This window comes from Alligator mississippiensis, chromosome 1 (assembly GCF_030867095.1).
Source record: "Alligator mississippiensis isolate rAllMis1 chromosome 1, rAllMis1, whole genome shotgun sequence".
In the NCBI taxonomy this organism is placed as follows: Eukaryota; Metazoa; Chordata; order Crocodylia; family Alligatoridae; genus Alligator; species Alligator mississippiensis.
Window position 1 is genome coordinate 427,533,112 of NC_081824.1, and position 490,217 is coordinate 428,023,328.

Sequence of the window (490,217 nt, forward strand, 5' to 3'; positions counted from 1 at the left end):
CCTGCCGGGCAGCGCGGGGGTCTGCGGCCGCGACCAGCGCACTGGCTCGGGCATGTCCTCCCCCGGCGCGGCCGGGGCCGGGACCGGGGCCGGAGCCTCAGCAGGGAGCTGGCGGGCGCAGTCCCGGGAGCCCCGCGGGGCAGCACCGCGTCCCCAGCCCGGCGGGGGCGGCGGCGCGGGGGCAGCCGGCGGCCGGAGGCTGCGGGGAGGGGCGGGGGCGGCGCTGGCCGGGGGCGGGGACCGGCTCGGGGAGGCGTGCTCGGCGCCGAGGATGTGGGCTGGGGAGGTTATAAGCGAGCCGGGCCGGGCGGCAGCAGTCCGCCGACACCCCCACCCTGCCCGAGCCGCCCCGCGGGACCGGGGCGCTCCTGGATGCTGCTCCCCGCCCGGCACGAGCCGCGCCCGCATCTCCGCCGCCGCCGCCGCGGGCAGGGGGGAGGCGAGGAGAGGCCAGGGCCGCCCGGCACCGCCCGGCTCCGCTGCGCTCCGGCCACCCCCGCGGCACCATGCGCAGGCGACTGGCGGCGGCGCCCGCCCTGCTCTGCGCGCTGCTGGGCTCCGCGCTGCTCCTGGCAGGTGAGCGCCCTGCCCCTCCTGCCTTCCCCGGGCCCCTCCTGCCCCGCCCGGGCTCCGACCCTCGCGCGCCGCCGACTCCCGGGCAACCCGGCCCCGGCACACCTTCACCCACCACATGTGGCCGGCTCCCAACAGCCCGCCTCCCACTGCGCCGCCAACATCTGGATCTGGCTCCGGCCCGGCCCCGGAGCACGGCTCAGGCGCTCGGTACCTGCAGCCGGTCCTACTTGCCCGCCCCAAACCTCCTACCCCCCAAAACTGCCGAGAGAGAGAGGATGAGAGCAAGTGAGCGGCGGGATCCAGAGGCTGCTTGAAACTGATGCAGCGGCACCGGCACAATATATATGTATCTCTCTGTGTGCGTGTATAGATACACAGACACATATACAGATAGCCTGATAGATTAGATAGATACACATATCTCTATCTGTCTTGACAGGGGAGATATCTATATACATCTTCCCTGTCTGGGAGAATCTATCTGTCTGTCTGTCTGTCTGTCTGTCTGTCTGTCTGCCCTGTCTAGGTCCTTTGCTGGGATTTAAAAAGATCAGCCCCCGGCCCCCTACTCCCCGCCCTGCCCCCCCCGAAGTCCTGGTCCCGGAGCCCGTTGTGAGCACCCGGCGGGCCCCGGACGGACAGTCGCCGGCTGGCTGGAGATGGGCGGGCGGTGCCGGGGGATGTAGGTGGGAAACCCGCCGCGCGCCCGCCGGATCCTGCTGTAGATGCGGTGGCTTCCCGCGCGCCCGTGTCGGATCAGGGAGCGGGGCCCGCGAGGATTAGGAAGAGCTCCCATCGGCTCCCGTTATGCGGCAGGATTTAGAAGGCTGTGGCCAAAATCTGCCGGATCCCTCCAGATCCAGGCGCTGGATAAACTTCTGCTTCCGAAGATGTGGAAGCCTGGTGTTTTTCTGGGCACCGGTAGAGACTGCCAGGTCGGATGGCACAGCTGGGGAGTGCGGGGCTAACAGGCGCAGCGCGCAGGGAGGCGCCGGGCAGGGCTGCTGCTTGGTGCCTGAGCGGCGCTTGCAAGGGGCGCGATCGGCGTGTCCGCGGGAGCCGGACCTGCCCCGGCGGGATCCTGTGTTGGTAGCAGAGAAAATGAAGTGGGAAGGAGACAGGGCTAAATCCTCCCCTGCTGTGCCTCTCCTGAAGCCGAGCGCGGATGGGGAGCAGTTGGGACCTCTGTAGCATGTTCCCTTTGGTGTTAACGGGGCTGAGCCTGGACGGCACCAGTTTTATTCCAGTTGATCCGTGTGGTTGTGCCGGGAGATCCCCGGGGATCACACGAGCGCAGGCATTAGCCACCTTGAGGCGGTTCTGGACCATCTGAATGTCAGATTTTTTCCCCGACAAGGTTTCATCCTGTGCTTTGAATCGGCGGGTCCGCAATAGCGCGTGGGGGTTCATAAAGGCTGAGCCCGGCTCCTCGAGCCCTGCCAGGCCGGGAGGGTTTGTGCGCGAGGAAAACGATCCAAGCGGTCGTGGCCGGTGCCTGGCTCTGCGTGTGCCGGCGCGGTCGGATGTGGCCGGCTCGCGTCTCCCAGTTGAAATTTCTCTCTGAACTTTTCCGATGAAATATTCTGGTTTCCCCTCCGCTCTGCCCTCACTTCACTGGAGAATGCTGATCAGGCAAAATGGAAACATGATCCTTAGTCAAGTCCAGAAAGACTGTCCCAACAGAGCCAATAGAACAGGGGCTGGAGGACTTATCTGGAGATAAGGACAACTCAGGATGAGATCCCTGCTTTGCCTGGTTCAGACCCGGCACTTAGTTCTGGGTCTCCCTCCTCCCAGAGTGCCTTAACCAGCGGTCCATTCTGGGGCACCACTGCCTAGCAGGTTGGGGAGCTGATCCACTCTGTGACTGTGCACACACGTGCTCAGATCTCTGTTTCATGGACTTGTACCATCTCCATCCCTAACATGACTGAGAGTATTTGCGCTGTTCCCACTCAGAGCTAGACTGGACTTTAACAAGCAGTGATTGGTTCTGCAATTACTCCTGACAGGGAAGAGAGAGATGACATTTGAATTAGTTAATTGGTATTTTACTACTTTAAAGTTTCCCTTTCTCCCTTGTAAACTACATGCCATTGAACTTCTCATTTGAACATTAGAGTAAAGAGATAATATTTATTTTCATATCAATTTACATAAAAGCTTTAGGAATGCACTCTTATTCAAAAACAAATGCAGTTTTGGCTTATCTGCTGTGATGTGGGAGAACACAATTTTGCTTTTATGTGCGTATACACTTTGCTTTATAATTTGTGCATCTTTATTCCATAGCATTTGCTAAAACATGTTTACTAAATGGTAGAAATTAAATCTTTTGAAGCCATATTAGGGCATAAGCATGCAGCCCTTACCCTCAGATGACTTTCATTTATGTCAGTGGGGTTTCGGTTGTGTAAGAATGGTAGATCAGGCCCTTTAGGGTTCAGATTCTGCAGTTTCTATCAATGACATCACTGGAGGTTTGAACTACAACTCCCAACGGTGAGACATACATATGAGGCTAATGACAGAAACACGAAGGACCCTGGACCCTGTTCACTCTCAGAGCTATTAACGTGCATCTTTATTCTTTAAGTCAGCACCTGGCTAAAGCCCCAGAGTTAACAGTTGCAGAAACCTTCTAAAAGCTGAGAGAATAGCAGAACCCATTATTATGTCAGTTATGGACAATGCTGTGTAAATCTAAACGACTGCCATTGGAGTCTGGTCTTCCCAATTTCTGAGTAGAGCTGGGCAAATCATTTATATTTTTGATTCTGTGGCTAAACCAAAACGAAGTTTAACTTCATTTCTGATTGACCTCAAACATTTTTTTTCTGAAATGAAAGATTGAAAATTTTGTTTCAGTTCACACAAAGCAACTTGTTTGATTTAGCATTTTTGGTGCAGGGGGGTGTGTTATTTTAATTATATTGAGCTAAATTTAGTCTTGGAACAACCTTTCAAAATGAAAACTTAAAATATTTTATTTAAAATGTTGAAATGAAATATTCTTCATTTTTTTCAGCTGAAACTATTCACCAGATTTGTTAGGCATTTGCAAGTGATATAAGTTGACTTGAAACTGCATTTATTTTATTAAATAACCTATTTGATTGAAAAAAATTACCAAGTTGTAGTCCAGACTGCTGCCTAACTAGTGCTGAAACTGCTCAACTTCTGCAGGAGTTGGCAAGAATAGCCGGAGACCATTACTGTTTATTGAGAGCGTGAAGGGCAACAGTCACAGTCTTTTGCTACAAACCTATGAGTTGGACAATTATTCTGGACTTGTACTGAAAGCCTCCCCCCATCAGACCAGATGTAAATGTGTACACTGTACATCATCATTTGGACTGGGGACTGGCTACATGGGTTGCTAGTTATGTCATTCCTTTGTGTGACCAGTAACTGGTATGTCTTAACTATGCTAACCCGATGGGGTATTTAGGCTTAAGTAGATAATTGACCATCATTTTTCTAACCAAGGCATATAGTGCTTAATGTTTCAATGATGAACTTTCTACACATCTCTTACATAGGCAGACATAGGAGTTCTCTGTACAAGTAGTGATAGTATGGTGATTTTTCTTTTAATAGTAGGAATTACCTTTATGGTTGATACTGCGTGGCTGAGTTAACTCCATACTTCCACTGGTCTCTGAGTACAGGAAAAAACTTAACTTGTTTGCATTTTACTAAAATACCTACCTTGTTTCTGAAGGAAAAGGAAAAAGTTTTCAGGATATATGGACATCTATGTATAAAATCATGGTGGATCTCTCTGATTTAAAATGTGATGTGCAACTGATGTTACAGGGAAACTGGGAAAACTTTTTACTTGATGCAACAAGGAAGCCAACAAATCATGTTACATCTTGTGCTGTATAACATCTGAATTGCAACAAGCATTATAATAATTATTATGATAAACTTTAATGTAGGTGAATAATTGCATTAGCCATTGTAACATATGAAAAATATTTCAATATCTGGATATTCAAATACAATGGTTCATTCCCAGTGGCTGATCTTTATATTGCCTCTGATGCAGGTTTGAATATGTAATTCTTCAGCCTTCAATGGCCTGGATTCTTGTCCCTTTTAAGTTAATGAATTTGCAAGAGAACCAGGACTGGACATTCAGTTATAATGAGAAATAATGCAATAGTTTCCTTTGATGATCACTGTTACCTATTTGTTAATGTTTGTACTGTGTCAGGACTCCATGATAATAGCTGCCATACAGTCATGGGTCTAACCTCAAAGTACCTGTAATATCACTTAAAATAAGATATAATAAATATGTGGACCAGACTATAGAAGGGTATGATGATGGAGGCTAAGTATGATGATAAGATCATGTCGTTATGTAGGATAGTCATGGATTCAGCTTGGTGTTACCAAGTTCTCTTCCTCTCCCCCAACCCAATTATTATTAGGTGCCTGATCTCTTGTGGGGTTTGTAATGGAATTCTATTTTGAGAAGGAATTTTAGAAGGGAGTGGCTTTGAAGATTATTTCCTATGAGCATTTCCTGTGAACGGGCAGTACCTAAGAAAGAGGGGGAATATTTATTAGAGATGTGAACAAAGGGTTGCACAAACCTGGTATAGTTGGTAGCACTGAAGGCAGTGTGGCAAGGATAGTTTTCTAGCCCTATCATTTAGGAAATATGTAGAATCAGACTCATCACCACCCAGATTTTGCCAGAGGAGTGAGAGAGGTCTCCTGGCAGCAGAAAGTTTGGCTAGCCTGGAAACATGGGGTAGAGAATTGCAAATTATTCTTTGCTTTCTACTCCTGGAGTAGCAAATCCAAGAGTGTTACTGTGGAAGGGACATTGCTAGAACAAGCAAGAAATATGATACTTCATTGCCTCTTTTCAGCAGCTTTTACTGATTGGACAGCTATGAAAGTCTGGTTGGAGTTTAAATTGGTTTGTCCATGAAGATCTTCATACCAGCACCTGCCTCAGCTGAGAACTGAACCCGCAGTGAGGTGCAGAAGTCTTATGGACACAGACACCTTAATTTAAATGAGAGTTAGGATTTGGGGTGATAAAGGAGCCCAAGATAATGGGCCTCCAACTCCCCTTGAATGGGAGTTCATCACCTCACTCTCTTAGGATCCATTAACATTTCCAACCTGCATTTACACAAGGCTGAAATATTAGAATCTGGTAAAGAACAGAAATGTCTTATTTACAATTTGAATGTTGGATTTAATAATGTTAAGTTTTTGATTGCTGTAACAGGAACAGATACCACAAATTACTTTGTGGTATTTTGATGACCCAGTCAGCATGGAGTCAAATTCTGCTTTTAGTTTTGCTGTTGCAAATGAGCGTATTTTCATTGAACTCAGTGAAGATTTATGTGAATGTAGTTGAAAATTAGCATTTGGTTCATGTTATAAGTTGATTTTCATAGTCAAGAAAGATTCAGCGCATCACAACTTCTTAATTCACAATGAAAGATGAAATGTTTGTTTTTGAAGATCTGAACGACCCCAAACAATTTTTTTTTGGTCCAGATACCAGAGTCAGGGTTTCTGTAGGGATGAAACATTATTTGGGGGTAGGGAGGACAGAGGGAAGCGCCTGTGAATTTTCAGAACAATTGTTGACTCCTTATGCTTGTATGTGGTTTTGAAACTTCAAGCTCTATCACTATCAAATTGTAGGTTTTTGTGTCAGATTGAGATAGTGAAAGGAAGTAAAGGAGAGGAAGGTAATTGAGGAAGGACTTGAAAGACCAGCGTAAGGGTCAGCATTGCAGAACTGTGTGTCCAATGGTACTGAGTCTAAGATGGGTTTTTACTAAGGAAATTATTCCTATGAGTTGGCTAGAGATAGGGGTTAAGACTTCCTGATGCAACCCAGAAGGGAGTGGGAAGTGAGGATGCTGCAAGAGTTGGGGAGGCTTTTCTGTCAACGTAGGATGTCTGGTAACCACAATCTTTGCTGCCTTTGGAGGTATTTCTCCGCTACTAGCTTTGGACCTTGATGCAGGACTTTACAAATAAACTTTATTTGCCTTTTAAATAGCCAGTTTAATATTTTTATACTAAGAAAGAAACATACTAAAAAAACCACAGGTCTGCATCAGTGTTTGAAGAGAGGGAATTACTGCATATTTAAATGTGAGCTTTGCATACGAACACTATGACAATCCTTTCACTTTACCCTTGAAAAATAGGTTAACTTGTTTCATTAACCAAAAAATGACCTGTCTCAGCATCTAACAGCCAGGTATGGGCTGGCTTTTCAGTTTACTGTGTGAGACTTCCCCAGGCTGATGTTGCACTAAAAATCCAGTACTTTCACATCTTTTAGTCATCCAGGTACTCTCCTATGTCTTCTCACACCAAGATGTAGAAAGTTATTTTTTTCCCCCAGGTGAACACTAAAGGCATTATGCTAAAGCCAGAACATACTATAAAAGGAATGTGAAATTATGTCCACTTGAATCATTGTGATAGAGATACAAAGGGAGGATGGGTGTTTTGTTTCTTGTTCTTGTCAATTGCCACATATATAATGTGTGTGTGTGGTTTGTTCATGACATGGTGGAAAGAAGTATTCCTGCCTAACGTTAAAGGGAGGTATGATTATGCCAATTACATCATCCAAGTTATTTAAGACCATTATAGATTTTTGTGAAGGCAATGCCTAATTTGTGCATCCTGTTTCTAGAATATTGTCTGCTTTGTGTTAATGAAGAAACAAATAATGACTTGTGCATACTGATCTCCTCTGCAGTCATTACCCAAGAATCCAAACAAACTTTTGATATCCCAGTTAAATTAAACTGTCGGGAGTAGCCTGCCACAAAGCCACAGTTTTAATTCCTGATGACTCAGGGGGTTGTCTATTTATTTAATTGGGTTTTTTTTTAATAATATGCCCTCATAAGATGAGTGATCTAATATAATAGGAGTGATAATTATTTACCTTTGTATTTGCTTTTCCTCCAGGAGGATCCCAATATATTTTTGGGTCCAGCCTTGCAGACAGTTCTTCACAAGCATGTGTAGTCATTCCTTAGCAGAGCCCCTTCAATTTCATTTATTCAATTATATCATCATCTGTCTTCTTGATCTCTGTACCACACCAGTACTTTCATGAATATAGCACTGCAGCCTGAGACACCAGTATTTTCCTAGTCTGGAGAACTTAATTGTGTTTCTGAGGGTGGTAACTGGTTATGCTTGTCCTGACACCACAGTCACACTGGCTTTAAATTGTCAGGAAATGAGGGAGAAGAACAGGGCAATGCCCTGAAGATGCACAAGCTCTTTGAACACATGTCCCTGGTCCTCAGAAAGATCCCCTGAAAACCTTGTGTTCTGGGAACAAAATCCCTGCTCACTGAAAAAGGGACAAGCATGGGGAAATTCCAGGAGAAGAATTTCACATAAGTCATCCCAACTCCCTTCCTGTGGAATTATTTTTCCATAGAATGAGGGAATTCAGCCTTTTTATTTCCACTCATTAAGAGATTTAGTGAGTCCCTTTGGGGAAAACATAATAATAAAAACATTTCATAAAAATGATTCAGATACAATTCATAATCTGAGGAAAACATTTAACACAAGAATATTGGAGTTGCCATACTGAATCAGATCAGCCCATCTAGTCCACTAATCTATAATCACCAGTGCCAAATATTGGATCTTTCAGCAAAGGTGAAACAGCAGGCAGTTATTGGATTACCTTTTCCTAAGGAATGTTTCTTTGAGAAGGATAGCTTGTGATGGGCTCCAAAACAATTCTTTTACTTTCATAGTTTCATAGTTTCATAGCTGGTAGGATCAGAAGGGACCTGAGCAGATCATCAAGTCCAACCCCCTGCCATGCACAGGAAAGAATGCTGGGGTCAAACAACCCCGGCTAGGTGATTATCTAGCCTCCTTTTGAAGACCCCAAGGGTAGGAGTGAGCACCACTTCCCTTGGAAGTTGGTTCCAGATCCTAGCTGCCTTGACTGTGAAGTAGTGCTTCCTGATGTCTAGCCTGAACCTACTCTCAGTCAACTTGTGGCCATTATTCCTAGTTACTCCTGGTAGTGCTCGGGGGAACAGGGACTCTCCCATTCCCCGCTGGTCCCTCCTGGTAAGTTTATAGATGGCCACCAGATCCCCCCTCAGCCTTCTCTTGTGGAAGCTGAACAGGTTCAGCTTCCGTAGCTTCTCCTCATAGGGCCTGCCCCGCTGCTCATTGACCATGCGAGTGGCCCTCCTCTGGACCCTCTCCATGCTGTTCACATCCCTTTTGAAGTGCGGCGCCCAGAACTAGACACAGTACTCCAACTGCGGCCTGACCAATGTCACATAGAGGGGAAGGATCACCTCCTTGGACCTGCTCGAGATGCATCTGTGGATGCATGACAAGGTGCGGTTAGCCTTACTGACTGTGTCCTCACATTGGTGGCCCATGTTCATCCTGGAATCAATAATGACTCCAAGATCCTTTTTTGCCTCTGTGCTGACAAGAAAGGAGTTCCCCAGCCTATAGGTATGCTGCTGGTTCTTTCTCCCTTGTCAGTATTGAATCCCATCCTGTTCTCATCCGCCCACCCCTGTAACCTGTCCAGATCTAGTTGTAGTCTGTCCCTGTCTTCTAGCATGCCCACCTCTCCCCACATCTTAGTGTCATCCACGAATTTGAACAAGGCGCTTTTCTCCCCCTTGTCCAAGTCGCTGATGAAGATGTTGAACAGTGCGGGTCTGAGGACCAAGCCCTGGGAGACCCCACTGCCCACGTTCCTCCAGGTCAAAAATGACCCATCCACCACCACTCTCTGGGTGCGGACCTCCAGCCAATTTGCAGCCCATCTGACTGCGTAGGCATCGACACCACAGTCGCTTAATTTTTTAATGAGAATGGGGTGAGAGACAGTGTTGAAGGCCTTCCTAAAGTCCAGAAAGACTACGTCCACTGTGACACCTACATCTAAGGATTTTGTGACCTGGTCATAGAAGGCCACCAGGTTGGTCTGACAGGACCTGCCCCTAATGAACCCATGTTGGTTGCCCCTAAGCATAGTCTCCCCTGCTGATTCCTTGAAGATGTGTTCCTGGATAATTTTCTCAAAGAGCTTCCCCAGGACTGTGGTAAGACTAATGGGCCTATAGTTACCCAGGTCCTCCTTCCTCCCCTTTTTGAAAATGGGGACCACGTTGACCCTTTTCCAGTCCTCTGGCACCTGGCCAGACCACCACGAGCACTTTGAGCCAGTAGTAGTTATGGAACTGAGTGTCCAAAGAAACTAATTACTGTAGGTACCTTTATAGTACAGGTAAATAATGGAACTTTTTAAAATAAATTTTATTATATGTTTCTTCTAGGGGTGTGTGAAGCGGGCCCTATTCGATTCAAATTTGGCCTGAGTCAGGGACAGTGATTCTATTTGTTGTTTCAGAACACTGTCCCTGATTCAATTTGGCTGAATCTGAATTTGAAGATTCGATGCCGATTTGGAGAATCAACAATTCAGCCATAGACACAGCTTTAAATGTTTTTCTATGTACCTCAAGGTACCAGGTGGCTTGTGAACACTGCGATGCTGGGGTGGATGGAGCCTCCCACAGGGGTGTGGGGGGGTCCCACCATGTGCTTGGCGGTGAACCCAGAAGTGGATCAGAAGTACTTCCAGTTCACTTCCAGGTCTGCTGGGGAGTGTGCGGGGGGGCCCCCCTGTGCCCCTCTGGCTCGGTGATCGGCTGTGGGGGTACCCTGGGTGCCTCCCCAGACCCAGGAGGCACCAGTCACCAAGCCAGGGGTGCCTCCACACACTCCCCAACAAGCCCAGAAGTGGACCAGAAGTGCTTCTGGTCCACTTCCAGATCTGCTGCCAAGCATGCTGGGGAGGACCCCATGTTCTGTGGGATGCCCCATGCGCCCCAGCATCTCAGCATTCATGAGCCACGTCCTACCTCGAGGTATATAGAGAAAACATTTAAAGCTGTGTCTATGTCTGAATCACCAAATCTTTCCAAATCTCTCCAAATTGATTTGGAGGCTTCCGATTTGATTTGGGGAGATTAAAGGGTCCTCTGATTCAATTTGGATTTGGAGATTTGGCCACCGAATCAGGCCAAATCTCTGCCGAATTGAATCAAGGACCAAAGCTTCACACAGCTCTAGTTTCTTCCTATTAGTGTTCTAATATTCAAATCTTGAGTTAAAGAAATCTATCTTTCCCTTCCTCATGCAATGATACATGTTTTCCCAATGAAAATTGTAACATACTCATACTACTTCTGGTATTCTTTCTTCATAGGCCATATGCTTAATGTTGACGGAATGGGAATAGCCACATTCATGGACCTGTTGCCATGGGCCTTGTCTTTCATGAAGTTTTTCTGGCAAGAAGAGTGCATGAACTGGGCTATTAACCAGGCATCTAATATCCAAACATGATCCAATATGCTGAGATGCAGTTAATTTAGCACTAGTGTCTTCTTAGCTGATTAATAAATTGATGTCCTAAATTAGGAGTTAACAACCTTTCACTAACAGTGAGCCAAATTAACACAGCTTGGTCCTAAGATGGGCCAGAGGAGGCAGCTGTTAGATATTCTGACACTAGATGGGCTATTTTTGTGCAAAGGGGCAGAGAGGATCTAGGTGGTGGGCTGAGCAATCCTATGCTACAAACCCTGGGGACAGCTAACCCTTATGAAGAGACCTGAACTCGCTTTGTTTTCTTATTCATTTACTAGTATTAATTCAATTCCACTCCAGAAAAAGGATGTTTGAACTTATGTGAAATATGTGGGCTGCATCTATGACAAAATAGGAGAGTCCTCTGCTCAGACTCTTCTGTTCCTACTTGTTTAGAATGTGATTGTGTGCAGTAAATTCTTGTTGTATATCTATCCAGAGTCTTTGATCATGTATGTCTTTATAACCAAAAAAAAGAAGATGAAAGTAATATTTCAAATTTGCTGGGTTTTTGGTTGTAGCCATGTTGGTCTAAGGACATAAGGAGGCAAGATTCTTTTGGTAGATGTGATATCTTTTATTAGAACAACTGAGTAGTTGGAAAAAAAGGTCTTAGCAAGCTTTTGGGCTCAATCACCCTTCTTCAGACATATGGAGTCTCTGCTGTTCTGAGACTCCAAGGAATGAGAGAAGCTAAATGTGTGACAGGATGTCAGTGAGAATATAAATAGGTAGAAATCAGGAAAACAAAAGGTAGAGCAGGGAAGGAAAGGGAAAAAAGGGAGGGTGGGCGGGGAGCCAAAGTGAGTCTCCCTTACCTTTGGCTTTCTGCCCCCCCGCAGTTTTTTCTCCCCTCCCTTCCCTGCTCTACCTTTTGTTGTCCTAATTTCTATCTATTTACATTCTCACTGACATCCTGTCACACTTTTAGCTTCTCTCATTCCTTGGAGTCTCAGAACAGCAGAGACTCCCTATGCCTGAAGAAGGGTGATTGCACCTGAAAGCTTGCAAAAATACTTTTTTTCAACTCCTCGGCTGGTCTAATGAAAGATATCACATTCACCCAAAGAACCTTGCCTGCCTATTCCAAATTTTTATTTTTCAAATATCGCAGCATATTTTAATGTTCTTCTTATCTTTGGAGCATTGAAAATAATAGTTAAATCTGTTGAGTAAAATGCAAATGCTGCAACTTTCTGTTGGTATTCCTTCTGTTTAGTTATTAGGTTTTCTTCTTTGTGCTGATTAGTGAATAACAAAATCCCAGATAAATAGGTTTTGGTAGGCTGTGCTCTCAGATGGAGCTAGAATGCTGTCAACATTCTGAGTTTTTCAGTGCATACAATCACATCTACATGGGATATTTCCTCAATTCTGTCCTTATAACTTGTTTTCATTCTAAGGAAAGAGGAACCATCATTAGTATTAGAAAACCTGCTGAGGAAAGACATTGTGCACTTGTTCCATTTTGTCAAGAGTGGAGAAATGCTTTTTTTTGCCTACATAGGCATTTTTAAAGATTTCTATGAAAAATTTTGGTTTTCATGTGTTTATGCTATCTTTATGCTACATATCTTATCTTATGATAAGCAGCAAATACTGAGGGTACACGTACAAGCTTGTTTCAGCTGCAGGCATGGTAATATATACCATCCAACTATGTGGGTAAGAGGGTGTCAGAATTGTAGCTCCTTTATTTTTAGCTATCAGGTGTTACAAGTGGCCTTTATACCATCTAGTAATTTAGGGTTACTATATGTCCAGGTTTTCCTAGATGTCCTCTTTCTGTGTTATAGAATCATAGAAAATTAGGGTTGGAAGGGACCTCAGGAGGTCATCTTGTCTAGCTCCTTGCTCAAAGCAGGACTACCCCAAACAAGTCTGTTCCAGCGAAAGCTTTGTCTAGCTGGATCTTAAAAACTTCCAAGGATGGAAAGTCCACAATCTCTATGGGAAACCCATTCCAGTATTTTACTACCATCCTAGTGAGAAAATTCTTCCTAATATGTAACCTAAACTTCCTTTGCTGCAACTTCAGATCATTGCTCCTTGTTCTGTCATCTGTCACCACTGAGAATAGTCTAGCTCTGTCCTCTTTTGAATCCCTCTTCAGGTAGTTGAAGGCTGCTATTAAATCCCCTTGCAGTTGTTTCTTCTCTAAAGAAGCCCAGTTCCATCAGCCTCTCCCTGTAAGTCACGTGCCCCAACCCCCAGACCATTTTTGTTGCCCTCCACTGGACTCTCCCCAATTTGTCCACATCCTTTCTGTAATGGGGGGCCCAAAACTGGAAACAGTACTCCAGCTGTGGCCTCACCAGTGCTGAATCGAGGGGAGTAATCACTTCTCTTGACCTACTGGCAACACACCTACCAATGCAGCCCAGTATGTTATTAGCCTTCTTTGCAACAAGGGCACACTGTTGGCTTGTATTCAGCTTATTGTCCACTATAACTTCCAGGTCCTTTTCTGCAGTCCTGCTGCTGTGCCAGTCAACCCCCAACCTGTACTGATGCATGGGATTATTCCGTCCTAAGTGCAGAACTTTGGACTTGTCCTTGTTGAACCTCATGAGATTTCTTTTTGCCCAATCCTCCAATTTGTCTTGGTGACTCTGAATCCTAGCCCTGCCCTTCAGTGTATCTACTACTCTCCCCTGAAAACTTGCTGAGAGTGCACTGTATGCCATCTTCCAGGCCATTGATGAAGATATTGAACAAAACCGGCCCCATGACCAACCCCCGGGGCTCTCTACTTGATATCAGATGCCAGCTACACATTGAACCATTGATTACTACCCTCTGAGCCCGATACTCCAGCCAGTTTTCTATCCACCTTATAGTCCATTCATCCAGCTCATACTTCCTTAGCTTGACTGAGAGAATGTTGTGGGAGACTGTATCAAAAGCCTTGCTAAAATCAGGGTACACCACATCCACCGGTCATCCTGCATCCACAGAACCAGTCACCTCATCAAAGGCAATCAGGTTGCTCGGGCATGACTTGGCCTTGATGAATCCATGCTGACTGTTCCTAATCACCTTCTTCTCCTCCAAGTGCTTAGAAATGTATTCCTTGAGGATCTGCTCCATGATTTTTCCAGGGACTGAGGTGAGGCTGACTGGTCTGTAGTTCCCTGGAACCTCCTTTTCCCCTTGAATATGGGCACTATGTTTGCCCTTTTCCAATCATCCGGGACCTTTCCTGATCATTATGAGTTTTCAAAGGTGATAGCCAATGGCTCTGCAATCTCATTAGCCAACTCCCTCAGCACTCTCAGTTGCATCCCATCCAGCCTCATGGATTTGTACACATCCAGCTTTTCTAAATAGTCCCTAACCTGTTCTTTCACCACAGTTGGCTGCTCGCCTCCTCGCCAAACTGTGCTGCCCAGTGCAGTAGTCTGGGAGCTGACCTTGCCTGTGAAGACTGAGGCAACAAAGATCTTGAGCACTTCAGCCTCTGGAGGGGCGACATGTAGGGGGTACATATGCACCCCCTGAGAGCGCCGGTGCACCCCTTGTTCGGCCGTGGTCCCTGTTTAGCTGGCAGGCAGGGAGGCAGGTGGGAGCACCAGTGCCCCCCCCTGCAAGTGCTGGCCAGGGAGTGGGGCCACCAGCAAAAGTGGCCATGCCACTTCCAGAAGTGGCTGCTGGAATTCTGGAATTGGCGCAGCCACTTTTACTGTCAGTAAGATAGGCTGCGAGGGATCCCCACCCCCCGGCCCACAGGATTGGCCCCTGGGGAACAGTTCCTGCCCCTGCCAATGGGATTGGCTGCCAGGGGACCCTGCCTGGTCGCTGACTCAAGAGGCACCAGACACCCATGATCCTCTGTCACTAGGTTGCCTCTTCCATTCAGTCAGGGATCCACACGTTCCCTGATTCTCCTCTTGCTACCAACATACTTGTAGAAATCTTTCTTGTTACCCTTCACATCCCTCGCTAGCTGCAATTCCAATTGCGCATTGGCCATCATGACTACATCCCTGCATGCCCGAGCAATGCTCTTATTACTCCTCCCTAGTTATTTGTTCAAGTTTCCACTTCTTATAAGCTTCCTTTTTGTGATTTAGTTTACTGCAGAGTTCCCCGCTAAGCCAAGCTGGTCTTCTGCCATACTTGCTAGTCTTCCTGTGCATCCGGATGGTTTCTTCCTGCACTCTCCGTAAGGTTTCTTTAAAGTACAGCCAACTCTCCTGGACTCCTCTCCTGGGTCCTCCTATCTCCATCTGGGTGGTTTTTAAAAATATCAACAGATGTCCAGGATTTTGTTCTGTTCAGCATTGAAGTTTTCCCAGCACTTTTGGGCTTGCCCTAGCAAGGAGTTTCTTTGGGCTGGGGGAAGTGTGGGGGAGGGTGATTGGAGGCAGGGGGCATAACGTGTGTCTTTGCGTGCACACACATGTGGCCGGCATACAGCCAGGCAGGGTGGTGGGAGCAGCTCCAGTAGCTGGATGCAAGTAAGGCTATGGGGTAGAGAGGTTGGAGGGCTACGGTTTGGGAACTGTCTGGGGGCTCTGTGTATGTGTGTGTGTGTGTGTGTGTGTGTGTGGAGAGGGTGGGTGTGAGGCGGATTGCTGCTGGCACTGAGGGAAGCTGTCCAGGCTCTGGATCTGCAGTAAGGCCCCCCAGTGGGGGAAGGGGCAGGGGGGCTTTTTGGGGGCAGCAGAGAGCTGCATGGCTGGGCTAGTGGCAACAGGGCTTGTGCCTGTGCTCACAGAGGCAGGGCAGCTGGGAGATGCTGCAGGGCTGGGGAGAGCAGGGGGTTCTGGGTCAGGAGTGAGGGGAGCCAGCAGGGCTGGGAGTGTCTAGGGGGCTGTGGGTCAGAAGGGAGGGGTCCTGGCAGGGCTGGGGGAGGGGAGGGGAGGGGAGGGGAGGGCTGTGGCTTGGCAGTGAGGGGCAGGAGCAGGGCAAGGGGATTTTACCCCCCCCCCCCCCCCGGCGGGGACAGGTGTCTTCTTTTTTGAAAATGTAAATATGGTAACCCTACAGTAATTTATAATCTAAAAAATGCAAAAGACAAAATATTAAACAACAAAGTAAAAATATTAAATAACAGACCTAGAACTGGTAGTTCACATCCAGAAAGGAGGTTTGTGGGGTGGTGATGGTTGGTGGAAAGATCCTTCTTGAGAAGGTACGTGCATTTTCTTCAGACTGTGAAGACCTCACACAGGCAGCGAGATACTGATTTGCAGGCCTCAAATCAGGATTAGCGCATCTCTGTACAGAGCAAATAAGAGGTATGGGCCTAGTGACTTACAGTCCAAGTGCCTAATAGTATAAGCATTTTTACATTATATTAATGTTGTTCTTCTGTTTGTTTAAGTGGGAGGACAGTCTAGTAGTTAGGGCATTCTCTGTGGACAGAAATGTGGGTTCAAGTCCCAGCTCTGCTACAGACTTCATGGCTTGTGTCTCAATTTTACATCTATGACATTAGGCCAATTACACTGTTACCTCCCAGTGGTGTAAGGGAAGATGCATTAAGGATTGTGAGCTGTTCTTTATTATAAAGTATGGAGGCCATACAGCTACCTAAGATGTGTACAAATAGAGGTAATGTCATGGGCATCTTATAAATTCAAAATAGCTTGTGTTTTTCCTCTCTAAGTTTTCTGTAAAGGGCATCTACTCTGCTAAGTGCAAGTATTGTAAGTAACTGTGAAAACATACTGGATGAGTCTACATGAGACGCTAACTGCACAGTAGCCTAATAATACTGCACAGTAGCGCATCATAGCACAAACAATAATATGCTAATAATATGCTACTGTGCAATATTATTAGGCTACCGCACACTAGCATCGCTAAAAAGGTGTGTGCCAGTGCTACTGTGCAGTAATGCTGGTTACTGCACATTAATTTAGTAGTTTATTATACAAGTACCAAATTGAATGTGAAATAACTACAGCACATTAATGAATGTGTAGACACCCCCACTGAGAGTCAAACTGACTAGGTTAATAGCTGTCTTTGTAACTTGACGTAAGTCAGAGTTTTACATGACTCGTCCAAGTGTCCCTTGCTTTGTACTTTAGGTAAAGGTGTAATTTGCCACAGTAATGGAACTGAAAGCATGGACAGACATAAATGCTCTGATGAAAAATAAATGGACGTTAGAAGGGAGGAATAGGCTACAATTGTACCTGGACAGGTTACAGGGGTGGGTGGATGAGAACAAGATGTGTTTCAACACTGACAAGTGCAAGGTGCTGGAACCAACTTCCAGGAGAAGTTGTGCTGGCTTCTACCCTTAGGGTCTTTAAAAGGAGGCTGGATGAACACCTAGCCAGGGTCATTTGACCCCAGTACTTTTTTCTGCCCATGGCAGAGCATTGGACTAGATGATCTGCTCAGGCTCCTTCTGACCCTACAGACTATGAAACTATGAATTTGTGCACTGAGCAGTATAGAATTTCTTTAGAAGAAATTGTAATATCATAGTATTCCAGATAGTTAAGTCCCAAGTTGATGGAGAAGAGATGCAGAAAGATCTTACCAATCTAAGTAAGTGGGCAAAAAAGTGGCAGATGAACTTCAATATTGACAAGTGCAAGGTAATGCACATAGAAGAAAATAACCTCAACTCTATATACAGAATGCTGGGTTCTGAAATAGCTGTTATGACTCAGGAATGACTTTAGAGTTTTTGTAGCTCAAGGGCAGGCAAAATGTGGCCCACAGGCCAGATGCAGCCCACCAGGCCCTTCTACCTGGCCTGCGGGGCCCCTAAAAAATTTAGAAAATTATATTTATCTGCCCCTGACTGCCTGTCATGTGGCCCTCGATGGCTTGCCAAAACTCAGTAAGTGGCCCTCCGCCCAAAATAATTACCTTCCCCTGTTGTAGGTAGTTCTCTAGAACATCAGGTCAATGTACAGCAGTGACCAAAAAAAGCCAATAAAATTTTGGGCATGATTAAAAAGGGAATTGAGAACAAAATGAAGAATGCCATCATGCCATTATACATATCCATGGTGCACCCATATCTTGAATACTATGTGCAGTTCTGGTCTCCAGATCTCAAAAAGTATGTAGTAGAATTAGAAAACGTACAAAGAAGGGAAACCAAAATGATCACAGGCATGGAGCTGTTGTCATACCAGGAGAGACTAAAAAGGCTAAGACTCTTAAGTTTCAAAAGGAGAAGGCTAGTGGGGTTATGACAGGTCTATAAAATCAGGAAGGGTGTGAACCAAGTGAACAGGGAGCTGTTAATCAGTCCCAAAGAACTAGGGGGCACCACCCATTGAAATTAGTTGGAGACAGGTTTAAAACTAACAAGAAAAAGTACTTTTTAATGCAATGCATAGTTAACTTGTGGAATTAATTGTCATAGGAGGTGGTAGAGGCAGATAGCATAGCCAGGTTCAAAAGGACACTAGAGTTGCTGGGTTTTTGGTTGTAGCTGTGTTGGTTTAAGGACACAGGCAGGCAAGGTTCTTTGAGTAGATGCGATATTTTTTATTAGATAATCCTTGGAGTCTCAGAAAAACAGAGACTCCCTATGCCTGAAGAAGGGTGATTGTGCCCAAAAGCTTGCTAAGAACATTTTTCCAACTGCTCATTTGGTCTAGTAAAAGATATCACATCTACTCAAAGAACCTTCCCTGCCAAAGGACACTAGATAAATTCATGGCTGATGGAACTATAAATGGCTATTGAACAGAATGATTGACGATATTTCTTCTGGCATCTTTCAACCAATACTAATGGATGCCAGGGAGGGTATTGAATAGGGGATATGTCACTCTAGATATATTTGGTCCACCCATGACACTGTCAGAGATAGGCTACTGGGCTAGATGGACCATTGGTCTGACTCCGACTCAGTAGGCATATCAACACGAGATGCTTAATGTGCAGAAGACTAATTCTACTTCACATTACTGTGGCGGGCAAAACTCATGCTAATTCGATAACGCGCAGTAGATTGTCTAATGAGTATTAACGTCCCTAAAAAGCATTCATCTGTGCTAATGCACAGTAGTGCTGATTACAGCACATTATTTTAGTACCTGTCATTACAGGTACTAAACTAGCGTAATTACAGTGCAATAATGAACATGTAGATGCACTTCTTATGTTCTATAGTATGCCAATAGGAATTCTATAATAAAAAAGCCAAATAGCAGCAACATTGTCTTTAAAAAAACAGAATAAAAATACATTGTTCAGTGGTTGGTCACATAATGTGCCATGTGGTATACTTAAATGCAACAAAGCTGTTTTTAGTGGTGACCCACTAAATGTCACTAGCTGACTGGTTCCATTTTTTTTCCAGTCTTGTCTAGATTCTGTAATCGCTGATTACTGTAGTAAGCGCACATGTGGGCATTCCCAGTCCACTCAAATGGGATGACTCAGATGTGGAAGTTCTCATGAGCATGAGTAAGGCTTATACAATCCAAGCCACAATGTAAATGAATGATCTAGAAATTATTTAGGCTAAGAAGAAATTAGAGAGGTGACAAACCTGTTCAGAAATCATATCCATTTTCTTACCAATGCAGAATTGTGCTATATAGAATACATTTTATGTCTAGTGGTTGAATATCAATCTGTTCAATCTGGGAGGAAATTATATTTGACAATAGAAAGCATAAAGGGTAAAACTAGTTTAATGAGCTTTAAAATGCATACAAATCTAGCAATCAGTAAACAAATTAGTCTATGATGGATAACTTTATTGTACACTGATGACATTTTAAACTCAGAAGGTCAGAGGCTTTGTATACATTACAGCTGCAAAGATAAACTTATCATTCTCATTAGCTTATTCATTGTGTGTGTATATGTGTATTATATAATGTTGATATATATAATTAGCCAATATAATTAGCCTAGTGAGTGTAGTTGAGGGATGGCAGTACTAACTTGTGAAAGTAAAAGAAACACTACATTTTAAAAAGACACATGGTGTTGGTTTTGGAGCAGCTTGTAAAAATATTCCTGATCTGATTTTTTTTTTTTAATGTGCAGAGCTATACTGTAATTATTCTTTCTTTCTTTCTTTTAAACAATAGTGTGTTACAGATTTTTAAAGTGTAACTTTTTATGGAAAGTAGATGCTGGATAGCAAATCACAAAAACTGTTTGTCTAGAATATGGTCCCAAACTTGAGTACAGAAGGATTGTAGACAGTTTGGGTGAGTCCTGTTCCCAAGTCAGTAGAAGATTTGCTGTTAACTTTATCTGCGACAGGGTTTAACCATATATTGATAGTTACTCATAGGTTTGTAAAACTAGGAAACGTGTGCGTGTTTTGTAAATCACATGCATAGTCGTCATCAAATTTACATAGACATGTTTATTTTGTGTCTGATGTACATTAAATTGAAATAAGTCTGCCTAAGCCTATGCATAAATTTCATCAGTTGGATGTGCAGCATCGATTGCAAGTTTCTGTTTCTGCATGTGAAAAGAACATTATAGTCTCACCAAAAGATAGACCACATTTCAATCACTTTTATTCTTTAGCTCCTATGCATAATAAACTAAAAGCACTACTTATGACATTAAATACTACAGGCTGTGACTTGTGCCTAGTTAAATCATTCTTTGAACCTGTCCTTAGTTTGGATAACTTTTTTGTGATCTAAATTAAAATTTAGACATTGGTTAAATAGTCTTTTGGCTGATTTTTAATTTGTCCAATAAACTTTTTCAAAATACAATATGGGAAAAATGCTACTATGTACTTCGGGAGAAGATTCTCCACTTTTCAGATTTTAATTTATTCTGTTGTCACATGAAAAGAAGTTGGACCCCAATGCAGGTCAGTGCAAGGGTAGGTTGTTGATGGTCGCTTAGTGACAACACAGTGATAAATGAACATGTCTTGTTAAGCCACAACCCTCCAAAAAAGCCAGTGTCAAGTAAAATGCCTGAAGAAGGTACACAGAATGCGTGGTCCCCTTGTAAATATTGACATTAGGAATTTTTATGCTATTCTCCTTTTCTTTTTCTTTTCTGCTGAGCATGTCAAACCCTATTACATTTATTCTTTGGAGCAGTTCTATATTATTAAAAAATGTAGGCAAGTTAGTCACCCGTGCATAGAGGGAATGTAAAGGAAGTTATTACTCTTTAGTTTCCTGAGGCCCACATGTGGAGATGTTGGGACTTTACTGCAGAGCTAACTAGGCAGCTCCTCAGTGAACATCTTGTGTAGTTGTGCCCTCTGAGTACTTCTTTATAGTCCACCTAAAAGAAATCTGTACCTGGTTTTTTTTAAATAGGTAACAGAACAAAACCCTGGATTCATATCATACTCCTCACAGGGATTCTTTTCTGACCCCTGGCTGGGGGTGCAGCGAGAATTTTCTGATTTGAGTTTAATAGCTTTGTGGCAAATGTTCTATAGCATTGTGGAGTGCAAGCTTCCAAGGTTTTGTATTTTAAGTATAATGAAAGGTGAGGCTTGAGATTCTGTAGGTGGACATTTTTGCTTATGATACCACGGATGAACTCAGGAAAAGTGCAAAATTTGTAACATATTTTATCACATTCCAAGGAAAACTTATCTGATTGACTCTGTGATCAGTATTCTGAAATATAGCAGAGGGATCCTGAGTGTAGGAGCAGCATTAGTCTATGCTAACTCTATGAAGCAGAATCCAAAGAAAACCTCTTGTTAGCATGTGGACACATAACATGTCCAGAATGGAGAAATTTTCCCTGAATTTTACTCTGTCACTCATAAAATAATACACAACCTACACTCTGGAGTTATCTGTACCAAATGCTATTATGGCACCTTGCCACAAGGTGGCAGGGGAACTGTTAATAGCCTATCATTGAGCAAAGGGCTACCCTGGGATAAAACCCGGGGGGAATGGACATGTGACATTTATTCTGTCATAAATTAGCCCAGGGTAATATTGTTATAGCCTTTTCCTCAATACCTTGACCCAAAGGAGACTTATTCTGTAGAGGCTGTGCATCTGATACCTGTTCCACTTTTACTATGGAGTAAGATCATTTTATTCCATGGTAATCTTGATGTGGTTCCACATCCTTAGACTACACCCTTTGGGGCACAGGCTGTCTCTATTTAATTTTGTGCAGTATCATGTGCAACCAGATTTTTCAGTATTTGAAATCTTTGGGATTTCTAAGAAACCAGTTTCAAAAGGAAACAATAAACTTTTTTTTCTTTTTGTTGCAAGAATATTAGAACCATCATTACTCATATATTGAGCTAAATGTAAATCAAATACATCTGCTGGGTAGTTTATTGGAATATTCAAATCCTTTCACTGGAGAACATAGACAAAAGGTATAAGCTAAAATGCCTGAATTTAATTTCTTAACAGCTGCCTAAATGCTTCAGATTAACTGTAGCCTTGCTTGAAATGTTATAGTGATCAAGTACGTTTGATCTCAGATTTTCAGTACAAGAAATTATCCAGTTAATAAAGTTGTCATTATAATGCACATAAGCCATAGCAAAAATTCTCATGCAGCAACCTGTTAGACTCCAACAAATTCTGCAAATTCTGCTAAATACCTTGTCACAAGGATATGAAAAAGGAAAGGAACTTCAGAGGTGTAACTGGACAATACCCAGCACTGGGCAGGAGCAGTGGATGTAGGATGGATGTTACCTCCTTTTTTGCAGCCAACATGCATCACTTGGCCAATTCAACACCAGTTTCCAGAGGCAAAAAAAGGAAATGACACCTTCCTCAGGAGCAGTGAACCACCTCTGCTGTCCCTGTTGCTGGAGCCAGAGCAGAGCTGTGCTGATGCAGGAAGGTGCAGTGTGTAGGGCAGGGGTGGGCAATTATTTTGAGCAGAGGGCTGCTTACTGAGTTTTGGCAAGCCATCGAGGGCCACATGACAGACAGCCCAGGGCAGATTAATATTAATTTTCTAAACTTTTTAGGGGCCCCGTGGGCTGGATAGAATGGCATGGCAGGCCGCATCCAGCCCCCAGGCCGCATTTTGCCCACCCCTGGTGTAGGGTGAGCGGGTAAGACATTCCTCTCCCTGATTAGGCATCACCTGGGGCTCATGCCCCTCTTGTCCAACCATCTTTTTGCTGCTAGTGCATTTGTTAGCAAAGCCAAGACACTGGCATTTGGATTTTTTGAAAATGATCAAAAAATGTAAATATTTCATCAGAGGCACAAAATGATAAATCCATTCTGTAAAGGCTTGCGGACCTTCCTTCTTTGAACACATCATTTAGAAACTGATTTAATATTATTTATAGTTAACAGCGGAGATTGGGAACATTTGGCCTGTGGGCTGGATGTGGCCCAAGGAGGCACTGGACCTGGTCAATATAGCCCGAAGGCTTTGCCTCTGACCATGTTCATGGTTCACTACTTCTTCCTCCCCTCACTTCCTTGCTGCTGTGTTGCCAAAGCCAATGCCATCCAGCTTGCACCAGACTGAAGCTGGGCTGTTCTAGTCCCACAGCCTAAAAAGATTACCAGACCCTAGTTAACGGTGTGGTGTGTTTATGAACTGCATAAATAGTTCATTGGAAGAGCAAACTGAAAGGACTAACTGCAATTTTCTAATCTTTCAGAAAACATACATGGTTAAAGAGTAGACTTGTGCTTTTTAAGTCATGGCTCCATAGATACCATGAAAAAAAGAATGTCAGCACAATGCTTACCTGCCAGTGTTGGATTAAGATTTATTGGGGCCCTGGGCAAACAAATTTTGAGGCCCCTACACCCCATTATAAACAGGAATGTATGGACTCCAGCAAGGGGAGGAGCACCTTCCTTTCCTGGTGCTGCCACTGCTAAGGGCAAGGCAGGCCTCCATGTCCTGCAGGGGAGACTGGGTGGACCCAGCTGGGCTGGGGGTGGGGTGACACATGCCTGCCTCTCCTCCCTGCTTCCTGCCCCGCTTCCCCTGTGCAATGACCAAAGCAGAGCAGAGCCGAGCGGGGGAAAGGCATATGCAGGCTGTGGGCTTGGGGCTCTCTGCTCTGCTGTCTTTGTCTTGGAGGCCCCTTGACAGCTGCGTGCCCCCTGCCTGCCCAGCAGCAGAGGGCACAACTCACCACCCCCACTGCTGCTGGGTGGGCAGGGGGTGCATGGCAGGCACAGGGCTCCCGAGGGAAAGGCAGAAGAGCAGAGAGCCAGCAGCAGGCAGCCCACATTAGCCCCACACCCAAATCTGGGGGGGGGCACATGCCCCCCTCATGCCTCCCCTGGGGGATTCGCATAGTGGTGGGGAGCTGCCCCCTTCCCACCCCCCTGTACCCCCTGGACAAGCTGCCTCTGGCTCTGTCCTGCTTCCCAACCTGGCCCTGGCTCCCATTCATCACCCTGACTGGGCAGTGCCCCCAGCCCCTGCCCCACTCCCTCCCTCACCATAGGGGCCTCCAAGCCCCTGTCCTTCCAAACCTCTTTCTTCCTCCATGCCCCTTCCCCATTATAGAATTACCTTCAGGGGGCTGCTCTCCATGCTACCTAGCTGTACTCCTGGCGTGTGGCTGCGCACATGCACATGGTGCCCCCTGCATCTCACTCCTGGCAGAATGGGTGACTGGTGCTGCCTTAGGTGGGCATGTGCCCCTGCTGTGACCAGTCCTGCCGACCAAAGGGGGGGGGCCACAGGTGATCCCGCTGACTGGGGGACATCCCCTGCAGGTGATCCTGCGGTCCAGGGGGAGTTCCAAGTGGGTGATCCTGTGGACCGGGGGGGTTCCCTGGGCGATCCCGCAGCAGTCAATCGCTGCAGCCACTTCCAAGAGTGGCTGCAGCTGCTTCTAGGAGCAAGTGCCAGCTGATGGCTGCAGCTGCTCCCAGAAGTGGCTGCAGCCACTCCTGAAAGCGGCTCCAGCGAGTGCAGCAATCAGCCAGCACTTACGGGGGGACAACAGTATTCCCACCTGCCCCCCCTGCCCATTGCCTAAGCAGCAAGCATGGCTGTCAGGGGGGGCACCAGCGTCCTCAGAGGGTGCACCCCCTATGCATCACCACTGCCTGACAGCCCCAAACAGGAGCCCTAGAGTGCTGCCTGCCTGCAAGGGGAAACCCTCTGTTTCCCAAGGAAACCCAGGCCCCCAGGAGGCCCCTAATTGGCAGGGGCACCTGGGTCCCATGGGCCCATGCATTAATCCACCTATGTTACCTGCACTGTATAAAGGGGAAATAGAGAATTGCTTTTGGCCGGACTTTTAAGGAAAAAAAAAAACCAAACACAAATTGGAAAGTACTATGCACTCATTTTAAAATGAGCTAAGGCAGATCAAGCCACCTTTTTCGCAAATATTTTAGAAGTTGCAGTGTACCTTGCAATGGATTCAGTTGTTATGAATATGAACATGAGTGATTGGTGCCTCCTGAATCTGGGGCGCATCTGCAGAAGCCACTAATGGTGGCAACCCTGTCAAGGGGGGCACCAGCCCTACCAACAACATCAATGTTGGCTGTTGGGGGGCACTGGCCCCATCGGGGGGGCATATGCCCCCCGCCCTGTGCCCACCTACCAGTTGCCTCTGAATATGAAGGACATTCTATTTTGAGGCTGCTGGAGTTCTCTTTGGCTGTCTAGCTCTCAAAATGACTAATCACTCCCTTGTGTTGCCCTAGTGCCCACTAAAGGGTCTCTGTCTTGGATTAAGCAACCGGGGAAGGGATTGCTGACTCCAGCACAGTAATTAGTATTTAGAATAGGAGATCAAACACAAATTGAGTCAAATCTTTGGTATATAAGTCTTGTTAGGACTTTTGTAAATAATAGGTTTTCTGTTTTCCAAAAGGAGCTATCACATATTTCCATCTGAGGTGTTTAACATTTCACACATACCAATGTTATCATGGTCAAAAATTTATTTTTATACTCATTTTGCCCATGGGCAGGGAGAAAAAAACAAGCTAACAATCATCCTGTTAGTAGACTGTTGCTTTGCTTTGATTTGTCAAAACTGTTTAATTAAAATTACAGTCTTCAAGCAAACTATTTTTTTCCAGAGCAAAAGGGGCAAAAATAAAAGTAAGGTTTCTCATGAGAAGGTAATGGCCACATTTTTATTTCACTGTTGTTCAACAAACAAATTGCAGAGCTCTTGTACAGATATTTAAATGTGTATTTATAAAAATACTGCCACTGAATTGCTCTGCATACTGATAATCAACCAAATATTGTGATTTATTTTACTTCACTCTAATTTTGTGCACTGGGCTAGGTCACGTGATACGTACTGAAAGGTTACTGTGGTTGATTAGAACTTTATCAGGAAAAGCTGCTCAGAACTTCTCATACCTGCACTTGGTGTTTTCAGCTGGCTTCCAGGTCATTTCCACTGCCAGTTAAAATACTCTGTCTTAATTGCTGAAACTCTCAGTGGCTCAGGTCACAGCTACCTTACAGCTATATATGCCATCTACCAAGTCATCTGCCTTCCTCTGGGACAATGTATCCCCATGATCACAGTGGGACAGCTTTTAAAGGAGATCTGGAGAGGAATTTCAGACCTATCTAGACATAGTCTGGTGATTTAGGACACTTTGAGAAGTGGAAGATGTAGATTCAAACTCCCTCTGACTGAGGACGGCATAGAAACTAGATTCTCCCACCTTCTGTGCAAGTACCCTAAACACTGGCCTAAAAAAATAAGAGCTCCTTTCTCCTCTGACATCAAGGTCACTAATCGTGGTTTTTCTGTGAATGACCTTTGAGGAACATGCATGCAAGTTACATGCCTGTGCAGCACTCCAGAGCCATAGAGGAACTTTTGTGAGCATGCTTAGAAGACAAGTCTAGCTGGACAGATGGAAATACAATGAAAAAGCCACATTATAGCAAAAAATGCCTCTTATAGATTCATAGATTCATAGAAGTAGGGTCAGAAGGGACCTTGTGGATCATCAAGTCCGACCCCCTGCCCTGGGCAGGAGAGAAAACCGGGCTCGAATGACCCCAGCCAGGTAGACATCGAGCCTCCTCTTAAAGACCCCCAGGGTAGGAGCCATCACCACTTCCCTTGGAAGTTGGTTCCAGATCCTAGCCACCCTAACTGTGAAGTAGTGCCTTCGGATGTCTAGTCTAAACCTACTTACTAACAATTTGTGGCCGTTATTCTTTGTTACCCTGGGGGGCGCTAGGGGTCTCTCCCAAACCCTGCTGGTCCCCCCTGGTGAATTTATAGATGGCCACCAGGTCCCCCCTCAGCCTTCTCTTGTGAAGGCTGAAAAGGTTAAGGTCCTGTAGCCTTTCCTCGTGGGGTCTGCCCTGCTGTCCCCAGATCATGCGAGTGGCCCTCCACTGAACCCTCTCAATGCTGTCCACATCCCTCCTGAAGTGCGGCGCCCAGAACTGAACACAGTACTTCAGCTGACTCCGGCCTGACCAGTGCCACATAGAGGGGGAGGATAACCTCCTTGGCCCTGCTTGAGATGCATCTGTGGATTCACAACAAGGTACGGTTAGCCCTACTGACCGTGACCTCGCATTGTCGGCCCATGTTCGTCTTGGAGTCAATAAAGACTCCAAGATCTCTTTCTGCCACTGTGCTCTCGAGATGGGAGTTTCCCATCTTATAAGTGTGCTGCTGGTTTCTACTGCCCAAGTGCAGCACCCTGCACGTGTCAGTATCGAAACCCATCCTATTTTCATTAGCCCACCCCTGTAACCTGTCCAGGTCCTGCTGTAATCTGTCCTTCCCTACTAGCATGCTCACGTCACTCCAAATCTTGGTATCATCAGCAAATTTAAACAGGCTGCTTTTTACCCTGTTGTCCAAGTCACTAAAAAGAAATTGAACAGTGTGGGCCCAAGGACCGAGCCCTGGGGGACTCCACTGCCCACTTCCCTCCAGGTCGAAAGAGACCCGCTCACCACCACCCTCTGAGTACGACCTTTCAGCCAATTTGCAATCCATCTGACTGTGAAGGCATCAATGCTACAGTCACCTAGTTTTTTGATGAGAATGGGATGGGAGACAGTGACAAAGGCCTTCCTGAAGTCCAGAAAGACTACATCCACCGCGACACCTGCGTCCATTGCTTTTGTGACCTGATCGTAGAAGGGAATCAGGCTGGTCTGACAGGACCTGCACCTAATGAAATCATGCTGGTTGCTCTTGAGCGTCATCCCTGCTGCTGGCCCATCACAGATGTGCTCCTTGATGATCTTCTTTAAGAGTTTCCCCAGGATTGAAGTAAGACTAATGGGCCTATAGTTGCCCGGGTCCTCCCTCTTCCCTTTTTTGAAGATGGGGACCATGTTGGCTTTCTTCCAATCATCTGGCACCTGGCCAGAGCACCACGAGTGCTCGTAAAGCCGTGCCAGTGGCCCCGCAATAACCCCTGCCAATTTCCTCAACACCCTGGGGTGGAGAGCATCTAGACCTGCTGATTTGAACATGTCCAGCCCCTCCAGAAGGCTACATTTGGAAGTGTAAGTAGCAGCTGGATGCCTTTAGGTGAAATAGGATTGGGCCTGCAAGTCCATCATGGAAATGGATCTATACTCTATTTGGTGCTTAAATCTGTGTGGATACAGTAGTTATAGGAGCCCCAGGATTAAGTAAAATGGATGGATTAAAACCTCACTCCACCCTACTTCATTACATAGTACACAAGACAGTTGTGTTTTTAATATTGTTTCTTTCATATATTGTTTAATAAATACTTTCTCTTCCTCTTCATATTCAGCTGCCTTTGGGTTGTTCTTTTTATTTTGATACAAGATCTTTATGGCTTTGATTCAAGACTTTTGGTACTGTCCAGGTTTTGACCTAAGCTAGTAGCCTTTTGCTTGTCTGGAATGCTTTGCAGTCAGTGTGTAGGCAATGGGATCAATGTGTTGAAAGTATTTTGTTTCACAAGAATTTTGGGCAGGGACAAAGTGGTCTCTTATGGCAGTTTTAATGTGTGGGATAGTAGACTGTGATGCTAAGGCCTTCCAAGGCTCCCTTTGCTTTTTTCAGGTTTATGTGAATGAGATTTATTTGTGACTGAAGACATGATAACCTTTCACGGAGGTCATAGGTCTTGTTGTGAAGTGGGGCTTCTAGATGGGAGGGCATTGTTTTCCTTTTCTTTCCCTGGACTCCACTGGAGGAATGGGCAGCAGCTCGCACTGGTGTCCTACTATTCCTCAGGAAGCTCCAGAGAGAGAAGACAGCTGAAGTTCCTTGGGACAGTGGATGGCTGAGGGAACCCTGTTAGTGCCATTCCATTGGAGATACGTAATCACAGCACTAGCTTACTACCAAGCCACATGGCCTAGGGCCTTTTCCATGGGGGGAAAAATATGTTTCCGCCCTCTCCTAGAAAGGAACCATTCTGGAACAGACTCCGAGGGTGGAACATTGCAGAGATTTCCTTTCCTTTTCCCGCCTTCACAAACTATTCTCATAGGAGAGGTTGTAAGGCTGTAAGTAAAGACTACAGGATTTGGCCCAAAGGAAGGAGCTGGAGCGGGGTTGGGAGGGAGTAGGAGAAGGAGGAGGGGAAAGTTGTGCTAAACCTGTCCAATGCTAACACTAACAAATGGTTGAGCAGATTATATACGGGAAGGTGATTTGCCATTGTTAATGACTTTCTTATTGTTTTTCTAGGACCTACTTCAGGGTCAAAATTAAAAGTTCCTGAACTGAGTATAAATGGCACACAGCACGTCATCCAAGCGGGCCAGACTTTAAATCTCACATGCAGGTAACCAGCTGAGTTGGCTTCACATAATTTGGCTGGGTATTCATGCACCTGACACTTCTTTTTTTGGAACTAAAATTGGAAAAAAAACCAGTGTGATGGGGAAAGGTGGGGGGCTAACTTCAATGGCAATTGTTCAGTAGTTCTTTGTTGCTGTTGTTCTTTGTTGTTTCTGTTGTTTTTGGAGAATAAGATAAAAGAGAACCCCAGAAATAGCCTGTTATAATGAAAAAGAAAGCTTGGGAACTGGAGCTTTATCATTGTAGCCCAACATAATTGTTTTTGCTTCCTTATCTGCGTTTGCAGGGGGGAAATGGTTCATTCATGGTCCCTGCCTGAAACACTAAGTAAAGACAGCAAAAGGCTGAAAGTAATTAAATATGCCTGTGGAAGGAATGGGAAACAGTTCTGTAGTAGTCTGACCTTGAGCAGAACTCAAGCAAAAGACACTGGATACTATGGCTGCAAATACCCATCCTCAAGTGCTGTAAAAAAGAAGACAGAACCTACAGTCTATATATTTATTAACGGTAAGATTCCAATTTTTTTAAATACTTTGGTGCTTTAATTACAACACAACCCTAAGAGGCCACATGTGCACATCAACTAGGATGCAATGTATAAATGATATATGTGAATGACATTTTCAGCCTCATAAGATTTAGGAAATTGTATGGACTCATATTCAAAATCTACTTGCCCATCATTTGAGAAAACTAATGCTCCTATTTTATTTGCAAGAGGAAAGGGGAGAAAAGCCTAATCCAAACTTAGCTCACCTAGGGTGAGTAGAATTTTTTAAGGTGGATTATCTTAACAAAATGGATCTGAAACATATATGTGAAATGATTAGGATATCACAAGACTCAGATCAAATATGGCAGGCTTTCAGATAGCTGAAGGATACCAAATGCTGCCTGGTAGCAAATGAAAAAAATACATTTTCCAGCTCCCAGGGGCAATCTTCTCATCCTGTAGGAAATTAATATTCAAATTGTTGTCAATTTAAAAAATGCAATAGTCTGAAGTTAATTCTTATATCAAACATGGAAAAAATCCAGAATCAGTGAAATCAAAAGGAAATCAATCTGTATGGAGGAACTTTTGTGTTCAGTGACCAACTACTGCACATTATGTGGGAAATGAAGAAAGTAGGTCAGTTGAGCTATAATAATAGGCATTGCTTGCTGGCCCTCACACAACTTTCAGGATGATTACATTCACTAAAAATAAAATTAAAGCAATGATAAACCCTGCAGATTTTGCAGTGTTAATTTGTCTTGAGTTTTCAGCCAAAAGTGACAAGATTAATGGAAGGTCTCCAATTCATAGATTTTGAAAACCTGTGCAAGAGAGAATGCGCAATTGGAACTTTTCCAAATGATGTGCCTGCCTGTCCTAATACAGCAGCTGTCAGACTAAATCAAGCTTGGTTTGGATTTTCCAACATGAAGAATGTGATTAAAGTTGTGTAGAAATTGAACCATTTGGACTACTTACTTACCTCTATAGAAAGCAAGATCTGGACTCCCTTATGGTCCATATCCTGCTTTACTTGGGATGTTTGGGAATGTTCAAGAAGCTACATTCAAGAGGCACTCAGTTCTGCTTTTACTATAGCTAATGACACTGCAAGGTATATTCTCCTTGCCAGAGCCAGTCTTAGGGGTGGACAATGTGGGTGACTTCCCAGGGCATCATGGTTGGGGGGTGGAGGGGGCGGGTGCTAAACACAGACTCACATGTACACACACACATGTGAGCAGCCTGCGCTCACAGCAGCACTCTTCCCTGCCCTGTCCCAGCCCAAATGATACTTGTCCCAGGCAGGAGGAGCGGTGCCCTGCCCCAGTGCCATGACAAGGAAGTTTGGCGCTTGTGGCAAATCCTACAGTGGCAGCCCGCCCTCGCCCTGTGCACAGATCCAGGGGGCACATTTCCCCCCATACTTGCTTGGGAGTACACGCAGCAACAGGAGACACCTTCCCCCCGTCCTCATGCCCCTCCAAACAAGCCACTCGCAGCTCTGTCCCCTGTCCTGCCCTGGCTGGGCAGTACTTGTTGGTGGCCCTTCGCTTTGGCACCCAGGGCAGTCACCCCACTCGCTCCTCCCTTGCTATACCCCCGCCCTACCCTGCCTCCATCTGCTGCTCAGGAGGAGCCAGGCTTGGCACATGTGGGGCAGGATGACATGTGTTCCAGTCTACCTGCAGCAGTGCTGCTGACTTGGGGGCGGGGGTTGAGGAGCACCAAAATACAAGTTTGTCCAGGGTGCCATTTTCCCTAAGGCCAGCTCTGCCCCTTCCCCAACCATTTACCTATGTGACTTTCATTAACATAATTCAGCAGGCTTCAGGCTATGAAAACATCTATGTAAGAGTAAGGAAAGTAGAAGATTGCTCTTTTATTGACTGATATTTACTGCTGGCCAGCAAAATCTGTAATATAGTAGGATGGGAGTATTAACCCATTCTGTTCTGGCATCAAATGTGAATATCTCTTCCCATCTAACAGAGATGTATCCAAAGCTTCTCTTTCATTTACCTATGTAAGAAGAGCAAGGGTGGTTGCTCCATTGGCTAAACTAACCTTACATAGAAAACCCATGTGCTAGGGTGACATGTAGGAGATGACTCTCCTCTGTCTCTAATGCCTCCTGCAGGAAAGGGTATGAGAGACAATATTCTTTATTGCTGAAAAATACAAACTGGAGACCAGTCAATTTTTCTATTGAACAGGAACAGCAGGTCAGAGAAACAGGGGTCTCTTCAGTTAAAAAAAATCTTCAGTAGCTCAAATAAAATTTTCAAAGGTGCCTAAATGGCTCAGGAGCCTAACTTCTATGGACTTTCAATAACATTTAGGCTTCTTGGGGCTTATGTCATGTTGAAAATGGGTTTTAGGTGAAAATTTTACTCATGACCTTACTTTCTTAGGAAACTCAAAAATGGCATTCATTGGGTAATTCTATTTTATGCTGTAATAGTTCTGGCATCACAGTTTTCAAAATCTGATAATTTCAGAATATGTCTTTCCTATGATATGTCAGTTTCTTATCAACAATATGCAAGTGAAGTCTGTAAAAATAAAGGTGAATAATTTTGGCAGACCAATGATTATGGAATAAGCATAACTGTTTGTCCAATGTCTAATGAATGTATTAATTGAAACTGTTATGAACTGGGGAGAAAAATGTACTGAATTCAAGTAAGCTGAGTAAGAAAACTTTAAATGGAATATATATTGCCGTCTCTTTCTACTCATAATCTGTGGTATTATCACATATAAGGGAAAGCATGCTCTTATAGTCTCTTAAACTTAACTCAGTGTGTTTGGAAACCAAGACAAAGTTATTGATATATTTATAAATCAATTGAACTCAATTTAGAAAAAATAAGTAACCTCCAATGAAGTAGCTTTTTACATTTTTAAAAAACGTGTTACCTAATTTCTGTGTGCTTGGGAAACAAATGCTTTTTAAAATGAAGATCACTACATGTTTTGTAGCGTTTCCTGTGGCAGGACATCGTGTCAGTCAATTTCCCATATTAGCTGCATGTGGATCACTAAGGTGTCTCTTTCCCATGTTTTATTGTGCTATATAGGAGAACAAATAATTGCTATTTACAAACATAGAATCTGAATCAGGAAAGTTGATATTGTTTGTACAGGAAGCTATCACTTATTGCTTTAAACATGCTTCTGTGATTAGAAGCAAGGGTGGGCCTACACGCTCATTAATGAGCCTTTGCTATTGCACATTAAGTTTAGTACCTCTGAGATACTAGATAAAGGTGCAGTAGCTGCCATATGCATAGTAGGAAAGGAGAATGGGTTTTCTGTGACCCTTAATGTTCAGTAGACTAATTCTACTGTGCATTAGCACATTAGGATGGTTTTTGCCATGACACACTAATGCGCAGTAACGCACCCACTGAATATCAATTGGATAGGAAACAAACTCATTAAGAAAATATTATATAGAAATAAATGAAGATACAAGTCTTTTTTCCTGTGAGGTAATGAAAATTCTTGTAGGGGCTCTGAAAATCCCATATGCATACCTTACACTTAGCCCTTTCAGTCCCCATCCTTTAGAAAAGGCAGCTTCATTAAGTTTTTCTCCGAAGCCAGTCAATACATCCACTTCTTTTTCAGCTGGAGAGGTCACTACTGTGTTGTACTGGGGAGTTTAGTGTACAATCTGTGGAATATTAATGCTGGGTGCAGACAACCCAGGAATTGAGACTTGAGACATGGGGAACGAATGCTCTTAAGAGCCTTGGACTTAGTTGTAATTCACTACAATGCTGGGTCATGTGGTACTAAGACTCACACAACACAAGCCTTGGAAAAGGAAGAACATTTTAAACGTTCCTTTCCAGGATGTTGTGCGGGCCGACCAGGGGTGAGCCGGGGCCCGTCTTTGCGCACGCGGGCTGTGGCCAGCAGCCCGGGCACACGGGGCCGGAGAAGACCGCGGCAAGCTAGAATTGATTACGGACGCGTAGTGGTTGATTAAAAGATTGTTTACTTACACCAAAAGATGGTAGTGGTGTAGGCTGGACAGCTTTCCAGGCACAGCTCCGCTTGAATCCCCGTTGGAGGATTACGACAAGTCAGCTCTTTTCCCTGGAGTTGTTGAGGCTCCGTGTATTCAGTTCCCCCGGAGTTGTTAAGGCTCCGTGGGTTCAGTTCCCTCCGGAGTGGCTGAATCTCCGTGGGTTCGTACGGCACTAATCTTCCCCGGAGTTATTAAAGCTTTGTGGGCTTGGTTCGGTTCCCTCTACCACAGAGTCGTTAAGGCTCCGAGGATCCGGCTTGGGTTTATAGGATAGGAATACGTCTAGGATTGCGCTCGGCTACGGGGAGAGGCCAAAGGCTATTTAGACCTCTGTTGCCTGTTTAAGAGAGGCGCGTTGGGTCCGTAAGGGTCCACATTGCTTAGAGATCTTCACGCAGCGCGAAGTCTCCTCCTCCTCCTGGCGAGTTTTCTCTCTCTCCAGGTTTCCTCTCTCTCCGACTTGGGTGGAAACCACCCAAGCCTTTTGTACGGCTAGCAAGCCAATAGCTAGCTGCCACGTGTGCCTTTATTCAGAATTGGCCAATAATGTGGCGCGAACTCCCATACAAATGGCGGGAACTCCTTTACACCGTGCATCTCTGAGATGCAAAAGAAATGCACCATGCAAAGAAGCTGCAAATTTGGCAGGAAATTCCCCGTTGCACCGGAGTTCTCTCCCGCAGCAGAGAACTCCACCGTGCAAGGAAGCTGTAATTTTAGCGGGAACATAATTTAGCGTTGCCGAAGCACACACAAACAACAAATCACAACTTTGGGTTGTGACAGATGTGAAACTCAGCAGTGCTTTTACTTATTTGATCACAAGGCCAAGCCCAGCTTTTCATTTTTGCCCTGCTTCCCCATCTTACCCACAGGGTTTAACTGACCACACAGTCTTTAATGGGATACTGGTATTACTTGCAGGATAAGGCATATGGGGTTTTCTGCATGTAAAGGTATCATGCTAATGGGATGAAGCATGTAAAAAAACATGTCAAATGAGCCGCATTCCAGGCAGCTCTTTTGCCTGGTTGGTTTTGCCTTGAAGGGTTCTCCCCATGCCTGTAGCTTGCAGGTATCTTTTTCCTGGGTACAAGCTCTGCCTGTTGCTCCAGGTTGATCTTTCTCTGTGGTGCAGCTCATTTGTTTTCTTTCAAACCAAATAACTAGGTTACTCTGGTGCTTTAACCTCACCTCTTTTTCCAGGAATTCAAACAAATGCTGATCCAAGTTGAAAGGTTGTCATTTTCCCTGATGAATGTAGAGTTAACCAGTTAATAAAACATGATCATGTTTTGATTATGGCAAAATAGAGAGTTTTCTTCTACAAATGGATACAATTTCACTTGGGGAAATGTAGCCAGTTTCACAGCCAGATGATCATTTCTTCTTTACAGCAGCTACAGGGTAATGTTTGAATGTTTGACCATTGGCAACTGCTATTTCATTCTTATAAATGTGATAATTTATTTGAGAGGACCTGCTAAACCTTGAGGGCTGGGTCAGCAATGAGAATTATTCTGTGCAGCTCTTTATCAATGCCCAACTCTCACTCTTTGCAAATATTCCCAATGTGCACATGTTTTGCTCTTCTTGGTACTGTTCCCTGGAAAATGAGATATTTCTTAGCCATCCCAGCAAGCATCCCACTTAAAATAATCTGGGTCTCAGAACTTGAAGATGAAACAGCTAAACCAAGGTTTTAGAACAGTACAACTTAAAAAGATCCTTAACACCTACAATGTCAAAAAATTCTGCCAATTTTGATTGCTTAGTTTATGATGCCTGGATATCTCAAGCTGAAAAATAAAAAATAACAAAGCTTTCAGTAGCAATGAACATTTAAAAATTCAAGCCTTTGAACTTTCAAAATGTTTGTCCTTTGGGGCTGCATCCAGATGTGCATGAATGTTTGGTTCCCTGGGGACAACTAGCAGTTGTACACCTTGTGCTACTGCTACTTGTCCCCAGGGAATGCCTGTGCCACGTGTGCTCTGGCATGTGGCAAGTTGCCCTGGTTGGGATAAGGGACGCTGGGGCCAACACTGGGCTGGCTCCAGCAACCTTATGTGGGGTTCTGGGTGCCTCCTGGGGCTGCAGCCACGTAGATTCTGCTGCATGGAGCCTGGCCAGCGGTGAACTATGGCTCTGGCTGGCCAGACTCTGGCTTTGGGTGGCAAATGCTGCTGCCGCACGTGCCACTCTGCTTTATTTCAGCGGGTTTTTTTTTACCCCTGGATATCTGCACTGCTCCCTTGCAGCGTGGAGAACAATGGAACATGCGGAATGTGGTGCTGCAGAAGTGTCTGCTGTGCCACATGCCGCACGGCCGTGCTCATCTGGACACGGCCTGGGAGTGCATTTTGAATTGCTTGAAGTAGACTGTGCAGGTCCTTGGGATGTGGAAGTCCCATTGACATCACTGGGAGTTCCAGTTGACAGCTCTCTGCATCCGGCCTTGCAGTTAAAATGAATTAAAGCTCTAACTTGAATAGATTTAGTTGCATAACTACACATAATATTATGCCTCAGAACAGGAAGAGGATCTAAAAACAATTCCCTGAAAACTGGTTTTAAAGATCAGAAGCATCAATGTCAGAAAAATTCAGCTGATGAAGGTTTGGCTTAAAATAAAAAAATACTCTGCAAGTCAACAAAAGATTTGACTGGGGTTTTTTTTTAAATTCAGTAATAACCTGGCAGTGGAATAGTCTGTCCTAATATCCGCAGTCTGGGTGGTTTTCTATCTTCCTTATCCCTGTCATGACCTGTCTTTGCTATTTGGCACAGTGTTATCATAGGAGCAGCATTTTTGGCTAGCAGATCATCCCACTAAGTCATATTATGCTGATGTTATTAAATGAAAACTAGCTGAAACCAAACCAGGCTATAGCTATATGCAGTAGGTGAACACATTTTTCATGCATAAAAAAGTTCCTGCTACAAAACAGAGACCTTGGGAAAATACTGAAATAAATAACATATAATTTCTATTTCTGCAGATGGAGGTACTTAACATTTCTCATAGTGAATAATTCCACTAGATTTGCCACCACGTGTACAGTTAAGCATGTGCAGTATCAGGGATTTAGATTTCCAGGTCTTTGAAATCAGTGACTGTGTTTTCATCATTGTCTATACAGTGGTTCACACAACGGGGCCTTGATCTTTGACTGCAGCCTCTATACATCACCACGCTGATGATGATAATGTGCAGAGTAATAACACTTCAGAATAATAAATAGCAAATTCCAGAAATCAGTTATGGGATGGCATTTGTGAGAATGAGTACCTAAAGCTACCTGAAACTGTTCTAGCAATAACTATCCAAACTGTCACTAGTTGCCTTGACTATCGTGAGTGAAAATGTTTTCCCTTAAGAATTAAAGGAGGAGTAGTCTAGCATGCTATACCATCATCCCCTTGGAAAATTTATTTATCAAAATGGAACTGTCCTAGAGTTCTGCTAGCAGGATTTTCTATCTTCATTATGCATATTTATTCACCCCCTGCCCACTTTTTTGCTTGTCAAAATTATTTTTGCCCCAAATTTGAGATTGTTTATTTGCATATCAATACCATTCATTCTTCATTGTTTAGAAGTTGTTATCCCTGGTAGAGCATTTCTTCATAGACTAAGAAGTGAGACAAGGATTGTGGAGTTTTCTTGATAGAATTAGTGTAACAACTTAAGGCCAAATTCTGCCCATAGATGTTCACAGTCCACTTTTATTGTACCAGATTCACCTTTTAGTTGTACCAGAGAAAGTCAAGTGACTCCATTGTATAGGTGAGAGTGGATTAATGGGGTTGCATTATATAACAGAAATATGAAATTAGTCCACTTACCTTAATCAAGTTACCTTAATCAAGTTACATATCTCTAAGAACACGATTTAAATGTCCTTGTAAATGGGAGAAGACGAATGCCCTGAATATAGGAAAACCTTTTCTGTGGAGGCTGAGCTGCCTTGGTGATGAGCCCAATATAAAAATAAATATCCTGACCGTACTGGTCAGTGGCCAAACTTCCATAGACTTCAATGAGTCTTTCATCCATGGACTTCGCTCCTGACATTTTTTATTTGTTTGTTCTGATTTGCAGTTAAAGAATTTGTGTATAAAAATGAGGCTACTTGCTCATTTTTGGGAAGATGTGTGAGAGATAATCAAATTGCTTGTGCAAGATATATAAATAGCACAGACTAGTTACTGATATCAGACACGATATTTTCCTGAATTAAGTTTTTTACATATTTAAATGTGGCTGCTAACCAACTGAATAAAATAGTTGCTATATATGTTCACCGACAATGTAGGAAATGACCTTCATGGGTTTTGTGAAACTGAATATTTTTTGTGGTTTCATGTTGATTGTGAGTGAAAAATATTGAGAGTAACATAGCTAAAACCTAGTACAGGGTAACTGGCTGCAGACACAATTATTGTTCTAAAATACAGTGTTCAGAATGTAAGAACCTTTATCGTATGTAAATATTCAGGTTTTATTTTTTTCTTTAGTTGCAGAGTGTTGTTCAGGAAAGAATAAATACAATCAATTCACTGCAGAATTTAAATGTTTAAAACCAAAGCAACTTAGCATATCTGTCTTCAGCAGAGCTGAAAATCTTCTTCTATAAAGATAAAATATCGTGTTCAAAGTCAAAAACAGACCCTGCCATATTCTGTTAAGGGCCTGATTCACTGCTGGTTTCCTCAGATTTTACATACAACCAGAGATTCTGGTTTTCTCTGATGAAAAAAATCTCCATTTTCCAGTTAAAAAAAAGTAACCCCAAATCCACATTTTCTGTGATTTAAAATGAAACACCACTTATATATAGATATATCTATATATAAGTGGTGTTTCATTTTAATCATGGAAAAATGTGGACTGGGCTTACTATTTTTAAATGAAAATTGGGGATTTTTTCATCAGAAAAAACCAAGATCCCTGCATATGTAACATAAAACTACACTAGCATAACATTGGAATGGTGAATCAACCTCAAAAGGTAGAGTTGGCTCAGAAAACCAGTGGCAGGAAGTCAGGTAATTTTAGCTGCACTCCTAGTCCTAGCCAACTGATTAAGGAAGACTGGCATTTACATCATCTCAGGAAGGAATTATTTTTCTCCAGCGATCAGAAGGGAAACATAGCAGTAACTGCTAGCCATAGGTAGCTGTCAGCAGTGGAGGAAGAGGAGAAAGAAGGGAACAAAAAGTATTGTGTGGAACAGAAAAGTTTTGTGTCACGAATGTAATTGTGCAGGTGATGGCTATGGCCTATCTTTGCCAAGAAAGAACCAGCACCAGCTCCTAGTTCTGGAGTAATGACTGTATCCCCTTATGAGTAGTAAGAAGGAAGGAGAATAAAATCAAAAAGAGTCAGGAAAAGCCTCCAAAGTAATTATGAAAACAAAACTGCACTAGGAAGCATGATGCATATTCCTTTTAATCAAAAGCAGGAAGACATTTGGAGCACTCGGGGACATATATTGCCCTCGCTCCGTGGCGGAACTCCCTAATGATGTCAATGGGAATTCTGCATGAGAATTGAGACGTAGGCATAAATGACTTTTTATGTCTAAATGCCATACTGTGCAACTGTAATTCAGATATACAGAGGAAGAGCTGCTTCCAATATAATAACTGGACTCAGAGTCAAGAAACCTTATGAAAGAGATATTAATGCTTGACTGTTTCCTCCAAGTGTGAATGCCAGCATGCACATCATTTAGAATAAAAGAAAAAAATGTTGCTTGCATTTTAGACTGGTTTCCTGTCACCTCATTTAGATGGGCAGGGGTCCCCTGAGGCTAAGTCAGCTCAGCCCCACTCCTGCAATGTTGGCATCAGTTAGTGGTGACACTGTGTCTGCAGACAGTACCGGTAGTCTTCAGAGCAGCTCTTCCTCACACTTGTCATGATATAATGATCACTAGGTTATGATACAGGAAACCACTCTGCAAAGTTTGCTGGCTTTGGAAAGCAGCTCTTAATTTTGTGTCAAGGATGAATGAGCCTTAGGGGAGTAGTAAGTCTGTTAACTTTGCTGATGTTAAAGGGCTAATGACCTCTTCCATAACTGCAGCTCTTGCAAAACAAAAATGTTTCTTTAAAGTACTGCAAGCAGGTTCATTCTTAGTCTTCTCTTGAATCCTATTGTAAAGGAAACATTACACTAAGAAGTCCATAGGGTATTTTTATTACACATGCATCCTCTATTACTCATAAGTTCCTTTTACAAGCTCAATAGTTTTTAAACACCTATTATTTAATAAAGTACTGTGATGTATTTACCTATAAATGCTTTTGTGACAATTTCATTTTATCTATCAAACCTCTACAAACTTTGTGTTTTCCCCTTTACGTTGGGGTAAATTTTAAGGTAACTCTTAACTTCTAATTTTCTCCAGTAGAAATAAGAGTAGAATTTGCCTCCCTTCCTACTAAACACCTAAGATATACTTTTATTGCATAGCTTAATGAGAAATGAGGACTGCAAAGGCTCCACTTTTATTACAACATGAGCACATGCTGTTAACTGAAAGGGAAGCAAAAGGCATGTATTTAAAGAGGAGCTGTTTCACTGAACATACATGAATGCAAATAACCTCTCTCTTTATAATGAGTCAAACCAACTTTTCAGATCAGAACCAAGAGAGGATTTGTATCCACAATTTGTAGTTTAAGTCTATTTCTATTAATGAAAGCAAACAATAAAACATTTGCAAAAATAGCAATAATGTTCCTTTTCCCCCCAAATATGAGCTTTTTATGTCAGTGTCCTTTGACAAAAAGATGATTGTTTAAGGGTACAATAAATTGTACTCTCAAGACTTCACTATTGAGTTAAATGAAATAAAAGTTTCTTTAGCATTTGGACTTGTTGCTTACACAGGAGACATGTAAGTACTGTAGAAGTGGAAGGAAAGAAATGGTTATTGCTGACTAATCCATATTCCAAGAGTACTTCCATGTCTGTCTGAATGGTCGTATTAAGATCCCAGTGCTAGGGCTTCTGAAATTTGGTATGGGTTTGTCACTTACTCCCAGAGGAGCAGAAAAAGATTTTAGAAAGTGGTGTCCCTTGATAAGTGGCTTCTAGATCCAACTAAGCTAATTACCTCTCCCAGTGATAGCAAAGAATAAATGAATGGAAACACACTTTTTAATTTATGTTCTAGCCCGATATGAAAAACAATAACCAGAAAAATATCTGTTGGAGCCTATCTATGTATGAAAGATGATGCCAACTCTTTATATAAAGAAATGCTCTGTAGTGATTATAAAGGGATGATAAATGTATCTTTCAACAATACCCAAATAATGTTTTACCAGACCTGTTTAAATGAGATATGGCACCCTGGTAAGCATTTTCCATAGATATTTTAGATAAATGAGTGGAGTCTTCTAGTTGTTGTAGTAATCTGTATGTAGATCCTGTTTAAATTTTCTTTACATTTTTCTGTAGCATTTTAATTTTTAATGTTTAACTGCTTCTTTTTATCCTTCTTATGTAGATACAGGAAGTCCATTTGTAGAGCTGCACAGTGACATACCTAAAATTATACACATGACTGATGGAAGAGAGATGATCATACCATGCAGAGTCACAGCTCCAGACACTGCTGTTACTTTAAAGAAGGTACTCTAATTCATGTATATGTCTGAAAGTGCTATGGCTTATATGTACTATATTTACCTGAATACAAGACAAGATTTTTTTGCCCAATCAGAGCTCCTTATCTTACGATTGTATATAACAAAACCTAATTAAATACATTATGTATCATTATGCTTTTGCCAAAAGCAGCATGGGCTCAGTAATGGAAACTAACTAAAGTTGTTTAAGTAAAGCCAACACTGAGCGTGACTATAAAGCATGGGAGAGCCAGAACCAGGACTGACACCCTCCTCTTGGTGCCAAAAATGCTACATTTAATCCTAGCCAAAAAGGCCAAGATGTTGATTAGAACTTGTTGTTGTTGTTGTTGCTCTTAAAATGGGATTGGGGTTGCTCTTAAGGAGGGAACAAGCACCGGGTCTGGAAGTACAGCAGTATCAAGCCAGCACTCAGAGAGCCTGGAGCAAGTTCTAGCACTCTCTCCTGGCACCAAAACAGTGATGAGAACCTGCCACACGAATAGACGATCTATTTATTTATTTATTTCCCTTGCTTTAGGCTGCTCATGTGTTCTTGGAAAATGGCACATAACTAGAATTTGCATAAAGGAAACTCACTTCACAATGTAACAAATAGGGATATGTTCCAAGACCTCGACTTTACTGACCGCCAGACCCATTTCTGCCACTTATACTAGACAATTTTGGTACTCATGAACAGCAGACAGTACACACAAGCACAGGGCACTATATTGGGGATGGCAACTACAGAAACACGTGTCACAGACAATGAGCGAGGAGCGCAGATCAACATGGGAGACTGTATTTTGGAGCATGTCACTCCCACAATGCACCGCACAAAGCAGCTGACGTGCGGGCTTCCACCACACTGATCGCGTAAGAGTGAATTTACTTCGCATATAATGAATTTTTGGTATAAGAAGGGTCATCGCATAAGAGCAAATTCACGTTTTTAAAGAAAAATCTATTTCTTTAAAAAAAAATATATATACATCATCTAGCATAAAACTTTACATCACACATCTTAAAACCACATTAAGAAACCATGCACCTGTTACAATAAACACACCCACTCCCCTGCTCACCTACCTGCTGCCCTTTCACACACACAGAACCCGCATAAAGGGAGAGAAACCTGTATATGGTAGTGTCCATTGAGTGCAATCCCACTCAGTGTTGACTCTTTTAAAAGTCATTGTGAGCCACAACAAGATACATACTGTGATTGCCTCTTCACTCCCACTGAGCTGCACTTTTCTTTCCCATTTCCAGTGAAAAGCTGAGCTACACTTCTCTTTCCCATTTCCAGTGATTCCTATTTCTTCATCAACCTTAAATGTCTGGCAAACATTACCAAACAGTTCACCCAGAATCCCCTTGTTGACCCCTCTCTCACCCTGTCACATATGATTAGTGTGGCCCTGCCCTCCATGAGGTTTAGCCGGACCAAGTTGCTCTGTACCTTGTATACATTTTTGGAGCATTCTAGGACTCATGACAAGAACACCCAGTTCCATTGTTTTCATTTGCTTTGAAACATCATAGATCAACTGGCTTCAGTGATCCATTGCCTAGGCTCATTTACACTGGGATTTAATCCTGGTATTTTAAGTCAGGGGTTAGGAAACCATGATGGGTTTATGGAATATTGGCTGGCAGTAAGGTATTGACTTTTCTTCTTGTTTCCAGCTACTGAACGATATGAAAGGAAGTCAAAAGTAGACAGAATGTAACTGCTTTATTCTAAAATTATGGGAAAAATGTAATCTATACATAATGTCGTGAACCCACTATATTTTGAAGAGCTTGTGGAATGTCCTGTACGTTTCCCTGAGTTAGGTTTACTGATACAGTGCCTGGTGTTTATAAACAACTAAAGATTAACTAATATCTAATGTTGTTATTTGTAAATTTGCATGAGTTATGATGTTTGATATGGATGTAGTTTTATACTCTTGTATGATAACCAATCAAAGAGGGTGATGAGACTTCCAGAGGGATGTTCACACCTAGTAGATCAAAGCTCAAATGGTTTGAAGAAGTAAACACTGAAAATTTATATTTGCATAGCTGTGCATATTGTGTGCCAATGTGACTCAGGCAGGGGAAATACTTTTTTTAAGGGAAATCTTTTAACCAAATAGTATTTGATTAGAACTGTAAGAATGGACTAGTAATCTTTGTCTGCAAAGTTATAAATATTCTTCCAGTCATAAGTGGGTCAGTAAAGAAGTCTGACTGGTCAAGTGGATATGCATTAGAAGGCAGGAGTTCATATGTATAACATTTGAGCTCCAAGAACTCTACAGAAGGATGGAATTGACTGAATGAAGACAAGTACTTAAGCCTGGCCATAGGAGCCAGAGCTGGTCTTTAGTTTGTTCTTGGGCATAGGGAATGGCTTGGGGCCCTCAGCCAGCAGGCTGAATAAAGTACACAGGAGAACTTCCAGGATGCCCTGGCCAGAAGCTCAGAGGCAGAAGCTGCTTTCTAACCTGTTGAGCTGGGTAGGAGCTGTAAGATTAGGTTTAAGATGCAGGGTAAGGTTAAACTGTTGTTTTGATATTTCCCCTTGTTTATTTTTTTCTTATATATCTGTCTATATCTATGGATACTGATTTCTTATGTTTACTTCTGTTTTTATAAGAACTCTTCTTGCTATCTTTTATAACTTATGTATTGTTAGGGTAAGAGTGATTTCAGAGTATTTGATCATATAGTTAGGCCTCTTCTCCAGAAGTGGGGATTTATCTATTCTGAGTGCATAATTGGACAAGGGTGTGATTCTTCTAGCTGGCAGAATCTCCTCTGCTGCGAGGTGGCCAGACCTGGGTGAGACAGGTGATGCAGAGGTACCACAGGCCCTAGAACATCTCCGCTGGTTCTCAGCGGGCAAGCAACAAACAGCAGAGGGGAGCTTGAGGCAGAAGGGCGCCCCTGGAGGTGTGATAACACCCTGGGACAGTGTGTAAAATGTGCCCCAGCCACAGCTGAGTCCAGGGTGTCAGGCACAATGAAAAGAATTTTGATTCCAAATCACAATCTGTAGTAAAATGTGAATCGGAGATGGACTACACAGAAAATTCTGTGGCTGTTGAATGATGTGGCTGCAGTGTGTATGTTGTAAAGTGGGACTCTAGGATTTATATTTTGGAAGTTGAGGTATCAAAAACACGTTGGATTTTAAATCTCAGTGTATTTAATGTACCAGTGCTTTCTTACTATCTTTGAATACCCACTGCACTTGTAGCTGGAATTTGTGGTGCAGGAATCATATAGCCATGTACCACTAGAAGCAGATCTACCACTATTTTTAAGGGAACAAAGTTCTAACCAAAGGATTTGGTTACATGTACGTTTTGCATTCCAGGAAAAAGAAATGTCTCCCTAATTCATGCCAGAATTTCCTGGATTATGTAAACTACAATTCCTTAGATCACTGTAGTGGTTTATTTGTCATTCTGTGAAACCCCATGTGCAAGGACCAAAGCAATCTTTTGCTCCCATAGCAATTAAGAGATATTTTAAATGCATTTCACAACTGCAAGTACTACTTCTGGATAGCTGGCAAAACCAACATTTTGTGTTTTTATTTAGCAATAAGGTAAGAAGTCTGTGTTCCCATACTGTGAACCTTTGTAATTAGAAAAGCATTATAGAGCCATTAGTTCTGTATCCTATATTGCCAGGAAGTCAAAGGATAGCTTCTTAGTCATAGTGGAATCATCTATGAGAGTCCCCCCTGTGTGAATGGGTTCAGTCCTGAAGTCATGTGAATACCATCCACAGCACTTTGTTCCTCTTAATATTGTTACAGTTTAGTTTCAAGGATGACAAAGATTCAACTGCAGCTTTACTTTAATTCTTTTGAAATGGTGTGTTGCTCTAACCTTGAGTTAGTCTAGCTCAGTGGATACATATTGGACAAGATGGTATCCATACCCAAAAAAGAAGGAGCCTTCAAAATCAGTAATAGGAAGAACATTTTACTTCTAAGGTCCTTGATTTACATACAGACCAGATCTATAGCTTCTAAAGGCGGTTATCTAAAGCTACCATTCCTTGCATGCTCCAAGGGCCTTATGGCTAAGGGCAATCAAAACTTGGGGGCATCCGAACCCCAAGTGTCTGGCCTTGGGCCTGCAAGTAGGATGCCTGCCAAAGGCTTTGGAAACATCTGAAACCGCAGGGTGAAGGATGTTTGCCAGTAGCAGGGCCACTTATGGTTCTGGACATTTGGATTTGGAATTAGTTTTGGCTAATTTGGCCGTGGATACAAATTATATATATTTGGTGATTTTGATGGGGAGTGCAAAGTTCAAACATGTACCACAGCAGCTGTAATATACATTTTCCTTCCTTCTTCCTCTTGGCTTGATTTACTATAACCATTTATATGTCAGTGTTTTGGTTTCCATTTCTGTTCTTTTTTTTCCCTCTTCTTGCAGAGAAAGCCAGCAATGGTGTTAGAACACAGGGATAACCACACTTGATAATAAAAAGAAAAAGTCTTAGCTGTTTGTAGAATTACCTACTAAAAAGACTTGATTGTTTTAACTAATGAATGCCTACCTCACTCTTCACAGAATCAAGTTCCCCTTTTTTCTCAGAAAGGAAACATATTACAGTTGTTATGTAATTGACTTAAAATTGACTCTTTTATAATCTATTTTTATAAAACATATGGAAAACATATCTTCTAATACATCCATAGATTTGAAATCTTGTTATATTGTCAGGGAAGTGAAGTCAAAGTCCACCTGAACCTAGTGGCCCATTGGGCTAACACTCTTTTGTTTCCTGGCCAACAGAGTACAAGTGAATGACCTATCTTATCTGCTTGCCTTTGACACCCCAGCCTGAAAGATTAGGTACCCATTCATAGCTGGGTAGATTAAGAGTGACTTTTGTAAATCCAGAGCAAGGACTGGAAGCATGCCTGTGGAGTTGTAGTAAGATGCCTTGACAGCTTTGCCACTGTGCCTTGATTATTGTACTGTGTTAGTTTCAAAAGATTCCGGAGAAGAACCCCATTATGATAGAGGCTGAAGAAATAGTAAGATGTGATCCATGATTTAAAGAATTTAGGACTTAACTTGAAGTAAGATGCAAAGAAAGAAAGAAGGTAAAAGGACAAGAATAAATCAGCTGCTATTGTGATGGTGACTATATAAGTAACAATGATAATATGTCCCGTGTTTACTTAGGCAATGCTAACCAGTATTGTTTCATGGTGTCCTTGTACTCTCCCTGTCTATCTGTCTGTATCCATTTGTGGTTACTTGTTTTTATGCTTAGACGCTAAGTTTTTGTGGGTACTGTCTTTTTTTGTTCTATGTTTGTACAATGCCTGGCATATTGGGGTCTTGGTCTACGATGAGGACCAAGGTACTACAACAAAAACAACAACAACAGCTCAATGATCTGGATCTTTTCATCTCTTTTTCAAAAACTCAGTCATGGGTTGTTTCTTGCAGGCAGTGTGGTGGACGTGGGGTGATTTGCAAGAGTAGAGTGTAATGTCTAGTTCAGAATAGTATCTTTAGGCAGCGCAGAGAAAACTGTAGAGAAGGTGGACATGCAGGTCACAGACGAACAGAAAGTTGAAATTATTTGCAGGTCATGGAGTAGGGACACTGGCAGAACAAGAGTGAGTACAGAAGGTGATCTGATAAGGTAAAATAGCAAGTACAGAGGGGCATAGGGCCCTAAAACAGAAGTGTTCTTTGGAAGGACTTAAAGGGTAAAATTTGTCTACAGCCATATATTTAATAAAGCCCCCAAGCCTCATATATAGCCCTTATAATTTTTTAGAGGTATCCGATTGACAAGTGATGTGTTCGTGGATTTCATTTTGGTTTAACAAAAACCTGCAGAGTCAAAACATGATAGAAGTATGATGCTCCATGCAAAAATCAGACCTTTTTTGCTTTCTAATTATCCTGGTCCTGTCACCATGAAGTATTATGAGTGCTTTTTGGTTACTATAACCAAAATCTTGCTCTTTGGAAAACAAGGAAGGACAGTGATTGTGGAACTTAGTTGAAATGCTGTTCTCCTAAGGCCACTTTTTAAGGCAGAATTACACATTTTTGATATACATGCCTGCAAATAGGTACATTAGTGTTGTAGAAAAAGAATGTATGTCTGCATGTACCTTCTGCAACCAAGCCAAGGATGTATCTTTAACCCTAACAGTTGACTGCCAGCAGCCTCACCGCATTTCTTTCCTTTCCCTCTCTTTGAACAGAGAACTTGTCTCCTGGCTAGTTCTGTCCATCCTGCAGCCAATCCTTTAGGGAGGAATACCCAAAGGGTGGGGGTTTGTGATTGCATGGCTTCCTCCTGCCTGGAATGCCTTTCCTCTGAAATGTGGCACCCTCAGTGCTGCCTATTCAGCAAATGCCTAGAGCTGCCCTTGAGATCACCTCTGCTCATCTCCTGCCATTTCCTCAGACAGAAATGGAGAATGAATAAAGTGAACAATAATTACTGTTAACACAAGTGCTGCTGTAAAATAGAATTCTTTATCTTTACAACATCAGATAAGAAGCTATAATAAGCATGCAGATCATAAAGGAAGTGTGTGCTCTACACCCGAATGCAGTCCATTACATTACAGCCTGCTGGCTGATGTTCAATAATGCCTTATATTCTAAGAACTCTATTGTTGTTACTGTTACTAAATACAAATATACCTGTGATTTAGTTCAACCAATTCACTACCACATGGTCAAGACATTTATATTCACTTCCACATTAGCTGAATCAGAAGGAGATATAAATTAACCAATGTTTTTCATTGCTGTATTCCCATAGGGGTTCTGCTAGAACACCATTGGAGAGAGATTCAGTCTGTAGCAAATGCTTCCCCAAGCCATGGTAGCCCAGAATTCATATTTGTATGAATGAAATCATATTAATTAATTAAATCAATCATTATGTATTAGCGTCACAGTGGAGATGGGAAAGGTATTCTTCTGTTCTTATTGCACATATTCCTTTAGCTAAGCAAGCTCTTAAAATTTAACCTCCCTAGGAATCAGGGATTTATTTCATAACTGTCAAGCTGAACCAGTGGTTGTAATAGACTGTTGGAGCAAAAGTTTCAAAAACAGTCAATAAATTGGGGGTTCTTAAATTTTGAGTGCCCAGATTTAAGATTCCTTAAATGTGCCTGCTTTTCAGAAATCACTGTCTGAGCACTGACTCTCTAAAAATTAGGTTCATCTAGAGTGTCTCAAGTGGGTACTAAAATTCATATTCCCTTTTGAAAATGTAATACTAGTAGAAACTACAGTTCCCAATAACTATTCATGAGAAACCTTTGTGACCTCAAGATTCATGCACTGTGCTATGTGGAAATCAAGTAATTTGTATACTAGGACATTTCAGCTTTTGAAAAGGAACACATGTTTTTTCAAACTTTTTCCCCTGGAACAACCAAGATCCTTAGAAGCCAGTATAAAACACGAACCATTAAAATTAATTAGAGCTGGAATTAATAAAGGAACAAAATGACAGCAAATGAAATTAGCCTGTCACCTCGAGTGAAAAAACATGTATTTGTTTTTCAATAGCAACCCCAGGATAGTTAATTGCAAAGGTTTCCGACATGAGCATTTTAGCTGCCAACTGAAAACCAACAGCACCACGGATTAATCTCCTATGCTAATGATAGTGTCAATCTATTGTGTAATAGATTACAGCCTTTTATGAATAATGTAATCTTAGAAAGAAATAAAACATTCTGATTCTTTACCCAGATTTTCCTTTCATTTGAGATGATAATAAATTACTGGAAAATGTGTGTAATTAAATATTGCCATTTCTCCTTTGACTGCCAATTTTTAGACTTATTTTAATTCCTTTTTATTGGGCAATCCCAGGCTTTTGGGCAAGGAGCTCTATGAAAATAAAAAAGGATAATTTATATAAACTATGTTCTTAATTTTCAGATCCCACTAGAGACTCTGAATCCTGATGGGAAGACAGTAGTCTGGGACAGTACGAAAGGCTTTATTATCCCCAAGGCAACATACAAATTCATTGGGCTTCTTAGCTGTGAGACAATCATTGATGGGCATAAGTACAGTACAAAATATCTAACACACCGACAAAGTGAGTAGCATGCTACTATCGCTGCCATTCAAACACAGCATTGTATTTTTGTAAGGTTGTTAATTTTTTCTTTCTCTGTGTGTTATGTAGCCAACACAATTTTTGATGTCCAGTTAAGCACCCCAAGTCTGGTCAAACTGCTGAAAGGGGACAGCCTTGCAATTAACTGTACTGTTGCTGCAGCCTGGAACACAAGAGTTCAGATGACCTGGAGTTATCCTGGAGAGGTTAGTGCTTTGATCTACATGAAGAAATCATAGCTGTTTTCCAAAAGAGAATGCCATTAGCAAGCATTCCCAATAGGAATTTTGGCTTGAAATGCTTGTGATGCTTTGCATTCCATTGTTGTGACCCTCACTGACATGTCTTTTAATGCTTTTCTTATTTTTGTTTCTTTTTTGCTTAATCAAATCAGTAAACATGTTTCTACAATGTACTCTGGTATACTGCATAATTGTGAGTGAACGTAAGAATTGTTTTAGCCTTGGGAACTTCTCTTTGGATTTGGTGAAATGATAGAAATTTATCACCCAATGCCAAGCAGGAGTCTCTTTTGTGTCAAAAAAAAGTTTTCAGTTAGGCTGTCTTTCTCAGCACATTCATTTAAAGGCCTGGCAGACAGTCAGGCACCCAGCTCAAGCATGTTTAGAAAAGATATTACAATTCAGCTAGCCAAGATCTCATTTGTTAAATGTCACATGAACAATCCTCTTGTTTTGACAACTACAAGAATGATCTTGAATGTACTTCCCCTCCCCCAAATTGGGAGCATCCTCATAAATATTTGTCATTTATGAAACAACTGCCAGGGAGTCCGTGTTAAGCTGATAAGAAATTTGACATTAGTTTAAGGTTTACAACTCCCAGTCCTTTCATGTCAGTTTGATTTATGCTGCTGATTAAAGTCGCGATCATTTATTATGTCATTCATTGTGCCTAATCACAAGCCAAAATTATGATTACATTTTAAAAAAAAGATTAATGTAGCAGCTTCTAACACACTATAGCTGTTTTCACAGGCATTTTCCAACTTGGAAATAAATAACTTAACAACAAAAAATTCTCTAAGTGTGCTGTATTGGTGTTATATTGGCACCTTCTTGCCTTACTGAGCCTAATTTAACATCACACTTCACCCTATGAAATACTGCTTTGTTTTTATTTAGATGGTAACTTAAGGGTTCTCACTGTTTACAAGACAATAACAATGTCCCTGGCTTAAATAAACTTTGAGGCCAAAGGCTGAGGGGGATTCACAGGAAATAACTCCTTAGCTTCAGATTATCTTCAGTTCCACCCTATTCTCTTGCCAAACCTAGTCACTTCTCCCCTATTGTTTTCAGAATTCTTTCCTTCTTATGTTAATACCTTTGTCTCCTGTAAATTTGCCCATGGACCATGGGTTCCATCAGCAATCCCTATAATGCCTTCCACATAGCCATTAGCAGCCTAAGGTTCATTAAATGGCTCCATCATAGCAGTCAGGGATGCAACAGGGTTTGCTGCTGGCCCCCATGAGACTTACACAGCTCCTGTGAGGCCTCTCTTCTTCTGTATTTAGAAATTGCTTAGACTATATTGAATGTTGCTACAATTTAAATAATAATACATTTCCCCCTGTGACTTAATATTTCTTTTTATTTTCTTCCTAGGCAAACAAGAGAGGTTCTATAACCCAACGAATTGACCAAAAAAATACAGAAGCTAATATTTTTTACAGTATTCTAGTTGTTGACAAAGTACGTGATATTGATGAAGGCCAGTATACCTGCTATGTGAAGAGTGGACCATCAATCAAATCTGTTAACACAACAGTTCGTGTTTATGGTAAGATATAGTGTGGACGTGTAGAAGGCTTAATAGTCATTGTCCATGTGCAAAGTTAAACAATTGTTAGAAACCTTTAGTACTGAAGCCCAAAATGGATATGAATTTTGGCACACCAGCCATGGATAGAAAAGGGTGTGTGTGAACAGAATATGTAGCATTTGTTCCAAGATACTGCTTTATTTACTGGCAGTTTCTAGCTTAGCCTCAATTTTATCACTTTTGTCTTCAAAGTAGCCCCAAAACCCTGTACCAATAGGTTCTGGCAAATGTAGTCACTAGCAGTTCTCACAGAGATGAATTATAGGCTTAATTTAAAAAGAGGACTCACAATGTTTCTTTTCAAAGAAACCTATATCTACATATATCCATGCAAACTATACACATTTTATTTCATGAAAGTTCTTTAAGGGGAAAACTCATGAGAACCACATCTCTGACTTCACATAATTCCCTCCTTATTAAGCACAACTGATGTGTGCATTGATAGGATGAGCTCTACATGGAGCTCTACACCTTGGGACCATTCACATACTGAAGTAAACAATGGATACTACAGTTCATCTATGAAGAGAAGGTTGACATTAGAAACATTAAACTATTGTTCAGTGGGCACATCTACATAAGACATTTACTGTGGAGCTACTTAATTAGCTCTGCAGTAAAGTCTCAGCCTCTATACATGAGGACCTATTAGACTGCAGTAAAGTAATTAACTCCACTGTAGGTTAGTACTTGTAAACACAAGTACTATCCTCTAGTGGCATTCTTTACTGCACAGCAACGCATGTGTAGATACTATTGGCCTGGGGCATGAGGGTATTTCAATGCAGGGACTCTCCCCACCAGGCCCCCTGCCAGCTGGTGTTGCTCCAACCTGGCTCAGTGTGCTGCAGTCCCAGGGACATGTATAAATGTAGTGTCCAGGAACAATAAACTCTGGTGTAAACTGTGCTGGAGTTTATTGCTTCACATTAATTGCACATGTGGATGCACCCAGTGATTTGCTGTGGCTTTCAGTAACATTCCAGGGAAAGTCAAGGTGTTGGTTCTAACCTAAAATTGTTTTGAACTGGCTGCCTTAGAGACGGTGTCTTCATGATGTATCTTTGCTGTTGAGATTATCAGGAATCACTTGTGTGGGAACCCTCTTGGTATTAATGAGTGGGTTACTAGTGGGTTTACTCTCTTCCTAAGGAAAGTTTTCCTCGAAATATACATAAATTCAGTTGAGACTAAGGTCAGAATAGACAACCAGCTCATCTAATCTAACCTGCTATCACAACTCACAAAGGAACAGATCCTACTCCATCTAGTAGGCCCTTAAATTCACTGTCCAAATGCAATCCCAATCTACCCAGTTTGAGTCCATGAAAATCCATTAATACATCCACTTTTCTAACATGCTGTTATTTTAGCCTTAAGAATAAGTCACAAAAAAGTAGCAAGGAAGAGGACAACCCACCCAGCTTTTGTACTGGCAGTTTTTCAGCAGGTTAGCATAGGATCATACTTAAGTGCCTAAATTTCCTTACTTACTCTGAACCAAGAGTTCTAGATTTTGGCATTAAAATTACTTATGCACCTAATAGATGGAATATGATTTGGCCTTATATTTCTTTCACTTACCTCTTTATATAGCGCAATAACTTTGTTTTTTATTCCAGCATAATTTATATTTGGCTGATATATATTTTCTCAAATCGAGTTTGTGGCCCATGGACCAAGCCCTAAATTCCTGAATATTTTTAGGATGTTTTAGGTTTTGTAAAAAGCCAGATTTTATAACTGAAGATCTCTGGTAACCCAGGGTTTAGTCTTGGTCTGGGAAACCATGGATCTCCCAAATGATTAGACAGCCTTGTTAGATTCCCGAATCTTTTAAAATTTACCTCTCTGATGCTTTTTAATTTCTGTGATAAGCATGCTGTCTTGTGTAAAAATCAGTGATGTAAACTTTCCTTTTTTTCTTTTTTTAAAGATAAAACATTTATTAATTTGAAACATCGAAGAAAAAGTGTGCTTGAAGCTGTAGCTGGCAGAAAGTCCTATCGGCTATCAATGAAAGTGAAGGCATTTCCTACACCAGAAGTTGTATGGTAGGATTACAGTTACTTCCACATAGATACAGGAGCTACTTCTTAGGTGGTATAACATTTTTGCTCAGGTTTATTTATTTCTATTTCAGGATATTTTGTTTCAGTATTTTGTCCAAATGTCAAATCATTAATGCTGTGCAGTTTTATCACACGTTCCAACTGAATATTTCAGAATAGTTAGTGTTAATTAATTAACTAAAGCACTTAAGTATACACTTACTTTCAAGCATCCTAGTAGACCTATTGACTTCAATTTGCCTACTCACTGAATTAAAAGGAAATCACATGCTTAATTGTTTTGCTAGAGCAAGACCCTACTCCTCACAATGTGCTAGTAAGTTATGAAAATGTTATCTCCATTTTATAGACAGAGAAATGGTGGCATAGCAAGGCCACCCGATCTCCAAAGGTATGTAGGTGTCTAACTCCCATTTGAAATCAATGGAAATTAAAGGCCTAACTACCTTTAAAAAAATCAGGGCCTAAGTGCCATGCCAGGGTCACACAGGAAAACTAGCAGACTCAGCTCTGATATTCTGAACCTGTCATTTAACCATAAGACTATATTTGCTCATTTCAATACCTGAAACCACTAGAAAGAAATAAAGCTTTCTTAGAATAAATGAAAAAAAGAATAAATACATAAATTGAATAACAGTGGAGGCTGGCTTCATTTTTTTTATATAGTTTCAATATCTACTTTCATGAGTTAAGATTTTTCCTTGGCCCAAATATGCTATATTAAAAAATCTTTTAAGCAGATTTTGTATTGGTCCAAGCACCTTTATATAAAACAATGTTATCTATTCATGATCTCAAGGTTTTTTTTAATGGTTTTAAATGGCAATAGCTTTGGCTCAATTCATTACATTTTAACAAAGGGTGTGTGACAAGGCTGATTAGGAAAACAATCCATACATACATGAACTGTGCAAGTTCACATTACTCTCAGCCAGAATTTATTTTTGCTTCTAACATTTGTGTTTTGTTTTAATCTCCCACATTGGAGTTTACAGATCCAAATGGAAAATGAAGGGGGCAAATGAAACTGTCATTAGCCATTATTAAATCTTTTAAATTTTTAAATGGTTTGTTCTCTTGACCAGTCCTATAGAAGCAGGACTTATAAAATACATGAAATCAAACTTCTAAATCTACATACAGTCTTTTAAAAGAATATTTTTCCATTGCTTGTATAAGGCCTGCAGGACCTAACCCTAAAGGTTTACTAATGTAAGAATCCAGTGGCAAACTCCTTAATTTAATTGACTGAATCACCAAAGTAGAAAATCTTCTGTTTATAACATAACAAAGTTATTGCATCAAACCATTGAAGAACTGTAAATCTTTGAAAATATTTCTCTATATATGTAATGGCTTGTGTTTTCTCCATTGATTTTTCCACTTTTTAAAGTTGTCTGCATGAAGATAGGACATCTCATTCTTAAATGTTCATTTAATCCACTTGTTCTTTTCCCCCACCTGAAATAAGTAATGTTTTTAATATCAGAGTTCTTTAACCTGGAAAATATTGTGAGGTGATGAAGGAATGGTGTGGGGCTGAATTTAACAGCCTTTGCTTGTATAAGTAAACTTTACTCACTAGATTAATCCCACTGATTACAGATAACCCTAGTATGTGTAAGGATCCCAGAATGGGTCTCTTAAATTAGGATTAAGCAACAGAAGATAACCTTAAGTTTTCTTTTAAGAGATGGAAGTGTTATCTTAAGAGATAAAAATACCATTGCACATATGTATGTATGCACATATGTATTATTAAGAATTATTAAGAATAAGTCTCAACAATCAACGGTTGGACATCTTATCACATGACCCTGTTAGATCATATTCATACACAGAATATTTTTCTTCAATATACTTCATAGGTATTAACTAATTGAGTCCTTCCCTCTGGGAGTGGAAGCTATACCACTGACATAGAATGTATCAAAGATTATAGAGGCTACTTTTGATCCTAGTATAAAGCTTAAGAAGAAGCATGAAATAAAGGAATACAGGCTTTTTAAGCAAAATTAATTTTCAAAATCTTGTTTTCTTCTGGCTACTGAAGACCATATTTGGACTGGCATGGAAGCCCATAGCTTAAGATCATGTCAGTACAAAGATGTTCAATTCCTAGGATGTAGTTACTATGAAAAATACCCATGTAATAACACCGCATTATAATGTTCTTTTAAAGGTTAAAAGATGGATTACCTGCTGCTGAAAAGTGTGCACGGTATGTGGTTAAAGATTATTCATTAATCATTAAGGATGTAGCTGAAGAGGATGCAGGAGATTACACTATAGTTCTGAATATACGACAGTGGAACTTATCTAAGAACCTAACAGTCACTCTCATAGTAAATGGTAAGTTTGCAGTACATTTCTACTTTGCTATTAAACTTGTAAGTGCCATTTCCCCAGCTGAGGCTTGATTTTACACAGTTTATGTCACTGGGAATGTTCACGGAAGTAAAGTCTTGTTCCTGTGCAGATGGACTGAATGATGCTGAAGTCAATGGAACTGCACACCTCTGCTTTCTGGCACTTGGCTCCCCTCCCCTTCACTGCTCCCTAGCACTTGGCAGAATCTCTGCCCAAGATGCGAAAATGGCTCATTATACCTCTGTATACTGATTACACCAGTGTCTCCAGTGACTTCGTTTTTCATTACACAAACAGTTTTAGCACGTATTCACCCCGCTGTACTTTGTCCCATTGATGTTATTTAGTTCTCAGCAGGTGCACCTACACATGTGCTTTACTGTGCAGTAGACCAATTTGCTATGCAGTGAAGTGTCACCATCTACATGTGCGCAGCAATTAGGCCAGTGTAGACAAATTTACTGCACCATCAGAGAGTCCTATCTGACACAAATACTATCTAATGGTGGAGTAACTTACTGAGCTTAAACACATGTATAGACAATGACCTCTAGATTAGTTTACTCTGCTTCAAATCATGCTGGACTGAATCTGAATCAGATTCAGATTCAGTCTCATTAATCACACATGTAGATATGGATAGCTGGATTTCCTAACTTTAAACTGTAGAGGGTTGTTTTGTTTTCAGGGTGATACAGTTACTAAAGATTGACTATTCTGATTTCTATTCCATTTTTGCCCTTTACAGTGAAACCTCAGATTTATGAAAATGCTGTCTCATCATTTCCTGATCCTAATCTCTATCCAGTGGGCAGCAATCAAGTGCTGACTTGCACTGTTTATGGTATTCCTCAGCCTAAAATTACATGGATTTGGCATCCTTGTAGACAAAATCGTTCCAAAGCAAGGTAAGAAAGCTTAATTTCTCTTAAATGTTCTTTCCCACTATTGTGATAAAAGAACATTTTGACAGAAGTACCCAACAGTTATAATACAGTAAAATCCCTATTATCTGGCATTCTACTATCTGGAACACTCTATTAACCAGAATTTCCAGTCAGCCGGCTGGACGCAGGGGGGAAAGTTCGCATGCGGTAGCCGCCACTGCCACCTACTACCCTGCATGGTTGTTGCTCTGTATGCAGCTGCCGCCAGCCCTCACATCCTGCTCCATGTTCAGCCGCCACCACTCTCCTCTCCTCCACCCTCCCCGCTCCACATGCATCCAGAAACCCACGCTCCTCAGGTTACCGGCATTTTTAGATATCCAGCACCCCTCATTCCCCACTCATTCCAGTTAACAGGGATTTTACTGTAGTTTGTTTAGGCAACATACAAATTCTGCTAATCTATTTCTTTTTATTAAGTAGAACATAAAGACAAAATACAGTTCTTCATGGGAAATATACCATAAGTGATATCTTCTGCATCATTAGCAGATAGATAGAATTTGCGTGTTGTACTATTACTGCTGTTCACTTTTATATCCATCCATCCATCACAGGGCATATTTAGTATTTCAAAAGCAAGTATGCCCTGTAAGATGTTTTCTGCAAAGATTCTTTCTTGTTGTCACAGCCTATGAGGTTTCCTAATGGGCGGTTTCTGAAACTGAAAAGGAATACTATTCTGCAGAAACATGTTCAAGGATAGTCTAATGCACCTTCACATAATCAAATCAGAGAACTATGTACCTGGATTTCTTCTCATATTTTAGTAGTGTCGAACTTAAGGTTATCATAAAGACTAACTTGATGATTTTGAGACTCTGAAACAAATAATAGAATGAGTAGTTACTACTAATGAAGGGTTTTGTCTTGCAAAATGAAAATCACCTAGGGCCAATTCAACACTTAAGTGCATGCTTAATATTAAGTATATGAGTATAGTAGTTAATGGGACAATCACTATAACTTTCATTTAGGTTGTGCTTAAATGCTTACATGGCTCTGACAGAGTGATTAGTTCTTTGAAGGATCATACCTTCACTTTCCTATTATACCTTTTGGGGGATTATGCAAATGAGAATACTTTGCTGTACTATTCTCACCAATAGATGGCATCAGCAATCTCCAGATTTGCTGCATAAAAACTCGCAGTTCTCCATCTTGCCAACAGGTGACATCAACCTTTCCTATATTTAAGCAACATGAGAAGTATTCACTGCAAAACTCTTAGTAAATTTGAACTTTTTACTTCTAGGTAAAGTACATACTAACAGAAATCATAATAAGCCTTCTATTGGAAACTCTTCCGAGAACATCAAATACTAAAATTCTGGATCTTTATTATTTGGTCTGAATACTTATAAATGTACTCACTCTTTACCAAGATTATAGTATGGAATAAGACATGAATTTTAACCAGTGACCAAAAGGAGTATTCAACAGTTTAAACATGAGCCATTAAGGCTGTTGGAATTTTGTTTCCAGGTATATTTCAAATAAGCCCTTATTATTGTTTTTGGAATTCTTTTTAAATAACCCATTCCCTCCCCATTAAACTTTTTTTATAATAGAAATAAAAACTTAAGTGTTCCACTTTTACTATTTCATATAGTATGAATGGAATTAATCCGGGGTGAGCAATTATTTTGGGCAGAGGGCCACTTACTGAGTTTTGGCAAGCTGTCAAGGGCTGCATGGGTAGCCCTGCCTCTTGATAGGTGCCCTGTCCCCTGATCACCATCTTGGGGCTGGAACTCCCACCCCCTAACCTCTGACCTTTGCCACTGTAAGTCCCTCCTCTTGCCCCTGGAAGTACTTCTTTGGGGAAGAGGGTTTGCCATCTTAGGGAAAAAAAACAAATCACATACTAAAAATCCATAATAATATATTTTAATTTAATTTTAAAAATATTTTTGTCCTGATTTGTGTGGGTTTGTGCTGTATTATGCAGAAGTGATTGCATATGGGGGTTTGTGGGGATGTGTGGATGTGTTTGTATGAGTATGGATGTGGGTATGGGAGCCATGTAGTGCAGAGTGGCTGGCAGGTGGGTGGGCAGGAAAGTGGGGAAAGTGGGGAGGGGGGAGGAGGGGAGTGGAAGCAAGCGGTGTGCAGAAGCATGGGGCCTGCACCAATGTCCTGGGGCCAGCACCAGTGGGGCCCAGAGCGGGGCAGTAGGAGCACGGGGTGTGGGCTGGCAGGGGTCTGTCTGGGCTGCACCAGCAGTGAGAGGGGGGAGCTGACCTGGTTTCATAGAGCCCCTGCTGGCCGGGACCCTGTGCATCAGCACCCTGCTGGTGCTGGCCCCAGGGCACCAGCGTGGACCTCACACTCCTGCTTGACTGCTGCTGGCTCCCATGCACTTGCTCACTTCCAGTGCCCCCATCCCAGCTCTGTGGTACAGCCCCATGGTACAGGCAGGGACAGGTGTGCAGACCCGACCCCATACGCCCTGTGCTTGTCTGTCTGGACTGAGCAGTGGCAGTGGGGATGGTGCTCAGCGTGGGAGGAAAAGCAGCCCCCTTCCCCTCCGCCACTGGTGCTCCCTGCTGCAGCCAGCCAAAGTCCATGTGGGGCTGTCCTGCCTCTCTGCTGCATCACAGCTGTCCCAGCCATGTCAACAGAGAGCAAGCACAGGCAGCCCCTCATGGGCTCCGAGTGGCTGCAGCACGGGGCATTGGCCATGGGGAGGAGGAGTGGTTGCTTTTCCCCTGTGCTGAGCACCAGTTCGTTCCCCAGAAACTGCTGCTCAGTGCGGAGGAAAGTGGCCCCCCTGCTCACTACCACTGCACAGTGTTTGCTGCAGCTGTGCGCCTGGAGCTCATGCCGCGCTAGGTTGCTGTGCGGCTGCCTTACTGCCACCTCTGTGCTGCCCAGCACAGCAGCAGTGGCCATGTGGAGCAGCCACAGAGCATCTTTGATTGGAGCCAGGGGCAGATAAATATTAATTTTCTAAATCTTTGAGGGGCCCTGTGGGCTGCATAAAATGGCCTGGCAGGTTGGATCTGGCCTGCAGGCTATATTTTACCCACCCCGGAATTAATCCCTTAGTTAAAATTAGCCATCAAATAAAGGTATTGGTCCCTGCTTATACAGTTTGCCTAATTTTGAAATCTAGTGAACTATTCACAACAGATGAAGTTAAGCACACATGTCGATGTGAAATACCTTGAGTTTAGCAAGGCTTTTGACATTGTCTCAAAACCATTCTCTTACACTAGCTAAGGAAATACAGACCAGGTGAAAGAACTGCAACATGAGTAAAAAAACTTCTTGGATCTTTGTGCTCAACAGTAGTCATCAGTGGCTCAACTTCTAGTTGCTAGGCGGTAACAAGTGGGGTTCCCCTGGGTCTGTCCTGGGTTTGGTATTAATATTTTCATTAATAATTTGGACGATACGATTGAGTGCACACTTAGCAAATCCATGGACAACACCAAGTTGGGTGGAGTTGCAGATACTCTGGAGATAAGGGTAGGGTCCAGAATGACCTAAATAAGCTGTCAATCAGATGAGATTCAACAAGGACAAGTGCAAAGTCCTGTATTTGGGACAGAATAATTGCATGCACAAATAGAGGCTGGGGAGTAACTGGTTAGGCTGCAGTACTGCAGAAAGCACCTGGGGGTTACAGTAGACCAAACCCCCACACTGATGCTGTCATAACAGCATGAGCTTGCGCTGCTGCTGCTGAGGCTTAGGCAGTGGTGCAAGCTCTCTGAGGGTGCTTTTGGTGCTATGTTCACACTCTACCTCTGGGGTCAGGCCTGTGCCTCCCATGGAAAACCCTCCCCAGGGGTGGTGAAATTCCACCCCCTTTCCTGCTCCCCAGATACATTATGGGGCATGGAGCTGTGTAGGATTTCTAGGCATGTAGGGCTGCCCCTGCTGTGGCAAAGACTCCTGAGGGGAGGGGGCCATACTGGCACCCCCTCATAGTTGATATTTGGAGATGGTGCCCAAATTGCCCCAACCTTTTTACTTTACTGCAAGATTTATCTCATTCACTGCTCTTCACCACCCCCATCCCCCATCCACAGAGCCTGTCATCTTATCATAGAAAGAAATCAGGTTGGTCAGGCATGACTTAATCTTGGTGAATTCATGCTGGCTGTTCCTGATCACCTTGTTCTCCTCTAGGTGCTTCACAATACATTCCTTGAGGACCTGCTCCATGATCTTTCCAGGTATGGAGGTCAGACTGACTGGTCTAATTCTCTGGATCTTCCTCCTTCCTGTTCAAAGATGGGCACTATATTTGTCCTTTCCAATCATCCAAAACCTCATGTGATCTCCACAGGTCCTCTAAAAGGATACCCAGTAGCTCTGAAATCACATCAGCCAATTCCTTTACTGCCCTAGGGCTCATCTAATTTGGCGCTGCCAACTTGAAAGCATCTAGCTTCTCTAAGTAATCGCTAACCTGTTCTTCTGCTACTCTAGACTGTTTGTTTCTTTTCCTAGTTTTGCTGCCAACTGCACTTGTTATCTAAAGCTGCTTCTATTTGTGAAGACTGAAAGTAAAAAGACAGTAAATACTTAGTAGCTTTGCTCAAATTAACTCATTACTAAACTAAAAACAATGTTATATATTTGTTTAAATTTTTATAGCAGTTTGTCCTGCCCTCCTCCCAATCAGCAGACACCTGGGGAACAGGAAAGACCTTGAGGCTAAAACAGAATGGAAGTCAAGGCAGAGAATAAAGATGAGACCAAGAGTAGGATGAGGGTGATAGATTATATTATATTACATTATATATATTATATATATACTCATTCTTTACCAATATTCATCGCTCAAAGAAGACAGGAAACCCAGTGAAACAGACCATCATCTCCAACCTGTTTAGTACCATACTCAAGCTGTTATCTCTAATTTCACTTTCTCTAAAATTCTAAGTCATTGTCAAATCTGCAGTTAATATACATTGAAATCCACAGAAGGACTGTATCAGTGGAGTCATGCTAATATACCTGGTCCTTAACCTCTTTCCTTCTGTGTAAAAGTTATTTTGAGTAAAGTTGGGGGAGTCCACACAAGACGCTTACTGTACAGTAGCCTAATAACACTGAGCAGTAGTGTGCCAGTCAAAAACTGCTAGTAAGTTACTGTACAGTGTTGTTAGTCTACTGTACAGTAACCTTCACAAAAAACTGCGCCAGCACTACTGCTCAGAAAAAGTAGTTACTGAGCATTCAGTTAGTACTTCATTAAGGAAGTACTAAACTAAATGTGCAGTAACTACGGTGCATTAATGAATGTGTAGACGCAAGAAGCGGTAGTATGAAGTGGGTCCCTTATTTAAGTCACTGGGAAAAAGTCTCAAAACCAGAATCCATGTGATTTGAAGTTTTAGAAAGGTAATTCTAAAGCAGGAAGCTGTGGGATTCTTTCAAGGGTGTTGTGGGGTGCCATGCAATATTAGCCCTGCTAGGTGTGCAAACATTATTTTCAGGATCAACATAGATTTCAAGCAGAAACCCAGTGTTAAAAATTGCTGTTGTCTTTCTGAGTTCTTTGCAACAGAAGAATTACCGTATTATTTTTCCATAGTCAAAAAAAGAGTGAAAACTAAGATCTGGCATTTTCTGGAATGGGCTTTGAGTCTAATAAGGGATACCTTGAACATATTAAAGGGTGCCTTGAGTCTAAAAAGGTTGAGAACTACTGCTTTAGAAGCTATGCTCTTCAGGCACAGAGCTTGCTTGACAAAACTGTTCCTGTGAGCCTGTGTTTATCATAAATTAGTGTGACAGAGATTGACAAGGAAGGCATAGTGGAATATTGATACTGTTTAATATAATCATTGGTTTCCTCAGCTCTGGTACAATGTTATTCTTTGGGAGTTTTGACTCTAGACATTTCCAAGTGTACTAGGGACAGTTGAAAAAACCTCCTCATCACATGCTGACTGAACTGTAAGTGACTGACTCTGTAGAATTGGTGTGCCTCTGCTGCCTTGCATGCTGACCCTCTCTGGGATCAACAGTAGCTCAAGCCTTGAGCCTGCCCCTGGCAGGGCTCAAGGCAGTTGTGTGCCCTTTGGGCATGAATGGGACCTCCATAAACTACCCCTTACAGTCCTAACCCAAACCACCAATATAAGCTGTAACATAAGCCATAAACCCCTGGGCTATAACAGAAACACAAACAACAGCAGAAGCAGCCCTTTGCCCCTTGAGGTCAAACTTTTCTCATCTCCCAGCAGGCACACCTTCCAGCCCAGAGCTTTATCTTAGCCTACACACTTGGCCCTCTTGGGCTGTTGGACCCTTTGGTACTGCACACAGCCCCTCTCCTGGGCTCTTAGGCCCTTTGGTAGGCACCTCAAACCCTCTAAGGGGTAACATAAAACAAAGGCCACTTGCCTATAAACCCAGTTTTTCTCTGCCTAGGGAACTTGCCTCTGTTCCTAGGCCTACAGAGTTGCTTAGCTAAATCCAAGTCCTATCAAGAGCCCTGATGCCCTGCAGCCAGGAGCTCCTCACTTCAAGGTTGCAGGGGACAGACTCCCTGACCACTGCAGGCTTTGGGCTTATAAAGCTCCAGCCTGAGGCCTCATCTCCTCTGCCACCTGCACGTCCCAGTGCGCTGCTACATAGCTGACTCCATCCACTCATTGGGAACACTGAAGAGTTAAACCAGTAGTTCTCAACCTTTTAAACTGGAGGCACTCTTTGATAGACTTGGGGCACCACTTGAAATTCTAGCTCTAGTTTTCACTCTTTTTTTTTTAACTACAGAAACAATACAGTAGTTCTTCCATTGCAAAGAACTCAGAAAATCACAACAGGTCAGAAAACTCTGTATTTATCTTGTGAATCATGTTTGCACACTTAATAGTGCTAACATTGCATGACAACCCAGGTCATCCTTGAAAGGATCTCAAGGCACCCTAGAGTGCCATGGCACCGTGGTTGTGAATCACTAAGCTAAACACAAAACCCATCTAAATGGTGCAAATGCCCCCCCTTTTATGACTTAACCAAACACCCTATAGCTAAAACATCTCCTAGATTTTGTACTTTGAACTCACTTCCACAAAGAGCTCCAACAAAAGAACAATGAGCATTTTATGCACAGGTAAAGAAGAGTGGATCGTACCAAGTTGTCATTTGCATTTAGAATTTGCTGTTATTGCTTTCTACCTAGAGGAGGCTGGAGCTTGCCATCATGGAAATAAATGGCAAAACTCCCTCCAGCGTCAGTGAAAGTGGGAGCAGGCCTTGTCTGCAAAGCCAGTCTAATTGCATTTCTACATTGTTTATGTCGATGTGTGAATAAAGAGATGAGATGCAGAGTCATTAGGATGTGCTTGGATAGGTTATTGGAGGAAACTGGGTTTAGAACACCAATGAGTTATGTAAAATTAACAAGTGGAGAACAAATGTTAATTGTACTTAATTAGAAATGTACTGAACCACCCAAATTTAATTGTGGATGCCTGCAAACAGTGATGCCCATTAGTTTGTCCACAGTGACTGTTTTTGTTCCCCATGCCACCTTCTATTTTCAAGAAGGGGAAGTCTGAGCCTTTAGTGATGGGAAAAGTAGGTCAGACACCATTAACAAACAGGTAGTTCAAAATTCCTTTGTTAAATATGACATGTGGCCAGATCTTAAGCTGGACTAAATTCATACACACTGAGGATCTGGCCTATGGACTCCGTACACTTGATTCTCATTTACACAAAGGCCCAGTGTAGAACGCACTGGAAGTAGATGTCTGTTTAAGTTTATTTCCACTTAAATGCCCCCCACACTGTGAAAGATGTGTAAATGAGAATTAGGTCCTATATTCTTGAACCATCTAACATGCATGCACACATCCTGTGGTGGAGTTGTACATGGGACATACAGAGAACTTATAGTTTCAATAAAGATCACTAAGCCAAGTAAAAAGAATGAGGGAAAAACAGTTCATGCAAAATATCTTCAGAGTTGCTTCATGTTGGAAAAAAATATTAACTAAGTGGGTCATCCTATATGATAAGCTTCCACGGTGAGGCAAAATTTGATATTCATTAATGGGCAGCCACCTATGCCCATGGAAACAGCTAGGAAAGTGCCCTTGTCCTTTGGGAGCATGTTACAAAAGATCACTTTCAATATGTTACTTATAAAATGCCCAAAGATTAAGACCTGACATACTTACTCAAAAATATTTTTGCTGGTGTTCACATGACAAAAGTCAGGATACTTGCCACAGGCTGTTCTTATAGTGACATGGTGACTCAAGTGAATAATTATTTCTGATGAATCTACTGTACATATTGCAAATGCTCTCAAAGGCTTCATTATATGCCTTAAATAAACCAAAAGCTTGATCAGTCAAATTTGATCAGTAGAGGGAAGAAGCTGCTGCTATATGGAGCAGGAAAATTGGAGTACTGAAATCAGCATTGCCTTGGGTGGCAGTTCAGTTCAGTGACAATAACAATAATCCATAGGTTGGTTGGCCATAGATGAGGCAACTGTGATGTTGCAAATAACCCCAGAGGCAGAGATCCTTTGGTAAAATAAATCCAGAGATGGGTAGCAGAGGAAAAGAGTCTTTCTTCTCCCTGGACAGCAATAACTTGTTTCTGAGCTTTTGGTGAGGGTGAGGGTGAGGATCTTATGATGCCAGGTCTTGGAAAGCTGTAGATACAGTCTTCTGCATCGAGAGCTAAGGTGACCCTTTGGGTCAGCCCCTGTGATTTGTGCAGAGAAAATAAACTATCACAGGAGTGACTGAACAACACCTGCCTGTGTTCTGCAGAACACCTTGAGTTTTGGACTGGCTATCCAAGTGAAGGGGAGCCAGTGGCCATCGTATCTACTAAATTTATGGCTTGTCCCCTTATGAATAAATAATCAAGTTCTCTTTGGAGAAAGGTAGGAGGATTGGCAGTGTTTGGGCATCTGAGAGGGAAAGTGAGAGGCTGAGTCACTTGACTGTACAAGAGATTAGAGTGATTATGATCTAGCAGAAAGGGGAAAGGCAGCAAAGGACAAGGAAGGAAGGAAGGATTGGCTGAAGTGAGATCTTATTTTGAGTCTGCAAGGACTGTTAAGAAGTGTGTGGCAGAAACAGTGTCAAGAAGAAAAATACAATTCCCCAGTAACAAAACCAAGGTAAAATAATCTCAGGTCTTTCAAAATGTGCAGAAAAGCTGAAAAGTGCCTTTCAAGAACTGCAACTTGTCCATGTCAGAGAATTATCTAGGTCTGTTTTTTTCCCCAATAGGCCATTGGTATTATGATCTGCAAAGGCATTTGGAGCACAGTAATATTTTTAAGAGTTTCAGTAGGCATAAGTCAATTCACCTGCATGATATGCTGCTAGTAATAGCTGTTTCAGAGAGATGATACTTAAGAAAAAAGAAACAGAATGACTGAAAATTTCCTGGCATTCATGACATGAATGTATAGGCATAGTTCAAGTAGGAGTGCCATCCCTGCCTTATCTTTTCATGTCTGAGGCCATTCTCTGCACTTATTAAGAATCCTGTTTTGTTTGAGAAAATTAAAAGCAGTCAGCTTTTGAGAACAGCACTAAGGAATAATTCAGGATGAAGTGCAGTGCTTGGAAATGTAACCATAATAGGAACATTCAATTTGAATTGTCCAGCTGCATATGATTAATAACAGGATTCGTACTGTGCAGCTGATGTGCTGGCCCCTGTAAGTGTCAGTAAACTTTTCATTAACTCCATGGCTGCATGTCAGTGAAGCCAAGAATGTTATGCTTCTTAATGCTATGTGAAATAACAAGGATCTACCTCATGAAGAAGAGAAGAAATACAGTGTAGGACACCAACATGGCTGCTGAGAAGCTATACTATCCACCTAAGCAGAGAAACTAAGCATCTTATAGAAAAAGAAACCTTGTCTTCATACTTGCCACTACCATGCTAAGCACTATAGGCATCTATACATGTGCTCTGGAGTGGAGAAGGAGGGGTGCTTTAATTAGAGTGGCTTTCAGAGCCTGCAGCATCACGTGTATTCAGTGTCCTGCACTTCAAAATGGTGGCAAGGGCACTTTAACTGAAGCTCATTTGATGAGTGTGAAAGCACCCCTGCCTCCACCACCATTTTAAAATGTGGGGACACTGACTACACACAACGCACAGGCTGCTGGAGCGTGCTAATTAGCACTCTTCAGCAGACTCACAGCAGACTGGCTTAATCATGTCTGCTCCAATGCATGCTAATAGCACACATTGGAGCAGAGCTCCATCAGTGTACAGGTGCCCTGTGGGTGCACACAAATGTAGTAATTTTTTGATAGTTAAGCCTGCTTAACTTTTTAAAGTTGACTTAACTGTCAGAGTGTACACATGTATGTAGAGCAGAGTCGACTTAAATGTGGTGCAAGATAACACACCTCTGAGGTATATTATCTTGAGTTGCATTAGTTAAGTCAACTTAGCTCACAAAATGGCTGCCATTATGTGAGGGAGCTATACATGTGTATGCTTCAATGTGGTTTAATTTAATTCGACTTAGTTAAGTCAACTGAGTTAAGTTGCCTTATTTTAAGTTGATTTGGCATGTGTGTATGTACCCTATGGGCACATCCCCATGAGCAGGAACATACATTTCCCTGGGGGGAACTAGTAGCAGCACAAATTTGTGCTGGCTAGTTGTCCCCAGGCATGCCCCTGTATGCATGCTCTGGGGTGTGGCAAATTGCCCTGAGTGGGGTAGGGTTGGCAGCCTTACCTGGGGTCATGGGGGCCCCCTAGGGCTGCAACAGTGGCAATCCAGGTGCATAGAGCCTGGCCGGCAGCTGGAGTGTGGCTCTGGCTGGTCAGGCTCCAGTTTCAGGTGGTGCACGTTGCAGCCACATGTGCCACCCTACTTGTTCTTAGAGTGTTTTTTTTTTACACTGGGATCTCCTGGTGTTAGAAATGCCCACTGTACTGCTAATTAGCAGTGTGGCAAATGCATGCATGTGCAGTGTGTGCATTTTGCAACATTGCAAATGGATTTGCAGTACTGCAAGCTGTACTTGAATGCTCGTGGGAATGCACCCTATGAGTTCAGTTTGTGAAGCAGTCAAACAATACCAGCTGTTCTTTAATGCATAAGTTTTAAAAAATGGCTTACAGCAGCAGGCAGCTATCTTTTTGGAGTGTGGGTCAGAGTGACCCAGTTCAGGTTAGAGTTGGGCAGGTAGGCAGTAGAAGCCAATTCCCATCAGTGCTTTTTCTTGTGGTGACATGGGCAGAATGCTTGCCTCTGAGGCTTCTTGCAACAGCAAAGGGAAAGTGACTGCTATTGAAGTACCCCACCACCAAATGCCACTGAAGCCTCATGTTCATGGGCCAGATATGGCACTCAGGCTACAAGTTGCCATTCTCTGGTTTATAGAGTCTTTGGTAGATCCCTCAATTCTGTTTATGGGCAAAACTGTAATGTCTTAGGAGCTTAGTGGTAGACAGCAAGGAGAGGTGGTAACTGGCACTTGAAAGCTGTTGGATGTCCAGTCTGAGAAGAGTTTGTCAGCTGCTGGTGGGCAGGTGTTGACACTACAGATAATACCTTTGTGATGCTACAAATTGGTATCCAAGACAGCCATCGCAGACAGATGGAGCACTGAAGACAGTGACAACTCTGCAATGCATCAAGGGGAAAAGAGCATCCTTCCTGTTCACACTGTGTGTCATCACAAATAAATAGGTGATTTCATTCACCAGGGCTTTCAGGAGGGTAACCTTTGATTAAACTCTCAAATAAAATGGCATTCTCTTTTTTAAGAGAGAACCAAGTTGTACATACCCTCTAACATTTACTGAATGTTTACTCCAAGTTTTTAGACATACATGGAGAAAACCTGGCCCCATTAAAGCCAACTGCAATTTTGGAATTGAATCCAACTGAGCCAGGATATTGAGCCCTATTTCTTGATTTTTTTTTTTAACCAACAACTGCAGTAGACATAGGAATGTTTATACCATGGCTTTTTAGCAGATGTACACATTCTAATACTGACAGGCAATCATTCAAGCTTCCTAAGCAGGATTTCAGCATATGTTCTTCCAACCCTTATCCAAAAGACATTTCATAAAGGATCCTGACATTTTTTCAATGCCAGTCTTTGGTAGCTTAAATGGAAAATAGTTCCTATATGATCTTCACAATACCCGGCTTAGGTGTTCTTCAGCCTCTGTTTTTTACATTAATTGTGGTCACATCCTTCTTTACAGTAATTTTAACCAAACTCTGATGAAAACAATCCTGCATTATAAAACTCAATAAGCAGTAAGAAGGAAGTCATGCTTTGTTCATGTATTTCTCAACCAATGTTGAAAGGTAGTTTTCATTTGTTCTTAGCATTTGTACCATTTCTCAGGTCTCATGGTATAAGGTTCACAGAACTTCAGTTATCTATTGGCAGTACCTAAAAACCATTAAAAATAATAAATAAAAAGAGAAACATTTTGAATCTGATGAAAGCATGAATAAGATGATTAATTGGCTTCAAGTTCTTGATTTATATTTACTGTGCGTATGAATTTGCCAAGACAGGAATATCCTTTCTTTTGACGACTGTACCGTATTTGAGGTCAGGACAGGGTTTTTTTGTGTGTTTTTTTTTTTTTTTTTAATGCCCTCAGGCTCTCATTTGTAGGTTTTGGAATGAATAATTCAAATGATGTAGAAAGAGAAGTTGCTGTCCTCTTTTCTAATTCAGTATAGTTTCCTATATCGGTACCTGTCTCTGAGTTATTTGAGTTGTAAATTTCAGCACTTGTTCCAAGTTGGGAGTGTAGGGGCACTTGTCAGGATCCAGAACTTTGGTTCAGACCCAATCACAGTACAGAAAGTCCAATATGACCTCTGAATAAATGAACAAATCCTTTGCCTAAGCCCTTGCATGTCAGTATAAACTCTCAGTAGTGGAAACATGACTTTCTTGATTTTAACACTGCTATTTACACCTTCTAGCCTCTATCATGAAATTGGTTTGTATTTTGATTTCAGCAAAATATGCTGCAATGACATGTAGTACACTCTTACCCTGGAAATCTTCCCCATCAATTGTTATAAATATACCAAGCTATTGTGCTTGGCATGCTGTATGCAAATAGAGGTAAGAGTTCTGAAACTCATTAGGAAAGGGAGCAGGCTGCAGAGTAGACTGAGGACAGTGTGAAGCTAAGGTTGACAACCCTGGCCTTGTCCAGAATAGGCCATGGGAGTTTTCTTATCTCACTTTGGCAGGAGGTGCTGTGGGCTTCCTGTGCGAAATCAGGAGCATATGCTGCTTTCCTCTTGTTGTTTGGTTTCCTCCTCTACACAAGACGGTTCCCAGCACTGTGATTATCTTTGCATCTTCAAACATGGCACAATCTACTTCCTTAAGAGCTTGATGTATTCTTAAGAATCAGGTTCACCCCCCCTCCCCCAAGCTACTTCTCAAGCACCGGTATGTGTCCCAGTCCAACAAAATCACATTCCATTTTTAAAGTTGAACTTCTGGTAAAAAAAAAACATCCTCAAAGACATGTACATTCATAATATTGCAAAGCAGCATATAAGTTTGTCCATGGTCTCAACCCCTTCCTGTAGAAGGCAGGGAGTTTCTTATGTTCTGAGTGTAACTACACAACCTGTGCTCTGCGCTTCCTGAGACAACACAGTGTCAGATTAACAGCTTTGACCCCCTCCATCCCCCTTTACCAGGTTTCTTTTGAAATCCACAGGAGAATTAATGGCTTCTGGGTTTACAAATGAATAGCCTATTTCTCAAACTCCTGACAAAGACTAAAGTGCATATGTGTGTGTGTGTGTGTGTGTGTGTGTGTGTATGCACACACACACACAGACTCACATACATGCACAAATGCATACATATATGTAAAATTAATTAGAAGGAAACTGAGTTTAAGACAACAATTTACAAGAAGGTTGAGACCTTGTGGTTGTGGCTGAGACATTGGCCTGGAGCTCAGGAGATGTGGATTCAGTTCCTAGCTTTACTACAGACTTTCTCCATGACAATGGACAAATCACTGAGGATGAAATACTCACCCCATTGAAATCAGTTACATTTTTGCCATTCACTTAAATCAGTGGGGTCAAGCATTCACTCTTAGTGTCTCTGTGCTTCAGTTCTCCATCTGTAAAATAATACTTCTCTTGTACTGCATCTTGTCTGTCCTGCTTATTCAAGCTGCAGGCTCCTTATGCACAAACTTGTCCTATGCCTTCGTGGTTGCACAGTGTTGTCCTTATGCCTACATCAACATAGGAAAGGTTCCTTGACATTCTGTGAACCACCTTAGCATTTATGCTGTACACTAGTCTGATTTTTGTTGTGTATATACATGAAAGGGCCTGAAAGGATCCGCATGGAGGCAAAAATAAGTAGTGCTTAAGCAGAGTCCTAATTTGTTCGCAAATTACTGTGTGTGTAGGGTGCTTGCTACTTTTTTATTCCAACTGTGATACAAAATCCTTCTGAAAGTGCAAGGAAACCAAGTTAAGCCCAACAGCAAATATTTTAGATATTTGCGTAACTCCAGAGATATCTGTATAAAAATAAAATTATATAAATATCAGATTTCTAAAGTTTTATGGGATTTCCCCACAGCAATCGACATGCCTGGTTACATATTGGATCACACAAGATATTCTACATAGTGAATCATTAGAAGCAATAGACTAACTATATAAATGCCACGTAAAAAAAATGTAGCTGATGTTATTCGAGGTCACACACAGTGAAATATTGGAAATAATTGGAAGGTGATTATGAATTTTAGTCCCAGCCAGACTGAATTTTTATGCTGCCATTCTTGTCTATTCCTTTCCAAGCATCTGTGGATAGCACAAACGCTTGGCTCTATGACTATTTCTAAATTCAGCTGAGCCTTTATGCTTCCTGTTACAAAATGCATCCTATTAAGGATCATAATTTTAATTAATCCCCTTTGCCTGCTGTGCAGCAACCAATTCTGCTGGGTTAAACAATAGTCTTATAGGGCACTGTTGAAAATAACAACGAAAAAAGCTGAAGTATTCATTTAACTAGTACACTCATGACAATGACATTTGCTCTGGTTCTGCTTGTGAGTTATGTTGATACATTTTCCTATGTGAGATTAGCATTAGAAATAACCATTCTAAATACAGGCAATCCATGTTAAAATATTTGCTTTGCTTTTATGGTTATTTTAACATTATAAAGAGCACATGAATGTAATGTGAAGTCTGTGGTACAAAGGTGCATACAACTGCATGCAATATTTTATGTATGTTGTACTACAGTAACACCTAGAGGGCAGTACCCCAATGTGATTGACATTACACAAACATTTAACAGAGCATTTGCGATCTAACCTGTATCTTTTCCCTGTTCTTACAGGGAATAATTTATACTTAAGTTTTGAGGATGGAGCGGGGGCAGAGGGAATATGAGAGTCTCTGCCATGAAGATGGCCAGTCAAATTCTAACTGTACAGCACTTTCCAGACAGACATTTCCACATCCCTCACCAAAATGTTTTTCAACAAGTATTTTATTGCTCGCAAATAGGTCAGATTTGCAACATTTAAGAGAAAGTGTCATGAATGCACTTGGTGAAGCAGGACTGCAATTTTACCTGTTTGGCAGGACAGAAATAAGTACCTGGCAAAGATGAGAAATCTAAGAGCGACAAGAAGAACAACATTTATTACTGTTATGGTTGAACTGAGATTAGGGAATTCTCGCTGACAGTAAAAAAAAAAAAAAAAAAAAAGTCCACCCACCATGCAAAATTGCAAGGCACAGCAGTCATTGGAGCACATGTACTACTGAAGTCAATTAATTTATCCTGCTACCCACTACAATGTGGAAGACTTATTGGCACATCTGTATTTCAGCTTCCTCTGTGTTAGTTTCCTGTTTCTAAAACTGATTATAAAGGATACTGTTTGTTTTGGCAAATTGGTTACAAGGGGAAGGGGATGTTACCTTTATTAGAATAATTTTAAATCACTTTTTTTTTGCTCTGGCTCTATCTGAATGACAGTTTGTAAAATTGTCTTAGCAAAGGTATATCCATCCCCAGTGGCCACCACAACACTGCTCACAGAGACCAGGTTTGAAACAGTGTGGAAACAGGAGAGAAAATGTTGCCTTGGTAGACCCTCCCTGCCCCCTCAGTCTTCTTCAGCTCTCTCCCTAAATGTGAATGACCATGGCTGAGCCTTCCTATGCATCATGAGGAATTCTTGGAGCAGAAGGCTACACTTCAGTGCTGATTACGGCCCAAATTATTTCATAACCCTTCATGTCTAAAGATTGTCAAATTAGTTAAGACTAGTATTATTGGATATTATTGGCAATAATTGGACTATTATTGCTTTTAATAAATGGACTATGATTACCTTTCTTCCCCTTTATTCAGCACTGGTGAGGTCACATCTGGAGTACTGTGTCCAGTTTGGGGCCCCCCACTACAGAAAGGATGTGGACAAATTGGAGAGAGTCCAGCGGAGGGCAACAAAAATGGTTAGGGGCCTGGGGGACATGACTTGTGAGGAGAAGCTGAAAGATCTAGGCTTATTTAGTCTGGAGAAGGGAAGTCTGAGGCGGGATTTGATAGCAGCCTTTAAAGCATCCTCTATCCTTTAAGAGGTTGGAGCTAGACTGTTTTTAGTGGTGACAGATGACAAAACAAGGAGCAATGGTCTCATGTTGCAGCAAGGGAAGTTTAGGCTGGATCTCAGGAAAAGCTCTCTCAGTAGAAGGGTGGTGAAGCACTGGAATTGGGTTACCTAGGGAGGTGGTGAAATCTCCATCCTTGGAGGTTTTTAAGGCCGGGCTCAACAAAGCCCTGGCTAGAGTTATCTAGTTGGGGATGGTCCTCCTTTAAGCAGGGGGTTGGACTAGAAGATGACCTCCTGAGGAACCCTGATTTTCTATGATTCTATGATATTTATTAAGGTAAAATGATTACATGGTGTAAGCCATCAATAGGGATATAAAGAAGACAGTAGGAATGAGAAAAATGCAGAATGGCTAAAGGGAATTGATGGTTATCGTTTGATCAGTGTAACTCTTGGCCCACTGTCATTTAGCTTTCAAGGTCACATCTCCAAACAGAATAATGGGCACATATCCCTGTCAAAACAAACTGCTAATGACTATTAAGTTATCTTTAAAAGCCTTACCTGTCAAACTTAAAAGAGCTCCTCCCAAGTGGGTGGCCAAACTTTACATTTCAAATAGGGACTGAACAAGCTAGTTAAAGAAGAGAATCAGATGGTCTGAAAGAACAAGAAAGATGGAAATTTTAAATTTCCAGTGTTTATTTGTATATGTACTAAATTAAGCTTTAAAAAAACCCAAATTAGTTCTACCATGTCCACCCCTGAATGTTCTGATTATAAGCCAGTTTGTTGTGTAAGTCTGACAAAAGTTTTCTTCAGGTTTCCATTCATTAATATAACTTTGGGGTTTTTTTTCAGATTATAAAAATGTCTGAACCCTTTGGTAGTTAGCTCTAACTTGTTTAGTTTGTTCATTTGGAATGTTTTGGAGTTTTTTTATTGCATGCCTAGTTACAAATGAGTCTCAGCATCAATATTTTGCCATTTTGCAGCTTAAATGCAATACTTGAAAGATAAAAAATAAAATATTGATCTTGCAGTATTAGTTTTTGGGATTATGAAAAGGACCTTCATGTAATGAAACTGCAACGGAATGGTTAAGAAATAGACACTAGTAGAATGGCAAATTCTTTTGCATTTCTTAAAATGTTTAAATAATGTAACCAATGATCAAAGTTAAGTCTCAATCACAACTTTGGGACAATAAAATCAGAATGCTGGGCCCACATAATTAAGTTCAAATTCTGGTCTAAATCTGAATTTCATGTCTGAAATCCGACTGAATCAAACAGCAACACAGAGTAAAAATAACCTGTAAACTACTGGGAAAGTTTGGATCTGTTAAGGATATTACCAGTATGAAGTGGTTCCCCCTCACTTCCATTGGAGTAGTGGATCCTCAAGCAAGCTACTCTGAATCCTTCATGTTTCTTTCTGTACTCATCTTTCTAAAAGCAGCACTTTATTTCTCCTGTCTGCAGGTATGGCTTTTGCTCTAACACTGAGGGATCTTTCACCTTGAAACCTGGCAGCGTCACAGGAAACAGAATACAGAGCATCACTGAGCGCATGGCAGTAATAGAAGGGAAGAATAAGGTATGGTTTTGTGAAGGGGGAAATGTCTCCTGTGTGCCAGAGCACTACCTGGGAATGTATTTGAAGACACCTGAGAACAGAAACTGAAGTCAGGGTATTTTGAGTGGCTTAAACTAGAAGGGCTGCACACAGGGGTGGATCCAGGGGGTGTGCATTGGTGCACTTGCACCCCTCTTGGATTCCTGGTCCAGCCAAAGTTTAAAACCAACTGCCTGGCAGCAGTGGTAGCAGCATTTCTAGTCAGGCAGTGCTGAGGGAGTCATCTGACTTCATGGCTCATTGTAATCTACCTGATCCCTTCTAAACTGGAGAAAAATATGTGTTGTTTTATATGTGACGATGCACCTCATTACCTGTACCTCTCTTTTCAAAATTTTAGATCCATTAGTGGCTGGATGTATACTGTACATGACTACAACAGACTCCCCTGCAGTTTGTTTTGTCTCCCCAAATATAGCCCTTGTTCTGCAAAAAAATATTTATTTCTATGCATAGCCCTATTGAAGTCAGTGGGACTATGTGTGTGTGTAGCTGTTAGTAAAACAGGTCCTTAGAGCTTTGCTAGAATTGAACATTAGCATCAGGAGTCAATTTAGGAGCGTACAAAATGTTGTGCCATATTTATTTCAGTTCATGCCATTGTGCAATTTCTCTTTGTTTTCGCTAAGACATTTGTTCTCCTTAGAGAGTTTGTTCACAGATGGATGCTGATCTACTGGAATTACTAGTATAGACATTTTAAAAACGAATGTTGAAAAGTTGGAAATTAATCAGAAAAACAGCCACAAGATTTAAATGTGTATAATATGTTAAGTGTGAGACTTACTGGACCAAATTTATTCAGCATATAAAAGATATGTTAAGAGGGCTGTAAATGACAATATGAATAAATAACAATATCTGACTACATGAAAGACTATTTGAAGCTCTTCAAATTGGTACCCAAGGGCATCATATTACCCAGGAGTTTTAAGCTGAAACAAGGAAAACTCAAGCTGCAAATAAGGCTCCTTTTTTAATGGGGAGGGAATCAATCACTAGAACACCCTACTGAAAGATCTGGAGGATTCTCCTTCATTTGAGGTCAAGACTAGATGTCTTTCAGAAAGAAGCTGTGGTTGAGAGCAAGAATTATTGAAGAACCAAGAGGTACTTGGTAGAGTTCTGTGGCTTCTGTTATTCCCAAGGACTAACAACCACAATGATACCTTATGGCCTTAGACTTTATTAATATGGTTTGCTCCTAGAGAAGTCAAGTGCTCTGGCTTGAGTCACAATCTGGTTTGAGTTGTAAAAATAATGGCAGACATTACTAGAGATGTAATAGTATCTTATCCTATGGCCTTTAATTTCCAAAGCCCTCAAAGTAAATCACACTGGGGATCATTTTCTGAGTTACACTAAGCCCTTTTAGACCTCTACAGCTGCCCAAAAGGGCACCAACATGTCTGTGAATTACAATTCTACCTAGTTATACTATCAAAACAATATAAAAGAGGCGTAACATACATCTAAGAACAGTTATAAGGATGGCGTATCTTCCACCACTCTTGTATTATTTATACACTGCCACAGATCTATATGGCACAGCACCAACATATAAGAATAATCATTGGTCTTGGGGGGCTTTTGCTTTTATTTAGCCAGTCACTCAGCAGGTAGTTAAAGAACAAGATACAAATGGGAACAGACAGCCTCATAGAAAATGGGAGCACTGGAAGGCCTATGAAAAATGAGGCTTATAGGTAGATTTGGAGGAGGAAAGAGTACTGGGGTACAGAAGGAAGGTGGCTATTCCTAGGAGGGACTGTAATGAACAAAAGAGAGTGAATGCCCAGGAGGCATTATTTTACAAGAGGCATCTAGGTATGTTGAGAACAATTTCAATGCACTGAAGAAGTTGTGTAAAAGCCACGCTTAATAATTTTTGTGCACCATGCATTTTGAAGACAGCAGAAGAGGAGTGGTTGAAATGTCAGGCCAACTTCCAAGTGACAGTGAATAAGTTCCTCCCTGAAGGAAGATGCTAATAATGGATCCTTGCTACAGAATTGAAGGATTTGTTTGAAGTCTTCCGCAATCTGCTTTTTTTTTTTAAAGGATGATGAGAAATGCATCTGAAACGATGGTCACTGGAAAGTTTTACAGTGAAACAGATGTTCTTCTTTTTCTGTCTTTAGCCCTCCTACATGCTGTTAGTCTGTGAAGGGGTTTAGTAATGTTGCTTTTTGTCCTCACCAGGAGAGCCACAGTTACAAGTCCAAGTTACCAGTTACTGCCAAACTTTTTCATACATTTCAAGAATAACAGTCATAGGGGAAAACAGCAATAGAGTTGATAAGGAGGCTCCTGAAGCACAAATTATCCCTGCCAAAAATGAGCTAGTTACTGAGTTACATCATCAAGTGCATGGGTCAGTGCAAACTCTTTTTACCTCAGAAGAATTGCTTTTTTAATATTTTTTTCTGGGATGCATGTTCTTCCATAACAATCTGAGCAGTGATGTAGAAAGCACAACTTTTCTAAACATGAAAGGCTCCCCGACCTTTGGTTTCTGTCCTGATCTCTATAATAATGGTAGATGTGTAATAGATGGTCACTTAGGGTAGGATTTCACCTAGTGGACAACAAAAGTGCAGTTGAGTTACCCAACTGAAGTGTATGAGAGATTCTACTATCCTCTCTGGGCATGTAAGTGTCATCATTATAGGAATAGGGCGATTCCTATATCTCCATAGGGTATATATCTCCAGAGAGTAATCCTGTGTAAAACTTAGCTGGAGCAAGCACGACATGACATCTCAACATCATCTGACTGTTCTGTGTTCATTACTTTAAAAACAAAAACTTATCTGAACACGTCTGAATACCTTCAAGTATCAATGGACATCTGTTCTCAGAACTCAGCACCTTTCCCATTTCAACTTCCAAGCACAGAAAACAAAGTAAAAAGAAGCCATAGCATTCAATATAGAGAAGGGTCAAAAGAAGCACTTAAAAGACTATGAAGAAAATTGGATACCATGGGGTTGAAATAGTTGAAGTGCAGGGAGGGGTGCAATTGGGTGCCTGGGAACAAGGATCTTAAACCTGACATGAAATGAGAGAGGAAACTGATATGAGGAATGAGGTAAATGACTGAAAAGAAAATGTTTTTAAGCTGCAACATTGTGGATAGAGTGGAGAAAGAGACCGAAGAGCGGCGAAAGAGAAGGTGGTGATCAAAGCAAAAGGTGATGAAGGCATGTTCACAAGTTAATTTTTGATAATCTGGGTAACCATACTGGTCTGACACAAAGACAGTTTGCCAATACCTTCCCTATTTCAGGAACACAAAATGCTATCAGGCGACAGTTTGCTTTTGAAGGGTTGGTAAGGTGTCTGTGGATGTAATGTAAGCTATGCATTTTTCTTTCTACCTTGAGTTTTTATGGTTAAAAGAACACAGGAAGTGTGTGATACATTATTCATCTAGTGACACAGAAAAACCGTGACAGCAACAGTGTTCTAGTATCATTTCCTTTGAAACCTCTCTAAACAGACGCTGAGAAACTTGAGTGGTATAATGGAATAAGTCTATGACATAAGCAATAATACTTAATCATAAAATAAATCTTCAAGTGATTCAATTCCCACACCCAAAGTTTTTATTCTCACGTTGGACTTTTTCCGTTAATTTTCTGCAACACGATTTTTCACACTGTTTTTGGATCCCTCATATAAACTGTTGTAAAGAAGCTCCTTACATTCCATTACCAAGAAACATCGGTTCTGCAAGCTCCCAGCTAAAAATCAACTGCTGTAATGAATGCAATGTTACTACATATTTAATTAGAACAGCAACAAATTATTGTGAAGGAAGTGTGTGTATTACCTGCAATAATTATACAGTAAAATCAGATGCATGAATCTATATAATTGACTTGTGTATGTGTGTGTGTGTATAGTATAGATGGGGTGGTAACACTACCTTTTATTAAGGTTGCTTGGCACATTTCATTAACAGAACTTTTTATTCAGTTGCTCATAACTTTGCCAAACTGCAGCCATTTGGACTGAAAATCTGCTATGCCACACAACTGCCCCAGGCTCTTTTGCCCAGGTTAAAGGCATTTTAATGAAATTTCCTTTTAATAGGTCTAGTGCCCTCCTGTTTCAGAGCAAGGCCTTGAAAATTTGATAGTGGAGAGGGGAGAATACATTGTATATATGATAAAATCCAAATTCAGCCAAGTTATAAGTCTTTGAAAAAAATTAGATTCTAAGTTTTCAGTAAAAACTTCTTAGCTATTAGTAGCTGAGTTCCTCATCAATTCTATCTTTATTTGGCAGGACTCCCCATGCAGTTACAACTCTGGGTTGTTTGGGGCTATAATAGGTCCCAATCTGGGTATCTGGTCAGAGGGGAGAAGTGTCAGACAGGCAGGGACAGGCTGGAGAGGAAAAGGTACAAGGACACATTCAGGAACATGAGCAGAAGAGGGTATTTCAAGCAGAGCACACTCATTACCTGTGCATGGAATGGAACCTAATACCCCCAAATTTCACCTCTTAGCAATCATCTGAGAAACCCACTAGCAAACTGTCTCATCCCCTTCTAGTAGTGCTCCACAGAGAAGATGACAACCTACTGTCAGTACCCGTCACTTCCTTAGCTCAAGTGGCAGAGGCGTGTGTTGGACTAAAAGGCACCAAACCTGCAGATGACCCATGCAGGTGTCAGTTTACTTTTTTTAAAATAAAAGGCTAGGATATTACATGCAAACAAACACCATTATGCATGAGGAGGCTGCATTCAGGTTGTACTGATAATGTTAACCCCAGCTTTCCTTCTCTCTGAGGTGCTTGATTTTGCAACATTGATAAAAAATTATTTTAAGATAGATTTCTTGAGTGCTTATATATAGATTTTATATATAAGTACATGTTGCATAATGATATGGGTGTAAAGAATTAATATATGATGGTATAGTACTATATAAAGGTTGTATTCATTTGCCTATCCATCAGCCTCCTTCTATATCACCCTCCTTGTTAAAATACTTGAGTACTTATTGGCACAAGTGTTGGATTATCATAATAATTACCTTCAGGATTTCAGATAAAAAAGAAAACTAATAACTCAACTGTCAAGGTTTTGCAAAACCAAACCCACTCTTGTTTTAGTCAGTCTCTGGTTTGACTGGTGATGCCATCTTTGGTCATAGCGTGGTGTGTGTCATTACCATTTGTGACATGGCAGTGTAAACCACAATCCTATGCATCATAGCAGTTTAACAAGATTGTCTCAATCATTGCCAGATGATAAGAGCCTCATCACATTCTCCATGATGATGTAATACATTTAACAAGATAGGGAAGGACCCAACAAGGCATGAACTGTGGAGTCCAAAGTCCACTGTGTAAAGTCAGTGTTAACAGGTGAAACTATCTCTGATTATTCTGTTTCTCCTGTTCAGAAAAAGAATCAAATATGGGAACAGTATTAAACCTTCAGTAACTCTGTTCTTCAGTAGAAATACTTACACACATAAAATTATTGGGTTTTGTGGGATTGGGCCTTAATTTATACAGCTTGTTTTAAGAACATAATTACAGCTTGCCTTCCTTCCAATGCACTTCCCATAACTTCTCCCTTGGTTATCTATCCTCCTAAGTGCAAATACAATTTCTGCCATCACTTTTAGAACAACCATTTGTGACGTGCAAGTGGAATTTACTGTTTGACAAGATTAAAAATAAACTGTGATTTGGCACCTGTACTTGCCCCCTTCTTTTAGAAATCCCCACTCTTTGTGATGGAGGCATGAGTCAGGTGCTAGTGTATGTAGTGCATTGAAACAGAGGCGGATATAAGAATACATAGCTGCCTGTACTGTAGTTTCCCCATGAATCAGCTATATGTGTTTGGTCCCACTGGAACAGAGCTTTCTGTTTGTTATGCCACTTCAGGTACAACTGTATTTTATAAGTAACAAAATCACTTGCCTGAACCAACTGAACTTAGAGAATAAGGTTACCCTGACTTCAGGCTTGTCTATATCCTGCTATTTGATCCCTAAATATTATAGCAAGTATTTCTTAGAGTGAAAAAGCTTAAGGCAGAGCATATTGGCTAGATGTTTCACACTGATGCTCTTTGCCAACACATGATGTGTACTGAACATCATCAGTATAATCAAAAACAACTCAATGAAGTGCTGCCAATATTTTAACACAGGTGGTCCATAATAACATTTTCACCAAAGTCTTGGATAAAACAAGTGTGCCTTGGTGCTTGCAAAAGGGCAGGGTAATGGTTAAGAGAACATACTCTTATTAGAAGGAGGAAATGGCAATAACGTTTCTAGGTGAAAATGCCTGATTTGGAGGTAACAGTGGCCACACATGACAGGTAGCCTTTGTTTTGCCATATCTAGTTATTACATTGTATTGCTGCCTGTTCTGTGCTTGCAGTTGTGCTGCTGCGTATCTAGAGCCTGAACTTTTTCACATTATAGAGAACGTCCAGGGCTGGACTAGTTAGATGATATGAGGTCAATGGCAAATACTAAATCAGTACTGTTGTATCTTTTATTCTCTACAAGGCAATAACAATATGAAAAGAAATACGCAGCACAGATGGATCCAAAGTAACTGTATTTATTCCCTATGGAAAAACATGCCAGGCTTAGCTGCATGAACACTGCTTTGCTGGCTTCAGGGGCTCCTGAAACAGTATTCACCAGTAGAGTGGTCACAGACCATTTTAGGGGGATGTTATCTTATGCCTACACACTTCAAACGCCCAGGTCAATAACTGAGGAAATATTATGTATGTTTGAGGAAATGTACAGGCCTACAGACCTCTATCCAGGAGTAATAATGATTACATCTAAATCTGATAGAGCATGGAAACTCATGTATTTGGCTAAACTTCCATTTTAGAACTGCAGCCTTGTTTTGTTAGTCAGTCAAAGTGTTGGATGGTAACATTTCCTTTCTCACTACCTGGAGGAATTGTAGAAGCATTTTCTTCTTAAGCCTCAGGCTCAAAAACACTATGGTCCTCAGAAATCAAATCAAATCAAATCAAATAAAAAAACCCCAACAACTAGATATCAGCAGAGTCAGAGAGCTAGAGCCTGAATCTCTGCCACCAAGTATTTTGTGTAGGTGTTCGCACAAACTTGATAAAGTAATGTCAATTGATACGTTGTTGGTGACATCAGTATTGGAATCCTTTGTCCCAGCTTGGATGTCCACATTTTAAAAACTGGACAGGGTTCAGGGAAGAGATACAAAAAATAGTCAAGGCCTGGAAAAAAACTGCCCTACAATGAGACTTAAAGACTTTAGATAATTTAACTTATCCAAAGGAAGTGTAAGATGCTAGTTGGTCACAGTCCATAAGTACATTAGCTCTTTCATCTTGCAGAAGAATGGCTAAGGCAAATTTAGAGAAATTCACATTGGAAATAAATGATAACTTTTTAACAGATGGTAGTTGACAAGGACAGAGCTTAACAAGCCTAAGAGAGCAGAGGTGCCCTTTATCATTGCTTCTAGTCTTGAAATCTTTTCTAAAATAGATGATTTAGTTACAACTGAGGTAGATAATGTATTCTTGCATGATAGGGAAGATGTTGTCCCCCCCCTCCGCTGCATCCTCCCCCTGGATTAAATTGGGAAACCTGTGTTATGCAGGATGTCAGACTTGAGGGTCATAATTGATTCCTCCTAGTCCGGCTCAAAATCTGTACGTAGAAAGTGCAGAGTGTGAATGAATACTCGCCACCACTGGTTTTTGTCATGTTTGATCAGTTCTTATTGAGGATGGGCAGAAGGTCACCATTCCTCAGGAGTGCTCCACTGTTGAGCCTAGCCCAGGACTCTAATTATTGGACAGACTGAGCAGAAGAAAATGTAATTGCCTGGAAATTATTGGAGTTTTATGGAAAGTATCTAAGAAGCACAAACTCCATTCCTTAGATACAGGCACCTCCCTTTTCATTACTCTATCCCATAGCCTGTCTGCTTCAAAATTCCTCCTCAGCACCAACCTCTACCCTAAAGCCTATGAAAAATTAACTGAGGTTAATGATACAGCTGTGGGGGGTCCAGGATTACTACAGGGCATGTGGCTCACTGCTCCTCAGATTATAGAGGAAGGAGGCAAGATGTGACTGGAATCCCTGGGCTAGAGGGGGACACCAGGAGCCAGGCAGAGCACAAGCGCATGAAGACAGGGAACCAGCCCCCCCCCGCCACTGCGGCTACCACTGTGCCTAGCTGCCCAGGGGTGGGGTAAGCCCCAGAGGTGCTTCTGCCCCATGTTGCAGGGAGCAGCTGTATGGCAGCTGGGTTCAGCCAGGGTCAGCAGCAGCCACAGCAGGTTCTTCCTTCCAACCCCTGCTCCTTGCCACCCTTCCCATGTGTCCTCTGCTGGCCAAGAGGAGGTGCTGGAGGGAGATACCTGAGTGCTGCCACTTCTACTAGCCCCAGCAGACACCAGTTCCCCACACATCTACACTCTGCAGTGTAGGCTGGGCAAGGACATGAGCAGTTCTGGGGCTCCCCCTGTGCCTGGATCAGACAAGGACAGCAGCAGTGGTGGCAGAAAGGGATGTGTCCATCCTGTTGCCCTCCCCCTTGATCCAGCCTGGGAACAGCTGAGGAACTGTTTGAGGACTGTTTGAGGACTAATGAATTCTCAGGCTGTGATCAGCCAGCCATGATCCCTTCTCTTGAACTTTCTACCTACTTCTCATTGCCCTGCTGTTTCTTGTTTTGAATTTTGAGACAACTTATAAAAGTTTTTACAGCACCAATCACGTTCTGGATGCCACTGTATTTTGTGCTCATAAATAATGCAAAAAATAAAGGCAAAGTAAGAGTATAAGTCTCCCCTCATGCCTGCTAATGTGTAGTTCCTCACAGTCCTTAACATCTGTATCCTCCCAGAATACTTGGGAGGTGAAGAAGCACTTTTATCCCCATTTTACAGAACTGGAACCAAGACAGAGAGGGGCAGAGAGACTTGCCTGACATCACACAACAAATGAGGCAGGGATTTTTCAAGTCCTGAATGAGTGTTTAAGTAGTGAACCATCCTTCCATCACCCGCTAGCATGGTACCATAACATTTTTGTCTAGAAGCATGTCTAGGAGCCATCTGCTCATATACATAATATCTATCTGTCAAATGATTCAGAATGCCAACATGGTAGGATAGAGGCATATGTCATTAAAACAGATATTTCATGCTCCTATGAAATATATTAAAGCTGAAATCTAAAAGGGAGGAAAAAATCTGAGAGAGATGAACAAGCCTCTTTCCTACCCCTGCCCCACTGTCATGAAAGAGTGAAAAAGGATACTAAATGGGTTTCAAGGTGGAGCTCCATTTTTCCAGTGCTACCCAAACGAGTAAGGCGGTCCATACTTACTCCCATTGTTGACTGATCCACAAGCAGCCTTCTGGGATAGAACATGCTGTGCTACACCCTGTGTTTTATAACCTGTCATTATTACATCAGCAGCAAGAGATAAATCAACCTAGAAGGCACATTCAAAGATTTGGGTCGTAGTGGTTGATAATATAAAGGTCTCCCGAGGAGCTAGTTTCCTGTTATTTTTCCATCATTTCCAGCACTTTACATGGTAATGTCTCCTCTTAACTGCCACAGTACTGCCTCACTGAATGTATGGAGCAACTGAATCATATTGTCAAGAGAAACTTTTTTTCCCCAAAAATGTTTGAATTGACTTTAATGACAGCTAAAACCATTCTTTCTTTCACAGACTGCTAGCATTCTGGTTGTAGCTGAAGCCAAATCATCCGGAATTTACAGCTGTGTGGCTTCCAACAAAATAGGGACAGTTGAAAGAAATGTTAGCTTTTATGTAACAGGTAAGGTATAATCTATATTGTAACCAAAAAAACCCAACCCCCAAAAACATTCCCTGGCCTTGAAGTGATATTCATGATGTCATTTTGTTTCCCTATGCCTGATAAATATTACAATGGATGTAAATGTTATCTCTGGCCATATTTTTTACTGCTGTTCTGGTGGTATTTTATGCAATATGGAGACTGATTTCTCAGAAGGGGATTAACATTACAGTGTAGTGTATCACTATTATTCATTATCAAATATTCCAATGAGGCTTCAAATTGGTCATAAAAACCAAGGTTGCCTGATAAGATTTCCTCTACTGCTTGATGCTTACAGTTACTTCATGTATGGTGTTACTTTATAATTTGCAAACACCTACAGGGCAGCATCATGCGTGATGGCCTGACACCGTTATGTACAAACGGGGAGAACACAGATCCTAATCCTTCAAAGATTTACACATATGCTAAATGGCGAGTGGTTTGATTGACTTCTATTAAGTATATGCATAAATCTTCGCAGGATCATTGCGATACCGACCAAATGCTGTGATTTCAAGGACTAATGAAACAAGTATGAATATATTACTAAAATCCATTGGACAGTTTCTTGACCATCGTGTTGGAGGGTAATATTGCGAAGGAGCCATCTTCTGGTTGACTGTTACTTTCACTGTGGCAGAACATATTTACAAAATAGTACCTCATGGGAAGGTAGACTTACCTTCCCATGAGTTAATGATCCAAAATGGTCTTTAAAAAGTTCATTACTAAAGAAAATGGTGATTAATTATTTAATAACCAGATAGTAGAAACCAGAAAGTCCTTTTTACACTTTAATTCTAAAATCATAAACCTTCCATGAAATATCAGCTGAAAAGGTAAAACCTATTTTCAGCTTATCACATTGTGCTCTGTTACTATTTTTGTAGTCCATTTTAGTTGTTGATCTGTTTCAATTTGATGACTGGAGTCTAGTGGAGAAAATACTAGACTGACAGATGTCTTCCTAAAATAGAAAGAGTTTACAGCACTGGTCAAGAAATAGAAAAAAAATTAACTTATATGAAACAAATGTATAATTTATTCCTGTTTTGAGACTAAAATCTTGCTTTTTGAAATGTCCCGCCCAGCTATAATAAACACACTTTCCACACTGAAGAAGAGTAAACTTTCTTCAGCCTTCCAGTGCTATAGGTAAGGCCCTAAAACCACATAAAGCACTAGCCTGTTTACAGCTGTCAACTGCCACCTTCTCTGTGTCAGCTTCCCTTCTCACATTTCAGGTTAGGAGCTGATTCATACCTGGGGGTAGAAATTCTTTGCACGATAGAGTGTATGATGGCAGAGACGATATACAGACTTTCCTCTGAAGACTAGCCCATATTCAGAAAGAGGCATAGTTGTTTTATTTTGGGCTGGAAATTTGTAATTGTTCTAGCTGGTAGCAATCTTTCTATCTGAGTTTATGTTGCTGACATGAACTCAGCTCATAATTCTGATCTGATGCTTTATTTGTTGATGATTTCCCATCACTTTAGTTATGTGACATGAAAAATCTAGGTTGTCTACTGACATCTTCCATCCAGGAAGAGCACACACCAACTGCTGAAGCTTCCTTAGCCTAATGAAGGGTTTTTGAACCCAAAATCTTGCTTAATAACTATTCTCCAACCATTTGGGTTGGTCTAATAAAAGATATCAAATTCACCCAAGGAACCTTGTCTGCCTATGTCCTTAGACCAACACAGCTACAACCCAAACCCCTACTGACATTTAGTTGCTTTTATTAAACTCATTATGTTGCTAATTGCTCTTGGCACCACATTGAATCGCATATTTTTCTAGCAAGTCTGCTCCTATATTGAACCTAAATTCCTCTAGTCTGCTAGTATTTTACAATACAAGTGAGCTGAGCAACACATTTGCCATTTATTTACTGTTTGTTGAAAAACACATGATGGAGGGGAAAAAAGACAGTCCAAATGCTGATGGCTGTGAACAAAGTGGCAGGACACCAGAAAGGATTTCCTTCTAATGTATTCAAAATAGATACTTCAGGGCTAGGGTGAGTTGCTGGAGTTTTGTTTGTTTAAAATTGTTATTGCTGGTACGGCCACTTGTGAACAGTCTGCATTACATGAAGACTGATACTGGGACATGAAAGCATCTAACACAAGAGAAAATGACCTCTTTTAGGATCAGATGCTGCTTGTCAATGCAAGGAGAGGCTAGCAGGAAGGGCTCAAAACACCTGGAAGAAATTTAGAGTAAGCTAAGCAGATAATTCCTCCAACTCCCAGAAGCCCCTTCCGTTGCAGCACTCTATATTTCAGTCCTTGTCTTTCGAATTGGGATAAAACATATAATAGAATCATGGATGGCATAGGCAACCTCTTTCTGTAACATGCTCCACTGACACTAGCTGAAATAACATGTGGACAGCCAGTGGAAGTTAATGTTTCTACCAGTTCTGTCTTGACCTTGACCTGTTCCACTTTCTGTGGAGAGGGACAGATATAGGGAAGTGAAGGCAAAGGAGTCCAGGTAGGTTGCTGGAGTGGCCATGTTGGGCAAGACCTCATATTTATAATTGTAGATCCCTTGGTATTGCTGGGATGAGAGTCTAATTCCAATGTGTATCTTTGGACTTGAAAGGTTTAAAAGCAGAGCAGCTGTATATACTCCATCCTTAGTGTAAGCGTGACTGTATCTCCAAGGAGTGAGGTTCTTGCATAGCTTTTCTCACTTGTTGGCTACTCTAGGGAAGAACCTTTAGACTTTGTTTAGGCTAATGCATTTCTGGATGCTTATCTTGCTGGGATCCTGTGACCCCAGCTGAATTCCTGCCCTTTGGGCAGGGGGCTGGACTCAGTGATTTTCCAAGGTCCCTTCCAGCCCTAATGTCTATGAAATCTATGAAATGACCATCTTATGTCTGAGTCCATTAAGTAAATGTAGGTCTATATACTACACAAAGACAATGGGGACCAGTCATTTCTGAGAGACTTCCTGGTCACTGGTGCCATCACAAACTCTAGAACCATGCCTTTGTATCAAATTGAACTACACTAGCCCCCTCCCCCACAGCTTGTCCCTTTCCCTACTTTTTGGGCTGTTTTGCTGGCACACAGCAGGCCCATGGGCGTATTTGCAATTACAGAGGGTGAAACAGGAACAGCTCTGCCTTATCTCCCTGGTTTCCCAATGTCACTAAGCGCATTTTATTTTGAGATTCCTGATGGTACTTGGCAAAGATAAACAAAATCTTCCATCAGGAAACCTGGGAGCTATTTCCACAGGAAGCTTCAAATCACTAAAGTAAATAAAAGCCTTTTACATTATTCCCAGCCATGTTACATAGCTAGGCTCAGTTTGTCACAATTAGTGCTGGGTGTCATATATTAGAGGGTTGTCATCTTTAAATAAACCATTTGATTGAAATCTACTAGATTTTGCTTTTGGCCTTAGCTTTTCTTCCCTGGTGATACGTAGGGAAAGTCCCAGGTATGACAACATGAAAGTAATACTGAAGTTATACTGAGGTCTTTTTACATTGGATATAGGCCATCTGCCTCTGATTCTCAGAGAGAACTTTAATTACATCTTCAGATTTTTGTTTGGCCTTTCCCAGCTTTTATAGAGTATTTGCATTTTCATTAGTAAAAATGTAGCAATATTTCAGATGGATGGGTTGACATTTCTTGATACAAACTAGGCTAAATTTAGGTCTGCTGCAAAGGTGGTGCAGAAACTGAGGCAGATCATAGATTTGAGACAAGAGTCTGATCCATTGATATCATTGCATCTCCTTACAATAGGTCTGAATTTGACCTGATATTGTATCACAAAACCAACATAATCCCAAAGGAAAATTTTGATTTCAGTAGCTCCTGACTTGCATTGATTTGAATGAGATCAGAATCTTGCCTCATGTAAGCCTAGGTAAATCAAAGAAGTTGCTACAATTGCTTGTCCACACTGAATACAGCCCCATACTTCTTAGTTTTTCACTCTCTTGTGGTATCTCCTCCTCTAAGTGTTACCAAGAGGCTGCATAGTCATCTGATTGAAATGGTTTAGAAACCATGTTGCATTAGTGCGAAAGCTGGACTAGATGTCCCTTCCAAATCCTACCAGCTCTGTGATTCTACTCTATGATTTTATGATTCTCATCCCTTAAATTAAAGTTTTCCTTATGACCAGGGATCCTGGTTTTCTCTGATTTAAAAAAACATCCAATGTTTGGATTAAAAAAGTAACTCCAAATCCATATTTTTCCATGATTACAATGAAACACCACCATATTCACAGAAAAATGTGGATTTGGGGTTACTTTTCTGAATATAACTTTGAGAATGAGCAAGAGAGAGAAGGCCAGATTACCAAGTAGGACTGTAAGAGAAGTAAGTGTTTGCACAGGTTTTAACATCCATTCCAGTATCCTTGGCAGTCACCTAATCTTTAACATTTGTATGCAACACCTGAATGGATAATATACATTTTCTTTCCATTGCAACAATGAAGAAGGTCTTAAACCACAAAATTATTCAAGTTCCCTCTTTGGTTTTTAACACTTCAAGGTTGAAGAGAATTTAAATCCAGGGTTTTGATCCTGAGGTGCTTTACCCAAAAGTTAGCATAACAAATCCAAACTCAATATAGAGAACAGTGGATGTGTCTACACAAGACATTTACTGCAGCGTTGCCTAATTAGCTCTGCAGTAAAGTCTCAGCATCTACATGTGTGGCCGTATTATGCCACAGTAAACTATTAAACGCTGCCATGGGTTCGTATTTGTAAATATAATTACTATCCTGTGGCGGTGGCATTTAGTATGCTGCAGCACACATGTAGATGCTGACAGGGCTGGCTGGGGCACAAAGGTGCTTCAGTGTGGGGGCTGCCTGAAAATGTGCCCCACAGTGGAGCACTCTGGTGCACCAGCCAACCCTTCCAGAGCATTTTGCGCTGGGTTGAAGGAGCCCCAGGCTGGAAGGGTGACACCCTGGGCCCTCTGCCAGCTGGGGCTGCTTTGACCTGGCTCAGTGTGCTGTGGTCTCGGGCACATGTGCAAATGCAGTGCCTGGGAGCAACAAATTCTAGTGCAAACTGCACTGGCATTTATTCAATCACATTAATAACAAGTGTAGATGTGCCCAGTGTTGAGTGCAGGTTTTTGTCAAGAAGATTTTATGCATCAAGTCAAGAACAAGCAGGCATTAAGAAAAATAATTCCACACCATAAAGGAAGAAACCAGAATGCTAAAAATGAGTACTAGGCACTGTCCCCATCTCTAAGATTTCAAGTAAAGTTCAGTCAAGGGCAGTGGAAATTAACAACTGAAACAATTGGAAGAACCCTTCTATGTCATCAAGTTCTGTAAGTCAATTGTACTAAAAAGAGTAAGAAACAATTTAAACAGCATAGTATAGTATACAGAATAGTAGCTACAATTAAATTAAAGACACTAACATTCAGAACAGAAGCTTTAAGTTGACTTTATTCCAGAACACTACTCTTACTGTCGCTGGAGTCAGTGGTGTAACACCTTGACTTCAGTGGGGCAGCATCAAATCTCATAACATGTTCAGGATCTGGACGTATTCAATGAATACCAGCCAGTTGTCTCAATAGTCATGAATCACAAGAAGATTCAGAACTGCTCTGTTTGCTTGTGTTCACCAAAATGCTTCTGCTTCTTTGTACAGTTTCACCAGCTATAGTTGAAAGAAGATAGCTCTCACTTTGTAACGACTGCAAATGTTCCCTCTTTAAAGTCTTTGGTACTTTCTCTTAGAATGTCCTTACCCGATGAGCCAAACCCCGAGCTAGAACAAATCAGTTGGCTTAAGTGAAATCACAGGAGCAACATCAATTTATGTCACTTGTAGATCAGGCCAGTGTGTCCAGTACAAGTGAAGTGTATTGTATTTGTGGGACAAATGACAAGCATAGACATGGTCCATTGCGGAAGAAGTAAGGTTAGAGACTCCAGAAGGAAGACATTAAATATTTCCAGCTGACAAACTTTCTGCTTACAGGGAAAAGAGTAAATGATTTCTTTTGACTCAATACTTTCCTATAAACTAAAAGTGTTCTTGATTTTTGACAGATGTACCAAATGGATTTCACATTAAGTTGGAAAAAATGCCCATTGAAGGAGAGAACCTGATATTGTCCTGTTCGGTCAGCAAATTCCTGTACAAAGACATTGCCTGGATTTTACCAAGGACAGTTAATCAAACAAAAGCAAAAAAACCTCTCCCTAAGGAGTACTCCATTACCCTCCCTCTCACCATCAAGAATGTTTCCCTGGAACACTCAGGCACCTACACCTGCAAAGCGCGGAACATATACACAGGAAAAGAAGTGCTTCAAAAGAAAGACCTTACAATTAGAGGTGAGCACTGCAACAAAAAGGCTGTTTACTCTCGGATCCCCAGATATAAAAACACAAGGAATGATTGTACAACACAAAACAATGTAAAACATTAAAGGACTCATTAAAAAAGTAACAGTTGTCTCATATCATCTTGATTTTTATTACTGTTGCTACCTTTCAGGCTCTGAGGTGGTGCACCTCCAAAAATGGGTTTGGACATAGGAGTAGCAGCATAACTCATGGGCATCCAGTTCAGTTCAGACGGGTCTGTTCTGCTTTGACAAAATTGGTGGAAGCTGGGGTTTGGAAGATCCCCTATCCTGCATTTTGTATGATGTGGGGTTTTGTCCCTTGCTGTCTCCTACTGAGTGATAATGAAAACTTTGGACCAGTCTTTTCTTCCACTCTGATACCGGCCTCTTCGAAAGTGGCAAAGCTGCATAAACTGATTAACTTTAAAAACTGCTGTTTTCAGTCAACAATGGACATTTAATAACTTAACTTTAAAGTGCAGAATGAGCACAACTCAGTTTGAGACTGACTGGACTACAGATTTCTATTTTAATCTGATCTTGATGGATTTATAAATATTACCTGCTGAGCAAGTTCTAATGCTTATTTATTTGAAATAATTTTCTATACTAAGTGCATTAATCTTAAAAGTATCTTCTCAAGGAAGGCCCTGGGGGTGCAGAAAAGAAATAAATATGTTGATATGATGCACATACCTATTATATCATTTATAATAATGAAAAATTAAAAACTGATGTGATTCATGTTCCTCCAAATAAATCCAGGTAGTCTTCCAGTGACTGTGTTGGTCAGTGTTTAAAATGAATTACTGTACTACTGTAAAGGCCTGTTGATATCAGTGGGAATTTTGTGCCTGGCACAAACTTGTTTGAAGATACAGGAATCTGCAATGTTATAATTATTTCATTATGAGAAGTGCTACAGTTACCCCATTGACAAGTTTACAGGCATTACATCAAAATGTTGAATACATTTTTCCTAATTTAAATTTAAAATTAAGGCCATTAAAAGACACCCCTTCCTTTTGGTATGCAAATGAAAATAGGATTTATTATGGGGATTAAGAAATGGTCAAACTACTGAAAGAGAACTAAGGATAATCTAAATTTCCTCTTAAGAATTTCCTTTTCTTCATGATTTTGCTATGAGGAGTGTCTGTGTATTATAAATTCTGTGTAAGGAAGAAGTTACTATTTTTAATAGATCTGATAACTTTATTTTTTTACAATCCATAGCCTTTATTATTTTTGGTTTCATTTATGATTGATCATTTATATAGGATTTACATAAACCATAACAAAACCAACCTAAGTGACCAAAATAGTTTCAGCAAAGGAACAAAGTGGCTGTGCTTTTAAAATAGAGGGTGACAACATGACAACTTTTGTGCTTGGGAACTCACCAGACTATTTCCTCCTTTAGGTATTGGGACTGTGTCCCACGGCTAAACTCGTCTTTCACGTGGGAATTGCTTTTGTCAAGTGTGAAAGGGTAAACAATAGCATTTCCCCATAATGCCAGTTGCATGGAGCCTAAAATGTTTAGAAAACAATTGATAACCTGGAAGTTGTCAGAGTAAAGAAAAGAATAATCATTTGTATCTTGAAATGTCACCTATAGCCTTCTTGCATACGGTAGCTGTTTTGTTCATTATTAGTATGATGGCTTCCAGAAACAATGTGTTCTTGCAAAGGAACTTGGGTTTCTCTTACATGCTTAAAAAGCTAGTGGAATAATTGGTAATCACTGTCAAAACGGGGAAAGCTTGTCCTGTTGTATTTGAAAGTGTTCAGAAAAATCATAGTGCAGTTGCTTGTAGCAGTCAGTTGCTGGCAACAACCATGTGATAAGAGTTTGGGTCACAAAATGATATGATGGAGATTAGAAATGTCTCTCTGTGGAATTGTTGAGTGATGATGTATACCACATTGGCCTGGGAGACATCTTGGTAGCCACTTCATAGTCTATGGCCAGTGCTCCAACAGCCATACTGTACAATGCTGAGTGAGTGCCCCTACCTAAGTCCAGTCTTGGCAGGCATAGAAGAACTTCAGTTAAATTGTGTGAGGAAAGGGTTCCACAACTGAAGGCCAGAGTGGGAGGAAAAAAAAGCGACATGGTCACTGCTGATCTTGCCAGCTAACTGGGAGAATCTTGTCATTCTGGAAGTTTGTGTAAGTTCCGTTAAATAGCACATTACTTGGGGAGAAAAACTTGTAATTTAAGATGATATTCCTTTAAAAAAGTATTTAAATGAAACTGTGTATTTATATTGTCCTACTTCTTAATAAAACCAAACAAGCTAAACACCCAGAAGCTGAAGAGGGTAAAAGGTTGTGAAACTACAAGCTGTATAACATTTCAGTGCTTTTCCAAATGCCAACACTCATTTTGAAATAGGGATTTTTCTTTCACAGTCACTGTGCTCTTCTGCTTTTTGTAGCATCCCATAAATCTCCTGGACCACCTTCTGCATACAATGCCGTTCTTTAGAAAAAAATGTGAGCGCAGAATTGGTCCATTATTCTATGTTTATGGCCTCACAGTCAGATATGGAGACTTTGAGTATGATACTCAATATTCAGTATAGGGGAAGAATGCTCAAAAGCACTGACCATTGACTTAGCTCTGTGTGTATCTAATTGACATTTTTCCATTGACTTTGACTGGAAGAGAGTTACACCAATATTGGGTGCTTTAAAACATCCTATTGTATGGCTTACCTACAGTAGCAAACAGAAGACACAGGTGGTCTGAAACAGCAAAGCCATGTCCTTGAAAACCATCCAGTTGTGCCAAGGAAATTATTAAAATGTGTGAATGATGACTGGATCTAAGTTTTAACCAAGGTATTTTTTCTCATTACGAAAACCCAGCTTTAGTGTATGGCTTTAAACAAATTAAAATTAATCAAAAATAACTTACAAAATGTGTGATTTGCCTTTATTCTGTCATCTTGTTACACTTTATTTTGAATGCCATGGCATTCCTGCTTTACTATAATCATTTATAAATATAACACTTGAACCAGAAAATTTTCTAGTCAGCTTGTTTGGGAAAAATGGGAAACTGAATGTAAATATCATGGATCCATAGCTGAAAAGCGGGTAATCTTGTTGGCTGGGAGAAAACATTGTTTCTAATATAATTTGATAGAGATTTGGTTAAGATCAACTTCTAAGCTTCATCTGCTGGCATTGTTTATAGAATGAAAACAGACTAATTGCACACTGTAAGCTGTAAGAGTTATTGCCCCAAGGAATTTACAGATAAAATGCATCATTCAGAGATGCTGGATGGGTGTGTTGAACTTGACTTCAAGGGGTAATGGTGGAAAACTTTCAGTGCCCTTGCTTTTATATATATTACACATTATACATAGGAGACTAGCTTTATTAAAAGTTTTTCATCAAAATCAGATCATAGAATTATAATAAGAATAGAAACACCTGTTAGATAACGAAGGCCAATCTCTAGGAAGCATATAACACACTCAATAAAGAATGTGTCTTATTGCTGTTAAAATATTTGACAAAGTTTTTTTGCTGTCTCTCATCCCATCAAAGAGTTTCTTATTTTATTAGTACATTAGTAAAATCTAATCCTGGAAGTTTCCTTGAAAGAAAAATTTCAGAGTGAAGCAATTCCTGGAGGAACTGGGAATTCAAGAAAATCTATAATGCACCGGCTCTTGCTCAACCTTTACAAAACCAAAATACAAAAAGGATATAAGAAGTTGCAATTGTGGCAGAAAGTTGTGCTGTATGATTGACAGTGCTGTAGAGATCCTGATCTTTGTCATTACAGCCTCAGTTCTGTGGAAAAAGGAGGGAAGAAATGTATGGTTTGGGAGTTGATGAGGAAAAGAACATTAGTGTCAAGTGTTTCTCTTATTACAGAGATGACTCTAATGCTGTGTTTTAAAACTTATTTGGGGTTCCTTTATCCTTGATTGGAATGTTCATTTTGTACAGAATCAGAGCACATTGTGAGTGTACGTCCAGTATACAATATACTTTCAAGACAGTTGTTGCAATAAATATTGTCATCACATTTGATTTTTATCACATTTGTATGAATGTTAACAGATAATAGTGACTATTGTAAAGGGGGAGTTGTATATTGTGATACAGTGTAAAATTCAAGAACCCAGCTTCTACCTCTCAAGTTGCTGTTTTAGGAACTTGCATTTTATGATGGGGGCACTACCTGGGGAAAACAGATACATTTCTTACAAATTCAATTTTGTCTGGTTAGTTCTTAAGTGTTTTTGCCAAATTAAGTTTTGTCTGGTTAGTTCTTAAGTGTTTGTGTAATATAAAAACTAAAGAACTTATGCAGACTGATGCCTAGGGCTCTGTAATTCAGTGCTGACAACTCTGGTTTTGTAGTATGATAGTTTACTGCCAAAGGCTCATAATAATGTTGATCTTCACAGTTTTATAAATAATGAAGCTTTCTTTCATGTACACATCCAGTAGAAAATTGCATAAAACTATCGCTGATGCAAAAATATTCTTGTTTAAAGACTAACTCCACTAACCCACTAAAAAACTTGTCCTTATAATTTGATTCTCCTGAAGATAATGTCTTCCCATGTAGATTATTTATCTTTTGTTTGTAAGAAAATGCAGAGATACTTTAACACAATATCTGAAAAAAGCATCTCTTGTTAAATCACTTGGAGTATGACTGCTATAATGCCCAATTACAATTGATTAAGGGGAATAATTTTTAATTTAGAAGGAATCACCAGGTCACATTAAAAGCTTTTTTGTAAATAAGAATATTAATTAGAATGGGGAAATAATTATGTTAGTAGAATGTCTCCAGAAAGCTTTCACATTGTGATACTTTAAAGCAGCCCTACAAGAGATTGTACTTTAAACAGATGTTTTCAGGCATGTAATAACTGAAGTATCATTTTATTTTATAGCTCAAGAAGCCCCATCTCTCCTGCGCAACCTCAGTGATCAGACAGTGAACTCCAGCAACTCTGCTGCATTAGAATGTCAAGTGCAAGGCATCCCAGAGCCCCAGATATTCTGGTTTAAAAACCATGAAGAAATACATGAAGAACCAGGTGAGAGCAACGTCCTTTTTTACCTTCTCTTATAGCTGCTCTACATGTATGGTAGATAGATATCTCTATGGAAGATGGATATCTCTATTCCTTTGGTACCCAAATCCTTCACAATGGGTGTGTCTACATGAGATGCTACTACACGGTTGTTACTGAGCGTTTATTTCGTACTTGTATTAGCAAGTACGAAATAAAAGTGCATCAACCAGAGTTATTGCACAGTAGTGCTGGCAAACAACTTTCAGGAGATGCTACTGTGCAGTAGTCTAATAATACTGTGCAGTAGCATATTAGCACTGTCCATGCTGTGATGCGCTACTGCACATATTTTGTAGCTACGGCGCAGTCAGCATTTTGTGTAGACGTACCCACTGTTTAGTTTATCTATTCCTCCTCAAATCCTTGTGCAGCAAGGAAACATTATTTTATAGATGGAGAGCTGAGGAACAGAGGCTAAGTAACTTGCAAACAGACACACACAAGCTTCTGGCAGCACAGGTTTTGAACTTCCATTTCCCAAATGTTGAGACAGCATTCTGTTTAGAGAAGGACTTTGTGAAGGATTAGAGAATTAGAAAAAGATTCTGCAGTGTGATACAGCCGCAGAAAAAGCAAATGCAGTTTTGGACTGCATCAACAGGAGCAATAGATGAGAGGTGATAATGCCCCTTTATTTGATACTGGCTAGGTCTCATTTAGAGTACTGTGTGCAGTTTTGGGCAGTTTTAAAAAGGATGTGGAGAAGTTAGAGAGAGTCCAGAGGCAGGTGAAAAAACGATAAAGGGCTTGGAAGACAAGTTATATGAGGAGAGGTTGAAAAGAATATGTATATTCAGCTTGGAAAAAAGGCACTTAAAAGGGGGACATGATAGTTTCATAGATGCTAGGGGCTGGAAGAGACTACAGATCATCGGGTCCAGCCCTCCTGCACTTAGGCTGGAAAGACCGCTGGGACCAGATGAACCCAGCAAGATGGGCATCAAGAAATTTTTTGAAGATTGCCAGGGTGGGTGACTGTACCACCTCTGGGGGGACCTGTTCCAAACCCTCGGCACCCAACTTGTAAAGAAGTTTTTCCTTATGTCTAGCCTAAAGTGATCCTCAATCAGCTTGTGCCCTTTATTTCTTATCCTCCCCTGGGTGGCCTTGGTGAACAGATGCTCCCCTAGGCCCTGATTTACATCTCGATATACTTATAGGCTGCCACCAAGTCCCCTCCGAGTCTTCCCTTCTCCAGGCTGAACAGTCCCAAGTCTTTCAGCCTCTCCTCGTATGACCTGGTCTCTAGGCCTCTAATCATGCATGTGGACCTCCTTTAGACTCTCACACTTCTCCACATCCTTCCTAAAGTGCAGCACCCAGAACTGGATGCAGAACTCGACCTGCAATCTCACCAAGGCCAAGTAGAGCAGGAGGATCTTAGCTTTGCTTGAGATGCCTCAGTAGATGCATGCCAGTGTTTGATTAGCTCTGCCAACTACAGCATTGCATTGGTGGCTCATGTTCATTTTGTCATCTATCACATCACACAGGTCTTGTTCAGATGTGATGCTAGTAAGTGTAATGCTGCTGAGCCTGTAAGTGTGTTGTGGATTATTTCTCCCCAGATGGAGCACTTTACAATTCTTTGTATTAAATGACATCTGGTTGAAGTCTGCCCACCTCACAAGCCTGTTTAGGTTAGCCTGTATTGCCAGCCTGTCTTCAAGAGTAACCATACTCCCCCATAGTTTGGCGTCATCAGTAAACTTTGCTAGCTCGCTTTTAATACCTGAATCCAAATCATTGATGAACATGTTAAAAAGTTTTGCTGCAATATGAAGCAAGATCCTCTTCACCCTTCCAAAAGCATAATTGACATCAAATTTTGAATTTGACAGTAGCTCTGAAACTGACCTGTGCTGATCAGCCTTAACCATTGGCATTGAGGTGTAGACAACAGTTCTGTAATCATTGGGCAGCTCCACAGTGCAGACACAGTGCAGGGACCTGGTGAACCATTTGAACTGCTTCATGGCTCTCTCCATCCTTGGAGTGCTTGGCCCACCCCTCATCCCTGTATCACACCGCGGCCCCCCAGCCCATGGCAGCAGTGGCAGAGAGCAACCTCATGCCTGGCCTCAGCCTGTTGGCCTTCCCCAACCCATCCTAGAGGGAAGGGCCTATGGCATTCATGCCTTAAGGACTGCCATAGAAAAGAGGGAGAACTCTTTTTTTCCCTCTCACAACAGAGAGTAGGACACATGATATTGCAGCAAAGATTGGATATTTAGAAAAAATGTTTTCACTTAGTCTGTTCCACTGCTTCAACATTCAATGTAGGGAAGCTATGGAATCTTCTTCATTGGAGATTTTCAAGAAGAGATTGAAGAAGTACTGGTCAAGGGTGAGTCAGGAATAGTTATGCCTGCAGGGTGCTGCGAAGAGCAGTGGTTAGAAGTACAGGAGGTGGTGGAATTGGGTGTGTCATACAGATCATGTATTGTTTGAAGATCATGAGAAGACCTCTGAAGCCCAGAGATGGTGGAATTGGAAAGACCTGTACTCAACAACAGGAGAATGAAACAAAACTCTACAAGTGGCTTGGTTACAAAAGGAAATTAAAGGAACTGGGATACATTCCAGGAAGGGGAGCTCTGGCTCCCCAGTAAGTACGTGTGATGTGTAGAGTTGAGTTTGGAGTCTCCTAGGTTTCTGTCTCTCAGGCATAGGCAACTGGTAAAGGTGCCATGGGGGCACATGTGCCCCCCCTGACAGGGCCGTTCCCACTGCTGATGCCGCCGGCAGCTTCTGCAGGTGCTCGCGAGCCCTGTCCCTGCCACTGATGCCACCACTGGCTTCTGCGGGTGCCTCCCCCAGACTCAGGAGGGACCAGTCACCCATGCTGTCAAGGTGTCTCCATATCTCACACTTCTGGGCTTTGCTTACAGCAATCTGAATATAAAACCCAGTCTCTCATCACAAACCTGGGTAGGTTTGTGTTCAAGTTTCTTGTTTGGAGTATCTTCAATTATTATATAATGAAAGTAAACTGGAAAGAAATCTCACAGCATTTACCAGTTCCCATCATTAACTCACAACATCCTCATCAGAGGTGTAACTAGGAAGTTCTGCACCCTGAGTAATAGTGGCTGGGCAGTGCCAGTGGCCAGGTCATCGATGGTGGCTAGGCTGGCCATCATTCTTGTACCCCCTCTAAGTCAGTGCCTGTGACTAGTGCCTTGCTCACTCACCTTTAGTTACAGTACTGGTACACATACACCAATAGCAAGTACCAAGATACATTCAGGACCTTATCCTGCAAAATCATAGCACTGTCTGCATGTGCATGGCAGGGTGCTGGACTAAAGCTAATCAAGGGTGTTGTACTAATAACGCCCTGATTTAGCCAACTACATAGATGTCTAATGTGCATATCAGTAAATATTACTGACTTCATAAGAGTCTTCTGGTGTTTAAAGTTAATATCATGTTAAAATTACTTGGCTAGATGAAGGTCTAATCTTAGTACTAAGCACTGCATACAGTAATGAGTGCTTTCAGGATCATTTTCGGAGACTGAGCCTATGTACTAATACAAATACTGAACACACATCAGTTTCTAACAAACTCCCAGAATATTCAAACTTCTTTGACTTTTATGCAGATAACATTGCACTGTCTGGTCCATAATTCAGATTTCCTTTTCTGAACACATAATAATCAGGAAAAGATTGCGTTACAGAAGCAGCTGTTTTTGTTTAGATTCTGTCTCCTGCTTATTTGAAAACCTTTCATTTCACAGGAATAATTTTAGGACCAGGAGGCAGAATGCTGTTTATTGAAAGAGTCAAAGAGGAGGATGAGGGACTTTACCAGTGTGTAGCCACCAACTTGAAAGGCTCCGTGGAGAGTGCAGCTTATGTCACAGTACAAGGTAAATCATTGCATGATAAATAAAACATTGCTCTAAGTCAGGGGTCCTTCACCTTTTCAGACTCAAGGCACCCCTCCAAAACTTTTCAGAATGTAATGGCACCTCATTAGAAAGACTAATATACATAGATCATGAATTATAATATAAATTTAAGTCTAGTATTCATGAATATGTTATTACTGTTGATACCTTGGGTTGTAAGGGACAGTCTGGGATCTCTGGCCAGAGGGACAAGGTGCTGGATTGTACATGCAGCATGTGGGGAGTGCTGAGGGAGTGAGAGGATGAGGGCATGGACAAAAGGGCTCAGGAGGTACAGGAGGCTGGCAAAGAGGGTGTCATAACATGGTCATTGTGCTGCACATCTCCTACAGTGGCTATGCTCTTGCTGCAGTTTTTCCCAGTCCAACCTTGCAGTGTCTTCTAGAAACAGAAGTGTGTGTGTCATGTGTTCCTGTCCCACACACCTCTATGTTCAGGAAGTTTGTCGGAGTCAAACTGAGAAGCAGCTGCAGGAGAAAGCTGCACCTGTCTGCATTATATGATGCTGCCTACATATAGACACACTGCTTCTGCTGCAGCTGCTTCTCAGTTTGGTTCCAATGTGTCTCCTGAAAACAGAAGCATGAAGGGTAGGTTCACCCCACAGTGGTGGCAGGAGTGGTACTGGTGTTGTGATACCCCTGGTAACTGTGGTACCCCAGTTAAGAATGACTGCTCTAAATTATTGTTCTCTATTGATATACTTCTGCCTTTTCCATCTGCTTTTCTCTCTGTCTCCATTACAAACTGCAAAGGCAGGTAAGAAGCATTCTAAGCATCTGAGATTTCTGAATGCAGCAATTTGAAGAAAGTCTTAACAAGGGAAATGCACCAGGTTGCAAAGGAAGCCCAGCAGGAAATGCTAACTCCGAATGTGTTTATATTGACTTGAAAAGAGGAATTGCTTCAACCCAACAAAGAGAGGGTCAGGGTAGAAGGTAGATGTAAATTTAGCATAAGAAACAAAACAATTCCTGCTCATTCATTTTCCCCAACTCAGGTTACTTTTAGAGGAATGAGACATTAGTATTTTCAGTTTCTTGGTTTTAATACAAAATGGGCTGCTAAATCCAGCCAGAGGATTTATAGTCACATGATTTTCAAAGGCAGTTTGTAAGAGCTAGGTATTATTATTATTATTCCCCCTCCTCAGGAGACTCATGCTGTTCATTTAAATTGCCCAGTCCTTTTCCCAGACTTGCTCAGCTCTTAGTCTCAGTGAGATCTTGTGGTGGTGAGTTCCATGACTATTTGTGCCCTGTATAGAAAGTATTGTCTTTGGTCACATTTAAAGTTGTTACTTTTCAGCTTTGTTGAATATCCTGTTAGATGTCTCTCCTGAGACAGGGAGAACAGATTTAACTTCTTTCAGACCAGGCATTAACCTGTAAATTCGTATTTGTTTATTCATCTCCCTTCCAAGGAAAATAGTCCAAACATCTTCATTACACAGAATATTAGCACTTCCAGGCAGGGATCATGTCTTCCTGTCTGTGTTTTTACAGCTCCTAAAATATAATGGGATCACATTCCTGGTTGTTTGGGTACTAACACACCACAGATATCTAAGCAAATCAGTACTGACTTTGAGCTGCAAGTCCTTCAGCTGTCTTGTGGTATCATTTTTGGTATGTGTATTTATCACTTTAAGAAGTCAGAGGCATGTACATGAGCTCATGATCTGGGCTATATACAAATAAACAAAGGACATACTGCCCCTCTGAATAATGTTATATGTAAAGGGGATATTCTGAAAAACAACTGGTCTTTGAGTGCCAGCTCTCATGTATTAAAGAATATATCCTAGTGAAAAACTACTTTTTCTGGTCAATGTGATATTGTCTTGTATTGAATATTAAATGTAATTGTATTTTGCTATTTACTGTTTCCACAAAAAATGTGTGGGAACACTTCTGGGCAATCATTCTCTCCTTATTATCTGATTTATTGAAGAAAGGAAATAGTGGATTCCTGTTGGATCAAGCCTCCTGCATGAACCATAGATGGAACTACTGAATGGTGGGAGTGGCCAAGTAGAAAATGGATCCCACTGTGTTAAAGATTTTCCATCTCTGAAATCTGGATTAGGAAAGATGTGAATCATTTTATTTGCCACTTCAAAAATATGGTCAAGGAAAATGCACTGGCAACCTCTCTCCCACCTATCTGCATGAAGTGTTTGTGGCCTTAGCAAGTGGACCAATGGTCAAAGAAGAGTGCTTCCTTGTCACCTCCTCAGGCAGTGATCAGCAGAACATGAACAACTGTCTCTCCTTTGTGGCGCTAACTAAAGAGGAATTATGGTGACTTAGCCTGGCTTTGAGCCTGGAGCTCTGGGAGCAGCATTCTGATCTAGATCCATCTCTAGCCTCGCTGCATTCTCATCTTCCTTGAAAATTCATGATTTCTGCTGATGATAGAAAAAATAACAAAACTTTCTGTTTGCATGCAGTCACTCTACAAGCACAGTAGAGCATATCAAAGACAGCCAGGCCAATGTCTCATGTCCATGGCTATGTTTAACAGATTGGAAAAGTGGTTTGTGAATTAGTCAGGAAGGAAACTGTCTGCTCTTTTTATTTCCTTTGAAAAGTTCTTATACTTATAGATAAAACAATGTGTTATTTTTGTATCAGAAAGAGATGAATGGACTGTGGAATACAAGTGGCTTCTTTAAATAATCACAGTCCTTGTTTGGTTTGGAAGTCACACATGTAGGACAGTCTGTGGAAGAGCTGTACTCATAAATATGTCAGTACAAGCCATCAATTTGCCTTCTGTTTAAGAACTGAAAAGGGAACCGAGTAGAAATCGAATGAATAAATAACAATGTACTTCCTAAGTGAGGCAACATTTGCACCTTCAAATGGAAAAAAGTGTTCTCTTAAATGAAGCGGGGGGGGGGGGGGGGTGCACAGGTGTTATACAAGAGCTAACTATATCTCATATTATTGAGTCTGTTCAGCCATGTCAGACTGCTCAGATCTCAACTAAAACTTTTCAAGAAAGCCCTCTTGCTGGAGTTCTGCACTGTAGGTGCCATTTAAACTTCTGAGTGGCAACACTCAGTAGATCTAGTTGAAACAGTAGAACCATTTATCAGGGATAAGTGTAAAAGAATGAGTCAGTTTTATGGTGCACGCCTGCTTAAACAGAGGCTCATGGCCCATGTAAGTAAACAACCTTTCTTAAAATTTAAAAGTTGCCTCTGGAGGGTTGTGTGTAAAATCTTCATTGATATGGCAGAGGAAATCTATTCATTGCACTAGATTTTATGCAGCTGGCTCAAACAAAGAGAAAAGCAGTCTGTTACTTAATGAAACATTTTTATAGCAACAAAAGCATTAAGGTAAGTGGAGCCCTAGAATCCCATGTCCAGTATTCATCAAAACCAATAGCAGTGTTTCCACTAAATTCAGTAGGAGCTGAATCAAGTCCTTGATCAAAGTAGATTTTAGCATTATTTAATGGCTGTGAAACAAATAAGCTATATGATGGTAACTAAGGAGGTCATCAGGACTGCTGCCACCATCTTGTCGTGGGCTGCTATCTCATAAGAGCACACAAGCCAAGAAGGAATTAATTATATCAGTACATGGATGATAGGCTGTAAGACAGTGTAGGCTCATTACTGAATGCAGAAGTTACAGACAATGCAGAGGCTGAAGTATTTAATGCCTTTTTACTTAAGTCATCATAAATTAAGTCAGTTAGTTACCAGATGATGAGTGTGGTTGACAGGAAAAATAGGGAAGGAGACAAACATCCTAGAGTAATGGAAAGACAGGTTAGGGATTACTTAGAGAAGCTAGATGTTTTCAAGGTGGCAGAGCCAGGTGGGATGCGCACTAGGGTGCTGAAGAAATTAGCTGAGGTAATTTCACAGCCATTGGCTATCCTCTTTGAGAACTTGTAAAGGTCCCAGACAATTGGAAAAGGGCAAATATAGTGACATCTTTAAGAAGGGAAAGAAGGAAGACCTGGGCTATTACAATCCAGTCAGCCAGACTTTGATACCTGAAATGATCATGAAGCAGGTCCTTAAGGAATCTGTGGTGATGCCCTTAGAGGAACACAAGGTAATTGGGAATAATTAGCATGAATTCAGCAAGAGCAAGTCATGTCTGACTAACTTGATTTCCTTCTGTGATGAGTTGTGGAGAGCATGGATGTGACATATCTTGACTTTAGTGAGCCTTTGACACTGTCTCCCATGGCATTAATAAGATAAGAAAATACAGAGTAGATGACAGTACTGTGAGGTGGATACATAACTGGTTGGATTATCATGTTCAGTGAGTAGTCATCAATGGCTCCCAGATCAAATGTACGTATAGACACAAGCACTAGGGAATTATTTGTTAGGCTGTGGTACAGCAGAGAAGGAGTTGGGGGTTAGAGTGGACCATAAACTGAACATGAATCAACAGTGTGCTTTTGTTGCAAAAAAAGCCAACCCTTTCTGTGTTGTATTAACACTTGCAAATCCAGGGAAGTGATTCTCCCACTCTATTTGGCAATGGTGAAGCCTCACTTGGGGTACTGTATCCACTTTTGGGCTTCACACGTCAAGAAAGAGGTGGACAGACTGGAAAGAGTTCAGTGACAAAAATTATTAGAGATCTGGGAAACACCACTCCTGAGGAAAGAATTAGGATTAGAGATGGGCTCTTCTCTATGGCCACAGGGGACAGGAACAGGAACAATGGCCTCAAACTGTAACAGAGGAAATTTAGGTTGGAGATTAGGTAGAACTTTTTGACTGTGAAGGTGGTTAAATATTGTGAGAGGCTACTTAGAAAAGTTGCAGAATCTCTCTTTTAGACATTTTCAAGAGCAGGTTAGACAGGTGCTTGGCTGGGATAATTTAGTCAGGAATAATCCTGCCTTGAGTAGCAGGCTATATTAGATGACCTCATAAGGTCCCTTCCAGCTCTACTTACCTAGATCCTAGGGCAAAACCCCAGAAGACGTAGGAAGCAGTGGAGGAAGTTACCTTGTTGTGACTCGTACTGAACCGTGCTTGCTGCGCAGGATGTGCTGCCTTTCAAAGGAGAAATGAAATGAAGTAGAACCCTGACATTTTGTGGTCATGGCTGAGGCTGTGGCACTATTCATGACAGTCAACGTCCACCAGGCTTTTATGTTCCATTGGCCTGGCCCATTGCCTATGTAACCTTTAAGTCTAGCCACCTTTGACCCTCCAAATGAAATATCCAGTTACCTGATTCCAGCTTAGTTGACTGAGGACAGACTTTAATATGAGTAAGGTTTGAACACAATTCTCTGGAGCTGTAGCAAGAAACCTGAAGTGCTCTGCTACTGTATCCACAAGGCAAGCGTTCTGAAATTCGATAAAACCAGCCAAATCCCATCTCAGACATGTTCTACATCTATATCTATTGTCTTTATTTTCCTTGTCATTTAAATCACAGTATTTTTTTTTCATATAATTTCTTTAGCTATTGCATGGAACAACATAGCTATTAAAATGCTGCTAAGTTCCCCCTTAGAGCTTGCTGTATTTTATTGTGTAGGTGCTGTTGCTCTTGCCATATGGACTGCTGATGGCAAACGGTTGTAAATGATTTGGACTTGTCTTGCCTCTAGGTGCTGCTGAATCAAATGCCAGAAACTATTATTTGGAATGTGTACCAACAATGAAACATGCTTACAAGACAAGTGTAGACATAAAGTCTGAATTAGGTCATGAATTGTTCTGGAAAACATCAAGCTGCATTAAGCATGTTTGTCATACTAAAATTATAAAGGAAAGTATAATTTGTACCATATTTTTAAAAAGTTTTTTTTAAGTACTCACGCTTATAACAGATTAATCATATCCCAAATTTTGGAAGATTAATGTTTGAACCTGAATTTTAATTGTAATAATATTTTTTTACTTGGCTAAAAGTTACTTTCATAGCTTGAATATAGACATGCCTAAGGTGACTTAAATATTTGACATAAACAGAAATTATTACCTTTAAAATCCCTGCATAGCAGACTAGGTGTTCATCAAGCCATGGCTTTAGAAAGCAATTCAAAGTGAGAACAAAGCTCTGTAGAATTGCATACTTCTTGATTATTCAGTATTCCCAGCAGCAAGACATCTGTCTGTCCTCTTTCTTCTGTCAGGAATGATGTTCATCTCTCTGGGCTTTGAAACTGCTGTAAGTGTGGTCAACAAAACAAGTACAACATCATGTTTGGAATATGGTCCCGTATCCCGTCTCTCTTTCTCTGATGTCTGAATGTGGAATGTACCAGAATACAAGACAGAGCTGGTTTTTGCATTTGCTGTCAGTAAGGACAAACATGTAGTATTTTGATATGAGCACAATGCTCATAAAACATTCTGCGCTGAAGACGTGTTATGAGTCCTAAAGGGGCAGTTTGAAGAGAAAATGATTTCTGATTTTTTTTTTAAGCCATTAGTGAAAACTGATATTTTCCAGATTTACTATTTTAATGTTTTCTTGTTGCTCTAGTTTTTGTTATCTTAGTATTTTTAATTCCTTCATTGACTTTGATCAACTCTCCCAAGGTCACTCCAGGCATGATCCTGCAAGCTGTCAATGGCAGAAAAGGGGAACCATTTACAGAGGTGCAGAGGGGAGTCCTGTCTTTGTTCCATTGACATTAGGGGAGTTACATGGGGTGCAGGGAACTAGTAGAGGGCAAAGGCTGATCATAGCTGGGGAGGTGTTGCTAAGCCTTCATCTGTGCAAGGGAAATATAGAGCATAGCTGCCAGATTCTTTCAAGAGAAGTATGCTCACAGTTGCCTCTCCAACCACACAGGAAGGTGGGCAGCCTTCTTACCATGCAGATCCTACTGCATTTCCTCAGTCTTGATGAAGGATTCAGCTCTAAGTTAGAGAGCCACTAGCAAGAGTCTTGGAGTCTTATTTCTTCGTGGATCCATTACAATAGATTTATCCAGTAGATAAATCTCAGTAGGGTCTAAGAGTCAGTCCTAACAGTTAACACCCCTGGAAAAGAAGCTGGTCTTTCCTAATAATTTCCTTAACTACCTTTTAAATTCCAAATAAAAGCAAACTCTGTTTTGTAGTTTTATAACATGTTAATTGCATAATGTTTCCAGGAACATCTGAGAGATCAAATCTGGAACTAATAACTCTGACCTGTACCTGTGTGGCTGCTACACTCTTCTGGCTCCTACTGACGCTCTTCATACGCAAACTCAAGAGGGTAAGAACAGATGCACAATCATTGAGCTTCTCCATGGCCCCATAGACTGACTGGCTTTTGCTGTGGCTGGAAAATTTTCTCTCATCTCAAAAGAGATTCACAACTACTGAAAATAAGAGTCTGACTCAGCCTTGCCTTGCTCTGTGTATAGTCAGCTATACCAGTGCAAAGGGGGTGTGTAATACCTGGATGACTGGTGCCTCCTGAGATTGGGGGGCACAATTTGTGGTTGGCAGTGGCAGGGTGGCGAGTCGTGACCACGCGCAGAAACCAGTGTCGGCAGTGGGGGTGGTGAGTAGCAACTGCCCGCAGAAGTCAGCAGCGCTGGTGACGGTAGGGTGGTGAGTGGCAGCTACCTGCAGAAGTTGGCAGTGGTGGCAAGGTGGCGAGCGGCGACCACCCATAGAAGCTGGCAGTGGCAGCGGTGGGGGGGAGGGGTGGCAAGTGGCAACTGCCCGCAGAAGCCAGCAGTGGTGGCCAATCTCAGGGGGGGCACATGCCCCCCCCATGCTCCTCCTACCAGTTGCCTATGTATAATGCTAACCAAATATCACTGCGGAATCAGAATCAGTGCTAGGCCCAGATAAAAAAACCATGCAGGGCAAGGGCAAGGGCAAGGGCAAGGGCAAGGGCAAGGGCCTAAAGCTCATCTTCTTCATAGTATTTAGGTGCTTAACACCCTTTGAACTCATTAATGTCCTACTGAAATCAATGGAAAGTAGGCACTCAAATACTTGGAGGAACTGGGAATAAGCATATGAGAAATCATGAAAATTCATCAAAGTGGCAAACCCAAGCCTGGCAGGCCTAGTCCTCAAAGGTTTCACACAAGTATAACTATGTCAGCTAGAGACATATGAATGTACTGAAACAGTACAGTGCATAGCATGGACATGGTTACAGTGGTATACATGTGCCATGTACTTAGCATAGCATATTCCCTTTCTGTCCAGGAATAGGTTTAATTACAGAAACAACCTCAATACAGAAAAGCTGCATCTGGCAGCATTGCAGTTTGAAAGGACCTTGGAGTGAAAGTAAATGTAATTTGTGCTCACTTTAAGACCCCCTTTACACTGCCAGAATACTAAAAGCAGCTGGAGCATAATTGAAAATCAGGCTCACATTCTTTACAAATAGTTTATAAAAACTTAATATCTTCAGCCCGGCCCACAAGATTCTCTTACTTGTGTAAGGCCCAAGTATATGTTGCATTATAAATGCATTGTTTCAGTAACTGGACTTCAGTATATAATCTCTGTCTTGTCCCTGATCTCCAAATATGCATAAAGGATGAGAAAACCAGACACATTTAAAACAAAAGAAAGGGAAGAGGAGAATGGAAGTGAAATATAATCGTATCCAAATAAGTATAGAGAAACTATTCATTTGGTAGGTACCAATTATTCCACTTACCATTAAGGATAGAACAATTAATAAATAATGGCACTAAATTGCAGTTCCCCAGTGCTGGAACTGATATCATGAAATGGATCACAGCATAACAGCCTAACTGTTGCTCAAAAGTATGCCAGCTAGAATTGTCCAATAAGAACTTATCTACAAGGTGAGGATCAGTTGGAGCATCACACGTTCAATCCCTCCCCATCCATATCACCTCTGTGGATGGGAGGAACTGGCAGTATGGAGGCAAGCTTGCTACCTTTCTGCCACCTGAAGGCAACCGCAGCCTCAAGGGAATGCTCAGCCTTTCTTCGAGACAGTTTTGTGAACGCAAGAACCACCTGTCATTTTCAACCTCTGCGCCTTATTCCATAAAGCAGTCCTGTGTTAAGTGTGGTTGCTCTCCTTTTCAAGCAAGTCACATGGAGGTGATATATCTAACAGTACATCCAGCCACCTTGAATTCCTCAGCCTGAATGACCAAGTGCTCATTCACAGCTGGAGGTACTGGGGCAGTGTTCAGCACCAGCCTGGAGCAGCCAGCAAGAGCCCCTAACCACTCTGTCACTGGTCTCCAGTTCCCTTTCATGCAGTTCCATGAAAATATTTATAAGGAGGAGTGCCAAAAGCCAGCGGACACCCTCCATAGGAACTGGGAGTAAGTGGATGAGTGTGCCATGTATGTGCATACGGTGTTGGCCAGGCTCAAGAAAAAGCAAGGTGAAATGGCAACAGATACTCATTTCATTGAAATTTGGACAACTTTGAGCTAATGGCCAAGAATCTAGTCTGTATATTAACAAAACCATTTTCATATTTTAGAGAGATTCAAATACTTCCTATGATACTTCCTATAACAAGGAAGAGGCCTAGTCAAATTAAGATGACAGGTCTGCATGCTCATTGGGAAGAAACTAAATTTCAAAATGTAAACTGGTGTACAGGTTAAAGCCTTTAGATGGAGCTCATAGTTCTCAATTTTTCACATATGAAATGGAAATTTATATTGTGGAGAATAGTGTTCTAGGTAAAAATTTCACAAACACATGAAATAATCCTTCTAAACTTGGTGTTTTATTCATCTCCTAGTACCACAATAATTCCAATATTCATCAGAAATGACAACTAAAAAATCAGCATTGCTGAATAACTGGAAAAGGCATAACCCAAAGTATCCTGTTCGGTGTCTTGCAGACTGAGACTGAGTCTGAGTCTTGCGCAACCCTCAAACCACAATTGACCTTTCTCCTGGATGCATGTAAGAAACATTGACAGTTGAACTCCATCTGTTGCATAGACCAGTATTTTTTTGCACAATCATGAAACAGAGCTATTTTTAGCAATGGTGGTTAGTTATTTTCTGAAAATATTTCTTTGTGAAAGTACAGAACAAGTCTGTATTGTATGACAATTACTAGAGTGAGAATTCATATGGATTTCATGGGAGAAACTGACTCTGTCACATAGGAGAAAAGGTGGAGGGAAGATTGCTTGTAAAAAAAAGTGTCAGTGTTGAATTAAACTAGAAGAATCCCTACGAGATTGTATGTTGGAGTGTGAAACATACAGCCTTATGGGGAGAGGTACTTTGTATTCACCAGTCAGATCTAATTAATTTTCCTTCCTTTGACCAAAACCAGGTGTTATTCAGGATTGTTGTCTGCTTTGTGATGACTGAATTTTTTAAAAATTTCCTAGCCTCATTCTTCGGAAATAAAGACCAATTACTTGTCAATCATAATGGATCCTGAGGAAGTCCCCTTAGATGAGCAATGTGAACTTCTTCCTTATGATGCCAGCAAATGGGAATTTGCAAGGGAAAGGCTAAAACTAGGTAATACGCTTAGTATAATATTAACATTGACTTTGTAATTATTGAATTAGATGTGTTTTTAATTACAGGCTGGAGACAGGTAATTGAATAATGAATTTTAGATCTGCACTGCAGCTGTACATGAGGGTGTTAGTGAGCTACTCCGTATAAAAATGTTGTGACTTAAATGAATTAAGATCTACAACTGGTGGCTTTCCATATGACTATTTAGAAACCAGATGTGAAGAATAAAATATAGCGAATTGTGCTGCTTTGTATTTCTTATGAACTGGGGTATAGGTAAAAGTAAAGGTATATTCTTGCAGAGACACCAGTATGAACACATCCCAAATACAGTATATTGGTAGCCATTTTAATAATCATACATAATTTGGTGAACGTTGAAGCCAAAAATCTAATTGAAGTCTCTTTACTTTGAAGCAATTTTATTGTATTAGTGGGCCAAGATCACAACAGGCAAACAATATACTTCCTGTCTATGCTTTATTGATGTGTGAACTGCATGGAAAGAAACCAGCAGACATGGAACTGAAACACCAAGGAAGCTTGACCCAAGTAGGTTTAGCCTTTACGGGGCTAGAGGTGAGGAAGGAAGGAACCAGAGAATTAGTTATAGTGAAAGAACTGGTGTAAACAAGTAAAGAATGTTGACAGTGAATGAGAACCAGAAAAGCAAAGTATGCACGGTCTGTTAGATTAGGTCTGTACAGGTCGCATTCATGTGGCAGCTAACCCACTCTTTCAGTGACCTTGGCAGTCTCATGGAATAATAGTCTCTCAAACATGAAATCTTCTTGTCTGGGTTCCTTTTGATGTACTACTTACAAACACTGATCCTTCCAACATCAGATGTGCCTGTTTTTTTTAATCAGTGTTTTCTTCAACATGCTTATTTAGCGAAACCAATGTAAGAACAATCACACTGTATTTCAGCTGCCTTTTCTTCAGACATTAGTTCTTATGATTGGTGCAATTGATACAACAACCATATAGTGGAGGAGAGGACATCCTTGTCATTGAATATGGCTACAGACACTAACAGAAAAAACACATATTACTCTGCTAAAGTCAGCAGAATTACTCCTACCTGAAATTAATGTAAACAGAACTAAAACCTAGCTCCAAAACTGGATAGTAAAATTCCAGTGTTATGAAACAGGGCTTAGTTACTACCCTAAGCATTTAGTAAGCATGTACATAATTCTTCACTTGTGATGATAACTATTAAGCTGCTAATGTTGTAATACAGGGCTGTCCAACTAGCAGCCCAGAGGCCACATGTGTCTTCCAAAGAGTTAGCATGCAGCCTGTGGGTTTTGGCCTGGCCACCACTCTCCCCAATTACTCCCCCTCCCTCCTCCAGGTTCTGCTTCCTGCCCCTCTCCTAGGGGCAGGGTAGCATAGCAGGAGGGAGCTGGAGTGCCCTTCCCATGCTGTGCGTATCCCAAGGGGCTAAGCTGCTTGCTACACATACACATGGCCAAAGAGGAAACAGGGATGCCTGTACTGCCTGTGCTGTAGGGGAGAACCACACAGCTGGGAGGGGGTGAGTAGGGCTGCCCCTGCAACAGGAATTGAGGGGGGATGGCCATAAGCATGGTATGGAGCCTGCATGGCTTCTGACCCCCAAGTATGCAGCCCCCAGGTCTACAGCCTGTCTTATGTGGCCCCCAGCTGCCCTGATGTTGAACAACCTTATTGATAGAGATTTATAGAGAAGTAGGGTTTGAAGAGGTCATCTCATCCAACCCCCTGCCTGAGGCAGGATCATCTCTATCCAAACCATCTTACCTCTTAGCAACACTACACAGTCAACCCTGACACAACCACAAGACTTAACATCCTTACCTCCCGCAGGTAAAGCAAGGGAATCATGGCAGCCAAAGTCCTGCTGCCCTAAGGTTGTTAATGTATATTCAAGAGATCTGAGGAGGAGAGGCATGCCCCCCACTACAGAGGAAGGCAAAGACCCCTACAGTCCATACTAATCTGACCATGTGGTAAATATTTTTCCTGACCACAAATACAGTGATCGGTCTGCTCCTGTGTGGAAGGCTGAGATGCTCTAGCCAGGAATCTCTGGGTTTAAGTCCCAGCAGGAGCTTTGGCACATCCTAGTCACTGTCCCCAGCCTTGGCTGCAGCCAGCACCAAAACGGTCTGAGGAAGGCTTGAAATGCCAAACAAAACCCAACTCTAACATGTAGCAGCAGAAGGCAAAAAAAAAAAAATCCTTCCCAGACCCTTGTGGCAATCAGCAAAGCCCAGAAGCATGGGAACACCCATACTAAAGTATAGGCATAGCTACTCATAAATCATTCCAGACCATGCAGGGATGAAATCAGGAAGACCAAAGCACAATTGGATGCAGCTAGCAAGGGAAGTGAAGGGTAACAAGAAGCATTTCTACAAGTGTGTTGGCAACAAGAGGAAGGTCAGGAAAAGTGTGCATCCCTTATTGAATGGGGGAGGCAACCTAGTGATGGATGACAAGGAAAAGACTGAAGTGCTCGATGCCATTTATACCTCAATCTTCACAGACAAGCTCAGCTCCCAGACTACTGCACTGGGCAGCAGAGTTTGGGGAGGAGGTGAGCAGCCAACTGTGGTGAATGAACAGGCTAGGGACTACGTAGAAAAGCTGGATGTGTACAAATCCATGGGGCCAGATGGGATGCATCTGATGGTGCTGAGGGAGATGAATGATGAGATTGCAGAGCTGCTGGCTATTATCTTTGAAAACTCATGGTGATCAGGGGATGTCCCAGACAACTGGAAAAGGGCAAATATAGTGCCCATCTTTAAGAAAGGGAAGATGAGAATCCAGGGACCTACAGACCAGTCAGCTTCACCTCAGTCCACAGAAAAATCATGGATTGGGTCCTCAGGGAATCCATTTGTAAGCACTTGGAGGACAAGGTGATTAAGAACAGTCAGCATGGATTCATTAAGGGCAAGTCATGCCTGACCAACCTGATTGCCTTCTATGCCAAGACAACTGACTCTGTGGATGCGGGAAAAGCAGTAGATGTAATCTACCTTGGCTTTAGCTAGGCCCTTGATACCGTCTCTCACACAACCTCCCCATGGCACACTCCCCACCACCAGTGGCAGCTGCCCTTGGGACCCATGCAGGCACCAGCACCCCACGATGTGTAGCTCTGGCCAGCACTGCATGGTGGTGGCAAAGAGCACAGCCCCGCAAGCCACCTCTCTCACACTGGGCTCCGCACAGCCCATGTGCAGTTCTGGGGGAGAAGCAGTGCAGGCTAGAGCTGGCTGCCTTCCCCTCCCTCTGCTTCCCGCAACCTGCAAGGCAGCGGGCGGGGAAAGCAGCCAGCTCCGGGCTTTCCCCAGTAGTGTGGAGTTGCAGATGTGCTGCACAGAGCCCAGCGTAAGAGGTAGCTCCTTACTCCCACCGTGCAGCGCTGGCTGGAGCTGTGTGCCTGGGCCTGTGCAGGCCATGAGTGCCCAGAGGGCTGCTGTTGCTGACAGCAAGGGCTGTGCACCATTGGGCGGGAGTGTGTGAGGGATGCCCACACCCCACAACTTCCCTTACGTCCACACCCTGCCCACCCAGGCTCCGCACTCCCACTGCCCCCCTGGGCATGGGCTTTGTACTCCCACCCAGCTGCAGCCTCCCCCCGCACCTGCCCTCTATTTTCCTAGTGCCCAGAGCAAGACAGAGGCTGGGGAAGGCGTGCAGGTCCCTGGGGCAGCAGCAGCCTTGCCCAGAAGGGAAGGGAGGCAGATGGGGCCATTCGTGCTGCTGCTACGGAGAGAAGGATCAACCATCCTCTCCACAGCTCAGGGCCCTAGGTATGTGCCTAGTTTGCCTATGCATTAATCCGGCCCTGGTTACAAAGAGGTTGGAGCTAGACTGTTCTCAGTGGTGACAGATGACAGAACAAGGAGCAGTGGTTACAAGTTGCAGCAAGGGAGATTTTAGTTGGATATTAGGAAAAAACTTTTTTACTAGGAGGGTGGTGCAACACTGGAAGGAGGTTACCTAGAGATGTGGTGGAATCTCCATCCTTGGAGGTTTTTAAGGCCTGGCTCAACAAAACCCTGGCTGGAATTATCAGGTTGGGGATGCTCCTGTTTTGAGCAGTGGATTGGACTAGTTGACTTCCTGAGGCCCCTTGCAACCCTAATTTTCTATGATTCTATGATTTTAAAGCAGGAATCTTCTGATGCAGAACATCTGGAACATGTCATTAAAATTACTGCGTGTCTGTGCCTCTCCACAGTTAGCTGGAGCCAATAGCATATAACAAGAATGGGTTGCCCCTGCATGCCTTTATGAAGACAACTCACATATTTACAAATAGCTCATGCTTAATTATCTTGTTGAACTGTTCCCAGATGGAAACTGCCTGATCCAAAAACCATTGAAGTAATTCTCCATGGACTTTAATGGATTTAGGATTAAGCTAAGAAACTGCCAGTTTCTGGAATGTTAAGTAGAGAATTCCAAATCCTTGAGTTGAATGTAAATGTTGTGCTATTCCCAGCATCAGAGGTCTCAGTGAGAGCAGCTAGTGGTCTGTGTGTACAATACCAGCTCCTTATTTTCAACTGCCAAACTATATTACAAAATGGCTAAGAATCCATTAATACTTTCCTAATGTTTTCCATGTAAACATCTGTTACAGAAATGATTTATAGGAGGAGAATTGGTCAAAACCCCCAATCTGGGATTAAATTGGGTTCACACAGTGAAAAAACACCTTGTTTTGTGTCAGCACTTAATGTGATGCAAAACAATAGATCAAAAATGGAGAGGTAGAATCCATTTTAGTGCAATTTTCAATGAAATCAAAGTGGTAAATCAGAAGGGAAGTGTTTCCAGTGTTTAGATTGATTTAAGAGAGAATAGCTTTATGAAGCAGTGACTAAATTGTTTATCCCAGTGTGGGAAATTACTGATGGAAACAATAAAATGATGGGTTTGTCAAGCTTACTGTGAATACAGAGGTTGTAGTGCCTTGGGCAAGACACATGTAGTGAGCTAATTAGTGGTTGCTACACTGTGCAAACCCAAAGAATATCACATTACCCTACTAGGAAAGCTCTGACCTAAATCTTGATACTGCTTCTCTTATACATGGATCATTTCCATCGAGCAAGGACTGTAGAATCTAATCAAGTTGACAGAGGCATAGAAATTGTATGGGAGAAGCCCACAGAGATCTTTAAAAAATACTAAACCTTCTTGGGGTTGAAACTACAAGTCTGACAAATTCTTGGTCAGACTGTTGTTCTGCTCGGCAGCATAGATAGTATTTTTAAATGTAAAAATGCAGTACATTTTATGATGCTGGGGGAAATTATACTTCCTATTTTTCTTACTGTTTTTCTCCTCACCACCTGAACAAGGGTGGCCATAGAATTTCTTTATGTTTTCATAGTGATCTCCATTAAGACAAGAAGCACTGGGCTGGAAAATGGAGACAGCTCCCTCCTTTCTGCCTGCTGTCTAATATCTGCAGGAATATGGCTCTGTTTTTCTATACCTCCTAAAATCTGTGGAAAGATGTGTGTGTAAATTCAAAGTTCTGCTGACAAAGTCAATGGTTGTTTTTTGCGTCATCCTGCTGGTTAAGGTAGAAGGTCAAGAAAGAAAGAAATGTTGTGCAAATTATATAATGTCCAATTTACATAATTGAAGAATAAGTTTTAACTCTATTGTATACTTTGACTTTTTTCTTTTATTTTGAATGAAGCTTTACTTGCCGTTCTTTTTTTCCTCACCACAATATCAGTTGTTTTACTACAGACACAAGAGTACTAAAAAAGTTGGTAAAATATGTCCTACTGCGTACTTACTGGGTGAAACTGAAGCAACAACACAAAATGAAGCGAGATGCTTGGGATTATGATTTTAGAAAATATTTTCTGAGAGGATTTCTCACATCATGATGTCTCAGCCACTGAAGAAGGAACAAGTAAACCAGGATCTCACTGGGATGGTTAGACAGAGGAAAAGAAATTGCTATTGCCAACAACTTAGCCATTTGAAAACCTTGAGAAGCCATAAAAAGGACATTGGCTTAAATACTCTCTCTCTCTCTCTCTCTCTAATAAGTTTGGGATCCTAGTTGGTTTCTAAACCTCTAGGATATATTTGAGTCATGTTTTTACAACTCTTCTCTGCTGCCATGTGGTCTAGAAGCTTATTTTTATGAGGCTAGTTTTGCCTGTCACCATGTTATGATTACAGTTGGAGCTTTAAGAAAAACCACCCCCACCAAAATATTGAGATGACTGATAAAATCCATGAGAACTGGTAACACCAAGGAGTGCTGCATCTCACCTCAGCACACAAAGTGCCTGGTATGCTGGCTAATATTAGAGTTCACACAAGCCCTGGGTACAGGAGCAGCCTTGAGGCCTTTGATTTCTCCTGGGGAAATTCTGCCCGATTATCTCTCTGGGAAGAGGGGGCTGCTTTAGTCCTACCTGCCTGGTGAGGGCTGAGAAAAATAGAAACTACCTTCAAACTCCACTCTGGCCATTCCTAGCTGGGTCTGCTACTCTTAATGGTGTTCATAGCTGGTGCAGTGACAGCCCTTCTGCTAGTGCAGATGCTGAGGTAGTAAGACACTTAGACTCCCCCCAGTAGTATAACTGAGTGGGATGACCACAGCGTCAGCCCTGGGCACTGTCTTTGGAGACAAACAGCCACCACCAGTAGTGTGGCAGCCAGCCAGGTAGGCCCAGTCTAGGTAGAGTGGGTTTATGGCAGTCAGGTTTATAGCCATCAGGTATTTGGGCCTAATACAGCTTGCTGTTTTGGGGTACATTCAGATGAGCGTGCATGTGCAGTATGACATGGAGAGATCCTGGTGACAGCCAGGCTGTGTGCCAGATCACTGCCACTAGAGCCCTGGCAAGCCCCCAGGACCCCAGGTAAGGCTGCTGGGGCCAGCCTTAGTGCTGGCCTCAGCATCCTCTACCCCACCCGGGGCAACTTGCTGTTTGGGTGACCATCCCTTCCTAATTGGGCAGGACAGTCCCGGAAGGATAGGGGTAAATGCATGTTTGTTGCTAAGAGTGTTAGCTGTTTAGGTTCCCTTTACCAATGATGCTCCTACCCCATTCTAGCTTGCCTCCCTGGGGTACCATTAAGAATGCACTCTATAGTGTAAACATCTTGTAAAAATATATTTGGAAACATTTGCAGAGCATTCTCTATGGGTTTTTAATTTTTTTTTTTTTTATGTGCATCTCTCTGCCATTTACTTTCTTTGCAGGAAAATCACTTGGCCATGGTGCTTTTGGGAAAGTGATACAAGCAGCTGCTTTTGGAATTAAAAAATCACCAACATACAGAATAGTTGCTGTGAAAATGCTGAAAGGTATTCTGCTGCTGGATTGCCTTGATGTATGATGTACTGCTTATCTTTTAGCTCTTGTTATGGATGTGAATTGAGAGAGAAAATGTTATCTTGACTAGTTTATTTTTAAAATAAACAAAACTTGGATATCAAGTTTAAGCTCAGATCAAATTTTTCTATGAAGTGGCAAACCCTTAAAGTGAAAATAAAGTTCCTAGTCAAAGTGCTGAAGAAACCTTATTGATTATGGGCCACGACTTCAGAAGTGCTCAATTACCTGGTTGCTGAAAAAAAAAAAACTTTTGAAAAAGATTTAAATAGCATCATCAGCAGGGAAAACTAACAAGGAAGAATGGCTTGTGAGTTAGACTGTATCCCAAGAGTAAATCCACAGGAAAATTTAGAGACTAGAAAGCCAGGATGAACAATCAGATCATCTACTGTAACCTACTGTAATCACAGGTCATTACATTACTCTCAGTTATTCACATATTGAGCCTATTAACTTGTATTTAGCTAAAGCACATCTTCCAGAAAGGCATTCAGTGTTAATCTGAAGATAACTGAGAAGTAAAGAATTCAATTGCTTACTGGTAAAAAGTACCTTAACTTCTAAATTGAATATGCCTGCCTTCAGCTTCTAGCTAGTGGTTCCTGTCATGTGGGCCTGTAGTATGTTGGGTCTAACACTGGTTCCTACAGAACCCCACTAGAAACACCCTTTGCTATGATGATTCCTCATTGACAATTGGTTTCTGAGATCTCTGTCAGCCATGTTTAATCCATTTAGTGTCTGCTTTTCTGATATTTTACAGCACACAGTTTTATGTGAATGGTGAGCAGTCCTAAATCAAATGCATTAGTAAGGAGTAATGCACCACTGGTGTGCTACTTGGGGCATTCTTGAGGTGGATGGTGGCTCGGGATATCACAATTTCCTTACTGCTTCTCACTGTCCCAGAGCTATAGTAATATTTTGCTGGCCTAAACCAGCAACAGACTACTGCAAACCCACCATCACCCCAGCTAAGCTGTACTGTCCAAGTGTGACTTTGAGAATGTTCCCCTGACCATTGCACCTGCTGTAGTAGGACACGAGGTAGATGTGCAGCTGCCTTTTCACCCCTGCACCTGGTCCCAGTCTCTGGTTAGCATGTGTCATCCACCTTAGCAGCCCTTAGTAACAGAATTGATTTGCCAGCATATGACTTGGTGTGCTTGGAGGTCTAAGAAATAACAAGAAGATTTTCCAGGGCTTTAGCATTAGGAGGCTGGTGAAGGCTTGATTTTCAGGTCCATAAAGTCAGTTAGAGGCTTGCTTTTCCATTAGGCAGAGGACAAGTACAGCACACATGGCATCATTGCTGTACTACCTGAGCATCTCACAATCATTAATGCATATTCTACTCAACACTTCTGCGTGATAAGGAATACCCCTTATGTCACAATAATCCGGTGAAGTATGAGTCCCATTTTTAGCAATGGGGAAATAAGCCTCAGAGTAAATTTAATGTTATGGGCCAGTTCACACAGTAAGTCTGTTACTGAGACCAGGTGCCTGGAGTCACAGCTCTCTGTTCTGTCTGCTAGGGAAAAAAATCCTCAGCTGCCTCCCCAAAAAATCAGTTTTCTCACCAAAATTAAATATATAGTATATAAAGAAAAAAATTGCTTCAGTTGAATATATTCAACCCAAAATGAAACATTTTGTTTTCAAGGTTTTTAACTAAATTTAAATTTAAATTCAATTAAATTTGGCTAAATTTGGTCTTGAAATTTTAACTTTTTTTTGGCCAAAACTATAGACTGTTGACATAAAAAAAAATTTGCTCAGTTCTAAATATAAAAGGTCTATTGGGAGGAAATGAAGATTGATTATGTCTTTAAGGGATTTTACTTCAATTCAAAGGATGCTGGGCACATAGGGACAGAAAAAAAACAGAAATACATGGAAGTATATTCACTAATGACAACTATTTTAAATATATATATGATACATGATGTCATAGTTCCCTAAATGAAGTGTTGGTTTATCATCTTACATGGACTCTCTTTTGTGTTCACAGAAGGTGCCACAGCAAGTGAATACAAAGCTTTGATGAGTGAATTGAAAATCCTGATACATATTGGGCATCATCTAAATATAGTAAACCTTCTTGGAGCTTGCACAAAAAGTGGAGGTAAAAGAATGTGCACCGCACTAAAATGGGTTTAGGTGTTCTCTGAACAATAGTCAATTGAGCATATCCTTTTTTTAATATTATCCCAATGTGAAGTTATTGTCTTTTTGCTTAATTTTACGTGTACATACTTGAGCTCTCTCTACTTAGCAAAAAGGGGTAGTGAAACAGAGATGTCCCTTTTGACATAAGAACATAAGAATTTCCACATCAAACCAGATCAAAGTTTTATCTAGTGCAGTATCCTGTCTTCCACACTAACAAGTAGAAGATGTTTTAAAGGAAAAACATAAAAAGAGGGCATATGTACAATGATCCATCCCATGTTATGCTCTCCCGGTCATCAACAGTCATAAGTTTTTAGATGCCCTGAGCTTGAGGCTGTATTCCTACCTGTTGCATTTTGTACACCTGCTGGACCCAGATGTGGCCACACCGTGGGTTTAAAGGAACTTACAGGTTCCTCTTGGTTTTAATAAGTGAAGCTGTAATGAAGACCATCCTTTACAAGAGAATAGTCCTTGCCTTGTGCCCTGCTTCTAAAGTTGAGATCAGCATAACATAGAAAGGGCAGGAACCAAGGGTACTTCAGAAATGGCCAGTTACTCTGAATGATCAGACATGAGATACACTTTGATAAATCTCCTCACAAGGTGCTAGTAAGACAACCAAGTATCTAATAAATGGGCAGTAATTCATTTTGGATACACTGGCTCATTTTATTTGATGTGGACTAAGACTGTACAATTCCAGTATGAAATGAAACTTCCCCGGTAACTTGGTTGGGGGGGAGGGGGAGAGGAGGGCAGGGGATTTCATGTGTGGTATGGGTTTGAGCCACTCATTCTGCCCCAAAATGTGTGATGTTATGATAGACACTTGTTCCAAACAGACTCCTTTCTCATGTCTTGCTTTACACCACTGAAAATGCATTTCACTTCCACTCAGGGCCTCTGATGGTGATTGTTGAATATTGCAAATATGGAAACTTATCAAATTATCTGAAAAGCAAAAGAAGTTTTTTCTTTCCAAGCAAGGTAAAGATGCTGAAACTGCTTGTACCTGTATGCTTCCACCCCCTGCTTACCTTTTGCTAACAGGATTGTTTCTGCTGACCTAGAGCATCTTGGCTCACTCAGAAGAAACATGGGGAAAGTGCTCTCATATACTGAACCCCATGCCATCACGCACACACAAGAGAATGCGACATGTTTTCAGAGACTTGAAACTAAGAAGCATGGTTTACCTGGATTAGGGCCATTGAGAATAGAAGATTGTGCTGTCCACATGCACCCATCACATAGCATTGGTAGTTTGCACTGTGTTTAGGTATGTTCTTTGTCACAAATAGGGAGACAAGTTATGCAAACCATATTGTTCTTGGTGAGTATCTAGACCAGTGGCTCTTAACCATTTTTGGACTTGAGGCACCCCTCCATAACTTTTGTGAACTGAGTGGCACCTAATTTAAAACCCCCCCCCCACAACTGTATATTATAGTGCTTACCACCTTGCAGAAGAGCTGGGCAGTGAAAGTGGGGGATTGGCTAGACAGAGACAAGCCTGACCTTGTCTATATGCTTATCTCCTTGCGCCTCGTGGCACCTGAGTGTGTTGTGGCACCCTGCTGAGAATCACTGATATAAATACTGATCCGCAGAAGTACCGAGGCACCTAAAGTGGGATTTACATGCCTTAATGTAAAACTATAGTCTTAAAAAACCTTACCACGTTACTGCCTAACCCTGCACGTGTCTCAAGTTTGAAAGTTCTCCATGTGTCTAAAGTCTGTTTTGGATATGCTCAGAAACGCTAAGCAGCACCAACAGTTTTGGTTGGGCAGCCCAGCACCTCTCTCATACCTGAGCTCCATTATTTTTTACAAAACAGGTTTTTCTCTGCCTGTCTCAGCTGAGGGACTTGATCTGGTAGCACTCTGAGAGCGCATCTGCTGAACCAGGCTCCACTGCCCAGCTTTCTTTGTAAGAGCCTGGGGTGGAGCTTCCCCTGTACCTCTTCTATCCAATAAGCTCAGTGATTGGAGGTACTTTACCTCCTCTGTCTGATGGGGGATTCATAAACCCCACACCATACCAACATCTCCCACTTCGCAAGGTAGTGCCCTGCCTACCAGGCCAGGGCTAGTCTAGGGTTCAGTGTCTGTGTGAGAAGCTATTCCACTGAATGAAAAAAATGTGTTGGGACAGAAAGGGGGCAAGAGAGGAGAGTGAGTGCAACTGTGTAGCCTATGGATTGGGGCACTCACTGGGAAGGAATGGGTTTCCTTTCTCTACTCTGAGCATTCATTCATATTTCACATTACATCATGCTTGGATAAAATACTGGCTACTCATCCGTTGGACAGAGGGCTGGGAGAGAGGGGGAGGAAGGAAAGGGCAGAACCATTTTCTTTCACAACTGTGCTCTGAAAGGAATTACTATTGCTTGAAAGAAGGGGCTCGTGTGCCTACCTCTGGGCACATGTTCAGGGTTGTGAATTTTGAATTGGCAGGAAACCTGCCTTTCTGCAGAATTAGGGATTAAAGAGTTAGAGAGGGAGAGGATTTTGGATGCACGCACCTTTCCACAGTGTTTCCTACTGGCAATCTGGGATGGCTCAGCGTTTTGGCTTTCATAAAGCCTTGGCCATCATGCCTCCTTTTCCCCATGTGTTTCAAAGGGAACTCAAATCAGGGTGCAGCATATCTAGGCCCAGAGTGGGAGGGGCCACATCTTCCCAACCCCACTAGTGGCGGCCTCGCTCCTCCCCGTCCCTCAACCACTTGGACCTCTCAGGGGGTCCACCTGTTTAACCTGCTACACCTTCATGCTATGAAGTTGTGCTGGGAGGCTGCCCCTAGAGATCAGTGGTTTTGCTTCAGGTCTTAGAACCTTGTCTGGGCTTCGGTCCCCTGGCATGAGCCCACTTGGCTCTGGCTGGGCCCCTCCACCTAAGGTCCACTGTCCCAGGATCCTAGCGCTCCTGGGCCCCAGCTCCATCCTTGCCCTCATGGGCTCTGGGCCCCTCTCTCACCCTAACAGGCTCAGGCTTGCGCCCTCAGCTTCTTTTGCTACACCCTACAATCCTCAGCTGATAGCAGTGCTCCCGGCACCCTTCTCGGTGGCCTCCTCTTCCTCTACAGCCACAACCTGGTCCTCTGGTTCAAACTTCAACACAATTAAAATACAAGAAGCTTCTTCCAAACCAAAAGGTTTCCACCCCAGTCTGGGTCAATGTCACACCATGACAGCAAACTAAACATAAGGTCAAAATACTTTGCTCTGCTGCCTGGTGATGCAGGGGCTTCCTTGCAGCTCCCTGCAGCCTGAAGTCCTTCCCCCCTAGCAGGTCAGATCCCCTCTCTTGAAGCCTCAGCCACAGTCCCAGCTTTGTAAGGCCTCTACCCCCTCGCTGGGTTACCTGACCCATCACTTCCACCCATGGCCTGTCAGTCACTTGCCCCCCAATCCCTGGGGCCTCTCTGGCGAGCACTGCTGAGGGACAGGTCCTCTTCGCCAATCAGTGAGGATGAGCAGGGCAGCCATGAAATGCCCATGAAATTGGCTCTTTGTGCCAGGGCAAAGCCAAGAAAATGTCTTTGTCTCACTGTGAGTTAAGTAGATCCCTAACTATTAGTCCCTCCAGGGGCCTTGAGCCAGTCAGATGCTCCCTAACTCCCTGTCCTTCAATAATGGGGTAGGGGCCCCATTATACAGGGCTGCAGATTAAACACCAGTTACCTAAAAGCTAGGTACTACAACACTGAGCATTACTGTGCCTAAGCACCTTTGTGGATCCATCCTTTAATCAAGCTAATAGTCCTACTACCAACTAAAGTGGGAGGCTAGGTGCTTGCCAATGGGAGCATCAGAGCCATACAAGGATGAGGGAAACGTCGTTTGTACGTAGCACAGTTGAGAAAGTTTCACTCAGGCAGTCCTTGCCCTCCCAGTTTTCCCCTCTTCCCCCCTCCCAGTTGCACTATTCAGTCTCTGTTACTCGGACACAGAATCTCTTGCTCTCTATTTGCTCAAAGGATGCATCACTGCAAGTGGATCAGATGAAAGAAAAAAAGAATACTGAACTGGTGGAAGGTGAAAAACAAAGGCTGGCTAGTGTCACCAGCAGTGAGAGCTTAGCAAGCTCTGGCTTTCAAGAAGATAAAAGTCTGAGTGATGTGGAAGAGGATGATGAGGGTAGGTATTGATTCCTTCCTGTTCCTACACAGTCTGAGATATTTTTACAATATGCTTTGCATCTTTGATTTTTTTTTTCATTTATCACCCTAATAAACATCCGTGGGAGACACTCATAGGGTCATGTCCAAAGGCTAGAAGATTTATAAAAAGATTATTTACAGGGTTACTGAATCTGACAGGAAAATGTGTGATTGTTTCTTCTGACTGCTCCTTATCTTGGGGGAAAAACACACCGGTGTATAGAGCACAGGGTGTAAAACCACCACTATTTTTGTTGTTGGTGACAGAGGTTTGACCTCCCAGCACTGTTCTGTTAAAAGTGAACTTACTGGGCTAACACAAGCAGAGGGAAAAAAGAAACCAATCCCAAACTTATTAACTTATTATGTGCCAAATTGTTTCCAGAGTCTGCTGAGTTTTACAAATTGCCCCTTACAATGGAAGATCTGATTTCCTACAGTTTTCAGGTGGCGAGAGGCATGGAGTTCTTGTCATCCAGAAAGGTCAGTTTTACACTCTTGCATTTTGCCCTCCAGAAGAACCAGATTCAGCAGAGGTGAAATGATGTCTGAATTTTAAATGACACCTTCCCTTGGTAAATGTCCCAAAGGAAGAACAGCTTTCCTCTTGATATTCTAAATATAAGCATGTGTTTATTCAAGTCTTCATACTATAAACACAGGATTAAGGTGGAAGGTGATGGGTGAAGCTAAAAAAAAAATCCTCTGAATGAATTAAGATATAATAACTATGGAAATCCAAACCATGTAACACTTCCCCTGGTTATGCTAAACAGATTAAAGATTTACACACTATTTGGCCCATAGAAATGTTTGTTTGTAAAGAGCTACTCATTGTTTACAGAAACTTCATGTAAATGTTATTCAGCTTCCCTAAGAAAATATTAAATTGAACTTTCAAATAGTAATAATTAAAAAAGGATATAGAAAACATTCAGGATATTTGGGATTGTACTAAGGAAATGCTGTTTTATTGTGAAACTATTTTATTATAGTGTATTCATCGTGATCTAGCAGCCAGGAACATCCTTTTATCTGAGAACAATGTGGTAAAGATCTGTGATTTTGGCCTTGCAAGAGATATTTATAAGAACCCTGATTATGTGAGAAAAGGAGATGTAAGTCAACATTGCTTTTATTTGTGCAGTTGTTTATAACATATCATTTTAAACTGTTCCCTAAAACATTCTGTAAGTGTTTACATTCCTTGAACTTAAAAGGGCCTAACATTAATCGTGGATTTTATGTGAAGACAAGAAATCCTGATGTGCTGTATGCACACTTACATTCTCAGAAACAAGGCTTGGAAATGCTAATCATTTTCCAGTTCTGGTACCTTAATTGTTTATACTGATATTTGTTTCTTGGCTAGACCTGCTCAGTAAACTAGTTAACACTGAGCTGCTTTCTTGAAAACAATCGTTCATGCCAAAAGAGGTCCGTGTCCCTCTGTGCTCATACCTAGGGTGAGATTCTGCTTCTAGCATGTCAGAATAATTTCACTGAGTTTGGAGTTGCTTCAGGAATGAGTGTAACCAACCCTCCTATTGGGAATGTAGATGGGTTTTCCAAGACATAAGGCAAAAATCCCAATGCAGCTAGTTCTCCCTTCTTGGGGCAGTGCTTTCAGATGGGAGACCTGTCCTGTAGGAGCACATGTCCATTTGGCGGCTTCAGGAAATGAGGACAAAATTATTGACCTCCCTGTCCCTCTCCCCAATATACCCCCACTCATGCCTCCTGTAAAGTGATGGTAATAAAGTACCTAACCTTGCAGTGAAAGCTGTGAGGCCAAACTGGGCCTGCGTACATTGAATTTAACAAAATTTGGTGGGACTGGCCCATAGGAGTAATAAACATTCATAAATTGCTTTAAAAAACCTAGAGTACTATACCCAGGCTAGGAATTACTCTTTGGATTACTGGAAAGTTCTCCTATTTAAAAGCCAGGTAGTTTCATATTTGATTTCTTTTACATTGCATATGATTGGGGAAAAAACTGGAAAAAGAAATCTTTTTTTCCCTTGCAAAATAATTAAGACAATGTTTTAGTTGGTTTTCTGTAAGTTAAGAAATTATAGTAAAACCATGTTTCAAAGTTCATTATTTGCATATATTTACATAAAACTATAGAATCATTATAGAATAGTAGTGATGGAAGGGATCTCAGGAGGAAGATCTAGTCTAAAGCTGAATAATCCCTGATTAAACCATGACAGTTTATTTATCCCAGTTAGTTTAACTGGCTCTTAAGGATGGAGATTCCACAGCTACTCTGGGTAGCCTGTTCCAGTGTTTAGTGCCCTTTTAATGAGAATGCTCTTCTTAGTATCCAACCCAAATTTCCCTTGCTGCAATTTAAAACCATTGCTCCTTGTGCTGTCCCCTATGGCCACAGAATAATTTATCTCCATCCCTCATAAGAATTGCTACTTACTGGGTCAGACCATAGGTCCATCTTGCCTGGTATCTTGCCACGCAGGGGCAGAGGGTAGATGCTGAAAGGGAGAGTGAACTAGGTCTGACCAGAATTTTTTTCCACTGTTCCTCTCACTTGCAGCCTCTACCATTTAAAGTCAAGAAAGTTCGAATTCAGACACTGTACCACAAACTCCCATGCTCAATGGCTAGTGATGACCCCTTTTCCTCCAAGAATTTGTCCAATCCCTTTCTGAATCTACCTAAAGGGACCACAACTGGGCACAGTATTCAAGGTGTGGATGCACCATGGGTTTATAAAGGGGCATAATGATACTTACAGTTTTGTTTACAAATCCCTTCTTAATAACCCCTAACATTTTGTTTGCCTTTTTGATGGCTGCTGAACATTGAGCTGATGCTTTTAGCAAACTGTCCACAGTGACTCCCAGATGTCTTTCCTCAATAGTAAGACCTAATGTAAAGCCCACCATCGTGTATAGCTTGGGTTATTTATGCCTGGGTACATCTCTTTGCACTTTTCTACACTGAATTTCACCTGCCATTTAGTTGCCCATTTACTCAATTGTGCCAGATCCTTCTGTAGCTCATCACAGCCCACCTTGGTCTTCACTACTTCGAATAATTTTGTCATCCACAAATTTGGCCACCTTGCTACTCACCTTGTCCAGTTCATTTATGAATATGTTAAACAGTATGGATTCCAAGCCAGATTCCTGGGGGACTCTGCTGTTTATTTCTTTCCATCCTGAAAACTGACCATTTATACTCACTCTTTGCTTTCTATCTGGAACCAATTTCTAATCCATGAGTGGACATTCACTTTAATCCCATGACTACCTAATGTAGTTAAGAGCATATGCTGGGGGACCTTGTCAGAGGCTTTTTGGAAGATCAAATATACTATGTCAATTGGATCACTCCAATCCACCTGTTTATTAACATCCTTATTGGACTCTAGTAGGTTGGTGAGTCATTATTTCCCTTTGACAAAGCCATGCTGATCCCTCCCCAGCAAGTCATGTTCATCCATGTAACCATGCTTCAGATATTTGAAGAGTGTTATCAAACCCTCTTCAAGCTTCTTTTCTCTGACCTAAATGATATAAGTTCTTTCAGCCTGCTCTTGTAAGTCACGTTTCCCAGGCTTCCAATTATTTTTGTTGCTCTGTGTTTCCCAATCTGTGCACATATTTCTTGAAGTGCAGGCCACAAAACTGGACACAATACTCCAAGTGAAGCCTCAGCAGTGCTGAACAAAGTAAGAGAATCACTTTCCTGAAAATAATTGTAGGACTTATCTATTTTGTTCCAGGCACGACTTCCCCTCAAGTGGATGGCTCCAGAATCCATATTTGATAAAATCTACAATACGAAAAGCGATGTGTGGTCTTATGGAGTACTGTTGTGGGAAATATTCTCTTTGGGTATGACTAATGCGTACTAAGTAAATGAAAATCAACAGGGGGACTAGTTAGGGCCTGACCCAAAGACCAACTAATCAGTGACAAGGTGCCCATGGTTTTCATTAAACTTTGGATCATCCCCTTACTGCATTAGGGCTGCATGATTTATGTCTGTATACATGAATTGATATACATCTTCATGGCAAATTGAAAAGTGAAATGCTTTGTAAGAGCTCCAATAAGTGACACAATTTTGGTTTCAAGTTAAAAATTACAAACAGGTAACAAAAATCTATCTAAGCTCTACCCCCAGGACCATCTTTCTCTTATTAGAGCCATGGCCCCAAACCCACAAAGGTACTCAAAAATGCACAAGATGCTCAAAATCAGCATACCCAACTTTTAGGCACCTGCATCTATGAGTGGCATTCCCAAACCTGACTTGGACATTCAAGTTCCCTGTATAGACAACTGGTGTGGCCCCACATTTTCTATTAGCCTAGTGATGAAAACATTTATGCAGGAAGTGGGAGGCCTGATTTCTAGGTTCCCTCTCAGCCTGAAGGAGTTCAAACCCATGTCTCGCTATAATGCTATAGTCTGAATAAATTAACTGGCCAAAACACAGGTGCTTGTAAGTCCATAAATATACATGAGTCTGTAAGTGGTTAGGCAGGGGTTGTGTGAAGGGCTGGCATTGTTCACTTGGACGTAGGCCTCTAAATTCCACCTAAGTTGTACTTTAGGCATCTAACAGCTTTTTTGGATCTTGTCCATTTACACAAGCTCTACTCACTACAACACAGCCAGGTTAGTTTCTGGTGATTTTTGAAAGGAAAACAGAATCCAAGACTCAAGACATGACAGGAAAGTAAAGTAATTTTCTTTAAAACATTGACTTTTAAATACAGCTGTAACAACTGCTGCTTGGCATGCAACCTGTTCATAAGGCAAAAAAGTTTTGACCTGGAAAATAAAGTTTGGGGCCCACTCTACCACCTGCACTTAAAGAGAATGGTTGCACAGGAACCTGAGACAATTTTTGAGAAGTTAGGGCTGTGAGACTGCATCTTTGCTGCATACTTACTATCTTTCTAGGGCATAATCCTGCTTCCACTGAAATCACTAGGAATTTTATAACTGATCGCACTAGGTACTACATGATTTAGAATAAGTAAGTAATAAGTAATAAGTAAGCTGGTAAGGAGTACCAGCTTTTGCCCCCCAAACTTTTCAGTTTTCCTGTGGGAACAACTACAACAAATTCTAGTTGAAAACATGCCAACAACCCCTCCCCTTTAGTTTCTCTGAACATGTTAAGGTATTCTTAAATGTATGATGACAGACACCCTCTCTATCCAGTCTCTGAAAAAACTACCAACCACAATAACCCTTGAGTGACACAATGCCAGCCCTCCACTATTCATAGCTCCTTCCGACTTACACTAATCGCTGGAAGCTGCAGACACACAAACACCAAAACAGTCACTGCAGGATGAACTGGCATATAGAATCTGAAATTAAAACCTGAAGTAAGCTACTTCTTTGTATCCTGCATTTTGAACTTAAGAAAAAAAAAAGATACTTGTGAAAGGGAACAAAAATTAATCATAAGAGAAGAATTTTAATTGCACCCAACACAGTCTGATACAGGAGTTCAACAGAAAATGAAAGAGTATCTCAAAATGTCTCAGACAAATAATCCTTTATTAGTTTGAATACATGCCACTAGCAGTGCTGTCAACTCCAGTGGTCTTATGTCAGTATTTACTGTTTTTCCTAAAGCTCCACCTCTTGGAGGCAGGTGATTCTTTGAGAATTTCTGCTTTCATTTACAAAGTTTTTAAGCTCTCTTAGGCTGTTTGCAGATGTTAAAACAAACAAACAAGCAAACAAACAAACATGCTTTACTAAAAGCTCATGCTTTACTAGAAGAAGCAGTATATTAGTTTGACCTGGCTCTGCAACATCTGTATAGATAGGGCACTTCAGCAGCACTTTTTGGCACTTTAATAGCTGATTCAATCAGCTATTAGATAAAAGTGCTAAAAAAAAGCCCCACTAGAGTAACTGATCTAAACAGATGTTGGGCGAGCTGGGTCCAACTAACGCACTGCCTCTTTTGGGCATGTGCTGGGCTCAGCACGGGAATGCACCGAGGTTAAAAGTAAAGTGCCATGGGGGGTGAGGGGGAGGGTTTAATGTCTGCAATCAGCTGTAGTTATAAAGAAAAGCTTTTAAACAGAATCTGAATGCACCTAAATGATCAGAACCAAAGGCAAAGAAAAAAAACTCAAATATTATCATTTTTAGGTCAATCTAATATTTTTAGGCTTGACTTTTCAACACTTGGAATTAGTAATACTGTGGTTATTAGGATTTAGGGTAGTGCTAATATCTATTACAGAATATAATAGCTCTTGGGTATGTATAGAGTAAAAAGTGCATTTCCTCAGAGCATTTCTCTTTAAATGGAATGGCTAATTTTAGATGTACCTGAAAAGAAAAAAAAGTATTATTCATTCTCTTAATCCTGCAAGGTACTAAGTGTCTGTAATTTGGGCTGATTACAGGCACTGATAACACTTGGCATTACAGGATCCTGGCTCTTGTTTCTGTTTCTAGTAGTATAATGCTAGAACTAAATGTTGTCTGCAGTGCATGTATGAATCATAACTGCAACTACCTCAGTCCAAGTGCTGATTATTATATTTTCATAATGCTGTCCTTAGGTGCTTCCCCTTACCCAGGTGTCCAAATAGATGAGGACTTCTGCAGCAGACTGAAAGAAGGCACAAGAATGCGTGCCCCACAATATGCAACAATAGAAATGTAAGGGTTTTTTTTGTGTAGGAGATAAATATTTGATGTGCATCTACACTATCAGGCTGCATTGGAAACTGGATAATGTCTAAGTCACCAAAAAAAGTGCTCTTTGTGTTAAAAACCAAAGTGCTCTCACTTTTTAAATGGTTGTTAGCCTCTTCTTACGGTCCTACCCCAAACAGAGACTTCCCCAGCTTTTTCACTCTATGAGTTTGAAAACAATTTAGTGATACTTGCAGTATTATTCAAATGATTAACATGGACCCAAGCCCATAGCACCTTTCCTAAGTTGGCTGTCAGCCTTCTAAGTCCAAACGCTACCAAGTGTGTTCTTCAAATGTGTTGTTTATAGCTTGAAGGAGGAGTATAAAGTTGCAAAGAAAGGCCATAAGCATTAGAAATGCAAGGTCACTGTCACTGAATTCATCTTTTTTTTCTGGACAAGGATAACTTACATTTTCAAGAGACAAATGGATTTTCAGCTCAGCGTATAGCCTTCAAAAGGAACTGCTAGAAAGAACAGGAAGAATTTTATTCATTCCTGCCCAGACGGCACGTGTACACATTCATTAATGCACAGTGGTTACTGCACATTTAATTTAGTACTTGTATAATCAAGTACTAAATAAATAATATTGTATAATCAAATACTAAGTGAATGGACAGTAATTGGAGTTACTAAGCAGTAGCTCAGGTGAATGTCTTTTTAGTAATGCTACTGCGCAATAGCCTAATAATACTGCTCAGTAATGTATTAGCACTGTTTGTGCTGTGAAGTGCTACTGTGCAGTATTATTAGGCTACTGTGTGGTTAGCATCTTGTGTAGACATGCCCAGATTTAACTATACACTTGATAAGCATCACACCAGTGCACAGTGTTATCATTTTATTAACTTTGGTTGTAATAGAACAAAAGTACCCCACAACTGCTTTGCTGATGTGGGCTCATCCCTTTATGGCAGTGGCAAGAGAAGATAAAAAGAAAATTCACTCTCTAGGCCTACTTAATCTTTGACCTCCATGTTGGAGTCTTTCATCAGTTATGTCCAGGGCCATCCCTAGGGGGGTGCGAATTGGGGCAACTGCCCCAGGCCTGTGCTTTGGGGGGCCCTGTGGAGCTGGGTGGTGCAGAGCTGGGTGGAGCAGCAGCTCCACATCCAGCTGCTCCCCCCCCACCACCCCCGGCCGCTGCCACTGCCGACGGTGGTGGCAGCTTCTGCGGGTCTGGGATCGGAGCAAGGGTGGGGCCCCTCATGGGCTGATTTGCCCCGGGCCCTGCACCCTGCTCAGGTCACCTCTGGTTATGCCAACCACGCAGAGAACAATCCACCAGGAGTTGGATTAACACTGCAAACTTTTTTATAGGCTACCAACCTGGTCAAACAATGGCAAATTGCATTCACTACCTACCCTAGAAGTACCTTGTTACCAATCTGAGGAATTGGATATCTGAGCTTTCAAAAAACAAAACAAAGCTCTAAAAGATAAAGTATCAATCTGCAGTGCCAACTCCAGCTGAATTACAGAAATCAGAATGCACTTTTCTGCACAAACCAGTTAGAAAAAGTACAGACCTTGGATAGTTTCACCTCCTTAAGCAAAACTGAATGGCTTCTAAGCATCTTGTCCAGATCTCATGTGTTGACCTCAGTGACAAGACACAGTAACACGTACCAAAAAATGTTATAAGGAGGACTGAAAGGATACAAGTCAGTCTTAATCATCTCTGGGAGTATAGTTTACCAGTTCATTTTGTTATCCTAATGACATTTAATAAAAGCTTTTTTGTTGTTTCAAATATTTTATTGCAGGAAGGAAAACTAAACTTTGACCAATACAAGGAAGTGAAGCATTCATATAAGTCATCTTATGGTGCCTTACATGAGACATTGTCAGTTAAATGTAATGCTTAATACAAGTTTAAAGTTTTTGTTAAGAATAAAAAAAAGGCTCTGTTAATTTAATTATCCTCATTTTGCAACCTTCCTGAGTTTAGGAAGCATCTGTTCTCCCAGAAATATTCTTTTTTTTTCAAAACTTGCTCTTTTATTGTTAGCAAGAGTCTCTGGTATTGTCCAGGTTAAAATACATAGGCCCTTTGGACTTTCATAGATGCCTACCTCTTCAGAACATAAAAATTGTCAATTACTAGGTCAGACCACAGGTCCATCTTGCTCAGTATCCTGTGTCACACAGAGGCAGAGAGTGGACGCTGAAAGGGAAGGCGAACTGGGTGTGACCAGGATTTTTTCCCCCACTGTTCCTCTCTCATTTGCAGCCTTCAGCATTTAAGGTCACGGAAGTTCTGATTCAGAGGCTGTATCCCTAATTCCCATGCTCAATAGCTACTGATGACCCTTTCCTCCAAGAATTTGTCTAATCCCTTTTTGAATCTGGCTAAACTGTCAGCTCCCCCAACATCTGGTGGCAATGAGTTCCATACCTTAATTACACACCATGGAACAGGACTTCCTTTTGTTAGTTTTAACTTACTACCTGCTAGTTTCATTTTGTGACACCTTGCTCTTGCACTGGGACAAAGTAAATAATAAATCCCTATCTACTTTCTCTTTGCCATTTAGTATTCTGTAAGCCCTTCTCACCCCCCCCACCCTCAAGTGTCTCTTTTCAAAACTGAATAGCACTAGCTTCTTCAGTCTCTCCACATATCCACCCATACCACTAATCATCCTTGTTGCCCTCTGCCCTCATTCTCTGTACCTCCTCTAGTTTTTTTAAATCCTTTTTGAGGCGCTCAGAACTGAGAGCTCAGTATCCAAGGTGTGGAGGCACCACAGATTTATAAAGGGGCGTGATGATACTTTCAGTTTTGTTTACAATTCCCTTAATAATCCCTAACATTTTGTTTGCCTTTTTTATGGCTGATGTTTTTAACCAACTGTGCACAATGACTCCCAGATGTCTTTCCTCTGTGGTAAGACCTAATGTAAAGCCCATCATAGTATAGGTATAGTTTGGGATATTTTTCCCAGGTGCATCATTTTGCACTTTTCTACACTGAATTTCATTTGCCATTTAGTTGCCCATTCACTCACTTGTGCCAGATCCTTCTGTAGTTCCTCATAGCCCACCTTGTTCTTCACCACTTTAAATCATGTTGTATCATCTGCAAATCTGGCTACTGCTACTTGTCCAAATCATTCATGAATATGGTAAACAGCATGGGTCCCAACCCAGATCCCTGGAGGACCCTTCTGTTTACTTCTTTCCATTCTGAAAATTGACCATTTATACTCTATTTTCGCTTTATATCTTGGAGCCAATTTCTAATCCATAAATGGACATTCCCTGCAATCCTATGACTATTTAACATGAGTGACAATAAACAAACCCAGTGTTAGGATACTGCCGTTATAACATTAGTATCACTGATCTGCTACTCTAAAGAAGCAAACAAACAAAACCAGCTTTAATACTGAGTATATTCATTTTGCTTTATTGTTACAGCTACCAAATCATGTTGGACTGCTGGCATGGCAATCCCAATGAAAGACCAAAGTTTTCAGAGCTGGTGAAAAGATTAGGGGACCTGCTTGAAGCAAAAGTGCAACAGGTAGAGAAATAAAGAACATTCACCAATATCTCTGTACACAATGTCTACAGAGTGGATTATCTGGGTAGTAATTTAATATATTTGTGTGCATTTAGGATGGCAAGGACTATATTCCCCTGAATGCTATATTTACTGCAGATACTGGGTTTGCATACTCAAGTCCTACTGCAACCAAGTCTCCTTTGAATGAAGATGTATCTGCTCCAAAATCAAATTGTGAAAGCACTGAAAATATGAGGTAAGGTAGGAAATACTAAAATGCTTACTTTATGACATTCCAGCAACTAGGTATAGGAGAGTTTTTCTCTAATGTAGCTTTGATTAGGGGATCAGAAGAATAAAAACTATCCTAAACTTTCCACTGCTTCCATTAAAAGACTCAAAGCATTGGGGTTTTTTTGGTGGTGGTGGGGGAGAGGGGCGCGTTGTATATAAACCTCACCCTTAATTTTTCTTATCTTCCCTGATTTCAAAATGGCAACTGGTGCTTCTTTCCTTTCTTGTGAATCCCCTAGTCTAGCAGATGTCCAGTGCCTCCCATCCCATCAACACTTGCTTTCATTTAAAAATTTAATTTGCTCTGAAGTATGCAACAAATTCTAGGTTAAATAATCCCACAGCACTTTACAGTAACAGTTGTGGATGAGGCTTGGCAAAGGCTGTTATGACTTCTGAGACCTATAGTGAATTTGGGGTAAGGGTCAAACAGAAGGTAACCTACTGGTAGACTGTGGGGCAGGGAGATATGATAAAAGACCCATTGAAGAAGGAAAATAGTGCCCTTTTATGAATCATAGGAATGTAGCCTCACTAATTACTCTTATTATACAATGGATTGTATATGTGCAAACCATTTAGCTGTCGTTACTTTCTGCTTTTTAAAATATTGGAAAAGTTCACTATTTTACTTTGTTCTGGACTGCCCATTTTACTGCGGACTTGCTAAGGTTTCACCAAATAACTATTTATTTCTCTTCTACAATCTTTCTTCTCGCTTCTTGAATAGATACATAAATACCTTCAAAATGAAAGCAACCCAAAGAGTGAAGACCTTTGAAGAACTTCCAGTCAAGAATACCTTTGTATTTGATGTAAGTGACACCTGGCCCGAGTGAAATGCATCTGGGTCTTTATTCAGTTATTTTTATTAGTGCAGTGCAATATTATCTGCTTTTAGAAAAGAGCGGGTTTTTTTAGAAATGCTGTTGTAATAGGCTAAGAGCTGAAGAACGCAAGACGAGGAGCAGTGTATCCTCAGCAAACTGGCCAGCTTAGCCGAGTTCCATGACCTGACCTGCAACCGGTCACAGAAGCACAGCCAACAAATGCTGTGGGAATTGCTAACCAGTGTCTTATCAGATCTGAGCAGCCTGATAATGCAGCTTCCAGTGTCTAGGGCTTCACCTCAGAGTCACGTGTGTAAAATCAGTGAGGAGGCGGCACTGGGTCTGGGTCTTAAGAACCTAAGTCTCACTGAATATCAATGCCTAAAATGTGACTGGGTAAGAATAGGCAAGAGCACTGAGTTCAGCTCCACACATCTAACTTTGCTGAGTACTGGGTGCCTAGCAAGGTGCAGCCAGGCGGGCAACATTAATACTAGTATACATGGAGGGGTAATGGTAAATGAAGGGCATATCTATGACTCAGATGAGTTGTATTTCAGCTTCACACTTAGGCTTACAATATCAGTTTCCCCATCTCTGCTGTTGTGATCCCATGGAAAAATTAGACTAGCTAACCAAACAACTGTGTTCATAAGAGATATTTTTTGTTTAAAAATTCCCCTTTGGGTTGGTTGTGTGTGTGAAATCAGTGGGAGAAGGCACTTTGAAGCTCTGTATATTAAGACCCAAAGGCTCATTGAAAGTCATTGCCCAAAATGTGACTCAGTAAGAACAGGATTCATTTGTAAATTGGTCTTTTAACATTGTTTCTTCCTGCTTTTGTTTTCAGGATTACCAAGCAGACAGTGGGATGGTGCTGGCTTCAGAAGAACTAAAACGCTTCACTTGGGCAGACAGCAAACAAAAACAGATGTTCTTTGGGTCTGTGTTTCATGCTCCCCCCATTAGAAAGAAAAACATGAACAGTGAAAGACCTGAATGGTTTTGTGCTAAATCATGCTAGACATAGACACCCCATGGTTTCTGTAAATAAGTTAGTCACCACGTATGCTTTATAACTGGTTATTTATTCAGTGCCCACAGCTGAAGGATCTGGACACCTTATAGCAAATGAAAAACAATATGGGGAAAACTCCCCAGAGGCAGCATCACTGCCTTTTACATCTGTTTTTCACCGGGTTGGACAGGTGTACTGTGGTTGCTGCCTATCAGAAACAAGTTCCAAAAATGATAGCATTTTTGCTAGGTATGTCTTGTATCTGCTCCTGGGAGACACCAAGGATCCCTCCAGCAGCAATTAGTTTAACAATGCATGTTTTTTGCCCTTCTTTTCCATGAGTCAGCTAAGTAGAGCCCATTTAAAACCCACAGGCTCAGGATGCTAAAATGGCAACTTTACAATAGATGGATGTAAGGGCCTCATTTCTCTTCCTGCTGTTAAGCACTTTAATATATTGGCCACCTTCCTCTGTCTAATTCCTGACAGCTGCCCAAGAAGGGAACTGGGGCTGTCTTGTGAAAAGTACTGTACACACAAACTACCTCTAGATGGGAAATGTTTTTTTTTTTCTCAGTAATGGTGGTTTCTCAGTTCCAGGGCCATTATGAGACTGTCAGTCTTAAACTAGTTTCAGTTCCCAGCTTCCGGTCAGCTCACAATGTAGAGACTGCCTTGACCAGAGGGATCATTCATTTTATGCTGGCATTAGGTCATGGCCATTATTCCATCTTGATTGTGTTGGATTTGTCAGCAGCTTGGAAGTGGAGCACACAGGTGTGGCACTGTGTTTCTGAGTGACTGTAGATGATGGAATCCTTGCTAAAAAACAGAAGTGATATGCTTAAAGGAAAACAGTGATTTTCTGCATGCTTTTATTAAATACAGGCGAAGCGAGCATTTGGCTGGGGATGTACCCAGAATGTGTGGTGATAAAGTGGAAATGTTATATTAGCAGGAGTTTGTAGTGGGGTATTTTTCGTGACTGGGGCAGCTAGGGTTATACTGGTCATTGTGAAAAAGTGCTGATACAAACTTTACACTGCATGCACCCCCAACACCCACATGCTGCAGGAAAGATTATTGTATTAATGTTTATAGCATTTGCATTTTCTTATTTTTTTTGCATCCTGGTACACTATGGTACTCTTATGGTTTCTTGCAAGCCAGGTACTCTAATCCCTATAACTTTTTTAGCATGTAGATTGCACAGGGATCAGTAGAACAAAACTTTCTTAGAAATGGTATTAAATAGAGACATGAAATTTTGTAAGTCTGGTATCTTGAGACACCCTGAGGCTAGAAACAAGTGCTAGTTGACTTACTGAAAATGTGATAATTTCCCCCCATTTAATAGCTCCTGTTTCTGAGACTGTGATTTATACAGAGCTGCATGTCACCTGTTCTGTAGTTCAGTAAAATCTTTTTAAAAGGACTTTTTCAGTCATAGAAAAGAAGCCAAAGTGATTTTAAAGAACAAGGATGGTTATAGGTGTGAGAATTATTTTTCTTCTGTGAGATAGATCAGTTGGCAGGAGGGGAGATAATTGAAACTGCATAGTAAAAAGCAATGGGTAACAGATGTTAATTGTTGATAGCAGATGAGTATTTGAGCTAGAGACCCCATTAAGCTGATTGGTATGCCAAGACTCCTTCATCTAAACTAAAAGGAAAAGTGGGATACCATACTAGGTCAGACCCTGGGTCTATCTAGCCCAGTATCTCATAAGAGTAGAGAATAAGGGGAAGAGTATGTATGCTGGGTGAACTCATCGTGATCTACAAGTTGGCCACAAACTCCTGGAAGACTGATTCAGGCTCAACATTAAAAAAAAACTTCTTCACAGTCAGGGTGTCCAGACTGTGGAATAAGCTCCCTCCAGAGGTGGTGCAGTCACCTACCCTGGAAATCTTTAAGAGGAGACTAGACGTTCACTTTGCTGGGGTCACTTGACCCTCAGTTATCTTTCCTGTTCGGTGCAGGGGGTTGGACCCAATGATCTTCCAAGGTCACTTTTGGCTTTACAGTCTATGAATCTGTCCCCTGCCCTTGTTCTCTTACAGTTTCCAGCACTTAAAGGCCTAGGAAGTCCTAATTTGGAGCTTGGACCCATTATTGTGAAGTTTAATACCTACTGATAGGTCTATCTTGCATGAATTGCTTGTGAACCTAGTTGTCATCTTCTGCAATACCTTGAGGCAATAAGTTTTACAAGTTAATTACATGCTGTACAAAAAAGAACTTTCTAAACCTGCCTCCTGATAATTTCCTTGCATGTCTCCTACTGTTGTAAAAGGTAAATACTAAACCATTTACTTTCTCCACCAAAAAGGAAAAGAATATTGCAAGTCTACTAGGCTAGGGACAGACATTACACATAAACTGGCTTAAGTGATCAGAAACTGGTTTAAACCTGCAACAAAAACAGATGTTCAGAGCACATAAACCAGTTTGAAAATGGCTGAAACTGACTTGAGATAAACCTGGTTGAATGTAGTATCAGACTTAACTGATTTGGGTCAAACTGTTTTTGACAGTTTGACCCAAGCTGGCCCCTCCCCTCTGCTCCCTGGCTGGAGCTCCGGCAGAGACTGCAGGTACAGCAGGGTCTGCCTGGCTTCCTGCTGCTAGTCAAGCAGGAATCCCCCCTCCCATCTGCCATAGCACAGACCCTAGCCCCACAGACCCTAGGCACGCGGTATGCTAGCTAATGCTGAGAGGTGTCTGTGTGCATCACTAATTTCACTGGGACATGCAGAGAGAGCAGTGACCGCTTAAGGCTTTTTGGAGCTAATCAACAGGTCAGCTGGTAAGCTGTTTAAGAAGAGTCTGAACTAATGGAGAGAGGCTACTGTTTTGCTGATGGGCTGATAAACACTGTTATCAGCTCCCTACTGGCTTGCTTGCCTGTCAGTTCGCTGCAGACAGTATAAAAAAAGTGGGGAGGAAGATTGAGAAGGTCTGTATCATCAAGAGATGCATGCACTGCATACCCCACCACCCCCTTGTCTCAGAGTGCTAGCAGGGGACTGGGTTCTGGCAACACTCCTACCCCTTAAGCAGTGAGCAGGGAAAAGCCTGGGATGGTGCAGGCAGACCTCCCTAATCAGAACTTCCTGCTGGGGCGTGGCCACACCCCCACTCTGTGGAAGGAAAAGGAGGGCTAATGCCCCCTGGCTTCTAGCCTGAGCCACTGCAGGCATGTGCCTGAATTTCTTCAGTCCAGAGAGAATGTCTGTCTGGTTACAAACAAGTTCAGCTTAGCCAGGTTAGACTACCCTGCAAAAGTTGAATCAATTCAAGCTGAGGCTTTTTGAATGTCTGTCTCTAGCCCTGAAGACAGAAAAATAAGTTAAGACCTGAGCTGAAGCTTGTTAGCTCAAGTTGCAAGATTGTAATAATTGCCTAATAAGATATTTATATTTTATTTTGATTAATGCTGCCTCCACCATCCTTAAGACCAAGGGACTGGGGAAAGACATCCAACTCCAGTCTTAGGCCTGGCATAAAAACCCTGAATCAGAACAAACAAACTCTAAACTGAAATTTACTTTTAAGGTAGAAAGAGTTTCAAACTGCCCTGAACTCCTATACTAGGAGAGTACTACCTAAACTAAACGATTCCTAAGGACAGAAAGCAGACCCCAAACTACAACCAGCATCTCAAACCTAACCCAAATATTCAAATGATACTCCCAAACTAAAGCAAACAGGTTGTGGCTGGAGCAGACTCTATAGAACCCTAGCAGCTCCATTCCCACCCTTCCCTTTCCTTCTCCACAAGAGGTTCTTGCCAATCAGCCCTCTCAATCTGGCTCAAAATTGGACCTGACCATCAAGCACAACATTTACAGTTTCTTTTTGAGTGTTCTGGAAGGTTTTGCTCAAGGTAACACCACCATCGTCATCTCCTTTTTCTCAGTCAGTAGACTAATTACTCTGGGGAAGTTAGCCACGGCAGGAGCTTGTAGTAGCACTAGAGCTGGTTCTAGTTCAGCAGCTTTGGTTAAGTACAGACAGTTAAAAAGCCTAAGATTGATTCAGTTCAGTCTTTGCAGGTTAGTCTAAGATGCATAGATTAAATCAAAACAGAAGTGAACATTTACCTTTGATTCAGGACATGTAGCCACATGCCTGCACTGACTCAGGCCAGAAGCTGGGAGACACTACAGCACGGCAGCTCTGGCTGTGTGTTCACTTCCTCTTCCTGCTACCCAGAGGTCTCTGGGATTTTCAGTCCAGAATTGCAGCAGCAGGACTCTGCAGGGCTGCTCATCACTTCCTCTTCCTGATTTCAGGTGCTTCTGGGATTTGTAGTCTGCAGTAAGTTTGAGTGGGGAAAGGGGTGTTTAACCCCCCTTCCTGGTCCCAGAGCCCAGCTGGGGTTTGCTGGGGGCACCCCCCATTCAGACTGTGCTTTATCTCCAGCTGGGCTTGCTACCTCTCCCTCCCCTTTGTCAGCCAGCCCTCACTGCCCCAGCTAGAGGGCAGAGGGGTGGGACCAGCCCTGCTCTCTGGCCCAGACAGCCCAGCCCATGGCTGGAAAGCATGCTGGCGGGACTGTGAGTTAACTTGAACTGGAAGGGGTCTGGGACAGAAGTTTCATAAACCGGTTTGACCTAAATCAGTTCATTCTGATACTACATCCAACCAGGATATTAAACCAGTTTCAGACATTTTAAAACTGGCTTATATGCATTGAGCTTCTGTTCTGTTACAGGTTTAAACCAGTTTCTGATCACTTAAACCAGTTTATGTGTAACTTCTCTTCCTAGCCTTTGTGTTTCCTTGAACCTTTCTGTAGCTTTGAGGTTACCGAGTGCTGTTGTGCTGTGGAGGCCTGCCACTATTGGATAATTTTCTTAAAGCTCTGATGTGCAAATACAGCAAAAGCTCAAACATTCAGTTACAAACCAAGCTTCAGGGAAAAGCAGGAAAAAGATATGAAAACCAGGTGTGAATAAAGAACTTGCCTGTATTAATAACTAGTTGTGGCTGATGATCCTCTTTGAATGCACAAATGTGCTAATATTGGTATTCTAACTGGAGGAAAAGGGGAACCAGCCTTACAAAATGTGATCTGCATTTGCTTTTTACCAGCTTATTGCACCTGAAGGACTCAACAGAGCCTTGCAGTGTGATATGCCTGTGCATTTCCTGCTTAGCCCTTTTACAAAGTCACTTCCTTTGGCCTTCATTTTCTGATGACTGGTACACACAGCTGCACAATTTATCACTGAACTTCTACTAGCGTGGCTCTCTCTCTCCATAGAGCTGCAGGCTTAAGATAAAAAATAGGTCAGATCTTCAGAGGCTGTGTTAAACACCATCAACAGGTGTATATGTGTGCGCAGTGCTGAGCCAGCTGGCTCCCTGAGAGCCCCTTCCTTTGGAGAGCTGGTAGTAAGGTGACTGCCAAACACCTGCCTCAATGGCTTGAAGTACAAGATACTAGTGTCCCACAGGAGCTGGTACCACCGACCCCCCCCACCCCTTCCACATACGAAAGGCCTTGTGCTAAACATCTCAAGGCTTCAGAGCTTTGTTTTTCTTGAAAGATTTTATTGCACAAACCAAAAAACAGTAAGTCTCCTTCAGCCTCGTGGCCTGGGCCAGAGCACTCACCCCCCTTGTGCAGATAAGATGATATGCTCATGACCTTTTTAACATCTCACCTGTTTCAGTTCTTGAACCAGCCTTCTTGAACACTGACAGCTTTAAAGTGCTTTACTATACAATATGAAGCAAACAGTGGCATATAGGGTGGCCCATGTGATTTGAGAGAGAGCTGTTCTTGTGTAGAGCCTCAGGCAAAATACAGCCTGGGTTAAGTGGCCAGCTCTCATCACAGAGCCTAGGACTTGGGAGCGGGGGAGAAGCAGTGGCTGAGAAAATGCCCATCTCACCTGGTGTCTACCACCACCATTCTCATCACCACCAATGAAGGAATAAATTGGTTGGGGATGATATAGGCATAGCTGTACCCATATTCTGCTATGGGTATTACCTATATTTCTGGGCTTTCCTGGTTGCCACATGGGGCTGGGAGAGAATCCTTCCCCTCGTCCTCTCCTTTTCTGCTATGTGTCAGGCGTTTTGTTTTTTTACGCCTTCCTCAGAGGCATTAGATGTTGACTGTAGCCTAGGTTGCGGATTTTGACTGGGATGTGCCAGTGCTCCTGCTGGGATTTAAAGCCAGAGATTCCTGGCTAGAGGGTCTTGCCTCTCCGCTCAAGGTCCCACCACTTTCCATATTTGGGGTCAGGAAAGAATTTTGTCCCATGGTCAGATTAGCATGGACTGTGGGGATTTTTGCCTCCCTCAGTAATGGGAGACATGGCTTTCTACCTGAGATCTGCTGAGCACGTATTAACTTTTTACAGATGCAGGATGCTGGCTGCTGTGGTTCCCTTGCTTTACCTGTGGCAGGTTAGGGGGTTACATCGTGTTATGTCAGGGTTGACAGTCGTTTTACTAGGAGGTTAGATCATGGATTTGTATAGGATGATTTGGATAGGGATAATTCTGCCTCAGGCTGGTGGTTGAACTAGATGACGTATGGAGGTCCCTTCTCTATAATTTCATGAATTGGGTGGTTGCCTTTCACAATGCTTCTTTCACATCAACTATGACTTTCCATGCAATTTCCATGCACTAAGAGTGATCTCTCTTTCTGCAGTCTGAAAGCTGGCAGCAGGAGCAAGGAGTCTGTTCTCTCTGGAATGACCAAGCCAAGTTTCTTCAGTTTCAGCTGTGGCCACCTCAGTGAAGCTAGTCGAAGACTTGCTTATGGCAGCTTGGTGCTGGAGAAGATGAAGACATGCAGATCTCCCCCTCCTGACTACAATGCCATGGTCTTCTATTCCCAACCCCCTGTGTAAACAACTGCTTAACAAAGGTTCAGAATATGGACACAAAAATGCTTGGAGCCCTTTCAAAAGGGCACCAGCTGGTACTTCAATAGTTGTGCACAAACAAGCTGAGAACGATTCAAATCCAGCAAATGCAAATACACTGGAGTGTTAAAGTTGGAGTGACTTTCTGTATTTGAATTGTTCTCAGCTTGTTCACATGTAAGTTAGAACATACCAGCTGCAGCCCTTTTAAAAAGGCTCCATCCTCTCCAAGCCTACTTTAATCTGAAACATGTTCCTCCCTTTCCCGCTCTGATAAACTCATAAATTCAAAAGCTTAAATAGCTGCTTTTTGAGCAATCGGACCAGTTTTCTCCCCCGGGCACTGACTGAAACTCACATGACCTGCTTTCCTTCAGACTGCATTAATTGCAGCACTTGTGTGAAACATCCTAGAGCCTTACTGCTGAGGCCAAGGGCTTGGCTTTCTCAAATATTCAACACCTGTAGTGCTCAAATGGCTAGGTCTGCCTGCTCAGTATTCCAGAAAATTAGGCACCTAATTGCCATAAAGACCCCAGTTGACTTCTGGTCCCCCCCAATGCAGCAGTGGCAGATCTGACTCCCATACCAAGGGTGATGTGTTAAGTGGCATCCCAACCATTTAGGAGCACTGACATTTGAAAACAGGAACCCAATTTGACTTTTCTTAAGGATAGCATGGTGAAAACAGTATAGCACTGCTCATGTTGGTGTGGGTGCGACAGAATGGCAAGTGACTAGGTGGGGACCTTCCAGGTTGCAAACACAGCAAGTCCTGCAATCGATTTCCAGGGACTGAGAAGTTCCAGTACAACAGCCTCTTTGTGGAAGCCAAGTTTACTTGCATAGGACTGGGAGATGAAAGCACTTTTGGCCCCAACTTCTTTTTTTAAGATCAACAAGGCTTTGTACTTTGAGTGTGATGGAAAACCAATGCTTTGAGGGCCCTCCAGTTCTGGTAACCCCGGACTTAAGTTTTAACTTAGCATCTCCCACACTGGTCTGCAGACCAGTTAGTGCAAAGATCACACTACCCCTGCCCCTGCCCTTTCAATGAAGACCTTGAGAATAGAACCTATTGGTTTACACAAAAAGTTGGAAGGTCAACAATGGTCAAAAAGTCCAGTGGCCACTGTCATGCTACTTTCTTAGACCATAAGAGGAATCCCTTGAACTAGGAATTTCCACACACGCTCTGCAAAGTGCAGTCAAGGATACAAAAATTAAACTTGATTGAATTAATACACAGATAAGCTTTCTCAAGCTTGATCAGGTCAAGCAAATCATCTTGCACTTTGTCATTCTCCCCTTGAATGTGCACTGGAAATATTTTAACTTAAGATGCTTAAGCTAAATTTATTCTATGATACCTGCTGGGCTGTCTAATATATTGCGCTGATTATCTCTTACTTATGGGAATCTGTCAGCAATGTAACAAGGTAACCAGTAAGTTCTGTATATTGCTAAAATGAAAAACCAGTTATTAGATGGTGGGGAAAAGGTTACTCACCAGTAACTAACTCCATGTCTTTTGGTGGTGATGGAAGCTTTTCCATAAATGCAACTGAATTTCAAATTCTCTTAATAGTATTTGTGTATTGTAGCAAAAGTATATCAGCAATGCATCCCATACTTTTTGCGCAGCAACTCAGAAAGGAAATTTGTCCTGGACTTCAAAAGCTGTAAAGATACACTATCCCCCGTAAGCTTTGTATGTAATATTAAAAGGCCTTCATAAAAAGTTTATAACAAGTTAGAGCAGAAAATATTCTCCCCTGCCTTTTTTTTTTTAAAGGAGGAAAACACCTTTGAACCAATTATTAAAGAGTGTTTTGTAAGTGTCACTCCTTAGCCAGCTGTTCTAAAGAACGCTCTGTGACTGGCATCTACTCCTATCAAGGGACTGTGACATTGTCTAACTGTGACAATGTGTAGTCTCTCAGTGGTGGAGAAATTGATCAAAATCTGATGGGCAATACCCATTTTCACTATAAAGAATGGATAGTATATCTCTGAAGGAGGGTTGCATAATGTAAATAGGAATTAAATATGCTTTTTGTGCATAAATATTTAAGAACTGGAATACAAGATTACTTTTATATGAACTTTAAGTTTCTTGGGACACGAATAACGCACACTTTTTCTTACACACACATTTTTATATAATAATTCATTGCTAGAATCCTACAATAAACTTTACATTTTGAAAGTCTTCTTCAAGTTTTGCATGGGTGATTTGAACAGATGGATTAGAAGACTCCATGGGGCAGTACTCCCAAATATGCTGACAGCTTTATAGTCAAATAGCAGCACCCATGTTTTCTGCAAAAGTACACTTCCCACAAGGCACACAAGTGCTATGTTGGACAGTGATTACAATGGCTTGCATGTGAAATGTATAAAGTGCACTGAACTGAAAAGTAAGGTGGTGCCCTCTACTCCTTCAAGATGTTACTTTACTAGCTTTTGAAAGCCATCTGCAAAGAAAAGCTACTCCTTCTAACATTTCCCTCAGAAAACTGAACATTATCTGGTCAGTGTTTGTTTAACTTCTGCCTCTTCCTCCACTCCTACATTAATCCGCACCTCTGAAGCAGAGTGGTAAATTGGCAGCAGCCTCTAAGATGCCATGGTAACCCAGCACAAAACCTCTGAGCAAGTATAATGAGAAAAATCAATGTCAGAAGCACAGAATAGGTCACAGGAGCCAAAGTCTTATGGCAGTGGTAATGCTGAACTGCCATCTTGTTTTTCATGGGTCTGTTGGCTCCGCGAATGTCTTAACTTACCTTTTCTGATTTGGAGTCTTCTGCAAGGCTTCATTTACTTAAAAGTTCACTTGGAAAGACGTATCAGAATGACACTGGAAGAACAACTGTCCATGCTTGGTATAACTCTGATTATGATCAAGAGAAATTTCTGTTTTGTACTGATGCTTGATGTACTGTGCCTTTATGCCAATCTAAGGGAGATTTACCGTGACTGGCTGAATAGCTGATTCTTGCTTTAAATTAAAAAAAAAATCTCTAGGAGGCTACTTCAAGCTGTCATTCAGTAGCTTGGCCAGATACTAAATACTTTTGATGTATTCCTGCATATGAGAGGATTCCTAAATGTATCCCTCCCCCCACCCCCATTAAAGATGCAAGTTGGTATCTAGAAGATCTAAATTAGAAAGAAAGAGGGTATAGCAGTATTCACCAAACCTTGTGGGTTTATGCCACAGTAGCAAAATCAGGCACTGTTGCAGCACCCCTATTTCAGCCACTGCCACCAATTCCCTCCCACCGGTAGTGGGGGTGGCTGAAGTTAGCTCGTCTCAGATGGCTCAAAGTCAAGTAAATTCTGCACTGGGATAGCCAGTAGAGTAGTTCTTGGCATGTCTAGTACATTTTGAGGTTTGCAGATGAATATTGTAAATAACTAGAAATATAGTACTGGAAGAGATACAAATCCTCATGCTTCTAAACCAGTTATTCTTAACTAAGATGCCATGAGATCCTTTTGAAGGTGCCACACCAGTATTAGTTATGCAAACCCCTACATGTGATTCACAAGATAAACCCAGAGATTTCAAATAGGAATGCATCATGTCAAAAACATTCTGACCTGTCATGGCCTTTTTAAGTTCTCTGCAACAGAACAACTGCTTTGCTATTGTTCCAGTCAAGAAATAAGTAAAAAATAAGATCTGGCATATTCTAAGGGGTGCCCTGAGTCTAAAAAAAGGGTAAGCACTTGCACTGCAGGTTGACCACCCCTGCCTTAGGGCTTTTTTCCCCTCCCCAAACCCGTCTCTGCAGTGCAGACATGAGGCATGCTAAGGAAGACGCATGTTGTCCAAGATCCCTGGGAATTTGTTTCCCCATTTCTTAAATTAACATTCTAGTTAATACAAAAAGTTATAACCCACTGCTTTTGGTTTACTAGCTACTGCAAGTTACTGAGGAGTGCTGCTGTGAGACTTCTGTAGCAGATGAGAGAGATGTGTATGTAGTTGCTGAACCCACTTTTAAGGAAATGAGAGAGTTAACAGTAGAGAAGTGCTTCCTGCCTTCTGAACTTCTGAGAAGTGCATCAAGCAAACTTGCTGCAGCTTTATTTTAGTCATATGCAAAATAAACTCTCTAAAGCAATAATGCAATTTAAGGGACCAACGGTCCAGATTCAATTTATGCAAGAAAAACAGAAAATTGACAATTTTACATGTATTATACAAAATCTTATGACATTACATAAACATGTAGGAGGGTTGTGTGGGTACAGAGGACTTCACCCCACTAGTAAGTCACTTTTGCTGGTTAACAATACAGAACAGAATTTGGGGCATTGAAGAGGTCACTTATTTCATGTGTAATTTTCAGATAAACTAACACACATTGTTATTGGACAAGAGATCTCGATAAACATGGATGGAAAGGTATTTTCAACACAGTTTCCTAGAGTTAGGGACAGTCTATTTACGTAAAGCGGACCTGGTTTGATACAAGCAGAAAGGAGCTACTACTTGGACTTGGGGGTTAAGGAAATGCATATTACTATGTCTCTAATGTACAGTATCTAGAAATTTTAGGTCAAGTGGTAAACATCAAATGCAGTTTGCACATCATGATTGTTCAAACCCTGCATTGGAGTCATTTACAGAGTGAAATACAAAAGGAATTTCTGATGGAATGAAATATTGTTCCAATACTAAAGATGTGAAAAAACGCTATCCAGCTTGAGTACTTAGCATGCTCAAAATAAGGCTACATTATTTCTGGTATTCTTTATTAAAAATACTGCTGTACACATGGAGAATGAAAACAGAATTAAAGATGAGTAACACATTGGGATCGTGACATAAAAACATAACATATTGGTGCTTTCTGGGGGAAGCTGTTGACATCTGAATTACTGAAACCAGGGCAAAACAAAAATACGTAGGTACCCTCAACAAAATATTTACAGCATAGTAAATACAGAAACAGAATCTAAAACAGGTACAAAAATTAAAATGACTGACATCACATGATTTCAAAGGTTGTCCCTTCTGTGCTTTTAGCTGTAAAAACTAGGAAGGTCAGCATTATATTCCCAATGGAAGGGTAAGTCCTGGGTGATCGCTTTGTTTAAACATACACACAACTCTTCCTATGAATGGGACAGACGACAACTTTAGGACAACCTTCTAAATGGAATTAAAATGGGGTAGAAGGGCTCTCCCCAAAAAACACCCAAGCAGAACTTCAGACTGTTCAAATCATTCCCAAATATAGACCAAATTAAATAAACAGAAAACAAAGCTCAATGATTTTTTTTGTTTTATGTATTACCTGACACCAAATATTTTCTGGCTGACATTATGTACTTATGAAAAATTATTAGCTGTCTACCTTTTGTTTTTAAATCAAGTCCTGAGGTTACTAGGGGCTGAAGCAAACTGACATTAAGCAAATACACACAAGTTTGCAATTTAGTCTTGTCTTGTAAAGAGTGGTTTGCTGGTCTAGAAAGGATGAGAATTCAAGCCCTATTGTACCCCTGCCTTAAGCTTTCACAAAATATTGGTCCACAAATTAAATTTCTAAAGGTTCCCAAACCCCACAACTGAATAGATGATCCCCTTTCATTTTCAAAGAAAACAATACTGGAAAAACCTCAGCCCGCTTATAAATTAAGCATTTCATATTTCTTCTAGAATACAAGTACTTCTTTTTTGTACAAAAGAATTACAATATGATTTGTCAAAAAACATATAAAAGACAGCTGCTCTTCCTCAAATACATGAGCTAATGATAAAAGACTGTTTTGCATGTTCACTTCTCAAAGTTCCCGTTCCTTTTACATTAAAAAGAACAATATTGTGGCAATTGTCATCTTTTGAATATTAAACATTATGTTCCTTTTAAAATTCATTCAATCAAATGCAACAATAATTGATTTTTAAACTCAACAACTGATGCTACCTAATGTGGATTCAACCACATGGTCTAAAATGTGTAAAGCATGTCCCTAGTCTTCAAAGCTTTCGATGTGAAGAGAGTTGCTTTTCTTGATGCAAGTCTCAAGGCGGAGAATCATTTTAAAGCTTATAAAAGTGGACAGAGAAATATTAAAAACTTCTCTGAAAACTACAAACATTGAGAATTATTAAAATTGATGCCAGTAACATCAGTTGCAAGTGCTTAGAGTCTGTCCTGACCTTTTGAGTTCCCACATTTTCTTCACGGTGAGCACCCAGTGCTATTAAAACATTCAGTGCTGGGAAAGGATAGATACAGTCTTCACTACTGCTTTAAGAAAGGAAATTCCTACATATTTGGCAGTCTTCGGTATCAAAGTGTAGGTGTTTATCTTTTTACTATAAATCCCAGGAATACCCAAGTTTGGAGACAACTGTATGTCCAAATATTAGAAAGTTAACTGAGGAAAATTCCAGACTTTTGAGACTGAATTACTTCAGGAATATTCATGTGTTGAGTATTATCAAAAGTAATATTACTTTGGGCTAAGCAGTGACTGCAAAAGGCACAGCAGATCATTATCTCTTCAGATTCAGGTTGTAAAACTTCAAAAGCTCTTGATGCCAGACAACTGCTGTGTTTAGTTAATCTTCTTAACAGTGTCTTTGTATCTGTATCCAGTGTAGAGTACCATAATAAAGCTGTGGTTCGAAGAACAGAACTTTATACAAAAATTATACTGTAAATAACCTAAAGTAATACAATCCTGAAACTTCAGGCATTTAACACAATTTCTTTAAAAAAATTCTATTAAAAAAATTGCATAAATGTAAATGCATCTGACTAGCAGGAAAACATACAAACAGTTTTTAAAAGGCGCTGGTTGTGTTTAGAGCACATTTGATATGCTCCTTAAATGACAGATGTTTTTCTAGGTGTTTCAAACGATGCTATTTTGTCACTTTGCTTAGACAAAGATTAATCAAACGAGAGGGGATTTTATATGTCAAATAACCGATACTTTCACTTGATTTCTTTCTTTTTTTTTTAAATTGCATCTTCTGGCTTGGCTTGTTAACTAACAGTGGGTGGCATACAGAGCTTGCATACAACACACTTTTACAGAGGATACAAACTAAATGGTAATTTATAGAACACAATTTCTATGAAATTATTTACCTGGTCCTTTATGTTATTCTGGGTGCAAATAATATCAAAATGAATAAATTCTGCTATATCCTCAGGGACAAAAATGTATCCCAGAAATGTCCTTGCAAAGAGTTTCCCTTAATAAGTATACAATGTGGCAAAACTTCAGAGATCAGAAAAGTCTTAAAAAAATTAAAATTAGTGCATATACAAGTGGAAAAAATAAAAGCAGGAACATCATGCACCTGATGTGTTCCTTAATCTAAAATAAATTCTTCACAGATAAAGCCTCCAATGGCAGCCATAGCTCTAGGATAAGTAAAACATTCTTCCCTTCAAGTAACAGTGTACCTGACTGAAGTGCAAGCAGCTTTGCTCATCTCCTGTTTGTTTCCCAAATGTGAAATGAGATGACAACAACAACTCAGCTGTAGTGCAATTTGCTATTGGTTAAGTTCCTCAGCAATGTCCTGCATACTTTTAGCAAATACTACAACTGGCCATTTGCGGCTGCAATCAGTTCTTGAAAAGTATTTTCAAAGCAGCGTTTTAAATCGCTGTAAGTTACCACAAGTACACTCTTCTCGTCTCTGGAAATGAGGCTTATTTTTTCTGGCACACCAGCATCTAACTGTAACAAGAATGCAAAAGGCAAAATAAAGAGTCATGTGAAAGAAATGGCAACACATTTTCCTAAATACAGAAGTGATCAATTGTTTAGTGAGATTTGTGGTTTCTTTTCATGCAATTCATTTCCAATCTATTCATAGAGTGCCTGTAGCCAGGACAGTCTCACACCTGTAAAGCCCAAACTGTACCCTGACCCTCATATGCATTTTAGACCTTTACTAATAGTTTCAAGAGTATTGTCAACTTTTTCTGAAATGCCACTGGCCCCCCAGGGAATCAAGAAAAGCTGGGATAATCTTCAAGTCTACACAAGATACAAAAAATCAAATGTCCATGCAACTCACCTGATAATACCTCAGATCCACTAGTAACAATGGATGGTCTTAGCCTTTATTAACAGGATAGGACTGGACAGACACTGCCTGAGTAATTTGAGCACCTTGCTATAATGCTTTGTAATGCCTGAAACCTGCATTCCCAAGTACTACTGAACACTGAAAAGGTTAACATAATTAACAGGCTTCTATATTTTCTATATGGCACACTTCTTTTTGTCAGCTCATGGTAACAAATTTATCAAATCTTGATCCATGAAACATAGTTAATGCAGATGTAAGCAGAAGAAACCTTTAATATATTGTTGAACCATTTATGGAAACAAGAGTTTCCTTTTGACTTGAGCAGAGTAGCTCTGAAGGTAAATCTAGATGAAACCTTCAACTACCTTTCACTTCACTTGTGTTATTATTTTATTATGATATCTTTTATTAGACCAACTGAGTAGTTGGAAAAAAAGTTCTTGGCAAGCTTTCAGGCACAGTCACCCTTCTTCAGGTATAGGGAGTCTCTGCTGGTCAGACTCCCTGTGCCTGAAGAAGGGTGACTGTGCCTGAAAGCTTGCCAAGAACTTTTTTTCCAACTACTCAGTTGGTCTAATAAAAGATATCACGTCTACTCAAAGAATCTTGCCTGCTTATATCTTTAAATCAACACAGCTACAACCAGAAACCCAGCATTTTTTTATTACAATATCCTTCAATCAGTGGTGTTCTTTTGAGCTGAAATTTACATTTTTCAAATTGAAACAGGCCATGTAAGGAGTCTGTGGAATCTCTGTTACTGGAGGTATTCAAGGAAGTATTAGGCAAACCATATGAGGAGTGATCTAGGCCAGGGCTGTCCAACTTCTTAGTCACACACCTGCAGTCCACACTCTGCACAGGCCACATATGCCCATATGCTACGGGGCACATGCCATGCCACCTGACAGGTGTCCCCCCACTGTGTGGATATCCCCAGGTCTTGAATACTGCACCACGTGCCCCCCCACACTGCCACATGCAGTGAGTGCTCTTGGCTCTGCATGCCATGTCATATCTCCTCCCACATACACATCTGCCTCCAGTGTCCTGCTGGGACACTGCACAGAGTTCCTAGGTCTCCTCCTGACATCTGGCTGCAAAATCCCTTGGTTCCATGGATACAGCCACCCTACCCCAAGGGTGGTGACAGGAAGCGAATGCAGAAGGAAGGAGCAGGAGACCAGAGACAGTGGCAGCAACTGGAGTGGTGGGGGGAGCAGCACCCAGACCAGGACCCCAAGGGCTGCAGGTTAACCACTTGGGGGCTGCATGCAGCCCACAGACTCCCAGTTGAACTGTCCTGATCTCGGCATACTTAACCCTGTCTCAAAGGAGAGGGATGGTCTAGACTCTAGGTCAGTGAGGGCTAACCTTTTTGGCCTATGTGCCACAATGTAAGCCCTGAACACTCCTCAAGTGCCATTCTGATTCTCTTCTCCTGCCTCATCTATTATTCTGTTTTCTGATCCCTGCCCTGTTTACTCTAAAATGGTTATACTCTCTTATTGTAATGTTTAAAGGATTTTTAACATTTATTTCACACTACAAGCTCTGTTGTTCAAGGACAAACTGCACAGTATCACGGCACAGATACATAATGTGAATACTACTAGATTTTTGGATACTATAGTAATAAGTGCTCTTGGTACAGATGAATATTCAGTTATGCCCCAATGTACAGAGGAACAGGAGAAGTAGGTCAGCAGCTGAGTTCCTTTTGGGTTGTGCGGTGTTGTCAGAGGCAGCATAGCAAGATATGAAATACTGTGGAAAAAGATACAGCCTACAGACCTGAAAATAGCACAGAATTAGCAACTCCTGAAGTGTAGCCTCAAACTTATGCATGGCTTCAGGCAACCCAAAGCAGTTATACCACTGATTTTTAATTCCCCACAAACATTTCTGTTATTAGAACAGATTTTTACAAGAGTTTTAAGATGAATGGTGGTCACTATATCAGAGTCAAGTGTAACCATCATCTTCTATTACTGCATCACATGCAGCAGCTGAGAGTTATCCTGATGAATTTGGAAAAAAAGTTGCTCAGTGACAAAAGAGCCATGCAGCTGTATGTACCTGAACAGTTGTGACTTTACTTCCTACCTTCCTTGGGTAGATAAAATTGCAGCTCACCTGAACCACTTATTTTAAGCTTCCTACCTCTTATGCTTTTTGAATAAGTTCAAATCTTGAGAACTGGCATTTCAACCACAAAGCATGAAAGCTTCAGTGTCCAAGTTTACTGAAGTGGAAGGCAGGGTAGAGATGCACTGTATAGACTAACTAAATCAGATGCATAAGTTTCTGTGAACCCAAGCTCACTTCATCAGATGCTGTGAAAGACACGTTGCTTTCAGGGGTGATTTCTATGAATGTTTTAATTACAGGATGCGGAAATTCTTCAGAACCACATTTTTTGCACGATGGGTCTATGACCCTGAAAATAACCATAGCCATAAAGGTTATGAGGAACAGACATTCAGCAAAAGTCTCTTCCCTGACCTACACGACCCAGACCATCCTCCTTTGGACACAGAACTGGAGGAACACCCTTTAATTATTGCGACTCATCACCTTGTTTAAGCATCAACACACCTTCTTTTGGTGTCTCATAATTTTTCCTTTTGGTCTAATCACAACTTAAAACAGTATCTGGAGATTAACTGAAGAGGGAAGGAAAATGAAGGCAGTGTTTGCCAACGGCAAATATAGTGGAAGTTTTAATTAGAACTAATCAGTAGTTGCTAGCAACTAAAGATGTCTGAATGGTCAAACTTTCTGGGAAGAGAAAAGTGGGTCCATTCCCAGTATTATTCCCTATCAGAGCAAAAAGCAGAAACAAAAAAATTAAAAATGTTTATTTTTAGACTGTGATTTATACTTAGTAAGCATAATGACTGATTAAACATCCTAAGGACTACTAAGGTTCAAGATCTGCATGCTTGGAGGGAAAAGTCACCGGATGTGCTGTTTGCTTTATGAGGTCAGAAAGATTTCCCTTGGCTGCCAACACTGAAGATCCTGTGGTCACTTCATGCTTTCCCCACTGACATGCTTGAGTGCTCAGCTGAAGCCTGCCAGTAATGCGGTTGGAAAATGTCCCAGTTAAGCCAATAGACACGTTCAGTTTGCAACCCTTCCAATCTTGAGCTGCTCTCGGACAGGCCACTGGAGTAAGACAGGCCCAGGTGCCTAGGTTATGAAATCACAGGGCATGTCTACTAGAGTCATTTATTACAGAGCTGCCTGTTAGCTCTGTAGTAAAGTCTCTGTGTCTATACAAGGCCCTATTAGCCCGCAGTAAACTCCTCTGTAGGTTAGTACTTGAAAATATAGTACTAACCTAAATACAAGTTAATAAAAATACTAACTTACAGCAGAGTTCTTTACTGTGCAGCAATGCACATGTAGATGCTGATGGGCTGGCTGGGCATGAGGGGGCTTCAGTGCAGGAGCTGCCTGCCAGTTCGCCCCCCACTGGAGCACCTTTGTGCCCCAGCCAGCCCCTCTGCAGCACACTGAGCTGAGTTGGAGCAGCCCTGGGCTGGCAGGCTGACCCCCCAGACTCCCTGCCAGCCGAGGCTGCTCCACCCCAAGCTCAACATGCTGCAGTCCCAGGCATGCAAGTAAATGCAGTGTCCAGGAACAATGAACTCCAGTGTAATATGCACCGGAGTTTATTGCTTCACATTAACTGCATGTTTAGATGCACCCACAGAGTCACAGAAAACTTGGCTGGAAGGGGACTTCTGGAGGTAATATAGTTAAACTCTCTGCTTACAGCAGTATTATCCCTGTCTAAACCATCCCATACAAGTCCTTGTCTAACCTATTCCTAAAACTACACAATCAACCCTGTCACATAACTAAAAGGCACACTGGTTCCTAACCAGCCACAGGTGGAGCACATGGACAGTGGCAGTCAGTGTCCTACTGCTGCAAGGGCTGTTAAAAAAATACACTTGAGGAATCCAAGGAAGAACCTCCCCCTCCCCACCCACTACAGAGGAAGACCTCCCCTCCACCCAACTCTGTACCAATCTGACCAGGAGGAAAACTTCCTTCCTTATCCCAAGTGTGGTGATCAGTCTGACCCTGAGCAGAAGGGCAAGACCCTTGAACCAGGAAACTCTAGGCTTCAGAGCTCACAAGAGCATTGACATGAGCCAGTCAAAATCCCTCGCCTTCATAGATTTCATAGACTTCTAGAGTTCGAAGGGACCTGGTAGATCATCAGGTCCGCCCCCCTGCTCCAGACAGGAAAGAGCGCTGGGGCTAGGTAACCCCAGCCAGATGCCCGTCCAATCTCCTCTTGAACATCTCCAGGGTAAGGGAAAGCACCATCTCCCTTGGGAGCCCATTCCATATTTTGGCAACCCTTATTGTAAATAATTTCTTCCTTATGTCCCACTTAAATCTGTCCTCCTTCAGTTTGTGGCCATTATATCTGGTAACCCCAAGGGACGCCCTGGTAAACAGAGTGTCCCCTATTCCCTGTTGGCCCCCCCTATGAGTTTGTAGGAAGCCACAAGATCGCCTCTCAGCCTTCTCTTGTGGAGGCTGAAGAGATTCAGATCCCTCAGTCTGTCTTCATAGGATCTTACCTGCAGGCCCTCAACCATACAAGAAGCCCTTCTCTGAACCCTCTCAAGGTTATCCATATCCCTCTTGAAGTGCGGTGCCCAAAACTGGACGCAGTACTCCATCTGCGGCCTCACCAATGCCGCATAGAGGGGAATTATCATTTCCCAAGACCTGCTTGTGATGCTCCTGCTGATGCAAAAAAGAGTACAGCTAGCCTCGCTTGTTACCTCGTCACACTGGCGACTCATGTTCATTTTTGCGTCAACCAGGACTCCGAGATCTCTTTCCACTGTTGTGGTACTCAGAATGGTACCCCCCCGGTCTATAAGTGTGTTGGAGATTCTTTCACCCCAGGTGCAACACCTTGCATTTATCTTTGTTAAATTGCATCCTATTCTGATCTGCCCACTTCCCCAAATCTGCCTGAATTCGCTTCCTGCCCTCCAGTGTGTTTACTATGCCCCATAGTTTTGTGTCATCTGCTTTGGCTGCAGCCAGCATTCCATACTTTTGAGGAAGGTGAAAAAAAACTCCGCCAGACACCTATAGCAACAGAAGGTAAAAATCCTTCCCAGCCCCATGTGGCAACCAGTAAAGCATCAACCCCCCCCCAAAAAAGAAATACCCTCCATTCTGCTCTGGAACCTGGGAACAGCAGTATCACTCCACACATAGCACCCTTACTGGACTGCCAGAACTCCCCTTTCCGAATCCTCTCCCATACATTAATCCCAGCTCCTTTAATCTTCTTTCATAACTAAGTCTGTTGCAGTGTTGCTTCTTTCTCCTGCTGCCAAGCATAGTTCTTTCTAACATCCACTTACTTTAGGCAGCAGAGATCATCTTACAATCTCCCAAAAATCCCTCTGCTGTTCTTTACAGAGCACTCCAGGCATAGCTGCTTTTAGATCATCCCTGACTAATTGCTTATCCAACCTCTTGTTGAAAAACTCCAATGATGAAAACCACCAGTCTATTCTACTACTGTTCTAACAGTGAAGTTTTTTATGATATCCCCTGCTCTGCTGCTGCAACTTTAAGCCACTAGTATGCGTCCTGCTCTCTGCAGCATCAGAAAAAGGTGTCTCTCCCTTCTTTACAAGCTCTTCAGATATTTAAAGATTGCTATCATGTTCCCTTTTAGTTGCCTTTTCTGCAAGATGAACAAGCCCTTTTCTTTCAACTTCTAGCTTTACTTTCCAAGTCCTCCTCCATTTTTGTCCCCTGCTTCTGGACCTCTCAAACTTCTTCATTTAAAATGTGGAGCCCCAAACTGCAAACAATGTTCTTGATGAGGCCTAACTAGTGCTGACTGAAGAGGGACTATTACCTCCTGTGTCTCCCTAGGCAGAAGCTGTATGACTTGCATGCTGCTTAGAACTTCTGCTGTGCTGTGGACTATGGCTTGATACCTTAATGGGCCATGGATAACCCAAACAGTATTACTCATTTCCCAGTTTTAATACTAATTTGTACCATTTTTAACTACTCATGATGGCTGTGTGTTGATTTAGTGAATGATCTGTTCTCATTCAGCTCAGGAAAAATACACTGAGAAATCAACAGAATCAATCCACCAGTGACAATTTTGTTTCAAGAGTCCAATATCACATGAAAGGAAGGGAAATCAAATAATTCGTTAAAAGAAAAATCGGTACAGTTTACCTTGTTAAGACATGAGATAATGTGACTGAGGTCAATCCAAGGAGTACCCGCTTCTGTCACCTGATGGAAAAGGTGATCTCGAAAGAGCTTTAGTAAATATCTGTCTCCAGTTTCTGACCAAGTTGGGTCTTTCTGAAACCTGGAAAAAAAGTTTCAGATTAACAGTCAAAACTAAACATATGCTCAGTAGCTCTTCAGACTAAACGGTTTGATTAATCTTGACGCTCTGCCAGACAGCTGCATATTACAACATGCTGTTAAGTATTAGTCCCTCTCCTGTTCTAAAGTACAAGGAGATTTCTCAGGCAACTGAAGTGAAGTTCAGGTTTGCTAAAAGTCTGGAGCCAGGGGTATTTAGTATTTGCAGACTGGAATATTTAGAATGTATTACAGGGGAAGAAACTCGGAATTATAAATTAGATTTTACGTACTCTACTATGAATTAAAAGTAGTGTTTCTTACTCTGGCCTCTCATTGATTGTTCCCAATTTTGCTAGAAGCCTAAATAACCTTCCATTTTGCACCTCCTATGAAACAAGAAAAGGATTGTTAGTCAGTCTTTGCATGGAAAACAGAAACCTAGACACTTCTGCATGCAAAAGATAAAGTGAAGCAGAATCAACTTAGTACAACAAAACTGCAAAGACCCCTACAGATAGTTTACATTTTCAGTAGTTGGTTTAATACACTGTATTGACTATGCAGTGAGAAGTTTACCAGTGTGAAAGTCCAGACTTTCCAGCAAGTATCCTACATTGTTGTCCCAGCAAGAACTCAACCAGCTGCTTCATTTTTCAATGCAGAATCTCCAGTTAACCTAATTTTATGGCATAAAATACGGTGGTATTTTAAAACAAAACAAAATGCTAGGGCTTAACATGGAGAAGGACCACAAGTAACAGTAGGAGGACCTACAGTCATACAATATACTATAATTTACATGTTCTCTCTCTAATACCTTGGTTATTTGGGTCTCACAGCTTCTTTCCCACCCCCCAGCTTTTTTCTGAAGGCTATTAGTAAATGGTGGTTTGCAACCTGACTTACCATTCTTGCCATTTGAATGTGCAATTAATATCAGCTCCAAGACCAATTTGGATACAAAGCACATATGTGCAAAAAGAACACTCAGAGTTAATAGGCAGAAATCTAAAGTAGCTTCAATCATAAGACCATCACTGACAAATACAGAATCAACATTGAAAAAAACACCACACAAATGGCATGTGCTTCATTATTTAGACAACAGAAAATTGATTTTACGCACTCCTTCCCATTGCTTGAGAATCTAATTAGAAAAGACTATTCTGTCTTTATTTCTAGAGTACTTTACATTCAGGGTATATGTCTTTTATTTAAGTAGACGCTTTTAAACACAAGCTTCCAGATGGAAAAATAAGATTCTAGTAATTCACCATAAAGGCCCAGTTCCATCATCATTACTCATACTGAATAGTATGTTAGTGCAGGAATAGTTACCCTGATTTCAACAGGATTATTTGTGGAGTAACTTTTTAGTCAACATGCTTAAGGGTGCCAGAATAAGCACATTCAGGTAAATACTCACACTGTAGTAGGCAGAGCAATAGCTTGACAGATAAGGAAAGAAAGTCTTAGAAGGGGAAGAGATTTGTCTGTGGTCACTCAGCAACAGAGCCAGGAATAAAAGCCAGGCCTCCTGTAGCCTGTGCTAGTGCTTCAGCCACTACCTCACACCACCTCCCTTCAAAATCCTTCAATGTAGGGGTAAGATTAAGGAAAACAACACAAAGAATGAGTGAATTAATTAATACCCTACTTGGAACAGCACACACCTCTAGCCAATGCTTTCTCAAGTGACAGGAAGAAGTGAGAACATCCTGTCATGTATCTTGGTCAGCCTTGCTGTGAAGGAAAGCTCACAATCAGGGACTTGTGGTTGTTAAGTCACATAAGAGTCAAACCCTCTTTACAGAACTCAATATGTATTAGCACAGGAAAGCATAGTTACCTCCCTGACCAACAACTATATGTGCCTTGACTGAATGTGAAAGACTATAAGCAGCGCAGCGTGAGCTGATTTTGTCAATAACAGCGCAGATAACAGCTTTAATTTCTACTACTTTAATTCACTGTAATAGGGAGTAGTATGGAGTAAGCAGAAGAATACTGGATTCTGAATGTGAGGAATCAAGCAAAAGCAGCATTTGCAGCAATACTGATTTCTAATACAAGTTTCTCAAACAAGTGAGAACATCTGATGGACTAAAGATCAGATGTACACAAAAACAACACAACACTGCTCTTCATTCTACAGAGATAAGGTGAAACGTACAAACATTTTCCTCCCAAGATTATTGTTGGTTAGCAGAAGAATGGCACTTTTGCTGAAGCTCAAAAATGTCCTGGTCACAAACTAGCTACACTTCAAGGTACCATCAAGCTTACAATCACAATTAGGAGACCTTGTGCTCAGACTGAAGTCTACCCAACTCTCACCCTGTGCAGTGAATTGTCTTGGTTATTTTTCCAAAGACATACAAGAAATAGAGGCCGTGCTCTATTGAGTTAATTAAGCACTGAGTTCTTGTGCTGGCAAGGTCAATGGCAAAATACCAGCCATTTCTGCTCAAAAGAAACAGGTCATACCATAGGTTGCACCTACTGAATGATTTACCTTTGCAAGGTCTTCCTCTATAACATCATTTCGCATTTGAGCAGCATCCAACTGAGTATAGAATCGTGCACCAATCATAGGCATGATATCATTTACACTACGAAGCCTGTTTTGGTCAGTCAGCAAATACCTGCCAAAGAAGCAAAGAGAAGTTCTTCAATCACAGGCTGCTATCAGACTAATTTACCTGCTCTAAAATTTTGCTTCTTCAGAACCAGATTCCTCTTTAATGCATAAAATGGCAGCTAATCTTGCCTTTTAAAAAAAATGTAAGAACTCAAACAGCAAGGAAAACATTTGCTTTGATTTAGCTATGAGTTGTGTTTTTTGTCAGTCATTAGAGAAAGCATTCAATATGCTGAAGAATACTCGCATGACAGTGTAGAACCAGCAAAGGCATGCTCAACATTAGGAGAATATGCAGACTGAAATTTTTAAGTGATAGTTATTTTTCAAATGAGGAGGGGTACCAGGGAACAAATACTCCCATCTCACTCTTGGGCTATAAGAGGGGTGTGGGAAATAGTGACTATATTAAAAACAAAAGAGTAAATCAACTCTTATCTCTTTGGTCACAAAGGCAGCAACCTCATTATTGAATAATTTCTGGATGTGACATTTTTAAGTTTAGTGATGTGATTACAGTTTGCATAAAGTGGCAAAAACAGGTTTTAAAAAGAAAGTCTAGAATCGTAAAAGCTTTCATTCAAATATTAGTTCTCCGATTTTTTTTAAACAAGATCTTTTGGATAAAACAATTAAACATCACTTGCTGAAAGAACATGGAAGTCTGTATTTACTATATATGTCAAAGAAAACATACAAAACTGGTTTTGAAAAAACAAAGTCCAATAACGTGTTTTATCTACAGTGAAGATAGTTCAGTGTCACTAATGCTGCCTGGATAACTTGTAATTATTTTGGTTATTGCACAACATTTAATATATTTGAAATGTATCTGAAAATAAAAACCATTTATGTAGCACCTTCCCACTGATATTATTCTGCATCTTAAAATTTAACATTTTTTCAATTTAAATTGTATCATCATATAAAATGCAACACCCAAAATGTTTTATACTGAACTTACAGAATTAGATTCTTCAGATCAGAGGAATAGTTGATTGTCACCAATTCCATAGCTTTCTGCAAGTTTTCTCTTTGTATTCCTGATACACAATTGCAAGCCAATGCTAACACAACTTTTCCTAGGGACATCAGATCTGCTTGCTGAAAGAAACAAACAATAGTGATTAGACTCAAAACATAAATACATTACATAATTTGTATCCCAGTTTGCAATGCATTTCATTCAGAGCAGCTTGCCAAATTAAAGGTGAGCTGCATGGCTACGGCTTCCACTTCAAAGACTGCCACTTATCCACTCAGCTGGAGCTTATCAGTCCCAAGCAACTGATCAGGGAAACCTCTGAAATAAAAGCTGCAACAGTCCATGCAACTGTTTGCTGCACCTATATACACTCCCACCTAGTTTGCACACTCATCTTTGCAGTGGGGTAAGAAATCTAACCCCACAAAGACTCTGAGCTCCCCTGTATAACTGTTTCCTTGAACAAGGAGACTTTATGTCCAATAAGACTTCTTTTTAACATATTATCTAGAGAAAGTGTTCCTTAAAGTTTACATTATCTGTAGAACTTTTCAATCAATATCTAGTGTGCACAGAACAGAAGGTTGTATTCATAGCAGCTAGTAGGTAATATATGCATCTTAATTCATAATTAAAATTCACTTGTTTACTTCTATTTTGAGAGTTAAATTTTAATACATGGAGTATCATGCCAGAATTTTACTTCAAGGAGGTAAGAATCCTCTCATTACAATCAACAGCTTTGAAAGGAGGTTCTTTTGACCACCCACATTCCCATTCCCATGAGTAAGCAAACTGACAGGAAAGAGGACAAAACCTTCTGGCTATGATATACCAGATGATACCAGATGACTTATCAAGTATTATTTGTTGTACCACTGAAGCCTCCACACCAGCACACACACACTTCATTAGCATTACAGGGAGGCAGTCACATTCAGAGGGAAGCAAGAACAGCCAATATCGGAATAACTGGCAACCCCTGCTTAGCGCTCTTGAGTCCTGAAATACCAAGCGTTAAGTGAAACAAGTGTTAAGTGAAACTGAAAGTTTTTGACAACCCAAGATGGCAACTGCAAGTGTTATAATGAAACTCAATAAGCGCTAAGTGGAATCAGGTATCAATTTAAAATGACCATTATAGCGGAAATAGTGCCAAGCAAAACAGAGTTAAGCAGGGGGTTGCCTGTATCCTTGTGTATTATCAACTATTTCAATAAGAAGTGTGAAATGATCTCACATTCTGTTTCTAAAGAATATGGATCCTTTTAAAAAGTTTTGAAACAGCTGATTAGTTAGGTGTATATCTTTGCTTCTAGGTAATGTCATTTACCTAACCATAGCCTTACCTAGCTATTTACCATGGCAAATGCATAGAAGGGGCATGATATTCTGTGCAGCTCTCTCTCTATTCCTTGCCACTAAATATCTTGATGTAAAATAGCTTCAGAAAGTTTTTCATGCAATACCAGAGCCATGCACATATACTGCTTTGGAATGGAAAACAGTAAATTAAGACAAAGCACGTGTAATGAATTAAAGGTAGGAGTTCACCAATAAAGATTTTCTTGACTGATACTGACGGCCAATTATTAACCAGCCATATTGGCGGATACTGATCCAACAGCCAATTTACAGGAAGGTAGCTTGGCAGATTGAAGAGCAGTGTCCTGCTGGTGAGTATGTGTGTGGGGGAGGGGGGAGGAGCAGGAGAGAGGGAAGGTGGGTGAAGGGGCAGATGGGGGTACCCATGGTGAGAAAGGGAGTGAGGCAGGGGCAGGCAGTGCTCAGCCAGAGTACTGAATGCAACCCTGGGGCCAGGAGTGGGACAGAGCTACATGCAGCTTATCTGGGGGTGCAAGGGGGGAGGGGGCTGGAGAGGGGGGCACGCACCCCCCAGGGGAGACATGGGGGGCATGTGCCCCCCCCCCCCAGATTTGTGTGCAGGCTGTCCACTGCAGGCTTAGGGCCAGAAGCTGCACCAGCCTCTTCCTGGCAGAGGGTCATGGCTGGGCTCTGAGCAGCCAGGGTGGGTGGCGGCAAAATTGGGAGGAATCACTGTGGGGAATTATGGGGTGGCTATAACCCACCCTGTAGCCACCCCTCCCAATGCTGCTGCCATCTGCCTCACCCCCACCTGCTTGGAGTTTGGCCTAGCCATCCCACCAGAAAAAGGCCAGCACAGCCCCTGGCCCTAAGCCCGCAGTCTGCCCTTGCCCTGTTCACAAATCTGGGGAGGCACATGCCCCCCATGCCTCCCCCAGAGGTGTGCACAGTGGTGGGAAGCTGCCCCCTCCTTCCCACTCCCTATGGCCCCCAGACTAGCCACCCACAGCTCTGTCCTGCTCCCAGCCCTGGGGTTGCATTCACTGCCTGGCTGGGCAATGCCTACTCCTGCCTCACTCCCTCCCTCACTGTGGGGCCCTCAATCTGCTCCCCTCACACTACTTCCCTCTCCCCCCCACCCGTCACCCTCACACACTTACCGGCAGGACACTGCTGTCCACACTGCCAGGCTACATTCTTGGCTGCATGCATGCACCTGGCATTTATAAGCGACATTATTGGCTACACTGGCCAAAAATAGCCAATTGTCGATAATGTTAGTTTTCCTTTTACTGGTGATGATATGATATGCGACTGATACATCAGTGCAACTCTAATTTAAAGGGCAGTCTTTACATTTCTAAATAGAAATACCAAATACAAAGCTTAATGTTACAGGATGTCCTCCTGAACTAACACAGGAAGAAAAAGTTACAGAAACAAAAAACATCTTAATAATTGAAAATGGGAACAACAGTTAAGTCGGAATCTCTCTCTTTTTCTTAAAGGACAACTATTTTTAAAAAATGAAGAATACTTTAAGATATGGCTCTGAAAACCAGAGGTCAATGTAGGTGGTACAGGTAGAAGCACTTAAGGTTGCCAGATACTTTGGGAAAGACTTTCTACCTACAAACAATTCTGGCAAACTGAAACATTTGGGCTGTAATTTTCTAGGCTTGGTGACAGCCTTAAGGCAAATTCTAAGGCCTAAGTTTCAGCTTAAGCATTCAGTTTAAGAAAATTTCAGAGTTGAACATTCCTTCCCCTAACACTCCTCAATGCAGAGTGACAGAGCATGCTGTCCAAGGCAGCAGTGGCTGAGCAGAACTTTCCCAGCAACGGTTTCTCCTGGCTACTGAGGCAAAGAGACTCTCTCAGGCTGGAACAATTGTCTGCGGAGTACAGTAAGCTGTGGATCACATTGTGACAACTAATCATGCTCAACCAATGTCTGCAGATATCACTCCCCCACTTGTAGACACCCATCCCATGTTAGGGACCGGGGGAATCCTCTGCAACTGGGAAACGCATAGGGGTTCCCTATCCTTGCTTGTAAATTGCATCCCCCCCCAATACTGGGGATCAGCTATGCAAGCCAGGGGAAATCCCTCTGTGGGGAACCTTCCTGGCATGCATCTGAAAGCATGGAGGAGAAAATTCTTATAGAGGGTCTCCCTTCCACATTTACAGCCTGTGCCCTGTGCTGCTGCCAGAAACATCCACCATCCCTCAGTGCATGGCTGCTGCATCCTGTGTTCAGGTGAAACCCCGAATTTCACTACTTATCATACACATCCCTAAAATTCCCTGGGATGCGTCTGATAAAGCAGAAAAAGTGAGACAGATGCTCCCAAGGCTTCAGGGGTCCATGGAGCTCTTGCCTGGGGAAGCTGGAGAGCGTGGCCAGCTTCTGGCTGTCCATGTTTATGGTGGGAGAGCAAACAGATGTCGGCTTCAAAAAAGTGGCACACTATCACCTTTTGTCATGGTCACAAATTTGAGTCTAGATTTGAGTCCAGTGTTTACTCACTCTTCAGTGGCTAGAGCCCCGGGCATAAGCAAAGTTCTACATGAGGATACTTTTTTTAATACAATATTCAGTTCTTTTCAGAAATTTACATAATTTCATGATGCAATACTTTTTCTTCTTGCAATCTCGTCTTGCCTCACTTGTCATACTTCCAAATTCTGCAGCAAAAGGTACAAAGCATCCAACAGCCAAACTACTCCTTTATGCAACTCTGATTCAATCCACAAACACCATCTATCCTGTACACTAAACAAGGCAGAGGTCCTCTAGAAAAGCATCTTATAATTTCATGTTAATATTGTACACATGCAGAACATACCCAAATTACAACTTTTTTTTACTACCTTAATTCAGATATTCCTTAAATTTCTTGAGGGCTTCACTTTGCAAGCTTAGTGTTTTACTAAGTTTCATTGCATATATTTAAAAGGTGGCACAGTGATACCAAGCACAGGAAAAGTGTATGTTAATTATTAAATTTACAGTTCAGTTACAGGTTATATGTATACTCATCCCAATAAAATGGAAAACTTTGATACAACCCCAAGTCTGGTCTCATGACCACTTTGTCACATTATATGCACATATACTTACATACCCTGAGTGCATGTACAGGTAAGTACAGATAAGTGCCATGGCCATGGTTCCTTAGATTTTAGTCTTAAGCAATTATGAATAGCTTGCCTGGGTAAAAAATCCCACTTGACCGACCTCTTGCTTGTGTAATACAGAATTTTGGAATTTTCTAAGTTTAAGTCATTGGGTATTAAGTTGATTGCCTTGGAAAAATTCAAGTTCAGTATCATGGCTGCCTCTACAAGCCAGACTTATAACTTTGCCACAAAGATAACTTGTGTGACAAGACCAAACTTCCGTGAAATCATGCATTTTTAGCTTCTAATTCTTTGTTGACAGAGCTCTTAATGAACTGTTCTACTGCTTTGCCTAGGATGAAGCTACTAGCCGGTATATTATTACCCAATAACCTTTTTAAATACTGGAAATACACTGGTAGTCCTCCAATCTTTTGGAGGTTCTCAAGACTAAAGTATTTAAAAAAAATCACCATTAATGGTACAGGAAAGCAGCTCGGCTACTTCTTTTAAAAGTCCTGGGTATAAATTATCTGGGTACATTGATCTGAATATTTCATATATGAAATTCACATGCTGTCTCATATCCTCCTTTTGCTATGGACAGAAAAAGATGCTATTCCATCTGTATCACATGGGATGATTATATCCTCTGATTTCATTCCAAAAAGACAATGGAAATATCTGATGAATATTTTGCCTATTCTGTATCAGTAGTTACAATTTTAACCTGCATATAGTAACTGAAGTATCTAGGCACAAGGTTTTTTTGTTAATACTTAAATATTTTTTTTAATCCTTAATGATCACGGATATTTCACTGACTCCTTTGACTTCCCTTCTCAGTAGCCTACATTTTTAAAACTGTAACATCACTTTATATCAATACCTGTTGTTATGAAAGACTGCAAAAGTCAGTACATTTCTTTTTTGTGGCCCTTTCTTAGTGTCTATTTTTCTTGCTCTCTTTTCTATTTCTGTTAACAGTAGATAGCCAGAATGCAAGAAATTTAACAAAAACATCTTCATCTATTGAAACAAGGAAAAGTATACTATATCTAGGTAGCAAAACACTACCCTATAGTTTTAGTTGGTACAAATGTCCCAAGGGAATTGAAGTACTGCATCATCATGTGAAAGGAAAAGAGACAGGAAGTGGCCATTATTTTGCAATGCTGTTGGATCTGGGGCAAACAGAGGTGACAAAGATCAACAGGAATCCTAATCCAGGTTGTCAACCATCTCTCCCATTGTTTGTGTACAGACAACTTAAATTGTATGGACTGGCTGCTACTAAAAGCTGCAACATTCTTGAAATCAGTCTTGAATTTTGACCATTTCATTGACTCTCTTTATTACTTATTACTTTATTACCGAATATCTCTGAATGAGTGGTTTTCTTAACTTACGCATTTATTTTAATTAAAATAAGCCAAGTCTAATTCTCTATTGTGGTTTTACATTACCCATGCTGGCAGGATATGCAAATGCTGTGGATAGATCCATGGGCAAATTGGGAAAGAGAAGAATCCCTACACAGTGAAGCTTCAGAGACATATGAAGCAGTATCTGTTTACACTAGAAATGGTCCTTCTAATCTGGGAGGCATACAAAGGGTAGACTCGAGGGAAGTGCAGTGGTGGGGAATGTCATCAGGATTTAAACAAAGATTAAACAAACCTCCTTAGGAGAGGAGGGCAGGAGCGCAAAATGATACAAACACATGTATAAAAAAAAAAAATAAAAAATCTAGAGCAGTTTCTCAAACCATGGGTTGCAACCCGAAAGTGGGTTGCAAGAATATATAAAAGGGTCACAAGCAGAGTTAAAAAAGGGATTCTCCCCTCTCTCAAACTTAAAAAAAATGGAGAAAAAGGCAGGAAATGGCAGGTTCCCCTGCAGGCTGGCAGAGTTCTAACCTGCAAGGGGCTGCTTATGATTGCAGGGAGTGGGAAGAGGATGATTAGGCAAGGGGTGCCACATGCACATGATAGTCAGGCAGCAGAGAGAGCAGCTCCTGCAGGTAAATCTATGGGGAGGACGGAGGGGGTGCATAGACAACATGTCAAGGGGGGCAGGAAGGCATAGGCTACCTTGCCCGTCACTTCACCTGCTCTCCAGGGTAGAACTGTGGCCCGAGGGGAGTGGTGGCAGCAGCTGGGCCATGGTGGCAGGGTAGAGCCATGGGCTGACGCAAGAGTGGCTGGCAGTGGGAGAAGGTAAGGGCAGAGTGGTCCTCTGCCCGCCCCCCCGCTGCTACTCCTTGCACTGCAGGCAGCATGGCTGGCGGAGGGGTTCCAGCAACTGAGCATTGAGTCTCGCTGCCCTGCTCTGTCCGCCTACACCAAGTCCTGCTTGCTGGGCCATGGAGGTGGCTCCTGCCTATGTCAGTCCAGCCCCATGCCCGCTGTGAGTGCACAAATCTGGGGAGGCATGTGCTCTCCATGCCCCACCCTCCTTCCCCACCCCACTCACCCACCTCCTGCCCCACACACTGTGGGTCTGGGGCAGGGGACTGCGGGTTGGAAGCACAGGGCCTGGGGGCTGTTTTCTACATAACTACTTATTGGATCAGGACTGGTCAATGTTTACAAATGGGTCCTGGTACAAAAAAGGTTGACAACCATTGCTTTAGAGCAGGGGTGGGCAATTATTTTGGGTGGAGGACCGCTTAACAAGGTTTGGTGAGCTGTCAAGGGCCACACTGGTAGCCCTGCCCCTTGACAGGTGCCCTGTCCCCTGGCCACCATCTTGGGACTGGAAGTCCCATCCCTAACCCCTGACCTTTGCCACCCTCCCCTTGCCCCCTGGAAATACTCCTTTTCAATGTTCCCCGTAAGGTGTAGCGATCTACGAGTGTGCTGCTTTGGTCCACCCCACAGTATAATAACAAAAGATGATACAATAGCTTTTTATTTAAGAAATAACTTTTTTCCACATACTCCTACGAAAGACGAAATCCTGCCTCCTCCTCATCATCAGGCAATGAGGCACATGGCATCACTTTTAAAGGCTGCAGCGAGGCATGGAGGCAGGGAACAGGCAGAGCGTGGAAGACCCATGGGGATGAAAGTGAAGATGAGGGTGAATCCGGAGGGGCTCGGGGTGAAGCTCGCCCAAAGAGGCTGGGAAGCAGAGCTGTTCCTTGAGCTGGCAGAGTCCACATGGTACCCGGCTCTGCCCCAGCCCCGCCTCGGGGAGGAGCCGCTTCCTGTCCTATGCAGCAGGTGAGGAGGAGAAAGGGGCAATGGCGATGATCACCCACTGATCTGCGGCCCGGCCCCTTGCGGGCTGCTCCGGCCAGAGATGCGCTCTCCCTCCCCACAGGGATGCTGGCGTGGTGAAGAGCCAGAGCGGAGCGGCCCTGGTGCATCCAAGCAGTAAGCATCCTGCTCTGACCCTGCTGCCTCCGCCCTGAGCCCCGAGCTGTGCTCCAGGTGTGGTGCCCAAAGTTTCCAGGAAGCTGCAGTCCAAGCCCAGCTTCTCTGGGAAGGTCCTTGGCACTGGGGGCCGCTACCCCGCAGCCACAGCTGACAGTGGAGCTCCTCTGCAGCTCTGGGGAAGGCCTGGTTCCTTCAAGTGTGGGGACAATCCCCACGGTGCAGGAGGGACCAGGGCAGCACCATGCCCCTACCGCACTCCCTCCTGCACTGTGGAGGTCTCAATCTGCCTCCCCCCACCCACCCAGCCCACTAATAAAGAAAGAAACTTTCCTGCCTGCAGCTACAATCCTGGCTGGGATTGTGCAAGTATCTCAGTGTGCCCACCCCTTCCCCCTCCTGCAGCAGCCTGTGGCTAGGTTGGGGTGGGTGCGCAGCATTAAAAAGTTACTGTGTGGCAGGATTTTCTATTGTACACGGCCACACATGCATGCAGCTAGAGGGAACCTTGCTTCTTTTGGGAAGTGAGTTGCCCCCTTAGTACCAGAAAAAAACAAATCATACACTAGAACTCAAACACCTACTATAATATATTTTAATTTTTTTAAAACAAATATTTTTGTTATGATATGTGCTTGTATACTGTATATCAAGTTGATTGCATATTAACTCAGAAATAAATTCTTAGTCTTTTATCTTGTGTGTGTGTGCATGCACACATGCGTTTTGGGGGGTGTATGGTGTGTGTTTATAGTGAGTGGTGTGTGCATATATGGTGGGGGTGTTTGTGAGGGGATGTGGCTGTGTGTGGGGGGCATAGGGCGTGCTGGGGAGTTGTGTGGCGTTTGTGGGGGGGGTGTGTGTGTGTGCACGTGCGCGCATACACACACAAACATGTGTGGTTTGTGGGGGGGTGAGGGAAGGTGGGAGGTGTGTGGGGACCTCCCCTCCCCCCCCCCCCCCCCCCCTCGCCCAGGATCTCCCCATGGCATAGCAGCAGGTGGGGGCGCTAGTGCCTGGCTCTGGCCAGTGCTTCATGTTGCAGCAAGGAGCGCAGCCCCTGGTGGGCCATTTGTTTCCCCGGCACTCCCCGCACTCATGAAGCACAGGAGGGAAGCCCCAGGCACTGGAACTGGGTGTTTTCCCTGGCCCAGCCCACTCCAGTACCTGGGGCTTCCTTCTTATGCCCGCCAAGTGTGGAGAGTGCCGGGGAAACAAATGACCCGGCGGGGGCCACACTCCTTGAAGTGCTAGGCAAAGCCAGGAAGCAGTGCCGAGCAGAGTGCCCCCTGCTGCTGCTTGCCAGGGCTGAGTGCCATGGGGGGAATATGGGAGGGATCCCCATACCCCCCACCCACACCCTGCCCACCTGCAGCCAGCCACACCCCCAGCCTCACGCTCCCTGCCTGCTCCTGCCCAGCTGCAGCCCTGCCCACACCCCAGCTTCCCTACCTGCTGCCAGGAGGGAGTGGGATACCAGGGAAGCCTGCAGGAGCAGCCCCACCCTCTGCTGGTGGGACCATCCCTTTTGCACATGAGGGTGGGAATGAGGCACAACAGGATATGTTGGGGGCAGGTGTAGGAGCTTTGCTTCCACCCTCGTAGGAAGAAAGGCTGGATGGGGCACAATTCACTTGAGGGGGCTGTGGGCAGGATGAAAGTCCCTGGCAGGCCGGATGTGGCCTGCAGGCCATATTTTGCCTTCCTGTGACTTAGAGTATATCACTTTACATGCACACACATCTACTGCTAAACTATTCAGGCTAAGATAACAGGAAAAGGATAAGCAAAGCAGACCACACAAAGCCATCGAATGATGGATCTCATCTAGGTAATGCCTACATAACCCATGGGCCCAAATATGCAGAAGCATCACATGCATGTCAAGTCCTGAATTTATAGTATACTATGCAAAAGTTTTTGTATTAAAATTTAATATTTTTCCTTCTTTTATAAAGAAGGAAATGCATAGTTTCAGTCGATTCTGATTTTCATAGATTTCATAGACATTAGGGCTGGAAGGGACCTCCGAAGATCATCGAGTCCAGCCCCCTGCCCAAAGGGCAGGAAGTCAGCTGGGGTCATAGGATTCCAGCAAGATAAGCATCCAGTTTGCTCTTGAAGGTGTTCAATGGAGGCGCTTGAACCACCTCTGGTGGCAGGCTGTTCCAGACCTTGGGGGCTCGGACAGTAAAGAAATTCTTCCTTATGTCCAGCCTGAAACAGTCTTGTAGTAGTTTATGACCGTTCGACCTAGTCGTCATCCCTTGGGGCGCTCTGGTGAACAAACGTTCCCCCAGATACTGGTCACCCCTGATAAACTTATAGGTGGCCATCAGATCACCCCTGAGCCTGCGCTTTTCCAGGCTAAAGAGCCCCAGGGCTCTCAGCCTGTCATCGTAGGGTCTGCTTCCCTGACCTCTGATCACGCGCGTGGCTCTTCTCTGGACTCTCTCAAGCTTCTCCACATCCTTTTTGAATTGTGGAGCCCAAAACTGGACGCAGTACTCCAGCTGCGGCCTCACCAAGGTCGAGTACAAGGGGAGAATGACGTCCCGGGATTTGCTTGAGAAGCATCTATGGATGCAAGCTAGCGTTTTGGTCGCTTTACTAGCCGCAGCATCGCATTGCAGGCTCATGTTCATCTTGTGGTCAATGATGACCCCCAAGTCTCTTTCTTCCGTAGTGCTAGACAGCGTAGCATTGCCGAGCCTATAAGGATGCTGCGGGTTTTTCTTTCCAAGGTGGAGAACCTTGCATTTATCGGTGTTGAACACCATCAGATTCTCGTCCGCCCACTTGCTGAGCCTGTCCAGGTCAGCCTGGATCACCCGCCTGTCTTCTGGTGTGGATGCTTTGCCGCAAAGTTTGGTGTCATCGGCGAACTTGGCCAGTCCGCTTCTGACTCCAGTGTCCACATCATTAATGAATATGTTGAACAATATGGGTCCAAGGACAGAGCCTTGGGGGACCCCACTGGTCACAGGACACCATGATGAGTGACTTCCATCAATTACTACCCTCTGGGTCCGACCACGGAGCCAATTTTCCAGCCAGTGGATCGTGGTGGACCCAAGGCGACAATTGGCCAGTTTCACCAAGAGATGATTTTATGGTTATGTAAAATAACTCTTACGTTTTACTGTAAGTGCTACAATTGAAAACTAAAAAAAAGGAAAAAACCCACAAAATCCAATGGAAATCACAAACAAATATTAAAACCATGCCAAAGGAAAAGTGAGAGTGTGCACACCTATATACATACATATGTGCAGTCACACATACATTTACTAAGTATAATAAAAATATCAAATGTACATAATATATACACAAGAATAATTTAATTAACAGTAACCAGCCTTTTCTAAAAGTATCACGGGACTGTTAACTTACCTGAAACTGAGCCATGAGTGCCAGTGGATTATTTTGACTGTTATCGAATGTTAAAACATCAAAGATTCCAACACAATTCACACGTAACCTTTGGGACCAAGGGAAGAGGCCATTAGAATTTTTAATTTTAGATTTTTCCTCTTGTACTTATCATATTAAGCATTATGATTACAAGAAGCCATCTACATTCTTCTGCTACAAAATTAGCTAAAACATATGGCACAGATGATAAAATCAGAAGTTTAAAAAGGACCTTGAAGGTCATCTGGCCCAAGCCCCCTGCACGAATGCAGAAATGCTAATCTTGAATCATTTGTGAGCTATGTGTATCCAGTCTCCTCTTGAAAACTTCTAGTGAAGGAGACTTCAAAACTTCCTTGGGCAGTCTGTTCCACTGCTGCCTTACTGTTCTAAAATGGCAGCTTTCAATTAGGGTCAAATTGGAAGTTTCAAAAATTGGCATATTACCTACTACCTGTGATCAAAAGATAACATTCATTTCTTCTAAACTGAATTCAAGACTTGTTCCTTAATAACAAAATTCTACAGCTTCATTCCTCCCATACCAGCTACAAATATAAAATATTTTAGTCAAAGTACTAATTTATTTTCATGCTCTAGCATAGGGACTGCAGCTATCATGCACAAAGATGTCAGTAATCAAAAATAATTAGCAAAGCCTGTTTTTCTTACCTTGTTTTGCCGGTTACCAGAATCTTCGATGGGTCCATAACTCGACATGCCAATCCTGCTGTATGAATGGTTCGCAGTGCGGAGCTGAGCTGCACAATATATGCCCAAATAAGAGACTCTGGAAGTAGCCCAGCATGCTGCCGGGGCAGAGGTCCATCATGTTGACCTAAACGGCAAATATTATCATATCAAAGAAGAAAATGGCATCAACTTCATGTGAAGGCCAGAATGTAAAATTTAAGATGTCAGATTTTAAAATAAAGAACTGAGCAACATATGTACCTCTTCATTCAATTCTAAACACGTAGTTACTGAAAAACCATTGACTAAACACTTCACATTATAGTTCATGAAATAAAGACATTTTTAATGAAAATCTTTGAATATCTTTGATTTTAGTGAATATCTCTGAATGACAAGACTTTCAAAGGGTACTGATTTGCTGTATGTTACAATTTTTTACTCAAATTCATAAAGAATTACTTAATTTTAAGTCGGAATTAAAACTCAGTACAAAAGGCTAAGTTTTAAAAACCGCAGTCTGGCTGCTAATACATCATGGCACCCAAATAACAAACCAAACAAACAAACCAACCCAGAAACCAAAAGCATTCCTAAACAACAAGCCTATACTTGTTAGTAATTAGTAATAATTTGTGCCTTTCTGCCACACATGCAATAGAAAGGAGTTTCACATGGATATTTCCCATTCCCTAGTTGTACAGACAAGAGAGAACAAGTTAAACTTTCATTCGTTTTTCCCCCGACGGAAATGAAAGATTATATATGGCCAAACATTGGAACACTGAGCTTTATTACACCTCAAACATTTCATTGTGACCCAACTCACTAGACTGTCATGCTATAGGAAGAAGCACTTTTTCCAATCACCTTCCAAGAAGGCATGAACATATGATAAAAAGCTAACACAAAAATCTTCATCAGAAGCTTATCTTGGGTGAGATAAGCCAAGATCATAGCCAAGATCATAGCCAAGTATGTGAACTGCATGCTTTAGTGGCTGCTTCTCAGGAAAATAAAGAGGGAAGACTGATTTTGGATTTAAATTTTCATATTATTAGCAGTTGATTCTCTTCAATATTAGCTGTAAAATACTGCTGTTGTTTATGGGGCATCAAGTAGGACTACAGTGAAAACCTTAGTACCTTAGTGGATACTATAATTTAATTTGAATACAAACCATATAAGATCTTTTAAGACCTTTCATAATGCAGCAATAGGGCATGTTTTGCAGCTTTTGGGGCTATCAAGGTCATTAATGTGGTTCTCTTCAGCAGGGCATTATTTCATCAAAAGTACTCTCAGGCATTTGCCTGAACATTAAGATCACAGACACCTTCAGCCACTGCCACAAACAAGTCAGCGTATAGGGTTTTCCCCAGAAATGCATCAACATTTCTGCAGGGGTGTAGGCTGTAGCCGCGTTGGTCTCAGGACATAGGTAGACAAGGTTCCTTGGATGAGTCTGATATCTTTTATTAGACCAACCCAAATAGTTGGAGAATAGTTATTAAGTAAGCCTTTGGGTTCAAAAACCCTTCGTCAGGTTAAGGAAGTTTCAGCAGTTGGTGAAGAGCACACACCAACTGCTGAAACTTCCTTAGCCTGACGAAGGGTTTTTGAACCCGAAAGCTTGCTTAATAACTATTCTCCAACTATTTGGGTTGGTCTAATAAAAGATATCAGAATCACTCAAGGAACCTTGTCAACATTTCTGGGCATTTGCTCAAAACAACTGTTTAACTGTGTTGCAAAACAAAGAACACAGCTATGGATTTCAGTTGTAAATGTTCACTTTTTTGAGGGTAGAGGGCTAAAGGGAGATCAATGGAATAGGCATGTTTTTTAATTTCATTTCTAATTTCTTGAACCCTTAGTTCACTTTTGGTCTCTTAGGCTACTACATTTTTTTATGGGCAAGACTGTTTCTCCTTCAACCCAGCAATGGGAGCCGAGAACAATCTGAAATTCTATTTCTTGTGCAGCTGAGGAATCAGTATGAGAGTCATCCTCCGCAAACTGGTTTACTTGTAATACCCACTTACCACACTTTTTTATACTATCCCTTCTGTTAACTAGGGAAAAAAAGAAGATAAATATAAATGGCTAAATGAATTGGTGGTTGCTTTATTAAGCAAGATTCTCCCTTATGTCAGATGCACATTTTACTTCAGACTATACTGGTGCATACTTGGTGAACTACAAGCATGGCAGGAATACATAGATCCCTGATAAAACTAAGAGCTTCAGCTGTTTAAAAAACAAACAAACAAACAAAAAAACAAATAAAAAAACCTAAAACAGAAATATCATTATAATACTTAAGTGTCAAATGTTCTTTTTAGTCCAAAGTGTGCCCTATTAATTCCAAACTGAGATAACACTATTGAAAGATCACTCAACCTATGTCAACAAGGCAAGGAATCGCAGCAGGTATCTTAATGTAATAACAAAAATAAAAAAGACATCAAATGTTATGTTTCTATTAGAAAGCTGGAGTTGTTTACGTTAGCTTGATACTTCAGTAACTGCTGGTTTGCAATATGCTTTTTTTCCTCCCTGAAAGGAGAGATCAACATTATTGGCTTTATCAGTGTGTTTAGGAGTAGCCCAAGATAAACTCTGCATGCTATGCTGCTCAGACTATTTAGAAGCAGGCCTCCTTTCTCCTTCCCAAGACAGCAAAGAAAACAATACAAAATGGGGTTTAAATCCTGTGAGAAAATTCTATTGAATATTTAGTTTTTGCCACGTCAGGAATATTGTGAAAACAGAGTTTTCAAAACTATGGTGCAAACAGAAGTTTCTGATTTGAGGTTGGCAGTATTTTCAATTTGGGTGTATTCAGCTTGTCTGGCATTCCAGGAGACTGCCCAAGTGCTGCTTTTGCTTACGCTGCTCACTTCCCTGCTCTGCAATGTGGACAAAAACTAAACCAACTGAATGATGGTAATCCTCCACTGTCATCTGATAACTCTCCCACTCTCCCCACGTACCAAAATCAGACACGTTCTGTAACTCACAGCGACAGACTCAGTATGGTTCAGCTTACCATGGAACATTCCCCCAGAAGTCCCAGCAGCTCACCTGGGTGGATGCAGTCAAGTGGACACGCTTGGATATGGCTTTGCAATCTGGTTATTCACACATTCACAACATGGATATCTAGTGTAGCATAACCATCACCCAAGCAAAGAGTCTTTTCAATAAAGTAGAAAACAATGGAAACGTAGGAGAGCAAGTGAAAAATGATAAAAACGGTCAAGACTGGATCATTTAAAAAATAAAAGCTTTTCAGCACAGAGACATCTGCTGGTGTTGAAGGTGCTATATTGCATCCTAGATTATTACACAAAAGACTAGATGCAAAAGCTATAGGAGGAAAAGTTTTGATTATGTTCACCCTCTTCAGATCAGACAAGAAAAGGAAATAATTTATCTAGTTCTAGTTATATGTAGTGGAATTCTTCTGTCTCTTTCAGGACTACAACCTGAAAGACTTCAACATATGTTTAATTAATGATTGAAAAGAGATTTTCAGAGTGGCAGTTCTTATGTGAGCAAGTCATTTATTTCTTGTTAAATCAAATAAAAGCCCATCATCCTTGCTTTTTGATTTTTATTTTTGTGCTCTGAGGATGTCAGTTGTGCAAACTTTTAAAGTATAATAACCATGATCTAAAGCAAAGTGAGGAACAAAATGAGGAAGTGGTTCCCAAGGCAGGAGGTGGGTTTTTTTTGTGTTCAGCTAAATGTGGTTGTGACTCAAGAACACAATCCTGGCTGCATGCTAGTGAAACAGGCTGGCCGGAGAAAAAGCTTCAGGGAAACCAGGGAAAGCCCTAACTGACCACCTAGTCTAGCCCATTAATATTTTTTTTAAGTTCAGTACTTAGATTTCTGTTCCAGATAAGCTCCATCACACTGTCTGAGGCAATAAAATTCACTGGTTGAACAGAAAAAATAAGAACAAAGTTCTTTCTTACTGCAGTTTGTCTAACAACAAATACCCTGCTAAACTCTTGCCAGCCACTCGGCAGACAGAACTTTGCATACAATTATTCAGCAGCAGGTTGTTTAATTAAAAATCAAAAACAAAAGTCCCAATGTTTCCCAAATATGAATGTACATAAACATTAGGGCCCCATTGTAATAACATTTAATTAATTTTACATTGTCATTACATTTCCAGTTTCAGACTGTTTACCCATGTGCCTGGGACTGCAGCATGTTGAACCAGGTCAGAGCAGCCCCAGCTGGCAGGAGGACTGTAGGAGTCAGCCTGCCAGCCTAGGGCTACTGTGACCCAGCTCAATGTGATGTGGAGGGGCTAGCTGTGGCACAAGGGTGCTCCAGTGCAAGGTTAGCTGGCAGACAGCCCCTGCATTGAAGCACCCTCATGCTCTAGCCAGCTGGGTCAGCATCTACACGTGTACTCCGGTGCACTAAATAATGCTGTTGTAGGATAGTACTTGCATTGACAACTATTAACTAACTACAGTGGCACTTATTAATTTACTGTGGCCTAATAGAGCCAGACACGTCGATGCTGAGAATTTACTGCGGTGCTAATTAGGCAACTTTGCAGTAAATGTCTAATGTAGACATACCCTGTGCTATTACTTTTAGGCTGTTTTTATATTCAGAAAGATTTGTAACATTGACCTCCACTACTCATATTTTCATAGTTTTTCATAGTTTTGTGGAAAACAAAATTAAAAGGTGAATTCTTTTCTGGAAGACAATTCTGTTCCATGACAAGGACAGATAGACAAATTGCAGATTCAGCAACAAATAGTTCTGTTGAATAAAAAGCAACTTGGTATGCCGCCTGTTTGCCAAAGAGAGCTTTTTTATGGCTTTTTTGCTTTTGCTAAAAGGCCTATTTGCCTTAAGGCAATATTAGTGCAATCAAAACTATAAATCAGAGCATACAAAGAAAGGATGTTAAACAAATATTGATAATTTAGATTTTAAAGCACAGGCCAAAGGTTATTTAAAAAGTCTTGCTTGTTTCTTTCTTCTCTTCCAAAGTAGAGAGGTGTTCAATGGAAACTAAGGAGAGGGGGAAAATATTAGCCAAAATATACCTCTTTGTTTTCTAATGTTTATTATTATTACTATTACAGCATTATTAGTAGTAGTAATAATCCATCAGGCCAGTAACGCCACACTGAAAGACTCAATAAAACTTCAGCAGGGACTCCACAAGAATAAGTTTCATGTAACTTAGTTCTTTCTAGGAAATGAAAATTGATAGCCAAAGCAAGGTATGAGAATGAGAGAAACTGGAACTGTTCAAACAAATAGATTCTAAAGAGACAGAAATCTTCATCTATTAAAAAGGAACATACTCCATTTTTAAAAATCATGTGAATACTGTTAATCTACTGGTGCTTTTTATGTAATTATGAGAGCATGCCACCTGAAGAATGAAGATATATTATTGAGCAGCAATGACACAAGGAACAGATTCTAAACAGCTATGAAGTAAATGATAACCATGAACACAGATGGTATTGAGCATAAAAATAAACCCAAGTTGTTAGATCTTTTTTCACCTGTCAAGTGAAAGCTTTACACCACATCCCTTCCAATAAAATTGTGGAAGAGTGTTTGCAGATGACATGGCAAAATGAAAAAAAAAAAAATAGACCACATTGTAACACCAGAAAGTGACATGTGAAACAGCTATGTGACCACAGTTCTTTTCTTTTAACCGTCAAAAATTTGCTCTCTAAATTGGTATGCTTGAGACAAATAAGGCTGCACATATGAAGAAGTCTTTGAATTATCTATCTGCTGATTCACAGCTTTTATGTACTAAACATTGAAAAGCAATGGAGCCATTTAGGGCTGCATAGCACAGAAATGCCCATCCTCTGTATGTGGAAGAGGCTCTTGCTGTGATGCTCTCAGGAGTCTTGTAGGCAGCCACACAGACACTCTATTGAGGAATGGAAAAATGCTGTATAAGGTAGACAAAATCCCAGAATTCAAGGCCCCTCCTACACGTTACATGTATTACATAATTAACTGGTTACCTGAGAAATTAATTTAGACTGACTACACATGCAAAATAACAATTATGCCATAAAAGGTCCAACTAGCTATGAAGACAGAGCTCAAAAACATGCAATAATGTTATAGCTGTTGCTATCCAGCTTTAAATTTGCACATGTAACAAGGGGCTGAGAGTGGCTTGCAACTGCAGCCAGGACTGGGAGTCCCAAAGCTGAGGTGTTTCTCCACACCTGTATAGTCCCACAGCTATGGACTCTTGGTCCCAGCAGCTCCCCACAGCACCCAGGACCAAGAGGCTCTTGGTCCAGTGGTACCCCACGGCACCTGGGAGGCATCACCAGGATCAAGAGTCTAGAGAGACTAAGAGACTCTTGGTCCTGGGAGCCACTGGGTGCTTGTTATAGCTGCAAGTCCTGTCAACTACAGGACTTGCAGCTGCAGAAACTTTCTACTTGATGGTGCAGGGACAGCCTGATCCTGGGCTCCTCCTGTACAGGCAATAAGGCATGTTAGGATCCGATGCCATCTTGTCATGCATATCATGCAAAATAAACCCAAGTTGTTAGATCTTTTTTCATCTGTCAAGTGAAATGCCTGTCATGTATGTGGGGCATTCATGGCAGGAGGTGAGATTGTGTGGAACAAACATCAAATCTTATCATGCTTTTATCTGAATGTCTAGAGGGGCCCTAAGCTATTTTCTCTTGAACAGCTCCTTTTATGATGCTCACTCTCAAAACTGGAAAGCAGCAGTTACCCTAAAAGATGAGCCAGGGAAAAAGAAACCCAAATATATAGGACTGCTTTGGCAAACATGGTTATCTGACTAGTCTCTTCTAAACACCAACTTCTGCACTGTGACTAGTTTGAAGTGGCTATTCTGAAGATCCCAAAAAGGATAGTAAAAATAGCTGGAGCAGAAAAAGGAAATAAAATTATCAGGGATCCAGGTTTTCTGTTTCCCACAGAAAATCACAGAAAACCATGGATTCCCCATTTTTATCAGAGAAAACGTGGATTTTCCCTTTTAGCAGAGAAACCTGCTGATTTCCTGCTTTTGCTAAGAGCTCCACAGGCTGGCAGAGCTTCAGCCTGCAAAAGCTGATTGCAAAAAGGGTGGGAAAGTTCCAGCCCTGCCCGCAGGGGCAGGGGAGGGAGAGGGGGAAGGGCAGGGCCTGAGACTTTTAGTCACTCTTAAAGGTTAGGTCAGGTTCACTTTCCTTCTGGAGCCTGTAAGGTAAGTGGGGCTTGTAGAGGGCTGGTGGGTTGCAGGGCAGGACTCGGGGTGGGGGAGGGGAAGCTGGCTGGGGTCTGAGAGATGGGGAGGTGTTAGGGAAAGACACGGAGTGCCCAGAAGGCTGCACATGGAACACGAGCAGCTTGATCAGCCCAACTCAGTTTGGCTCCTCCATGCCCTTAAGGGAAGCCGCACATGGAGGTGCCGAGCTCAGTCAGGCTGATCAAGCCGCTCACATACTACATGCAGCTGGGCAGACACACTGACAGGGAGCGGGAAGGTACTGGGGGAAGGCCTAGAGGGCTGCCCAGCTGGCAGCACGTTAAACCGGAGCAGCCCTGGATTGGCTGCTGCACCCCGCGCCGCTTGCCTGCAGAGCTGTGTGGCCGGCCCTGGGAAGGCAGTGCAGGGTGCAGCTATGGCAGCAGCAGTGAGATGACGGTGGCTCTGCAAGCAAGCAGCACAGTTGGCCAGGAAGGGAGAGGGCCTCACATGTGGTAGCTGCCACTACTGAGCTGTCTTCCCACAGGCGGCCACACGGCTCCACAGGTGACACACAAATTGCCTGGCCAGCTGGGAAGAGGCGACTCGCATGCGGCGGCCACTACCACTGCCAGTTGCGCCCTGTGCCACTTGCCTGTGGAGCCATGCAGCCAGCCGCAGGAAGCAGCACGAGGTGCAGCAACAGTGGTGGTTGTGTAGTGGCAGCTGCCGCATGCGAGGCCCCCTCCCCCCGGCCGGCTACGCCGTTTGCCTGCTGAGCCATGCCACCTCACTGCTGCACCCTGTGCTGCCTTCCCATGGCCAGCCGCACAGCTGTGAGGGCAAGCTCTGCAGCCACATGGCTCCGCAGCCAAGTGGTATGGGGCATGACAGCAGAGGGCAGGGTAGTGGTGCCACCGCATGCAAGGCCCCCCCCGCCGGGCAGATTGTGCAAGGCCCGCAGAGGGGTACCGCTGCCCTCACCCCCCCACTACAGCCCTGCTTCTGGGAGTGGACATAGACACGAACTCCTCCTCCTCTTTCTTGGTCTGTCCCCCCAGCCCCTTTGGTTCCCTTCCCTCCATAAACTTACCTGTTGGGGTGTGTGACTGTGCCTGTGTGTGCTTGTGAGGGAGGAGTGAGGGGCACCAGCAGAGCCGGGAGGGGGGGGGTGCTGTAGGGGGCTTTAATTTGTAACACAGATTTTGGGGTTATCAGAGAATTTGCAATTTTTTAAAATTAGGGAAAACCAGGATCCCTGGTTATTATTCAGGAAGGTATTTTATAACAATACTTCATGCCTTCCTAATTATTCTAATACTATAAAAGCCTAAGTCTGTCTGTCTGTCTGTCTGTAACGCTTGATTCATGCTCTGATTCGCTGACGGAAACAGCCAATAAGACCGCAAAGCATTCTGACAGAAGGCAGTCTTCCACCATGATAGTGGGGACACAAGGGACAGAGCGGGGGGTGGGGGGCCAGGCCAGCCCCCCTGCCCTGCTCCCTGGAGGTGGCAGCAACAGAGTGGATTGAAGGGGTGGGGGCAAGGCCAGAAGGGCTGGAATCACCTCCCCCTAGCCCTGCAGGTAGTTCTGGGTGGGGGGGAATGGGCCCGAGCGCAAGAAAAGCTGGCCTAACACGGCAGGGCACAGGACAGCAGGCCTGGCCTGACATGGCAGCAGCTAAGGGAGGGAAAGAGCAGGTCTCTTCCCCCTCTTGGGCCCAGGCCCACTCCTCCCTCACTTGGCCCTGAGCCTACTTCTCCCATCCCTGAGCGGGCCCAATATGGGAGCGGGGCAGCGGGCACGCTGTGGTGTTGGCAGTGACAGTGCAGCCAGGAGCAGGACCAGAATGGGGGGGCCTGGACCTCCATCCCCACTCACTTCCCCCCATCATTCTTGATGGGTAATTGGCTAGTTATATATAAATGCCTAGTTTCTGTTTTAAAAAAATGAAAACCTTCTTTTCCAGGAGATCCCAATTCCAGGTCTTATATTCAATATATTAGTCTACACAGCCAAAATATATTGGTAGCTTCCTTAAAGTTTCATGTAAAAATCTTCTCCCATTGCTGCTGATCCAAAACCAGAACTCCTTCAAATTAGGCTAACTATTTCCAGTCTCTACTCTAGGATACCACTAGAGAGGCATGGCAAGAAAATAACAAGGTAGATTTAAGGGGAAGTTGAAAGCCACATGTGGAAGAAACACAGAACTAAAAATAGCAGTGAGGACTACATGCTTATTTTGCCACACTAATTCTGTATTCGGTTTACAAATTTTGTTATTAAATAATCTCAAGACTAGACAAATCAAACCAGGTTCTTTTCTTCTGGCACATCACAACTTCAGGAATTTTTATTACTGGTGAAGTTTTAACCTTATTTATACGCATTTGACTCAAAAGACAGACTGTTCTAAATTGTATCTGCAAATTTGTATCACAGCCTTTCATACACCAGAAACCCAATACACCTCAATGTGAATCTGAGGAACCAAAATGAGTTCTTTAAATATTTCCTCTTTTTTCATACCTAAACAGTGTTACATTTTCGGAAGACTATAAAAATAATTGCCTAATTAGCTCTCTTAGCTCCTTTTACGAGTAAGAATCCCTAGTTTACAAATGGGAAAACTTCAGATCCAGCTATTAAAGGGAGGAGGTTTCAAGGGCACAAATAGTACAGATATTTTACTGGCAATTAGACAGCTGTTGTTCCAATTTTTGAAAATCTCCCTAGTAAATGATGTGCCAAGTGTCAGTGACAGATGGGATCAGGTAAATCCCTATTCCAGATCCCATATTCAATATATTAGACCACACAACCAAAAAGTAATAGTAACTTCCTTATAAGCTTCATGTAAAACTTCTCTCATTCCTGCTGATCCAAAAAACAGAACTCCTATGAAGTTAGAAGGCTAACTTATTGATCATTACTTAACTGTTCAACCACTTAGACACCTCTCAAATATTGGAGGAGGTTGAACACATTTTCCTTACCCCACTTCCTTTTCGTGAAATAGGCATCAGCACTTGGATCATTAAAGTGTCTGCTCATCATAGTTTCTCCTCCAGCATGAAAATCGTATGCAAACACAAGAGCTTAAAAATAAAGACATAAATGACAATTAACTCAAATACATCCTGTAAAATTACCTTAAAAGGTCAATTCCAGAAAAAACTTACAATGTTCTCCAAATGCTTTAGTGGTAAATACTTCACGCAGGGTTACAATATTTGAATGTTGAATTTTTTTCCACATATCAACCAATACCATGCATTTTGTATTAACAAGACGAAAACCTGAAAAGAGAATAAATCCACTTTAATTTTTTTTGAACCCTTACATTAGGGGCATGCAAAATACAGCCTATGGGCTGGATCCGGCCTGCCAGGCCATTCTATCCAGCCTGTGGGCCTCCTCCAAAAAACAATTATTACCAGCCCGCAGCTGCCCCTCTGAAAGCTGGTGGGAGGAAGGCTTTCAGAGGTCATGTGCCATTGGACTGAGTGGCCTCTGTACCTCCACCTCTGTGGGGCTCCCAGCACTCCAGCTGGGAGTCCCACATGAAGGTACTGAGCGTGATGGCACACGACTGGACAGTTTGTGAGTGGGGAACTCCTCTCTGCAGTGCCAGGATCCCAACATGGAGGCATGAAGCCAGTCTGGCCCAGCCCGGCAGCGCACACTCCTGGCTCCAGTGCCGGGAGCCCCACATGCTGGCACAGAGCCAGCCCGGTCAGTCCAATAGCATGCAGCTCCTGGAAGGAGAGTCAGGAGTCACACATGGTGGTATGGAGCCCGTCTGGCCAGATGGCACCTGTGTGGGTGGGTGTGAGATGCATAGGGGTGGTGGAGGCGGAAGTGGGTGTGGGGTGTGTGGCTGACTATGGGCCCCCTTGCCCCATGTCCCTCCCCTTGTGGAGCAGAGCCCCCACTGCCGGTGGTAGCAGCAGGCAGAGGGCCCTGGGGGCACTCATGCCCCATGGCAGGCAGAGCTTCCTTACGGTGCACAGCTCCAGCTGAATCCTGGGAGCTGCACATGGCAGCACAGAACTGGCCCAGCCTGGCGTGTGCCTTCAAACCAGACTAATCCTATGAACCCAGCTGACTTCCTGCCCTTTGGGCAGGGGGCTGGACTCGATGATCTTCTGAGGTCCCTTCCAGCCCTAATGTCTATGAAATGTATGAAAGCTGACTCCATGCCAGCACGTGTAGCTCCCAGCACTGCAGGCAGGAGCAATGTGCCATCAGGCCAGGCTGGGCTGGCTCTGTGCCTCCAAGTGGGCTTCCAGCACTCCAGCTGGGAACTGCAGGTGGAGGCATAGAGCTCACCCAGCCCAATGGCATGCGGTTCAGGAGCTACAGGGAGTCGCATGCCATCAGGCTGAGTGGGCTCTGTTCTGCCATGTGCGATTTCTGGGACTCAGTTGGAGTCGCACACTGTGATGGGGCTCTGCCTGCCACAGGCAATGGGTGCCCTAAGGGCCCGCTGCCTGCTGTTGCTGCTGGTGGCAGGGGCTGTCCGCCATGGGGCGAGCATGGTGGAGGGAGCGAATGTGGTGGGGGGGCACCCCCCCACTAACCCCAACCCTACCCACAAACCCCACACATACTCCTATTCATAACCCTGTCAAGGGGTGGGGCTACCCTTGCAGAACCCGACAGCTCACCAAAAGTCATTAAATAGCCCTCCAGGCACAATAATTGCCCACCCCTGCCTTAAGACTTTAATTTTAACATCCAATCCAAAAATACTGAGAAATTAGTAGTTTTACCAATATAAAACTCTGCTTATTCGATTCCAGCACCATGAATTGTTATCTTGGCCCAACTGTACTCCCTTTTTACCAACAATAACATTTTAAATGAAAACTAATTCAAGGCTTATACTAAGAATTCTAAACATATAGGTTGCACTGCAGTTTAAAAAGATGACAACTTATGACTTCTCTCACCATGTATCCTCCGAAGGCAATATGGCAGATCATCTTTGCTATTTACAGCTTTGTAGCATGATGTTATGTACCCAAAGTTGCTTGTTTTCTGTATCCGACTGAGTGGTGGCAGTGGTTCTAAAGGGAAAAGGCTGTGGTAGCTGTCAACTTCTGTAGGGACTGCTAAAGCAGTTTATAGAAATATATTAGACATTAAATTACAGTTGTGGGGAAGAAAAAAAAACATTACAGTAGTTGAGAACATTAATTGGACTTCAAGTCATTAGATGTCAAACAATACTCTTTGCATTGTGTCTTAAAAGGCAAGCAAGAGAAAGTTAACACACACAATTCTAGCTCTGATACAAACATAATAGTTTTCTGAGTGTTTTACGTAGTGGATATAGATGTCTTCAGAAAAACAGCATTACCATATTAAAGGTAAAGGTAAAGTTGGGTACTGTGAAGTGCCAGTTTCATTCTAACATTAAACCAACTCTTCTATAGGTAAGTGGAAGCAGCATATTGGCAGCTGTCCAACAAGCTGCCACCTTTTTTTGGTTTGCCTTGACAATTTACTGTTGCAGGTACTGAGGATGAAAGATTTTTACCCTCCCTCATATGAAGCAACAAGAATAATCACCGGTATCCAACAGGCCTCATAAATATCAACCTCTCAATCAATTCTTTGCTTACATCAGAATAGAATAGATAAGAACATAAGAAGTGCCATACTGGGTCAGACCAATGGTCCACCTAGTAGAATGTCCTCTCTCTGACAGTGGTAGGAGTGGATACTTTGGAGGGAGAACAGTGAATCAGGTATATCAAGAATAAACTATCCTCTGTGTATTACCTTCACAGCTATCCACCCTCATTAGTTCAGAGATGCCAGAGGAAACTTCTTCAACTGTCCTGTTTGATAGTTATTAATAGAGCTACTGTTCATGAATTTGCTATTCCCTTTTCATAACTGGCTATACTACCTGCCTCTAAAGCCTCCTGTGGCAACATGTTCCAGAGGTTAACTGCACACGCTGCATAAAAAAAGTACTCTCTCTCTTTTTAGTTTTAAATCTGTGTCCTACTAATTTGAGTGACTGCCCCTTAGCTCTATTATTCTGGACTTAATGAATAATTATTCCCTGTTCACTTGGTCTATCCCCTTCATTTTATAGACCTTTATCATACTGTCCCCAGCCTTCTTCTTTCCAAACTGAAGGAGAAGTCTTTTCAGTCTCTCCCGGTAGGGCAGCTACTCCATGCCCCTGATCATTTCTGTTGCCTTTTTCTCTAGCTTTTCTAATTCTAGGGCATTCTTTTGATGCAGAGAGGATGGCTTCATACTGACATTCAGTTTCTCCTGCTCTCCAAGAGAAAACCACGAGTGTACAGATGTTGAAGATTTTTCTCCCAGAGCAAAAATGACCACTTCGGGAGAAAAATAACCTGAGAACAACCCAAGTTAAATCACTCCCGGCTCAGCTTCTCCTGGGAAAGAAAATATACATGATTTCTTCTGAGAGAAGCCACAGTCCTGTCACTTCCCAGGGCGCTTTGCTCCCATCCTTCTCTCTCTCTCTCTCTCTGTTTTTGCCTCTTGGACAGGCAGCAACAAGCAGTGGGATTGCTGGGGCCCCTCGGCCAATCAGTGGCGGGATGCAAAAACTGTGGCGTATTGAAAACTGTGGTTTTCACCTCCCCACCAATCAGGAGCAAGTGATGAGCAATGGGGGCCCTCTGCCAATCAGTGGCAAGGTGGGAGGCGCACGGGGGAAACTGCAAGATTAAAGGAGCCACTGTGCAGCACACTTCTGCTGTGATTCTGGTAGGACCCTAGCTATTTAGGTTTATACCTCTGAACCAATTAGTCTCTAAGGACATTTATACATGTGTTCCAGGAATGGGGGTGGGGGGCAGAGGGGGCACTTTAATAAGAGAGGCTCTGGGAGCCACTAATTATAATGTATGGAGAGTCACATGCATCAGTGTCTGTGTGTTGAACAAAGCGCCTCACCCCCATTTTTCAGTGTGGGAACGCTGATACACATGATGCTGGAGCACGGTAATTACTATGCTCCAGCAGACTCGATTAAATAGAGTCTGCTCTGCAGCCTCACTACATGTGTATAGGCACATTAAGGTGCCACTCTCCCCTGCCTTCTGTCATATATCAAGCTTATAGTGCCATGAATCTGATACAAGACTGGTTATGATGTGCACTGATGACAGGGTCTAAAACTAGAATTGCCTCACTGAAGTGGACACACAGGAGGGCAGGGAACAACTACAAGCAGACCTGGACAGGTTGGACATATGGGCAGAAAACAACAGAATGCAATTCAACAAGGAGAAATGCAAGTGCTGCACCTAGGGAGGAAAAATGTCCAGCATACCTACTGCCTAGGAAATGACTGCTTGGTGGCACAGAAGCGGCAAGGGATCTTGGAGTCCTAGTGGACTCCAAGATGAACATGAGTCGGCAGTGTGACGAAGTCTTTAGAAAAGCTAATGGCACTTTATCGTGCATCAGCAGATGCATGACGAACAGAACCAAGGAGGTGATAATTCCCCTCTATCGGGCGCTGGTCAGACCGCAGTTGGAGTACTGCGTGCAATTTTGGGCACCGCACTTCAAGAGGGATGGGGATAACCTGGAGAGGGTCCAGAGAAGGGCCACTTGTATGGTTAAGGGCTTGCAGGCCAAGCCCTATGAGGAGAGACTGGGGCACCTGGACCTCTTCAGCCTCCGCAAGAGAAGGTTGAGAGGCGACCTTGTGGCTGCCTATAAGTTCATCATGGGGGCACAGAAGGGAATTGGTGAGGTTTTACTCACCAAGGCACCCCTGGGGGTTACAAGAAATAATGGCCATAAGCTAGCAGAGAGCAGATTTAGACTAGATATCAGGAAGAACTTCTTCACAGTTAGAGCGGCCAAAGTCTGGAATGGGCTCCCAAGGGAGGTGGTGCTCTCCCCTACCCTGGGGGTCTTCAAGAGGAGGTTAGATAGGCATCTAGCTGGGGTCATCTAAACCCAGCACTCTTTCCTGCCTATGCAGGGGCTCGGACTCAATGATCTATTGAGGTCCCTTCCGACCCTAACATCTATGAAAGTTGAGAACACAAATGATGTTGAACAGAGAAAAGCTGGAGTTGTTCTATGTATAGCTAAGGATTTAAGGTTTAAAGGAAATAATTAAAACATGCAAAGGAAAAAGTAAGCAGCAGAAACCTAGCATCTGTGAAGCATTTTTCCCGGATGGAAAAGGTGAACTACTGAAGAAAATGTATTGGTTATTAACTACTCTAGCATAGTCAGATCAGGCCTAACATTACATGAGAAATCCAATTCAAGAATAGCTTTGTTGTATCATGCTATTAATGTGGTTATAGAGGTCTATAAAATCACCAAAGGTGTGCAAAAAGTGAATAGGGAACTGCTATTTACCAAGTCCCAAAATACTAGAACTAGGGGGCATACTGACTGAAATTAGTGGGAGACAGGGTTAATATGAACAAGAGAAAGTATTTCTTTAATGCAGCATGTAGTTAGCTTAAGAGGTTGTAGAGACAGATAATAGAGCCAGGTTCAAAAAGGGATTAGACAAATTTATGGACAACAGAGCTATTAAACAGGATAGCTGGAGAGGTTTCCTTTGGCATCCTTAAACCCATGACGGTGAATATCAGAGAGGGTATGACAGAGAACAGAACACTCTAGATATACTCTTCTATTCACATGTTCTGCCTCTAAAGCATCTGCTCCTTCACTGTCAAAGACAGGACACTAGGCTAGATGGACAATTGGTTTGACCCATTATGGCACCTCTTACATTCTTATGCAATATTAAGTGCATAAAAGACTTAGCTATTAATAAGCACAAGCCATTAATATTGCAACTTTCTAGTTACTTACCAGGAATATCAGCTTGATCAATCTGAGCCATTGTTATTAAATGTCTGTTGATCAGCTCCTGAGGAACAAATTATTTTATGTTTTCAACTTTAAGGCTATATATAATTGGTTGATCATCTTTGATAAGTTGACATTATAATTCCTTTGAAGGGCCAGCTTCCTATACTGGAATAGCTAGCTGATGTGAGGTACTCTGAAAAAAAAAAGTTACTAGCCTGCAAAAGTTACAGACTAAACCTATGGTTTCCTTCTACAGAAAGGTCATTCATAAAAAGTGGATTGAGGCCGTGGGAAGCCACCTCAGAACAGCTGCTTCTCAACAGATGGAGACTAGTATCAAGAAAAGTATTTTCCCTGGCCCTAAAGAAGTCTGAGGCAGAAGAAAGAATCTGTGAAGGTACATTAACAAGGCAGATATCAGCAATAGGGGCTTAATATTACGAAGTACCAATAATCAGAGCAACTCAACTGATGCTTTGCATCTTGTTGCAGGAAGCAGGCAGGTATATGGAAAATCCTGAGGCACAGTTAACTTCATACCCAACTTTGTACGAATTATATATACCAAAGAAATAGAAATACATATTCTGAGCATGTGAACATGTCAGTGTATGTAAAAGCATAGGAAAATCTTCACTTACGGAAGATTTTGTATAACTCCATTTCACTTAGTTTTATTTTAGAATTTGTTTAGAATACAGCTAATACCTCAAGAAGTGTTATGCACACGAATTTCAAGAGGCTATAAAATACTCATCTTTAAGCAAACTTTTGTCTTCTAGTACACATTCCTAACAAAGGTACTGCATGTAGAAGGCAATACTGTTTTACATACTTTTGTTTTTTGGTACTTCATCTATTACATGATTATATTTAAATACTGCCTTAGCAGTTTTAGAGTGGTCATCTGTCTTCTACTGATTGTGGCATTCTACTTTATTTTAATAAAGGTATATGGATATTTAATTTAGATTTGTACACTATGACAACTTACCTGTCTGAGTTCATCTGCCATGAAGAAGGAAGGTGCATTTGCTTTTGGCTGCATATAAGCAACATGAGGTGCAGTTGGAGGGTAAATATGATAGTTTGGAAATACCTAAAGACAGATACATTTAATTAAGACAGGTTTTCTTTAGAATTGGAAAATTTACCATTTTATGTTTATTATGAACATTTCCTGATCTACTGAATTTTTTAGTACTGAAGTAGTACATACACTACAACTACACGTGTGATCAGGGACTTGCAAGGCAAGCCATACGAGGAAAGGCTGAGGGACCTGGGCCTCTTTAGCCTAAAGAAGACAAGGTTGAGAGGGGTCTTGATAGCAGCTTATCGCTGTATCAGAGGAGTGCATCAGGAGCTTTGTAAATGACTGTTCACTACGGTGCCCCTGGGGAAGACCAGGACCAATGGATACAAACTCCTGGAAGGCTGCTTTAGGCTTAATACCAGGAAAAACTCCTTCACCGTCAGGGTGTCCAGACTGTGGAATAAACTCACTCCAGAGGTGGTGCAATCACCTATCCTGGAGGTTTTCAAGAGGAGACTGGACAGTCACCTCGCTGGGGTCACTTAACCCCAGTTGTCTTCCTACCTAGAGTGTGGGGGCTGGACCCAATGATCTGCAAGGTCTCTTCCAGACTCTAACAATTTATGAATCTATGAAACTTTATCTGCCTGAACAAATTATAATTTTCTAGGCCTCTGGAAGGCCTGGAATAGACTCCCTTCAGAGGTGGTGCAAGTGCCTACTCTGGACTCTTTTAAGAAACATTTAAGAAGATGCTTATGTTGCTGGGATCCTTTGACCCTAGCTGGCTTCCTGCCCTGACTTGATGATCTCCCAAGGTCCCTTCCAGGCCTAATGTCTATGACATCTATATTCACTACTAACATAACCTTAGAATAACAAATATACTAACTGTCCTTTCCCCTTCTTTTGTAAATACAAGTTTTCCTTAATATGGCAGAAATGAAGATTATCTGTACACTCTTTATTAAAAATTACTTAAAAAAGAAAAGCAAAAACAGAAATATTTTTTCTGATCTTTCAGTTGCAATAATCTTAGATGTAATGCCTAAATATGACAATGGCAGACAAGGTTCCTTGGGTGAATTTGATATCTTTTATTAGACCACCCAAATGGTTGGAGAATAGTTATTAAGCAAGCTTTCGGGTTCAAAAACCCTTCGGCAGGCTAAGGACGCTGCAGCAGTTGCTGCATGCTCTATGACAATGAGATTTGAATTAACAGTACACTTCAGTTTTCCATGAGTATTATCCTTCCTTATAAACTGTGGCTAAATTAAAGAATTAAAAAGGAAAAGAACTTCCAACAGGCTCATTTAACAGTGTCATTTAGGTGGCATTCCTTAATTGTCATCAAAACACTGCTAGTCTTTAGTCAACTTCTTACCAAAATTCTGCATGAAACTATATGTACAAATTTTCTATTTGAAGATCCCATGACAGTTTCATTCTTACCCGTGCTGTACACCTTACAACATTCTTTTGTTTCTCCCTCACCATTGAAGTATTTTAGCATTTTTACAGTGGGTCAGACTCAGAAACCTACTCCTAATTGCCATTTTTGATGAGCCACAGTGCTCCATTTAAAAGAGCACTCAGCACAGAGGTGAGGAAACAGAACAGTATAGAACAGGGGTGTCCCATGGGGGCCCACCCCCAATGCCAAATCATCTGTCCTGTGGGGTTCCCTACAGGTCTGGAAATTTGGCAGTGGGGGAGCAGTGGTACCACTCCCCTTCTGCCAAATTTCTAGACCTGTAGAGAATCCCAGGCCCTGTGTGCCAGTTCAGGCACCTGATGCCAGTGTGTGGGGGTGGGAGGGTGTGGCATCATGCCCCAGGGCCCGATCCCCACATATGGGAGCAAGCCGAGGCTTACAAAGGCCAGATTCTGGTGTACAAGGCTTGATCCAGCCCATGGACTGGCTCTAATCCCTCATCTGACCCACAGGGCAAAAAAAACTTGAGCACTAGGTACACAGCATGAAAAGAAAGAAGAAAATCCTGCTCCATATCACTGTGATTAATCTTGAATAATGCCACCCAGCCTAAAAGCACAGGGTAACAGCTTCTGGGCCAAATTTCAAGAGAAAGCAAAAAACAGCAAAATGAAATATGACTCAAACATCTGCATTTTAGAGAAAAGCTAATTCAATATCTCTCTTACAGAGTAACTGCAAAAGAAACAAACGTACCATTCCTGTGAGGGGTGCTGGAGTTGTATCTGTGTAGAAATATGTTGTTCCACCCACAGTTTCCTTCTGGATCACCTGACCACTAGATGGAGGCTGGGAGACGGCGTTAGCAACAGAAGTAGAGGCACTAGTAGGCACCATATAATTTGCTGGATTAGGAGTATGACTTCTTCTTCTGGGAGCAGGAGATGTATGAGGAGTAATTTTAGGGGAATGAAGAGGAGAAGATCCTGCAGACAGTGACATTCCTTAGGAAAAAAAAAAAAGAAAAGTTCTTGAGTAAACTTTTGCTGTGTGGGAAAGACTAACTTGCAACAAAATAAAGCTTCAGGCAGATGAGAATCACCTGCTATTTCTTTATGAAGATTTAAGGGGGCAGATAAGAAACACAGCTTGAACAGGTACATTATCCAAGGAAGGTTCATAAAACAACACCTTCTTTTAAAAAGGAAGGAGGATAACAAATTGTACTGGGACCTTATGGCCTAGATTTAGGAGGAGGCATTAGGAAAATACACAGAATACTGTGTGTCAAGAGGGAATAGCAAAGGTATAAAAAATGGAGCCCTGAAAAGAAGGAAGAAAGATAAAATTTGAGTATGTTTGAAGGGGCAGACCTGATGTAATTGTGCAGACCAGTGGTGTCCCAATTCATCCAGCCCTATAGGACAGCTGAATGGTACAGGGTTGGGCTACAGACTAGATCTAGGGCATAGAGCTTTGTCATCTATCTGGTTTGCAGGGCTGGAATTTGGTGATGGAAGTGTTAATTCTTGAGGCTCCCAGAGCCACCACAATGGCTGCTCTGCCTGGAGCCAAATTTTCAATCCCACGGGTAGCCTTGCTGGCTAAATGATATGGCTCTATGCTCTCGATCCAGCCTGCAGGGTTCTCCACAGGTCTGGAAATTTGGTGACAGAACAAGAGGTGGCATGGTTAATCGTCAGGGTTCTGGGAGCCCCAACAATTATTGCTGCTACCACTCACCACACTGCCAAATTTCCAGAATCCAGCCCATGGGCTGTATGTTAGTCACCCTCAATATTATAAACAATTAATTATCCAAGAAATCCAAAATTGTTACTTTGAATCGTCACACACAACTACAAGGCACAGTACCTGGAATACCAAAACACCCTACAATGTGCCGCTGATAAAAGTAGAGGAAACAAAAGCACTGCCAAGACCTGCTTCTCCAACAAAAGGGAAGCAGTTAACTTACATGCGCCAAATTTCCAGCCTATTTATGAACAGTATATAATAATTCCAAGAGAGTAGTGTTATTCCCTTTTGTATGATGATCAGATACATAAAAACAGTAGTCTTACTATAAACAAGAAAGTGATATATGGTTAAGGTGATAAAACCTACCATAAATTTGGGCTGAAATTTTAAAAGAAATAAGGATGTTCCATGTCCATTACAACTGATAGAAGGTAGATGTTCCTTCCTCATCTTAAACATTCTTAGCCTTAATCAGTAAATTTATTACAGCAACAGGAACAGCTAATGGCACTGTATTGCATGCAAACTTTTATTATTATTTAGGTAGAAAAATAAACAACTACTTGTTCAAGATTTAACAGAGAGAGGCATAAGACATACAGCTACTCCCTACCCTGACCTATTAAGCTCTTTATGAATCTTAAAAAAAAAAACCCCTCCAATATTTGTTAGACATTTTCAGATTGTACAGCAGAAGTATAAATCCACAAAAATTCCAGGCAGTTTATTTTACTCTACTTAAAATCTTTCCTTAGAAAATCCCAATTGGATGAGTAGTTAAAGGTGAGTATTAGAGCTAGAATTTGGTATCGCTCAATCTAGGTAAATTACTTTTCAGCAGAAGTAACATGTCTAACTTATTTCTCATTATTTAACATTTGCAAATTTTATGGTTACCCATGTCCCTTTCTGTAAAACTAGCTAGTGTTTGCTTGGATTAAAAACTTAGCAGTGTGCAGCCGTTTAGAGATCAGGAATTTATTTACTAGATCTACTTTGTTCAAATAAGATGGCATAATATAGGAGTGATCTTTGTGTATCAAGTAATTAGCTGACTTGATGATACACAAAAATACACAAGTAATTAGTTCTATTATAAAAATATAGAATATAATAGTTTTTCCAAAATCATAGTCCTTCTCTATAACTATGCCATACCACAATCTACATTTACCAAGCATTAGAATGAGTCAAAAAATGTAATACAGATTCTAGTCTGGTGAAATTTAGGCCATGTTTCAATTCTATATATCTATGGAAAGCTAACGTTAGCTTTTTTTTCTTAGCCAGTTTCCATTAGTTTGGAATAATGCAAACTTTTCTTAGTTTCAAAAGAAGCAAAAGCTATTTTTGAAGCAAGTATTCTGATGATATTATTCAAGCCATTTGAAAAATATGCAACCTAACTTCGGGTAAAATATCTGATGACCAGGGAAGAGGTATTTATAACACACATGCACAAATAATTCAGCCCATCTACTTCCTTCATCAAAAGTAGATACTTTTCAGATAACAGAGAGATTTCTTCTGCAATCTTCCATATCTTCCAAACTTAAGATCAGCCTTATTTTTAATATAACCTTTGGTGCATTTTCCTCTGTTTTTGAGCTAGCATGGACTAGTTATATTTTCTAGGACTTTTTCCTTTTTATAAAAAACAAGGGAATGCTACATGAGCCAAGCTAGTCTTTCTTCTAGAACGGCAGCTTAACTGTTGCATTGTATATTTTCTTTTCTATAATAAAAAAATATAAGTTAGTGAGAGGGACTTTGAATACTAGGTTTAATGCTTTGAAGTACTAATGGGTAGAGACATAAACCTTCCACAAAATCGGAACTGAAATTAGATCTAATCTTTAATTGTTAGGTGTTTTCTGGTTTAAAATATTTAAAACGTTGCCTAACTTGTTCTAGCTTGTTCCAGATGTGATCGCTACAATTATGTCAACTAATTAAACAACAATTTATGATGAAACAAGCTATCACATTTTGTTTGTATGCCACAAAGATTTTACCATTAAGAAAACTGGCATTCACTGGTGCTTAAACACTTACCACATATTACACAAAATAACCTAAAAAAAGAACTGCCATGAACATTTTTAAAAATTTCCTCCCATACTGATGTGGGCAGAAGACAGTGATTTTACAGCCAGGCAATATTAATATTAAATATGGCAGGAAAACCAATTAAATAAAAATCAAAGCAACTTCCACCTCAATATGTCCACAATACTTTTGCAATCCTTTTAGTCTTGGAAAGATAAGACAGAAATAATCTAATGCATGTTATTTTATGCTGCACAAACACCATTTTAAATTAAAAATGTTTACTACTAATGATCTAAATGTGTGCCAAAGTTACTGTTTCAAACAGTTTATTAAAAAATAAAACCCTCCTTAAAGGAAAAAAGAATGCAACTGTAGAGCCTGGAAAAGGAACTGCCACTCTGAAGTCTAAAATAAGACATCTATAAATAGCATAAAAATCAAGTTATACCGTATTGTATATTTCTTGGTTTTGCTTTAAATATAGTTCAGGATCTGTGTTAAAAGTTTGCTTTGAACATCTGTTGTAAGTTTCTCAAAACCATCCTTGTGGGGCCTAGAACACTTGGACCCAGCTGTGGTTACACCAGTTTCATCCATTTCTCAATATTTATAAGATATTTCCATTTCCAGTAGTCAAAAAACAATGCATCTGAAGTTTAAGTTTCGCTTGTTTAACAAACGGAGAGAAAGAGGGGCTGAGGCAAGAAAATGGAGATTATTATTATGCAACTGGGCAAAATTATGCCCACTCATCAAAATCTCAAATACACTTTTCAGAATTTCAGTCAAGCACTTTGGCTTCTAAGTGTGGTTACCTTCTAAAGAATTTGGGCCCTTCCAGCTTGATGTAAATAAAGTGGTGGAATAAGTGTCAAAGCTAGATATAGCCCACATACCGAAATGGTTAGAAAATGCAAGTTCTGGTCAGAAGTTCTCTTTACCATGCTGGAACAGCAGAGTTATTTGTTGTAAAGAGGTCTGCTCTTAGTATCACTGGTAGTTCCAATATACCAGGGTGTCAAGGGTCACTGGTTTTCATGTATTTATGCAATTTCCATTTCAAATTAATATTATGCAAAAATCTAAGTAGTCGTAAAACAGTTTCAAGCCTTCATGACTGCAAAGAAAATCTTCCAAACAAAAACAGTTGAACATACGTAGTACTGTCTTGAGTTGGACAATCTGAAACATTAATGTAAGTGTGTGAACTACATTAGCTTCTGTAGGAAGGTGGAGGGGCTAGCTTCAAGAATATACAAGTTACTATCAAATAATAATATCAATAAAAATGGAAGAAAGAGTAGACTTATTCCCTCCAGGAGAGTCGTAAACTGAAGATTACTAGAAGAAAAGAAAGAACTAGGAAAGAATACTACTAGGAAAGTAATGAAAAATAAGGTATAAAAATTAATGTCAGAAATGAGCATGTTTTCTCGCTGGCTGACACTAAAAACAGTAACCCGCCCCCCCCAACAAGCAATAACTAAAGGCCAGGTTGTGGGACAATTGCTCACATTATTAGAAGCCTGGTTTCAATAGCATTGTATTGATCCATGTGAGTAGGGAATTTTGCAATCTATGTCTACAAGTTTCTTTATTTCATATATGCTATGGTTGACCCTTGAACCTTTATATAAAAATCCGGCATGCAAATGAAGAAAACACTACCACCATTTCTATCTTTACTATGGAAGACCATTTAAAGGTCTAACCCAAAACTAGTGATTAAGAGGCAGTGGGGACACTGAGGAACTTACGGTCAGTATGCCTTTCTTGATCCTCACTGACAGAAAAAGATCTTATCTACTAGAGGACAGATCTAGTGAGATAGCTTCCCATTCTTTTCTTTTGTCAGTCCTAGTTAACTACCCACAATGTACTCAAAGCATCAGTCAAATCTTCTGGTGAGGTAAGCCACAACACAGACTTCTCTTGTTTCATGATTAGTTGCATTTAAATTTATGACTACCGATTACCAAAGCATACAATATTTCTGGGTGAAAAACAAAGATTCAGACTGCCCAGACAATAACTGTTTGTAACCTGATTAGTAGACTGCTGGTGACGTGCATAAGGGCTGATGGGTCATGTGTCAAAAACCTCCTTATTTCCATGGGCTAATTCAACTTCCCATCATTTAGTAGATAGCTATGAATTTATTAATTAAAGGGAAAGTGTTTTGTTTAACAATGATTCAGACTTTCCCCATGTGGCTCAACTACTAATCCAGGTATTGGCAATTTCTAGATAACAACTAAGTTTTTAATTAAAATCAGATATGCTCCTAGAACTAGTATTTTTTGATAGTAAATAAGAATTTATGTTCCTTTTTCTGATCTTAAAATCATGAAAGAGCAGATTAAAGGGGGGGAAAAAAAAAGAAAAAGGAGACTACTATACATCTATTAGGGCTCTGCAAAATTTTGCCAGGTGTTTCCTTTCGAAGCTGTTTCGATGTGTTTCAAGCACGAAACAACAAAATCAAAATGAAACAGAAGGCTTTGAAAGAGCTTTGAAACTAAATGAGAGCGCTCGAAACGTTTCGAAACATTTTGAGTTTTGAAGCCAGGCTTACTTAGCTTCAGTGCTGGTCCCAGAAAGCAGCGGTAGCCTCCTTTCATCCAATGCACATATCTGGGGGCCCACACCTCCAGGAGGGCTACGGGCAGGGCCGTTCCTGGAGGCGGGGGGGGGGAGGGGGCGCGGCAAGGTGAATTGGAGCAACCGCCCTGGGTCCCGCACTTTGGGGGGGCCAAGTGGAGCCAGGCAGAGCAGCGGTGGCACAGAGTGGTCGCTTTGTATCCAGCTGCTCACTACTCCCCCCTCCACTGCCAGGTAGCTTTTTCAGGTCCGGGATGAGAGTGGGGGCGGGGCCCCGCATGGGCTGATTTGCCTCAGGCCCTGCACCCTGTTCGGGTTACCTCTGGCTGTGCTGGACTCCTCCCAGGGGTGCCGGCCCCCGGATCTGCACACCGGATGACAGGAGGCTGCCACTGCTGCCTGGGCCCAGTGGCAGCAGCAATCTTCCCCAGTGCTGGGCGCAGGCTGTGCCCAGCGCCTGTCCCAGGCAGCAGCAGCAGCAGCTGTGTCCTGTCCGGCAGTGCACAGATTTGGGGGCCCAAAGCCCTGAGAGGAGTCCAGCACAGGCCCACAGCCCTCCCAGGGGTGCGGACCCCCAGAGCTGCGCACAGGATGAGAGAAAGCTGCTGCAGCTGCCAGCAAGTGTCACAAGTTTTGTTTTGAACAGTTTGAAGTGCAGTGACCCAGACACCTTTGCACCTATCTTCTTGAAACATGGCAGGCTTCGTGCCCTTAGAAGGGGCTACCATCCCTGCAATTTTCATCTGAATCAGGCAAGAAGTGACAAAGTTTTAGGCATTTTCATGATTCCCTATTATAGCGTATGGGTGAAACACTGAAATGCGTCAAAACAGCGAAACAGTTTTGAGGAAATGAAATGGAACAGCGCTTCAAAATGAAACGAAGAAACAAAATACTGTCCCTTTGAAATGGAAGTCGAAACACAACGGTGCTGTTTCGCACAGCCTTAATGCCTACCTCTATGAAAAAGAACTGGTGATAGCTATACAAGTATTTTGTCAGCATATATTCTCTGAACATCCTATAAAATATGCCAAGAACACAGAGTATCTTAAAAATGATATTTACTAATTAATTTGAATAGCAAAATTCTGATAGCACTTTCAAACTATTGAAATAATACTGTGCAGAAGTGTAAAAAATCCAAGTAAAAACACATTTTTATTTTATCCAACAATTGATTTTTCTAAGGAAGGGAGAAGGAAAATGCTGATAATTGGCATGTAATGTTATTGTAACTGAAATTAAAGAGTAGGTTTTGCCCATAATTGCAATACATATTGCATAAATTAGAGCCTATATGCATATTTTGAGGAGAGAGGGCTCATTCGCATGTGAAATCAAGAAGTCCCTCTTTACTGCTAAACTTTCACTTAGGTTGTTTTTAATTTTTCAAGTTTCATTATAATTGAAGAAAATGGAAGTGACAAAAGTGAACCGAAAACCTGCACACTATGCATGTTTATAAATTTTTAATTGCCAGTGAACTACCAATGGTAGGTACTATGCATCTCAAACATGCAGCTGGTCAAATAAAGGTATCACACTCCTTAAAACTACCCTCACCTAGTTCAACATTCACATATGTAAATGTTGAACTCTTAAATCTAACAGTGACCCATGCTGGCTTTTATTTTTAAAAGTATTTGATAACAAAGCTGACTTTCTGCAAGAATCCTGTAACAATGCCTGCAATTGCTTGGTAATAGAAAAGTAATAGATTAACCAGGTAATCATGCCTTAAGTTTTGACACAGCTACACTTTCAACTAATTAATGGTGTGATAAAGCAAGCAATAAGCTACAAAGTTATTCTACAAAAAGTGTGCAATAAACTTTTGTAGCTTGTTCTAATCAGGCCATTAACTGAACATGTAGCCAAGTGCTTCCCTGTGGCTGGAAGCCCCATCAACAACCAGCCACCAGCTGTTAGCCCCAAAGCTTGAAGTGGTGGCAACGCTGTCAGCTGTGGGGCTTGCAGCATGAAGAATGTTACCTCCACTGGTGCAGGGTTTGAGCAGGTGGAAGCATTCTCCATGCTGCCCCCACTACAAGTTCTGCAGCCCACATCAGCTACAGGGCTTGCAGCAGGGTCAATGCACAGAACACTGATCCTGCTGAGAGCCCCCATCAGCTGTGGGGCTCACTGCTGAGGAGGGGGACCCCAGGATTGTGATCCCTGACTCCCCCTGCACTGGCGATAAGGTATGATAGCATCTAATGTATGATGCTACAATCCTGCCTCCTGCCATGCATGTACGGCACAGCAGGAGGCATGATTGCATAGATCATGCATTAGATCCCATTGGACCTTTACCTGCACATGCAGAGGGACCCTAACATTTGTAGTAACAAAAGGTTTAAGATATTGCTAAAACTGAAATATTATTAATACATTGAAACTATCATATTTTCCTTCATGCAAGTTCTAGTCATCCAAATATTTTAGTTGTCTTAAAAATGTATACCACAATGGTAAGAATGCACAGGAAGTGCACAACTAATTTTGTCCTCCTATCTATGTAGTGATCAGTGTCATGTTTCACTTGAAGCTCCGTGCTTACAATAATTGATTAATTAAGTGCTTTAAAGCTATTGTAAGCATTTGAAAGCAACTATTTAAAGTACATATTTTAATTAAAAACAAAGCTACCTTTTAATTGAGGATAAATTGTGTCTTTAGAAAAACATGATTTTAATGTTTTCCTCCTTTGGGACCCTTTGAAATCAATGGATGCTTGCTACTCAAAGAATGAAAAACAACCTGGGTGGGCCTTTAATTAGTTTTAAACTAATGTTGTAGACTACTTGAACTGCATACACATTTGTGCTCACACTAAGATTCTCTACACATTTTCTTCCTTGTCTACAAATTTACAAGTCCACTAACCACAACCAAAGTTTATGTCAATATAAAGTATAAGTGACATTGCTAGCAACAGAAGCAGTGAAAATCACATTTTAAAGATTAAGCATAAAACATCACACAGGTAGAATATTAAACACTTCAGTGTCAAGTCATTCTTGAAAAGTGAATTAAGTATAGGTCAGCTTATTAATTTAAGATTTGTTACAGACAAATACTACACATAGATATTTGCACTGCAACATCCCTAGGTACTGGAAAACATTTATTTTTATTGCAGGTTTTCCATAATGCTTATTACCATAGTAGTTAAGTGCTTCCCAAGTAATTAAATATACCTAACAACAGTGCTGCTCTTCTCCCTTTTCTACTAGGAAATCTTCTCCTTGAGCTGTAACTTAGTTTAGTCTATCTTCTCCTTTACTTGATTTTTTCTCATATGGTTGGGAATTAGGATCAGAATAAAATCAATCTTGTCCTGGTAGCTCAACTCCATCTAATTCCCTCAATCTCTCAATGGTTTGGGGCTTCTATAAGTTTAAGTTCTCGCAGACCAGCTCGAGTCTGTGCAAGTCAGTTTCAATAGGACACGTCACTGTGAGCACTTGACCCATGTAGTGCAATCCATGGGTCAGACTGACAGGGCACTGGGGTCAGGAATGAATTTTCCCCTGGTCAGATTGATACAGACTGGGGAAATTTTGCCTTCCTCTGCAGCAGGGGCATGGTCTCTGCTTAGGATCTCATAGCAGCTGCTGAGGGGCTGCACTAGCTTGGAAGTGAGGGGTGACATGGGGGAGTGAGGGGCAACAGCATAGATAGGGGCAGGGCACCAGTGTGTCAGGGCTGCTCAGCACCACAAAGCACTGGGGGGGGGGCGGGGGGGAGGAGGGAAGGCAGCTGCAGCTGGACCTGCTTCCTAGTAAGCAAAGAAGGCAGGGGGAGGTCTGATTTTCCATGGTAAAAAACAAAACAGAACCAAAATCATATGCCAACATATACAGGTATTTAGAATTTATTTTATTATAATGATTGAGGCACTGGTAGGCTTCCAAGTTGTTCAAAAATTGTAAATATATCAATAAAATATTTTGTTCAACTGATACACACACACACACACACACACACACACACACACACACACACACACACACACTAGAGGTGTACCGATAAGAGATTTTCTGGCCGATACTGATTATTCACCAGGCATATCAGCCGATACCGACCCGATAACTGGTTTACAGGAGCACAGCTGGGCAGTGTGAAGAGCAGCTCCCTGCCTATGGAGGTGAAGGGGAAGGGAGTAAAGAAGGAGCGTTGTGGGGCAGATCGAGGTCCCCCACAATGAGAGAGGGAGTGGGGCAGAGGGTGGAGCTGGGTGCGCTGCCCCGCCAGGGCAGTGAATGGGAATCTGGGGCTGGGATAGGGAGCGGGACGGAGCCACAGGCAGCTCATCCAGGGGATTAGCATCCCGGAGCTTAAAAATGGTGGCAGGGGAGCTTGAACTAAAGCTTGTCAAATGAGCTTTAGTTCAAGCACTGCCACCACCATTTTAAGTGTGGGGATGCTTTTAGGAGCAGAGCCAAGTGGGTTGAGGGCAGAGGCAGGCTGCCTACTGCAGGCTCAGGATGCTCCGCCCTGCTGCCCTTGCCCCAAGAACCCCACAGTGGCTGCACCATGTCCCTGGCCAATCCAGCGGCAGGAGGCAACTCACTGCCCCCACTGCTACTGGTCTGGCAGGGGTGTGCAGCTGGTGTAACTGGAACCCAGGGCAAAAGGCAGCAGGGCAGAGAGCCCCAAGCCCACAGCAGGCAGCCCGTCTCCACCCTATGTGACAATCTGGGGAGCGGGGCACATGCCCCCATGCCTTTCCCAGGGGTGCACAAAGCAGTGGGGAGCTGCCCCCTCCCCTGCGCCCCCTGGACAAGCCAGCCAAAGATCCATCCCACTCCCCGCACTGGGATCCCATTCACTGCCCTGGCTGGACAGGGCCCCCGCTGCCCCAGTTCCCTCCCTCACTGTGGGGGCCTCGATCTGCCCCCTCCCCCCATCGCCCTCCCCTCCCCCATGCCCCTTCACATCCACACACTTACCTGCAGGGTGCTGCTCTCCACACTGCCAAGTGCTGCTCCTGGCCATATGCATGCTGCGGCTGCGCGCATGCAAGTATTGTCCAGGGGCCCTGGCCAGAAGGCATATTTATCGGTGACATTATCAGATACACAGGCTAAAAAAAGCCGATAGCCAATAATGTTAATTTTCCTTCTATGGGTGCCAATCTGATATGGCACTGATATATTGGTGCACCTCTACACACACACACACACACACACACACACGTATAAATGATAGTGGTGTTTCATTTTAATCAATCATGGAAATATGTAGATTTTGGAATTTTCTTAACAGAACGTTGGATTTTTTAAAACAGAGAATGCTGGATTTTCTAAACAGAAAACCAGGATCCCTGGTCATGAGTCTACTGGCAGCAGCAAAACCAATGGAATTTCACTATTTCTAGCCTGTTTCATGTCAACACCTGTAGTACTGAAAGCTAGAAACACCATGTAATGGCACTGAGATAAGGTCTGTATTTACTGACAAGTAGGATCTTTACATACTACCTTTGCTTCTGTGCTGTGCCCTAAAAGAGAGAGGCCAAGTGTGATAAAAACCTAAAAGGTTAACAAAATGCGATATGTTTTATTTTGCCTAGAAATTAAGTGACAACAGCAAGCATTTTCACAGTATTGATAGAAGACTGAAATTTATCTTTGAGGGAAATCTATACAATACTGTGAAGAAAACTTGTCAAAAGTCATATCTTAAAGACATTTTTGATTCACACAAAGTAAAGAAAATACCAGAATCAGAAAAGAGAAATAAGAAAGGTCTATTTACTCTTTCCTCAAGGAGTTAGTCACTGAAGTTCCTATATTAAAGTTATTTATCCACTCTAATGTCAATGCATGAAGCCTATTTCTCTTAAGATACTATTTCAGCTTTTAACAAATGATTGGTAAGACACTATAACATACGTCATCTAGGTTCTTTTCAGCTATATGTCCCATTAAAAAATGTCAATCCATACAGATCCTTTATTTGCATTGCTCTTTTCTTCTAATTTCACATCTTCTACTGAGGTGCTGAGAACAGTTTAGAATATTTAGATGGAACTTAAAAGAACTATCAGTCTCATAGTTTACAATATATTTTTTAATTTTGCATGTATGTGGGGGAGGTGGAGAGCATGGGGTCTGTTACACAACATACATTTTCTGATGCACTGCAGTCCAAGACTTTCAAAGTTAAGAATCAGGCTTCAATAGCTTTATTTAGTTTCCTAAATAAATGGCAAAAATTTCCATAAATGCTGAGAACCCATAAACTGAGGGGACAATGGAAACTGTTGGGGAAATCAGCACTTTGAAGAAAATGGGTTTGTGTTAATAAGCTGTACCTTATATGCAGTTTCAGGATTTGGGTATGACCATAAACTATATACAGCTGAAAGGCCCGGTGGCAATATGGTACAGCTACTCATGGTGAGGTAGCTCCTATAAAATACTACAATGTTGCAACCTCCAAAATAAGACAAGCATAGGGTGCCTCCAAACCCGAGCTTCCACTGCTTTGTGGTTAGTCCTTGGTTGGAGAAAGGTTAAGAGGCATAACCCTGACAGAAACACACCCTAGATCAGGCTTCAGGCAGTCAGCAGCAGTTCTTGTGTGTTGCTCTCTCCCAGAAGCTATAACCATGGAGGTGCTGAATGTCTGGACTCGGTCTGGCCTTTGCATTCTGTCTCAGTGGTCTAAAGGGAGGATGGTAGGTCTTGGGCAGCCCCCATTCCTGCCTAGGAATAAACGTTGAAGGTCTTGGTGTGATGGTTGCAGGACTCCGTGCAAGTGGATTCATCAGGCAGCTGACTAGATCTCTCATGCATACTTCATGATCCAAAGGATTGATGGTTGCCTACTACTGCTACACGTCGTTTCAGGATTTGCATGGAACATGGTTTTTAAAATTTGTTTTTTAAACCTTAAAATAATCTAAATCTAAATCATAATGCTGATTTAAAAAATGGGATTACACAATATGAGAGACATAATAGCAATAAGATTTTTTTTTTTGAGAGGCCAATGATTTTTAGGTCAAGGTCTTCTAATTTATTATGATGTAATTAGTTTCACTATTAATGACCATATGAAGACTTAAGAAAAACTTGTTTTATAAACACCATACACACTAGAAAGCATTTGTCACTGTGCATTAATATATTAGGTTTGTCTAAATCTATACCGCAGTACAGCAAAGAAGCAGAATAAATGAGCCTGTGGCCAAATTCTGTGTTCATGGAGGAGCTACACTGCTCCTGGCAGCAGGCAATAAAAGCATACCCTAAATATGGAAGTTATTTAAAGCTAATATACTTTTACTTACATTAATATTTTCCTGAAGTCAAGAACTAGAACAGAAATACATTTGACTTATGTAAACAATTGCTATTTTTAGCAAGCTAAATTTTAAACAGTTGTAGATGACTACTACTAACTGCATTGCAAATCACTATTTGCAACTTACCTGGAGCTAGTCCAGCAGTAGCAGGACTTCCCATGGAGGGGTGAGAAAACAAGGCTTGAGAGAAGGCGGACATACTAGACTGGGACACATTACTCAGTCTGGAGGTTGATCCTCCTTTAGGAATAAACTCGCTTGCAGTAGGATTTGGTGTCTGTTTAAAAACAAACATAGTAAGTTAATGTTTATTGAAAATGTGAAGATAATCATTCCTATTAAGTACAAAATATTTTTAGGCAGATTTATTTGGGTGGGGGATATTTTAAGAAGTTGCATAGTTTATTGACTAAAGCAACAAATAAAGGAAGCTAAAAGGCATAAGATTTTAAAGTTCCTAACTTAATATTTTAAGTACTCCCTGGAGAAATATGCAATTCTGCACATAAAACATATGCATATGCATAATTTAACCTGGGCAGGCTCTGGGCCTCAACCTCCACCAAGCTCCCGACACTACAGCTGGGAGCCCCATGTGAAGACACTAAGTGTGGGGGTGCATGACTGAACAGCTGCTGAGTGGGGAGGAGAGCTTCTGCTTGGGGAGGGGGCTTATCAGTGGGCATGAGGGTGTGGGCTCACATACCCACCTCCCCATGGTGCACAGCTCCTGCCACCAGAAGCAGCAGTAGAAGCAACAGGCAGCAGGCCCACAGAGCGCTCATAGCTGTGGCTGACAGTGTCCCCCAGTGGCGTACTGCTCTGGCTGACTCCCGGGGTCTGCACATAGCAGCATGGAGCCAGTCTAGCTGGCCTGCTGTTGTGAGCCTTCAACCCAGACCAGGCTGGTTCTGTGCCAGCACATGGGGCTGACAGCACTGCAGGCAGAAGACATGGGCCATGGGGCCGGGCCGGCTCACTCTGTGCCTCCACGGAGGGATTCCAGCACTCCAGCAGGAAGCCGGACGTGGAAGCACAAAGCCAGTTTAGCTTGATGGCATGTGACTCTGTCCTTCCACATGCAGCTCCCCGCTGGAGTGCTGAAAGCCCCACGTGGAGGCACAGAGCATACCTGGCCTGATGGTATGCAGCTCCCATCTGCAGTGCCATGAGCCCCAAGTGCTGGCATGGAGCTAGGCCAGTCTGGTCTGAAGGCTGGGCCAACTCTGTGCCACCACATGCAGCCCCGGGAGTCAACACATAATTCTGATTTTTTTCTGATTTGATTCCCTGAGGTGTATTTAAGGCACTTTAGCAAGCTCACCTTATGAACAGTTAAGCAATGCCTTTACACAACACCTATGCAAAAGAGTTGTCAAAAACTATTCATCATATTTCAGAATAATGGACATTTGGAGAAATGAAACTTTGTGAGGGGAAAAGCTCTGCTGTTCCTGCAGAGACTGTAATTATACTATTTTAGAGAACTTACCTCAAAACTAAGAAACAGTTTCAAATTTAAGCTGTAAAAACCACTTCTACTAAAGAAAGGTCATTTCTGTCCTTTTCAAATAAGTCTGTGCCTGCTCCCCCGCCTTTTTTTTTTTTAAGGTTTGTATTCCTTCTCTTACTCCATTTGCATAGCACCTTTAACAAATACTTTTAGTGAGTTGCAAGTTGATACAATAGGATCAGGCAGGTACAGCTAATTACCATTCTAAAAGTAATACATTTGAACACTTCCTCTTTACAATAATCTATTTTTAATTTGTATTTTTTAAAAAGTATACAGTTTACACCAAACTAGTAGCAGTGAGCAAAAATCATACTAATCAATACCCATTTATAAAAAACAGGGAATAAAAAGTTAAGAGAAGGGAGTGAAAACAAGAATCACATGAACATGAATTTGTATAACTTCAAGATCCTTGTGTGTAAAATAAAGTTCAATGTTACATGCAGCTGTCTGAATAAATGTGACAGGACTATAGAGGAAAAAAAAAAATCAAAAAAAAAAATCAGCAGAACTTACATCTTTATTAGTCAGGCTGCTGACAAGATAATTCTTCCCAAAAAATACCTATAGTGATCAAATGTGGACCTTATTGCTTTTAAGTAGATTCAAGTTTTAAAAAAATCTGTACATTTTAGAAAATAGATCCGTAGGTCATATGGTTTTCCACAGATGTGTGGGGGAGAGGGAGGGGAGAAAGATACTTGAGTTACTCATAGCAAACGTATTGAAATGGGGGAAATGATGACTATAAAACAGATTAAATTGAAGATTACAGGCAACCCCCGCTTAATGCAGTTTCAGTTAGTGCTATTTCACTATAGCGTTCATTTAAAATTGTTACCTGATTTCACTGACCACTCAGCCAGTTTCACTACAGTGCTCAGTGGAATCATCGTAGTTTATCATATGTTGTATAATATTAATATACTCAAAATATTATGTTAATATTTGATGGGGGTCATTTTGCAATTGATCCAGAATGAACTTTCACTGCATTCCACACCAGTCAAATGACCAGGATAAATTCTTATTACAAATAATCCGACTGTATCATCTATCAATCAATGTGTGCATGTGCCTGAATATCAAACACCAGTCAACAAATGCAGGAAAATGCATTACTATACTTGAACCAATAAAGAACTGAAGTTTACTGTGGCCCTAAAGAGATGGCCAAATCTGGCTAAGGAAAGCCACTACAATATAAAACAAAGCCTGAAAAAATGAAAGGTATTTATTGCTGGCAACTGAGAAAGAAGACAATGTGGTCAGTTCAGTGATGAGACTAAAGAAAGAGGAAGCACTAAGGCAAAACAGAGTTTCCAAATATAACACTACTGCTGTCAATTCATCAGGCAAAACTATCTGGACAGTTTGAGAAAACAGTAAAGAAAAATGTGCAGAATAAAATGTAAAAATATATCAGTTCAAAAACCTGACAGGAAATCAGTAGAAAAGAAACAAGCTTCCACTACTAAAAGCAGATCACAAACACTTTACCTTCATAACCCTGCAATGACAGCTCCATTATGTTTATATTAAGAAAACCATACCACACAGACTAAAATAAAGGCAAAAAAAATCCAAATAAGAGTTAAGAAAAATCTGATTAGCAAAAGTTCCAGATGGCAAGAGACAGAAAACTTCCAAAAGTTAAAATTGATTAATACTTTCATAATTTCCATTTTTAATCCATTTGATAATGGTCTATAAAGACTTCAGCTCTTAAATACATTCTGTAAACTTATACAACCGAAGTTCTGGTCTGACCAACAGCCAACACCAGTTTTATCAAGAAAGAAGTATTTTAAATAAAGTAATTTTCTGATGCCTTCAATTTCCACTCCTTGAATATTTATGTTAATCTAAATAAAATATCTAAACTAAGTGCAAGTTTATCAATATGACTTTCCCCACTGGCCAAAGAAGGGTATTAAGGGCCATATTTAAATAGGTTTCCAATTACAAAACAGACAAACAAAAACCCACCACAGGCCAGTTAACGGTCAAATCATATATCAAAAACATTCAGAAAAAAGTTTGAGCCCATAACATGCCAGGAAAACAGATTATTACCATTCAGATGATATGGTTTAAGCATTCTACAAGGTCACAAACAGGTGGAAGTTTCTTACCACCATCATAATATTATGGCCAAGCATTTGAAGTTTAGTTGCTAGAGCCAGCTTAGCTAACACATCACAGAAGTTCCAAAAGCTTTTTAAAAATACATTAATTTCCCAAACTCATAAGCTTTCAACTACAGTACAGTACTTCAGTAGTGATTTTTCTTCAATTAAGTGTAATTAATTTACACAGTAGCTACAGTCCCGACCCAGGCTCAAATCAAAGCCACCACTCCCCTCCGCCCCCCAAAGCCCATTGCCTGCCCCCCGCCCCCACACTGCTTCCACTTACCCTGCAGGTCTGGGTCTGGGTGCAGGCCCACTCCAACCGGGGCACAGAACACATGCTGACTGGCCCCCGCTCAGCCAAGAAGTGTGACATTGGCAGTGGCAGTTCTGGCCCTGGCTCTGATCCCAGAGCCAGGGCCAGGGCTGCCGCAACCACTGCTGCTGGGCCGGGTAGCAGCCAGAGCCAGCATGTGCTCTTTGCCCCAGGTCTTAGTGGGAGCCACAACTCAGAAGAAGTGGTGGTGTGGGGAGAAGGGGAAGACAGGGGTAGATGGGTGCAGGCAGGCAGCAGTGGTGAGGCAAGTGGGAAGGGGCAGGTGGCAAGCTGAAGGAGGGCGAGGGGTGGGGGGACAGATTACAGACAAAAGTGCAATAATTAGATGCTATACATGGAAAAAAAAGTATAACAAAATTTATATATTTTCCATGTGCAGCATTTAATTATTGGGGAATTGTCTTAACTTCAAAGTTGTCTTGGATTCGGATAAATACAGTAGCTGTCCAAGTGCAACTATACCAAGTTTCCAGATGCAAAGCTTAACTAAAATATTTGTTAGGCTCCCTCTACATGTAACATTTATGCTACATATATGGCAAGGGTGCTACCTGTGCACCAAAATTAAGGCCCCATTTTCATGGCTGGCTTATCATTTTATGATCTATGCTTCTAACCCTTGCCATTAAAAACATTATCTTGCAGACACAGGATCAAGGTAGCAGCTTGTACAATATACTGTTTTCAATAATGCTTTGCTTCAGATTAAACACTGCAGAATAAGGACTAAAAATCAATACAACATGGGAAAAAAAGAATAACCTAGGCTCAGAAAAGGGCAAACAGAAAGAAAAAAAGTCAAAATAAATTTATTCTCTAGCCATTTAGCTGGAGAAACTAAGAGACAGTAATCAAGAGAATATGGATAAAAAGTATATTCTGCTATGTGAGAGAGAGTTCTGGAAACTCAATTAGACAGCAAAAGGAACAACACAACTGCCACTTGTGCTACAATCAGTAGATTAAAGATCATGTTTTCCTGTAAATGTTTCTACACACTGCATTAAACAAATATAGTGAGCTTGGTAATTCAGTTCTGTAATACTTAGCAACATAACAATAGGTGGGCAAGCAGGGCATGTGCCCCAGGCACCACTTAAGGGGGGGTTACTGGGGGGGGGGGAGGGGGGTGTCTCACTTTCCTGTCCCATCTCTTACTTCTTGAACTCTGCACCTTCCCTGCAGCAGCTCTAGTGCAGAAGCAGCAGCCAAAAACTTGCTGCTACAGGGTAAAATGTCACCATCTTTTTCTGCTGCATTAAAAAAAAAACAACCACCCCAAATGGTACTTTACTTTAAACTTGTATGCCCTGCACTGAGACCAGCACATGTTCAGAAGAGGCAGCATGTTAGTTGTATGCAGCTCACACATCTGTATAGATCGTGCGCTTTAGTAGGAATTTTTTGGCACTTTTATCCAATAGCTGATTGAATCAGCTATTAGATAAAAATGCCAAAGAAGCCCCACTGAAGCACCTGATCTATACTGATGCTGTGGAGCTATGTTGAACTAATATGCTTCTGCTTCCAGTAAAGCACATTTTTTTTTTTTTAAAGAACTCTAAGTGGCATGAATGGCTGATTGGCACCAGTGTCAGCATCAAGAAAGATGGTGACATCTCCCCCTGCAGCAGCAAACCTCCGGCTGCTCCTGCACCATGTGCCACTACCACCCAGACTCCCTTCTAAAAGAGCTTACAGTCTAAATTGAGTCACAACAGTTAGGAAAAAATTGCACAGGGAATAGGATCAGGAGGGAAATGGTTAATAATTAAATCAAATCACTATTCAGTTCAAGGCATATATTTCTAAGGCTGATTTGATTTTTAAAATATAAAAGGGAATCAAGGTAAAATAGTTCTAATAGTTGATTTACTGTGGGTACCACAGAACAAACAATCTTCAATAAGAAATAGGTAGTGGACTGACAAAACCATGAAGGAAGTTTGCTTTATGAAGCGAGTATAATGAAAAAAAATTATGCACAGAGTGGAAAGGAGAAGGCATTCAAGCTAGAAGAGCAGAATGGTTACACAACAGAACAACGTACAACATTTATACATTAGTATGTTGTGGAGTTCTCAATTAAAGGATTCTCAGTTCAGAAGGGAGAAAAGAAAATTCTTATTTTGTCAGGCATTTGTACATCTTCTCTTCAGCCTAAACAGCATGGTGTCAGAGTGCCTCAAACAGGAAGCACCTTTGGGAATTGGTTGGAGATTTGCTCCTATTGGAGCAAAAGGGTGGAATGGAGTTTGCTTAGTGAATTGCTTGTCATTTATTGTAAGCTGTAATAATATTCTCATTTCTCCATGATAAAAGATAACATTTCTCTGCCACATTGGTAGAAATTAGGGGTACACCGAAAGAGATTTTGGGGGCCGATACCTATAGCTGATATTTAAGAAGGCATATCGGTCGATACCAATCCAATTTCCAATACAGCTGGTAAGTCCAGAGTGCTGGAAGGGGAGGGGGGAGGGAAGAGGTGTGGGGGAGCAGATCAATGCCCCCACCCCTCGTGGTGAAGGAGGGGGCAGGGACAGGGGCAGGTGCTCCCTAGGTGGGGTGGGGGGGCCAGAACAAAGACTCGTGGGGGTGGAGGAGGCAGCTCTTGCTGCTGTTTGCACCCCAGGAAGGCACAGGGGAGGCATGTGATCCCCCCAGATCTGCGTGGGGCTGAGTGGGGCTCTTGGCAGTGGCTGGGCTTGGAGCAGGTGCCGGCGGAGCTGGGAGGATGGTGCATCCACCCCAAATTTTGCCGCTGCTCCACTCCCAGCAGCATTGCCACCAACTGCCTGGCACAGCCCAGCTCTTCCCAGCACATGGGTGGACACCGGGCATTGAGCCAGGGCTGCAGCTAGCAGTGGCAACAGCAGCACTGGGAGCAGAGCGGCAGTGAAATTTGGGGTGGATGCAGCATCCTCCCAGCACTGCTGGAGCTCGCTCCAAGCCCAGACCCTGCTGAGAAGAGCCCTGAGCAGCCCGCTCTGCCCCACGCAGATCCAGGAGGCCCATGCCACTGTCCTGCCGCCCCCCCCCCCCCGTACTGCAGGCAGCAGCAGGAGTGGAGAGCTGCGGTTCCGCCCCCTTCCCCCCAGCCTGGGCAGTGCCTACCCCTCCTCCTCCTCCTGCCCCCTCCCACACTGCAGGGGATGTTGATCTGCTCCCCCACGCCCCTTCTCTCCCTCCTTCCCCATCCATCACACCAGCTGGTAAGTCCTGAGGCAGCATTCCACACTGTCAGCTCTGCTCCTCATTGCCCAAGTGCTGCGCAGTGGCTGCACGCAACACGGGCATTTATCAGCCAAATTACTGGCTCCATTGGGCCGATGTCCGATACAGCCAGTTTTCTTTATATCAGTACTGATCCAACATTGGACCGATGTATCGGTGCACTTCTAGCAAAAATCTTTCTGGGAAACAAAGTGTACAGACATTCAGTCTGTGCAGTCCAGCCTTCTCCCCCTATCTGGGGAAGATGTGGGGAGCAGCACCTTCTCCATTCCTCCCAGTCCCTGCTTCACTGCCCACAGAGGGGAAAGACTACCTGTGCCTTCTCCCAGACTGGGGTCTGGGGAATGGGCAAGAAGCAGCTGCCTCCACTCTACTCCCACAGCAGGGAGCACTGGGGAAAAGCTCCCAGCCTCTTCCTCAAGCCAGGTAGTGTCCAGTTTGGAGAGGAGGCAGGGTACAGCAGCTGCTCCCCTCCCTCCCAGACTGGTCCAGAAGGGGAAAGGCAGCAGCAAGGTAAAACACTAGCCCCTTCGCCAAGCCATCCAAGTCATCAGCTGGGGAAAGGGCTGGGGGGCTTTGCCTTGCTGTTCTCTTCTTCTCCCAGACCAGTCTGGGAAGGGAAGGCAGAATCTGGACAAAGCCCTCACTCATACCTGAGATGGAAAACCCAGTCTGAGAAGCAGCGAGCAGCTTCTCCACTCTGCTCCCAATCTCTGAGAGGGGAGTATAAGGAGCAGCCGAGCAAACTCTGAACCCCTTCTCACTCCAAGACACTGATGCGACAAGCAGGCAGGGGGCAGCATTACTTCCTCTGCTTGACTTCCACTGCTCCATGGCCCATGACAAAGCCTTCACCCACTTCACACACCTGTGACTGGTGAGAGAAGAGCAGATGCTTTGCCCCAGTACCCTTGGGAGAGCCTCCCTAAGCCCAGGTGCTGGCCAAGCCAGTTTGCCCTTGCCTCCACTCCCCTCTTGGCACCCAGATGGGTGACAGGACCAACAATATAAAATACAACAGGGCTGGGAACTGGGCTTGAGAATACTACTCCTAAGCCTACTTCCCAGTCCTGCCCCCCACCTCTTCCTGAAACTGGAGACTGCAGAAAAGCAAGGAGTTATGGCTGCTGCCTGCCTCTGACTTCTCATTCTAGGGACTCCAGTGAAAAAGGCTGGTAGGAAATTTGCAGTCCTGCTACCTTTGCTTGGCTCCCAGTACATGGGAGCCAGAGCAGTGCAGCAAAACACTCTGCCTATTTAATCACACCATAGTCCCCAAAGAGTAAGGAACAGCAGGGAGCAGCTCCTCCCTTTCCCCTCCCTCCTGGACTCCAGGAGGGGCAGAAGCAGCTGCCCCCTACACTCTCTCCAGACTGGGATGACCTTAGTCTTGGGATGGAACGGGAGCCTTTCCCCCAGCTCCACTCCTCTTTGTCCTCAGAAGGAGTTAATCCAGAAGAAAGTGTGCAAACATTCATTCTCCCAAAAGATACTCCCCCAGGACTGGCTTCTCCTTGGTTGAAGTCAGCTTAATTTTTCTGCCAGAATCCCCACTTTTGGTCCAGGAGAAAGAGTGCAAATGTTTGTACTCTTCTAGTGTCTACCAGAGGAATGGTGATTCTCCTGGTAAAAACTGAACATTTGTATGTGGCCACAGGCACAGTGATCAAGAGAACCAAAATTTTAGCATGTGCACACAGCCAGTCATTAATAGAAGTGTAAATAAAACAACCATCAACAAAAGCTAATGAAGGTTAAGAGCTCCAAAGACTGATTTTAAGCAAATGTTTATTATATGGCTGTCTAATCACAGTGAACACGACTTGAAGATCTACAAAGCTTCCACTCTTGTGTTTCTCTGATAAATGTAATCATGGTGGTGTGGGAACAGCCACCACAAACTCTGTACACCAAGAAATTAGTCATCATTTTGTGCAAATCTAGACCAGGATACAGGCAATGATATTCAACCTATAAACAAATCTGCTGCCATGGGTATTAAAGAAATAACTCAATTTGTACCTTATCACATATACTACACATACAACTGTGTAGTAGCAGTAGAATCAGCATGTATTTTAAGTGCTTGCCTGGTATACTACATAGTTACGTTAGCTCCATTCACACATCATAGAATCATAGAAGTAGGGTTGGGAGGGACCTTGTAGATCTTCAAGTCTGACCCCCTGCCTGGGCAGGAGGAAAACTGGGCTCAATTGATCCCAGTCAGGTAGGCATCGAGCCGCTTCTTAAAGACCCCCAGGGTAGGAGCCAGCACCACTTCCCTTGGAAGTTGGCTCCAGATCCTAGCCGCCCTAACTGTGAAGTAGTTCTTACGGATGTCTAATCTAAACCTACTCTCCAACAACTTGTGGCCGTTATTCCTTGTTATCCCGGGGGGCGCTAGGGGAAACAAGGTCTCCCCCAAACCCTTCTGATCCCCCCTAGTGAGTTTATGGACCGTCACCAGGTCCCCCCTCAGCCTTCTCTTGTGAAGGCTGAACAGGTTCAGGTCCCGTAGCCTCTCATTGTAGGGTCTGCCCTGCTGTCCCCGGATCATGCGGGTGGCACTCCTCTGGACCCTCTCAATGTTGTCCACATCCCTCTTGAAGTGGGGCACCCACAACTGGACACAGTACTCCAGCTGTGGCCTGACCAGTGTTGCATAGAGGGGGAGGATCACCTCCTTGGACCTACTTGAGATGCACCTGTGGATGCACGGTAAGGTCCGGTTAGCCCTGCCAACCGTGACCTCGCATTGTTGGCCCATGTTCATCTTGGAGTCAATGATGACTCCAAGATCCCTTTCTGCCTCCGTGCTCTCAAGAAGGGAGTTTCTCATCTTATAAAAAAGCATGCTGCCGGTTACTACTGCCCAACTGCAGCACCCTGCACTTGTCCGTATTGAAACGCATCCTGTTTTTGTTAGCCCACCCCTGCAACCTATCCAGGTCTTTCTGCAGTCTTTCCCTCCCTACTAGCGTGCCCACCTCACCCCAAATTTTGGTATCATCAGCAAATTTGAACAGGTTGCTTTTCACCCCGTCGTCCAAATCGCTGATAAAGAAATTGAACAGTGCGGGCCCAAAGACCGAGCCCTGGGGGACTCCACTGCCCACTTCCCCCCAGGTCGAATATGACCCGTCCACCACCACCCTCTGAGTACGACCCTTCAGCCAATTAGCAATCCATCTGAACGTGTAGGCATCGATGCCACAGTCGCCTAGTTTTTTAATGAGGATGGGGTGGTCAACAGTGTCAAAGGCCTTGCTGAAGTCCAGAAAGACTACATCCACAGCGACACCTGCATTCAATGCTTTTGTGACCTGATCGTAAAAGGCAATCAGGTTGGTCTGACATGACCTGCCCCTAATGAAACCGTGCTGGTTGCCCTTGAGCGTCATCCCCAATGCCGGCCCATCACAGATGTGCTCCTTGATGATCTTCTCAAAGAGTTTCCTACCAGATCAAAGTCAAAACCCAAAGCAAGTACATTTCATAAATATGTGCCAAAATACTTACCAGGCTAAAGACTGGAGACAAGCCTTTTTGTTTTCTTTTTATGTTCTCCTGCGCCTCCAAAGTCATGCTGATCTGATCTGACATCCTAAATTGCTGCATAATCCTGTAATGTCACAAAAACCACCACCAAACTGTATCCAACCTATTCAGAGGCAGTTCTTTCCCTCTCCCTTTTTCTAGTTTTACATCATAGTTTTCAAAATGGCTTTTCTATTCCAAAATAGACAAGAATTTAAAAAAAAACCTGACGGATGAGCTACAGAATGAACTTCACTCACTCAAACCACTATACAGTGCTATTCTAGTCTAGTTGGGGTTCTTAATAACTATGACATCAGGGAAAGATACATTCTGGAATGTCAGAGCAGCTAGCTAGAGATTGGAGGTAGCTTGGGGACTTTAAACACAAAAACATCTGTCCCTTCCTTGTTTTCCCATTTTTGCCCTCTTAAATCCGGTTAATGGCAACCATCAGCAAATCTACTACATTAATAAAGTCTACTAATTTCATTTTAGATAACCACCATATTAGAATTAAACTGCTGTTCTTTTGGATAATTTCTAGTTAATCTGATTAGAGGTAACAGATTTTGTTGGTCATTATTTGCCAAAAAACAGTTTTGGGTCAACCAAAGATATAAGCAAATCTATTTTCCAAATTCATTGTGAATTAAACAAATAGTTTTGGCCAAACTAATAAGGATTTTCAAGAGTCAAACATTTCATTTCCACGTTTCCAAAACAAAATGGCTCAAATAAAATGTCTTCAAGTAAAAAAAAGACAAAACAAACTATGTTTTGTCCAAAACGCATTTTATGCCAACAAGTCTCCCTTACAAAAACCCTATATGATTATTTATGTAGCTCTAATCGATCCACAAATTTAAACCTGTACTTTTATAAAGGTATACAAAACCAGTATTTAATACATCTGCAATGTGCAGAGTGTGATCACATAATAACATGCCTTATTTACTGTATGTATAAAAGTGAATTTAAATAAAGTAGCATTAGGTGTCTTGCACAACACTTTTACTCCAGAGTAATTTGCAGTGGAGTTTTCTCTGCAGTAGGGGTAGGAAGTAGACATACAACCATCTCTCCCAGCAGGCTGCCCAAAATAGGTGTGATTATAGCAACTGGCCACTAGGTGGCAGGGAAACTGGTTTGTACTGAACAGGCACCACCCTGGAATGAAACAAACCATGGCAGCATACACAAGACTTGTACATTAAAGTAACTGTCTTTGGAATAAATTAAGAATAGTCCAGAGTAAAAAGAGTTGTGTGTTCATACCCTGAAGGTGGAATTTAACCCCAAAAAGCAAACTTAGTAATACTTTTGATAGCGAGAAAGAACTTAATTCAGGTCACTTGCCCCCAGCTGTGTTACCTCTGCAATGCTTGCACTGAGAAAAGACAGCATAAAATATATCTGATGCTTGTATGTTCAAAGGTGTATTTTACAAATAAGGTTTTATTACATTTCAGCCACTTTTCTGACCACAGCAAAACATTGATGTCCTGTATTCATCTCCCAAATGAAATGAAACCTCTTTCCACATTCTAAATAATGTTTTTAAATGTACAGTCCTTTAAACAAGAATGTGAACCTTATAACCTAGCAAAAACTTATAAGCCAACTGTAAGATTGAAACATTATCTTAGTTTCCTTTTAGTAACTGCTGATCTTCAACAGCCTTGCATCTTCAACATACGAATATAAATGCTACATCTATCAGAATGCATGTGTCACCTTAGCATAATACCTTTTCCCCCCGGCATCCTATATTTTCATTACTTAAATTTGCTATTATGAGCTTCTCCTGGCAATTAAAAGGTTAAAACAAATAATTTTAGATTCAGGAGAGGCTTTCAACTTTTCTAGTAAGCCTCAACTGCCCTAACTACTCACTAGTTCTTACTGTCATTATTCTAGACCTGGTCTATATACTGTTTTCAAACCTGCGAGGCTAAGTACAGACAGCCAAAAAACTGGAGGCAGAATTGATTCAGTCTAGGCAGCTTCCTCTAAGCTGTGTAGGTTGAACTGATAACCAACTGAACTGACTTTCAGTTTTCATTTGGGAAAGGCAGGGGGGGCCTGCACTAACCCAGACCAGTAGACAGGGGTACTAGAGCAAGTCTCCCAGTCTGCTGGCTATTGCCAGCCTAGCCAAGTGTCCCCAGCTGGCTCCACAGTACATACCCAGAACCCTCTGCTGTCTCCCCACAAGGGGTTAAGGAGCCCTCTCTCTGTCCAGGTGCTGGCCCACCCTGGGGGAGCCTCTCCCAGCCTGGGTTCCCCACCCCAGGACACCCTGGGGAGCTGAGCAGAATTCCCCCATGACTCCTTCCCAGCTGCACTTGCCCCCCCAGGGGACAGTCAGCGACTCGGGGGGAGGTCCCTTCACAGCCGATCCCACTGACCCACAACTGGCAGCGGTGCACCGCTGGTGCTTCTGGGTCAGCGGGATCGGCCACAGGAGGACTGCTTCTCCTGGCACACTTTGGCCACCGTGCTCGGGGGATGGGGGGGAGGACCAGTGCTTTCGTTTGTCCCCCCACCTGAGAATGCTGCTGTCAGGGGGTGTATCAGCGCTCTCAGGGGGTGCACATGCACCCCTGTACACCCCCTACATGTTGCCACTGCCCCCTGCCCAAGTACTTGCCCATGCAAGCCAGCATGAGGACACTAGGGAGCTCCCACCTTGGGGAGCTTTCCCCTAGCCCAGGGCAGCCCTAGGGAGCTGAGGGGAATTCTTTCCCCTCGGGAACCCTAGGGCTGCTTTCCTTGGCTGCTGCAAATCTCAAGGAGAGCCTAAGAGAACAGAGGGAAATTCTTCCACTCCCTTGAAAATAGTTTTGCCTCAGACTTGCAGCACCCCAGGCAAAACCAGCTGCAGAGGAGCAAAAGAATCTCCCTCCGTACAGCTGCTCTGGGCTATCCCCGAGATTTGCAGCAGCTAAGGCAAGAAGCCCTGGGGCTCAGGAGGGGAAGAATTCCACTGAGCTCCCTGGGGCTGCCCTGGGCTAGGGTGGGAGGGAAGCCCCCCAGCTCTTAGGTGTCTCTATGATGGGCTGCATGGGCAGGCACCCAGTTGGGAGGACTTCTCCCTCCTTTCTGTGACAGCTACTGAAGCAATCAGCAGCTAGGAAGGGGGAGGGCCACTGAGGATCAAAATGCCCACACCACAGGGGCTATCCCTGCCCCCACATGCTGTGTAGATCCTGGCTAGAGGGGTCTTCCCCCTCTCCATCCCTATGGCCTGATGGACATAGCAGAGGGGTGAGGCAGTCAGGCTCCACTGGAGCAGAGAGCATAGCCCAGGGCTGCAAAACATCCTGGGATGACCTAAATCTGTTAAATCTGATACTGCATCCAAAAAAGTTTATTTTCAACTTGGTTTTGGCCATTTTGAAAGCAGTTTATGTACACTGAACTTCTGTTCTGTTACAGGTTTAAACCAGTTTCCAAACACTTAAACCAGTTTGTGTGTAATTTTTGTCCCTAGCCCAAATGTATTTCTAAATAGTGTATTTCAAAATGTTACTAAATGACCCAATCTTATTTGTAGAATATGTACATGCTAAGTTAGAAATTCAAAACCAACCTGAGCTATGGCTTCAAAGTGCTTTCCTTTCCTTCCTTTTTTGTGTCCTTGCGACAAGGTATCTAGCAGAATTGGCAGACTTGTTGGAATCTGACACACCATGCCATGAACGCTTCTGCTACGGCCTTGAACTTGTGACTTCTGGGCTGTCAACCATGCACCTTAGTGTCCCCTTTAAACTGTTACTTTATATTTAAAGGTAGCTTCAGATACCAAACTTTCCTAATTACTACTGTTTTTTTGCAATTTTACATTTAATGCTTTTATTTTAAAAAGCACAACTCGCTCTTCAATTTCTTCAAACAAAGAGAAATAATTGCCACTCACAAGTTCAAAGCTTTAAAAATATACAGTTGTGGAGCCAGGATTTTGGAAAGGGGATGTGTGGTCAGGATTGGGTCCCCGCCTGGCCTCTGACGGTGGCAGGAAATGGCAGCTGCCCTTGGCTGCCCATCTGGCTGTGGAAGACAGGCCAGGCAACTCAACTCTAGCAAGATTGGGCTCTTAGCTCCTGGGAACAGCAGTGGTGGAGGAGGAACTGAAGTGGGGAGAAGGGCAAGGTGCAAAGGCACCACCACACTCCCTCTCCCCCACCAGATCAACCCCTAGAAGTAGGTAAGAGGTAGAATATTTTTTTCATGAGTTTTAAAAGCTGTAATTCAGTTTCACATCTCTACTCAGAAGGCTCTACAGGTAACCTTGCTCCCACAATGTACATACAGTCTCTTTCTACTGATTTCCCCATTTGATACATTTTCCATGGGTTGTCGTCTTCTTTTCCCATTTTTTTTTCATGCTTTCTTGCCTCTGTATTTGTAACTTTTTTCCATTCTTTCATGCATGTGCTTTTAAATCCTGTATCTTCAAACAAGACTTCTGAATTAGGCTGTATTAAATAGAAACTCATGTCTTATACAGGATGCTAATTAAATCATGCAGCAGGTACAATGCAAATTTGGATTCATGAAAATTTTGTTCCTTATATCATCCAAGTTTCCTTCCTGTTGCTAAAGGCCCAAACCACTCCCATTTCAATCTCACAAAGAATCAAGTGCTACGGAAGATGTAACACCAACCCCACTTGAGTATAGTTTAGGACAAGCAATTTTAGAAAGGGCAGCTGTAACTTGGTCAGAAGATTTGTGTCTGAAGTCTTTTGCCTTTCCAATCTGTAGAAACTCTATTTTTCTGTACCCTCAAGCTGTGCAGAGGGGAGCATGAATGAAAGCAGCACAGATGGCAAGCAGAACAGAGAAGCAGCAGCTGATAACTCTTCCTGACCTCTCCACGTCCTGCTGAGTTTGGAGATTGGTGTTCTACCACTTTGCTTCCTACTTGCACATAGGTGTTAGCACTAATAAACCTTGTGAGGTGTGTGCCCCCAGCAACCATACTACTTAAGTTTAGTGGGTGGAAAAAATTATGCGATATCTGCAGAACTCCGATTTTAGCTTTACCACTGATCCACTGCCTGGTCCCAAGCAAGTATCTTGGTCTTCCTAGCCCAAATTGGAAAACAAATATCACACATTACCGGAAGATGGACTGGTTGCTCTTTAAGAGAAATGCTGTGTATAAGTTCCTAAGTAATACCAAGAATAATAACATAGCTAAGGTCAACGTGACCGTTCCATTCTAAACCCCTCTTTAAAAGTTCTCTGGTTTATGCCACTCACCCTGCAAGACTAAGCATTCATTTGAGTCAAACAAATCATTTTCAACTTCGAGCACATTATCCTCTTATAAAGTAAATTTAAAGGCAATAGAGAAAAAAAGACTTGGTGCAAATTGAAAACTAATCATTTAAATGCACAAGATAATCATAAAATTTAGACTCTTCCAAAGGAAAAAAAAAAGATATCTATATTGGGTACTTAAGCATTCTATTAGATATTTTGATGGGTTTTTTTTTTTTAAGAAACATCTCTTGCCATAAATGATACGTCTTACTTTTAACTTTTAAGATACTTGTATGCTTTCCACCTCAAAAAATAACAACGTAACAAAACAAATGCACTAAATAGGAAAGGTGGGCAAGGACACTAAAATGCCACAGAGTCACTTTTCCTGGGAGCTACTATACTTATTTCACTATGTAAACTATGAGTCCAGTTCCAACCTCTACTTGGGATAACTTTCTAACATTTTCCAAAACTGAAAATAAAGCATCCAAGGTATTGAAAAAGTGACTAATAAAAAATAATTTTACCTGTAAATTGTTTTCTGTGACTCTGTTCCACCAAACCATATTGATGGGCACTCCTGTTTTACACCTGTCAGCCAGACAGCCAATAGTGTTCTTTGATTTTCGTGCTTTTGATCCCACCGGAACTATCCTCTCCTCCAGCATCCCCAGACGATACTTCCTTGGCTACGAAAAAGAAGGAGAGAAACCAGGCCACTCCTAACATCCCTCAGTCTAAAACTAAGCTGAATTAGGTAGTATACCATAGGATAATCTCTGGATTGGTGGAATAGGAAACAATTTGCAAGTAAAATTTCTCTGAGACTGTTTCCCTTCAATCCCGACTATTGGGTTCTAACTAATAATGCTTCAAGAGGGAGAAACAGACTAAGGGAAGGTCACACATTTGTAAGCAACAGAAGTCAACCACTGAAATCTGTGCATAGTGTCTGCTGTTTCATAAAAAATTGGGGGAAGGGGGTGGGGGAGAGGAAGGTTTTACAAAACTCTTTCATTGATATTTCTGTGTTTCTATCTCACCAAGGAGACATCTTCATAGCAGGACAAACTCAAAGGTCTTAGAAATCCATGGTGCCTTCCAATCCATATGCCTTGATAGCACATACCTTCAATCACATTGTGATACTGAACTCTTGCCACTTCCCTTGGGAAGGGGCAAAAACTTCCATCGAACAGAGAATTAATTTTAGGAAAAGGATTTAAGAAAAAAAAAAAAAGTTGTAATACTTTTACCAAAAAGCATAGGGTATTTGTTTAAAAAAAGTTTAAGCATAAGAAGAGAAAGAACTTATTTACAGGTGAACACAAGCAACTAAGCAAAAATTATGTCTATCCAAATGAATATTTAGAAGACTATTTCTAACTACCTTCCTAGATGAAGGTGAACAAGAAAGATGATGAAAGAATAAATTAAACCAGCTTCATGAAAAAAATGAAACATGCTTTTCAAAACTGAACATGCAATAGGTAGTTGTCCCTTTACAATAGATATAACATTTGTTCCTCAAACTGAGAGCTTAGAGACCTTTAAAAAGCATTTAAATTAAAAGAACTTGGAGATTATAAAGGCTTTTAACCAAGGAGGAGGCAAAGGACAAAGGTTGTCTTAACTTCACCATGCTGTCAAGCCAGTGTGTCCTACCAAGGAGAAAAATATCAGAAGAATTTTGGAGTATATATGACTTTGGCTTCTTCAGTAAGACTATACATACTTGGGAATTAACTCCCATGCTTCTGATTCCAGGCTTTAATGTGGATACTTGGCCACCAGCATCTAGTGAACACCAATTAAAACATCTCACCTAAGCCACGGAGAAATTTTAAAATGCTGTCAGAAGCCTCTCCCTAGTATAGATAAAAGGTTATTGAATCTTGCCTGAATGAAGAACATAAAAGGTTTAGGATTTTGTCAAGAATCTGCTGTAGAACTTGCAGAATGACCAAAGGATGTACTGCTGTAGTAAAATCCTAATGATAAAGAGAAAAAAAAGACAACTGATCTATTTTAAAGTATTCACATACATATCACAAAGGATAGAATATTTTGGTTTCCTCTCCCAAGACAGGTTTATAGTAAAAGCAAATTACAACATTCTAATGGTTTTGATTAGTAATTGAATAATGAAATCTGAAATAGATTAGAATCAGATGACCATGACTGTTATACTGAAATATGTTATTGTAACAACTCCAGAGATGGGAGCTACTTAACGTGTGGCTCAACCCTGCTAGGTTTTTGTTGCTATCTTTTTAGATTTTTTAGTATAAACTCTGACATTTCACAGCAAGAATATAGTTCTGCTCATAGAGTCGTCATCAACTGATAACATGATAACCATAAGATGTAGACTTAAAACTTACCTGCATACAGAAACCTACTTAAATCAGTTGCACTAAAATCTGAATGATTCATCAGTACAATAAAATAAACAGACCATTACAGAACGACTTCAAAAGGAAACAATGAACAGGAGATACACCTGAGAGATAAGTGATGGTGAAAATTTAGTCATTAGTCTAAACCACTACTGAATGGCTGACTAACAGCAAATTTTGTCTGCTGCACATCTATGACTGACTTTTGTAGGCAATAGCCCAAATTAGTTAAGAGTAAGAAACAAAAGATGCAAACTTAATGACTTAATAATTAAGGGTCAAAGTTGTTTAAAGATTAATTAGAATTCCTGGGGTACAACGGAAAGTATAACTAGCTTTTGCAGTCTCTCTTGAAGTACTTACAGTGGGAATATAATAAGCTGCACAATGGAAAAGGTGTACAGTCTTTTCACATTCAGAGCATAACCTGATTACAATAAAGCTAAGAATTATCTAAGGGAAAGAAAAAAGGAAAGAAACTCAAACCAATTTAAACAATCAAGTGGTTTTCAATATTTCAAACAGAAACAGTATTGCTACACATTATCTGTCATGGTTTGATTTCTGCTAAGGTAGACTATTTGCCCTTGGGGAGTTTTGGGTAGGACTTAAAAAGCAGTATTTAATCTTCTCTCCAAGGATACTGGACATTTTACCTCTTAGCAAGGATCAGTCTCAATGCCTTTACTAACATTTCTACCTCCACCTCACTGTTCTTGTCATCTGTTAGGCAGCAGCTGTCTATTTTCCACCTCAACAGACCGCATTTAATGTTGAAGTTCACTCATGTTTATGAAAGGATTTTGAATCCTTCAAAATGAAAGGTGATCTATAAATATTTTGAAAGGGAGAACTAAAACAAAAGAGGAACTGAGCCAAACATTTTACAGTGGAAAACAGCTTCTTTTATGAGATTGAGATGCCAAGGCAGCACAACAACTGAATTCCAGCTTCATAAAGGGGGCACAATCCTACCTTCCCAAATCACAAAAAATAAAACCAGAAAAACAAAACAGAACAAAAGAAGAACATGGCTAATTCTTTGCCACTAAATAATGTGAATCTAAACAAGTCTGAATTGATAAGCCCTTACTACCAGTCGTCCTGTCAAAACCCAGGAATTAAAAGGCAAGTACCCAAGATTAAACTTCATTTGACACTAGAGGAAAAATATTCATAAGCATTTGGGTGACTCGGGAGCTTGCTGCACATTCTACTCTATAACTCAAGACTTCCAAAACATAGTAAAATATAAAATCCCTGGCAACATTTTAATAAAGAATGGAAATGATTTCCAAAATATACCACATTTACCTACAAACTATTGTATTGATGCAAAGATATTGTGGTTAAGTGGTGGATCAGCTTACAGGTAGTAGCAGCAAGAAAGAGTTCCTGTTAGTAGAGATGGGTCAGTTTAGCAAATAAACTGAGAAATCAAACTAAGCAGTCCACAATCACTATATTCTCTCCCCTTGTCCACAGAAGAAAGTAAAATTAACTCCCAGTTCAGTTCTCTTCCTATGATCTAAAGTTAAAAATAAAGCATCCATTCTGAGCCTCTAGGGACCTCCAGGGCTACCGAGGACCATCTTTTCTCTGGAAGGTGGGCTTGCCAAGGAAACAGTGACAATCTGGTTAGTAAAAACACAAACTGGAAATTGGAAAGTGGGGCAGAGGCAAACCCCCTTTGGATGAGTGCAGCAAGTGTCTGCTAGACAGATTCCATCAAGTAAAGATTTTTTCAGAAACAGACTTTTTTTTAAAAGAACTGTACAGATAGTTATGCTGACTAATTTTTAGGGCATCTGATATTTTGATACTGTGCAATGACTAAAGCAAATTATTAGAAGCAGTATCATACCTAGCAAGAAATACACTGGACTACTGGAACAGATGAGAAGGGCCAAACAAGCATGGCTTCCACAAAATCTTCTGGAGTCTGCCTTTGCAAACTATTATTTAGCTCCCTTTCAATATAAACTTCCTGACAGCGGATCTATTAACTGTCCAAATTGTTCCAACTCTGCCACACTTAAAACTGCAAACCAAGTCATGAACCCTGCGGCTGAGAAAAATGTAGATGTGCTTTGCCTAAGGGAAATTTAGGATCTTTATTATATAGGAAACTGTGGATAATCCAAACTCCAAGAGTTTACTTTATGTGGAAAGACTTACTAATTTGCATAAATAGGTCTATCACCACTGGTGTGCACAGATTACACTTCAAAGTTGGGAAAAAAATTTCCTGCTACAAGGATCTTACCATCTAATTTAAATCAGGTCAAATACTGGATTATGGAAAGTTGGGAATCCAGGAAATAACAGTTGATTACAGGAACAAAATGAAGTATATACTATTCAAGAAAATCAGTTCAGAAATGCTTTGGGGTTTTATTTATTTTTTTACTGTAACCCTTTTTTTTGGAGGGAGGAGGAGGTGGGGTAAACAAAACTCCAGAATGAGAGTGACATGGTATTTGAGTTGAGATTAACACTGACAAATTATGAAAGAGAAGGTTAAAACCATTCAGCTTCATGATTAATCTACTAGGACAGAACCAGTTTTTGCTATACAGGCAGTCCTTAGACTTATGACACAATCAGTTCCTGAAAACCACGTCTCAAGTTGAAACGTTGCAACTCGGAACCAATTTTCTCATAAGAAACAATGTTAAAAATGGCCACGGCCCGATACCCTATTTTCACTAAAAATACCCCAGAATGTTGTACTCAATCAATTATAGATGAATAATATAGCTACATTAATGTATCTATATTGTAAATAGCAATCATATTGATTTGGAAGGACTTCTTTGAGATGACTTTGCTAGACTTTTTGAAAGGCTTTGGTTGGGCTTTTTGAAGGGTTCTTGGCTAGTGTCTTGGATGCAGGTTTTTCTGGAGTCTTGTCTGCATTCTTAAAGAAAGTGTCCAAGGAAGTTTGGACAGATGTTCTCCAAGGAGATGAGCAACGCAGCTAACTTGTTCGCTGGCATGGCGTTGCATTGGATCGAATGTTGTAAGCTGAAACTGACATCATGCAAGAAAGAGACTTGGGGGTCATCATTGACCACAAGATGAACATGAGCCTGCAGTGTGATGCTGCGGCAAGTAAAGCGACCAAAACGCTGGCTTGCATCCATAGATACTTCTCAAGCAAATCCCGGGACGTCATTCTCCCCTTGTACTCGGCCTTAGTGAGGCCGCAGCTGGAGTACTGCGTCCAGTTTTGGGCTCCACAATTCAAAAAGGATGTGGAGAAGCTTGAGAGAGTCCAGAGAAGAGCCATGCACATGATCAGAGGTCAGGGAAGCAGACCCTACGATGACAGGCTGAGAGCCCTGGGGCTCTTTAGCCTGGAAAAGCACAGGCTCAGGGGTGATCTGATGGCCACCTATAAGTTGATCAGGAGTGACCACCGGTATCTGGGGGAACGTTTGTTCACCAGAGCGCCCCTAGGGATGACGACTAGGTCGAACGGTCATAAACTACTACAAGACTGTTTCAGGCTGGACATAAGGAAGAATTTCTTTACTGTCTGAGCCCCCAAGGTCTGAAACGGCCTGCCACCGGAGGTGGTTCAAGCACCTACATTGAACACCTTCAAGAGCAAACTGAATGCTCATCTTGCTGGGATCCTATGAACCCAGCTGACTTCCTGCCCTTTGGGCAGGGGGCTGGACTCGATGATCTTCCGAGGTCCCTTCCAGCCCTAAAGTCTATGAAATCTATGAAATCATAAAGTTGAAACAGGATGTCAATTTATAAAGGTTGTAAGTGCGAAACATTGTAACTTGAAAAGTTGTAATGTCAAGGACTGCCTGTACTTTGTTTTGAAAACTGACAGCTGAATACAAGTGACAACTTATTACCTCCTCCAGTTCACAACTGCACTCTTAACAGCTAGTAGCCTGGTATATTTATAACACCCCTCCTTCCTCCAGAACAGCCACTCCCACTTTTGTATTTCCCTCCAACAGATGCGATGCATTAGCTAAACAGAAAGGCACAATACTTTTTAGATGCACAGTATTACTATAATCCTCCGTAATATATGAAAAGGTACTTTTCATATATTATGGAAAGTGCCTTTCCATATATTTCATATATGGAAAGGGTAAGGATAAAATAATACTGGTACTCAGGGGCATTCTTGGCATAAAACTGGATTACCAATGCATTTTACAAAAAAGTACGATTAAAAACTACCTAAATTAGCTAAAGTTTATATAGAAAGCAATGTCTTTATTTTACATGACAAGCATGTGGAAAAGAAAGCTGTCCTGTCCTATTTCTGTCTCTTTCAGATGAAAAGTCAGGTTGACGATATGGATCTATAAAGCCACACAGGCTGCATCCAAATGTGCCTGCAACAGTACAAATAGTAGCGGCATATATTTGTGCTCTAGCACACAACTCTGCATGTGTGCTTTTTGCAGGACACTGGGTGAGTTTACACATGTATTTACTCAAACCTAGATTTACTGCAGAGTAAGCTACTGCATGGCAGCCACATCTACACGTGTTGCTATGGCGACGTTGTTACTGTGCCATTATTTAGTGGCAGTACTAAAAGACGGCGTAGTAACAGCCAGTACTGCTCTGCATGTGCTGCACATGGTTATTTTTAGGCAGTATATCGCCATAACGACATGCTATAACAGAGTAGTGTATCACTGTGGCGCCATAGCTGCATTATGGGTCTTGCCTGCAGATGCTAGGTTGCTGTAGCACATTGCTAGTGATGTAATGTCATATGTAGATGCACTGAGTAAGGGTTTTTGGGTAGGTGTCTACACATGCAAGGATCAGGGAGAAGATTTTCTCCCAGTTCCCTACAGCCCTGCAATGGGTCCCTGCCACTATCCCAGGGGCTGGCAGGGAGCACCAGGGCCAGAAGACAGCGGTCTCTTGGTCCCAGGGCTCTGCCCGCTGCTGGGGCAGGGACAATGTCCCCTGACCTGGCAGCAGGAAGCTTCTGGCCCTGGCTCCCAGATCAGGGGCACGGGACTTGGAAAGAGCTGCAGAGGAGGGGCAGGTCCCAGCTCCCTGCCCTGATCCACTGGTAGGGCTGCTAGCAGCTAGCTAAAATCCTTGTAGCAAATTTTGCCCCCACACTACACGTTTGCAGCATGGGGCATGTTTTAGTTTCCTGCATGCGTGGTTTGTGGTACCACAAACTGCACGAGTTTGCATGTGGGGATGCAGCCACGTGGTTTTGGTTTCAAACCAAGAAACACTCCCTCCCACCCTTTGTGTTTTGCTGTAACCAGTGAAATCAAATGATACCTTTGTACCATCTCTTCACTCCAGTTTATGAATGCTAGAAGCAGTGTTCTGGCTTGATTTTACCTCACTTAATGGGGAAAAAAAGATCAAGTTTAACAGAGTTTCATAGATTGTAAGGCTGGAAGGGACCTCAGAAGATCATTGGGTCCAGGCCCCTGCACCAAGCCAGAAAGACAACTGGGGTCAGGTGACCCCAGCAAGGCAACCATCCAATCTCCTCTTGAAGATTTCCATAGTAGGCGACTGTACCACCTCTGGAGGTAGCTTATTCCACAGTCTGAACACCCTAGTTGTGAAGTAGTTTTTCCTAATGTTAAGCCTCAAACAGCCTTCCAGGAGTTTGTCGGCATTACTCCTATTTTTCCCCAAGGGTGCCCTAGTAAACAGTTATTCGCCAAGCCCCTGATGTACTCCCCTGATGTAGAGGTAAGCTGCTACTAAGTCCCCTCTCAGCCTTTCCTCATATGATTTGCCAAGCAGGCATGTTTCATCTTAAGCTGCATCAGGCAACAGAGGAAGAAGGGCATTTAAGGACATTGTTAGAAAATGTTCCCAGCTCAACAGGAGACTGACAGGCACTTTACAAAAAAACTTATGGAGTAAGTGGAATGTGGTGAAAGGAGTTCAAGCACATAGATTAAAGCTCAGTAGTTATACAAAACAAATTCTCTGCTGCTTTGTTGTGGTTTTTTTAAACACTCCAAAACTCCACTGAACTGAGGGAAAAGGATGACATTTGCAATGTCACTAATGGACGTAAAGTTTTCATTAGTTTGGTGTAGGTCTTCCTCTTCTCTTATGTTTAAATGATAGTGATGTTTCCAGCATTTGAGGTGAGATTTTCATTAGCTAAAAAGGATTTCTGGAACAGGCTGAGCAAAAAAAGGTTCAATAGTTAGGCAATAGTCTGTCTTCTAAGAAGCAGACACAGTTATAGGAGTGCAAGTTGTTTTGAACTGCAAGCTGCATCTTACAGTTTCTACAGTGGATTTAACAAATGCATAGATTAAGGCTTTGCAGATCCTGGAAGGTCGAAAAAGGCTAAGGAAGACCTCCATACACAAGTTTTCAACCCTATTTATGTTGACTAGGGGTCTGATCTAGTGTATTGGAAAAATCCCTAATACAGACACACTTATACACACAAACTATTCCAGCTCTGCAAGTGAAAGAAATTATATCAATTTCAAAGGAAGTTTTTTTCTGGCACAGCTATACCAACAAAACTTTACTGTAGAGAGGGTTTAAGATATGGCAAAAAGTACCATGTGTAAATATGTATTCTGAGGAGTCAAAGTGTATTATCCAACTGCAAAATTCTTCAGGTTGGGATCTCATGTACTTCTACTGTACCATCTGGATTGTGTGCAAACAAACAGCTCCCGATTATGGAATTTACATGTGTAGTTTAATTTTTTTTTTTTAATTATAAAAATTTAGGGAAAAGTAATTCATCATTTCTCTTGTATAAAGATTGCATACAAATACTGAAAAATATTAAATTCACATAATGAAACACCCAATCTAGAGGGAATAAGTTTAAAAATGTATATACAGCCTTTACTCAGCTCTTATGCATATGCATTACAAGATACACTAATGTGTAATAATAACACGAATTCCCAACAACATAATAATTTTCTACCAACTTCAATTTGAATGATATTCTATTACTGTGTATTCAAAGTTTAAGGATTACACAGGAAGAGTTTATAGCATGTCATTTTTATGCAACATATCGCACATATTTGACACAGGAACAGTGAGAGGTTGCAAAAATTGGCAAAGGCACCTTGACGTTAGGTTACAAGGTTAGGTTTATATTTAATTGCCTTAAGCCTTGATCTACACTTAAGGCTATGCAGCTGGTTGAGATGGAGGCTGAAAAAGCTTGTAAAATAAAATCCCAAAATACATATCTTCATTATTTTAATCCCTTTGATATGCTGGTCGCCAAATATATTGCATTTATTTATATTGGATTTACCAACAGCAGCACAAATCAAACTGATTTTTAAAAAACATAGCTTATTAAGAGTACATTAGGTCTAAAGCATTCATATTCTAGAAAGCTATCTTTCAAGAGAGGTATAAAAACAACAGTAAAATAAATGTTCTTTCATTAACATAAATCATACCAATTTCTGTAATAAAATGTTGGATTAGTTTAGTTCCATGAAACAGTGTAGGATGCCTACCAAACCATAAACCAGGCTATATCTGGAAAAAAAATACTAAGTCAGATATGATTATTAATAAATACACCAAATTTAAGACACTTAAAAAAAATTTAGAATGTAGCAGTAATTTCTTTAAATTATAAAATGAAGACCAGACAGTGTCACAGTCTGGACACACACCTTGAAGTTAAGTTTATTTTCTTTATAGTAAAAATGAACTATATCATTTGAATATTTAGTCCCTCTCTATGAAGATAATCTTGTTTCCTAGATTCTTGCAACAACAATCAAATAGTTTACAGGATTGCTTTAAATATGTTTTTATGATACTAGGATGATATGTCAGAAAAAGCTTCATGTCTAAAAGAAAAATTCAGTCTAGGAACAGCCTTAAGTCTTCCCTGAAGTAATTTATGTTCTGAATGTATTAAAATAGTATGGTGGAAAAATATCAAAAAGAGAGAAAAATAGCTTCATCACATTCCCATCAAAAGTAGTGTCAGAAACTGCAAGCTCTTAAGGGTACCTTACAAACATGGCATCCTCCCAGACTGCCTGGCTGGCTTACTGGGAAAAAAGCTAGTTTGAGGCAAAAAGGAGGACTTTATTTTTGAGTTGTATAAGGAAGACCACCAAGCATTATACCAGTTGGAAACTAGAGAAAGAACAGGGAAGGGGTGTTTTGGGGGGGGGGGGGAAGAAAAAAAAAAAAAAAAAATCACACATTCTAGCTTCCATGAAGGTAGGATGACTAGGGATGGACAGAGACTATAAAAATAACTTGGAACTAGACTAGGTCCCAAGAACTCCTTTTTTCTATACAAGCAAATAGACTTTGTTCTTCTCCTGTATATCTTGCTTAGCTTATTAGAAGTGCTTAAAATTAGATAAGAATAAGTATGTCTAAAAGCTACTTGCAGTTTTGAAATAAAGTTTCCTCTAAAACTTTGGCTAACAGACCTCGTAAACTGCAGTATTTTATTCAACAGATGAAACAGTCTCACTGGTCATACATTCCTGTAGAGAGGATCATGCAAGGACCTGAACTGGTCTGAAAGTGGGAGAATTCCAAGATCCTACCCCATGACAAATAAAGGCATGAGCCTTTACAATCTCATTGGGTGGACTCAACCAACCAAAAAAACACCCCCCCAAAAACAAAAAAACCCCATGGTGTAGCCAGCCCTATGACTACAGAACGACTTAAGTATCACACTAAATTGCAGAAGTATCTGTATTAGTAAGGGTCAGAACAAAATTTCAAGGAACATATTAGATTATATTTTATTGCATCTTTCCAGCAAGGATGGAATACACTCTTATGGGAGTAAAATAAATTTTATAATCTCAACCTGAATTTGACATACAACATAAGACACACAAGAATGGTTAAATACATATTTCTAAACAAACTTGCACTTTTTGGATTAAAACAGTATTCTTGCTCTTCTGTGAAGGATTAAGTCATTTACCTTTTAGAAGTTAAAAATACACAGGATCAAGCCTGTAAGTTTTCCTTCTTTAATTATTGATTTCATGAAGTTACACTAGTATGAAACCAAAGAAAGAACAGTGAAGTAACAGGTCTATAACAATAAATAAAATTATGAAAAAAATGTACAGGACGTTCCTTTTTTTAAGAACTGAAGAAATACTTAAATGGTACGTAATCTTAAACAATTATTGTAATGCATATGCATAAAGTAGAAGGGCTAAAGTCACTTAAATTTTACTATTAAGTGCTTAGACTGTACAATCTGTATACTTCTACAAATAGAGTTGTGTGAAATACAGCTTAAATACTGATAAAGTAATATTGACAATTTAGGAATAATTTATTTAAGCTCAAGACAAAGGGTGCTTTTTTAATGAAAAAAAATCAAAATCAAAATTCCCAGGCAAATGCTTGCTACTAAAGAGTTATATCCTACAAACTACTGGTCCCACTTCAGTAAAGCAATGAGGTACATATTTAATTATAGGTAGTATAAGAATGATGTTGTAGCTGTGATGGTCCAGGAATTGAGAGAGGTAAGGATTTCTTAGGGTGTTCTTTTATTGGACCAACTGCATAGCTAGGATAGAGTTAGACAAGCTTTTGAATAAAAGACATTCTTCATCAGGTCATGAAGAAGTCACTAGCTTCAAGTTATGAAGGCACTTTAGCTCTTTAGCGGATTAGAGCCAGAATGCTCAATGCCTGCAGACTCACATGCATAATGGTACCAACAAAGCTGTGTGCATACCAGAGGAAGGCTATATAGGGCATGGTAAGAACAGAGGAGCTGAATACATGACTTCTGTGAACAGTCATAGAAATACAGGATGAGCAGGAAAAAAGTGGAAGTTAAGTCTCATTTAGAGAAGCACTAACATTTTAGAGGAATCTTGGAATCCTCAAGCAGAAAACATGATTCACAGTGGAGAAGCTAAGGAATAAACCTGGAACATGTACCAAAGAAGAAGCTTGTTTCAGATGCATTTCAATCCAGATAATTCCATCTGCATTTTTTTCCACTTCGCAGTCTTTTGGTTTTGGCTTCTAGTCATCCAAGGCAAAATTGCTTGTGGTACACATGAAGACAATAATACAGGCGGCACACAGAAGCATCCTGTTATGGCCAAATACTCCCCCAAATAAGACGCTCATTACAAACCTCGCATCAGTCATCACTGCCTTAGAACCCTTCTCTAGTTATGACCCAAAAAGCATTACCAAATGGAAATTAAAAAACAAAGAAAAACATTGGGAACCTTTGAGGAGAGTTCAGTTCCAGTGGGTTTGAAGGTATGAATAAATGTATAATGCAGGGGGAGGAGGGATGCAGAAATCAAAGAATGCTGCTCTGCCAGGCTGACCAATTTAAAAAAGTTGCGGTAACCATTAGTCTGGATTGATGGCAACAGTCTCAGAGCCAGTTTACATAAACATAGTGTTGCTTGATTTCTTTAAAGAAAGAAACTGCCATCCCCTTATAGAAGCACTAATTCTAATCCACTGCACTATTGCATATTTTATAAATTCTTACAACAGCTTACCAGAGGAATCAAATGAATCAGAAGTTTTCCTAGCTAAGAGTATTTAAAGGCAAAGTATTTTTCTAAGAGAGACCATGTATTTCAAAATATTAGTGTTGAGATAATTTTTAAAAGGCAAAAAAAATCCAAATTCAGAATGGCACTTCATCCTTAACAAAACATTATTATGTATATTAGAAGGAACACAGTATAGCAACACTGAAGACAGAACGTTAGTCTAATTCTAAACCTGGCTTTTGGTGTCATGAGGCTTACATCTTGTTTGCATAATGTAGCTTGTTATTTAAAGAAAAGTGCTAGGTTAATTTTTCAGGTACCTACTTACTTAATTGAAGTTTGTGTTAGGCAAGCATATCTAGAGAAGTTTGGGACGGACACCTTTCAGATGAAGTTTATCTCCAAAAAAATTCAGACTGTTTGCAAATTTAAATTATATTAAAAATGAAATCTTAAAATGTACTGAAATTAAAGTTCTAAGGAAGAGTTTTATTCATTCTAGACAAATAACTCTAATTAAGTCAAGTATGCATTTAATAAAGGGCAATTGAAGGCAATTTATACAATCTTCAAACTTGTTCTTTCACTTTGTGGGAGTTGTTTTAAAGCTAACTGGCTATTTTAATCCAAAATATTAAGAGTACATGAAATAATTATGAATTTCCTTGCTTTTTGAATACCTAGATAGCCTTCTGGAGAAACACTGGGGTTGTGACCAAATTCATCACTAACTTGGTTTACTGAGATCAAGTAATGCTGTTCATAAGAGGTACAGGATTGCCTACTGTTTAACAACTCTCAGATTAGTAAAGTCACCAAGATAGACAATACTTATCTTATTTTAAGATTGGATAAAGTCCAAACTTCAATGCTTAAGTTGGTATTTAATTTAACTAATTTCTAGAAGTCTTTACAGGCTCAATACAACACAAATATTCCATTCTGAAAAAGCCTCAAAGATTTTAAAAGCTATTCTGAACATTTCAATAATATCCGCAAAGCAATTTCTTCTTTAGCAAGGCCAGCAGTAATAGTTTGAAGTCAATCTTCCAAGTCAAAAATAAGGCAGGAAATGCTGGTTTTAGACAAGTGTCCCAAAACAGCTGCCAGGACAAACAAAACTCTAAAAACATAGGGTTCTTGACAAAGACTTGGAGATATTGTCAAGATACATGTATTGAAACTCTAAACTTTTAAAGATCTATGGAACCCTTGTTTAAATTCCACAAAAAATTCGGTATTTTCACTTTCAAAAGACGCATAGTTTTAACAACTTATTTGATGAAAAAAGAACTACACACTAATAATATTGAAATGCATCTATAAAATATCTGAAAATTTTCTTAAACCACAGCATAAACTGCATTTATTCTCTGAATATTTAGTCACTGGGCACCAAAGATAGAAGTGCACTGTGCAACATTTTTCTTCACTTCAAAACAATGTATAGTTTCACAAAGCTTTTTAAATGTTGTGTTCCAAATAACAGAAGTACCAAAATTAATGGTAAAATTGAATTATGAGTCAGGTTAATTGGTTTAACTCTTGTCTGTCAATATATTTTGTGACTAGAGATTTATTTTTGTTTGGGAAAATAGGAATAAACTGGTCATTTATGCCAATCCAATGTAGTTTTTACTTGAAACATTACATCCTGAAGGCCACTAACAAAAGAAGATTGTTTAACCGACTTGCATTGAGTTAACATAGCATTACAGCCATTCTTCTCCATAGTTTTCCTATATATGGTGGTGGACTCCCTCTCTATAGTGTGCACATGTACATCTGCACGTACGTGCATATTTTCAGTTTTGCCACTTTCAGAAGGTAGTAGACAATGAATTATTTTTATTCATCATTTTAAATCAAATTTAATATGCATCACAGCTGGCATTAAGGAGTAGGACAATTTTAAAACATTATTCATGCCACGTTGTATTCAATAATATTAGGTGATTTACATATGGTGAAAGCATTTTAAATTTCAAGGAACACTCATTTGGTTGGCCAATTATGGTAGGTAGTTTTGACTTCAATCCTTACCTGCAGCAATTATTCATAGGACCCACAACTTCCAGTACATGGTTAGAGCTACACGAGAAATCACAAGCATACTGAAGTAGCGTGCTTGCAAGACAGTGCACTGCTGAGTTGGGGGAAGTTCAGGTTTATGTGGGTGACTTGAGAGTAAGAAAAAAAGACATGAAACTAGTCAGTGAAAGTAAAATCTGCCCACTGTTGGGACAAGCTGGAATGCCTTCTTAACTAAGTCACAGCTCACAGAACCAAAAGAAACTCTGGTGTAATCACAGATTACAGACAAGCCTCCTGCTGATACTGTTGACTTTCACATATTTCAGCCTAATGAAATCTGCATGAATCAGTTTTGGGTTGAGGACCATTCCCACATTTGAAAAGCTTATTGCAGAATCCTGGTGCGACAAAAGCACAGAAGGAACAGGTGTCAGCATGATAAAGACAGTTTATTTTAGAGTTCAAGGAGCAGGTCCTTGTCATACACATTCAGAACTCTTGTGAACTCAGTTTGAAAGTGTGCCTGTAATATTTCACATTAGCAGCAGCAAGCTGGTCTGTCATAGATGCTATTTCAGAATCTGCTAATTAATGTAATGAAATATTAACACAAATAGTATGGGCAAGCAAAACGTCACCATGAGATAAGCTAAGATGTGAATTCATAGTTTATCAACTACTCTATAACAACTGCCTGTATATACAACCTTTTCAAATGATAAATGCAAAGTAGTTTATTCCTCAATGAAAGAGCATGTACCACCACATCTGAACCTTCTGTAAAAATCACAGCTTATGTTACCTCGCAATAATGTGTTTGTGCGGCCATACCCAGTGTGATATCAAAATAATCAGACCTACATAAAGCCATCTACACTTAATTACCCAAGCTCTATCCTTTGAGAACTTCGGAATATACCATTTTCAAAGGATTAAGTGTTACCTACCTTCCTCCTCTGAGATAGACTGAGGGCAGCGAAGTCATTAAACAAGGATGAATTTGGTGAAGTTAGTGGATCTGTAAAAAGAATGTTGGAAAATATATGGCAGCACTGTTTCAACATGAACTAGAAAAAATTTTTGTAGTAATTTAAAAATGTACATTAAGCACATAAATCTTTTCCTCTGCCAAAAGGTGAAGCTGACTTTACTATCTATCTAAGTTGTTAAAGTGTTATGCTTTTAGCAGGTTATATATGAATACACAATTAATATGGCATTCCTTACCATAATTTTAAAAATAAATAAATAAATAAGTGTCTCTAACCAATTTAATACCTTATGCTATTTAAAGCAACAACAAAGCCTTCATCTCCATTACCTGCATGGTTTAATCATCTACTACTTAATCCTGTCGGCTGTCTTTCCATTATATGGGTGCATCTATACGTTGCCCTATGGTGATGTAGCGATGCACTACGTAGCCGTACAGTGCTCTATGGGAACTTAATGATCACAGGGGTCTACACGTGGTCACCAGCTACAATGCAATAGCAATGCACTCCCCAGTACAGCTCACCGTATCAGCAATGTAGTGGTGGTATCTAACCATGCACTACATGCACAGCGCAGTAACTACCCATACTGTGCCATGCTTTAGTATTACCAAAAGGAAGCACTAAAAACAGCAAGGTGTAGACATGACCTATATGTAAATATCTGAACAAAAACCAAGACAGCCAAAACTAATATTTGATAATAGCCTTTTTTTTTTGGGGGGGGGGGAGGGGGGAAGGAGGGGGAGGGCAGCTAGTTTTCCCTTCAGAATCAACAGGGCCAGGAACTGGATATATTAGTGGCATACCACAAAAGAGGAAACTTAAGGTTAAATATTGATTTAAAAAAAACACAAAAAAAAACAAACACATGGGTGTTAGAACACAAATCCACTTTTAAGTGCACCCCAGAGAAGCAACTGCAAAGTTCCAAATTTGTCACTTTGATACTTCCACAGCTGAGTTTCAAAAATTCAGTCTGGTTTCCTTCCTTAGGCTTCAGTATCAATATTTGATTTTTAAAATCAGGCCCAATTCCTGCAAAACTATTTTATACCTATATTTCAAAGCCTTGAATGGCTAATTGTATAGAACTACTAAATAAGTGCACCTCTTAACAAAGCCTATCCTATAAGTAATTACTGGAGATGAAGAATGAATAATAAATACAATATGACATCAGGAAGTCAAAATGGCAGAACCTGCAAGGCAGCTGAACGTAGTCATTGATTCTTTTGTTTTTACTTATAAACTGAGCAAGTGAATCAGTTGTGCACTTAAGTCCATAGAAACAAGACTCCGTAATACCACTTACACAAAGCTTTTCAAAGCAGCATCATATTTAAAATATAGGTTCTTGCCATTTGGAAGTGGGAGGTATTTCCTTAATTAGTCAGATTAACATCTCCAAGAAAGATTACTACTACAAACAATGTAGTGCTTTTGTACTATTAAAGTAACTATGAAGAGCATTATGACATTCAATGCTGTCGCTCATTTGAGTTCATCATTAATTTTAAACTAATTACAAGTAAATATTTTTTCTTGATTGTCAGTAACACAAACAACAAGACCTGAAAATAAATCTATAGAGCTTTCAGACTGATATTGTATTTTTGAAAAATACAGGATGCTGTAGCAGAACCAAAAACAGAGATAGGCATACAAGATAACAGACATTTTTGTATGAATGAAGTATTAGAAGACAGTACAGTAGGAAAGGGGGCAAGGTATATCTAGAGCTATGACTAACATCTATGCACAATGCATGCTGGAATGATGTAATGTATACCACAGAAGCCTGAAGAGCCAAAACATTATTTTTGATGTCAAGTCTCTCTACATGAAACTCCTGGTCAGAGTATAATAGTCTGTTTTTACACTTTGGCTTTAAAAAGAAATGCAGAACATGAGGTGATAAAACAGAACAAACTTAGCTCAGTTTGTAAGTAAAATAGATTTAAGAAGTACATATCTAAATACAAGATAAACTGCACATTCATTTCTCCCCTACCCCGCCAATTAATATTACTTGCTTAAAAAAACAAACCATGATAAAAGGGTTATCATGTAAAAGCAATTACTTTAACTGCTACTTAGAAGCATCAGGGCATTTTAGTAGATAACCAATACGTTAACGGTTTCAGTTAAACCAACAAAGACAAATGTATTACATTTTTCCTCATTAAAGCAAAAAAGCAGAGTGAAAAAAATCAGGAAGTTCAACAGTAATTTGGCTTTGGATTATAATCTAAAAACTGCATAGCACATACACTAGTTAAGATAGACTTCTATCAAATCTCAGTAAGACTAAGGAAAAAGCAGCTCTCTCACAACCAAGCTTACCCTGCAGGGATAGTCTCTAAGCATACTTTCAAACAGTTATTTAAAAGTTCTTACCATGGCCTGCATACTGCTTGGCACTTTCATTGAGAAGGCTAGGGGAACTGCTGCTATTTGTCATCCTCTGCAAAAAGTGAAAGACAAAAATTGTATATATAAAATAAACCTATTAATGCAGTAGGTGAGGGCATGTGGGCTAATATTTGTGTGTGTGCAAGTTAATGCTAATTACAAGACTAACAGACTGGCACAGCCTCAGGGAAATAAGGGGGCATGAGCTCTCCCTCCCCCAGCTACTAGAGTGTGCAAAACAGATTGACTGCTAAACACTGTTGTGAATTCCCAAAGAAACATTTCTAATGAAAAACGATGCAAAACCAAATGTTATTTTTAGTGTGAAAATCCTTTATCTACATAAATTGTTCAGCATGGAGACCTTACTGCACCTAAAGGTTGTAAAAAAATTTAGATAAGCCAGTGATTTATCTCCTTTGAATGTTCCTTTCCGCAACTCCTCCAGAACCCCTCTTCCTCTCCTTATATGCTATAACTAAGGAGACTTTTCCTGTGGAGAACAGTCAAATTAGTACACCCCTACAGCATTTGATGGCCTCTTTTCACTGACAGAATTCAAAACAACCACACAGCCTGGCTTTTAGGAGAACTACACGATTCTTGTAGTCTGACATGTTTCAAGAACCCCTGCAGGGATAGCAGCTAGCAGCAGTCTGTGCAGTGGGAACAAGAGTTTAACAGTTCCTTTCTTTAACACTGTTTACCATCTCCTTTGGAAAGAATTACAAACTACAAGTGTTGAAAGGTAGTCCCTCAGAGGTAATCCTTACACTTCTGCTCAACTACTGTCAGGCTAAACTCTACTCATGTAAAGAAAGGCAAGGAATCCGGCTAAATACAGACTTCAATTCCATGCCACCCAGTTCTTTGGACAGAAAAGTCAATGCTTTGAGGTGTGGCCCAGTGGAAGGTGAAGAGGCACTTGAGAGCCATCTCTATCTATACTATTCGTAGAAATTAACAATTAGGAGTCAAGAAATTAGAAGTTAGGATAGACATTCTGAGAGGTGAGGAGAATCAAGTGAAAACTCCACAACTTGAAACAATTCACCAAAAGCAGAGAAAGCTTAATTATATGTATATAAAAGAATGTAAATGGATTTTAAGTAAGAAAAAAGTATTTTTCTAAACTAACTTACATTTATGGTACCATACAAAAGATGAAGACAAAAAACCACCACATAAAAGCCATTTAGGTACACAGCCAGATGGCTTTGGATGCAACCCTCAACAACGTACTCAGTCAAGATATTCTCTTTGTCAGTTATCTTGTTCAATTCCATGCGTAACATTATTTCATGCTACAGCAAGCATTCTGTTATAATAAGGTCTATGTCACACTTCACCACAGTTCCCAGGAACCTTCTATAACCTCTTTCATGATTTTTGAAGCAGTAATGCATTGGGAGTGACACACTGTTCCCATATTTGATTCTGTAGAGTTGAACTTGTACAACTAAACAATAAAAGGCTTACTGATCAACAGCAGTGAACTCCTTTCCATAGAAGCAAGTCTTCAATTCGTTAAGAAAATGTACTTACCACTAAAATGAAGGCACCCTTAACTAAATTACCAATAAGCCCAACCCCATCTCCACCCAGGAACAAAATGAGAAGGATAGAGATGGGGCAGTTCAAGAATTTCAGGCATATATTAACTGAGTCTTCAATAAACTGACGAATACTTTTTTCCCCCTACATTAGGCATTGCTTCTATTTACAACTTAGGTAATATTTATGATTCTAGACTTGAGTACAATTCTCTGCACTACAGAAATTGTATACCTGCATCTCAAGAGCCAATTCTGCCATTACTATACTTGATTACATTAAGCATAAAGGCCGAATTGTGTACCAAGAACCAGAACAATGATACCAGGCACTGGCACTTAGTTTGATCAATCTTTTCCTCATACCCAATTGAAAGTGGAGTTTCTGTATCTTCTTAGTTCTTGATAACAAGTGTTAATCTAGCACATGATAATGTTGGCACCCCCTTCTTGGAGAAGACTACAACAGATAAGCCCAGTGCGTTAGTGGATTTCTGGATTAGTCACCAACCAATCTGGCATTTCTTCTTTTATTATGTTTCCTTATATAGTTGGGCCAGTATAAGAACGGCTGTAGCGGTGGGTCTGAGCCAATGCCTACCTCTGTATGCTCTGAGGTTCACCCCAAAATCTGCTGAAATTTCAGCTGGAATGTGAGATATTCTCTGTACCCAGCTGTGCAGAGTGGTCCACAATCAACAAGTTTTGTTTTACTTTCTGGCATGTGCCCTCATCTCCATCTACAAAATGGAGCACCATTAACAGCAACATCAATTTTACATTGACCAATATCTGGAAGAGAACTTCCAGCTTTCTTAAAACATTATCTTTTAAAATAAGGTCAGAGAAAGTGAATTACAGCCAGCTAGAGAGAAATAAGGCAGGCCTATATAAATATCAACTGGTAAGGGAGAAAAGAACAGGGACAGAAAGAAAACCAGCCCATAAATTAAGAAGAGTAATCTAAGAACAGACCTTCTGATATAAAACTTTAGGTAGGATAGAAACTTTGGGACATTTAGCTCAATTAAAACTCTTGGGGGGAGAAACATCCAGAAAGTAAGGAAATCACCAAACCCCCCCCCCCCCCCCCCCAAAACAAGTTAGACAAATTGGAACAGAACTCAAACATCCCACAATAAGAAAATCTACTAAGACTTGAAGAAAAAAAAATTAAACGAGTCATGAGAAGCTAGGGAATCATTAGAAATCTGTTAGAAAGCAATTGGCACTGGCCATCAAAAAAACCCCAACTCTCGACAATGAGCATCCCATATGTTCATAGTCCAGCTTCTATTTCTGGTATTCTGGCTACAAGTTCTGATGGTAGATAGGACAAGACAGGTTTTGAAGGGAAAAAAAGTAGCGTCAAGTGCCATCTTAGCTATTTCAGCCTCTCTCATGCCTTTCTACCCATTTCAGCAGAATTTTCACATGCTCATTGTAAGACAGGCCAGGCCCTCAAGCTTTACCTGAAACAAGTAAAAAAAATTCTTGTGAGCTTAGTCCATTTAAATTTTGCACCAATTCATTTGATCAATCTGTGCAAAACGTATACACAAGTAACTCCTTAATTGCATTTCTGACCACTGGGATAATGAGGAGGCCAAGAATCATATTCAGTAAATCTACATTCTGCAGCAATTGCAGGATGGATAAAAGTTGAATTCAAAAACTTGAAAACAAACCAAACCATTCTAATTTACAAAAAGTTTGGTTTTTGTTTTTTAAATAAAAAATAGATGCACACACTTAAGTTTACAACCATCTGTCCCAAGAGCCAAGTCCGTTAAGGTAATAATGGAAATAAGTAGATTCTACCTCCACAAACCCTCAATTCACTATGTTAACTTTTAGATTTAATTAAATCTTTGTCAGAATAGTAATATTCATTATACATATTATGCATATGCCACAGCCTGCTTTCTTGCACAATATTAAGTAGATATTCTATGCATGAGGCAATAAATTTGCCTCCAAGTCCAAGTATATAAAAACTGACCATACATGTTTTTTCTTTATTAGTGTTGTAATATAATGGAGATGACCCACCCAATATGTGAGGAGCAAGATCTGTTTGGCAACGTGCTTTATCAGATCAGCTATATAGCTGGGAGATGAGGAAGGCTTGTCTAACCTAACTCATTCACTGTGCCCACCAAGTTGATTTGGCTAGGTTGTATTAATCTGATACCACCATTTATTACTGCAGCAGGAAGACTGTTGGAGGTTCTTACATATTAGCCAATACAAGATCTCTTGTATCATTTTCCCCGATGAGTTGTCACAAAAATACTTAAAAAAAAAAAAAAAAGTTAGTAGCTCACTACATACAAATTTCAGTTAGGCTAAGCAGTTGCCTACTAGTTCAGGTCCTAGGATTGGCTGAAGTGCCATTCCAAATCCCAAAGGAGATGAATCAAGTTTAAGGTCAGTAAGCAGTATACAAAAGGTGATGGGATTTTGACTTTTAATTTCCCTAAGGTGGAAAAACAAGATTGAAAGTTAAAAAGAAAAAAGGAATGAGTGGAGCAAAGCAAGTTTTTCAAAATGAAAATTAATTAGGCTATGAAGAAAATATTTTTATTCATAAAGGAGAGACTAAAGTTGACAAAAACAGATTTACCCTTTAATAAAGTTACATCTTTTAAGTGACTGGCTTAAAAAAGCAAAGGAAATCTGTGCCTTTACAGAAAACATGTATTTTTAAAATTGCTTCCTTCTACTGCAAAAAAGTTATGGCAAGACTGAAAGAATCTTATCCATGTAATGTCATCACCCGTCTCTCTAGCAGAGAAACTTTTAGAAAGTATTAACTCCAGTAAAATAGTTGACATTCACCTTATAAAAATTATGTCCTTCACATTTAAAATGTAATTTGATATTGAGACGTTATTTTTTTTTCTTTAAAAAGGAAATGTAAAATAGAGTATGCATTGCTGCTATTGTAGAATGTGACACCTTTCATATTTTTGTATTGCATAAAAGTGATATATTTTTCTAGCCTGCAACTAGTTTGGGGTCCACCAGAGAGAAAGCAGTTATAAAATGCAAACGCTATTTTAGTTATTCTGTGAATAGTCAAACAAGTTACTACTACAGAATTGACTATACTTTAGTGAAGAAACAATGGTGTCACTATAGATATACTTCTATCTGAACATGATTATGCTAGATGTTTTCAGAGGCCTAAAAGGACTGCTTGAGCTCAGCAGGAATGCAGTGAAAGCAATAAAGGTTCCTTGGGTGAATTTGATATCTTTTATTAGACCAACCCAAATGGTTGGAGAATAGTTATTAAGCAAGCTTTTGGGTTCAAAAACCCTTCATCAGGCTAAGGAAGCTTCAGCAGTTGCTGTGTGCTCTTCCAGGATGGAAACAATGCCTTCCAGTCAATGTTTCAAAATCAAACTTGATTTTTTTCTTATTTATCTTCCCGTTTTGCATAGTTCATTTCCAACAACAAAATTATGCATGATAACAATTTGAGTAAAACATAGCATCAGTAGACTACACAATTTATTGTGTCCAATAGAGAGGTAATTGAATGAAAATGTAATGGCTTATGATACAAGATGCCACAGATGATAATTCTAATCGTTTCCTCCATGCATCATCTATGAAATTATAAATAAGGTAATACTGGCCTGGCGTTACTGTAGCATAAAAATGTTCAAAGTTAAACCACTGATGGGAAACAGGTATTTTTGTGCTTGTCCCAATAAACAAGAATGACTTTATGACTGATAAGTCCATGACTTAACCTCAGTTTAAACTAAATCACTCTGGACAACTAACATAAAATCAGTTCAAATTAAAAAAAAATTTGCAAAGCAGTTTTATGGTTGGTCTTAATATGGTATGTGGACCCACATGCTGAAACTGTTTTTGGATTACAATTCCTTTCAGAATCAGTAATAAACTAATGCTTGTATATTTGAGATATGTTAGCAGTTCATAAATATTCAAAACATTGTTCTGGTCAGAGATCCTTTGTTGCGTTTGATACTTATTCGCTGAACCCAGATATGTTTGTTCATTTTTGTATCAAGTTTTGTAATATTTGTTTTTAGCTAGCAATTCTCTCCCTCAAGCAATGCAAACAACCTGTACCAGGAGACTTTTGGATTCTTCAGTGGAAATTTATTTTTAAGAGACCTCTTCAGGAAAGAGAAAATACAAGCGCAACTCTTGCTATCTAAAGTTTTGCTGCGATAAATCTTCATTCATCCACTCATTCCTCCCTGTTAGTGTTTGGATTGGTTAGCTATACAAGCGTGTGGATCTTGCCAACAACTGCCTGGAATATTTGTGAGGGAACATCAAGTTCATGTGATTAAGCATAGAAAAGTCACGACAAGATAAAGCCTGCAAATGTGAATAATTCTCTTTGAACATAATGCATTAAAAAGTTAGGATAACATTGTCAAAGAGATCTAGAGCGACTTAAGGTGACAAGCTCGAGCCCTCGCCACCTCCAAATCTACCACCACTGCCACAATGGGTACCCCTGTGCCCTGGGCTGGATCTGCCCCATGGTCTGAATCCAGCCAGAGACCCCAGGCGAGTTTGACACCTGTGATGTAGAACAATTATTCCTTTTGTTTAACCCCATTACATTAACAAATCTCTTTCCCTGGACCATCACAGCTATACCACCCCTAGATACAGAAATGGAAGCAAAATTTTCATCTGCAATGGTGTTGCGGGCAAGATGAAGCACTACTGCCAGAACAGAAGATGCTGTAATTGCTATCCCATTGATAAAACATCTGAAATGGTCAAAAAAATTCTGAAGTCATTACAACAATATGCAAAGTATTATTCTGATAAAGCTCACAAGACAACATAAAAACTAAGACAGAAATAGAAATGTCCCACCCCAATCTGATTTTCTGCACAGCTGTTCTAGATATTTTCTAAAGATTGATCATCAGAGTTGCAGTGTGCATTCACCTTGGGATTAGACACTCATGCATCTATTGTCAATATGGAAGTTAGCTCCAAACTGTAGCTGTACTTAGATTAAAATGTGAAAGCTATAATGTAGGTAAGTATTTTGGAGATGGCAGTCATATGCAGACAAAACCACACAGAAGTTTTAGTAGTTTAGATGTCAAAAGATTGCAAGCCACCTGCTTCTTCCACACCATTTTCTTTCCTCTAGATACTACCAAAGAGAAAACTGTTTCATCTTTCCCCTATATGCCCAAGTTGTTCTCTTCCTAGAAAATGACTGCCTCTTATGTAGCAGTATCCAGCATTGTTTTGTTCAGGACCTCTGTGTTGCTGTCCAGGTACATGACATAATGAATTCCCTTTATTCTAACAGTCCTTCATTAAGGTGTAGTATCTCCTTGAAATGTGTTATAACAAATTTCATACAGGTCAGACTGGAAAGAAAATAACCCTAAAAAAAAAAAAAAAAAAAAAAAAAAAAAAAAAAAAAAAAATGCAACCACTACAGACAGACAAATCATTGTTTAGCTGTCAAAGTTCCTGGCTTGCAAACAGTGACACGCTGCTTTTCTTTGGCTTACAAAGAAAAAGAATTTGACATGAAGAATTGCTTCCCTTTGCAAACAATCTCAAACTTGGCTGGCATGGTTAGCATATACAGTCCTATTTATAACATACCCCAGGCACAAATGCTTGAGTTAAAGCAACAGCTGGACTTTTCCAAAGTATTATGCAAGAATAGATGATTTGAAATTGTGGAAGTCCTATATTAAAATGTAATTTCAACAACCACCTCTCAGAGAATAACATTATGTTCTGTAATAAATTTGTGGTTTATGGACATTTGGGGCACTTTTACATGTGCTCTGACATGTTCCGATTAGAATGCATCAGAGCAGACTCAATTAATCGAGTCTGCTGGAGCATTTCAGCCAGAACGCTCCATGTATTCAGCACCCTCATTTTTCAAAATGGTGATGGTGGAAACTAACTAAAGCTCAAATGAGCTTTAGTTAAAGCACTCCCACCACCATTTTGAAATGCAGGAACTCTGAATACATGGGACGCTGAGGGCTCTATAATGACAGTGGCTCCCAAGAGCCGCTCTAATTAAAATGCACCACACTACATCCCAGAGCATGTGTATAGGTGCCTTTTATACTTCTTTTCCTACTAGATCTTTGCCCCCACCTCCCTTCTAGCAACATATTTACTCAAATCAACAGGATTGGGGACACTTAACAGGGTGCATAAATTTTAGAAATATTTTGACCTCAATTTTTTCAAAAAATTCTCTGGGTACCAATATCAGCATGACTAGTTATGCTATCCCATTGGGCTATATCATTACAGTACTAAAAAAAAAAAAAAAAAAAAGTGAAATTTTTTGGCATTTGATTTTGGGGGGTTTTTTTTGTTTTTTGTTTTTAACCGTGGAAAAATCAGAGCTCCCCCTTCCCCTCACTCTCAAGTCAAATCCCTCGAAGCCCTGCTGGTGCCCCCCACCCCCTGGCCCTGCCAGTGCCCCCCAGCCCCTCACAGCCCCTGGCCCTGCTTGCGCCCTTCATGCTTCCCCCCACCCCAACCACAACCCCCTGCGCCCACCCCCAGCCCTGCAGAAGGGGGCCACCAAAGCTAAAGGGCCAGGGACCCAGGTCTGCATCCACATGTCCGTCCATCCAACCCCGTCTGTCCCCGTCCCCTCCCCCGGCAGCGCCCAAGCCCCAGCTGCCGCCCCCAGGAAGCAGCGGCTGCTGGAGTGTGGAGCCCAGTCCCCCCCAGACCCCCAACTGCAGACTTCAGGGGGGCAGCTCCCCACTGGTGCAAGCACTCCTGCAGAGGGCAGGAGGGACCCTTACCCCCCAGATCTGTGCACAAGGTGGGAGTTGGCAGGGGTTGTTAACTGTGGACATGGGCTCCCCACTCTTCTGCCCCCCCCAGCCTCCGCAGCCCAGCCGGTGCGACCTGGCACTGCAGGGCAGAGCAGGACCAGCCAGGGAAGCTCCTTGCTGCTGAGAGGTCTGTGCTGCCCTGGCGAGGCATCTCCTACATGCATGGCAGCAGCAAGGGGCACAACCCCACACCATTGCCCCTGCTGCTGTGGCGCAGGCAGGGGATACCTCACCAGCGATGTGCAGAGTTCACCATGGCAAGGAACTTCCCTGCACAGCCCTGCTCTACCCTGCAGCACCAGATTGCACCCACTGGGCTGTGGAAGTCCCAGGGGAAGACAGCAGGGCAAGGAGCTGGCACCCACCCTGTGCACATATCTGGAAGTGTGCGCAGTGCCACAGAGCCAGCCCTACCCCCACTCCCTAGACAAGCTGCTTGTGACCTCATCCCACTCCCCGCCAGGGCCCTGCCGCTGCACACTCCAGCCCCGAGTCCAAGCCCCACACACTGCCCAGCTGGGCAGCAGCCCCAGCCCTGCCCAACTCCCTCCCTCCCTATAGGGGTCTCAATTCCCACTCCTCTCCCAGACTTACCTGTGGAAGCTGCTCTCCAGGATGCCTGGCAGCCATGTGCATACACATTCACATGACACTCCCTGCCTGACTGACTTCCTCCCACTCCCCTCAGTCCCTTGTAGGCTGGAACTGTGCCAGCCTGCAGACAGCTCTTTGTAAACGTGTAAAATCCACGGGTCTCTTCACTAAAATGAAAAATCTGCGGTTTCCATGGGTAAAGGGGGAAATCTGTGTTTTTTTTCCAATTTCCTCTGGGAAACAGAAAACCTGGATCCCTGGAGATCAGTAGCAGCATTAATTGCCATGGCTCTCTAAGCAACTCAACACTGCCACCCTGCCAAATCTCCAGAGCCATGGGAAGCCCTATGGGCTTGACGACACAGCCCCAGAGCTGTATTCAGTGCGCCCAACTGCACGCTGAATCAGGCCCATGGATAGACATCATGCCACTCCTCTGGCCAAAGGGCTTACATATACATGCATACATACATATTTTTGTTAGTCTGTAAAGGTGCAAATCTACCTTGCCTTCTAAAAGCCTAATGTCCACCAAACTTCAAGCCCCTGCTCCAAGGCAAGGGAATACTACAGCTGCCCAAGTCATAAAACTTAAGGGAAAATTCTCAGAAACAGCTGGACAAGTTTGGCTAAATTTTTCAAAAAATGACAGCCTGAAGCAAATACCCAGCATGGACGATTCCAGCTCGTAAGGTAAAAGTCTGACAAAACAATGAGTAACTGAAAATAAAGTCTAGAAGTGGAAGCTGTCGTGTAACTTTAACCATAGATGGCTCTATTTGCCCCTTTAAAATAAAGAAAACTTTATCTTTTCCATACCATACCTCAAAAACAAAAATTGAACAAACCTAATTCTCTTCCACTTTTATTTTAATCAATAACTTCACCAACTAAGAGGAAAAGAGCTTCATAAAAGCAGCACTCCCGTGATGTGCAAAAGGAAAGTTACTTGTAGTGCTTTTTATTGGAGCACATGAACTTTGAAACACTTCTGGTATTTCACCAGAACTTGATTTTCTTAACTGTCTTAGAATACCAATACAGCATCTTTCTTCAGGCTTTTCCAAAGAATATGGATTGAAGTTCAGAGGTATTTGTTGCAAGTTTACTGTATTATCATACTTGTTGGTAGATATATATTTAATGTTGAAAAATAAGTGGTTCTTGATCTTTTTAGATTCTAGGTACCCCTTATAATTTTCTCAATTTAGCAGTACCGTAATTAAGAACCAATGTTGTACCACCTCAGCTTACCTCAGTGGTTCCCAACCTGGGTGATACCACCATCACAGCCAGATGAAAGTGCTTTGCATGTCTCTGATAAATCTCATTCAGGCAAGAGTGCCTGCTCCTGCAACAGCCCTTCCAGGTCTGGCCCTACATGCTCCTTCTGGAAATAGATGCATGTAGGACAGCTGTGGCACAGCAGTCTGGAGAAACATGCTACCACCATCTCCTGGTACAAGTGTCCTGTGGGGCCAAACTGCAACAGATAAATTTAATACAGGCTGGAGCACCTGCTTCTGCTGCAGCTGCCTCCCAATATGTCTCCACACAAGGCACATGGGGCAGTTTCACCTGTGACAGCAACAGGGCTACTCCTTTGAAAGGATGTCAAGGCACCCCAGTTGAGAACTACTGCTTTAAATTAAGATGAAAAGCTGTCTGCAAGATACTGCATTTCTTCACATCATCCATGCTAATGATGAGCTCATTTATTCCAGGAGAGTCAGACAGAAAATAGCTGTCACTGAACTGTTGTCTATTATTTGGACAATGTCCCATTGGTACAGCTTGATAATTGTGGAATTGAGAATTTATAGATACAGAGCTATTAGTAAATAGCTACTTGAAAGACTGACAGGTAATTTCAAACTTGTAGGGCTATCATAATAAATTTTAAATGCAAAGTATTTAAGACAGTTTAAAAATGGCAGCCCCAACTTAAAGGACAGCCCAAGAAGAAACAGACTCAACAGAATGTTTACATATTTTTGTATATCGGTTATAGATATTTTATATAGTTATGCTCCTCTGAATTCTAAATGAAAAAGTGCTAATAAAAATTAGACTACTATGAGATGAACAAGGTTGTTCTGTTTCCACCTGTTAGATGAAATGGACAAAACACAAATTGATCTAAGAAACAGACATTTTAGAAAAGCTGGTTAGTTTTGTTTGGTTCTTGCCATCTGAACAATTTTTAGGCTGTGGCACAATAAAAGTACTTCAGTTGTCAGAGTCTGCAAAATTATAAAGGCCATTACTAATATTACCTGCATCATGGGATATTTTGCTTCAGCAGGACTTCCAAATCCATTAACACCAATGAAGCTGGTGCTAAAGTAGGAATCTGTGAGACCAGCATCGGCTATCCCACCACCATCCATTCCAGCAACTATAAGAAAAAAGGAAAAACATTTCAGAAGATATAATTGGGCAAGATTACCTGTTGTTCTGGGGTTTTTTTTTTTTGCTCCAGTACAAGTTTCCTAGATTTAAACCTGCACTTCAAGGCAAAACCAAAGAACATACAGACTTCCTTCATAATGACTTTCTTTTCCTCCAGTGTACGTAAGTGACAGCATATGCAATATAAAGTTAGAAGAAAGATGTAGCTAGAGTGTTGTGCACAGCCGTGAAGGAGAAGATAAGGAGTTTGTACTGTATATGCACAGTATGGAAGCTAGCAACATCAGAATAATATCAGGAACTTTCTGGTCACACCAAATTTATTCATTCCTCCTGAACACAAGCTCACAATTTATAATGAAGCACTTATATTATTTTTACACATATTTCAGAGTATAAATATAGAACTACCCAAGAAACCTTGTCTGCCTATTTTCATTATTGTATTTCAAAAGCTGTTATACAATTTCATTCAGAATTGCCACAAAACTCTTCTGAACTGAAAGCAAACATGAGAGATGCAATTCCAAATGAATATTTTTTAGAAGTTAGTTATCTTGAAACAAGGGGCTAATAATGAGTGTACCTGAACTGTACACATCTGATTTCCTACTGCAGTACTAAAAGGATTTAAGAAAAATTAACATACTGATAAAAATATTCAAGCTACTCTGCAACAATTAAGTCGAACTCCTTACCAGACTTGGACAGAGTGCAGCTGCTGATGCTTAGGTACAGGTGTGTGTGGGGCAGTCTCACTTCAAAACAGATTATGTTCAAGAGACTGCAGGCCTGAGAGCAGGAAACGGGGGCTGCAAGCAGGAGACTGGGTAGAATTGGAAGACTAGAAGCACCTGAATGACACTGGCTTGCATCCACACTAGAGCCATCACATTAGCAGCTGGCAACTTTCACCCACAGTAACCGAAACACTGCTCATGCCACCTGCCTCATGTGAACAGCACCAGCACAACTACTCACAAATGAATGGCTGGGTGTGTGGGGACAGGCATCAAGTGGAACATCTGAGCTATACCACGAGAGTGTTTTGCAGCAAAGGCCTACCTATAAAGATGTTAACACCGTTATTGTCACGGCTGTGACAATGACATTTCCCTGGGTATTCTGGGTTTTTTAGGACAGGTATGCAACAGCTGAGAAACCCTGACCATTTATGAAAAAAATTTCACAGCACTTTCAATAAGTCAGTCTCCAAGCTCAAATCTAAGGTCTGAAAGAAAACAGAGACACACAGGTAGTCTCTACCAGTCATATATTCTAGACTAATGATTCTCAGCCTTTGTAGTGTTAAGGTACCTCACCACCACACTTTGAAATCCACTGGCATCCCTGGCTGAGAACTGTTACCAGTGTTGCCTCAACTTACTTGAGCGCTTCTCACCTGGGTTCTGCTGCTGGGAAGGGCTGTGCCACATGTGCACATTCCCCCTGCATTAGGGCTAATGAGCCTAAAGCAGACAGGAGCTGCCTCTAACTGTAGCTTTTCTGGTCCAGCACTCCCAATACCCCACCCAGAAACAGAAGTGGATAGAACAATGCCACCTGCACCTGTTTCTGGGATGAGCACAGGGGAAGGATGCTGCTTGTCTAAAGGCAGCTTTGCTGCATGGCTTTAGGTTCATTAGTAGGGGTGCACCGATAGAGATTTTTGGGGCCAATACTGATATTTAAGGAGGCATATCGGCCGATACCGATCTGATTCCCGATACAGAACTGCATCTCCATCTACAGTCTGGCCATTTCCCATCACTGTCTGGGTAGGAGGTTTGTATCCAGAAAACTGGAATAAATTTTGTTATGTAGACTAACTGTAAAACAACAACACTGAGATCTGTAGAGCAGTCAAATACTGTGGCCTGACCCAACCCTCTTTAGTCAGAACCTAAAGAAAAAGGCCAATATGTGGAAAGACCAACACAGTGAGAGCATGGGCATATCAATCAGGAACTGTGAGGTAAAGGAGTAGGGCTTCACTATAGTGTCTAATCCCACTCAAGGAGTAGTAAATGACAGTTTATCTACTGCCAAACCAATCACCTGTGCTGTTCTTCTTGGCCCAATTCACAGTGGGAAGGGTCAACCTTTTAGTTCAGTCTTCTAGTAGGACAATGAAACTATTTTGCCAAGACGGGAGATCCAGACACTTGTTACATACCACCTTTTCTTTGAATATGAAATTTGGGGTTCTTTAGAAAACTACTACTCATCATTAACATGTTACTTTATTTTTAATTGCATGCTTTTGCACCAAGGTATCTATAGTCTTGGAAACATTTCTAAAGTAGCATTCTCTATTTGAGTTATAGCCAATATCAAAAGCTGCCAGCTTTATACTACAACCTGCAAGTTAAAGCCATATCTTTCCTGACATGAGTAGGTCATTATCCACTTTCAAATTTTCAGGAACAGCTTTCATTCCAAGATACACTGCATAAGCTCTCCAGCATTTCTGCTATTTCACACCTTCCAAATCCTCAAATTAGAACCAAACCTGATGATCTACTGCAACTGTAGTTCTCAGGCTTCACCACAGACTACTTCAAGTATTTCAATCTCTGTTAAGGGCATGGTGCATTATTACCTGTGTGAAAAGACATTCTTGACCCGATTCCTCCCATTACCCTTCACTTTAATGAAAGATACAAAAAAACCCATTCTCTTTAACTTGTTTCATTACAGTTGCAAGTAATAACTTCACTAAAACCTTGAAATTAATGACATTGTGTATCTAGTCCTACTCAGAGTGGTAAATGACATTTCTCATCTTCAGTCATCTATGCTGTTCCTCAGTGGTACATCTCCCATCCAGGCAACATGGAAGCCATGGGGGAAGAGGGTGAGTGGGGATAATGATGATCTTGTGTCAACAACAAGTAGATGACCATTCAAATTTCTTTCATGCTGATGCTATCAATATAAGGAATGCATTTTGCAAAAAAATGGCCATCACTTGCTACAGAAAGACTATTAAAATCATCATTCAGATTACAGCTAGAGTGCTCTTTTGGACTCTTGCATTTCTGGATACTTGAAGATAAATGAAATAATATTTGATGAGGTAACTGTAGCTCAGACAAGTAGTGGGCAATGGCCCAGCCATTTCCTTGCTTCATTGTTACATTTCATTCTACATAACTTTTGAAAATTCCAGTCAGTCAAAAGCACAAAGTCCATCTTCCATGCAATACATTATAGGCAGTCAATATGAGTGGTGCATAGAGAATCATACCAACGTTGAGATTATGGTTCCCATTTAAGGTCTTTTATGTTGCTATGCCAAATTACCTAGAACTCATCTTGCTAAAGGATCAAGACTTTGAATGTGATGCTTCATAGGAATACCAATAAATAACCTCAGGGGTTAAACATTATCTTCCCCTTTAACTTGATTATTTCTTATGCAAAAGAAGTTATCAAAGTAACAATTGACAAAAATAAAGTCCCCCCCATCCCTCCAGAAGAAGATCACACTGTTAAAATTACAATTTCATAGGCAGCATAGGTTTTATGCTGAAACTAGCTGGATTTCACCACAATGAGCAGTATGGTGTTACATTCTATTTGCCCAACCTAATTGTTCCTGGGCAAGTTTCATGAGTGCAGACTTTCAAAGCCATTCTACATTTGGTACCACAAGAACAACACAAGGTCAGAAGAAAGTAGGGCTAAGAGGGATCTCCCAATGCCATCTTGTATAGCCCTCCAAATCATCCCAGCCAAGCATCCCAAGCATCCCAGCCTGCTCTTGAAAATTTCCAGGGATGAAGATACCACAGTTTTTCTAGATAGCCTCTTCCATTGCTTGACCACCCTCATGTTATGGGTTTACTTAATTCATGATTTCAGTTTTCACAGAAACTATGAAAACCGGCGTTGTCTGCAATCACCAGGAAATATTTCATTGGCTGCGATTTCTCACAAAGTCAACCTTAGCCACCACCCCACCCCAGCGTATCATTCATATAATACGCTGGTTTAGAACTGTATTGCTGTAAGCCCTAGGACAAGACAATGCAACAATCACTACAGCCCTAGATCACATAATTGAGAATTACTGCCTGCTAGTCAACTATACTAAGTGAAGGCATCAGTCAGTGAAGTGAAAATGTTTCTATTAGGGTTAACATTAATACTTCAACATTTTTGTATAAAGCTACATATAATAATATATTAGGATGATATAAAAGTTACAATTAATATTACAATATTACAAATAAAGTTACAATCAGCAACGAGGGGCAGGGCTGTCACAAAATGCCTGCAAAAGATCAGCACATGCTGTGACAAATTAATATTCATGGATTGGTCTCGCTGCAAGCTAAGTATATCCCTACGCAGAGTCACAAAGTTCTCTCTCATCTCCAAATCCTCATTTCCTCTGCTGCAGCTTGAGGTCATTGTTCCTAGTCCTGTCCTTTATGGACTCAGACAAAAGCCCATTTCCATCTATCCTCTAATCACCCTTCAGGTATATGAAGACTATCAAATCCATGCCCCCCTCCCCGGGTCTTCTTTCCGCAAGACTAAATAACCCATTTTCTCTCAGCTTTTCTTCAAAAGTCTTTCTTCCCAGGCCCCTAATTATTTGTGTCACTCTGCACTTAACTATTTCCAAACAATCCACAACTTTCTTGAAGCATGGGGCCCAAAACTGGACACAGTACTCCAGGTGAGGCCTCATCAGTGACAAACAAAAGGGGAAGCATCACTTCCCTTGATTTGCAAAAGACACTCCTATTAATATAATCCAGTATGCTGTTGGCTTTTCTTGCAACAAGGGCACTCTGTTGGCTCATATTTAGCTTATGGTCTAGTGTATGGTCCTTGCTGAATCTCATCTAACTGATTGAAGTGAGTGATTGCTGAATCTCGCGATTGATTTTTCCAATCAATCCAAGTCATTCTGAATCCTAACCCTGTCCTCCAGATTGCCTGCAACTCCACCCAACTTGGTGTCATCCATACATCTGATAGGCATGCACTGCCCTTGGGAAGCCCACTTGATACGTGCTCCCAACGAGACACTGAGCCACTGATGACTACTCATTGATGACTTTCATCTAATTGGTATTTCTCTAGTTTATTCATAAGAATATTGGGGGAGACAGTGTCAAAACCTTGCTCAAGTATATCACTTCCACTGCTCTTTCCACCCACTTCCAGAAGGGGGTCAGGTTGGTCAGGCATGACCTGTTAGTGAATCCATGTTGGTTGTTCCTGATCACCTTGTTTGTTCTAGGTGCTTCACAATATATTTCTTGAGGACCTGCTCCATGATCTCTTTTCAGGAATCGAAGTCAAGCTGACAGGTCTGCAATTCCTCTGACTCTCCTTCTTCCCTTTCTTAAAGACGGGCACTATATTTGCTCTTTCCAATCATCTGGGACATCACCCTGACCTCCACAAGACCACTAATGCCTCTGAAATGACCTCAGCCAATTCCTTCAGTACCCTAGGGTGCATCCCATCTGGCCATCTCAACTTGAAGGCATCTGGTAAATTTCCAGTACTTTTCCCACTTCCAAAAATTATATTTTTGTTTGTTTAAACAGAGTTCATTGCTACTTCATCCATCCAGATCCAAAAAAACTTTTTTCCAATGCCTTGGAATAGCTTTAATGGAAGTATGTTTGTGCATCCCAATAAACAAAACATTACATGTTTTAGAAAGGAGATCTGAACTCTTTCAAGGTAACCTTGTTCAGAGAGATCTGCTGATGTCCACACATAGTTAGAGCTGACTAGACAAAGTGGATGGACAAAAAGATGACAAAGATGGAATGCAGGAGGAAACGGATTGAAGAACTACTGTCTTTTTCATGTGATGGGAGCAGAAATGATGATCATGATGACCAAATGAAGATTTGAGTGTTAAAAAATGGAATAAAAACATGGAAGCAATACAAATATTTTTAAAGCAGCTCAAAGTTCAAAACCTTTTGAACAGATTTAGAAGGAGTAAGGGGTTTTCTTAGTTTTGTTTTTAATAAGTAATAAGAAAACTAAATCAGACAAGGTCTTGTTTGGTAAGCAGCACTGCAGTTCAGTATGAAATACTTTTCCTACAGCATATCGGCAGGAAACAGACTCTTTTGGTGGTCAGCACAAGGGCAGCAGTAACAGCTTTTAATTTACTTAAAAAGAGTGGTGCCAATATTTTCATTTCTAAAGGATTTAGTTAACTAAGGCACTTTGATACCATAGTGATATGTACAGTATAAATGGCTAGGCAGTCAAGCATCCAAAGTCAGTGGTTGTCAGCTGTCTAAGCCATATGTCATAAGAAACAGAAGGGCAACTTCACACACACACACACACACACACACACACACACACACACACACACACACACACACACACACCCTACCCCCAAGATACTGTGCTGTTAATTTTTTTGTGAGTTTATGGAAATAAGAAACTGCCCTTAGAAAGATGAATGCTCTTCTGTCAAAAGTGACATCAGATCATCTCCTTTATCTCATTTGAAAGACAGTATGTCTTGCAGCACTTAATAATAATTGGTTCAATAAAAGAGCATGTCTCCTTTTAGCGCACCATCAGGAGCACTGCATGTCACACCAATACCACTGTTAACCAGGACCAGGACTACTCAGATTTTGAAGTTTGACTACATTACAGAAACTGAATCTGACCGGAGGGCCTGGTAGCAACTTGGTGCGACTATTCATGGCAGGGTAGCTCCTATAAGATACCACAACGTTGCAACCTCCAGAGTAAGGTGAGTATAGGGTGCCTCCAAAACATAAGCTCCGCTGCCTTGTGGGTACTCCTGGGTTGGAGAAAGGAGACAAACACACCCTCACTCAGGCATTAGGCAGTCAATAAGTTATCTGTTGTTCTCTGGGAGAAGCTACAACCATCGAGCCACTGAACATCTGGACTTGGTCTTGCCTTTGCATCCTGTCTCAATGGTTTAAAGCAGGAGGGGAATATGATAGGTCTTGGGCAGCCTCCATTCCTCCATACTCTTGGCTAGGTGTACGCATCAAAAGGTCTTGGCCTGATGGTTGAAGGACTCTGTACAAAAGGATTCATCAGGCACCCGAGTAGACTTCTTATGCATACACTATAATCCAGAGGATTAACGGTTGCCTACTACTAAATATTTATTGACCAACATACCTGCATCAAATCCTTCATTTCTACCATAGTTTTTGAAAGCAGCTCCAAGTATCCCCTAAATAGCCACTTAAGTTCTGTTTTTCTAACTGCTGCATAGCTGTGAAACAGTCAAAGATAAACCACAAAAGTAAACTTCAGCTGTCAATTGTGCCCTTTATAATATGTTAAGAGATATAAAAGAGTTCTGGAATTCTTTAAGGTTAATAAAAAAAAACCACCACCAAGAAAAACTAACAAGAACATTAAATTTGGTTTTCGTTACTTTTGCTGTAATATCTAACAAAGGTCTCGGATTAGAATGCTTCCTTACAGTTTAACATCTGTCCCATCCCACCTCTGTTAAAGTTTAACAAAAAGGTGACATTTTCCTCCAGTACTTACTATGTATTGGCATTAAATAGGTGTTAAACATCATATGTACTAACAGCAGAATACGCATTTCCAAGGTTGTCAGTACAGGAGATCAACTCCTGGCTAAGTAAAAACAACATCACAATTGAACCTTGTACATTATAATCAGAGTTTGTAATACAGGATTCTAAGCAATAATGTCTTCACTGCAAACAAAGTGTTTTTACATAGAGATACTTATTAGGGCTGTGCAAAGCTTCAGCTGCCAATTCGTTTCAATGGAGATTCAGCCTGATTTGGCAGCCGAATCTCCAAATCCAAACTAAAATTAAGAGACCCTTTAATCTCTCTGAATTGAATTGGAACCGTCCAAATAGATTTGTAGAGATTCAATGATTTGGACATAGACACAGCTTTAAAATGTATTTTCTACATAACCTCAAGGTACCAGGTGGCTCGTGAATGCTGAAATGCTGGGGCAAATGAAGTGTCCCACAGGAGCACCAGGGTGCTCCCCAGAGCACACAGCAGTGGACCCAGAAGTGGATGAGAAGCACTTCTGGGTCTGCCAAGCAGATGGGGGACCCCGGCTCAGCAATTGGTGCCTCCTAGGTCGGGGGGGGGGGGGGGGGGGCACCTGGAGTCTCCCCTGCAGCTGATCACTGAATTGGGAAGTTGGCGGGGGGGGGGGGGGGGGCGGTCCCCAATGCACTCGGCAGTGGACCTAGAAGTACTTTTGCTCCACTTCCAGGTCCATTGCCAAGCACGCAGGAGGCCCCCCACATGCTCCTGTAGGACGCTCCACCCGCCCCACCATTGCAGTGTTCACGAGCCATGCCTGGTACCTCAAGGTACGTAAAAAACCAAACAAACCACAATTAAAGCTGCGTTTATGGCCAAATCGCTGACTCAGCATTGAATCTTAAGATCTGGCTGAACCGAATTGCGACAGTGATCCGAATCAAATCACTGTCCCCGATTTGGGCCAAATCCAAATCAAATATGGCCCATTTCACACATCCCGATACTTACTTCGATTTAAAATCCTAATGAGACACGGTACAAGTAGTTACTAGTTTGATATAAACTGCATACCTCCTTCCCACACATGGATTACTCAAACAACTACAGTATATATATAAAAAAAACCAAACATGGTAGTGCCCCGTCTCCACCAGAAAGTCGAGGTGCACCGATATATCAGTCACATACCAGACCACTACCAGTAAAAGGAAAAAGTTAACATGATCGGCTATTGACTTTTTTTGGCCAATGTAGCCGATATCGTCACTGTGTGCATGTGCACAGCTGCATGCATGCACGCACAAGGCCAGGAATGCAGCCAGGCAGCTTGGAGAGCAGCATCCTGCCAGCAGGTCTGTGGGGAGGAGTAGGCTTGCAGGGGCTAAAGGGCATGGAGGGGAGACAGATCTAAGACTCCCTGCTGAGGGAATGGGACAGGGGCTGCCCAACCAGGGTGGTAAATGGGACCCCAGGGCCAGAAGCAGGCTCAGGTGGCTTGTCAAGGAAGGGGGAGGCAGCTCCCCACCACTGCATGCACCTCCAGGGGAGGCATAGGGGGCATGTACCCCCCGCCCTCCCGACTTATATGCAGGGCAAGGATGGGCTGCCTGCTGCAGGCTTGGGGTCAGGGGCTGTGTCAGCTTCTTCCCAGCAGGGGGGCTGGGCAGCTACAGAGAATTTTGGGGTGGCTATAACCACCAAGCCCCCACTCCCCAGTGCCACCCCTGCTTGGGGCACTCTGCTCTGCTGCCTTTCCCTCAGGAGTCCTCCAGAGGGGTGGCACTGGGTAGAGGCTTGGAGGGGGGGGCTACAGCCACCGAAAATTCCCCATAGCACCCCCCTTGCAGCCACCCCTCCCAGTGCTGCCACCCCCACCCACCCTGTTCAGCTGAGCCCTCCCCAAGACCAGCCCCCGCACCAAGAAGAAGCTGGCACAGCCCCTGGCCCCGAGCCCACAGCAGCCCACCCTCACCCCATGTACAAATCCAGGGGGGCACATGCCCCCCATCCCTTCTCCAGGGCTGTGTGCAGAAGCAGGAAAGCACCTCTCCACTCTCTGAATGAGCCGTCCGAGGCTCCACCCCACTCCCAGCCCATGGTCCCATTTACTACACTGGCTGGAAAGCCCTTGCCCCAGCCTCAGCCCCACTCCCTCCTTCACTGTGGGGGCCTCAATCTGCACCCCACCCCCACATTCCTTCCTTCCCCTATGTCCTTTCTCCCCCCCCCCCCCCACAGACTTACCAGCAGAAGGCTGCTCTCCACGCTGTATGGCTATATTCCTGTAAATTGGCTATCAGATCAGTATCCGCTAATATGGCTGGGTAATCATCAGCTATAGGTACTAGCCAAGGAAATCTTTATCGGTGCACCCCTACCACAATGATATAAAGAGATCAACCCCAATGTGAAAACAAGCTTTTCTGAAAGTAAAGGAAGTCTGCATATGGGGTGTTTTTATCCTCAACAGTACAATGGCATCTAAAAGGTACTTCATTTTTGTGGATATTACCTTTTACTGGATCAACTGCATTGTCGCGATAGACTTAAGGCAAGTTTTTCACTGCAACACATTCTTCTTCATACTAAACAGTTCTCAGGCACAACTACAATACCTACCCATATTTGTACTTTTAAGTACTTCTCCCTAAGGGGCTAACAGTAGTGATGACATACAAAAAGAACTGTAGGTCTTCGTTACCGTTTTATACTTTTCAGTGTAGCATTTCAAGGACAGAGTAAGGCCTGATCAACACTAGAAAGCTCTGTTAACAGAACTTGAGCCATCAACAAAAAGTATGTATCCACAGAAAATTCTTGTAAACTGTCAAACCTCTACATTCCTGTTGACAGAGTAACACCTCTTCAAGTAATGTAAGCCCTATGCTATATGATGTGGGAAAGCTCATGAATGGTGCCACATTTCCATAAGTTGCGGCAGTTCTCCAACAGGAAGCCCACAATTCCTCACACTACTGCTCTGGATGCTAGCTTGCATTACAGTAAAACCAACATTGTTCGTATTCAGGTGGTTCATAACCTGCAATTGGTTGACAAATTAAGGATGATTATCAAGCTCTCTACCCAGTAAGAGTCATAGCAGAAACAGTTCTCTTTAAAAGATGCAGCAAACAGATAAAGCAACTCAATGGTCCCATACAAGTTTTTGCAGTTGTATGTCTCAATGAACTCAGGCGATTAGTCAAGGACGCACTGCAGAGTAGGAGTTTTGAAGGGATGGGAGCCCAAGAAGGGTGGCTGTGCCTTAAGGAAACGATCCTTTGGGCACAAAGCAAGACGATCCCCGAGCGAGGCAAAAGAGGGAAAGGGGCCAGGAGGCTTCCCTGGCTGACCAGAGAAATCCAGGGCAGCCTAAGGGCCAAAAGGGGAGCACATAAAAAGTGGAAACAGGGTGAGATCACTAAAGACGAATATACCTCCTCTGCTCGTGCTTGTAGGGAGGCAGTTAGATGGGCCAAAGCTACCATGGAGCTGAGGACGGCAACCCAAGTAAAAGACAACACGAAATTGTTTTTTAGATATATAGGGAGTAAAAGGAAGGCCCAGGGAGGAATAGGACCTCTGCTAAATGGGCAGAAACAATTGGTGACGGACAGGGGGGACAAGGCTGAACTCCTCAACGAGTTCTTTGCCTCAGTGTTCCTAAGCGAGGGGCACGACAAGTCTCTCACTGGGGTTATAGAGAGGCAGCAGCAAGGTGCCAAACTTCCATGCGTAGACCCTGAGATGGTGCAGAGTCACTTGGAAGAACTGGATGCCTTTAAGTTGGCAGGCCTGGATGAGCTCCATCCGAGGGTGCTGAAGGCACTGGCCGACATCATTGCAGAGCCACTGGCGGGAATATTCGAACGCTCATGGCGCACGGGCCAAGTCCCGGAGGACTGGAAAAGGGCCAACGTGGTCCCCATTTTCAAAAAGGGGAGGAAGGAGGACCCGGGCAACTATAGGCCAGTCAGTCTCACCTCCATCCTTGGTAAAGTCTTTGAAAAAATTATCAAGGCTCACATTTGTGAGAGCCCGGCAGGACAAATTATGCTGAGGGGAAACCAGCACGGGTTCATGGCAGGCAGATCGTGCCTGACCAATCTAGTCTCTTTCTATGACCAGGTTACGAAACACCTGGACACAGGAGGAGGGGTGGATGTCGTATACTTAGACTTCAGGAAGGCCTTTGATATGGTATCCCACCCCATACTGGTGAACAAGTTAAGAGGCTGTGACTTGGATGACTACACAGTCTGGTGGGTGGCGAATTGGCTGGAGGGTCGCACCCAGAGAGTCGTGGTAGATGGGTCGGTTTTGACCTGGAAGGGTGTGGACAGTGGGGTCCCGCAGGGCTCGGTCCTTGGACCCATACTCTTTAATGTCTTCATCAGCGACTTGGACGAGGGAGTCAAATGTACTCTGTCCAAGTTTGCAGATGACACAAAGCTATGGGGAGAGGTGGACACACTGGAGGGCAGGGAACAGCTGCAGGCAGACCTGGACAGGTTGGACAAGTGGGCAGAAAACAACAGAATGCAATTCAACAAGGAGAAATGCAAAGTGCTGCACCTAGGGAGGAAAAATGTTTAGCACACCTACAGCCTAGGAAATGACCTGCTGGGTGGCACGGAGGTGGAAAGGGATCTTGGAGTCCTAGTGGACTCCAAGATGGACATGAGTTGGCAGTGTGACGAAGCCATCAGAAAAGCCAATGGCACTTTATCGTGCATCAGCAGATGCATGACGAATAGGTCCAAGGAGGTGATACTTCCCCTCTATCGGGCGCTGGTCAGACCGCAGTTGGAGTACTGTGTGCAATTCTGGACGCCACACTTCAAGAGGGATGCGGATAACCTGGAGAGGGTCCAGAGAAGGGCCACTCGTATGGTTAAGGGCCTGCAGACCAAGCCCTACGAGGAGAGACTAGAGAACTTGGACCTTTTCAGCCTCCACAAGAGAAGGTTGAGAGGCGACCTTGTGGCTGCCTATAAGATCATCACGGGGGCACAGAAGGGAATTGGTGAGGATTTATTCACCAAGGCACCCCCGGGGGTTACAAGAAACAATGCCACAAGCTAGCAGAGAGCAGATTTAGATTGGACATTAGGAAGAACTTCTTCACAGTTCGAGTGGCCAAGGTCTGGAACGGGCTCCCAAGGGAGGTGGTGCTCTCCCCTACCCTGGGGGTCTTCAAGAGGAGGTTAGATGAGCATCTAGCTGGGGTCATCTAGACCCAGCACTCTTTCCTGCTTATGCAGGGGGTCGGACTCAATGATCTATTGAGGTCCCTTCCGACCCTAACATCTATGAATCTATGTACCACAGGTTAATTCTCAAACCCTCCCTTCTTCAGGGTGGGTGGAAAGGGGGGGCGGATAGGAACTTAATCCTGGGAAGTATATGGGTTTATCATAGAATCATAGAAGTAGGGTCGGAGGGGACCTTGTAGGTCTTCAAGTCCGACGCCCTGCCCTGGCAGGAGGAAAACTGGGCTCAGGTGACCCTAGCCAGGTAGGCATCGAGCCACTTCTTGAAGACACCCAGGGTAGGAGCCAGCACCACTTCCCTTGGAAGTTGGCTCCAGATCCTAGCCGCCCTAACTGTGAAGTAGTTCTTACGGATGTCTAATCTAAACCTACTCTCCAACAACTTATGGCCATTATTCCTTGTTATCCCGGGGGGCGCTAGGGGAAACAAGGTCTCCCCCAAACCCTTCTGATCCCCCCTAGTGAGTTTATAGACTGTCACCAGGTCCCCCCTCAGCCTTCTCTTGTGCAGGCTGAACAGGTTCAGGTCCCGTAGCCTCTCATTGTAGGGTCTGCCCTGCTGTCCCCGGATCACGCGGGTGGCCCTCCTCTGGACCGTCTCAAATGTTGTCCACATCCCTCTTGAAGTGGGGCACCCACAACTGGACACAGTACTCCAGCTGTGGCCTGACCAGTGTCACGTAGAGGGGGAGGATCACCTCCATGGCCCTACTTGAGATGCACCTGTGGATGCACAACAGGGTCCGGTTAGCCCTGCCGAGCATGACCTCGCATTGTCGGCCCATGTTCATCTTGGGAGTCAGTGATGACTCCAAGATCACTTTCTGGCTCCATGCTCTCAAGAAGGGAGTTTCCCAGCTTATAAGTGTGCTGCCAGTTACTACTGCCCAAGTGCAGCACCCTGCACTTGTCCGTATTCAAACGCATCCTGCTTTTGTTAGCCCACCCCTGCAACCTATCCAGGTCTTTCTGCAGTCTTTCCCTCCCTACTAGTGTGCCCACCTCACCCCAAATTTTGGTATCAGCAAATTTGAACAGGTTGCTTTTCACCCCGTCGTCCAAATCGCTGATAAAGAAATTGAACAGTGTGGGCGCAAGGACTGAGCCCTGGGGGACTCCACTGCCCACTTCCCACCCAGGTCGAATATGACCCGTCCACCACCACTGAGTATGACCCTTCAGCAAATTAGCAATCCATCTGACCGTGTAGGCATCGATGCCACAGTCGCCTAGTTTTTTAATGAGGATGGGGTGGGAGACAGTGTCAAAGGCCTTGCTGAAGTCCGGAAAGACTACATCCACGGCAACACCTGCATTCAATGCTTTTGTGACCTGATCGTAAAAGGCAATCAGGTTGGTCTGACATGACCTGCCCCTAATGAAACCGTGCTGGTTGCCCTTGAGCGTCATCCCCGATGCCGGCCCATCACAGATGTGCTCCTTGATGATCCCCTCAAAGAGTTTCCCCAGGATTGAGGTAAGACTAACAGGCCTATAGTTGCCCATATACAGTATACTGGCCAAAATACAAGACTGTCTTCCAGGGCATTAACTAAGAAGAAGCATATTCCTAAATTCCATGCTCCTGCCCAGAAAGAACATGGGAGTAGCAAAGGATTTCCTAAGCCTGTTTGGAGAAGGAGCCAACCAGGGCTAGCTCAAAGAACCTCAAGCAGAAGCACCCAAGGAATTAGAGGGCAGACAGGAAAAGTAGTACATGCAGGACAAGCGGCAATGCAGTGCAAAACAGCCATATCACAGGTGGTCCTAAAAAAAAAAAAAAAAAAACAAATAAAAAAAATGCATTTTATCAGTTAGATATTACCCCAAATAAAAGCTCTTTTTTTAATGCCAAGTTCAAAGGTGTTTTGTTTTGTTTTTTTTATTAAAAGGTTTGAGTCCAATTACATGCACAGGAAATCTGGTATTTTTCCCACTAGACCACAGGTCAAAGCCAAGCTGCTTTATAAACCAGGAGCCTGGCAGTCAAGACAATTCCAGAGTGCTCTCTTATGGCTTCTTGCATCCTCATAGCACTACAGACTCTCCATGTGGTTCCATGCACCAGGCTGTTCAGTGTTAGGAGCTATTCTGCCTCTACTTACCATTCCAGGAGCAAGGCTTTCCCCACTAGCCAAACAAATGTCACCTGCCACACCGTGCACAACTAGTAAGGTGTATGATCCCACAAAGTGTTCCCTCTAAGCTGCGTGGTGAGTGGTCGCACAGGCGCACCTGGCAGGGTAGCATGAGCGCGCCTGCATGGCCGCGCATGCCACACAGCTTAGAGGGAATGCTGCTTACTAAGGTTAAGCTTTGCTATCATACACCCCCAGCATGCTGTCAGATGCCCAACGGCGTACTTGAATATCATCCAGCACCAGCTTAAAATCAGGACCTAACCCTCCACACACTGCTGTCCAGGTTGTTAGGAAAGGACAAGCTGGGTCATTTAGAATGATTTTTTCATTCCTAGCCTGAACCTAGTAGCTAGGAAAGGACATCCCTGCTTGCAACTTTTGAAAGAGGCCTTTGTGTACGAGTATGCAAGTACTGCGTACCCCTCCCAACCAGCTCACATTAATGTACCAATAATCCACCAGTGCCTAAATCAGAAATACGTCTTCTCAGTGATATCTTCAAACACAAGGATGGACACAGACCCCAGAACTGCCTACCATCCCAGTTAAAAACCCACATTTCTTAAAACTGCAACACAGTGGAGGATGCGCTGCAATTACAGTGATCCCAAAGATAGACTTTATTGCCCCTGGACCAGCTTCCCACAGAAGAGTAACTAGGGGTACACCGATAGAGATTTTTGGGGCTGATACCAATAACCAATTTTTAAGGAGGCATATTGGCCGATACCAATCCAATTTCCAGTACAGCATGGAGAGTTGCGTGCAGCTGGCAAGTCTTTTGGGGTGAAAGGGGAAGGGGGAAGGAAGGGAAGGGAAGATCAAGGTCCCCACAATGAGGGAGAGTGGGGCTGGGGTACAGGCACGGGACAGAGCAGTGGCTCATCTGAGGGGAGCAGGGAAGAGTGGGCAGCTCCAGCTGCTACAGGCTCAGCCGGGGCCCGGGCTGCACTTGGAGCAGTCGGCAGCGGTGCTGGGAGGGGGCTGAGGGGAGCTGCACCCACCCCAAAATCCACCTAGGCCCCCCTTCCCCTGCCATTGCCCACCCTGAGTGCAGCGCAGCCCAATCCCCATCAGGAAAAGCCTAGCACAGCCCTGGTCCCAGCCTACAGTGGCAGCACAATCCTGCCCTGTCCAGATCCAGGGGGCACATGCCTTCCCCCCTCCCCGGGTGCATGCAGCAGCAGCAGCAGCCCCCCCCCCCCCCGACGAGCCACAGCTCCAACCCACACCCCACCCAGGCTGGGCAGCACCTACTCCTGCCCCATCCCCACTCCCTCCCTCACCGCAGTGGCCTTGATCTACCCATGTTCCTTTGCTCCCCACTGCCCATGCACCACAGACTTACCAGATGCATGCAGCTCTCTAAGCTGCTGGGCTGTGGTCCTCGCTGTCTACGTGCTGCGTTGTGGCAGCAGGCATGCAGGGGCCATTTATTAGCTACATCAGGCTGATTTCCAATCCAGTCAATTTTTCTTTACATCAGTGCCGATCCAGTATCAGACCAATGTATCGGTGTACCTCTAATTATAGCTGCATCTGACCCAGGCTGCAAACTCTACAGAGCAGAGGCAATGTTTTCCTTTATTCTAAGCTACCTGAGGAGGGACTGTTTTTTTGCTTTGTTGGTACACCACCTAGTACAGTAACTGTGGCTCTCAGTCATTATGAAAAAATAAGTATTTTGCCAAAGCTAGACAATGCTATGTAAACGCTTTTGATACAGAAACACTCTTTTGGGTAATACAAACAAAAAAAATCCCTCAGTCCTCGCATCTTCAAAACAAATGTTCTTCAAGCACTTGAACAACCCATTTTATTCAGGATATTCTGCAACAAGATTCCCAAGAACATAACAGAAGGGGACTAATATATAAAGCTCAAGTGTGGGTAGCTAGTCATGTACGTAGTCCCTGTTTTAAGTACCTAAATCTTTGCGAACTTTTATTTTTGAAGGGAGAAAAGAAAAGTCTGCATGCTAGTTTCTTTATTTTTGCAATTTGCTATTCTTTTCATTAGAAGGTCCAGCATCCTGATGCACCGCAAGTACTTGGCTGATAATCATAACACCTAGGACTCCCAGACAGCCTAACTTTGACTTGTACACATCACAATCTGTCTACAAACTCATTCCTGAAAATCTGTATTTTGATTCTGAAATGGAATTCTCAGCTGCTAAATGAAAAACACCAGAAAGAGATGGCTTGAATGAAGCAAAAAGTCAATGAAAGAACAGAATAGCAATGTCTTGGGAATCAAGCCATGCAAAATAATCCTGCAATTAGTGCTCATTTTAGTCCTTACAGTCAACAGGAAAAAATATATCACACTAGCTAATTTAGCCCATCTAATCACTAAGGCAAAATAGTTGCCTACTCTGCTTTTTCTTATTTGCTGTAATCTAGTTTCATACGTTCAGGTTTTATATGTTAACTGTTATATAAACAGTTTTATACTGTTCAAGGAGAGGCAGGAGAAGAGGAGGAGTTGTGCTTTATGTAGAAGTATGATTATGTGCTGTATGATTGCTCAGAGCTCCAGTATGAAACTAGAAATAAGCCTGTTGAAAGTCTCTAATCAAGAGAGGGGGGAGAGCAACAAGGGTGATGCCAGGGTGGGGATCTGCTATAGACCAGGTGAGAGAATGTGATAGATGAGGCTCTCTTCGAACAGCTAGTACAAAAGTTTCCCCAATCACAGACACTGGTTCTCATGGGGAACTTCAAAATCACCCTGACATTTGCTGGGAGAACAATACAGCATTACATAGGCAATTGAGAAAGTTTCTGGAGGGTGCTGGCAACAACTTTCTAGTGCAAGTGCTGGAGCATCCAACTAGAGGCCATGCTCTTCTTGACCTGCTGCTTACAAACAGAGAAGAATTGGAGGAGAAATGTAGTAGCGGGTGGCAACTTGGGCAGCAGCAGCCATGAGCTGATTGAGTTTGAGGGAGGGAAGGAAAGCAGAGTACAGACCTTGAACTTCAGATAAACAGACTTTGACTCACTTGGGGAACTCATGGACACGATCCCCTGGGAGGTCAGTCTGAGCTGGGGGAGAAGTCCAGGACAGCTGGCTGTACCTTAAAAGATCCTCACTGAGAGTGCAGGAACAAAACATCTCAAATGTACAGGAAGACTTGCAAGTATGGCAGAAGACCAGATTGCCCTTAGAGAAATTCTCAGTAAGCCAATACACAAAAAGGATGTTTGTGTAAGTTTCCACTTATAAACTAACTAGGGAGGAGTATAAGAGTATTGCTCAGGTGTGAAAGGATGAAATCAGGGGGCGCATCCCCACGAGTGTGTATGTGCATTTCCCAGGGGATGCCCCTGTACATGTGCTCTGGCATAGGGCACGTTGCCCCAGGTGGGGTAGGGGAGGCTGGGACCAGCACCTGGGCTGGGCACAGAAGCTTTACCTGTGATCCATTCCTGGGGTTCTCCTGGGGCAGCGGCAGTGGCAATAGGTGCATTCGGATTCTGTCTGGCAGCCAGAGCATGGCTCTGCCAACCAGGCTCCCTTTATGGTGGAGTATGCTGCTGTCATGTGCACCACCCCATTTTGCCATTTTTTGTGGCAGTGTGGCAAATGTGTACTTGTTGTGATGCGCCCAGGAAGCTCAAAGTACAGCTGAGTTGCAGCTAGCTAGGGACATGAAGGGTAGAACAAGAAGGGTTTCTACAAGTATGCCAGCAACACAAGGAGGATAATGGAAAGTGTGGGTCCCTTCCTAAGTTGGGGGGGGGGGGGGAGGGGGCGGCAACCTAGGACAAACAATGCAGAAAAAGCTGAAGTACACAATGCCTGTTTCACCGATTCTTTACATGCAAAATCAGATCCCAGATTACCGCACATGGCAGTATAGTTTGGGAAGCGAGCAGCCAGCCGAAGAAAAGAACAGGTTAGCAACTATTAGAAAAGCCAGAAGTGTACAAGTCCATGGGACTGGACACAATGCACCCAAGGGTGCTGAGGGACTTGGCAGATATGATTGCAGAGTCTCAGGCCATTACTTTTGAAATTTCATTGCAGTCAGGAGAGGTCCCAGACAACTGAAACAGGGCAAATGTAATGCCCATCTTTAAGAAAGGGAAGGAGGAAGATCCGGGGAACTACAGACCAGCCAGCCTCACTTCTGTCTCTGAAAAAATCATGGAGCAGATCTTCAAGGAATCCACTTCTAAGCACTTGGAAGAGAAGGTGATTAGGAACAGTCATCATGGATTCACCAAGGGCAAGTCGCACCTGACCAACCTGATTGTCTTTTACAATCAGATGACTGGCTCTGTGGATGCAGGGAGACCAGAGGATACGATATACTTTGACTTTAGCAAGGCTTCTGATACGGTCTCCCACAACATTCTTGCAAGCAAGTTAAAGAAGTATGGGTTGGATGAATGGGCTATAAGGAAATGGCTGGATCATTAAGTTCAGAGGGTAGTAGTTAATGACTCTATGTCTAGCTGGCAGCTGGTATCAAGTGCAGGGCCCCAAGCGTCAGTCCTGGGGTCAGTTTTGTTCAATACCTTCATCAATGACCCAGAAGATAGGATAGTTTAAGTGCACCTTCAGCAAGTCTGCAGATGACACCAAGCTGTGGGGAGCAGACGATACACTGGAGGGTAGGGCTAAGATTCAGAGAGACTTCAACGAGCTGAAAGATTGGAGCAAAAGAAGTCTAATGAGGTTCAATAAGAAAAAGTGAAAAGTCCTGCACTTAGGAGGGAACTATCTCATGGACCAATACAAGCTGGGGACTGACTGACTGTCTAAGCAGCAGCTCTGCAGAAAGAGACCTAGGGGTTACACTGGACAAGAAGATGAATATAAGACAATAGTGTGCCCTTGTTGTAAAGAAGGCTAATAAGCATACTAATTGCATCAGTAAGAGCATTGCCAGCAAGTCAAGGGAAATAATTATTCTTCTCTATTCAATATTGGTAAGGCCACATGAGTACTGTGTCCAGTTTTGGGGCCCCCACTACAGCAAGTATGTGGACAAATTGGAGAGAGTCCAGTGAAGAGCAAAAAAAATGGTTAGGGGTCTAAGGCACATGACTTCCGAGGGGAGGCTGAGGGAACTGGGCTTATTTAGTCTGGAGAAGAAAAGACCAATGGGGAATTTAATAGCAGCTTTCAACTACCTAAAGGTTGGTTCCAGAGAGGATGGAGCTGGACTCAGTTGTACAGATAACACTGCAAGGAGCAATGAACTCAAGTTGCAGCAAGGGAAGTTAGATATTATTAAAAAAAAATAATAATAAAAAAAAATACAATTTCTCTGTAAACTAATGTCATATCTACCTGTTCATGCCTAACCTACTACCATCCTGTCTTTCATGCATCTATAGCATCCACTCCTTATCCTTCACAGTAAGTAGCAACTATAAATGGCCAAATCCTCTCTCTTCCCAAGCACTGTTGACAATATTATTGCCCTCCTCTCCTTTTCACTGTGGATGTACATGACAAAAGAAGTTACTGTTTATTGTTCTCTCCCTTCAGATCAACATACCTTGACCACTTTCAAATCCTTCCACTTCTTCCCCCTCAAAAGACCTCTTTCAAGTGCCTCTCTCTAGTCTGAGTGGATCAAATTGGCTCCCTCCAATTGGTATAAAAGGCAACCACCAGAATCTACCTTGGCTACTGCTCTAAACCCGTAACCACACTGTCTAATCCCTTCCCAGGCTCCTCTTTCCTTTATTGCATTAAATTCAAGTTTCTTGTCCTTGTTTATGAGGTCTTGCATAAACACCTCTCCTTACTTTACCACCATCTCTTACCATTTTTACATTTTCCCCACAAGTCTATGTCTTCTTCTTGGTGGTTATTTACACAGGAAACCATTTCTGAGATGGTCCCCAGCAACCTTAATCTTTACACAGTGAAAACCCTCCTGAGACACTCCCACAGCGATACCTACAAGGTATTAGTCATCAAATAATTACTAAATTAAGAACCAGGGATACCCTGTATACTCTAAAAATAGTAAGAAATATTTGTGTTATCAAGATACAGAATGTATTACCTTATTATCTGCATAGCATACATGCCTATTCTCCCTACTTTCTATCTTTCTGCATATGCCTTTGAGATGGTGAGTCCACTGTGGCTGAAATACCACCTTCTTTTACATTTGTTCAGTGCCTGAAATATTCCAGGCACTATCTGGGTTTAAGATATTAAGCAATTAAGCACTTCTAATATTTTTGCCACTATATTGCTAACATTTTTCAGTTGGTCATCTTTGAATTCCCTCTAGTATGTCACAGAATTCATAACTGAACACAACTTAATTCTTATCATTCGTTCAATACTTTCCATTATAGGTTTCAACGTACTGTATATAGTATCATCACCCACTGATGGAAACAATATCTGTTTTGCAGAGGCAGAAATCAGGTACGGAGTGATTTATGCAAGTCATGTTTCCAAACTCTATATCGGGGTGGGCAAAATGCAGCCCATGGGCTGGATGTGGCCTGCCAAGCCATTCTGTCCGGCCTGCAGGGCCCCTAAAAAATTTAGAAAATTAACATTAATCTGCTCTTGGCTGCCTGTCATGCAGCCCTCGATGGCTTGCCAAAACTCAATAAGCGGCCCTCCGCCCAAAATAATTGCCCACCCTTGCTCTACATACATCACCCTGGTCCTGTTATCTTAACCACAAGATCTTCCTTGCATATTCTTAGTATAGTTAGACAAGACCCAAGGAGAGAGAAGGATTACTGATGGGTGGCACAGGAAAAGTTTATTTCTTTTTAAAAGCTCTAGAGAATTTCTGTGGATTAGGCAATGCGCAGACTGTGCTGGGCAATCTTAATATGTCAACTACACTATAAAATAAGCTACAAAATATTGTAAGCCTCAACTAAGGGGACACTATACTATTAATTGCTGAAACCAACTGTATGCATGGCTCCTACCAAAACAGCAGGTGCTCACTGCTGCTGTCACAGCAGGCCTGCAAGGATGCAGCTTGTCAGCTATGAGAACAGAAATACTTTTACTACTAGACCAGACCAGTATGATCCTCATGCCCCTTCCCACTCTTTCAAAGGTCAGTCCATGGACAGGCTTGACTGCCAACCAGTAATGCAGTAAAGAAACCCTTAAGTGTCACTACATCCAGAAGTACAGAGAACTTAAAAAATAACCTTTGTTTGGTAGAAAACAGACAAGGAAAAAAAAATATGCTAGAAGGAAGACACTGGTATTGGGTTAAGAAGGAAAGGGCCAACCAATTTTTGTCATAAAGAGTTCAAGGTGATCTGACAGAAACAGCACCACAATTCCTTGCCAGCTTCTTGTACACATGCAAGGAAGTTAGTGTTAAGGTAGTTAAGAAAGAAAATATAGACCGTTGTATTTTCATTTTGGAAATATCTAAAGTATCCAAACACAAGACGAAAGATTAAATCTTACATGATTTTTGTAATAAGTATGCCAAGAAGTTAGCTGATAATTGTAGTAGTTCCTTGGCTAACATCTGTCAAGTCGAATACTCAAGTTAGAAAATGCAAATTTGAATTTCCCCCTGTACATATGCAAAGTAACACAGCCTTCAGTTACATGATCACATGCTATTTCTCCACAGAACCCCAGCTTCACTCAGTGCACCGGAGGAACAGTACTCTAGGAATTAATCGGAAACATATAGAAAAGGAGGATCTTGTCTACAGCAGTAGTGCTCAATGTATGATGGCCTGTGGGCCAGATCTGGTCCCCAAAGTGACAGTGTTTAATACTATGAGTCAGGACCCAGTGCATAGCATGGGGGAACAGCCAGCAGTAAGTAGCTCAGCCTGCTACATCCCCTTCCCTCCCCCTATGCCATGCCCCTGATCCCCTTCACAGCCAGGGGTAAGCTCTCTTCCTGAAGAGCTAGATAATGTTAACTATTCAAAAAAAAGCCTGCATTTCTCAAATTAGGCACCAAAAGTAGTGGACAATTTCAGCTTCACACTACTATCTGTAAAACAGTATTAGCAAAGCATTTGCAAAGGAAAAAGGTGATATGAAAAAAGTTAATATTTGACTTCATGATTGCCAAAGAGAAGCCTGTAAAGAAATTAAAAATCATGTCTTCAGACCAGGGTTGAACATGTAAGTATACAGTAAATAGGGCAGGGTGTCACTGCTGACAGTAAGACTGGAACAAATATTAGATAGCTGATTTTTTCACTAGCTGTCATCTATCCTGCTCACTGAATGAGGGAGGATGCTGGGGGGTGTGGGGGAGAAACTGTGTGTTGATGCAATCATAGGATTAATACATAGGTCTAAGGAGGAGCTAAATTAAAAAGTGAAAAGAAAACTTCCTAACTTCCGTGCATTTTAAGTTTGCAACCTTAATCTTTTTCTAGCGTAGCTTCTACTCCCAAATCCCTAGTTTAAAATCACCTAGAGAAATCCCATCGCTTCAAAGCATACTGAAAGCCACCCTGACCACCAGCAGAGGTAGAACCTGTACTTCCACAGCACAGCCCCAGAGTACCTGCAGCAGTCATGCTCGACAGGACTAACTTGATTCTGAGAAATGACAATGATGTTTGTTGAAACTTTTCCAAAGCCATTCAGACTCTAGGCAAACAACCAGCATGGAAACCTGAGGCTGGAATGTCTGAAATTGGTAAAATTATAAGGAACTGAAACCAAGGTTTTATAATGGAAAAGGGGAGACAATTTTCATCCTCTGTGACACCGGAGTACACAGGGCCCCTCGTGTGCACAGAGGTGTTGAACGCCCAAGACAACACTTAACAGCGCAGGCTCACCACAGCTAACGCAAGCAACCTAGAAACAGCAAACGGCAGCGCCAGATTGCTCAAAGACATAAAAAAAAAAAGCCACAGAGGCTTTGTTCACAGGCCTACCGCTGTCAACAAGCTTACAATCTGTCAGCGTATCTGGGGCGCCCATCACTGCTGCCTCCGAATTCCAAGACAGAGCATCTAACCAGCGAAGTCACTTTACACACGCACGCAAACAAACACACATACATTAAGCTTAGGACACAAATGAGTCGGGCAAGCACAGGCAATGCAATGCACCAGTTTGCCAAAGGCGTTTAAATTAAGCCTCCGCATCCAAGAGGCTTTTCCTGCTCTGTTCCACCTCCAGACAGGCCAAGCTGTTGGGGGGTGTCTCTACAGCCGGGCAAAGGCATCTTGAGGGGCACCCCCGCCTGGCAGCGCCTCTGTCCGGAGCGGGGCACCTCTTTGTCTTCCGGGAAGCGCTGCGGCTCCGGGCCGGGCCCGGCGCCTCCCCTGGGCCGGGGAAGTTTCCCGCCGCGGATTGTCCCCTTGACAGCGGCCTGGGCCGGGCGCGCGGCGGCCGCGCCTTTGTGCCTCCCCGGCCCTCCCCGCGGCCCCGGCCCGCACTCACTCGCCAGGCGCGCTCCGTCCAGCCCCGCGCTGCCGCCGCCGCCCCCCAGCTCGGCTTTCTTAGGCCCCACGGCGGCCGCGCCGGGCCCCGCGCCGTGCGGAGGGTAGGGGGCGCCGGGCCCGGGCCCCGGCCCCGCGGCTGCAACGGCGGCGGCGGGGGCCAGGCCGAGCGGGAGCCCCCCGAGGGCGGGCGGCCCGGGGCAGGCGGGGGCGGCGCCGGGCTCCTCGTGCAGGAACTGGCACTCCTCCCCGTAGAAGCAGGTCTTGTCCTTGGCGTAGTAGCGGCAGAACTTCAGCTTCACGCCGCCGCCGCCGGGCACCGGGCCCGGCACCGGCACCGGCACCCCCACCCCCGGCCCGGGCCCCGGCCCCGGCCCGGCCCCCGCCGCCGCCGGGCCCGCCGGGGACGGGCAGGGGAGGCCGCCGCTGTTCATGGCCAGGCCGCCGGGCGCCGCAGCATGGGGAGGGGGCGCCGCCGTGCCCCGGCCTCGGGCTCCGGAAGGGGGAGGGGGTGGGGAGGAGGTGGCGGCCGGCGGGGGGAGGGGGCCGCGATGGTGCTGCTCTTAAAGGGGCCGCGCGGCGGAGCGGGCCAGGCGGGGGAGGGGCGGGGCCGAGCGCGGGGTGGCTCGTCACTGCTCCCGGCGCCGCGGTTGTTTATGCCATTTCCCTCTTCCTGCGCGGACGCCTCACTGCGCAGGCGCGGGGCATGCTGGGTAGCTGTCCCAGTCTGGGTGGGCCCCGCGCGGGTTCCTGGTGCTGCCCGGAGCGGCTGCGGGATGGGGTGCCCTTGGCTCAGCTCCTTTCAAGACTCAGATCGTGCAGGAACCGGCACGGATGTGACAACAGCTGAGGCACTGGTCTCTGCTGCCCATGTATCGGTGTCCAAGAGGGCAGTTTTCCCGCACCGCACCCCAGGACAGCTGCTGCTGGCGTAGCTCAGGACCCGCTGAGGTGCAGCGGCTCCAAGCCCAGCTTATGGAAATGGGAGTCTCCTCCCTCGCTTGCTCCGAGGGTTTTATGGCTGAGGGCAAGCAAAACTCGGGGGCAGCCGAACCCCAAGCCTCCGGGCTTGGGCCTGCAAGCACGATGCCCGCCAAAGGTTTTGGAAACATCTGAAGCCCCAGGCACGGTGGGTGGAGGATGTTTGCCGGTAGCAGGGCCACTTGTGGTTCTGGACTCTTGGATTTGGGATTAGTTTTGGCTAATTTAGCCGTGGATACAAATTAAATAATAAAAAAATATGTATCTGCTGGACCCACTGCATTGCTGGGGTAGAGTTAGACAAAAATGCAAAACACTCGGGTCTGAGCTTGTCTAACTGCATCCCAGCTGTGCGGTGGGTGCAGTCAGAGAGCGCACTGCCCTACGACATCCTAGTTCTCTGTAATTCCTGGAGTGACCCTCAGGGCTACACCATAGGGTATCAACTCGTGTATTTCATGATCTCTCGCTGTTGTGTCTTTCCTCTTCCCCTTCTCCCTCCACCCTCTCTTTATTAGCAGCCTCTGGTACAGAATCTCATGCAGAATGATCCTAGCCATCACTTCTTAATTATTAAGGGACCTGTCACCTTAATTATTTGGAAATGTCAACGCACATTCTTCATTTCTAAGGAGAACAGAGATGACCGCGCTCCCATCATTTAGATTTTTGTACTAGGATCTGAAACACTGTTCCAAAAACAATTTGTACATTCCCAACAGGAAAAACATGCATATAAGGAAAAAATGTGTTAACAGGCACAATTTAAAAACCTCCAACAAACTAGCTTAAAATGAATGCAAAGGAATGGGTTCTCCCTTTAAATGAATAAGAATTGGTAGGCCTGCCATTTTTCAGGGGATATTTAAAATAGTTTGCCCTGGAAATAGAGGATCTACTGTGAATTTTCTTTGAGTCATTTTCAAGAATTTTGAAAAAATGTCCCTCAGATTATCACCACAGTTTGTAGTGATACACATAGAGGAAGAATCCAGATTTTGAAGCACACTGACATTACTGTAATAAGAGAAACATTGACTAGAATTAAAAAAACATTTTTGTTTTGCTTAGTCTAATCGATAAACGAAGTAAGAAATCAGGGGGGCTATCTTCAAGATGCTTTCACGCTTTGTATGAAAAGCAATAAGAAATGGTGAGTGGGATTCTAAATGGCAACATTTCAAAATCATCCCTTATCAAATAAATTCTTTGGAGACTTTTTAAAAATAGTATTCTAAAATGAAATTTAAGGCCACTCTTCTTGCACTGAGCAGCACTGAGATGACTTCATTGGAAGGACATGAACTAGGTGAGAATAAACTTGTTCTGTTAAAGAAATTGGTCAGACAGCTGGACATGATCAAGAGCATGGGAATTGTGGTCTTTTTGAGATTATATGGCACTTGGGTCATAGTCAAAAGAAATTATTGTTTATGGAAAGTGGGTAATCCTCAATTGCCAAAACTATAACTGCAAACTGATACTTGTGATAGTTCCTAAAGAAATTAATCAGACCTGGGTTCAGTTCCTGTCTTGCTTGATGCCTGCTGCAGCCAAACTGGTCTGGGAATGCCAGAAGGTGGCCCACTGGTGAGGTAATCTTCAGAGCATGCATCTATGGGTAGATTAGGACACATCTGAAGGTAAGGTTACAGTTCACTTGGGGACAGCAAGGTCTCTCTAGGACAGGAGTTGGTTTAATTATTGACTAACCCAAGTGAATTGGATTGAGGCCAGGCTCACGTCAACCAGCTTGTAGGGAGTTTTCAGGGATTCCCATCTTATTATAGCCTACGTGATTCCCAGATCTGCTTGGGGAAAAAAACAGCTGACCAGCCTGCAGTTGTGACTCAGATTGGGAGGCATGAGTTTCTCCCGTCAGAGATTGGTTCTCTGATGTGGTGATCCCCAGGCAACCAGCCTGAACTGCATGAGAGTAATGCTCAACCTTGTCACCTCACAAGCCAGATCAGTGGTGCAGGACCAGTCTGCAATCTGCATTGAGCAGAAGGAGTTGGACCACAGGCTGAATCTGGCTGTATTCATAGATTCATAGATTGCAAGGCTGGAAGGGACCTCAGGGGATCATAGGTTCCAGCCCCCCTGCACCAGGCAGGAAAGACAACTGGGAGACAGGTGACCTCAGCAAGGTGACTGTCCAGTCTCCTTGAAGATTTCCAGGGTAGGCAATTGCACCACCTCTGAAGGGAGCCTGTTCCACAGTCTATACACCCTAGCTGTGAAGAAGTTCCTAATGTTGAACTTGAAACAGTCATCAAGGAGTTTGTGGCCATTACTCTTAGTTTTCCCTGTGGGTGCCCTGGTGAACAGTTGTTCACTGAGCCCTTGATGTACTCCCCTCATGTAGCAGTAAACTGCTACCAAGTCCCGTCTCAGCCTTCTCTTCTTCAGGCTGAAGAATCCCAGGCCTTTTCTCGTATGGCTTGCCGTGCAAGTCTCTGATCATACAGGTGGCTCTTCTCTGGACTCTCAAGCTTTTCTATGTCATTGTTGAAGTGCGGCGCCCAGTACTGGATGCAGTACTCCAACTGCAGTCTCACCAATGCTGAGTAGAGCAAAAGAATCACTTCCCTAGTTTAGCTGGAGATCCATTGATTGATGCATGCCAGGGTAGTCTTTGCCCTGTTGGCTACAGCATCGCACTGCTGGCTCCTATTCATACTCAGGTCTATTATTACCCCCAGGTCCCTTTCATTCATGGTGCTGGTCAGTTTGGCATTGCCAAGCCTGTAGATGTATAGGGGTTTTTTTGTCCCCAGGTAGAGCACTTTACATTTCTCAATGTTGAACTTCATTTAATTCCAATCTGCCCAACTTGCTAGCCTGTCTAGGTCTGCCTGTATCTGCAACCTATCTTCAAGCGTGACCACGCTTCCCCATAACTTGGTGTCATCTGCAGACTTGGCCAGTGAGCTCTTCAGCAGAACATCCACATCATTGATAAAGATGTTGAAAAGCACTGGACCAATCACTGACCCCTGAGGGACACCACTGGCCACTTCTCGCCAAGACAACACAGGTCTGTTCATTAGGACTCTCTGTGTCCTACCCCGCAACCAGCTCCCTACCCACCTAACTATCTCACAGTTAAGCCCACAGTCCTCCAATTTTCTCATGAGACTATTGTGGAATACTAGATCAAAGGCCTTTTGGAAGTCAAGGTATACAATGTCAACCTCCTTTCCCTTATCCAGGTGGTGAGTTACCTGATCATAAAAGATCAGGTGGAAAGACAAAACTTGCTCGAGATGAAGCCATGCTGGCTGTCATTTAGAATCCTACTTTCTGCAAGCCTATTGCATATAGACTCCTTGATTAATTTTCCAGGATCTTCCCTGAGACAGAAGTTAGGCTGATTGGCCGATAGTTACCCAGGTCTTCCCTCCTCCCTTTCTTGAAAATGGGCACAACATTGGCCCTCTTCCAATCCACGGGGACCTCTCTGGGGTGCCACGAGTCTGGGAAAAATTTTGCCAGCAGTCCTGTGATGACTTTGGCCCACTCCTTCAGCACCCTTAGATGAAGCTCATCCTGACTCATATATGTCTATTTTTTTTAAATGATCACACACCAGTTCTACAGTAATAGTAGGGAGGCAGTCATTCCTACCCTGCTCATTCTGTACCCACTCTGGCATGGTTCTGCCCTTGGCCTGGTGAAAGACTGAAGCAAAGTAGTCATTAAGGAGTTGTTTTCTCCTGAGTGTCGGTAACCAGCTGTCCTGAGTTTTTGAGCAAAGTGACCCTATGTGCACCTGTAGTGTGACCCTATGTGCACCTGAGCCAACCCTGTGCTCTAGAGCAACCCCATGGGCACCAGATCTGACTGGAGCAACCCCACATGCTGGATCCAGCCACACCTCTACAGTGACCCCATGCACACCAAATCTGACTCTGCATGTGCCACATCTGACCCCACACACTGGTCCAGGCCTGAGCACTGATATGACCCAGCTTGCAGGCCTATGGGACTCCCCAGGGTTCCAGAAATCTGGCAGTGGGGGAGTGGTGACTGGCAACATATATTGCAATGGCAATATTAATTTGCTGCCAAATTTCTGGACTAGTGGGAAGCCTCAGAGACCAGATGACCTAGCTCGATAGGCTGGAGGTGGAGCACCAGTGGCATAAGGTAATGGAGTACTTTCAGCAAAATCTCAGATATCTATCAGGACCCTGTGAATAGCCTGAAAAGGGGGTGAAAATAATATCTCTAGCTGGGTATATTATCAAGTTGCCATGGTTTGGACTCCCTGAGTTGGCTCATGCTATTCCTTTTTATTAGGAATAGACACTAGGACACTTGCCAAATAACATAGGCAAATAACAGCCCAAATCAATGTCATTATTCTCTAATAATAAAATCCTTTCATTTTTGAGCTGTTAAAATATTTGTCCAGATGAGATCTTGATGGATCAAAAGACTAATTTTATCTCAGGACTTTGTAAGAATGTGTCTGCCCATCCAAGACAAAGATTACCAGAACTTCTGTGCATTATTCACATGTGACTGGCCTGCTAGAATGATTTGAACTCCAAAAAATATGCCTCTTAATTATTACTGAACCCTGATATTTAAACCTATGTCTCCTTTCGTGTGTTACAGATTCCTTAATTATCTATTGGCAATCAGCTAGTTATCTAATGCTTATATACCAATACAAGAAACATGGGGAAGAAACAGGAGTAACTCAAAGTCCTAGTGAACACATGAAATTATGATATAATTGTGCAAACTCATACTTCATTGGATAGAAAATGAAGAAAATCATCCACAGTGGGCTTAATTTGCTTAGGAAGGACAGACAGAGAGAAAAGGAGGTGCTATCACCTTCTATATTATAGATTATATTTTTGTTCTGAGGTAAAGAATAAAGTGGGTGGTAGACCAGCTGAGTGTCTCTGGGTTACGGTAAAAACGGAAAACAGCAAGTGAGATATCATAGTAAGTGTTTATTATAGACTACCAAAGTAGGAAGAGGTGGTGGATGTGGCTTTTTGTAAACTAATCAACGTTTAGACGTCACAGGACCTGCTACTTACAAGGATTTCAATTGTTGAAATATATGCTGAGTGGGTAACATGGCAATTAATACACAGACAGTTAAGCAAGTTCTTGAATTGTGCTGGAGAACTTTTTGGCACAGAGAGTGGACTGACCTGGGGGGAAACTCTTCACCATTTGCTGTTTCCAAAATGTACAGAATTTGTTCAGAATCTGAAGGTGGAAGGCAACTTGGATGATAGTGATCATAAAGTGATACAGTTCAGCATCTTAAGAAAAGGAAGGAGCAAGAGAAGCACAATAAAAGCATTGCACTTTAGAAAAGCAGAACTTAAACTCAGAGATCTGGTCCTTTGGATCCCATGGATGGCAATTCTAAGAGAGAAAGAAGTCTGGGACTGTAAATAGGGGAAGACTCCTTTTTTGCCAGGATCTGACAGATGTACAAGTCCACTGTTCCACTTCAAGTCCCTCTAAACTAAAGTATGCAGGATAAAATGTGCTAATGTTTTTCCTGCGGATGTGCTTCCATAATGTTTTTTGTTATTCAGTCCCAAGACAAGCCAGCCAGGTTTATAGTTCTCAAATCTGCATGTGCTATAGTATTTGATATAAATGTAATTTTGACATATCTTTATATTGCAGCCAAGGTTGTTTTAGTAAGGAAGTGATTAACTTGAACAGCCCTCAACTGTTCACACTTAGAAGAGACAATGACTGAGAATTAGTATTTGATAAGAGTTATTTACTAGAGGTGCACTGATATATCAGTTGCATATCAGATCAGCACCAATAACAGAAAAATTAACATTACCAGCAATCAACTTTTTTGGCTGATAGTCACTGATAAATGCTGTGTGCATGCATGCAGCCACAGCTTGCATGCAACCAGGAATGCAGCCAAGCAGGTGGAGAGCAACCTCCTGCAGGTAAGTCTGTGGGGGGGAAGGGATGCAGGAGAGGGCAGGGGTGGAGGTGTGTGGAGTGGATCAAGGCCCCCACAGTGAGGGAAGGAGTGGGGCAGAGGCAGGCACTGCCCAAGCAAGGGCAGGGGCAGAGGCAGGCGCTGCCCAGCCAGGGCAATGAATGTGACTCTGGGGTGGAGTGTGGGGCAGAGCCAGAGGTGGTTCATCCAGGGGAGGCTGGGGAGGGGGGCAGCTCCTCACCACTGCATGCACTCTTGGGGGAGGCATGGGGGGGGGCATGTGCCCCCCCAGATTTTCACTCAGGGTGAGGGTGGGCTGCCCAGTGTGGGCTGGGTGCCACGGTCTGGCAGGTGGGGGCAGGGTGGGCTCAGCTGTGCAGGGCCGGCAGCAGTGCTGGGGGGGATGGCTACGGGAGATTTTGGGGTGCCCCAAAACTTGCATAGAACAATCCAGTTATTTAGTTGGTCTAATAAAAGATGTCACATTTACCCAGAAAACCTTATCTGCCTATGTCCTCAGACCAACACAGTAACAACCAACAACCCTAAAGGATGGAAGATACAGAGAGAACATTTCCAATGAGGGGAAATTACAAGAGGGATGAGATATTGGATTAGTGAATCTCCATGTCTGAAAAGACACATATACGCTCCTGGTCTTAATTGGATCAGGAAAGATTTCTGATCTAATAGACATGTACTTTTGGGGGGCAAGACATTACTGGCATAGCATGAGCCCCGCCTAGAAATGAAGGGGTGATGTACAGTATGTTAATGGCCAGATAACCTACAGTATTTAAGACTGCCTAGAGGCCATGGTTTTGTCTTCAGTCTGCCCACGTACAAAGTGGGGTGGGGGGGTCTGAGGTCCCCCAACCAAGGGTGACTGAGAAAAGCAAGCTGACAGGAGAACTTGCAGGAAGCCCTAACAGGAGGTTCAGAGGCAGGGTCTGCAAGTTAACTTGGGAAGCTGGCTAGGGAATGCTGCATTCTTGATCTAATGTGTAGGGTAAGAACAGGTTAATGCACTGGTATTTTCTTTTGCTCGTCTATTCTTACATCTCTGTCCAGGCTAAGACAGACCAGTACAGGCTTATACTTCCCATGGAAAGGGGAGTCAATTTTTTCTGTGCACATGACTGGACAAGTACTCAGTGATCCTTCTAGTTGGCACAGTCCCCTCTACTAAGGGCTGGCAAGGCCGGAGTGATACATCAAGGTATAAGGCACCACAAGCCAACAAACTGGCTTTTGGCACATCTCAGCTGATTCTCATGGCCAATAGAGAGACCACCGTTTCCAAACTGAGAGGCAGGACATATGCTCGCCTCCTCCCTACCCACCACCCCATTCCCCTGCAGCATGCCTGGAGCAGAGCCCATGGGGGGTGAAGGTAGATGCAGGCTGCCCACTGCTGGCTCAGGGCTCCCCACCAAGCTGCCCTGCCCCCAGGAGTGCCGCACAAGTTGTGCTGCCATGGTGAGGCACCCCTTGCCTGTCTGGCAGCAGCAGGGGGGCACAACCCTGCACCGCTGCCAGGCAGATGGGGTGCCTCACCATGGCATCATCACTGGCATGGGGTTCCTGGGGGCAGAGCAGCAGGGCAGGGAGCACCAAGCTTGCAGCAGGCAACCTGCATCCACCCCTACCCTGCGTACAAATCTGGGGAGCATGTGCTTCCCCATGCCCCCCCTCCCCAAGATTATGTGCAGTGGTGAGCTGCCTCCAGCCCACCCACCAGATGAGCTGCCTGTGGCTCTGTCCCACTCCCCAGCCAGGGCCTGTGGCTCACACTTCAGCCCTGGGCTCCATGCACCACCCCAGCTGGGCAGTGCCTCCAGCCCCAGCTGCCAACCCAGCCCTACTCCCTTCCTCACCATGGGGGCCTCAAACTGCCCCCTCCACTTAATCTGCAGGCAACTGAGGAACTGCTCTCCACTGCTGTCTGGGGTTGCATTGCTGGCCACGTGCATGTGTGTGCGTACACGCATGCATGTGACAACCCATATATCCTGCTCTCCACAGCCCCAAGCAGCCCCTTGCAGGCTGGAACTCTGACAGCCTGCAAGGGGAAACCCGCTATTTCCCTCAGTTTTCTGTGGCAAACAGAAAACCTGGATCACTGTACGATACTGCAAATTCAGGACAAATACTCTCCTGAAATCATGCAGCCTGGGATTGGGACTTGGTCCTTAAATTTTGGAACTGTTCTGCCCAGTTAAGGATGCGTGGTCACCCTAGTGGCCAACCAGCAAACCGCAGAGAGGGGTTTGGGGCAGAAGGGCACGTCAAGATGTGGAAGCACCCTGGGACTCTGTCTCAAGAGCACACCCAGGCCGTATCTGGGGCCAGAGGGCCATCACTGCTGTGTGCTCTCACTGGTGGAGAAGCCACAATGCAGGTTAGAAGGGATACCTGGGTAAATGACTGTGCTGTGCCTGTTTTGATCTGGGTCAAACCCAAGGACAATCAGGACTGTTTTATATCAGATGTCTATTTATATCCTAGGAGACTTGGTTGTGCCTTAACAGACAATATCAGGGAACAAGAGCAGGCTATCCCAATGCGAAGGAAGGGTACAAAGAATAGAGACTAGCCTGGATAAACACTGGACTCTACAATGACTTTAAACTCAGAAATGAAATCTCACAACAAGTAGAAATGTAGGCATATTCATAAGGATAACTGTAAGAATACATAAGAAGATCAGAAAGGCCAAAACACAAGTTGAGATGAGCTAGCAAGGAACATGAAAAGCAGCAAAAAGGTATTTTATAAGCAACATAGAAGGAAGAGGAAGACCAAGAAAATTATAGGTCCTTTACTGAATGGATAGGTGAATCTAATAATGAATGATGCAGAGAAAACTGAAGTGTATAATGCCATTATTTTACTTTAGTTTACAAAAAAGGTCAGCCAGCAGATGTCAAGCACTGTTAGCACCAAGGATTAGGAAGTAGACCATCAGCCTAGAGTAGGGAAGGAGAAGGTTGGAGATTACTTAAGTCAGGGCTGTCCAACTTGTGGCCTGCAGGCAGCATGTGTGGTCTGTGAGGGGTCAACTTGTCTCCAGCAGGTTCCTGCCTGACTGGCACTCCCCACCAATGCTCCCCCTGCTGCTACCAGGGTCTGTGAGCTCCTCCTCCCTCCTTTAGCTTTTGCTTCCTGCTCCAGTCTTTGGTGGGAAAATGGGGTGGAGTGGGTCAGGACATCATGGCCCACAGGGACTTTGGGAGCCTGTGCAGCAGAAAGGGCCAAGCAGTCTGTGAAGCCTGCATGGCAGAGGGAAGGCCTACATGGAAGGCATCTGTCAGCTGCTCAGAAGTTGAACAATCCTGATTTAGGCAAACTGGATGTTTTCAAATAAGCAGGACCAGATGAGACGCCTCCTACTGTACTTAAGAAATTGGCTGAGGTAATTTCAGGGCCATTGGCTATTATCTTTGACAACTCATCAAGGTTGGCCAAAATCCCAGAAGACTAGAAAGGGATATTGCGTTTATGTTTAAAAAATGGTGAAAAGGAGGGTTCAGGGAATACTAGACCAGTCAGGCTAATTTCAATACCTGGAAAAATACTGGAGCATATTATCAGAAATCTATTTGTATGCACCCAGAGGAGTCATGCTCAAACTCTAGCCCATGGGCCAGATCCAGCCCCCAGTGCCATGTCATCCAGGCTATGGGGCTCCCCCTGGGCCTGGAAATTTGGCAGTGGGAGACCAATGGGAGCGTTAATTGCTGCTCCCTTGCTACCAAATTTCTGGACACGTAGAGAGTCCCATGGGCCAGATAACATCATCCTGCACACTAGATAGGTTGGGCTGGCACTGTGGATTGCTCCATGACTGGATCTGGGCATGCAGTCGAGCTGGCATTCAGAGTTACTCCATAGTTGGATCCAAATGTTCAGGGCCAGGCCATCTCATGAGATCACACCCATGGAGAACCCCCATACATTGAATTTGCAAGGGATATGGCCTGCAGTCTGACCCTGCACCACTCATCCAGCCCATGGGGCTGGAAGGTTGGGCACCACTGACCTATACAATAGCAAGGAGATATACAATAGCAAGGAGATAGGGCAGAGACAACATAACGCTGATTCATCAAGAACAAGTCATGCTGAACACACCGATTTCATTCTCTGACAAAGTGATGAGTTTTATTGATGGGGAAGAGCAGTGGATGTGATGTACCTGGTCTTAAACAAGGCTTTTTATATCATCTCCCGCAAAAGTCTTGCAAACAAGCTAAGGAAGTCCAGATGCAGTCTACTCATCTAAGTTGCTATCTGTTTGGATCATCATGTTCAACGAGTAGTCATCAATGCCTTAATGTTTAAATAGGGGGAGGTATCAAATGGTGTCCCCCAGGGGTCTCTCTTTGGTCCAATACAGTTCAATATATTTATTAATGATTTGGAGTGGTGTTGTAATCATGATCATCCAGGACATTTGTGAGAAACAAGTTTTTTATCTTGATACTATTTTGTAGTAATTTGTGGGGGGAATTGGTTGGGCACAGAGTAACCTAAAAGTGTGCCCTTTGTGCTCAAAAGTTTGTCTAATTTCTCTCAAAACTATTCAGTTGGTTCAATAAAAGGTATTACCAGCCCTCCCACCCCTTTACCTCTCAGGAGATGTAAGAGCCTTCAAATACAAAAGGGGGTGATCACCTATTCTCTATCCACAGGGACTAGACAAAAAGTAATGGGCTTAACTTGCAACAATGGTGATTTAGGATGAATATTAGGAAGAACTTTCTAATTACAAAAGTGGTTGAACATTGGCACAGTTTACTGAACAAGATGATGGAGCAAAAAAGCTCAGAAAAAAAGTCAGATTTATAAAACACGAGATTAAAATAGTTGCACAAAAACGTGTGCTTCTTTTATTAAAAAAAATCTTGGAAGGCTGAGAAAGCTATGTTTATAGCTCTTTACTCAGCCAAACTGAGATTGCGTCTTCAAATATCTCTCTTCCTAATAATGAAAGCAGAATATAGTAAGACAAACTAAAAGGCCCAGTGTCTTCCATTGGTAGTGACTTTTCTTTTTTGTCTTTTATTCTACTAAAACGAACTCCTCTAAAAAGGTGTTTTGCTGCCTCTGGTGTCCAAATAGCCTCCAAAGAACAATTTGTCATGATAGTCTAACCCAGCCATGAGAAACATACATGAGGCTCTAAAATGAGATCTCCAAAATAAGTTAGAAGTGAGGTCAGAGCAGTAATCCTGCACAACTAGGTCAACCCTATAGTTCCCTTCCTGAGCCTCCACAAAGGTATAAGTGTTTCCATTGACTTCTGGAATGCCATCTTGTTACACAAATTGCTAATTGCTCAAATCACAGGTGAGACCTTATAAAGGGGAATAAGGCAAAATGCCACGTTTATTGATTACATGAATTAGACATAGAGGTTTGGACACACCATTCATATAGACACACACACATCATCATGCACAACATTTACACACAGGCACACACAAACAACCTTTCCATTCAGACATTATAGTTACCAGCAGCAGTTGTTCATAGATTCATAGATTTCATAGATGTTAGGGTCGGAAGGGACCTCAATAGATTATCGAGTCCGACCCCCTGCATAAGCAGGAAAGAGTGCTGGGTCTAGATGACCCCAGCTAGATGCTCATCTAACCTCCTCTTGAAGACCCCCAGGGTAGGGGAGAGCACCACCTCCCTTGGGAGCCTGTTCCAGACCTTGGCCACTCTAACTGAAGAAGTTCTTCCTAATGTCCAGTCTAAATCTGCTCTCTGCTAGCTTGTGGCATTGTTTCTTGTAACCCCTGGGGGCGCCTTGGTGAATAAATCCTCACCAATTCCCTTCTGTGCCCCCGTGATGAACTTATAGGCAGCCACAAGGTCGCCTCTCAACCTTCTCTTGTGGAGGCTGAAAAGGTCCAGTTTCTCTAGTCTCTCCTCGTAGGTCTTGGTCTGCAGGCCCTTGACCATACGAGTTGCCCTTCTCTGGACCCTCTCCAGGTTATCCGCATCCTTCTTGAAGTGTGGCGTCCAGAATTGCACACAGTACTCCAACTGCGGTCTGACCAGCGCCCGATAGAGGGGAAGTATCACCTCCTTGGACCTATTCGTCATGCATCTGCTGATGCACGATAAAGTGCCATTGGCTTTTTTGATGGCTTCGTCACACTGCCGACTCATGTTCATCTTGGAGTCCACTAGGACTCCAAGATCCCTTTCCACCTCTGTGCCACCCAGCAGGTCATTTCCTAGACTGTAGGTGTGCTGGACATTTTTCCTCCGTAGGTGCAGCACTTTGCATTTCTCCTTGTTGAACTGCATTCTGTTGTTTTCTGCCCACTTGTCCAACCTGTCCAGGTCTGCCTGCAGCTGTTCCCTGCCCTCCGCGTGTCCACATCTCCCCATAGCTTTGTGTCATCTGCAAACTTGGACAGAGTACATTTGACTCCCTCGTCCAAGTCACTGATGAAGACATTAAAGAGTATGGGTCCAAGGACCGAGCCCTGTGGGACCCCACTGCCCACACCCTTCCAGGTCGAAACCGACCCATCCACCACGACTCTCTGGGTGCGACCCTCCAGCCAATTTGCCACCCACCGGACTGTGTAGTCATCCAAGTCACAGCCTCTTAACTTGTTCACCAGTATGGGGTGGGATACCGTATCGAAGGCCTTCCCGAAGTCTAAGTATACGACATCCACCCCTCCTCCTGTGTCCAGGTGTTTCGTAACCTGGTCATAGAAAGAGACTAGATTGGTCAGGCACGATCTGCCTGCCACGAACCCGTGCTGGTTTCCCCTCAGCATAATTTGTCCTGCTGGGTTCTCACAAATGTGAGCCTTGATAATTTTTTCAAAGACTTTGCCAAGGATGGAGGTGAGACTGACTGGCCTATAGTTGCCCGGGTCCTCCTTCCTCCCCTTTTTGAAAATGGGGACCACGTTGGCCCTTTTCCAGTCCTCCGGGACTTGGCCCATGCGCCACGAGCGTTCGAATATTCCCACCAGTGGCTCTGCAATGATGTTGGCCAGTGTCTTCAGCACCCTCGGATGGAGCTCATCCGGGCCTGCCGACTTAAAGGCATCCAGTTCTTCCAAGTGACTCTGCACCATCTCAGGGTCTACGCATGGAAGTCTGGCACCTTGCTGCTGCCTCTCTACAACCCCAGTGAGAGACTTGTCGTGCCCCTCACTTAGGAACACTGAGGCAAAGAACTCGTTGAGGAGTTCAGCCTTATCCCCCCTGTCCGTCACCAATTGTTTCTGCCCATTTAGCAGGGGTCCTATTCCTCCCTGGGTCTTCCTTTTACTCGCTATATATCTAAAAAACAATTTCTTGTTGTCTTTTACTTGGGTTGCCATCCTCAGCTCCATGGTAGCTTTGGCCCGTCTAACTGCCTCCCTACAAGCACGAGCAGAGGAGGTATATTTGTCTTTGGTGATCTCTTCCTGTTTCCACTCTTTATGTGCTCTCCTTTTGGCCCTTAGGCTGCCCTGGATTTCTGTGGTCAGCCAGGGAAGCCTCCTGGCCCTTTCCCTCTTTTGCCTTGCTCGGGGATCGTTCAATAATAGCATGGGTGTCCAGCCCAGACCTTATTGAGAGAAGATGCAGATAGCAGGTAGGGTGGTTCTTATGAGAGAAAGATCCTGTACATAACAACTTGGAGCGGGGTGAAACAGATGTGTCTGTGCTCTGACGAAACAGCAGTTGAGAGACAGACTCACTCAACTTGGCATTCTAAAAGTTCTCTTTTATAGGGGGTGGCATCCTTTGTTTCAGTGCTTTGGGGTTTTTCCATACCCAGCTTCGGTTTTTGCTGTTGTTCTTTTTCATCTTCAGCTTATCTCAGCCCAAGATCAGTTTGGTCATCAAAGTTGGTATCTTAGCCTTGGAGTGTTTTTGCTGCCCATCTGGCAGGATGGGTGAATTCCTTCTCCTTGTTATCTTCTGTGTGCCCTAGGCCTGAAAGGGATTCTTTAGTCATTCATTAATTAGTTTACTGACTGGTAACTTACATGTGGCATCTTGTTGCTTACATAAACAGTTAAATCTTCTTTTTCCATCTCTATGTCATTCTCTCACCATTCACCCTTTCACATCCACTCATTCAAAAAGGGCATACAGAGTTCATTCACTTATGTGAAGCAAAAGAGTACAAAAATGGAGTTTTCAAGTTACTAACAGCACAAAACTAACATGGTTACATTTCACTGTTATTACCAGGGATCCAGGTTTTCCCATGGAAAAATGGAGAAAACCACGGATTCCTTGTTTTTATTGGAGAACACACAGATTTCTCTTTTTAGCAGAGAAATCCACAGATTCTCCACTTTTGCAAAGAGCTCTTGCAGGCTGGTACAGCTCCAGCCTGCAAGAGCCAATTGCAAAAAGGGTGGGAAACCCTTAGCTCTGGCTGGAGGGAGAGGGAGAGGGGGGAGGGTGGGGCCTCAGCTTCTGAGGCAGCCAAAGCTGGGCTCAGGCTCAGACTCATCCTTAGCCCCTGGAGCATGGAGGTAAGTGGGGCTGTGGGGCAGGGCTGGAGAAGATGGTTGGGGGCTGAGGGAGTGGGGGGTGCTCCCAGCCTCAGGCAACACCCCGCAGCTGGGAGCAGGGCCAGAGGGTGAGGGCAGGGGTGCCCTTTGGCAGGGGGCTTTTCGGGCAAGAGATGCAGGGTACAGTGTGGTGGTGCCTGCCATGTGCATGCCACATACATGCCGCCCGGCCGCATACATGCCACCCGGCCGCCTGCCCAGGGGAGGGGGAGAGGGAGGCTGGCATGTGGCCAGAGTACAGCTCCATGGCTGGCCCACTCTTTTTGCAGGCGGCCGGGTAGCATGTGTGCGGCCCGCACATGGCGGGCACCACCAGACTGTGCTCCACATAGCTTGTCCGCAAAGCCCCCCCACAGAAGGACACCCCTGCCCTGACCCCCTGGCCCTTCTCCCAGCTGCAGTGTGCCACCTGGGGCCAGCAGCATCCTCCACTCCATCAGCCTTCAACCATCTTCCCCAGCCCTGCCCCACAGTCCCCAAGCCCCACTTACCTCTAGGATCCAGGGGCGAAGGGCATGGCTCCATGGTGGCAGTGCTTGCCCGCAAAGCCCCCCTCCCCGCATGCAGCCGCCACCACCCTGCACCGCCACAGAGCTGTGCAGCCAGTTGCAGAGCATGCCGCTGCATGCAAGCCCCCCATTTCACCCCCCTGGCCGGGCGGCACATATGTGGCCCACACACGGTGTTTGCCACCACACTGCCACTGCCGTGCCCTGCGCCACTTGCCCACAAAACTATGCAGGAGGCCATGGGATGGTAGCGCAGGGTGCAGTGGCAGAGTTGCAGTGGCAGCCTCCATGTGCAAACCTCCTGTCAAGCCGACCCACATATGTGTGGTCCACAGAGTGGCACCCCTGCCCTCACCCCCTGGCCCTGCTCCTGGGAGTGGGCACAGGGGCACACTCTCCCACTTCTTGATCTACCCCTCAGCACCTTCCCTTTCCCCTGCCCTGCCCCTTCCCCCTACACACACTTATCTGCTGGGGTGGGTGTCAGTGTCTGCACGTCTGCGGGTCTGGAGGGCTGTTGTCAAGGCCATCAGGAGGGCTTTTGATACTGTGAGGGGATTGCAGGGCACCAGCAGAGCTGCGGAGGCTGTGGGAGGCCTTTAATTTTTATCACGGATTTGGGGTTTTTAATCACAGAATTTGTAATTTTTAACCAGAGAAAACCAGGATCCCTGGTTATTACACTTGATGTTAACATCAGCTACATTAGTTCAGTTCCTGCTACAATCTCTAAGCTAGAGGTGTGCACAGAGGCAGATCTGGGGGTATGGATGAGGGGTGTAGGCAGGGCTGTCCCTAGGGGGAGGCTAATTGGGGCGACCTCCTTGGGCCCCGCACTTTGGGGGGCCCCGCGGTCACTGCTGTATAGGTCCCACCGCGGCCGCCACGCGCTGCTGCTGCGAGAGCCACCAGCTCCACCGCTGCTGCCACCGAGTGCTGTTGGCTCCAGCTACTCACCACCCCTGCCTCCCCGGGCCCTGCACACCGCTAGGGACTGGTCTGGATGAAAGGATCCTCCCCAGGGCAGTGGCATGGTATGAGGAAGCTGGTACTGCTCCCCAGGGCTTTCTGACTGAGTGCAGGGCCTTTTGCAGCAGCAGTGGTAACAGGAGTGGCAGCAGGAGGTCAAGGAGCCATCAGGACCATGGAGGCTGGCATTAAGATCAGTCACAAGATCTGGAAGAAGCGAGGGAGACAGCCCTGGGCACACAGGGCTGCCCTTCCACAGGGCAAGAAAGTAGCTGCTCCTTGCTCCCTCACCCATTGCCTCTGCTTCTGTAGAGCAACCCCTCAAGCCAAGACTGGGGCTCTGCCTAGGCCTGGGGTGAGGCACTGGGACAACCCCTCAGCAGGCTAACCCCTACCCCCACTAAACAGCAGTGTAGGGTTGCTCCTCCCTTTTGAAAATCCCAGACCTGCCCATGGCTGTGCCTGAAAAGGAAGAGATGTGATACCTCATGATCTGACTTCTGACCAAACAATTCTTGGCAAATTTCACTAATGCTGGAATCATGAGAGAAAGTGAAAAAAATCTTGTTTTCATGCCCCAAGGAATTTTTTCACTGTATCTTTGGAGTGCATAGTGCTCTTGTGCTAAGGCATGAATTACAGAAAGTGGTGTGACTGTCTTTTACCTTTTCAAATAACTGTCTCCTCCATGGAAGTAGCTATATAGTCCTACCATGCTAACAGATACAAGAGTCTTGGAAGAAGTTATGGTTAATTACACCTGGACATGCTTGATTCATTAGACTCTGCTCTGAATATAAGAAGGGAAGTGTGAGTACCTACGATTTGTGACTGATGGGTACTGAGGGAAGGCATTTTACAAAGGGAAGACTCCTGAGGAGAAGGTCTTGGCAGGAGCCCACTAAAACTGTAAAAGAGTTGTTAAATGGGAGCTATTACTTTTAAATTAGCTTTTTGTTAACAAAACTAAGGTCTACAAGGGGTGACTTTTTAATTCTCCAAAGGCCATGTGGCTTTTGTTTTGTGCTGGAAAAGCATTCATCATCCTCAAATGAACTACTGGATATATTTGATTGGGCATGTCTCATAACTCTTCCTTTACCAGTGTCATCTACAGATTATATTGATATTCAGGGATCAGCATCACATGGCCACTATATTTGCCAAACCCTGACTGAAGCAGTACAATAGTGTGTTTATATTACAGGACTGGGTAGGGAGTCTGTGAAGTATGGGCAAATATTTGGACTTAAATTAGAAAAGTGCTATATCAGCATCCACCTGGCCGAATATATCTTTGATTCAAAATGCTGACTTGTGTCCAGTTCTGGTCACCATCAACCCAGAAAATATCACCAAATTAGGAATCAACATATGGGCAACTATAATGGTCAGAGCCTTCAAACATGGAAGACTATGAAACTCTCTACTGAATTTAGAGAGAAGAGAACTAAGATGTGCTGGATGTACACAGTATAAAAAGCAGAAGAGAGGAAGTAAATTATGCATTCACCTGTATCCTTTCTTCCAGTACAGCATAATGGAAGATAATAAAACATAATGACATAGCTTTTAAAAGACATAAAAGGAAAAACTTCCCCTTCCCCCCACCCTCCCCCCTCCCCCCAGTATGTATTTAACCTTTGGAACCTACCACTATAAAGCATCATTAAGTTCAAGAACTCAGTAGGATTAAAATCAATTACCCATCCATCTAGATAATGGGAGTCCAGGTTATATCAGACAGGATTTTAGCAAATTCATATTTATTTTAGTAAGAAGGGGCAGAGATCAGGACTGTTCAGGTATAAGCTGGCTGCTAATGGCCTGAAGGCTTGGAGAATTTCTCATTATGGAAGAGAGGATTTATCTAGATAGATTCTCATACTTTCCTCTGAAGCATTTCAAACTGTTCTTTATGACAGACAGGATACTGGATTACATGGACCATTGAGTTAAGTCTGCTGTAGCCATTCCTATGTTTCTATCACTAGACATCTACCCTTCAGTGCTAGTGCAAGGTATAAATCAGTAGAATTGCTTCAACACAGAGAAACCTGTAGCTCTAATTAAGTGATGCCTTAATCTCAAATTAAATGGGCATGGCTTGAAATCTCAGCACTCTGGCTGAAGCTAGAGTTTTAATGCAACTACCAGCTACAGCTCGTGTTAGCACAATCTATCGACTGCTAATCCAGCAACTTTGTGCTATTAAGCAAATCATTCTATTTAATGTGCGTGCCCCACAGCAATTCAACTAGTTTGAACTGGGTAAATTGTGTTAACTGTTGCAGTAAATCCAAATATTACACAATAGAAATAAAATGATTATGTGATATGGTTACAATATCAGTAGTTCCACTGCAAAATCCGATTGTAATTCTAGCATATATGTGTTCAGAAACAGGTGCTTTTATCAGGCATATTGTGACAGAAATCATCTATTCCCAGTTGAGCATATATAGAAAGAAGACCATGTGGTGTTCTAGGTTTTTATTTTTATTAATTCTGATAAATACAAAGTAACTTGGCAACGCTCCCTCCCCAGGCCCCAAATGAAAACAAACAAAAAACCACCCATCTTTAGCACTGGCTGAGATGGAAAACTTATACATAATGTTCACTGAGATTTTTGATAAATGAACAGCTGAATCACTAGCCACACTGATTTCTTTATAATCTGAAACGTTTGTGTTGAGTTTTGCGGGTATCAACCACAAAAGGACAAGAAGTCTCAGATAGAATCCCCACAGCTTCTGCAGAACAATTTAAAAATTTGTACATTAAAGCATATGCACGTATGCCAATAAAGACTGAAAACACTGCCATTCAAGAAATTAAAAATTCAGGTTGTATACATTTGTAGTCGTAATTCATAGTGATGTTCAATTTGCATAGATTAAATTCCCAGGAGTCCTATTCTTTCTACCTTGCTTCAGATGTCTCTTTGTTTGAATTAGTCTAACTCCACCTCTCCTTTCCGTTTAAATCCATTCAGCTCTTTTCTTTCTACCATACCAAATTTAAACTTATCCTCACCACTGGAACCTAACATAACTGTCTTAATCCCCACCTCCAAACTTGTTTTTAGTGGATTTGCTAATGTTGCCAGTCTCAATATTCTGTTAATCCATCTCTATACTGTCTTGACATTTTCTAAAACTTCCTAGTTCTGGTTCATCTAACTATGTACTTTGCTTTGAAATCTCTCCCACAAATCCACTTTTTCATATGAATTACAACAGTTATCTAGCAAATATTAATAAATCATTCTAGTTCTTTTCTCTGTTAGGTTATTAAAGTATCCTAAACTACATTGACTTTATCTTCACCAGATTGCAAGCTTTTTGGGTTGTGGACTCATATATTATTTTTACCCTGTGTAGTGCTAAGTACTTTGCTAGTACTTAATACATATTCTCATAAGAAGCTTTGGAACTATGCTGCCCCTTTTACCTGCAATGAACCAAGTGACATGAAAAATTAGGAGGGAGAAATATATGAGTACTTGCTAAGAATGTTGCAATGATGCACATTGAACCTGGTAGGCAAATGTATATTAATACCACCAAGCAATACAGCCAAAATAAGCAGCTAGAATACCTCAGCCCTGGTCAGTCACTTAAAAGTTTCCTCATATCACTCATTCTACAAAAACCATTTTTTTTTTATAAGAGGTGAAACAGCAACATTTCATCAAATGATTAAAGCTACTGTGTCACTTGCTTTCTCATTGACATTATTCACAGTTACTAGCTATCCTTTTGTTTGCAGTCAGTAAAAGTGGTATCGTGCATTTGGAAGGCACTCAAGCATCAGTCTTTAGAGCTGGATCCGCTATCTGTCCTCACTGCATCCAGTAGTCAGGACTGAAAGTTGGTCATGGTAGCTGAAAGGGTTCACTTGCATCCCCACTAAAGTTGTTAAAGTCCCACTGTATTATAACATGGGAGTCCTACTCAGGACAAGTAGCTTTAATTAATTAAATGCATCTCTTCAGACATAGCCAATAGAAGTGCCCTATACTGGTCATTTATGTATGTAGTACCCTCCCCGCACCATTTCATGTATGTTGGGAGGACTGAGTGACAAAGCATGTGTAAAAAAAGATCTGGGAATGAGATTTAGAGACTAGAACAGGACTACTATGAACTAACAACAAGGAGCTCTTCACTCCAATCTTGGATGAGCCCCTTACTCATGTGGCTTTTTTGTACCCTAAACAACGTAGCTGTAAAGCAGGCCACAATAGGTGCTCACAGCTGCTGTAGCTAAGTTTGAGCTTTCCTGTGGAAATTAATAGCTCCCCTCCATGACATACAGACAAGCCTCAAACTGTTTCTGTACTCCAGTTCCAGCTCCACTTTCATTGGTAGCAAATTTCTCTGTGACACTAAAAACGTAAGTCTGGGTACTTCTCACTACAAGATCTGAACTAAGGAGGTTTGCCAATAGTTACAGACAAACAAAATCTTAGTCATTTAAAGGGAAATACACTCTTTTCCTCCAGTGCTGGTAAATGCCACTGTATATTCCCATGAGGCATTTAGAACCACATTTGGATTTTTTTTATATTTCCCTCTTTCAGGCTGATGCCACTGTTTAAAAGTAGCAGCCCACTGTCAAGTCCAAAAACTTAAATGAACTTTCAGCCATTGCCTGCATATAGAAGTAGCATCTGCTTCCAAAACAGGAATCAGAATTACATAGGAAAAAAGCCAGTTCTGCCCAATCTGCAATAATTTATCCACATTTATGAGCTATGAATTAAGAGAATGTAAGCAACAGAACTACAGTAGTAGTAATAGATACCTAGTCTGGCTTGCGTAATACAGTCCTTTCTGCAAGGATCCTGACAGCAGAAGGAAGAGGTTCCCTGACCCCAAAAGAGGCCTCTTATTCTCTCCCTTGTACAGCCGTTTCCTTCAGGTTCGGTCTCGGCTGAACACGTCCTTGGGCCCTCAGTTTTTTGAAGAAGTGGTTTTATTGTGGTTCAGTGACGTATGCCTTGAGAGCCACCTGCAGCACTCGTTTCACTCACTAGGGTCTCAGGATTGCAGACTTCAGTCCGGCAGGGCAGCTTCTAGTACCATCAACCATGAGTGCACACCAGCCCGGCACCTGTGCTACCAGAAACCCACTTCGGTTGCTTGGTAAGGGCATATACAGTATACAGTCTCCTCTGCTCCCTTACTACTTAGTCCTTTCTCATTCCTACATTCCAACTTTCTCCCCTCATTCTTTTCTTCTCTTTCCCTCTTTTTCAGCTCTTTCTTTTTCTTCTCCTTCTCTTTCTCACCTTTCTTTTCTCTTTCTTGGGTGCTAATCTCTCTTATCTCTCTTTTACACCTCTTGTGTCTCCTACCTTCCCTAGTCCCTTTAGGCTTTTGCATCCATATATATAAAGGCGGGGGGAGGAGGAGGGAGTTCAAACTAATGTTTTAGGTGTTGTTTTCCAGTGTAAAGAATGTTAATGTTGACCTACCCTGATTGTCTTAGGCAATATAAAAGCAATTTTTTAGATAACTTTCCTATGGAAAACCCTGGCAATAAGCTCTAAAAGTGAATCTGTGCATTTTTTGCTGTTATATTGGGTAGGTAAGTTTTGTTCAATGGTGAAAATGGAATAACAAATGCTTCTGGTTTGTTCATTGCTATGATGACATTCCACTTTTCATGACTCGGTTTCCCCAAGAATATACAAATTCATAAAGATTTAGCAGTTAGGAGAAATGGAGACCACAGTTATTCTGAATAAGATGCCCACTGAGGTATTTTCCTTTGACTCTAAAATAAGCTGCTTGCTGACGTAAACATGTAGTTTGTTAAAAAATCAGGACTGAAAACTAGCGGAGGAGGGGGGTTCTGACTGCCATATATGACTGGGAAAGTCACTTTGTGGCTTAATTTCACCAAGGGATAACAACTTTTGTGTGCTTCACAGAACTGTTATTAGAGATCCTCATCCATGTTTGTAAAGCCCTGATTTTGAGATCTTTGGAGGAAAGATGGAGTAGGAATAAAAACTCTTCTTTTGCGATATCCTGCTTCAAATGACTCTAATGAAACTGCTACTGAAACATATCATGTCAAAGATGTATTTTGGTGCATTTTCTTCTTAGAAATCAAAGGATCTAAACAAGCAACCATTGTGATAGTCTTAAATAGCCCACTGAAAAGTAAGCATTAATTATCATTGTCTGTATTACAACAGTGCTGATAGGCCCTCCTTGAGATCAGGGCCACCTTGTGCTAAGTATTGCACAAAGGCAGACTGTGCCCTGAAGAACTTACCTTCTAAACAGACAAAGGGTGGGGGACAGGAGGACAGTTGTTCTTGGTTGTATTGCTGCTCATTGTGGAGATGTTTGATTTAGCCATTCAGAAATGTAGCAGAAATCAGAAGCCTTGTCATTTCTATGGAAATTACTGGCTTCATACACTTATACATACATTTTTTTAATACAACTGTTTATGGGTTTAATGAGAGATACTGACATTCTTTAAAATGAAGTAACATTTTCCCTGAGATTATGTCAAGGTTCTTCATTATTCCACTGAGATGTGAACTGAACACAAGTAATGTAGAAGATCCTAGGCTAACAGACTTTATCCAGCTGATATAATATTGTCAGCAGAAAACCATGCACTTATCCAGAAAAAGAAAAACTACATTGAAACTCTCCAGAACTGAGACAAGTATGACTACACAAAGTTAAGGCTCCCTCTCTGTCTTTACTTATAGGTCTGCAGTTGTAAAAATCTCAGCACAAACCATGTTTTACACGTGTTTATTGCTGCAAAAGTCAAGTATCAATAGTATGGAGAGAGATCCTGGTAACGTTATAAACCAGCGCTTGTTTGTTTCTCTTACGGTTTTTCTGGCCACCCTCACCAGATGAGATGTCTGTGTTTACAGCTAATTTACCTAGCGTGAAAATAAACCTTACTTTCACAAACCCTGCTGGCAAAATACAGGGAGGTGATGGAATCCAGCTCCCTTCCTCAACCTCATACTTTAGGTTATGACTGGAAAAGCATTCTCTGCTCCTGTGTATCACTTATGGAGATGCATAATCGCTGATCTTGAGGCTGTCTCTAGTGCCAAACTGAACTGGTTTCTTGTAGCTTTACCAATAGACCTCTCCATGGTGCCCCAGTTAAGAAGATTATTTATAAGGAAGTAGTGCTTGTGCTGGCCCTCATTAAGGTGCATTCTGCCTGTAACAAATTGGCTTGTTTCATTTATCTGTGTAACATTCAGTTTCTACCACAGCCATTCCAGTCTATTCCAGTCCTGCAGAATCCTACAGCTACAGGACAAGTTAGAGAAATCCAGTTATGAGTTTCTGGCTTAGGTTAAAATCCTGCAATGAAGCCGAGGGAAATTTTACTTGAGTAAGGACAGCAAGTTCATGCCTTAACAGGCTCTAGACCAGACTGCAATTTGTCTGACTGCTAAGAGGCAGTAACTCAAATCAGAGAGCACATAGAACTCAAAGCTCAAGTGTGCCAGAAATGTGATTGGAGTACCAGAAATGAATTCTCCTGAGAATGGAGAATTCATTTCTGCTTTTTAAACAGATAACAGAGAAGAAACTTAAGAGCTAGCTTTCTTCTGAATTTTCAATCCCACTGCAACACAAAGATTATCTTCTTACAAACCTACCGATACACATTCCACAGCATGTTCAGACACAGAACCATACTGCTGCCAGAAATGCTAAATCAGTGAACATCCAAGAAAGAGAATCAAGTTTTATCCTGGCTATAATCTCTCTCATGAACCACATTAAAGCTCTTAGTTAAACCAAGCAAAATCTTTGCATGTGACTAGTACCTGCTATACTTACCTGGTGAAACACATCAGACTGGTGAACTGTAGTATATCTTTCATTTTCTCATGAGTTGCCAAATCCTTTATAGACTTCCTTTCCTTTTTTTCATGTCCATGTGTGACAAGGTATTTAGCAGAATTCACAGATTTGTTAGAATCTGACAGGGCTGTACCATGAATGCTTTGCCCAAATTTGTGACCTCTGGGCTGTCAACCATGCATGTTAGCATCCAAGCCAACCCAGCCCCTTTTTATAAACTAATAGGTAGCAATACTGTTTCTGATATGAAGACTTTTGAGGTTAAAAGGATTATTTAGAGTTTTGCAATGGAATAGAATGGAGTTTAACTTATTCTTGTTGTATGTCTCTTGAAGATGGACCTTGCCATGCTTTTCCTGTTTTTTGAGATTACTATAGTTTGCCCAACTTTGGAAGCTAGAAATGCACAACTAGCTCTGATCTCAATGTCTGTGGATGCCTCAGTGAAGTGAGATTACAGGTTCGCTGAATTCCTCTGAGCAAGGACTTTCCATTAGCAAAGCAAGATGGCATATGCCAGTGCAGAAACAAGGCTCAAAATAACAAACTAACCTAAACTATTTGTATATACAGATCTTGCAGACTATAACTTTCAACAGATATAAATTTAAAACATAAAAAACTATAGTTTGGTCACTACTAGCTGCTCTTTTGCTCTGAGAAGCTGATGCAATTGAGAAGATTTCCTTAAAATCCTGAGGGAAATATTAACTGAAAAATCTAGTGATGTGGTGGGAGCAGGGATAACTTCATTGCAAAATCCAGTTGGAAAGACTGGCTGTGTAAAAAAATATCCTGAATACAAAAACAGTGGAAGAGCATGAGTGGAAACAGTAGACCAGCAAGCTATTGCAGGCTCATAAGAAAACAATAGAAGAGAACAAGGACTTTAGAGTTCCAGTAAGTGCACAGTTTTTAATAGGGAAGTGAGAACCCAGCAAAATCAGGTCAGGATCCAAAATACCAGGAAGACTCGGATTTTGATTCATTTTGCACTCAAGACTATTCCTCTGTTGCTTGACCAAGAAGAGGTTATAATAAATCAAACAGAAACACTGTCTGAGGTGTAACTGGATGCTTGAGTGCCCTGGGTAGCAGTGGGGCACAGGACAGCATCAGTAGTGGCTGCACTGCTGCCAGCAACCATTGGGCCATCAATGCAGCTGCTGCTATTTTTGCACCTCCCTTGGGGTCATCATAACCCAGGGCTGGTGCCCCAGCTGCCCCCCTCCCTTTGTTATGCTACTGAACACAATGCAAAACACTGGATCAGGGACTCCATTTTTGTCTGTCATGGGTAAAATGAGAACAGCATCCTTTAAACTGCCAGCTCTTACAAGGACATAATGTTTGAAGGATAGAATCTTTTTTCCCCTGATACATTTCATAAAAGTTAAGGTTAAAAACCAGAAAGAGTACATGCTATGTACTGTCTTTCATCCAACTCAGATCCAGATACTGGGGGAGAAAGAAGATTTATAGCTATCTTTCTAGGTTATCTTATTGGAAAACATGCTGCATAAAAAAAGAAAGAAAAAGAAAAGCAGGAAAGCCCCCAAAGTGATGACTTTGGTGCTTAGCCACACTAGTGTTTTAATTGCACAACAATAGTTAGTCTTTCTGCTATAAGACACATTTGATTGTATAAATAAGCTTCTGATGCACAAGACTTAATATAAATGTGTACCGAGTTACAGAGCACTCCTTGAGGTGCGAACATTTTTCATTTTACATTTATAAAACCATGGTATAATAGTTATTTTTCCCTGTTGACCTTGCTCACTAGTATAAGTGATGAGATATAGTGGTACTTTAGTACCAAATCAAGGGTTATATATATTTTTTATTTTTTTACCTCTTTTATACTTTGTAGCTTAATGCTTAATATGCTGAGAGGCTCCCCTTCTCATCCCCCTCCAAACAGTGGACAAGTAACCTCTCTAATTGTGGAAATGATTTTTTTAATTCAAAGGGGAAGTGTTACAGTACATGGATGACAAACAGTATCATTTCTTCATGGATGACAAACAGTATCATTTCTTCAGCTGGTGTCCTCAACATATATTCTTGCATTTTCATTTCTCTTTTGTGTAGAACATTTTCTGTTTGGAGGCAAGGTATTCAGGGCCTGATCTTGTGGCTGACATGCGTACCTGTTACTCAGGAGAAGTTAGTCAGTAGTTCCACTGACATCAGCTGAACTCTTCAGGCCAACACGAATAATATTTCTTAGTCCTTTTAATATCAGTGCCAAATTATTATAGTATTAATTGAAATTTGTAGGTTCATAAAACTGCTCTGTTTTCAAACTCTGTAAATTACAAGGTTTTATGTGAGAGAGGTCCATACTATTAGAGTATGGTCTAGGACACTGATGGTACAATGCCACATGGCCCTTTTTGGTGTCACAGCTATGTATCAATTCCTAGCCATATACCACAGGTGTTTCAGCACTTAAACACCCACTAAATATACAGCTGTCACTTACATTCAATGGGTAGAAAGGGAGAGGATTACAAACCCCTTCTGTAAGAGCAGAGACTTCAGGGGGATTTCAGCATGAAAGAATGCTTGCACACAGGTCATGGCTGGAGCTTGGCCCATGGGCCTAACATCTCTAATAGGAGCTCACTCATTTAAATAGGACCATGATAAGCAACCAACTTTTAGATATAGCATATATAACTGGAGAAATTTACATTATGTGACTTAAAATATAGAACAATGGACTGAAACAAAGATATCATAGTAAGATGAAAAGCAAATTGAGGTTACGAAACAAAGAACGTATCAGCCCTGATTCTGCACTTTGTGTACATTCAAATCTAGATTAATCTGGATTACCACTGAGTAAAGGGAGCAGGCAGCGAGGGGAAAGGCACAGCAGAAAAGCTAAATATTATATTTATTTTCAGTCTTCATCACCAGAGGAGTTACGGAGTTACACTCTTACTTTTAGCAGGTAATAAAAATTAGTTACCATCAGAGACTGAAATGCTAGAAATGATCCTTGAACAAAAAAAAAAAAAAAGAGTCATTAGGGCCACATAGTATTTATTCAGAAGTTTTGAAAGAAATTACTTATGAAGTGGCTGAGTTGATCACAACCATATATAGCCTTTCATTAAGATTAGCTACTATTACCAGAAGTATAGCAGTTCCAGGTACAGGGGAGGTCAGAAATCTGAGCAGAAGAATCAAAAGCTATATTTAAAAAAAAACCCCAACAACTAACAAACAGAAAAAAACATTTGTATCCGGAAAAAGAAGCTTAGGTGACAGGAATGATAAAACAGGAATCTGAGAGAGAGAACAAATTAAGTGCAAGTTGGAGCTCCCCATGCAGAGACATGCAAATTTCCCATTGAACTTTATATTATCATTGCCTTTGTGTTACTAGAAAGAGAAATTGTGGAATAGAGAGATAAAGCTACTTATTCGTGGATTCACAGGGCAGGAATAGGAGCAAGGTGTCCTGTCCCACATCCAGATATCCTGTTGAAAAAGCAAATATAGAAAATCTCAGAATAGTATAATTTCACTAAAATCCCAAAGTGATTTTGACATTGGCCAAGTGGAAGCTGATAGTTAGCCACAAAATAGACTTCCCAAGTAAAAAAAAAAGTAGTGATAAAAAGGTATAATCATGCTGCAAAATGAAAATTGAGATGTATACTAAAAATACATCAGACTAGAGAGCTGATTGGTTGAGGCCAAAGTCTAGGAAAAGGTGGCCGGGAGGAGAAGATTGATAATGAGTTAAGATTGATGAGACGAAGTGAATGAAGACTAAATTCCTTCTCCTTGCAGCTACTGTTAGGCTGGTGGCAAAGAACAGCTAATGAGACATTTTATGAACCCTGAAAATGAATTTATGAGCAAAACCTTGATTCTAGGTATGGCAGCCATGTTGTTATGGGTGCAACTCTGGAAGTGATCCTCCTGGAGCAGACCAGAGCTGCTAGTTTTCCTCCATATCGTCTGAGATAAAATCTTTTAGATTCTGGCCTAAGTGAATGCATAACAGACAGAACAAATTGGACATAGACAGCCAGAAAATATTATTTATTTTGTGCAGTGAACTCGTTGAGTATTTCTTGAAGACCAGAATGGGAGAGTCTAGAATATGTTGGAAAGTAATACACTGGAATGTATTTTGCTGACACATTGCAGAATTTGGAATGTTTGCCCTTGCTCTAAAAATAATAGTTCTTGTTTCTTCACAAATGATTAAGCTGAGTCAAAATTCTAGTTCAGCTTTCCACAAAGGGTTAACATTTTAAGCCTAAGACTTTTTCATGGAAAAACAGAGATTGTTTGATGTAGACCTGCAAGTCAAAAACATCACCGTGGAAAAGAACATTAGGAACAGTTCTGGATTACAGACTTTACAATAATTGTCTGATGATGCAATGTTTATATAATGGTAGTGTCCAGAACCCTCAATATGGAACATTGCTTTACATAGTATGACCTATTTAATGAGACCATTTTTTTGCATAGTCAGTGATTTTATTTAATTGTGTGTAGATGAAGCTTAAGAGTTTCCAAATAACTTTTGTTACTGTCACCTTTACTGTCACTGGTTCCTTAGATTGCAATTAAAAAGAGAACTGGTTAAGTTAGTTGTGACCTGTGAAACAGTCCATACATTAAAAGGTTGAGGTATATTTCAAAGGGATGAAGACATATTTTAAACAAAGAAATAAATATTCAGTGCACGTTCTTTAGTCTGAAGCAAATTCTATGAAGAAAATGTACAAAGAGAGTTTGATAATAGACTGTATAGGATATTTTGCATATTGAGTTAACAATATAATTCAAATAGATCAAATTTAGCAGAGATAGATGAAATTCTGTCCTCCCCACTCCCAAATTTGATGACAAAATTCCCATTGACATTAAAAGGGCCAGGATCTCATCCCATATGTCACCTTTGGAACAGATGGGTAAAGCCTGCATTTTCTGGGGCTGAATTTGACTAATAATGTGGAGGGGGGAATGAAAACTGGTTTTACTGATACGTGAAGAGCTAAAAAGGGGTGTAAATTAAACTAAATAGATATCCTTTGATTCACTTGGAAAAGTGGGAGTGTCAGAAACAGTATGTTGTAGACCAAATCAAGAATCTGAAGTCACCCATCCCACATGGGAACATGTGCCTGAGTTGCAACAGAGTCTTTTGATCCCAGATCAGCCTTATCAGCTAACTTTGGAACCACAGATAAAACAGTGGAAGACTGTTGTCATGGAAGACAATTGTCCTTGACTGCAAAAGAATTGTAGAAGAAGTATTATTTAGCCCACAATCTCAGAATAGAGACACTGTATGATGCTGTTTATTTTGAAACACATTAGTGAGCTTGCTGTTATACTGAATGATGAGAAGGCTGCATAATCCCAGACACCATGCTCAGTTCTGCAGAAACTTAGGAAGAAGATGGAGGGAGACTTCCTGCCAGCTCAACGCCTTCTTGCAGAGGCAGGGCAGGATCTCCACCTAGTGGTAGGAGGAGGCACTGCCAGTGGTTCCCCCAGCAGGGATAGGGACAAACTTTCAGGTCAAACAGCATGTCTGATATGAAGCACATAGCAGTTAGGGCTGCAAACTAGTCCCTTTATGAAGCAACAATAAGATGAATCCCCCTGCCTCTTCCTCCCACCAGGCTCCACAGAGCCAACATATTCTGTCCTTGCAGGATGACTTTAAGTGCAGAGTTGAGCTGTTACTGCTCCATTTCCCTCTCTCTGCTTGACCTCTCTGAGCAGTAAAGAACAAATTTGGGTGCCTATACACATGCTCTGATGCTTTCTAATTAGAATGAATCAGAGCAGACTCAATTGAGTGTGGTCCACGTTCTAATTAGAACACCCTGGCATTGCTGCCACATCACGTATGTAAGCCCCTGCTGGTTTAAAAATGGCCACCAAGGCACTTTAACTAAAGCTCGTTGAATGAGCTTTAGTTAAAGTGTCCTGCAGTCATTTTTAAATGTAAGGGGGATTTTAATTAGAGGGTCTTTGGGAACCACTGTAATTAAAACACGCCCCCCCCCCCATATGTATAGGCACCAGTGAAGTAAAGCAACAAGAAGGTGGCCTAGTTCAGGAGCTTGGGAATGGAATTTAAAGTCTACTAGACAAAAGGTATTGTATTTTCAAGTATAACCTGCACGTCTGGGGGAAGTTTCTCAGAACTGATATACTAGATGAAACCAGATGAGCTGAAAAGACATTATGGGTGCATCTACATGTTGCCGTATGGTGACGTTGCTACAGTGTCATGCTCTACTACTTCCTTTTGGAAGTAGTAAAGCACAGCTCAGCACAGGTGGTTACTACGCCGTGTGCACAGTGAATGGTTAAATTTTGCCACTACATTGCCAGAGCGGTGCACTATACCCAGGGAGCGCGCTGCTATGGTGACGTAGCTGGTGATCACGTGTAGACCCATGTGATTGCTCCATCACTATAGCACACCATACAGTGATGTGGCATGTCCTACATCACTGGAGGGTGACATGTAGGTGCACCCTAAATGTTGTAGATCATTCCAGGTAAGGGAAATGGTAGGGAGAGTCCTGAATGAAAACTACCTAAAAGGATGAAAAAAAGAATTGCATTGCTTAAAAAAAAAATGAGGGCCTCATTGCACTGCATCCAGGAAGAAAACAGTTGTAGTCATGTTTATGTATATATATGTGTGTATAAATGTGTGTGTGTATTATTTTTTTGTTCAGAACACAGCAGTCTATTTATTTAGTAGAACAAACTCTCAAGATCATATCACCCCCTGCTTCACTCTTTTTGTTGGCTTTTTGTTTCATAATGGTTCAAATGAAAAGTTTCAGTATGCTCATCTGCCAAGCTGTCCTTGGGATTATCCTGATTTCCCTGAGAGACTGCCTCTCTCACTCCACGGATTTGACTGCATTTCAAAACTCAGTCATGCTGGAACATAGCTGTGATCAATCAAGTTAGATAACACAATATTTACTGTAACTGCCTGGCGAAGACCAGCATGAATCAAACTCAGTAATATGTCAACTAATTATGATTAATGAGCTTGATTAAACCCTGATGCTTGTATGCTGCTGAACGTTATTAGTCACAGGCTACTCTAACTTCATCAGCAGCTTCATGGCATCTAACTTGATTGTTTACAGTGTTGTGCAAATACTGTATCATCCTGGAGCACAGAACAAATGCTATGTGGTGATGGCCCCTGACAATGGTTACGTTTCTCTGGAACAATGGAGTTTTTAAAATAAAATCAACAGTGATGGGTGTGGTATAGGAGAATCAAAATAGGTAATTAGATGGGTTTGAGAAGAAAATGTAGAAAAGTTGTATGCTGGTGCAAGCATTGTATCAGTGAGGAGAGGGGACATCAAAACCAGTTTGCCCCTTGGGGAGCCTGTGTGCTGAGCCATCAGCTAGAGCAGTGGTTTTCAACCTGTGGCCCGTAGACTTCTGGGGGTCTGCAGACTATGTCTAAGGGCTCCATGAAAGATGACCATGATCAATCAAAAGTATGTAAATACCCTCACTTACAATTCAAAGGGGTCCCCAAATGAAAAAAAGGTTGGAAACCACTGAACTAGAGTCATGTGTGGTGGCTCTCCTGGAAGTGAATCAGCTCCACTGTCTAGAGTTTAGGGCTATGGACTTTTCCTCACCACTCTCTCTGTCAGACTTGCACTTCAGCAGACTGTGGGAGAGTCCCTAAGCTCAGGATGCCAAGACAATACTTTTATCTGGCTCTTCTCTGAGAAGGCCAAAGTAAGCTAAGATTTTGTTTATATCCTTTCATCCCTTATCCTTCTCCAACTAATGTCAGTTGTCCATCATTCCCTATGAAGTTGTCCAGCAGCCCAGAGCAAGGAAAACCTTCAGCAGGTTCTCTGCCCTGACCTACATGCCCCTTTTACCTGTGACCTGCCCCACCTGAGGGGATTGTTGAGGCAAGGAGGAGAGTCCAGGTGTCCTGCAGAAGCCCCACACTGTCCCTCACCATAAAAGCCTATGGGGTCCCTGAATAAGCCAATATTTGTGGACATAACCTGTGGTAGCAACTTCCCCCAGGTTTGTTCCCTGTGATGCTCCTCCCTTGCCCAGTAATGTGTGTCCCACATAGATTGGGTTCATTCTCTCCTTCCCCTGAAACAAGGGCTCTTTCTGTAGCTGCTCCTCCTCTCCATTTGCTGCTCTTCTGCATCAACCCATTCTTTTTCCTCACCATCTTAACTTCTGGTGCTGGCTGTTTCTTTAAAAATAAGAAGCCAGGAGCCAGAGTTGTAGGAAAAAGATCTCTATTGGGGGCGGATGTTTCATATGGAGGCTCTCAAGCCTGTGTCACAGCCTGCATTCCTGAGCCTCCCTGGTGCTATAAACCTGTGTCCATCCTGAAACTTGATCTTTTTTCCCAATTTTTATTTCTCACACTGCAGAAGCCATCTCACAAGTGTAGTAGCCAGGAAGGGGGTGGGGGGGGGGGGGATTGGCAGATCTTGTAGTGTTTTCTCCTCCTGCCTTGCAGCAGGCTCCCTTCAGTAAGAGGGCAGTAGGAAAGGAGGATGAGGCTCTAGGGTGCACCAGGAGATAATGAAACATGCTTCTATCAATAAGTTGCTGGACCAAGGACCTGATTTTTTTGCCATTCTCTGTAACCATTTCTCTCTGGCTTTGTTCTCTTGCAATCTAAGGGGTACAGATTGCTCCAAAAAGCATGGGTTATAACAGGGTTTCTCAACCAGTGGGACATGTCCTCTAGGTGGGACTTGGGTCAGGGTGGCAAAACTGGAAGTGCCACAGTGGGACTTCTGCTTTTGTGCGCTTTGATTGGCCTCTGCAGGCCTCCCCCACCTTCCCCCACCCCCCCAACCCTTGCTGACTGGCGGAGCCAGGATTTTTTGACCTTACATAGGTGGGATGTAAGCTGCAAAAGGTTGAGAACCGCTGGTTTATAACATTCCAATCCAGAGGTAATTGCGCTTTATGTTGGCAGCCTTGAAAGGTTGCTTCCTTCATTAAAAGGCTGTATTATTGATCCACAACAAAATTACATTATCCCTCTCTCCCTGTAATTTAGCCTGGAAAGTCAAGCATTCAAAAATAAGGAAATGCCAGATTTAGGGTTGTCTGTCAATCTTTAACTCTGCCTCCTTGTGCATCTAACTTGTGCCCTAAATCAGGACTGTTCAACTGGCAGCCTGTGAAGTATTAATTTGCAGCCCACAGGCTTTGTGTCAGGGAGCATAATGCACTGGCATTAGGATCCTAACTGCTATTATGGGTATCAGTGAGACTATAGTCTCTCTGGGAAGGGCCCTTTTATAATGTTATGCTATTGACAGGATCCTGTTCAGATTCCAACTGCAAACGTACTCTTACCAAGCAACACCATGTGCTGGTGAGCATCTGTCACACCTACTTGTTAAATTTCTTTCCTTGTGCTAACATTGAAATCAACAAACCTGCATTTCAGGTAAGAGGCATTGTTCTATAGCTTAGTAAAGTGATTGTCATTTATAACTCCTAACATCTGTTTCACTTACAAGGTGCACACTCTCCCTGTAAAGAGAGGATTATGCCTTCATTCTTGAGATCGTTGAGTTTCTCAGCTGTTTTCTCTCTGTGATGTGGCACTAGCTTACACATTTTAGAATGGTTTTCTATGGGAATATAACCTTGCCCTCTCTGACTTTACTCACTCATTATTCAAAAACAAACCTCAGCACAAAATTGTATTGGATCAACTATCTAACTCTTACCCAGTATAAATGTAGCTTCTCACTTCAATAGCTTCCTAAAAAGAGTGAGGACTTTGCCTTTTGACATCAGCAGTTAAATTTATTTCCTGACACTTGACTTTACTGACATTTCCCAGCTATGTGCTTTCAGAACCACATTACAGGGTTTTAATTTAAATCTTGTTGAAATCCTGACTCCATTGAAGTGAATGAGAGTTTTGTCATTGATGTGAATGAGACCAGGATTCCACTCACAGCATTTATTCTTACACGGTTTGAAAAAGAGAAAGGTCCACAAGACAAAAACTAAAACCAGGTATGCTATCTAGGCCAGCAATTTATTTTTACTCTGGCTTTTATACCATTACAGTTAAGCATTATCAGGTATGACTATGCATACTAATTCTCTGTTTTCTTTCAACAAAATGTTATATGCACAGTTTTGGTCTCTGCAGTCCCAAATTCTGGGATACTAGGATTATGAATGATTAGCAGAAAGTAATCCCTATTTGGTACTGTTCCTGCCAAGTGTCTTGATGCCAAACTATAAACAGTACATGCAATTTAGGGAATGGCTGAAAAAGGGACAGAGAGAAATGCTATAAATATGTGACTGCAAATTTGCCCTTTGCTATCCTGACAGTTTTTCCTGCCTTCACTCCATTGTTGCTGAAAACCTCATACATTCTGTTACTTTTTCTCATTCTGTTTGAACATGTGTCTCCCAGCAGGGATAGAATCCTGCCTTCTCCTGTGTGCTGAATGCGTTCTCTGCCATCTTAAAAAATCATTTCCTCCATTTATGGCTCCAACTGTTGGCTTTGTTTTAAAAAAACCCCCAAAAACCAAAAAATAACCTTTGTGGACTTGCTGCAAAATACTATACTTCCCAGACCTAGTGTGCCTCCCTTTCTCCCTGTCCTCAAAATATAACCATAAGAATCAGAGAAAATTAGGGTTGGAAGGGACCTCAGGAGGTCATCTAGTCCAACCCCCTGCCCAGAGCAGGACCATCCCTATCATCCCAGCCAAGGCTTTATTTAACCTGGTTTTAAGATCTTCCAAGGATGGAGATTCTGCAACCTCTCTGGATAATCTGTTCCTGTGCTTTACTACCCTCCTTGTGAGAAAGTTTTTTCTTATATCTAACCTAAACTTTCGCTGCAACTTGAGACCATTGCTCCTTGTTCTGTCATCTGCCACCTGAACAGTCTAGCTCCATCCTCTTTGGAACCACCCTTCAGGTAGTTAAAGACTGCTATTAAATTCTCTCTCAGTCTTCTCTTCTGCAGACTAACTATGCGCAGTTCCCTCAGCCTAAGTCATTTCCTCTGTTGGATGCTCTCCAATGGCCTCTGCTGGATGTTCTCCAATTTGTCCACATCCTTTCTGTAGTGGGGGACCCAAAATTGGACACAGTACTCCAGATGTGGCCTCACCAGTGCTGAATAGAGGGGAATAATTACCAGCCAGCTCCAAATAGAGGGGAATAATCTCTTCCCTTTATCTGTTGGCAATGCTCCTACTAATACAGCCCAGTATGCCATTAGCTTTCTTGGCAACAAAGGCACACTGTTGGCTCATATTCAACTTATTGTCCACATTAACCCGCAGGTCCTTTTCTGCAGAGCTGCTGCTTAGCTACTCATTCCCCAGCCTGTACAAAGAGTCAGTCATCTCATCGTAGAAGGCAATCAGTTTGGTTAGGCATGACTTGCCCTTGGTGAATCCATGCTGACTGTTCCTAATTACCTTCTTCTCCTCCAAGTGCTTACAAATGGATTCCTTGAAGACTCGCTTCATGATTTTTCTGGACACTGAGGCAGGCTGACTGGTCTGTAATTCTCTGGATCCTTCTTCTCTTTCTAAAAGATGGGCACTACATTTGCCCTTTTCCAGTTGTATAGTACCTCTCCTGACTGCAACGAGTTTTCAGAAGTAATGGCCAGTGGTTCTATAATCAAATCTGACAACTTCCTCAGCACCTTTGGGTGCATTGCATCCAGCCCCATGGATTTATACACTTCTAGTTTTTCTAAATAGTCCCTAACCTGTTCTTTTGCCACTGTCAGCTGACTTATACACTGTCAGCTGCTCCCTTCCCAAACTGTGCTGTCAGGTACAGTAGTCTGGGAGCTGACCTTGCATGTGAAGACTGAGGTGAAAAAGACATTGAGTACTTCAACCTTTTTTGCATCATCTGTCACTAGGTTGCCTCCCCCATTCAGTAAGGGACCCACACTTTCCTTGATCTTCCTTTGGTTGCTGACGTACTTGTAGAAATCTGCTGTGAAAGAACTCTATCCCAGTCTCCTTTCCTTTTTCTTTGACCTCTCACATGTCTGTCAACCTGGCTGCCCCAGGTTACTGTGTATGTGACCTGGCTCAGGTAAGAAGGGGTGGATCTGACCTCCCTATTGTTCTGAGTTTTGACCTCATGATATGGGAGATAGGCTTAAGCCAATGTTCCTCCAATAGGTAATTCTGATGCTTTTCAAATTGATTGGTTGGCATCAAATAACACCTGTTCCTGACTGGGTCCAGGTGGTGAGGTCAGGAAGGCTATTTAAGAGGGTCCCTCCAGGAAGAAGACAGGCAGACATTTTAAAACACACATAGAAGCTTGGATCTCTGCAGCTGTCTCTCATTCTCTGGATGTAGGAGTATCTTACAAGAAACTTAACTAGGAACTTAATTGACTGTAATCTAGTCATATATCAAAAGTCTGACAAGCCACTCAGATTTGCTCAAGGTTGGTTTTCTTTCTATATTTTGCTATTGGTATTCCTTCCCCACCCTATCCCTCTTTGATCAATAACTCTATCTGTTTTAACACACCTCACTGTGTGTGCTTAAGAGGGAAGGGACCCGCTAATGTGGGCTTGGCTCTTTTACTTTCCTCCCACACAGGAGGCTGCTGGTGAATGCTTCAGATTAATAGAAGCACCCAAAAATCCCAAGGTTTATCCTGGGTGGCACAGGGCCCAGACAAAGACTTGAGTCTGGGTGGTGGCAGTGGTAACCCAGGCTTGCGGGTGTTCTCCAGGAAGGGAGTTGGCCAGATGTAGGCACCCCAGGAGAGGCACTTGCGGTTTGGTTTTTGGCCGGGCGCAGCGAGACAGATGGCTCAGTGCAGGAGCACCTCTCTACTGGTCCTCCATACCCTTCTTGTTACCTTTCATGTCCCCTGCCAGCTGCAACTCAAATTGTGTTTTGGTCTTCCTGATTTGATCCCTGAGTATGTCTGAGAATACTCTTACACTCCTCCCTAATCATTTGTCCGAGTTTCCACTTCTTGTAAGCTTATTTTTTATGTTTTAGATCATTGAAGAATTACTTGCTAAGCCAAGCTGGTCTTCTGCTATACTTGCTAGTCTTTCTGCACATCAAGATGGTTTGTTCTTGTGCCCTCAGTAAGGTTAAGATACAACCAGCTCTCCTGAAGGCCTTTCCCCCTCAGATGGGCCTCCCAGGAGATCCTACCCATAAGTCCCTGATTGAGTTAAAATCTGCTTTTCTGAAGTCCAGGGTGTGTACTCTGCTGCTCTCCTTCCTTTCCTCAGGGTCCTGAACTCAATCATCTTGTGGTCACTGTTGCCCAAGTAGCCATCCACTATTACATTCCCCACCAATTCTTCTCTGTGAGCAACAGGTCAAGAAGAGCATGGCCCCTACTTGGCCTCTTCAACACTTGCACCAGGTGGTTGCCACCAGCACTATTAAAAAATGTCCTGGATTGCCTATGCACTGCTATATTGCCTTCTCAGTAGATGTCAAAATGATTGAAGTCCCCCATGAGAACCAGGGCCTGTGATTGGGAAGCTTGCACTAGATGTTTGAAAAAAGCCTCATCTACTTCATCCTCCTGGTCTGGTGGGCAATAGCAGACATCCCCACATCATCACCCTTGCTGTTCTCCCCTCTGTCCCTAATCCAGAGACTTTCAACAGGCCTATCTCCAGTTTCATACTGGAGCTCTGAGCAATCACACAGCTCAGCAATCATACATAGAGTACAACTCCTCCTCCTCTTCTCCCCTGCCTGTCCTTCCCAAACTTATCCATGACAGTGCTCCAGTCTTGTGAGCTATTCCATCAAGTCTCTGTTATTCTAATCACATTGTAGTTTTATGACTGTCCAAGGACTTCCAATTCTTTCTTCTTCATTGATGTCATTGACACGAGGGCTGGAAGGGACCTTGCCAGATCATCGGGTCCAGCCCTCTGCCCCGGGGGCAGGAAATCATCTGAGGTTAGATGACGCCAGAAAGATAAGCTCTGTGCATTCCTGTACAGACACCTGAGGTAACTAGCCAATTGCTCTACTTAAATCCTTCCCTGTTACCCTCTTCTGCTTGTGCTTCCTCCAGGTCACCCATTTCCCCACTTACCTTAGGGCTTTGGTCTCCATCCTGTGATGAACTTAGTTTAAAGCCCTTCTCACCAGATTAGCAAGTCTGTCTGCAAAGATGCTCTTCCCTCTCTTTGTCAGGTGGGTCCCATCTCTTCCTAGCATGTCCAACTCCTAAATCTAAGATGAAAACACTTTCTTTATTACTTAAATGTTTAAATCTCTTCCTCTCTGCTACTATGTAATAAGTAAGATCATGCAAATAAGTATGCACTACTGTGAGCAACCTGGATCATGTCATGGAGTTCTACCAGGAATGAATTTGTCTCCAGCTGTACAATGAAATAGTTGTAGTGATAAGTTATAATTTCAAGACACTTCCAAATTTAGAACAGTTGGGAATTGAGAAATTGTCCCTCAGGTTGTAGTTCATACACTAAAGCTTACTGAGTGCTCCACAAATGACATTTATTGTTTAGTTCTTCTCATTCACGTATGCCTGTGTTTAGTGAGCCCAGTGATCACTATAGTAATGGCCATTATGTGGATAACACAAAGCTGGAACATAAAAAATGTTTAGGAAGTTGACAATTTGGTGCCACATTCTCTGATGGTTTAAATTTATGTGGCTCAGTGGAGGTGTGCTGATCTACACCAGCTGAGAAGCCAGCCTCAAGTGGGCATCCCTGATGTAACATAGGAGCAATGGGGTATGGAGTATGAAGAAGAGCATTAGAAATGCCTTGTGACAGGCTCTTGAAATAACAAGTCACCCGAGAAAGATGCATATGCATTGATTTGCCCCAAGAGCTGAAAATAGGTATTTGTAATTAAGTTAGAATTGTTGAGCACAGCAAAATATCACGAAGGAGAAAGTAATTTAGGAACTCTGATTTTATGTTTTATCTTGACTATCTTAGTATGCAGTTTTGGTGACCCCAACACCTGCCTTGGGAGCCAGTTTCACTGTTCAGTTCTTCTAGCAGTGAAGACATTTCCTTCATCTTGAGTTAATTCTTTTTCTTTTTGTGTCTTTAATTTCAGATTCTTGCTCCTTGTTCAACCATTTTGCAGACTTCTGTAAAGACATGGCAGAAACTTTCTAATGCTTTGAAAAGGCAGCTACAAGGTGTTATTTTGGGATCCAATGCTTATTTATACTGTTGGCATTGGGATCTTATCAAGATCACACACGGATTGTTTCCCTTGGCTAGTTCCGTATTCTTACTTCTCTTTTTCTTGTTTATGTGCACATTGAGGGCTAGGGTTACTGTATGACAACTATGAGGCTAGATTGTGGCTTTTAAAGCCACAGACCCACATAATTCCAGGGAGGATACACACCCAGGAGACTGTGACACACAGGCAAGCAGAACCTCTTTCCTGCTGCTCCTTGTGCACAGGTGGCTCATCTACATGAGATGCTTTACTGTGCAGTAAACCAATTTACTGCATAGTAAGCATCACCATCTACACATGCAGATGCTTACTGCATAGTAAATTGGTCTATTCCAATTGATTTGCTACCTAAAAATGCATTTGCAGGTAGCAATTAACTATGGAGTAGTTACTAGGCGTGTCTACACGAGACACTTTCCTGTGCAGTAGAGCTAATTACTTTGCAGTAAGTATCCATGTCTACACATGCAGACACTTATTGTGTAGTAATTGGCTCTAATCTTGGTAAATTTGCTACCTTTACATACAAGTAGCAAATTTAGTCAAGATTAGTTACTGCACAATAATACATGTGCAGACACCTGACCAGGAGCAAACATGCTCCCGGTCAGCTGGGCAGCAGGGGGCATAAGGTTGCTCCCTGACCCCAGGAGCTGCCTGCTGCTGGGGAGAGCTCCAGCACCAGAGCCTGGATGGGGACAATGTCCCTCTGCCCCAGCAGCATGGAGCTCCCAGCCACTGTTCTGTAACTGTGGGGCTGGGGCTGGGAGATCCTTACTTCCCAGCACCGGCTCCACAGTCACAGGGCTGGCACTGGGACATCCTTACCTCTCAGCCCAAGCCCTGCAGTCACAGGACCTGGACTGGAAGATCCTTATCACCCAGTGCCAGCTTCTTACCCGTCTGGGGCAGGTCCCAGCCCCACAGCTCTTTCTCAGCCCCATGCCCAGATTGGGCAATTGAGGCATGGGGCTTAGAAAGAGCCAGGGGGAAAGGGCAGGTCTCATCCCCCTGCCCCAATCTGCTGGTGGAGCAGGGACTGGGAGCTGCCTGCTGCTAGGGCAGGGAAACCTGTGAGGCTGCGAGTTGCCTCCTGCCAGTTCAGGGAGACATTGTCTTGGCCTAGTCTCCACCATCAGAGCCTGCTCCAGCAGCAGGTAGCTGCCGGGGGCAGGGAGCAATCTCCCAGCTCCCACTCCAGTCATGGAACTAGGACTAGGAGCTTCCTGCATGGGGAGAGTTCCCTGCCCAGCCAGGAGCTGGCTGGGATCTGCCCCAGAATGGGACAGATCCCAGCCAGCCCCAGGTTGTGAGGGGTAGTCTGCACATGCAGCCCAGAGCTGGATGGGAACTATCCTGTTTCAAGCCAGGTCCCAACCAGCTCTGGGCTGCATGTTCAGACTTTTCCTTGCAGCCCGGAGCTGGCCAGGAACTGTCCCAGTTTGGGGCAGGTCCCAGACCTGTAGCTCTTTCCCAGCCCCATGTTCTGATTGGATTATTGAGGAACGGGGCTTAGAAAGAGCTGTGGGGGATGGGCAGATCTCAGCCCCCTGCACGGATCCACTAGTGGGGCAGCTAGCAGTGAGCCCCCAGCTGGGCGGGGAATGCCGCCACTGGCAGATTGGAGCAGGGGGTTAGGAACTCCCTCATAGCTCTTTCCCAGCTTCCTACCACCCATTGCACAGCCGGGGCCATAAGCTGCCTGCTGCTGTGTCAGGGGGAACATTGTCCTGGCCCAGGCTCTGCCATCAGAGCCCGCCCTGCCAGCAGGCAGCTCCCAGGGGCAGGGAGCAATATTCCAGCCCCCACCAGGAGACAGATGTCTCCTGGCCCCATACTCCCTCCCAGCCCCTGGGCTAGCACCCAGGGGAGGCCTGAAGCTCACCCTGGCTGCTGCAGAGGGGGAGAGCAGGGTACCATTAGGAACAAATCTGCTACCAAGAGGGAGCATATCTGTAGGTTTATTGCATAGTATTTTTAGTGCACAGTAAGCCTGCTTTGAATGTATTGCATGTGTAGAAATGCCCAGGGAGAATATAGCCTGCTTCATGTATTAAGATGGATCTGGATGTTAACTCTGTGCACTGGCTGGATGCCATAGGCTGCTGTGGGCTGAAGTTAGTGGACAGTCATGGCCCCTTTCCTGCTCCCTTTTCAGAATTGCACTCCCTGGGAAGAGCAGGTGCAAACCACCCCTTTGCTCTCTAGACTAGGGAGAGACTAGGGAGTGCTCTATGAGTGACTGTATGAGTGGAAGAAGCTTCTGGCTTTCCCCTCCATGCCTGAATGGCTGCTCAGGAGATGCTCACAGCCCACAGTGATGCTAGTTATAAATACAGTGCCGTGGCAAGGAAGTTTGGCACCTGGGGCAAAGCCCACAGCGGCAGCCCACCCTTGCCTTGTGCACAGATCCAGGGGGCACATGTCCCCCCAAACAAGCTACTCACAGCTCTGTCCCACGCCCAGCCCTGGCTGAGCAACACCTGTTTGCTCACCTTCGCTTCAGTGCCTGGGGCGGTTGCCCTGCTCGTCCCTCCCACACCCCTTGCTACAGCACTATAAATATATCCAAGGTTACATGAATTTTAATCAAACGGGGTGCATCTACATGTTGCCCTATGGATATGGTGATGTAGCAATGCACTATGTCACCATATGGCATGCTACCATGACGTAGTGATCACATGGGTCCACATGTGATCACCAGCTACGTCACTGTAGTGGCATGCACCCCGGTTATAGCACACTACTATGGTGCTCTAACCATGCACATGGAGCAGTAACTGCCCTATGCTTTACCATAGCAACATCACTGTACAGTGACGATTAGATGCATCCACAGAACAGTAAAGGTCCAAGAACACTAGAGTCATCTGGATCTCTTAAGGTAAATTAACACAATCCTGTTTTTTACACAATCCATACTCTTCTGCGTTAGGGCAAATATACATCACAAAACTTATACTACCTATTGTCATGGCCACGAAGGTGGGTATTTATGGCATGACAAAGGGCATGGACATCTGTTTGCTTTTGGTTTGTGGTGCCGTAAACATTTTTATGGCTGTATAAAGTTATGTCTCTTTGCAACCTTTGTGTTCCAACCACAAGTCCATATTTCTTTTCCTTCTCTTCTTGCAGTAGAATCAAAAGCCCAGATTATTCTCTCTTAGAATAAAATCTAGGATCCCTATGCAGGTTGGGTCCAGTTCAGGGAAGTAATAATTCAATATTGAATTGTATTTTAAGATCATAATCAGAAATGTAAAGCATGAAGAGGAAAACAATTTCATCGCTTGGTATGTGGGGCAAGCTGCTGGCTAGTGCCAGAGGAATGGGAGGGGCAGGGCGAGATTCTGCAGGTGAGCCAGGAGTGGAGTGAGGAGACATCTGAAAGGCTTCACTTCACAGTTGCTCTGAGCAGAAGCCACATGGGTACTGAAAATAACATCCCCTGGGTGTCAGTGGGTAGAATCCTACACTGGCTGATGCTGAAGCAGCTGTTGCTTTGGAGACTTGTAGGATGACCTTTAAAGATAATCAGACATGTAAGCGAATTTAACTATGTGGCATGTGGTTTGGAATATGTAGGGGGCTATATTTTTAGAGGATTCTAATCTCCATGACCTTCAGTGTTCTTCTACGTTTCTTTGGGGTCAAATTGCTGAATGTGAGGTCTGTTTATATGTCCATGGCTTTGTGCATACAGTCACTGAAGCAGGTTTTACAACAGCACATAACATGCATATAAACTCTCAGTTTTGGTTGTAGTGCATTTTGTTTTCATTCAAAAGATTATTCCTGTTCCAAGATGTACACCTGATTATATAGGTTTTCTTTTTTTGTTTTGCAGCTCTTGTTATTATAGCACTGACTTTCACTTCTGCAACAAGCCAAAATATATCCAAGATTACATGCATGTTAATCAAGCAGAAGAATAAAGGTTCAAGAACACTGGAGTCATCTGGATCTCCTAAGGTAAATGAACACTGAATAGCAATACAAAAGAATCTCATTCAGTACACACAGAGGTATTTCCATAATGTTGCAATATGCTAAATCTTTAAGTGCAGTGATGTCTCACTTCAAATAAAGATTAGCATAAATATTAATAGGGAAAGAAACTTCAGATTAAATTGAAATACTAAACTATTAATATTTTTAATAGTGATAAAATAGATGGTTTTATCTAAAATGGAATTTCTGATCAGTTTTGGGAGGTAGTCTCATATCATTTGAAAAATCTAGAAATAAAAAGAAATGCATGTTTTTGGAAGACAAATAATTTGGAAGTGGCCTAAGAAATCAAAGATGTAAGTGTGACTCAGGGACCAGATATCATTTTCCCCTCCAATGCTGAGTTTTTGGAAGGCTTAAAGGTAAAAAACAGACAAGGTGCAACTAAATAACTGTACATTGCAATCTGTTATTAAAATTTTTGACGGACTAAGTTACAGAGGCTGTCTTACACAATCCTTTTAATTTCTGGGCAAATAAATTGACAATTTTGCCCTACAGAGAAGTAAACCAGCAAGAAAGTTCACAACTTCACAGAGTACTGAGAACAAAAGAGCAAACATCCCAAACTGTAGTAACAGTTCCTTCTTTATGTGAGAAGGTACATCACTGGGACCACAGGAAAGGCAGGGAGGGACATCTGAGTGAGCATTACCCAAGGGCCAAGCCAAATAGTAGCTTTGGACCACTATTCCTATTTATGTTATGTTCTTCTGTAAAATAGAGCTCTTGATAATGCTCCATCAGCATTCATGATTTGTGTTGTTAATGTTACATGCTTTTCCACATCAGTCAGCTAATCTGAAAGGTGGTAAATCCATTTTGTAAATGCAGTCTGTCAGGCCTGGGCTTTGCTCTTGTATGTAGCCAAGCAGAATAAAGAGCTATCTGTAAAGCAGCGGTCTTAAACTTCTTAGACTCCAGGCACCCCTCAGTAACTTTAGTGAGTCAAGAAACACCCCATTTCAGAAGCTAACTGCTATTACCTCCTTCTGCAGGAGCTGGGGAGGAGAGGTGGGGTGGGCTGGACAGGGACTGGTATGTATTTATCTCCTTGTATAAGGGCTGGGCAGGAGAATAGCATGTAGGCATGGACAGGCCTGGGCCTATATACTTACTTCCGTAGGGCTGGGCAATGAGTGAGGGGAGAAAGGGGGAGGGGTCAGGCAGGATTGGGTATGTGTTTCCCTCCTTGTGAAACCCTTCAAAGGATTTTGTGGCACTCTAGTGTTCTCTGGTACCCCAGGTGAGAGTCCTCCATGCCACTTCATTTCCCATTTGTGAGAAGTAGGGACTCCTGTATGTCGGGACCCAGGGCAGCCGGACAGCAGCTCTCCCTGACTCCCACCCGGGCAGTTAAGGGTCCGTCAGGTGGGTACTTGTGACGCTTGGAGTGGAATTAATTAGGCGGACGCTTATCGGTTGCAAAGCAAGATTATTTACTCACGCCATCAAGGTGGTGAAAGACGGAGGTCAGAGATACTTGGTTAGTTACAGCTTATAGTTCGTAGGTCGGTCTGCATAAGAGTTTGGTGGTTGGGAAGAGAAAAGGTCGGGCTGGCAGGTCGTTGATTTACGTCTGAGATTGAGTCGAGACGTGGGGAACTGACAAGTGATCAAATTGTCAGTTACTCTGACGCATACGTTCAGAGGTCTCCAGGTTACGTGTGCGGAGGTCTCCCCTTCTTCACGGAAGTGAAGACGGGTTTTATTTGTATAATAGTCAATTGCTTTTCGCCACGTCATAAATTTAATTAGAATCGCCAATTGTATAGTGGTTTTCATTAGGGTGTTTGTAACAGGGACACTCCCCTGTCATTCCGACCAATTACAATGATTTATATAAAGCAAAGAAGGCAAAGGTTTTTATCTTTGTTAGTGGCACAGCAATAAATTTCTTTTTGACATGCGCAACAAAAAAAAAAAGCTGTTACTATCATTTTGTTAGTTAACCCTTAGTTACCTTGTGCAGACTAAAACTGCTTTGATTAATATTTCTTGCTTGTGGCATGGGCACTACTTAATTTGGTTGTGACATGCCCCCTTGCCCATGGCACAGCAAGTTACATCATGTTTACGTACAGACCATTTTTGTTCATCATTGTTAGTGTTTGGCAAGCGGGTGTATACAAAAGCAAAAAGTGTGGTTAACTTCGTTTTGAGATACTATAAAATCCAACAACTAAAATACACAAATACAACAATGGCTATTATGATCAATGGTAAACACAAGATAATTAAAGATGCCAACACTTGAATTAACTTAAATGCAGTAAATTGTTATCCTAGATTTCATGCAATCTTCTCTAATTCAATTTTTTAAGGTAACTGAGAGTGCGGTATCAGATTAATGCCCCCTATATGGAGGGTTTTTAAAATTGTGGCTTATTATATTTGAGTTAAATTGTAGCTCTGAAAACACCAATTTTCCGTGCTGTCATTAGCGGCCTTTCTTCATTCCTTTGTGAAACGCATCAACCTTGTTATGTATCACCATCTGCTTCTCCCCTCAACGATTTGACACCAAACACTTCCTGTCTTCCATCCACCTTCAACATCTCCTCTTTTTTTCTTTCATTTTTATGTCTACCCCCAACCTCTCTGCGACATCCCCCAAACCTTCAGACTATCAATGCTGTTCTCTCTCAATAATTTAGAGCTTTTCACTTAAAACATTATGACTTGGCTTCACTGCGTAAAGTTTCGAACAGGCTTTAAAATAAAACAAAACAAGTATGTACAAGATCATTAACAGAAAAAGAAAAACCATAAAATGAGTCATTAGTTATGTCTTTGGCCTAAATGACAGAAGGTTCAGGACCAAGTTGGAGGCTTTGAAGTCAGCTCTGTTTGCCAAGGAACCTGTTAGTAACAGCAGGAACAGAGCGATGACCCTGCTTGCGACATATGAGCAGGCGGCCATTGTGGTGTCGACCTGGGTGTGCTGCAGGTTGGTGCTCGGTGATTCTCGTGATTGGGCAGTCACAGATTGCCTCTTCGTCACCGCTGGGCCTGTAAGGGAACAAAACAAACAAACAGACAAACAAACAAAGAAAACTAAAAAACAATAAAATTGTCTTTTGTACATCTATGAGCATAATGTCGTAGTGGTTGGAATAGTTCATAGATGCCCCCTTCGAGTACTTGCTTGTTGGAGCAGGTTGCAGTGTTATCTGGAATGCGCTGTTAGGCGTGGGTGCCTCCGGGGCCCGGACCGGTTGGCGGTATCGGTTGAGGTTGGTAGCCTAGTATATGTGCCAGTTGTCATTGTCCCGCATCTCCTAGGACGTGTAGCTGTTGTTTGGTAAGCGTGAAGTGGTTTAGGAGGAACCCAAACATGGCTCTTTCCTCCGGCATCCTCTGGGGTGGCAGTCTTGATTCCTTTCGTGAGTTGAATTGGGAATGTCTTGGCCTTTGATGTTCGACTGAATATGCAGTAAGATGGCTTGGGGCGATGGTTGAGTTTGCAGTTGCTGATTTTATAAGAGCTTGCAGCCGTGGAAGTTGACTTAAAAGATTTCCTGTTGGCTGAGTAGTGAGCAGGTTGAGGAGGAGGTGAAGGTTGATGGTATTCTCTTCTCCATAAATCTCCATGCATGCTTCGATGACGTCGAGGGTGGTGGTGGTGGTTGCACCCTCTGGGTTGGTTACTTGCTTGGTTATTGTTACAGGATGAGTGGCAGCTGTAGTTGTTATTGTGTCTGATGGGAGGATCGGATTCTCGCTTGTTGCCCCCTCCCTGTGGTACAGAGGTGGGGCCGTTGGGAGCGACGTCATCTCCTGGGGCGGGGTAGCTGGGTGGAGTCCCGCCTGTTCTTCTGTGGCTCTGCCCTTCTTTTCCAGGTCCTCCGGGCAGCTTATATTTTTCTCGGTGCCATTTTCTGTGGCAACGGAGGGTTTTGGCACATTGCCATTTCCGCAGCAGCTTTGCTGACTGTAGCTAACTGGGTTTTTAAGTTTGCATTTTCACGCAGTAGGAGTGACACTACGTTAATCATCTTCCCTTTGTCCCACTCGGAGTCTCTCCACTCCCTTCTGACTCCCTCCTCTCCTCTCAGCGAGAAGTAGCCGCTGACGCACCCTGTCTCCGCTCCGCTCGCTTGGTGATAAGCGATGTGGGCCCATAATTCATCCGCGTTATCTACGCGGCGCCCCCCACTACACCAGGGGCAGTTCTTAATTAATTCCACCTCCATCACATTTCCCCTTGATCCTGTTCGTGACGCCGTGTCGGGACCCAGGGCAGCCAGCCAGCAGCTCTCCCTGACTCCCACCCGGGCAGTTAAGGGTCTGTCAGGCGGGTACTTGTGACGCTTGGAGTGGAATTAATTAGGCGGACGCTTATCGGTTGCAAAGCAAGATTATTTACTCACGCCATCAAGGTGGTGAAAGACGGAGGTCAGAGATACTTGGTTAGTTACAGCTTATAGTTCGTAGGTCGGTCTGCATAAGAGTTCGGTGGTTGGGAAGAGAAAAGGTCGGGCTGGCAGGTCGTTGATTTACGTCTGAGATTGAGTCGAGACGTGGGGAACTGACAAGTGATCAAATTGTCAGTTACTCTGACGCATACGTTCAGAGGTCTCCAGGTTATGTGTGCGGAGGTCTCCCCTTCTTCATGGAAGTGAAGACGGGTTTTATTTGTATAATAGTCAATTGCTTTTCGCCACGTCATAAATTTAATTAGAATCACCAATTGTATAGTGGTTTTCATTAGGGTGTTTGTAATAGGGACACTCCCCTGTCATTCCGACCAATTACAATGATTTATATAAAGCAAAGAAGGCAAAAGTTTTTATCTTTGTTAGTGGCACAGCAATAAATTTCTTTTTGACATGCGCAACAAAAAAAAAAGCTGTTACTATCATTTTGTTAGTTAACCCTTAGTTACCTTGTGCAGACTAAAACTGTTTTGATTAATATTTCTTGCTTGTGGCATGGACACTACTTAATTTGGTTGTGACACTGTAAAGATCCCCACTTCTCACACATGGGAAATGAAGTGGCAAGGAGGGGGTGGAGTCTTAGTTCTGCGCCCTCATCTTCATCTTAGTCATTCTCATCTCACTTCCTTTCAAGAGTAACTTGCCGAACACAAAGTGTGTGTTTGGGGGATAGGGGAAGGTGGGAGAAATTAAATAAAGCCTTCAGTGTGCCGCAGGGAGTTACTTACCCTCCTGGCCTCCAGGCAAACAGGATTTTGAGGCTGTTCCTAGGATGGAGGAGTTACATGCTTCCCCTTTCTTGGACTGAGCTGAAAGTCCTAAATTGCCCCCAGTGGTTTTAAGATTTGATGGAGAAAATTCATTTTTCCATCTGAAAGTCTCCTGTGGCAATATATATAAGTGAGGAAAGTTGAGATAAGAAGGGTAATGGCCTGCCAAGTCTGTTATCTGGGGTACAATGGAAAGAGCTGAATAGGATTTTAATTCTATACCATTATAACATTCATTATTATGAATGTTAGCATTGGGCTAACATTTTAGCCCAGTGCGAAAATATTTCATGGTCCTGGGTTTGCAGTAGAGGTTTGGAGGAAAAGGATGGAGCTGCAATTCTTTTAGTGCTTTCTTGGAATTAACTGATGTAAATGAAACCTTGAGTGAGAGTGGGAATTAAACTTGGTCCTTTTTGCTGGAAGAAGGTGTTACAGTCTTGACTGAACTTGTGTTCCAATATCAGTCCTTAAAGGAAAACCAGCTAGTTTTAATAAATGTCACTGTAGTTGCTGACCAAGTACAATTAAATATACTGGATGGAGAGGTAAGGTTGTTTTGGTGATATCTGTTATTGAAGCCACTGTATAATTGAGATAGTTGTTAGACAAACTTTCAGGCACAGAGTATTCTTCTTGTGTGTCTGACAGCTTGTTTAACAATTCTTCCAACTAAAATAGATCAACAAAGTATCTTGTTTCTGACATATTTCCTAGACCAGCATGGCTACAAGAATATGCCAATCCCACTACTGAATGAATGGAAATATTAAAGTTACTTTTGGTGTTTGTTACCATATATGTTTAAGTGCTATAAATACTGGTACAGGGGTGTAGGTTGTAGCCGTGTTGGTCTCAGGACATAAGCAGACAAGATTCTTTGGGTGAATATGATATCTTTTATTAGACCAACTTAAATAGTTGGAAAAATTTTTTTAGCAAGCTTTCAGGTATAAAAACTCTTCATCAGGCTAAAAAAGTCTCTGCAGTTGGTGTGCACTCTTCCTGGATGGAATTAATAGTAAAGAAGCCAGAGGCTGGGCTGGTATGCATGTAAGATAGGTAGTCAGTGAAGATGTAAATGGAGGAGTCAGTGGGTGAGAGACAGGCTGGGTTGGCAGGGAGAAGGGGGATGAATGTAGCAGTTAAATAGTGGAGAGAGACCTGGGGAGTCAGATGTCAGGCAGGTTATAATGTGTCATAAATCTAATGTCTATGTTTAGTCCATGATTTCTTGTATCCAGGAGGTTTTGGGGGCTTTTAAAATTCATTAAGGTATTTTTATAGGAGAATTTCATCTTTTAATTGTTTAAATATGGAAACCCCATTCACCATTGTAAGACACACAGATCTGTTTTTTTGCAATGCAGTTGGATAACATTTTGGAAGATCTTGGGTGTTATTTGAGCTCTCAAGGCACAGAGGAAGTCTATAGAATGGCTAAAATTGTGGAAGCTGATGTGTTTGAAGACATTGAATTAAAAGTAATAATGAATATTTCAGAGATCTTTTCATGCTTTTGGCTCTTTAAAGAGAACAAAACTGACTGCAAACCTACATTGGACCCAGGAAAGAAGTAAGTAAAAGAATAAACTTAATCAAAACATTTTGGGATATTTTCATTAGAGGAGGCAAATGGAATATTATCCATGTGAGTTCGGTTATTAATTATTTATTTTTACATTATTCATTATCTTAAGTGTTGCTATCTATACTGAGTAGTATCAGTGGACTGTAGGCTGATTATTACTGTTGGTAAATTATGTACTGAGAAAGCAAAGATTTCTGACCTGATAGTACTTTACAACAAAACCAAATGCACATTCTCCTAAATTTGGATCAGCTATGTTGGCATGTATCCTGGCAGGTGCCCTATCCTATGTGATAACAGGGCATGGTCTGCAAATGAGGGAACCCTGGATTTCTCTTGCTGGCAGAGGCACACCCAGGAAATCTGGATTAGGCCCTTGAAGCCCCACAAACACTTGTCCAGGTTTCCCCTTTTCCCAAGGCACACCCTGATTCTGGTGTGCACTTCTACAAATGGGGGGTGCACTTCTACAAATGGGGAAACCTCTGCAGGAGAATTCCCAGGTCATGCAGGAAAGGGCCCTGAAGCCCTAGAAGTGCCTGCCCAGAGCAGCTAGAGAGCATGGGCAACTGCAGACTGCCCACATTCTTCTGCCTTAAGTAGACACACACCACAAAATAGCAGCACAAATTTATACTACTTTTTGTCATGGCCACAAAGGTGGCTATTTATGGCCTGACAAAGGGCATGAACATCTGTTTGCTTTTGCTTTGTGAGGCCATAAATATTTTTATGGCAACACAAAGATGTCTCTTTGCAGCCTTTATGTTCTAGCCACAAGTTGATATTTTCATTCCTTTTCTTCTTGCAGTTGAATCAGAAGCCCAGATTATCTCTTAGGATAAAACCTAGGGGCCCTATGCAGATTGGGTCCAAGTTCTTCCCTATGTAAGGACAGCACTTAAATGCATGTTTAACTTAGAATATGTGCTATAAGTCCTACTGGAAACAACTGGTTAAGTTCTGTCCTGAATATGATGAATCAGGGCCATTGCCTATTAGAGCACTTTGGAGATGAAATGTGCAGCGTAAGTACCTTGTCCCACTATTGCAAAATTCTGCTTCCATTGCCTTAAGCATGATGCCGAGGGTAGTTGTCTCTTCAGCACAACATCCTCTAGGTTGCAACCAGAATGTTCTATAATGAAAGCTTTCTTTTCTGCTTTACAGATATGTTGTTTCTCTGGCCATTCCTAAAATAAAAGAAACAGAAGCTGGAAAATACACACTGTCAGTTATAAGTGAAAACAATAATTATTCAATAATATTAACAGTCCTCATAAGAAGTAAGTATGTGTCAAATCCAAGGAACTGGTCTACCAACAGTTTCAAAGGGAGAGTTGAAACTAACATTGTGAAGTAGGCACTACTTCACAGGCAGGGTGGCTAGGATCTGGAACCAACTTCCAAGGGAAGTGGTGCTCACTCCTACCCTGGGGGTCTTTAAAAGGAGGTTAGATAATCACCTAGCCAGGGTCATTTGACCCCAGCATTCTTTCCTGCCCATGGCAGGGGGTCGGACTTGGTGATCTGCCCAGGTCCCTTCTGACCCTACCAACTATAAAACATATATGGTATTTCTCTCCAAACTATGTTTCTCTCTATTCTGTTCTCCATGAGATTTCTCTCTTCCCTGCCATCTCTCCTCCCTCACTTTCAGTTCTTGGATTATGCACTATTTTCTCCCTGTCACTCATTCCGAGTATGCATACCTCACATGCTTACATTGTTCTGAACCACTCAGGCCATGTCCACACTGCAAGCTTCTTCAGCTTATCACTAGCTGCTATGTAGTAGCCCCCTCAGTATGTCTCTATGTAGAGGATCTCCCACTGACCAGTTTGGTTGTGTCCACATAAGACTGAAGTGAGGGTAGGCCAATTAGCACTGCTCAGTGACAGTGATAGTGACAGTGACCAAGCCTACATATAATTACCCCACATCTAGTGTTGTGCAGACTGATTACACCCCATTCCATCAGGGGGAGGGAGTGATAATGCAGGCAGAGTCATGGCGTGTTTGTGTTTTCCGCTGTCAAGCACACTAAGTTTGTGGTCTAGATGTGGCCTGAGTATTGCTAAACATGAAATGCAAAAGATTTTTTTAGGCAGCACTTTCTTCTCATTTCCCCTTCTTCATTACATCACACACACACACAGACACACACCTAGATTAAAAGAATATTTGGAAGGTTACAAATCCAAATACTCAAAAGCTGGCACCTACCAGAGTGACAGCCTCTAATACAAGACTGTATGTCTCATGATCACTTTCTATTTTGACCCCAGCCTCAGGACAGAAAATGCTCATAGAATGAGCAACTCTTCAGTATTAGACTTGTTGTTCAATATTCCCCCCCTCCACCCTGACCCTTACTTCCTACACACTCTTCACACTCAACTCAAAGGATAGGACTGTTAATGTCATCATGGCTTTTTTCCATGGTGCTTATTGCTATAGTATATGAGTGTTTGTTTTGTAAATATTAATTATCTTTACAGCATCTCCATGCATGGGAGGAAGGAGCTGCTATCTCCATTTTACATGGGTGAATTTAAGCATAAAGGCTGCCTATACACATGCTCAGGGGTGGGCAGGTTGATATTTTAATTAGAGTGGTCCCCAGAGAGCCAGTCTAATTAAAATGCTTCACCTTCATGTGTATTAAGTAACTGTGTGTTTAAAAATGGCTATGGGACACTTTATCTAAACTTCACTCAACAAGGTTTAGATAAAGTCCCCCCCTCGCCGTAGCATTTTTAAATGTGCAGGGGCTTATACAATAGGAGGTCATGGCATCATGTTGGGCACCCAGGAAATGAGGAACACAAGATTAATGGCTATCTGTGAAAAGGCTAACCCCCATCACCATCTGACCAGATATCTTGTCTTACTCCATTCTTTCCCCTCCCCCAGGTTGTCCACTTTTTATTTGAATCAAAAGGCTTCTTCTTTCAAGATGCCTGGTTGCCAGCAGGTGAATCACTGGGAGAATAGGCAAAATGCTCTCTGCTGTCAGTTCTGCTGTCTAAGCCCATCTCAGTCCAGAGCAGCTGGAATCAGCCATTACAGAGAGAGTCCAGCTTTGTTCCAGGAGTCTGGGCTGGTATACACCAGGAGCAGCTCAGTCAGCAATATGTGCTGGGAGGGGGTGAGGTGCATTCAGTGACACTGCCCTCTTGAACTTGAACAACTAAAACCCAAGGAGTCCCTAATGAGTGTGTATGAACTGGGATTTTTCAAATCTATGTAACCTGACCATGGGCAGAATATTATAGGAACAGCAATATATGCCTCTGACACAAATGGCCCCCTACTGCCAACTTTTAAGTTCCTACTTTGAGACATGTGGGCAGTACAGAATTTCAGAGGAAAGGATGTTGACATCTTTTAACATATTTTTCCCAAACTTCATTCTCAGAAAAAGCTGACCCAGTTTTTGCTTAGATGGAAAAAAAATATTCTGAGGCAAACCTTGGCATGGAAAATTTTATCCCAAATCCTCTGGAAAAGTTTGGAGTAACAGGGCATTCCAGTTAAATCCTTGATAGTAAGCAGCATTGCCATCCTTGTCTATAAGAAATGCGGCCTGTGGAAAGGGGTTGTTTTAGGTTTTAAGATTTGTTGTTGTTGTTGTTGTTTTTGTTAGAAATGTCAGTAATGTCAGTTATGACCTGATTGGTATCACCAACACCTGGTGGGACAGCTCTTACGACTGGAATGTCAACATGGAGGTTTACACTTTGTTTCAGAAGGACAGGGGTAGGAGAAAAGGTGATGGTGTTGCTTTGTATGCCAAAAACACATATACTCATTCCCTGCTTCAAGAGGAAGAAGACAGCAAAGCAGAATTCATTTGGGTGAAGATGAAAAGTGAAAGAAGTAGCACTGATATAATGGTGGGGATTTATTATAGGCTACTTAAATCAGGAAGAGGAGCTGGATGAGGCACTTTTCAAGCAGGTGGCAAATCTATCTAAAAGCTATGGGATGGTACTGATGGGAGACTGTAGTTTTCCAGACATTTTCTGAAAGAACAATGTAGTCAAATATAAAATGTCAAGCTGGTACCCAACTTGTGTGGAGGACCACGTTCTCTTCCAGAAGGTGAAGAATACATCTAGGGGATCATCTCTCTTGGATCTTCTCCTGATCAACAGGGAAGAATTGATGGAGGATGTGAAGGTGATGGTAACTCAGAAGGAAGCAATCATGATCCAGGCTGACCTGGACAGGCTCAGCAAGTGGGCGGATGAGAATCTGATGGTGTTCAACGCCGATAAATGTAAGGTTCTCCACCTTGGGAAGGAAAACCCACAGCATCCTTATAGGCTCGGCAGTGCTATGCTGGCTAGCACTATGGAAGAAAGAGACTTGGGGGTCATCATTGACCACAAGATGAACATGAGCCTGCAGTGTGATGCTGCGGCTAGTAAAGCGACCAAAATGCTGGCTTGCATCCATAGATGCTTCTCAAGCAAATCCTGGGATGTCATTCTCCCCTTGTACTCGGCCTTGGTGAGGCTGCAGCTGGAGTACTGCATCCAGTTTTGGGCTCCACAATTCAAAAAGGATGTGGAGAAGCTTGAGAGAGTCCAGAGAAGAGCCACACGCATGATCAGAGGTCAGGGAAGCAGACCCTACGATGACAGGCTGAGAGCCCTGGGGCTCTTTAGCCTGGAAAAGCGCAGGCTCAGGGGTGATCTGATGGCCACCTATAAGTTTATCAGGGGTGACCACCAGTATCTGGGGGAACGTTTGTTCACCAGAGCGCCCCAAGGGATGACGACTAGGTCGAACGGTCATAAACTACTACAAGACTGTTTCAGGCTGGACATAAGGAAGAATTTCTTTATTGTCCGAGCCCCCAAGGTCTGGAACAGCCTGCCACCGGAGGTGGTTCAAGCGCCTACACTGAACACCTTTAAGAGCAAACTGGATGCTTATCTTGCTGGGATCCTATGACCCCAGCTGACTTCCTGCCCTTTGGGCAGGGGGCTGGACTCGATGATCTTCGGAGGTCCCTTCCAGCCCTAATGTCTATGAAATCTATGATATGATGGAATTCCAGACCCTGAGACAAGGAAAGCATGAGGTCAGCAAAATTAGGACACTAGCTTTTAAAAAGGTTGATTTCATCTGACTCAAGATGCTAATAGGCATAGTGTCATGGGAGGACAGATTGAAGGATGAAGGTGCCCAGGAGGGCTAAGAGCTTCTAAGGGGCACAGTATTGGAAGCCCAACAAAAAACTGTCCTGACATGATGGAAGCATAAGAAGAATGGCAAGAGACCAATGGGGCTGCACAAGGAGCTTCTAAAATACCTCAAAATGTAAAAGGAAAGCATACAGGCAATGAAAGAATGGGCAGGCCACCAAGGATGTGAACTAGGAAATAGCAAGAATCTGCAGGGACAAAATCAGGAAGGTGAACATAAAGAATGAGCTGAACCTGACAAAGGAGATTGTAGAACCTCTTCGACTTGTCCTTAAGTATGTTGGCCAGAAATGAAGGGCCAAGGAAGCTGTGGGTCCCCTGTTAACAAGCCAGGAGGGAACACCTACCTGGAGATGCAAAGAAGGAGGTACTACTCAACTGTTCCTTTGCCTTGTTTTTTCACAAAAAATTAAGCTGCAGCCAGGCACCTAATAAGGACTGGATAAGGAAGGGAGCAAGCTGAGTGAAGAGATAACAAAAGAAATGGTCAGAGAGCTTTTGTTGGGTTTGAATGAACTGCAAGCCAGCAGGCCAGATAAGCTTCATCCCTGAAGGAACTGGAAGAGGAAATCTTGGAGCCCTTGGCAATGATCTTCCTGGGGTCATGGGAGACAGGTCAGGTTCTACAGGACTGAAAAAAGGCCTCTTTAAAAAAGGCAAGAAGGAGGACCTGGGGAGCTATAGACCAGTGACCCTCACCCCAATACCTGTGAAGTTACTGAAGCATAGCCTAAGAAAGGCCATCTGTAAGCATCTGGAGGAGGAAAGGCTGATCACAAGCAGCCAGCATAGATTTGCGAAAAACAAATCATGTAAAGAAACCCAAACCACCAACTTGATCTCTGTCTTTGACAAACTAACTACTCTGGTGGATGAAGGGAATGCTGAGGCTATAGTATATCTGGATTTCAACAAAGTTTTTTACAAGGTCCTGCATGACCTTCTCATAAACAAATTGGAGAAATTTGGGCTGGATAAAATTACTATAAGGTGGATCAATAACTGGCTCAATAGCCACAAGCAATGGGTAATTATTAATGGGTCCATGTCAGAATGGAAGGAGGTTTCAAGTGGAGTCCCACAGGAGTTTATCCTGGGCCCAATGCTGTTCCACATATTTATTAGCAATTTGGATGCTAGCATAGAAAGCGTCTTGAGCAAGTCTGCAGGAGACACAAAACCAAGACTACAAATGTGTTGGAGGACAGGAGTGCAATTCAGAGGGCTCTTGACATATTGGAAAGCTGGGCTGTAACTAACAGGATGAAGTTCAGTGAGGACAAATTCAAGGTGCTACACCTTCGGAGAAATAATCAAAAACGCAAATACAACATGAGTGACTGTCGGGTCACCACTGGGGAGAGGTGTGTGCCTTCACCCCCCCAACAGATGTTTGCTGGCTTTCTCCCACGCTTCGTGCCCTCTCCCAGCCGGCTCGGGGTGGCTCTCCCTCTCTTTCCCTCCTATTTTCCCGCCTGCCACAACTTTTTTTTTTTTGATGGTTTTTGCAGATATAAAGGAAGGGGGAGAGGGAGGTGCTGACATCACTGCCCCATTCACCACCAGTTTCTGGTTCATGCTTAGATCTCCATGCCGGTGAACAAAGAAAAACAAAAAAAACCCAAACGGCAAATGAACTGAGAAACTGGAAAGAAAATTTATTGGACCCTCTGGGTCCCTTTCCAGGTTTGTCAGGGTCCAGACAACTTCTTCTATTGAGTCAGTCTTCCCTCAGACAGCTGAGCCTTCCCTGTTAGGGGTGGATCGGGTCTCCTCTTCACTTAAATTGCTGCCATGCCTGGCTTGATCACTAGTTGGAGGCAGTTAATCAGTGCAAGGCAAACTTTGGGAGGGAGCATCTGCCTCTTTCTCCCTCTTCCTAGTCGACCCCTGCCACGTCCGGGCCAGTTGACTGCCGGAGGGGAGCAAATTAACATCCCACAAGGAAAGAAAAAGAGGGAGCTGGGCTGGGTCCAAAGAAACACCCGCACCTCTTGTTCTTCCACCTTGATTGCTGCCGTATTTGGCTTGATTGGAGAGTGGCAGTGATTAATTAACACTCAAACAAAAAAAAAAATTGAGCTGGGGAAAGAGGGCCCACTCTCTTCTCCTGCTCTCTCCCTCCCTTGGATGGGGATTCCTCCGAGCCTTTGAGCCTACCAATCTCTTTCTCACTCCTGGTGCTTCAGTCTCAGGCGGGATGCAGCCATCCTTCGATCTGCCCACCGGCTTCCAGTTGTTCCTCTCCCTTCAGCCCTCTGTTCAGCCCCAGCCACTGCGATCCACAAATCTGCTTCACCTGGTGAGGTTTTAAAGCAGATCTGGTGCATGCCTGCAGCTCCTGCTGTAGCGTGGAGACTTTATTCATGTTGGTCTTGAGCTCACAGCCAGGGGGGATGCCCCAGGTAAGTATCCCCCGTTCTTTCACAGTGACACATGCCATGTTGGTAGCGCTATTGAAAAGGACTGGGGTGTCTTGGTAGACCGCAGACTCAGTATGTGTCTACAGTGTGATGCAGCTGCACAAAATGTGAATGCAGTTTTGGGATGCATCAATGGAAGCAATAAGTGCAAGACATGGGAGGTAATACTGCCTCTCTACTTGGAACTGGTTAGACCTTATCTGGAGTACTGTGTACAGTTCTGGGCTCCACCTTTTAAAGAGGACAAGGAAAAGTTAGAGAGGGTCCATAGATAGGCAACAAAGATGATCAAGGGCTTGGAAGGCAAGTCATATAAGGAGACACTGAAGGAGCTAGGCATGTTCAGCTTGAGGAAAAGGTGCTTAAGAGGGGACATGATAACAGTCTTCAAATATCTGAAGGGCTGCCATAAAGAGGAGGGAGAACACCTTTTATCTCTTACTGCAGAGAGAAGGACTCAGACCAATGCCTTGAAGCTGCAGCAAAGTTTAGATTGGCTATCCAGAAAAACTTCTTTACTGTTAGAACAGGGAGGCAATGGAATACTGTTTAGTGTCCTGGCACTGTCTAGGGAAGTTGTGGACTCTCCATCACTGGAGGTTTTCAAGAAGAGCTTGGACAGCCACTAGTCAGGGTTGATCGAAGCATAGGTATGCCTATGTTCTACCATGTGTATTTCTCATGTGTTTGGGCTTTTCTGGTTGCCCCCACCCCACCCCTTTTCTTCTACATGTGTCAGGGTATTTTTAAGTCTTCCCACAGACATTGGGTGGTGCCAGTGCTCCCGCTGGGACCAAAACTGGAAGTTCCTAGATAGAGGGTCTTGTCCCTCCACTCAAGATCTGACCAAACACCATATTTGAGGTCAGGAAGGAATTTTACCCCATGGTCAGATTAGTATGCACTGTGGGGGTTTTTACCTTCCTCTGTAACAGGGGGCATGGCCCTCTATCTGGGATATTTTGAGAACATATTGACATTTTATAGAAGCAAGACATTGGCTGCCATGGTTCCCCTGCTTTTCCGGCAGGTTAAGGTATTAGGTCTATGTTGTGTCAGGGTTGATGGTAGTCTTATGTTTATATAGGGATGATCCTGCCTCAGGCAGGGGGTTAGACTAGATAATCTCTGGAGATCCCTTCCAGCCATACTTCTTAATGATTCCGTGATTCTATGAACTTTGGTCTTCCTTGGTTTTGTTAGAGGACTTTTGAATGGTTCAGAAGATGTGTATTGCTAGCTCTCCCCGCTTAATTGAAGGGGAAGGTGCATTGAATCTTTAGCAAAGATTGCTTTTGTCCAACCTTTTCTTTAGTCCTTAAAACATTTGGAACAAAACAGTTTTAAACAGTCTCACTGAAAATCTTTTTCCTCCTGTTGTTAAGGTTTCAGTCTTTTCACTCTTGTGAACATGATGTCCTCATTTTTCATGTTCTCCAGTCTTCAGAGTATCTTTCAGGCTAGACAGGACCTGGAGTTCTTATGTTAAAAACAAGTAGAAACAATGAAAAAACTGACTTACATTATAAACTCTGAAGACAGAAGCAAGCAAATCTCATTTTTTTCCTTTTTGCAGGTCACCTTTACAATAATATATGAATCAGGAAAAAATGTCAAGTGTCTTAACAGAATTTCACTGCAGATGACTTTAAAAAATAAATGCTTTTAGTCTGAAGTAAAAATACTGTCAGTCCTGGTGTGAAAAAAAAAAAGAAAAAAAAAAGAAGAAAAAATTACAAGCATAGTCCCAATTGTGAAACAGATTTGGTTTAGGGGATTGCCAGTGGTTTATGGAACTTTTCACCTCTCAGTTATATGTTTATAATAGTTGGGGTCTTTAATGAGTGGAAATCATTATATTCTGTTGCTTTTTCTACTGTATATCTAAAAGAAGCTATCCTGCTTGCCATATCTGTAAGTTGTTCAAAGATGAAAATGACACAAGACCTACTTTTAAGAGGGCCAAGCTCTCACTGAATTGAGCAGGAGCTGTACAAACCTAACACCTGGAAATCAGTCCCCAGATTATCCTCTGGCATCTGGAGGTAGCTCCTTGCAATCAGAGAGGTGGCATAAGCACCAGGTCAAGATGAAGAAATCTGCATAAACAGAGGACATCTGTCTCCAGAGCTTGACACAATTTTACTTTCCACAAACACTAAACCCACTTGAAAAAAATTACAGCAAAGTGACGTTAATTATGAACTAAAGAAAAATTTTTTCCATTGTGGCTAAATCTAAATATGAATTATGGCAAGGATCAAATATTCAAGGACTCAATTTTGTTCATCAGTACCTTCACATTTCACTTTAACTGAAATCACTACTCTCATTAGGAGTTAAAATATGGGCACCTGAGAGGAGATTTTTGCCTTCTTATTTCTTACATCGCTTTGCCCACATTTAATATAATCAAACAAACTGAAATAAAACTTTCAGGCATTTTTCTAGTATCACTGTTAAATAAATTGATTTAAATCAGTGTTGGAGTCTTTCTGTAAGACACCTGCCAAGTTTATTTAAAGAAACAGACCTAAATCTTTATAAATCTATAACTTACTCATAAAGCATATTTGCATCTAATTTCACAAGTATTTGTAATGTCTTGTTCATTGCAAAGGATGCTAATGATGTTTTAAAAAATATTTCAGCATTTTTGTTTAAATCTTTTTTTTTTTAGGAAAACCAAGGACACCATATTTTAGAAAGAGTGAAAAATCAAACACTATAAACTGCATATCTGAAGGGTACCCTCAACCAGTTTTGGAGTGGTTATTTTGCAAAACACCTGATAATAGGTATGGTATATGTAATCCTACCTTTTTTGCTGAATGTTAAGACTTAAGGATAGACATCTTCCTAAGAAGAGAGTCTTTGTCCAGAGTAGCGTATTTATTTTTGGTATGACTGAACTGTGTAGAACTGTGTGGTCAGATTTTTAAACGGAAACACATGGATGCTTCCCTAAATTGGATAAATTCAGTGTGCTTAAAAACCTATACATACATGCACAAATTGAGGACTATGTTGCCTGAACTCACACTTTCCTATGTGCTGGAATGTATTATTCTTAGGAAGGTTGACCTTTATATCCTTAGGGAAACTTTAGGGTAATTTGTTTTAAATGTTTTAGCTTGGTATTTTCACTTGATATAACTAATGAGTTTAATATATTTCTAACCAGCTATTTTCCATTTCTTTTATTCTCTTGGAAGTGGTTGTGATTGAGAAATACTGTATACCCAATTTACCCTCTCATACTGCTACATATGTAAGATATCCTAATAGCAATGTGAATACATTTAAAGAAACATAAGGTCATGGGTAACAGAAATCAACAGTCTATTTTCATAAAGGAGGCAGGTAGTCATTACAGTGTACTCATCTCTTTTCTTCTGGTGTCTGGATCATCTATGGGTTTATTAGTCTCCAACACACCTGCACCTTGTGTCACAGACAGTACAGGCTCATGGTTGTAGGTTTTGGGCTGAGTTCTCATTGAGACAAGCTGAGATGTAGGGTGAAACGCTGGCCTTACAGACTTTGCCATTGACTTCACTGTATCAAGGGTTTCACTGTAAAGTGATGAATGCTTTACCTCTTTTGGAATAAAGAGAATAGATGCCCTCAGGTAATACAAGCACATTCTTTTTACCTCACACCTTCCCTAGCTCTCCTGCACCTTTTTGTTTGTCTTCTGATCTCCACATTGCCTAGTTCCTTTTATTTTACTACATAATGTCCTAGTTTTCCTAGTATTGCTAATATTGCCTCATGGCTTGCCTATCTGCTTGAAAGTAACCCAATGATTCAGTAAACACTTTGATTTGTAATTACAGTTGTACCAATAAATATCATGAACAAAGTAAGAAAAAAGGGGACATGTATGGAATGAAGAAAGTACAACATGGATTATGGGCAAATACATTATTTCAAACATATATATGGTGCTGTGCAACCAATGTGCTGGGCAGAGAATGCACTAACCTGTATACAATAGGTAACCCAACTCTAAGATTGATTTTCATTGAAGTTAATTGTATGGTTTACCTAAGTAAGGTTTGGCAATGTGTTTTTCAATACTTAAATCAATGGCACATGACTGGGTAAAACTATAATGCTGTGTTACTTCCAACTCAGATATTTAACTCTTAAATTCTAAAGGTTGTTTGTAGCCTGTTAATAAAGAATTGTCTTGTGTTACTTTACACTTTATAAATAACATAATCACACAAAGCTTTAGCATGGACTTATGACAAAATACATGTTACATAATTTATTAATTATTATTATTATTATTTTTTTCTGTAATTGACTTTATATTCTGGGCTGAATTGCCGTAGAGTAACTGCAGAAGGGGAGGAATGCCCTGGTCACCGTCCTTGAGGGGGACCCAAAAATTGCCACTGCACAACAGCAGCTGATCTTGCTTCTGCCACCAGTAACTCATGTTGTCCCATATGCAGCTGCTCCCCCGGCACAGATCTGCCTTGCTATGCCTCTGCTGAATTACCTCTTGTACGGGTGCAGTTTTATGGGGGGCAGGGGTGGGATTGTAACTCAGTACAAAATTTGACTCGATCTTTTAAAATATGAGACCTTTTTAATCATTCCAGGGTTAATTCTAAGCCTGGAAAAATAATCTTAATACCAATACAGTAATGGACTACAAATTAATGGCTGCTTAAAGTGAAAATAGAGTGATGCAGGAGAACACAGTCTAAACTATGTTTTATATGGGGAGAGTGATTTCACTCGTTCACTGGGTATGCTTTCATTTTGTAGATCTAAATGAAGCACTTGAAAGACCTGTACCTGAACTCCTTCTTAAAGTTGGTGAACCATTATTGATAAGATGTAAAGCGGTTTATAGTAGCTATAAATTCAAAATTAACTGGAGTCTTGCAAACAAAGCATTAAAGCAGGTAATAAGAGAGAATTATTTTCACACAGTTAATAATTGGAAGTATCAAATTATATTAAAGCTGCACATTTTTATTAAAAATTAGGGATCTTCCTTTGAGGAAAAAAAATACCAGGAAGACTCATCTATGACTCGGATACAGTATGCATTTGCTTCATCGGTGGGAAGAAGTGATAGTGGACATTACACCTGTTCTTCCACAGAACATCCAAATAAGACAGCTTTGGTAACTGTTTTAGGTAATTTAGATTCACATTGTTCTTTTTTTTCTTTATTATTTTTCTCTTATTTGATTGCTTGCACATTTGTAACATCATATATATAATTATTTCTAAAACTCCCATTTCTGCTTGCTATTATTTTAAGGAAGCCAGAAATGATTTGTTCAACTGGGTAGACCTGTGCTTTTCTGACTCTGGGACTCTGTCCCCTACTTATGTATTTGAAATATTTGTATACACAAAATGTTCAGATATATGAGATCTGTAGTATGAAGTAGCTCCAGAAAGAAAAATAAACCTAAACCTGTAAATAATACACAATAAGCCAGAAACATTATAATAATATTACCAAACCTTGTACAAAAAGGTTGTGTATTCATAAGTATTTGCCTTTTTTGTATTTAGAATCATAGAACCATAGAAAATTAGGGTTGAAGAGACCTCAGGAGATCATCTAGTCCAACCCCCTGCTCAAAGCAGGACCATCCCCAACTAGATCATCCCATCCAAAGTTCTGTCTAGCCGGGTCTTAAAAACTTCCAAGGGTGGAGATTCCACCACGTCGCAGGGCACTTAGGTGCCTGCTCCTAAAAGAGCAGAAACTGCCTGGGAACAGCCCAAAGAGCCAGACAGGATCCCAGGTGCAGGTTGTCATGGCAACTAGCTAATGAGGAAATTAGCCTGCACCAGCACCTGGTCAGCTGGCCAGAAGGGGCAGGGCCCTGGGCCCATATAAACCCCAGGATGGGGACTAGGAGGCAGTTCTCTGCTGGTGGCCAAGGGAGAAGGAGCCCTCCTGAAGCATGTGAAGGGAAGAGGCCTGACTAAGTTCTGCTCCGGGTAATGTAGAGGGGCTGAACACACCTTATGTAGCTTGTGTTATGTTATAGCCCAGGAGCTTATGTTTTGTTTGCCATTTTATAAGACAGGTGGTTTGGGTGAGGCTATTTGGGGAAAGGGGAGGCCTCATTGGGCCTCCTGTGGCGTGGGGACCCTGGCACCAGAGAGGGCGCAGCATCTGGAGTGCATAGACCCCAGCGTCAGAGAGGGCACAGCACTTTGCAGGGCACAGAGCCCAGCACCGAGGGGCACAGAGACATGGGCTGTGGAGAGCCCAGTGAGGACAAGGGGCTGAATTATAATGAAGCCTGGGCATGACAATGCCAGTACCATCTGTGAGGCTTGGGGTGTGGTAAAGGGACAGTTAGAGCCATACATACAGCCCATAAGGCTAGGGTGCCCTGGAACGCCCATTGTAAAACGGGACCCACAAGGGGTCCAGGAACCCACGGGGTCAGAGAGTCCATCAAACTGTGTCCAAGAGGACTTAAAGGCAGCCTCCCTATTTTCATATTTCCAGCAAAGACGTGGCAGGAGAGAACTGAGGGTGCCCAGTGGGCCAAACTGACACGGTTGAGGGTCCTTAGAGATTACGGCCATCCTTAAGGACCCTGTCACGTGACACACCACCTCTCTGGAAACCTGTTCCAGTGCTTTATTAACCTTCCAGTAAGATTTTTTCCCCCCCCTAATATTTAACCTACACTTCCCTTGATGCAACTTGAGACCATTGCTCCTTGTTCTGTCATCTGCCACCACTGAGAACAGTCTAGCTCCATCTTCTTTCAAACCCTGCTTCAGGTAGTTGAAGGCTGCTATTAAATCCCCTCTCAGTCTTCTCTTCTTCAAACTAAATGAGCCCAGTTCCCTCAGCCTCCCCTCATAAGTCATGTGTCCCAGCCCCCAAACCATTTTGTTGCCTTCAGTTGGACTCTCTCCAATTTGTCCACATCCTTTCTGTAGTGGGGGGGCCCAAAACTGAATATAGTACTCCAGATGTGGCCTCACCAGTGCTGAATAGAGCAGAATAATCACTTCTCTTGACCTGCTGGAAACACTCCTATCAATGTAGTCCAGTATGCTGTTAGCCTTCCTTGCAACAAGGGCACACTGTTGGCTCATATGCAGTTTATTGTCTACTGTAACCCCCAGGTCCTTTTCTGCAGAGCCCCTGTGCAGCCAGTCAGCCCCCAGCCTGTATCGGTGCATGGGATTGTTCCATCCTAAGTGCAGGACTTTGCAATTGTCCTTGTTGAACCTCATGTGATTTCTTTTGACCCAATCCTCCAATTTGTCTAGGTCACTCTGAATCTTAGCCCTCCCCACAGCTTGGTATCACATGCAAACTTGCTTAGGGTGCACTCTATGCCATCTTCCAGGTCATTGATAAAGACATTGATCAGAACTGGCCCCAGGACCAACCCCTAGAGCACTCCACTTGATACTGGCTGTCAACTAGACATTGAGCCATTGACTACTACACTTTGAGCCCAGTGCTTCAGCCAGTTTTCTATCCACCTTACAGTCCATTTATCCAGCCTGTACTCCTTTAACTTGCCTGTGAGAATGTTGTGTGACACCGTATTAAAAGTCTTGTGATAATCAAGTTACGCCACATTCACAGAGCCAGTTAACTCATCATAGAAGGCAATCAGGTTGGTCAGGTATGACTTGCTCCTGATGAATCCATGCTGACTGTTCCTAATCACCTTTGTCTCCAAGTGCTTAGAAATGGATTCCTTGAGGATCTGCTCCATGATTTTTTTTCAGGGACTGAGGTGAGGTTAATTGGTCTGTAGTTTCCTGGATCCTCCTTTTTCAAATATGGGCACTATGTTTGCCTTTTTTCAATCATCCAAGACCTTTTCTGATCACCATGATTTTTCAAAGTTGATGGCCAGTGGCTCTGCAATCTCATCAGCCAACTCCCTCAGCACCTTGGGTGCATCCCGTCTGGCTCTAGGGACTTGTATATGTCCAGCTTTTCTATGTAGTCCCTAACTTGTTGTTTCACCACTGTTGGCTGTTCACCTCCTCCCTAAACTGTGCTGTCTGGTACAGTAGTCTGGGAGCTGACCTTACCTGTGAAGAAGGCACTGAGCACTTCAGCCTTTTCTGCATCCTCTATCACAAGGTTGCCTCCCCCATTCAGTCAGGGACCCACACTTTCCCTGATCCTCCTCTTGCTACCAACATAGTTGTTACTGACATACTTATTTCTGGTAACCAGGTTGGGAGCATGGATATAAATGTGATTCAGATAAATGATAGCCTACTCTTCCTGCAGGTAACCTATTCTCAAACCTTCTCCCAAGGTATTTACATTAATCCTTGAGAATTCTCCATAAAAGAGAACTTGTATACAGGACCTCCACCTGACACAGGAGGTACACGGTCCCACTAGAGGGAATGCCTTACTGGATCTGGTATTGGCAATGGGGGATGACATGGTAGGGGACCTACAGATCAGTAGCCATCTGGGGGACAGTGATCACCTAATAATAGAATTCTTCATAAGATGTCGAGTGGGTAAGGTAACTAGTAGGGTGAAAGTGCTAGACTTTAGGAAAACTGCTTTCAATGAACTCAGGTGATTAGTCAAGGACACACTGCAGAGTAGGAGTTTTGAAGTGATGGGAGCCCAAGAAGGGTGGCTATGCCTTAAGGAAATGATCCTTCGGGCACAAAGGGAGATGACCCCGATATGAGGAAAAAGAGGGAAAGGGGCCAGGAGGCTTCCTTGGCTGACCAGAAAAATCCAAGGCAGCCTAAGGGCCAAAAGGGGAGCACATAAAAAGTGGAAACAGGGAGAGATCACCAAAGACGAATATACCTCCTCTGCTCATGCTTGTAGGGAGGCAGTTAGATGGGCCAAAGCTACCATGGAGCTGAGGATGGCATCCCAAGTAAAGGACAACAAGAAATTGTTCTTTAGATATATAGGGAGTAAAAGGAAGGCCCAGGGAGGAATAGGACCCCTGCTAAATGGGCAGAAGCAATTGGTGACGGACAGGGGGGACAAGGCTGAACTCCTCAACGAGTTCTTGGCCTCAGTGTTCCTAAGTGAGGGGCATGAGAAGTCTCTCACTGGGGTTGTAGAGAGGCAGCAGCAAGGTGCCAGACTACCATGTGTACACCCTGAGATGGTGCAGAGTCTCTTGGAAGAACTGGATGCCTTTAAGTCGGCAGGCCCGGATGAGCTTCATCCGAGGGTACTGAAGGCACTGGCCGACATCATTGCACAGCCACTGGCGGGAATATTTGAACACTCGTGGCTCATGGGCCAAGTCCCGGAGGAGTGGAAAAGGGCCAATGTGGTCCCCATTTTCAAGAAGGGGAGGAAGGAGGACCCGGGCAACTATAGGCCAGTCAGTCTCCCCTCCATCCTTGGCAAAGTCTTTGAAAAAATTATCAAGGCTCACATATGCGAAAGCCCAGCAGGACAAATTATGCTGAGGGGAAACCAGCACGGGTTCGTAGCAGGCAGGTCGTGCCTGAGTAATCTAGTCTCTTTTTATGACCAGGTTACGAAATGCCTGGACATAGGAGGAGGGGTGGATGTCGTATACTTAGACTTCGGGAAGGCCTTCGATATGGTATCCCACCCCATACTGGTGAACAAGTTAAGAGGCTGTGACTTGGATGACTACACAGTCCGGTGGGTGGCGAATTGGCTAGAGGGTCGCACCCAGAGAGTCATGGTGGATGGGTCGGTTTCGACCTGGAAGGGTGTGGGCAGTGGGGTCCCGCAGGGCTCAGTCCTTGGACCAATACTCTTTAATGTCTTCATCAGCGATTTGGATGAGGGAGTGAAGTGTACTCTGTCCAAGTTTGCAGATGACACAAAACTATGGGAAGAAGTGGACACACCAGAGGGCAGGGAACAGCTGTAAGCAGACCTGGACAGGTTGGACAAGTGGGCAGAAAACAACAGGATGCAGTTCAGCAAGGAGAAATGCAAAGTGCTGCACCTAGGGAGGAAAAATGTCCAGCACACCTACAGCCTAGGGAATGACCTGCTGGGTGGCACGGAGGTGGAAAGGGATCTTGGAGTCCTAGTGGACTCCAAGATGAACATGAGTCAGCAGTGTGACAAAGGCACCAGAAAAGCCAATGGCACTTTATCATGCATCAGCAGATGCATGATGAATAGATCCAAAGAGATGATACTTCCCCTCTATCGGGCGCTGGTCAGACCGCAGTTGGAGTACTGCGTGCAATTCTGGGCACCGCACTTCAAGAGGGATGCGGATAACCTGGAGAGGGTCCAGAGAAGGGCGACTCGTATGGTCAAGGGCCTGCAGACCAAGCCCTATGAGGAGAGACTTGGGCACCTGGACCTCTTCAGCCTCCGCAAGAGAAGGTTGAGAGGCGACCTTGTGGCTGCCTATAAGTTCATCATGGAGGCACAGAAGGGAATTGGTGAGGTTTTATTCACCAAGGCGCCCCCAGGTTTTACTAGAAATAATGGCCACAAGCTAGCAGAGAGCAGATTTAGATTGGACATTAGGAAGGACTTCTTCACAGTTAGAGTGGCCAAGGTCTGCAATGGGCTCCCAAGGGAGGTGGTGCTCTCCCCTACCCTGGGGGTCTTCAAGAGGAGGTTGGATATGCATCTAGCTGGGGTCATCTAGACCCAGCACTCTTTCCTGCCTATGCAGGGGGTCGGACTCGATGATCTATTGAGGTCCCTTCCGACCCTAACTTCTATGAATCTATGAAAGACAATAGCTCTGGGAAGCCCATTACCACAGCATTCATTCAATGTCTGGCTTACACAGTTCTGCTGTCTTTTCAATATTATTTCTACAAGCAAAGTAATAGGCAACAGCAACCATTTCAGAAATGAGGCAAGATTTTTGTATCCTTTTCCTGTCTGCAAGAATCTACTTACCCAGAATTTCTAGTAATTAAAACTTTTTGGATGTATTTTACTAAATTTTGGAATTAACCTATTGACTGTTTAACAAATATTGGAGATACATTTAAAATTAAAATTCAGGCAAAACATGGAACATTTTTGTGGCTAGTTTGCCATTTTTATTGCATGATAAATTGATTGAATATGTGGCATATTACAATTTATCATGCAAACCAAACTCCAAGGGAATAATTAAAGAGTGGGAATCTGAATCTGACAGAGGAAATTATTTTTGAAAAGACTAAATCTGGGAAAACCTCCTATACTCTTAGATTAACAAGCACATCACAGTTAAGTAAATATTATATGGAGGCAGGAGTCAAATATACCAGGCAATAACTTATCTGTACTTCTCAATCTATTTTAAGGTTTCCCTTAATGCCTAAGCATTCTATAAAGAGCTAGCTATTACAGGGAAAACTACAAATTTTATACATATATATATAAAATTTGTAGTAATAATTAAATAAATTACAATAATATTGGTATTTCAGTTTTCCCTATAATGGCTAGCTCTTCATAGAATGCTTAGGTACTAAGGGAAACCTTAAAATAGATTGAGAAGTACAGCTAAGTTATTGAGAAGTACAGCTAAGTTATTGCCCTATTTGGCTCCTGCCTCCATGCTAGTGAAAGTTAGCCGCTTCGCACCGGCCTAGAATTTGCTTCAGATTTGGCCAATTTTGGGGACAGTGATTCGATTCGGTGATTCGAATCATTGTCCTGAATCAATTCAGCCAAATCTGATTTGGACATTCGGCTACTGCCGAATCTCCAAATCGGCCAGACCCGTGCCCTGCCCGGGCCAGCTCCAGCCCTTTAAGACCCCCCCCCCCGCACTTGCCACTCCTGCCAGCGGGGGGCAATGCCTACTGCCCGCCGCTGCCCCACACCACATGGGGGGCTCTGCATGAGCCCCTGAAGCCCCACGGCTGCTGCAGGAGTGGTGAGTCCTAAGGCTTTTCTCCATTTTTTTTTCCTAAAGGGCCAGAGCTGGCCCAGGCGGGCCACCCAGGGGGGGACTGGGAGAGCAAGGGAGGGGGGAGGGGGCTTGTGCAGAGCCCCCCACGCAGTGTGGGGCAATGGGGGGCAGCAGGGTTCACCTCCCACCCAGCAGCACCCAGTGAGCATCAGGGCTTTCTTTTAAAACACCAGGAGCTGGGGTGGGCGAGGCATCCATGGCAGGGCTGGGGGAGTGGGTGGGGGTCAGGTGGGGCTGGGGGAGCAGGCAGGGGATGTGGGCTGGCAGGTGCCCTTCTATGGTCCCCTCCCTGCTTCCTCAGCTCTCCTCTCCCACCCCTAGTGCTTACCAGTTTGGAGAGTCACCTGCAGCTCTCTGCTGCAGCCACCCGCGACTGCCCCAATCATTAAAGCTCTTCAAATCTTTTCCGGAGAGCTTTGAATCAATTTGGAGCTTTTAACTGGTCCTCTGATTCGATTTAGATACAGAGATTCAGCCACCGAATCGGGCCAAATCTCCTCTGAATCGAATCACCCCCTGGAGCTTCGCACAGCCCTAGTGAAAGTTCCTGTCCTTAACTTCCAGCTTTAATGGCCCGACAGTCAAAAACATCCACGGAAAACCAAAGGCATAACATTCAGCCCACTTCATCTCCAAATATGCAATCTGGCATAAAACAAAACACATCATAACTTAATAACTAGTCAGTCCCAAAGTTTGAAATTAGTCCAGAGTCAACTTTAGGCTTCTTGGTCCACAAAAAAGATAATACAGCAAACTGAGCCAGCCTATGATCCTGAGACAGGAAATTAAAGAAAAAACACAACGTCACTTTCTGTGGGAGTTCACAAGGCCTGAAACACCCATAGTTAGCTTCGGTTTATTGTTTAGCAAAAAGGGTTCCTATTTTATAGTACCTAATACCATAATTAGACTGAGTAAAGTAGGGAGAAATGGTGACCAGACTCTAAGGCATGCCTACCCATAAATTCATATATTTATAGATTGTAGAGTCGGAAGGAACCACAATGGATCATCGTGTCTGACCCCCTGCCCCTGGCAGGAAAGAGGACCGAGGTCAGATGACTCCAGCCAGTTGACTATCTAGCCTCCTCTTGAAGACCTCCAAGCTAGGTGATAGCACCACCTCTCCTGGAAGCCCATTCCAGATCCTGGCCACCCTTACTGTGAAAAATTTCTTCCTAATATCTAACCTAAATCCACTCTCAATTAGTTGACACCCGTTATTCCTAGTCAATCCCTGGGGCGCCTTAGTAAACAGCGCTTCCCCTATTCCCCATTGACCTCCCCTAATAAATTTATAGGCGGCCACAAGATCTCCCCTCAGCTGTCTCTTGTGAAGGCTGAAGAGATTCAGCTCTCTCAACCTTCCCCTGTAGGGTCTATCATGAAGGCTACTAATCATGCGAGTTGCCCTCCTCTGGACCCTCTCCAGATTCCCCGCGTCCCACTTGAAGTGCGGCGCCCAAAACTGGACACAGTACTCCAACTGTGGCCTGACCAGTGCCGCACAGATGGTGAACATCACCTCCTTTGTTCTATTAGTCATGCACCTGCTAATGCACGACAAGGTGCAATTGGCCTTGTTGATGGCCTCGTTACACTGCCGGCTCATGTTCATCTTGGAGTCAATTATGACTCCAAGATCCCTCTCTGCCTCTGAGCTGCTGAGAAGGACACTCCCTAACCTATAGGTGTGCTGGGGGTTCCTCCTTCCCAGGTGGAGTACCTTACATTTATCTTTATTAAATTGCATCCTATTTCTCTCTGCCCATTGATCCAACCTGTCCAGGTCAGCCTGAATCTGCTCCCTGCCTTCCGGTGTACTAGCTTTGCCCCATAACTTGGTATCATCAGCGAACTTGGAGAGGGTGCTCTCCACGCCCTCATCCAAATCGCTGATGAAGATATTGAATAATATCGGTCCGAGGACCAAACCCTGCAGGACCCCACTGCCCACCTCCCTCCAGGCTGAGAAGGAACCATCCACCACCACTCTCTGGGTGCGGTCCCTAAGCCACCCACCTGACCGTGTAGGTGTCCACTCCACAGTCTGCTAGCTTCCCAATGAGGATAGGGTGCGAAACTGTGTCGAAGGCCTTCCTAAAGTCCAGGAAGATGACATCAGGCTCGGCTCCCGTGTCCAGGCAGTGTGTGACCTTGTCATAGAAGGCTACAAGCTTTGTCAGGCAGGATCTACCTGTGACAAACCCGTGCTGGTTTTCCCTCAGCATCATTTCCCCTGCTGGGCCTGCACAAATGTTCTCTTTGATTATTTTCTCTAGCATTTTCCCAGGAATAGAGGTAAGACTGACTGACTGGTCTAAAGTTACCCAGCTCATCCCTTCTCCCTTTCTTGAAAATGGGCACCACATTTCAATGGGCATACCCAGTTCAATGCAGTGTTGGTGCAGGCACAGCAGAAGTTAGATGTGGATTTTCTGTCCTGTATGTCAGAGTCTACAAGGTGCACAGATAAACTATGCAGAGATACCCATGCTAAATCTGCATGTGCTAGCCTTGGAACCAGGGCCAGTATACCTACATGGCTATGTTCAAGCTAACAAGATCTGCTTCTCAGCAGAAGTACTTAGTCCATTGCAGTGCGGTGCTAATGCAGCTACACTTGTTTCCTATTCTGGAGGTAGGATGTGAAAGTATCTCTACACAGAATTGGGACAAGTCTCTCTTCTTCCTCAAGGCTGAGACGTAGCCCCAAAAGATTGGATCCTTGGACCCTTTATATCTCTAATGTTAATATAGAGCTTGTTTCATCCCTGATCAACAATCTGTAGATGAAGGCAGTGGAAGGATGTCCTTTGTGGTAGTCTCTCCCACAAAGTTTTGCCTACATAGATAGCTATTTTGGGAGAAAGCATGAAAAAATCCACCCAGCTAGCTGATCTAGCTATGCCAGCTAAACCGTGCTTTGGTCATCTTAGCTTATGTTAAAGAGGAGGGGAGGCAGTTGTACTGATAGAAACCCTCCTTCATTGTAGCATATGTCTATGCTAGCAGATTGCTAGCTAGGTCTGAATAACTGTAACAGTGCCACTCTTTCTCTCTGTTCTCTGCTTTTCCAAGCTTGCCAGCTAATCTCAGCTTTATCATATTAGTTTTATTCAGGTATACTAGAGAGGTTTTGTTTATGAAAAAAGGAGCTGATATCATGCTGGTCATTGTTGCTGTGGAATACTTCATATCAGTTCTCACATCAATTTCTTGCTGTTGTCTGTCATTAATGCTATCTTTTTATCAAGATTCGATAAATAAATCTAACCAATATCCAATATGTATTCAAGGATACATAAGCTATTTTACAATAAATGTTTTATGCTGCTGAATATGAGGTTCAAGGGTAAAAATATTAACAGAAACATAAAAAGATTCTATTCAACCTTGGGAATTCCAACCAGTTTCCCAATTAACATTCTGACCATTCAAAATTAGTCCAGATCAAAGGCCTTCCCTAATCTTAGAATCCGTTGGACTAATGTAAGTGAGGCAAACCAGATTTTATAGCCAGCAGCAAGCAAGGGCATCTTGTGCTAGTATCCCATCCAGCTGTTCTGACTCATGCCCTCCCCTCCCCAGTCAGGATGGCCAGAGACTCATTTACAGCTGGGGACACTCTACTGCCATCATTATATTTATGACTAGGAATCAGGCTTAAAATTCCCAAAAGTAAATAGAAAAAGGGGCAACTGTAAAAATCAAATTACTCCTTTTTTTTTTCAGCTTTAAGATAGAAAGCAATTTTCTGAGCTCTTTTCATGAGACATTACAGCCCCCTGTTCCAAAGTAACTATAGGCCCCCAGAGTAAGCCACTAGTTCCAGCTGGTGTTGTTTATGGTATACCTCCAAATGGTTCTCTGCTGCAAATAAAGAACAAAGAATACTCCTCTTAGCCCTGGTCCTGCAATCAAGATGGACAAAAAGTGCGAGAACTCACAGCAAAGGAATCATGTCTTTCTTTAAAATAGTGTACCTTGTTGTGCTTTATGTGAGAGCTTCCTACCTTACTATGTGCTAAACTAGGACTTCAGTGGAGAAAAGTTGTGTATAGCAGAACATGTGGATAGGACTAAAAGAAACCTCCTTACAGGACCTTCACCTATCGCAGGAGGTATGCATTCCCACTAGGGGAAATGCCTTACTAGACTTGGTACTGGCCACAGGGGACGATGTGGTGTGGGATCTGCAGGTGCAAGGTAACCTAGGGGATAGTGACCACCCATTGATAGGATTCACTATCTGGAGAAAGGTGGGGAAGATAACTAGTAGGGCGGAAGTGCTAGACTTCAGGAAGGCGAACTTCAGCAAGCTCAGGAGATTAGTTAGGGAGGGACCGACTGGTAAAAGCCTTGGAGAGATAGGAGTCCAGAAAGGGTGGGGATTTCTCAAGGGACTAATCCTGCAGGCACCGAAAAGGACCATCCCAGTACACATAAAAGGGGGCAAAAAAGCAAAGAAACCCTCTTGGTTGAGCAGGGAAATCCAGGAGAGCCTGGAGGGGGAAAAAAAGAGGCCTACGGGCTGTGGAAGTAGGGGGCTGCCACCAAGGAGGAGTATACCTGCTTGCCTCAAACTTGCAGGGAAACAGTAGAAATGGAGCCAAAGTGGAAATGGAGGTTAGGCAGGCAGCAAAAGTTAAGGATAACAAAAAGTCACTCTTTAAGTACATAGGAAGCAAAAAGATGGTGCAGGGTAACTTGGGGTCCCTTCAGGATGAACTAGGGCAACTGGTAACAGATAGGATGGCCAAAGCGTAGCTTCTAAATGATTTCTTTGCATCCGTGTTCCTGGACACAAATACAAATACACATCCCATTGGGACCTTAGGTAAGCCCGGTATAGATACCAACCCACCAAAAGTTCATGCTGCTCTAGTAAAGGGGCACGTGGAGGGGTTGAATGTATTTAAGTCAACAGGTCCTGATGATCTTCATCCTAGTGTACTTAAGGAATTAGCTGGAGTCATAGAGGAGCCACTGGCACAACTGTTTCAGCACTTGTGGTGCTCAGGACAGGTCCCAAAGGGTTGAAAAAGGGCCAACGTGATCCCTAGTTTCAAGAAGGGGAGGAAGGAGGAACTAGGTAACTATAGGCCGGTTAGTCTCACCTCTATCCTTGGCAACACCTTTGAGAAAATTGTTAAGGATCACATTTGTGGGGGACCAGCGGGTAAAATGATGCTAAGGGGCAATCAGCATGGGTTCATAGCAGGCAGATCCTGCCTGACTAACCTGGTTTCATTTTACGACCAGGTCATAAAATGCTTGGATGAAGGAATAGAGGTAGATGTTACTTACTTAGGCCTTTGACACAGTGTCACACCCAATTCTTATAAATAAACTAAACAGTTGCCATGGAGATTATTACACAGTCCGGTGGGTAGAAAATTGGCTTATGGGATGCACCCAGAGAGTGGTGGTGGACGGGTTGGTTTCTACCTGGAGAAATGTAGGCAGCGGAGTCCCCCAAGGCTCTGTCCTGGGACCGGTACTATACAATATCTTCATTAGTGACTTGGACGAGGGAGTAGAAAGCACCCTGTCCAAGTTTGCTGATGACACCAAACTATGAGGTACACAAGCTAGACAGCAGGAAGCGCATCCAGGCTGATTAGGACAGGCTGGGCAAATGGGCCGAACAGAATAGGATGTAGTTTAACAAGGATAAGTGTCATGTGTTGCACCTGGGGAGGAAGAATCATCAACACTCCTATAGCCTGGAAGGTACCACTCTAAGTAGCACAAGTGCGGAAAGGGATCTCGGAGTTATAGTCGACTCCAACATTAACATGAGTCACCGGTGTGATGAGGTAATAAGTAAAGCTCACCGCACCCTTTCTTGCATAAGTAGGTGCATCACAAACAGGTCTAGGGAGGTAATGGTTCCCCTCTATGCAGCATTGGTCAGGCCGCAGCTGGAGTACTGTGTAATTTTGGGCACTGCACTTCAGGAGGGATGTGGATGGCCTGGAGAGGGTTCAGAGGAGGGCCACTCATCTGGTTAAAGGCCTACAGAAAAACTGCTATGTGGATCGACCGGGAGACCTGAAGCTCTTCAGCCTCTGCAAGAGGAGGCTGAGAGGTGATCTCATGGCTGCCTACAAATTCATCGGAGGGGTCAGCAAGAAATAGGGGATACAATATTTACCAGGGTGCCTATCAGGGTAACTAGAAATAATGGCCACAAACTGGAAGAGAGCAAATTCAGATTGGACATCAGGAAAAAATTCTTTATAGTGAGGGTTGCCAAAATATGGAATAAGCTTCCAAGGGAGGTGGTGCTGTCCTCTGCCTTGGAGGTATTTAAAGGAGATTGGACAGACACCTGGCTAAGGTCATCCGACCCCTGCACTCATTCTTGCCCGGGGCAGGGGATTGGACTCGATGATCTAATAGGTCCCTTCTGACCCTAACATCTATGAAAAACAGAAAAACTCAAATCAGCAACATTTACCACAATTCCGTTTTTTATTACCTTTATGGGACCTAATCTGAAACTCACTGATATCTGTGGAAAGGCTGCCATTGACTTCTGTGGACTTATAATCAGGTACTGGGCATAAAAAGTTTCCATACTTGATCAATCATAATAAATTCTGAGGTCATTTTTAATTGGTTTATTAAAATATTGTGTATTTTAAATAAACAAATGTGATTTGTTTTCCTTTATAAAACCCAGCCCTCTTCAGATAAGGCATGACAACAGCCAATAACAGCTCCTGACTTCTATAATGCTGTAAACTGTGTCAAAGGAAATCTGAAATTACTAATAGTTAGAAGAAATGCTTACTTTGAGTAAAAGAAACTTACAGGAGATGATCATTATGTAGACTGAAATATGACTTCCACAGCAGAAAAATAGAAAAGTTCTTGTATTTTCAAAGGTCTTTGCATCTTCGATTAGCCAGATCAACCAGATTGTTTCATTCAAAGACAGAGATTATACATGTGGGCTAGGATCATCAGTCTGAAGCTAAACGTAGAGATAAAGCTACATGTTATCTTCCAATATCATACTTGATTTGCTTGTTATAGACGTGTCTGTTAGTGATTTCACACCTTGTGCATTTATCAACTGGGATTAGAAATGAGAATTAAAATGCATATTTTTAAAATTCCTTAATTAGACAGCATGCCTTTTATTACAAAATTTCATTTTTTTTCTTTCAGAAGAGGGATTTATAAATGTAACTGACTCCAGAGAAGATTTTGAGATTGATCTACAGGAGAAGTTTTGTTTTGAAGTTAAACTTAAAGCTTATCCACCAATTACGTGTGTGTGGATATTTTCACAAAAATCATTTCCTTGTGGGCAAATTTACAGCATGGATGGCTACAGGTACTTAATGTATTCTCAATATTTCCATTGACATTTGTACAAAGTCTCCTTGTGGTTTTTTTGTCTTAAATGAAAAAATAGACAAGTACTCAATCATTTTTTAACAAGTAGCACATGAGCATTGTTTTGATTTAATTATTTTTAATGTATTTAGTTTAGTTGTAAAGCAGTGTTGTGGAAATAGTCCATAACGTTGCCTTTGTTTTCAAATGGCAACTTAGGTCAATAGCATATTCTATCATATTTGCTTAATCCATGTATTATAACGAATCTTTTTTAAAGTAATAAATACAACATCCCTTTTCACATATTTATATTATACTTTCAAAAAATTCCATTACTTTATCACAGACATATTTTCCATAATTGATCATAGTGATCAATGTTCCCAATATCGTTCAGGGTGCTAAAGTCAAGCCTATAGTTTCCTACACCTTTGGTGATCTCTTCAGGTTTTCTTCACTACAGAAATGTCTTGTTCTAATTCCTGTTCAGTTCATGTATGCTTCCTGTGTTACAAAATATGTTTTGAATAAATCTGCTGGTTAATTCCCTTTTCTGTTACTTCCTACAATAAAGTTCTGGCACAAATATTTTCTAGACCTAATGTTTCATCCATTTCCCAGGCTTTTTAATTTCTTGATAACGTAGTCTAATTTCCTTCAGTGTTTCTTCATTGTTATAAAATATAATCATAAGGCATTTTAATTGGTAATTGGTAATCTTTATTTGCAAGGTAATTTCCAACTTCTTTCTAAATATGACCTATGCAAAATCATAGCTGATTTAATAGTCCTATGCTGATTTGATTTTTTTGTTTTGTTTTTGTTCCTCATATTTTTAAAATCTCTTGTTACTTGCTTAAAACTGCTGCAATCTTGCTTTCACTTTTTATACCTGCTTTTCTTATGATTTTGATAAACTCCCCTTTAGCCGTTATCCTTTCCAGTCCTCTTTTGTAGCTATTGTGGCCATCCACTTGGGTCAGATGGAATAGTTGGATATGCACTTCAGTATGGTTCAGGATCCATATCAACCTGGTAAATCATCCTCTCCTGGCAATGGATGCAGGAAGTCTGTCCCTGCTGATAACATTAGAACTGTGAGCAGACTGTGTTAGCATTGATAGATGGATGCTGGTTGACTCATCCATAATGCCTGAAGTGGGTAGGCAGATCTGTTCTTCAGTGGTTACAATCATTCCTGGAGATGGGACCTCAAAAAGCAGTCATGAGAATTTGCTCATTCCTGTCTAAGAGGTACCACCCACATGCTGAAAATACTCTATTTATTTACCTTCTTGCTGTCATAGACTGGCTACACACTGCCTGAACATTTAGCAGATGGCTTTGTTGGATGACTGACAACTGATTTTAATTAAATCTAAATAAGACTAACAGGCCAACAATGGCATCTTTTGGAAGGCTGAGATGGTTTTAGCAACTACCACTACTAATCAGGACAGTGAGAAGATCACTAAGGATGGAATTTAGTAGTCACTCTAGCCTGATTTTTCTTCAGACAACAAATTCATGATGCCTTCTTATTTCAGTATGGTGATCACCATGTCCAGACCTGTGATAAATCTGAGCTTTTATCTGTTGTTCAGGTATCACTGTGCTTGTTCACACCCCAGTCATTGCTAGTCTCTTGTCATTTAATCGTCTTTGAATATCCCTTGAAATAGATCTGGGAGATGCTTGTTACAGGATGCAACTGCCCATCTGAGATAGAATCATAGAAAATTAGGGTTGGAAAAGACCTCAGGAGGCCATCTAGTCCAACCCCCTACTCAAAGCAGGACCATCCCCAACTATATAATCCCAACCAAGGCTTTGTCTAGTCGGGTCTTAAAAGTCTCCAAAGATGAAGAGTCTGCAACCTCTCTGGATAACCTATTCCAGTGTTTTACTACCCTCCTAGTGAGATTTTTTTCCCCTCATATCTAACTTAAACTTCCCTTGATACTTGTTCTGTTGTCTGTCACCACTGAGAACAGTCTAGCTCCATCCCCTTTGGAAACACCCTTTAGGTAGTTGAAGGCTTTTGTTAAATCCCCTCTCAGTCTTCTCTTCTCTAGACTTAATAAGCCCAGTTCTCTCAGCCTGTCCTCATAAGTCATGTACCCCAGGCCCCTAATCATTTTTGTTGCCCTCCTCTAGACTCTCTCCAATTTGTCCACATCATTTCTGTACTGGGAGGGCCCAAAACTGGACACAGTACTCCAGATGTGGCCTCACCAGCTAGTTCCAAATAGAAGGGAATAATCACTTCCCTTGATCTTCTGGCAACACTCCTACCAATATAAACCAGTATGGCATTAGCCTTCTTGGCAACAAGGGAACACTGTTGGCTCATATTCAGCTTATTGTCCACTGTAACCCCCAGGTTCTTTTCTGCTGAGTTGCTGCTTAGCCAGTTGGCCCCTAGCCTGTAACGGTTCCAAGGGTACTCATTTTTACTGAACATTAGTTTTTAAAAGTGTGTTTTTTATAACTTCCCAAATAATTATGCTCAATGCTTAGTGACATTTACAAAATATCACATAGGCTTTATTTTCCCATGAGAATAAATCCACTTTACAGATGAGTGCAAAGGATGGAGAAGGCATTACTGATTATTCAATAATCAGGTAAAGTATGTCATTCTGCAAAAACAAACCAACCAACCACAACATACTCAGCATATCTATTCAGTTTTGATAGACATTAGGGATGTGCAAAGTGGGCCCTATTCAATTCGGATTTGGATTCGGCCTGAATCAGGGACAATAATTTGATTCATTGATTCAGATCACTGTCCCTGATTCGATTCGGCCGAATCTGAATCCGAATCTGAAGGTTTGATGCTGATTCAAAGAACCAGCAATTCGGACATAGGCACAGCTTTAAATGTTTTTTCTACATACCTCAAGCTACCAGGCAGCTCGTGAACACTGCAATGCTGGGGCGCATGGAGTGTCCCACAAAAGCACTGGGGGCTCTCCAGCACACTCAGCAGCAGACCTGGAAGTGGACCAGAAGCAGTTCTGGTCCACTTCCAGGTCTGCCAGGGAGCACGCTGGGCGGCCCTCCTATGTCCCCATGGCTCAGCGACTGGTGCCTCCTGGGTCTGGGGGGGACACCCAGGGTCTCCCTGCAGCCAACTGCTGAGCCATGGGGGTGCCGGAGGGCCCCAGCACACTCCCCAGCAGACCCATAAGTGGACCGGAAGTACTTCCAGTCCACTTCTAGGTTCGCCGCTGAAGAAATCGGGGGGGAGGGGGCCCATGCTCCTGTAGGACACTCCGTGCACCCCAGCGATCATGAGCTGTGCTGGTACCTCAAGGTATATAGAAAGTTGTGTCTATGTCTGAATCTCCAAATCTTTGCAAATCAATTCAGAGGGTTCCGATTTGATTCAGAGAGATTAAAAGGGCCTCTGATTCGATTCAGATTCGGAGATTCAGCCACCGAATCAGGCCGAATCTCCACCGAATCAAATCAGGGACCGAAGCTTTGCACTGCCCTAATAGACACATCCAGCTTGATCAATGCATGTAGTACTGCAAATTTCATGCCATGTAGTAAAATCACCAGAAGATGAAAGGCTCAAATAATACTAAAAGAACAGAGAAAATATTACTTGTTATACTACTGAAGTGGTTCTCAGTCTTTTTAGAGTCAAGGCATGCCTCATGAGACTCAAGGCATAGCTCAGAAAATGCAAGCTGTTAGCTTTCACTCTTTTTTAACTATAGAAAAATAATAGAGAAATTCTTCTGTTGCAAAAAACTCAGAAAGACCACAACAGGTCAGAATGTTTTTGACACTATGGATTCCTGTCTGAAACCTATTGTGAATCATGTGTAGGTGTTAGCTCACCTAACAGCACTAATACTGTACAGCACCTTTAAAAGGATCTCACATCACCCCAGTGGCACCTGAGTAAGAACCACTGTACTACTACATAATGTTTCTCTAAACCAAAAATATCATTCCTTTGATATAGGACATAGATAAACTATAGGTCTCCACCTACTGTAACACATTTTTTCCAGCTTGTGCTTTTCAGTTTATGTCTGAGTAATCATCTATCCCAACACTTCTACTTTCTTCTATTCATATCCCTTTTTGATTCCTGTTGTTTCCTTTTTTGATTTCAGTTATTTCCTTCTCAGGCTGTTCCTCCTTATTGCAGCTTTTGGAGGTTTCTGCTATGTACTCAGCTACTTTTTTAGCTTTTAATTTCAAGCTATAATGATCAGGCCCCACCTGTGGTTCCCCAACGGATAAGAGTCACCACAGGTTCTTTTAGACTTTCCATTTTCTGTTCTCTCTTTATAAAGTAGAGTCTGTGTTGACCATGCTGCAGATTTTCACTTCCTTACTGTGTGGCACTTGATTCATGAAGGCAAAATGTCTCTGTTTGCTTTTATACCCCTATTAACTTGCTTTTTCTGTTATTTTTATTCCAATACTCAATAAACTTCTCTCAAACAACCCCATCAATACTCTCCTGGCACTTAAACCCTCAGACTTAGATTTTTCAAAAGCAATGAAAGATTTTGGGTACCTCCTTTTCTGGATGCCCATCTTGAGACTGCAAATGGGGGATCTGCTTTTGCAGAAACTGATGAGTCCCAGGGTCTTTAAAGGTGTTCCAAGTTGACCACTTTAAAATGTGACATTCAGATCAATAATCATGTATGAAAACCTTGAACTCTGTCAGCGAGTTAAACTAGCAGTTCCTTCAATGGGAATTTTCTTGCTTTAGAATTCCATGCAGATAGACTGTGCTTTGTCTCACTCTATTTACTCTGGTGCATCTTGCTTTTTATTGAAACCCTCCCTTCCCCTGTTTTGCCTTTAAGAAGTACTATTACTTTTTCTGTACTTCTGCCTATTGATTCAGGCTGTCATTTTTGATCTGTTTCAGATTTCTCCCCTATACCTACATTCCTTATCCCTGCTTACTGAGTGAAACTACCTATTCAACTCCCCTCTCCTCATTCTTTCAGTTAGGACATCTGTGCTCAAGAGCTTCACTATCACAATACAACAAACATCTCCATTTAGTGTTCTGCTAATGATGAGGAACCACCAAACTACCCTTTCAAACTGCCCATAAGCCAGATAAAAATAAACTAATCATAGTATCATAGTCCTTAGGGTCAGAAGGGACCTAAACAGATTATCAGGTCTGACCCCCTGCCCTGGGCAGGAACGAGTGCCGGGGTCATATCACCCCAGCCAAATATCTCTCCAGCCTGCTCTTGAAGACCCCCAAGGTAGGAGAGAGCACCAGCTCGCTTGGGAGTCCATTCCAGAGCCTGGCAGCCCTAACTGCAAAGTAATGTCTCCTGATGTCCAGCCCTGAACGTTTTCTCTAAAAGTAATCCAATACTTCTCTCTAAGTAATCCAATTACTAGATTTACAATGCACTCTCCACAAGATGAATATTTAAATATACTTTCCCTTAAGACTTTCCTTCATCAAAAGTTTTCTCTAAGAAGCCTGTCTTCCCCATATTTTTTCATTCTGGATGTATGATTAGCATTTTAATCTTACCCAAAGGCCTACATTAGTTGGGTGCCTGCCTAGGTTCAAGCAGCACCACCTTAGTTGTCTGTGATAAAGGCTCAGCACCCATTCAGGGATGCATTCTCTCTCTCTCATCTAACACATAGGTTTGTAAAAAAGCTACTGACAGCTAGCATGCACCCAAAGAAAGTTTCGGAAAGTGCTTTGCATTGTATTGGCAAATACAGTATTGGTGTGATGTTTGCAGTGATGGCCCAGGAGATATGCAAAAAGCAAGACTTCTTGCCAGTGACATCTTTTATTGTATCAACTGTATGGTTCGTACAGACATGGCAAATATAAGGAATTTAAATATTTCTGGAGTGTGTTCTTATTTATGTTTAATCAGAAAAATATATTGGATTCTTAACTGCTCAGTGTGTGTATATACACACACATGCATACATGCACACATAGTTGAATCCTAAATACATCTAATAATGCACCTAATCTATAAATATGCTTAAATAATACGTTTTTTATCACTTTTCTCTACAGCATTTCTTCCAGGTTCTGTGATCATCAATATCAGTCAGGGAAATATGTATTCTATGCTGAAAATGATGATACACATGTAGAGAAAACATTAACATTGTGTGTGAGAAGTAAGTAAAAACAATGCACATTTGGTAAAATCATGGATGAGAAATCGTGACCTCTTTGGAGTCAGTCAGGGGGAATATTAGCATTGACTTCAATGGAGCCAGGATTTAATCTTATAGGTATTTTCCCCCTCTCTTTTTTCATCCTTTAAATATATGTACCGATGTATTATATCATACATCCCCTTTTTGAATCTGGAATTTGCAGAATATTCAAGAATGCTCTATAACTAGATGGAAAATAGATTGTATAAGACAGTAAAGCAAACCTACCTTAAAAAGAAAAAAGAGATGGGATATTTGGAAATTTAAAATTTAGCCAAGACTATTTGCTAATGACCTCAGTTGGCAGGGGAGGATGGGTAGGGGGCCAGGACAACCCAATATGGTTTCTCAACCCACATTCACTACCTCCATTAAAAAAAACCAAGGTTTTTTCTTTATTTTTAAATTCCCTCCCATCGCTACCCACTCCTACTCCCCTGTCTCACTCCTAGGGGAGTTTCCCCTATCCTTTAATGTCATTTCCAAACTTGTAACTCCCTCTCTCCTGCCGGGCAGCTGTGGCTATCCCATCCTACCCACTTCCTATTAAGCATTCTCTATATCCAGCTCTCTTGTAATCTCAATTTGCTTTGTACCGCTCTTCTACAGATTTTAATAGAGGTTCTCTTGATTTAGAACAGGGTAAGTTTGAAGAGAATCAGGCTTCCAACCTTTATGGAAGCCAAATGGAAAACACCTAAAATCTCCCAGTTATATTATCTGAACAGGAAATCATCCTTTAACAAATAATTCCTTCCCTTAACATGTCACAAGCACAGAAGTAAAAAATGGAGACATGAATCATATACCCAGAAAATAAAAATTTCTTAGGAAAACCACAAAGGATTTCAAAGGCTATGTCCTAACTGATATACAAATACATTACTTCAAAGAAGCAAAATAAAGCAGGACTTTGAATAAACCAAAAACTTGATATTTGGAAGGAGTTATATGATTAAATTTAACTCATTTGGTGTAATTTACAATAATCTGCTTGTAGTTTCTGTACTTGATGCTGTTACTGAGTTAATGAAATGATGCCTAAATCCTTGAACATTAAGTATGTTTCAGTGTTGCACTTCCATGAATCTGTATTCACACACACACCTTCTCATATATTTTTTTATTGAACACTAGCCAATTGCCCAGCAAAAATGATGGGGGTGGGGGAGAGGCTGGGATGGAGTGCTGCCACCTAATGCCCCATTCTGCTGCTGTTCTGCCTCCTGCAGGGAGCGGGGTCGGGGCGCTGAGGCCAGCGCTACTGGCCTTGGCTCGCCCACCCCCTGTCTGGCCCTCGGCACAGCTTGCAGGGAGCGGGGTGGGCTGGCCTTAACTTCCACCGCTTGGTCCTCCGCACAGCTTTGGAATCATGGTGGCACTCCCCCACACTTGGAGCACTCTGATTAGCTGTTTCCGTCAGCCAATCGGAGCGTGAATAAGCATTATGGACAGACAGAGACAGACAGACAGACAGACAGACTTAAGCTTTTATAATATTAGAAGGCTCAGGAATCAGGCCTGTGCTACATGTTAGTGCTGTCTTGTAACCACTTAATAACCTATAATAAAATGGTCTTTAATGGGAGTTTTTGAGAGTGGGGCAGTCACAATTTGGGGTTTTTTTGAGTCAGGTTCAAATTCTGCCTCTGCTACTGATTAACTATGAGATATTGGTTCAGTTACATGCCTTGATTTTTCTCTGGTAAAGTAGAAGTAATAGTAGTAATAATAATAATAATAATAACAACAACAATATGTAATAACTACAATATGAAATGTACTTCACAGATACGTATGAAAATTAATTGCAAAAACCTTTGGAATTGGAGCACCTTATAAATGCACGAGCAGCTTTTGGTCCTTTTTGATATGGCTATCCTTCTACCGTAACTGAATTATTGACTAAAGTATTGTTGAAAACCTGATTACATATTTGTTGCAGGGGAGCCTGAGATAATGATATATTCAACATCCAGAGATATTTCTTGCACCTCTGATAGTTACCCTGCATCATCTTGGACCTGGAGAAACTGCCTGGAGCCTGATCCTTCTAAGTAAATAGTAACATTTTTCTCTCCTGTTGATAGCAGTGAACTTTTCTATGACACTTCTTTAGCTAAAATAAAGACTAGCCAGTGATTAGAAAACTGCAAAATGCACTCTTAGGTACTTATAAAATAATAAATGGGAGCCCAGCATAAAGATTAATCAAATCTACTGAAGTCAATGAGAGATTTTTATTGATTTTGATGGGAAAACATCAGATCCACAATAATGTGTATATGAAGCTCTGTACAAATAAACACAGGTGGGTTTATATTAGTAGTTAGAGATTTATTTAACTGCACACAAACTAAATATTAGTTCATGTATAAATTCTTCTTGGTCCATCAATTTGTCAGGACATACCTGAAAGTGCTAAGAGTTTCTTTGAAAAGCCTAATAGTTTCAGTACTTTGAAGTACATTAAGGATCTGATCTAGTGCCCAATAAAGTCAGTCATAGCCTTCAGTTACTTAACTAGGCAGTGAATTAAGCCCTAAATCTCCAAGAGAACAGGTGAATCTTGAAATGTGTAGTAATTACATTGCACTGAGATTATGAATGTACAATCTCATAACCCTACATGCATCATAACCTGTCAAATATAGTCATGACATTTTATGGCTAAGACTAAGTGTGTTAAAAAAGTTTTAAAAGTATTTGGACAATTTTCCTAACCTTGCGTTTTCAAAGCTAAATCCCACTCTTCCAAAATAACTCTATTTGTACAAAAATTAGAAAGGAAAGACATCATATAACTGGTGTATTTAAAACATTCAATGTAGTTTTCAATAAGTAAAATGCTGTAATTGTGGAACCCAATGTCATGGAAACATTTTTGTCTTGAATTAAGGGACTTGTATGTAAATCTGGGTGATTTTTTTTGGCAAACAGCAAATTCATTAAACATGCCATCTTTTGTCATCCCAAAGGTATTCATGTATTTGGATCCAGTTTTCATTCCAAAATAGTTTGGAATGAAAAACATTTTCAGGGTTAGATTCATAAAACTGCCAAAGAAGAGGGGCTTCACCTTTTACTCAGCTGCTCACCAGTCACTTAGGATATAGGAGGATATTGAATTATGTTCAATTACATAAACTGCCTAAGGGGATTTGAACTGGCATCTTCCACCTCCTAGGCAAAAACACTTATCATATAACTATAGGGTATTTGGGAAGTTGGTGGAAACATGCTTTCCCTTTCTCTTGTTGTCATGATTGCATTTTGTAAATATTCAGTAGAGAAGGATCTAAAACCCAGGTCTACCACCTGCCAGGAGAGAGTGTTTTACTCATTAGAGGGTGCCATTCTTACATTTGTGCTTAGTTTCTCAGTGAGCACTTCTACATGAGACGCTGACTGTTCAGTAGCTGAAAAATACTGAGCAGTAGTGTGTCACAGCATGGACAATGCTAATATGCTACTGTACAGTATTATTAGGTTACTGCGCTGTAGTGTCACCTAAAAGATGCTCGCTGGTGCTGCTGTGCAGTAATTCCAGTTAGGGTGCATTTATTTAGTACTTGCTGTGTTATTTTCAAAAGACCAAGGAGTTGATAAAGCTTGTTTATTCAGACAGCCTTCTTAGCCTACTGATCTGCTCTTCTCTCCTGCAATCCCCAGACCAATGTAACAACTTATAGATAACATTCTTAAAGGTATCCACATAGTTGCTAATACAAGTACTAAATAAATGTACAGTAACAGCTGTGCAGTAGTGTCTTGTGTAGACACACACCATAACAGTTTAAATAATCTATACAAAGTAGAATAGCTCTGGTGGGAGAAACTGTGGGACTACCTTGTAACCTGAGGGTTAGGGCACTCACACCTGGGTTCCAGTCCCTGGTTCAGTGAATAATTAAATATTTATACATGGTGAAACAGTGTCAGTAGGAAACAGTGAGAAGATCCCAACTTAGAATTTCAGAGAACATGGTGGTTAGTGCACTTTCCCATAGCTTGGGTGAATACTCTTATGACTGAGATATTAAGTAAAACAAAGACTCCTCCTTCTGCCCCTGAGGTTTTGTGAGTCTCTCCTTTTCCTTCACTCTTTCTGTGAATGTCAGACATGAAAGTTTCTGTTTCTGATCAAGTTAAATGTTTTGTGTCGAGTTATATGAGTTCTTTATTTGACTGATAAAAAGCAAAAACATTTAGACCTGGTTCAGGCTAAACTAAATATAATTTTTATGATCATTCAGTTCAGTAGCTGACCTGAACAATCAGTTATTTGCAGAGGCCTGAACACTTGTCAGTCTGCTCTCTCCTAAAGTACAAAATCCCCTTTTTTGTGCTTAAATATGGTAGTCAAGAGTGAATATTTCCATATACTGGTGTGTATATGTGTAATTAGGCCTGTGTGAAGCAGCTAGTATTCACTTTGGATCTGGATTCGGCCAATTCAGGGGACAGTGATTTGATTCGGTGATTCAGATCACTGTCTTGAATTGATTCGGCCAAATCTGATTTGGAGATTCAGCTGCTGTCAAATCAGCTGAATCTCCAAATCACGCAGGCCCTATCCCCCGCCAGCTCTCCCAGCCCTGCCCGGCCCAGCTCCTGGCTCTTTGGGAAAAAAAAGCCCCACTTACCAGCTGCTGCCAGGTGGAGGGGCAATTCCTGATGGCCCCCCTTCCCCAAGCTGCGAGAGGGGCTCTGGCATGAGCCCATCATCCCCCACCCACTCTCCTTGGCCCCTGCTTGCTCTCGCAGCCCCCCCCCCCCCCCAGGGCTGCCCCTCCACCCCAGCTCTTGGCCCCTTAAAAAAAAAAAAAAAAGCCCTGACTCACCCACTCCTGTCTGGCAGGGGAGGGGGGGGGGCGCTGCCCCCCACTGCCCCACACTGCATAGGGGTTCTGCCATGAGCCTCCAGAAGCCTCAAGACTGCTGCAGCAACCAGTGAGTCCAGGGGTGGGCGGGGCAGCCATGGAGGGGGCTGGGAGAGTGAGCAGGGGCTGAGGGTGCTCAGGAGGGCTGGGGGAGCAGGCAGGGAATGGGGTTTGGCAGGGGTCCCCCCATGGTCCTTTCCCCCCTCCTCCAGCCCCCCCCCCGCCCCTACTTACCAGCATGGAGTCCAGCTCCCTGCAGCAGCAAGCAGGGACTGCCCAAATTGTCAAAGCTCTCCAAATCTTTTCCAAATTGATTTGGAGAACTTTGAATTGATTCAGATCTTTTAATTCATCCCCTGATTTGATTTGGATTTGGAGATCCAGGCACCAAATCGGGCCAAATCTCCTCCGAATCAAATCAGCACCTGAAGCATTGCACAGCCCTAATACACACACACACACACACACACACACACACACACACACACACAGAGTTGGCATATAAGGTAGTCAAAAGTGAATATTTCCATTTACTAGCATGTTCATATGTGTGTATGTGGAGAGGCCTAATCATGCATTCTATGAAAAGCTGTCAGTCTGCTCTCTCCTGAAGTACAGAATTCTTCTCTCTCCTAAAGTACAAAAATATATATGGATCCAAATTTATATAATATGCACACACAGTATAATATTATACCAATATAATTTTGGAGTGAATACATTAAAAGAAAAAAGTGATTTTTTTTATGAAGGTTCTTGTTTTTAAATGACAGCTTTTTTGAAGCTCAGAAGTTCAGAGCATCTGCAGTAGTTCTAGTGGAAAAGGATTAGTGAGCAGAGTTGAGGAGGAGGAGTCAAAGTTGAACCCTAAAGAGAAAGCCTAAAACAGAATCTGGATAACTTCCCTCCTGTTTATTTCATCGAGATTCAGAAGGCAAGATTATCAGTGGATATGAACTGCTGTGGCCCCCCTGAAATCAGCAGAATTCAGTTCACTTCTAGCAGTTGAAACCTAATCCATAATACATAAAAAAAGTTCTTCATCCTTAGCTCTTGGTGTCTTTAACACAGTTAAAATTACAATCACATAGACAATGATACCAGCAACTACCCTGAGCCTTCCTACAGCCAGCAACAAATACAGTAAAACTCAAGGCCAGCAATCTTCTTCTGACACAGAGAGCAGACCCTCCCCATTCCTTAGCCCCCACAAAACTGGTGTAAGATGTCAAATCACAGACAGATTCCCTTCTTTTCAGTTGCACGGAAGAAATCACAGAAGGCATTTCGAATGTCGTACCTGAACAGAGAAGTTTGGGGTCCTGGATTTCAAGCAGCACGCTAGATTTAGAGGACACAGTAACAGGCTTCTCTGTTGAGTGCTGTGCGAACAATTCTGTTGGCTCCTCCTGTGAGAAGGTTTTTGTTAACCGGCAAGGTACTCTACAGCTATTGCAGACAATCTCAAGCTAATTAGTTAAAGACTGGGGTGGTGGTGACGGAAGACTCTTCTATACCATTTATCTGGACAGCTGGTTCACAGTACAGTATTCCTAACAGATAGAATTGAGGGTTACACATTACTGTGTGGAATTGTGGTTAAAACATGTATCTCTTCTGGCAAAACCTTTTCCTTAAGTTTAGTGATTGGGTGTTAGGGACCAAATCCAAAGTGGACTCCTCTGTCATGAAAATCAGTGGGAGTGCTGCTGGATAGGGTCCTGCTGAATCAAGGCCCAAGGTGCTATAGGTCTCCTCTTTATTCTTGTCAGTAATCTCCACCTGAAAACTTTCCCTTTGTATAAAGCAACATGCAAGACCTTCTATGTATGATTGCATAGAAGAAGACAACATGTCTGTGAGGTCTTTCTCTGTTCTGTTATTTTTTCTGAGACATAAGATTCATAGCCCATATCTTTTCCATATGGAAAAATACGTAAGCAACAGAAAACTTAGAAGATTATTTAGGAAGTGTTACAAAGTACACAATATTTGGATTATTCAGTCTGAGCATAAGGATTTCCCTTGTCTTGCAGAGACAAGGTGATGTCTTTATAAGAGTGGGTTATAATTGATGGATGTTACTCATGCCTCAGATTATAAAATCTTGAATAGGGTATGGAAGTTGTTGATTCCTGATCTTCAGAGACATATAACTATTATTGAGAAAAGAACAGACGCTGAGAAGAAAGAGATCATAGCAAAATCAGTCTATTTGTTAGAAAGGTTTTGCATAAGTTGAGCATTTCTAGAATCATAAAAGTATAGCAAGGAAGAGGCAGGAATTTCAGATTTTAATACTATTTCTCAATATGGTGTTGTTTTCCCTTTTTATGACACCCAGCCTGATTGGCCGATTATAACATACTCATAGGTTAGTTGACATTTTATACTGGAGTACACTGTTCCATAAGAGGCTAGAACCCAGTGATATGCACTAAATGCCGCTGTTACACTTCTGAATGTGTAACCTGTAGGGGTGTGAAAAGCAGGCCCTATTTGACTTGGATTCAGATTTGGCCCAAATCAGGGACAGTGATTTGATTCATTGATTCAGATCACTGTCCCTGATTAGATTCAGCTGAATCTGAATCTGAAGATTAGATACTGATTCAGAGAATCAGTGATTCGGACACAGACACAGCTTTAAATGTTTTTACTACATACCTCAAGGTACCAGGTGCAGCTCATGGAGTGTCCCACAGGAGTGTGGGAGGGGCCCTCCATGTGCTCAGCAGCAAACCTGGAAGTGAACCGGAAGTACTTCTGGTCCACTTCTGGGCCCATTGGGGAGCACGCTGGGGGTCCTCCTGAATCCCCTCTGGCTCAGCAATTGACTGCAGGGGGACCCCAGGTGCCCCCAGACCCAGGAGGCACCAGTCACTGAGCCGGGCGAGCATGGGACAGGACCCCAGCATGCTCCCCTGCGGACCCAGAAGTGGACTGGAAGTGCTTCTGGTCCACTTCCGGGTCTGCTGCCAAGTGTGCTGGGGAGCCCCCGTACTTCTGTGGGATGCTCCATGTACAATCCCCCAGCATTGCAGCCTTCATGAGCTGCCTGCTACCTAGAGGTATGTAGAAAAAACATTTAAAGCTGTGTTTATGTCTGAATCGCCGAATCTTTCCAAATCTCTCCAAATTGATTCGGAGAGCTCCAATTTGATTTGGAGAGATTAAAGGGTCCTCTGATTCAATTCGGATTTGGAGATTCGGCCACTGAATCAGGCCAAACCTCTGCCAAATCGAATCAGAGACCGAAGCTTCACACAGCCCTAGCAATCGGGTATTCATCTATATGATGCGAGAGGTAGCCCTAATTGTTTTGGAATTTATGGTCTTGATCAGCAATAACCATTAGTGTCAATTAGCAGAGCAGTACTCTGGCCAGGTTTTGTACAATGGATCATAAGTTAACAAGTGCCTTTTTAATATTGGGTGTTTGAGTGGGTTATACAGTTAAGTTAGAAATGTCTAATAATTGCTTGACTTCTTGTCCTTAGCCTTTCATAGATCAGATCCCCATAACATAATTAGATCTACCTGAACAATGATCTAAATAGATTTAAAGGTTCATATGATGTTTACTTTTTGAATAGAAAGAGACTGTCCAACGGAGTTGGGGGGACCAGTAAGGAAGAGAAATATCAATGAAGGTCCTTGTAAGCAGGTTGATGTGCCTGTTATCCTGCAGGCTGGCTTTGCTACATTGGAAGCCCCTCAACCAGTTCTCCTAACATGAGAAATAGTCTTCACACCAAACAAACAAATAAATGAGCAAAAAACAACATTTAGATTTTCTCCAGACCATAAGAGAAACCCTTTAGATCTAGCCTCTTCCTTATAGCAAGCTTATATGATTTCCAGTCTGCCTTCTCACTCTCTGCTCTCCTCTCTGGGTTCTTAGCTGCTGGAGGGTACTCCTTGATTAGGTAACTACCTGCAGCTGGGCTTCTACAACAGGGCCATCCATCCCCTCTTAAAGGGCCAGGGTGCTCTGTTACAGTCCCTTCCTAGAATTCCTACTCAGAGGGCACATCTACATGAGACACTTGGCAGAAAATTAGCATAGTTTACTGTGAAGTAAGCACATGGGTTGATACATGAACATGCTTACTTCAAAGTATATCTCCGTAATCCAAAGTAAATTTGCTACTTGCAAATGGAAGCAGCATATTTACTTGGTATTAGTATCAGCACAGTAGTGCTCATGTAGATGGTTGGATGTGAGCCAAGTCTGCTCTCAGTCAGCCATCCACTTGGGGCAGGAGATAGCTCCCTGCCCCCAGGAGCTACATGCTGCTGGGGTGGGCTCAGTCACAAGAGGTCGGGCAAGGACTATGTCCCCCTGCCCTGGGAGCAGTTTGCTCCAAGCCCCCTGCTCCCAGATCATGATGCCAGAGTAGAGGCTGGGAGATAAGGATCTCCCAGCTCCTGCTCCACCATCATGATCAGGGGAGCGGGGAGACCCTTATCTCACAGCAGTGGCTTCATGACCACAGGGCCCCATGGTCTTGAGGCTCAGGCTGGGAGACCCTTCCATTCCAGCCTGAGCCCCACAACTGCAGGATTCAGGCTGGGAGATAAGGGTCTTCCAAGCCCAAGCCCCAAGACTGTGGGGCTCAGACTGGGAGATATGTATCTCCCAGCAGCAGCTCTGTGGTCATGGAGCTGGCACTGGGAGCTCCCTGAAGCAGGGGATGGGGAGCTTGTTTCCTGTCTAGCTCTATGAGTGCAGAGCTGGGGGGTGGAACAGGCTGGAGAGTTTGTTCCCCCCCAGCTCAGCTAGCAGGGAGCTGGAGGGGCAGCAAGCTCCCCAGCTTGTTCCCCCCACAGCTGCACACTTGCAGAGCTGGGCAGGGAACAAGCTCCCTAGCCCCCACTCTGTGATTGCAATTGCGATTGTGGAGCAGGGGCTGGGAGCTCCCTGCATGGGGAAGTTCCCCACCCAGCCTGGAGCTGGCTGGGACCTGCCCCTGAGTAGGACAGTTCTCAGCCAGCCCCAGGCTACACAGGGAAGCACATGTAGCCTGGAGGTAGCTGGGGACTGTCCTGTTTTGGGCACATCTACATGTTGTGATTTAAAGTGCATTAGTCATTTTTAAAGCATGCTAAGGTCACAGGTCTACACATGTGCACCATTAATGTGCCTTAAAAATGGCAAGTTTAGGTTAATCACACCTAAATTCAATACCTGCATAAAGCAAGTATCAAATTTAGGCATGATTAGTTAAGGCACCATAACCCACATATAGACATTGTAAGGCACCTTAACGCTATATGACTGAGTGGGCTGGAACTGAGCCCATGGGGTCCTGCACTGCTGCCAGGCACCACCAAGAAGAAGATGCAGCAGGTTCTGTTCTGCAAGGTGCAGCCACTTGAGCTGGAGCGGCATTTCTGGCAGCAGCAGTCTCTGTCAGTGTGTAGTAAGTTGGTGGAGGGGGCAGTAGGCACGAGGGCTCCTTTCAAAGCACAAGGGACAGGTACTCCCAGAGTACCTACTGCAAAACCTGAGGGAGTCTTCATTGGGAGAACTTTGACTGCTGGCTCTCAGCTTTCCATATGTACCTTGGCAGACTAGTTTCATTGCCAGGGACTCTCTCTGGCTGTGGCTACTTAAAGAGACTTCCCCAAAACCGAAAGGCTGCAGAAGAGGGAGAAATAGGTATTCCTGCAGCTCCACCTCCACAAAATTTGTGCCACCTAAACTCTCCTTCACCCCTCAGCGCTCTGCTTCACTTGGTAGTAATTCATTCCACATGCAAGAAGTCATATTTACATGCTGTGATGTAGGAACATGAGAGATGCTGACCACTTGCAATTCCCCCTACCAAATCTCAGGCCAAAAAGGAATGGAAGTAGTTGAGACAATAAAACTGTGGCAGATTTACACACAATTCAAACTCATTGCGTAATAACATATATCTTCAAATTGCAGGAGCTGTCTTTGCTCTCCAAGATAATGTTGCATTCTATGCAGCGTTTGGATTCTGCCTTCCATTTATATTTGCCTCCATTGTTATTTTTCATAAATACAAAAAGGTAAAAACTAAACTTAAATGTTTGCCCTCTACACACCCTCTCTGTATAACCATGTTTTCTGTTGGACTAATGCCATGTATTTTTCATCTCCAAAGCAATTGAAATATGAAAGCCAACTACAGATGATACAGATGGTTGGACCCTCTGATAATGAGTACATCTACATAGATTTCAGTACATTTGAGTATGATCCCAAATGGGAGTTTCCAAGAGAAAATCTGGAATTTGGTGAGCAATCTGTTATGAAGACATAGTTTCAGTTTTCATTGCACCCAACTGGAAATCATATTAGCTAAATTTGTCTTGTAGGGCAAGTACTCGGATCTGGTGCCTTTGGAAAAGTGATGAACGCTACAGCTTACGGAATAAGAAAAACAGGAGATTCAGTCCAGGTTGCAGTCAAAATGCTTAAAGGTACAGTAAATGCCAGATACTTCTCCCAAGCAGCAGTTTAGTGTTTGTGTTTCAAGGCAAAAACAGACCTGCTGCCTCAACTTCTGACTTTGCAGTCAGGTCACTCTTCTCAGTAACCTCCATTGACCTTCTTGCACATTTGAGGGAGATTTGATCTCTCTTCCATAAGGTAATTCAATGAATATGTTGTATTAAATATGTGGGGTTAGGCTAGGCAAACTTGTAATATAATAGAAATCATAGCAATCTAAGCTGAAAGGGACCTCCTGAGGTCACCTAATCCATTCTGTTCCTTTAGGGTAAGGTCAAGTATACTGAAGGTAGGACCAGCTGTAACATTTGAAGTGCAGCTTCCATTAAAAAATAGAACATTTTCAGCCTCAGGCAGATGTACAGCCCTCTGCCATGCCCCCTGGCTGGAGCACTTTGGAATCTCCCTGGCTGCATTCAGTGGCACGCTCTCCATCCATGCACATGACAGGGGAGTGGAGCCAATGTCAGCAAGTGCTCTGGTGTCTGCTCCACGTCCCTTCTCCCAGAGCATCCCTTGCTGAAACTGGGAGACCAGGTGTGAAGAGATATGTGGGATTTGAGAGCTGGACACCAGGAATCTGGCTTCCAGTCTCCTAGTTCTGATGAGGGGAGCACTTGGAGAAAGCAGAAGCAGAGCAAACAGAAGGGTGGTTTAGAGATAGGTAGAGCACTATGTGATACTGGAGAATTTTGAAGCACTTGTAAATAGTACTTATTTCCTTTGGGTTACTTTTGGAACACTTCCACCATTTTTGAAGCACTTCAAAGGGCAAATACACCTGACTGGCTCACCCTTGGAAGCACTTCAGATGTTATATCTATTCACAGTTTTAGAAGCTTGAGACTTCCCACCCGTACCCCCACTATCTCCAAAGCATTTCAACACAAGTGAACTGGGAGTTTTAACTGAAGTGGTGCTACTGATTCTCAGAAACCTCACAGGTACCTAATTGGAAGCCTTCTGGTCAAGGCCACCAGATGTGGAGCTAAGAAGTAACTTATCTCCAGATCTGACCAGTGAGGACTGTGGGGTGTTTTTTGCCTCCCTCTTTAGTGTGGAGCATGGGCCTCTTCCTAGGATCATATATTAATTTATCACTCCTCTGCCATTGTGGTGAGACAGCACTAGCATTGCCCTTGTTTCTCCTGCTCTTTTTACATCTTACTGGTGTTTCCAGTTCTATGCCTGGCAGGTGTAGTGTGTACGAGTTTGGAAGGATGATTTTTAGGAACCTTTGGGTAAATAGTTGTCTGCAAACACAGGGGACTAGACTTGATGACTCACAAGCCCCTTACATCCCCCTCCTCCCCCCCATCAGTCCTATGTCCCTGTAACTAGACCATCCTTAATGGAAGTTTAGTTGTCCTTAAAAAACCCCACAGGCTCCCTAAGCAGCGTGTTCCAGTGCTTCAATACCCTTGTAGTCAAAAAGATTTTTCCAATCATCTAAATAAACCTTTTTTTGCAAACTAAGCTGAGCACTTCTTTTCTATAGCCATGGAAAAAAAATGATATAACCATGTGCTTTATAACAGCCTTTTGTTTATTGGAAGACTGTTACACTGCCCCCCTCAATCTGTGCTGTTCTGGCTAAATCAAATATAGCTCTTCCAGCTCTTCCTCCCAGATATTATTTTTTATGTTTCTTGTCATTCTTGTTACTCCCCTCTGGACTGTTTCCAGTTGGTTGAAGTCTGCTTTTTTTTTTAAGTATTTGTCCTTATTTTGCCACTCATGTGTTTCTTGCTTGAGAATGATGAACTCTATTAATAATCTCCTGATCACGGTCACCTAAATTCCAACCCCTTGAACTTTTTATAAGTAATATTCATTAGGCCAGTTCTCCATAAGTTTTTAGCTTTATGTCTATTAAGTCATATTAAGTTAAAGTAAATTAATGCTGCAAAGAAGAAATTAATTAGGATTCAAATTCTAGGCTGTATGTATTCCTAAGTTTATGATGCTGTTTTTGCAGAAAAACCTGATGTTTCTGAAAAAGATGCTCTAATGTCCGAGCTCAAAATGATGACTCATATTGGAAACCATGAAAATATTGTGAATCTCCTAGGAGCTTGCACTATGTCAGGTAATAAACACTTAGTTGAAACATACCTACATCTTTTCAAATTGCAGGAGCAGTCTTTATTCTCCAAGATAATGTTACATTCTGTGCAATGATTGGTTTCTGCCTTCAATTTATAGTTGTGTATTCGTGCTTATATTTCATAAATAAAAAGGTAAAAATTAAACTTAAACCTAAATCATCAGACTGCTGATGGCATCTGAGTAGGTTAGACAAACACTTCAAAAATTGGCTATTGGCAGCTAACTCCATAATTTTTTAACGCTGTTAAGTCTCACAAATTTCTCTCTTTTGCCCTAATTTTCTGCTAAGCAGTAGTCAAGAAGCAGAAAATGATTTAGGGATAAAATGAAAGAAAAGTTAAGCATTTGTCTACACACAAAAATTATACTACTGTAATGATACTGCGATGGTTAAAGTGATAGAATACCACTATTATGGATGCTATTGTCCTGGTATAACATTGCTTAAACTGAGGCTGCAAACAGAGATCAGCTTTGTTCCACCTGAAAAATGTTTGTGTTCACACAAGCAAACAGATATTTTAACCCTTGTCATGCCCTAAGTGCCCAAAAATGTGAGCACAACAATTTCTGTTAATAGTTTGTGGTACTCTATAGTAGTGGAGGTCTTTTCAATTATGGTGCAATCACAGCAGCCCTAGACTGCCTGGGCTCTTCAGCCACCCCAAGCAGGGGATTCTGGGGCACGCATTTCATACTGCAGAGTAAGGGAACCCCATGGTTCCACACTTCTAATCCACACTTGCAGATGCACACCCTTGGTTGGAGCCAGGCATCTGGGGCTGTTGTCTCACAGGATTGGTCTCCTAAAGCTGCAGGAGCAGCAGGGACCTGATTCCATGGACAACAACCCCAGGCAGTGCCTATACCAGTCAATTAATGTGCACAGCTGATCTCATAATAAAAACAACATCTGTTTGTAGCCTGAAAGTGCTTTGTCTTTTAAGGGAAAGAGATTAAACTCTCCTGATGTAAGTAAGGTTCCTCTATATTACTATAACTGTGTCGACACTAGGGGTTGTAACAATTTAACAATATAGATAAATATAACATTTTTAATCAAAATGTGAAATTGGTACAAAAGCTGTGTGAAGGCCAAAACCAAGAGGGCAAGAAGATTGACAGATTAGCCTGAATGTCTGAATGAAAAGGAAAGGAAGGGGAAAAGAACTGAAGAAAAAAGAGTGGAGTGAAGAAAAGAGGAGACAATGAAGCAGAGAGGGGAGGAAAAAGTAAAATGGAAGAATGGTACACATAAGATTACAGCAGTGATGCTCAATCAGGGTGTTGTGGCACCCTGGAGGACCTTAAGATCCTTTTGAGGATGCCACAGGGTGCCACACAATGTTAGCACTGTTAGGTGTGCAGATATGATTCACAAGATAAACCCAAGGATTTCAAACAGGAATCCATAGTATTAACAACATTCTGACCTGTTGTGGCCGTTCTGAGTTCTTTACAACAGAAGAACAGCTCAATTATTTTTCTGTAGTAAAAAAAATGAATGAAAGTGAAGAGCTGGCATTTTCTAGGGGGTGCCTTGAGTCTAAAAAGGTTGAGAACCATTGGAACAGATTAAAAGTAAGTTCAAAGGAATAAAGATGAAGATAACAAATTCTCTTCTTTGGTTGTTATTCGTATTGTCATGGCAGCTACATGAGCCAGTAGTAAGCAGGACTCTACTGTGTTTCTAATGATTTTATAGAATTAAGTTCTTTAATTTCTACCTGTGACTATGAGAGAATGCGGGCTTATGGGACCTTCAGCAGGGCCTATTTAAATACGTCCATTTCCCAAACAGTAGCAGAAATTCATGTTAGAAATTCTTTCAGGACCAGTTTACTTGATTTTTGAATATTGTTGCTATGGGGACCTTCTGAACTACTTAAGGAGCAAAAGAGAGAAATTTCACAGAACATGGACAGATATCTTCAAACAGCACAATTTCAGCTTCTACCACAATTTCCACATGGATCAAAACTCCAGGTAAAACATTCAGCAGCAGTTATAGTTTAAAAATATATTCTTAGTCATATGCTTGCATGGATCCAGCACACTTCAAGTATGCATCCCATGGGACTTTGCAAAGAAAAACTTTGGGCAGGATTCTCAGCTGTTTTAAACCAGTGCAGCACTAGTGCATGTGAGGATCCAGGTGATTTAAATGAATTAATGTAGGTTAAGGAGAGAAATGATATCTAACAAAGGAAGCCTGATCGGCAGACTCCAGATTTGCCATAATTCAACCTTAAGGGTCTCTGCAGGAATTCCACAGGGAAATAGCTGAAAGTTGGTTCCATATTTGGGGCAGTTCTGAAAGTGTCATAAATCCAAAACAAATGTCATGTTTTTTATTTATGACTTGTCGAAGTGTCGTGCTAGATAGAATTCTGTTCCAAAGGTTTTAACTGGAAGTAATTTAAGTATTTTTCACTGTAAAGTTATTTGTATTCTAGATTATTACTTGATCTGTCCTATGCCACTTTTTAAAAATATGTCATCTACTCCAGAAGGGGAACTATATTAAAAAATGGATCATATATTACATCAGTTAAAATGGATAGCCTTGGAGATATGCAATCAAGCCAAGACTTAGATTTGATCTCTGAATCAAATGGGATGATGATGTTTTCTGAGGAAGGTAAGAAATTATGCATTTATTTTGAACGAATAGCAATGCAGGCTTTTTAGCATTGATTTGATTGTTTACAGTTTTGACAACAGCCTTGGGTCCTAATAACTTTAGGGACTGCATTTGATAACCATGAGATGCCATCCAGTCCTACATTCTGTTCCTCACCAATTGCAATTTTGATAGTCACCTCAGTAAAGCTTATTAAGGACCTCAGGATTTTTCTTATAATAACTTTATGCATTTATTTACTAGAATAGAAATAATAGTAAGGGTGATGCTAGACTCTGAAGACATCTTCTCCTGTCTCTTTTCCTTTATTGTGTGTTTGGATGGGAAGAAAGAATGCATAAGGCAGTAATTGCAATTCTTGACAGTGCAATGTGAAAACACCTGTGATCTATGGAGATAATTTAAAACTGGTTAAAAGACATGAAACAAAGGTTAAATTGTAATTTTTTTGGATGGAGGAATTTCAATAGTTGGGTCTGCCAAGGACCTAGGTTGGGGCTGGTTTTGTTCAATATTTTCATAAAAGACCTGAAAAAAGGAGTGCATGGTGAAATCTCAAAGTTGGTAGAAAATACTAAATTATTCCAGGAAGGCAAATCCCAAGATGATGGTGAGGAATTTCAGAAAGTTCTCACAAAACTGAGTGAGTGGGCAAAGAAGCAGCAAATGAGTTTCAATATTAACAAGTGCAAAATACTTCACATGGGGAAAAATAACCTCAACTATATTTACACAATGCTGGTCTCTGAACTAACTGCTTTGACTCAGGGAAGTGACCTTGGAGACCCTTTAGACCTTTGACTAATCACATCATCTTAAGGTGCTGTGGTGACCAAAAAACCTAGTAAAATATTGGCATCTTTAAGAAGGGAATTGAAAACAAAATGAAAAACATAATTATGCTACTGTATAAATCCATGGAGCAGCCACATCTTGAATCCCATATGCAGTTCCAGTCTCTGCATCTCAAAAAGGATGTAGTAGAAATAGAAATTTTACAGAGAAGGGCAGTAAGGAGAATCAGGGGTATAGGGTAGGTGCCTTACCAAAAGTGATTGAAAAGGCTAGGGCTCTTCTGTTTGGAAAGGAGAAGGATGAGGGGGAAACAATATAGGTCTGTAATGGGTTAGCTTGTGGGACTCATTGGCACAGAAAGTTGTAGAGGCAGATCGTATAGCCAATTTCAAAACAGGGTTAGGTAAATCAATAGAGGACAGGTCCACTGGGACCTATTAAGAAGAACAGTCAGGGATGTATCCTCTAATATCCCTAAACCAATGATAGCTGATGCCAGGGAGGGTATCGCAGGGAATGGATTACTCTGATCCTGCCTTGTCCTTATACTCTCCCTCTAAAGCATCTACTACTTGCTCCTTTTGAAGACTGGGTATGTGGCTACATGGACCATTGGTCTGACCAAGCTTGGCAATGTTGTTGTGTTCTTAAACAGAGGCCAAAGAGACAAAGAGAAATAGTAAGTCTGGTTATTTTTTGCAGATGAAATTAAATACATCAATGGAAGACTGTATGAAGAAGAGGACTTCAATGTGCTCACTTTTGAAGATCTCCTTTGCTTCTCATATCAGGTTGCCAAAGGGATGGAGTTCCTTGAGTCAAAATCGGTATGTTTAATCTGTGAAAAAGTTTAGGTAGTAAAGAATGCAACTATAAGGCAGATTAACAAAAGGCTGCCAGAGGAATATAGCTGTATGGTGACAAGCTTAATCTGTGTCTTCCTTAATAGTTTTAAAACAGAGCTGTCCAACTGGTGGCCCATGGGCTGTGTTAATTTGCAGCCCCAGGGATCCCACCAGGCTTCTGCTCCCCGCATTGCTCCAGCTGCAGCTGGGCTCCCTCTCTCTCCTCTGGCTTCCCCTTTCTGCCTCCACCTCATGGGGCAGGACAGCATGGTGCAGCACATTCTGTAGTGCCAGGGGAGCCTGAGGGCTGGGGTACTTGCATGATGCAGTGGGAGAGCTGAGGGTGCGGCCAGGGTGCCCACACACAGTGAAGTGGGGAGGTGCCTGCATGGCCAGCTGTCCAGAGAGCCAGTGGTTCATCCTGGTACATTGGTGAGGCCTTTGTCTGTTTAGAAGCTGGATAGTCCTGGTTTTAAAATAATGAAGCTAGAATGTTATGGGTTAGATTTTGCCATAAGATATCATCCTGTGCAAGAGATGGTCCCCTGAGGCATCAGGACTGAGACATCCTTCTGGGGTGTGATTCCCTCCCCACTTCCCCTCACTCTGAAGGCATATTGGTTTGCTTTTGGTTTACACCAGCAGCAGATTACAATCTCCTCCACAGCTCAGCTGCACGCGGACTTCAGCTGCATGGCCAGCATGATGGGGAGAAGGAAAGCCAGCATCCCATTAGCTCTCCACTCACTGCCTGCTTTGTGAGGGGAATAGCAGGCACATAGCCCCTGTGTCTGGGTCCAAGGACTGAACAGCCCAGGAATAAGAGTCCTTATTCCCCTGCAATGCATCATCCAGGCATGCATTCCCCTGCAATGCATCATCCAGGTCACAATCTAGTCCTAATAAAAAGGGCAAATGACAAGTCCAGCACTATAATACTGGCCCTGGGCATTTTTATATGTGTTCTGGGGGGGCGAGGAGGGCGCTTTAATTAGAGCAGCTCAGAGAGTCAAAGTAATTAAAACTCCTGGACCATCATGTGTATCAGTGTCCCCATGCTGAAGTGTGGTAACGGGGGTGCTTTAACTAAAGCTTGTTGAACATGCTTTAGTTAAAGCACCCCCACTGCCATTTTTCAGCATAGGGATGCTGTGCTTGTGGCAGTGGAATCTGCTGGAGCACGGTAATTACCATGCTCCAATAGACGCAATTTAATCTGCTCTGACTCACTGTAACAGCACATCAGAGCAGCCTCAATGCATGTGTATAGGCACCCAACTTAGCCTGTGCCATTTCAACTGGGGCAAAACCAGGTGCTAGGTAGTAGAAACTGCAAGGAGCCAGATTTTGCACCAGACCATCTTTGTGGGAGAGAGAAGAGGGGATGCATACCAGTGGAAAGAAGAAATGTATCCCTCAACAAGCGCTGAGCCTATTCTCTCTCCTTTTTGTCAATAGCACTTCCTATCTTCTTGTCCCCTCCCGGGGTCCAGAAAGCTCATTTTGTAACCTGTGTGTGCTAATGCAAAGCATGTACATGCTTAAACCATTTTTTTGTCATCTCTGGGGGTATCTACCGCCTCTCCATCTATTGCATTTCCTTTTCTCTTCCCTGTTTGAGAAGCTAGAAACTAAATTCTAGGCCTGATAGATTTCCAGTAACAGATCTGTCTCCAGTTAAAGTGGAATCTAAAGGGTCATGGCTGTCCAAATGGACATGGACTACATTAATCTGTGGCTCCAGCCATGAGGCAAAACTAGCCCCAATAAGAGATGCTGGTATTTCAACTTCATGGATCCTCTGCAGTCCTGATATCTTGTGGGATTTGTTGGAGTAGATACCTTCTGCCCAGAGACCCTGAGCCTGCTCGTGGTTTCACAGCTGCCAAGCACTCTGCAAACCTTTGATTGCATAGCTGCTGGAGAAGGCCTGTTACTAGGGACTCCCTGGTTGCTTTGGACCATGAAATCAGGTTGCATATGTTTAATTTAACAGCACAGAGAATGAACCTACATGAGTTGCTGCAGGTCACATGTATGGGGAGCAGGGGTCATGCCAGGAGGAACAGCCATCCTCCAACCAGCTCCCTGCCCCTCCCTAACTAAAGAGCCCTTTCTGGGCCTCCTGGTACCCAGGCTCCAGCTCCTTCTGCTGGCAGGAGAGTGGAGCAGGAAGGCTCTGGCTATTGCAGAGAAAGCAGGTGTGAACCTGGGTGTGTGTATCAATGTCCTGATGTTCTATAAAGTTTTAAATTAATCCATGTATGGTCAAACTGTACTTCTGCTGGGATTTTTTTCCTCTGAAATTATATGTTAGGCCATAAAAGCCACTCAGAACTCTTATCACAGCTGTCTTCTATTCCTCATAATACACAGATGTTACCATTCCATAAAATGAGTGTGACAATAGCTCAGACATTGTATTTGCTATTAGCTTTGCAAAATTGGTTATGTCACTTTTTCATGAGCATGGAATAGTTTGAGCAGGGATTGGTATCCATCCTTATATTTTTGAATGAAGTTACAAACAGTGGGGAATTACTTCTATCTGTTGAGAATCACTGTGAAAATAACCATCTCTTTCTTTACAGTGCATCCATAGAGACCTTGCTGCCAGGAATGTATTAGTGACCCATGGAAAAGTGGTGAAAATATGTGACTTTGGCCTTGCCAGAGATATAGAGAATGATTCTAACTACATCATCAAAGGCAATGTAAGCCCATGCCTGCCTTAGCTTTTTCTCATTGCTGTAACAACCAAAAAGAAGGAATAGCTAGCTGATGAATACATACACAGTTGTTCTATCTAGCTGGTAATTATACATATAGCTGAACATATTCTCCAGAAACCTCATTTATTCCTTGAAAAATTTTCCAGTCCTTGGCAAATGAAATTTATAGTTTTGGTGTTAGCCAAATCAGATTTTGAATGGCCAATGCAATTATTACTTACTTCTTACTTTGGCAATCCTTCACAACTGAGAATGATTGTCTTCCATGATTTTCTTATCTGTGCATCTAAAGATGGTCAATGAGACCTATCCAGGACCAGCAGACTCTACTGCAGCTTGGACATGTGTTTCCATGTGGGGTGGATGGCACTTGATGTTTTTACTTGGTTCACAACACACTGTTTCTGCAACTCCTGCTTTTCCATCTCTTGTTATTATCATGAAGTTTCATAGTACTGAGATCCCTGCAGCAGACTCTTCCTCTATTTGGAGCGGTCCTGGGCAATAGTCTCCCATGGGTTCACATTGATGTTGCATTTTTTTAAGTTGCCCTTGAGGATGTCCCTGAAGCACTTTCTCTGTCCTCCTCTTGAAAATGCACCTTGGCTGAGCTGGGAAAATAAAACTTGCTTAGGGAGTCTGGAGTCAGACACCCTGATGACATGGCTGGCTCAACAAATGATCATGGATAATGCTGGATGATTGTTGCCTCAATACTCATAGTATTTGCTTGCAGGAGGACACTAATGTTGATGCATCTCTCTTCCCGCTGGATTTGGAGGATCTTCTGCAGGCAGTGTTGGTATTTCTCCAGCAACTTTACATGTCTCCTGTACCTTGTCCATGACAGCTCTGCACAGCAAGGCGGGGATCATGACTGCTTGATAAACCAATGAGCTTGGTTTTGGATCTAATGTCATAATCTTTGAGCATACATTTCTTCAGATGTCCAAAGGCTGCACTTGCACATTTGAGGCAATTTTGGATTTCGTCATTGATGTCAGCCTTCTGTGAGAGATGGCTTTTGAGGTATGGGAAATACTCAATGTTCTCCAGAGTCTCACTATGGATCTAGATAACTAGAGCTGGTGACTGTTCACTAAGAGCCTGTTGGTGGAGGACCTTAGTCTTCTGAATGTTAAGTGTCAATCCCATTTTCTTGTATGACTCAGTAAAGATGTTGATGATTGCCTGAAGGTCTGATTCTGAGTGAGCACACACTACAGCATCATAAGCATACTAGAGCTCAATGATTGTGGTCAGGGTGGTCTTGGTTTTTGCTTGAAGTTGACCGGGGTTAAACAACTTACCATCCATTTAGTAGTTTAGCTCCACTCTGGCTGGGAGCTTGTTAGTGATCAGATGTAACATTGTGGTAAGAATATTGAGAAGAGTGTTGGAGCGATGATGCAGCCTTGCTTAACTCACATATTAACCTCAAAGGGATCTGTGATAGATTACTGAAAACCACTGCTCACCTACCATCATAGAGCAGGCAGAGAATGATGACAAATTTCAGTGGGCATCCATAATTCAGAAGGATCTTTCACATCACTTCTCGGCTGACAGAATCAAAAGCTTTTGTAAGGTCAAAGAAGGCCACATAGAGAAGATTATGTTGTTCCCAGCATTTCTTCTGCAGCTGGCAATCTGTGAAGATCATGTCAGTTGTGCCTCTTGATACCCTAAACCCACTGAGACGTGATGCCCTAAATGGAGATTCCAGGAGGAGCTCTTCAGCAAGTGGAAGGAGATTTTTCAGGAGGGTTCTCACCATGAACTTTCCTGTGGTGGACAGCTAGCTGATCCCTCTGTAGTTTCCACAGTTGGACTTGTCTCCCTTATTGAAGATTGTCACAATCATGGCACCCCTGAGGTCATCTGGGATTTCCTCATCATTCCAGATCCTTAAAATGAAGGCATAAACCTGTGATGTGAGCTCCTCTCCTTCCTGTTTTAAAATTTCAGTGGGAATTCCATCTGTGCCAGATGTCTTTCTGTTCCTCATCTGTTTGATGGCTTTCCTCACCTCATCAAAGCTTGGAGGGCTTCCAAGATCATCTCCAACTGGGTGCTGTGGGATGGAGTTAAGAGCACTCTCATCAACAGCAGAGTCTTGACTGAGAAGGTCTTCAAAATGTTCCTGCCAAAGGGCATTGATGGCTCATAGATTCATAGATGTTAGGGTCGGAAGGGACCTCAGTAGATCATTGAGTCTGACCCCCTGCATAAGCAGGAAAGAGTGCTGGGTCTAGATGACCCCTGCTAGATACTCATCTAACCTCCTCTTGAAGACCCCCAGGGTAGGGGAGAGCACCACCTCCCTTGGGAGCCCATTCCAGACCTTGGCCACTCGAACTGTGAAGAAGTTCTTCCTAATGTCCAATCTAAATCTGCTCTCTGCTAGCTTGTGGCCATTGTTTCTTGTAACCCCCGGGGGCGCCTTGGTGAATAAATACTCACCAATTCCCTTCTGTGCCCCCGTGATGAACTTATAGGCAGCCACAAGGTCGCCTCTCAACCTTCTCTTGCGGAGGCTGAAAAGGTCCAGTTTCTCTAGTCTCTCCTCGTAGGTCTTGGTCTGCAGGCCCTTGACCATACAAGTTGCCCTTCTCTGGACCCTCTCCAGGTTATCCACGTCCTTCTTGAAGTGCGGCACCCAGAATTGCATGCAGTACTCCAACTGCGGTCTGACCAGCGCCCTATAGAGGGGAAGTATCACCTCCCTGGACCTATTCGTCATGCATCTGCTGATGCACGATAAAGTGCCATTGGCTTTTCTGATGGCTTCATCACACTGCCGGCTCATGTTCATCTTGGAGTCCACTAGGACTCTGAGATCCCTTTCCACCTCTGTGCCACCCAGCAGGTCATTCCCTCGGCTGTAGGTGTGCTGGACATTTTTCCTCCCTAGGTGCAGCACTTTGCATTTCTCCTTGTTGAACTGCATCCTGTTGTTTTCTGCCCACTTGTCCAACCTATCCAGGTCTGCCTGCAGCTGTTCCCTGCCCTCCGGCGTGTCCACTTCTCCCCATAGCTTTGTGTCATCTGCAAACTTGGACAGAGTACATTTGACTCCCTCGTCCAAGTCGCTGATGAAGACATTAAAGAGTATCGGTCCAAGGACCGAGCCCTGCGGGACCCCACTGCCCACACCCTTCCAGGTCGAGACCGACCCATCCACCACGACTCTTTGGGTGCGACCCTCTAGCCAATTCGCCACCCACCGGACTGTGCAGTCATCCACATCACAGCCTCCCCTTTCCTTGATCAGGAACTCTCAAGGGAGTTGGTCCCCGAGCGCTCAGACTATAGGTGGCTTTGGTGGAACTGAAGAAGCCACGCATATTTTGGATGCCAGCCACATGTAAAAGCTCCTTAGCCTTGTCTTCCCACCATTTGTAATTTGTGTATTAATATAGTAATCTATATTATCACCTTTGCATAGCACTTTAAGATTGGATTGATGAAAAACGGTGTAAAATATCTAAGTATTATCAGCAGCATCATTAAAATAGGCAGGCTATCAGACAGGTGCTCACATGGTGTAAAGCAGTATAGCTCTGTTGTAGTCACTGCATATGTTAATATGGTCATATTCAGTACTTTACACAATCCACCTGTTTCACATGTTACAGGAGAAGGGAGAAAAGCCAAGTTCTATCAAAGATTTTTTTAAAAGATAGGAAACCAAATCAACAGTGACCTGAAGTCAGTCCTAAAAACAGAAAATTAAAAAGCCCGGTGCTTACTCTGATAACTGTATTATTTTAGACTAACAGCCTGAACACACAATACATTGTACCAGTATAATCACTTTTCACTGGTGTAAGCAAGGAGCAGACATTCAGCCTTATGTCATATGACTTCCTTGAATGCACTATAGAACTAGGCCTCCGGAGAAATCAAGGACAAGATTCTACCCATGTAAGTTATAGGGTATAGGTGCTGTCTGTCTGCAGCTTATCCCAGCGTAACTATTTGGTCAAGGCAAACAGGCTATTTCCTGCTTCTCCTGATCTAGTAGTAAAACTGTATTGCATGTAGCTATCCTGGGATTGCTGCACATCTGTCCACTCTTGATCCCAGTGTAATTTACATTTGTGTATAAAACTAATCTAATGTATACCATTGTAAAAATGTTATCTGTCAAGGCCCTGAATTGGTGAGGCTTTCAATGACAGCAGTGTGTAAAGACAGAAAATAAAGGTTCAGTAGCTACACTTTAGCATGTTTAGAAATGCCCAGCATGGTTCTTCTGATCAATCTGAGAATGAAGGTTTGAATGAAGCTTCGCAGGTATGGAGAGTCCCAAGTACACCACTTAGAAAACATAGTGGAAAAGGAGGGAGGGTTCTTTCTCATATCAGCAAGTAAGGTCTGTGAAAATATACCTCCCAGGGAGCAAAAAGTGCTCCAGTATGTCACCCCTAGTTTTACCTACTTACTTAACCTAGTCCTAGAAGCTACTTAAAATGAACCCGTATTCTTCCTTGTTTGCATGCAGGTAGTGAGAACTATGAGTAGGATACATTGTTCGTAGGAAACACTAACCCTTTTCCTTTTTCTCTTGTTGTGCAGACCCGTTTACCAGTGAAATGGATGGCTCCTGAAAGCTTATTTGAAAGGATATACACAATTAAGAGTGATGTCTGGTCTTATGGAATATTACTCTGGGAAATATTCTCTCTTGGTATGTCCTGAGGGGCAGTGGAAAAGCACTACTTTTCACTGGCCTCTTTTATGTTAATATTTTCCCCACAATATTTTTCACAGGTGTGAACCCCTATCCTGGTATTCAGGTTGATGCAAACTTCTACAAACTCATTCAAAGTGGATTTAAAATGGACCAGCCTTATTATGCTACAGAAGAAATGTAAGTGCATGCTTTGTATACTGCATAGTATGGAAGGTTATTATTAATTATTTTCCAAATACTATAGTTGTATGTATTTTGTTCTGTTGCCCTCCATCGTATTTGAAAGAGAGATTTAAAGCAAGATTGTCTCTTTACCTACCTTTGATCATGTAGCAATAAAGGCCATGTTGTTAAAAAAGGCCAATCTATTGCACACTTTTGGTTCCTCTTCCCAGAGATCCCTTGGCCCATAGCTCTAGCATCTTGATGCTAATTCTTTTATTTTTTTAAACTAGATGTTACAGTAAATCCATTTGAAATATTAAATAAAGCTTTCATTAATTTCCTCTCCATTTTTCTTCTTGAACCCCATTGCATGTAGGTCAGTTGCAGCAAGCCTTTAGTGCTAAAAGAAAATGGTAACCCAGAAGGACTTGGGTGCGGGCAATGGGGAAGAGGCAAGGCACACAATAACTACTCTGCTTTTTAGATGTTTACTGTGGAGCTGACTAATTAGTTCCACAATAAATGTCTTGCTGTCTAGCTATGCACCCGTATTAGGGTGCAGGAAACTAATACACTCTGCAGCGGGGTGGTACTTGTAAACACACGTTCTACCTTGCTGTGGAGTTTTTTATGGGCAGCAAAGCACTGAACGGAGTTGGCTGGCTGGGGCACGAGGGTGCTTCAGTACAGGGGCTGTCTGCCAGCTAGCCCTGCAATGAAACACCCTCATGTCCCAACCAGTCCCTCCACGGCACATTGAGACCAGTCGGAGCAGCCTCAGGCTGGCAGGCTGACTCCTAGGGCTCTCTGCCAGCCAGGACTGCTCTGAATGGGCTCCATATGCTGTGAATAAATAAACTCCAGTGTGGATTGCTCTGCAGTTATTTGCTCCCAGGTGAACATTCAAATGGCATGCCTAGGAGCAAAAAACTCAGGAGCAATACATTCCAGAGTTTCTTTACGTGCACTAATTGCATGTGTAGATGTGCCCACTGAGTTGTCACGGAGATTGCACCCTGCAGACATCTGTCATGCCTATGAACTCTGCCAAGGGGGAAAGGACTCCCAGACAGTGGCAATGTGTAGGGAGTTTATGGGGGTGCACGTGCACCCCCTAAGACAGCTGGTGCACTCCCAGTCAGCCAGTGTTCCCAGGTAGGGGGGCAGGCAAGAGTGCTGGTGCTCCCCCAGAGAGCACCGGCTGGGGAGTGGGCGTGCCCGGAAGTGCCAGAAGCATGCCGCTGCCACTTGTGGGTCGGCGGGATCGGCTGTGGGGCGAACCCCTCCCCAGCTGATGACTGGCCACTGGTGGGGGGGCACTTGCCTCCCCGCCCCAAGTCAGGAGGCACCAGTCACCCATGCTCCCAGGTGACAAAATGCAGGAAAAAAGGAAAGAAGACAGAAAGATTTGAGACTCAGAGTATGCATGAAAGGGCAGAATACTCTGGGCTGCCCATTGCAAACTTTGTGATGTTTTCTGGGCTAGTCAATGGACATTTTAATATCTGTGAGGTCAGGTACATGTAACATTGCAATATCTTCAGCCTGTGGAAATGATAATGTCCATGAAATTACATGTATATACCGCAGTTTTTATGAACCTGGCAGAGACTTCTGTGGAACTTATAAACTCCTACAAGAACTTGTTCTTGACACTGTAAATCATTGAAGAACTTATGCAGAGATTATAAACCTTTTATGGATTTCTGGGAAGATTGTACACTCTGCATGACCCTTATTTTAACCACAGAAAGACTTTTGCAAGGTCTTACTCCAGAATGATCCTGAAGAGACTGGCCATGACATTTTATTTCAGTGGAGGCAGAAGCAGCTAGTAGATAGTATCTGTCTGTGGAGACATTTTCTGTGGGAATTGCTCCATATTTCATCTCTTTTACTCCTGCAGATACTTTGTAATGCAGTCCTGCTGGGCTCTTGACTCCAGAAAAAGGCCTTCCTTTTCCTGGTTGGTTTCCCTGCTGGACTCTCAGCTGGTGGATGCAGAAGGAGAGGTATGTAATCATGCAAACAAGACAAATGCTCTTACTTGCAGATCTGTACTTTAAATGCAATGTTAGTGTCCGCAAACAATGCTCAACCTCCAGCCCACAAGCCAGATGGAGTTATGCCATCCAGCCCATAGTGCCTCTTTTGAGTCTGGAAATATTGGGGGGGAGGGGGAGTAGCAGTGGCAGTGTTAATTTCCTTGCCTCTGCTGCCAAATTTCCAGACCCATGGGCTCCACAGGATACATGACATGGCCCTATGCACTAGGGGTGCACTATTCGATTCGGATTTGGATTCGGCCCAAATCAGGGACAGTGATTCAATTTCTTGATTCAGATTACTGTCCCTGATTCGATTTGGCTGAATCCGAATCTGAAGATTCAATGCTGATTCAAAGAATCAGCGATTCAGACATAGGCACAGCTTTATATGTTTTTTCTACATACCTCTAAGTAGCAAGCGGCCCGTGAACACTGTGATGCTGGGGCACATGGAGTGTCCCACAGAAGCACAGGGGGCTGGCTCCCCAGTGTGCTCAGCAGCAGACCTGGAAGTGGACCAGAAGCACTTCTGGTCCACTTCCAGGTCTGCCAGGGAGCGTGGGGTGGGGCGTCCCCACACCCCCTGGCTCAGGGACTGGTGCCTTCTGGGTCTGGGTGGGGGCACCCGGGGTCCCCCTGCAGCCAATTGCTGTTCCGGGGGGCACCAACGGGCCCCAGCACACTCCCTGGCAGACCCGTAGGTGGACTGGAAGTGCTTCTGGTCCACTTCCAGGTTCACTGCCAAGCACATGGGGGGGCCCCCCTGCACTCCTGTGGGATGCTCCATGCACTCCAGCATTGCAGTGATCACGAGTTGTGCTGGTACCTCGAGGTATATAGAAAAAACTTTTAAAGCTGTGTCTGTCTGAATCTCCGAATCTTTCCGGATCTCTCCGAACTGATTCAGAGAGCTCCGATTTGATTTGGAGAGATTAAAGGGTCCTCTGATTCTATTCGGATTTGGAGATTCGGCCACTGATTTGGGCTGAATCTGCACCTAATCGAATCAGGGACCGAAGCTTCGCACAGCCCTACTATGCACTGCATCATCAGTCTGCAGCCAGATCCAGCACATGGGACTGGCCCATGCACAGGGTCAGGCTGTCATGGGGTTGGGCCAGTGAGTGGCTGGATCCAGCACATGGATTTGAGCTGATATGCAAGACTGCACCCCCACACTGACTCCATGTATGGGATCTGGCCTGTGGAGTGCCCTCATCCAGCCTGTGGGGCTGGAAGGTTGAGCATCATTGGTGTACATGATAAGGTGTGTGTGAAGGAAAGCCCATACTGTTGACTCACTTCATTAAAAAGACTCCAGACCTGGATTCTTCACCTCACTGAGCTGTTCACTGTGGGACTACCTGGGACTTAGGAGAAGTCAGTTTTGCAGAGATTTCTGTGCATAACTGTAATATAGCCACTGGGGATACAGGGACCTCTCTCTTTCTTCTGTTACCTTCTGGTTCAGAAGGATCCACAAACAATCTTCCTATGCCCACAGGAACTTGTTCTCCTTCTCTAAACTCCTAGTGCAGCTGGCTGTGGTCTGCAGAAAAGGACCTGGGGGCTACAATGGACAATAAGCTGAATATGAGCCAGCAGTGTGCCCTTGTTGCCAAGGAGGCTAAAGCCATACTGAGCTGGATTGGTAGGTGTGTTGCCAGTAGGTCAAGGGAAGTGATTATTTCCCTCTATTCAGCACTGGTGAGGCCACATCTGGAGTACTGTGTTCAGTTTTGGTCCCCCCACTACAGAAATGATGTGGACAAATTGAAGACAGTCCAGCAGAGGGTGACAAAAATGGTGAGAGGATTGAAGGACATGACTTATGAGGAAAGACTGAGGGAACTGGGCTTATTTAGTCTAGAGAAGAGGAGACCAAACAGGGACTTAATAGGAACCTCCAACTACCTGACAGGGGGGTTCAAAAGAGGATGGAGCTAGTCTGTTGTTAGTGGTGGCAGATGAAAGAACAAGGAGCAACAGTCCCAAGTTGCAGCAAGGGAAGTTTAGGTTAAATATTAGGAAGATTTTTCTCATTAGGAGGGTAGTAAAACACTGGAGCAGGTTACCCAGAGTGGTGGTGGACCTTCCATCCTTGGAGGTTTTCAAAGCCCGGCTAGACAAAGATTTGGCTGGGATGATCTAGTTGGGGATGGTCCTGCTTTGAGCAGGGGTTGGACTAGATGACCATCTGAAGTCCCTTCCAACCCAAACTTTCTATGATTCTACTGGGGAAAAGCTGATTGCAGGCAGTGTGGAGATCAGTCTGGGAAGTGTTTCAGGGTCTGTCAGGGGCTAGGAGTTCTGTGAATGCAACATGCTCAGGTCCTTGGGGAAACAGGGCTTTCTGGTGTTCTCAGATAACATCCCCTACCAGATTTATCAAGGGAAGTAATATTAACAGGCTCTGAAGGGAGTTGTATTCAATCTTCCTGCATTGGATACACATCATACTGAGGCAGACAGAGATATGGAAGATTCTATAGGAAACCACTTTCCCTCCCAGAAAAGATATTCCAAAAAAACACAATAGCAGCTCCAGTCAAAGATAGACATTTCTAGCCAGGTATCTGTACCTGGCTGGCCAACCAACTGTCTAGTAGGCAGTGTTCTTGTTAACCTTTTAAATGATTATGAATGGATCTTGTCGGTACTGGCTCAAACCTCTCTGCAGCACTTCAGGCTGACCATAGCTGTTCATAAAGCACAGAGTCTCTCTTGTTGCTCTTAGTAAAGTCCTTGAACACTTTTAGCAGTGTGCCTGGGCTGTCATCACACATGACCATTTTGTAAATGTGGATGAACTACACAGCTTGGCTTCCCATGTTTGCAGGCAAGCAGCTGAAAGAGGCTGTACCAAAGTCTAGACACAATATTCTATTGCTGAAATAGACAAACTCTTTTATCTACAGAGATGGCTTTTTCCTCTGGGGAAGAATAATGCACAGGTACTAAAGGACAAATCCTATTTCACCTTCAGGTGCCAATCAACTCTGCTGAGTAACTGAAAAAACATTAACACAAAGGGCAAATGGATCCTCCTCACTGCCTTTTGTTATTTACAGAAGTAGACTCATTAGTGGTTTTCAGGGGCTAGAGTAGGCTGGAATAGGATTTAGACATATAAATCCACTTATGCATTTCATAAGCAGACTAGGATCTGGCCACAAGTGGTTGTTGAGTCTATTCCACATTTTCGCTGGAAAAAAATATACTAAATACACTAAAATGGCAGTAACTTGCATACACTGCAACATATTGTCTGTTTGTTAGTAGCAAACACTCCGTGTTGCGTTGCTCTTTGGACATTTTCTTATTTTTTTCATCTCATACATATGAAAAATTATTGTCATGCTATTAAATACACTTCTGGAAGCTGCTTAAATACTACAGTGATGAGGACAACATAACAACTTGAGCAGAATTATTGATCTCTGTGCTACTGGTTGCTAGGAAGCTGTGTGCAATAAGTAATCATTACTAGAGTTTAAAAGAGAAATTCCTTATTATCACTAAGATTAATCTCCCAAATTCACATCATGTGACACTCCAGTGTTCTCATCCCATGGGCACGTCTACACAAGATGCTAAAAGCATAGTAGACTAATTTTATTGCACATTAGCACAGCAGGCAAAAAGAATTAATCTACTGTGCATTAGTATCACAAAAAAAGCATGCCTTGGTGCTACTGTGAAGTAGTGCCAGTTACGGTGCATTAAGTTAGTACCTGTAATTACATAGGGTTCCTATACATGTGCGGGGAGCCTGCTCTGATAAATTGGAAATCCAGCACTTAATCCAGTGATTAATCAAGTCTGCTGGAACATGGAAATTGATGTGTTCTGGCAGCCTTCTGTATCACATATATGATCATCTCCGTGCATCCTTATGCTGAAAAAATGGCAGCAGTGTACCTAAAAAATAAAGCACGTTCAATGAGCTTTAGTTCAAAGCACTTGCCACCATTTTTTCAGTATGGGGATGCACGGGAACACTGATACATGTGACACATGGGTGCTTTTAATTAGTGCAACTCTCTAATTAAAGCGCCCAGTGCCATGTCCCACAGTATGTGTAAAAATGCCCACATGTACTAAATTTAGTGTGCTATAATTACTGTGCATTAATGAACATGTAGACATGCCCAGTGTATTGCTAGAGTTGTGGACACAGGACAGGTTCATTTTGGAGTAATTTGACTTTACTCTGGGATAAAAGTGCAGTGGACCTACAATATACAGCTTTACACCAGGATAAGTGTCTCTACTCTGGGGTGAATTATTCCCTGGAAAATGAGGTATCATTTCATATCTCTATAAGCTGTATCAGCACATGGGTTGTGTGTCTACTCCTCTAGTTAGTTGCCTTCTGGGGTAGCCCTTTGCTAAATACAAACTCAGTGTTCTATCACCTAGTGGGCAGGGTGATGCATCCATCTAGTTTGGGATAGCTGACCATGTGTCTGCTCCTTTCTAAGGAGTTAATATACTATGGTTATCAACTGTCTGTAAATTTATGGGCAACCCATAAAAAATAGGGCAAAAAATGCCTGTCCATAAAGTCCATAAAAAAACTGGTGCCATCCATAAAAAACAAGCTTGATGGCCTGATGAGCACAGCAGTGCCACCTGGTATCTGAATGGGAGCACAGCACCCTGTCAGGAGCTCTTGTCGGGGCTTTATGGATTATAGAAGCCCACATAGCCCCCATCCCCCTGCCTAGCCATGTGCTGCTGCTACCATGTGCTGCTATTGCATCCCTTTCATTGTCTCTTGTGTCTTACAGCTGCTATAGGGAGGGGGGCAGGATGCAACTGTGGGCTTTAAGGGAGAGAGGCAGTGGATAGGGGCCTATGCCAGGATGGAGTGAGCTGGGCTAGCAAGATTAAAACTAAGGGGTGGGCTGGGATGGGGGCAGCACTACGTGGGGAGCAGTCAGGGGTGTTGGGGTGGGGGAAGCTTGATGTAAAATCATTACTGCAGTCAAGCAGGGTTGCCAACCCATTCAAATATTTCTTACTTACAATCTGCAAACTTTTTACTGACAACCAACCTTTTTTATTATGGTTGGTATTAAGCCCCTAAATTTGAACCCCCACCCTTGTCACTGCCATCCAGAGCCTGGCAGAAGAGTTAAATTAACATTACATAAAACATATGTCAGTAAAAACATTTGATTGTTAGTAAAAAGTTTTCGGATTGTCAGTAAAATAATATCTTGGCTTCACAACTCTGCTATAGGGTAAAATCTAGGTAAATTATATTAATCATGTTGTGGGCCCACAGACAGCTGCAGTAGAGATCATTTCCTGTCTATGCATAGTGTTATGTTTATATTCAAAATGCCTCCTACCTTCTCCTAACGTTGTACTTACATGTTGAGCTAAATTATGCTATAAGTGGACCCATTTATGAAGTAGAAATTACATCACTTAACAGGAGCCAGAATTTGAACTCATGGACTGGGAAAAATGGAAAAAATGTGTTGCATGTGATTTCATATAATTTAGAGCAAAGTGTTCAGTATGCTGGCAACTAAGACACATATGCTAAAACAGGGGTTTTCAACCTTTTTTAATAAGTGTACACCTGGGGGTCCCCTTTTTAATAAGTGTGCCGGGAGGGGGGGTGGCAAGTAGCTGGGGATGGGTGGCAAGCTGCCAGTTGCAGAGCAGGGGCATGGCAAGTGGTGGTAGTGCAGCGTCTGTACAACCCTGCTCTCACCCTGCTCCTGTGAGGCAGCAGCGCACGGTGGTGGTGCTCCATCCCCACCCACCCCCACACTGCGGCAAGTACATGTACCCCTGGGTGACAACCCCTGTGCTAAAACATAAGGCTGCACCCATTTCTGTTTACACAGCTGGCATTGTGGGCTTGCATACCTACCTGTTTGCATGTAGTTATCCATCTGCATGTGCAAACATTGGAGCTGTACATGTAACATGGTGCAGGCACAAATCAGTTTAATAAATGGGTTTCAGGTGCTTTTTAACTTTACAGGAGAGTGTGTAACACAGTCTTACACTTCAGGTCTGTTAATGGCATAGGTGCCGACTTTTGTTTTTGCCAGGGGGTGGAGCGGAGAGTAGAGCCCTAAGATGGTAGCCTCCCCCAAGGCACTGCCAGAGCAGAGCTTAGCGGAGTCTGTGAGTGGGATGGGGGTGGATGCAGGCTGCCCGCTGTGGGCTTAGGGTTCCCTGCCCTGCTGCTCTGCCCCTGGGAGCCCCACGTCACCTTGGCGAGGCACCCCCTGCCTGCCCAGCAGCAGTGTGGGGCAGGGGGCACCTTACTATGGCAGTGTAGTCAGGGTGGGGCTCCTGTGGGGAGGGCAGCAGGGCAGGGAGGTCCAAGACCACAGCTGGCAGCCCGCATCCACCCCCGCCCCGCAGTCAAATCGGGGGGCACATGCTCCTCTTATCCCCCCTCAACGGGAGTGTGCACAGGAACAGAGAGCCTGGATCCCTGCACGATACTGGGAGTTCAGGACAAATACTGCCCTCAGGCCCCTATGTATTTGGTGCCTGTAAGTGATGGGCTTTGCAGTTCACAGTTGGTAACTCATTACTGTATTACTTGCTGTACTGAATTTGCTGTTTTGCTAATATAGTTACACTGATTTAAATTATGCAAAGGCTTCAATATTAAAAGGAAAAATAGATACTAATGTGCATTGTTTTGTGTACAGCAAATAATAATGACTATGAGGTATTTTCTTTTCTCAATATATAGGTCTATCGAAATACAGAGAACAACATTTCTACACACACTTACAATTACAAAAACGGACCACAGGTGACCACAGAAGATGAATCTCTTCCTTGCACCAATATAAACCAAAATGAAGATCCTCAGTTTTAAAAGTAATCCTTTTTCTGGACTATCTAGAAATTATTATATAAGCTCTATATTAAAAAATGTTATATATTACTAATAAAAAATAGCTGCTGCTATATTAGAATTTCTCACAAGCCATTCTATCATACTGTTACCATAAAAAGAAATATTTTGAATCCAGCAAGTTCATTAACCATGAGTCTGAAGCAGTAAATGTCTTTCTGGTATATCTACAACTGAAAATTTCCCACTACTTGTTTAAGGAAACTATCTATTCAGTGAACTACATTCAATGCTTCATTGTGAGAAAACACATGAAGAACTAAAGAATTTAGCCAAAATTTCCAAACTTGGATGCTTATGTTTGAGTGTACAAGCCTAACAGGCTGATTTTTCAAAAGTATTGCATACACATTGAAGGTAATACTGTTTGCAAATCAGACAACACTGATATAAATTCCTAACTTTGGACACCTGTGTTTAAAATGTTTGGCCTCTAATTCCAAGGTCCTAACATGCTTCTGGTAATTTGACTGTGACTCTTTCAACTTTTTTACACTTCCTGTTAGATGTATAGTAAAATTTCTTACATGTTTTCTAATATGTAATACGAATGTACAAATTTAATTTGTAATGAGATTATTCTTGGAAATAATGTAAGAATATAATTTCATCTCTCCCACTTCCTAGTAGTTTTAATGGGAGCTAGATGTATGCATTTTATTGCCTTGAGATTAGAAGAAAACTCTTTATCTGTTTTCCTGTGTTCCTATGGTAATAATCAGCGACTTGATTACTATTAAATTAATATAGGTTTTGAGACATCATATATTCCTTTTGATGTTCTAGGGACTAATAGGTACAAACTTCCATAACTGCTAATAGAAGTTGTGTGCTTCCTAGTAAGTCAGGATAGGAATATGTTCTTTAACCATTTCCCCCTTTTTATATTACATGTATTGCTAACTGTGTTCAGAACTTCCCTTGATAAATTTAATAAGTACATAATTGTTATGATGAACTATGTTATTGCATAAATTCAGCTGCTCTTTACTAACAATGCCCTGACAATGATTAATTAATATGTATTAGCATATCAGTAATGCATTTTAGATCTTGGTTAACTTTTATTAAATGATCAAACTGAATTTTTTATACCAGAAATAAACTTCTGCTGAAGAATATCTTTGAAATACAAATGTAGCAATAAAACTTTTCAAAACTAGATTTTTTTCCTGTTTCTGAAAAAAATACATAAATTGTGTTTTCAAAACCTATTTTTAGTTTATGGAACTATTAACAATTATAAAATGCTCAGAAAAGAGACTGCAGTAAGTAGCATGCTAAGCAGGGGACATGCCTACGTAAGACGCTACGTTGCCATAGCTACAAGTTACATCTCCGTAGCTCATCGCTACAGTGACATAGCGTCTAAAAATAACTATGCACTGCTGGGACAGTGCAGTACCAAATGCACAATCAGGGTCTTGTGTAGATATGCCCAGGATGTTTCAAATCAGATATAAAGAGAGGGCTGTGCACCTTTTTGTGCTGATGCTTTCTCTCTCTACTGTTACAGTTCATGACGTGTCTCCAAAGATGAGGAGTCTTGTGACTTCCTTTCCGTGTCAAACAGTGTCTCTGGAAAACCTTGTGTAGTACGGTAGATTTAAAGCTCAACAGAATGCCCAGGTGACTCTAAACTCAGGGATGCCCAGGTGATTTCTGAACTCAGGGATGAAGCAAGCATGCCTAAAGCATTCTGTTTCTAATGAGCTTTCTGCACATTTGAACACTGAAGGGACAAGAATAACACATGCAACTCTTGCTATGAAAAGATAGCAAAAATTCCATACATGGACAAGAAACTGTTCTAATTATCAGTGGATTACCCTAGGTAGAGACTAGATTTAATTCCCAGCACTGTCACAGATTATCTGCATGAGCATGAGCCACTCACCTAGTCTTCCCTTGCCTTCCCCTTCTGCAAAATAGGTGCCTCCCAACTTCCTAGTAATTTTGTAAAGATAAATGCATCCTATACCTATGGTTCTCAATGTTTTTTAATATGAGGCAGCCCTCAATAGATTCAAGTCACCCTTCAATGGACTTGGAAAATGCCAGCTTTTAGTTTTCATTCTTGTTTTTTTCATTCCAGAAAATAACAAAGCATTTTTTCTCATAATGCTTTTAATACTATGGATTCCTGTCTGAAAACTTAGGGTTGGCCTTGTGAATCATGTTTGCACATCTAACAGTTTTAACATTGCATGGCACTCTGCAGCACCCCTTTAAGCGTCTCCAGGCACCCCAGTATGTCACATCACCCTGGTTGAGAATCGGTGCTCTAGACCATGACATGCTACAATGAAAGGCATATCAATGCCTAGTATAGATAGATGTTACACAGGATGGCCCTAAATGTTAAATAAGAATCAGTGATGATACACAAAGAATTATGATCCCTCTTAATGCTCATGTAAATAGCTGGCTATTTAAAGTCCCTGCTAGAAGAAAAATCGAGACAAAGCCAAATACTTCCACTGTAGAGAAACTTAAGCTAAGATGCATTTGAATGAAAGTGTTTCTATCACAGTTAAAGCTGGTAAAAATAAAAGTAAAAAATATATAATTGAATCTGTTGTATCCTAAAAGCATTACATGCTCTCCTGTAACATATACTTATGAATCAGAAAACAAACTTGGAAAAATGGTACCCTGGATAGTACCTGCACTGTGTGTCAAGTAACTCTTCTCCAGTCAGCAGGACTTTTATGTACTTTTATTGACTAATATATATATATATATATATATATATATATATATATATTCAAAGTAAATTATATTGGCTCATTTTACATTGACAATTATTTTTAAATAGATGATGGAAAACTATGGGACCCAGAAAGGTATTTTAGAACTTACATGAAAATTAAATTAATGAAGTTGACCAAAATATGTAAAAAGATAGACATGCAGATTGTTTCAACTACATTTCTGCCCAATATTAGGAAATATCCATATGGCTTTCCAGTTCAATACAACTATAATTTTGTTCTGTTCTAGGGTAAGAAGAAAACCCAACCCAATTTCCATTCACTTTTCAATGTTGGACACTAGGTGGAGCCCTAAGATCATTGTTTTAGATTTGTTCTAGCCCTGGGCATCTGCAATAGGATGTGCTCATAAAAGTTCCTAGCAAGGGAAACTTACACGACACTTCCCAGAGACGAGCCTATGAGCTCAATTTCATCAACCTCCTGGATACTAGAGATCATGGACTAAACATAGACATTGGATTTTTTATACATTATAATCTGCCTGGCAACTGACTCCCCAGCCCAGCCCCTGGCTTCTTTACTTTTCATTCCATCCAGGAAGAGCACACACCAACTGCTGAAACTTCCTTAGCCTGACAAAGGGTTTTTGAACTCGAAAGCTTGCTTAATAACTATTCTCCAACTATTTGGGTTGGTCTAATAAAAGATATCAAATTCACCCAAGGAACCTTGTCTGCCTAGCATTTATATACACATTCTATTATACAACTCATAAGGTTTCTATTATAAAAAATTCTATTATACAACTCATAAAAGGTCCTAGCATGTAGATACAGCCTCTGGCTTCTTTACTATTCATTCTATCCAGGAAGAGTACACACCAACTGCAGATGCTTCCTCAGTCCGATGAAGGGTTTGTAAACCCAAAAGCTTGCTAAGAATTTTTTTTCCAACTATTTAAGTTGGTCTGATAAAAGATATCAGATTCACTGAAAGAACCATGTCTAGCATTTTTATAGTATTTTACATGTCCAAAGCGTTATGTCAACATACCTCAATTAATCCCCATAAAAACCCTGACACCCTACTCTTGCCCATGACATGACCCAAACTACAAGAAAGGTCAGTTGATGTTAATGAGCATTGCCAACATCTTGAAGTCCTATGACTAATACAGCAAGAGAAAAATTAGTTGTTTAAAATACCTCAGCATTGAGCTTTTTGAAGATGAAGATGGCTGTTTAGTGTGGGATTTAGTTAAGATGGCCTGTGTGCCTCTCTCACCTTAGTAAGATTCATTGATATGGAACAAATTCTGCCCTTGACTTCACACAGATGACCTTAGAACAGAATTTAATCCTGGAAGTTTAGTATTCACTTGAGCTCTTCTACTGCATCCTGCACAGAAGCAGAGCAATCTACAGGCATAAACATGGACCTAGGCCAGGGGCGACCCCCTGAGCATGGCAGTGCACCCCCTACAAAAAGACGCTGGTGTCTGCAGGCAGTCCACGATCCCCATTGGCTGCCAGTGCCATCTGCGGGTGGTTGCTGACCCCTGGTCTGTGCTCGACACTCCTCCTCCCCCCCACATCTGCAGGAACTTACTGCCTCCAGGCTCCTGCCACCGTTGTTGTGCTCCTGCTGCCACCAGTGCAGCTGTGCCCCCTCAGCCGCCAGAGGCACATGTCATTCATGGTGCCACCTCTCCCCTTTATACCTAGAGTACTTGTCCAGGAAGCAGGAGCACCAGGTTCAATTCCCCCACTGCCTGAGGGGATTTCTGGGCCTGGTGATCTAATCACTAGGCTACAGGGTACCCTAGAACAGGGCTCTGCCCTTCCAAGCTGCTCCATTATGAATGGACTAGTAAATTATGCATCGGGCCTCTAAGGCCTCACAGACTAGTAATTAACATCCTTTCCTGGGAATGGGGCAAGGACTGGAACTCAGCCTTTACCCTCAAAGCTGTACACACTAACAGTTATACTACAGACCTATTCTCTCTCTCTCTCTCTCTCTCTCTCTCTCTCTCTCTCTCTCTCTCTCTCTCTCTCTCTCTCTCTCTCTCTCTCTCTCTCTCTCTCTCTCTCTCTCTCTCTCTCTCTCTCTCTCTCTCTCTCTCTCTCTCTCCCCACCCCCCCCAAAAAAAAGACTATTATTAGTTAGGCCACAGAAAGTGGAATGGTTTCCACAAAAAGCACTGAGATAACTTCACCTCAGAACACCCAATAGCTGACTGTCAGCAGATTCAGAGGAGATACACAGGTTCAATTCAGCTTAAGAGGTGGCAGCTGAATCCAAGGCTGTCCTGTCCTGTGGGAGAGCTCTACCTGCTGGGGTTCTGGTTGCAAACAACAGAGCAGTTGTTTTGTGGGGGCCTGATCCGTTAGATTTTCTCTGAGACCACATGGATGGGAAACATTGACAGAAGGCATGAGGAGGGTGTGGAGCTGAACAGCACGGCCATTGCTTTTGTGTGCACCCAGAACAAACAGTGAGGGAACTTCACCGTCAGAGACCTAGATGCCTCAGGACTTTATGTGTTTTCAGGTTTAGATGGCTGCTGAACATGGGTTTTGAGGGTCTTAATTTTGGTCCATAAAACTGCAGCAAGGGGGGCCTTGCCTAAGCTCTTCTGTTGTCCCAGTTCTCTGTGTCTGCTATCATCTCCGTGGCTTAGGACAGTGCTTAGGAAACCAAACAGCTTGGTGGTGCAGGGATAAGGCCAACAGCAGGAATCTCAGGCCCCTGGTGCCACTGGGTTGTTTCCTGAAGGGACTCCTTCAGAGGTTTATATTTCAAAGCATGGGCAAATGACAAGTGAATTAGAAATTTAGACCACGGGTGTTGAATCCACCAGGGTGGAGGGGAGTGGGGCACGATACAGTGGGTGCTGCCACGGGTGCTTGCAACCCAGTTTACAGCTGGAATTTCGCAGAGTCACTATCAAGTCATAGGCATGGGTCAGTCACAAAAAGAGCTGCCGGGGAGGGGGAGCCCAGGCACCGGGCGGGGAGCAGTCAGCAGGGCCCCAACAGCTTCAACTCGGCCCTGGCCTGCCAGGGGCTCCGGGACAGCCCGGTGGAGGCGCCGGCAGCCCCCGCGTGGGACCCGGCCGCAGGGCCGCGCTCGCCCGGCAGAGCAGCGCCAGGGACTGTTTGCCGCAGGGCCCCACGGAGGAAGGCCCCGGCGCGGGGACTCAGCCCAAGCCCTCCCCACCAACCCCGGCGCGGCCCGGCCCGGCCCGGCAGAGGAGCGCGCGGAGCCGCTGGCGGCAGAGGCCGGTGCCGGCCGGGACCCGGCGGGGCTGCGCTCCCTTCGGGCCAGGCGCGCCACAGCCCACGCGGGGAGGAGGAGCCCGCACACGTGCCCGGCTCCGCGCTGCAGGCGACGCTGCATTTGAAAGCGAGCCCCTTCGGGCCGAGCACAAAGGGGCGGCCCCGGCCCCTCTGCGGCGCGATCCACATCAAAGCCCGGGGCAGCGGCTTGAAAAGGCCCGAGCTGCGCCTTAACTGCTGCTTATCGGCCCGTGCTTACAGGGGGCCATAAATTCCAGAGCCGGCCCCGGCCCCTTCGCCAGCCCGGCCCGGGCCGGCCCCGGGGGGAGGGGGGTGCTCCCGCCACGCTGCTCCCGGGGCCAGGTACACACCGGGCTGTCGGAGGGGCCGGCCCGGGGGACACGCGTGGGCTACCCGCCGCCTCGCCTCAGCTCCAGCCTCGCGGGGCCCCGGCGCCTTGGCCGCCCCGTCGGGCCCGGACGCCGGGCAGTGCTGCCCGTGCTGCCTGAGCCCGGAGCCCCTTCGTGGGCAGGCCCTGGCGGCGGCGCAGGGGCGGCGGAGCCCAGGCCAAAGCGCCGCTCGCAGGGAGGAGGACGGGCTGCGCGGGGCGGGGGCTCCCGGCGGGGAAACGCGCAATAAAGAGTCTGCCCGAGCCCGCGCCCCGTGGCCACGGGCTGCCGGCGTGGGGACGGGGCGGGAAGGGCCCGGGACGGTCCTGCGGGGCCGCCTCCCTGACGCGGCCCGGGCACAAGGGTGCGCGTGTGGGGGTGAGTGGGACAGACGGGGGGCCGGGGGTGACAGCTCTATCACACGTGTGTGTGTGTGTGTGTGTGTGTGTGTGTGTGTGTGTGTGTGTGTACACGATGCAGCTGGATTACTGGTGTCCGTGTCCGTGTGTGTGTGTCTGCTTGCGTGTGCTTGCTACAGCTCGATCACCGGTGTCCCTGTGTGAGTGCGCGAGTATGTGTGCACCTGTGTTTGATACACTCCATCACTGGTGTGTGTGTGTGTGTGTGTGATACAGCTCGATCGTTGGTTTGTGTCTGTGTGTGTGTGCCTGATACAGCTTGATCGCTGGTGTGCTCGTGCGCGCATGTGCGTGTGTGTGTTTGATTAGCTCGATCACTGGTGTGTGTGTGAGGGCGGGTGTTTGATACAGCTCCATCACTGGGGTGCGTGTGTGAAAATAAAGTCAGAAAACACCCCGCCCTCCAAGATGAGGGAGGACTGTACAAATCCAGGCGCCCGCACTCCCTCCCTCGCTCTCTTCCTCCGGTCCCGCTGCCTCGAATGGCCTCGAGGTGTCCCGGCTTCGGGCTCTGGCTGTGCCCGCGGCCCCCGCGCAAGCCCGAGCTGTGTCGTCGGGTGCGGGCTGCGGACCCCGCACAGATCCCCTGGAAGCGGGCGATGGGGGGCCCGATCGGGCGGATGCACAGCCGGCAGCAGCGAAGGGGCCGACAAAAAAAAAAGCCCATTTTAAAAACGGCTAGGAAATACGAGGCGGGGGCCGGGGCCGGGCGGGGAGCCGAGCCCCCCTTGGGTGGCTGCGCGGTTTCGCGGTGCGGGTTTGCGGTGAATCAAGCGGGACAAACCAGATGAAGAAGAAACCCCGCGAAAGCAGCAGGAGCCCCGAGCCGATCGCCGCCAGCGGCTCATGCTCCCGGCCCCGGCAGGCAAGGTGCGCCGCCTGGGTGGCTGCCCATCGGGGGCGTGTGGCTGGCCTGGAGCAGCGGGGTCAGACGGGAGCCGGAGCGCTGTCTGCCTGGCTCCCGTGCGGGTTGACAGGGCAGGGCAGCTCCAGAGCCCACTGCACCGTTTTTCTTTTCACACACGGGTCACAGGAAAGTCCGCGCGGCTCCGATCCTGAAGGGTCTGCCCACGGGTGCTCCCCACTCCCGCCGGGCAAGGTCCAGTGGCGCCTGGTGGCCCCAGCACCGACACCCCTGGGGCGGCACGCGTAAGGCCTTGTTTCACAGAGGGCAGCAGCCTCCGGGGAGCCTGGAGGCTGGAGTGGCTCGGCCTAGCTGCCGGGAGTCGGGCGATCACGGGGTTTTAGGGAAAGGCTTCACCTGCTCATTGAACAACCCCGACTTGGGCTAGCGGCCATCGAGCCAACGCAGCCCGGGAAGGACTCGCTTGCCTGGGCCGAGGTTTTGCGTGTAGGAGATTGCCCCGCGCTTAGGAGTCAGGCCCGCGGTCCCTGGCTGCGGGGTGAAAGGCGGCCCTGTTCCCAGCTCGCCCGGACACACGGGCATGAGAGTCCCCGCGGACTTCAGCGGGGCGCTGACCCCGCGCCCATGGTTTGAATCTGCAAGTTAAGGGGCACATAAAAAGCAATCACCGCCCTTGTGAGGAAGCCCCTGGATGTGCCCCCGTTACTCACCCGCGCATACGCGCAGATCGGGACCCGTTTCCCCCCAATTAACCAGCGCTGCTCTGCCCCAGCCGGACCCGGGCTGGGGTCTCCCTGTCCGGGGTCACGTTGATCTGCTTCCTCTTTCCTCTCCCAAGGCATAGCATCTGGCTGGCAGCTCCGTGGGCCATCACCCACTTCCCCGACTCTGGATCTCTCCTTCAGGAGACCCACACCGCTCGGAGCTGGGGGTTTGGGCCTTTGAATGCAACACGTTCAGAGCTTTGTCATTTTAATGGCCCTGTTTCGGTTTATTGCTCATCAAATTCACCCGCCCCGGGATCTACTTTATTGGGGCTTATCGGGAGAAGAGATTGTCCTGTAGTAGAAAACTTTGCTCAGTTTCAGCTGAGCCCCCCCGCGCCGGGAGCCCTAGGCTGGGCTAACGCCCTTGTCAATTTCATCCGCGCTATGAAATTGCCTAGAGGAAGACACCGGTCCCAGGGGACGGGGCTTCCAGGGAGAGAGAAACAGCCTAGGTCTGCGGGCTTCCCACGCGCCCGTGGTCCCTGGTCCCTTCAATCCCCGCGCGCGCCAGAGCTAGAAAAGGTGCCAACACCGTGCCCGGGCGGGCCGGAACGAATCGGCCTGGTTGGAGACGCGGCCTGATCCCGTCTGCCCCCTTCCTTGTTTACCAGCCCAGTCTGCTTTACTCCTTCCTCCTGGATCTGAATGCCGCACTGAACGTAAGCCCTTTTCGTGGTGTCCCCAAAAATCCTTCCTGATCGCTCGCCCTGCGCTCCTAGACACACGCTAGAGTTATTTTCCCCAAATAAAATAAAATAAAATAAAATAACCCCGACCAACAGCCACCCACACTGCTGGGCACACGCAGGCTCTGCCCTGAGAGAGGAGAAAGGAGAAGGCAGCAGGCGCGCACAGCCTGTAAGATCAAAACGATTCCCAATTGCATCCAGTTGTTCCACAGCTGGCCCCGTAGCCGCTGCTGAAGGGAGGGTGGCTGTCATTTTGTAGGCTTCACGCGCCCGAGATATGTGGAAGTTCGGCCCGACCGATCGCCCGGGCGGGGAAGCTGCGATCATCAGACCCTGACTTGGGGACAGAGGGCAGTGGGTGTCTGAAGGTGCCGGACCAGGGAGCTTATCGTTGCACGGTCAAGGCTTCTGGGAGCTGGGCTGGAAAGAAGGGGGGCTGGGAGTTTCCATCGTATGCACTTATCTGTGCGGGCAAAAGCCTGCTTGCTGTGCGCGGAGAGTGCGCTGCCTTTTCTGCAGTGTCTCTGCTCGAGGTGAAAAGTTAAAAGGACAAAAGCAGTGTGATAGGAGGCCGTGTCTTCAAAGCGGGGCTGGTCTGGGATCTGGCTTGCGGGACAAGGCAGCAGCTCACATCAAAGCGGCACTCTCCTACCTGCCCGGCGGGCGCTGGGGTCTCCGGCACGTTTTCGATGTGCCTCCAGGTGTCCATTCGTTTACGTGCAAGACACAAGCCCGGTGAGAGCCCGTCTGTCCGAGCCCGTCTGTCCGCGCCCCGCTGTGGCGTGGCTGCGACACCCCGCGTGCCCCGACTTTAGCTGAAGTTCACCACTTTTATTCACCTAAATGAATCCGACAGCAGCTACTGATCTACTGGTTTGCAGGAGGCAGAAACGGGATTTGGAGTGAGGAGGATCTATCTAGGCAGAGCTTCTCCTAAGAGATCAAAGCCACTGAACCTCCGGGCACCACGGCTCCGGCCCCCAGGTGGGTTGGCAGGGCCGGGCCCGGCTGGGACAGCGGCCGATCGCATCTCCTCTTGGGCAGCCAGGACCCCTGGTTTCGGGACAGGCGGCTTCCGGGCGGGACCCCGCTTTGCCCCGCGCAGAGCCAAGGCCTTCGTGACGCCGCGTCGGGCGCAAATGCAGAGAAACTAGAAAGGAGCCGGAGGCCGGGGAGAGCGGAGAAGAGCCGGCCCGGGGCTGCAGGTCGGGTAGCAAACAGCCCCTGCCCCCGCCCCCGAGCTAGCAGTCAGGCAGATCGAAACCAAAGCAAGCCCCCAACGAAACCCACCCGACCCGAGTCCCCCCTCTCCCCCCCACCCCCCAACGACCCGCAATTCAACCCACTCAAACCTGCGGGCCAGAGCCCCGCCCCCGTGGTTAAAAATCCCCGGGATGGCCCCGACCGCTGCAGATAGTGTCCGTGGCGGGTCCCCCCGCCCCACCCAGGCGCCCCGGCCGAGGCCCCGCCGTCCTTACTGGGGTCGCTACGAACCGAGCGCTTCATCTGCGCCCCTCGCGCAGCGCCCCCCGCTGCCCCCGGGCGCCGGGTGCCCCGGGCCCAGCCGGGCCCTGAGATCTGGCTCTTTTGCAAGTCTCCTGATTGAACGCTTTGAACCTGCGATTGGAGGTTAAAGTGCACCAGGTTGCAGGGGAAGGAGGAAGCGGCCGAACAATCAAGGGCTTGAATATTGAGCCGCGATCGGGTCGCTGCCCCCTCCTTATCTTTTTAAATGCAAATCTTCTCCCAGGGGGAGCCTCCGCCGCAGCAGCCCGCGCCTCTCCTCTGCTCTCCACGTCACCTGCCCGCCGCGCGCCTGGCCCATTACTAATAGGGCCCGGCCGGGCCGCGGCAGCATGTAGGCGCCGCCGGCCCCGGGCTCGCATCGCGCGGGCAGCGCCGGCCCGGCCGCGGCAGCATGCGGGGAGCCGCGCCGCGGCGCCGGGCACCATGTACGTGAGCTACCTGCTGGACAAGGACGGGCCCATGTACCCGGGCGCGGCGCGCCACGCGGGGGGGCTCAACCTGGCGGCGCAGAGCTTCGTGGGCGCCCCCCCGCAGTACCCGGACTACGGCGGCTACCATGTGAGCCTGGACAGCGCGCAGCCCGCCGGCCCCGCCTGGCCCTCGCCCTACGGCGCCGACTGGGGCAGCTACGGCCAGGCCGGGCCCGCCGCCAGCGCTGTGCACGGCCTGGGCGCCGGGCCCCCCGCCGCCGCCATGGCCTACGGCGCCGCCGACTTCCACCCGCACCACCCCGCGCACCCGCACCCGCACGCCGGCCCCGCGCCGCCCTGCCCGCCCGCCGGGCAGCCCCTGGGCCCCGGCCCGCCCGCCGCCGACCCGCTCCCGCTGTCCCCCGGCGCGCAGCGCCGCAGCCTGTGCGAGTGGATGAGGAAGCCCGCGCAGCCCGCGCCCGGCAGCCAGGGTAAGCGCGGCGGGGCCTGGGGCGCGGGGCCGGAGGGGCGCCGGGGAGCGGGCTGCAGCGGGGGCTGCCCTGGCCGCCCTCCCCGCCTGCGGCGCCAAGGGGCTGGAGGGGCTCGGCTCGGCTCTGCCCACGGGGGACTCGAGGGCTGGCGGCTCACGATGCCCGACGCGCCCTTCAGCGGCCCAGCCTCGGCGCTGCGAGGCGCTGGGCGTGTTGCCCCTGGGCCGGGGCGGACAGTCCTGGCCGTGGGCGCGGGCGGGCCCGGCGGCGCGGGGCTCGGGCACGAGGGGGCGGCCCGGCCAGGCCCCTCTCAGCCGGCCTGGCCCGGGGCAGAGGGCGGGGAGGGAGCTGGGGGGCTGCAGGCGGCCACCGCCATGTGCTGGGGCCGCGCGGCGCGGAGCGGCCCGGGCGCGCTGTGTCTCCAGCGGGAGGGAGCGGAGCCCGCCGCGGTGGCCGCTGGCTCACGGGCCGCCCCCTCCAGGACAGCCCCCGGGCCCGAGTGAAGGCTTCTTCCCGCCGCGGGGCCTGTCCGCGGGGAGGCCCCGATCCCGGGGGAGGGAGGCCCCGGGGCCGGACCGCCGTGGAGTGGGACTGACCCGCGCGCGGCGCTCTCTTGTACCTCCCGCAGCGAAGACGAGGACGAAGGACAAGTACCGCGTGGTGTACACGGACCACCAGCGGCTGGAGCTGGAGAAGGAGTTTCACTACAGCCGCTACATCACGATCCGGAGGAAAGCGGAGCTGGCGGCCACACTGGGCCTGTCCGAGCGGCAGGTCTGTGCTCGGCGCCCCCAGCCCGCGGGGCAGGGGCGGGCGGGCGCGGGACCGGGGCGCGGCGCGGCGCGGCGAGGCGAGGCGAGGCGCTGCGTGCCCCATCCGCGCTGTCTCTCCCTGCAGGTGAAGATCTGGTTCCAGAACCGACGGGCCAAGGAGAGGAAGATCAACAAGAAGAAGCTGGCGCAGGCCCAGCCCGGCGCGCACGGCGGCTCCGAGCCGCTCAGCCCCGTCTCCAGCCTGCAGGGCCCCGCCACTGCCGTGCTGGGCCCGGCGGGGGTCTTGGCGCCGCCAGTGAGCCAGTGAGGGCGGCCGGGGACTGCGCGTGGAGCTGGGCCCTGGCGCCGCCGGGACCGTGTCGAGTGCGGCGGGCGCCGGGGGCGGGCACGGCCGCTTGGGCCGGCGGAGCGCGGGGCCCGGGCCAGGCTGGACGTGGCGGCCGCGGAACTGCAGCGGCGCCACCCCGGCCACGGCGCCGCTGGCCTCCGTGTCCGCGCGGGACGTGTTCGTGGGCTGCTCCCGACTGACTGCGGGAGGCGCCCAGCGGCACCTGCGGGGCCAGGGCTGCGCCCTGCCGGCGCCGACCTCCGCAGTCCGCTGCTCCCCGCCCGGGCCACGCGCCTGCGGATCGGGCGCGTTGCAAGCGCTTGCATCCCGGAGCGGGGCGAGCGGCGCGGGGCCCTCCCGGGCACTGCCTGGCAGCCCCGGCAGCGGGGAGGTGGCCGGGGCGCTCCCAGCCAAGCCGCTTAACGCGGCGCCCCGGCTTCGAGCAGCCTCCGCCGGGGTTCATGGAGGCGGGGGGCGGCGCGGGCTGCCCCTGGAGCCCGGCCCGCGCCCCTCCGGCGGCCCCTTGCCAGGCGGGACCCGGCGGGGCCGGACTCCCCTCCAGCGGCCGGGGCTGGACCCGCGGTGCCCGCAGCCAAGACGCGGGGGGCCCGGGCCGCGGCAGCGCAGGGAGCGGGGCGGCGGCCCCCGCGTTGCTATGCGTTGCCGCGATACGCCTGTCAATAAAGCCTGTTTGGATTGTGCAGCGCGGCGCAAGGTCTGTTTGTTCAACGGCCTGAGGTCCAAAAGTCGGCATTGTCCCGGCGGCGCCCCGCGCCCGCGCTCCCCGCGGCGCCCGGGAGTGTCCCGCCCGCCGCCGCATTTCTCGGCTTCCAGCGCGCGGGCGGGCGGCCCCGGGCGCAGGGGAGGGCCGAGCTGCTCCTCATGCCCTGAGCCCGGAGGCTGCGTGCAGGTCTCGTCTCCGGCCCGGCTGCGGCCCTGACAGCCTGCTCGTACCCCCAGCGCTGGCCCGGCCAAGAGCCCTGCCCTTTCCCGCAGGACTTGTCGGGGCTGTCGGAGACTCGTTGCCTTCCTCCTCTTGAAGGGATCGGGCAGTGGTTCCCGAAGCCGCCGCCTCCAGGCGCAGTACCCGCTCCTGTTAGGGGCCAACAGGATGAAGGCGCCTGACTGCGACCACACCTCGAGGCGCTGGGCTGGCGCTGCATCGGCTCCTTCCCCGTCCCCTGGGCGTCCCGAGCCTCCCAGGCTACTAGCGCCCACTTCCAGGGTAGCAGGAACTTCTCGGCGCCCGGTTAAGCAACCCGCCAGCAGTCTCTCCCTCCCGCCTTGTCTATGAGCTTAATGCACCAGAAACGCAACAAGGCCTGCGCTGCTGACACACTGGCTCAGGTTGCCATTGTAGGTCTTCTTTAAACCCTGGTGGGAGCAAAGCACTTGGGGGGGGATGCATTCCTGTATCAGTCCTTGTGGGGCAGGCTGTGTTTTAACAGACGGACCCGTTGGAGCAGCCCCAGCCCTGCTGCTTCACGCAGGCGGCCCAGTGCAGCCGATGGGAGATGCGCAAGCTCGTGCCTGTCCCGAGCAATTCATCTCCAAGGTGCCACCGGGCCCCGCGTTTCTCCTGCCTTCAGGCTGCCCTGGCTGACCACCTCGGCCCTTCAAGTAACAACGATGCTGCAAACGACTTTTCCGTTTCTTTACTAGGGGTCTCTTGTTGGCTGTAAACCCCGTGTGTGGCACTTATCATTTAAGGTTCTCAAAGAACAGCAGTTATCCCTGTTTGACAGAGGAGATACGAAAGTGATCAGATGGCCAAGCTTAGGCAGAAAGAATGAGGCAGGACATGAAATCGGTCCCAGCTGTCCCAAACCTCTGACTTAACCATTGGGCCACCCTTTTTCCTCCCTCCCCCCACTTGCCCTGATGGGTGGAGGGACTTGTATCTCTGTCTTGCTCCCTATCTTCCCCACCTTCTTCCCCACCCTCTTCTCTTGCTCTCATCAGAATGGTAATCGTTATTCAAGAGAGTGGCTAGGATATATTTAACTTCAACCCAGCCCTAGCAGTATCTGCCCACAACGAAAACGGGCATTACACAAGAAACCTCCGAGTGATAATTCTTTGATCACTCACAGCGAGGCGGGACTCAAAAGGAGTTTTCGTAGGTCACGGTTTGTCTGATGGTCACATTGGCAGTCCTCTAGCCTCTAGCATGTTGTGGGAACGTATTTTGTGTCGTCATCCTGTTATCTCAGCACCTTAGACCTGCCGCATGAAAATAATGGGCTTTATACAAATGGCAGCTGATAAATTCCACTCCAAAAAAAACCTAAAGCAAACAGTGACAAAAACGAATCTCGTTCCTTTATAAGCATATGATTGCATAACTTTGGGAATGTTGTTTCCACTCCTGGGTGATTAGAATCAATCAGTAGAAGCAGCGTCTTAACAATAGATTAGAAGCCACATCCTGCCCTGATTAAATTAATGGGTGGTTTGCTGCTGACTTCAGTAGGAGTAAGATGCTCAGGACCCAAATAACAGTCATCATATCTTCATAGAAACACACAAAATAGGGTTGGAAGGGACCTTGAGAGGTCACTAAATACCTCCCTCTGCCCTAAGGCACAAACATCTGAAGCCATTCCTCAGAGATGTTTGTCTAACCCTCTGGTTCTCAACCTTTCAGACTCAAGGCACCTCTGGATAGCCTCGCAGCACCCCTTAGAAAATTCCAGCTCTTAGTTTCCACTCTTATTTTTGCCTGCAGAAAAATAACAGCAGTTCTTCAGTTGCAAAGAACTTAGGGAGACCATAACTATCAGTATCTATTTGAAATCTCTGTGTTTATCTTGTGAGTCTTGTTTGTAAACCTAACAGTGCAAGTGGCACTCATAGCACCCTTGAATGGATCTCAAAGCATCCCAGAGTAGTATGGCACCGTGGTTGAGGATCACAGATCTAACCTGCTCTTAGAAATCTTCAGTGTTGGAAGTTCTTCTCCCTCTCCCTAAATAATCTGTCTCAATAGTTGCCTATGTTTATAATTAGGAAAATTTTCCTCATGCCTAACCTAACTCTGCCTTGTTTCAATTTCAGCCCTTTACTACTGTTTGTCCTATTTCTATTGAACACAGAGAATGATTTATTTCTTCTTTACAGGAACTTTTTACATACTTGAAGACCCTTTATACCCTCTCCCCTCACCCCCTTCTTATCTTTTGACTAAGCAACCCCAGTTCTTTCAACAACATCTGCATCTCTGCAGGCAAGGGATGATAGAAAAGAGGAAATCACTGAGCCCACTGCAATGTCAATACATGCGTGGCTGTACTCAATGCTTTATGACCACATCTAGTGCCAAGGGCCCATATATTTCTCCTGAATTCACATGTGATATTGGCTAACTTTCAAAGTAGCCCCATGCATAGCTTTAGGGCAGTAGCTATGTTTGTATTTGCCACAAGAAGAGATCCTGAAGGGGGTGTAGTTTGGGCCTTTCAGGTGAAGTAATAAGAATAGATAGGAAGAATGGCACTCAAGTGATCACTGTGCAGGTATTGCCTGTTGCATTTATTATTGTGCATGCTCCGAAGAAGGAATGTGCATGAAGAGTGTGCATGCTCCGAAGAAGTAACACAGGCAGTTGCATAAGAAAAACATTTGGGGAGTTATGAATATGAAAGGGCAAAACAAATAAACCATTGCAAACAGAAAGGACCAAAGGTAGAGTTTGAAACAGCTGCAGGGAGGGGATCCAAGTACTAGGTCTGGGTACACAACACCACAGTACTAGATCTGGTAGGCTCTCCATGCTGGGGTTAGGCTCTTATCCTCTGCTCTTCTTGTCCTGTCCTGGCTGGCTTCGAGTCTGTCTTGCACATTAACATAAAAACCTCTGGAATGTCTGTGCTTCCCTCTTGTGTTTCTGGTTCACTTCATAGGGAGCTCTATCAGCTCACCTTGGTCACAAGAGGGGAACTGAAGTTCTCTTGTGCAGGGACAGTAAGTACTAAGGCTAATCATTGCAAAATAAGCCCTTTGACAGTAGGGGCCTGACCTCAGTGACCCAGGAGTTTCCAACCAGCCCTAGGTTCCTAAATCAAACTAAGTTATATATTTTTGGTCCTAAATCCCTTGGCCCATTTATGTAACAAGGTGCTGTTCTATTGCTGGGACTCCCTAGCAGTTTATTCTTTTCCCAGTCAGCAGTTTGAAAAACTATCCTACAAGTCTCTCATCTCAGATCAGCTGGATATAACTTATATAAAACTCACTCTACCAGCCAGTAGACCTGGCCCCACATAACTGCTGGCAACCAGTGGAAATCTATGTCCCCTACCAACAGAACTCCATAGCTCACCTAACAGACAAGTATTATCTAAACTTATTGACTGTGCAAGAGGCCAGCCATTCAATTCTCTAATCAATCAAAGTGAATCCTTCTGTTTCTTAAAGGGCCCCAGGTGTCTTCAGGGCATTTACAATCTATTGATCTGACTGAAAACAGTTACTTACTTAATAAATAAAAGGTCTGGAGTCACTATCATATACTCAGCACTCTTTTCCCAAGATACAGAAGACGAGGTAAGAAGGAACATGCTCCCTGCATTATTGCAGGGAAAGAAAAGAACAAACAGAACAGAGAAAACATTGCAACAGCAGCTCTTGTTCCAGGGAAATAAGAAGTCAAACAGAGCCCTTTTCCATTGTAAGCATTCTGGTCCTCTTAGTCATCCAGGGGATTTGGATGTCAGATCCCTTGTAAGCTCTTTTCAAATTGCTTCTGGGCCAGATCCTGCCCTCTTACACTATGTATTCCTTTGAAGTCAATGGGAATATGCTGCTAGTCCTCTGCAGGTTATGTACAACTTTGATCTATCTGCAGATTTCTGCAAGGGAAAATTCGTTTCTTTAAATATAGGATGTTTTGCTTTGTTTCATACCTTGCTCTCTCTTAAGGCCTGAGTAGCCTAGTGGCTAGCTCAAAACATCAAAAGCTAAGGCCAATTTAAATAAATGCAGAGTCATGCAGCAATTATGTATGAATAAGCAAGGGTACCATCTTACTTGGGATGACTCTAAGGGTCAACATCACCTATCCTGAGTTACTCTACCTTCCCTTCCCTGTCTATTTTACCTACCTGCTGTGCACCAGAGAAAGAAAGAAAAAGAGACAAGAGGGAGCAAATTGATTCCTAGGAGAGCTCAGCTGGACAGGAGCACAACTGCTCAAGTGAAAACTTTCTAGGAATTGCACAAACTCCTCGTCTCTCCTTTTATGCTTTACCCTCATTGCTGGCAGTAAACACAGGGTGTAGGGTGCAGAAGGGCAGAAGTAGATTTCCTGTTCTTCTCTCTCATTTAGTTCAGGGGAATACTAGTTGCACAATAAGGAAGGGCAGGCAAGGGGGAAAGCGTGGTCTTGGGAGCTGAGGCTCAGCCAAGTTTCTAGGGTGAGCTGGATTGCTACAAACGGTAAACTGGGGATTGGGGCTAATGTAGGTGATGAGCGGATTAGGGCTAGAGCAGAGGTCCAGGAGCAGGTCAGAAAAGCAACATAGCCAAACCCCAGGTCACTTAGGGCTGGATCCACAACAGGATTTAGACTACACCCAAATTGTAGGTGCAGCACCACCCCCACCCTGCATCCACTCTGAGTTTGGTGCTGGTGCACCCTAAACAATAATGTAGGGAGAATTAGATGCTGAGCACTGAGATTCAGGCAGTGGAGAGAATGGAACCCAGGGTACAATAGCCTCCTCTTTCAGCCCTGTTTTGTACAGAGCCTTGTGTGTTAGGCAGGTGATAGCAAAGGTATGTTAGGCATTCTCTAGAATATCTAATTTACCAGATTAACCCCACAGGGGACATAGACAGAGGAGTCCCTGATTTGTTCGGTTGCAGCTTAGTTGATGTTGCATGAACTTGCACAAAGTAGTACATTGCCTGCCCATGGCACACTGGCCAAGGCCTCGCTTTCCTTATAGAGCTGCCACTATAGCTGTGTTGGTATAACTGATGGCAGCAGAGCCCCTAGTGGGGATGGAGCAGGTGCCAGCCAAAGCGCTTTTCCTGCTGGATCTCTCTGAAGAGCACAAACTAAACAGCAGTTCTTCTCTGTCAGCAGAGCTGGCTACCCCAGGAGTTTTGGATGGTCACAGCCCTGGCTGATAAGCCGGCAGAAGGCTGCAGTGCAGACCAGTCCTGAAGGTGCTCATAAGGATTCCCTCGGTCTTGCACCTTGACTTGCCCTTGTAACTGACCTTGTGACTTATTGGAATTCAGAAGAAATAAATGGCCCACCAGTGTTTGAACAACTGTGAGGTGCCTTTCTCTATGGGTGGACTCAGAGCAAGGTGGGAGTGGTACGGCAGTCAGGACATACACCTTTTATATATGCCACCATTTGGGAAACCTGTTGCTTTGAGCCCATCTATTATATCATGTGGTGCTTGCAAGAGGAAGGGACTGGACTTCCAGGAGTTGCCTTCCTTTCCTATGCTCCTTCCTACACATTGCTCAGCATCATGGGCTAGCGCAGCCAGATGTGCTGGATGACCCAGCACACCTGGATGATGACCATTTCAGCTGTAGATTTACCAGCAGGTACCTGATTGCCACCTGGGGCTGCAAGGTGCCAGAGCACACTTGCTACCCACTCCTACCCTGTCAGAGCAGCTTTTACATTTGAAGTCCCTGTGTGGAGGTAAATTCAGCACTGACTCCAGGGAGGTGGCATTTGAGAGGTCTGCAGCTGGGACAGATAATCCCAGATTGCCATCATAAATCCCTGCTTCTTGGGCCCAGAAGCAGCCCTCCATATTGTTCAGCTGGTCCCTGGATGCTGGCAGCATCTGCCCTGTTTCATTCACTGTCTTCATTCTCAGTGTCCTCATGTTCCCTGCTGCCTGACCGGCTGCTGTGAGAGTCCTTGAAGCTCTGTAGAACACTGCAGGACAATCAGGTGTGCTGCCGTTAAAACAGGTGTGAAAATGTTGCTGAACTGTTTGGCATTGCTGCTTGTGATGGTGAGATGATGGAAAGAGTGGGAACTGGCATGAAAAAGAGAAAATTATGGGATGGATTAGAAGGAACAGAGGGGAATTATGGAGATTGAATGGAGGGAATTATAGGAACTGGACCTAACCCTCCTAAATCTCCTGGGGGAGGGTAACAACCCCACAATGCACTGCAAATAAATTCTACAGCAAGTTACTCCATGGTAGCAAGGGAGATACTAGCTTGCCTATACACTGGCATTATATGTTTTACCACCTACCATGAGCAAGCACCACTTCAGCAAAAGCAGCCAAGTGTGCACATACTCAAGCAAAGTGACAGTACCAGCAGCTGTACACCAGCATCAGTATTAAATGCCTCATGTGGACGTGGCCTAACTCTTAGAAAATCAGGCAATACTGAACTGTGCACGCTTAATGGATGTGCTGAAATAAACCTACCCTCACATACTAAGCAGAGGTGTACCAGAGGTGGAACTGCATTGGAGATCTGGAGATCTGCAGACAATGATGTGTTTTCCTCTGATCTACACTGAAGCTCTTGCATATTGTTAAGCACCCATATGGTTAAGCATCCAACTAATTCCATTCCTTCATCAGTGTCCAGCCCCATCTGGCTAGAATGGTAAAGGATCCTCATAGCACTGTGTGATGATTGCTAGTAAATCTTAATCAGGGCAAAACAGCTGAGCCTCCAAGAACCTGGACTTCTGTCTTACTCTCTGCTACCATCCCATTCATTCAGAGACATACATGGTCTTGCCTGACCCTCATTTGCCCTTGATTTCCTCCCTTCTGCAGGGGTCACAATGAATTTAATTTCCTTTTCATAAGTTCCCTGAAGCACAGAGTTTGATCTCTTGCCGCTTTATGTGAAAGTCAAAGGGAACTTCATATAAACACTGATGTGTGGTGTGGTTCTCAGTTATCAGGTGTAACTCCAGAAAGTAGTTGACTTGGGACAGAATTTGCTCTGAAGTGTTAGGCTAAGCTTGTGCCTTCCCTGGGGAAACACTAAGGACTGCATCTGCAGCATTTCTTTCACCTTTTATTATGTAGCTTTTTTAACACTTTCCTTGTTTCCCTAACAATTCCCAATAGGGAACGTTTTGAAGAGATGCTAACATGCCTGGCATTTGGAAGTGACAGCCTTCCCACTGGGATACATTCCCTACTGTCTTGGGGAACAAATGCTGATCTATTGGCTTCGGGAAGCAGGCAATAGATAGTTTTTTATAAACCAGGAGGAAATTCCAGCTCCGTTTCCCCATGCGCAGAATCCCAGAACAATCCCAGAACTCTGAATCTCTTCAGTGAGGGAAATAAATAGTAATGAAATCCCCACTCACTGCAGGAGGACCCCAAGATCTGTCTCTGACTCTGGTTGATCACAGCAATCACACCATGGCATTAGGACGGTTTAAGCCCTGTGCCCCGTTCTGAAGTAGACTGCTAACTAGCTGTATGCCATAGATGCTGTCAACGTAAAGCACGTATTTTGGTAGAGAGTGTTGTTTCCTAAGGTAGAAGGACTTTGGTTAATGTGAGGAAACTGGTGTGAGGAAGCAACAACCCCACAACCTTAACAAGGTGGAGATCTGGCCCCAGAAGCAGGGGAGAATCCGAAGGTGACAAGAGACCTCCATCTCCCTGCAGCATTCTTCTGTCTTTGCATCGGCTGAGATCCTGACACCTTCTTCCTCCTGATCCACCTTGAGGACTTGGGCTTGGACAGCAGTCTGTGCTCGAGGATCATTGGGAGACACAAGCCTCTGCACCTGGTCTGGGTCCAGGGAGAGGAAGCATGTGCCGTGCCGCGCAGTGCTGCAGTCTCCACAAAGCCACCTATGTACATCGCTCTGATTTCTGACCTTCACTAATACCGTGTTGTCTTTGCTCTGCAGATTCCCTCCAGAAAGAGGCTTCTCTTTTCTTGGCTGGATGCAGACTGTGAAGCCCCGAGTGCCTCTCCTTTGTATTTAGCAATCGGCATCATTTCCAGCTGACACTGACTCCCATATTCTCTGTCACTGTATTCCCGGGCCTATGGTCTGGCCGGGTCACATCGGCTCAAAGGCCGGGCCGGGCTGGCTCCACGCGGGCCGGCGGCCGGGAGGTGGCGGTGTTGGCCGTGTCATCCGGCTTCGCCCAGGTCCCCGCGGGCTGCCGACCCGCACCCGCACCCGCACCCACACCCGCGCCTCCTGCGGACCCGCCGTGCCAGCGCAGAGGGGGAACGCGCGAGCCCCGCTGCTCCCCGGCGCCCGCCGCCGGAGCGGGGTGCAAGCGGCGGGCCGGGGGCTGCGGGGACCCGGGAGCGGGCGGTCGCCCAGGGCCGAGTCTTGTGCGGAAGGCAGCGCTCTGCCCGCCCTGCGCTGCGCCCGGCCCCCGGCTCTGTCCTGCCTGGGCTGCTCTAACACGTGCCGCCTCGATCACCCCACCCACTGCGAACTCTAACAGCCAGAAAGTGGAGACGAATCGCATCCGCCCAGGGCCTTCCTCCCATCACCCCGCTCGGGATCCACCCTCTGCCCGTTTGATTCAGTTTTTGAAACACCGGGCTATGTCTGGGATTCTTACCTAGCACCGTAGGACACTCTGATTTAATTGCATATTCATAGATGTATGGCATATGCATACCTGCATGCATACATATACGTGGCATATACATGCCATATATCTTATATATGTATCCTGTGCCATATACACAACTTATGCATATACACACACAGACTTAGATGTAATTGCATATTCACAGATCTTTGGCATACATACATGATACATACATAAATATAAACATAAACACATGATAAATACATAAATATATATAAACACACACATGCACCCTGTTTAGCTATGTACCTACAGCATACATGTCTGAAGTGTTTGTGATGTATGCCTTGGATCTAGAGATAGCTTGAGTGTTACACACTCCTTTCTGGTGCAGTATAACTAATGGCATCTGGACAACCACTGCTCACCTCTCTGGTCACACTTCACTTCACACTCCAACCTCTCATTACACTCCCCCGTGTACCCGCTTTAGCTGCTTGCTTAGGGCGCAGTTCACAGTTTATTCAGGTCAGTTCCACTGACTTCACTGGGCTCCACTTTTCCTTCTGCATCTCTTGGCTTTGTACCTGTGATTTCCTGCAGGCTAAGTGGCATTTCTTTCTCTCGCCTGAAATCCCCCTCAAATCCCATTATTTCAGGAGCCCTTCCTGTCCTGGATGAGTGAAACCCTTGGAAAGGCTCTTAGGGGTAAGCAGAGAGCCCTTCTAAGAATGGGAAACAGGCCAGATCATCAAGGAAAGCTACAATTTAGAGATGATCAAGTGAAAATTAGCTGAAGTCAGGCTGAGCTGGATCATGCAATGGAAATAGGAGCAAATAGCAAAAGACTTTTCAGCTATCTAAAGAGAAGGACAACTGGGAAAGAAGTGGGACTGCCGCGCAGTGAGCACTGGGCAGAGATTCAAGAAGATCAGGTAAGGTCCCAAAACTGGATGAATACCCTTTGAGAGGCAAGGATTTTTGAGGCTGATATGTTGTATTGGGTCAACCCTATGGCTGGGAGGGATAGAGACAAGCTTTCAGATACTAAGTATTCTTCCTCAAGTCTCTTGAGAAAAAAGTGGACACAGAATGAACTAAATAGCAGATAGCACAAAGGTTGGTGTAAAGCACCAATAAATACATTGTAAATGGATGCAGAGAAGTGCTACTAGAGTGATCAGGGAAAAGGAAAACCCAGCATATGAGAAGTTGCTAGAAGAGGTTGACAAAGAAAGCATGTAATTGTTGTCTATAAATATATCAGGGGGGTGAATCCAGGAGAAGGAGAAACAGCTAAAGGACAGAGCTTGCATAAGAACATAGGTATAGAGTGGCCATGTATACACTTAAGTTGAAAGGAAGCTTCTATGCATCCAAGGAGTGTGATTCTGGAACACTCCACTAAAAGAAGCAAAAGGGACCAACAAAATCAATAGTGTAGCTAAAGGAGGGCAACTGGGGCACCAGTTTGAGGCATTGAGTTAGATGTGGAGGATACAAATATAGGGCAGGGAGTGCAAAAACAGCAGCTCCTACCCTGCTGAACCTGCAGGCTCTTTATCCTACCATTCTCTGTTGTTCCCCCCAACTCTAGCACCTTGTTAGGTATCTCTTTCTTTCCTTTACCCTGCTTTCCCTTGTCCCAGTGTTTCTCATTCCCTATCCATTGTAGTCCTTGTCTCCTACAGCTCCTCATCCAGTCTTGAATTCTCCCACCGATTGGATTTTCCTTTCATTTACCTCTGAGCTCTAGTACCAGTTGTTGTTTTTTTTTGCCCAATCCCTTGCAGACCCACCCCACTGTCTCCTAGTACCAGACTTTTTACTTCCCTTTTCCTACTCCTCAAGCCCCAGACCCCTATCCAAGCTTTCTTCTCTTCCTGCAAGTCTCCAGTCCCAGTCTCACTCCAGTGAGGGTCCTTATCTTATCTACCTCCTCTTCCCTCAGCTCAGAAGTTTTGCTTTTGTTCCCTCTCCACTGTAATAATCAGGCAGCTTCCTCCTCCACCCACACTTCTTGAGCTTTTGGGGTATGTGCCATTGAGGGCACAAGGAAGACATTCTCCCTGGTCTCAGTTCAAGTGCCTGGCCCAAATGATACAGCATGCAGGAGCCCAGAGACACAATTGCAGGGGAAGCCACAAGCTGGAGCAGGAAAGGTGCAAAGGGTTAGTCAGGACCCTATGGGTAATGGAGTCTAGTCCCTTACTATTGCAGACAGACATATCTTGCAATCACTTTCCAAAATTAATCAAGCTCCATGTTAAAAGACAATTAGATATTTCCTCCTGCTGCTCCTGTTGGGAGGCAGTTACAGGACCTCACAACTCAGATGGCTAAGAAACCTTCTGATTGTCACTTCCAATCTGTTGTTAAAGTCCAGTTTATACCCACTGGTGTTCATGCTACATTGTTCTTCAGAATTAAAAGCTCCTCTCAGTGGTGTTTACCATACAGTATTTAATTGTTTATGGGCAGTGAAGAAAGATTATTTGAGGAATTAATTACCAAAATCTAAGAAGCCTCCCTGGGCATGATCAAACAGACTTTTTAAAGGCTTGCAACATGGCCAGATTTGGCTGGATTTTCCTAAACTCAGCAAAAGGTGCATTCATGAAACAAATCACATCCCCCAAATTTCACGTTCCTACCTGGGAAGAAGTGCAAGAAGAAGTAAAATTTTTCAAAGACAAGTTCACCAACATCTTTTTGCATTGGGAAAAAGGTGTGTTTGCTATGAACTCATTGTCAGAAGCAGCTGTTATTATTCTAAGATATATATATTACAAGGTATTGCATATATATTATATACATACCACCAGTAATAATACATAAATATTATATAATTATGAATGCATATGTGGGACATTTCAACCCAAATGTTTGAAGTCTGGTAGTTATTCACAACAGAGAATAATGTCCTAACATTGTAAGTGTTGGGCAAATTTAATAATAATGGTGTTATCAGCTATGTAATATGAATTATTAATACAATGTATAATATATATCACTATAACAGTGGCACTTCACTGTAGTGAAGCAGAAATAACTTCCTATTTTGACATCTTCTGCACAGGCAGTTAATATGCTGTTTACCACATTTTCCAAATTACTTATGAAAGGTTGAAATAAACCTGTGCTACAACACACTTGAGTGTGGACTCACTTTAGGAGCCAGTGAGACTCATGTGCGTAAAGCTTTGTGTACCTTTAAGTGCTTTGCTGGATCTGAAGCTTACTGGGTTGTATTAACAGGAGTGTCAGTTGCAAATCAAGGGAAGTGATTCTTCCACTCTATTCAGCACTGATAAGGCAGCCCTCAGTTGGAATACTGTGTCTAGTTTTGGGCCCCACATTTCAAGAAAGAAGTGGACAAATTGCAAAGAGTCCAGCAGAGTGACAAAAATGAGTAGGGGCCAGGGAAGCATGACCTATGAGGAAGTGCTGAAAGAACTAGGATTGTTTATTCTGGAGAAGGGGAAACTGAGGTGGGATTTGATAAGCCTTCAGATACCTAAAGGCTGATTACAGAGAGGAAGTACTGGGACAGGCTGCCTAGAGAACCTGTGGAATCTCCATCTCTGGGAATTTTCAAGAGCAGATCAGGCAGACACTTGACTGTGATAGTTAGCCTTGAGCAGGGGCTGGAATAGATGACTTTGTGAAGTCCCTTCCAGCCCTGATTTCACTCCAGAGCATGACTATTCCCTGTACTTCTAGAGTCTTTCTTGACAGTTTTCAATACCAAGATCCAAAGCAATCTGGTTTTAATATGTAATGAAGCACTGTGAAAATAGTTTTGTGCAAGGGAAGCTACGTGAGATCTGTTCCAATGTAAAGTTGTACAGGATCTGTTGTACTGATCCTGATCACTATAAAGCTAATCATACTTTTGCCACTAGCTTGAGTAGTGGAAGGTGCACACCTTGATTCCACTATTAAGACACACATAAAAAACACTGGGTTTCTAGAACATGGTTTGTTTCTTATAAACTTATGAGCTCCTCATCCTTCTTCAAATTCTCACTTAAAACTCTCTTTTGTTTTGATTCTTACAAAACCTTGATAACAGTTAGCTGCAGGTGTGCTGAGACCATTGCCTATCAGGCAAAGCAGTATCATTTCTCTGTTTTCTTGTATTCTTTTGTCTGCCTGTATCCATCTGTTATCTTTTGTCTTAGATTGTGTAAGGGTTCTTGTTCTGAGCTAGTGCAGTGCCTAGCACCTCATCCATGACTAATTTACTGTAGTTAGAAGTAGCCCAGAATCTTTATAGCCATGGTTCTCAACCTTTTTAGACTCAAGGCACCCCTTAACACACACAAGGCACCCCTTGGAAAATACCAGTTCTTAGCTTCCCTCACTTCTTGACTACAGAAAAATTATAGAGGAATTTTTCTTTTGCAAAGAACTCAGAAAGACTACAGCAGGTCAGAATGTTTTTGACACTATGGATTCATGTTTGAAATCCTGGAGATTATCTTGTGAATCCTATGTAGGTGTTTGCACATTTAACAGTGCTAATGTTTGTGGCACTGTGACACCCTTAAAAGGATCTCACAGCATCCCAAGGTACTGTGGCACCATGACTGAGAATCACTGCTCTACTACTGTGAAACCTATTCTTCCTTCCTCAGCTTTGCTATGGGCTGTATGGAGGGTAGCATAGGGATGTCTATAATATTCTTGTCATTGAAGAGCTGTCTTTCAACCTGTAATTCATGCTTCTGCACCCTGATACATTGTCAGAATAGGGCCCTGCATCAGCCCCAGTACTTTGCAGTGATAATTAGTGCCAGAAATGGTGGAGTTGCACATAATTCTGCAGAAAACTGAGCATTCTAGAGGTGCATTAATTGATGACAAAACCATGAGGGACCTGTGCATTGGATTGGAATAGTGATTGCAGAAATGCATCAATGAGGAGAATGTAGCAAATGTATATAATTTCTTTCACTCCAAGGGATGGAGAATTTACCTGGAATGGCCTTGGGGAGGGGAGGTCCCATTTTGCCTGGTTTGAGCCTCCACCAAAACCTTCCCCTCCACTGCTGTAGCCCCATTCTGTCATCTGCACCTTGCCCCCATGCTGTTTCCTCCCTAAGAAGCATCTAAGTCCCACCAAGTCTAAATAGGAGACTAAACCTTTCTGTGTGCCTGGAAGGGCACCTCCTTTTCTCTGCTTCTTGTTCTACCTTTCTTAAGGTTGCAGCTTCTTCAAAACCACTAAGCTGTCCACATGAAGAGGCAGGTGACAGACAAAAGTACAGCCAGGCAAGGTGAGGATGGCAACAAATTGATATCATAAAATGACCAGAATGTGTTTGCATCTTGCAAACAAGGTAAATGGTGTGGCCATTTGGGTCCGTACTCCATTGCTATGCTCCAGGGGGATGGGGGGAGGTATGGATTCTTTGTGGCGTTGGATTCCCTTCCATGAAACCACTCTGCATTCCCCACTTCTATCATCCTGCTCCTTCTGCCCTTAAATGTCCTATTTCCATACATAGGTATGGAACATGTGCACTTTGTGCAGGATCTTCTAAGGGACACAGGGCACAGGAAATGTTATGTTTACATCTGGAATGACTCTTCTCTGTGAAATTACAGTTCCTTTCCAGGCTCAGACACATGGGATGCGGTGTAGACCATGAGGGAAATAAAATAGTACTGAGTAATATTTAAATATCTGTCCAACTTATCATGAGTTACAGCACTCACATGGAGTCTTACCCTCACCAAAAATGTATAATTTTTTGAAAATTTGGAGGGAACATTAACAGAAGCCTGTGGCTAGAATAGGTAGAAAGGGTGCTTAGGTTGAATGGATCTAAAAAGTTATGTAGGAAGCAAAGGTGAAAGCTGGGTGGTAAGTCTTCTTCTCAACAATCTCTCCTTAACTGGAAGTAATACTGAAGAGTATACTGATGAGAGACCACAGATAATAACTAATAAGTAATAGTGATGAGAGACCACAGATAAATATAATGCCATATTCTGATCATACATCATGAAGCAACCGCTAAGAGCAGCTCCAAGGTTCAGAAATTTTATTTCTCCTACAAGGTTTGGATCTCAGCAAAGTTCTTTCAAACAGCATTCTGCACAATCAAGACCCCAAACCCCACCACTGCTGCCATGATCACATAGGAGACAGCAGAGTCCAGTGGAGAGAGTCCTGGCAGAAGCATCGAGGGACCTCTGTTTCCTGCTTGGCTCAGTCAGTGGTCACTGTCTGTGCTTGTGCAGGTCTCTTGTTGGTTCTGTGCCTCTCTGGTAAACATGGAGCTAATAAATTTACTGACCTTTGTTAAATACTTTGAACTCTGTTGAGGAAAGCAGATGACAAGCATAGTGTAACTTATTACTATCTAAATGTAAAAATTACCCCCTTTAAGAAAACATTTCAAATTACCTGCCAGTATTCCTTTTCACTTCAAATTAAGTTTAAAATTGTGCATGAGGCAAACAGATGGGCTTCTGTTTGGAGATGCTCTTGGTTCCCACTCAATGTGTATTTAATCCTGAATTTCAACATACAATATGCAAATATCTTTGGATAGAGAACCTTCAGCTTTTCCTTCCAGGAATAAAAGTTCCTCTGAGGTTATAACGTATTACATATTTGTTTCTGGGAGAGTGCTATGTCATCTTGCTGCTGCTTGGTTAAAGTGAATTAGAGAAAACAACTTCTAGTGTAGAGGATGATTGTTCAGTTCCTCCTGCTGTCTTTGGCACTGTACAAGCTATCAGTAAAGACAACCCTTACTTCCTGCCCTGAGCGTCCAGGTTATGCTGGCTTGTAAGGCACTTAATAGATGCAGCCCTTACTAACCCTAAGGAACATTTGCCATTGTGCACCCCTGGGCATTCCTCTGGCCATTTGCTGCGACAAAGGTAATGTGTCAAAGAGGAAGGGGCTGGAGCAATTGTATTCCAGGTTTTCCTGAAGAGATTTATATTGCATAGGCTATCTCAGTTATAAAAATAACTCAAGTGATGTTTGCCAAAGTGCTTTTGAAAGTACAATAGTTTTAGGCATACTTTACTTGACTGTGTCCTGCAATTCCCTTGGTTGAATCCTTTGGGCTAGACCATTACAGGAGCTACAGGGCCACACAGGGGAGTAAGGGGGAGTGTTACTTCCTCCTGAAACTGTCTGTCTACTTATATGGTGATTGTGGCTGCAATAGAGAGAGCAAAGACTGCTCTGAACTGCAAATAGGTAGAGAGATGCATTCTGCCCTCCCCCTGCAATTCACTCACCAGGCATACCTGGTGTAGTAATTTAGGCCCATGGAAATCAGTGTAGGTGTCTAAATACCTATGAAGATCTAGTAGTGTTAGAGTGATGCCTAACTCTGATGGTCCAGGAACTTTGTGAGAGGCTAAGATTTTATGGAGGTGATACCTTTTATTGGACCAACTGTATGGCTGGAATAAAGTCAGACAAGCTTTTGAATGCAATGCATTCCATGAAGATCTGGGCACACCTGACAGAATTGCCATTCTTGGAATCACATTTCAGCCTTGGGTCTCTTACTAGCATGGTGCAGGCAGCTCTGGCCTTTACTAAGGATGGATCATACTGTTACACACAGCCCTACCTGCACTGATTTAGTGGTTGTTAAAGGGCTGCTCTCCCATTTTGTGTTTTAAATGTAAAGCCCTGAAGCTTTGCATAGAAAAGCATTCCCTTGCTTTGAAATGTGTTTCTTCAAGCATTTTCCATCCAGGGTCTGCTCCTTTGCTTCAGGGCAGCAACAGTGAATTTCAGAGTGATGATGGATTGCAAAGACTTTGCTGCCCTACTTTAAAGCATTACTTTCAGAAGTGATGTTTCTCCATTAGTCGCAGTTTTCCTGTGAACATCATCAGAAAGTGAACTAGGTTGTATGTAGCACTAAAGGGGAGGCCTGCAGATACAGTAACAGAAAAATGAAATCAACAAAGGCGCTTTCCTGGGGTAGCGGAGAAGGAGGCCTTAACGCTTAGAAGCCTTATTTGCATCCAGTCCTGACAATCATTTGCATTATTGGCCAGTGTAATCTATTAACTTTTGAATTCCTCTAAAAAAACATGTGGGGCCTGATTCTCCCCTCCCCCATAGGTTTATTTACATATATGCAAAGCAAATTGGTACCTGAGTGTAAAATGCTCCCATTCTCATTGCTGCCCACTTTAAAGAGGTGCAAATGCCCCATAAAGTGCAAGGCCATATAGACTGAGGGCCACTGCATTCACTAAAGAGTACAAAGGCTCTGATTCATCACTGCACAACTTCAGTTATGCACTGGTGCAATGGTATGAAAAGCTAATCAATCATCAGGGTGTAGAGATATGGTATACAAGCACACTGGTGAATCAGACCTGCTATGTATTTTATTGCACAATGCTGGATATTTTTTTTTTTTTTGCTCTTAATAAAAATACATTCATCCATTCATTAAACAAACAGCAAAAATTATGACGCTAGCCCCTCTGGTCCTAGAAATCTGAGTAGTATGAAATACAGTATGTATTTCAGCAGAAGATTCACCCATATTGCTTCTTGTTCAGGATTTGCAATCATAATTCTTAGACTGATAGTTCTTCAGAGAACGATCTATGTTTACCTCTGGGTATGTGCAGCGTGGAACACAGAGTTAGGACATCAGTCTCAAATTTGGGCATTTATTTACTGAAAATCCCATGAAATCTTTTTCTTCCTCTGTGTATCCTCCAGCCCTCTTTTTAACTCAGCCCATCATAAACCAAAAAAATCACTAGTGATCTTCAGGATCAAGGAAGGGCAGAAAGATGGCACAATACCACTAAGAAGAAGTTTGATGTGTCCAAAACCCAAATTCTGCGGCTTCAGAATCTGAGGCATGAAGGAAGTGGTGAAGCTGCAGTAGAACTGTGGCAGTACTTACCAGCTGGAGGGGCTTGTCTGAGCAGGACAGCAGCCTGGTGAGTACTGAAAAATGCTAGCTGGTCTTGGAAAGAAGCAGGCTCCTCCAAAGCTGACAAAGAAATGTCTCTGTCCACAGGTGAGAGGTGCTGGCTCCCAGCCTGCGCTACAGAAGATCCCAGGACGACAAACTGGACCTGAATCTTGCTGCTTGGTTTATAGTTAGAAGAAACCCAATGCAATAGGAAAGTGATACTGGAGGATGATCCTGGACAGTGAAGGAAGCAGTGCCAGAGAGAGCAGAACATTACCCCATGCAGCACTACAGTCTCTGCACCCCAGGTTTTTAAATCAGCATTTAGAAAAATACTTTGACAATTTCACGTGCAGAATTCAAGGTGATTCAATGTAATTACTTAGTATTTCACAACAGCCCAAAATGCACAGGGTGCTTTAGAAAACTACAGACACTCTGTGACACACCAGACTAATAGCCTAAATATCCTTCTGGCCAGGCAGGGTGCAGGGTTGACAGCATTACATCCCACAGTGTCTTTATGTTTCAGTCAGTGGTAATTTTCTTATTCGTTTCCAAAGCAAGAGGTATGGAGCTAAAGATGGGTACAGAAAGTGTCCCACAGTCATGTGTTTCTTGCATGAGGATAAAAGCTTGTATTCTTTAAAATGCTTGGGTCTGGTCTCCTCTCATTCCAAGTGGTGTAGATTAGATCAGGAATAATCTCTCTGAAACTAATGGCGCAAAACAAGCATCACTGACAGCAGAATCATCAAGTCCCTGTAATGCAGGATACGTGCACCTGATCGCTGGAGAGTGAGACATGACATTACCCGTGTTGCGGTGCAATGTAGTGCGGTGAAATATAACAGTGTGGCAATACCACTCTCACTGCACGGCAGTGTGGGATGGAGACTGCCTGTAAAATATCGCTGAGAGACAGGCAAAGGTAAGCAGCTAAGTGTAATACAATAAACCGCCGTTGTATCACAGCGTGTAATTATATCGCTGTAATCATACAGTCTTAAGGACTTGAGGTTAACCTTATCAGGAAATCTTGGGAGCCCCGCTCTCACTTCCGCGGCTAGATCCATCTGCCGCCTAGTGCCGATGGACCTGCTGCTTCCTTGCTCCAGGTAAGCTTGGCTTAAAACCATCACTAGGTTTCTGCCCGTCTGCCTGCGGCCGGTGCCCATCGCATCAGTGCCGTGATCACAGCGGGCCCCTATCTCCCAGCCTGCCTGCTGGTGCATCCGCACGGAGAGACCTACCCGGCCCGGGTTTCTCACCCCGCGCTGCCGCTCCTGTGGCCCCGGGCCCCGCGCTGGAGCCGGACCGGGCTCGGGCGGAGCCTCGAGGCCAACGCCGGCATGGTGGCGGAGCGACCCCCGGCTGTGCCCGCGCGCGGGGCCCGGGCACATCCCGGCGGGCGCCTCTCCCCCTCGGGGCCCGGGCCCGGACCGCAGCGACCGCCCGGGCCGTGCCCTGCGCTCCCGCCGCCCCTGGCTCGGGCCCGCCCGGCAATGGACGTCGCCTGCGGGGAAAGCGCCGACCAGCCCCAGTCGCCCGGCGGCGCGAGCCGCGCTGAGCACCCTCCGGCTCTGCCCGGGCCCGCGGGCTCCGCGGCGGGCACTGCCCGGCGCTCCCCGCAGTGCGGGCCCGGGGCTGGGGCCGCCGCCGCCACGGCCCGAGTCACTCGGCCCTCGCCTCCAAGCGCGGCCGGTCCCCGGGGGAGGCGCGGGCGGGCGGGCGGGCGGGGCAGGGGCAGGGGCAGAGGGAGCGGGGCGCACAAAGCAGACTGGAGCCTCTGTGCCGGGCCAAGGCCTTTAATGGGCCGCGGGAGCGCGGCGCGGCGCGGCGCGGCCCGGGATGTGCCCCGCGCCGCGCCCCCTTCACCGCGCCTCCTGCTGCCGGCGCGGGGCCAGGCCGGCGGGCGGCGGAGAGGCGGCGGGGCCGCGCGGCACGTCGTCGGGGGGCGGCTCGGCCGAGGACACCACGCAGTCTTGGTCGGGCTCGGGGCCGCCGCCCGCCGCCGCGCCCCGCTTCTTGTCCTCCTCCTTCTTCCACTTCATGCGCCGGTTCTGGAACCAGATCTTGATGTGCCGCTCGGTCAAGTTCAGCAGCACGGCCAGCTCCACGCGCCGCGGCCGCGAGATGTACTTGTTGAACAGGAACTCCTTCTCCAGCTCCAGCAGCTGCGCCCGCGTGTAGGCCGTCCGCGTCCGCTTGCTCTCCTCGGGCTCCACCACGTAGGCGCCGCCTGCGGGGAAGCCAGAGGTCAGGCCCAGCCCCGCGCCGCTCCGCACCCCCGCAGCGCGGCCCCTGCCCCTGCTCCTGCCCCAGCCCCGGGGGGGCGCCCGGCCTGGCTCGGCTCGGCTCGGCTCGGCTCTGCCCGGCGCCCCGGCCAGGGGCGCTCCCCGCCGCCTGCTGCCAAGGCAGCTCGGGCCCGGGGCCCTGCGCGCTTCCCGGCCTACGGGGGGAGGACAGCTCGGTCCTCCGCCCGCTCTGACACCTCGCGCCGCCCTCGGGGCTCCGGGGCTGCTCCTGCTCCCCGCGCTCCTCCCCGCACGTGCTGGCCAGACATCCGCCGGCCCAGCGCCTTGGACCGATGCAGCTCCGCAGCTCGTGGACTCATTTAATTCCCCCGCGATCAAACCAGCGCCTTGGCCGGAGCCGCGGGAGCCAGTCCCGGAGCCGGCCGACGCCAGCCAGGCCCCACGTCGGGGGACGGCTCCGCCCCGGCAGCCCGCGTCCCGCTCCCTGCCCCTGCCCGTCGCGCCCGGTGAGACGTGAGCCACAGCCCAGCCTGGCCCCGCTGTGGAGACCTTCGCCCGGCTTGACCGCGACCCGCCGCACAGGCTGAGCCCCCCCCACCGCAGGACCTCGGCTTTACTAGGGATCGACAGGGAATGCGCCACGCATTAGTCCTAATCCCGCCGGTCCGGCCCCAAGCACGTACCGGCCCCGGGTGCGCAAGGCAGTGGCCGGCCCTGCGCCAGCGAGCGGAAGCACCGCGGGGAGACGCTGCCAGGGCCTGGGGCCGGAGCGGGACCCATGATCGGAACCCCAATGCCCGGCCAGCGGCTGCCCGGCCGCGCCTGCTGCACGGGGCTCGGGGCTGCGGGAGCCGCCTCCTTCTCACCCGCACAGACCAGGTCGGTGGGAACAAGCGTAGTAACAATCATCACCCTCCTCGTGCTGCTAGTAGGAGTATCATTGTTATTATTGCTATTGGTACTGATGTTATTATTTTGTTGTTAAAAATAGTACTAATACTGAAACAATTATTGCAACTACTGTTAGTACTATTATTACCTTTATTAGTAGGAGTAGTGTTGTTAATAATAGTACGAATACAATTATTAACAACTATTGTTAACAATATTGTTAATAATAGTATTCATACTTATACACTTATTGCAACTATTATCACTATTATTACCCTTAGTAGTAGTATTGTTAATAATAGTACAAATACTATGAACTATTCATTGTTAATGATTTTACTAATAATAATACAATTATTACAACTATTATCCCTATTATTACCCTTAGGAGTAGTATTGTTAATAATAGTACGAATGCTATTATTAAGAACTATTGTTAATGCTTTTACTAATAATACAATTATTGCAACGATTATTATTATTATTATTACCTTTAGTAATAGCAGTAATATTGTTCGTAGTATTAGTACTATTATTAACAATGCTACTACTACTAATAATGATAATAAAGGTAATAATAATAATAATCGTTGCAATAATTGCAAAAAATGTTATAAGAATAATAACAGCAAGAATACTACTAATAATAGTGTTTCTCATGTTTCCCCGCTGAGAATAGGGGAAGAATAGCTATTATAATGCCTGTTATAATGAGAGATATATTGCTATTATAATGCCTGTTAGGTAGTAATTATCACCATCATCATTATGACAATTATTTTCCTGGACGTAAAATATTACTTTTTGCCTTATTATATATTAGGACATAGGATCATAGGATAGTAGTGCTGGAAGGGACCTCAGGTAGTCCAGGCCCCTGCTCAGAGTATTAATTATTAGTAGTATTATTAGTATTATCATTATTATTATTACTATTACTAATATTATTAATCCTACTATTATAGTAGAATTAGTCATTAGTATATAGTATTACTGCAGGGTACGGCCTGCAGAGGCCCATACTTTCCATTTAAGAGCTGGGGCTGGAGTTGCCGCTCATCTTTAAGCCTCCAGGATTTCTTCCATTATTATTTTTTCCTATTACTATGAAAGCAAATGGGGAGAAGACGACGGTGCGGGGTGGGCGAACCGCAGAGGCTGGCCTGCGGGCTCCTCAAGGGCCTCGCCCTCTGCACTTAGCTGCCCGCGCACGGGAGCAGGAGATCTCTCTCGGGGAAAGGGCAGGGCCGAGGATTTCCGCCGCGGGGGATTCTTCTTAAAATCCGATTTCGGACTCGGAGGGGAGACTGACCGGCCAGACCGCCGCAGGTTATTGGTATGTAACACCGATACCACCGTTGACCCCGCGCGTCCCGGTCCCGCACCTGCTAACACCTGCAGATCCCCCCCACTACTTAACACTGCCGGCTTTTGCTTGCCAGCCCTGTCCCTGATCAGGTATGTTATTAAAGCAAATTCACATCAAAGCTAAGATGTTGCCGGGGGGTTAGGGCGGTCTAGTGGCCGCGGTGGTCCAGGACACGTACTGGAGCCGAGGGTTTGTTGTTTTTTGGGTTTTGTTTTGGGTTGGGTTTTTTTTTGGGGGGTGGGGGGTTTGTGACATCTATTTCTTGTATTGATTAGACAAGCTTTCCGGAACAAATTACCAAGACCTAAAGGGCACTTCGGGATCTGAACATTGTCTAACTTTTCTTCTAACTGTATTCTTGATCCAATAAAAAGTATTCCCCCCCATACCCTCCAAAAAAACACAACTCCGACTGAAAGCCAATTAATTTTCAAGGGAGATGCTGTTTCGTTTTGTTATAATTAGATGTAAATTAAAGGACAAATTGAAACGCGGTATAAACGTGCACATAGTCCTGTGGATCGAGGTGTCCACGCACATTTCCCTCGAGGAGATAAATATATTGTGAATATACTAGCGCACACACAGAGACCTGCGCACATCTGCATATACATCTGTCCATTCTGTATATCATTCTAAACAGGCACAACAGGTATGGGTGTGCACATCTGGGGGGGGGGTGTGTACAAGTGCAAATAGATGAATGAAAAAGAGATCACTTAAAACTAAAGTAACTAAGGAGCTCTGCGGCCCTGAGATTTCAGAGAATCCTAGAATTGCATACATCATTTTGTTGATAATCTACTTTCTGGGCTTCTCGTGGTGTAACCTATCCAGTGCGGGCCGTGTAAGCACTTCCCTGTTCATAGGCACTGAGACCCGGGAGAGCCAGAACAAACGGCCGAAATCCGGGCGGGAGACCCGGCAGCGATAGGAGGTGTTTAGAAATCTCTTTTCCATTCATCGGATCTACTAGGCTGCGAGAAAAGAGAGAGCAGAGGTTGTTTCCGTCTTTGTAGGTGCTGCCTGCCTTTATTTATTCATTCCGGAGGTGGGTATCCCCGCATCCCCCGAAACCTGGGTAAGATATTTCCCTTCGCAGTGGAAACCCAGTAGCTCCGTTTCCTCGGACAGCACAGCCTGTTTGGGTTTTTTTGTTTGGAATTTTGGGCAGCCTATCCCCTCGTTTCAGCCCCTTCCCAGCTGTCTATTTGAACAAAACCATTGCTAAAATATTTGCAGTAGAGGCGTGACAACGAGCGCCCAGGCGCGGGGCTCGATAACATTGTGCAGAGCAGACAGGCGACTTTCGGCAGCGGAACTCGCTGCCCACGGGGCCTTTCCCCCTCGCCCGGGGCTAGCCCTGCCCTGGGGCACCCCCGCGCCCGGCAACTCATTCCCACGGAGGCCGGAGCCGCGAGACGGGTGCCCGGCCAGAGCCGCAGCGGAAGCCGAAACTACAAGCCAGCCCCAGCCACAGGCCCGGCCGGGCCGGGAGCTCTGCAAGCGCGGCTGCTCCTTTGGGAGGCGCGATGGGGGTCGCAGGGGCCGGGAGAGGCCCCCAGGCGGGCTCCCAAGCCGGCCTTTCCCCACCCGCTGTGCTGGAAGTGGGAGGCGCTCGGGCCGCTCAACTGCAAAACTCCCAGTGGGGGCAGGCTCGCCCTGGCTGCCCCCCAGCGGGGTAGGAGCGGGGCCCGGGGGATCTCACCGACTCCCCGGGGAGTCCCCGTCCTACATCCCTCGGACCCCGCGCCCGGCTGCGGCGGGCCGCTCGCTACCGCAGGCTGCACGGGAGGCCTGACCCGGCCGCGCCTGGCCTGTTCGGCTTAGATCGGTATCGACTGGAGCCGGAGCCTTCGTGTTAACTAGTTAATTAGTTAAACGAAGCCGTTGGTATTTGCTGAGCGCTGGGCCGCCACTGAAGTCTGCTCCGGCGGGTGCCAGGCCTCGTGGCGCCCGGCTCGGCTCGGCTCAGCTCGGCTCCGAGGAGGTGAAGCAAGTCATTCCCCCGGCGCCGGGCAGGGAGGGAAGTCCCCGGCTGCTGCCGCGCGTGGGGCCGGCGGGGTGGGAGCGTCCTGCGTGTCCGCCTCGCTTGGCTTTTCTCCCGCGGCCGCGGCGCGGAGCAGCGGGGTCCCCGGAGGGCGGAGGAGCCCGAGGGAGCAGAAGCAGCAGCAGCAGAAGCAGGAGGAGGAGGAGGAGGCAAGTGTCTTACCGGCCCACTGTCCCTTCCAGGCGTGAGATTTGGTGGATTTCATCCAGGGGAAAGGCAGCTGCAGCCTGGGCTCCTCCAGGGCCCCGGGGTCCGCCCCGTCGGCGAAGGACAGCGCGTCCTGGTGGGGCGCGGGCAGCTGCGGATGGTGGTGCGGGTGCGGGTGGTGGTGCGGGTGCAGGTGGGACACGCCGGGGTCCTCTGTGATGGGGGGCACCTCGTAGGGGGAAATGTCCGGCGGGCTGCCCTGCTCCAGCGCCCCCAGCGGGCCGGGGTAGGGCGCGGGCTGCGGCCGGCCCATGTAGAGGCAGGCGGGCGGGCTCGGGTGGAAATCCGGCGCCGGGGCTCGCTGGAAGGCGCACGGCTCCTTGTAGAGCGGCGCCGGCGCGTAGTACTGCTCCTCCGCGTTCATGCTGGCGCCGGCCGCGCACGGGCCGCTCTGCTCCGCTCTGAGCGCCCCTTTGACAGCTCTGCAGCGCCCGCGGGGGCTGCCCTTGCCCGGGCCCGGTCGGCCTCCCCATTGGCCCACGTGACCGCGCCCCGCCCGCCCATTGGGCAGCGCAGCGCTATAAGAGGCAGCCCCGGGGGGGCGGTCTTCTTTCGCTTTCTTCCAGGCGTCGCAGCCGGGGCGCACAGGGGGGTCTGCCGGCGGAGCTGAGGGCGCCCCGTGGGCTCAGCCGGGCCGTCTGCCAGGCGCGCGGGCTGCCCGGTCGTGACCATGTCGGTGCCCTCGCGCACCTTGGCGCCGTCGGTGCAGGGCAGCGCCCCTGCAGGAGGCAGTCGCCGGCCTCCACGGTGTCTTGAGTGCTGCACCACTGATTGCACCCGAGATACTGTTCCCCGGGCAGATTTCTTGGCCCAAGACCGTGAGGCATAAATCCTAGCTTGGATCAGGAGGTTGTGTCATTCGCATGGCTGGCACGTAGCTGTGTCCAGGGGTTCACAGGCAGAAAGGTGTAGGGACAGAAATGGGAGGGGGAGGGTGCATGTGAAGGCGGGTTGATGGGTATATGTATGTGAGCAGGTAGGTGGAGACCTGCTCATTGTGTGGGAACAAAAATTGACGGGTATGCGTATGTGACCAGGCAGACAGATATGCGTGCGTGAAAGGTGGATCGATAAGTATAGATTGGCGGGTGGATAGACAAGTGTTTGTGTGGGTTTGTGAAGCCAGATTGATGGGTATGTATATGTGGACAGGCAGAGAGATAGGAGTGTGTGTTTGAAGACCTGGGTATGTGTGTGTGGACAGGTATGTGTTGGTGTGTGGGAGATATGCACAGGTAGGGGTAAGTGTGCATGTCCATTCCTTAGTGAAAAAGGGCATCTGTGGGGCAATCTTGTGGCAGAAACAGTGGAAAAAAATCAAAGATTTGCCTTTTCTGCAGTCTCTCCCAGGAGTGAAGCCACTGCTTGGCATTAGCTGAGGAAGTCCACAAAACTATCAATATAGCGACCAATAGAGAGCACATTGATTAGCCAAGGCCTTCTCACAGCTTGGCTGGAGTGTGTTGACCCTTGGAGATAATCCGCTCCAAGTTGGTGCAGGTTGACTTGGTGACGAGGCTATGAGGAGGCGGAGAGCTACTGAAAAGGACAAAGATCGCTTCCCTACCTGCCTCCCTTCCCTCTGTGACACACGCACACACACTCCATATTTACTGTGCACTCCTCATCTAATTACACGTTTCTGCAAATAGGGCTCCATTTAGATGCTTCGTTTACTCCCAGAAGGTCACTTGGTTCTGCCACCAGTTCTAGGTGCAGGGGCTGGTGAGCCCCGGATGGGGGTGTAGTCCCATGCTGGCACACCTTTTTGGTGGTTGGATAGCTACCCAGGAAGGGCTCTGGGGCACATGCTGGAGTTGCAAGGGCCCTCAGGATGCTCTGCGCACTGCAGCCAGCGGAAATAGATGCCACCGAGCAGAAAAGGGTTTAATCCCTTCCCCAGCCTGAGCTTCCAGGGGATCATAAAGTCTCTGAGTCCATTACATTTAAAATGAGTTTCCGCTATGAATCCATTCGGGTCCCCCTCCCTTAAAAAGCACACGGAGCATTTGATTCAATATTGAGCCATTAAGCAATTGCTTTCCCAAGCCATTTAACAGCAGCTCTTATGGATAAATAAACAAAAACGGCTGTAAACCAATTACAGTGTGGATAGTGAAAAAGTATTTTATTAGCAGGAATTACTGATAGGCACGGCTGCTGCTTTAGCTCCTGATACCCCTCTGCCCACCTAAAAAGGCCAGGCAATAGGTTAGAACAGGATACCAGAAGTAACTCTTGTGGTTTTAACCTTCCATCATAACCACGGTCAGATGATAATAGTACTAATGCCACTACTAATAATAAGAACAATAACAGCAACAAACACCACCTCCAATATTAATAATAACTATATTATTATATAGATACTAATCTATCATGGTGACTATGTCACCATCATCTGAGTTCGTGGCATGTATTGGTCTGTGTGTGGTAGGCCATAAATAGCCAAGGTGTGACTGCTTGCTCACATAGAGAGCACCACCTTGGTAACTCTTGCTGTCCACAGAGGCACAAAACTGAATTAGCAGCAAGCAGAAAGATTTGCTCTGTTTCCAACCCTCTAAAGGCCTTCACTGTTGATTTTAGTAAAACTCCATTCATTCCAGCCCTACTGAGTCTTGAGTGCTGCACCTGCTGGTTCTACTGCTGTAGTTGTGAATCATGCATTTCCCTAATGCGCTCAGGTTTTGGGGTACAAGTGGGATTGCCTGGAACAAAAGTTTCCAAATAAGTCAATATTTCACTCTAGGGAGCTGACCCTGTAAACCTTACCCCCCACTTAGTAAACCTAGTGTAAATGAGTGGCTTTGCTGAAGTCCACAGGACTCTTACTTATGAACCTCAGGATCCACGTTTTTGTGGTCTTTGTGTCATTGAACTTGCAGCTCCCAGAATTCAGGGAAGACATGAGCATCAGCAGGAAAGCCTTTGGTGTTCCACCTGAGAAAGTTAGGGTTGGAAGGGACCTCAGGAGGTTATCTAGTGCAACCTCTGGCTCAAAGCAGGACCTTCCGCAACTAGATCATTCCAGCCAGGACTCTGTCAAGCCAGGCTTTAAAAACTTCTAAGGATGGAGATTCCACCACCTCTCTAGGTAACTTGTTCCAGTGCTTTATCACCCTCCAAGTGAGAATTTCTTTTTCCTAATATCCAGCCTAAACTTCCCTTCCTGCAACTTGAGACTATTGCTCCTTGTTTTGTCATCTGTCACCACTGTGAACAGTCTAGCTCCATCCTCTTTGGAACCACTCTTCAGGTAGTTAAAGGCCTGCTGTCATGCTCAGAGGAGGCTGCATTCTGCCACTGGTTTTTAAGCAGATATCTCTTATGCAGTCATTGTTGAGGAAGCTTCTCCCAAAATAAAACTGGTTTCTTGCACAGACCTTCCACTCCCTCATTGCAGGGTCAGATTCTACATCTATTGATGCAAGTCAAGTTTCGCTTCTTATTTCAATGGGATTGGGATCAGGCCCTTTGAGTAGTAAATCTGTCAGCCAGGACACTCTCTGACACTTCTAAACACACACAGAAATGCAAGGATTCATCTAGGTTTTTATAAGGGCATTTGTCACCTTGGTAGGTGCTAAGAAAGTGTGTTAACAAATACTCTTTGCTCAGCAGTGCTGATATTCATTCATTCATTAATTCATTCATTCAATGTATATGGTGCCTTCCTCAAGAAGGCTTAGGGTAGCTTACAAGAACAGACAAAATGACCCACAAGATGTCAAATAGCAATATATATATATATATATATATGCATGTGTACATATATTATCTGCTCACTTGACCCATTCGTCTGTCTGGAAGTTGTACTCTGCTGGGCTAAGGAAGACACATTTACAGCCCCAGTAGCTTACTCATGAAGAGAATCCTGACAAATAAAGTCAGGGCAATAAAACTAGAGCAAATTGATTCATCTGCAGGTAGAACCATTAAGTGGTATCTTAATGCGAGTCTCTTTCTGTGACTAGCATTTTTAACAAGAACAAACAGTTTCCCTTAAAAGTAAATGAATTTCATATAATTTACAGCTAATTCTCTTTAATTCTGCCCGCATGAGCAGGTGATGATAAGAGAATGTTAAGGCTAGTTAACAACAACTGGCAAACTGAAGTTCAGGAAAAGGCCCTTGTTTTTATTTCTAGCTACAATACTCTGGCATTGGGCACACCACGTGCCTATTTTAGCCCTGTGAAGGCAGTGGCAAGGCTCTCACTGATTGCATTGGTCCTATAACTGGCTTAGCCCTATACTCAGTATCACCTCTCTGTCTTTTTGAGACCCAGCCTGAGGGGGAGACATGAAATGAAATGAGTTTAAAGGTTAAACATATAATCTACCTTGCTGGTATATAACATTATTTTCTTACCTTTGCTACAAGGCCAGGAGGTTATAAGACATGGGGCTTGGGAGTTGAACCTGGTTTAAGAGAATGGCAGAATTTCGGCTCTTCCAAGTTTGTCCTTTGGGTGCAGAAGAAATGTAACAGAAGTGGCTTCTTGAGGATGCAATTGTGTGGATCTGAATACAGAATGGGATAACCGGAGGCATATTACATCCTCACTGAGCACGCAGAACTCTTGAAATCCATAGAACTCCAATAATGGATTTCATACTGTAAAAAAAAGAAGGAAAAAAAAGAATGTGGAATAACTTATCAAAGAGGAAGGGCTATAGATCACAGTCTATAAGCCCCTATACAGGGAGTGTATATGCAATGCTAGAGGGCTTTTAAATCTGTCATTTAAGGGCATAACAGGATCTGATGGCTGGACCTTGAATCCAGGAAAAATCATGCTGGAGATAAGGGGCACATTGCACATTATTTAGATACTGGAACAGACTAGGGATTCAAGGATCTTGGAATCCTTAAAAGAATGCACAATGTGGCTTATCTGGAAGTTGTGGGCCTCACTGAAGAGAAGGATATTCCTGGCTTCAAAATGTAGCTCAGAGCACAAAACTGTATAGAGTTTGGGCTTATGTATCATGTAAGTTCTCACCATGTTTAGAGAAGAAGGAGTATGGAACCATGACACTTTAAAGTTACATGCTACCCTTGGTCCATAAGCAGGGCTTCCATCCATATAAAATGGAGTTTGGGCTCAGACTGAGAGCAGATCATAAACAAAGATATCTGCCCATGTGACAAACACATGTACATTTTTGAGGAGTCATCACTTCCTGTAGATTTCTGCCCACAAGAAATTTACTATAAGGACCTTTTAGGTGATTTTGTGATGACTCATTTCACATTTCAGTTATGAACTACTCTACGTTCATCATCCATTTCACTATTCTGACTATTATTATATGGAGGTGAAAAAGCAAAGTTGGGGATTGCTTAGCCCTAGTCTAAATGACTAGTTCTAATTGTTTTCTGAACACACATAATTCCTTGAGCTGATGAATTCTCACTAAAGAGCTGGTTTTGTTACTGTTTAAATTTCAACAGAAAAAAAAATCAGCTACTACTTGAGCAGATTCAGAATAATTTGCTCCTTCCCCCCATCCAAGTCCAAGCCAATGCAGGGAAATTGTGAGACAAATCCTGAGGTGGGGGGAGGTGGAAAGGGTGACTGGGAAATGGAACTTTTCCAAGGATTGATTTTTCAAACCCCCACACTGCTGTATCTAGAAGAACAGTAACCTTTCACAAAGCTGGTTAATAATCAATAGCCATGTGAAAACAAAGCTGTCTTACCCACCTAGAGCTGATGATAAAAACAAGAACATGAGGTAGCCCAGCTGCCTTAAAGTAACGTAGATCAACATTATGCATGTGGTTTTCTGGTCCCTGCCACCTTTCTACACATGCCACACGCTCTATTACTTTAATCTGTTCATTCAGGTAGCTCTAGATGTAGGCCTCAAGCTGCACTGAGCTGCATTTGGTGCAGTGTGTGTAGGCCTGGGAAGCTGATGTCAGGCCTCACAGATGTAGGGAAAATAGTCTGAGCCACTGAGATACACTTATTGCCAGAGAGTTTCTGGTCTCCCTCATCTCATTTTCTCTTTTTCTTCCTGTCTTTCTTTCTGTTTTTGTTTGTGATTTAACTCTATAACATTGATAGTAAACTGGTAAGTATGTTGAGATACAGCAAGTAAATAAAATTGGACTGTATTGTCACACAGCTTCTCTTTGTCTGTGTCCTGTGTCCCATTACTTAGTCTGTCTCCACTAATATTCTTTCAGCTGAACTGCCTTGTGCAAATGTAATGGAAGCTGCAGATTTTAAGTAGCATCTATAAATTAAGGATAATGCATTTCCTGCCACTTGTCTGTCTTGTTGATTTAGCCTGGAAACTCCTCAGGACAAGAACTGTCTCTTACAATGTGTTTCTAAAGTGCCTCAGACAACAGGACCTGAACTTAGTCAGAGTCTTTAGATGCTCTGCTTCTATCATTGGTGCTGGAAGCCCTGCCAATGCTTAAGATGGCTGACGCTTCCCATTATATCATCCTATTTTTCAGTGGCTTTATAACTTTGCCATACTTAAACTGTTTGGTCTGAACTTTTGCTGCCTGGGTGTTTGCCTCAGGCTGAACTTTTTTTGTGAAAGCTTAAGGCAAAAATGGTTCAGTGACTTCTGCGAACAAAGCTAGGAAAAATAAATTATTTTTCCCATTTGACAAAAAGAGACCCTTAATAATCATTTTGGTCAAAAGGTCCAGTGTTTATGTTTTAAAGCAGGAACTTGAAATTTGGCAGAGGATTGCAGTAATGTCAGTGATGAGATATTAGTGGTCCTGAGAAAAACTACCCAATTATGGCCAAGTTATGAATGTCTGAAAAGCTTGCATGTACTAAATAGAATTTGTTTTGGCTTTGGGAGTTAAATTCCCTTAAAATTCATTCTACAGTGAGACCGTTCCAAGCCAGATCTATACTGCAGCAGCAGGGTGCTTTGTTAAGGTAGTTAGGCCTCCCCATCCCACTTTGCTTCATGGGAATTTGTTCCCAAAATAAGGCAGAGAGGATGCCCTGTGGAAGCCCCAAGCTACTAATTTTGAATGCACCGGAAACTGAGGTCTTGAGATGGAGGTCTTGAATATGATGGTGGGGTTGTCCCTCAGGCCGGGGTAGAGCTAGAAGGGGGTGTGGAGGAATGGTCATACCTCCCTTTAGCTGTGTCACATGTGAGTTCTTGGCAGAGGATTTGTGCTGCTGCCATCACTTGTCCCCTCCTTTTTCCTCCTGTGAATTCAGGAGGGAGGGGAAGGGAGGACAGCAGCAGTGTTCATCCCCTGGGTTTTGGAGAGGCAGGGAAGCAGGAGCTCCAGCCATACCCGGCCTTGATCAGCTGCTGAACGCAGGGCTCACTGCTCACATGGATCTCTGGCAGGAGCCTACACTGGTGATGAGACAATGAGCTCACAGCTCACTGTGCATGCATGGCACACCCAAATTGGGGTTGGGGCATACACTTGCCCCATTCCTGCATCTGCTACTGCCCCCAGCCATTTTCAGCACCTTGGTTTTGCAGCTGAGGCATGTGGAGTGACAGTGGCTGGGTGGTGCTTAGTGCCTCTGTGACAACACTAAGCATCCAGCCACCACACTTCTGTCTCACTGCCTGCAGTCCCAGGCACAGGGAGTGAATGTCTCCTGAGTTTCTAATGCTCCTTCTGCTGGCACCCAAGCAAGGCAGCTTCCTGCCTGCAATGCAGAGGCCACAGAAGCCAGAACTTGGGGGCCTGATGGAGGAAGCAGTTTGGGACAATGAGTATATGCATGTGGGGAGGCTGTATTGGGGAGGTGGGCATTTGATACTGGGAGTGATTGGGCAAGAAGACTAGGACTGGGTGTCAGGAGTGGGGCATGGGCTGGGACAAAGAGTCAGAGGCAGGAGACTGGAAGTTGGAGAAGGGATGCCAGGAGAAAGACTGGGACTAGAAACCAGGCAGGATGCAGGTGAGAGAGGCTGGGATCTGACAGACGGCTGCTATTACCACTGCAAGGAGCCTGGCATAGGAATCTTGGGTTAAAAACAGTCAGCCAGGGCTGATGGTTCTGAGTTTTGACTGCCATCCAAACAGACCTGGACAATTGTTTACAAACTCAGTTTGAGTGGTAATCACCTCCAATTAGCCTTGATTGTCCAAGGGCAAAGTGTTAATTTAGACACTTCACAGTAGGGCTGGGCGAAACAGCACCATTCCTTTTCAAAATTTTCATGGGACAGTGTTTCATTTCATCTTGAAACTGCTGTTGCATTTCGTTGAAACTGTTTAGCTGTTTCAACACTGTTTCGATGTTTTGCCCATGAGCTATAATGGGGATGCATGAAACTGCCAATAACTTTGTAATTTCTTGCCTGATTCAGATGAAACTTGCAGAGATGGTAGCCCCTGCTGAGGCCATGAAGCCTGCCAAGTTTCAAGGAGATAGGTGAAGGGGTTTCTGGGAAACTGCACCTCAAGCTGCTCACAAGCAAAACTCATGACATAGGTGACACTGGATGTGTGTTAAGGCGCTCCCTCACTGGCACTGGGATCTCTACACAACACGGTAGTATGCCCCAGTGAGGCCTCCTCCTTTTCTACAACAGGTAATAACTGTAAGGCCTCATTGGAGCCTCTATAACTATAAGCAGCACAGTAGCACTACCAGCATCTCAGGCAGCAAGAGTGTCACAGACTAGTACCTTTCTTTCCTTTCCTGTAGGAGCTTCTTCTCCAGCAGCAGATGTGCCATGGCCCTGCATCCTTCCAGTGAAGTGCTAGGGGTGTTGGTCTAAGGACATGGCACTGGCAGACAAGGTCCTTTCCTTTGGGTCAGTTTAATCTGGTATGTTTTAGTGGACCAATTGAACAGTTTCAGAAATATATCTTAGTAAGCTTTCAGGTTGAAAAACCCTTTTTCAGGATGAGGAAGCACCTGCATTTGGTGTGTGTGTGTGTTCTTGGATGGAAAGAACAGTAAAGAAGCTAGAGGCTAGCATGTAATGCAGGCAAGAAAGCCAGTCAGTGAAAATGGAAATGGAGGCATCAGGGGTGAGGGGCAGGTTGGGGTGGGGGAAGGGGGATGTAGCAGCACAGGTAAAAGTGGAGAGGTGCCTGGGGAGTCAGATGACCGGCAGGTTGTAGTGTGTCAGAATTCCAATGTTTATACTGAGTCCATGAGTTTCTGTGCCTAGGAGGCTGATGAAGTGAAGTTCATAGGCTCATCTGTGAAAAGTGTTTTGTAAATTCAAACAAGAACTGAACCTTGCTAACCTAACCTCATCACCAGAAGCCAACTTTCTACAGCTCAAAACACAAAACCTGCCAACAGTCTCCAGTACCCCCACAAACTGCACACCAGAATCTATCAAAGACAAAAATACCCAACTACCTGTGAGGGCACATTTCTCACAGCCCCCCCCCCCCCCCCCCAAACACTCTGTCTCCAGTCTCTCAGGCCTGATCCTGAAACAGAATTTACAAACCACTTTTCACAGCCTGGCCTATGAACTTCACTTCATCAGCCTTCTAGGTACAGAAACTCATGGACTCAGTATAGACAGTGAAATTCTGACACACTGCAACCTACCAGACATCTGACTCTCCACTTCTATCTTTGCTGCTACATCCTCCCCTCCCACCTCCACCCCAGCCTGTCCCTCACCCCCTGACACCTCCATTTCCATTTTCACTGACTGGCTTTCTTGCCTGCATTGCATGCCAGCCTGGCTTCTTTACTGTTCCTTCCATCCAGGAACAGCACACACACACACCCCAACTGCAGGTACTCCCTCAGCCCGACAAAGGGTTTTTCAACCTGAAAGCTGGCATCCCAGGCAACTAAGCTGAGGTCTCCTGGAGCCTCCCAGCTCCACTGCAACCAGCAAGCCTCAGGCCTGTCAAAGATGTGATGGGTCTGGGTTTTCCCCAGCCAGGCTGTGTGTGTGCATGTGGTAGCTGGAGGTTATGGTGCCTCCTACCTGCCTTTCACCAGGGGAATTCTTGGTCCTGGCATTTCCTGGGGCTGCTACACCACCAGCAGTCCCACCAGACCTCCCCGACCCTGTTAGAGTGCAGTTTTAGTGGTCATGCTCAGGACCTGGGGCCTCCTCCTCCTCTATAGCCCCAGCTCATACCTCCAAGTTTGTCCTGGCACAGAAGCTCAGCAGGGACATGTTCTTCCCCTGCTGGCTGGTGATGCAGTGAGTGCCCCATCCAGCTCTGAGAGTGGGGCATTAAATGGCTTTCAAAAAATGAAAAAAGGAAATAGATGCAGACAGAGTGAGGATGATTGGCATTCACTCCATCTGCATCTGGAGCTTGGGGAACTCCAGCAGTAGGAGGTTCACCTTGAGGAATACCAGCTGCTCCACCAAACCAGGATCCAAGCAGGTGGCCTTGAGGAAGGGCATGAGGACCACCAAGATCTGGGAGGTGGTATCCCACTCAGCTCTGTTAAGGAGGCTGCTGATCCCAATCTCCCCAAGCAAGGCCATCTCATGGATGGCCTTTTGTTGCTCCACCAGCCTCTCAAACGTCAGGTATGTGGAGTTTCACTGAGTCTCGACATTCTTCATGATTTTGTGCTGCAGGATGTTCAGCTCTGCTTGTTTGTTCTGCAGCATCTTGCCCACTTTGGTGCTTCCCCTTTGGTGCCCCCTTTGGAAGTAGTCTGCCATTTCCTGAATTTGGAAATGAGCTTGCTGGTGGTGCTGGCACCATCACTGGCAGCCCTGCCCCCCTCCAAGGCATCCCTGACCATGAGGTGGAACTTGTGTGCCATCTAGCAGATGCCAACAAAGTTGGCATCATGGACCACCTTGACCATATTGGCCCCATTGTCGGTGACCATGAACCTGCGGGTGAGCTCGCTCTACCCAGTGAGTTACCCCCTGCACCAAGTGGTTCATGGCCCCCATGATCTCTGTTGCTGTGCGGGACTCATCCATCACCTTGGCTTGAAGGAGAGCCCACCGATGGCCTCACTGGTTGCACCAGTGCCCTGTGCAGGAGAGGTAGGTGTGATCTCCACTCTGGCTGCTCCAGATGTCCAAGGTGAAGTGTAAGGCCACCTATGGACCTGCCTTGCGCAGTTCCTCCCTCAAGTACTCCTTGCATGCCTCATACAGGGAGGAAACCACCGTCCTGCTGAAGGTGGTGTGTGTAGGCAGTTGGTAAGATGGGGTCACGAGTGCCATGAGCCATCTGAACCCTGGCTGCTCAACTAAGGAGAAGGGCTAGCCATTAACAGCAAGCATCTCCCCAGTGCTCTGGGTTATCTCGCTCATCTTTGCAATGCACCCCCCTTTCTGTCCACTTTTCCCCCACTGTTCCAGGGTTCCAGGGCCTGCCTCTGCTTTGGGGGTACAGGGGCTTTGGAGTGAGAGAGGGACTTCCTGTTGGGCATGCTCCCACTGGTGCCAGGCTGAGGAGGAGCAAGGGCAGGGGGGTGGTGCCTGTGGAGATGCATCAGAATCCCCATGGTGCTCATGTGTTTTGCTCCCTTGCCCCGGCTGGTTTTTGCTCAGCAGTGCGGGCAGATAGCATATGTGGGATCATCTGCCAGCTCAAAATGATCCCAGACCACACTATCCACTCGCTTCTGGGGTGCAGGTGCTTGTGTGGATGCTGCAATTTCCTCCTCTTCAGCAGGCAGACACAAAGCAACAGGCGGAGTAGACTCAGCTAAGCCATTTGCCTCCACAACCTCTACCTCAGCCTCCTCTGAAGTGCCTTCTGGGGAAGGAGACCTGGCTCTAGGGGAAACTTGAGTTGTGTGGAGCACAAACTCAGATGTTTCCCCCTCCTTCCCCAGAATTTCCCTCGCTATGGCACTCAAATCCAGATCCAGCTTCAGCTGTTCCTCTGGCACTGGAAGGCTCAGCATGGGAAGTGAAATGGGGGTGGAGGAGACTGTCATGCTGGTGCTGGTGCTGCTGCTTGTTGTCATGGTGGTGGTGGGTGGGTGGTTATGGCTGGTGCTCTTGGAGGGGATGCAGTTTCAGGCACAGGCACTGGCACTACTCCCCTCTCCTTGCTTCTTGTGAAAGCCTCATCCTTGCTAGTTGTAGGAAAGAGACTGCATCTCAGTTGGGGGGGGGGGGGGGCAGAACTTACAACTCTCCCTCTACCCCCTCTTCCTCCCCTCCTTGAAGGCTTGCCAGTTGCCTTTCCAGCATGCTTTATCATGTGTTTCATAGTGTCTTGCTTTTATACAAATATATAAATGTATCTGCATTCCTATGTAAATTCTCTAAGGTGTGTAGTTTATGCCACAAGGTATAAATGTATCTGCATTCCTATGTAAATGCTATAAGGTATGTAATATATGCCGCAAGGTATAAATGTATAGAAATAAAATATAAATGTATCTCCCTTCCTATATAAATTAAATTCTATAGTGTAATATTTAATATAATTATAAAATTGAAAAGAATAAATCAATGAATATAATAATAAAAAAAAGGGTCTAGAGGAAATAAAAAGGTATTCTGGAATCCCACTTGCTAGGCTAGGAAATCATTCAAGCAAGTAGAAATCATTCAAATCAATGCTAGTAGTAGCCTTTGTTGTTTAACTCTCCTGAGCTGCTGGAAGACACAGCACAGTAACTGTCAGACCCCAAGGCAGAAAGCAGACCAGTTCAAACAATGCTGCCTTTTACACTATTTTTCCATCCCTCCCCCAGAGCACTGTGATTGGAAGGGACCTCAGTGAAGGATCACAGTCACTGACCAGCTACACAATCAATATGAGAGCAGTCCTTCCCCACACCTTCCCCCCTCTTTCCCCTCCCTCTCCTTACTTTCTGTTTCCCTGCAGGCAAGCCCAGCTTGAGCTTTGAAACTTGAAACATTTCAAAACTTTGACTGCCCTCTTTTTGTTTTGAGACTGTTTCGAAGCCCTTCGTTTCGTTTTGATTTCACTGTTTCGAGCTCGAAACAAGTTGAAATGGAACAGCCAGCAAAATTTCGCACAGCCATACTTCACAGGTAGTGGGACAATGAGGGTATAAGTCTGTAATATCTCAAGATAAAATTCTTTGTCTCAGAATAAACTGTTTTTTGGATACTGAGACTGGCTGAGGAGATGTGACAGGAGAAACTAGGATACTTTCAGCAAGAAGCCTAGAGGTGAGAGGAAGTGGTGAACTGGGAGAAGGACAGCTGAGAAAGGAAGGAAAAGGTAGGGGAAACAGGAGCAGAAGACTGCTAAAACATATACCTACACATGCACTCCAAAGGCATAGACACACATAACACTTAGACTGGTTTAAAAGCAGTTTAAACTTGAAATTGGCAGATGTACAAGCCTGTTAAATCAGATTAAGCTGCCTGGAAGGCTATAAACAGACATCTCATTTGATGAGGAATTGATTGACCTAAGTCAAAACCTGGGACAAAAAAGGAGTTAGACAGCCCTTTACACACATCGAAGTCGCCTTGCTACTCAGAGCACAGAGGCTAGCAGGCCTGTCGGTGGAAGAAGTACCAATTAACTTGAATGAGCTGCTATTTACACAGCTTTGTCCCAGGGCAAAAGTGGTAGAACATTTTAGCTTGCACACTTCATAGGTACTGCAAGTGGGACAGTGGACTGGCATGATCCAGTCCAAAGGCATTGGTGTACCAAAGGATCCCAGAACAAAAGGCTTGGTGTTAACCTGGAAAATTAATTTTGAACCAGTTCACTTTTGTGTGTGGACACCAAGGCTAAAAATAGATGACAAAGAATTTGATCCTGGAATACAATAGACTACACTGGGGTGGGCAATTATTTGGGTCTGTGGGCTACATAGGGAGCTTGAGGGAGCTGTCGCAGGCCAATTAAGTAACCCTGCACCATGCAACAGCTCACCAAACTTCCTTATGTGGGATGGGGCTGTGGGTCGGCAGGGACCTGGGTGGACTGAGGTGGGCAGTAGGGCTGCCTTGTGGCTCCTCCCTGTAGGTCCGCTGGGTGTGGGACCCTGGGGGGGCCCAGAGGCAGTGCTGGTGGTGGCAGCGGCAGCAGGGAAGAGCTGCAGGGCAGTCCTGGCATGGGCTCCCAGTCCCACTTTATTCCACTACGGTTCATTGTGGCCAGGATGGGTGGGTCCCAAGTGGGTGCTGCAGGAACACCCTCCCCTGCCCCCCAGCCAGTCTCCATGTGGCCAGCAGCAGTGGCAGCCAGAAGGAGCCACCACTGCTGGGAAATGGAATTCGGCTGCAGAGCTGCCCAGCCCCGCTGCATAGGTGGGGGTGGCAGGACACACCATGGGCCAGACAGCGCCTGGGCCAGGTGGGACTGAGGGACCTGCCACCAGCTGGACAAAGTGCTTCTGCAGCCAGGTCTAGCCCACAGGCTGTGTTTTGCCCACCCCGGAACTATGTGCTCACCTTAAATACCTGTGCAGTATCTGAATTAACAGTTTGCCTTGGCACAATCAAGGCTTATTTGAGGTAATTGCCATTCAAAACGTGTGTGCAAGTTGCCACCCTCCACCCCCTGCTTTTTTGATGGGAATCAAAATCGAGACAAACAGCTCCAGTTTAAACCAATGGGTCTGTTTTCAGCCCAAGTGTTCAAGACAGCACAAGTCAGTTTTCCAGGCATCACTCGTCCCCCGCTTCCCTAACACTCCCCATGGCTGCTCTGGTAAGTAGCCAGTACTCTACTGCTCCACCCTATCATTTTACCCCTTTTGTTGGCACTTTTTTATCAATGAGTTTCCTTGAGTTGCTTGTTCAATACAAGCTGTCTTTCTAACAACCTCCTGTGTTCCCACTTCCTACTCAACTGCAGACCCTCAACAAGCATCCCCTGGCAGCCTCTGGGAATCCTAAATGTGGGTCCAAGCACTTCTTGCCCCCTCTTCCCCAAGTCAGGCAAGCAAATGGCAGGTGCTGGTCAGTTATAAGATATTGAACTTATGTTTTAGGAGGGAAGGGAAATCAGAAACGGAAAAACACCCCTGATCACAGGTCACTAGCTCCCTGGGACTCCCAAAGTGTGAGTGCAAGCCCCCCACCACCCAGCCATTGCGAGGCATGCCAAGCTGGGTGTTCACTTCTACCTGCTGGTGTGGAAGCCATACCACTATGAACCAGTTCTCAAACAGCAGCATTTGGGAATGGTTCAGTTATACATGTCTGTACCCACAGGTCCTGCAACAATTGTGAATCTGTCCCTAATAAATGACATTTTGGAGCAGTTCAGTTGTTATGTGTGTCTGTACTCACACACATAGAGACAATGGCAAAGGAATGTTAAGGCTGTTAAATCAAGCACTCCTAAGGTAGGAAATTCTATAATTAAGACTCCCCACAGAGACTTATTTTGTTCCCTAGTGGATTTGCACATTATAATACAATCTTCAATTATATGATGAAATATTCCTCCCTCCCCATACACTCCCTGCCTCTTTCAGTGCACAGGATAGATTTGCTCTGGGACTCAGTGAAGGAGGTGTAGCATTTTTGTCTCATCTGCTGGTAAACATAGTTGGCTAAACATTATTCCAGAGAACTGGCTACCCTTCCTGACTCTCCCACAGCACTCCTCTGTGATTCTGGGCAAGCTGTTAAAAGCAAAACCCTTGAGCTGTCCATAATTGAGAGTGCCTCATTTTCTGCCTCCCATATTTGAGATCCACAAGGGTCTTAAGTCTGAAGCAGTTGTTAGTATAACAGATATCTCCCGGGAGCTCCTCTTTGAACAAAAAAAGGAGTATAAAAATGAAAAAAACAATAGTGATAACATGGGATAGATAGAGATAAAATGGGAAGTATATTGAAAAATCAGGTTGTAGGTATCTCAAGTTAGGTATCTAAAATCAATATACACTTCTAACCTTATTTTCTGTAGTATCATTTTTAAAAGTACTTAGATGCTTAACTTCCATTGAAATCACTGAAACTCCTTTTCAAAACTAAGCAACTGTTTTTCAGTTCCCTATCAGTAAAATAATATCACCTCACCTCACACGGTGCTATGAAAATAAATCCATCAATGTCTGTGAAGCATTCAGATTCTATAGTGATAAATGCTACAGAACAACCTGTGGGAAATTAACAATTCTATCTTCAGGGCTGGGTGTGAATAGTGGACAGTAAATAAGACTTGGGGTCATGCACTGAACAACAAAGATAAAACTGAATAGTGACTAGCTGATCTAAGTGACCACTTAAATGAGAAAGAGGTTCAGTGAAAAATGTAGTGTATGATCATATAATTGAAAACTATCATAATTCATGCACACAAACAGGGTGAATTCAGATTCTGTTGTCAACTTTTATTCTGGCATTACTTCATTCTTGAGAGCTTGACTTTCTATCTTCAATGTTATTTTACTATAATGTTTTTGTTTAATAAATCATTCAAATTGATATCCTCATCATACCTAGGAACAGAAATATACATATAATTTAAGTGTCTAATCAAACATTTATTAACACATGAAGCATTATCTCAATACTTATAAAATATTCATTGATTATTTACTATCTAAAAATAAAGGAAAATCAAAAAGAGGCAAAATTCATCATATAAATATGTGCCTGTTAATTATTTGCTGAGGTCTAATTATAATGAGAAGAAAGCAATCTCTGTTTATAACTGAAATAACTATAGCACACTGTCAGTTTTAAAAAAAATGTAACATAATGGGCCAAATTTTAATGTAACTATGCCACAGATCAGTCTGGCTTAATGTTTTCTGCTTTTCTGCCTCGTACTGTATGTGCTTCAGTCTAACATTTACTAGTTTTTGGGTTCATTTGTTTATATTTATTTATGCATTTGCTTTGACATTACATCTTTAAGACACGCCTAGTCCCAAAAAATGGGTGCCATAAGTGCAGAATACAAGCACACAACAAACCAGAACAAACCAACATCTTTTCTTCCTCATGAAGCTAGAATAGCTCTTTCCTTTATTTCTGGGGTAGTTTACTTTCATGCCTGGCTAGTAATTCTGCCATCTTTCCAATCCCTTAAAGAAACACACACATCTTATGAGGTTTTCTATGATCATTTGAGTGAATAGTGAATGTCTATACCTCCAGAATGAACCTTCATATCTCACTGATATTTAATGCATCAGCTAACAATGATGAAGGCACTTATTGAATTTCCACCTTGAAGTATCTAGAAGGCTAAAATATACTGTTTCCTCAAAATACTCAGTGAAACCCCACCCACTAATCATTAACTCAGCATTTGGTCTCCACTATGAGAAATAACTGGAGGTCTTGAATGAGGCCATCAAAGAACTCTAAGTGCAATTCAACAGACTAATTAGTTTTTTTCCATTCAAGAAGAGTCAACTGAGAAGAGTTTTTTCTGTCCCATTTCAAACCTATAACAAGTTTAGACACATGCTCTCTCTCCTTAGAATTACACCTCTTAACTGCAAGTGTAGCGAGGGGTAGAATGGGTAAGTGTTCTTTCAATGAATGCTGCACATGACATGTGACAATTGCTTGCAGAGGGATTATGCCTGAATGATAAGAAAGGCAATCAGAATAATACAGAAAGGGAATGGAAATAAGAAACTCCTGTCCACTCTGTTTCAAGTCACTTGCACTTATTAAACTCACTTCCTCATGTGCAGTGCAGCTGTCTGTCCTGATGCAGACTGGACTTGCTGGCACAAACGCATCATGGCAGTTATGACACAGGAAATGAAGTATCTAAATGTCAGTGGCTACCTTGAAGGATTCAGCTGTATTCTAAATGGTAAGAATCTCATTCAGTGGAGTGCAGCAGGAAATTATCTGTTTCATGGATTCATAGATTTTAAGGCCACACAAAACCATTAGATCTCTTAGCTTAAGTCTTTTAACATCATGTGTTACTTTTACTTTTTTTTGTTGCTAACAAAGCACATAACTAGACATGGCATTGTATGGCTTCACCAGAATTCTTTCTTTCATTTCAATAACAGATTTATTTATCATTATCATTCTTACTATTACTCCTACTATGAGTACGGTCTTGCTCAAAGACTCCCCCCTCTTCCTGGGATCAGGATCACGTTGTGCTGGGCATTGTCTAAAGTAAACACACTGTAGGAGACTTCCTGCTAAGAAAAGCATACAGGCCAGATAAATGGCCCAAGTGTGGGAAAGGGAAAGGCAAAGGCAAAGGCAAAGGCAAAGGGCAGTCTGCTGATGTGCCCTGTGTAACAGAGCTACAAACCGTACCTTGGTCTCCTGAGTCCCAGATCAGTGCCCTATCTGCTAGACTGTACTCCCTCTAGCTTTATTACTAATAAGGAAACCTCCAGTTCAATAAGTAAATTATACAAATACTAGAAGTTGAAATCTACCTCTTTAATTAAACATACCCTTATGAACCTCAAATGAACTCAAGCCTCTTTCCCCTTTATCTCATTTGTGCAATGCCAATTAATATGGTCAGCTAATTTACTGAGTACCTCAGTTGTTGCTAAAAGTGCAAGACAGGGTAAGAAGGCAATTAGTGGTTTATTTCCTAGGTGCACTGGCACAGGCTCCTGTGTACAAGGAAGTTCTTTTGGCAGCAGAGCTGGGCTAAAAAGCTTTCACATAAAATTATACAACCAGACAAACAATATAAAAGATCCAGATTGCCTGATAAACAAATAAATAGCAGCCATTTGTACAAAATCACACCACTTAGACTTCTCAAGCTTGAAACCACTGTGTATTTTTTTCCCTATTAAAATGTTCTGATGCTCTGGACATAAATTGTTGTAAATCCATATGTGTTTTTATTGTGTTTTTAGAGGTTGGACAGGCCTACCTCTTTCCCTAAGATGTGGCATTAGCTCTGTACTAAGCTGGACCCTGCTCCTAGAGTTCCATGTAACACTGGAACACACAGGTAACGCTGCTTAGGAAAGTTGTTGGATGGCCTTCAGTGGAGATCTTCACTGAAGAAGATCCTGTACAGACATCTGTCCAGGATGGTTAAGGAAGAGCACATTTTGCATCTGCACAGTGGGTTGGACTAGATAACTCTGGAGGTCCCTTCCAACTCTAGGATTTTATTTGACCTGCACAACCTTGTGTCCTGACAGCAGCTAAACTGCCTTTGTCTCGATTGGGAAGTTGAAGCGGGAAGTGTGTCTGCTGATTCAGTAAGAGGCGGACTTTCTCTGGATGTCTCTACACTGCAGTCTTACACGTGATTAAGACTGGCCTTCTACCATCTACACATGATGCCCTTATGCCTGGGTTTCTATGTGCTTTTTATGGACATCTTTTCACTAGTCTAATGGAGGATCTCTGTTAAACTCACACAGCCCCATCAGTAGCAGATTCTGCCTGTTTTTGCTTTTGTGCAACCCCTCTCTCTCCAATGGAATTGGGAAGCACAGAGGAGGGTAAGATGTCATCTTGCTACAGGAGGAGCTGTGGAAATTCCCGGGTATACCTGGAGCTTGTATGGGAGAAGCCGAGGTTTCACTTCTGTATTGCTTAGATTCTTTGAAAGCCACATGGGTCTCAAATCATTTGACTGTCAGGAGTCAGGACAGCAGATAGGCTTTAGTTCAGAGGACCAGAGTGGATCTGGCTATCAGTGACCTAACCACCCCCAGCTGGCTCCACTTACATACATAAATGGGTCTGGCTGCCTAAACATAAACAGCTGACCTATTAATGACTTATCTGAAAATGCAATTGATTACCTTCACCTTGCAAGAGCTTGTAAGGGCCAGCAATACGCACAGCATGGATGAAAAGAAGGACCACAGCACCATCAGCTGAGATTAATTCTTCCCTGAGACAACGAACAAATAATGTTGCACAGGGAGAATCAACCTGAAAGCAAATGAGGCACCTAGTACTTTTAAACTGAATGCTGGGACACAAACCAGTGCATTGCCAGAAACACTGTTACTACCTTTGAAAGACAAACTACAAATAGCAGGAGGTAAATGGGTGAAGTTCAGGGTTTACCGTTGTGCAAGATGGCCATCAGGCTATATGCTGTTTGCATGCAGATTTGTAGTTGGAAACTGCTGGATTCCCTAGTCCTAACTCCATTACCACTCAACCATCACCACAGGGCTTTTGGAGGTTGGTACAGGACAGCATGTTGTTTCCTGTGGTAGAATCATAGAAAAGGGGGGTTGGAAGAGACCTCAGGAGGTCATCTAGTCCAAAGCAGGACCATTGCCAACTAGACCAGCCTAGCCAAGGCTTTGTTGAGCCGGGCCTTAAAAACCTCCAAGGATGGAGATTCCACCACCTCTCTAGATAACCCATTCCAGTGTTTCACCACCCTCCTAGTGAGACAGTTTTCGCTAATATCCAACTGTAGCGGAGCACCTTTGGGGGGGTGCTTGCCACTTGAGGACTCTCACAGGCTCTGAGAAGAGCCTACTTTGGAGGAGCAGCAGGGGAAAACTTCCCTAGGTACCATTTTAAGGGCAAAGGTGTATGGCAGGGTACTACAGATGCCTGACACTTTAAGGGCCTGAGCCAAGCTGCCAGCAGATGCCTGATTGCGGCAGCCATTTTAAATCCCTGGCTGCCTTTATAACCAGATCAGTTGCCTGCTGGCAGGCTAGGCAGCAACATTGCCTGGCTGCAAGGCTGCTTGTATCATCCTGGAGGTAAGGGAGGAGCTGTAGGGGATGGTTAGGAGGCTCCTGGTCCTGGGCATGACCTAAAACTGCACCCTGCTGGGAGTGGGTGGCCTGGTGGTGCTCTCAGTGGCACAGGAGCCCCCAGGAAATGCCAGGCCAGTGATCACCCCAGTGAAAGGTGAGAAGGGGTGCCTTAACCCCTAGCCCTCACCTTTGAGTGGGTCATGTAACATTGGAGGTAGTGGGGGCCAGGCACAGCTACAGCCACCTGAGCTCTGTGTGGGGTGCAAGACCCTGCAAAAAAGTAGTTGGGGCCAGGCATGGCTATGGCCACCTGAGCCCACTGGGGAGGGAAGCCCCAAGGCCCTGAGTGAGGTGGGGCAGAGATGAGTAGCCCCAAGCGCGGGGGGGCAGAATATAGAGAGCACAATGACATGCTGCTCCAGTGGGGGAGCGCGAGTCCCCGTGAGACCCAGGAACACCAATCGTGCTGTGAGTCACCCCAGCTCCCACAACTGGGCAGGTAACCCCTAGTAGGGGCCAGAAGGCAGACCCCAGAGAGAGAGTGGGGCTAGAGTGGCAGAGGCCTGATGTAGAGTACCCTCGACTGGTCAATGCTGGGGCCAGGACCAAAAACAGTCAAAAGGGCCAGAGGCCCACTGCGGGAGATGCCCAGAGCCAAGGGCCTGGCGCTCTGACTGGCCTTGGAGGTGAGGCCAGGGCCTGTGTGGCCAAAGGTCCCGGGGGGACCACGCCCAAGAGGGGAAATGGTTCAGGGAGCTAGGCAGCCCTGAATGAGGGTGAGGTAAGCCACCTGAATGAAGGGATCTAAGAGGGGTCCGGACTGGAGGATTCTGGGGCCCAATGTGGGGCTGGTGAGATTAACAGATGGATGCCATCTGTGAGGCATGGGCTACAGTGTAGGGAAGGTATGGAGCTGCAGATAGTGCCCCCTGGCATCAGGGCAAGAATGGGCAGCCTCCCACTTTTCTTAATTAATTAATTAAGAACAAGGTGTGGCAGGTGAGTCAGGTGGGTGGCGTGCCCAGAGGCAAGTGTGGAACCTAGCACTGTGGCTAGGTGGGGAGCCCCAGATTGCCACACCAACCTAAACCTCCCTTGCTGCAACTTGGAAGCCTGAGTGTGACTTTGTTTAATGTGAGGGAGCTGGTGCAAGAAAACAACAGTCACATGATCTTGACAAGGTGAAGATTTCAGCCCAGTGGTAAGGGAGAACCCTAGACAAGAGACCTCCATCTTGCTGCAGCCTTCTTCTGTCTTTACAGCTGTTGAGATCCTGGCATCTTCTTCTTTCTGATCTGCCATTGAGGACTTGGGGTTTGGACTTTAGTTTGTTTGGAACCTCCCCTCAGGCCTGCTTACCATGGGTGACCTGCTGGGAGTATGAGATTCCAGACAATGTAGCCCTGAAGATCATTGGGACACATGAGCCTATCCACCACTACAAGGTCTTGGTCCATAGACAGGGTGCCTTTGTGGAAATTACTGGTCAGATTTCAATGTCCAGAAAAGGACATCAAGCTCCTGAGAATTCTCCATGATCAGATGACTGTGGACATTCTATGTAGCAGACTGGAGACAGATCTGTTTGTCATCTGAACTGGGGTCAAGCAAGGATGTGTTATCACTCCAACTCGGCTCTCGGTTTGTTTGTTTTTTTGATTTTTTTTTTTTTTGAGTTATCTTGGTTTCATAGTTGGTAGGGTCGGAAGGGACCTTGACAGATCATCAAGTTCGACCCCCTGCCATGGCAGGAAAGAGCACTGGGGTCAAACGACCCCAGAAAGGTGTTCATCTAGCCTCCTCTTAAAGACCCCCAGGGTAGGAGCCAGCACCACTTCTCTTGGAAGTTGGTTCCAGATCCTAGCCGCCCTGACTGTGAAGTAGCACCTCCTGATGTCTAGTCTGAATCTACTCTCTGCCAGCTTGTGACCGCTATTTCTAGTCACTCCTGGTAGTGCTCGAGGGAACAGGGACTCCCCCAGTGCCTGCTGGTCCCCCCTGACTAGTTTGTAACAGGCCCCTAGATCCCCCCTCAGCCTTCTCTTGTGGAGGCTGAGCAGGTTCAGGTCCCTTAGCCTCTCCTCCTAGGGCCTGCCCTGCTGACCCCTGATCATGCGGGTGGCCCTCCTCTGAACCCTCTCAATGCTGTCCACATTTCTCCTGAAGTACGGCGCCCAGAACTGGACGCAGTACTCCAACTGCAGCCTGACCAGTGCCGCATAGAGGGGGAAGATCACCTCCTTGGACTTGCTTGAGATACATCTGTGGATGCATGACAAGGTACAGTTGGCCTTCCTGACCACATCCCCACACTGTCGACTCATGTTCATTTTGGCATCAATAATGACTCCAAGATCCTTGTCAGTGCAGAGGCAGAAAAGAAGGGAGTTCCCAGCCTGTAGGTCTGCTGCTGGTTCTCCCCCCCCCAGGTGCAGCACCTTGCACTTGTCAGTGTTGAAACCCATCCTGTTCTCATCCGTCCACCCTTGTAACCTGTCTAGGTCCAATTGCAGCCTATTCCTCCCTTCTAGCATGCCCACATCCCCCCACATCTTAGTGTTATCAGCAAATTTGAACAGGGTGCTTTTTACCCCCCTCGTCCAAGTCACTGATGAAGATGTTGAACAGCGCGGGTCTGAGGACCAAGCCCTGGGGGACCCCACTGCCTACATCCCTCCAGGTCGAAAATGACCCGTCCACCACCACTCTCTGGGTACAGCCCTCCAGCCAGTTAGCAACCCATTTGTCTGTGTAGGTGTCGACACCACAGTCCCCTAGTTTTTTAATGAGAATGGGGTGAGAGACAGTGTTGAAGGCCTTCCTGAAGTCCAGAAAAGCTATGTCCACTGCTACCCCTGCGTCTAAGGATTTTGTGACCTGGTCATAGAAGGCCACCAGGTTGGTGTGACAGGACCTGCCTCTAATGAACCCATGTTGGTTGCCCCTAAGCATAACCTCCCCTGCTGGCCCCTCGTGGACATGCGCCAGGATAATTCTCTCAAAAAGCTTAAACAGGATCGAGGTAAAACTAACTGGCCTATAGTTCCCTGGGTCCTCCTTCCTCCCTTTTTTGAAAATGGGAACCACATTGGGCCTTTTCCAGTCCTCTGGCACCACACCAGAGCACCACAAGTGCTCGTAAAGCCATGCCAGGGGTCCTGCAAAGACCTCTGCTAATTCCCTCAGCACTCTGGAGTGCAGGTCATCAGGACCAGCTGATTTAAATACATCCAGTCCCTCCAGAAGTTCCCTGACTAGATCCTCACTGACCCTAGGCCTGGGTGCGCCTCCCCTGGGGCCTGAGGAGAACCAAGAGAACCTTTTGGAGTTGACATTGAATACCAAATAGACGGAGAGTCTTCAGTTTGGGATGTTTTTAGTCAAATCCCAAAGTGTTCAAAACAACCATCCTTGACTTGCAATGTGCCACCAACTGTGTCATCCTTGCACACACTGAAGAAAACCTCCAGACTGCGCTGGATCTTTTCAGAGAAACCTACCAAACTTTGGGTCTCTCTCTCTCTCAACATCAAAAAAGACTAAAGTTCTCTATCAGCCTTCCCTGGATCATGAATGTGAGTCCCCCTCCCCAAATTACCATAGAGGGAAAGATCCTGCAGGTAGTCGAACACTTCCTCTATGATGGTTGCCACCTCTCTCAGAGAGCGAATGCTAATGAGGAGATCCAGCACAGGATACAGTGCATAAGTGCCTCCTTTGGGAAATTGCTTCATCATGTCTTTGTTCATCATAATCTCCAGAAAGACACCAAGATCCAGGTCTGCAGTGCAGTCATCATCCTCACTCCCCTCAATGGATGTGAAATGTGGGTGACTTACCTTTATCATTTCAAGAGTCTAGAGAGGTATTACCAACAATGCCTCCAGAAAATCCTCCATATCAAATGGAAAGATCACCACACAAATGTCAGCATCCTTGCTGAAGCCAAAGTTACCATCATTGAGGCAGTGATCCGCAAGCACCAACTTTGCTGGGTTGGACATTGCGTGTGGATGTCTGACTCTTGACTCCCAAAACAAGTGCTCTACTCCCAACTTAGTAATGCTGAGATCTCCCAGTAGCCAGAGGAAAATCTACAAGGACACATTAAAGGCATACCTCAAGAAAATGGATGCTGATGTCCACACCTGGGATGAGCTGGCTGCTGACCAACTCCAATCACAGCCAACCTTAATCAAGCATCTGACTGTTTTGAGGTAAAGTGCCTCTCACCCTTGAAGCATAGAAGAGGGAGTAGAGGAAGGAAAAGGAGAGAAATCCTTGCCTATGGCTTACCTTCCCTTGCAGAAAGACCCGCAACTTCTGCAGATGGGTCTGTGGCTCAAGGATTTGACTTTTAATCCAACCCCCATCCAGCCATGGTAGAGATCATCCTTGAATTAAGGGATTGCTCACAATGACAGTGAGGATTCTATTCCTACTGAAAAAAATTGGGATTAGGTTTATTCATACATAATACACTGAAAAAGATACGATTGGTAATATTATCAGGGAAAAGAGTAAGCCCTTTTGTCAAGCCCTTTTGTCTCATGAAAAGGATAAATTCAGCCAAGAAACAGGGGACCAAATTACTGAGAGAGTATTTTATGGATGTTTCCCAAGAAATAAGAATGCTCTCAGCATACTGCAGAAGGAAACGGAGAGACTGCTAACATCTCACAATGCGTACCCCTAGGTGCTGGACAGAGTCATATTATGAGCAGTACTACCCTCAGAGTGGGGACATTTGGACATCAGTGAAAGAAAATTTGGAAGGTTTTATGCAAGTGTAGATTTGCGAGAATTCAAAGAATATGTGAAAAGGGGAACACTTTTTCACCACCTACAGGGGGAGAAACCTTTAAGGAAGGTGGCTGACACCAATTATCGTTATATGCTGGGGCATAAGTAACATGCCAGCAAGTGGCCTGAAGAAAGAAGGCGCACATGTTTGTGCATGTACAGTACCCCTCTGAGGAGACTGGTGGAATTCTGTTGTGTGCCTAAATGGCAGGTTTCCAGCTGCAAAAGCAGTGTTTTTAGCACTTGTGTGTGAGCTACAATTCTATTACTTATGTGTGTGAGTGGGCTCAGAATATGCAATAGCCAGGCAGGTACATAGCTACGTACATCATACTGGGGCACAAGTCCCAGGAAAAAACAGGAGGAGGAAGAAGGCCATCTCATATTTCAGCTCCAGTAGCTCTGTGGTTTGTGCACTTGCCCAGGGAGCAGGAGACCTGAGTTTGAGGTCCTCCCCCTGAGGGATTTTGAACCTCTTTCTAACTTCCCAAGTATTCAATCTACTAAGCCATAGATTAAAATGAGTACAGACTGATGCCTAAAGACAAGGGCTTATGAAGTAGCTGGAGGTATTCAGAGCTGCAGCAAACAACTCTACAGGATAGCTGAGGTGCTCCAGCTGCTTGAAGCTTTTATTACCAAATGTATCACATCTCCAGTTGGCTGTGCACTACCACTGATGATCTCCAGCTGAATGGAGAAACAGAAACAGTAAAAGATGCAGCAATCATCTGTGTGTCTCATCTTTAGTTCAGCAACCTGCCCTGATCAAAGAAAGCGTCAAACTGCCTGGATATGAATTATCCAGATTTTATGGTGCAACCAATTCATGATGGTAAAGGAGGTACTAAAGTCTATAGAGAAGACTTTTGATCTGAGGAAGGAACAGTAGAAAATCATGACCAAAAGCTTCAAGCAGCTTTGGAAAGAGCCCAAGTTATTGACCTAAGGCCAAACAAACCAAAATGTAAATGCCACTTAATGGAAATAGCATTCCTAAGAGAGAAGGTAACCACAAAGTATTCATGTAGCTTAAGGGTGGGTAAAATATGGCACCCGGGCCACATCCAGCCTGAGGATAAGCAGGCCCCCAATTAATCATACCTGACCCAGCCCACAACTACTTCTGCTGCGCTCTGCATGGGGCTGAGCCCTGCCCACTTCTGCTGTGGCAGTGCACTGTACCTCATGTGTGGGAGAGCCCCAGCCTCGGCCAGCACGTAGCTTATTGATGGGGCTGCTGCTACAGCCACCTGGGAACCTGCTCAGCTCCCCCAGCCTCCAGCAGCTCCTCCTCATGTCCCTGCTGCAGCACTCTGGGTAGCAGGTAGGGAAGCGGTGGCAGATGGGGGAAGGTGACAACTAGGCAGGAGTGCAGAGTGTGGGCCACACACCCAGTGGGAGTGAGGAGCCTGGGTCAGCCCAGTTCCATCGCACAGGCTCCCCTTGTCTCATGTGCAGCTTCCAGGGCTTGTGCACCACCAAGGGAAACCCCGGGTGAGAGAGATGAAAGCCTTCCCTGCTCCCTGCCAGCACGTACAGCTCCTGGGACTTCCCTGGAAGTGGTGAGGAGCCCCATGTAATGGAGTCAGGTCAGTTATGTTCTCTGCTTCCTGGTGGAGCTCAAGGAGCTGCATGTGGTTGCAGGAAGCAGGGCCCGGTTGCTGGCTCCATTGTGCAGAGCTCCTCCCCATGGCGTGCAGCTCTGGCCAGGTCCCAAGAGCTGCCCATGAGGCGTGGGGAGCCCTGTGCAATGAAACCAGGTTGGCCTGGCCCTGCTCCTTGCCATCATGTGCTGCTCCCGGAACTGGCTGGAGCTGTGTGCTGCTTGGTGGCTCTGCCTGCACAGGCCATCAGCACCCTGAGGGCCTACTGCTTGCTGCTGCTGCCGCTGGCAGCAGGGGCTGTGTCCCATGGGAGGGAGGGGGCCTGTGTGTGTTGGGGAGGGCTCTCACATGACACCCAACCATACCCACACACCTTCCTCAATGTCCCTCACAAACCCCACAACCACACCCCCCCACATACAACCATACCCCCCACATACCCACACACACCCACACTGCACACACACACCTCCCATACCCCACCACATACATCCATCCCCACAACCACACCTCACACACTCCCCAACACACAATATACAAGAGTAAGACTTTATTTTGAGCTATTATGCAATTGCCTCTATATACACTATGCAAACACATGTAAATAAGGACAAAAATATTTTCTTAAATAAAAATATGTTGTAATAGATGTTTGATTTTTAGTGTATGATTTGTTTTTTTCTGGTTCCAAGATGGCAACCCCCCTCCCAAAAGGATTACTTCTGGAGGCAAGAGGAGGGACTTCTGGTGGCAAAGACTGGGGGTTAGGGATGGGATGTCCAGTCCCAAGAAGGCGATCAGGGGGTGGGGCACACATCAAGGGGCGGGGCTACCCTTGTGGCCCTCGACAGTTCATCACAACTCATTAAGCGTCCCTCCAACCAAAATAATTGCCCACCCCAGTGTAGATCATACTAAGTTTGAGGCCATTACCAACATATCTGCCCCACAGGCAAGAGCAAAAAGATTCCTTGCAATGGTAAATGGAATGTGAAGGGGAATGTATCCCAGTCTAGTTGCTTGAGAACAATACTGTACAAAGACACAGGAGGCTAATCTCAAAGAAGAGTTTGAGAAACCAAAAGAGATAATTAAAGAGGCCCCAGTCCTGAAGTACTGTGACAATAAGCACAAAACCAAGTTGTCTATCGGTCTTTCCAGTATACTCCAAGAGGACAGTATATTGGTGCTGTCCTCTTATAGCTGGATACCAGTGGGGTTATGAATTATGGATACCAACAAAAACACTCAATGTGCCCAAAAAAAGAAGATTTTCACCATATTACCTGGGCATAAAATTTTCACGACTTTATTTTTAGGAGATCAATGTTAGCTGAAATAGACTACAAATCATTTATTGTCATTGTTAAATGGGGCCTGGAAATATTTCTTGAAACTGCAGAGTTTATTTTTTCATATATAAATCTATGATTTGCAAACTGAATACAATTGTGGGAGAGAGCTGATGGTTACAGACACATTCTAGAGTGTTTGATGAAAGTGAAATAAAACAAACTCTAATAATGGATATTTTATATACCATTTTGTTTTTTAAAAATACTGCCTTCACTCAAATGAATGTAGACTATGACTGCCAGAATTATGGCTCAGGATGAGGTCCTGCAAAAAGCAGCTAAGGCTCTTAGTAACATGGTAATCTGGACAGCATGTTCTCAGTTACTATTAGCAGTTCAAGAAGGAGTTCTCAGAATGAAATGGGAATCTGTCTAAGGGAAACTGGATGATGATTCCTCAAGTAGTTATAGAAAAATCTGTTTCAAAAGATGTGTGAAGGCCATTTAGGGACTGAAAAATCTTTGAGAAGGGCTAGAGCTATTTTAGTGATCTCAAATGAATAGCACTATTGAAGTCTAGTGAAATAAAAGAACTCATTCAGATGACACAGGATAAACTGGCAGGATTGAGCAAAAGAAGCACATATTATTTACATAGATTAGAAGAAATATATTCTTGTTCTAGAGCAGCCATACTAGGATTGCCATTCCCAAACTACTTTTCACTTTCTACCTGGGGGTCTTTGTAGAAAACATTTTGAAAGATGATTTTGTTTGTTTTGCTTTGCTTAAAATAATAATTTACATAAATACTGTAAATACTGATGAGGCTTCCCACCTGTAGCATATTTTCCCCATGTTAAATTGGGCAAATTGTAACTAATATATAATATATCTATCATAACTAATATGTGGCTTCTTCTTTTGAGCTGAGTATGTTTGCCTCATTTCCTCAAGGGTGTGTATATTGTGATTTTCCAGTTAACACTGACCAACTGCTCATGTAGTTCACAAGCCAGTCAAGACTGAACATCACTATTCTGGACTTATTTTCAGTGCCCCAAGGTATATTTACTTGAAGACATGACATCTAGGCAAGCAGCTGTGCATATCAAATCTATTCTGGCTAGACATGGTATATCTGATATAGTGATGTCTAATAATCAGCTATGGTTTGGTGGGCATAAGTTCAAGCACGTGTGCAGTACAGTATAGGTTTATACATCAAACCTATAGTCTCTCTCATTCTCAATTCAGTAAGTTGGTGGAAAATAGTGTCACAATATTAATGCATCTACTGAAACAAGTTACAGAAGCAGATATAGATGAGTACAGGCAGTCCTCAGACTTATGACACAATTGGTTCCTGAAAACCATGTCTTAAGTCGAAACATCCTAACTCAGAACTGATTTTTCCCATAGGAACAATGTTATAAATGGGGGATTCGTTCCTGAACCAAGGCCTGATACCCAATTTTCACCAAAAATAGCCCAGAATTCTGTACTCAATCAATTATAGATGAGTAATATATCTACATTAGTGTATTCATATTGTAAATAGCAATCATATTGATTTGGAAGGACTTGTTTGAGGTGACTTTGCTGGACTTTTTGAAGGGCTCTTGGTTGGACTTTTTGAAGGATTCTTGGCTGGAGTCTTCTCAGCAGTCTTGGCTACAGGTTTTTCTGGAGTTTTGGCTGCTCTCTTAAATAAAGCGTCCAAGGACGTTTGGACAGATGTTCTCCAGGGAGATGGGTGATGAAGCAAACTTGTTCACTGGCATGGTGTGGCATCAGATCAAGCATTGTAAAGTCAAAACTGACGTCAGAAAGTCAAAATAGGGTGTCAATTTCTAAACGTTGTAAGTGCAAAAGGTTGTAACTCGAAATGTTGTAAGTCGAGGACTGCCTGTACTTAAGTACTGTTATGTTAAAGAGTGGTACCTGTCAGAACTGATTAGTTGAGTGCCTTGGTACAGTGGAACTTTCTAACACAAGGCACGGTGAGACAGGGGAATTCTCGGCACGGTGGAGAGCCCCGGCGTGGAAAAGTTCCCGCTGTTCATATGCAAATATGCATACTCTAATTGGCTGGTTTCAAATTATTCCTACGTGGCGGCTCGCAATTGGCTCGCTAGCCGTATAAAGGGTTGGAGTCGTTTCTGCCCAGGTTGGAGAACTCCGTGCTCGTCTCGGAGTGGAACCTGGCGGTCTGATCACCCACTACGACTCCCCGTCGACGACCCCCCCCGATGTACCCCCGTGTCCTGCATGCTCGAGTTACCCGGTTTAAAGATATCTCGTCTTATAAGAGCTCCTCGGTTTGATTGGAACAGAAGTTTGAAGTCTGTAACTTTCTCCCTACTCTGTACATCATGACAGTGTAAGTAAAGCCATCTTTGTTTGAACCGTTACGCGTTTTTGCCTAATTCTACTCCAGCGGTCGCAAGTACCCATCTGTACATGCCGGGTTTGTGGCCACAACCCAGCCGACCCCTTCCCGGATCCCAAGCTCAGTCACCCACATGACGTCACGAAGAGGATCCCAATTAACAGGATCAGGATTGGGATCGGAATCGGGATTTGGGGAAGACCTGATGGAGTTAGAGTTAGTTAGAAGCTGTCCCTGCATAGGGGAGATGCATGTCGACGCGTGGGCTGCACATGCTACTCCAGGCGGGCGGAATCTGGTGGAAGGTTTGTCAGCGGCTACTCCTTTCGCTGCCAGGGGCAGAACGAAGACTCCGCGTCGCTGCTCGGAGGAATGGGAAGCACATCTGCACCCCGAAGCGTTCGGGTGTGTGATGGGCAGCGAGCGGGTCTTGTTCAGGCCCCTGGAGGAAGGGAGCACCGTACCCTTCACCAGATTCGAGTCGAGTGAAGTGAGCCCGACCCTCAGCCAGGAATTTGCCCACTGCATGCGACTCGCACGGGAGGGCGGAGAACCGACGACGACCGACGGGTTCAGTCCCCCACTGGTGTTTGGGTTGAGGGGCCGCGCTGAGGCAGGTCCGAGAGACAAGGGGAAAATGTTGAATGTGCTGTTCCGCGCCGTAACAACTCTGCTGCGGGAGAATGCAGATTTGGAGGCCCGACTGCTCGCGGCCGTGCAGGAGGGTAGAGAAGCGGCAGTGGAGAAAAGCCCCAAGCTGACACCACTCCAAGATGGCGCCGAGGAAGGAGCGAGCTGCCCGGAGAAACCGGAAGAGAAGGGCGGATCTTCGGGAGAATCGGCGGGAATCTGCCCAGCAACCCCACCCACCGAAATGACGTCGCTCCTGGCAGCCCCGCCTCCTTACCACGGGGAGGGGGAATCGAGTGGAGAGTTACATCTGCCCCTCCTACCAGATGCAACGGCAGCTCTGACAGCGAATTGTCCTGCAGCAGTAAGCAGCTGAGTGATTAATGTGCAGGATGCAGTCTGCACCACCTATCGTACCCGTATTTGGACTGAACTACAGGAATTGTGCAGAGGATCGAAGATAAAGCCTGATGAGACTTTGGCTATATGGCTAGGATGTCTGGTCGTGGAATTCGGATCCGATCTGCTAGACTTGGAAGAGGCTAATTTCCTAACCCGACAAGCCTCGTGGAGTGGAGGACACGCCACCGTTGTGGACCTAGTGACGTGCAATGTTCACTGGCCCATTCCTCTTCCAGCGCTTGTCGCGGGTCAGGTCGATTATAAATCCCACGTATGGCACAACGGTCACCCGTCGAGAGTCAATGCAGAACAGATTCTACTGGCGATAATAGGAAGCTCATACGGTTCCTGGAACTCCCGAGCACACGCACTGGGACTAACACCGCCCCAGCAGTGAGGACCGTGGCCTCACCGCCACCTGCAAAACCCCGGGACTGTTCCAGTGACTTTCAATGGCGTAGAAGCCTGTGTTGAGGTTTATGGAGGGAGGACCGCCACCATCCTTCGAATCCTCCTCAACCCGCTAGCTGGTCAACCTGCTTGTAATCTTCTACAACAGCTTCCGTGGTTACAGGTGCTCGTGAGGTCGGACACAGGGACTTCAAGCGACTCAGAGCGAGTATGGCAACCGCCACAAAGAACGCCAGAGGAAAGGATCATGTTCGGATTCCTTCTGCAACGTTCTAGGCTCTCGAAGCGACAGCTACGGATCCTGGGAGACGAGGGCCAATGGCAACTGGCCTATGAACTAGGTTTCCAGTGTCCGGGGGAGCCAGACGACGAGTCTGGGACGTCCTCATCTCACTGAGCATGGACAAGATCACGCAGCATCTGCGTGTGGATCGTCATTCGTGACGGTGCATCTGCGGGTGTGCGAGAATCGTCTAGAGCTGAATCATGTCTGAGCACTTGTGTCATGTGCTTGGGAGAGAGTGGGAAGCTGCGAAGGGGATTTGATTAGCTGTCCCATTACGTGCGCGACTCCATATAATAGTGTAGTATAAGTTAATTAATTGTTCAAAGAATTCTTTCTTTGCAGTTTTTTTTGTCCGAGGTTCAAGATACGTGTCAGAGGCGGACCCGGAGAGAGGAAGAGAAGACGCAGAGGTCTGACGTGTGACTTCGCCATGACACCTATTGAACTCCTCGTGATTGAACTTTTTGTGACCAACGTACTTATGTGTGTTTGTGTTTGTATTAGTTACTATTTGATTCGATCCGTTGAGGACGAACTTTTTTTGTTGTATGTCTTTGTATATAGCCAGTTACCTCTCGAGAGGAGTGACGAGTTAGACGGCGTGCATGTGCTTCAAATTCCAGCTGTACCATCGGCAAGGGGGCACGTCAGAACTGATTAGTTGAGTGCCTTGGTACAGTGGAACTTTCTAGCACAAGGCACGGTGAGACAGGGGAATTCTTGACATGGTGGAGAGCCCCGGCGTGGAAAAGTTCCCGCTGTTCATATGCAAATGCGCATACTCTAATTGGCCGGTTTCAAATTATTCCTACGTGGCGGCTCGCAATTGGCTCGCTAGCCGTATAAAGGGTTGGAGTCGTTTCCGCCCAGGTTGGAGAACTCCTTGCTCGTCTCGGAGTGGAACCTGGCGGTCTGATCACCCACTACGACTCCCCGTCGACGACCCCCCCCGACGTACCCCCATGTCCTGCATGCTCGAGTTAAACGGTTTAAAGATATCTTGTCTTATAAGAGCTCCTCGGTTTGATTGGAACAGAAGTTTGAAGTCTGTAACTTTCTCCCTACGCTGTACATCATGACAGTGTAAGTAAAGCCATCTTTGTTTGAACCAGTACGCGTTTGTGCCTAATTCTACTCCAGCGGTCGCAAGTACCCATCTGTATGTGCCGGGTTTGTGGCCACAACCCAGCCGACCCCTTCCCAGATCCCAAGCTCGGTTACCCACAGTACCAAGTAAGCATGTTGTCATTTAATGACATTTTATTTAGCAAAACACTGGGCACATCTACACATGCCCCTGACTATGCAGTACCCACTGGTACTGCACAGTGCCCATGGTGCATGGTTATTTTTAGACGGTATGTTACTGTAACAATGAGCTATGTCACCGTAATTCATCATTATGATGACAGCATCTGGTGTAGATGGACCCACTGAGGACAAGAATTCCTGAAGTGTTAGAAACTGATATAAAGGGCACCAGAGCTTACAGAAGCACAAAGACATAGCTAAGGCTATATGATTTGTAGTCCCAGGAGCTGCCATCACACCAAAAAAATGTTATGATGAACATATATAATGGAAATCCATGGTTGCACCCACAGTGGGGTCCAAGGGTTTCTCTGTGGCTCTATGACAGGGGTGGGCAAAATACAGCCTGTGGGCTGGATCTGGCCTGCGGGGCCCTGAAAAAATTTAGAAAATTTATATTTATCTGCCCTTGGTTCCTGTCAAAAATGACAGGAGAAAGATTGAGCAAAAATGACAGGGATTAAGGGCAGTAGGATCCAGGGGAAGCCCCGGCAGGCTCCCACAACAGCAGGGCCCACCCCGCCCTGCCTCCCTAGGAGCTTCTGGCCTGGGACCATGTGGCTGCCCTGCGCCGGAACCTCAGGTAAGGTGCAGGGGTGGGGTGGGGAGGGTGGGGGAGGACCCCGGGCAGGGAAGAAGCCCGGGGAAAAGTTGAGCATGGGACAAAGTGGCCCCTCCCCTACCCCGTGGCCAGCGACCCATGCTTCAGTTGCTTGCAGCCCGCCTGGGGCTGCCTGTGCCTACTCAGGACAGCCCCACACGGGCTGCGAGTGGCTGCAGCAGGGAGCATGGGCCATGGGGTGGGGGAGGGACCGCTTTTCCCCATGCTCAGCTTTTCCCCGGGCTCCTTCCCTGCTCCTTCCCAGAGCAGAGGAAAGCGGCCCTACCCCCGCCCTGCGGCCCGCGTTGTCTGCGGCAGGTGCTCACAGCTCGCGCGGGGCTGTCCTGAGCAGGCACAGGCAGCCCCAGGCAGGCTGCAAGCGGCTGCAGCGTGAGGCGCTGGCCATGGGGTGGGCGAGGGGCCGTTCCTCCCCTACCCCCTGTGCTCAGCACCAGCTTGTAACCCAGCCCCGTTACCAGCCGGGGCCCTGCACTGGCTCCGGGCTCGCCTGTCGGGACTTTGTAGTGACAGCAGCTGCGGCCCTGCTTCTTACCATGCCGGGCACTGTTTGCTGCTGCTGCCCGGTGCGCAAGTTCTGGGTGGGCAGCAGCAGCAGCAAACACTGCCCAGCGTGGCAAGTGGGGGGGCCGCAGCTGCTGCCGCCACAAACAGCCCTGACGGGCGAGCCTGGAGTCAGCGGGGCCCAGGCTGGCAGTGGAGGTGGGTTACAAGCTGGTGCTGAGCGTGGGGAAAAGTGGCCCCTCGCCTGCCCGGTGCCCCACGCTGTAGCCACTTGCAGCTTGCATGGGGCTTCCCCGCACAGGCTGCGAGCAGCTGCAGCAGGGAGCGCGGGCCATGGGGCGGGTGAGGGGCTGCTTTTCCCTGTGCTCAGCACCAGCTTCTTCCCTGCTGGCGAGCAGGGATTCAGGGCTGTGCGCTGCCCCCCCACCTGTACTGAGGGACTGGGGGGCACTGGGAGTGAGCAGGTGCAGGAGCCAGTGGGAGCACAGGGCCAGCACTGGCGGGGCCCAGAGCAGGGTGGCAGGAGCGCAGGGTCCCAGCCAGCCGGGGCTCTATGGAGCTGGGCCAGCTCCCCCCTCTCCCTGCTGGTGCAGCCCAGCCCTGCTCCATGAACCCCTGCCAGCCTGCGCCCCACTTTGGGCCCCACCGGTGCTGGCCCTGGGACATTGGTCCCAAGATGGTGACCAGGGGGTGGGGCACCTGTCAAGGGGCGGGGCTACCCATGCAGCCTTGGACAGCCTGCCAAAACTGGGTAAGCAGCCCTCCGCCCGAAATAATTGCCCGCCTGTGCTCTATGAAGTTGTCACCCTTGATAGACATATACTGAAGAAGAATAGGTGATACCTACTTCATCTTCCAGAAGGGAGAAAGAAAGTCTCAGGCAATGATCACAGCAGATTGACCAAGGAATATCAGGACATGGCACCATCAGCTGTGAGAAAATGTGCTTGCCTCAGGGAGGAGTTAAAGGAAGGGCATTGGACTACAATTAGCACTAGAGTGATTTTGCCTGCATGCTCATGAAAGGGTGGTAGGTTCCAATGCAAGTTTAATGGAGTCTGTGTTTCTACCCAGCCTTGAGGCCTGACCTTCAACCACTTCTAAACTGGGACAGAGATTTTTCTGTATAGGGAGTAGGAGATTTAAAGCTAAATCCAGCTAGCAGCCTGATTAATTGTGCATTGTAAAAAAAAGTTAAGATTAATTTGCACTCATGCCTTACTATAATAGCATTATTTTTATAAGATTACCGATATTTTACATGGCTGATGTAACTGGGAAGGAAAGGCTGCCTCCTGGAAGAGTACCTCTAATTCACAGTCATATTCCTCACAGAGTAAGAAATATTTTCACTGACTAATTTATTAATTAATACTGGCAGTGCCTAGTCATAACAGCAGTCTAATCAAAGTCAGTGGGACTCCCTGTGTAAGTGTTACTCTGTTGAAGTAAAGGTTGTGGCTCTTCGCTCACTAGGAAATAAAAGCCCAGTCAGAACTGACCAACAATTCCACTCATGCCAATTGTGAATCAGGGTAAAGACATTTAAGGTTACATTTAATAAAAGTGAAATAAGACAACCTTACATGCCTTTTAGTTGGCCAAATACACCCGGACGGGCAAATACACTATCAAATGAACTGTATCACCTGGGCACCAAATGATTTATTGTCCCTCCCTTTTCGTTTATAAAACTGACAGAGTCTTGGCTGATAAATACTGATATATGTTAAATTCAACTGGCTTATGATAAAAGTTGCTTGCCAAGCGGCGACAGCTGGCCGCCTCAGTAAATATGCCGTGTAACTACCTTCACCCCAGAGGAATGTTAATTGTTATTTGATATAATAAAGTATGTTTAAGGTCCAAAGGAAAAAAGCAAGAAGGTTAAACACAACAAATACATAATGCTACCAGGGCATAATCCCTATTATTTAGTATTTACTACAGAATATCAATACAAGTAATACTTTCCTCCACCTAGCCGGTAACGATGGCCATAATCAACGTGTGTTTGAAGTGAGATGTCTGCCTGATAATAATGCTTTAACATTTACAGTAAAGCATGGTTAATTAGGGCACCTATTTGGCTCTGAAAAGAAGGATGGGCTTGTTGCAATCAGGGCTCAATCCCCAGCTGTGGGATCAAGCTTGTGTCTTTGAGCAAGTTACTTAATCTTTCTCTGTCTCAATTCCTCACATGTATAATGGAACAGCACTTTCTTTCCCCTGCCCTTCACCAGTCATCTCCACACAGATAAAGAATAGAGGTTGGGTCTGGATGCCTTTCCCTTGTTTCTTGTTCTATTGGAGTCAGAGTCCAGCTCTAAGTTTGCTTCCCTTGCTGGACTGGATTTCAGCAGGACTGTTAAAAGAAATGCCCCTCCTCTGATTCTTACTCAATATCACATGCAGCTATCAAGAGTTATCACTGAAATGAGGCCCTGGAATAGCAGGGGCAGTAAAAGATAATTGTTAAGTAGCCATGGAACCAAAATGTATGAAATGAAGAAAACGAACATCTGTATTTGAAGGACTAATGGTTTGAATGGTTGGGGCTAGATATTGAATAACACAGTAGCTGTGAAAATATGATACCCAGGAACATTACAGTGAGATTTGTCCATATTTATTTCTGGGCAAAGCCTACTCCCTCCTCCATTTGCCATGGAACGACATAGACGAAAAGTCAATGGAACTGGTATTCAGCAGTGACAAAGGGAGACAGCTGGGGCAGATCTAAAGGCTTGGCAGGGATCAGATCCATGAGGCAACAACTCATAATTCCTCTATTTGGAGTCTGTGTCTCATTCAATGTACAGCTTAGAATGCAGAAGCTTCTCTATTCTGAGGTTCACACTGAAGACTTTCCTCATAAGGTACTTAGATTAGGTCAGTTCTGATGCTTTTGAGCCCCCATGCTTAGTCATAAATTGTTTGATAAAGTCTGAAACACATTCTTCACCCTTAAATTCCCACAAGGGCTCCCTGGAACCTAGACATGTTGCAAAGATGTAATGAAGTAATGTGCATTTCAGGTTCTTGCCTACATTCAAAATTATAAAAGATATATTTTTGAAGCTTTGGGTCCTTTTATCCAAGCTGATATATCATTTGGAGAATTTATGTTATATATCTTTTAGAAGATTTAAAAAGGAAGTGCTGCCATATGCCAACTACCATAATGAATAAATGATCCAAAAGTCATGGTTGACTAATATGATATATTTGTGCATATCTGCCTTAAAACTTTCAATATTTTCATTTATACATTGGGGCAATTCCTGTATCCATTTACTTCTAGAGACTATAATGAAATCATCAGAAATGAACAATAGCAAAGCCTTACAAAAAACAAGTAAAGGTTCTTACATTAGTTGATATTAGTTGATATTTGAACAGCCAATTCAGATAAGAGATACTATTATTTTACTTGATGGTCTCATATACCATATCAGAGAACTGTCTTTTCTAATTATCTTATTCCTCTGAGCAACATCTACAATAGATATAATTAATATTTCAGACTATGCCCTAGTATATTTCTGGAATGTAAAGGTATGCATGAGGCTTCTGAGACAGAGATGAAGGTCCTAATCTCACAAACAGTAACACATGTATACATGGAAGTATATACAGAAATCCAGTAACCTGTTGGATTTTTTGATTCTACCTGAAAAGTTTAACAAAAAAGGGAACCTTTAGGAATCTTACAAAGGAAGTACAAAGTTATTTTTCCTACTTTGTCACACAAGGATGAGATCTGCTTTTGCTTTTCCATGCTTACAGTTTATGGAGCTAGTCTGGAACATAACTGTTTGCTTTGATTAGGGAGAGACATGAAAGGATCAAGGAGCAATTTTTGAATCAGAGAGAGCTAGGTAGATCAGGGAGGAGAGCAGTGATAGATCTAGGCCATTTTCTGTGCCTGCCCATCCATTCCTTTTTCATCTGTTTGTCAGAGCTGCAACCCTGAACTATATATTCAATATCATATTTTCTTGTATATAACACATCCCCAAGTAAAATACACACCTTATTTTTGGAAAGCATAATATAGAAAAAGATTTTTCCAGAGTCTTGGTTGACTGTGTCACATACTATAAGTCCACCTAGGAATATAAAGCATCCAGGAAGAGCAGCACTAGGAAGTTCCTAGTTTCAGCCTCATCGAGACTTTCACCTGCAACTTCCTGGATACTCTATATTTCCAGGAGTACTTTGTCATACAAAGTTAGGCAAGAGACACTTGCAAGGGCAATAGCTAGACTGTTCCTTCTTTACTGTAAGGACTTCTTTATATAAGTTCCTGTAAATAAAGTGTTGTTTCCACATCATCAAGAAGCTATCAGTAGCTCACTTGCTACTTCAGGCACAATAAATGGAGCTTAGCCAATAGGTATGATTGTGAGGGGATTAAAACAGGTCTCTCCTGTCTTGGCAGCTATCTTTGCAGCTGCATGGCATGCACGGTGTCTCCAGGCTTGTTTGTCTTCCACTGAAGAAAAAGGATTCTCCACTTAAAACACATCCCAATTTAGAGGGTTGATTTTAGGGGAAAAGGTGTGTATTGTATGTGAGAAAATGTATTATATTGATTCATTTTGTTCAAAATAACAACTGTAAGTAACTGTTGTTTGAAATAAGCCTATTGCTTAAAAGGTTACTGATGATGTCAGTTGACCTGATATCAGCAAGATCAAGGTTTCTGTGCCTTTCAGTGTGACTCATGATGCATCATACTAATTACAGTTCTTCCCTAAATTAATGTCAAGTTTCAGGTATTGTGTGTGTCCAATGAATTCTAGATAAAATTTTCTTCCCTAATAATTTTTAATTTTCATTCTAGAGGTGAGTACATAGATTGTCCCAAATCCCATTCTATCTTATATCTTAGTTTTATTAGCTCCACCTTATTAACATTCTCAAAGAATTCAGTACTTTTCAGTGTCTGACAGCTTTTATTTTGAGCATAATATCTACATTGGTAAAAAAGTATAAATGAGATAAAGACTTAAAGTAGAAATAACAAGAGCTACCCTGACTGCTACCAGGCTTCAATAGATAGAACTCTACCTGGCTAAACTTATATCAGTGTTTTGGTGTCATGAATCAGATTGCTGTAATATTAGTATCATTCCACTGTCATGCAATCATAATAATATATGTCCCAATTAATACACTCTGCCTCCTTTTCAGGAGAGGCCCCCAGCAGATGACACACTGAAGACATGATTAACCAGTTCAAGCAGGGTGCATTTGGGACCTGATCCCTCATCCCACAATTATGTCTTCTGCCATGCATGTGTGGCATGGCAGGAGGTACAATTGTTGGGATCGTAAATCAGATCCCATCACACCTTTAAATGAATGTATGTCATCAGCCTTAATAATCTTTATGTGTGGCTCCCTACAACAGAAGAATAGCTAAAGGATATCAAATATATTGATTCAACTTCGTTAAAATAGGACCTACAACTAACTATAGTTTGAAATAAACCTATTGCTCAAAAGGTTTGAGGTGACAATTTTAGCATGACAAGGTAAAGACTAATGTGCATGTGAATGTTTGAATCATCTCATGCTTAAATTTTTGTTTTAACCTTTGTTCTTCTGGGGTGCATCCCCATGCATGTGTGGTTTGCGGCACCACAAACCTATCCGTGGTGCTGCTAACTGCATGCGCCACATGTGCATGTGTTCCCTGTGTGGCTAATTTGCAGTGCAGCAGATTTTTTTGACATCTGGAGATCCCAGTGTAAAAAAAAAAGTGCTAAAAAAAAAAACCAGGGCGGCACATATTGATACAGCACGCACTGCCCGAAACCAGACCCTGGCTGGCTAGAGCCACACTCCTGTTGCTGGCCAGGATCCGTGCACCTGGATTGCCTCTGCTGCAGCCCTGAGGCCCCTTGGATCCAAGGTAAGGACACTGGGGCCAGTCCTGCTGCTGGCCCCATTCCCTTACCCCACCAGGGCAATTTGCTGCATGCCAGAGTGTGTGTGCAGGGGCATGTGCACACAAATATGTGCTGCTGCTCTTTGTCCCCAGAGAAATGCAAATTATCACTCGTGGAGACACACCCCTGGATTATTTAAAGAAATTGAACATGACTGCCATGTCATTAGTGTTTGTTCTGTATTGAATGGCAGAGCTGTCAAGGAGGCCCAGTCAGAGAACACAACATGATGTTGATAGATATAGAGCTCTGTAATAATGATCCTTATGGGGAAATGCCGACTTCAGTCAATTAAAGGTCTTTTTCTTCTCATGTTGCCTCCCCAGGTGTCATATACCTCCACGCAGAACACATTTGCTTCTGTAGGTAGATTAACCATAGAAATTCCATTAATCTCTTGGGCTATTTTTTCTTCATCATCAACTGCGTAAGATCAGAGTTTGACCGTCTGAAGTTCTTGAGCCTACAACTTGCAAGGGTAGAAGTTGTAAGTCAAAGAATGATATAAAATTAGGGCTGGAAGGGACTTCAGGAGGTCATCTAGTCCAACCCCTTGCTAAAAGCAGGACCATTCCCAGCTATATAATTCAAGCCATGGCTTTGTCTACCCAGATCTTGAAAAACTCCATGGAAGGAGATTCCACAAAATCTGTAGGTAGCCTGTTCCACTGTTTTACTACCCTCCTTGTGAGAAAGTTTCTCCTAATATCTAACCTAAACTTCTCCTGCTGAACTTGAGACCACTGCTCCTTGTTTTCTCATCTGCCACCACTGAGAACAGTCTAGCTTCATCCTCTTTGGAACCACCCTTCAGGTAGTTAAAGGCTGTTACTAAATCCCCCATCAATCTTCTCGTCTCTAAACTAAATAAGGCCAGTTCCCTCAACCTCTCCTCAGAAGTCATGTTCTCCAACTTTCTAAACATTTTCATTGCCCTCCTCTAGACTATGCAATTTGTCCACATCCTTTCTGTAGTGGGGGGCTCAAAAGTGGACACAGTATGTGGCATCAACAGGACTGAATAGAGGGGAATAATCACTGCCCCTCATCTACTGGCAACACTCCTACTGATGTAGCCCAGTATGTGGTTAGCCTTCTTTGCAACAAGGATTCACTGTTGGCTTATATACAGTTTATTGTCTATTGTAATACTGTAACTCCCAGGTCCTTTTCTGCAGAGCTTCTGCTTTGCCAGTCAGTCAGTCCCCACTGCATGGGATTGCTCCATCCTAAGTTCAGGACTTTGCACTTCTCCTTATTGACCTTCATGAGATTTCTTTTGGTCCAATCTTCCAATTTGTCGAAGTCTCTCTGAATCCTAGCCCTACCCTACAGCACACCTACTATTCCACCCAGCATGATATCATCTGCAAACTTGCTGAGGGTCCACTCCATCCCATCTTCCAGGCCATTGATGAAGATATTGAACAAAACCAGCCCCAGGACTGACCCCTGGGACACTCAACTTGATAACTGCTGCCAGCTAGACATTGAGCCATTGATTACTACCCTTAAGCCTGACAATCCAGCCAGTTCTCTATTCACTTTACAGTCCATTCATCCAACCCATATTTCCTTAGTCATGGGTGACTGGTACCGCCTTAGTCAGGGGCAGCACATGCCCCCCCTGTGACCAGTCCTGGGGGGGGGGGGGCTCCCCCCACAGCCGATCTTGCTGCTGGCAGGGTGGGGTCGGGTCCCCCTGCAGCTGATCTTGTGACAGTCAATTGCTGCAGCCACTTCCGGGAGTGGCTGCGGCTGTGGCTGCTTCTGGGAGTGGCTGCAGCGATCAGCCAGCGCTTGCAGGGGGCACTGGTGCTCCTGCTTGCCCCCCCCCGCCCATCGTCTAAGCAACAAGCACAGCTGGTCAGAGGGTGCACCAGCACTCTCAGGGGGTGCATGTGCACCCGTGTGCACCCTCTATACATCACTAGTGGTCTTAGTTTGCTTGTGAGAATGTTGTGGGAGACCTTATCAAAAGCCTTGCTAAGATCAAGGTACATCATGTCCACTGGTCTCCCCACATCCATAGGACCAGTCATCCCATCATATGAGGCAATCAGGTTGGTCAAGTATGACTTGCCCTTGGTGAATCCATGCTGACTGTTCCTAATCATATGTTTCTCCTCCAAGTGCTTAGAAATGGATTCCTCGAGGTCCTGCTCCATGTTTTTACCAGGAACTAAGGTAAAGTTGACTGGTCTTTAGTTTTCCGGATTCTCCTTCTTCCCTTGCTTAAAGATGAGAACTATATTTGCCCTTTTCCAATCATCCAGGACCTTTCTGAATCACTATGAGTTTTCATAGATAACAGCCAGTGGCTCTGCAATCACATTGACCAACTCCCTCAGCACCCTTGGATGCATCGCATCCAGCCCCATGGACTCGTACACATACAGCTTTTCTAAATAGTCCCCCACCTGTTCCTTCACCACTGTTGCTTGCTTACCTCTTCCCCAATCTGTACTGCCAGGCACAGTAGTCTGGTAGCTGACCTTGCCTGTGAAAACTAAGGCTAGGTACAGATGTTACACTTAATGTATGTCTAGTGCACAGAAAGTGTTTTAATAGTGTAATACCAGAACAGACATTCATGACACTTAAAGTGCTTTAAAAATGGTGGATCCCACTCTAAGTTAACCATCACTTGATGTGGTATTAGACTAATGTGCTTTATAGAATCACAACATTATAGAAAGTTAGGGTTGGCAGGGACCTCAGGAGGTCATCTAGTCCAACCCCCTGCTCAGAGCAGGATCATCCCCAACTAGATCATCCCAGCTAAAGTTTTGTCTAGCTGGGTTTTGAAAACCTCCAAGGATGGAGCTTCCATCACCTCCCTGGGTAACCTGTTCCAGTGTTTTACTACCCTCCTAGTGAGAGAATTTTTCCTAATGTCTAACCTAAACTTCCCTTGCTACAACCTGAGACGGTTGCTCCTTGTTCTCATATCTGCCACTACTGAGAACAGTCTAGCTCTATCCTCTTTTGAACCCCACTTCAGGTAGTTGAAGGCTGCTATTAAATCCCCTCTCGGTCTTCTCTTCTCTAGACTAACTAAGCCCAGAAAAGAGAAGACTGAGAGGGGATTTAGTAGCAGCCTTCAAGTAGCTGAAGGGGGGTTAAAAAGGGGAAGGGCAATGTAGAGCACTTTTTTGAACATCTGTACCACATCCATTGTGTTTCACTGTAGGTCGCATTCTGCCGACATCTCAGGGGCCCTTCACTGGGTGGCTTGCTAGCCTTAGCTAGTGCTCATTTGCTCTTGACAAACACTGATTCAGCCCCACCCCTGGGCTGTCACAGAAAGGAAACAGAAAAGTCTCTGTCTCCTCCCTGCACAGCCAGGTGGGAGGGGTAGGGGAACAGAGCTTCTCTGTTACATGCCCCCCCCCCCCCAAGCTTGCAGACTTGGGCCTTGGTGAGGGCTGGGCTGGGTACACATGGCAGAGAGGCTCTGTTTCCCCTCCATCCCAGTTCCCAGTGTGGTGAAAAGCCAGCAAGGCAGCCCTGTGCTGCGGCTTCTGGCTGCATCTGTTAAGATGTTGGGGTAGAGGGGAAAGGATCTCCTCTCCACTGAGACCCTAGCCAGCAAGCTGGGGGGGGGGAACTCATGGTGGGGGGCTCTGTTCCCTCCTCCTCCCTTCCCTGCAATCTCTGCTGACAGTTTCCAGCTTGTTGGTTGGGGGACTGGTGGGGGTTGGTTCCTGTAGCCTCCTGGGAGGCGTGCGAGAGTGCCCCTGCCTACTGGCCTTGGCCAGTGCAGGCACTGAGCCCCCACACTGAATGGCAAACATCCGTTCAGGTCATTACAACTTTAACTTATAGCATTTTAAGTAAAGTGTGATAGTTAAAGTGCTTCCACCAGGGGCTTTTTGAACATCTGTACTTAGCCTAAGGTGTAAAAGGTATTAAGTACCTCAGCTTTTTCTGCATCATCTGTCACTAAGTTGCCTCCCCCATTCAGTAAGGGACCCACACTGCCCCCGAATTTCCTCTTGTTGCTGACACACTTATAGATACCCTTCTTGTTCCCCTTCATGTCCCTTGCTAGCTACAACTCCAGTTGTGCTTTGCATTCCTGATTTCATCCCTGCATGTCTGAGCAATACTCTTATACTCATCCCTACTTGTTTATCCAAGTTTCCACTTCTTATAAGCTTCCTTTTAGTGTTTTAGCTCACTGAAGAGTTCCCTGCTAAACCAAGCTGGTCTTCTGCCATACTGGCTAGTCTTTCTTCACATTGAGATGGTTCATTCCTGTGCCCTCAACAAGGTTCCTTTAAAGTAAAACCAGCTCCTCTGGACTTTTCCTCTCAAACTGGCCTCCCATGGGGATCCTGCCCATAAGTTCCTTGAGTGAGTCAAGTTTGCTTTTCTGAAGTTCAAGGTCCTTACTCTGTGGCTCTCCTTCCTTCTTTTCCTCAGGATTTTCAACTCAATCATCTCGTGGTCACTGCTGCCCAAGTTGCCATCCACTACTACATTCCCCTCCAATTCTTCCCTGTTTGTGAGAAGCGGATCAAAAAGAGTATGGCCCGTATTTGACTTCTTCAACACTTACACGAGGAAGTTGTCCTCAATACTCTCAAAAAACTTCTTGGATTGCCTGTGCACTGCTGTATTGCCCTCCCAGCAGATGTCAGGGTGATTGAGGTCCCCCCTAAGAACCAGGGCCTGTGATCTGGAAATTTCCACTAGCTGTTTGAAGAAAGTCTCATCCACCTCATCCTCCTGATCTGGTGGTCTATAGCAGAAGCCCATGATAACATCACCCTTGTTGTACTCCCCTCTAACTGTAACCCAGAGACTTTCAACAAGCCTATCTCCAGTTTCATACTGTCTTCCTCAGCTGATTGCCCAAAATGGCAAGTAGGCTCTAGGGAATGTTCCTGGAGAATGTACCCAGCCTACTCAGTAGTGCTTCTGATGTTCTCACAGGGATGGTTTATCTTGCCTGAATGGCTCTCCACAAATGGGAGAAGGGTGTTATCTACAATTGATAGAAAATAGAGGGTTCTTTAGCTGCTGCAGGCAATCATGGCCAAGATTCCCACCAAATGCCCAGAAATATGCCTAACACCAAGGTACAGCAACTAGCCAATGATCCATAGTGGAATATCCTTTCCTCCTTACAACAGCTATGATATTTCTATCTAACTCTCCTACACACCTAGAACTGTAGTGACTGTAAGAAAAGACAAGCTAAGTGCCCTCTGAGCCTCTCAAAGTTATGTCTCTTTGTGTGAGGATTATCTCTAGCTGGTGTTAGGCAACTTTTGCTGTACTAACATCAGTCTGCTCCACAGGACCAATACCAATTTTGTGGTCCTCCGGTATCCCAGGATGCACTGTTCCCAAGCTTTCCCCATCCATCCACGTGTGGACAAGCAATCTTCCAGAACTCTACTGCCCTGGACTGACAGAAAGTGTCAAACATTTGGATGCTTATCTTGCTGGGATCCTTTGACCTTAGCTGACTTCCTGCCCCTGGGGCAGGGGGCTGGACTCAATGATCTTCTGAGGTCCCTTCTAACCTTAACATCTATGAAACCTATGAAATCTATGAAAGCCAGGAATATAGGGGCAACTTCAGGTGAGTGGAGAGCCAAGGGGTGAGGGATGAGTGGAGATCCAACGGGGAGCTACGGATGAGCTACAGTAGGGGGAGGGGAGCAGGGAGGATTAGGAAGTCACTGGAAAACCAGAGAGCTGGGAACCCATAGGGCAGACTTGGCAAGTCCCAGCCGCACCCCTGCTTGCTAGCCCTCTGCGTAGTGATTCTCAACTAGGGTGCTGCCCAATCCTTTGAAGGGTGCAGTGAGGTGTGAGAAAATATGTGAGGTGTGAGGAGATAAGCAGATAAAACTCAGGCTCAGGCTTGTCCATGCCTGGCTGATCCCCCATTGCCCAGTCCCTCTGCAAGGAGGTAAACACTGCAATATATAAAGTTATTTTTTAATTGAATGCCACTGAATTTACAGAAGTTATGAAGGGCTGCCTTGAGTCCAGTGAGGGCTGCCTCAAGTCCAATGAGGGCTGCCTTGAGTCCAAAAAGGCCAAGAACCACTGCTCTAGCAACAAGTTAGAATTGTGCATGTTAGAGTGGGTATTCACCTTTCACATTCAACTGCCCACAGCATACACTAACTTTAATACTGCCTAACATTCGTTAGAGTTTTCACATGCAAATTGTAACACGTAACAACACCCTAACATGGCTAGCCACCTCTCTTCTCATAGGCCATGTAATAATTAACAAAGCAGTGATTCTCAACAAGGATGCTGTAGCACCCTAGGGTACCTTGAGATCCTTTCAAAGGTGTGTTGGGGGTGGAACACCATGTTAGCACTTTTAGGTGGGCAAACATGGTTTACAAGGTAAATCCAGAGATTTCAAATAGAAATTCATTGTGTCAGACCTGCTGTGGTCTTTCTAAGTTCTTTGCAGCAGAAAAACTCCTCTGTTATTTTTTTTTATTTAAAACACAAGTGAAAACTAAGAGCTAGTGTTTTACAAGGAGAACCTTGAGACTAATGAGGGCTGCCTCAAGTCTGAAAAGATTGAGAATCACTGTAATAGGAGAGGGCCTCCAGTAGTTAAAGGGATTTCAGCTTTAATATCTAGCATCCATAATAGTAGAACTACATATTTTGGTTTTTCTTTTGTCTAAATTGTTCTGTAAATTTGCACAATTTTCACTACAAGAATGACGAGGTTGTTGCCTGTTTCTTTCTGTCTTTCTTCTTCTCAGCATAAATTTGCAAATGTGCTAATGTTATACATCGTCATAATCATGGCATGTGTGTTGTAATGGAATGTAGTAACCTTATGCATGGATCAGGATGCCGTTGTGGTAGGTGTCATAATGATGAACAAAAATAATGCTCTTTGCTCCAAAGAGTTTACAAGGTTAAGAAATAAGGCCACAGACAGATGTAGACAGACAAGAGAGAATAAGGAATCAATGAGAGAAAGTTTTGCTTTCTATTTAAAATTAATATATTTATTCAGTCATAGAGCCCCGTTATCCAAGGAGGTGCCTTGATTGCATTCTTACCATTGTCTCTTTCAGACATTGTGTCCATAAATCTTAGATTATCCATACACAAGCTGGTATTTGCACAAGCAAAACAGATACCAGCAGGTGCCTAAAAGGAAGTATTGTCGTTCAGACGGGTTGAGTGAGACACCATCCCCAGGTGCTGACTTAGACAAGGTGTTGGAATGGCAGCAGCAGCAGCCAGTGGGTGGGAAGCCTGTGCCATGACAGCAGCAGCAGTGGTCTTTGAGGTCAGGTAAGATTGTCCAGCACTTCACCCTTCATTCCTTGTCCTCCCGCCATCTCTTCCCACGGCACCAAAATGCATAGTTACACCTCTACTAAGAGGCAATGGGCAAGCACAAGTATTCAGTATTTGTATGCTGTGTAAAGGAAACATTTTGAAAGGCTGAATCTGGAACTCTGGCAGAGATGCTCTGAGAATATATACCATTCACTCTTGCCTCAGTATGTTCAAAAACAAGCTAATGTGAGAGGTGTTTGAACTTCAATCTATTTTAACATAGCCAGAAAAGCTGTCACTCATTCCCTCACAGGCAGAGTACACATTATTTATATCTGAGTGGAAATGCACTGAAGCAGAGGCAGATTGTCCTGACCAGCATGCTGGTCCAATGGTATACAACTCCTCTTACTCCCTTGTGCCTGTATGTTATCCTGCTGCTTCCATTGTGTGGAGATGGGTGCAGTAGGCTCTGCAAAGCTCCTCATGCAAATGAATAGGACAGGCTGGAGTCTTGACTGCTGTTCTTTCCACAATGCACCTGGTGCACCAGGAAGTGTAAACTGTGAGGGGTGAGAACCTGTCAAAGCATACGCCCTCCTCAGAAAACGGGGGGCCAGGAGGGATTCTGTACCCTCGGGAGTGATTGCCACAATGGAAGCTACCTATGTAATCACATCCAGTTGGTATTAAAACTTCAGCTGGTGACACCTAACAGTTACAGGAACTGGGAGTTCACTTTAATCCTCACCAGAAAGGGAAGGGAAAGTATTATATTCTTTCTTACACTCAGTAGTATCTTACTTCATAAGTGTCTCTTGGATTGTGCAAGGGTGCCACATTGCTACTAATGGTACTTGGAAACATCATAGGTCCCTGGGTGAAGGATGCTCTTCTGCTGCTTGGCATCATACCAAACACCACATTTAGGGGCAGGAAGGAATTTTTCCCATAGGTCCGAGTGAAATGGCCTAAGTGGGGTTTTGCCTTCCTCTGAAGTGGGGAATAATACTCTTCCTAGGAACTATAAGCATGTATCTACCAATGACTTCTCTGTCATTGCAGCAGCAGGGCATTCATAGTGCCCTTATCACCTCTGCTTTTACTTATGGCATGGTATAAAGCAGGGGGTTTCAACCTTTTTGGATCAATGCATCCCTGGTGGCAGGATACAGAGCCCGGGGGGTGGTGCATGACTGGATTCAGAGCAGAGGGGTTAGAGGGTGGCATGTGGCCAAATGCAGAGCAACTGCAGCCGCCATGTTCAAGCTCCCCCATCCCCTGTGGGTGGGCGACACAGCGCAGGATGGTGCGTGACAGCACTCTGTCCCTTCCTGCCCATATGCACCCCCTAGGGCCTTCTCAAGTACCCCTGGTATAAGGCATTCCTTATATGTCTAGTTTTGTAATTTCTGGTGTTGTGGAAGGGTTTAATGTAACAGTTCTGGGGGGACCTTGGGGAAATGGTTGCCTGTGAATACAGGAGAATGGACTCAATGCCCCAGAAGACCCATTCAAACTCTGTGCTTCTGTCTTACTCCTGTGGTTCCAAAGAAGACCAGCTAGATTTCAGACTGGTGCTTGCAGCTGAAGAGGTGGGGAAGCACTCCATTTTATTCCTTATGAAAAGACCCATAACAAATGGGCATAGAAAAGAAGTAGCTAGTGGAAAGACATGTTTTGCACGGTTAAGAAAAGAAAATGGAGTGGATGGTGTGGGTGGAATGTGTGGTGCATATACATGCTCTTGGTCCATGTTAGAACTGTAAAGAAGATAACATTGTGGGATCAACTCTGCCACTGCTACGTGTGCATAACCCCATTACCACGGACAGAAGCTACAGATGTGTGCCAATGGCAACGCTGACGCCAAAAGGCACACAGGAGAGGTTTGCATGTACCAGCTGTGTTATTTTGTCATTTGTTTATTTGAGTCTGCAGCCACGGATGGGGATGAATGTCTGCCAACTGTTTACAGTGCTTTGCTCTGGGCTCTTATCTGGAATTACACACTAAGCAAGGCTGGCTGTGACAGTTCCTTGGATGGGAGCCCTTTGAGCAAAACACCTTAGATGAAGGCAATCGTGCCTCCCAACTGATTCTTCCTCCCAACTGATTTCTGGACCAAAGCTTTGTCAGCATCATACGGGGTTCCCTTAGTTGCTTCAGGTGATCTTTTTCATATGAGAACCAACACAAACTAATTTCATCTACTTAAAATGTCATGGTATAAAGAGACATGTCAGGCAAGAGAAATATTAACCCTTGGGAAGCTTCTCCTAAGGCATTGACTGTATAAGTCTTGACCTTACTCCTGCAATCAGGTAAGCACATCAGGATCTCAGCTTTGGTTGTTTTAGGAAGAACATGTCTATGCCACCTCCAGACCATGCTAAGGAGCATTGCGGAGAAGTATAGCAAGGCCCTCCATGTTCATTCATTTTGCAGTACCTTATGGTGGTTCTGGGCATGCACCAAAAGACATTCTGTCTCTGGCATATTTATTGGTGCACACTGGATGTATCTACACATGTATTTATGGTGGTTTAAATTTACTGCACAGTAAATTACTGCACGGTAATTGGAAATAGGCTATCATCTATACATGCGGGCAATTTGGGACAATTTAGTCCAAAGTCAAAACAACCTTCCATGTGCCCTTGTGGCCACCAGGGGGAGCTCTAGCCTCTCACCACATGTCTGCTAGCACTTGGGACTAACTTTGGTTCCAAATTGAAGGCAGGAGAGGTGGCCAGCCAGGAACCCTGGTGCTGGGCTCAGGCTGGCTCCCTAGTGGCTGGGCAGACCCAGCAGGGAGGCCCCCTGGGTAACTGATCAGTAACATTTCTACATGTGTGTTACTGTGCAGTAACTATTGGGGCATGATGCAGATATCAAATTTACATTCAAGGCTTAATATGTCGCCATATTTACTGCACAGTATGGCCATGCATGTGTACACATGTGCCTGTAATGTGCAGTAAGTTCAGTTCCTGTCCAGTAAATGCACATGTGTAGATGCACCTACTGAGAGCTGCTCTAAGACAGCCATAGTACATCTATGTCACAGTTTGGCATGTGTTGAGTAGGCATGCCATGCTTTACAGTTGTCCAATAGCACAACTTGGGGTGGGAGAGCAGGGCAGTGGCCCCAGGTGCCAGCGTAGAACGTTGGACCCCCAAAGAGCCTATGCTGTGGAAACAGCAGCCAGGTATAGATATACTGTGCTGCTGTTGTCAGCAACCAGAACAGGCAGACTGTGCCACAGCAGGAGCAGCCAGGGACTTTTTTGAGTCTGCAGAGTAGATAAGAACTCCCCTGCTCTGCTTCAGTAGGGTTTTGCTCAGGGTGCAAACCCTGTTAGCTGTGCTTCTGCAGTGGTGCTCCACAGCACAGTTCAAGGGTGATGAGGACATGTCCTAAGTTTCTAGCTCTCAAGGTTTCCACAAAAGTCTTGAAGGCATGAACCACATGTAACTGATATGGAGATGTCTATCTGAAAGTGTAGACAACCATAAATCATAGCTCTGATGGAAGTGAACAACCCCACTACACATGTCATTGGGGCTCCTCATTCCCAAATCCACTGCTCTGGCAGGCCTCATCAACACTATACCACCAGACAGTTGTGTGTGTGGCAGAAAGACAAGAATGCAATGGACCTGGCCCATCCACCTAAGCAGAAGCATCTGGCCACTGGATTAAGTGTGTAGCTCATCTCTTCTATGATACCAGAAGAAGCCTCCTGCTTCTCCAAAGCAGTCTGTTGCTGCTCCCATATGGAGATAGGAAACTCCATGCAACTGTATCTATGTGGTAAAGAAGGGGTTCCCTGTCACTGCCATTGGGAGTGAGAAAGGTAGCCATGGTGATGAGGGCAGTGGTTTGAGCATGGAGCCACAGGGGGTCTTGCATCCTCATGTGTCAACAGCCTCTTTCCAGTCCTGATCTCAAGAGTTGTGAAGACATTAGAGAGGGACAGACAATTTGTACTACAATGATGATATTTTGGTAATGCATCCTAGAAGACAAAAATGAGGGCCATGGTTTAGAACAGTTTTTTGAAATACTGTAAAAACCACAGTGGATAACTAGTCGAGAATATGCTTTGCCTTATTTTCTCCCTTATTTGAAATAAGCAAGTAAAAAGACAGGACTTGGCACTTCCTGTCTGCAACCAGGAGTTAATCTGGACCCCTGCTTTACTGCAGGCCTTGACAATATTTTTAAGAGGAAAAAAGTAACAACAAATTTTAAGAAGGTTAAATATAGAGCAACTGAGCTCCCATTGAACTCAATCAAGAGATCCTTGGTAAACAATTAACATGAAAATATACTGATTTTTTTGGCTTGGCTACCTACCTGAGAAATGCATTATTAGTATAAATCTGTTCTGAATTGGTTTAATTCTGCTCCTATTGAAGACAGTGCTAAAACTCATATTCACTTCAGTGGAAGGAGAGTCATGCTAGTGCTAGGTACTTTTGGTAATCCCATCCTATGCTTTGAGTTGTTTTATCTTTGCAAAGTTAGTGTCAGGTTAATATTGACAGAGCATGTCTCTTTATTGATAGCAGTGTCCTTTTATTGACACACAAATATGCAGTTCCCTTATTCTAGGCTGTTATAAATGCCCAGGTGTCACCACTCTCACACCTTTCCTATATTAGGATTATTCATTACCCAAGCTTCTGTGGTCCCCTTAGAATCTTTTAAGCATCATGTGAGTGCTTAAAATGGGTTATGCATATATAACACCTTGAATCCAGATGGATCCCAAATACTTTAACTATATCCATAAGCTACAGTCACTTCATCCACACCACTGAACTGCCTTCAAATGTCAAGGTAAAAGAAGGCAACAATTCAACAGTACTTTGCAAAGCAGCCAACAGTTTCAGACCCTGATTAGAGAAGTACTTGTCTAAATCTGTCTCTATTCAGGATGTGGAAGTGTTAGAAAGTTTTAGCCCTGGTGGCCCAGGAATTATTTAATAGATTTCATAGACACTGGGGCTGGAAGGGACCTCGGAAGATCATTGAGTCCAGCCCCCTTCCCCAGAGGCAGAAAGTCAGCTGGGGTCATAGGATCCCAGCAAGATAAATGTCCAATTGACTCTTAAAGGAATCCAGAGTAGGTGCTTGCACCACCTGTGGCAGCAGTCTGTTCCAGGCCTGGGGGGCTCGGACTGTAAAGAAGTTCTTCCTTATGTCCAGCCTGAAACAGTCTTGGAGAAGTTTGTGACCGTTTGACCTTGTCATCCCATGGGGTGCTCTGGTGAACAGGCATTCCCCCAGATCCTGATGTACAGAGGCAAGGATTTCTTTAGGTGATATCTTTTAGTGGACCAATCACATAGTTGTTAGATAAGTTTTTTAATGCAAGACATTCTTCATCAGGTCACCTGATGCCAGCTGTGCCCCTATACCGGACCACTCCATCGCTGTACCAAATAACATGGATTATAACATCTGGGGTTCATTCATCTGCAGTGCAATCACTAGCTTACAATGCCCCTTTGCTGTCTACATTCGGCAGATGGGGCAATCCCTACATGTAAGAAAACGTGAGCATTGATCTGACATCAGTTCTAGAAAGACACCCAAGCCTGTGGCAGAACATTTTAGTTTCCCAGGACATTCAATTGCTGACTTCAGAGTAGCTGTTGTTTCAGAGCAAAACTTTAAAAATCAACTTGAATGGGAAATTGTGGACCAAGAAATGATCCACAGACTGAAATGTGTTAAATATGGTCTAAACATGGACTAGGGATTCTTATCTCATTGCCGGGATTAGCTTTTGTGACCCCTTTTGTCCCTATGGATTATTGCTTATTTGCTCCCACCTATCACCTCCTCTTGTCTTTTATATTCAGATAACTCTATTTGATAGATTGCACTCAGCATAACCTTTCACAGCATCTGATGAAGTGAGCTCAGCCTCACAAAAGCTTATGCTTATATTTCTCCAATTTCCTTAGCCTATAAAGTACAAATCTACCCTATATTCTGCCTGACTTCAGACAAACATGGCTAATTTTCATTCTCTGTTTTTATCAGTCATATGAGAGAATTTTTGGGAGGGCAGACAGAATATAGTTCATTCATTTCTTATTTATCAGACCACAGGGTCAAAACACCTGTCTTGTCAAAATTACATGGCGACTAGGATGAATAAGGGAACTCTGAATCATCTCACCTAACAGACAGTACTACCCTCAGCTTCATAATAGCCTAAGAATACACCATTATGTCCTGCCTCAGAGCATCATGCTAAGAATTGCTTCTCTTATTCAGAGGGAAGAGTGCCACCTGTTGAATAGCCAGTATCCTTTCTTGCAGCGCCCTTTCTTTGAAGTTTTTTCATTCAATTTCTGACTGACAGCTCTTGCTTATCTTCTGTGATCTGACAAAGTCATGACTGGAGGAGATTTATCTGCATACATCATCCAAAATAAAGCTGAATAATATACACTTCTCCAGCGAGCCTATCAGGAGATGGTCCAGCTTCAAAAAGTCCATTCACTGTAACATTTGCCCAAATATTGCTTTGGGGGGAGGGGGTGACCCAAAAGTCCTCTGGCCACTGTGACAGGTAGATCACCTTAACCTGTATTATTTTAGAGTACACAATTCTACAGTTCTGTATTGTTGAAGAATCTAGGGGAAAACGTATTTAATTTATGTCCTAAAATATACTTGTTCCTCCTTTAGAACTCTCTGAAAATGTTCCCTGGAAATCTGGTCTTTACCTCGAACAAATTCATTGTGATCCTAATCTAACTCAATCTGAAGTTACTATATAATTCTTTCAATTTTAGAAATAACTGTGACCAAAAAGTGGGTGGGAAAGTCCAGGTTTTTTGCCTTTGTGGCAGGTATAGTTCAATTTGTATATTTTTGACAGAAAGTATTTTACATAATCTCATTGTGTTTAGTATTTTCTTCTTCAAAACTCATCATCCAGAGTTATGTGAATACAATTGTCATTTGTTTTTTAAATCACATGTGTTTATAGTCCCTGTGTTAGCTGAGAAATGCTTGAAGATGTTCCCAATGGGCACTCTAAAGGTGCAGAAACTCAGAGGGAAAGTGCTTGCAATATGGGATTATTAAATATATTTCATAATCTAAACCAGGGCTGTCCAACTGGTAGCCCATGAGCCATATGGCTGTGAGGGATGAATATGTAGCCCAAGGTGCCACCGCTATTGCACCAGCTGCAGCGGCAGCCAGCAGCACCTCAGGGCTCCCCTCCCCGCTCTGGGCTCCCGCTGCATGCCTTTGCCTCTGGGCACAGGGCGAAGTGGTGCAGGCTGCAGTGCTGAGGGAGAGCCCTGTGTGGTGCAGTGGCACAGGGGAGCCTGTGGCTAGCTGAATTTGAGGTGGGGCACTGTATGTATGGTGCAGTGGGAAGCACGCACACACACACACACACACACAAGCAGTGTGCAGTACTGGGGACTGGTGGCCCCCACAGGTGCAGCCCCCATGGTGTGTATCCCTTACTGGTGTGGAATATGGCCCTCCAGTGCTTAGAAGCTGGAAAACCCTGATCTACACCACTCAGGAATTGCCTGACTCGTGAATGCTGAATATTTGGGGATGGCAATTTAATATCTGTGCCCTCCACCCTATCATTAAAAATGGGAGGGGGATTCTCATTTGAATGCTGTAGGTCAAGAGTGATTCAAAATATGACCATTATCAATGAGAGGAACTAATGTATACGAAGAACCAGTAAAATGACTGTGTGGAAGAAAGGGAAATCATAATATCTAAGCAAATTAGCACCAAGGAGGCAAGAGACATTTTAAAAACCTGAGCTCTAGTATCAATGCCTGCTACTGGGTCTGTATTTACATATACCACCCCCCACCCCACTTTTTTACTTTCTTTTTTTTTTTTTTTTTTACAAAAATAGTATTTATCTTCCAATATGTTAAAAATACCAGCACATTTACTTTCCAACTCTTGCAAAAGTCAAACGGGAGTCCGGGGAGATGAAAAGCTCTGCCGTCCAACAATACATATGCACTACAACATGGGAACTGAACGAAACAGTAGAGACACTGGCCTGAACTGAAATCGAGTTCAGATGTGTCCTACAAGAACTTCCAGGCGCAGCATCCGAGTGCCACATGCTGACCCGCACTGTCCTTGTTGCCACTGTTGTCACTACTATCAGTGGGGCGCCAGGGTCTGAGTGTCACTGTCATCCTCTGCCTCGGTTGGTAGAGTGTGCGGTACTTGCTTGTTTCTGACCAGGATCAGGATCAGGATTATAACAACAGCAAGAATGACCAGAATTCATCATTGTTCATTTCCGTTTGCGTTTACCATTTACTGTTGTTCAATATTAACTACTATAAATCGCCATCGGCTGTTCACCGTTCGTCATTAATGAGTAACCTGTCAGTTACTAGCATGAACAAGGACGACGAGGACACGCAGCCGCGGGGGTGCGCGGCGTGCTGCCGCAGCCCCGCCTTTGGGGACTCTCGTGCCGTAGCCGCAATAAACTGGCAGGGGGCGCTGCAGCTTCACGGGTCCCGGCAGCCGAGCCGAGCGGCGCCGCGCCGGCCCCGGCTGCGCCGTCGGGGCGGGGGCAGCGCCGGGCTCGGCAGGCGGCGCTCGCGGCCGGGCCCTGGGTCCTGCGCAGCGCCCTGCCCCGGACGGAGCGGGGGCGCCCGGGGCAGAGCAGCGCGCGTCGGGCAAGGAGCGCCTCCGCCTCGGGCAGGGTCCTGCCCTGCACACGCCTCCGGGGGCGCGGGGGAGCGCGAAGCAGGGCGGCTCAGAGGAGCCCAAGGGGCAACGACGCGCCCCCGCCGGGGCCTACAGCAGATCCGAGGCGCTCTTGGGTGGTTCAGCGCCCAGCTCGGAGCCCAGCCGCATCCCACGGAGCCCCGGGCGCTCGGGGCAGCTGCGGGATGTGGCCCCCTCCGCGCCTCGCGCTGCCCCCGCGCTGCCCCGCCGGGTGCGTCCGGGCCGGCCCCGGGGGTCGCCCCCGCCCGGCCGGGGAGGCTGAAAGGCTGCCCCCGCGCCGCTCCTATAGAGTCCGGCAATTTAGCAAGTTCACCAAGCTGTGTCATGCTTCATGACTCATTCACGTATTGAAATGGGAGCGGTCAAAGCTGGACTATTTGATGCCAGCCAAGCGCGTTTATCAGGTTAGAAAGCTCACAATGGCTGGAGGC

At 43.8% G+C, this 490,217-nt stretch overlaps 5 protein-coding genes across 9 annotated transcripts; 3 read left to right on the forward strand and 2 right to left on the reverse strand.

Annotated features, from left to right (window-relative positions):
• Nucleotides 1–309: 309 nt before the first annotated feature.
• FLT1 (fms related receptor tyrosine kinase 1) lies at nt 310–146,458 on the forward strand. Its single transcript, XM_006270482.3, has 30 exons — nt 310–576; nt 29,567–29,663; nt 29,967–30,190; nt 41,751–41,875; nt 49,833–49,995; nt 50,086–50,222; nt 51,648–51,822; nt 53,804–53,921; nt 56,125–56,294; nt 57,061–57,220; nt 75,334–75,448; nt 85,232–85,340; nt 91,443–91,730; nt 96,682–96,828; nt 100,613–100,744; nt 107,894–108,000; nt 111,103–111,238; nt 118,494–118,598; nt 120,644–120,757; nt 121,706–121,794; nt 124,795–124,954; nt 125,363–125,460; nt 125,973–126,095; nt 128,732–128,843; nt 131,555–131,654; nt 135,118–135,223; nt 135,319–135,461; nt 136,230–136,314; nt 137,180–137,271; nt 144,028–146,458. The coding sequence occupies exons 1-30, from the start codon at nt 507–509 to the stop codon at nt 144,227–144,229; spliced, it is 4,002 nt and encodes a 1,333-aa protein (XP_006270544.1). The 5' UTR covers nt 310–506; the 3' UTR covers nt 144,230–146,458.
• A 1,925-nt stretch (nt 146,459–148,383) lies between these two features.
• On the reverse strand, nt 148,384–277,351 carry PAN3 (poly(A) specific ribonuclease subunit PAN3). 5 transcript variants are annotated; one of them, XM_059720187.1, is made up of 19 exons: nt 276,740–277,349; nt 252,258–252,379; nt 240,969–241,035; nt 238,521–238,591; nt 223,160–223,321; nt 206,720–206,870; nt 193,615–193,862; nt 191,379–191,483; nt 190,385–190,442; nt 186,490–186,648; nt 184,717–184,833; nt 184,531–184,632; nt 174,265–174,430; nt 173,572–173,659; nt 162,326–162,465; nt 161,236–161,365; nt 159,042–159,106; nt 158,580–158,718; nt 148,384–151,969 (listed from the first exon to the last, which is right to left on the reverse strand). In XM_059720187.1, exons 1-19 carry the CDS (start codon nt 277,170–277,172, stop codon nt 151,829–151,831), a joined length of 2,664 nt encoding a protein of 887 aa, XP_059576170.1. In that variant the 5' UTR covers nt 277,173–277,349; the 3' UTR covers nt 148,384–151,828. The 5 variants fall into 5 exon arrangements, 4 of the variants coding, with proteins under 4 accessions (XP_059576170.1, XP_006270539.2, XP_059576182.1 ...); XM_006270477.3 differs by having other exon boundaries at nt 186,490–186,651; nt 276,740–277,348; XM_059720199.1 differs by lacking the exon at nt 223,160–223,321 and having other exon boundaries at nt 186,490–186,651; nt 276,740–277,348.
• Nucleotides 277,352–298,764: 21,413 nt separating this feature from the next.
• Nucleotides 298,765–396,219, forward strand: FLT3 (fms related receptor tyrosine kinase 3). Its single transcript, XM_006270481.4, has 24 exons — nt 298,765–298,855; nt 320,714–320,838; nt 327,460–327,665; nt 328,851–328,966; nt 338,003–338,120; nt 339,162–339,322; nt 340,108–340,247; nt 340,332–340,485; nt 354,396–354,564; nt 360,625–360,731; nt 362,719–362,830; nt 366,916–367,094; nt 371,595–371,698; nt 371,794–371,926; nt 372,008–372,112; nt 374,122–374,232; nt 376,085–376,238; nt 376,763–376,893; nt 378,394–378,518; nt 381,128–381,250; nt 385,850–385,961; nt 386,045–386,144; nt 388,039–388,144; nt 394,917–396,219. Exons 1-24 carry the CDS (start codon nt 298,801–298,803, stop codon nt 395,043–395,045), a joined length of 3,075 nt encoding a protein of 1,024 aa, XP_006270543.2. The 5' UTR covers nt 298,765–298,800; the 3' UTR covers nt 395,046–396,219.
• Nucleotides 396,220–406,100: 9,881 nt separating this feature from the next.
• CDX2 (caudal type homeobox 2) lies at nt 406,101–407,845 on the forward strand. The gene is made up of 3 exons (XM_059726758.1): nt 406,101–406,639; nt 407,268–407,413; nt 407,537–407,845. The coding sequence occupies exons 1-3, from the start codon at nt 406,162–406,164 to the stop codon at nt 407,717–407,719; spliced, it is 807 nt and encodes a 268-aa protein (XP_059582741.1). The 5' UTR covers nt 406,101–406,161; the 3' UTR covers nt 407,720–407,845.
• A 20,232-nt stretch (nt 407,846–428,077) lies between these two features.
• PDX1 (pancreatic and duodenal homeobox 1) lies at nt 428,078–433,342 on the reverse strand. The gene is made up of 2 exons (XM_019497350.2): nt 432,934–433,342; nt 428,078–428,445 (listed from the first exon to the last, which is right to left on the reverse strand). The coding sequence occupies exons 1-2, from the start codon at nt 433,340–433,342 to the stop codon at nt 428,078–428,080; spliced, it is 777 nt and encodes a 258-aa protein (XP_019352895.2).
• Between the last annotated feature and the right edge of the window lie 56,875 nt (nt 433,343–490,217).

Coding starts and splice junctions, on each gene's coding strand:
- FLT1 (XM_006270482.3), top strand. CDS start 507: ATGCGCAGGCGACTGGCGGCGGCGCCCGCCCTGCTCTGCGCGCTGCTG. Junction 75,449..85,231: donor TAATAGAAGGGAAGAATAAG/GTATGGTTTTGT, acceptor TTTCTTTCACAG/ACTGCTAGCATTCTGGTTGT. Junction 111,239..118,493: donor AAGGGAAAGGCTAAAACTAG/GTAATACGCTTA, acceptor CTTTCTTTGCAG/GAAAATCACTTGGCCATGGT.
- PAN3 (XM_006270477.3), bottom strand. CDS start 277,172: ATGAACAGCGGCGGCCTCCCCTGCCCGTCCCCGGCGGGCCCGGCGGCG. Junction 162,466..173,571: donor CACTCATGGCTCAGTTTCAG/GTAAGTTAACAG, acceptor TGTTTCTTTCAG/CAAGCAGATCTGATGTCCCT. Junction 151,970..158,579: donor TTATCTCATGTCTTAACAAG/GTAAACTGTACC, acceptor TTCTTGTTACAG/TTAGATGCTGGTGTGCCAGA.
- FLT3 (XM_006270481.4), top strand. CDS start 298,801: ATGAGTGCACACCAGCCCGGCACCTGTGCTACCAGAAACCCACTTCGG. Junction 371,927..372,007: donor AAGAGAAAATCTGGAATTTG/GTGAGCAATCTG, acceptor TTTGTCTTGTAG/GGCAAGTACTCGGATCTGGT. Junction 374,233..376,084: donor AGGAGCTTGCACTATGTCAG/GTAATAAACACT, acceptor AAATTCTTTCAG/GACCAGTTTACTTGATTTTT.
- CDX2 (XM_059726758.1), top strand. CDS start 406,162: ATGTACGTGAGCTACCTGCTGGACAAGGACGGGCCCATGTACCCGGGC. Junction 406,640..407,267: donor GCCCGCGCCCGGCAGCCAGG/GTAAGCGCGGCG, acceptor TACCTCCCGCAG/CGAAGACGAGGACGAAGGAC. Junction 407,414..407,536: donor TGGGCCTGTCCGAGCGGCAG/GTCTGTGCTCGG, acceptor CTCTCCCTGCAG/GTGAAGATCTGGTTCCAGAA.
- PDX1 (XM_019497350.2), bottom strand. CDS start 433,342: ATGAACGCGGAGGAGCAGTACTACGCGCCGGCGCCGCTCTACAAGGAG. Junction 428,446..432,933: donor CTGGAAGGGACAGTGGGCCG/GTAAGACACTTG, acceptor GCTTCCCCGCAG/GCGGCGCCTACGTGGTGGAG.